General features: G+C 41.0%; 7 protein-coding genes and 3 pseudogenes across 9 annotated transcripts; 8 read left to right on the top strand and 2 right to left on the bottom strand.

Annotated features, from left to right (window-relative positions):
- Nucleotides 1-22,994: 22,994 nt before the first annotated feature.
- TPTE2 (transmembrane phosphoinositide 3-phosphatase and tensin homolog 2) lies at nt 22,995-112,247 on the top strand. The gene is made up of 23 exons (XM_055097122.2): nt 22,995-23,348; nt 23,680-23,788; nt 26,486-26,542; nt 37,815-37,868; nt 40,238-40,291; nt 41,529-41,582; nt 42,124-42,177; nt 52,475-52,534; nt 59,402-59,452; nt 60,933-61,094; nt 69,438-69,537; nt 69,684-69,747; nt 70,482-70,546; nt 83,664-83,724; nt 84,545-84,626; nt 84,725-84,813; nt 96,738-96,799; nt 98,579-98,659; nt 102,328-102,433; nt 104,356-104,435; nt 108,404-108,496; nt 109,906-109,976; nt 111,762-112,247. Exons 3-23 carry the CDS (start codon nt 26,490-26,492, stop codon nt 111,862-111,864), a joined length of 1,599 nt encoding a protein of 532 aa, XP_054953097.2. The 5' UTR covers nt 22,995-23,348; nt 23,680-23,788; nt 26,486-26,489; the 3' UTR covers nt 111,865-112,247.
- Nucleotides 68,096-68,199, top strand: LOC112436946 (U2 spliceosomal RNA; annotated as a pseudogene).
- On the top strand, nt 76,282-76,600 carry LOC106635415 (cytochrome c-like). Its single transcript, XM_014347383.3, has one exon. It carries the CDS (start codon nt 76,283-76,285, stop codon nt 76,598-76,600), a length of 318 nt encoding a protein of 105 aa, XP_014202869.3. The 5' UTR covers nt 76,282.
- Nucleotides 112,248-115,911: 3,664 nt separating the features above from the next.
- Nucleotides 115,912-187,607, bottom strand: LOC117975669 (protein mono-ADP-ribosyltransferase PARP4-like). Its single transcript, XM_063595896.1, has 19 exons — nt 187,461-187,607; nt 186,201-186,813; nt 183,482-183,546; nt 181,234-181,347; nt 175,441-175,536; nt 168,055-168,238; nt 167,667-167,823; nt 165,109-165,233; nt 159,634-159,765; nt 158,444-158,530; nt 153,398-153,568; nt 148,734-148,814; nt 147,660-147,755; nt 146,920-147,042; nt 139,326-140,702; nt 136,859-136,958; nt 132,555-132,666; nt 132,193-132,325; nt 115,912-118,860 (listed from the first exon to the last, which is right to left on the bottom strand). Exons 4-15 carry the CDS (start codon nt 181,245-181,247, stop codon nt 140,220-140,222), a joined length of 1,749 nt encoding a protein of 582 aa, XP_063451966.1. The 5' UTR covers nt 181,248-181,347; nt 183,482-183,546; nt 186,201-186,813; nt 187,461-187,607; the 3' UTR covers nt 115,912-118,860; nt 132,193-132,325; nt 132,555-132,666; nt 136,859-136,958; nt 139,326-140,219.
- LOC103784070 (cyclin-Q-like) lies at nt 151,709-152,390 on the bottom strand. The gene has a single exon (XM_063596021.1). It carries the CDS (start codon nt 152,381-152,383, stop codon nt 151,709-151,711), a length of 675 nt encoding a protein of 224 aa, XP_063452091.1. The 5' UTR covers nt 152,384-152,390.
- Nucleotides 187,608-187,619: 12 nt separating the features above from the next.
- LOC117975541 (ankyrin repeat domain-containing protein 26-like) lies at nt 187,620-270,342 on the top strand. 3 transcript variants are annotated; one of them, XM_055097121.2, is made up of 24 exons: nt 187,620-188,103; nt 193,164-193,236; nt 196,522-196,612; nt 199,083-199,111; nt 199,206-199,278; nt 200,791-201,048; nt 203,079-203,149; nt 211,151-211,317; nt 215,652-215,819; nt 217,959-217,992; nt 222,936-223,077; nt 235,880-236,093; nt 237,346-237,529; nt 238,055-238,192; nt 239,659-240,700; nt 243,543-243,600; nt 247,527-247,752; nt 248,550-248,635; nt 249,158-249,252; nt 249,480-249,538; nt 262,016-262,173; nt 268,444-268,489; nt 268,701-269,502; nt 269,680-270,342. In XM_055097121.2, exons 1-15 carry the CDS (start codon nt 187,853-187,855, stop codon nt 240,364-240,366), a joined length of 2,601 nt encoding a protein of 866 aa, XP_054953096.2. In that variant the 5' UTR covers nt 187,620-187,852; the 3' UTR covers nt 240,367-240,700; nt 243,543-243,600; nt 247,527-247,752; nt 248,550-248,635; nt 249,158-249,252; nt 249,480-249,538; nt 262,016-262,173; nt 268,444-268,489; nt 268,701-269,502; nt 269,680-270,342. The 3 variants fall into 3 exon arrangements, with proteins under 3 accessions (XP_054953096.2, XP_063451965.1, XP_063451964.1); XM_063595894.1 differs by lacking the exon at nt 247,527-247,752 and having other exon boundaries at nt 187,739-188,103; nt 203,076-203,149; nt 215,649-215,819; nt 268,701-270,342; XM_063595895.1 differs by lacking the exons at nt 247,527-247,752; nt 249,158-249,252; nt 262,016-262,173 and having other exon boundaries at nt 215,649-215,819; nt 268,788-270,342.
- Nucleotides 227,088-228,128, top strand: LOC130540742 (large ribosomal subunit protein uL3m-like; annotated as a pseudogene).
- Nucleotides 270,343-319,435: 49,093 nt separating the features above from the next.
- LOC134728827 (paraspeckle component 1-like) lies at nt 319,436-329,463 on the top strand. Its single transcript, XM_063595893.1, has 4 exons — nt 319,436-319,508; nt 321,772-321,889; nt 325,913-326,082; nt 328,603-329,463. The coding sequence occupies exons 2-4, from the start codon at nt 321,844-321,846 to the stop codon at nt 328,786-328,788; spliced, it is 402 nt and encodes a 133-aa protein (XP_063451963.1). The 5' UTR covers nt 319,436-319,508; nt 321,772-321,843; the 3' UTR covers nt 328,789-329,463.
- Nucleotides 329,464-348,484: 19,021 nt separating this feature from the next.
- LOC100993591 (tubulin alpha-3 chain) lies at nt 348,485-356,542 on the top strand. The gene is made up of 5 exons (XM_003832993.4): nt 348,485-348,595; nt 350,784-351,006; nt 351,953-352,101; nt 352,742-353,422; nt 356,155-356,542. Exons 1-5 carry the CDS (start codon nt 348,593-348,595, stop codon nt 356,449-356,451), a joined length of 1,353 nt encoding a protein of 450 aa, XP_003833041.1. The 5' UTR covers nt 348,485-348,592; the 3' UTR covers nt 356,452-356,542.
- Nucleotides 356,543-357,875: 1,333 nt separating this feature from the next.
- On the top strand, nt 357,876-377,987 carry LOC100986878 (sphingomyelin phosphodiesterase 4-like; annotated as a pseudogene).
- The last annotated feature ends 80,524 nt before the right edge of the window (nt 377,988-458,511 follow it).

The following is a 458,511-nucleotide window of genomic DNA, read 5'->3' as shown; positions in this document are numbered from 1 at the left end:
AAGTGTGAGGTTATTCATTATGCACCAGTAGACAGCTAATAAAGGAAGAAAGAAACAAACCTGTTATTAGAGACTAGATTACATAGAAAACAAAAGAATCTATGGCTAAATCATAAGAATTAACAGAATTTATTTGGCACTTTTGCAGTTGCATTTCTATATGCTAGCAACAAACATGTAAAAATATAATTTATAAAAAGTTAACATTTACAGTAACATCAAAAATATAAATAAATAAAATCTTAATAAAATATATGCAAGAAGATTTTGAGTAAGATGTTTTAAAACTTTAATGAAACACAGGTTAGTAATAAAAATGATAAAGAGATATGGGCTGGGCGCAGTGGCTCATGACTGTAATCCCAGCACTTTGGAAAGCTGAAGCCAACAGATCACCTGAGGTCAAGAGTTCGAGACCAGACTGGCCAACATGGCGAAACCCCATCTCTACTAAAAATACAAAAGTTAGTTGGGTGTGGTGGCACACGCTTGTAGTCACAGCTACTTGAGAGGCTGGGGTGGGAGGATCGCTTGAACCTGGGAGGTTGAGGTTGCAATGAGCTGAGATTACACCGCCACTGCACTGCAGCCTGGGTGACAGAGCTAGACTTTGTCTTAAAAAAACAATAATAATAATAATAATGAGATTTAATTGGGTAGATAAGTTCTAGAATAAAGAGACTCAATATCATGAAGATGTTAATTCTTTCCACATTAATCTCTAGATTTAATGCAGTTTCATACAAAATTCCAATAGGATTTATTTTATTTTATTTTTTGAGATGGTGTTTTGCTCTTGCTGCTCAGGCTGTAGTGCAATGGCACAAGCTCAGCTCACTGCAACCTCCACCTCCTGGGTTCAAGTGATTCTCCTGCCTCAGCCTCCCGAGTAGCTGGGATTACAGGTACTCGCCCCCACACCTGGCTAATTTTGCACTTTTAGTAGAGGTAGGGTTTCAGCATGTTGGTCTGACTGGTCTTGAACTCCTGACCTCAGGTGATTCACCCACTTTGGCTTCCCAAACTGCTGGGATTACAGGCGTGAGCCACCATGCCTGGCCCCAATAGGATTTGTTATGGAACTTCATAAATGTATTGTAAAATCATCATAGGGAGAAACAAAGAACCAAGAAGAGCCAAAATACTCTTGAAAAAGAGGACAAGGTGAGGGAGTTGCCCTAATTTGGAAGCTATTAAGATTTATTATAAAGCTATAATAATTAGACATGATACACCCAGATAGTTAAATGGACTGGTGGAACAGAATAGAGAACACAGAAATAGAATATTAGTATATGGAAATTTGACACATGATAAAATCAGTGCTATGGTTTTGTATTAGTCCATTTTCATACTGCTATGAAGAAATACCCAAGACTGGGTAATTTATAAAGAAAAAGAGGTTTAATGGACTCACAGTTCCACATGGCTGGGGAGGCCTCACAATCAGAAAGCGAAGGAGAAGCAAAGGCACACCTTACCCAGTGGCAGGCAAGAGAGCGTGTGCAGGGGAACTGCCCTTTATAAAACCATCAGATCTCATAAGACTTACTCACTATCACAAGAATAGCATGGGAAAAACCCAACCCATGATTCAGTTACCTCCCATCAGGTCCCTCCCACTTCATGTGGGGATTATGGGAGCTACAATTCAAGGTGAGATTTGGATGGGGACACAGCCAAACCATATCAAGTTTGAATGTCCCCTCCAAAACTCATGTTGACCCTTAATCCCCAATGTGGCAGTATTGAGAGGTGGGGCCTTTAAGAGTTGATTGGATCATGAGGGCTCTGCCCTCAATGGATTAATCCACACATGGATTAATGGATTAATGGGCTATCATGGGAGAGCACTGGTGGCTTTATAAGAGGGAGAATACAGCATAGCACCTGAGCATGCTCAGCCACTTCAGAACTCTGTAGAGGGTCCCCACCAGCAAGAAGTCTCTCACCAGACATGGCCCCTTGACCTTGACATCTCAGCTTCCATAACTAAGAAATACATTCATTTCTTTATAAATTCTCTGCTTCATACCATACATACAAAAAATCCAATTCTGTCGGATTTATGACTTAAATGACAAACAAGATTTAAAATGTTTGAAGCAGGCTGGGTGCATTGGCTCATACCTGTAATCCAAGCACTTTGGGAGGTCGAGGTGGGCGGATCACTTGAGGTCAGGAGTTCAAGACCAGCTTAGCCAACATGGTGAAACCCTGTCTCCACTAAAAATACAAAAAATTTGCCAGGTGTGGTAATCCCAGTTATCTGGGAGGCTGAGGCAGGAGAATCACTTGAACCTGGGAGGTGGAGGTTGCAGTGAGCCAAGATCGCGCCACTGCACTCCATCCTGGGCAACAGAGGGAGACTCCATCTCAAAAAATAAAGAAAAAAGGGAAAAAAAGGCTGGGCATGGTGGCTCATACCTGTAATCTCAGCACTTTGGGAGGCGCAGGCAGGCACATCACGAGGTCAGGAGACTGAGACCATCCTGGCTAACACGGTGAAACCCTGTCTCTACTAAAAATACAACAAATTAGCCGGGGGTGGTGGCGGGCGCCTGTAGTCCCAGCTACTCAGGAGGCTGAGGCAGGAGAATGGCGTGAACCCGGGAGGCGGAGCTTGCAGTGAGCCGAGCTGGCGCCACTGCACTCCAGCCTGGGTGACAGAGTGAGACTCCGTCTCAAAAAGAAAAAAAAAAGTTTGAAGCAAAATACAGGAGAATATCTTTATGGCTCTGGTGTAGACAAGGATTTAAGATATCAAAAGCATAATCTCTGAATAAATTTGACTACGTTAAAATTTAGAACTTCTTTTAAGCAAAAAGGCAAAACCAAGAGTGAAAAGATAAGCATCAAACTTGGAGAAATATTCACATATAATCACTAAATGGTTAGTATTCAGAAAATATAAAGAACTTCTGTAGCCAAAAGTACCATTTATGAATCTACTTATTGATGGATGTTTTCTGAACTTCTTTTGCCCAGAGGAAAAATAGTGCATTAAAAAGCTTCTGTCCGGCCGGGTGTGGTGGCTCACACCTGTAATCCCAGCACTTTGGGAGGCTGAGATAGGTGGATCACCTGAGGTCAGGAGTTTGAGACCAGCCTGGCCAACATGGTGAAACCCCATCTCTACTAAAAATATTAAAAACCTACCTGGGCATGGTGGTGGGCACCTGTAATCCCAGCTACTCAGGAGGCTGAGGCAGGAGAATTGCTTGAACCCAGGAGACAGAGGTTGCAGTGAGCCAACACAGTACCACTGCACTCCAGCCTTGGCGACAGAGTGAGACTCTGGCTCAAAAAAAAAACAAAAAAACAAAAAAACTTCTGTCCCAAACAAACAAACAAACTTCTAAAAATCAAATAGAAGGTGGCCTGGGCACAGTGGCTCACGCCTGTAATCCCAGCACTTTGGGAGGCTGAGGTGGGCAGATCACCTGAGGTCAGAAGTTTGAGACCAGCCTGGCCAACAAGGTGAAACCCTGTCTCTACTAAAAATAAAAATTTAGCTGGGCATGGTGGCAGGTGCCTGTAATCCCAGCTACTTGGGAAGCTGAGGCAGGAGAATAGCTTGAACCTGGCAAGTGGAGGTTGCAGTGAGCCAAGATCGTGCCACTGCACTCCAGCCTGGGTGACAAGAGCAAAACTCCATCTCGAAAAAAAAAAAAAAAAATCAAGTAGAAGACAACCCCCCAAGATAGTGGGCAAATGCCATAGCATTTCATACATTTCATAGAAGAAAAAATATAAGTGGCTAATAAAGATATAAAAGAATGCTCAGGGAAATGCAAATTAAAACCATATTGAGGTAGCATTTGTACCCCTTAGATGCATACCCCTTAGAAGGCCAAAAAATCAAAAGTTAGGTGGTATTACTTTCACACTGTTGGTGGCACTGTAAATTGGCAACCCCTTTTTGGAATTACATAATTATATTTATAATATATGTTCTATATAATTATAGAACATATTTATTTCATATTCATATTAAACAAGTATATTTATGAATATATAAATAATTGTGTATATGTATTGTACATATTTATATATGTAATTACATAATTTATGAAAATCAATCCTGTTCCTGGAGAACATACCCCCCCAAAAAAACCTCTTGCAGATAAGGACTGGGAAGCAAGTACAGAAATGATCGAAGCAGTACAAATTAGGGGAGAACGTGCCCAAGACCTGGAGAACTGATAATAAATTGTGGTTTATCCTTGCAATGGAACACTATATGGAAGTGAAAATGATTGAAATAGAGCTATACACATCATCACAGACAAATTTCAGAAACAACGCTGAGTGAAAAAGTAAGTTGCAGCAGAATACATGCAATATAATAGTATTTTATAAAATTCAAAAGCCAAATTTTGAATATACTTTCTTAGCTATAAATGTGATAAAACTATAAAGAAAAGCACAGGAATGATCAACATAACACGGTGATTGAGGAGGGACACACAGGGGCTTCGACAGTACTGTCTCTGTTCCTCAAGTTGGATGGCAGGTTCACAGGTGGTCATTTCCTCATGCTTTCATGTTATACTCATTATATGATGACTATATTATAATTATAGTATATGTTATGCATATTATACATTATGTTATACATATTTTGTATGTAACAGTGTTTCATAATATTTTAAGGAATGAGTGGAAATGGGCACATAATGTAGATATGCAGTGCCTCGTCATTAGTAGAGTCTCAGAATTATCAGATTCCAAGATAATTCCTACACAAAAACAAGCAAACAAAGGGCATGTTATCTAGAATGAAAAGACCATCCATATTCTAATAAACTGAGACAATCAAATAGGGAATCCCTCTTTTAAGGTTGGCATTCGTTATATGCTTGGAAGTGATTTGAAGCAGAAATTGGTTGTGAATAAATCTTCTCCTTATTAATAAAACAGAAGCTTGTTTTTGATGTCATATTATCCCTGCCAAGAAATTAAAAATCCTGGAGGTAGGCTGGGCATGGTGGCTCACACCTGTAATCCCAGCACTTTGGGAGGCCAAGGCAGGCAGATCACTTGAGGCCAGGAGTTCGAGACCAACCTGGCCAACATAGCGAAACCTCATCTCTACTAAAAATACAAAAAATAGCTGGGCATGATGGCAGGCACCTGTATGTAGTCCCAGCTACTTGGGAGGCTGAGGCAGGAGAATCACCTGAACCTGGTAGGTGGAAGTTGCAGTGAGCTGAGGTCACACCATTGCACTCCAGCCTGGGTGACAGAGTGAGACTCCGTCTCAAAATAAATAAATAAATAAATAAATAAATAAATAAATAAATAAGAAAATCCTGGAGATAGTATTACTTAGAACCTCAATCACTTATTAATCAACCTAAATTTAATCCTTGATTTTATAATATCTTTCTATAGCGTTTTGCTTTGTTTTTAGAAAAGGCAGGTGCATTTACCCTCTTAGGGGATGACCATTGGTATTTTAAAAAATAAGACATTTGCTGAGAATTCCTTAAGTTTTTCTAATTTTCACTAGCCAGTGATGACATTGTCCCTTTTTGTAGATAGCTTTGGAAGATGATGATACCTCCACAGTTGGGACCATGTTGTTAAAAACATCCTTCGTTTGACTATTTATACATTTGGTTCTAAAGAAGGTGTTATTCTTAGATTCTTGGATCTAAAGAATATATATATATATATATATATATATATATTTTTTTTTTTTTTTTTTTTTTTTTTTTTGAGAAGGAGTCTCACTCTGTCACCCAGGCTAGAGTGCAGGCTGTGATCTCGGCTCACTGCAACCTCCGCCTTCTGGGTTCCAGTGATTCTCCTGCCTCAGCCTCCTGAGTAGCTGGGACTGCATGTGCCCGCCACCACGCCTGGCTAATTTCTGTATTTTTGGTAGAGATGGGGCTTCACGATGTTGGCCAGGCTGGTCTCGAACTCCTGACCTCAAGTGATAACATCCGTCTCAGCCTCCCAAAGTTCTGAGATTGCAGGCATGAGCCACCGTGTCCAGCAAGAGTATATTATCTTAAGATTCTTGCCTCGTTACTATTCTTAAAATTGCTCCAAAAGTTGCTTAAGTAATCAGCTTTAAATTATGTAAATACAGACAACAAAACTCCTAATCCTAAAGATGCTTTTAAAATTCATGCATTTATACATGGCATGCAAATTGGCTACAAATTGGGAAGATTTTATTCTAAGTAACCAAATCTTAAGGAGCTAAAGCAATCCTGCTTTATAAAATACATTAATTCAAGGACTAAGCAATTCCTGAAAACAGACTGATTTACTGTGCTTCTTAATATTTCCTCAAACTAGTATATGAGTGATGGTGGTAGAGGGAGGAAGTAGCTCATACTTGGAGGAACAAACAGTTGCTGGAATATGCTTGTGGTTTAGAGCTTCTTTTAAAAATCCTGTTAACTGCAAAAGAAAGGAAGGACTAATATTTTCCATGATTTCAGTAACATCTTTATGAAGATGCTCCTTTTGAATGTGGTACAGAAAGTTAGAAAACCCTTAGGCATGGTATCTGGCATAGTGCCCCCAAGGGAGCGTTTCATATACAGACGGTCTGGGACTTATGATGCTTTGACTTAAAATTTTTCAACTTTATGATGGTTCCAAAGGCGATGCACATTCAGTAGAAACCATACTTCAAGTCCCCATACAACTATTCTGTTTCTCATGTTCAGGATGTTGTTCCCATAAATTACATGAGCTATTCAACACTTCATAATAAAATAGGATTTGTGTTAGATGATTTTGCCCAACTGTAGGCTGATGTAGTGTTGTGAGTATGTTTAAGGTAGGCTAGGCTAAGCTCTGATGTTCAGTAGGTTAGGTGTATTAAAGGCACTTGACTTACGATATTTTCCCTTCCTAATAAACCCATTGTGAGTCAAGAAGCACCTGTATCTGATAGAGGTCTACCTTTACCAATTTAAATAGACAAATTTAATGTTCCTGTCTTGCTTTTAAATTGAAGAGCACCAGCAGATCTGAAATAAATACCGCAGTTAGCTTTGCATTCTTCACTATTTATTGAACAGTTCAGAGGGCAAGGAAGCAAAGAGAAACGCTCTGAGTGTGTCTTTGCTTGCCAGCTCCTTAATTGTCAACAATTCTACAGTGGCTTTCCTGTATTTTTCTGTGCTTTTTTCTGTTCTCTTCTCTGCTTTGGAGTCAGAAACTTCAGTTCAAATCCCTGCCATGACAACATAACAATCTATCAGCCTGTTTCCTCCTTCATAAATGATGGGTATAATTTCCATCTCACAGGATTTGTAAGTGTTAGAATTGAATGAGGTAATGTATTAATACATACTACTTGCTTCAAAAATAATATCCGTCTCTTTCCACATGCTTATCAGAACTCCAGTGCCACAATGGACAGAGTGAGCCACTTTCTTCACTGTCCAATATCAATTTGGGAATGGCAGCTTGCTGCGTTTGTATTTTCAGATTTAGTTAACATTACCTTCCATCAGTGAAATAGAATACTTAATCTTTATTATGTATTCCTCTCATTTTCCAATATCTTTAAAGTCATTTTATCACTATTTTAAAAATCAATTTTGTGAACTCTTGCTTTTGCATGGAGAAAAATGGGATTGATCAAACATTGAAATGGGATGATTGGTTCTCTAATTTCTCTGTATTTAGTCCTACACCTAATAGCTTCAAGCTGTCTCCTAGGAAGACAGGACTCTGGGTATGTCCAAATGAGTGGACACTCTTAATGAGTTTTCTCTGTTGTATGCTATAATGTCTTTTTGAGTGTTCCAGAGAACTGAATAAAAGTAGATCTCTCCATATTAACTAAATGATAATGGCTAACATCTGTGTGGTACTTTGCATATATAGTGTTTTCACATATAACACTCATTCATTAATTTGTTAAGCATTTACTGAGCTCTGCTATGTGCTATGCCTCTACTAGACATCAGAGTATAGTGTACTGAAGTACTCCTTGACCTTGAGGTGTCATCATAAATTGACTTCCCAAGAAAGCCTTCTCCTCCTGCTTTAAGTCACTCCGCCCTTCTTATTGTCAAGTACCATACTCTGTCTCCTTTACAATATTTTCTGTGCATGACCTCCTTAAAGGTAGGGGTTGTGTCAGTTTCGGTCACTTCTGTGAGGTCCTGACTGTAAGACCTAGCTATTGCTAGGCCCAAAATGGGCACTCAATAAAACCAGTTGAGTGAGTGGAAGAATGGATGAAGGCAACATGCTCATAGGAAAGAGACAGGCTACAGATTCATTGCTACAGAATGTGATGGGTACTAAGGCAGAGAGGTGGGTTGAGGGCATTGTGTTAGTCTGTTTTGAGCTGCTATAACAGAATACCACAGACTGGGTAATGTATAAAGAACAGGAATTTGTTTTCTCACAGGTCTGGACGCTAGGAAGTCCAAGATGAAGGCACTGGCAGGTTCATTTATCTGATGAGGGTCTAGTCTCTGCTTCCAAGATGGCATCTTGACTGTTGCATCCTTGAGGAGTGGGGGAAGAATGCTGTGTCCTCATAACAGAAGGCAGAAGAAAAAGAGGGATGAACTCCCTCTTTCAAGCCCTTTTATAAGGGCACCTAATCCCATTCACAAGATAGGAGCCCTCATGGCCTAATCACCTTTTAAAGGCCCCACCTCTTAATACCATCACATTAGCAAGACCTAAGTTTTGGAGGAGACACATTCAAACCATAGCAGGTATAAAAGACAAGCATTTAGTCAGACTGTTTGTCAGTTGATAATTTTTCCTTCCCTGCAGGAGACCTGTCTATGAGTGGCTGGGAGGCCTGTTTAATTCTGGGGTTTAGAATTAAAATGGCCATCTGCCTGCAAGTAGAGATAAGCTGCATTCTCCCAAATCAGCTTTGTTCATAATAAAAGTAGCATTTTGGCCTCCATATGCCATACTCTTTATTGTCTATTTCTTAAACAGTTGACAACTCGGTTAGAGAAGAGGCAGGCTATGTATTGCCCCATCCTCTACTTTTTTTTCTTTTTTTGAGGTAGAGTCTTGCTCTGTCACCCAGGCTGGAGTGCAGTGGCGTGATCTTGGCTCACTGCAACCTCTGCCTCCCAGGTTCAAGCAATTCTTCTGCCTCAGCCTCCCAGGTAGCTGGGATTACAGGTGTGTGCCACCATGCCTGGCTAATTTTTGTATTTTTAGTAGAGATGGGGTTTCACCATGTTGGCTAGGCTGGTCTTGACCTCCTGACCTCAGGTGATCTGTCTGCCTTGGCCTCCCAAAGTGCTGGGATTACAGGTGTGAGCCACTGCACCTGGCTTACTTTTTTTTTTTAACTAAATACCTAATTGTTATGTTATTATTTTGTCTATTATTGCTCTCCTTAACACATGTAAAAAAGACCAAACTGACATGATCATATTTTAGAAAAATACTATTTTCTTTCTTTGAAAAGGAAACAGAAAAAAAAAGATAAATGACTTAAATTTTCTACTTAACATAGAATTGGAAATCCCAGTCTTTGTGGCTGCCAAAAAAAAAAAAAAAAAAGCATAAATGACCAAAAAATGAAATCAAATAAAAATCTTTCATGACTCTTTTCCTATGAGTATTAATGCGAGGAAACTTAATAGTTCTAAAAATAAAGATGTAAATTGCTGCAGAATGTAAAACAGGATAAAGTCACAATAGCCAAAATGTGGAAACAACTCAAATGTTCATCCATGGATGAATGGATAAACAAAATGAGGTATAGATGTACAATGGAATATGATTCAGCCTTGAAAGAAGTGCAATTCTTATATATGCTACAACACAGATTAACCTTGAGGACATTATACTAAGTGAAATAAGCCAGTCACAGAAGAACAAATATTATATGAATCCACTTATGTGAGACACCTAGAATAGGCAAATTCATAGAGACAGAAACTAGTTTCCAGGGGATAGGGGTAGGGGAGAATAGAGACTTAGTGTTTAATGGGTATAGACTTTCTGTTTGGGATAATTTTTTTAAAAGTTCAGAGAATGGATAGTAGAGATGGCTACATAACAATGCGAATGTACTTCACACCACTGAATTGCACACTTAAACATGGTTAAGATGGTACATTTTTTGTGTATTTTACCATAAGAAAAAAAATTTAGGGCCGGGCAAGGTGGCCTACATCTGTAATCCCAACACATTGGGATGCCGAGGTGGGAGGATCACTTGAGCCCAGGAGTTTGAGACCAGCCTGGGCAACATAGTGAGACCCCATCTCTTAAAAACAAATGGTGTGCGCCTATGGTCCCAGCTACTCAGGAGGCTGAGGTGGGAAGATCACTTGAGCCCATGAGTTCAAGCCCATGGAGCCACTGCACTCCAACCTGGACAACAGAGTGAGACCCTGCCTCAAAAAGAAATTAATATGATAAAGCACATACCATGTATATAATAAAGATACTTCAACCATTTGAAGGAGTGTTCTGTTCTCGAGCCAAAGAGAGAAGCACATATTATCCCCCAAAAATGCACAGTTAGCAAAGCATCCAGGGAAGCTGAAAGGGCTGGTGTTTGGTGGCTGAGGTCAGTAGATGTGACTGCTCTGTTTTCGGCACCCCATGGGTACTTACTGTCATCTTCGTAGCCACCACTGACAGGGTCCTGCTTGACAGACTGACTCTGTGCTGTGTATATCACATACATTATCACTGAATTTTTGAAACACCTTATAAAGTAGACATTATTCCAATTTATAGGAATTTAATACCTTTCTGAAATTTGCTAAGTGGTGCAGCCAGCACTTAAACCCTAGATCAGCAGACTCCAATAGTGAAGTACGTTCCTCAGCATATCCCAAGGATGGCTTTTAAGAATAATTGTATGGATAATCTGGAGTAAAAGGAATATGAATTTCTTCATTTAGGTTCAGCAAGATGTGCTGACAAGATGACCACAAATGCAGGAATGTTGGAGTGGTAGTTAATATTTAGATGAGAAATCATTAAAGAGTGGAATAGCAATGTGAGTTTCTGGGGCTACTTCAGTAGGGCTTTTTGGAGCTGATTGAGGGGGCAAAAATTAAAGCCAGAAAGCTCAGTGGAGCAAATGTCATAGTGGCCACAGAGAAACAAAGTTTCAAAATGAGATGCTAAGTGAGAAACAGCAACTGAGAAGAGAAGTAATGTTTCCAGGATCACAAAGGGGATAAGGAGAATTGTTCTTTTAGACTCTAGGTGAGCTTGTAGTAATCCAAGGATTGGTGATTTAGGCCACTGAACTCTGGCTCTGAGTACATCTCTAATCCCTAAACCTTCACCAAGAGGGATCAGGAGAAGAAAGCGGGGGAAGGGAGTCAGGTATGCCACATATCTGCTACTGAAAAATGCCTGGATGGGAAAGGAGTTTGAAATGTTGTCCTAAAATGAAGTTTCTGAGTTAGATGGGCTGAATTTTACCATGTGTTCACTATTATTACTGTGCAAAATCAAGAGATTTAAATGAGATTAAGATCTAATTAGCTTTCTGAGATATTGAAAACTAAGAACCCAGCTGGGCATGGTGGCTCACGCCTGTAATCTCAGCACTTTGGGAGGCTGAGGCGGGCGGATCACCTGAGGTCAGGAGTTGGAGACCAGCCTGGCTAACATGGTGAAACTCTGTCTCTCTTATCAGTGGGAACCAAACCTGAGTCTGCAGGCTTAGGGCAGGGGCACAGACAATGAGAGGGGCTCTTCTCTTTGAGACTTGTCATCTAGAACTCATTGTCACTGGAAGACAGAGCCTAAATGAGCCTATCAGTTGCCTTGGGTTACAAGAACCAGTTTTCATTAATTAATTAATTATTTATTTATTTATTTATTTTGAGACAGATTCTTGCTGTGTTGCCCAGGGGCTGGAGTACAGTGGCACGATCTTGGCTCACTGCAACCCCCGCCTCTGGGTTCAGGTGATTCTCCTCCCTCAGCTTCCCGAGTAGCTGGAACTATAGGCACATGCCACCACACCTGGCTAATTTTTTTATTTTTAGTAGAGACAGGGTTTTGCCATGTTTCCAGGCTGGTCTTGAACTCCTGACCTCAGGTGATCCGCCCACCTCAGCCTCCCAAAGTGCTGGGATTACAGGCGTGAGCCACCACACCCGGCCAAGTCTGAGTTTTTACTGGGGAAGCCAAGTAGCAGTTCAGGGACTTGTGGCCACCAACCGTCTCTGAGATTCAAGGTCTGTTCTTTCTACTGGGGACTGAGATGGGTGGATAACCATGCAGACTTAAGGAGGAGTCATATCAATGATTCAGCCTCGAAGGAAGTCTGAGCTAGCAAGAACTGGAGGAATAATTTCCCTCTGTAGGAATTCCTGCTCTACCTACTTACTACGGGAGTAAAGTGGTCATGATTTAAACAGTCTTGTCTATACCTGTTATGTTATAAGGATGTGTTCATGGCCCTATCTGCTAAGAGTGAGTTGTTCTTATAAATAAAATAAAAGTTAGTAAATTTATACACACACTATTTGTTATGCAAATCCTAAGAGTGATGTTCCAAAAAAACAAATTTTGGAAGTAAATAAATATATAAATAGGCTTTTTTTTTTTTGAGATGGAGTTTCGCTCTTGTTGCCTAGGCTGGAGTGCAGTCATGCAATCTCGGCTCACTGCAGCCTCCGCCTCTTGGATTCAAGCGATTCTCCTGCCTCAGCCTCCTCAGTAGCTGGGATTACAGGTGTCCGTCACCATGCCCAGCTAATTTTTTATATTTTTTTTTAGTAGAGAAGGGGTTTCACCACACAGGATAGGCTGGTCTCGAACTCCTGACCTCAGGTAATCCACCTGCCTCAGCCTCCCAAAGTGCTGAGATTACAGGCATGAGCCACTGCACCTGGCCAAGAAAGACACTTTAGATGGTGCCAGAGTTGAGGATTTGGCCTGCGACTTACTGCAGTTTCCACACTGCAGTTTCCACACTGTGGCCTTAGAAGAGTCTTATCCAGTCCTGAAACCCCAGTGCCTTGGAAACATCAGGTCTGATCAGAAGGACAGTAAATCCTCAAGGCATCAACCTCTGCTCCTCCCCACAGATTGAGGGGTAAGTATTCCAAGCTCTCTGCAGGACCCATAACCTGGATGTGGACACCAAGTCCTGCTAGGACCTGCTCCCAGAAGAGTTGATCCCAGCCATGAAACTGCCCTGATGCCTTCATCCTGTATCAGCCTTGTGAGTAGCCAGTAGCTGGGACCACAGGGGTGCACCACCACACCTGCCTAATTTTTTTTGTTGAGATGGGTTTTGTCACGTTGCCCAGGCTGGTCTGGAACTCTTGAGCTCAAGTGATGTGCCTGCCTTGGTCTCCCAAAGTGCTGGGATTACAGGCGTTAGCCACCACGCGCAGCCCAATTGTGGTCTTTTATGGATTGTTTCTCTCATGTAGCATGTTTTCAAGGTTTATCCAACTTGCAGTGTATTAATGCTGAATAATACTCCATTGTGTAGATATACTGTATTTTTATGTTTTTAATTTTATTTTTAATTGGTACACAACAAATATTTGTACATATTTATGGGGTACAGATGATATGTTGTTACATGCATAGAATGTGTAATGACCAATCAGGGTATTAAAGGTATCTGCCACTTTGAGTATTTGTCATTTCTGTATGTTGGGAACATTTCAAGTCCTCTTTTAGAGCTATTTTGAAATACACAATACATTTTTGTTAACTGTAGTCACCCTACTCTGCTATAGAACATTAGAACTTATTCCTTCTGTCTAACTGTATTAACCAACCACTCTTCCCTGCCAACTGACACACACTTCCCAGCCTCTGGTATCTGGTGTTTTTGTAGAGATGCGGTTTTGCCATGTTGGCCAGGCTGGTCTTGAACTCCTGACCTCAGGTGATCCGCCTGCTTTAGCCTCCCAAAGTGCTGGGATTACAGGCATGAGCCACCACGCCCGGCCTTTTTTTAATGTTTATTCCACATTGTGTCAGTCCTCACACGTCTCCTGGGATCCATCTGACATGTAATCTGTTGGTTTTCCAGCAGTAATAATTTCACGTAAAATCCTAAATCTGACCTGAAATATTTTCTCTTCTCTTATTGATTACCTTTACATCAATATTAACCAGTTTGATATACTGAGATATAATTCAGTTGGTTTATGACTGTGCCAATAGCTCCATTTTTATATACAAATAGACATGCCTAAATCCAGTTTTTTTTTTGTATGCACATTTTATTTAATTAATTTTTAACTTTTATTTTAGGTTCAAGGGTATATGTGCAGGTTTGTTATATATGTAAATTTTGTGTCATGGGGGTTTGATGTACGGATTGTTTTGTCACTCAGGTGATAAGCATAGTACCTGATATGTAGCTTTTTGATACTCACCCTCCTCCCAGCCTCCAACCCTCAAGTAGGCCCCAATGTCTGTTGTTCCCATATTTGTGCCCATGTGTACTCAATGTTTAACTCCCACTTATAAGTGAGAACATGAGGTATTTGGTTTCCTGTTCCTGTGTTAGTTTGCTTAGAATAATTTTTAAGCTGGAGCTGGATGGCCTCCAGGCTTTTAGGCTTTTAGGCTGGATTGCTGCAAAGGACATGATCTTGTTTTTGTTTTATGGCTGCATAGTATTCCATGGTATATGTGTGCCACATTTTTTAAATTCAGTTCACCGTTGATGGGCACCTAGCTAAATTCTGTGTCTTTGCTATTGTGAATAGTGCTGCGATGAACATATGTGTGCATGTGTCTTCATGGTAGAATGATATTTATATTCCTGTGGGTATATACTCAGTAATGGGATTGCTGGGTCACAGGGTAATTCTCAAGTTCTTTGAGAAATCACCAAACTGCTTTCCATAATGGCTGAACTAATTTACATACCCAGCAGTAGTGTATAAGCATTCCCTTTCCTCTGTAACTTTGCCAGCATGTATTTTTTGGCTTTTTAATAATAGCTATTCTGACTGGTATGAGATGGTATCTCATTGTAGTTTTGATTTGCATTTCTCTAGTATTAGTGATGTTGAGCATTTTTTCATGTTTGTTAGCTGTGTGTATGTCTTTTGAGAAGTGTCTGTTCCTGTCCTTTGCCCCCTCCTTTTTTTTTAGTGAGGTTGTTTGTTTTTTGCTTGTAAATTTGTTTCAGTTCCTTATAGATTCTGGATACTAGACCCTTGTCAGATGCATAATCTGTAAATATTTTTTCCCATTCTGTAGGCTGTCTGTTCAGTCTGTTGATAGTTTCTTTTGCTGTGCAGAAGCTCTTTAATTAGGTTCCACTAGTCTGTTTTTGTTTTTGTTGCAGTTGCTTTTGGCATCTTCATCATGAAATCTTCATAAGGTCCTATGTCAGAATGGTATTTCCTAGCTTATCTTCCAGGGATTTTATAGTTTTAGGTTTTACATTTAAGCCTTTTATCCATCATGGGTTGATTTTTGTTTGTGGTGTAAGGAAGGGGTCCAGTTTCAATCTTCTGCATATGGCTAGTCAGTTATCCCAGCACCATTTGTTGAGTAGGAAGGCCTTTCTCCATCGCTTGTTTTTGTTGGCTTTGTCGAAGATCAGATGGTTGTAGCTGCGCAGCTTTATTTCTGGGTTCTCTAACCTGTTCCATTGGCCTGTGTGTCTGTTTTTGTACCAGTGCCATGCTGTTTTGCTCACTGTAGCCTTGTAGATGGTTTGAAGTCGGGTAGTGTGGCATCTCCAGCTTCATTCTTTTTGTGCAGGATTGCTTTGGCTATCCTCCACATAGCTAGTCAATCACAAGTTGTGCTAATTTTTTCTGCTGTTTCTCAGATCTGTCTCTCCTCTCAATTCTTACTACCACCCTGGTTTTTCAGGCCCTCAACATCTCTCACCTAAGCTGTGTAGTAGCCCTCCTAACTGATCCCTGAAACTTCAATGTTGCCCTCTCTCCTCACCACTGAAAGACAGACTACATAAAACAAAATTATCATGAGACTTCCCTTCTTAAAATCCCTTTTTGACTCTCTATTGCCTATGAAATAATGTCTGTACTTCTTAATATACTGTGCAGGCATCTCCTGTTACTCACTGCTCTACATTTGTTACTGCAGTAATAGGTAAATGTTTATAATTTCCCCTGAAGTCCCTCTGCTATTAAATGCTTCCATGTATTTGTTCATTATGATCTTTTTCTCTGAAACTCGCTCCCCACTTTTTCTCCTGGTTTATTATTTATTGTCCTTCACGCCCAAGCTCAAGCATCGTCTTTTTCAGAAAACCTACTTTGAAGTTCCAGAGTGGACCAAGGCCCACTTTTAATGCTCCCCATAGTGTTGATCTCTATTTTTTCACTTTAAACATACTTTTAAACCTGCTTCCTGAGTATAAAGTTTGTTATAATTTTAATATTTGTATTTTTCTATGTCTTTTTCTTCTCTTTATGGTTTCTGTTGACTCCTGCTTATGGCGGTTTGACTCTTCAACGCTGTTAAATTTTAGAAATAGCTCATATTTGTATAAACTTTAACTTTGGGTATCCTGAGAGACTGGAATTGAGATGATTTGCCTGGTTTCTGCTTGGTTCTGGAAGTACTACCAATCAGGAACCATTCTAGTTTGATTTATTGGTTTGAGGTTTCTTGGACTATGAATATGGTGTAAATTCAAATTCCAGCCTAAGAGTAAAGCTGGTTAGAAAACATTAGGGAAGACTTAAAATTATTAATGTTTTAAAATCTACTGCCTGCAGACTGATTTGCTTATTGGTTCACTTGTCATATCCTTCCAACTTTATCTTTTCTACTAAATATATAGCGGATTTTGGTCCCTGGATTTATATGGAGGTCTCAGACTCAGTTCCCTACTTTGTCAGGTTTAAATCCTATTAGTCAGTTAACCAGGAAAGTTCTAGATCCCCAGCATTGCTGAACAGATTCCCAGGAATGTGTCAGAGCATTTCAAAGTCCCCTATTGACATCTCATTCCCAGCTTTTTAAAAAAGAAAGTATTTTGACATTCCTATTCATTGCCCCAGTTCCTATTTACTACTGCAGGCAGCCACAATGTTAACTAACAAAGCTCTAGGTTTTTGGTTTTGGCTTCTCTGGCTTCTATGTTGACTGATGACTTTAGTTTCACCTCTAGATTGTGTGTGCATGTGTGTAATCATTTTGTACTTCCTTCACATTTTGCGAGTTCAGAAATATATTTAAAAGTGTATTTGGGGCTGGGCATGGTAGCTCATGCCTGTAATCCCTTTGGGAGGCTGAGGTGGGAGGATAACCTGAGGTCAGGAGTTTGAGACCAGCCTGACCAACATGGTGAAACCCTGTCTCTACTAAAAATACAAAAGTTAGCTGGGCCTGGTGGCATGCACCTGTAATCCCAGCTACTAGGGAGGCTGAGACAGGAGAATCACTTGAACTTGGGAGGCAGAGGTTGCAGTGAGCCAAGATCGCACCACTGCACTCCAGCGTGGGCAACAGAGCGAGACTCTGTTTCAAAAAAATAAATAAAAAATAAAAATAAAAGTGGAAGTGATGTCACTAAAAATGGCAAGCTAGGAACCTTCAAAAATTCCTTTATTCATAAAAGCAGCTAGGAAAAATAAAAGCAACTTTTTCAGATCTCTGAAAATATCCAAAGGCTTGCTGCAATCTTGGGAGCATTTATTCAAGAATGTAAGCTGAATTTTGGTGGGAATAGTGAGCTTTGTAGTGTTCTTACTTTATGTTCATTATATCCTTCCAGCTCCATGGTAGCCTTGAAAACCAACATCCTACAATCTTGGTGAAAAACAAGCTCCTGGGAGCCATAGAAAGGAACAAAATGGGGTTGGGACTCATTCAAAGCCTTATTCCCAGAGAAACGTCATTACGTGACCTGACTAGGAAGTCCAAGGAAGACCCCATGCACAAAGCTATCTTTATTTGGCCTGACTTAGAGCTCCCCCAGCCTTTGTTCATATTTGTTGAAGACAATCAGAGGCAATTGCTGAACGTAATGGCTACCTGGGGTATAGATAAGTTGAGATACACAATATGCTAACAAAAAATGTAAACAAAGGCTGGGCGCAGTGGCTCATGCCTGTAATTCCAGCACTTTGGGAGGCTGAGGCGGGTGGATCATGAGGTCAGGAGATCGAGACCATCCTGGCTAATGTGGTGAAACCCTGTCTCTACTAAAAAAAATACAAAAAAATTAGCTTGACGTGGTGGCGGGTGCCTGTAGTCCTAGCTACTCGGGAGGCTGAGGCAGGAGAATGGTGTGAACCTGGGAGGCAGAGCTTGTAGTGAGCCGAGATCACACCACTGCACTCCAGCCTGGGTGACAGAGCGAGACTCCATCTAAAAGAAAAAAAAAAAAAGAAATAAAAGTAAGGAAAACAAAAGAAAACAAAGAAAAAAACAAATGCTGAGAGTACTAAACCTGCTTGCTGTCAGAAGACATTTCTGTTCATGTCTTCCATCTACAAATTTAATGTCTTTTCCATCTCAACTAAGTACTTATCATGCACTGTAGCTGTAACTTTTGCAGCTTTTGACAGCAAAACTGGCACAAATTTCTTTGTTCTTCTTCACAATTTTGTGAGTGGAGGATTTTTCCTTACTGTAAATGTTAGCAACCTCAGCCTATAATATTTTTCTTTTTTTATTATGTCAGAGACTTTCACCTTTTCACTTAAAGGAAGTACACTGTGGCTTCTTTCTGGCATATCCAAATTGCCAGGATAATTACCATTGCATATTGGGCCAATTATGAAGTGAAATAAGGTTTACTTGTTTACCACCCCTGCGATGCCATGACAGTTTGTGTGATAATCAAGATGGCTACTAAGGGTCTAATGAGACTTATTAATCAAGAATTCTATATGTAGCAAAAATATCCTTCAACACTGAAGGAGAAACATAAGGCATTAAGTATCTTAGGACATTTAAGACATTCCTCGGTAAACAAAACTAAAAAAATTTGTTGCTTGAAGACATCTCTATAAGAAATACTAATGGGAGTCATTTAGACTGAAAGGAAAGAATACTAGGTAGTAACTCAAATCCACATGAGGAAATAAAGAGCTGAGAAAGATAACTATATGAGTAAATATAAAAGGCAGTATAAGCATAAAGCAATTCTCATAAATGGGTTGATGAACATAGAGTATATGAAGATATGGTTTATAAGGCATTAACAGCACAATGGAAGAGAGAGGGAATGGAGCTACATAGGAAAAAGTTTATGTATACTGTTTTAATTAAGTTGGTATTAATATGAACTACATAGTTATAAATCAACATGTTAATTGCAATATCCAGGGCAACCACTAAGAAAACAACTCAAAAACATAGTAAAAGAAATGACAAAGAAATAAAAATTGTACAGTATAAAACTATTTAGCATAAATCTTACTTTATCAATGATTGTATTAAATGGAAATTTCTCTCCATTTAAAAGGAAGAAATTTGCAGAATGAATTAAAGGACATGATCCTACTCTATGCTGTCTATAAGAGACATGTTTTAGACCAAGACTCAAATAGATTAAAAGTAAAAGTATAGAAAAAGATATAACAAGCAAACAGTAACCAAAAAACTAACTAAATAAAGAGATGGAATCATGATAAAAAATCAGAAAAAAAACAGACTTAAAGGCAAAAATTTTTATTAAAAGCAAAGGACATTTTATAATAATAAGAGGATCAATCCATCAAAAACATATAACAGAGCCCCAAAGTACATGAAGAAAAAATTGACAGAATTGAAGGGAGAAACAATTCAACAATAATAGTTGAGGACTTCAATTCCCCACTTTCATTAATAGCTAGACAATTGGGCAGAAAATCAATAAGAAAATGTAAGACTTGAATAATACTATAAACCAACTAGATTTAACAGATATCTATAGCATTCTCCATCCCCCAGCAACAACAGAGTATACAGTCTTTATAAGTGCACATGGAACATTCCCCAGGAAAGACCATATGCTAGGCAATAAAACAACTCTCAATAAATTTTAAAAGATTTAAATCATACAAAGCATGTTCTCAACTACAATAAAATGAAGTTAGAATAGTAAGAGAAGGAAATTTGGGAAATTCACAAATATATGGAAATGAAACAATGTACTCTTAAATAATCAAGTGGTCATAGAAGAAATCCAAGAGAAATCAGAACATATTTTGAGATAAATGAAAACAAAAATTCCACATCTCAAAACTTATGGAATGCAGCTAATGCCATGCTTAAAGGGAAATTTATAGGTGTAAATTCTTACATTAGGATGGAAGAAAGATCTCAATAAATAATTTAACTTTCCACCTAAAGAAACTAGAAGAACAGCAAACTGAAACCAAAGCAAGTAAAGCAAGGATATAATAAATGTTAGAGTGAAAATAAAATAGCAAGCAGAAAAACAATAGAGAAAATAAACAAAACCAAAAGTTATGTGAAAAGATCAACAAAATTGATAGCTTAGCTAGCCTGATCAAGAAAAAAAAGAAAAGAACTCAAAAATGTGGTAAATAACTTAGGTAAATAACAACAACAACAACAAAAAACCTAAACTCTTAGATAATCTGGTAAAGATTATGAAAAACCAACAGCTAACATTAAACTTAGCGGTGAAAGTTTTACATTTTTTCTCCTAAGATGAGGAAAAAGACAAGGATACCTGCTTGCTTTTTCTGTTCAACATTGTACTGGAGATTCTAGCCAGGATAATCAGACAAAAAACAAAACAAAACCAACCACAGAAAAGAAATAAAAAGCATCTAGATTGGAATGGAAAAAGTGAAACTCTATTTTTTTGCAGATAAATAATGTTGTATATAGAAAATCTAAGGAACCCACAACAACAACAAACCTGCTGGAGCAACAATTGAGTTCACAAAAGATATAAGATCAATGTGCAAAAAATTAGTTATATTTAGAAACATTAGCAATGAGTAGGCTCAAAATGAAATTAAGAAAGTAATTTTATTTACAATAGCATTAAAAAATAAGACCAAAACAAAAGAAATGTAAGACTACAAAACATTATTGAAAGTGATTAAGACCTAAATAAATGGATACACATTCTGTATTTATTGAATGGAAGACATTACTATTAAGATGACAGCACTCCACAAATTGATCTACATATTCAACTCAGTTCCTATCAAAATCCTAGCTTCTCTTTTTGCAGAAATTGACTTGCTGATCTAAGATTCATTTGAAAATGCAAGGGACTCTGAATAACCAAAACAATCTTGAAGAAGAACAGTGAAGTTGCAGAGTCCACACTTTATTATTTCAAAACTTACTATAAAGCTATAGTGGTTAAAATTGTGTAGTACTAGAATAAAGATAGATATGTAGATCAATGGAATAGAATTGAGAGTCCAGAAGTAAGTCCATACATTTAAGGTCAATTGATTTTCCACAAGGGTACCAAGACTATTGAGTGGAAAAAACAGTCTCTTCAGCACATGGTGCTGGAGCAACTGGATCTCCACATACAAATGAATGAAGTTAGATCTCTTTCTCACATCATACAGAAAAATTAACTTCAAATGGAAGAAATATCTAAATGTAAGATCCCAAACTATGCTCTTAGACAAAAACATAGGTGCACATTTTTTATGATATTGAATTAGTAATGATTTCTTCTTTTTTCCTTTCCTTTTATGTGGAACAGGAAAGCTAGAGGGGTTTAGAGTTGTCTCACTGGTTTTCCCCTATGTCAGACAAGGCCCTGATACAGCAGTTTTTCTTTAGAGCAGGTCTTTCACACAGAATAGAATGCTCTGGGCATATTTCAAAATGGTTGCTATACCCACTCACTCTCTCTATCCTCCAATTAGGGTATATTTTGAAATGGTTGCTTTTCCCTTTGCCTTGTGTAAAGAGCCTGAGGAAATTTTCTTCAGCCTTCATCATGAGAACCTGGTGGGGTTTCTGCAAGTAAAATTCATGAAAGTATAAGGGGCCCCCAAGACGGGACTCCAACAAGTTTTTAACTTTCAAGCTAGTCCACACTCAGTCACCAGTAAATTTATTGATTACCATTGAAGTGTTCCTACCAATTACTGGCTCTGTGGCTTCTGCTCTCAGGTAAACTGTGATTTTCTATAGTCACCCATCTCTCTAGTTTTTGAGGAGGTGGTTTCCCTGTGACCTCTATTCTTGGACAGATGTAAGAAAAGTTGTTGATTTTCAGTTTGATTATCTTTTTTTCCGTTGTGAAGATGGGAGTGATGACTTCCAAGTTCTCTACATGTTGAAGTGGGAACTGGAAGACCTAATTAACTTCTTAAGAAACTGTCAAACTGTTTTCCAAAGTGGATCTAGCACTTTACATTCCTGGCATTGTATGAGAGTTTCAGTTTCTCTCTCTCTTTGTCAACATGCCATCTTTCAAATTTTAGATATTCTAATAGGTATCTAATGGTTTCTTATTGTAGTTTTAATCTGCATTTCTCTAACAGCTAGTGATGATGAACATTTTTTCATTTGCTTATTTGCCAGTTGCAAATCTTCATTAGTGAAGTATCTGTTCACATATTTTGCCCATTTTTTAAAAGTTGGGTTGTTTTCTTACAATTGAAGTTTATTTTTTCTTATACTCAAAATTTTAATTGACACATAGTAAATTGTACATATTTATGAGGTACAATGTGATGTTTCAGTACATTTTACATTGCATAATGATCAAATCATGGTAATTAGCATATCCATTGCCTTAAACATTTACCATTTCTTTGATGTAAGAATATTCAAAATCCTCTCTTCTAGCTAGAATATGAGTGTATTTTAAATGTACAACTATTTGTTTTCTCACAGTCCTATAAAATGATAGCTTGAGTCAATGAGGTATCCCCCCAAGTCCTATCAACCTTGTCTATTTTAGTGAATTTTAATATTGTCTAGAAAACATTAAACAAACATAGTTATTCAGAGAGGATAACTGAGCCCTCTGGTTATTCTCTCTAACCAACAAAGCTGAACACTTGATGTAAACTTCTTCATCAGAGTAAATAACAAGAATCCCCTCCATTTCATACAAAAGAAAAAATAATTGGAGAGATAGTCTCTGCTCTGAGGTTATTATCCTGTGGTCTTTGATTTTGGTACATTCTCCCCCACCCCATGCCCTTCTCCCTCATCTTTAATGAGTATCTGTATGTATGGCAGAACAGTATGTTTTTAAGTCTCTGCAGTCTTGGGCCAAGCTCGTTCTATTCCCCACTCTACAAGAATCACAAGAGCACCAGGATTCTGTTTGGGGTTGCCATGGATGCAGAGTTCTTATTACAGAACTGACTTATTCTCAATATGAGGTAAAAACCTAGAGGTGAGGTCTCTGAGCAAGGGAGTCCCATCCCATCCTCTGCCCTCTCTGTTGGCTAATGCTGTCCTCTCATCCTTATCAGGAGAATTAAAATCATGTAAAGTTTTGGCGGGGGAACTAGATGGCGGTCTCTGGGGCGCATAGACAGGAAAGTTTGCCTATACCCAGCTGGGAGGACCACTAATTGACATTCCTTTCCCCTCCCAGGGACCTTACAGAGTCCCCTTACCCTCAGGGTACTGGGGGACAACCAGTGGGTGTAAGGCCAAATAGCAATAACCTTGTTACTTGCCAGGAATTGGGTCAAGATTTGATTTAACAAGCTTGGTTTTGGGAACTAAAAAATGAAAAAAGGAAAAGCCATAATCTTGAAAGGCAACAAGTGAGAAAACTGCTAACAGGATCTTGATTAAATTTCTCCCTCTTAGAGAATGTTGTACCGACAACACAAAACCTCAGACTTGTGTTATTCTGGCAGCTGAACAGACCCCAGGCTCTTCTGACTGGCAATGGCGCTGGAAGCAGTCTGATCTGTAGGTAAGCAGGTCCAGGGCTTACAGGGAGAAACTCCTAGAAATCCAGCTCTGCCTTGGGTTGCCCTGGTTCACGTCCAAAGATGTGCTTGGGCCACATCTCTGGAGCACAAGGTGGTAGACTGAGAGCTTTGATATTTCTACTCCTACTGCAGATGAGCTGGTATAACTCCGAAGGTATGGAATTTGCTGTTGTCTGTGACCCAGCACATAAAAATAGAAAAATAATTAGATAGAAAAATAGTAGAAATAGAAAAAATTTAAAAAACAAACCAAGCCTCATTCTATGCCTGTTAATGTCCTTAAAAATATGACATTTTAGGCAGTGTGATAATATGCATATACTGGTCACTTTAATCTTTCCTACAGGGGCGGCTGGTTGCCCTAATGGTGGATGCTCTGTTCAAGGATGGTGAGCTAGTGTTCAGCTCAGGAAGCCACTCCACAGAGATGGCCACCAAAAGGGCTCCAGTGGTCCCATCTCAATTAACACCTGAAACATTGTTAATTATTACAGTGAAGGTCACAAATGGGTTTTTATTAGTGAAATTGGTGGCTTACAAAGCAGCATGATGGGTGTTACAATTATATGACATTTTAAGATCTGTGAATCAACTAAAGTGTTTTGGAGACAGCCCACCCTTGCATAAACAGGATAAAGGTGTATGAGGGTGGCCTCATATTTAGAGATGACACCCAAGGCTTGATCCTCATATGATCCTATCTCCAGGAAGGTTTAGGAAGATTTTGGCCTCTGAAACATTAGGAATCTGTTGAGAATGAAGCTTTCATGCTTGGAGCACCTAAAGTGCAGAAAGCTTACAGAAGCTTATGTACTGTGCCTGCTTGCTACTGAATGTTTTGTTAAATGAATATCTGTATGTGTGGCAGATTTGGTCGGAGACTTACTTTTCATTATAACCTGGTAGCATGATTATAAAGGTGTAGCTAACCTTCACCTAACTCAAACTTCTGTGGTTGCTCCTATCTACCAAAAAGCATTTAAGAATTCTGCATGACCACTTCAGTTTAGGACAGTTTGCAATTCTCACCTTCCTTAGAGGGCAATTTAGCTAGCTACTTATTCATGTCCCATGAGGGAAGTCATTCTGTGCCCCAAAGCAGCTTATCAAAGTATTATTTCAGACTTCATGCAATACTCTCCCTGAAAGGAGTTCACATCTATGGATGTCTCATGCCCTTTTTGGAGATTAGTTTCCCAAGGAACTTGCTTAGCAATCCTGGCTTGTCACCTGAATCTGGAGTAATTTGAATGTCTTCCCGTTCTCTTCCTCAGTAGAGGATGTCTGAAAAATCTAGTAATCATTTAATAAGGCTGCTTATGTCAGAAACTCAAATTCTTACCTTTTTGGTGTTTTGAACATTTTCCCCTGTTATGATTTATTCATGTATTCTGCATAAACAATCCAATTATTCATCTTGCTGAAAAGTAGCGGATGCCTATAGATGCCTTTCTTCTTGTAAAAGGTATTGTTTTTCCTGAGACCTGGATGAATTTTCAGGAGCCATTCAAGGACGTGAGAACACCCACTTAGAACTTGAAAGGTTCCCCTCATGGCTCTCAGACTAGGCTAACGAGATTTGGTCATTTGAACTCTGGCACTCCTTTCCCCACAGGCTGAAAGATTAGCACAATATTAATGTCTATCTGTGCTTAAAGGTTTGAGCTATTGATCAGAGTCCAAAATTAGTTTGTGTAGGATAGCTTTTCTTAAAGACATAAAAAGATACCATTTAATATATTGTTTCCAAAATGTGTTTCTCACACATTTCCACTGTGAGAAAGAGGTTCTGTGGTCAAATAAGTTAAGAAACCTCAGCACACTCTTAGAGAATCCCAGTTTTTATCAGCAGCAAAAAAATGTATGTGATCAGTTTCTTAAACTTATTTAAACGTTTGAAAAGTTAGAAAATTGTGGCAAAGAGCATTAATTCTTGAGTCTTGGGAGTGTATTACCTTGATGAGAATGTTTGTGTATTTGAAACTAAAAATATGTATGTTTATATTGCCACATACTGATTTTTATGGCATAACATATGGTGTAGAGAGCAGGTTGTCTAAAAACCAATATTGGCAAAATGCTGAATATTCAGCATGGTTTTATGAAGTTGACAGATGTGGAGTGTATTTTGCATGTGTCTTAACTTACAGATGAGGAAATAAAGTTGCAGAGAGATTAAATTAGCCAAGCCAGGGGTTTCAGTGCTAGGAAGTCTTGATATTGTAAAATATAGCCATATAACTTTAAAAAAATGAATCCAGACAAAAAGAAAACAAAATCATTGTAAACACATAATCCACTTTAAGTTCACAAAATGTTTTAAACATAATTAAGGCTATGCTTGACTTACCTACTTGTTTATTTCCTACCAAGGGTGACCGGGAACTAGCCATTGATATAGAAACATTCATTATTCTTACATTTTCTTTCTTTTTTCTGTGTCCTTTCTCTCTCTCTCTCTCACACAGACACACACACACACACACACACACACACACACACACACACACACAGTCTCAGAAGTACTGGTGCTGTATCCTGAAATTGTTTCTTTAGTTCTTGTCAAAATTCCTCCGATTTTATTTTTTGTGTCCTGAAATACTGTTGAGATTAACGTCCTGATTGCCTTCCAAAATATCTGACTTTATTTTTTGTATGTGCTTTTTACTCTTTGGTAGAGTTATGGATTCACTAACAGATTCTACTATATGCTCTGACAACTATGACCACAATGGGTGAGTTGACTGATCTAAGTGGTGAAAAATACTGGGAGCATCAATGGCAATAACAGCTTTCAATCAGAGACTTTAAGCATCTTTAGTAACATTGTTTTTGAACCAGAGTGGAGAAAATAAGATCAGGTCAGAAGAGGGATGCTTGGTACTCAAAGATTGTTTGTGACCCCAAGTAATTAGCAGCCAAACCCTTAGGAAACTATCAGAATGCCTGTGTATGATACTCTCTCAAGAGTGGTCCAAGAGAGGAGAGAATCCTTCTTGGAGAAAGAAGGTGGTAGCGTTGGACAGGCAGCAAAGGAGCCCTCAGCAGCGAGAAAGGAGCTAAGAGACCCTGTATCTGTCCCTCACCCTTCAGAGCTGGTGCCCCAAACTCAAAGCCATCATCACATTGGATGGAGCCCCTGCCTCAGGTTTAGTCACTTGATCCTATTTGAGGGGAAGCAAAGATCTGTGACTCATGAAGAGCATGAGGGTGGTGGAGGGACTTGATAATTAGGAAATCAAAATGGGCAAGAATAATGTGTGCCTACAAATGGGACATGAATTTGAAGCAAATTTAAGTTAAATTTGCTGCCACACATGATGATCTGGTTCAGTAATAAAGAATTGTATTTAAATCCTGATTCATTAAACTTTTTTGAGAGTCCTAAACAATTTTTATTACCAACACATAAAGACTTCTTTCCAGAGAAAAATGAAGTACCAGGTGCCAAATAATTGATTTACATGAGAATTTTTAGGGACAACACATTGTAATTTGTAGTGCAATCATAGCCAATTTGAACCAAAAAAAAAAAAAAAAAGTCGTGTATGCATTTATGTTGTTTCTTACTATTTACCTTTCAATCCTTTGCACTGACCCCAATGAATTGACATCAGAAATCTGTGCTGGAGTCAACAATGAAAGGTGATGTCATAATAGATATTGGAGATGGGAGGAATTCAGGTTTGTGAAATTCAGTCTCAGAATTATTCATGGGAAAATAGTTTTCTGGACACTGATTCTAAAATTCTTTCTAAAAAGTTAGGTCTTAAGTAAGCTAAGTCATATTTACCGTATCTTTTAGATTCAAGGAATTTTGTTGTTCAAATAAATTGGTCATATCACCACTCCATGTGGTAAATCTCTAATATATTTTTGCATTTGATGTTTGAAGTAAAATACAGCAACCTTACATAGAGCTTTATAATAAGCTTCATGTGTTCAAATATAATTGATACTTTTATAACCAATGCTGTTTGTGTTATACTCAGAAAGTTATTTCTTATCGTAAGATTACAAATATAGTCACCAAAATTTTTTTTATATTTTGAATTAATTTTCTACATTTAAATAAAACAAGCGCTGCTGCTGTTGTTACTATTCCCTTTTAACATCTCCCAAAATTAGTGTTTTATTCTGTACACTTTATGAGATGCCAGCTTAACAATACCCTTAATATGGCCCAAGGATTCTACAAAAGGAAATGCTGGTGTGTTTGTCAAAAGTGTTTTCTGGCTGGGCATGGTGGCTGAAGCCTGTAATCCCAGCACTTTGGGAGGCTGAGGCAGGTGGACCACGAGGTCAGGAGTTCAAGACCAGCCTAGCCAATATGGTAAAACCCTGTCTCTACTAAAAATACAAAAATTAGCTGGGCGTGGTGGTGCATGCCTGTAGTCCCAGCTACTCGGGAGGCTGAGGCAGAAGGATCACTTGAATCCGGGAGGCAGAGGTTGCAGTGAGCTGAGACAGCGCCACTGCACTGCAGCCTGGACAACAGAGCAAAACTCTGTCTCAAAAAAAAAAAAATGTTTCCTGTGCAGATTATCTATTCACCACTTGCAGATTTGAAGTTTACTAAGCATGTGTGATATCTAAAAGTTCATTTGAAGAATAAGTTTCAATGCCAAAAATGTTTAAAAGTGGGATATAGGAAGATGATGCAAAGATGGAATCTCCAAACATTTCCATTTTCACCAGGAGGACTTAATAGAATGTCTAACAGCTACTTTTAGATATTTTTGAAGTGTGAGAGGGGTGAGTTAGTTAACAAAAAGTAGACTATGAGATTAAAATGTCTATTCACTCTAAAATCTCAGCATTCACTTTCTTATTGTCGAGTTATTCATCAGACTCTTTTCAGAGACAACCTAAATGCAAGCTCTTAGAATATTACAACGTCTTTTATATGAGATGACGGGAAATAATTTCATGGCCTTTTAAAGGGTAGATGAGGGATTTGAATACCACTTTCAGATTAAGTAACTCCTATATTGAATATTACACTGTTTTATGGTTCATATCTCTATTGTGGTTGAGAGGTATTGCCAGATTTATTCACTAACAAGTAAATATTATTCAGTTTCTAATTAATATCCACTTTGGGGGGAGATACTTTCAGTCTGTGTTAGAACTATCTTCAATGTTCAGTATCCTGTTCCACATAAAACTTTCATGCACTAGTTTTAGCATTCATTGATTTTTATGTGAATCAGTTTAACTGTGATCATTACAAAATGGTGATTTTTTTTAAAAAGTAGTTTTTCTGTGTTTAATAAGTATCATTCTATTATAAGGAGAGCTATTCCTACCCCTGTTTATTCACTATTACTATGAACTTATAAATTCTTACATTATTTCAATGAATTACAATCCTTCCTGTCATTATTTATTTTGATGTTTAAATGGTCCCATATTTGGCCAGTGGGACTCCCTAAAAGCTAGCCCCTGTGTCCTTTTGACTTGACATGTTCCCATCACTTTTTGAGCATTTCCCCAGCCCTGGAATCAGCCGTTTACCCAAAGAACCTGATGCCCTTTAGAAACCAATATTTTGCATTTGGTATGCTCATTGCCATTGGCTCATTGCTACTTGTAGGCCTTTTTAATATATAGATGAGAGTACAGATACACATATTGACATATGCAGATATATGCATATATGCAACAATTTTAATATGTTTAATATACAGTATATACATTTATATGTGTTCTGTAAAGTATGTATTATTGTTTCACCTATATGTTTTTAAATTTACTTAAATGGTATTAAGTTGTATCTCATTTTGTTAGTTTTTTGCTTAGTAACATAAGATTATTCTTCTTGTGTATACCTTTTGTTGTTGCTTTTAACTGGTATGAAAAATTCCACAGCATGCATCCCCTAGTGAGGAACACGTATATTGCTTCCTACCATTTGCCTTCACAAAGGCTGCCGCCAAATGATTATCCTTATGCCAGACCCCTATAGACCTGTTTGAGTATTTCTGTAGGAACATGAAACAGGACTTGATGGGCCATGGGACTGCATAGTTTGAATTTGACTGAATACTGCCTGTTGCTCTCCCAATGGTTATACCAGTCTGCATCTCGTCAACAATGCATGATGGTTCCTACACATACACATTCACAACAACACTTGACATAATCAAACTTTCCAATTTATATAATCAAATAGATGGTAACATATTGTATTATGTTTTACTTTGCATTTATGTGATAACTCATGAGTTTGAGCATCATTTTATGTTCTTATAGCATTTGGGATTTCTTCTGTAATGGTCCATTCATGAACTTAGCCCATTTTTCCACTAGTGTTCCTGTCTTTGTCTTGTTAATTTACATGTGTTGTTTTTGAATATTTTATATTTTAGAATAAGTTAATCAAATTTCTTTTAAAATTATGTTTAATTTTCAAAGTGATTATGTTACATTTGTAAACAATATAGCAAGAATTCACTCTTTTTAGTAACATTAAAAACATGGTGCTATTGTTTGGAGGTTTGTACCCCCAAACCTCATGTTGAAATTTGATCCCCAGTGTTGGAGGTGGGGCCTAATGGAAGGTGTTTGGAAGATGAATAGATTAATTCCCTCCCTGGGAGTGAGGGTGAGTGAGTACTCAGTCTATTAGTTCTTGCAAGAGCTGTTGGTTTAAAAAGAGACCGGTGGCTTCCCCCACCTTGCTTTCCCTCTTGCCATTTGATCTCTGCACATGTCAGTTCCCCTTCGTCCATCTTCCACCATAAATGGGAGCAGCCTCAGAAGCAGACGTTGGCATCAGGCTTCTTGTGCAGCACACAACTGTGAGCCAAATAAACCTCTTTTCTTTATAAATTACCCAGCCTCAGGTATCCCTTATGGCAACACTAAACAGACTCAGATGCATGGAATCCCATTCAAAAGTTTGGACTATCGCTTTATGTATTCAAATCATCCTTCATGTCAGTTTTAGACATTGAAGTTATATTCTACAATAGGTCATCTGCCTGTTAGCTTTGGCATTGTTGTTCTTCATTCTCTTCATGACAGAACTTTTTGCCTTATTATTTTACTTTTGAAGTTTGAAATTTTCCCACTTTCAGTCTACAAAGGTAATTTCTAATCCTCATAGTTTTAATTTACACATTTAATGCTTTAATCTACTTAGAGTTTACCCTTAAATATGGTGTTAGGTAGGGATTTGGTTTCATTTTTCTCCCAATGGTAGGCTGATTTTCCAAATACCACCTATGAAACAGTTCATCCTTTTTCCTTGTTTATATAATCATCATCAATGACATATATCTACATAGGTTTATCTCTGAGCTCAATATTTTGCTCCATTGATACTTATGGCATCCCTACACCTTTTTTTATTACCACGATTAGTTATTAATGGAGCCTTTATATGTTGACATAGATTTTGTAGTAAGTATGTCAATATTCTAAAAAATTTTGAAAAATACCTATGTGGGCCCTGTGGTGTTTGGGAGAGGGAAGGGCTTTAAATACTAGGTTGATTTCTTTGTTACTTGAGTATTCTATTTCTATATAAATATATTTTCTTGCACTAATGTTAGTGTTTTATATTTGTCTAGGAATTTTTCCATTCCATCCAAGTTTTCACATTTATTAACATATAATTGAATAATCTCATTTTAAAAAATTTTAGTTGTGTTATAGTTATGCTCCCTTCTTGTACATTGTATTTGGATATTCACTCTGTTTGTTCTTGATTATTATTGCCACAGGTCTATTGTAGTAATCTTTTCAAAGAGACACACTTTTGTTTTGTTAATCTTCTCCACGGTTTTTTCTTCTCCAGTTCAGTGACTTATGCTTACCTCCTTATGTTTTGCTTCCTTATTACTCCATAGACTTTGCCCTGTGCTTCTTTTCCAACCTTTCTACTTAAATGTGTACTCTTTGCTTTTAACCATCTTGACTTCTTATTAATGCTTATATATCAGTAAATTTTCTTCTAAATATTGCTTCATTGTATCCTACAAACTTTGTCATGTTATTATCAATCAGTTCTTAGTATTTAAAATATTTCGTGATTTCCCTTTTAACATAAGAGGTATTCAGTAATGTGTAATTTAGTTTCAAATGTGGGTTTTTTTAAAAAAAACTAATCATATTACAGTATATTCAGAGAACAGCAATATGATATTGATCCTGTGGACTTTATCCTGTGGAAGCTTTCTTTATGGTACAGAGAGCTATGATGTTGGTCTGTCCTTGTGCCCTCATAGGTCTTTTGCTCTTTCTAGAAGGTGTTAGAATTTTCTCTTTGTCTCCATTAGATACTTAAAGCTGATTTATTTCTTCTTTCTTGAATTCTGGGAAATTTATCATCATAAATTTTCACATTTTGCATTTTTAGTTTTCATTTCTTCTTAGATTTCCATATTCTAGATGTTAGATAGCTGTTTTTATCCTCCATAACATTCTTCTTTTCTTTAGTATGTTCTCTTTATTCTTTTCTACTATTTTCTGGGTAAGTTCTTCAATCTTCTCAATCTAACCTTCTAACTCTAAATTAATTAGCTTTTCACATGTATCCAAACTACTATTTATCCCTCAACAATTTATATTTTTTGACAGTCATACTTTTACAGTTAAGGCTTTCTCTTTTATTTTTTCTTACGACTCCCATTCTCATTTCATGTTTCAACATCTTCCTTTCTGTCCTCTTATCCTTAAGAATATTTGTCATGCTTACTTTAAAATCTTGGTCAATGTGTTCCAGTAGTTTTGCTACAGTTGGTATGCTGTTGTTCAGCTTGTTGTATTTCTTTTTCAGTAGTTGTATTCCTCAGGTATCTAATCATGTTGGTTTGTGAACTCAGATTTTGTGTGGTTGTTGGCTACTCTGTCTGGTCATTTGTATTGGAGAAGGACTGAAGGACAAAGTCTGCTGCTGTTCTTGCAACATAATTATTAATAGCACCCACTTTTTCCTTTCAAAAGTGTCCTGGTTTGGGCAGGAATTATATAGTCAGTCTCACTGAAATCTAGGACGTAAGCTGTGTCATTGTCAGTAAGTTTAAAATGAAGAGAAGTGATGTGCCCCAGGGTAGAGAGTCTCAGGAACCATGAAACACTGACCAGGCAACTCCTCTGGGTTGTGAAAAGGAAAAACTTTAGACAAGGTAAATTTAACAGAGTTTAATAGTGCAAGAATGATTCGTGAGTTGGGAAGCTTTTAGAACGAGAACAAGTTCTGAGAACTGCAAGCTGGCAATGTGGCCAGACAGCATTATGGACAGAAAATGGAAGTGAGGTCCAGAAACAGCTTTGTTGGTTACAACTGGGTACAGCTGGATGTTTCGTCTTATTTGAATCAGTCAGCCACCCGCAATTGACTGAAGCTCAGCTGCTGTAATTGACTGAGACACAGCTATCTGTTACAAGTGTATATTCTATTCATAATTATGCTGTTAGTTTACACACTGGGTTAGCTTGCAGTTTGTTGCATAAGGACTCAAGCACAGAGGCAACCTCAGGGAAAATTTCGTTTAATTAAACAACTATATCACCCTGAAGCTCCTGAACAAACAGCATTGGAGGAGACAATCTCTCTGGTTTGTAACCTGGGCTTTGGAGATGGAGGCGGGTGGAGGAGTGAAGGCCCAAGGATGGCTCTTCAGCCCTTCCCTGTTTTCATCAGCCAGCCTAATGCTCTCCTAATTTTACTGTAACTACTCCTGGGTAGTTGCTGTTGTTGTCTATGGAGACAGGCAGGGATGGTCACTATTGTTTCCAAATAGCTAAATTGCATGTGTTTTTTTTTTTTTTTTTAGAACAGCTAGTTTATTAGTTGTAGGGTTATTGTAGCTAATTTGAATAAAAATAAAGCCTACAAATTCACATGGTATTTGATTATGTACAATTTAGTTTAATTCTTTAGCTCTGACCCAAATGAAGTGATATCACTATACCATGATGGAGTCCTCAGTGAAAGTGAAATGATATCACTAGCCTATAATGGAGTCATCAGCAAAAGGTGTTGTGTGTGTGTATGTTCATAAAGATACACGCAAATGTTAAATATAGACTTTCTTGGACACTGTTTCTGAAGTACTGGTAGTTTCAGCTTCTGTATGTAACATCCTTTTCTTTTTGGGTCTAGTTGGATACAAGATAAATAGATCACAAGAAGTCTACTTCTTCTTCCTAGCTGAGTTGACTAGTAGCCAAAACTTTTAGAAAACTGTTGGATTGCCTGTGTATGAGATTCTACCAGGTTGGGCTATATTAGTTTCTAGGGCTGCTTTAACAAAGTATCACAAACCAAGTGGCTTAAACAAAAATTAATCATCTCATAGTCCTAGAGACTAGAAATCTGAAATTGTGGTTGTCAGTAGGGTTGGCTTTTTATGAAGGCTATAAGGAAGAATCTGCTTGATACCTCTTTGCTAGCTTTTGCTGGTTGCTGGCAATCTTTGGCATTCCTTGGCAGGTAGACTCATGTCTAGAGTAACTGCAGCTATTTGACCAAAAGTGTAAGTCCAAATTATGTTTGTATCTGAATAATATGCTTTTATAATTCCTCAGCCCACAGCCAATTGAGTTGATGGTAGTAACCTATGATAGAGCCACCCATGAAATGTGAGTTAAAAACAAAGATTTATATACACGTAAGTATATATATACATATATTCACATAACATACACGCATGCATACACATACACACACAGAAATATAAAACAATGAAAGAGAAAGAGAAGTTGATATTTGTAAAATTCACCGTCAGGCATATCCTTGGAAATACAGAGTATCTTTGACACTATGTCTAAATCTTCTCACTGTAGGATCTATAGATAACCTTCTATTTTTTTTTTCAGACCAAATTGGATAAAAGAGGATGAAGTCATGAAAGGGATGCTTCTTCCTCTTAGTATATTTGTCACTCTAAGTTAGTAGTATCCAATCCCTTAGGAACCTCTGAGGTTTTCCATTTATGAGACTCTCCTACTACTAGAGTGGGCCAAAGGGAGAGAGAATCCTATTTGGAGCAATGAGGAGGTAACAGGTAACAGGGAGGAGTGAAGCACTCAGCAAAAAGAACAGAGTTCATGAAACCTTAATGGGTTCCTCACCCTCTAGAGTTCTACCACCATGTGAGGCTGGTGCCCCAAACCAAACCCAAACCCACAATCATTTTGTAGGGAGTTCCTGACTCAGGGCTACAGCTACACGGTCATATCTTCTGGGCAGGAAAGACAGCCATGATGGGTGAAAGTAAAGAAGTGACAGAAGGACTTAGGAATCAAGAATTTAGATGGGGTAAGAGGCATGTTTCCTTACAGACTGCAGTTACATTAGAAATAAATGCCACTGACCAGGCATGGTGACTCATATCTGTAATCCCAGCACTTTGGGAGGCCAAGACAGCTAGATCACTTGAGGCCAGGAATTTGAGACCAGCCTGACCAACATGTCAAAACCCTGTCTCTACTAAAAATACAAAAATTAGCCAGGTGTGGTGGTGCATGCCTGTAATCCCATCTACTCAGGAGGCTGAGGAAGGAGAATTGCTTGAACCTGGGAGGTGGAGGTTGCAGTGAGCCAAGATCGCACCACTGCACTCCAGCCTCGGTAAGAGTGAGAATCCGCCTAAAAAAAAGGATACACCTAGTTCGAATTAGTGATATACACATGAATATTTAAATATCAACCAGATAGTACATTATAGAGTAACTGTAGCTGTTTGATCCAAAAAGTAAGTTTAGAATTATATGTGTGTCCAACTATCTACTTTTATATTCCTTTAGCCTGCATACAGAATTGACATCAATGACCTGTGATAGAACCACCAATGAAATGTGAATTATAAAATATATGTACACAAATATGTAAAGAAATGTATAAGCAGATATACTACTTCTGTCTATCTAGACACACAAACACAGAGAGAGAGAGAAAGGGAGAGAAAGAGAAAAGAGAGAGAGAAACAACAGAAAGAAAGATGAAGATTATGTGCTTTACTCTCAGGATCATCCATGGCCATACAGAATGTCTTTTACACCATTTATAAATCTCCTCACTATAGGCCCTGCAGGTCTCTTATCCAACTTTTTGATTAAATTGGATAAAAAAGGAACAGGGCAAAAAAGGGAAACTTCTTGTTATTGTCTTGTCACCCTTAGTAGCAGGCACATACTTAGGAAAGTCAGATTTCCTGTGTATGAGACATACTAGAGTGGACCAAGGGAAGAAAACCCTATGCAGAGCAACAAGCGAGTAGCAGTGGACAGGGAGCAGTGGAGCCCTTAGGGAAAAACAAACAGAGCTAATGGCCCTGGCAGGGTTCCTCACACCCAGAGCTCTACCACCACGTGAGGCTAACACTACAAGCCCACACCCATCATCACATTGTATGGGGCAGTTTCTTGACCCTGTGTGAGAGCAGAGAAGACACCTATGATGGTGAAAAGAAGGCACTGATGAAGGGATTTTAGTGTCAGGAAATGAGATGAGGTCAAGGGGATTTGTACATAGAAACTGCAGCTGCATTTGAAATAAAGTAAACCACCAAATGCTTAGTTTGTGCTTCATTCAATTGTAAAGAACTAAACATCGCTTGTGAGTAATTCAAACCAGAAAGTGAAGTCTAGGATGTCATATTGGTGTTGGACGATACATATATATATTTAAATTCTGTAGCGCTGCCAAGTCTAAATTCAAATCAGTACCCTGGAGTGGAGCTATCAGTGAACTGTGAGACAGAAATAAATCAATATAGAGGCCGGGTGTGGTGGCTCATGCCTGTAATCCCAGCACTTTGGGAGGCCGAGGCGGGTGGATCACGAGATCGGGAGATCGAGCCCATCCTGGCTAACACGGTGAAACCCCATCTCTACTAAAAATACAAAAAATTAGCCGGGCGTGGTGGCGGGCGCCTGTAGTCCCAGGTACTCAGGAGGCTGAGGCAGGAGAATGGCGTGAACCCGGGAGGCAGAGCTTGCAGTGAGCTGAGATCACGCCACTGCACTCCAGCCTGGGCAACAGAGCGAGACTCCATCTCAAAAAAAAAAAAAAAAAAAGAAATAAATCAATATAGATATAAGGATATATGAACAAGGGAGGAAACAATTATATACCATTTATATATACCTATATGCATTCGTATTAAATCAAGGCATGCACCCACAGGTACTGCAGAGAAATATAAAGGTTGAGATTAGGGAAGTTCCCATTCAAGGGCATTAATGGAAAAACAAAACACTTTCACACATGTGTCTACGTGATCTCACTATAGGATATGAAGGTGACTTTATGTCTTGAATGAATTTAAATAAAAGATGACCACATAAAAAGAAGAATGATTTTTCTTACTAGTCTGTTTGATACTCTGAGTAAAAATAAAAAGTAATTTTCAGACTGCCCATATGTGAGACCTTACTATAATGGCTGAGGACAGCAGAGAATCCTCTTTGGAAACAGGAAAGGACAGCAGGGACAGAGAGTAGTGAAGACTTCAGGAGAAGAGAAAAAAGCTAACAACCCTAGAAATGTTTTTGTCCCTGCAGAACTCTGCCACAATACAGGGTGGTACTCCAAACCCCAAATACCATCATATTGGATTGTGTCCTTGACTCAGACCTCCAGTTACTTTACCCTACTTGTGGACCAAGAGAGACAATCAAGTGAAGAAGTAATGGAGGGCTTTCAAGGCAGCACATTTAGTGGAATAAGAGGGCTGACTACCTCCACACAAAAGTTTAGTTTGAAATAACTGCCACCACAAAGGCTGTCACGCATTGGGACTGAGGTCATAATAAAGAGGTTTATTTAAATCTGAAAGTATTACTATTTTCCCCAGCCTAAGATGTTGGTTGCCATCTTGTTGGTTGCCTCCTTTCTAATAAAAAAATGACATTTCAGACCAAATAGTGCCATACACATGAATAGTCAGAACTTAACTGGTTTATGTGCAGAGTAATGAAAGCTAGTTTTACGAGAAAAGTAAATTTTGAATTGTGTCTCCTGTCTGACTGTATTCTTTTGTCATCCTCTAGTCCACCCACAAATGAATTATCAGGAGTGAACCCAGAGGCACGTATGAATGAAAGGTGAGTTATGCATACGTGTGTCTTTATTTATCCAATTATAACTGAGCATAGAAGTATTCACACACACAGGCACATAAACAAATATATCCATTCATGCATCCATGCATCCATCCATACACACTTCTCTCAAACACATCCACTAACCCATGCACACAGTGGAAACATACAACAAGGAGACAGATGGATGGACATTTGTGGAGTTTATTCTGAGAAGCCTGCATGGCCATAGAGAGTGGTTTTTAACAGGGTTTCCAATTCTTTTCAATGTAGCCTTTGTTGGTAACATTGCATCCTTTTCTAATGGAGTCATAGGAAAAGGAGCAGGTCACAGGAGAGCTGCTGCTTCCTGTTAGTGTATTTGTCACCCTTAGTTCCTAGTAAGCAGCTTCTTAAAGGACTCAGATTTCCTGAGTTTGAGAGCCTACCAGATTGACAGAAGGGAGGAGAAAATCCTATTTGCAATATGGAGGAGATAGCAGCTGACAAGGAGCAGGGAAGCCCTGGGCAGAAAAGAACAGAGCTAATGGAACATGGACTTGTCCCTCACACTTCAGAGCTCTGTCAACATATGAGGTTGGTGCTAAAACACAAACACAAGCACAGCACCTCATTGGATGCAGACCTTCCTTAGACCCACAGCTACTTGCCTGTGTCCCATGGACAGGAAAGACTAGCGATGGGTGAAAGGAAAGACGTGATGGAGAGATCCAGGAAGTGGGCCATAGATGGGATTAGGAGGAGGAATGCCTACACAGTAGAGTTGAATTTAAAAGAAATTCACCCACAAAAGGCTGTCGTGCATTGGCCAGCTCCAGTGGTAGAGAGTTTTGGTGAACTCTTGAGTCAGTGAGTCTTAGATAGGTGTAAAGTATGTGTTGCAATCATATAAAGTATGATGTGTAGGGTAAATGGCATGGCAGATTCCAAAGAACCAAATACACACATGACTTCTGTAAGGGTAAGGCAATTTACAGGTTGAAAAGTAGTTGGAAGGTCAGGTGCGGTGGCTCAGGCCTGTAGTCCCAGCACTTTGGGAGGCCAGGGCAGGTGGATAACGAGATCAGTAGTTCAAGGCCAGCCTGGCCAACATGGTGAAACCCCATCTCTACTAAAAATACAAAATTAGCTGGGTGTGGTGGCGGGCACCTGTAGTCCCTGCTACTTGGGAGGCTGAGGCAGGAGAATTGCTTGAACCTGGGAGGCAGAGGTTGCAGTGAGCTGAGATCATGCCACTGCACTCCAGCTTGGGTGACAGAGTGAGACTCTGTCTCAAAAAACAAATAACAGCAACAAACAACAACAACAACAACAACAAAACAAAAGCAATTGGAATTATTTTGAACTGAAAACCTTAAGTCTAGGAAGTTACATGTTGTCTTACTATGTACATGTTAAGTTCTTTGGCACTGCCCTGTGTATGAATTGAGAGTATCTTCTAGTAGGCTGGTCAATGCACCATGTGATATCAAGGAAAACAGTTATACATGTATCTATGCATATACAAACACATACATACATGCATTCATGCACATGAGAGAGTTGGGCTATTGAGTGTGACAAGCATCCATGGGAACAAGGAGTTCCCTTGAAACTATTTCTAGAGTCCTCTCAGAATGAGCTTTGTATGCAATGTTCTTTTGTTTTTTGGATGGAGGTAGGAAAATGGGGAGGAACTCACAGAGGGAGGCTTTTTATGTTAGTGTTTGTCACATTACCATTCAGTGAGAATGAGACTGTGCTAGTAGTGTGGACCAAGGGAGAAGTGAATCCTGCTTGCAGCGAGAAGGAGATAGGAGTGGACAAAGATCAGAAAAATCCCAGCCAAAACAAAGAACAGAGCTAATTACCCTGGAATTATTTCATCCCCTCCAGAGCTCTGCCTTTATGTGAGGCTGACTGCCTTTGCCCATACCCACCCTCACATGGGATGGAGCCCTTGCTTGAGGCCTCCAGCTACTTGGCCGCAACTTTTGGGCAGGAAAGACAACTAGGATGGGTGAAAAGTGAGGAGGTGATTGGAGGTGATAGAGAATGAGGAACTCAGATGGGATTATACGAAGCGGGACTTAGAAAGTAAATTTGAACTAGAATTAAATGCTCTCCAACAATGCTGTTACACATTGAGGTGTAGATACCCTTACTTAATCTGGATGCATCACTATGTTCACAGCCTAAAATGCTCACTGTTGGCATAAGAAACCTCATTTCTAATAAAAAGACAAATGCCATCCCAGGTCAATTTAGTGATATATGTACATGTGAATAATTAAAGTGTAACTAGGGAATGACACATAGACTAACTGTAGCTATTTATTGCAAAACATTAGAATTACGCATTGTGTCTGACTCTGCCCATATTTGTCCTTTAGTCCTGATCCGAATGCCCTGGCGGGAGTCATCATTGAGAGAGCCCCCAGTGACAGGTGAATTATAAAAGATGTACACATGGCCAGGTGCAATGGTTCACACCTGTAATCTGAGCACTTTGGGAGGCTGAAGCAGGCAGATGCCCTGAGATCAGGTGTTCGAGACCAGGCTGGCAAACATCGTGAAACCCTGTCTCTACTAAAACTACAAGAACTAGCCAGGTGTGGTGGCAGGCGCCTCTAATCCCAGCTCCTCAGGAGGGTGAGGCAGGAGAATCGATTGAACCTTGGGAAGTGGAGTTTGCAGTGAGCTGAGAACATGCCGCTGCATTCCACCCTGGGCAGCAGGAGCGAAACTTTGTTGCAAAAAAGAAAAAAAAGAAAAAACAAAAGATGTACACACACACACAAAACAGTGACAGAGAAAGAGACCGAGATTAGTGGGATTCACTCTTAGATGTGTTCACGATAATACAGTGTTTCTTTGACACAGGTTCTTTATCATCTCACTGTATCGTGTATAGATAACTTCCACATTTTAACATTGTTTAGAAAAAAAGAAACTGACTATAGAGAGAGGCTTCCATCTGTTACTGTCTTGTCGCCCTTAGTAAGTAGCAGGCAAATGCTTTGGAAAAGCAGATTTTCTGTGTACCAGACATACCAGAGTAGGCCGAGGGAAGAGAGAATCCTGTTTGGAGTGAGGAGGAAGTAGGAGTACTTGGGGAACTGTGCAGCCTTCAGCAGAAAGCAACAGAGCTAAGAGCCTTGGAGGTGTTCTCCACCCTCCAGAACTCTGCCACCATGGAGGCAGGTGCTCCAAACCTCAAATCACCATCCTATTGGATTGTGCCCCTGTGTCAGACCTCTAGTTACCTGACCCTTTTTGTGGGGCATGAGAAACCACCATGCTGGGTGAACGTAAGGAGCTAATGGAGGGCCTTTTAAGCAGGACATTGAATGGAATAAGAAGGCTGCCTACCTACAAACTGGAGTTGAGTTTGAAATAATTGCCACCAGAAAATCTGTCACACATTGGGACTGAGGTCATGATAAAGAGGTTTACTTAAATCGGGAAGCATTACTATTTTCCCCAGCCTAAGATTTTGGTTGTCGTCCTATACATCCTCATTTCTAATAAAGAAAAATAGACATTCCAGGTTCCAATAGTGCTGTATACATGAATAGTCAGAAATTAATTGGTTTCTGTCTAGAGTAATGAAAGGTAATTTTTCCAAAATATAAATTCAGAATTATGTCTCCTCTCTGACTGTATTCTCTTATCATCCGCTAGTCCACAGACAAGCGAATTTAAAGGAACAACCGAGGAGGCACCTGCGAAAGAAAGGTAAGTAATAAATAGTTAAATAAAGTCACCCATCAGCATAAGTGTGCATAGAACTATACACACACACAGGCATATGAGCAAATATATCCATCCATCCATCCATCCATCCATCCATCCATCCATCCATCCACACTTCTCTTCAACACGCGTACACAAACTAATCCATGCACATGATGGAAACATAGACCAAGGAGAAAGGAGACTGATGGAGGTTTGTGAAATTTACTCTCAGGAGCCTGCATGGCCATAGAGATTTTTTTTTTTTTAACAGAGTTTCCAATTCGTCTCATTGTAGCATTTGTTAGTAACTTTGCATCCTTCTTTGGTGGAGTTGTATAAAAAGGAGCAGGTCATAGGAGAGTTGCTTCTTCCTGTTAGTGTAATTGCCACCCTTAGTTCCTACTAAGCAGTATTTTTATGGGACTCAGATTTCTGACAGAAATTAATTGGTTTCTGTCTAGAGTAATAAAAGCTAATTTTCCAAAAAAGTAAATTTAGAATCGTGTCTCCTATCTGTCTGTATTCTTTTATCATCCTCTAGCCCACACACAAGTGAATTTAAAGGAGCAGCCCGGGTGTCACCTATCAGTAAAAGGTGAGTTATAAATACATGAAGACACACGTATGCATAAGAGTGCATAGAGCTGTACACACACCAAGCACATACACAAATATATACATCCATCTTCATCCATACACATTTTTGTCAACACATTTACACAAACAAACCCATGCACAAAATGGAAACACCAAACACAGAGACAGATGGACATTTGTGGAATTTACTCTCAGGAGCCTTCATGGCCATACAGAGTATTTTTTAACAAGGTTTCCAATTCTTCTCATTGTAGCATTTGCTGGTAACTTTGCATCCTTTTTTGAAGGAGTTGTATAAGGAGGTCAGTTCGTAGGAGAGCTGCTTCTTCCTGTTAGTGTATTTGTCACCCTCAATTTCTAGTAGGCAATTTTTTAAGGGATTCAGGTTTCCTGAGTTTGAGACCCTACCATAGTGTTCCAAGAAAGGAGAGAATCCTATTTGCAACATGGATGAGATAGCAGCCAATAAGGAGTAGTGAAGTCCTGGGAAAAAAAGAACGGAGCTAATGGAACGTGGACTTGTCCCACACCCTCGAGAGCTCTGTCCACATGTGAGGTTGGTGCCTAGACCCAATCCAAACCCACCACCTCATTGGATGCTGCTTTCCTCAGGTGCGCGGGTACTTCACTGTGTCTCATGGGCAGGAGAGACTAGCATGATCAGTGAAAGGAAGGAGATGGTGGAGGGTTTTCCCAGTCATGTGAAAACCTCTCCTGGAAATAAATCATAAAGGTGTAAGTAATACGGAAAACCTGATTCAAGTTAATTATAGTGTAATGCTCAAGAAACCTTGCAAAATGAATGAGATTTTACAGAAGGAATAAAAGGATTGTGTTTAATCAGTGGCTGATTAAGGGAACATCTAGGTGAGAATTCTGTAGTTGCTCATTAAGCAATAGCATGTGAGTTTTGTATGTAGCATTGATTTTTAAGCCAATAAATAAATTTTTAAAAGAATTTATTTTATAGGACGTTGGACGCATGGGCAAATTAAAATGTATTTCTATTATTATTATTATTTTTTGAGATGAAGTCTCGCTGTTGCCCAAGCTGGAGTGCAGTGGCGCGATCTCGGCTCCCTGTAACCTCCATCTCCCGGGTTCAAGCGATTTTCCTGCCTCAGCCTCCTGAGTAGCTGGGACTGCAGTCATGTGCCACCATGCCCGACTAATTTTTTGTATTTTTGGTAGGGGCGGGGTTTCACTATATTGGCCAGGCTGGTCTTGAACTCCTGCCCTCGTGATCCACCCGCCTTAGCCTCCCAAACTGCTGGGTTTACAGTCATGAGCCACTGTGCCTGGCTAAAATGTATTTTTAATATGTACATAGGTTTAATTTATATAAATTTAATTAATCTCTGATTAACTGACCATTGGTAAATGAGTCTTTGTTAACTGTTGAATTTTACTTACTGGGCTTATGTGGTAGGATTTGCATACCCTCACTTATTGTATATGTATGTATTTCATATTTATGGAAAATCTACTCCTTTTGGTGCAAAAAATGTATTTGCTAATAGTGTCAAAAAGAGAAATTCATTATATGTCTATGTACCTTTTTACTCCATCAGCACTGTCTTCAGTGAAATGACAACAGTAACACATGAAGGGACCTTCCACAAAATTTGAGGTTTAAGTAAATAAAAAGCTAGATGTAACCATATATATGTAAATACACACATAGACACACACAAAAGTATACATGTAGAAAGGAGAGATTCAGATTTGGGAAGTTCATTGTATGGAGCATCCATAACAATACAGAGTGTTTTAGACACTGTTTTCTAAAGTCTTATTTCTGTAGTATCTGCAGGTACCTTTCTTTCTTCGATCTAGTTGGATAAAAGAGGAATAGGTCTTAAGAGGAATGCTTCTTATTCCTATTCCATTGGTCACCCTTATTTAGCAGCACCCTGAAACCTTAGGAAAATATGAGAATGTGTGTATTGTATGACACTCTACTAGAGTGAGCCAAAAGAGGCAACAGTCCTATTTGGTGCAAGGAGGAGGTAACAGTGGGCAGGGAGCTGAGGAGCTCTCAACAGAAAAGAGCAAAGCTAATAGACCCCTGGTCTCTTCGTCTGTTACCACATGAGGCTACTGCCCCAAAGGTAAACCCACCATCAGATCGTATGCAGGCCCTGCCTTGGGTCTGTAGTTACTTAACCCTATCTGAGGGGCAGGAAAGACATCCATGATTGGTGAAGAGTTACTGTTGGTATTTGAGAAGGCAGAAAATTATAAGGGCAAGCAAGGTGGGTATTTACAAACTGAAGTTGATTTTATGTAAATTTTGCCAGAAACAGTAACTTGGGGATGAGGTTTAGGAGTAAAGAAATGTATATAAACTTGATTCATTAAGTTTTTTTCACAGGCTGAAAAATTTCATTACAAACATCTAAAACCTCATTTCCAGAGAAAAATTAAATACCATGTTTCAAATAAATAACTGATTAATGTCCATTTTTCAGGGTAACTAGCTTATAAATTGTAGAATAATTATTGCTAATTTGTATCAGAAAATTAAGTCTAGGATAACATGTGGAGTCTTGCTATGTTCATTTTTAATCCTTTAGCTATTGAATTAAAAAGAGTAATGAGTGGTAGAGTCATCAATGATGGGTGAGATTTCAAAATACGGACAGAAAGAAGAGAGGGATATATTAAGATTGGTAAAATTCACTCACAAATGAAGTAATAAAGAACTGCACTTAAGTTGTGATTCATTAGATTGTTTGTTAAGGCCCAAGAGCACCTTTACATAATATAAGCTTTTCTTCCAGGAAAAAATGATATATTAATAGTAGATTCCAAATCATTGACATATACATTTTCAGAGTTCAACCAGTTTATAAATGTAGAGCAATTGTACATAACTTCAACCAGAAAAGTATGTCTCTGAAGTCACTTGACCTGATGTGTACATTTTTAATCCTTAGCACTGGCCCGGATAAAATGACATCAGTAGTCTTTCACTACTTTGATATATCTTTGATATAACTCACCTTTCAATGGTGGTGTCACTGAAAACTACTGATGTTATTAATTTGAGTCAGTGCTAAAGGATATATCTACACACACACACACATATAACACACATGTATATATGTGTGTGTGTATATATATACAGATATATCTTTTAGCTATATATGTAGTATATATAGATATATAAATATGTATTTGTGTATATAGATATACACATATCTATATACATATGTCTACATATGTGCATATTTAAATGTGTGTACATATATCTATATATACATATCTATGTATAGATATATTCTTTAGCACTGACCCAAATTAATAACATCAGTAGTCATATATATATCCTTTAATATATATGAGCATGTGTATATATGTAAACATATATGTATATATCCTTTAGCATATATACGTATATATACACATATATAGTTTACATATACATATATGTGTGTGTATATGCAGGTATATCTTGTTTTATTGTGCTTTACTTTATTGCCCCTCAGATATTACTTTTTTATAAACTGAAGGTTTGTAGCAACCCTGCATTGAGCAAGTCTCCTGGTTTTATTTTTCCAACAGCATGTTCTCACTTTGTGTCTCTGTCACATTTTAATAATTCTTGCAATATTCCAAACTTTTTATTATCATATCTGTTATGGTGATCTGTGATCAGTGATCTTTGATGTTACTATTGTAATTGTTTTGGGGCAACACGAACCATGCCCATATTAAGGTGACAAGCCTAATCAATGACATGTTTGTTCCGACTGCTCCACTGACTAGCCATTCCCCCATCTCTCTCCTTCTCCTTGGGCCTCCCTATTCCCTGAGACACAACAATATTGAAAGTAGGCCATTTAATAAGCCTATGATGGTCTCTGAGTGTCCTAGTGAAAGGAAGAGTCACATGGCTCTCACTTTAAACCAAAAGCTAGAAATGATTGTGAGGAAGGCTAGACTTCTTGTAGCAGTTCAGCCAAGTTGTGAATGTAAAACAAAAACAAAAACAAAACAAAACAGAAAAGCCAAAAAACTTCTTGAAGAAAATTAAGACTGCTGCTCCACTGAACATACAAATGATGAGAAAGCAAAACAGTCTGATTGCTAATCTGGAGAATGTTTTAGTGGTCTGGATAAATGATCAAACCAGCCACAGCATTCCCTTAAGCCAAAGCCTAATCCAGGACAAGGCCCTCACTCTCTTCGATTCAATGAAGCCTGGGAGAGGTAAGGAAGCTGCAGAAGAAAAGCTTGAAGCTAAAAGCTTGGTTCATGAGGTTTAAGGAAAGAAGCCATCTCTATAACATAAAAGTGCAAGGCAAACAGCAAGTGCCGATGCAGAAGCAGCAGCAAGTTATCCAGAAGATCTAGCTGAGATAATTGATGAAGGTGGCCAAACTAAACAACAGATTTTCAATGTAGACAAGATAGTCTTTTATTGGAAGAAGACGCCATCTAGGACTTTTATATTTAGAGAGGAGAAGTCAACACATGCTTTCAAATCTTCAAAGCAGAGGTCAATTCTCTTGTTAGGGGCTAATGAAGCTGGTGACTTTAAGTTGAAGCCAGCAATCATTGACTATTCCGAAAATCCTAGGGCCCTTACGAATTATGCTAAATCAAGCAAGATGGGTGAATAGAGATGCCTGGTGCTCATCTCCCCTACGAGAAAGAACCGAGGCAACAAATACACGTCTAAGATTTGATTAGAGTATCAAAGGCATAGTCCTGGAGTGCAGCAAAGGAGTGCAGACACATCTGTGGTGACTGGAAGTTGCCACAGCATGGAAGCACTCAGCCTGTGCAGCTCCTTCTGCCCCATCTGGATTGAATTGGCCCAGAGACAGGAGGGACTTCTCATTGCAGGGTGAAGGTAAGCAGAAGATCCCTGTCACCCCACTGCCATCACAAACACAAAGTCTTTACAACAGGAGAATCTCACAGTCTTTGCAAGCCCTGAGGCCAGTTTGGAGTACTGCCAAGAATTGACAAAGCTGCATGTCCTGGACTAGGAGTACAAGGTGAAGACTTCCCACCCCCAGAGACTTAAGCTGCAGCAACACAGCACCATCTTGAGACCAGAGTCATCTCTTGAGTGTGCCCTCCTCTGGGGGCCAGTAGCCACTGTGCCTCTCCAGCACTGGAGCTTTATCTTCAGTACACCAAGCCCACATGGGTGGGTTAAAGCCACAATCCCAGCTGTGTGGAGGTTGGTCCCAGGACTGGCTGTAACTCAAGTAATGCAGAGCAGGGAAATCAACCCCCACCACCACACTTCCAGACAGAGGAATAATCTGCAGTCCCATCCAGGGTAAACTCACTCTTAAGACAGCCAAACCACTGCAAGCCCTCTCCCAAGTGGGAGAGGCCCCTAAGCCTCTGAGCAGCTGATACACCCCCAGGTCAACAGAGTGACTATGAGCCCATGCTCAGGACCTGAGAAACAGCCTTGCAGGCCCCATCCACCACAGACATGCTCCTGGCCTGCCCAGGAGCCCTCTGCCTTTGATAAGGGCCTGAGAAACAGTCCCACAGGCTGCCCCTAGCAGGCACACCACCGAGTGGGCCTTGCACCTGTGTCTCAGACCTGAGAGACAGGCAGCTGTGTATGCCCAAGTCTCAGGGCCGAGAAAGAACCCTGGGAGCTTACTCTGGCCAGCAGACTGTCAGGCCAACTAAGCAGCCACATACCTATGTCCCAGCTTGAGGAACAGCCCTTTAGGCCACCCCCCACAGAAATACTCCCAGGCCAACTAAGCAGCTGTGCAACCTTGCACGAGCCTGAGAAATAGTCCTGTATCCATTCCCAGCAGATGCACCTCCAGACCAGCCAATCAGCCATGAATGCCCATGTCCTGGACCTAAGAAAGAGCTCCATGGGCTACTTCCAGAGGACATGCCCCTAGGCCAGCTGAGCAGCCTCGTGTCCACATCCTGGCTTATAGAAGCAGTCCCCTGGGCTTCCCCTGGCAGGCACCACCCAGGCCAGCTGAGCAGCAGTGTGCCCACATCCTGAGCTAGAATAGCTCTATGGACTACCCCCAGCAGACACACATCCAGGACAGCTGAGAAGTCATTTGACTGTATCCCAGGCCTGAGAAACACCCCCTCTTGGCCAGCCCTGGCAAAGATATCTTCAGTCCAGCTTAGCAGCTATGCAGCTATATATTTGGCCCATGAGTTTCCCCCAGCAGACTGGCTGCAGGCCAGATGAGCAGCTGTGTACCCACATACCAGGTAGGGGAAACAGCCCTTCAGGCCACTCCTGGAGTGCATGCTTCCAGGCCAGGCAAACAGCTGTGTGCCTGCGTCCTGGGCCTGAGAAACTGTCCTGCAAAGCACATCTGGCAGTCATGCCCTGGTTGAGCAACTGCATCCCCATGCCCCTGGCTAGAGTGACAGCACCATGGCCAGCCGCATAAAGCCATACTCCAAGTTTTCTGACCCAATGTATGCCTGCACACACCCCTACCCTGAGAAACAGCCCAGTGAGCCCACCCCTGGCAAGGCTGCACCACCATCACCACAAACTTCCTTAGCCTAGGCCACTGAGTAACTTGCAAATGTTACTAGTGTAGATCACAGCTGAATAAACTACATGGAGACTACACTTACTGCATCCATGTAGAACCATGGCCAGTATACCCCAATGAAATGACATCCAAGACCTATTCATAGAAATAAATTCATACAAGTAAACCTACTCCATAAAATTGGAAAAGGTGACTTTTTCACCAGATGCATAGAAATCAATTTAGAAACACAGCAACCGTGAAAATGCAAGAAAACATGTCATCTACAAAGGGAAATAATAATTATCCAGTAATAGAACCCAATCATAAACATAAGAGATGACAGAAAAAAGAATAATCTTAAGGAAACTCAGTGAGATATAAGGTAATACAGATAGACAAGTCAATGAAATCAGGAAAACATGATTTGAAAGAGAAATTCAGTAAAGATACAGATATCATAAAAATAACCAAACAGAAGCCCTAAGAGCTAAACAGTTCAATGGATGAAATGAAAAAATACAATCAATGGCTTTACAGACAAGAACAAGCAGAAATAATTTCTGAACTTGAAGACAAGTCTTTTGAAATAACACAGACAGGCAAAAAAGGATAAAAAAGAATGAAAAAAGCCTACAGGATTTATGGGACACCATTAATTTGATCAAATATTCATATTATGGGCATTCCAGAAGGAAAAGTGAAGAGAAAATATGAGGAAAACATATTTAATAAAATGAGAGCATAAAACTTCCTAACTCTTGAGAGAGAGCTAGACGTCTAGTTCCAGGAAGATCAAAGAACCCCAAATACATTCAACCCAGACATTATAGTCAAATTGTGAAAAATCAAAGACAAAGATTTTTTAAAATAGCAAGAGAAAAGTAACACATTTATAATGGAATCCCCATTAGACTAACAGCTGATTTCCCAGCAGAAACCTTAGGCTAGAAGAGAATGGGATGATATATTCGAAGTTCTGAAAGAAAAAAAAAACTTTCAGCTGAGAATATTATACCCAGCACAGCTATCCTTTACAAATGAAGAAGACATAAAATCTGTCATAGATAAACAAAAACCAAGATAATTCATCACCACTAGACCAGCCTTACAAGAAATGCTCAAGGGAGTCTTACATCTGGAAGTAAAAAGATGATAACCACCATCATAAAAACATGCAAAACTTTAAAAGTTACTGTTAGAGTCAATGCATAAAGGAGAAAGAGAAAGGAATGAAGCCTTATCACTATAGAAAACTACCCAACTTCAAAAGTAAACAGGAAGAAAGGAATAAAACATATACAAAACAACCAGAAAACAATAAAATGTTGGAAGTAACTCCTCACCTACCAATAATAACTTTGAATGTTAATAGATTAAATACCCCATGAAGGATATAGACTTACTGAGTGGATTAAAAAATAAGACCTAACTATATTTTATCTAAAAGAAACTCATCTTACCGGTAAAGAAACACATAGACTGATAATGAAGGGACGCAAAAAGATATTCTATGCAAATGGAAGCCAAAAGTGAGCAGGAATAGCTATACTTGTATCAGACAAAACAGAGTTCAAGTTAAAAACCATAAAAATGGACAAACAAGATTATTTTGTAATAATAAAGGGTTCAATTCAGCAAGAAATATAATTGTAATATGTGTATAATTGTAAATATGTATGCACTCAAACACCAGAGCACCTAGATATATAAAGTGAATATTAATAGATCTAAAGAGGGAGATAGACCCCATTACAATAAGAGTTGGGCACTTCCATATCCCACTCTCAGCATTGGGCAAATCATCTAGACAGAAAATCAACAAAGAAACATCAGACTTAAACTCCACCATAGACCAAATGGACATAAATAACAAACATATACAGAACATCTCACCTAACAGCTGCAGAATACACATTCTTTTCATCAGCACATGAAACATTATCCAAGATAGACCATATGTTAGGTTACAAAACAAGTCTCAACAAATTTTTAAAAATTGAAATTCTATCAGGTATCTTATCTTACCACAGTGGAATAAAACTAGACATTCATAACAAGAGGAACATTCAAAACTATACAGACATATGGAAATTAAACAACATGCCCTTGAGTTACAATGAGTGAAGAAAGAAATTAACAATGAAATTTAAGAATTCCTTGAAACAAATGTAACTAGAAACACAATATGCCAAAACAGGAGACACAGCAAAAGCAGTTATTGAGAAGTATGTTTTTAGCTTCATCCATGTCCCTACAAAGGACATGAACTCATCATTTTTTCAGCAAACTATCGCAAGGACAAAACACCAAACATCGCATGTTCTCACTCATAGGTGGGAATAGAACAATGAGAACACTTGGACACAGGAAGGGGGATATCACACACCGGGGCCTGATTGGGTAGGGGGAGGGGGGAGGGATAGCATTAGAAGATATACCTAATGTAAATGACGAGTTAATGGGCGCAGCACACCAACACGGCACATGTATACATATGTAACAAACCTGCACATTGTGCACATGTACCCTAGAACTTAAAGTATAAAAAAAAAAGAAGTATGTTTTTAGCAATAAATGCCTGGATCAAAAAATCTAGAAAACTTTCAAATAAACCACTGAACAATTCTACCTCAAGAAACTAGAATAGTAAGAACAAACCAAACCCCAAATTGTTAAAAGGAAATAAATAATGAAGACCAAACAGAAATAAACAGATTTGAGGCAAAAATTACAAAAGGTTAACAACAAAAAGCAGGTTTAAAAAATATCAACAAACCATTAGCTAGACTAATTAAGAAAAAGGGAAGACCCAAATAAGTAAAATCAGAAACAAAAAAAGAGACCTCATAACAGATATGACAGAAATAAAAAGAATTATTAGAGACTATTATGAGCAACTCTACAATAAATTTGAAAACCTAGAGGAAGTGGACAAAATCCTTGACCCATACGACCTACCAAGACTAACCAAGAAGAAATAGAAAACCTGAACAAACCAAAAACAAGTAATGAGATTGAATCAGTAATAAAAAGGCTTTCAACAAAGTCCAGGACCTGATGGCTTCACCACTTAATCCTCACTTGTGAAAGGAAGAGTCATTTGCCACAGCAAACTTCATTGTCCTATTTTAAGAAATTGCCTCAGCCACTCCAACCATTGGCAACCACCACTCTGATCAGTCAGCAGCCATGAACATGGAGGCAATGCCCTCTACCAGCAAAAAGACTGTGACTTGCTAAAGGCTTAGGTGATCATTAGCATTTTTTAACCAATAAAGTAGTTTTTAATTAAAGTATGTACCTAAGTTTTTTGAACATAATGCCATTGCAAACTTAACAGGCTACAGTGTAGGGTAAACATAACTTTTATATGCACAGGGGAACCAAAACATTTGTGTGAGTTGCTTAATGCAGTTTTTGCTTTATTGCAGTGGTCTGGAATGAAACCCACAATGTCTTTGAGATATGTCTATACCTATATTATTTGTATATTATATATCTGTATACATATTCTTTTATATATCTTTATATACATATATATAGAAAGGGACAGAGAGAGAAAAGAAGATAAAAATATGCAAAATTCAGTGTTGGGAGTATCCATGAGGAAAGAGTTTCTGGTTAATGATTGTAATTTTCTTTCTTAAATATTAGGTCTTCCAGTGAGCTAAGTCATGTTTACTATATCCTTTAGATTCATGGGATTCTTGTTATTCAAATATATTTTTCATCACTATTTTGTGTAGCAAATATCTAATGATATATTTTTGCATTTTTTTTTGGTGGCTAAAGTATGTTAGAACGACTTTCCAAGTTTGAAGTTGAAGATGCTGAAAATGTTGCTTCATATGAGTAAGTCAGTTTGAAGTTTGAAAGGAGGGAGCCATTGATGGATCTCTTACCTTTAGTGAAACAGGGCTTCCGCTAAGGCAAGAAGGAAAAAGGGAAACTATGGAAAGATATCAAAATGTATGGGTGGGAGGGTACACCGTATTTACTCCAGTTGAATTCTTAGACAAGTATTATTTTGAAAAAAAAATTCCATCCATTCAGAAATAAATGTTCTTCTAGCTTGAAAATGTAAAAAGTATTCTTAGAGGAAATTAATTCCATTAAAAGTTTTTTTTAAAAAACAGGAATGCAGAATGCTACTTAACTCATCAATAGTGAACGTTTCTCATTTTTACTGGATATGGTGTGATTCCCAATTTTGTAGATTTTGCCTATGAGCAAATAGTATTGATAGCAAAAGCAAACATGTTTTGCTGACTAAAGACCTCTTTATGCTCATTGGGATTTTATTCTTATTTGTTTCTCATCTCACTAGAGTACTTCCTGTTGCACTGACCTGAAGGCATTTTATCATGTACTCACTGTAATGAAACAGTACATTCTTAAACTGGCTTGTGTCTGAACTGCAGACATATTCAGGAGATTTTTCTTCTGCTTCTTTCTTGCCCAGTTGTATAACCATTCACCAGCTTGTGTCAATGCTGGAGAGGAAGTACTGCCATAGAGGAAGTTAACTCACCATGGTTGTAAGCTGTTGGTGTCTAAACAAAGATTGGAAACAAAGAGGGCAAATACAAATAGTTTTTCAAATTACCCTGAATTTGCCACTGAATCAAACTGTGTGTCTGCAAATTAGCTATACATTTTCTGTAATGGAGCTGCCCAGGGCCGAAACAAAATTAGACAGATTAAGCAAGGCAAGCATTTCCTTCTTTCCCCACTCCAAACAAAATAAAGCAGGTTTTCATTTTATTTTATTTTTAAATTACAAAGTCTCATTACATAGATATAGGAGGAATTTGCAGTAGTCCCTGTGAGAAATGCTGGTGTTTCATACCAGGGGGATGATATTGGATTTATAGTAAAAGCTGGAATCAGTGCTTGGCTTTGACTTCATATATTCATTCACCTGATACTCAGCAAGTCACTAACCCTCTTTAACTTTCAGATTATTCAAATGTAAACTGGCTATAATGCAATCTATGTACTGGATATTGTATTTTAAAAAATTAGTAATAAAACGAAAATAACATGCAAAAATACTTTGAAAACTCTGTAGTTCTATAAATAGGTTTTATTCTAAAAACTGAAAATAACGTAAGAGTTCATTAAAGGAAAATCAGAAAATACAATCAACAAATCTAACCACATATAGTCATTCTTAAACTTTGATGCATGCACTTCTAAATTCTTTAGGCATATACTTTTTTGTTTACAGATATGAGACCATACTTATTCTTTTGTAAATAACCTTATTAATGACATCATGACTATATTTTTTTGTTAATATATATTCATGTGCACTTACAACATTATTTGCAACAGTTGTGTAATATTTCATGGTGTAGATGAGCTATAATTCATTTAATAGTCAGATATTGCTGAACAATTAAGTTTTTTACAAGTTTTTAACTGTTACAAAAATGAATATATTTGAGGCTAAATCTCTATATTGTTGGTTATTTGCTTGTTATAAATTCTCAGAAGTGGAAATTCTGTGTCAAAGGGAATGATTGTGACGCTATTGATATTGATATGTGCTTTAACATCAAGATGCAAAGTGTACATTTCTCCCCCCCACACTTAACACTAGCCATCATTGATTTCTCTGATATTAGTAAATATATTTGTTCTAATGCACATTCTTTGACACACCTTCATTTATCCTTTTCTGTCTTTGGACTGAAAAGTTAAATCTATTGATCCTTTTTCTATTTTATGTAATATAAGCAATTTCTCCCAGGTTGTCTTGCTTTTCACTATATAAAAGCATTTAATCCTCATGTAATCAAATGTATCTGTTCCTTTCTTTGTGATTTTGCCTTTAATGTTATTCTCAGAAAGTCCTTCTTACCCCAAGATTTTAAATATATTCACCAAAATTTCTGTTTTGAATTTATTTTCTTCATTTAAATAAAATATCTGCCCTGAATTTACTTTGTCTTAAGGTATAAAGTGTAGAAATTTACTTTTCTCCTAAGTGACTCATAGTTTTCTCAGCATGAAAATGTCATCCCCCTATATTGTCCTTACCCTGTTTTAGTGATCTAGAGTGAGCAGGAAGACCAGAGTCACTACAGTGTTTTTCGTGCTTTACATCATGGCCACCTCCCTACCCCCAGAGTCTGTACCAGAGAAAAATGTGTCCAGTGGGAGAGATAGCACCTGCCTTCAATACAAATCCCATTTCATTAAACATGGTCTTGTTAGTGTCATGTAGCTTCCACCTTCTATTGATAAAAAATGAGTCATGTTCATAGTTAATATTTGTGCTTTTAATTCAACTTTGATATTAATATTGGAACTTTTAGTGTTTTAAGGTTTAGTATCTCATATCTTTTTCTATCTCTTTTTTTTTTTTTGAGCCGGAGTCTCGCTCTGTCACCAGGCTGGAGTGCAGTGACACCACTCAGCTCACTGCAACCTCCGCCTCCCAGGTTCAAGCGATTCTCCTGCCTCAGCCTCCTGAGTAGCTGGGACTACAGTCACGCACCACCACGCCGAGCTAATGTTTTGTATTTTTAGTAGAGATGGAGTTTCACCATGTTGGCCAGGATGGTCTCGATCTCTTGACTTCATGATCCGCCCACCTTGGCCACCCAAAGTGCTGGGATTACAGGCGTGAGCCACCGCGCCTGGCCTCTGTCTCTTTATTTTTGAATTGTCATTTAAATTTAGTTTTTGTCTCTCGTGTATAGCATGTAATGCCTTTAATTTCAAAGTTATCTGAGAGTATTTCTCAATATGCAGTATGAGAGTAAAATGTTTGTATTTATGATTTCTGGTATGTTTTGTTTTATTTATCATCTTTTTCTTTATTAAAAATACTTTGATATTTTCTTTGTAAATTTGTCTATATTTTGCTATTAATTGATTTGTTTTTATCCCTTGCATTTTTTATTGATATGCAAGTCAGAAGCCCATTTCTAGTCTATCAATGTTTATATTTAAATGCTTAGAAAACATAATTATACCATTTTTTCCATCACTATCGAGATGTACCTGTGAAAGATAAGAAATGCAACCTGCCTTTACTTCTGTCTTCTTCCACACCTTGAATCCTAGTGTAAGAATGCCTAAAAATTCAAATCAATACTATTATTCATGATTTTATATTATTTATCTTTACTTTTAGAATCATTTATTTACATTTTCACCTGCTACATTTTTTTATTATTATACTTTAAGTTTTAGGGTACATGTGCACATTGTGCAGGTTTGTTACATATTTATGCATGTGCCATGTTGGTGTGCTGTACCCATTAATTCGTCATTTACATTAGGTGTATCTCCTAATGCTATCCCTCCCCAATCCCCCCACCCCATGACAGGGCCCGGTGTGTGATGTTCCCCTTCCTGTGTCCAAGGGTTCTCATTGTTCAATTCCCACCTGTGAGTGAGAACATGCAGTGTTTGGTTTTCTGACCTTGCGATAGTTTGCGAGAATGATGGTTTCCAGCTTCATCCATGTCCCTACAAAGGACATGAACTCATCCTTTTTTATGGCTGCATAGTATTCCATGGTGTATATGTGCCACATTTTCTTAATCCAGTCTATCATTGTTGGACATTTGGCTTGGTTCCAAGTCTTTGCTATTGTGAATAGTGCCGCAATAAACATACATGTGCATGTGTCTTTATAGCAGCATGATTTATAATCCTTTGGGTATATACCCAGTAATGGGATGGCTGGGTCAAATGGTATTTCTAGTTTTAGATCCTTGAGGAATCACCACACTGTCTTCCACAATGGTTGAACTTGTTTACAGTCCCACCAACAGTGTAAAAGTGTTCAATTTCTCCACATCCTCTCCAGCACCTGTTGTTTCTTGACTTTTTAATTATCGCCATTCTAACTGGTGTGAGATGGTATGTCATTGTGGTTTTGATTTGCATTTCTCTGATGGCCAGTGATGGTGAGCAATTTTTCATGTGTCTGTTGGCTGCATAAATGTCTTCTTTTGAGAAGTGTCTGTTCATATCCTTCGCCCACTTTTTGATGGGGTTGTTTGTTTTTTTCTTGTAAATTTGTTTGAGTTCTTTGTAGATTCTGGATATTAGCCCTTTGTCAGATGAGTAGATTGCAAAAATTTTCTCCCATTCTCTAGGTTGCCTGTTCACTCTGATGGTAGTTTCTTTTGCTGTGCAGAAGCTCTTTAGTTTAATTAGATCCTGTTTGTCAATTTTGGCTTTTGTTGCCATTGCTTTTGTTCACCTGCTACATTTTTATGCTACATTAACAATTATTATTTAGACTTACCTAATTTTGAGTTTATATTATTTACCATCTTTTCTCTGTAAGTCATCTTCCTTATTTCTGTGTTCTTCATTTTGATTCATTGCTCAGCTGACTCAAGCACTTTGAGTAATTGTTTTTAGGAAAGGTACATGGAGGCTATGCTTCGTGTTGCTTCATGTTGGAGTGTCTGTCTGTTGCTCCCGAGTGTGAACAGTACTTTTCCTGGATATGGATTTACTGAGTCATAGTTATTTCCCTGCAAACTCTGCACATAACTGCTTGACGCTGCATTTACATAGTACACTTTTTTTAACCAAAAAAGTCTCAATTGTGTATTTACTTGGTATAGTTTCAGGGAACACTGAAACAGATTAAGGGGCTAAAGCCACCCAAGCCACTTCTTCATGCCTTCGTAATCTGTCAGACTTGGTTCTGTATGGTGACATTGTCAAGTGAGTTCAGATTTATGACATTTCCTTGATACCTGGAGATCCAATAGACTGTGTGGGATCAGAGGTTCTTGTAGTAAGGGCATGGCAACTTGAGGAGAGAATTCACCTCTTTTGGCCAATTGATCCTCCATCTACATCAGCCTTAACTCTCCAAGCCTGGGCGGAGGTGGTGGGTCCAGGTGGAGAGGGGAAGATTAGACGGATTGGGGATTTCCTTTATCTCAGGTTAACCTAACATCATTCATCAAAGGCCAATTTTGTTTTTTTTAACTTTTATTTTAGGTTTGGAGGTACACGTGGGGTTTGTTATGTAGGTAAACTTGTGTCAGGGAGGTTTTTTTTTTTAACATATTATTTCATCATCCAGGTATTAAACTCAGTACTCAAATAGTTATCTTTTCTGCTCCTCTCTCTCCTCCTACCCTCCCCACTTAAGTAGACCCCAGTGTCTATTTCCTTCTTTGTGTTCATCAGTCCTTATGATTTAGCTACCACTGATAGGTGAGAACATTCAGTATTTGGTTTTCTGTTTCTGCACTAGTTTGCTAAGGATAAGAGCCTCCAGATCCATCCATGTTCCCACAAAATACATGATCTCATTCTTTTTTTATGGCTGCATAGTATTCCATGGTATATATGTACCACATTTTCTTTATCCAGTCTGTCATTGATGGGTACCTAGGTTGATTCCATGTCTTTGCTATTGTAAATAGTGCTGCAGTGAACATTCATACGCATGTATCTTTATAGTAGAATGATTTATATTCCTCTGGGTATCTACTCAGTAATGGGATTGCTCAGTCAAATAGTTCTGCTTTTAGCTCTTCAAGGTATTGCTATACTGCTTTTTACAGTGGTTGAACTAATTTACACTCCCACCAACAATGTATAAGTGTTCCCTTTTCTCTGTAACCTTGCCTGCATCTGTTATTTTTTGACTTTTTAGTAATAGCCATTCTGACTGGTGTGAAATGGTATCTCATTGTGGTTTTGATTTGCATTTCTCTAATCTGTGATATTGAGCTTTTCTTCGTATGCTTGTTGGCCACATGCATGTCTTCTTTTGAGAAATGTGTGTTCATGTCAAAGGCCAATTGTCAGTGCCCCAGTTCTGCTCAGTATCTGCCCTCTTTGTTCTCCAGTCTTAGGCACAGGCTGTGAGCATTGTCTTAGGATTAATGGCTCTCGGGGTGGAATTTGAGTCCTGTGTTGGAGGCTTCAGTATGACAGAAACTTCCTGAAGACTTCTCCTACTGAAGTCTCCTGTGTTGGAGGCTTCTCCTCCTGAAGAGCCTCCAACACAGGAGGCTTCAGTAGGACAAAAAAAATTGTTCCTCATCAGCTACCTTGTCTCCAGCCATAAGGTAAAATGAGGCATTATTGGAGGCTCTATCAAACAGGTTCTCCTTCCTTTGATTAATGGAAGGAGCCCAGTCTTTCGGGTGTTTGTCCTTTGAAGTATATCTTACTAAAATGTCTTACCTCTGAAGTTCATTTGCAACCTCATATGCGACTCTTGCTCATGTGTATCTGTTCACTAGGTGTCTAGTTTGAGGAGATGACAAGAGCATCATTTACTCTCCCTATGCTCATTCCTGAAACACCTTATTTTATTGCAGTGGAAACTGAGATCTGGCCAAAGTTTGATGATTTGCCCAGGCTGGCATTAAAATACAGTTCTCTTCTACCAACCTTTTCTGTCTTCATGCTATACTCCTTGAGTTGATGACCACAAGTTTAAGTTTAGTATTGCCATAAAGTTGGGGTTGGGGCTTTGCATGCAATGGAAATGTTACTAAACATCCAAAGTTTACTGTCTTCTGGATAGCATAGTAAACAAGTAAAATACTCATGGAGCAGGAAGAATAAAATTTTAGCTATTAGTAAAAAGCATTTTGTTATACAACTTCTGAATAATTTTCTTTTAAAATTATATTTATAAAGGCCTTTGTTTTTTGGTTAAATTTACAATATAAGAAGAAATCTGGTTAATTTTATTTTTACTTCTTTTTGCAGCAGCAAGATTAAGAAAATTGTGCATTCAATTGTATCATCCTTTGCATTTGGGTATGTGAGACATAGAAAACACCATGTATTAAATATATCTGAGACTTGGCTGGGTGCAGTGGCTCATGCCTGTAATCCCAGCACTCTGGGGGGCTGAGGCGGGCAGATCACATGAAGTCAGGAGTTCAAGACCAGCCTGGCTAACATGGTGAAACCCCATCTCTACTAAAAATACAAAAATTAGCCAAGCATAATGGCAGGTGCCTGTAATCCCAGCTACTCAGGAGGCTGAGGCAGAAGAATCGCTTGGACCGAGGAGGCATAGGTTGCAGTGAGCTGAAATTGCACCATTGCACTGCAGCCTTGGTGACACAGCAAGACTCCATGTAAAAAAAAAAAGAAAAAAAATATGAGTCTCATATGCATCTATACATACATATATATGAGACTTAATACTTCAATGAGAAACACTGAAATAAAATAACAAAAGAGCATTTCCACTGTCCATCAGTTGCTAAGTAGCCATGTGCCCCATCTAATGTAATGTAATTTATCATGGAATTTTGGTTTAAGCTGGACATTAAGAATTGCAAATAAATGGCTTTTGCCTAAGATTAATAGTAACATATTAATATTGTTTTTCTTCCATCTGCAAAAGTAACATTAATGAAAATCAAATGTTAAAATTCTATAATTATTAGTAAAGTGTTTTATTAAGTACCTTATACATCTGGAATTACTCTTTAATTCTGGAAACAATTTACTTAGACTCTTCTCTACATAAGAGTACGATTTCATACTATGATATAGATTTATGCAATATAATTGTTTCCTTTTGAATTAATAATATTTGAATTTGAGCTGCAAGTTTTTAAAAAAGTACTTCAAAGGCTAATTCATCTTCGTGGATTAGGCAAATAGTCTAATCAATTTATGGAGAATGTATTTGGAATATGTAACAGCAAGTGGCAGGAGGTACTTTAGAGTTCAAGACTCATGTGCCCATCACTATGCTAGAAGCACCCATAAATATGGAATCATGGACTTGTTGAAAATGTCACTGATGAAAAATCTTGGTCTTTTAAGAGCTTATGTTACTCATGCTTTCATTTGGTTTTTATTAATAAATTCTTTAGAATTATCCAGATTAACGAGGGTTTATTTTTTATGAGAAATTGGTATAAACTTCTTATGAAATTCTGAAATTTTAGGAAGAGTTTGTAAACAGACACAGGTGATTTTAATTCAGTTTTGCTTTTCTCTCTTGAGGTGTTGGTCTGATGTGTCTACTATAAAAGGCCATGATAATATCTTGTGAAGTGGTTTGGTGAGAATTTTGTTTATTAAGAACTGCTTCTATTGGGTGAAAACAGTGATTTTTCTGAGATTCTAAGGCATTACAGTTTTTCCTGCCACTGGGCAGCTTAATACTAAATAATAACATTTTGGTACCTGATCAGTGGCTTAAATATAGTATAGCTATAGGGACAAATGCCCCTTTATCTTTGCATTTATTTATTTATTTATTTATTTATTTTAGAATATTTGGAGTTTTCCTGGTCTTACTGGATGTCACTCTCCTCCTTGCCGACCTAATTTTCACTGACAGCAAACTTTATATTCCTTTGGAGTATCGTTCTATTTCTCTAGCTATTGGCTTATTTTTTCTCATGGATGTTCTTCTTCGAGTATTTGTAGAAGGGTAAGTTTGATTATTTTTATAATGCATTAAGCTATTTTGTACTTTTATAAGAAGCACTTTGGGAGGCTGAGGTGGGAGGATCCCAAGGTCAGGAGTTCGAGACAATCCTGGCCAACATGGTGAAACCCCGTCTCTATTAAAAATACAAAAATTAGCTGGGCATGGTGGTGGTTGCCTGTAATCCCAGCTAGTTGGGAGGCTGAGGCAGGAGAATTGTTTGAACCTGGGAGGCAGAAGTTGCGTTGAGCTGAGATCACGCCATTGCACTCTAGCCTGGGTGACAGGGCGAGACTCTATCTCAAAAAAAAAAAAAAAAAAGGAAGCGTTTTAAAATAATTAACAGGAGCATTCACCACAAACTGACTTAAGAGCCTTTGGGCCTTACGAGAACATTGGTGGTAGTCTGGTAGTACCCCCCATGGCCTGTGTTTGAGGTGGCCATGGATTGATGCTCCTCTGCCTTTGGACAGGGGTGGAAAGAGTGGGAGGGACTGCATCTTGTGGTTTGAGTGACAGCTCAGCCGTAGCACAGTAAAACACTAGGTAGACTTTTAAAGTTTTTGATCTAGGCCCTGATTCCCAGACAGCACCTTTGGATCCACCTGGAGGCTAGGACAACTTGCCATCCTGAAGGGAAGGACACAGGCCTGGCTGTTTTTACCATGTGATGACTGTAGAGCCCCAGGGCCTTCAGCAAACTTCTGCAATAGCTAAGGAGTGGTTACAGCAGGTCTTGGGCAAGACCCAGTGCTGTGCTGGCCTCAGGTCTGACCCAATGCAGTCACAGTATTGGTGGCCACAGGGGTGCTTGTGTCACTCAACCCCAAGCTTTAGGTGCCTCAGAACAGAGAGAGAGAGACTCTTTGTTTGGGAGAAAGTAAGGGAAGAAAACAAGTCTCCTTTTGGTAATGCAGAGAATTATCCTGGATCTTGTCCAAGACCATTAAGGCAGTACCACTATAAGTCTGCAAGAACCACAGAGTTTAGGAGGCTTGGGGTGCCGCCTAGAGCAGATAGAGCTTAGATCACAATATCCAAGTTCTTTCAAATATCTGGAAAGCCTTCCCAAGAAAGATGGGTACAAACAAGCCCTGACAGTGAAAACTACAATAAATACAGTGAAAACTACAATAAATGCAGTGAAAACTACAATAAATACCTAACTCTTCAATGCCCAGACACCAAAGAACATCTGCTAGCATCAACACTATCCAGGAAAACATGACCTCACCAAATGAACTAAATAAGACATTGGGGGCCAATCCTGTGGAAACAGATATATGTGACCTTTTAGACAAAGAAATCAAAATAGCTGTGTTGAGGGAACTCAAAGAAATTCAAGATAAGACAGAGAAGGAATTCATAATTCTATTAGATAAGTTTAACAAATTGAAATAATTTAAAAGAATCAAGCAGAAATTCTGGAGCCAAAAAATGTAATTGGCACACCAAAGAATGCATTAGAGTCTTTTAATAGCAGAATTGATAAACCAGAAGAAAGAATTAATGAGCTTGAAGACAGGCTATTTCAAAATACATAGAGGAGACAAAGGAAAGAATAAAAAACAATGACGCATGCCTACAGGATCTAGAAAATAGCCTCAAAAGGACAAATCTAAGTGGTATTGGCCTTAAAGAGGAGGTGGGGAGTGTAGAAAGTTTATTCAAAGGGATAGTAACAGAACGTCCCAAACCTACAGAAAGATATCAATATCCAAGTACAAGAAAGTTATAAAACACCGAGCAGATGTAACTCAAAGAAGACTACCTCAAGGAATTTAATAATCACAGTCCCAAAGATCAAGGATAAAGAAAGGATCTTAAAAGCAGCAAGAGAAAAGAAACCAATAATATACGATGGAGCTACAATATATCTGGCAGCAGACTCTTTAGTAGAAAAGTTTCAGGCCAGGAGAGAGTGGCATGACATATTGAAAGTGCTGAAGGAAAAAAACATTTACCCTAGAACAGTGTATCCAGTGAAAATATCCTTCAAAGTGAAGGGGAAATAAAGACTTTTCCACACAAAAGCTGAGGGATTTTGTCAACACCAGACCTGTCCTAGAAGAAATGCTAAAGGGAGTATTTCAATCAGAAAGATAAGGACATTAATGAGCAATAAGTAACAACCTGAAGGTATAAAACTCACTGGTAATAGTAGGTATACAGAAAAATGCAGAATGTTATAACATTGTAACTATGATGTATAAACTACTCTTATTCTAAGTAGAGAGACTAAACTATGAGCCAATCAAAAATATTAACTACAACTTTTCAAGACATAGATGGTATAATAAGATATAAATAGAAATAACAAAAAGTTAAATAATAGCGAGACAAATTTAAGTTGTAGGGTTTTTATTAGTTTCCTTTTTACTTGTTTGTTTATGAAAACTGTTATAAGATTAAAATAATGGATTATAAGATAGTATTTACAAGCCTCATGGTAACCTCAAACCAAAAAACATAACAATGGATACATGAAAAATAAAAAACAAGAAACTAAATCATATCACCAGAGAAAATTACCTTCACTAATGGAAGACAGGAAGGAAAGAAGGAAGAGAAGACCCCCAAACAACCAGAAAACAAATAACAAAATAGCAGGAGTGAGTCCTTACTTATCAATAATTACATTGAGTGTCAGCAGACTAAACTTTTCAATCAAAAGACAGAGTGGATGAATGGATGAAAGAACAAGACACATCCAGGTGTGGTGGTTCACGCCTGTAATCCCAGCAGTTTGGGAGGCCAAGGCAGGCAGATCATGAGGTCAAGAGCTAGAGACCATCCTGGCAAACATGGTGAAACCCTGTCTCTACTAAAAATACAAAAATTAGCAGGGTGTGGTGGTGCGCACCTGTAGTCCCAGCTACTCAGGAGGCTGAGGCAGGAGAATCACTTGAACCCGGGAGGCAGAGGTTGCAGTGAGCTGAGATGGTGCCACTGCACTCCAGCCTGGTGACAGAGCAAGACTTCATCTCAAAAATAAATAAATAAATAAATAAATAAATAAATAAATAAAATAAAAAGATCCATTGATCTGTTGCCTACAGGAAATACTCTTCTCCCATAAAGACACAGGTAGGCTGGAAGTGGTGGCTCACTTCTATAATCCCAGCACTTTGGGAGGCAGAGGCGGGTGGTTTACTGGAGGTCAGGAGTTCAAGACCAGCCTGGCCAATATGGTGAAACCCCGTCTGTCCTAAAAATACAAAAATTAGCTGGGTGTGGTGCTGGGCGCCTGTAATTTCAGCTACTCATGAGGCCGAGGCAGGAGAATCACTTGAACCTGGGAGGCAGAGGTTGCAGTGAGCTGAGATCACACCACTGCACTCCAGCCTGGGTGACAGAGTGAGACTCAGTCTCAAAAAAAATAAAAATAAAAATAAACAAATGAAAAAACCCAAAAACCAAAACCAAAACCAAAAACATGCTAACATATCTGATAAATATTGATACAAAAATCCTCAACAAGATACTAGAAAACTGAATTCAACAATATATGGGAAAGATCATTCATCATGACAAGTGGGATGTGTCTCCGGGATGCAAGGATGGTTCAACATTTGCAAATCAATCAATGTGATACATTATATCCACACAATAAAGGATAAAAACCGTAAGATCATTTCAGTTGATGCCAAAAATGCATTTGATAAAATTCAACATCCCTTCATAGTAAACACCCTAAAAAAACTGGGTATAGAAGTAACACACCTAAACATAATAAAAACCATGTATGACAGACCCACAGTCAGTACCGTACTGAATGGGGAAAAAATGAAAAGCTTTTCTCTGTGATCTAGAACACAATGAGGATGCCCACTTTTACCACTGTTGTTCAACATAGTACCGGAAGTCCTAGCTAGAGCCATTATAGAAGAGAAAGAAAGGGAATAAAAAAAGAAATCCAAATTGGGATGGAAGAAGTAAAATTATCCTTGTGTTTGCAGATGATACATTTTATTTGGAAAATACTAAAGACTCCACAAAGAAAACTATTAGAACTGATAAATTCAGTAAAGTTGCAGGATACAAAATCAATATACAAAAATCAGTAGCATTTCTATATGTCAACCGTGAACCATTTGGAAAGGACATTTAAAAAGTGGTCGTATATGCAATAGCCACAAATAAAATTAAATACCTAGAAATTAACCTAACCAAAGAAGTGTAAGATCTTTATAATGAAAATGATAAAACACTGATGAAAGAAATTGAAGAGGACACCAAGAAATGGAAAGAGATTCCATTTCATGGATTGGAAGAATCAATATTGTTAAAATGTCCATACTATCCAAAGCAATTTACAGATTCAGTGCACTCCTTGTCAAAATATGAATGACATTCTTCACAGAAATAGAAGAAACAATCTTAAAATTTATATGGAGCCACAAAAGACCCAGAATAGCCAAAACTATTCTAAGCAAAAAGAACAAAGCTGGAGGAATCACATTACCTGACTTCAAATTATACTACAGAACTATATAACCAAAACACCATGGCACTGGCATAAAAACAGACACATAGACCACTGGAACAGAATAGAGAACCCAGAAACAAATCCACACACACTTACAGTGAACTCATTTTTAATAAATGTGCCAAGAACATACATTGAACAAAAGACGTCTCTTCAACAAACGGTTCTGGGAAAACTGGATATACACATACAGAAGAATGCACCTAGACCCCTACCTCTCACCGTATACAAAAATCAAATCAACATGGATTAAAGACTTAAATCTAAGACCTCAATGAAACTACTATACTACAAGAGAACATTGGGAAGAATCTCCAGGACATTGGTCTGAGCAAAAATTACTTGGGCTGTACCTGACAAGCACAGGCAACCAAAGCAAAAATGGGCAAATGGGATCACATCAAGTTAAAAAACTGCTTCGTAGCAGAAGAAACAATTAGCAAAGTGAAGAGGCAGCCCACAGAATGGGAGAAAATATTTGCAAACTACCCATCTGAAAAGGGATTAATAACCAGAATATGTAAGGAGCTCAAACAACTCTCTAGGAAAAAATCTAATAATCTAATTTTTTAAATGAGCATAAGATTTGAATAGGCATTTCTCAGAAGAAAACATACAGATGGTAAACAGGCATATCAAGAGATGCTTAACATCATTGATCATTAGAGAAATTCGCAGTGTAGAAAACTACCATGAGATATCATCTCACCCCAGCTAAAATGGTTTATATCCAAAAGTCAGGCAATAACAAATCCTGCCAAAGATGTGAAGATAAGAGAACCCTCATACACTGTTCATGGAAATGTAAATTAGTAGAATCAATTGGAGAACAGTTTGCAGGTTCCTCAAAAAACTAAAAATAGAACTACCATATGATCCAGCAATCCCACTGCTGGGTAGATACCCACAAGAAAGGAAATCAGTATATAGAAGAGATATCTGCATTCCCTGTTTGTTGCAGCACTGTTCATAATGGCTAAGATTTGGAAGCAGCCTAAGTGTCCATCAACAGATGAATGGATAAAGAAAATATAGTACATATACACAAGAGAGTATTATTTAGCCATAAAAAACAATAAGATCCTGGCCAAGTGCAATGGCTCATGCCTGTAATCCCAGCACTTTGGGAGGTTGAGGTGGGCAGATCACCTGAAGTCGGGAGTTCGAGACTAGCCTGACCAACATGGAGAAACCCCATCTCTACTAAAAATACAAAAATTAGCTGGGTGTGGTGTCGGTCGCCTGTAATCCCAGCTACTCGTGAGGCTGAGGCAGGAGAATCGCTTGAACCTGGGAGGTGGAGGTTGCAGTGAGCCGAGATCACGCCATTGCACTCCAGCCTGGGCAGCTGAGTGAAACTCCATCTCAAAAAAAAAAAAAAAAAAAAAAAAAAAAAAAGAGATCCTGTCATTTGGAACAACATGGATGGAACTAGAGATCACTATGTTTGTTAAGTGAAATAAGCCAGGCACAGAAGGATAAACATCACATGTTCTCACTTATTATGGGGCTCTAAAAAAAAAAAAAAAAAAAGCAATTGTATTCATAGACCTAGAGAGTAGAAGGATGATCATCAGAGGCTGGGAATGGTAGTAGGGGCTTGGGGGTGGGGAGGTGGGGATGGCTAATGGGTACAAAAAAATAGAATGAGTAACGCCTACTATTTGATAGCACAACAGATTGACCATAGTCAACAATAACTTGATTGTATATTTTTAAATGACTGAAAGAGTGTAATTGGATTGTTTGTAACGTGAATGATAAATGCTTGAGGGGATAGATACCCCATTGTCCACAATAAGGGTGATTATTACACATTTAGTTATATGTCTTATTATGTTTGAATTGCCATGTTGGTGTTTTAGTCACATATAAATGTCAAATGATGAATATAATTTTATTGTTTGAAAACTTCCCATGAATGTTATGTTTTTCCCTTAGTCTACTCTAGAAAATACCTTTTAAATAATTCATGATAGTAGAATTCTTAATGGGGATGAGTCAATAGTTTGTGGTCTTTAAATATTCCTATCTCTTCTTGCAGAGGGAAATGAACTTTTTTTTTGTTTTATATTACAGGAGACAGCAGTATTTTTCTGACTTATTTAACATTTTAGATACTGCCATTATTGTGATTCCTCTGCTGGTTGATGTCATTTACATTTTTTTTGACATTAAGTTGCTTAGGAATATTCCCAGGTATGAAACATAAGACTTACCTCTCTTAAAGTTTTTCATTAATTTTAGCATTTTCTGTGGCTTTTATTCTATATAATCTTTTCAACTTCAAATGTTCTCATCTATACCAAATACATTGCTTTAAAATGAAATGTTTGGGTAAATGCCCACATACTTTGAAACTAAAAGATTGTGATATTTAGGGACCAGTGAAGAATATACACGCTAAGTACCATTAATGGAATAAAGAAGATGGCAGTACCCAAAGAAGGACTTTTACTCTTGTACTAACTTTAACTTCTCTACATTTTGAAGTTCTCATCGAATTCCCATTTGTATAATTTTTTGGCCTTTTGGCTAAGATCAAATATAATATTCTTATCAGTTTAATATCTGCTATATCAAAAAAAGTATATTGAAAACAATTCCCGTCTATGCTTCAACTACAAATCCCTTACACATAATGTTCTGTCTGGATTTTTCCTACAGCCAAGAGGGAATTTATTTGAGCATATGCAAAATTTGAGTGATTTCAATCATGAGTTTCTAAAAAATAGCAAACAGAACAGAAACTAGGAGATGACACATGTAGCAACACAATAGTAGAGTTTTGCAGTATAGTTGTGGTAGAAACAAAGAAAGCTTAGGCAAAGTTAGAACTGTTAGGGATTAGGAAACTAAAGAGTGTATGAGGCCCTGGTGACTCTTTTTCTTTTTTTACTGTGACAGTGAGGAAAATGAAAGAGCAAATGTATACTGGGATGTAGATGGTGGCTTCCTAAGCTTGTTCATGGGTCAAATAGCTGATTTCTTTTTGTACCCTAGCTTCCCTGGACTACAGCTCAGGCCCCAACTAAAAGCATGTTAAGTGATTGGCTTTTGGAGTTATTTGAAAATAACCTCAGCCAATGTGGTCCTCTGACTAGAAACCTCAGCATCACTTGACAGCTTGCTAGAAATATAAGAAGAAAAATACCTTAGGCCCCATCCTGGACCCACTGAATCAGTATCTCTGGGACCCAGCAATCTGCAGCTTAACAAGGTTTTCCAGGTGGCTCTTATTGACGTGTGCCCAAATCAGAGAAGCACTAGTCCAGACCATCAGTTCTCTGCTTTGGTGGTTCTGATGGCAGGAGAGATACCAGCTAGCACACTTTGGAAGTATCTCAATCTGTTGCCTGCCTGATGTGCATTAGCAGCTGTAGTGAACATCTGTTACTCATGGGAATAACAAAGATGAACAAGAATAATCGATTTGTTTTGATGTGGAAAAATTGAAAATGCTAGTCTTAAATCCCAAAATTAAATTTACAAATGCTAAGAGTCTATCGTATCACTATTTCTCTAGACCAGAATTTCTCAGCCTCAGCATTACCAACATTTTGGGCCAGATCATTGTCATAAGAGGGTGGTGAGCAGTTATATTAATTGTAGGGTGTTTAGCAAAATTCCTGGCCTCTATTCACTAGATGTAAGTAACACAGAGACACAAACACACATGCACACACGCAAGTTGTGAAAACCTAAATGCCTCCAGACATTGCCAAATATCCCCCAGGTAGGTAATTGGGGAGAGGAGGGAAAATTGCCTCTGGTTAACAACTGCTGCTCTAGACATAGTTTATATTGATAAAATTCTGTTTCTGAAGCAAAAATGGATCTTTTAAATTTATTGTTAGATGGACACATTTAGTTCGACTTCTACGACTTATTATTCTGATAAGAATTTTTCATCTGCTTCATCAAAAAAGACAACTTGAAAAGCTGATGAGAAGGCTGGTAAGTGGGCAAAACATGCTTATGATTCAGAAAAATATTTTGTGTTTTGGGACCCATTGGCAAGGGTTGATATCTATACTGTATAATGTTTTTTATTTTTATGTTGATGAATGTTTCACAAACTAATGATGATTTCAAACTCTCAGGTTTCAGAAAACAAAAGGCGATACACAAGGGATGGATTTGACCTAGACCTCACTTACGTTACAGGTTTGTGACACTTAACTGTTGATTTACTTGTATTACTTCACTTTTTCTTGTAATTGTATTTTTTTGCCTCATCTAAGACACATTCATTCAAAATATTCTTTATTCATGAGAATATATGCCACTGTGATAGTGTGACATATTTGTGGTTTAGCCCTGGCAATGGAAGATCTGCATGTCTTCTCAATTCAGGACTACTCAGTTGCAGCATAGGAACTTGAATGGATTTTCAGCTGACTCCATTTGAGTTTCAATTTATTAACCTCTCGTAGTTATTTCTGAGTCCCAAGGATCCCACAGAGACCTCTTCTCATCCTAGAACCCCAGAGAATGAGGTCAGTGTTTTGTAGATCTCAGGTTTTCTGAGTCAGAGGGCTGCAAAGCACCTTGGGAGTTCCCACCGTCACTGGTGCCCAGAAATCTTGGATTTTCTCTGGTATTTAAGATAAGAAATAAATTCTAAGAACAGGGGGAACTTCAGACTGAGGCCATCATAAGTACATGGCATACAGTTAGAACTAGTGGAGACTTAAGAACTCCATGCCAGTTTAATGGTCATTGTGTTGGATAATTTAATATGTTATTTGATTATCCTGAGTATTAGCTCTTTTCTGTCAACCTCAATTTTAAAAGTTTTTTTTCTGTGAAAATGGAGTCTGATCATGTATAAATTAATTTTTTTTGTGTTATATGAAATCTATAATAATGTTTGTAATAGTGATGATTTTGACTTTCAGAACGTATTATTGCTATGTCATTTCCATCTTCTGGAAGGCAGTCTTTCTATAGAAATCCAATTGAGGTAAGAGTCTTTTTCTGACAAATACTCATTTCTCAGTGAATGTAGACTGTGTAGTCATAAGTTTAATATTGACCCAGATATGGCAGTATTCTTTTAAAAATGTACTCTTTCAAGTAAAAAAATCATAATGGATTGATACCAGTTACGATTGTGCCAGTGGTTACAAACCACCCCAAAACTTACTGGCTTATAACAGCAACTATTTATTTGGCTCATGATACTGTGGTTTGTGAATTTGGTATGGGCTTAACTGTCCAATTCAGGTGCTTGCAGAAAGGATTTCCTGTCTCAACTAAGCTCATTCATGTATCTGTGGGCAGCTACTGAGTCATCTGAGGACTGGCTAGTCTAAAATGACTTGGCTACCCTCAACTGACAGAGCCACTGCATGCTACGTGCACCCCCCCGAGGCCCAAGGCCCATCCCATCTGGCACCCACTGCTGCCAACAGCCCCACCCCCTTCACCAGCAGAGCCATCATATGCTGCATGCACTTCTAAGGCACTGAGGACTGGCCTACCTGGTGCCCACCCTGCTGTTGGCAATACCCCACAGCTAGCAAAGCCACTGCAGCTAGCATGCATATGCCTAAGGCCTGAGAACTAATCTGAATGATGGCTCTCATACCAAGAAAAGCCATACCACTGTCTCCACAAACCCTCACCATCAGGCCACTGAGGCAGTCACAGACACCACTGAATGCTGATTACAGCCAAAAAAGTCACCTGAAGACTATATTACTGCACCCACCCAGAACCAAAGTCAAAGCACCCTACTCAATGAACACTATAGGAGACAACTATTGGAAAAAGTATTTCTCTATGAAAGCTCTCTAACATTGGAAGAGGCAACAGTTTCCCCAGATGTGCAAAAATCAGTTTAGGGCCACAAGAAACATGAAAAGCAAGGAAACATTACACCTCCAAAGAAATACAATAGTTCCCCATTAACAGACCCTAAATTTAAAGAGTATATCAAATGGCTAAGAAGGAATTCAAAATAATGATCTTAAGGAAACTATGAGATACAGAGAATACAGATAGACAAATCAATGAAATTAGAAAAACAATTTATGATCTTATGGGAAATTCAACAAGGATATATATGTCATTAAAAACCAGACAGAGATTGTGGAGCTGAAGAATTTAAGGAATAAAATAAAAATACAATCAAGAGTCCAGGTGCAGTGGTTCACACCTGTTATCCCAGCACTTTGGGAGGCCAAGGCAGTGGATCACTTGAGGCCAGGAGTTCAAGACAAGCCTGATGAACATGGCAAAATCCTGTCTCTAAAAAATACAAAAATTAGTTGGGTTTGGTGGTGCATGCTTGCCATCCAAGCTACTTGGGAGGCTGAGACACGAGAATTGCTTGAATCCAGGAGGTAGAGGTTGCAGTGAGCCAAGATTGTGCCACTGCACTCCAGCCTGGGTGGCAGAGTGATACCCTGTCTGAAAAAAAAAAAATACAATCAAGAGCTTTAAAAACAGACATGGGAGAGATATGGCTAAAATCTAGGAAGCTCGAAGGTTCTCAAATAGATTCAACCCAAAAAGGTCTTCTCTGAGGTGCATAGTAGTCAAACTGTCAAAAGTCAAAAAGAGGGAATATTCGTCAGGTGCAGTGGCTCACACCTGTAATCCCAGCACTTTGGGAGGCTGAGGAGGGTGGATCACTTGAGGCCAGGAGTTCAAGGCGAGCATAGCCAACATGAAGAAACCACATTTCTACAAACAATAGAAAAAAATTAGCTAGGTGTGGTGGCGTGAACCTGTAGTTCCAGTTACTTGGGAGGCTAAATCACGAGAATTGCTTAAACCCAGGAGGTGGAGGTTGCAGTGGGCCAAGATCACACCACTGCACTATAGCCTGGGTGACAGAGCAAGATTGTATCCAAAAAAATTAAAAAAAAAAAAAGGAAATGTTAAAAACAGCAAGAAAAAAGCATCAAGTCACATATAAGAGAAACTCCATTTGATTAACAGTGGATTTCCCAGTGGAAACTTTACAGGTCAGTAGACAATAAGATGGGATGATATATTCAAAGTACTGAAGGAAAAAAAAAACTGTCAACCAAGAATACTATACCTAGTAGAGCTATCCCCTAGAAATGAGGGAGAAATAAAGTATTTCCTAGACAAGCAAAAACTGAAGGAATTCATTCCCACTAGACTGACCTTTCAAGGACTGCTTAAGTTGGTTCTACATCTGGAAGCAAGAGGATGATTACCATTGTCAAAACACACAAAAGTATAAAACTCACTGGTAGTGCAGATATACACATGAGAAAGAGAAAGGAATCAAACTTTGTTGCTACAGAAAATGACCAAACCACAAAGATTAAAAAAAAATAGGTGAAGAAAAGAACAAAGGATATACAAAACAACCAGAAAAAAATGAACAAAATGACAGGAAAAAGCCTCATCTATTAATAGTAACCTTGAATGTAATGTAAACAGATCAAATTCCCAATTAAAAGATACAGAGTTGGCTGCCAAGATTTAAAAAAAGAAAAAAAAAAAAGACCCAACTGTATGCTGCCTACAAGAAACTAACTTCACCTGTAAAGGTTCATACAGACTGGAAGTGAAGGGATAGAAGAAAATATTCCAGGCAAACAGAAACCAAAAGCGAGCAGAGGTAGCCATACTTATCAGATAAAAACAGACTTTAAGTCAAACTGTATGAAGAGACAAAGAAGGTCATTTTATAATAATAAAGAGATCAACTTAGCAATAAGATATAATAATTGTAAATATATATGTACCCAACACTAGAGCACTCAGATAAACAAGGCAAATATTTTTAGGTCTAAAGGGAAAGATAGACTCCAATGCAATAACAGTTGGGGCCTTTAACACCCCACTCTTACCACTGGACAGATCATCTAGACAGAAAATCAACAAAGAAATATGAGATTTAAGCTTACAGATAGGAAAAAGTTCTGGTGTTCTGTAGTGCTGTAGGGTGACTACAGTTAACAATAATTTATTGTATATTTTTACATAGAGAGGATGTTGAGTGTTCCCAACACAAAGAATGATAAATATTTGAGGTGATAGATATGCTGACTATCCTGATTTGATCATTACACATTGTATGCAAGTATTGAGATATCCCTGTGTACCTCATAAATATGAACAAGTATTATGTGTCAATTAAAAATATTTTTAAAGAATGAAGGAAACAGATTTTTTAAATGAAAGGAAAGAAAATTACCTGACTTGGCTGAATGGCCCCATGTGGTCTCTCATTCTCCAGTAGGCTACTTCAGGCCTGTTCACATGATGGCAGAGGCAAGAGTCCCAGGAGCGGCCACAAAACAATGCAAATCCTCTTCAGGCCCAGGCTCAAAATTATATATTAATTCTACCCCATTTTATTGGACAATGCAAATTACACTACCAGTCTGGATTCAAGGAGTAGAAAATAAACTCCAACTCTTGATGGAAGGAACTATAAAGAATTGTGGCAGTTTTTGATAGTCTACCATAGGGAAGAAAGATGGGGATGCTATAACCCAAAATGTGTATTCTTAGGTTGAGATCCTAAATTATAGTCAGGGCATATGGCTTTAGGCTCTGTGGATGACTAAATTAATTTCGAACATATAATGCTGTTTACTGTGAAATGCCAGCTGAAAGGATCATTGTTTAATTTTATATAAATTACAATACTTATTATACCTCAATAAAAATATAACTATCAAGGGCTGGCATCAGTTGCCGAGAGGTGGAAGGAGTACCTCTCTGCAGTTTGTTAGCTCAGTTCTGAACAGGACAGGCCTGCAAGTTCAGCTACTTCCCAGAAAATGTCCTGGATCCCTGGCCTGAGTCATCATCCCATGACTAGAGAACATGGATGGATTATTTTATCAAGAAACTGGTGATAAACCAAGGGCTATAGGAATTAAGAACTAGGGCTAAAAAAGAAATGTTTAGAGTGATGCAAGATGGCCAATTAGAAGCAGCTGCAGTCTGCCGCGCTCACAAAGAGGAATGAAAAGGGGCGAGGGAATTCAGCACCTTCAACTGAGATAACCAGGTTCTCACATTGGGACTGACTGGATGAACAAGTCGACCAATGGAGAATGAAGACAAGCAGGCAGAGGGTGCGATGGCCCAGCCGGGGGCGGCATGGAGCCAAAGGAAACCCGACTCCCAGCCAAGGGAAGCAGTGAGTGTGCAGTCCTGCCCAGGAAACCATGCTTCTCCCATGGATCTTTGCAAGCCATGGATCAAGAGATCCCCTTGTGAGCCCATGTCACCAGGGCTGCGGGTCTGATACACAGACCTGTATGGAGTCTGGGCACATCAGCTGCTCAGGCACACACAGAAACCCAGGAGTTTTACACACTGTAGCCGGGGATCTTCAGCACAGTGGGAAATCTGTCCATATGTATCTCTGGGAAGGGGGCTGAATCCAGGGAGCCAGGCAGCATCATTCTGCAGGCCCCATTTCTGTGGCACCTCACAAGTTAAGACCCACTGGCTTGGAATACTAGCCTGCCAACAGCAGCGGGTTGGAATCCACCTCAGATGGGTCTGAGTTCCCGGGGAGGTGGGGAGAGGCAGCCAGCATCACTGTGGTTCATAGACTCAGCCACTCCAGCCTGCCAGCTATGGAGAATACAGACAATCTGGACAAGGAAGAGTTCCCCACAACACAGCACAGCTGGCTTGCCAGATCATGACCAGACTGCTTCTTTAAGCAGGACCCCAATCCATTCCTCCTCACTGGACAGGAATCCCCGCGGGGGCTTTAACCACTGCAGCAACGGTTCTATGGACAGAGCTTTGATCTCTCCCTGAAATAGAGCTCCTGGCGGAAGGGGCAGCTGCCATCTCTGCAGTTTGGTCAACTCAGCCACTCCAACCTGCTGGCTTTGGAGAATACAGGTGGTCCGGAGGAGGAAGGATCCCCCACAATGCAGCACACCTGCTCTACCCCAAAGCGCCAGACTGCTTCTTTGGATGGGTCCCTGATCCAATGCCTCCTGATGGTGGGAATGCCCAACGGGGGTCTCCAGCCACCTCCTGCAGGTATGTGCGGGCTGGCTACAGGTCAGTATCCCCCTGGGATGAAGCTTCCAAAGGAAGGAGCTGGCTGCCATCTTTGCTGTTTCTCAGGCTTCACCGGCAATATCTCATTCAGAGTCTATGAGGAACTTAAATTTACAAGAAAAAAACAGCCCCATTAAAAAGTGGGCAAAGGATCTGAACAGACACTTCCCAAAAGAGACATGCATGCAGTCAACAAAAATATGAAAAAAAACTCAACATCACTGATCATTAAAGAAATGCAAACAAAACCACAATGAGATACCATCTCATGCCAGTCAGAATGGCTATTATTAAAAAGCCCAAAAATAACAGATGCTGGGAAGGTTGTGGAGAAAAAGGAATGCTTTTACACTGTTGGTGGGTGTGTAAATTAGTTCGACCCATGTGGAAGACAGTGTGGCAATTCCTCAAAGACCTAGAGGCAGAAATACCATCAGACCCAGCAATCCCATTATGGGGTATATACCCAAAGGAATATAAATCATTGTCTTCTAAAAATACATGCATGCACACATATGTTCATTGCAGCAGTATTCACAATAGTACAGACATGGAATCAATCTAAACGCCAGTCGATGATAGATTGGATAAAGAAAATATGGTACATAGAGCGGGATGTCTGGCTTCTGAGCGGGAATCTTTGTAGTGCCAGTGATGAAAGAGAGAATTAAATATGGGTGATGTTGAGAAAGGCAAGAAAATTTTTGTTCAGAAGTGTGCCCAGTGCCACACCGTGGAAAAGGGAGGCAAGCAAAAGACTGGGCCTAATCTCCATGGTCTCTTCAGGTGGAAGACAGGTCAGGCCATTGGATTATCTTACACAGAGACTGATAAGAACAAAGGCATCACCTGGGGAGAGGATACACTGATAGAGTATTTTGAGAATCCCAGGAAGTACATTCCTGGAACAAAAATGATCTTTGCCAGCATTAAGAACAATGCAGAAAGGGCAGACTTGATAGCTTATCTCAAAAAAGCTACTAGTGAGTAATAATTGGCCACTGCCTTAAACAGAAATGTCTCATGACTTTTTTATGTGTCCTATGATATAATAGATCTCATACACCAGAATTCAGATTATGAATGACTGTCAGAATATTTTTTGGGCAGTCCTGATTTAAAACTAAGACTGGCTTGTGGTTAAATGAATAAGTTTGGTTTTTGAATATTAATAGTAATTCCAATTCAGTGAATGCTATCACTGTTTACTCCTTCTAAAGATATGATTAGACTTTGTTAATAATGTTCAACTTTTCACAAAGATGGTGAGTACCATCTTAAAACTTATATTTATATTTATATTATATTTTATATTTATATTTATATTGGTTTATATTTAGATTTATATGACTGGTTATGTGAATATATTTAAATACTGGGGAAATTCCTTCACTGTCTCAGAACCAAGCAAGATTCACCTGTATTTTGTGTTTATTTGCCTCTTAAAGGCAAGGGTTGAAGATACGGTAGCAATGTCTACTTTGTATTTTTGGCCTTAACTATGCCAATGTAATTAGAATTCCTTGTATTTAAGATGGTTCCTTTTACTTATTCAAAGGCATTTTGTGTGGTTTATGTGTAATATCAAATAAAGATTATTTAACACTTAAAAAAACAACAACAAAAAAAGAAAATGTGATACATAAATACCATGGAAAACTGTGCAGCCATAAAAAGGAACAAGATTACATCCTTTCCAGGGACATAGATGGAGCTGGAAGCTGATATCCTCAGCAAACTAACACAGGAACAGAAAACCAAACACCGCATGTTCTCACTTACATGTGGGAGCTGACAGTGAGAACACATGGGCACACAATGGGGAACAACACACACTGGGGCCGGGGGAAGGAGAGCATCAGGAAGAATAGCTAATGGATGCTGGGCTTAATACCTAGGGATGGGATGATCTGTGCAGCAAACCACCATGGCACACGTTTACCTATGTAACACACCTGCACATCCTCCACATGTACCACTGAACCTAAAATAAAAGTTGAAGTAAATTATCTGTATATACATATGCCCTGATGTACGTACGTATACATTATATATGCATGCATCTATAACCACATGTTTATTGAGGTATAACACATATGGTAGGTTGCACTACTCAAGTATATATCTTGATGATATTATACCTGAGTATATATGCATGTAACCAACACCTCTGTCAATATATTGGTCTATGACTGACCTCCAATTAATTGTTGTAAAGATATAAAGTATCAAGTTTCATGTTTTTCACATAGCTCTCAATTCCTCCTGTACCATTTATTGTAAAGAGCATGATTTCCCCCAATAAATTGCAGAGGTGTGTTTATTGCAAATAAAGTGAACATATACGTATAGGTCTGTTTCTGGGCTTTTTGTCCTTTCGTTATGACTGTCTATACTTAAGTCCAGACCATAGTTTTAATTATTATGGCTTTATAGTGACTCTTGAGAACTTGTGTATAAGTCCTCCAACTTTGTACTTCTTTGTTTAAAAACTATCTTGGCTCTCCTAGATTTTTTGAATTTCCATATAAATTTTAGAATCATCTTGGCAATTTACATACACACACACACACACTCAAACCCACACCCTGTTAGTATTTTGACTTGGGCATTGACTACACAGCTTAATTTGGAGAGAATTGACATGTAAAAATATTGAGATTTCCAACTCATGAACATAATACATCTCTCTACTGATGTCTTCTTTGATTTCTTTTAGCAATGTTTGCAGTGTACAGGTTTTACAACTTTTGTTAGTTTTATTTCTATGTAGTTGATAAGTTTTTGTGCTATTTTAAATGATATTTGAAGATCTTCATTTTCTAAATATTTGCTCTTGGTATGTAGGAACATAACTAATTTTTGTATATTGACTTTTGTTTATTTGTTTGTCTTAAGACAGGGCCTTGCTCTGTCACCACAGGCTGGAGTGCAGTGGCACCTGGGCTCAAGCATTTCTCCCACCTCAGTCTCCCACATAGCTGGGACTACAAACAGGCATCACCACACTTGGCTAATTTTTTAAATTAATTTTTGTAGAGAAGGAGTCTCTCTGGTCTCACTGACCCAAGCTGGTCTTGAACTCCTGGATTCAAGCAATCCTCCCACCTCAGCCTCCCAAAGTGCTGGGATCAAAGGTGTGAGCCACCACACCTGGCCTTGTATGTTGACTTTACATCTAGCATCCTTCATAAATTCACATATTCATTTTAATAATGAATGTGTAGATTCCCTGGGATTTTTAAAATGTATGCAATCATATAAAGTTACTACTTTCTTCCCACTTTTTATACTTTTTTCTTTCTTTATTGAATTATCTAGGACTTTCACAGTAATATTGAATAGAAATGGTAAGAGGAGGCAACCTTGCCCTGTTCCCAAACCCACGTGGAAAGAATTTCATGCTTCACTATTTGAAATGATGTTTGCTATAGGCTTTTGTAGTCATTCTTTACTAGATTAAGACAGTCCATTTTATTTCTAGTTTGCTAAAAGTTTTGAATCATGAATTGGTGTTGAATATATCAGATATTTTTTCTGCATCTATCAAGATAATCAAAATGTTTTTCTGTTATTCCATTAATGAGATTTTCAAAGTTAAACCAACCTTTTTTATTTTTGGAATAAACTCCTTTTGGTCTTAATGTATTTTTTATGTATCACTAGATTCTATTTGCTACTATTTTATTTAGAACTTTTCATCTGTGTTCATGAGGGATATGTAGTTTTCTTTCCTGAAATGTCTTTATCAGCTGGTCTACAATTACCTTAGCTTAGGTGTCTTGGGTAACTCCTATCTACTCAACTTATCTTCATCCTCCATCTGGATGAATATGATGGGTATGTTTCAAGGTCATGTCAAAAGGAAAGAGCTAGAGTGGAATCTTACAAATGCTTTTGCAAGCCTCTCCTTTGTGGCATCCCAGTGACCAAATCAACTCACATAATGGAACACAAAATTAGAGAGAAAGGGCACTACGAGGTGAAATGTGAGGGCTTGGATTCAGGAAAAGTTGAAGAATTGAGACCATTGATGGAATGATTCTACCTTATTCTCAGGCAGGGAAGCATTTTTATACATGCAGATAGTTCACAAGAAATAACTGCTCTATAGTCAGAGACTCAAGACTTCAGCAGTTGTATAAAAATACATTTGTAAATACCTAAAGACCTTGAAGAGAAGGGTCTGAACCACATCTCACCCAGGTTATGCTATTCATGGCTAAGACATGACTCTACCACTCCCTTGGCCAATTTTGAAAATTGTTTCAAACTATTTATTTGAGGTGGAAGTACTTTCTGTCGCTCCGAATGGGCACAGTCATGGAGTAATGTGACCAGGGTCCACTGGATGGGTCATGGCACTTGAGGGCAGCCATCCAAAAATTTCCAAATTCCATCTTTATGGGGAAAACATCTCTTGATTGCTAATATTGTTTTTTAAAGCAGGTTAAGTTAATAACTGTGAGTTAATTATAGCATGTCTAAATTGAGCCCATTTTCTTTTAGTAGATTTGGTGGTGACTAATATAAATTTGGCAACACTTAATATTAGCTGGGGTGTTTTTTAAAAGCCAAAAACTTTTAGCATGTAAATCAAGACAAAGACATTACTATTTTTTTCTGGGGTGATCTCTAGACTGTTGGTTTCTATCAGTTATTAAACTGTTATTTCCTTGGGGCATTGACAAAGTACTAATAAGTCATTGATTCCTTTACCATTTTTAATCAGAGTATCCCAAAAGGAGGTAATCATGTGTTTTAATAAATTCCACAAATCATAAACCACTCAAAAAGCAAATCTACCATCCATATTAATATTTAATCTTTCATCTTTGCCAGAGTGCAGCCCCAAATCTAAGCTGCTAGTTCAGCTACCTGGGCAGGCTGGGAATCAGGCCATGGAGCCCTTCTGTGATTGCATGTTCAGTGATAACAGCATGTCCTGCACTAGGAGTGTCTCTGTCATATTTGAGAAGTATCTACAAAGTATATTAAATCAAGGTTGACTAAAAGGGAGAAGATTCAAATCCAGGCATACTTAACTCCTGAGAGGATGCTAAACAGTCATGTGATTCCCCTTTATTCTTAAAAGGGAATCAAGTTGCAGGGTTACATTTTGAACAACAGCGAATACGCAAAGCAGACATTACAATTTCATAAGTGGTTGCTAGTGGAGAAGTGTCAGATGCTGCCTTGAAGTAGCAAAAACTTTAGAGATGCAGGACCCATAGAGTTAGTGGAGAAACAAGCACTGTGGTGGAAGCATCAACAAGTTTGGCCACTGCTACCACCTCATGCAAGTACGGAAGGTATACTTTTGCCTCCAAATCAAGGAATGTACTAAGATGGGCAGAGAGAAGAGTATGGTAGATTTAGGAAAACCCAAAGGTGGAGGTTGTTGCAAGAGGCTTTCTAAGAGGAGACAGCATTTTTTACTTTTGCATCACAAGGAAGAGTTTCAGAAATTATAAACTTAGTAAGCCATGCAAAGGCTGAGCTATTGAGAAAAATCAGGTATACAATTACCTACATTCCTACAATCTTAGCCATCTTTTAATTTCTGTTCTTGGTAGAATTGAATGCACTTTATTCTGGCTGAAAACAGAAACTGTCCATCTGGTGACAGATTGTGACCAGAAAAATGTAGATTCTTGGCAGAGTTGAATTTTTTCTAGATTCTTTATGTCCTTTTTCACCTAATTTGGATAAGAGGTATTTGCAGTCTTCGGTAAACTACTTAGATCAGAAAACACAGCAGTGAATCATCTAAATGTTGAGTTGCTATATATATATATATATATGATTATAAAATGATATATATATATCATTTTTTAGGCATTGAGAGAACTAGGAAGTGGATTTGGAAAAATCCCTAAAGCTTAACTGTCCAGTTATATTTGTTTCCCCATGAAAAAGCAAATATTGACTGTTTTTCTATATATGTATACTAAGGAAGGCTGCACATAAATTACCAGTGTGAGATATTTACTTGTTGAGAGAATGAAGGACAGGGATGGGCATGGTGGCTCACACCTGTAATTCCAGCACTTTGGGAGGCTGAGGAGGGTGGATCACTTGAGGTCAGGAGTTCAAAACCAGCCTGGCCAGCATGGTGAAACCCTGTCTCTACTAAAAATACAAAAAATTATCCAGGCGTGGTGGCAGGCACCTGTAATCCCAGCTACTCAGAAGGCTGAGGCAGGAGAATTGCTTGAACCTGGAAGGCAGAGGTTGCAGTGAACTGATATTGCATCTTTGCACTCCAGCCTGGGCAACAAGAGTGAAACTCCATCTCAAAATAAAATAAAATAAAATAAAATAAAATAAATAAAATAAAATATGAAGGACAGGACAGTATTCTAAATGTTGCATGATATTTCATTAGTGCTATGATTAACCTCTAATGTTGGACATTTAAGTGTCACTATAATCAACAATACAGCAACAGACATCTTTGCTCATAAGGCTTTTTCTGTATAGGTTGCTAGGAGTGAAATTACCTAGCTAAGAGTATGAATATTTTTAGGGTTCTTAATATATATTGCCAATTCCGAGAGCAATTGTATTCTTGTATCCAGAATAAATCAAAGTTTTAAATTTCATGCCTTATTTTGCCAGCATTGGATTTTCTCATTAAAAGAGAAAGGGCTAATTTCATGGGTGCAAATGGCATTTCATTGTTGTTTTGACTTTGTTATTGGTGACACTGAATGTTTACATAGGTTGTTAATCAGTTAGATTTTCTCTTTTATGGATTGTTTATGTCCTTAGCCCATTTATCTATAAGGTGAGTAATATTTAAGTTGTTGTTAATGAATTATTAATTTATCATACTAGGCATAGTCCCCATTCAGTCAATTTTTCTGAAAAATCGTTTCCTCTGTTATTCATTAATAGCATTTTTAAGCAGAAATTTCAGATTTTTATGAAGTCAAACCTAAGCCTATTGATCTTCCATTGATTCAACACCTTTAGTTCTTCCTCATCCAAAGAATTGATTAAAATTTGCTTAAATTTCTCATAGATATTTATAGTTTTTATATGTGATTTCTAAACCCGTGTGGATTTTATGTAAGAAATTCCATGAATTCTGAAGTATATAAAACTATTTATCCTTGCCTCCCCCACTATGCAGATTCAGAGTGTTCATCTTTTTGACTTATTATTTCCTCCTAACAGAGATAGCCAGTTTAATAAATGGATGACTTTGATACCTTCATTTTATTTTTCTCAATATTAAGCCCGTAAACATCGCTCTGAGGGTACCATACTAATCAGTTTTAAAATTTTGTGTCATTTTTGTTGTTGCACAGAGATATATACGTATGTGTGTGCATGTTTCAGAAAGATATATTTACTGAAAGTTGGATTCATATAGTGGTATTGATTGTATTTTAAATAATAACTACTATCTGTTTTTCATTTTAAAGGTTATACATACACACACACACACACACACACACACACACTTATAGGTACACATATATCTTCATTTAAAAAAATAAAGAGAACAAATGAGCCAAAAAAGTCTCCATATTGTTACCAGTTATTTAAAATTTGATATGTTTATCTTTTTCTATCACACATACACACAATCATACAATATACTTTTTGCATTTATTTGTTTCCATAGTGCTTAGATAGACTGTAATATGCAGATCACTCTCTAAAGATGTATCTATTCAGAATTAAATTGAAATAAGAACCAAGATGAATTAGATTTAAACAAGAACCATATTAACTGTGAATTAATGATTTAGAACAAATTACTTAAAGTTAGTTAACCAGCTAATTTACTTATGTGATAGCTTTAAACAGTGTGTATTTACAATAGAGACTCATCTGAGTAGCCAAACACACTTTGTGGACTATTTGAAAAATCACAGTGGATTAGAACTTGAAGTTTGCATACCCTCTTATTCCCTGAATCTCCCCTAGAAGATGCTAGTGAGAGACAAATTAATAAAATAATAACCATTTTAGGTTCCCCCTAGGAAATAGCTTGTGTTGATGCCATGTAAATATGTAAGATATGTGTTTGTCTTTTTTAGGAAGTTGTGCGGTTTCTAGATAAGAAACATCGAAACCACTATCGAGTCTACAATCTATGCAGTATGTACATTACTCTATATTTTGCTACTGTAGGTAGAAAACAGATTACTGCACGTAAGAAGATGATTTTGTTTTTTAGATTGCATTTAATCATAAGTATTTGGTAGTGGCAAGGAATGAATTTAAAAATCCCCATCTTGGACTGGCCCCATTTAGTACAAAGAGTTAGCCCAGCAGCACAAGGTACCGTATGAAGAATGTGGCTTTGGCAGGACCAATGATGCGGGGGTGGAAGCAAACCATTTTAGGGAAGATCTGTTCTGGCCATATTAGGTTTAGGAAAATCTTTCTGTTTTTCCTGCCAGATTGTGTTATGAGGACATAGACAATTTAACAAATGAACCCTCTGACCCATCAGCAGTGGCATGTGATGAGAGCAAGGCTCTAGATGGGAAAAAAGCAAAAGACTCTGTAGAAAATAGGTTGTAACCCAGTTTAATACCCTGTCTCTCTTGATTTTTTCTTCTACCTGTATACTCAATAGACATTTTCAGGGGGCAAACATTTTGGTCAGCTACATTTGCCTCTTGTGTGGTTTCTAACTACCCTGAAATAATATAATGAATAGGCTGCTAGAAAGTTAAAAATTATACCTATTAAACAAAAATAAGTTGAGTTTAGGTTACATGAGATGGATAAACCACTACCATCTTTACGTTTTTGAAATGCTTGCATTTATTTTAGAGTGGCAGGAGCAACTTGGAAAGCTCTTTTTGAAGATAGATAAGGAATTCTAATAAGATATGTTAACTTATTCATAACTTCATCATTTATCATGTTATTCCCTATAGAGATATGACATACATATTATTTATTTTAGGTGAAAGAGCTTATGATCCTAAGCACTTCCATAATAGGGTCGGTAGAATCATGATTGATGATCATAATGTCCCCACTCTACAGTAAGTTTTATGCTAAATTGACTATCAGAAGAGGGCTAAATATATTGGGCTTGATTTTTTGAAAATATTTTAACTAAAAATCTTAAACTTGAAATCAGTGAGATGGTGGTTTTCACCAAGGAAGTAAATGAGTGGATGGCTCAAGATCTTGAAAACATCGTAGCGATTCACTGTAAAGGAGGCAAAGGTAATAACATTTTCCTTTTTATTTTTCCCTTTCTGAAGACATGTAAATATAGATAAAGTAGAAGAACAAGATACATATTGCTATTAATACGTATTAATAACTGTTATCATTTTAAAATATTAGCTCCAAGGTGGAAAGAAGGGAAGGAGAAAGGAAAGAGGAGAGGAGGAAGGGTGGGAGATAGGGAGAGGATAAGGAAGGGAGGAAAGTAGGAAAAAAGAACTAAGGAAGGTTGAGCATATTTTCCCTTGTTTTCCTAGTATTTGGATTTTTTATTTTTGGTTTGCCAGTTTATATCTCTCAAAATACAAACAGTCTTTAATTTTAGAATATCAGAGTACTTTTATTTTATTTAAGGCTGATCTTTTTTATTTTTAAATTAACAAAAAATCAATATATTTATGGTGTACAACATGATGTTTTGATATACATAAACATTGTGAAATGGCTAAATCAAGCTAATTAACATATGTTTTACTCCACATATTTTTGTGTGAGAACATTTAAAATCTACTGTCTCAGCAATTTTCAAGTATACATTATTATTAACTATAGTCACTATGTTGTACAATAAATTTCCTGAACTTATTCTTCCTGTCTAACTGAAATTTTGCATCCTTTAATCAACATCTCAGGCTGGGCACAGTGGCTCACACCTGTAATCCCAGCACTTTGGGAGGCTGAGGCAGGTGGATCACATGGTGAAGCCCCATCTCTACTAAAAATACAAAACATTAGCCGGATGTGGTGGCATGCACCTGTAATCCCAGCTACTCGGGAGGCTGAGGCAGAAGAATCGCTTGAACCTGGGAGGCAGAGGTTGCAGTGAGCTGAGATCGCACCATTGCACTCCAGCCTGAGCAACAAGAACAAAACTCCATCTAAAAAAATAACAATAATAATAAAGTAAAAACCAACATCTTCACAATCCCCCCAGTTTTGTCTCCCCAGCCCCGGTAACCACCATTCTACTCTCTGCTTCTATGAATTTGACTTTTTTAGATTCCACAAATAAGCGAGACATGCAGTATTTGTCTTTCTATGCCTGGCTTATTTCACTTAGCATAATGTTCTCCAGGTTCATCCATATTATCTTGTGACAGGATATCCTCTAAGGCTGAATAGTATGCCTTTATTTATATATACCACATATTCTTTATTCATTCATCCACTGATGACATTTAGATTGACTCCATAGCTTGGGTATTATGAATAATGCTGCAGTGAACACGGGAGTGCAGATTTCATTTCCTTTGGATATATACCCAGAAGTGGAATCTCCAAATCATATGGTAGTTCTATTTTTGTTTTTTTGAGGAATCTCAGTGCTGTTTTCCACAATAACTACTAATTTACATTCACACCAACAGTGTACAAGGGGGATCACTTTTCTCTTCATCCTCACCAACTCTTCTTTTGTCTTTTTGTTAGTGACCATCCTAACAGGTGTGAGGATATCTCTTTGTGGTTTTTATTTGCTTTTCCCTGATGATTAATGATGTTTAGCATTTTCTCATTATACCTCTTGGCCATTTGTGTGTCTTCCGTTGGGAAATATCTTTTCAGGTTCTTTGCCCATTTTCTAGAGAAGTAACATGTTCTCTTGCTATTGTGTTGTCTGGGTTCCTTTTTTAAAAAATCTGTTAGCCTATTATCACATGTATGCTTTGTAGATATTTTCTCCCATTCTGTAGGTTGTCTCCTCACTCTATAAATGTTTCCTTTGCTGTGCAAAAGTGTTTTAGTTTGATAAAGTATCATTTGTCTACTTTTTCTTTTGTTGCCTATGCTTTTCAGTCATATCCAAAAATATCTTGGCCCAGACCAATGTCAAGAAGATTTTCACCTATCTTTTCTTCTAGTAGTTTTCCAATTTCACGTTTCACAGTTAAGCATTTACTTTGAGTTGATTTTTGTATATTGGGTGAGATAGGTTGCAATTTCATTTTTCTGCAAGTGGATATTCAGTTTCCCCAGTATTGTTTATTGAAGAAACTGTCCTTTCCCCATCTTGGATTCTTGGCACCTTTGTTGAACATCAGCTGAGTATAAATGCATGGATTTTTTATGGGCTGTCTATTCTGTTCCATTGGTCTATATGTCTGTTTTTGTTCCAGTAAAATTTAAGGTTGTTCTTAAACTTTGTGAGAACCTTTTAGATTAAGGGAGCCAACAGAGATGCTATTTCAAAAATTATGCTGGAATTTTTATAGTGTAATGATACAAAGAAGTTGACATTGGTGGAGTTAAAATGGGGAAAAAAAGCCATTTGTAAATCCACCCAATTTAAGTTTAGTTAGATTTTCTCTCATTCAGGTTTAGGCTTTAAATAATCATCTAAGCATATTTCACAAATTTTGACAAACATAAATAATTACATTTTTAGTGGGCTCTAAATGAATTTTTATATCAAATTCCAGGAAAACATAGCACCGTAAACTGACTTATATAATTCAGTAAAATCAAGTTTTAGTCTTATTGACTAGTTTCAAGCCCATTAGTTAATATACAGGTTCTGTGTTTAGCTGTATATTAGTTAATATGCGGTTCTGTGTTTAGCTCTACAGGTTGGAATATTGTATATAAACTGGCAATTTACAATACCATAGTTAAGAATATAGAGGTTGAATCATTTGAAATTGCCAGTTTTTAACCATCTTTTGCTTTAAAAATGGCCATTTCACATTGCCCAACCTAAAATGTTATTGTTAAAGAAATTAGCATCAGCTTTCTATTAACTAATGCTAATTCCTTGCTTGAAGGAAAACATTCATTTCAAATTTGACTTTTTTTCTTTTTTGCTGAGAGGGGGTTTACATTATTCTGTATTCACATAATATTTTGTTGATTTTGTTAAAGTTTGTTTAGAGGGCTAATATTCAGCTGGTATGTACCAGAGCAGCCTCTTTTTTATGTGTTCATTCATATTAGTCTTGCTATCTTCTGGTTGGTTGCTGCCTGCAGGTTACCAGTAGTATCATGATAGTAAAAATATTTTATATCGATTTATAGGAGTTCTTTAAAGAATCTGAATGCCAATTTTTCTTAGTATTGTAATTATATTCTCCCCACATGTTGCCTTTAAATTTGATGGTAATTTATTTTGTTGTACAAAAGTTTGTAAATTTTTGTTTTGTTTTGAGACATGATCTCACTCTGTCACTCAGGCTGGAGTGCAGTGGCATGATCTCAGCTCATTGCAGCCTGAACCTCCTGGGGCTCAAGCGATCCTCCCATCTCAGCCCCTCTGAGTAAGTGGGACTACAGGTGAGCATCACCATGCCTGGCTAATTTTTGTATTTTTTATAGAGACAGGGTCTCACTGTGTTGCCCAGACTGATCTTGAACTCCTGGACTCAAGTGATCCACCCACCTCAGCTTCCCAAAGTGCTGGGATTACAGGCATGAGCCATCATGCCCGGAGAGAAGTTTGTAATTTTGAATATAGTAAAATTTGTTTTTCTATGTGTGTGTATGTATTTCATGCTTTTCTGTCATGTTTATGAAATTCACCCCTATACTGATATAGTAAAGATATTCCACATTTCCTCAAAAATATTCAAGTTCCATTTTTAGTATTTGGGTCTTTAATCTAATTGGAAGTTGGGGGGGAAGTATTTTTTTCATATAGATAGCCAATTGTCCTAACACCATCAATTGCATGCTATTTTGTTCTCCATTAATTTGTAGTCCCTCTCAGTAATATACCAAGTTTCTATAAATATTCAAAACTGTTCCTAAGTTCTCTCTACCACACTTTTGTAATTATTGTAGCTTTATAATATGGTTTGATAAAGGCAGAATTGTCTTGCTCTTCTTGGAACTTTATTATTACATTCAATTTTAAAATCATTTTGTGAAGTGCCATAATGGAACACTTTTAGGATTTTTATTGGAACTACATTGAATTTACAGATTAACTTGAGAGAACTGACAACTTTGAGATATTGAGTTGTACATGTGAATCATCTTGTTCATTCTTTAATAATATTTTATACTTTTTTTATCATGTCTTTGCACATCTTTTCAAAAATTCATTCCTACACAAATTGTGACTGAAAATGGAATCTCTTTTTTTCTATTACATTTGGGTTGTTTCCAATTTTTATTGTGATAAATTATGTTTTTTGTTTTTTGTTTTGAGATAAGGTCTCACTCTGTCACCCAGGCTGGAGTGCAGTGACATGATCTCAGTTCATTGCAACCTCCGCCTCCTGCGTTCAAGCAATTCTCATGCCTGAGCCTCCGGAGTAACTGGGATTACAGGCGTCCACCACCACACCCAGCTACTTTTGTATTTTTAGTAGAGATGGGGTTTTGCCATGTTGTCCAGGCTGGTCTCAAATTCCTGACCTCAAGTGATGTGCCTGCCTCTGCCTCCCAAATTGCTGGGATTACAGGCATGAGCCACCATGCCTAGCCCAATAATACTGCTTTTAAAAATACATGTTTCTTGTTGCACATGTGGCCACATTTTTGTTGAGTGTATACCTCAGACTAAAATTGTTCTGTCTTAGGGTAATGAATCTTGAACTTTACTTGATAATGTCATCTGTTTTCTAAAACAATTGTACCAATTTTTACTCCACTGGTATTGTAGACTTCAAGCATTCCATATCTTCCCCAATACTTGCAATTCTGAGTATTTTTATCTTTAGCCTTTTGGTGTGTGATGGCATCTTATGGTGGTGATCATTTGCATTTCTATAATTACTAATAAGTTTGAGGAAGTTTTTTTAAGATTATTAAGTATTTGGATATCCTTTTTTGTAAAGTAACTTTTTTATTTTCTTAACCATTTTTCTCCTGGATTATTCATCTTTTTTCTCCTGATTGTAGGAGTTCTTTATGTATTCTGATTTCAATTCTGTTATTGGTCATAAATGTATTTCAAGAAAGCTTTTCTGCTTTGTGATTTGCCTTTTCTGTCTCTCAGGAGTATCTTTTGGTTAACAGAAGTTCTTAATTGTATTACCATCATATGTATCATGCTTTCCCTTTATAAAGTTTGTGTTTTTGTGTCCTGATTAAGAAAATTTTCCTTGAGTTTAAAGGACATTTTACTACTATATTTTCTTCGAGAAGGTTCATTCCTTTTAAAATTGATTTATGTGTGTGGTGTGAGGAAGGCGTCATGTTTCATCTTTTTTCATGTATGGCTATCCAGTTATTCCAGCACAATGGTTCAGAAGATTTTCATTTCTTTGCTACCCTGAAGAACATGAATCTGTTTCTGACCTTTCTATTCTGTTCATTGATTTTTCATCTGTGTGCCAATAGCACAACTATCTTACTATAGCTTTCTAATACGTCCTCATCATCTTCTTCTTTTTCACAATTGTTTGGGTATTTTAGGTCATCTATATTTCCATATAAATTTGGGAATCAACTAGTCAAATTACACACACTGGATAGAAATTTGTTTGGAATTGCATTGAATTTATAGACTGGGGAGAATTGAATCTTTACAATATTGACTCATCCAACCCATGAAGAGAGGTATTCTCTCATTTAGTTAGGTCCTCTTCAATTTCTCTTTACAATGCTTTCTCATTTTCTGTATAGAAAGCTTGCATATTTTTGGTGAGATTTATTCTTAGATTTTTTTTGTGGCTATTTAAATGATATCCCTTTAAAATGTCTGTTTTCTAAATGTTTTTTGTTGTTTTAAATGCAGTTCATTTTATTTATTAATCTTGCAATTAGCAACTTTCCTAAACTCACTTTTTTTTTTTTTTTTTTTTTTTTGTGGCAGAGTCTCATTCTGTCACCCAGGCTGGAGTGCAGTGGCATGATCATGGCTCACTACAGCCTCAACCTCCCTGGGCTCAGGTGATCCTCCTATATCAGCCTCTTGAGTAGCTAGCACTGCAGGCAAGTGCCACCATGCCCAGCTAATTTTTTCATTTTTTTGTAGAGATGGGGTTTCGCTATGTTGCCCAGGTTGGTCTCAAACTCCTGCGCTCAAGTTATCTGCCAGCCTCAGCCTCCGCCTCCCAAAGTGCTAGGACTGCAGGTCTGAGCCACCGTGCCCAGCCTAAACTCACTTATTAGTTCTACTAATTTATCTATAGATTCTTTTGGATTTTATGGTACATGATTACATCATATGAAAATAATAAATTGTATTTTTTCCATTTCAGTCATTTATCTCCCCTAGCACTGGCTAGAACATTCAGTACAGTGTAGAATTAGAAGTGGCAATAGCAGCCATCAACATACAGTTCCATTCTCAAAGGAAAAGCTTTCAACATCTCTCCAATTGCTTAACGACTGTGTGTGTGTGTGTGTGTGTGTGTGTGTGTGTGTGTGTGTGTGTGTATTAGCTACCATTTATCGATTAAGAAATTCCTTGGCTGGGTGCCATGGCTTACACCTGTAATCCCAGCACTTTGGGAGGCCCAGTGGGGTCAGATCACTTGAGGCCAGGAGTTTAAGACTAGCCTAGGCAACATGGTGAAACCCTGTCTCTACTAAAAAATACAAAAATTTGCCAGGTGTGGTGGCACATGCCTGTAATGCCAGCTACTCCGGCTGAGGCACGAGAATCACTTGAAACCAGGAGGCAGAGGTTGCAGTGAGCCAAGATCACACCACTGCTCTCCAGCCTGGATGACAGAGTGAGACTCTGTCTGAAAAAATGAAACAAAAAAAAAAAAAAAAAAAAAAAGAAAGAAAGAAAAAAGAAATTCCTTTAGCTTGCTAAGAGTTTTTTTTTTTTTAATCATGAATGGATGTTGAATTCTTAAAGATTTTTCTGAATCTTTGAGATGATAATTTTTCTACTTTATCCTATAAATAAATGTGGTTAATTACATTGATTAAGTGGTAAACCAACATGTTTCTGGAATAAATGTAATTTAGTTGTGCTGTATTATTTTGTTAAATACTTATTAAATTATTTTATTATTATATTGCCAGATTCTGTCTGTTAATATTTTGTTTAGGATTTTCAAATTCATGTCATCTGGGCAATTGGTTATAATTTTCCTTTCTCATAGTTTTTTCAAATCTTGGCTTCATAAAATGAGTTAGATTTCATTTTCTCTGTTTTTCTTCTCTGGGTAAATTTATGCATGCTGATTTTTTTCCTTCTTAAGTGTAAAGTGAAATTCACCAGTGAAGGCGCATTGGCCTAGAGCTTTCTCTGGAGGGAAGTCTTTAAATTATGGCTCAATTCCATATATAGAATGTTTTTATAATTTTATTTCTTTTGCCCATTTTGGTAGATTATAGTTTTCCCAGCATTTGTCCATTTAATTTAACTTTGCAAATGTCTTGACATCAAATTGTTCACAATATCATTTTACCATTTTAGTGTCTGCAGAGATGTTCCCTTTTTTATTCCCGACATTGCTTTCTTGGTGCCTTCTCCCCTTTTTTCTTTGATTAGTCTCACCAGGGATTTATCAATTTTACTAGTCTTTTAAAAGAACCAAATTTTTGGCCTTATTGGTGGTCTCTATTTTTTACTTATTTTTTATTTCATCAATTACTATGATATCTAGTATTTTCTTCTGTACTCCTTGGGTTAATTTGTTCTTTTCCTGACTTCTTGACATGGATAATTCTTAGAGTGTTGGCCACTCTCTTTTCTATTTACCATTTAAGGCTACAAGTTTTCCTCTAAGAATTGCTTTAGTTTCATCCCATAAATTTTTATTTGTAGTGTTTTTATTTTACTTAGTTCAAACTATGTTCCAACTTTGTGCTTTTTTTTTTGACCCATGAGTTATGTAGAAGTGTGCTTCCTTATTTCCAAACATATGAGAGTTTTGTATTTATCTTTAAATTTTTGATTTCTTATTATATTTTGTTGTGGACACAGAACATACTATGTATTTTTTTCTTTTTTAGTTCTTTGAAATCTGTTTAGACTTGCTTAATGGCCCAGAATTTGGTCGATATTGTCAAATGTTTTCTGTACATTTGAAAAGAACATGTATTATGCATTGTTGAGAACAGTGTTCTATGTACATCTATTTTATTTAACTCTTCTATTTTCCTACTGACATTCTGTTTTCGTTCCATTGAATTTTAATAATATAATCTTTTGCTTCTTACCCTCTGTCATTACCTTGGAAGTCATATACTCCTTTTCTATGTTTTTAGTAATTACTGTAAAGATTTCAACCTGCATCCTTGATTTAGCTATTAATTTTTGTTTATGTTGAGTCTGCATCTAGAAATCTTCCTAAATTCTCTCATTAGATTAAGGAGTTATTCTAAAGATTTACTTACTACACTGACTTTCTACACTGGTTAGGCTCTGCAGTATACTGTTAAATGGAAACAGTGAAGAGAGGGCATTTTTGTTTAATTCTAGGCTTTAAAGAAAATGCTGTCAATATTATGTCATTAATATGATGTTCCTGGTAGGTATTTTGGTAGATTCTCTTTGTTGAGTTAAGGAAGTTTCCTAGTTGTTGTTAATTTTTAAAGTCACAGGTGCAGGCTGAATGTTAGTGAATGCTTTTTCCTGCATTAATTGAGATAATTGTAAGGTATGACTTCTTTAATCAATGAATATGATAAATTGCATTAATATAGATTTCTGATAAAGGATGATTCTTGTATTTTTTATTATTTGTTTTTTAATGGGCAAAATACTTTTTTTTTCTTTTTGAGCTTAGATTTTTGGTATAAATTAACTTTTAGATTTGGAAGTACATATGCAGGTCTATTGGTAATATTGTGTGATGCTGAGGTTTGGGGTGTGAGTGATCGCATCACCCAGGTACTGAGCACAGGACCCAATAGTTAGTTTTTCACCCTGTGCCCTTTTCTGCTGTGCCCCCTCTAGAACTCCCCAGGGTCCATTATTGCCACCTTGATATCCATGAGCACCCATTGTTTAGCTTTCACTTATGAGTGAGAACATACGGTATTTGGTTTTTTGTTCCTGTATTAATTTGCTCAGGATAATGACTTCCAGCTGCATCCATGATGCTGCAAAGGAAATTATTTCTTTTTTTTTTTGAGAGGGAGTTTTGCTCTTGTTGCCCAGGCTGGAGTGCAATGGTGCAGTCTTGGCTCACTGCAACCTCCACCCCCCAGGTTCAAGTGATTCTCCTGGCTCAGCCTCCCAAGTAGCTGGGATTACAAGTGCCTGCCACCACGCCCAGCTAATTTTTGTATTTTTAGTAGAGATAGGGTTTCACCAAGTTGGCCAGGCTGCTCTCGAACTCCTGACCTCAGGTGATCCACCCACCCCAGCCTCCCAAAGTGCTGGGATTACAGGCATGAGCCACCGTGCCCAGCCTGTTTTTTGTTTGTTTGTTTGTTTTTTGTTTTTTGTTTTTTTTTGAGATGGAGTCTTGCTGTCACCCAGGCTGGAATGCAGTGGTGCAATCTCAGTCACTGCAACCTCCGACTCCTGGGTTCAAGCGATTCTCCTGCCTCAGCCTTCTGAGCCACTGGGATTACAGGTGTGCACCACCATGCCTGGCTAATTTTTGTATTTTTAGTAAAGACGGAGTTTCACTATGTTGGCCAGGCTGGTCTTGAACTCCTGACCTCAAGTGATCTGCCTGCCTTGGCCTCCCAAAGTGCTGGGATTACAGATGTGAGCCACTGCATCCGGCCCATGGCTCTATTTTGAAGTATGTTCCTTTGATTCCTAGTTTCTTGAGTGTTTTTTTTTTTTATCAAGAAAGATGTTGAATTTTATCAAAAGCTTTTTTTTCTGCATCTATTGAGATGATCATGTGGTTTCTGTTTAATTCTGTTTGTGTGGTGAATCACATTTATTGGTTTGCATATGCTGAACCTTGTATCCTTGGAATGAAGCTTACTTGATCGTGAACTTTTTGATGTGCTGTTGGATTTGGCTGTTATCCTGATGGGGCTACCTTTGTGTGTGATCTGGCCTTTTTCTCCTGTGCCTTTAGGGCTTTTTCTTTGTCAGTGACCTTGGACAGTCTGGTGAGTATATGCCTTGGTAATGCTCATTTTTTATAGTATCTCACAGGTGCTGTCTGGCTTTACTGTACTTAGATGTCTATCTAGCAAGATTCAAGAAATTTTCTCGAATTATTCCATCAAATATGTTTTCCAGGCTGTTTTCTTTTTCTCTTTCTCTCTCTAGGGCATGCCAGTAATTCGTAGGTTTGGTCACTTTACATAATCTCATATTTCTGACTTTCTTCACTTTTAAAAAATCTTTTTTCTTTATTTTTGTCTGACTGGATTAGTTCAAAAGACCAGTCTTCAAGCTCTGAAATTATGTTTTCTACTTTGTCCAGTCTATTGATAAAGTTTTCAGTTGTATTTTGAAGTTCCTTAAGTGAATTTTTTTAGTTCCAGAAGTTCTGATTGATTTCTTATTAAGATGTTTATCTCTTCCTTCATTTCCTGGATTGATGTAGAAGTTTCTTTTTGTTGATTTCAACCTTGAATCTCATTGAGCTTCCTTGCAACCCAAGCTTTGAATTGTTTATTGTCATCTCTGAGTTTTCATTTTGGTAGGAAGCATTGCCAGAGAGCTAGTGTGATCCTTTGGTAGTGTCACTACAATTCAGATTTCTCATGGTGCCAGAATTCTTGCATGGGTCCTTCTCATCTGGAGATGCTAGCACTTCTAATTTGTGTAATTATTTTTGTTTGGGTAGGATTTTTCTTTTTCTTTCCTTTCCTATAATATTACTGTTATTTTTTTCTTCTTTCCCTTTCCCTTCTCCCTAGAGGGTGTGACTGTAGAGCATGCTGGGTAGGGTCTTTTGGCTTTGCTTCTGCAGCCCTATGCACTTCTGCCAGCAGGTTTTATATTGGGTGTGTGGTTTGACCTATAAGCCAGTAGATGGCGCCACGGGTAAGAGCTGGCTGTTGCCAGTGCCGCTGGCTGTGTACTTGATCCTTGTTGATTGGGAGGAGCTCTCTGCTGCCCCAGGCAAAGGGCTGATTTCCTGAGTACACATTAATCTGAGCTCCCTCAGCCCTAGGGGTAGGGGGATTGGGGGCACAAGATGGGTGGAGCCAGATAGGGAAGATTCCCCCAGTGTTGTCCTGCTCCCAGTCCAGGTTTGGGACAATGCCGGCAGCGTTTCCCTGTGTCTTTCCCCCACAAAGTCTCCAAGTCTCTCCTCAAATGAGCTCCAAGGCTTGGGAGAAACAATCTCTTCCTCTGCCCGGGTTGCGTGGATCTCCAGTGGAAAGGTGAGACAGAGGGATGCTGTCTGCCTCTCTCACACCCTGAGGCTTCACTCACTTTTGTCAGTCGAATGCTGTCCTGAGGGCTGCTTGCCTGCATTGTCCTCCCCAGGATCTGGGATGTCCTTCATAATTCCGAGGAATTGCCATTTTCGTTCTTGAATTAAAGCTCACAGAGTTGGTCTTTATGTACTTGCTTGCTATTTCCAAATGACTGAGGCATGCTAAAAGCCTGTAATCTGCCATCTTGGAAAAAACATCCTTGCATCCTTAAGAGAAATGGCACTTGGTGTTGATACATGGTGTTTCTACATTGCTGAATTCACTTTGAAAATATATGTATATTTTTAAATCTACCTTTATATGTGAGACTGGTGTAAAAATGTCTTTTCTTCTACTGTATTTGTGCAATTTTGGAATCAGTTATATTAATGTACTAAATGAGGTGGGAATTTTTCTTTTTTACTATTATCCAAAAAAATTATAAAAGACATGAATTGTTGCTTTCTTATAGATTTAGTAAAAACCTCATCGTGTCCTTTTGTGGGGAGATGGTGAGAGATATTTTTACTGTAAATGTAATTTGCGTATTTTTCACCTGTGAGGCGGAGGTTGCAATGAGCCAAGATTGTGCCACTGCACTCCAGCCTGCGTGACACAGCAAGACCCTGTCTCAAAAAAAAGAAAGAAAATCAAGTTAAAATGCACTCCTTGAATATTTCTGAGTGTATTTTTATACCATGTATGTTCTTGAACTAACTTCTTTTCTTTTCTAGGAAGAACCGGGACTATGGTTTGTGCCCTCCTTATTGCCTCCGAAATATTTTTAACTGCCGAGGTATGAAAGATGTTCTACAAACTTTGTCTTATGATGATTGAGTTTTGCTAGTTCTGAAAGATCGCTGGTAGGACGTTAAGATGATTATTTGAGTCATGGTGCTTAGTAAAATTGTAATTAGAGAAGCAGTTTTTAGAAAGTCTGTTTTTGATACTTTCTTGTTTAACGTGCACTAGTTAGTAGCTGACTGCAGAATCTCTTTGGGCCAGGACTAGAGTGAGGTCAATGAGGTGCAAAATTTAAGGGAATGCTAAAAATTATAATAATTAAAATAAATAATTTTAATGCAATATTTTAATAAAAATTAATGCAAAAAATCTATGATGTATACAATATCAACATTTTAAATAAAGACAAGACCTGATGGGGCAGGATTAAGGTGAGGGGAGTAAAGCCATGTTACACAGAAAAAAACATTCAGTAATCAACATGCTTCCCTCACTTCACCTGGCCCTGCTCTTACTCCTGCCAGTACCATGACTTCCTCCTTCCTCGTGAGAATAGTATCAAGCTTAATTAGATAAATTCTCCAAAGAGCCTTGCCCATCCTCACAACTCTTAGGTAGATAAAAAGCAACATTTCACAGCTGAAAACAAAGCCTCTCCTGAATGTAAATATCTTTGCTTAGTCAATACATGTGGAGTCTATGACCTCTAGAAATTTCTGATAAGACAAGGTGGGCTGTTTCCACTTAAAGCAGAGTTCTCAGTCATTTTTCTTTCTGCCATTTTCTTGCTGAGATGCTACCATTTCCAGCAGCTCTGCTCGAGTTGTTTGGCCTGCAGTCTAGGGAAGAGGTGGTGGTTGTGCACAATGCCCAGACTCCAATTCCACCACCTTTGGTTTCTCTAATTTGAGATACACAGATTTTGAAAATGGGTGTTCTAGGATGGTGTTTTTCAAGCTGTGGATCATGATTTATCAGTGAGTTTTAAAATAAAGTTACTGGGTTGTAACTGACATCTTTTGAAAATAAAATGGAATAGAGCAGAATAGAAAATATCAAAAGGTTTAAATATTGGTGTATGTGTGTGTGTGTGTGTGTGTCTCCTAGGTTTATTAATGTGGATTGCAGCTTAAAAAACAAAAGGTTTGAAAGTCATTGACAGCCATTGTTCCAGAGCCCTAGACTGAGATCCAGGGACCTGTATTCCAGGCCTGTGCTTCTTCTAACTGGCTGCAGCATCTCCTAGGCAGGTTGCTTGGTTTTCTTTTGGTCTCAGTGTTGTCATTTGTAATATGGAAAGAAGGGTTGGACCAGATGCTTTCTAAGGTGTTTCCAGCTCTAAAATTTTATGAATGTATGAATCCTTGAATGAGAGAAGTCCTAATTTTGTTATTTTTGGTAGCCTCTGCCCAAAGATCACTGTGGCCGGGCATGGGTGGCTCATGCCTGTAATCCCAGCACTTTGGGAGGCTGAGGCAGGTGGATCTCTTGAGGTCAGGAGTTTGAGAGCAGCCTGGCCAACATGGTGAAACCCCTATCTCTACTAAAAATACAAAAAATTAGCTGGGCATGGTGGTACCCACCTGTAGTCCCAGCTACTCAGAAGGCTGAGGCAGTATAATCACTTGAACCCAGGAGGCAGAGGTTGCAGTGAGTTTAGATCCTGCCACTGTACTCCAGTCTGGGTTGCAGAGCAAGACTCTACCAAAAAACAAACAAACAAAATCACTGACTTTAGGAAAGAAGGTGGGCATAGAAACACTAAGGGTACCTAATATAGGAAAGGAAAGAGTGCAGATGAACCATGGTTGGATTGTACCCTTTTTTGTAGGAAAGCCTATATTATTTTGGAGAAAGGCGAACAGATAAAACCCACAGCAATAAATTTCAGGGAGTAGAAACTCCTTCTCAGGTAAGTTTTCTTTTTAAAAATGGGAGTTTTTTTAGGGGAGTGGGTTAAGATTGCCACCTGTTATTTGGTTTCATTTTAGACTCTTCTCCTTTGGTGATCAGGCAGCAGCAGTTGGGTGCCCTGCAACAGTCCTTGGTCCCTCCCTGAGACTGAGGGTCACACTTCAGGTGCTGCCCACATGCTGGGGACTCTGGCTTCTCCTCAGAGAATCCTGCTTTCTATTCTATACTGGTTATTGTTTATGGAGCTCAGGAGTTGATTATTTTCCCAAGGTAGGAAGGTCCAGTACCCAAGGCTCCAGGACCCTGAAGTGTATCTAAAATCACCAGCCTTTGATTTCAATGTAAAAAAGATCCAAGTCTTTCACAAACCCTTACTAGGGCAATTCAACCCTTGCAGAACATCACAAAGACTGTTTTTGGATGACTCCTGGTGTGTGTGTGTGTGTGTGTGTGTGTGTGTGTGTGTGTGTCTTTTCTGTGTGTTGTGGGGGAGATGTATTTTAAAAGAGAAAATAAAAGGGGAAATAAACTTTTCAAAACCCCTTCTGTATACCAGACAGTATTGCACTTTTACATATCTCATTTAATACCCATAACACCTATATGAAATATACACTGTTACTCTCTTTTTTCTTTTAGAAGCATTTTGTTATGGAAATTTTTAATCATATACAAAAGTCCAGAGAATCATACAATATATCCTTATGTAGTCATCACATTGCTGCAATAGCCATTTCAGCCGGCGCCAGCCACGTTTCATCCATTCTTTTCCCACTCCTCTCACACCCCCCAACGCCACTCTCCACTCTTGCTTTCCCTAAATCTGAGTTATTTTAAAGGAAATTTCAGTTGTCAGATCATTTTATCCCACAGCATTTTAGTATGACATTTAAGTACTCTTAAAACAACAACAAAAAACCTTAACACTTTTTATCATATCTAACAATATTATACCTTAAAAATCCTTCATATCAAATTTGTAGTCCATGTTTGTTTCCAAAATTGTCTTAAAATCTTTGAAAATTTAGTTTGTTTAATCAGAATTCAAACAAAGTCCACACATTTCATTTGGTTTCTGTGTCTCCTAAGTCTCTTTTAAGAATCTAAGTTCATAGATTTCTCACCATTTTTTATTACTTGTAATTTGTTTATTGCAGAAACCAGGATGTTTATCCTATAGCATTTACAACATTCTAGACTTTGCTGAACTATTCTAAGAGTTCTATATTCACTATCTCATTTAATATTCTCAGTAACTCTATGAGTAGGCACTACTATTATTCTCATCTTATAAATTAGAAAATTGAGGTTCAGAGAAAGTAACCTTTGAACCAAGGACTGAAATCTAGATGTCAGTCTCTGAAGCCCTTGCTGTGCACAGCTTCTCATTTATATTGCCTTTTCTATATTGCCCCTGAAACCAAAGTGAGAGCGGGTTGGGAATTCCTAAATGGATTTGGATGTGGCTGTAAATGAGTTTTTCTTTAAGTGGTGGGAGCTGAGTAGAAGAACACTCTAACTACCGGCCCTAAACCTTTAGTTTGGGCCAGAAGAACTCACCCTTATCCACTGCTACTTTTCTCCTACACCCAAGCCCCAAACAAAACAAAACAAAACAAAACAAAACAAAACAAAACAAAACAAAACAAAACAAAGATAGTCATAGACCCTAAGCTAAAAGTGATAGGTGAATTTACTGAAGTGCAGCCCTAAACATGCCATTTCCATGCTCAAAATCCATACTATGTCCCCACTGCCAATGGCAATAAACTAAACGTTTCAACCTGGCACTCAAGAGCCACACTTTGACTTTTCCAACCTTCTCTTCCACTATGTGCATCACACATCCCATACTCCAACACATTTAGACTGTGCGCTCTTTCCCAGCCTATGGACACTTGATACCCTCATGCCATTGCTCATGCCCCTTTTCCTAGAGTCCCTTTCCCTTCTCAGCCTGAAGTAGTCTCTTGCTTTTTCAATTCTTAGAGCCCTTTGTGTTTCTTTTAGGGACTACGTCACTTTGCATCATTCTCTAGTTATTTGAAGTGGTGACTTCTGTATCCCCTTTAAAGGCAAAGCCCGTGGCTTACCCATCTTTCCACCCTTTTCTCATAGTATTTTCTTTGTTTGTAGTGAGTGCCTCCTATGTGTTGGTTGTATTAATTTCTACTACAAGTCCATGTTGTTTTAAGTTGTAGGAGAAGGAAGCATGGGAGCACAAGCAGCTTGAGGGCCCTGGTGGTTTACAGCCCTTAGGGAAAGGTGGAGAATCTAGTGGCAGAAACTAAGGGGATGCTAGATGGCGCTCCTTCAACAACTGTCCCCACACATCTCCCCATCCCCATTTCTTCTGCAGTCGTGCATAGTTTCCCTAACTTTAGTCCAGAACCAGCACACCAAAGGCTGCAACTGAATCTCTTCTGATTCACCGAAAAAGCAACACAGGGACTCAGCTGCATGTTTGAGAGCTGAGTTGGCAAGACCTCAGGACAGAGTGCCCTCTATGTCTGGTGGTGATTCTCAGACACCATCACATTCTGATCCTGCATTGTGGGCCATTCTACTGACTACGTCTACTCCTAAGTTAAGGACTTTCATGAACCTGTCTCATGACTGGCCCTTTCTAAAGGGAAGTATGGCAGTTAGTTACTTTAATGAACATTTCCCAATGGGTAAGGAACAGTCTGTGAACTTATGAGTTTTGCTTTGTTTTGTTTTGTTTTTAATTTTTGAGACAGAGTCTCGCTCTGTCACCCAGACTAGAGTGCAGTGGTGCAATCTCAGCTCACTGCAACCTCGACCTCTTGGGTTCAAGTGATTCTCCTGCCTCAGCCTCCCGAGTGCTGGGATTATAGGTGCCCATCACTACGCATGGCCTATTTTTGTACTTTTAGTAGAGACAGGGTTTCACCCTGTTGGCGAGGCTGGTCTCAAACTCCTGACGCCCGGTGATCTGCCCACCTCGGCCTCCCAAAGTGCTGGGATTACAGGCGGGAGCCACCATGATGGCCAACTTTTGAATTCTGAACCAGTTGATTGAGTACCAGAGCTCTTCAATACCTTGAAGAAAGATTCAGGGGAGAACCGTTGTGAACAGCTTGCCCCAGGGAAAGGACAAGGCTAAGAGAATTCCAGGGCCTCCTTGAGAAAACAGAATTGAGGAAACGCAAAGTGAAGAAATTCTAGCTGTCAGGAACAAGAGAAGAGTGACGGGAAACCTGCTACTGAGGTTTGGAGGTATTCCTCTGGAGTTTTCACTTATACCATTCTCTCATGTCCAGGAAGCTGCTCTTCACCAAACCACAAGCCTTCCTCTAAGTCAGTCACAACTAAGCTTCTATCTGGACACTGATGATGCTGTAACTGTTTTGTTGTGCTTCTGATTAGTTGCCCTCTCAACCATAAGCAGCCTATAAACAGGGCCTGGCTCCATCCTTGTTACTTCCCCATTGCACTGAATTCAGTATTTTTCCCTCAAGGTAGATAGTTGTGGGGCAGCATCCCTAAAAATGTCTAGTTATATAATGGCATCCAGTAAATGTTTTCTTAATTACTTACCTCCATTAACAAGCTTTATGCAAAAAAAAAAAAAAAAAAAAAAAAAGGAATGCTGACTTTAGACGTTTCATCTCCACTTAAAGGAAGATTTCTTTTGCTTTTCAGAATAGATATGTTGGATATTTTGCACAAGTGAAGCATCTCTACAACTGGAATCTCCCTCCAAGACGGATACTCTTTATAAAAAGATTCATTATTTATTCGATTCGTGGTAAGTGCTTTATGTGTAATTGAAGAATTGGGCAGGAGGGCCAGAGTCCCCACTCTGGGAGGGTTTTGCTCATAGTTATATATACAAGTGAGCCTAACTCATACCTGTCTTTTTACATATTGTCACACAGGAACTCCTCCTTTTGTATGCCCCTCCTCCTGCAATTGCCCATTGATTGCCAGCCCTTAGATGTTCTTCACTTTTTCTTTTCCATCACCAACTTGGGGGACTTCATCCCCTTCCCATCTCTCCTGTTCTCATTGCTCCTCCGGTCTCAACCCAGGTGGACTTTTCCGGGCAGAGGGAGCCTCTGATGAGGGAGGAGGAGGACCCATGTGCCCTCAAACCTGCTTATTTCTCAGAACCACCTCTAGTTCAGAGTTTGCCTTGGTGGAGGTGTCTCCGTATCGTATCATTTTCTCACCTTCTTTTAGAGGCATATTTTTTTCTCATCACCCTGGGCTCTCCCTTTCCCCTCCGTCCTCCATCTGTAACCCTCTCACTCCCAGCTTACACTCAGGGGAGGCGGGAAAGCAGGATGTGTCTGTGTGGAAGGGATGGGGCCTCCCCACTCCCACTGCCGGAGAGGTAGCAGGGAGGCGATGCTAGGAACCCCTAAAGCAAACCTCTTCTAGCAGCCAGCTTGTGGACCTGAGATGGTGCCAGTGCTGGGTGCTATAGGTGCCATGGGGCCAGGATGCTGGTGTCCACACAGACAGCCTAGTATTTTTAGCCTTCTGAGTTTAGTTCTACATTTCACTGATTTCTGGTAGACATCAATAGAAAGAAGTTCTGCACCTGGAATGGGAAAGAGGGAACTGAGGCAAGAATCTGTGATTTCTAATGACAAATGAATATCATGGTGTTAGTGAAAACAAAATTAAATGAAAACAAACAGCATATGAGATGAACAATCAAAGATAATTAATACACTAGTTTATTAAAATATTTGTTTTAATTCTCTACTTTTAGTTTTGTGAATATTTAAATTAAAATTAATGTAGAATTGAGAGGAAAGCAATAAAAAATTAATTGGCTGAGAAACCAAGTCTTTGAGGAAACGCTAACGGAAGTGGGTCATTTGAATTGAAAAAAAGGAACAGAAGAGCCTTTGTCTGTAAATATACACTGAACACCACGGGAATTTTTGGATATAACTATCCTATATTTTTATAGAGATTGCATCAGGAACTGGCCTTAAAGTAGGGCCAAAGTAGTTAAATGACAGTATTTATTATTAAGAATCATTATGATTAGAAGTCTGAAGAAAGCAACATATTAGCAAGAAAGGTTGCAAGTCACCTTTCCTGAATTTTCTTTTTCTTTTTCTTTTTTTTTTTTTGGAGACAGAGTCATGTTCTGTCACCCAGGCTGGAGTGCAGTGGTGTGATCTCGGCTCACTGCAGCCTCTGCCTCCTGGGTTCAAGCAATTCTCCTGTCTCAGCCTCCCAAGTAGCTAGGATTACAGGCATGTGCCACCACGCCTGGCTAATTTTTGTATTTTTAGTAGAGATGGGGTTTCACCATCTTGGCCACGCTGGTTTAGAACTCCTGACCTCAAGTAATCCACCCACCTCGCTCTCCCAAAGTGCTAGGATTACAGGTGTGAGCCACCGTGCCCGGCCTAGCTTCCCTAAATATTTTTTCTGGAAAGATAAAGTGATGGGATTCTAAGTCCTGGAAGCTGAACTATATGTATTCTTTTCTCTTCTCTCATCTTATAAAATCTGCTTTAGGAGACAGAAATGGGCTTGAAGCCTTGTCTTTCAAAGACAAAATCCATGCAAGACCAAATAAGTAACTATTGATACATTGTTAGCTTGGATAATTTTTTCTCTTTTTAATCCATGATGTTAATTGGTGAGACATATTGATGTTCACGCTAACCAACCTAACTTTTTAATTTCATTTTGTTGGAACAGGTGATGTATGTGATCTAAAAGTCCAAGTAGTAATGGAGAAAAAGGTTGTCTTTTCCAGTACTTCATTAGGAAATTGTTCGGTAAGAGAAAACATGTGAATTGAAAAAATCTGATGTTTGTTTTAAGGCTGAATGTCAAACCAGCAATGTTCACCTCCCCAAACTATCACTCACCATAAAGAGATTCCATAACGCTTTCTGGTTACCATCCAACTTGGTGTCACTGGGTTTGGATGCAAACCAGAGATACATTAACCTGTTTGTTCAAAACAGTTTTTTCAGGGTGCTTTCCAGAATGTATTTCTGGTCAGTGTTGCTTTGCCTTTCACACTTCCACAAATGCTGAGCATGTTCCCAGGAATGTATTAAGGATTTTAATTTACATATCTGGTCATTTTTAGCCATATTCTCTTCTTCTCAGTCATTTGATCTTTTATTATATAGCACTGATTCTAAAAGTTTAGTGTGCATGAAAACCACTGAGGAGCTTGTACAGATTTATATTCCTAGGTTGTACCCCCAAAGTATGATTCGGGAAATCTGGAATGGGGCCCAGGAATCTATAGACTTAGCAATGTCCCAAGTGATTCTAAGTCAGACGTTCTGTGGGATGACCCTGTGAGAAACAATGCAAGGGTGAATGAACTGGGGAGGAACCTCTTTATCCAAAGCAAAGGGGACCTGGTAGTCAATGTTTTGCTACAATGAAGAAATGCCTAAAACTATATACCTTTTCTGAAACAGTAAGAAAGCATCCTTCATGGTCTAATAACCCTAAATTTTAGAATTCCTACCCAGGCCTTTGTCTCATATTGTCCTATTACTAACCCTGTTCCCTGCCACCCCCTCCCCACTCTGCCCCCGGCTTTTTTGGCCTCTCCCAACTGAGGGCATTCACCCAGGCCTGACCCTTGGCTTTCTGTTCTTAGCAAATGCTTTATTCTTAAAGGATGACCCATTCCCCTTACTTCAACTATTATTTGTTCATTTACTGAAGAGCTATTTATGAGCACCCACTGAGTTGTAGATGCAGGAGCTACAACATGAACAGTTTCCACTCCAACTCAAATGCATTCGCCAGTCTCAATTATCAAGGAGCTTTCTCTCTGCCTCTGCAAATGGCACCAGCATTCTTCCACTCACGCCTTGGGCTTTGATTCTCTTTGCCTCAGCCCCCTAAATCCAGTTAGTCATCCATCTCTGTTGATTATGCCTTTGACAGTTTTCTATGTTCTCCTTCCTTTCTGTTCTCACTGCCACTAATTGTCCAGAATCTCCTTTGCTCAGCGTAGATTTCTGCAGTGGTCTCCTTACCCTTTCTTTCTCCTTCTATAATGCAATGTATAGAATCCTGAACTATGCATCCTGAAATACTCCTCTCATTGTGAAAAATTGTAGGTAGAGCAGAAGACACACTGTGTGCCCATGGTCAGAGCCAGTTAACACCTTTGTCTCAACATCTTTATCTGTAAAATAAATAACACATCCAAGTGTAATGGGAATTCAATTAGATAATATATATGAAGTTTCTTTGTGAACTATAAATCACTAAATAAGTGTTATATGTGATAATTATCAGGCCTCTTTGTCACATAGGAAATGCCCCACCATATTTTTCAACAACTTCTCTCTTATTTCCTTGGCTCTTGAGGTCTGAAGATATAATAGCCCTAACGTAACACCTGAGCTCTTTTCCATCAGTAGCTTGACCAGCAGACTTCATTCCAAATAAACTGGGTCATCCCTTTTGGCTCTTGGAACACAACTCTAATTTAGTTAGTTAGTTAGTTGGTTATTTCTTCCTTTCCTTTTTTTTCCTCCTGAGCCAGGGTCTCATTCTGTCACCCAGGCTGTAGCGCAGTGGCATGATCATGGCTCACTGTAGCCTCAACCTCCTGAGCTCAAGCAATCCCCTAATTTTTTTTATTTTTTGTAGAGCCTGGGACTTGCTGTGTTGCCCAGGCTGGTCTCAGACTCCTGGGCTCAAGCAGCCTGTCCACCTCAGCCTTGCAACATGCTGGGATTATAAACATGAACCACACTGCCCGACATTGTTTGTTGTTGTTTTTCCAAGTTTTTTCTTTTTCTTTTTTTTTTTTCTGAGACGGAGTTTTGCTCTTGTTACCCAGGCTGGAGTGCACTGTCACAATCTCAGCTCACCACAACCTCTGCCTCCTGGGTTCAAGCGATTCTCCTGCCTCCGCCTCCCAAGTAGCTGGGACTACAGGCATGTGCTACCACACCTGGCTAATTTTGTATTATTAGTAGAGACGGGGTTTCTCCGTGTTGGTCAGGCTGGTCTCAAACTCCCGACCTCAGGTGATCTGCCCACCTCAACCTCCCAAAGTGCTAGGATTACAGGCTTGAGCCACCGCACCTGGCCCATTTTTCTAATTTCTACTTTGTGTTATTGCTCGTCTTTTTCTCTCCGTTTGGACTAGATTCTTTTTTCAGAGCTCTTCTTCCTTTATCTAAACTGCTTCATGCCCAATTCAATTTCTACCTCCTTAATGAAATTTTTGCATTCTGCACCTTCTGTTAACTAGCCCCCAGTAGTACATAACAGCACACCCAGTCTTTGTCGTACAGATTGAGTTATGTACCATTCTACTATTGTTTCTTAAATGTACAGCTCCCTGAAGGGGCCAACTGAGTCTGCACCTCCTTTTGTGTTTTTCACAGGGCCTAGCATAGACCTTTCTTATTGTGGGTGCCATTATTTCTATGAGAATGAGTCAAAGAACTAGTACAGCTTCAAAGTCATTCATTCCAAAACTTGAGCTATCTTTGGTCACTCCATCCTGCAGCCTGCACTGGTCAAGTTCAAAGATCCCATTGACAAACACAAGAGTTCTGATAAAACATGATGAGCAGGGGGACCCCACTCTCCCCCTCCCTTGGGAGGAGCATGCAGGCCCAACCCCCAAGTGTTACAGACCCCCGTTGTTATTTTTTAAATTTAGAAAATAAAAAACCATGATAAGTTATGCATTGCTTTTTGAATGTCAATGCTAGCTTTAAAATTGAGCTTCTTAATGTATTCTCAAAAAAGGCCCTAACACATGAAAATCAAATGACACACATTAAATAATAATATTTAATTGATTAAAGTCTAATGGAAAATTCAATACTTTTTAAAAGTGCAGCACTTTTTAAAAGTGCTGCACTTTTGAAAAGTGCCTCATGGCCGGGCACGGTGGCTCATGCCTGTAATCCCAGCACTTTGGGAGGCCAGGGTGGGTGGATCATGAGGTCAGGAGATCGAGACCATCCTGGCCAACATGGTGAAACCCCGTCTCTACTAAAAATACAAAAATTAGCTGGGCATGGTGGCACGTGCCTGTAGTCCCAGCTACTTGGGAGGCTGAGGCTGGAGAATCAGCTGAACCTGGGAGGCAGAAGTTGCAGTGAGCCGAGATCATGCCACTGTACTCCAGCCTGGTGACAGAGTGAGACTCTGTCTCAAAAAAAAAAAAAAAAAAAAAAAGAAAAGAAAAGAAAAAAAAAGAAAAGTGGTTCATGATAACCCTAAACATGTTGGCCTTTAAAAGACATAAACAACAGGCCGGGTGCAGTGGCTCATGCCTGTAATCCAGCACTTTGGGAGGCCCAAGCGGGCAGATCACTTGAAGCCAGGAGTTTGAGACCAGCCTGGCTAATACAGTGAAACCCCATCTCTACTAAAAATTCAAAAATTAGCTGGGTGTGATGGCTTGTGCCTATAGTCCCAGCTACTCGGGAGGCTGAGGCACAAGAATCACTTGAACCTGGGAGGCAGAGGTTGCCATGAGCCGAGATCACGCCACTGCACTCCAGCCTGGGTGACAGTGAGACTCTGTCTCAAAAAACAAAAAACAAATGAAAACACACACACACATAAACAACAGTATTGCAACTAGAAAAGATTATTAATAATTATTTATGCATGTAGTGATTGGGCTGTGAGAGCAAAAGTACTTGATAAATACAGGAAGTCATGATAAGTGAAAAGGAACTTTTGTTATTGTTATCTAGGTTTGTAGTTCTCAATTCCATGTGTTCATTCATAGATATTGCATGACACTGAATCAGACAAAGTATTAATTAATGTATATGACGGTCCACCTGTGTATGATGATGTGAAAGTGCAGTTTTTCTCTTTGGTGAGTAATCACAAAATAGCCTCTGCCATTGTTCTTGTCTGGTCTAATGATTTTATTTAAGATTTGCTTTACTGCAATTCCCAACAAGGGAGGGGGAGGGGGAGGAAAACAATAAATCAGATCTATAACAAATTTTTTTAAAAGAGCATATGTAATTTAAATAATTTGTGTTCATTTGTTTTTTTCTAAATTGTAAATTTTCTAAATTTTTCTAAATTTACATGTATTCTCAAATATAAAAAATACAAAATAAACACAAAAAAAGTAAAAGCCAAGATGCTAAAAAAAAAAAAACCCAAAGGTACGTTTTACTGCATAGCAATGATTACATTTTGTTTTGCATCTTTTTAAAAAAATTAAGAAGTTGAGACAGGGTCTCACTCTGTCACCCAGGCTGGAGTGCAGTGGCGTGATCATAGCTAACTGTAGCTTCAACCTCCTGGGCTCAAGCAATCCTCCCACCTCAGCCTCCTGAGTAGCTGGGAGCACTGACTGGAAAGAGAGTTAGGTCTGGGTGACTCAGTTGGGTGAAACAGAGAAGGCAGCACAATACAACACATGAAATAACCAAAGCAGTTTTTTATTAATTCCAGAGAGAAGAGGGCAGCACACAGGGCCAACTGGAAGGGGGAGCCATCCAGGAGACCTGTGCTCGACTGATGGGTGGGAGCAATAGTGAGAGAGAGGGAGGGACCTGAGAGTGGAAGGCTTTATTGGGATGTAAGGTGCTACCTGAGCAGATTTCCTGAGGGGAAGTCTAATTTGGTTTAACGCAAGCAGCCATGAGTCTCTGCTGTGACTGAGAGGTGGTCACTGATATATCCACATGGTCCCTGCGGAGTATGGGGGTCTGTGGGATAAGTCAAGTAGGTTATATCTAGCTGTCCCATAATGAAGGGGTCACCAGGAGAAGATTGTATAAGGCAGATATCGGGATCAGTCACATGGAGAAACTGGGAGGAGGTGAACTGGAAACTGCTGAGGGTGACTGAACCCCACTTCTGATATCAGAAAATACAATTTATAATTAAAAGGGATGCTGAGGCAACAAAAAAATTATAAGAACTCACTACAATGTAGTTGGGTATATATAGGCATAGGTCCTTAGTAGCGTCTGTTTGGCACTATCTAAACCAGATTCAAATAGCAGCATTTAAATTAAAGACCTATCATGGGAAAAACACTATTCCTTGAAAATTTTGATACAAACAGCAAGAGAATGCAATAGCATTTTCTTAAAGCCTCCTCCTTTGTGTCTTGAGTGTATTGTTATAGATTGCAGAGTGCTACCTATTTAATGGTTATAATTGTTTGATAAATATATAAAGGAATAAAGAAAGGAACTTTAATTTCTTTGGAATGATTAGTTCTTGGTGTCAGTTTTACTTTGAAATTTTTTTTCTTTTTAGAATCTTCCTAAATACTATGACAATTGTCCATTTTTCTTCTGGTTCAACACGTCTTTTATTCAAAATAACAGGTATGAATATAATAGAAACCCATAGAAACAGCCTAATCTTCAATGTCTATAAATAAGGTGTAATGGCAAGTCTTTTGCTGGTTATCATAAACTTAATTTATAGAAAGCAAAAAATCCCTGAGCCACCATTTTTCCTTGCCTTACTCCTCTTACTTTGGTTATTTTAAAAATACATTTGTTCTTGAGACCCACTGTTGCAGTATCCTCAGGGTCCATGCCATAGGACTGTGTTATGAGTTCAAAAGTATTATCATCAGATCTTAAGTTTGGTAGTAAATTCCTCCCAGAGAAGTTCAATATGAGTCTGCTCAGCACCTTCAATATGTCAGGTCCCTGTCAGTAGGTGCTGATTTACCAATGACGAACCACCATCAACTTTTGTGCTAAAGTAAGGCAGGACCTAGGGAGGCTTCAGCTAGCTGAAAAGCTGACGGACACACTTATATCTGGGAGAAGTTACAACACACAGTATTAATAAGGAATACAGCTAAGAAATATCATTAAGTAATGGTCTATTTAAATAGCCATTCAAATGTGGCTTTCTAATGACTGAATTGGGAAAACTTTCTGAAAAATTACTAATTGGGTTTGGAGATCATTGTTCCAAAAAAACCTGCCATATTTGGAACCACATTTCTCAGTCTAGAAGTTCTCCACTATAAGTAGCATTTGTTTTGTGATGGTGAAAAATTGAGATTTTTTTTTGTATCAACCATACTCTTCAATACAAAAGGACAAAATATTTTTTAAATGATTTAGGTCAGAGTTGAAGAAGTGGCTATGATTATATGTGGCATGAATTGATAGTTATTGTTACATCCAGTCCTAATCTTTTCTTCAAACGTGAACTGGATCGAATAACTACTTAAGTCCAGCAAGGCATCAGGAAATTAAACCTCTGGTCTACACACTTGCAATGCAAAACATTTAATGGATTTTGATAGAGTCAACTTTGGATTTGATGGAAATTTTTTACAAGTTTTTTTTTTAGATGCATACAAACAATAAGCTTTTTCTTCTAACATGAGCAAAGTCCCTCAAAAAGTGAGACCTGGGTGGAGCTTCATTTGATGCTGCTCCTCAAAAGTGGTTCTTGCTAAAGGATACCGTTTTTTTCCTTTAAAACACTGCGTTCATTTTGGAGAAGTGATAAGCTAGATCACTTTTATTCTTACTTTCATATAAATTTCTAAAGATTTCTGTAACATTTAAATTTACATACTACTTGGTAAAGCTGTTTTTGTTAGTTATAAGATTGTTGTTTAGCCAAAAATGCTAACTTCTATCATTTAGAATACCAGGCATAAATGGGTTAACCAATTTATGCCTAGTGTTCCATTATTGGAACGCTAAGCATATGGGAGTTATAGCCTACTGCTCAAGGTCATTTCCAAGGTCTGATTGTAAAAATTCAAAAAATTGCAACTTCACACATAAATTAAAAGAGATATAGTATTTTATTACTGGGTTTTCATTCATGTCTATCCTGACTGATTTCTGTCACAGAGAGAAATTTAGATATTTTATTAAACTTGGATGTCATTAATTCCATATAAAGCAATGCTAAGAGAGTCAGCATGTGTTACTGATGTGTTGCTGAAGATTAAAGTATTTTTAAGTCTCACTAAAAAGGTGGAAGAAGCCAACTGAAATGCAAAAAAGGGTCTGGGGTTCTATTCATGGTGAGGTTTTTTTTTGTTTCTTCCAGCTCTAACGTGGGTACCCAACTGCGTGGCTTTTTGGTGAGCCCCAATATAAAATGTAATTTTTTTTTTCTATTCTTAGGCTTTGTCTACCAAGAAATGAATTGGATAATCCACATAAACAAAAAGCATGGAAAATTTATCCACCAGAATTTGCTGTGGAGATACTTTTTGGCGAGAAATGACTTCCAATGATGTTGTAGCTGGATCCGACTAAGTATAGCTCCCCCTTCCCCTTCTGGGAAAGAATTATGTTCTTTCCAACCCCTGCCACATGTTCATGTGTCCTAAGTCTTCCTTGATGATGCATCTATATTTATATATGTTGATATATGTTCTTCATAAATCTATTAAATATATATAGATAAAATGTCAGTGTTTTTCTTCTTTTTTGAAGGCACATACTTCACACTTTCCATCTTGTATTTACATAAATTTGGAACACAGTATGCAGGAACATCAGGCATCATTTTGAAGAACTTTGAAATAGAACTTTCATAGCAAAAACTTGAGATATTTAAAAATTGTGATTCCCCAACACCCACTTACTTACATATTTTTGGTCAAGTATTTATTCCCTGCTTTGGTTCACATTTGTAATTTCAGATTTATTAGAAAGCTAATTTATATATTTTTCTTCCCCTTCATTTACAAACTGTCTGTTAACAGATTGGCAACCAAGACTAAGTTTTAAATCCAGAAGAGAGAAATGTTTCACATAAGCAGTTCCCCAACTCCCAACACACACTCTCTTTCATTCCGAGCATTAAATAGGTAGCTTACTTGACAAGCTTCCTTTAATTACACACAGACATGGGGGTTGGAGTAAGAAGATGGTGGTAAATATGAAGATAAGTAATCTTTGGTAACTTCTGCTTTTGTATAAAATTATAAGTGAAGTCAAATATTCTTAATCTAGGTGTATTATTTTGAAATTCACTACTCCTGCTCACAACCAACTTCACCTAAGCTTGGGGGGACTCTGAAGGGAGGTTATCTTTGCGTTATAAACACTGGTTAGCCTTATGTCTACAGGAAATCATTATTATTTCCTCTTTGGTGCTGGGTGCTACTTTTTTTTTTTAACAAATTTTTTATTTGTATTTTTTATTTTTTGAGACAGCATCTCACTCTGGTTGTCGAGACTGGAGTGCAGTGGTGTGATCTTGGTTCACTGCAGCCTCAACCTCCCAGGCTCAGGTGATTCTCCCACCTCAGCCTCCTGAGTAGCTGGGACTATAGGCGCATACCAGCACACCCGGCTAATTTTTTTGTATTTTCAGTAGAGACGAGGTTTTGCTGTTGTTGCCCAGGCTGAGCTCAAATTCCTGAACTCAAGCAATCTGCCTGCCTCAGCCTCCCAAAGTGCTGGTATTAAGGCATGAGCCACCATGCCCAATCCGTGGGTGTTACTTCATTCAAAATACCTTTATTGCCACTGTATCTTCAGGCCATGATTGTCCTTGAAAACCTTCTATCTTGGCTTTATTGAAATTATTCTTATTTGAATGATTTTCCTTTTATTGGCAAGGCCCTCAACAATCTAGACCAAGATGAAAGATAACAACTAATAAGAAAAGTGTCACTGCTAAAACACGATATACTCATTCCTGAAAAACCTGGCACTCTACAGAAAGGACTAAAAAAAGAAGCAGTTCATGAAAATACAGGGTTTGAGAGTCCAGGGCAAACCTGTCTGGCATAGCAACTTTCTAACCAACACACTAACCGCTGGGACCACTCACATCAGCAGCTCAATGTCGGGAGTTTGCCATAGAGTTTTTTAATTTTTGAGTGGAAATAGAAAAATACTTGCTATAATGGCTGTGGGTACCAGAGTGGCACAGATGAGAGTAGAGCCCTGAGCCATGGTGGGCACGGAAGGCAGCAACCTGTCAGGAGCCAAGAGCCCCACTAGGCTGGTGAGCCGCCTCACTGCAGGTGATTTTTTCTTCTCTAAATATTCCAAAAAGGTTCCAACTGCCCCTGCAGCAGCCCAACTAAGGCCTTTTTCCTTTACTCCCCCTGACCTGGCTCCCCCTTTGAGGAAAAGATCATAGAACGTGCTTTCAAATTCCTTTCATGTTAATATTACGCCCTGCCATTCATATGACAGAAACATGTGTAGGCACAACATATGTTACACTGTTTCCTTTAAAATTCACACAGCAATAATCTACAGAGGGCAGATTATGTCCTGGCTTTAGGTGAATAGGGAGGAAAATACTTAGCTGGCTCAGTGAAGATTAAGATCTGTCTTTTTCAGTACTAGAAATACAGGAAGGAAGGAAACCCCCTTTTTTATTTTAAGAATGTCCCTTTTTGAAATAAGGAGATTACCAGTAAGGTTTCTCTTCCCCAGACCTCCAAGACCCACCAAAATTTCTGGAAATTATGAGTTTTCACACTATTCTGCTTTTGCTTATTCAAAGAAAACTCATTTAAGGCCTCTTTGGGTATTGCTTTCTTAGAATGCAAAATGAATGATTCTTTGAAGAACTCAAGAAACTTAGATCAGAATGATACTCATGTCTTAAAATTTTAGCTTTAATTTTAAATATAGGGGGTATGTGTGCAAGTTTGTTACATCCGTATATTGCACCCCAGTAGAGAGCATAGTACCCAATAGGTAGTTTTTCAACCCGCAGCCCTCTCCCTCCATCCCCCTCTAGTAGTCCACAGTGTCTATTGTTCCCATCCTTATGTCCAAGGGTACCTGTTGTTTAGCTCTCATAAGTGAGAATATGTGGTATTTGGTTTTCTGTTCCTGCATTAATTTGCTTAGGATAATGGCCTCCAGCTCCATCTATGTTGCTGCAAAAGACATGATTTTGCTCATTTTTATGGCTGCGTAGAATTCCATCGTGTATATGTACCACATTTTCTTTATCCAATCCACCACTGATGGGCACCTAGGTTGATTCCGTATCTTTACTATTGTGAATAGCACAGCAATGAACATATCAGTGTGTGTGTCTTTTGGTAGAATGGTCTTTTTTCCATTGGGTATATATCCAATAATGGGATTACTGGGTCGAATGGTAGCTCGTTTTAAGCTCTTTGAGAAATCTCCAGACTGCTTTCCACAGTGGCTGAACTAATTTACACTCCCACCAACAATGTATAAACGTTCCCTTTTCTCTGCAGCCTTGCCAGCATCTGTTGTTTTTGACTTTTTATTAATCGCCATTCTGAGTAGTGTGAGAGGGTATCTCACTGTGGTTTTGATGTGCACTTCTCTGACAATCCGTGATGTGAAGCATTTTTTCAGATGCTCATTGGTCACTTGTATGTCTTCTTTTGAGAAGTATGTGTCATGTTCTTTCCACATTTTTAATGGGGTTATTTGGTTTCTGCGTGTGGATTTGTGTAAGTTCCTTATAGATTCTGGATATTAGACCTTTGTTGGATGCATAGTTTCCAAATATTTCCTCCTGTTCTGTGGGTTATCTGTTTGCTCTGTCGATCATTTCTCTTGCTGTGCCAAAGCGCTTTAGCTTTATTAGGTCCCACTTGTCAATCTTTGTTGTTATTGCAACTGCTTTTGGGGACTTAGTTAAAAATTCTTTCCCAAGGCCAATGTCAAGAAGGGTATTTCTGAGGTTTTCTTCTAGGATTTTTATCACTTGAGGTCTTACATTTAAATCTTTAATCTATCTCCAGTTAATTTTTGTATATGATGAAAGGTATGGGTCGAGTATCATTATTCTGCATATTGCTAGCCAGTTACCCCAACACCATTTATTGAATAGGGAGTCCTTTCCCCATTGCTTGTTTTCGTCAGCTTGCAATATCAGGTGGTTGTAAGTGTAAGGCTTTATTCTGGATTTTCTGTTCTGTTCCATTGGTCTATATGTCTGCTTTTGTACCAGTACCATGCTGTTTTGGATACTATAGCCTTATAGTTTGAAGCCTCTGGCTTTGCCCTTTTGCTTAGATTTGCTCAGGCTGTTGAGGCCATCTTTTGGTTTCATATGAATTTTAGAATACTTTTTTCTAATTCTGTGAAGAATGACATTGGTAGTTTGATAGAAATAGCACTGAATCTGTCAATTGCTTTGAGCAGTGTGGCCATTTGAATGATACTGATTCTTCCAATCCATGAGCATGGAATGTTTTTCCATTTAATTGTGTTATCTGATTTCCTTCTGCAGTGTTTTATAGTTCTTGTAGAGATCTTTCACATCCTTTGTTAGCTGTATTCCTAGTTATTTCATTTTCTTTGTCGCTACCATAAATGGGATTCTGTTCTTGATTTAACTCTCAGCCTGGACATTATTGGTGTATAGAAATGCTGTTGAATTTTATACATTGATTTTTTTATCCTGAAACTTTGCTAAAGTTGTTTATCAGTTCTAGTAGGCTTTTGGCAGAGGCTTTCGTTTTCTGGATATAGAATCATATCATCAGCAAAGAGAGATAATTTGACTTCTTTTCCTATTTGGATGCCTATTCTGTCTTTCTTCTGCCTGAGTTCTCTAGGTAGTACTTCCAGTGCTATGTTGAATAGGAGTGGTGAGAGTCGGCATCATTGTCTTGCTTCATTTCTCATGGGGATTGGTTCCAAGTTTTGCCCATTCAGTAGGTTGGTGGCTGTGAGTTTGTCATAGATGGCTCTTATTATTTTGAGGTATGTTCCCTTGATGTCTAGTCTGTTGAGGTTTTTAATGTGAAGGGATGTTTGACTTTATCAAAAGCTGTTTCTGCATCTATTGAGATGATGATATGGTTTTTGCTTTTAGTTCTGTTTATGTGGTGAATTGCATTTATTGATTTGCGTATGTTGAACCAGTCTTGCATCCCTGGACTGAAGCCTTCTTGATTGTGGTGTGTTAACTTATCGATGTGCTGCTGGATTCTGTTTCCTAGTATTTGGTTAATAATTTTTGTGTCTATGTTAATCAGAGTAATTAGCCTGAAGTTTTCTTTTTGTGTGTTTCTCTGCCAGATTTTGGTATTAGGCTGATGCTGGCTTCATAGACTGAGTTAGGGAGGAACCCCTCATCCTCAGTTCTTTGGAACAGTTTCAATAGAACTAGTACCAGTTCTTTGTACATCTAGTAGAATTCAGCTGTTGCTTCATCTGGTCCAGGGCTTTTCCTTGTTGGTAGATTTTATATTAATGATTTGATTTTGGAACTTGGCATTTGTCTATTTAAGGTTTCAATCTCTTTCTAATTCAATCTTGGGAGACTGTATGTTTCCAGGAATTTATCCGTTTCCTCTAGATTATCTAATTTGTGTGCATAGAGTTGTTTATAGTATTCTCTGAGGATCTTTTGTATTTCTGTGGGATTGTTTGTAATGTCATCTTTGTCATTTATGATTGTACTTATTTGGCTCTTCTCTTTTTTTCTTTGTTTAGCTATCAGGCTATCCATCTTGTTTATTTTTTGAAAAACTAATTATTGGTTTCACTGATCTTTTGTGTGGATTTTTGTATCTAGTCTAAAAAAAACAGCACTTCAAAAAGCACTTCATTCAGTGCTTCTCTAATTTTAGTTATTTCTCTTCTGCTAGCTTTGGAGTTAGTTTATTCTTTTTTTCTAGTTCCCTTAAGTGCAAAGTAGGAATGTTAATTTGAGATATTTCTAACTTCTTGATGAAGGCATTTAGTGCTATAAACTTTCCTCTTAACTCTGCTTTAGCTGCATCCCAGAGATTCTGGTATGTTGTGTCCCTATTTTCATTAATTGCAAAGAATTTTTTTATTTCTGCCTTAATTTAGATTTTCACCCAGGAGTTATTCAGGAGCAAATTATGTATTTACCATGTATTTATGTAGTTTTGAGAGATCTTCTTGATACTGATTTCTATTTTTGTCTCACTGTGGTCAGAGTGTGTGCTTGGTATGACTTCAAACTTTTTGAATTTATTGAGGCTTGCTTTGTGGCCAAGCATGTGGTTGATCTTAGAATGTGTTCTGTGTGCACATGAGAATGTATCTTCTGTGTTTGTTGGGCAAAGTGTTCTGTAGATGTCTATCAGGTCCAATTGGTCAACTGTCAAGTGCAAGTATGGAGTTTGTTAGTTTTCTGCCTCAATGATCTGTCTATTGCTGTCAGTGGGTTGTTGAAGTCTCCTGCTGTTATTGTGTGTCTAAATCTTTTTTGTAGGCCAAGAACAACTTGTTTCATGAATTTGGGTGCTCCAATGTTGAGTGTGTACATATTTAGGCTAAGTCTTCTGGTTGAATTGTGCCCTTTATCATTCTATAAGGAATGCTCTTCTTTGTCCTTAATTTTTATTGGTTAAAAATATGTTTTATTTGGCCAGGTGCAGTGGCTCATGCCTGTAATCCCAGCACTTTGGGAGGCCGAGGCGGGTGGATCATGAGGTCAGGAGTTCGAGGCCAGCCTGACCAACATGGTGAAACCCTGTCTGTACTAAAAATACAAAAATTAGCCAGGTGTGGTAGTGCACCCCTGTAATCCCACTTACTCGGGAGGCTGAGGCAGCAGAATTGCTTGAACCTGGGAAGCAGAGGCTGCAGTGAGCCGAGACTGCACCATTGCACTCCAGACTGGGCAAGAGAGTGAGACTCCATATTTAAAAAAAAAATCAACCACTTAGAATAGTACACACATTAAGCAGATCCTACATCTAGAATGGGTTAAGCAACCATTTGTAAGCATCTTCATGAGAAACGATCACCTCTGGGTTTTTCTGGTAATATTTGAAATAAACATGGAACCAAACTGTATTTCCCTCAGCACATAACTGTCCAAATTGCATGTGCAAGTAGAGGTTTATGTAAAAGCCCTGACAGAACTGTACTCAGTCTTTTGAATTAGGTGCATAAGGCTACTGACCACTCTCTATTTTACCAAGGGAAAGAGCAGTGACTTCTCTATTTCAGTACAATTATGGGCAGAAATGACATGATGCAAAATAGAAGTTCTTCCGTACAATTTAAGATGTAGGGTATAAGGGAAGACAAAAAAGCAAAATTCCTAAGAAATCAGGATAACTTCACACTGGTCTTGTACTACAAGAAACCCTGAGATGAACAGTAGTCCTCAAACACCTGTGCTTGACTCGGGCCCTCCAAGACACTTCAGTATGCTTCCAACTGGCTCATCATCAACTTCCTGCTATATTCGTAGGCCAAAAAGAGTGCTCCATTGTCAGGGAATGCTCAAATCATGTAGGTTTCAGTCCAGAATATAAGGCCATTATTCCTAGAAGACAAAAGGGCAAGCAAAGACTGCAACAATCCCTCCTTTGGGGACACCCATGCAGCTGCATAGCACAGGTATATTTACACATGCAAATCCAGGCAAGAGTGCTAAAAACCAACAAGTCATGGAAGGACACATTCCCAGCTTTCCCTAAATAGACCAACAGAAACAAGGACAAGTATCAGGTCTCCTGGCGAAACTGACTGATGCTCAGGTAACATACCCCAATTCCATGCTTGGTTAACTCTTAGTATATGGATGGGGCAGAGTTGAGGCCTGAGATGGCCAGACAGATGCAACCGTGGAGACAGAGGTGGCCACAGCTTTGCAGCTTCACCTGGGCAGTGGCAAGAGCACCAAACTTGAGGTTGGAGACTGGTTTATAATATTAGTACTGCCCAGGGTGGTTATGAAGATTGAATTAGATAAGGGAGGTATAAGTACTTTGTAAAACTTCACATGTTATACAAATTTAAGGGAGGATTACTATGAGTAATAGACAAGGTATCTGTGCTCTATTTGGAACACAAAGTTTCTGTGTTACTGTTCTCTTTCCTTTTACAATCAAAACAGAGAAGTTCATATCTCAGATTTTAAGATGTATACTAGATGCTGGAAAAACAGGTGTTTATTCACCTTCATTTTTCATAACATTTATAAAGGTTCTGATAAATCCTGCCTGTTTTCCAGACATGGAAAGAACTTGAATTCTGGATTTGATACAATCCACTGGATATACCGCAAGCCAGAGCAAATCCCGCTAACTCCCTCCACCACTTAACATCAAAGGGACAGGGCCTAGAGAAAAAAAAATAGCAAATGGTATTTTATCTCAAGAACAGCTGATGTGACATTTCCAGAGGTCAATGTAGTAATGGCTGCAGGCAGGTGAAAGTAGAAATGCTAATGCTGCGGAAGAGTTCTTTGTGGAAACTGTCAAAGCTCTTGTTCCCAGGCTCTAAGAACACAAGGTTTTGTTTGGTAGCCCAGGTCTACGTCTGGGTCTTGCCAAGTACAAGAAGCTCTAGTGAGGGTTGTATTTCTTTTGGTCACTGAGGTGTCGAGGGCTGGCCCACATGAACCAGCAGGCCTCCAGCTGAGTGGCAACCCCTTACAGTGGGGAGAAGACATGCCAAACACAATCTACGTCTTTTTTTCTTTTTTCAACTTTCTCATTCTTAAGCATTTTAATAGCCCCGATTCTTCCTTTACCATGTTTTTATTAAACATAGCAGGTAAGTCTGGGAGCTTGTCTAACCCCAGAATAGATTCAACATGCTGAGGGAGATGGTAAGAACAGGTAAATGCATTTGCATTCACAGCAGTGGGGTGTGACGGTGTTTGCTCCCTGCAGGTATGGTTTCTGTGGATTCTCTGCTCTTTGTGCTCTCCTCCCCACATTGGTGGCTCCATCTGGCACAGGGAAGCTTCTGGATGCCAGAAGGTAACATGTTGGCAGGCAATGGATAGCACCCCACCCTCCAGGCTTGATAATTTCCTTAGGACAGGGGCTGAAGCAGTACATCCCAAACTTTCTTACTGGAATAAAGTTTGTTAATTTTTCTAGATCTATTTTAGAAGAGAAGAAATTCAGAAATGACTTTCCCAGTTGGGGGATCACCTATAAATAATCTTGAAATAAGCTTAAAACTTGGTAATCTCAGTAGCGTTTTGAGAGCAGCGAAAACCATAGTTCTTTGTAGCTTATCATGTTTAGTTGGTTGGTACGACTGCATGCGATGTTTGCGTCACATAAGTGAATGAGTTTTTCTTCCCTGATTCCCTGTCTTCTCTCCCCATTTTGTCCTTTGCTAAGGAAACTGAACTGAACTGAAGTCCAGGTCTCCTGAAATAGAGTGTCTCTCCTTCAACAGGGAACAACACTACAGTCGCCCATGGTTTTGCTTCTGTTCAGTCTCCATCGTGGCATGCCACACTCTCCTGGTTTGGGCCCTGCTCGTTTCTTTACTGCCTTCCTGCCTGCCCTTTTTGTGCTGGTAGGTCGTCCCATTCATGCTCAGCCCTCCTCGCTGTCTGCACTGTCTTCTTGGGCAATCGTATCCAGTCCCAAGCCTTTTAAAAAAACAAGCTACACCCATCCTGGTAGAATTCCTGCCTATAAAAGGGCACACTTTCAGACCTCCAGGCATCTCCAGCGAACACTGCTATGCACAAGGAACCGAATTCAGTTGTGTGGGACCTGCAGCTGCAACTGGGTTTCAAACCCCTATTGCTGATGATCAAGTTAAAATATGAATGTGCTGGATTAAATGCTTTATTCAGCTTATCTGCATCTAGGTTATCTAAATTATGCGCCCACTTAAAACATTCTGTCACCTCTTCTCTTGGAATAATTAATTATTTTAATGTAATTCAGATCTCATTTTATCCTAGCCCAGCAGTACCTGGGAGAGAATGACTCAATCATAGTAAAATCATATTAAATTATATTCCACTGATTCAGAATTGGAGATAATCTGGCAATTAAAGTGAGAAGTGTGTCATTCCTCTCCTGGAAGAAATGAACAGTAATGATGGGATCACAGAGATCGTACATATAAGGGCCCAATACATGTTCAAAACATGCCCACCAGCAACTGTCTTACATACCTGGCTCCCAACCATACTGTTACAATTTCTATCTTTCAAACTAACTGTAAATTACAAATGTGGTACCCAAATATCTGTATGCGCATAAATAGGAAAAGGTAAACTCTTTTTTTTTTTTTTAGATGGATTCTTGCTCTGTCACCCAGGCTAGAGTGTAATGGCACAATCTTCACTCACTTCAACCTCTGCCTTCTGGGTTCGAGAAATTCTCCTGCCTCAGCCTCCCGAGTAACTGGGATTACAGGCGTGTACCACCACATCTGGCTAATTTTTGTATTTTTAGTAGAGACGGGGTTTCACCATATTGGCCAGGCTGGTCTTGAACTCCTGACCTCAAGTGATCCACCTGCCTCAGCCTCCCAAAGTGCTGAGATTACAGGCTTGAGCAACCTTGCCCAGCCAAAAGTAAACTATTTAATTCCATCACAATATGTTCTAGATCTTTGACAGACTGAAAGACATAAAATGTCAAAAGGTGAGACTCTCTCATGTGGCTAAACACCCTCCTACTGCAGAGACAGAACTGAGCCCAAGAGCATTCACGTGCTGGTGAGAGGTGGCCAGGGGCAGGCAGATGGTTGCACCATTCTCAGGGTCAGCATCTTTCCCAGTGTGGCACGGGGGAGGGGAGGGGGCACGGGGCCTGGGAGGCTGTAGCCTAAAGGCATGCAGTGGGCAAGAGACTACTGGGCAGGCCCCTGCCAGCCTTCAGTTCCCTGAGCATCTGGTGCCAGGACGCTCCTTGTGGGCTCTGCCCTGGGAGAAGTGCCCTTGCCCAGTGCTCCTTATCAGTGTCTGTGATGCGCTGTCTCCAGTCCTCCTCATTAGCATACCTTGGCCGACCTTTGGCTCATGGAAAAACACTTTGCTCTTCTCTGAACAATTTCTTTTTCACAACTGAGCAAATGACTGATGAGGTGACCATACTCATCTGTGTGTGGTGGGTGGGGGGGTGGACTGGATGAGGACAGCATTGGGCAACACTCCTTCTGGCCTCTCCACTGCAGGGAGCCGCAATTACTATGAGAGTCCTGTGGGAGGCCAGGGTAGTCCAGGGTTTCCCTTTGGGCAATCAGCATTCCAACCGCTCCTCCTACTTCTGGCCTCAGGAGAACTAAATTACCACCATGCACTTCCCATTCCGCCTGTGCCTCAGCCCGAAGGTTCTGCTCTTCCTGCATGTTCAAGCTGATCTTTCTAGGGAGTAGCCTGCACTGTGCCAGCACTACCCCCTTGTCACAGGCAGCACCTCCCTGTGCTGGGGGAGCCTCAGTCTGCCCTTGGGCTCAGGCCCCTAGGCTCAGGTTAGCTGACATTCCCAGGAAATCCTACAACTTCTCCTTTCCTTTCATGGCTCTAAGATACAGTCCATTATCAGTCCCATTGTAAAAGACATTTCTAAAGAGTGTCCTCCTTTCTTTCCCAACACTAGCAGGGACAGTAAGTGGTGTTTCCTGGGAGATGCTACGGTGTTATTTTTGCACTACAAGGGCTCTGAAGACTGCCAGGCTTGAAGTGAAGAACCATGTCACCTGCCTATTCCAGCCAGGTGACAATGGACAAGGGGCTTCACCTCTGAGCTGTTTTCCAGCTGTACTGGGCACATTCCTCCCCTCACCCTGACTCACAAGGTGTTAGCAATAATGGACACTCCTCTATCTTCTGCCACACTCTGAACAACACTTCACTTCCATCAAATGGATTCATCCCAAAGGTAAAGCCCATCGCTTCTGGAGGGAGAAAGGTAATGTTTTCATACTACTTTCATTTGATCTCATTTAGAAGGTACTTGAGGAATAGAGAAGACTGGGTTTTCTCTGGGATTATACGTAGGCCTTTCTTAATGACTGGGACATGTTCTGAAAAATGTGTCATTACACAATTTCATCATTGTGCTATCATAGAACACACACACACGACCCTAGATGGCATAGCCTACTCCACACCTAGGCTGTACGGTATGGCCTGTTGCTGAAGTCTACACACCTGTACAGCATGTTACTGTACTGGATACTGTAGGCAACTGTAACACAGTGGTATTTGTGTATCTAAACATATATAAACACAGAAAAGGTATAGTAAAAGATGGTATAATCTCATGGGACCACCATCAGATATGCCATCCATCACCAACAGAAACATGGTTATGAGGCACAGGACTGTACCTGCAGCCCCTGCCATGAGGTCAATGGCAGCCTGGATAGGGGGATTGGACTTCATGTTTGCCCACTTTTCTGCTGGTCTCATGGAAGGCAGCTCTCTGGAGCTTATGACAGGCACCACATATCCCTGGGGGGAGGCAAGAGTTCACCATCAGTCCAAGTCGGCAGCCTCCCGTTCTCTAGGCCTGCAGCCAAATTACTGGACGTAAACTTCTGGGAGCCATGAACTGGGCTCTACATTGTTCCAAAGGAAAGGGGCTCAAGGTATAAGTGTGGCTTAGCAATTGTCCCTTAGAAAGCTCACAGATCAAAAACCTCCCCTACGTATCAATTCTACAGCCACCAGCAGCACTTCAACTGACCTTTCTGAAAACTGAAAAAATGAACACCAAATAAGTAAGCCAATCACAGATGTACTAACCCACATCAGGCTTGCTTTTTTAGAGGCCTGCACTGAGCCATCAACTAAACAGGCTCAGTTCTAAATCAGACAGCAGCCTGTGCTTGGTGCCTAAGGGGATGTCACAAGACAGTAGGTCTGGAAAGAAGCACCCAGGCAGCCAAGGGTGGGAGCTGCACCCCAGGATCACAAACGCCTTGGTGAATGCCTGCTCTACCTGCAGTGTGGCCCCTTTGGCCTCTACAGCTGGAAGTCTTCATCTGTACAAGGTGAATAATAAAAATATTATAAAACAAATGCAGTCACAAATATCCACATTGGTGTTGAGGTGATCAAACCCAACACCAGGCCGTGGGGGCTACAAAGTCCGGCAGAGTCAAAGGAATGAGACAAGACAAGCTAATAGTACATAAAGTGGGTCCAGGGGGCCAATGCTAGTATAGAGGCTGTGAAGGCCCTGAACTCTGGGAGCCCACACCATTTATTGGTGATTAAACAAAGAAGCAGGTGGTGAGGATGTGCTGGTTGAAAGGAAGCAGTCACATCAAGTGTTTAGTTTATAGCTGTGTTGGTCTAGCATTTTCTTTGAAGCATATGGAACATGTTCTGCTACTCGAGATAATGTTGAACATTTCCTTCTACCTCAAGATACAATCAATTTATGATCCTGGGAGAGCAAGAAGCAAGGAGCCGGCAAGTCTGGACACATTCCAGAGGCCACAAGGGGTTTTATGTACTGAGTCCTGGATTCCATCCAAGCCACAAGGGGTTTTATGCCCTGGGCTTAGGTTGTAGTGCAGCAGGGCAGCCTTCCACCCTTAAGCATGGAACCTGGTGTTCCATAGGACACAAGAAGTTTTAAACTCTGGACCCAGGACATGTTCCAAGGCTGTTTTCATATTATGTCAGACTAGCAAGTCTTGCCTCAGGTTTTCTCCCAACAACAATTGGATTGATGGGTTGCTCCACTGGGCACAAGCATCATGGGTTCTTAAAACAAGGCCCTGAACAAGCACCAAATATGTTCCTGTCACCACATTCCACTAGCCCTTCAACTATAAACATGCACAGGAGTCACTTGGGGGCCTTGCTAAATAAAATGCAGCTTCTGATTCAATAGTCTCAAACAGGACCAGAGATTCTGCCTCTCTTGATGAGTTCCCGAGTGAGGCAGACAATGCCAGTCCACAGACTCACACTTTGAGATACAGCACCTGGGCCATTGTGTTCTAATGTGCTTGATAACCTGGAGCACCTATTAAATATCCAAGTTGCCAGGACTTTCTTCTGGAAATCTTGATACAGTATGTTTTGTTTGGAGCCTTGGACGTTTGGGAAAACTAGAATTTCTTTCTCTCCCTTTAGACAAAAGTCAACTACTGCTGAGGCATGGGCTTAATAAATGTTGACTAAAATATCCAACTCAACAACCAATCCTGTATAATTTTCAAACTCTGTCAATAACTTGCTGGGTCCAACCTGCAGACCCTGGCTGCATGATGGATGAAGAAATGTACTCAGACACAGGTATCCCATGAAAGAGTGGGGTAGGGGACCGGGCAGCTCCCAGACACTGAGGAGGGTGCTGTAAAGAGTCAGCAGGCACAGCCCTGTCAGTCTGGGGCTCCAGGCATTTATTCAGTACAGATTTAATGACAAAGGTCTCAAGTAAACACCACACCACTAGAGGGTAATTAACATTGCTGATCTCCTGAGTAGAGAGCAGTCATGTGCCCGCAAATGATCAAAAGTCTGTTTTAGGACCACATGAGTAAACAAGCTATTTAGATAAACTCCTCTACATTCCTATGTATCTACGCCCTAAGCTTTTAAGAGAATTCAGCTGCCTTCAGCCAAATCTTTTACTGAAGCTATGCAAACCTCCCAGCCTTCCAAGAAGTTTTGTGTCTATTTCCTACAACTTAATTTTTATAATTTCTCCCACCACCCTGACAGATCCCCTACAAAAGACCATGTTTCTTCTCAGCTTGCTCTGTCCAACTGAGCCAGCTTTCCACTGGACTCCTGAATGTGAGAAGAACACAGGCTCCCAGAACCATCCAGAAGCATCTCTCATCACCGTAAAGCTCTGAAACACTGGCTGGGTGCAGAGGCTCATGCAAGTAATCCCAACACATTCAGCAGCTGAGGTGGGAGGATTGCTTGAGGCCAGGAATTCAAGACCAGCCTAGGCAGCATAGCAAGACCCCATCTCTACAAAAAGTACACCCCAAAATTACCTGGGTGTGGTGGCACATGCCTATAGTCTCAATTAATTGGGATGCTGAGGCAGGACTATTCTTTGAGCCCAGGAGTTTGAGGCTGCAATGTGGTATGATCGCACCACTGCACTCCAGCCTGGGAGACAGATTGAGACCATCTCTAAAACAACAACAACAGGCCAGGTGCAGTGGCTTATGCCTGTAATCCCAGCAATTTGGGAGGCAGAGGCGGGTGGATCATCTGAGATCAGGAAGTCGAGACCTGCCTGGGCAACCTGGTGAAATCCTGTCTCTACTAAAAATACAAAAAATTAGCAGGGCATGGTGGCATGCACCTGTAATCCCGGCTACTCGGGAGGCCGAGGCAGGAGCATTGCTTGTACCCAGGAGGCAGAGATTGCAGTGAACTGAGATCACGCCATTGCACTCCAGTCTGAGCAACAAGAGCAAAACTTCATCTCAAAAAAATAAAAAATATAAAAAATAAAACAACAACAACAAAAAATGAGACAGAAAACTGAAATATTTTAAGTTTCATTATTGCTTGTTAGTTGATTAAAGTAATTCTGCTTCCACTTTATTTTTAAAGACACTAATTGCTACACTGAATAAAACCTTAATGGAGTTTCATTATAAGTATCTATTATCATTTGATTATTTTCTACATAGAAGCATGCAGAAAGTTTAAAATTCAGTTTCATTTGATTTAGCCTTGACTGTAATGAAGGACTCTATGAAGAGGGGACACACTGTTTATGGGCTGGAGTCCCAGCAACTGCTTGGTGGCAGAGTCCCAGTCTTTCCCCAGTTCAAGCCGTGGGCAGATAGATGGGTACTGTCCTTCAGTTCTTCTTACCCATTCACTTGCTTTCTTTATTGCCTCAAAAGCCCAGGAAATATTCTTAGATTAAAAAAAATAAATGTTTCAGATTTCAGAATATAACATGTGAAATGTAATGTGGTACTAAACCCATCACATTATATCAGACAAAATGATTCTGCCAAAAATTAAGATATCTAATAAAAGCAGTTTTCCTTGACATCTTACGGAAGTTCTTCTACCCTTCTGACCTTGAGCTTACGCACTGCATTGTGAAGTGTCCTGTGCCCACCACTTCCTGGCTTCCACGTGCCTCCAGGCATCCCTGCTGCCTACAGCACAGCTCAGGTTCCAGCCTCTCTACAGTTATTTATGGTTGTCCCCTTTCCACGCTTCTCAGTCTAAATCCTATCCATTCTTCACGCACAAACTCAAGTACTATTTCACAAACGAGGCTTCTGTTTCTCTCTCCTTCCCACTGTACTGACTTGGTTAGGTACCTTCAGAATATCTGAGAGTCCCCCATGAAACTGGCATATGTTCAGCTGTGTCACATAAACCAGGAACACCTTGGTAAAATAAGCATATCGAGTCAAGTCTGTGTCCAGTAAATGGTGTCAAATATTTGAGACTGTTGAATATTCAAGTCTATTCAACACTCAGAAAAATTCTGAGATTGTTCATTAATATTAATTAGCTACTTCCTCATTTGTTCTGTCATCTGCTAGAACTTGTTAGTGAACAAGTGGCAACATACACCAAAGTTCTTCAGAAAATTCTATGGGGAAACTTAATATTTTGAAAATTCTCTCCCTGTTCCTGTTTTTTCCCTGTGAACTGGGAAAGGGCTGTCAGTATAGCGTGATGGTGAAGAGCTGGGTTTGAATCCTGACTCTGCAATCACATGATATTGGCCATGTGATACTGTGTGGCTTTCATTCAACACTGGGAATCTCAGTTTCCTCAATTATGAGAATAACATGAGGTCCTATGGGTTTGTGGTGGAAATCCACAAAGCTTATAAATTTAACGTGCTTACTAATCCCTGGTACACAGTAGGCACTCAATAAATGTTCACTGAATGTCATGATAGAATGAACATACTAAATAAGAAGCATGCCCAAAGTGGTTAAAAGACCAACATTTCCTGGTAAATGTTTGTCTACTGATAGTTACTGACTGCTGAAAACGACAAAACTGGCTTTGAATATTTTCACTAATTCAGCCGGCCTCCTTTAGTCCAGTGGCCTCTACACTTTTTGGTTCACATTCCACTAGTAAGAAAATCTTGTGCCCACACCCCCATGTAATGCACTCCTGTATCAATGTTACGTACATCCTGAAATAGAAAATACAGAACAAAGTTTCAAACATGCAATAAACAGGAAATAAAAAATATTTAATTTTTTTTTTTTTTGAGACAGAGTCTCGCTTTGTTGCCAGGCTGGAGTGCAGTAGCACAATCTCAGCTCACTGCAACCTTGTGATCTGCCCGCCTCAGCCTCTCAAAGTGCTGGGATTATAGGCGTGAGCCACCGCGCCTGGCCTGAAATCATATTGTCTTATGTCCTCAAGTGCCAGCAAACCATTTTGCTAGCACCACAGCAGTAATGTAGCAAGAGCTATATGCTGGAATATACTTGATCAATTTTGAAAATCTTGCTTTAATACTTTGTGGTATTACAGTTCAAAAGCAGGTTCAAAGTTTATACTTGTTCTAACAGCTATAATATTACTAATTAGGAACAATATAAATAGAATAAGTACCTCTTTGGATGTGCCTATTAAGTCAAATACTAATTTTTTAGTCCCATCTCCTAGCTGTTCAAAGTGTTTTTTCTTTGATATTTATTTAATTAATTCTCTTGGCAAGTGGCACTGGTTTATTTTCACTTGAGGCCAGGAGTTTGAGACCAGCCTGGCCACCATGGCAAAACCTCATCTCTACTAAAAATACAAAAATTAGCCGGGCACGGTGGTGCGCACCTGTAATCCCAGCTACTCGGAAGGCTGAGGCTGAGAATTGCTGGTCTTAAACTCCTGGACTTGGTCTTGCTGGGCTCAAGTGATCAACCTGGGAGGCAGAAGTTGCAGTGAGCCGAGATCATGCCACTGCAGTCCAGCCTGGGCAACAGAACGAGACCCTGCCTCAATAAATAAATAAATAAATAAATTAAATAAATAAATACAAAAAAAAGAAAACCCCCCAAATAGAAAAAAGAATAAATTCTCATCTTCCTTGGCAAACTAATGAGAAGGTATTGCTTTTTAAAAAATGGAAGTATAAATTACATATAGTAAATTACGATTCTCCTTTTTTTTTTAGACAGGGTCTCACTTTGTTGCCCTGGCTGGAGTGCAGTGGCACAATCACAACTCACTGCAGCCTTGGCCTCCTGGGCTCAAGCAATCCCCCTCATCTCAGCTTCCTGAGTAGTCACACACTACCACACTCGGCTAATTTTTAATTTTTTTTGTAGAGACAGGGTCTTGCTATGTGGTCAAGGCTGGTCTTGAGCTCCTGGAAGCAAGCAATCCTCCTGCTTTGGCCTCCCAAAGTGCTGGGATTCCAGGCGTGAGCCACTGTGCCCAGCAATGACTGGGTAATTTAAAAAAGTTTTTTTGTAGAGATGGGGGTGTCATTGGTTACCTAGGCTGGTCTTAAACTCCTGGGCTTGATCTTGCTGGGCTCAAGTGGTCCTCCCATCTCAGCCTCCCGAAGTGCATGGATTACAAGCATGAGCCAATGTGCCTAGTCCAGAACTTCCTGAACACCTGTTTTGTGTTCGAGAACTTTTTCTTAATCATTACACTTAAAAAATTGTTATCAGACATGGTGAAACCCCGTCTCTACTAAAAATACAAAAAAATTAGTCAGGCATGGTGGCGGGTGCCTGTAGTCCCAGCTAATTGGGAGGCTGAGGCAGGAGAATGGTGTGAACCTGGGAGGCAGAGCTTGCAATGAGCCAAAATTGCGTCATTGCACTCCAGCCTGGGCGACAGAGCGAGACTCTGTCTCAAAAAATAAAAAATAGTTATCAATATTTCTTTAAATATCATAAAATATCCAGGTAGTGTTTAATTTTCCCTGTCTCACTTTTTTAAATGCAGTGGATTTTGTTCAAACCAGGATCTAAACAAGGTCTACCCTTGCTTTTGGTTGACATGTCTCTAAAGGTTTATTTACAGGTTCTGCTCCTCAACCCTTTTTTTCTCTTGCCATTTATTTCCCCACATTCCAGACTTTGCTGACTGCATTTGCATGGTGTCACGTATCATGTTCCTCTATTCTCTGATCTAATTCAAGTTTAGAAATCAAGGGGTTTCGTTTAACTTATTTGATTTTATACATATTGGTTTCTAACAATATTAGTATCTACCTTCCAAAATAACAAATCAAAAGTGTTATTAACACCATGGCTACTCCCAGTGAGATTTCTTTGTAATATTTTTTAATCCTTAGGCACTATCCCACTAGGGTATTTGACATAATTTGACACAGTCAAATTATTTACTATGTTGTAAAGTCACCTTAAATTAATTCCCAGGCTGGGCATGGTGTCTCATGTCTGTAATCCTAGCACTTCGGAAGGCTGAGGCAGGAGGATTGCTTGAGTTCAGGAGTTCGAGACCAGCCTGGGTAACATGGTGAAGCCCTGTCTTTACAAAAAATACAAAAATTAGCAGGGCATGGTGGTGCATGCCTGTAGTCCCACTTACTCAGGAGGCTGAGGTGGGAGGATGGCTTGAGCCCAGGAGGCGGAGGTTGCAGTGAGCTGAGATTGCACCACTGCACTCCAGCCTGGGCGATAGAGCCAGACTTTGTCTCAACAAATAAATAAATAAATATCAATCTTATCCATTATTATGTAAAATATTTACGTAGTTCCAAAGTCAAAACTGCAAAACAAAGCACACTAGGAGAAACCTAGCTTCCATCCTTGTCCTCTCTACCAAACCTCCCTCACAATAGTATTTTTATTAGTTTGATTAGTTTTCCCTTTATCTTGCCTTTAAAAGAACATAAGCCAATTACATGTGTATGTATATGTGTATATGTGTATGTATGTGCATATGTGTATGTATATATTTATATATATACATGTGTATGTGTGTATGTATGTGCATATGTGTATGTATATACTTATATATACATGTGTATATGTGAATGTATGTGCATATGTGTATGTGCACATGTGTGCCTTCACATACATGTGAATGTATGTGCATATGTATATGTATATACATATATATGTATGTCAGAGGGATCCTACTCTGGTCATGCCCCTCTCGCCATGGGGTGGAGGGTCTGTAGGGACAAGAGAATGTGCCCACCCCGGAGCCCATATCTTCCTTTTTAGACCCTGCAACTCCAGCGTCCCTGACCACATGGCCCTGAGTCCACTTCCAGGGTCTTCCCTGGTCTGTCATCCTGAATTTGAACAGTGCTGCCATCTCACTGGTGCTACAAGGTGGCTGGTGTGAGGGGGCACTGGCATGGGGTCTGGATGGCATTTTGATGGGTGGGATGGGGTATTCACGTGTGCAGGCAAGGCCTCTTAGGGTGCTAGGGGTCAGCCAAGGGCTGAATTTGAACCTGGCCTTCCAGGTGGTTATGAAGTTGTATTTGCAAGGGAGGAGATTAGGACACACTTAATCTAATAGTTTGCTAGTTTGATTTATAACTTTTAAACACTTGTTATAAACTATAAAGTTATAAACTTTAAATACTTGTATTGTATTCTTGTCCCAGGCCCTGCCATTGTTGGGAACAGGGCTGGGCCGAACAGTCACACTGTGGGTCTTCTGGAAGCACCCAGGATCAGCAGACTGCAGTGAAGAGTACCACATCCAGAGCCAGAAGCGCCGGGCTCCAGCGGGAGCTGCACTGAAACTCTTTGAGCCCATTTCCTGTGCAGGCCAAGGCACAAATACCACATCAGCCCTGCCCGCCACAGGAGACTGTGGGCAAGCTGTCGCCTGCAAACAAATTATCTTCCTACGTACTTATAAAGTAGTCTACACATGAAAGATAATTCCCTGTAGCTTGTTTGTAAGGTTTATTAAATAAATAGTTGAAAATATAAATAAGTTCCTTAATACTATAGTTAAAGCCACCTGGAAATAGAAGCGTCATCCAGTTCCATCAGTGATTTGAACACTATTCCCGTTTTTTCCAACCTGGTGCGAATAAACTGTAGTACCAGCATTGTGGCAATTATGTCCAGGAGATGTTCTCTTCCTTCTACACCTAAAGGGGAAAAAACTCCGTTAAGTCTGTTGGAAACTCTGCATCTCAAACTGCCTGTTTATAAAATTCCCATTAAAGAATTATAATACGGTTAAATCACAGGACATGAGCAGATCGTGAAACTCTCTAATACTCTTCAAGGTCCTTAATTAGCTTGCTATTTAAATAAATGAGGACAGTTGGAACCGTGTGCCTATCATACTATCCTGATGGTTGTCAGGAAACTGACCTGTATCCAGAGTGCCCCTCGCTTGCCATCTTCAATAACCAGTGAGCCATGAAGTGCAATGAAAGAAACCCAGTTTTTAGGCTCCTGTTACGAATAGCTTAGAAGAGTAAACCTAAATATTCAACAGATAAACAACAGTTATGACCAGTTACACTGGTGTATCAAATTATTTCTAGTGGTTAGTACCTACAGGTATCCTAATCAAGATATTTTACTATATCATGAAATATCAAAATTGAAAAATGAATGTTTACATGTGTTGAACTCAGAATTAACAACCCATTTTTATTTTAAAAATACAAGCCTCATTTTTTTTTTTGAGAGACGGGCTCACTCTGTCACGTTGGAGTGCAGTGGGTGTGATCAGAACTCACTGTAGCCTCCAACTCCTGGACTCAAGTGATCCTCCTACTTTGGCCTCCCAAAGTGTTGAGATTATAGGCATGAGCCACAGCACACAGCCAAAAAATGGTTTTAGGGAAGAAAAAAAAAAACCAAATCTTTGTCTTATAATTAAGAATATGCAATTACTTTTTTTGAGTAAAGACAAAAGGACCTGGCAGAGTATGCACATATCTGCATATACACCATTAATTTTACATCATTGAGGTAGCCAAAACTGCTCATAAGAGGGCTTTTATTAAATAATATAATGTTCTTAATAGAGGAAAAAGGAATTGAATAAATTTTTAAAAACAAAATAAGAAAACTAATACATTGTCCCACAAAAGAAAATCAATGGAGACAAAAGCAGTTTAATTTGCTGGATTCTTTTGTGGCTTATTTTTTGGGTATTATTTACAAAATGTTAGACTAATTTTTAAGCAATATTAATAATAGCAACATACAACTCCAAGACTAATATAATAAATAATAAACTGATGAAATGCCTAACGTGTATCAGTGTCATTTAAAAAACAAATTCAGAAGGAGAAGGGACGATAAAAGAGAAATGAAGAAGAGGATAAAAGACAAAGTTGGGTACAGAGATATAAAAACAAGTCAGAGAAAAAAATAAGCTTGAGACTCTACGTAGAGGAAGAAAGACAGAAAAGCACACGCTTACAGAAAAATAACATGGATAATAGGGAGTAATACAGTGAAACACAGGAAAAGCCCATGGAAAAGGTACATCCGTGAAATCCCATCCCCTTGCATCTGTGACTCAATTTTCTCCAGTTTTCCTCTTGTTTCTCAGGCCACTCCTCAGCGTCTTTACTGTTTCTTGTGCAGTCTGAACACTAAACCCTGCTGTGTGGCAGGCTGGTCCTAGCACCTGCTCTGCTCAGACCACCTTCTTTCTTTGGGTGACCTCATCCAGAGCCAGGCTTTAAATACTACTAACGTTGAGAATTTTCCCAGTCTTTTCCAATTCTGACCTCTTCCCTGAGCTCTAGCCTCACATGACAATATATTTATCTTGAATTTTTATCTCACTCTGTCACCTGGGCTGGAGTGCAGTGGCACAATCATGGCTCACTGCAGCCTCAACATCCCAGGGCTCAGGTGATCCTCCCACCTCAGCCTCCCAAGTAGCTGGGACCATAGGTGCATGTCACCATGCCTGGCTAATTTTTGTATTTTTGTAGAGATGGGGTTTTACCATGTTGGTCAGGCTGGTCTTGAAATCCTGGGCTCAAGTGATCTGCCCCCTTTGGCCTCCCACAGTGCAGGCATTACAGGTGTGAACCACTGTGCCCAGCTTATCTTTGGTTTTCAACAGTTTGACTCTGGCCTATCTAAATGTGGTCATTTTAAAATTTATCCTGCTTGGAGTGCTGCGAGTTTCTTGGATCTGAAAGATGCTATCTTTGATCAATTTTACAAAACTGTTCAAATATTTTTCTGTCTACCCTTTCACTTTCTGAAACCCCAGTTACACAAATGTTAAATCTTTTGATATCATTCCACAGTCTTGGCTCCTCTGTTCTTTTTTCATTCTATTTTTTTCTTTCTATATTTCAGTTTAGAGAAGTTTATTGAGTACATTGCAAATTGAATTAAATGATTTTTTTCCTGTTGTGTCCATTCTGTTGTTAAGCTCATTCAATGACCTTTTCATTGCAGATACTATATTTTCCAGTTCTAGGATTTTCATTTGGTTATTCTTTATAGTTTCCATCTATTTGCTGAGATTCTGCCATTTATTCACCCATTCCATCCTTTTCTGGTAAGTCAATCCTTCACTATATTTTTAATAGCAGCTTTAAAGTCTGTGTCTGCTAATTCTGACATCTGGGTCATCTGTGGGTCAGCATTTATAGCCCATTTTCCCCTTGATCACGATCATATTGTCCTGCTTCTTCGTATGTTATTAAATTTTCATTCCATACTGAACATTAAAAATGACACCTTGTAGAGACTCTCAGCTATGCTATCTTACTCTAAAGAGTGTTCAGTTTTGTTCTGGTGGGTCCTGTGTAGGCTTTGTTTTAGGCTTTATTAGGATGGGTCTATTTTGGCTTATCCCTATGTCCTGGGGTATAGTCCTTGATCATGAGATATGATCCTTATGACCCTTTTATGGTTTCAATGGAAAGATATTCATAAAGTCTCTCTAATTTGGTGCCACTTGAACTGTAAACTCTGGCCAGTACTAGGCAGCAGCTGAAATCTCTGCTTAGCTCTGTAGCTTCCCAGTTGTGGCTTTTTTCTGGATTCCTTGAGGTTGCACCCTGTATATGTAGAGGTTAGGAGACAGCCAAGAATCTGAGGGGTATTTGGATGCAGATTTCAGAGCTCCCTGCTCTGTGGTTCCCTCCTTTATAGGATTTTAATCCTTAACTTCCAGCCACTTAGGCAACCTCAAACTCCAACCCCATGTCCTCATCCCATTAAGACTTTCTGTTTTAGTTCAAACCTCCCACTGTGTCTCATGAGCTGAGAAATGCCTTTAGGTGACAAGCTGGATATATGTGGAGCCCACCTAGTTGGCTTGCTTTCTTTCAAAGATTATATTCACTCTAGTTTCTGCCTGTTTTTGATTATTCTCCTGGCCTTCAAAGAATGGTTTTAAACATTTTATTCAAAGTTAATAACTGTTATTGGCAGGAGAGTTAGTCAGATAGAGGCTCTTCTATTATTCCAGGATCAAGCACTCACTCCTCACGTAAATTGTCATCACCCCTTTTTGGCCTACTGCAGGTCAAACAGGCTATGCATTTGCCCACCCACCCAGCCTGGAATCTGAAAACTCTGGCATTTTAGAGGTGATGGTGGCCAGTGAGACACTGCTGTTCTATCTATTCATGAATATTGGCTAGTTGTTTAATAATGTGTATTTTATTAAAAAAAAATCTCCAGGCTGAGCATGGTGGCTCATGCCTGTAATCCCAACACTTTGGGAGGCCAAGGTGGGCAGATTGCTTGAGCTCACAAGTTCGAGACCACACTGGACAACATGGCAAAACCCCATCTCTACCAAAAAATACAAAAATTAGTCAGGCATGGTGGCAGGTGCCTGTAGTCCCAGCTACTCAGGAGGCTTAGGTGGGAGGATCCCTTGAGCCTGGGAAGCAGAGGTTGCAGTGAGCTGAGATAGCACCACTGCACAACAGCCTGGGCAAGGGAGCCAGACCTAGTCTCAAAACAAACAAACAAACAGCTCCTGTCCTAGGGCTAGCATTTGACCTTCAAACCACTTGCTGGGTCAAGGATGCTCAGGACTTCCTCACCTATCCCCTTGTTGTCATGATAGGAAACAGGTCCAGAGGTTGAACAACTGCCTCTGGCAGAGGCTGGCTAGGTGCTCATCAGAGCTCTTTTCTCCTCCTGGATACGCAGCTTAACAGTACATTTCTCAGGCCTTCGTACATGGATGGCGCTATGTGACTAGTGCTCTTCCTCTTGTCTAGCAGGGGGATGATGCCAGGGTAATCTTTGTTCTTCTCTCTTACCAGGATAATTTTAAAGACATATATTGAAGATGGTGGAGCCACAGTATGGAAGGAATCAAGGTCTCTAAATGACCACATAAGTGGAACTTTCTTCCTGACCAATATTTGACTGTGATATGGACAAGAAAGTAATCTTTGGTTATGTTAAGCTACTGAGATTTCTTTTTTACAGCAATTGGTGCTATTTATGCTAATAAGTTTGCACAGACAATAACCTAGTTAGTGGTAAAAATGTGACTAGAATCCGATCTCCCATTTCCTTTAATGGTTAAATACAATTCCATTCAAATATAACTTTCATAATTATTACATTAGTACACTAGTTTACAAAATAGTTTATAACAATTAGGAGCATGCTTATGAATGAATGAAAATAATGACTTAATAAATGGAAACATAGTGACTTACCTAGAGATTGAATGCCTTTTTGTTTAAGAAAGCTGTGCAAAGCATTTGTATTAAGATTTAATATAAATCCCAGTTCTGGTGTAAGTTTCCAGAAGCCATCCTACAAAATTAAGAAAACAAAGGTAAGTTATGTTATTGACATTTTATGACATAAGAAGTTATGTAGTGGGGGAGAGAGAGGGGCAAGGGTTGAAAAACATATTTTCACTACTTGGGCAACAAGACAATTAGAAGCCCAAACCTCAGCACCACACAGTATGCCCATGTAATAAACCTGTACATGTACCTCTGCATCTAAAATAAAATTTTAACAAATTAAATGAAAAAAGAAGTTATGTGATAAATATGTTTCCATGTATTGAATTTCAGTTAATTAAGGCATTTCTAACATTTTTATTACTGTAAAATAAAGTTCTTCATACACTAGTGACATAGTACTGTTTGGAACCTCATAAATGCTATGAACACTACATATCTGGTGGCACTTATAAAAAGTGTTGAAAGAGGCTCATGGGTAGAGATTTTTTAAAATCGTACTTTTTTTCTTCTAGCAATGCTTTATTTCATTTTTTATTGATACATAATACTTGTACATATTTTGGGGTTCACATGATATTTTGATACATGCATAGAATGTGAAATAATCAGGTCAGGGTATTTAGGATCTCCATCAGCTTGAACATTTATCATGTATTTGTGTTGGCAACATTTCAAATATTTTCTTCTGGCTATTTTGACATATACAATGTCTTGTTAACTATAGTCACCCTACTGCATTGTCAACTAGCAATGAGCATTGAACCGGTATTTCTCAAACTTTTAAATAGCATGATTCCTTCTTTAAAAAAACCCCACTTTATTGAAATATGATTGGCATACAAAAAGTCACCAATATTTAATGTATACAACTTGATGTGTTTGGAGATAAGTATACACCCGTGAAACCATCAAACCATCACTTATCAATGCCATGAACTTAGCCACCACTCCCAGAACTTTTCTTCCACCCCTTTTGTTTTGTTTTGTTCCCTTTTGTGGAAAGAGTACTTACCATAAGATAGACCTCTTAGCAAATGCTTCAGTATAACATATCGGATTGTCAATCATAGGCCGTGTATTGTACAGTAGATCTTCAGCATGATTCCTTTTGTTTAACATAAAAATGTACCCTGATGTAGTCTGAAACATGAAAATGACAGTTTTTTCTAAGTACAAAATTGTTATATTAAACATGCACTTTAAAACTACCTTCCCTGCACACCCCCATCATCTGCCTGCTCCCTCACATGCAGAGGAGAGTGTGCTAAGCCTGAGCTTGGGGATATTAACCTCAACGGAGACAGAATTCAGGCCCTAGGGAAACCAACACAGGGAGCAGAAAGCAGGGTGTGGCCCTAGGCAGGTGCACAGGTTGAAGGATCTATGGCAATAATTTGAAAAATGACAGCAGTGATAATGTGTACCAACCCATAGAGAACTGGTACCAAGTGCTGTTCTTTTATATGTTTAGCCACTTCCTGTGGAGCATGATTTATCACACCCACATTGCAGATGAGAACACGGAGGCAGAGAAAGGTTAAGCAATTTGTCTAAAGTCTCACAGCTAACAAGCAGCAGAGCCAGGAGTGGCCGTGGGATCCATACTCTTGACCATCTGCAGTATGCTCCCAGCAGGCTTTTGCATGCACTGTCTCAAGTACGGAAACTGGGCAGCTGTGATTATCCTATTTAAACCCCAAACCCACTCTGTGAAGTAGACACTATCATTATCTCCACTATATGGATGAGGAAGCTGAGGCTCAGACAGGTTACCTGACTTGTCCCAAATCACAAAGTGAGCTGGGACTCAGGCTTACTTTTATGCTACATCAAGCCCTTTCCATTTCACTAAACTACTTTACACCAAAACAAGTAATCACAGATGCAGGACTGGGTCTTAGTACCAGCGATGGGGCCAAATCTACAGGGTGTTTATTAGCTTAACAAATGGAGTGATAAGCTCTAACACAATATACATGTTGAATAATATCTGTATTCCCGTGACCTATGTGAAAATATTTAGAGTACAGGTACAAGTGCTTGTGCTCTACTTCACAGTGGGAAATTTATGTGGATTACAAACCATTAGTTCTAGAATCTAGGAAATTAAGATCTCACCCCATCATCTGTTCAGAGATGTTCATTTTCATGTGAGGAATAGTAACATTCACCAGCATGAGGTTCTGGTCTAATGTTGGTAGGGAAACACCAGCCAGCATCAAGCACACTGTTTTGTTCAGCTGTCTGTTTTGTTCTGTAGCAAGAGCTCCTCAGTGAAGGAAGCAGTATGATTTACACCCCAGTGCACAAGCCCCTTCCTTCACTACAGACTGATGATAGACAGTTCCTTGACCAGCTGCTTTGAGGAGCCCCGTTCTAAACTATGAAGCCAGCCAACCACAGATTTAAGGAGAAATAAGACACATACCTCTGTCTGTAGACTGAGGAGTTCTGTCCAAGGCACAGCATCCTGCCAGTGCTGTGTGCACACTATTTCATCCTCTTCTTTTACTTCCAGAAAGCACGGGATACGGTTGTCTGTTGTATCACATTTTATTTGTAAAAAGCAGCTGTCTAGAAGTACTTCTCATAGCTCATGACTTTCTGTTTCAGAACAACTTTGAAAACCATAGTCAGGATATTGACTTCCTTCGAGACGGCTTACTGATTCTTCCAGAAGACAGAGATCTACTGGGGTAGTCCGGGACTGACTGCAAAGAGGCTCAGGTAAGGCAGAGGCCATTGGCAGCCTAAGGTTGGCAGTCAAAGAGGCTGCGGAAGGTTGAAAATGAAAAGGAGAGGAAGCAGAGGGATGATAAGACCCAAAACCTCTGATGCGATCAGGGTCTGTAGGAACAGAGAAATGAAGCTGGGGAGAATCCAGCTCAGGGAAGGTGCCAGCAGAAGGCCTGGTCATATGGCCTCCAGCAGGTTGCGGTGGAGCAGACTGTGCAGAGCTCAATGAGCTCCCTGAAAGAGCGATGCCACAGTAGGGTGCAGAAGGTGGGTTCTGGGGAGGTCCTGTGGGACAAGACGCCGACTGTGGGATCCAGTCAGCACAACTGCCAGGCGCAGGGCCTTGGCTGAATTGAGATGCATCAAACTGTCTGGGAGGAGCAGCTGAACCAAAACTAGCTACCTGACGATATGAGGCAAAAGGCAAGGAAGCAGCATTGTGAGAGCGGGCAGCCGGGGAAAGAGAGGAACCAAAGGCTGGAGCAGAAACACAAAAAAGGCTAGAAGTAGATGTTCCCGGCCGGGCGCGGTGGCTCACACCCGTAATCCCAGCACTTTGGGAGGCCAAGGCGGGCGGATCACGAGGTCAGGAAATCAAGACCATCCTGGCTAACCCGTCTCTACAAAAATACAAAAAATTAGCCGGGCATGGTGGCAGGCACCTGTAGTCCCAGCTACTCAGGAGGCTGAGGCAGGAGAATGGCGTGAACCCGGGAGGCGGAGCTCGCAGTGAGCCAAGATCGCGCCACTGCACTCCAGCCTGGGTGACAGAGCAAGACTCCATCAAAAAAAAAAAAAAAAAAAAAAGTAGATATTTCCAGTGGACTTTCTTAACTTTCTTAAATAGTGGTTCAGTTGCTGTTGGTTTACATGACTCTGTCCAATTTAAATCCAATAGCTTTTCCACACCTCCACGTTCTAAAGTTGATGTGAAAGCTGGTAGTACACCTAAGCCATCCTCTTCAAAATCTTCAGAAATTTCTGGCTTAGATAATTTCATTTTTCTTTTAGCCCTAAGTTTTGGTTTGGATGAACGTAATTCTTGCCACTCAGAGGACACTAAAAGAGGCTGCCCAGAAGAGAAAATTATTAATGTAAGGGGAAAACACAGAATAAAAAGAACAATCAAGCAAACATTCTTCCCAGCACTTGACTTCCCACCCATCAGGCAGTTGCTCATCCAGAATCAGGATCATCAATATGAGCTGGGATGTTGAAAATAACACCAGTGCTGGGCGCGGCAGCTCACGCCTGTAATCCCAGCACTTTGGGAGGCCAAGGAGGAAGGATCACCTGAGGCTAGGAGTTTGAGAACAGCTTGGGCGACACAGTGAGACTCCATCTCTACAAAAAATAAAAAATTAGCCGGGTGTAGTGGCTCACGCCTATAGTCCCAGCCACCTGGGAGGCTGAGGCAGGAGGAGTGCTTGAGCCTGGGAAGCTGAGGCAGCTATGAGTGCAGATTTGCACTACTGCTCTCCAGCCTGGGCGAGAGGGCAATACTCTGTCTCAAAAAAGATAAAAAGGAAAGTAAATAATGCCACTAGAGACATTCAAGATCATTTCAGTACAAGGCCCTTTTTTTCTAGACACGGAAGCTGAGACCTGGAGAGAATATCAGCAATCAATAGATTGAAAGACCTTCTTTCTTAGTTCTCAGAATTGTGGAATTTTAAACACCCCTCATTTTACACATGAGGGAACTGAGGAGCACAGAAGCGACTTGCCCAAGATTTTACAACGAGCAGTATCACAGGGTGTATGTTAGGCCTAAAATAAGATAGTCATTTGAAGTAAATTATTCTAGTCTTTTATATTGCTTTACAGCAATATTAAGAAAATGAGAAAATGGAAAAACAGTCTCAAAAGCTTTATTTAGTTTTTTACTTATTTATTTTTTGAGACAGGGTCTTGCTCTGTTGCCTGAGGCTGGAGTACAATGGCACAATCACAACTCACTATAGCCTCGAACTCCTGGGCTCAAGTGATCCTCTCACCTCAGCCTCCCCAGTAGCTGGGACTGTGAGCATGTGCCACCACACTCAGCTAATTTTTAAATTATTCTTTTGTAGAGATATGATCTCGCTATGTTGATGAGGCTGATTTTGAACTCCTGGGCTTAAGTGATCCTCTCAGCTCAGCCTCTCAAAGTGCTAGGGTTACAGGTGTGACACTCTGTCCAGCCAAAAGCTTTAAGGTAATTAAATGAACATATAGTTATACCGGAATATGAATAATATGCATGCAAAACAAATTTTGAGGGATACTATATTACTATTACTGTTTCAATCTAAATGGAAAGAGTGTTCCTCAAAAAGTTGCCTGTAGCAAATCCAGTTTTATATGGATGACTAGTCCTTGATATTTTTGAAATAATTAGCCTGTAATTTTACCTGTGAATATAAGCTATTTAAAACAGGAGTAGTCCTTTCCCAACTCAGTCAAATTTTAAGTATATACCTGAATAATTAATATTATAGAACATATGAAAAGACAGATTTAAAAATAATGCTTACTTATCTGGTTAAATTTTTAAAAATCAGAGAAGCAAACTGGAAAAGACCAATAGTGATGGACTAGACCTATCGGATATTAAAGTCTCTTATAAAATTACAATAATTATAGTAGACGAATCAAGGAACAGAGTAGGTAAGTCCAGCAATAGCTCCTAAAATGTGAGAATTACTAGATTATGAAGGTGGCATTTCAAGTCAATAGGAGGAAAGGGAATAGCCATCTGGAAAAGAAAAATATTGATTCCATATCTCTCATCCTGTGCCAGGATAAATTTCAATTGGATGAAAAATTGAATGTAAACATGAAAACATAAAACTATTTAAAGAAATAAAGGGAAAAAATTTTAAGTGTAATCTCCAACTAGGAAAGATATTTCTAAGCATGATGAAAAGCAAAACAACACTAAACAAAAAGAAGAAACACAAAGATTAAAAATTTGACTGCATTAAAAAATCTGCATGACAAAAAATAATAAGCAACATCAGAATAACACGTGGAATACTGGGAAACAAATTTTCACAACTCATATCACAAAGGGCTAATTTCCCTAACATAAAAAGTTTTCCTAAGATAAATAAGAAAACGACTAAAATCTCAATAAAAAAGATAAAAGACATGAACAGATAACACACAGGAAGTGATACATAGGGCTGTAAGAATACAAAATATGCTCCTCTTCATTCATAAAGAAACAAAAACGTAAATGTCACCAATACATTTTTCACCTGTAAGATTTGCAAAGATCAAAAATTTGATTAAGTCAGGTATTGTGGAGCATCCCAGCTACTCAAGAGGCTGAGGTGAGAGGATAACTGGAGGCCAGGAGTTCAAAGCTGTAGTGCTCTGTGATAGAGCCTGTGAATAGTCACTGCACCCCAGCCTGGGTGACAGAGTGAGACTCCATCTCAAAAAAAAAAAAAAAAAAAGAATCATACTGAGAAATATGGGTTATTTTATGAAATTGCTTCTTGGATAGTATTTTTGTATTTTTTAGTAGAGACAGGGTTTTGCCATGTTGGCCAGGCTGGTCTTGAACTCCTGACCTCGGGTGATCCACCCACCTTGGCCTCCCAAAGTGTGGGGATTACATGTGTGAGCCACCGTGCCTGGCCTCGTCATGATTCTTCTATTTGCCAAAATCACCCACTTGCTTCCTCTTTCCCTTCAAGTTCACAATTGCTTATTTTGCTTAGCCACACACCCACACCTTGATCATCTAATGTGTGGCCCCCAACCTTTATGGCAGCAGGGACTGGTTTCATGGAAGGCAATTTTTCCATGGACGGGGTGGGACAGATGGTTTTGGGATGAAACTATTCCACCTCAGATCATCAGGCATTAGATTTTCAGAAAGAGCACTTAGATCCCTCCATGGGCTGTTCACAACAGGGTTCGGGGCTCCCATGAGAATCTACTGTCACTGCTGATGTGACAGGAGGCGAGCTCAGGCAGTAATGCTCGCTCACTGCCCCCCACCTTCTGTTGCGCAGCCCAGTTCCTGACAGACCAGGGACTGCAGGTTGGGGACCCCTGATTTAAGGAACAGCGTGGGCTCTGGACCCCTAGCTTCAGTGCCCTCAATTTCTTGCTAAGAGTTATAGCATTGAATTTTTCAAATGATTTACTTTAAAAACTTGGATTAGGAGATATGTTTTAAAAATGTCTGCCTCTCGCTTGTTCTCAGTGTGCTTTCATGAGCGGGAGGGAACGAAGTGGACTTGGGGTTGGTGCAGAAGACACTGCGCCTAAGCCGAGGCATGGCTGCAGTGGGGAGCGAGCACCCAGCACTGAGCGCTGTCCTTCCTGAACGCGTCCCAGCAGAAAAGGTGTTGCGCTCCCTGGAGGGTCTCATTTCACAATGAAGACGTATCAAATAAGGAAATGCCCCAAGCTTCAGCGAGTCGGGAAGGACCAAACAGACCCGGATGTCCGGGCTCTATTGCGGCTGGCTTGTTACTGAATTCAGTGGAATGACTCCGTGCGGAATGCGGCAGGTGCCACATTTTGGTAAAACAGATACTGAGGGAGAGTAACAGAGGCTTGACATTTTTGCTAAATTACATGGTCCATTCAAAAAATTTATTGCAGCTAACATAAATATAAACTTTCAAGTCATCAAGCTAATGGATAATATTTTTCATCTGATATGTTTGGATCTGGAAGTATTCAGATCCAAAGTATTTGCAAATTTAGTATGAAATAATTTATCACCACACTGTATTAAAACCTAAATTAATTTATAACTAATTTTGAAAATAACTTCAAAAATCTCTATAAACAGGCCAGGCATGGTGGCTCACTCCTGTAATCCCAGCTACTTGGGAGTCCGAGGTAGGAGAATCTCTAGAGCCCAGGAGGTCGAGGCTGCAGTGAACTATGATGGTGCCACTGCACTCCAGCCTGGGCAACAGAGTAAGACCCTGTCTCAAAAAAAAAAAAAAAAAATCTAAAAACAACACATGTGCACTATGAGAAAATTAGAAAATACAAGTAGACACAAGTAGACAGACACAAAGAAGAAAATAAAAGCCATACAGAATGTCTTATCTGATCTCTGGCATATATCCCTCCAGAACTTTTCTGTGAACAAAGTACTTACGTGTGTGGCGGAGTGTAGAGGCGTATCTCTTATTTTGTTAATTTAATTTTTATTGTGGGAAAAATGTATACAACAATGTTTGCTATTTTAGTCATTTTAGAGGTTAGTGGCATGAAGCACACTCACACTGTTGTGCAACCATGACCATCTCCAGTTTCAGAGCTTCTTCTGGGTGTGCGTTTTTGAAACACATATAAGATAAGTATACATTTTCCAGGGCCCATTTTAACAGTGAGTCTCTCTTGTTTCAAGGACAGTCGATTCTTAATTGTACATCAGAATTTTTTTCCCAAAACAATGAACTTCTTACTCCTCCTGACTCCCCAAACTCTTTGTTTGTGTTTGCTTAAAGTATTATTTTTCTTTCATGGGCAATCCATGCCAATGGTTCAAAATTCAAAATATACAAAAGGGTGCACTGTAAGAAAGTAAGGCCGGGGGCGGTGGCTCACGCCTGAAATCCCAGCACTTTGGAAGGCCAAGGCGGGTGGATCACTTGAGGTCAGGAGTTCGAGACTAGCCTGGCCAACATGGTGAAACCCTGTCTCTACTAAAAATACAAAAATTAGCTGGGTGTGGTGGCGCACAACTGTAATCTCAGCTATTCAGGAGACTGAGGCATGAGAATCACTTGAACCCAGGAGGTGGAAGAGGCAGTGAGCTGACATCGTGCCACTGCACTCCAGCCTGGGTGACAGAGCGAGACTCCATCTCAAAAAAAAAAAAAAAATTAAGATTAAAAAAAAAAAGAAGAAAAAGCAAGTATCTCTCCAAACCCAAGGCCACTTGTCAGCTTTCTGCCCCATCTGTTGGGCAACAGTGTCTGTTTCAGACACCTTTGCAAATTAATAACTACAGCTAATATTTATCAAATATCCACGAGCTAGACATGTTATAATGGTCTCAGAACTCTTCACAACCACCTGAGGTGGATTTTACCACTCTCCCCACTTGGGCATTAGGACTGGGGCACTGGGAAGGTCAAGTCCCACAGACTGAAGCGCGGTCTGGGGTTCAGACCTGAGCAGTCGGCCACAGCACCTGTGATCTTAACCACTATATTTATTGACTTTCAATCATCTACCTTTTGTGATCTTTGCCAACCTGACAGAGTTAAAAAATAAAAAGGAATCTCATGGCAGTTTTTATATTTTAACTTCTTTTAGCAACAAGGTTGCACATCTTTCGTATATTATTTTCTTATTTATGATCAAATCCTTGCTCTGTCAACCAGGCTGGAGGGTAGGGGTGCCATTTTGGCTCACTGCAACCTCTGCCTCCTGGGTGCAAGCATCCTCCTGCCACAGCCTCTTGAGTAGCTGGGACTACAGGCAAGCGCCACCACGCCCAGCTAATTTTTGTATTTTTTTTGGAGAGATGGGGTTTCACCATTTTGCCCAGGCTGGTCTTGAACTTCTGGGCTCAAGCCGTCTGCTGCCTTGGCCTCCCAAAGTGCTGGGATTACAAGCATGAGCCACTGCACCCAGCCTAAAAAACTTTTTGTAGAGATGAGGTCTCACTTTGTTGCCCAGGCTGGTCTCAAACTCCTGGGTTGAGGTGATTTTTCCCACCTCAGCTTCCCAAAGTGTTGGGATTACAGGCATGAACCATGTGCCCAATTAGATTTTAAATTCTTAAATTTTGGAAATTTTAGTTTTTTAACCTAGAGACCTAAGAGTGTTATCAGCACTGTTAACAAAACAGTTTCTTTGCTTTTGAATTTGTCTTCCAATTTTTATTTAAGCCACATTTTTCCATTTCTATTATGTTTCTGGTTATAAGGGCCACAGTATAAAGCACTATAAACTTTAAGAAATATTGGTGGTGAATTTAGATTATTAGATGGCACTTCTATTGATAATTTCATGACAAACCTATTATACTACCTAAATGACTTTAGCTTCCTGGATGACAATCTATTTGCCCATGATAGAAGCACAGCCACAGGTGTTCTCTTTTTGTACTATACAGCTCCATTCATACATTGTGAAGTCTCTGTAATGCAACATGATGTAATTCAACATTTTATAAATGCATGAATATTTTCCATCATCAGGGATACAACTTCTTCATGTACAGGTAAGAAGGGAGCTATTTTAGCAAAGGGTTCCCTTCATCTTCATGAAAAAACGAAAGCTCAATATCAACTTATTTGGTAATCAGCATTTACCTGGTTCCTGATGGCTCCTTGGGGCTCCCCCTGCCAGCTCACGTAGGGCAGGAAGTCTACATCTTCTTTGGCAATAAGTTCAGAAACTTTTGGAATATCAGGGAAAGGCGATTCATTCTCATCCTATATTGAATCACAAATAGATTAAATCAAATAGACGTTATCCAATTAAATGATGATTACACATTCTAAAGCCTATGGGGTGTTGGTTTGGGATACGCTGGTGTGTGGGACTGGAGCTTGTGCCGTGGGCCACAAGCGTGAGGGAAAGTGGGGAGGTGGAGTGACTTTCCTCTTTACGGAGCACTGGCAGGTGCTGGCCACTGTGCTGGGCACGTTATGTGAATTTTCCCCTTAAACTTATGTAGGGGGAAGGGGCTCTCAGGGAACCCAGGCCTTTTCTGTTTTTTGAGGGTCTTGGATTAAAAAAAGACAATAAATGCCAAAACTGTAACAAAATTATAGGGTATCCAAAAAATACACATTAGCTAATTATTAATAATTATAACATTAAAAATGATAACATACTCAACTCATTTAGAAAGATCACCCTAAGTCCCAACACCGAAGCCCCCCATGAATGGGAGGTTGGGACTTGTGGGGCCTGCTGGCCTGTCTGCAACCCACGCTTCCCAGGCCCAGGGTGTGGGTGTCGTCATTAACCATCAAAGCAAGGGTGACTTTCTTAACGTGGAAATATAAATAAAATAATTTAACCTAAAATTAACAATAATACATACCCTTTTCTCAACTGCCACAAAGCTTGTAAATTGTATTATGAGAGAGTTTTCTTTACTGAGTTTAATAATCAGAGATTTCAAGGTTTGTTTCTTCATCTAGGATAGAATAAAACATAAGTCATGTCCTGTTTTGTTTATTTCTATTTAGCTATGTCAGTAAATCATTTTAAGATTCGTATTTCAGACTAAATATTGAATTGTAGGTCCCATCTAAATTGGTGGCTCAATATTCCCTTTAAAATGAGATCAACTGATTTAGCCATAGAAAATGTCACTCTTCATTATTCAGCTCCCTGTAGTTCACAGAGAGCTCCCCCGGGCAGTGGGCTTTCTCATTCTTTCACAGTCTGTGGCTCCCAATTTAAAGCTGAGGAATTGGAAAGAGGGAATGACTTGTTCAGGATAAAAGGGTCTTAAACAAAACAGCACACAGAGGCTGCCAACCCAGCGGCATCTGAGGAGAATAGGGAGACCACCAGGTGACTATCTGTCTCTAGAACTGTCTGTGGGGGTCTCCAGGCCCTGCTGTCACGCTAGCACCTTCTTGTGGGGTGGCATTGAGGACTAACACTCACAGCCTTGTTGAAGATCTCATCCCTGAGAGAACAGCTGGGCAGTCCCGGTGGCCTGGCTGAGGGGCCCCTCTGCTGAGGCCGTGGTCTGCACAGCATGGGGGGAGTCAGGTGGGCTTTGGCAGGTCACTCAGCATTTCGCACTCAGGACTTTCATCAGTAAGATGGGAATACTAACGCTACTACACGAGAGATCTGAGGTGACGTCCACTACAGGCACTCAGCGAGTGTTCTCTGAGCCCTCCTTGGGCTTTTTCTGATAAGTAAAACATTACAGAATTTTCCAGAAACCACTGACATCCACTCTTTTGTTAATTCATTCAACAAACATTTACCACACACCCCACATCCCAGGCACAGTGTCACAGATACAGTGATGAATGCCCTGACACCACAGTCTCTTTCTCCATGCAGCTGACCTCACTTTCTATTTCCACAGATAAATCAATGTAAGAATGCTCAAGAAGAATGTCTAATAGTTTTTACAATGAAAAGAACAAACCTCATGACTGGTTTCATTTTCGTGAAGAATGCCATCTTCGTAATCTCTGATTAGAGCTCGGGTTGCCAGCTTGTGGATCATCTGTGTTTAAGTAGCAAAGGAAAAAAAAAGATTCACTTGGCTTCTAATACAAGACTTGCAAAGAACATCATTTTAAAAATGGAGGTATAACCTGCATACAGTAAAATGCACTCCTCTTAAATACACAGTTTGATGAGTCTTAAGGGATGTATACAGTTGTGTGACCACTGTTGAAGTGAAGACACAGAACATTCTCTTTACCCTGAAAGGTTCCTGTGTGCCCCTGTGTAGCTTCCTCCAGCTCTGGCAGCTCATCTGTTTTCTGTCCCTAGAGTTTTGCTTTTTCTATAAAAGGCCATTTTGTCAATTCATTTTATTTAAAAAATTGAAAACTTCTTTTCTACCATAGGAAGAGCCACCTTGGCCCTGGGATGCCCGTCCGTGAACATGGTCTGCACTCTGAAGGGTGAAGACTGCACAATGTGCACCACCAGGTGCTTCCTCTCCAACAACTGAGAGATGGAACTCTCCTTCATTCCAACTCTTGTAATTTTGTCATTGATAAGGCTGCTTCTCACAGAGGAAGTACAACTTGCTGTGACTCTATGGAAAATGACCTCTTCCCAGGTAAAATTATTTTACCTTCTTTCCCCCTTAGATCTAACTTTTAAAAATACACTTTTAATTTATTCTCCCTTATCAGTACCCACAAAGATCTAATTTTTAAAGCAATATTGAGCTTAAGTTCTATACATAAGTCACTGGCAACTAATAAGTCAATGATACCGATTTAGTGCTGAAAAGTAAGCTATACATTTTTGAGAAAAAACCCAGCAATGTCTGGGAAATGATTTATCTGGTTATACTAATACTCCTTTGAATAAAAAAAACTACATAAATAGCATGTATAGGCTAAACTATAGTGGATTCAGTACCAGTCCAAATGTTGCTTCTTGGTAATAATTTGTGATATTGTGATATGTAAAAAGGTAAAATAGGCCACCCCAAAAGATACTTCTTCGGCATATTTTGAAATGCTATTCAGAGGGACAGCAGACATAGGAGTAGCTCTGAAAAGCAGTCCTTTTGCAGGGAATATTTGCATCTGCAGAGGAATCCTATGTCAGTGAAGGAAACAGCAGATGCAAACAGGCTTTCTCTGAGACCCCCTTATCTGCCTTATCCAGATTTAGGAAAGATGAACTCCCAGGAAGAGGAGGCTGAAGTCTGATACTTTAAAGGGATGATAGAGAAACTGTTACCAGAGGTGCCTCTATTCTCTCAGGGCTGCTGCCTGCCAGACTTCATCTGCATCACAAGAAAGCCTTTGCTCACCACGTGTTTCCTCCCCTCACCCTCCCACAACCTGTCCCCACCTCCCCCAGGAGCCCCACAATCCCACCTGCCTCTGTACGGTATGAAACTTCAGTCATCTGGCCCTTCTTTGAGTCTCATGTGGCTCATGCACACGTAACGACATCTGCATGTCTCTTCCCCTGTTAATCTATCGTTGGATTATTTTATAGACCAAACATGGAAACTTCAGAGGGAAAGTCTGAACTTCCCTACAGACATAAGAAATGTATGTATTTGTTATTCCTAACAGGACGCTTCAACCACACCTGAGTTTATGTTAATGAGGTGACTTTTAGAAAGTCCCTAGAATGAGGGCTGGTTGCTGGGGAACCAACCATATGATTAGAGGGCTGGAACTTCAACCCCACTCCCCAACCTCCAGAGAGGGGAGAGTTAATCACCAATGGCCAATGATTTAATCAACCAGGCCTTTGTAATGAAACCTGCATTAAAAACCCCACCTAAAGGGGTTCAGGGAGCTTCTGGGTCAGCATTCATGTGCCAGGAGGATGGTGCATCCCAACTGTATGTTAGACAGAAGCTCCTGTGCTTGGGACTATTCTGGGCCTTACCCTATATACCCCTTCATCTGGCTGTTCATTCGTATCCTTTATAATATTCTTTGCAATAAATCAGTAATACTAAGGCAAACTTTTCCTGAGTTCTGTGAGCTGTTACAGGAAATTACTGAACCTGAGAAAGGGTTGTGGGAACACTGACTTGGAGCTGACCAGAAGTGTGGGTAACCTGGGGACCCGCTACTTGCTACTGGTGTCTGGAGTGGGGAACAGTCTTGTGGGACTGAGCTCTCACCCTGTGAGGTCTGTGCCAAACCCAGGCAGCTAGTGTCAGAACTGAATTAAATTGTAGGACATGCAACTGGTGTCAGAGAATTGGTTGGGAAAAACACATATCTGGAAACCAGAAATGCTGTGAGTATGGGGGAAACAGGAATTTTTTTCTTTCATAATTCATTTGCTTTTAATCAAAACATGGAAAAAACCCACATCCTCAATATACGATATGATCTACTCTTAGTCCAGTACTTTTATAACTAATATTTCTAAGTAGCATCAGTAGACCAGTGGCATGTAACTTTTTTTTTGACTAGCATCACCTTTTATTACACAAAATAGATTTCAGCCACGTTGCACTTTCATTCTCGCTATAAATCTGGCTTTAAAAAAATCCCTAGGGATTCAGTCTCATCGATTTCATGATTTTCCTTTCATTGATGTCATGCTTATATTGTAGTCAGAGTACTCTCAAAGGACAAAAGCAGATGTGGCTGCCTTGGGTTAGCTGCACACAGTGCACTCCCGGCCTGCCCGCTGGAGGCGCGGCTCCCACTATCATCTGGACCGCGACTGCTAGGGACTGTCAAAGCGGCAGCATGCTATCGCCTTCTCCAGCCCTTCTCCAGCAGCACAACCAGTCCTCCCAGCTGGTCCTCTGAGGACCAGCCATCGTGGCGACGTGGTGGCAATGTCCCCAGGCAGCCGACCATCCTGGGCTTCTCTTTGGGCAGACCTGGGCCAGGGCCTTAGGGGATCTCTGTGTCCGTGGTATAAATCTGAATGAGATCAGATACAATATTATCAATGATTGGTAAGGTCGTCACCAAACACCTGCCACCACGGCTTCTCAGCGGGCACCTCAACTCCGTAGACCTGCAGGGCCAGGTAGAGCACTGCCACGGCGATGTGCTGGGCCTGGAAGCGGAGGCACAGCCCCCCGTGGTAGCTGTCCCGCAGCACGGCCCAGGCAGTGACGGCAACGGGGGTCCGCTGCCAGCTGTGGCGGTTCAGCCAGTTCTTGAGGGAAAGCAGGTAGCGGAGCAGGTACTTGTGTGGATGCTGGAAGGAGACCTGGAAGCGCAGAACTCTCAGCATGAGAAGCTGACACTGCACAATGCTGTCCTGGAGCTCCCAGAAGCGGGAGTCCAATTCCAGGGGCTCACCGCTTGGGTTAAAGTACCTGTTGGACACATTGATGATGTCACGAGTCTGCAGGTGCTGCTCTTCCTCTTTGCCGGCCAAGTAAATGGAAGACATGGCAATCAGGTAAGGGTCACAGGCGTCCAGGCTGGTCTCGCAGAAGAACTTATGGTAAATGGTGCAAGCAGTGGCAATGGGAATGGACCGCATCCCTAGCTTGACACTTGCCTCCATGATGAACCTCGCCACTCGGAAGTGCACCCTGGCTTCGGGCGCCGGCTGCCCCTCCGGGCCCCGCGCTGCGGGCCCCGCTCCGCCGCCCTCCCGGGCTTCCATGAGGCTCCGTGGCTTCCAGGAGACCCCGCTGCCCCTGCGGAAGGAGAGGCGGCCCCAGCGCGCAGAGGCCAGCAGAGCCCGGGGGCGGGGGGGTGCTCGCGGCTGGCGCCCCGCCCTCGTCCCGTCCCGCAGGGCCCGCACCCCAATGGCATGTAACTTTTATTGAGTCATGAACATCTTTGAGAACCTCTCTAGACAAATTTGCAAGCATAAATGCCATATTTAATTGCAGATATTGCCTCCCACTGATGCCCATATAGACACACCTAGACCCAACTACCTCAGATGAAGAAGTGCTGCGTTAGAAACCGAAGGAAAGTATCCTCATTTGAACAGATGGCCCATCTCCACATCGTGTAATGAAATTTCAACACAGGAAAGCAACAAAGGAAGCACAGACAGCAGGGGATCCGATCTTTTAGCTTCCCTGGGCCACAATGGAAGAAGAATTGTCTTGTGCGACACATAGAATACACTAACTAATGATAGCTGATGAGCTGAAAAAAAACTTGCAAAAAATTTTCGTAATGTTTTAAGAAAGTTTACGAATTTGTGTTGGGCCGCATTCAAAGCTGCCCTGGGCTGTGGGTTGGACAAGCTTGACATAGAGCATTATATATGGAAATATAAAATCATAACTTTCAAACAATGGGTCGATAGTTTAGGTTTTGAATCTTAAAGTTCCAGTTGTCTTCTGAAGCTCAATAGTCAACACTATTGTACAAAAATTCTTTCTTTTAAATTAGTGCACACAAAGTTGCCTGAAATGGGAAAAAAATAAATTCCTCATTAGCCTTTCCACTCTGCAGTGTCTTGGTTTAACAGAAATTCTTTTGGTGATTTCCTCTCCCCTTTCAATAAAAACTAGAAGCCTCCCCAAAGCCCTGGCTAACCACCAGCTGTGTTCCCAGAAGAAGAAAATCTGCTGGTGAGAAGGGGAGGGAAGAAGACAGAAAAAAAATTAGCAAAATATATTGGTCTTCCCTTAGAATAACAAACTCTGCGCCTTCTTACCTGTGTGCAGTGAGGAATGAATCCATAGACAAGGAGTCGATCATTGCGAAACAAGGACGGCACCTGGGCTGGGGCCTGCAGGGCCTCGGGCGCATCTGGATTGAGTTGCTGCCATTTGACGGAGACACAGTGGCAACTCGGAGAACACAGCCTGGTCATTTGGTCTTCTGTCTATTTATAAAAGAGGAATTATTTCTCTTTCAATGCTCCATCCAGAAAATAGTTACTTCACATTTAAAATAAAGTATACGTTCTATCCTTCGGGAATTTTATAACTCTATGGTATTTTCTCTCCCTTCTGCTACAGGGTACTTTCCCGAAAAGATTTTAAACAGAATTTTATTTTATTTTACTTTATTTATTCTATTTTGAGATGGAGTCTTGCTCTGTCACCTAGGCTGTAGTGCACTGGCGCAATCTTGGCTCACTGCAACCTCCCCCCACCCCCAGCTTCAAGTGATTTTCCTGCCTCAGCCTCCCAAGTAGCTGGGACTAAAGGCATGTGCCACCACACCTGGCTAATTTTTGTATTTCTAGTAGAGATGGGGTTTCACCATGTTGCCCAGGCTGGTCTTGAACTCCTGACCTCAGGTGATCCACCCGCCTCAGCCTCCCAAAGTGCTGGGGTTATAGGCATGAGCCACCACACCCAGCTAGAATTTTAAATAATAGCATGATCATATCCTTTACATTTACAAAGCATCCTGAAATTATGCCTTTAGCTAATTATTAATATGCAGCCTTGGTATGAGTAGATTCCAGTACTTGATATTTCTCCAAAGAAGATACACAAAAGCCAGCAAGTGCATGCAAAGATGCTTGATGTCACTAGTCATTAGGGAAGTGTAAATCAGAACCACAGCGAGATCCCATTTCACACCCAGTGGGATGGCTGTTATTAAAAAACAAGTGGTGGCTGGGCAGAGTGGCTCATGCCTGTAATCCCAGCACTTTGGGAGGCCAAGGCAGGCAGATTGCTTGAGCTTGGGATTCGAGACCAGCCTGGGTCCATGGCGAAATGCTGTCTCTACAAAAAATTAGCTGGGTGTGGTGGTGTGGGCCTGTAGTCCCACCTACTTGGAGGGCTGAGGCAGGAGGATGGCTTGAGACCCGGATGTCAGAGCTGCAGTGAGCCAAGATTGCGCCACTCCATTCCAGCCTGGGCGACAAAGTGATAGGCTGTCTCAAAAAACACCAACAGCAAACAAAAACCAAACAGACAAATAAAAAACAATAGGAAAGAAAGTGGTGGCATATACCTGTAGTTCCAGCTACTCTGGAGGCTGAGGTGGGAGGATTGCTTGGGTTCAGGAAGTCGAGGCTGTGGTGAGCTATGATTGCACCACTGCACTCCAGCTTAGATGACCGAACGACACTGTGTCTCAAAAACCAAAACAAACCAAAGAAAAGCTGATTGATTTCAATCAATATGGAAAAAACCGGAATGATGAGTGTCGGTGAGGATGTGGAAAAACTGGAATCCTGGTGCACTAGTGGTGGGAATGTAAAATGATGCAGCTGCTATGGAAGACAGCATGGCAATTCCCAAAAAAACTAAACATAGAACGAACATATGATCCAGCAATCCCAAGCTGCGCATATATCCAGAATTGAAAGCAGACTCAAACAGACGCTTGTATACCAATGCTCATAGCAGCATTATTCACAATAGCCAAAGGACAGAAACAACCCAAGTGTCCACCGATAGATGAATGGATAAGCAAAACATGGTCCATCCATGCAATGGAATATTATTCAGCTTTAAAAAGAAGGGAAATTCTGACACATGCTTCAACATAGATGGACATTAAAAACATCATGCTAAGTGAAATAAGCCAGACATAAAGGGACAATGTCCTATGACTCCACTTATATGAGATACTCAGAACAGGCAAAGTCATAGAGACAGAACATAGAGTCGTGGTAGCAGGCGCTGGGTGTAGGAGGGAATGTGGAGTTACTGTTTAATGGATACATAGTCTCTGTTTGGGCTGATGAAATAGTTTGAAGATGGTGATGGTTGCACAGAATTGTGAATGTAGCTAACAGCACTAAACTGTACACTTAAAAAAGGTTAAAATGGTAAATTTTATAATAAAGAAAATTAATTTCAGCAAAACATATTTAATAATTCACTTTTAAAAAATCAGTCCATGATTTTTAAGGCAGAAATCAAACTATGAGCTGGGAGAATGACCAGATGATGAACTCCTGTGTTCCCGCTGGTGTAGTCCTGAGGCAGGGCTCACACCTGCAGCAGCTCTTGCCTCTTTACGGCTCCCCTCTCACTCAAGGAAACACAGATATTCCTATTTCTTAGCCTTGGAAGAATGTGAGATTTCCACATGTAAACATAAAACCAGATGTTTAAAAAACATATCTGTTTTCTCCATCTATGCTTGGATTTTGCATTAAAATATTCAAATACGCCGGCACCACACTGGGACAAAATCCTTAGGATGTGACGATTTGCTGTAGAACTGATTGCATTTCACATGTTTTAATTTTGAAGACATTGGAGAAATATTTTTGAAGTACCTGTTAACAGTGTTGAGAAAGCTCACAACTCAACAGGAGAGACATGACATGGGGAAGAATGTACTCATGTGTAGCTGAGGTTAAACAGAGAAAGTGATAATGGGAGGAAACATCTGAAAGTTTGGCTAATTTAAGCTCCCATCCATCAGAGGACTAACTTATCCTTCAAATAGAAAAAAGTTGAAATTCTTGACTTTCAATTCCTGAGGGAGGGAGTAGATGACTCTAAAAACAACCCTATAAGGTATCAGAATGCTGACAAAGATATCAACTTAATTTCCACAAATAACAATATTACCTGAATCTGATCCCAAAGGCCTAGAGCTGGCAAAGAGTGAATAAAGTCTACCTCTTGAAATCTGATACACATCAACATAGCAAAAGGCATAAAGAAGCAACTCTCACTCTAGCAAAGAGCATCTCTGACATTTAAATGACAAGTGCCCTATTACTTTTCTCTCTACAATAATTCTACAACTATCAAGACCTCCTTGCTTAAAGGAGTTCCTCCTGAAATATTAAAGAAAACATCAATTATTTTTCAGAAAAAGAGCTTATGAAAACAATTTCCAAGATGTTTTTCAACCTATGGATAAAGACTGGATTTGTCTTTACCCTCCATATTAATTGGTGATGATCATAACATTGACTAGAAGATCCCTAACATGGGTTATTGGTAGTTACAGCTTCCATCCGTTAGCGAGGCAGGCTGGAGTCTTCCTGTGCTCCTTCAGGGAGGCTCTTAGAGGACCAGAACTCACGCCAAGGAGGAGGCCTGATGGTCTCTACCCCTGGGAAGCTCACTTTACTAGAGTTTATAATTGCAAACACATGCTTGGAAGATGAGGGAGAAACACTTAGAAAGATCCCAAAAACTCGACAGAAAAGCAGAACGGATCCCAGCCCCTCCAGGCATGGGCGGTGCTAACTGGCACAGTCTCTTCTTGGAGCAGGCTCCCCCACTGCACACCCAGACTCTCCATCACATGCCTTACTTTTTTCAAAATTTTGTTTATTTTTAAAGATGGGGTCTTGCTCAGTCACTCAGGCTGGAGTGCAGTGGCCTGACCATGGCTCACTACAACCTCCTGGGCTGAAGCGATCCTCCTGCTTTGGCCTCCCAAAGTGAATACCATATATTATGATATGAGAACATTATAGTCACAAGATGTCAAATACATTCTGGGAGACCTGAAGGCTTGGGTTAACAATAGTTCTGATCAGACTTTACCCACAGGTAATATCTTTTGTGAAGACTGTTTTCTTGTGGACCATATTCCTAGGGAAATACATAGGTATTTAGGAGGAAACATTTACCAACTCACATAGGAGGATAACCCGATAATGAACCCCAGGCTTCTATACATACAGTTTGGCCATACATAGAGTTAGCATTGTTAACTGTTCAATAATCACCTCTTCATTGCCTATTCCCATCCTGCAAGTGGATATCTTAGATGTCAAGAGCAATAATTTACCCCTTCGATCTATATTAATCTTGAATGTGCCCCTAGCCCCAGCAAACATTAAATTTTCAAAACACCATGGCCATTTGTCTCCCTCAGAGGTGATACTCAAACATATGGCCCCATCTGCAAAAACAACTAAAATATCTGCACTAGAGTTAGACGCTGACTACATGCAATCTAGCACCTTCCAGAGGCCTCGTGAAAACACCTGACATTTAAGGAAAGTAGGCCAGTGGACCTGCCAGCTGTTCCCTCTTCCACGCTGTGCAGGTCACATCCCTGCTAAAGCTAATCACCTAAAAGCACAGGAGCTGGGCCCGCACAGGACCTGGCAGAAATGCCTCCCTTCTTTATGTTTGGACCATCTGCTAGGTAAGCTTACTTCCAGGGAAATTGTAAATATATCACACTCTTCTTTTTTTTTTTTTTTTTTTTTTGAGACGGAGTTTTGCTCTTGTCACCCAGGCTGGAGTGCAATGGCGCAATTTTGGCTCACTGCAACCTCTGCCCCCCGAGTTCAAGAGATTCTCCTGCTGCAGCCTCTCCAGTAGCTGGGATTACAGGTGCCTGCCACCACGCCCAGCTAATTTTTGTACTTTTAGTAGAGATGGGGTTTCACCATGTTGGCCAGGCTGGTCTCAAATTCCTGACCTCAGGTGATCCGCCTGTCTCAGCCTCCCAAAGTGCTGAGATTACAGGTGTGAGCCATTGTGCACGGCCAATATATCAGACTCTTATCAGAAGATGAAAGTTACATATCTCAAATGTTATCTTTTTGTCTGTCATTCCTTCTGGGAAACTCAGTTCCCAATGACAGGCCTAGCTCTTCCTGTTTGTCTGGAACTATTGATGCCCTTTCCTCTTTTGTTAAGTCAAATGGGTCTGACTGGCATGGCTTCCCCTTACTTAGAGCAAGTGGAACTCTGGGCCTACAACAGTGTAAATTATCTCAGCCTCTAGCATGAAATTCGTATTTCATATCTTGTTCTAACTCTCTTTCCCTCTCCTGTATGCACGCGGCATGCACACCAAGCCGTACCGGAGCATCCTGACTCATCAGGTAAGCGCCATGGCCCTGGGTCACAGCTTCTCGGTACTCTCGCTGGGCTTCTTCCTTCTCTTTAATCTGGAAAAGATGAGTTTTAAATCATTCCTTACATGAAGAGTGACTTCAGGCTTTAATGAAGAAAACAACATCAATGTTTATTAAAACCCAGGCAAAACCTAAAAACTGAGTCTAAGATGAATGGAAACTTAAATAAAGTGATCATCAAAATGTACTTATCTGATAAGAATTTGAACCAGGAAAGGCCAACTAAAGAGAAGTCTCTTTCAGTTGGGATCAAAATATTTCAGAATCAATAGTGAAAAAAATTTTTTTTTGGTTGGGAGTTTATGTTGAACAAAAAATAATAATTACTTTAAATTTAGTAAATTATAGTTTATAATTGTAACTGTGGTCTAATCCTTACAATATACAAAGAATTAATAAACTGTTGTTTCTTTTCTTTCTTTTTTCTTTTTTTTTAGAAAGTTACAATAGTTTTCATTTCAGCTTGACTTTTATAGCAGGATGCCGGGGATCAGGTTTTACAAAAATATATAAGGGCTTCACCAATTTTCCAATGTGCCTCTCTTAAACTTTTCTTTTTATCTTTTTTCTGAGATGGAGTCTCACTCTGTTGCCCAGGCTGGAGTGCAGTGGTGCGATCTTGGCTCACTGCAACCTCCGCCTCCCAGGTTCAAGAGATTCTCCTGCCTCAGCCTCCCAAGTAGCTGGGATTACAGGCGTGCACAACCACACCTGGCTAATTTTTGTATTTTTAGTAGAGATAGGGTTTTGCCATGTTGGCCAGGCTGGTCTCGAACTCCTGACATCGAGTGATCTGCCTGCCTCAGCCTCCCGAAGTGCTGGGATTATAGGCATGAGCCACCACACCCGGCCCTTTTAAACTTTTCATACTGAAATCACTCTTACAGTGCCAAGGGAAAGAATGTGCAAGACACTGATGATGAAGACTGGATAGATAGGGATAGAAACCCTTCATCAGGGAGGGATATTTGAGGAAGGCTCACTGTGCAAGAACTGGTTCTTCAAAGAATATTCTCGTTTTATGATAAGGCTGCTACTCAACCTTATAGCCATGGGGACTCCGAAAACAAAGGTTCTGGGAAATGGAAGCTGACTTTGAAAGCCGAGAGCGGGCACGATGCATCTTCTCGCCTTACCTCTCCAACTATGTGCTTCCCACTGATGAAGGCTTCGAAGCCACACACGGCGGCCTTGTCATCCAAAGGAAAGATATATTTTGCCTCAATGGGCACATGACTTTTATTTGTGTATGTCTGAAATACAATGACCTGAAGAAGAGAAAAAATCCATACAATTGGTGAGACCACATGGACTACATTTGCAGGAACAAGGACGAACGAAAATGATTTTGCATATTTATTTGAATTTCCTTGAATTTGTATCATGCCCCTCAAATTCCCAACCCTGGCTTCACTTTTGCAATGGAGAGCTAGTGTCATGTGATAAAATGCCCCAGTCCCACGGTTAGGTGGTTCATTCATGTCCAACTGGAATAGAAGCCACCTGAAGTCTTACCAACACTGACTTAGCAGAGGCAATATAGCTGTTGTTAAGACGGCTGGAAAATCGCCCCTTTCATGCTGTGGGCTTTGATGCCTCCTTCGTGCCATGTTGGCTGGAAACGATTCCAGAATAGTCCTTCTATCCTATCGGCTCTCAGGACTTGGCCTTTCCTCCTGGGGACCTCTCTGTGGCTTTCCCCCTCTCTCTACCCAGCCCTCATCTAGCTCCTCATCTCTGTGTGCGTTGGTTCTTCCAGAATCAAGTCTTCTCCACTACTCTCTGTTGTCTCTATTATCTAATTAATCTTTCCAACAGACTGTTTTCATCACTCCCTCACTCAGGAAAAGGCAGGAGGCTTTAAATATTTGAAAATTAAGAAAAAACCCCCCAGACATATAATAAACAGTAAGATTCTAACATGTGACAATAATAAGGCAAAAATATTTAATGATCTGTAATCAATAATCTGGGGAAGAGACCAAAATGAAAAATTAAAAAAAAATCTAACTTATTTGAAAACATTGTCCACACCTGGATTTGCTGCAAGCTTGGCTGCCCCTAGGGTGTGTAGGGTGCCAGGGAAAATTTTTCATGGAGTCCTTGTTAATATAAGCAATTTGAGTCTCCCCAAATCAGCAGGTCAGCACCGTCCTGGAGACAGAATCTCTTGGCATCCTGCAAATGAATACCTCGCTAGCCAGTGGGTAGGATTCCTGGAATCCCAGTCTGGCCAGCCACCCAAGATGAGGCAAAGGTGCGTCCTGGAGTTTCTCAGCAATCTGGGCTACGCTGCCTGCAATGAATGCTTAGAGTGTGCCTGGCTGGGAGACACCAGGACTGGGGTCCACCTAGTACTGACTGGGAGGACGTCAGACACTGTCCCCTTGACTGTGCATGTAACTCCTTCTCATCCTCTCTTGGATTTCCCCAGTTTTACCAAACCCTCAAAGGCATGTATGCTTGCCCTGAGTTTGATGATCAGGACCACTATCTAATTGTACTCGGTATAGACTTATGTTTCTTCCTACTCAGTAGCCTTCCTGCCTGTTCTAGTTAGCAGGCCCGCCTTTGCGCAGGAGTCCCCAGACATCAGGCCTGTGTCAGCTGCACTCTCTCTGCATATCACACTGTGTGGCTGGGCACTCACAAAGGTCAGTAATTTTAGACTATAATAAAAGTATTTTTACCAGGCCTTAGAACAGAAACTAATATAATGTAACAAATTTTGACATCTTAATTTTCTTTCATTAGATAAAACCATGATGTAACTAAGCTTAACATCATTAATCTCTTCCAAGAAGGGTCAAAATGTATCAGCCATGCACATACAAGAATCTACACCCCAGCCTCTGCTTGGATACTCAAGCTCGGTCTACAGTCCGGCTGTTTCATCATAAAATGAGTGAGAAATTCACTGCTAAATCGAAAGTTATTTTGGGGCAAACTTCCCCAGGGAACAGGCCTCTTCGGGTTTGAAATATCAAACGGTACAAGTCATCTAATCCCAAGTAAGGCATGGAGGACACACGCCTCTCCCTGTAACCTCGTCATAATTTGTTTTGCGCGTAAATCCCTAAGTTATTTATATTTATTAGATCGAATAGCCACAACACTGATGGGCAGATATTATTATTTCCATTTTACACATGAGGAAAATGACGCAAAAAAGTTAAGCAACTTTCCCAAACTCACAGCACTAGAAAGAATAAGCAAGAATTCAAAGCTAAGCCTTACAAACTCCGGATCCTTTGCTTTGTATGATCTACCATGCTGCACTATGGTGTACTGGTTAAGAATCTGGATGTTGAAATCAGAATGATCTGAGTCTGAGAGAATTAAGTACTGCATGTGGAAAACTCGGCTGAGGGCCTGACTCTTAAGAAATGGTAACCATTATGTTTACAGATCCTAAGTGGTGCCAAAGGGATTGGTGGAAATGGAACATGTCCCATGAGCCCACAGCTGGGTCTTTTCAAAGTCTATGATGTTGCTCTGAGCTGCCTTGAGGATGTGTGTATGGGTCAGAGTGGGCCCAGGGGTGGAGGTCAGCTATATCCAAACTGCTCTTCTCACCCGACACCCCATATCCCCAGTTTAAGGTGATCACTGAAATGAAACTGATTTTCCTCTACAGGGATCAGAACATCATGGCACTGTACTTGAACGTTCTTAATCTCCTCAAAGGCCTTTATGGTTGTTCAATGCAATCTTCAGAGTCAGAAGCTGATGATGAGGTCAAATCTTAGCAAACCAATTCAATTTTAGAAAACCAAAAACTTAACTTTCCAAGCTCTTACCACTGCATCTGGCCACTTGGCACCCCTGAAACGCTGCCTTCCATCCTGTGACTGTGGATGATGAACCTGCTGCGAGCTCCTGGCTGCGGCCTCAGCACCCACATTAGATAACCCTCCTGTGATGCTTGTCTTTTGCTTTGACCAGTTCTTACTCACTTGGTATTTCATGCTCTTTCTGAGCTTCAGTGCAGATAATTTAATAAGGTGGGGTTTTCTCCTTCTCTTTCAACACCCTGAGTTTTTTTTTTTTTTTTTTTTTTGAGACAGGGTCTCACTCTATCACCCAGGTTGGAGTGCAGTGGTGTGGTCTTGGCTCATTGCAACCTCTGCCTCCTCCAACCTGCCCTCCTGTGACTTTGCCCATTCTAGTAATGGTAAGCCATCCTCCCATCTCAACCTCCCAAGTAGATGGGACTACAGGTGCACGCCACTGCGCTCAGCCAATTTTTGTAGAGATGGGGTTTCTCCATGTTCCCCAGGCTGGTCTGGAACTCCTGAGCTCAAGCAATCCTCCTGCCTTGGCCTCCCCTCCAAAGTCCTGGGATTACAGGCATGAACCACCACACCCGGCCACCACCCTGGTATTTATGATAGCAAAATGTGTATATTTTAGAAGCTAACAAAGATTTGGGAGAACAGTAGAATTCATCTCTCTCTGGGAAGAAAGTGCTTTGAGCACTGCCTGGCACAACATAAGGGCAATATATATGTTTGTTACATAGAAATGTTAAATAAATAAGGGCATAAGAAAGTTCTAAATTGAGTCTTTGGAGATATTTTGATAAAAGTAAAATTCAGAACAGTTTACCCGCAAAGTCTTTTCAACAATATTTCCTATTTATGCAATAAAACATAGGGAAGGGTGTAGAGAAGGAAGTAGCTCCAGCAATTACCCTCTCCCAGGTCGCCAGGTTTCCCTCCTGTGCTGACTCCCACATATGCCGTTGTTTCTTGCATCTTAAAAGGAGAAAGAAAACACAACCCCACTTCTCTTCAGCTGCTGTCTCATCCTCTCCTCTGTCTCCCCATTCTTCCTCCCATTCTCTCTTGAACTCACTCTGATCAGCCTTTCACCCCCACCACACCATCAAAAGGCAAAGGTCACCAACAATCTCATTGCTAAATCCAATGGTTAGGGCTGGTCATTATTCATGAGACCACCAGCAGCCTTTCCTCCCCTCCCTGTTCAGCTGTCCTCATGTGTTTCTACAGCCGCTCCCTCCTGGTCTCCATGGCTGACTCAGCCTCCTCCCCTACGTCTCCATGTTGGCCTCTGTGCTCTACTGATTCTCTGGGTGTTTAATCTGGGCTCATGACTTTAAACACTATGTGAATGCTGCTGACTCCCCACTTATAAGTCCAACTGGGGTCTCCTCCCTGGTCCTATGTAGTCACAAGACCTACTTGGCCAAAGATAAACTCCTGATGGCCCCCAACCTGCCCTCCTGTGACTTTGCCCATTCTAGTAAGTGCAAACATGATCCTTCTAGTTATTCAGGGAAAACACTCTGCTGTCTTCCTGGGCCGCTGTCTTTCTCTTGTGTCCCGTCCCCACCAGCAAATCTGATTGGCTCTGCCCTCAGGCCTTGGCAGACTCCATCACTTCCTACACCCCCACTGCAAACCTTCTTCTCCACATCACCAGGTCCCTTAACTGAATTGTCAATTGTCTCCTCTATGTGATGTGACGTTGGGCCTGCTGTGTCCCCTTCACGGCTGAGACTGCTAGGAGTGTCACCTGTGGGGCGCCAACCCAGGAACCATCCTCAGCCAAAGACAAACTGCCTTAGCCAAGGTTCTGACCCCTCCCCGGAGCAGCCCACATCCCAGGACTGGCCCCAGTGGGGCTACAAAGCCCGGCCCCCTTGCCTTGATTCAGACCTTCTCTCAAGGACCACTCTGGCCCAGAGCTTCCCCTAAGATCATCTGAGGACTCTGTTGTCTCCTCGGCCATGTCCTGCCTCCCTCACTCCCTCATAGGTGCGGCTCCCGCAGGCACAGTTCCACAGGCTTCCTGAAAACAAATTCCATCCAGAGTCTGCTTTCCAGGGAACTTGACCTAACATTTCTCCCACTGGGCCTCTTCCTACTGTTCCCAACATGGTGGCCAGAGTGAGCCGGTTAAAACAGGTCTGTTCATGTCATTCCTCTGCCAAACATCTAGAAGCTTCCATTTCACTCAGAGTCAAGGACAGCATGACCTGTGTGCTGATGTGAGAGCCCCTCGCCTCTCTGACTCAGTCCCCATGCACTCTCCCCTTTCCACCCCACTGCAGCCACAGTGCATCTCCTTGGTGCGCCTGGGCCAGATCAGCCTCCTTCCTACCTCTGAGCCTTGGCATGTGGTGATGTTCCCGCTGCCTGGAATAAGCATCCCCCGATGTCCACATAGTTTAGCCCCCACTTCCTTCAGGTCTGTATGTAGATGTCACCTTCTCAGGGAGGCCTCCATGGCCATTCTGTTTACAGGTTCAAAGCCCCCGTCTTTCACAGCTTCTATCCCCTCCTGCTTTCATTTTTCTCTTTAGCACCTGTCACCATCTAATATGTTATGTGTTTCACTCTTTCATCATGTTTATTTCCTATTCCCCCACACTGTGTGTGCTCCACAAGGGCAGAGCTTTTGTATTGTGCATTGCTGGATGCCCAGAGCCTAGCTAGTCCCTGGCATGGAGTGCTCAGTGAATATCTCTTGAATAAATACATTTTAGAAATCTATCTATTCCCTTCAGTTCAGGCAACTGCAATCAAATTCTCATGTATGGTTTGCATCCATGTAGTTTAAGTGTCATAAAGCCACAGACAACATACCTGGGCTACAGTGTCTATGATTCTCCCCATGATGTGGACATCCTCCAGAGGAACCAAGTTCCCAGAGGCATCCTGGAGGCCGGCCTTGGTGCTGCTGGAAGTTTTGGCATCTGGTAACTGGTAATCTAAACGTTAAAAATGTTACCATTAGCTTTCAAAACCATCCCTGTCTATTTTTGTTATCTTGATCTTTATTCCTTCTCCATGCCTTCATGCATTTTATTGTAGGGAAAATGGATAAACAGCATTTTATGATTTTCAATAGCCAATTTTGAAAAGCAAGTGAACCCACATGAGAAAAATGGGAGATGCCTTTTTTTTTGAGACAGCATCTCACTCTGTTACCCAGGTGGGAGTGCAGTGGCACAATCTCTGCTCATGGTAGACTCATCCTTTCTTGCTCGGGTGATCCTCCCATCTCAGCCTCCTGAGTAGCTGGGACTACAGGCATGCACCACCATGCCTAGCTAATTTTTTGGTATTTTTTTGTAGAGATGAGGTTTAGCCATGTTGCCCAGGCTGGTCTTGAACTCCTGGACTCAAAGGATCCACCTGCCTTGACTTCCCAAAGTGCTGGGACTATGGGTGTGAGCCACCATGCCTGGCCTGCCTTTTTTTTTTTTTTTTTAAAGACCCTTCTGCTTAAATTTTTGTTCTTCTTTTCTTCTTTTTGGTAGAGATGGGAGTCTCACTATGTTGCCCAGGCTGGTTTTGAACTCCTGTGCTCAAGTAATCCTCCTGCCTCAGCCTCTTGAGTAGCTGGGACTACAGGCATGTGCTCTTCTGACTTTTTAATGTACAGACTGTGGGGTGTCCTCTTGAAAACATAGCAGTACTTGACATATATTTAAATATACACACAAATACACAGAAGTCTTCAGACTGTCTCAAGGGTGGCTGAAGCCTGAATCCAGGTGTCTGCATTCCCTGGCTTGTAGTGTGGAAGGGCTCGGTCACTATTATTTATGGTGCCACCCAAGCATTTTGGGATGGCATCAAACAACGTAGATTTTCAATCCAAGGCTCCTATGGCAGCATACTGAAAAATGTTCACATCCTATTCTAAGTGGTACAAACATACAGAATACAGATAAGGTTAGGAAATATAAATACATATCATCTTGCCAGATATTTCACTTAATGACACCCAGAGAAAAAATTGGAGTCACCTCTGAACACACATGACCTCGTGCATTTCTGACAAAAAATAATTTGAGCACGGTCAAAAATGTTAATGTGTTCTTACAGTCCTACTAATTAATACTGCAGTTGTTTGGGCTCATGATACTCTGAGAAGTGAATATCCTCTTGTATGCTCGCATTACTACGGCTAACACACGCACCACACATGGCAATTTACTCAGTGCCTTCAATTTCCCCTTCAGCCCTTACAGCAATTCTGTCATGCGGGTACTGCTCTCATTCCCATCGGAGAGAAGGTGGAGCGCAAAAGGTATGCAGTTTCAAGACTGCAGGGTGGAAGGGCAACACTCAAACCCTGGGCTTCCTGGCTCTACAGCGGCTCTGCTGTCTGTTCTCCCCGTCCCATTACACTTTCTGCACCATGACATCTTAGCAAGGTTCCACAGGTTTTAGCTTTGGCTATTCCTGAAGGGAATAAGCGCAACTTCAGTGTGTTAATGAAGTCACATGGAATTTTGAGATTGTTTAACCTTTCTCAAGCATCCTGGTTTTTATGTATGCAAGATAAAAAAAGAAATGAGGCTGGCCATGGTGGCTCACATCCGTAATCCCAGCACTTTGGGATACCAAGGCAGGAGGATCGCTTGAGGCCAGGAATTTCAGACCAGCCTGGGCAACATAGTGAGATCTCGTCTCTAAAAAAAAAAAAAACAAATTAAAAAATGTTGGCAGGGCACCGTGGCTCACGCCTGTAATCTCAGCACTTTGGGAGGCTGAGGCGGGCGGTTCATGAGGTCAGGAGATTGAGACCATCCTGGCTAACACAGTGAAATCTCGTCTCTACTAAAAATACAAAAAATTAGCCGGGTGCGGTGGCGGGTGCCTGTAGTCCCAGCTACTTGGGAGGCTAAGGCAGGAGAATGGCGTGAACCCTGGAGGCGGAGCTTGCAGTGAGCCGAGATCGCGCCACTGTAGTCCAGCCTGGGCGACAGAGCGAGACTCCGTTTCAAAAAAAAAAAAAAAACAGGTCACGGATGGTAGTCCTAGATACTTGGGAGGTTGAGTCAGGAGGATCATTTGAACCCAGGAGTTTGAGGCTGCAGTGCACTTTGATCACACATTGTACTCCAGCCTGGGGGACAGAGTGAGACCCTGTCTCAAAAAAAAAAAATATATATATATATATATATATATTTTAAAATTAAGTGCTCTATTTTGATATTAGGCAGAGGGGTTTGACTGATGTTAACATTGAGAGAAATTTGTGGGAAACAATTCTGAGATTGAAAAGAAATGAAATACTTATGAATGAGGTCATAGATAAAACAAATGCAAATATACACTCCATTGAAAATATAACATTTGAGGTCTATAAATATAATAACATAAAACTGCATTCAAGAAAATTGTCCTACCTTCATCCTTTGAAAAATTTGAAAACTCAGGTCTGTATTCCTCTAATTCAGTATGATCACTAGGATGAAAGTCCTTTATTTGATCTCCAGGCATGGGAAATTTAATAATATATTTCATTTTAACCTGATTGGTTTTATAGACAACAAATTCATCATTCTAGAGCAAATAGAAATCAGTAGGTGATTAACAACAGTAGCAACAAAAAACCTGTATGGGCAGATGTTTTCATAAAAGCATGTTTGCTAATTTAGAAAATGTTGAATTCATGCAGTAAATGTTTAACAATTATTTAAACTTAAGCATATTTAATGAAAATAGGAGCAAAAAACTGAGGCTCTTCTTTGAGCATTCAAGACCCTCTTTGCTTGTTCCTTGATATAAAAATACCTCTAAGTCTGTGGTGACAGAGGCTGTTTGTGAAACTCCATGCACACTGTCGTAGCCTGGTGGTGCTTCAGTCAAGGAAAAGTTCTTCTCGTGTAAGTCCATACACTTTCCGAGGGCTACGTCACAAATGAGCAGGAGTCTGGTGCCATCTATCTCTCCCGGGTGTGAGTACTTGATACTTGTACTACATGCGAAAGGAAATAAACACATATTTACAGCTTAGAGTGACTTGTCAATAACATACTATTGAAAAGACTTTCCTGGTAAACTGTTCTAAATTTTCCTGTTATTGAAATTATCTCCAAAGACTCAATTTAGAACTTTATTATGCACTTATTTATTTAATATTTCTTCTTTTTTTAAGACAGAATCTTGCTCTGTTACCCAGGCTAGAGTGCAGTGGCACGATCATAGCTCATTGCAGTCTCGAACTCCTGGGCTTAAGTGATCCTCCTGCCTCAGCCGCCTGAGTAGCTGGGACTACAGGTGTGCACCACACCTAGCTAACTTTTAAAATTTTTTGCAAAGATGGGGTCTCACTATGTTTCCCAGGCTGGTCTCAAACTCCTGGGCTCAAGTGATCCTCCCTCCTCAGCCTCCCAAAGTGCTAGGATTACAGGCATGAGCAACCATGCCTGGCCTATTTCGCATTTCTACGTGACAAATATGTATATTGCCCTTATGTTGTGCTAGGCAGTGCTCAAAACACTTTGTTTCCAGACGGAAATGAATTCTACTGTTCTCCTAAATCTTTTTTAGCTACTAAAATATACACACTTTGCTGTCATAAATACCGGGGTGGTAAGTAGAAGGAAAAATCACCGCCTTATTAATTAGGAAAAAGTAGATTTAATTCTCTGCACTAAAGCTCGGAAAGGAGTAAGAACTGTGGGTACCAAGTGAGTAAGAACCGGTCAAAGGGAAAGACAAGCTCTCACAAAGCCTCCTGAGTGGAAAAACAAACATTTCAAATGATATCCAAATGAGAAATGTTGTTTTATCTTTCTTGGGGAATCAGAAGCTTTAATAAGGCAACTCTTGCTATTAGGAGCACAGGCTAGGACACACCTTTGGGGACAACATTTTATTTTTTTTATTATACTTTAAGTTCTAGGGTACATGTGCACAACGTGCAGGTTTGTTACATAGGTGGGAATTGAACAATGAGAACACTTGGACAGAGGAGACAACATTTTAGAGACGCATCTCTATTTTTTTTTTTTTTTTTTTTTTTTTTTTTAGAAACAGAGTCTCCCTCTGTCGCCCAGGCTGGAGTGCTGTGGCGGATCTCGGCTCACTGCAAGCTCCGCCTCCCGGGTTCACGCCATTCTCCTGCCTCAGCCTCCCCAGCAGCTGGGACTGCAGGCACCCGCCACCACGCCCGGCTAATTTTTTTGTATTTTTAGTAGAGACGCGGTTTCACTGTGTTAGCCAGGATGGTCTCTTATCTCCTGACCTCGTGATCGGCCTGCCTCGGCCTCCCAAAGTGCTGGGATTACAAGCGTGAGCCACCGCGCCCGGCCTATTTTTTTTTTTTTTTGAGACGGAGTCTCGCTCTTTCGCCCAGGCCAGACTGCAGTGGCGCTATCTCCGCTCACTGCAAGCCCCACCTCCCGGGTTCACACCATTCTTCTGCCTCAGCCTCCGGAGTAGCTGGGACTACAGGCGCCCGCCACCACGCCCGGCTAATTTTTTGTATTTTTAGTAGAGACCGGGTTTCACTGTGTTAGCCAGGATGGTCTCGATCGCCTGACCTCGTGATCCGCCCGTCTCGGCCTCCCAAAGTTCTGGGATTACAGGCGTAAGCCACCGCGCCCGGCCCTATTTTTTAAAGATTAAGTTCAAAATGCAGAAGTATGGCCAGATGACCCTTCTTTGTTTCACCCACTAAAAAAAAAAAAAAAATCAGTCCCACCATTCCTTCTATAACCCTCTCCCCTTTGGAAGGCTCTTTTCCTGCAACTTACAAGCATGCTTCCTTCCTTTTCATTAAGCCCCACCCTGGACTTCTCCCTGGAGCTCTCTCTGTTGCTTCCTATCTCACCACGTTCTGGCAGAGGGGGCCAGTGACCATCTCTTCTGGCTCATTTACTCCTTAATCCACTGCTATTTGGCTCAATTCACATCTAAAAATTTTTACTTTGATATATTGTGCATAGGAAAAAACATTTATGATATACATATTTAAAGAATAATAAGATAAATATCCACATAGCTACCACTTAGCTTAAGAACTAGAACATCCCTAAAACTTCTATGCTGCCCCACAGCTCACCTTCTCTCCCAGCCAGAGGTAATTTGATCACTGTCTTGATTTTTGTGTGTATTATTTTCTCTTTTTTTCCCATGTGGAATTTATTCCACAAGGAGCCACAGAGGGGACCCTGGGTAGGTGGGAGAGGTTTTACCGTGTCCCCTTTTTTATAACAGTTTTCTCTTTTGTGTGTGTGTGTGTGTGTGTGTGTGTGTGTGTGTTTGAGACAGGGTCTTGCACTCTTTCATCCAAGCTGGAGTGCAGTGGTGCAATCATAGCTCTCTGCAGCCTCAACCTCCTGGCCTCAAGCAATCCTCCCACCTCAGTCTCCTGAGGCTGGGACTACAGGTGTGCACCACTGTGCCTGGCTAATTTTTAAAAACAATTTTGTAGCGGCTGGGAGCAGTGGCTCATGCCTGTAATCCCAGCACTTTGGGAGGCTGAGACGGGTGGATCACGAGGTCAGGAGATCGAGACCATCCTGGTTAACACGGTGAAACCCTGTCTCTACTAAAAATACAAAAAAATTAGCCGGGCGTGGTGGCAGGCGCCTGTAGTCCCAGCTACTAGGGAGGCTGAGGCAGGAGAATGGCGTGAACCCCGCAGGAAGAGATTGCAGTAAGCCGAGATCGCGCCACTGCACTCCAGCTCGGGCGACAGAGTGAGACTCTGTCTCGAAAAAAAAAACATTTTTGTAGCTATGGGGTCTCACTATGTTGCCCAGGCTGGTCTCGAACTCTTGGCCTCAAGCAATTTCATCCACCTTGGTCTTCCAAAGGGTTAGGATTACTGGCTTGAGCCATTGTGCCTGGCCTATTTTCTTTCATAGTATTAATTAATGCACAGATATATGTCCCTCAACAATGTAATGTATACTTTTGCTTGTTTTTGAGCCTTGCACATGCAGGCATACCTTGTTTTATTGCACTTTGCAGATATTGCTTTTTTTTTTTTTTTTTTTTTTTTACAAATTGAAGGTTTCTGGCAACTCCGTGTTGAGCAGGTCTACAGGTGCCATTTTTTTTTTAAACAGCATGTGCTTCCTTTGTGTCTCTGTGTCTCATTTTGGTAATTCTCACAATGTTTCAAACCTTTTCATTTTTATTATAGCTGTAATGGCAATGTGTGATCAATGATCTGTGATGTTACTGTTGCAATTGTTTTGGGTGCAATGAACTGTGCCCATATAAGGTGGTGGGCTTGGTAGATGTTATGTGTGTTCTGACTACTCCACTGACCAGTGGTTCCCTCATCTCTCTCCTTCTTCTCTGGCCTCCCTATTTCCTGAGATACAGCAATACTGAAATTAGGCCAGTTAATAACCCTACAGTGGCCTCTAAGTGTTCAAGTGAAAGAAAGAGTTGTACATCTTTCACTTTAAATCAAAAGCTAGAAATGATTAAGCTTGGTGAGGAAGGCATGTTGAAAACCAAGACAGGCTGAAAGCTAGGCCTCTTGCGGCAAACAGTTCTCCAAGTGGTGAATGTAAAGAAACAATTCTTGAAGGAAATTAAAAGTGCTGCTCCAGTGAACATACGAATGATAAGAAAGCAAAACAGCCTTATTGCTGATATGAAGAAAATTTTAATAGTCTGGATAGAAGATCAAACCAGCCACAGCATTCTCTTAAGCCAAAGTCTAATCCAGAGCAAGGCCCCAACTCTGTTCAATTCTATGAAGGCTCAGAGAGGTGAGGAAACTGCAGAAGGAAGGCTTGAAGCTAGCAGAGGTTGGCTGAGGTTTAAGGAAAGAAGCCATCTCCATAACATAACAATGGAAGGTGAACCAGCCAGTGCTGACGTAGAAGCTGCAGCAAATTATCCAGAAGATCTAGCTAAGATCATTGATGCAGGTGGCTTCACTAAACAACAGATTTTCCATGTAGACATAACAGCCTTCTATTGGAAGAAAATGCCATCTAGGACTTCCACAGCTGGAGAGGAGTCAATGGCTAGCTTCAAAGTTCCAGACGACAGGCTGACTCTTGTCAGGGGGTAATGCAGCTGGTGACTATAAGCTGAAGCCAGTGCTCACTTACCATTCCAAAAATCCTAGAGCCCTAAAGAATTGTGCTAAATCTACTCTTTCTGTGCTCTATAAATGGAACAACAAAACCTGGATGACAGCACATCTGTTTACAGAATGGTTTACTGAATTTTACGCCCGGTGTAGAGATCTATTGCTAAACAAAAAAGGTTCCTTTCAAAATATGACTGCTCACTGGCAAAGCGCCTAGCCATCCAGGAGCTCTGATGGAGAGGTACAAGGAGTTTGTTGTTTTCACGCCTGCTAACACAACTTCCATTCTGCAGCCATGGACCAAGGAGTAATTTCAGCTTTCAAGTCTTATTATTTAAGAAATACATTTTGGGCTGGGTGCTGTGGCTGATGCCTGTCATCCCAGCATTTTGGAAGGCCGAGGAGGGCAGATCACCTGAGGTCAGGAGTTTGAGACCAGCCTGATCAATATGATGAAACCCCGTCTCCACTAAAAGTACAAAAATTAGCCAGGCGTGGTGGCATGTGCCTGTAATCCCAGCTACTCAGGAGGCTGAGACAGAAGAATCGCTTGAACCCGGGAGGCGGAGGTTGCAGTGAGCCGTGATCACGCCATTGCACTCCAGCCTGGGCAACAAGAGCAAACTCCATCTCAAAAAAAAAAAAAAAAGAAAGAAAGAAATATATTTTGGCCAGGTATGCCTGTAATCCCAGGAGTCTGAGGTGGGATGATCACTTGAGTCCAGCAGTTTGAGGTTCCAGGGAGCTATGGTTGCATCTTACTGTACTCTCACCTGGGCAATAATGGAGCAAGCCCCAACTCTAAAAAAAAAAATACATTTTGTAAGGCTATAGCTGCCTTAGACAGTGATTCCTCTGATGGATCTGAACAAAGTAAATTGAAAACCTTCCAGAAAGGATTCGCTATTCTCCTTGCCCTTAAGAGCATTTGATGAGTTATGGGAGCAAGTCAGCATATCAGTATTAAAAGGGGTTTGGAAGAAGTTTATTCTAACTATCTTGGGTGACTTTGAGGGGTTCAAACTTCAGTGGAGGAAGTCACTGTAGATGTGGCAGAAGCAGCAGGAGAACTAGAATTAGAATTGGAGCCTGAAAATGGGACCGAATTGCTGCAATCTCATGATCAAACTTGAATGAATGAGGAGTTGCTTCTTATGAATGAGTGAAGAAAGTGGTTTCTTGAGATGGAATCCATTCCTGGTGAAGATGTTGTGAACATTGTTGAACTGACAACAAAGGATTTTGAATATTACATAAACTTAGTGGAGAAAGCAGCAGCAGTGTTTGAGATAATTGACTCCAATTTTCAAGGAAGTTCTACTGCAGGTAAATGGTATCAAATAGCATCTCATACTACAGATAAATCTTTCATGAAAGGAAGAGTCAATTGCTGAGGTGAACTTCATTCTTGTCTTATTTTAAGAAATTGCCACGGCCACCTCAGCTTTCAGCAACCACCACCCTCATCAGTCAGCAGCCATCAACATTGAGGTCTTGACCTTCCACCAGCAAAAAGACAATGGCTCACTGAAGGCTCAGATGATTAGCATTTTTAGTAATATAGTATGTTAAAATTAAGGTATGTACATTTCTTAAAAAAAAACAATGCTATTGCACACTTAATAGACGAGTGTAAACCTTTTATACTCATTGGGAAACCAAAAAATGTGTGTGACTCACTTTATTGCAATATTTGCTTTATTGCAGTAGTGTGGAATCAAACCCTCAATATCTCCAAGGTATGCCTGTATATAGAATCATCTAGTAACTTTTGCTCCACTAAGGTCCTAAGGCTCATCCATTTGACATGTGTAGCCACAGTCCACTTGTTTAAACTGCAGGATGGGACTTCATGTAGGACTCCACCAAAATGTACGGATCCATTCCACTGTCCATGGACATCTGCATGATTTCCAGTGTTCTGTTACTACAGTGCTCTCTCTTTTTTTCTTTTTTCTTTTCTTTCTTTCTTTTTTTTTTTTTTAAAGATTGGGTCTCACTTTGTCTCCCAAGCTGGATGTAGTGGTTCAGTCATACCTCACTGTGGCCTTGGACTGCTGGGCTCAAGCAATCCTCCTGCCTCAGCCTCCTGAGTAGCTTGGATTACAGATGTATGACACAATGCCTGGCTAATTTTAAAAAGTTTTTTTAGACATAGGGCCTTGCTGTGTTGCCCTTAATCTCAAACTCCTGGACTTGAGAAATCTCTCTGCCTCGAACTCCTGAGTAGCTGGGACTACAGGTGCATACCACCACGCACAGCTAATTTTTGTATTTTTAGTAGAGATGGGGTTTCATCACATTGGCCAGGATGGTCTCGAACTCCTGGCCTCAAGTGATCTACCTGCCTTGGCCTCCCAAAGTGCTGGGATTACAGGCATGAGCCACTGCGCCTGGCCCCAGCTCATTTTCTTTGCTATTGGGTTTCTATTCAAGTCTTTTGCACATCTGCTTATCTTTTCCTTATTGATTTGTAGGAACTCTTTAAATATCTTGGATCATTGTACTTTGTCCTGGGCCTGAACTCAGTCTCTATCCTTTAATTAGCTCTGCAACCTCAGGCAAGTTCCCTGACCTCCCTGAGTCTGTTTCCTTGCATAAAATGATGTCACAATACCAATTATAAGGTTGGCAGATGATGTACATGGGGTTCTTCTCACTGTGTTGCCCACTCTGGACTGCAGTGGCATAATCATAGCTCACTCCAGCCTTGAATTCCTGGACTCAAGTGATCCTCCTGCCTCAGCCTCCCTAGTAGCTGGAACTATGGGTTCTATTAGCGCCACCATGCACAGCTAATTTTTAAAATTTTTTATAGAGATGGGGTCTTGCTATGTTGCCTAGGCTGGTCTTAAACTCCTGGGCTCAAGTGATCCTCCTGCCCTGGCCTCCCAAAGAGCTGGGATTACAGGCATAAGCCACCATGTCTGGCCCAAGGGCAGATTTAAATATTATCAAGTATGTTGAAGATGAAATAGTATTCCAGGCATATTGAGGTCATATATAATAGATAAATCTGTGTTTTGGTTGAGAAACTCCCTCACCAAGGAAAGACAGAAGAAAACACATAGCAAGTACTCAGTAATGATTCTGTGATTAAGGATCGAACATACCTGAGCAAATCACTGAAATAAATCCCACTTCCAAGGTTTCCGACGTCTGTTCTTTGCACACCAAGATCTTCCACTACTTTGGGTAAAAGCAACCCTCTGAAAAGAGAAGGGCAGGATAAGGTGTAAGCCCAACACTGACTGCATCTCTCCCTCGCTCAGAACTTTGGCAGGTTCCTACTGAACTTCTGGCATTCAGAGAACTCTGCAATCAGGGTGAAGCCATGGTTGTTTCTCGGAACACAAGTAAAGGGAGATTTCTGCCTTTTTTTTTTTTTGAGACGGAGTCTCGCTCTGTTGCTCAGGCTGGAGTGCAGTGGCGCCATCTCAGCTCACTGCAAGCTCCGCCTCCCGGGTTCACGCCATTCTCCCGCCTCAGCCTCCCGAGTAGCTGGGACTATAGGCATGTGCCACCACACACGTCTAATTTTTTGTATTTTTAGTAGAGACGCGGTTTCACCGTGTTAGTCAGGATGGTCTCGATCTCCTGGCCTCATGATCCACCTGCCTCAGCCTCCCAAAGTGCTGGGAATACAGGCATGAGCCACCGCTCCCGGCCCCTGCCTTTTATTCTATAAACACCTACTGTTTGAATTTCGTATTAGGAGATCTAATGAATTTTGTAAAATAGCTTTTGGGTTTTGGTCCTACTTAGAAAGCTCATCCCTACTTAAAGATTATTTTAAAAAGATTCTCCCATTTTTCATTTAGTATACTTTTATGGTTTGAATTTAAATATTTAAATATTTGCTCTATCTGGAGTTTAAGTATGAGAAATGAGGTAAGGGTCCAACTTTATATTTTTTCCTTGCGGTTACCCGTTTATCTCTATAGATAGTATTGAAGAACTTGTCTTTCTTCCACAAAGATCTGCTTGTATCATATCCTAAATCTTCTGTGTTTTTGAGTTAATTGCTGTTTAATATTAATGTCACCCTCATTACGCTTCTTTTCCAGAATTATTCTGGTAATTTCAAAATTTAAAAAAGTATGTGTTGTAGAATCAGCTTTTCATTTCTTTAAAAAAATCTTATTGGTAATTTTATCATGATTGCACTAAATCTATAGACTAATCCAGGAAAAACTGGCATCCTTCTGATTCATGCAAGTTGTCTTTTGGGTCCCTCAGTAGCAGTTTATTGGTTTTTTTTTCCCCCCCAGGTGAATCTTGTATGTTTCTTTTTACGTTTCTTCTAAGTACTTAATTAATGGATCTACATTTAATAGTATTTTCTCCTGCTCCTGTGACTTCAGTTTCAGTCCTAATATTAAGTAGTAATTCAAAGCAAACAGAATCTTAGAGTTATGTTTCAAATAAACAACTCGTGTTGTCTGGTGTGCACTCTAATTTCTGGACTCTTCTCTTTAAATATTGGGCTATCTCTAGATTAGATACACATGGAAGACTCATGAATATAGAATCACTTTTCTTCATATGATACAGTCTTCAAGAAGCAATTCATACCTATTTGCTAAATTTTAAAAATAATAGATACATAATTTTTCAAAATACAGATGAGGTCTTGCTAGGTTTTCCAGGCTGGTCTTGAACCACTGGCCTCAGGTGATCCTTTTGCCTCAGCCTCCCAAAGTGCTAGGATTACAGGTGTGACCCACCCTGCCCAGCCATAAATATGTAATTTAAATTACACGCTTAATTATAAACTGTGTAATTTTCTCCAGAATGCAGTAAGCTAGCTGATTTTAACTGAAAAGACCCATGTAATATAGAAAAAAGTAGGAAAAAAAAAGTAAAACACTTCACATTTGTGAGGCTAAAATTTTTGAAAAATAAAGATGGCTACTCTTACTGACACAAGATTCCCACGATGTTTTGTACAGGAGAACCATGCAACAAGGGCCTCACATTGCCAGGTTTGCTCAAAAACTCTGTGGTTTCATTCACTCTGCCAACTCTAAATATCTGCAAGACATCCACTGGGCTCTTACTGTAAGAATTAGAAGAAAAGCCTTTAGATTACATCATTGGAAACAAAACAGAAAGTCATTATAGCAGAAGAAATCCCAAAAGAGTCCAAATGTCCATTATCAGGAAACTGATTCAATGAGTCATAGCACAGCCTATCTTGGAAGTATTATGCAGGCATTAAAAAAATCAAATTCTTTAAAAAAAATAAGGATATGTAGTAAAGCATACAGTAAAATATAAAATTTAAAAGTAGATTATGAAACTTTATACATAGTATGATCCCAATTTTGTCAAATATATAATAATTTATGGAATATATAGTTCTTGCTCTGGGCAACAGAGCAAGACCATGTCTCTGAAAAAAAAAAAAAAAAAAAAAAAAAAGAATGTAACTTCTGGCCGGTTATGGTGGCTCAGGCCTGTAATCCCAGCACTTTGGGAGGCCAAGGCTGCTGGATCACTTGAGCCCAGAAGTTTGAGACCAGCCTGGGCAACATGGGGAAAACCCATCTCTACTAAAAATACAAATATTAGTTGGGCGTGGTGGTGCGCACCTATAGTTCCAGCTACTCAGAAGGCTGAGGCAGGAGAATCACTTGAACCTGGCGGGGGATGGGGGCGGTAGAGGTTGCAATGAGCCGAGATCGCGCCACTGCACTAGAGCCTGGGCGACAGAACAAGACTCTGTCTCAAAAGAAAGAAAGTTTGCCGGGCGCAGTGGCTCACACCTGTAATCCCAGCACTTTGGGAGGCCGAGGCGGGCGGATCACGAGGTCAGGAGATTGAGACCATCCTGGCTAACACGGTGAAATGCCATCTCAACTAAAAATACAAAAAATTAGCTGGGCGTGGCAGCGGGCGCCTGTAGTCGCAGCTACTCAGGAGGCTGAGGCAGGAGAATGGCATGAACCCGGGAGGCTGAGCTTGCAGTGAGCCGAGATCGTGTCACCGCACTCCAGTCTGGGCGACAGAGCGACTCCATCTCAAGAAAAAAAAAAGTCATCGGCCGTGCGCGGTGGCTCACGCCTGTAATCCCAGCACTTTGGGAGGCCGAGGCGGGCGGATCATGAGGTCAGGAGATGAGACCATCCTGGCTAACACGGTGAAACCCCGTCTCTAGTAAAAATACAAAAATTAGTTGGGCGTGGTGCTGCACACCGGTAGTCCCAGCTACTCGGGAGGCTGAGGCAGGAGAATCACTTGAAGCCAGGAGGTGGAGGTTGCAGTCAGACAAGATCACACCACTGCACTCCAGCCTGGCGACAGAGCAAGACTCCATCTCAAAAAAAAAAAAAAAAAGTTATCAAATACCTTATTTTTAAGTGCTGTTTAGGAAACCAACCAGGTTTGGAGAAAGGGTTGTCAAGAAAGGCCTCTCTTGGGAGGTGACGTTTATTGGAATGTGGCACCATAAAATGTGTATTTTAAGACCTCACTGGTTGTTATGGGTTGGATGGGGCGGGAGTGGAGGAGAACATCTGGAAGGACTTTGTAGATGGGATAACATGATCGGATTAAAGATGGCGGCAGAGTGAATGGAAGTAGCCAACAGACGAAGGACACTTTGAAGGCAGAATTGACAGAACGTGGGTATGTGGGGATGAGGGACAGAGAGACCCCACACTGGCTCTGAGTGGGCAGGTAAGATGGGGCAGTTGTTGGGGGAGACCGGGGTATGGCTGAGGGCAGCTGTGGTGGGAGGAAGGGCACATCTTCCCAACCCCATGTCCAGTGGCCTCAGGTCAGCACCTTGACATTAGCTGTGGTGGGAGTATTTGCTTTCCAGAACTCAGCAAATATTCCAGATCAGGACTTTTCCTTCACAGAGCTGGCTTACCAGCACACCCCCGGGTGAGCAGCATCGGGGTGATTCAGGCTGGGTTATGTTCTACACCCAAATGTTAACAGTGGTTATATTATCTCGGGGTTGTCTTTGGGTGGTGAGATTTTGAATGATTTTTAATTTTCTTCATATTTTTAGATATTTTCTAAGCTTTTAGCAAAGAACACGAGTTTTATAACTAGAAAAAAGTAATATAAAGAAATCATGATTAGTGAAATTAAATGAAGAAAATCTAACTTTTCACAGCAGCAGGATCTTTCCCTAGGAAGAAGCCCACTTTAGCTGTGTGACTGCTTTTGTACTTAGGGGGTGGGGTGGCTCTCCAAGGGCTTGCTCAGGTAGCCCTGGAGGGCTGAACTGCAGCTGCCACTCCCGGGGCTTGACGTGGCTCTTCCTGTCTTCCTGGAGAAAGCTTATTGCCCTCCTGATTCTACCTTCCATGTCACCAGACTCTTAATTAGTATAGATCTCAAAAGACACCTAGGGGAGGGTCAAAAGTCAAACCAAAAGAATTTGATTACATATAAAAACAAAATCTGGAGAAGGCCTGTGGAAATGAATGTTTTTGAGACAGAGTCTTGCTCTGTCTCCCAGGCTAGTGCCACTCCCACAGAGAAATGACTGTTTCCTGGCCTGAGATAGATCTGTAGGCAGCACACAGTGGCTCATGCCTGTAATCCCAGCACTTTGGGAGGCCAAGACAGGCGGATCATGAGGTCAGGAGTTCGAGACCAGCCTGGCCAACACGGTGAAACCCCATCTCTACTAAAAACAAAAAAATTAGCCAGGCTTGGTGATGCTTGCCTGTAATCCCAGATACTCGGGAGGCTGAGGCATGAGAATTGCTTGAACCTGGGAGGCAGAGATTGCAGTGAGCCGAGATCGCACCACTGCACTCCAGCATGGGCAACAGGGCGAGACTCTGTCTTGAGGAAAAAAATAAATAAATAAACCTGTAACTCTGAATGTCTACTTGAGAAGGCATCCTGGTGAATGTTACAGAATTTTATTTGAACCTCAGGCATTAATTCTAAATTTATTTTTGTTTCATGATTATTTTAGATTGGAACTGTGCTCTTAAACTGATACTGACCTAAGGCAAAGGTCATGGCCTCTGCAAAGCCTCCCTTATTGTTCCCAGGGCTCTGTGACCTTGAGCCCTCAATACCTCATATATATATATTCAGGATTGGAAGTATCACAGTGGATTGTAATGATGAGTGTTATTTCTTTCTAGACAGTGATCTCTGAGGCCAGGGCGTGAAGCTATTTTTATCTTTGAGTGTCAGCCCTAGTCGATTGCTTGGTATATAGCAGGTGCTTAATGAAGTGTATCAGTGGAATGCTTTCAGAGGTGTAAATATTAGAAAAATATCCCATAAGTGATGTGGAACAAGAACAAAAATGCTATACACTCTGCACCCATTAAACATTCCCTCCTAGTGGGACCCTGTGCTGATCTACTCAGGGGGTGAGGTCCTCACCTCCCATACTCCAAAAGAGAACACATTTCCCCTTTGCAAAATTATTTACCAGGTGTTAGGGCTGAACTGTACCCCTACAAAATGCATATCCTGAAGTCCTAACTCCCAGGACCTCAACAATGGGACTGTGTTTGGAGACAGAGCCCTTAAAGAGGTAATTGATTAATTAAGTGAGATCATAGGGGTGGGTCCTGATCCAATATGACTGCTATCCTCATGTGAAGAGATGAGGACACAGATACCCACAGGTAGAAGATCATGTGAGGACACAGCAAGAAGGCAGCCATCTGTAAGCCAAAGAGAGAGGCCTCACCTCAGAAGAAATCAACCCTGCTGCACTTTGACCTTGGCTTCCAGCCTTTAGCACTGTGAGAAATAAATGTCTGTTGTTTAAGCTCCCCAGCCTGTTGCATTTATTAACAGCAGCCTGAGCTAAGACACCAGGTAAGAAGAAAAAGGTTGGGAGGCTGGTTGGTTCATTGAAACGAGTTATGAACAGAGGTGAATAAACACATAGGACTCAATATAAACAGCATTACCTGCATGCCATCATCCAGGAGGAAGTGTGAGGATATCAGGAAAGGACAGTCCCTGGAGTCCCGCGAACACTGAAGCTCCACCACCACAGCTTCCTGGCCTCCCTCCATTCCCACCTGGAAAATAGGATGTGCTTTCAGAAGCTGCGCTCGGGAAACATCAAACTACATGTGCCATTTGAAAATGTTCATTATAATTATAAAATAATATATGTTCATTTAGAGATATAATTTAGAAAATACAGAAAAGTATCAAGAAGAAAATTAAAATCACCTAAAATCCTATGACAGCAATACAATCACTATTAATGTTTTGGTACATTTCCCTCCTGTATTTTTACCATCCCGTGAACAGATCTGTATATGTTTATGCCGTACCGTTTTTCATGTTTTCTTTATCAATGAAGGAAATGTTATTTTCAAATTATGTTTTATTAACATACCTAAAAATACAAATGGAACATCACTTTGAAGGCTAGTGTTGATTTATATCTCTCTATATATTTTAGAGACAGAGGTCTTGCCATATTGCCCAGGGTGGCCTCAAACGGGTGGTCTCAAACTCCTGGGCTCGAGAGATCCACCTGCCTCAGCCCCCTAAGTAGCTGGAACTATAGGCGAGTGATGCCACACCAGACACTAGTGTTGATTTTCATTTGCATGACTTTGTGAAAAAGAAAAAAAAAAGGGATTTTGTTTTTCTTTCTAATGCAAAAGGAATGGAAATGCAACATAGCGTAAATACTTAGTGTCAAACCTTCCCTTCCCAAATACAAGAAAATGTTAATAACAGGGAAGAGGACTTTTATTTTTAATGCCATATTGATATTTTATACTATTTAAAATTTTTGCTATGAGCATGCATTTCTTTTATAATATAAATACTAAAAATTTGAACATTAAATTCTAAACATAAACATTTTCTTGGCTGTTAAAAATCAGGTCCGGGCACAGTGGCTCACGCCTGTAATCCTAGCACTTTGGGAGGCTAAGGAGGGAGGATGGCTTGAGCCCAGGAGTTCGAGACCAGCAACATAGTGAGACTTTGTCTCCACAAAAATAAATAAATAAATAAATAAATAAAATCAACTCATATTTTAAGGAATATATGATATTCAGGATATGCGTACTTTTTCAAAACAATGAGAAAATATCAAATAGGAAAAACACTCAGAAGACAGTCAAACAGGTGTGTGTTTTTTTTTTTTTTTTTTGCTAACTAGAAATCAGATTCTTTCTCCAAGGTGTTATATTTTGCAACTTCAAAATCTTGAGGAAGATGAGGAATTTCAACATTCTGTGTACCAAACCTGAAATTTGTACAGCATATAATTAAAATTTTAACATTAAATGAATTTTAGGCTAAACAGAATTTCATAAATTTTTTCTTGCACATCTTTACAAAATACATGATAGATTCCTTACAAAACACATGGTAAGTCCACATGGTAAGTCCCTAAGGCCTCCTTAGCTGTTCCAGAAATTGTTAAAAGATCATTTGAAATGAGCTGGATGCCTCCTCTGCATAATCTCCAGCTCAGATACCCAGGACTGTAGCGTCTGCACTGGAAGATGGTCTCCACGCGGCAGAGGCAGAAAGAAGTGGGCCGCACACTCTGGGGATGGGCTACTTGTGTTTGCTTTGGATCTGACTCTTAGAAGCTATGTCACTCCTCTCAGACCACAGTCCATTCCTCTCTAAAATAAAGGAGTCAGACTTCTCATAATTTGTACTTTTCATTTTGGATTTTCTTCTCTTTAAACACTATTATTAACAAATATAACAAGATTGAATGTGATGCCTAATGAACCTGATGTTTTGGGTATGCTTTAAGAAGCCATACAGAACTTTAGACTCCCATACTCCATTTGAGGAAGGCTGTTGTTATTTCCATTTTTGAAAATATCAGGCAAAAGTAACAAACTGTCTTTACTCTAAGGGCTGCTCAGTAAAGTAATGGGATGAAAATAGGTGTTTTTTTTTTTTTTTTAAACCCACTGGTCTTTCTTTTTAAAAATCAATTAATCTAATAATTGCACCCAATCTCATTTAATACTGAGAATTTAAAATAATGATCACTATGCTAGTTGAAGTAAAAAGACTCAAATAAAAAATCACTAAAGAGTTAGATATGCAAAATAAATTAAAATATGAAAAAGTCTACAGATAGAATTTTAATACTGTGCTTGAGGTTTACACAAGATTTTGCAAACTCTATAGAGTCCTAGGGATCAGAAAGAAGTAAATTACTCAATGAGTTCCAGTGTCTTCCTCCTCTGTGGCATTGCCCGGGCATAGACCTTCCGTTTTCACTTCTAGAATTAAAGCAAACAACGCACTTGTTTACTGCCCAAAGGCTTATCATAATTAGTTAACTTAAGTGCTGGAATTGTTAAGATTTATAAATATATCCTTAAATTAGTTATAATTTTGGTGATCTAAGGATAATCCAGTGGGAAAAGAGGAAGGTATAATATTATAAGAGGAAGGTATAACATTTTAAGAGGAAGATATAACATTATAAGATAGTGAGAACATACTCTAATTCCATTTTAATAGGCATATCAGGAGAATTCTCATCCATTATTATTTGAAACTCACTGATAGCCATAACATTTTCAATTGGCACTTTCTTCTTGAAGAGTACAAAGTGCACAGGATCAGAATGAGTTCTTGAGAGTCAGCACATCACGAGCAAAGGAGCTGGAGATGTTCTAGCTTAGAAGAGGGAAAGTCAAGGGCTCTACGTGAGCTTTTGCTTCATACTTTTTGTACAGAGAAACAATAACACTATCTATAGCACTGTGATATATAGGAATAACTCTTAATGTGAGGACTTCTTTCCAGTTTTAATTATACTGTCACAATAATTTATACTGTCTTGTTAGATGCTTTTCATACAATTGAATTGGGCCTTTTGTAAAAAGAATTCTTCTGAGTTTTATTGTAATGTACAACATGTAAAATACATGGTCTCTTTTCACCTGAAAAGCAGTATGGTATGGAAGGGCATAGGGACAAAAACACACAAACAAAAACCTTCACCGTATCATCGGAACCACAGCAAAAACAAATACAAAGCACTTACCGTATGCAGGAAACCTGCTGGGCCCTGGGGTACCTGCTCCAGCTAATTTCCATGACAACCCGAAAGGCCAGGACACAGATGAGGAGACTGAAGGTCAAAGAGGTGAGGGCCTGTGGTAGGTGGCAGAACTGGAGCTGAACAAGGTTTGCTTGCTCCAAAGCCCAGGTTGTGGAGTGGAGAGCAAGGGCCACAGAAGGCCTGTGCCCTCCTCAGAGAAGAGTCCTGCTCCTACCTGCCCGCTGCAGCCCACCTGGGTTGGCATTGTAGAAGAAGCCTCTCCCCAGCCACAGCAAGGCCAGCAGGGCCAGCACGGGGCCATCTGAGTCCTCAGGAGAGGGCTACCAGCAGGGACTTGTGGGCCTCATCCAGGTGGCCACCAGGTTGTTGGCCACCAGAAGGTGTGATAAGTCCTCCACATCCAACTCATTGGCAGTGTGGCCAGCTGGTGCATGCCGTGGGGCTTGCCTGTGGGGAGAGTCGCTCAGGATGGGCTGGCCCCTTCCCCACAACCCCTCAACTACTCAGATGATTGGGTCAAGGTAAATCCTGTCCCTATGCACCTGGCCTGGGTAGCTTCCTTCCTATAGGACTGCAGAGACCTGTGTCCCTTTGGAGGGACCCCCACGCCATGCCATCCCCAGAACCCACAGCTGCACTTCCCGGGGTGCAGCCATCGACCCTGCATTCCCCTCAATCTCTCCGTCACCCTGTGGGGGAGGCACTTTACAGATGACAGATTTGAGGTTACATAGATGGTCAGCAGCAGGGCTGACCCTGAGCAGATCCTGCATCAGTTTCCTTTTCCACAAAAATTTGGATTAGCAATATGGCCTTGCTGGGCTCTGGACCCACGGGTGTGTTTGTAGGCAGAACAAGGTAACACAGGGGCCACACGTGGCATGTGTCTGTGTCCACGTGGGAATGTTGGGAATGCTCATGAATTCTCACTGGGAAAAGGAGACAGAGCCTCAATTTTAACAATTTCCAGATACAAATACAATGGCCTCAAATCACATAAAAGAAAGAAGAAAATTCTTCCTCACCAGCAAACCAAAGCCATACAAATTAAGCACCTGGGAGGCAGAGTAAGAGTGTGTGTGTGTGTGTGTGTGTGTGTGTGCACGCGCTTGGTGGGGAGGGGGCTGACATTAATGATGCCCCCACATCCCCAGTCTCAGTGGTTTTAATGTTGCTAAAACTCCTTCCTGTCACCTTCCAGCAGTCAGAGGAGTACTCATCAGAACAGCTGAGGGTTCACCCGTTAGGTTGGCAAACAATTTGCAGTGAGCATCAGAGCTGGGTGGAGGATGAGAGGTGACCAGATGGTTAGGGGGACAGCTCCTGAAGTCAAGGATCCTATAGGTGGCAGTGCTCTCTGATCCAGGAGCGCTATATCTGTCTCCATCTTAAGGAGAAAACATCGTGGAGACAGGATGTCACTCATGATGTGTTACAACTAAGAGCAAAAATCTAGGACTCTCCAAAGGAATAACAGCACGTGCACAGGACGGGCCATGGAGCTGCCAGGAAATATAATTAGCAACAAAAGGGATTTTCATGATCTGTTGAGTATAAAAGATAGGATATAAATGGCATCCACAGCACAAACTCAATTTTCTGAGATATATTTTATATGCACACGCAAAAAAACCAGAAGGAAATGTGAGCAGTGGGAGAATGGGTAAGTTTCATTGTTCCCTTTCCATTTCTGAGTTTCTAATTTTCTGTGGAGAGAAAGCCCATGATACATCATGGTATTTGAGAGGGAGGATCCTAAAATCTAAGCCCTGGAGCTAAATCTGCCATCGATGCTGGGGGAAATCACTCCAGCATTCTGCCTCAGTTTGCTCATCCATAAAATAGAAACACATCCTTCCCTACCTCAAAGGAGAACAGAATCCAACAGCAGCCCACATGCATGCCCTCTGGCTGGTTTATGCTCTTCCTGCGCAGTAGGGCTGTCTATGTCCACAGCCTTATGCCCCGTGCCCTCTAAAACCCTGAGTCAGGTCTGAGCTGGAGCATCCTGCAGCCCTCCTCCTGCAGCAGCTCTGCTGGTTTCCAGGCACATAGGCCTTGGCGGCCAGCAGTTCCCCCTCCGGCCACAGCCTGCATGCGGTGACACAGTCCAGTGTGCCCAGAATGCACTGCCGGCCAGCACCCACAGCAACCTGCAGCTGCGCAATTACACACAGCTGTCTGGGTGTGGCGCCCCCTGCTCCACCACCTCTTGGAAGTCTTCCTGGATGCACCATGAATTTCCTGCTGGCCAGCAATGTCCTCGGCCTTTGGGTGCCCCAAGATGAAGTCCTGGAGGGTGCTGACCACACAAGGAGGTAGGGGCATGGCAGCTGTATGCAGCCAGGTTGAAGGCGATGGGAGGCTGGGAGTGCTCAGGCCGAGATGCTGGTCTCTTGGCAGAGGCAGGCCGCGAGTTCCTTGGCTGACATCATGCCCATGGCCCTGATAGGCCCATGTCCAGTCTTCATGACACCTGGGGGATGGAGAGTGTGGTCAATGCACAGGGGTCAGCCAGTCCATGCCCCCGTGGCCACCCATGCCCAGCCTCAAGCCACCTCCTGCTCTCTCCCAGTGAGACCCCAGGGTCAGTGTAGACCCCATTGCATGAAAACTGGGGGATCCAGCCGTTAAGGGGCGTTTGTAGTGCTCCCTCAGTAGTTGGTCTCCATGGGCTGGGATTGGGGTCTACCAGGCCCACTCCCAGCCCACTGTTTACCTCGTGGGCCTCAGCTTCCTCCTCTGCAGAAGGGGACGGTGACCCTGCCCAGCTTAGTTCCCTCTAAGAACACCTGACCCCTGAGTGCCCACATGGGCAGGATCTGAGTGGCCTGAGGGGTCAGGGCCCAGCGATAGGACCCCTGCCCTCATCCCTTACCCCTCCCAGCACTGGGCCACGCAGGAAGGCAGAACTCCCCGACCCCAACCCCTGTCAATCCCGGGAGCCTTCTCAGCTGGACCCAGGGCCACCCCTCTGCCCACCGGCTCACACCTGGGCCATGCAAGGCAGGGTGGATGCACCTGCCTGGCCCTTGAGCGTGTGGGGGAGCCACTGTTTCCCACTTCGGAGGCTCAGTTCTGAGGTCGGGATTCCGGGCACTCCCTTCTCCCCCATTCCCAAACCTCTGACTGGAAGAACTCTCTCGGCACAGCCTTTTCTTTCGGGGTCCCAAAGTGCCTGTGAGCAGGCAGCTCCCGATCTCCTCTCTGTGACACCCACAGACTCAAAAACACCCATGTGCTCACTCATGCAGACAGGCGCTCTCGCCTACGGCTCTGAGGCTGAGCACACGGAGCTCCCTCGGGGCCAAATTTGTGTCACGCGCAGGGACACCGGAGGCGCGTGCACAGTCCGTGTAACGGCTTTGCTTGGCGCGTCTCCGTTTCTCTTCTGAGGGGCTGAGAGTCGCGGAGTTTCCTGGTTGGAGGCTGCGGCGGACGCGATTTGCTTCTTCATATAGGGTTCCGGAGGCGGCGGAAAGTCCAGCGGGTCTCCGAAGCCGGTAGACGGAGCCATGAAGAAGACCTCGGGCTTCAGGAGGGGGAAGGGCGGGCTGCCCTGGGGCTCGGTCAGCAGCCCCGGGAAGGTGGGCGCGGGCGCCGGGAGTGAGAGTGCGGACCACGCCTCCTCCCAGCCCAGGCGCCACGACCCGGACAAGGGGCTCGACAGGCTCCGCAGAGCTGCCGGCGGACACCGGACAGAGACGATGCGGCGGATCCTTTCTCTGCCGAAGAGTGGCGTGGATGACAGAGACGAGAAGAACAGGTAATAGGAACTGGAGCCTGGCAGGGGAGGGAGGAGGGCGGGTCGGGGAGAGGCCCCCTTTCCTGCTCCCGGCTCACCCGTGTCCCCGAGGGCGCTGGGCTTTGTTCCCTCTGCAGCCCGCAGCACCCGGTGTGGCAACCTCAAGGTCATCATTATGAGCAGCGCGATGAAAACAAAACTTTAGCTGGTCCGATCCTCTCATAATTCCCGTTACTTTACTGAAAGTTTTAGTGCTTTAAAAAAAAATTAAGAAACATAGCTTTTTATTTTTATTGTACACATTTTAAACAATGTTATATATGTTATGGAAACAAGCATCATGAGAAAAATAATTTCTATATTATATTAACTTCTGGGCTAAAAATTCTTTGGATAAAATCTAATATCCCTTTTGTATCCACCTACACCTGTGTAATAAGTTATTTCATGAATGACCTCAGAAGGATCTTTTGAAGTGAGAGGATGGTTCCCTGTTCTTGAATAGGAAGACTCATTTTTCTTTCTTTTTTTCTTCTTTTTTTTTTTTAAAAAAAATTATACTTTAAGTTCTGGATTACATGCGCAGGACGTGCAGTTTTGTTACATAGCTATACACGTGCCGTGGTGGTTTGCTGCACCCCTCAACCCGTCACCTACATTAGGTATTTCTCCTAATGTTATCCCTCCCCTGGCCCCCCACCCCCTCCCCCCGACAGGCCCTGGTGTGTGATGTTCCCCTCCCTGTGTCCATGTGTTCTCATTGTTCAACTCCCACTTACGAGTGAGAACATGTGGTGTTTGGTTTTCTGATCTTGTGATAGTTTGCTGAGAATGATGGTTTCCAGCTTCATCCAAGTCCCTGCAACGGACATGAACTCATCCTTTTTTATGGCTGCATAGTATTCCGTGGTGTATATGTGCCACATTTTCTTAATCCAGTCTATCATTATGGACATTTGGGTTGGTTCCAAGTCTTTGTAATTGTGAATAATGCCGCAGTCAACATACGTGTGCATGTGGGAAGACTCATTTTTCTCGAGATGTGAACTCTATTCATTTTAGATAAACCAAATAAAAGCATCAAGGTTTTAAGATTTCTAGGTTATGTATGCTACCTTTTACTGTTATGATGACATTAAGAAAATTTTTATAACAGAGTAAAGACTTGCCCTTCTATATATCAAAGTGTGATATTAGGTTTCATTTACTAAAAGATGAGAAGACAGATAAATGTGTGGAACAGAATAAAAAATGCACACATACTGAAAAATGTGTAAGATTTTAGAACCTGATCCTGATGACATTTCATATGTGTATGGAAAGATGAGTTATTTGTAAATGACATGTCTGTGAACTGGAGAAAACTAGCTAGATTTTTATGTTACAAAAATAAGTTATTGATAGAATATGTGTAAAAACTTAAATATACAAAATTAGAAAATGCCAGAAGAAAACACGAATGCCTATTCATACAGATACATTTTTATGTTGACAAAGACCTTCCTATGAATGCATTCTGCAGGTTGATTTAGAAAACAAAAATTAAAACTCCCCTTACATCAGAAAAAAGTTAACAAAATAAAAGACAACATACTTGCAAAATATTCACATTATATACATAAATATAGACATTTATTATTTGCAATGAAAAATGTATCTTCCTTTTACAGAGAATTTTTTTTAAAGAAATAAGAACTATAATTTAAAATTGGTCAAAGTACTTTTTCCAAATCTACTAGTGATCTGGAAAATCAGCAGTAGTTATACCACTGCTTAAAGTTTAAGTTGCTGTTAACTTTTTAAATAAACAATTTGGTGGTGAACATCACTCTTAAAAAGGTATGTATCCTTTACCCATTGATTCCATTATACTAAAATATTTTCAGAAAATAATTAGAGATGCATACAATTCGTTTTTCTCAGCACTGTTTCCAATAGCAATGTATTAAGGAGAGGGCAAATAAAGGATTTTATAAATAAATTTCAGTGCATCCATAGGATGAAATTATATGTAACTTCTGAAGGTGGCAATAGATATGGATGTATGTTGACATGGGAAGATGTACTTTGGTATATTAAGTGAGAAAAAATCGATTTGATTATACATACACACAGAGGGAATGGTCTTGTGGTAGCTGAAAGTATACACAAAATGTGATAAAATTTGGTTATTTTGGGACATTTGTATTAGGGGTGATTTATTTTCCTTTTTCTTATTGTGATATCCACAATGAGCATGTATAACAGGTTTAGTAAAAGTCTATTATTACTGAAATAATCCTAGGTAAGAACAGGAATATGAATCTTGAACAGATAAAAATAAGTTTTTGCTTTCTATTAATTTTTTTTGTGGATTGGTATTTTCTGCCAAGGTTTAGCCTCTTCAGAAATAGAGGGAATCTTTTAATCTGTGCTGGTAGATTGTATTGTGTATATTTTTTATGCATGTCTTTTATTATGGATAGATTTATTACATACATGCAAACAATTATAATTTAATCATTTTATTTTAGTGGTGTCCTTATGAAAATAAAAAATAGCAAATATAAATCATTTCTATTGCACAAGTGTTACTTATCTTTACGAGTTTTCTTTAAAAATATTGAACTCCTCAAATACATTTATGTATTCTTTTAATCCATTTATTCATTAAATGTAACCTGAATGCCCACTATGTATTCTACTGTCTCTCAGGACCCTTCCAAGCTTAAAAACTTTATGTTTACCTGCCCAGTCTGAACAAGTTGAGAGATTTAAAATTGGACTATTAGGACTTAATCTAAATTGAAGCTTTTCCTCCCTCCTTTCAAACAAAAGCATTTCTGAAGGTAGAAAGTTGTGAAAGATAACCTTTTAACTACCCTTTTGAAAATTTATAGCAGTGTTTTTCTTTTCTTTTCTTTTCTTAACTTCAACTTTTATTTGAGATACAGAGGGCACATATGCAGATATCTTACATGGGAACATTGAGTGATGGTGAAGTTTGGAGGACAGATCGTGTCACTCACGCCATGAGCACAGTACCTGATAGTAGTAATTTAACCCACTCCCTTATAACAGTCTTAAATACTAATATTAATCATTGATAATATCTGATTTACATATATCATATACATCTAAATATTGAATAAAATGAGCCATGCTTATTCATTTGAATGTTGATGTTGCTTTGGCTTAAAGTTTTCTGAAATCCAAGTAAGAATAGTTTTTTGGTAAAAATGTGTCCTTGTTATCTCAGCCCTTTTTTTTTTGCTGTTCTTTTCTGCGTTATCTTTCTATTTTTTATTTCCATGGGTACATAGCAAGTGTACATGAGGTATTTTGGGTACATGAGGTATTTTGATACAGGTATGTGATGCATAATTATCGTATCAGGGTAAATGGGTCTATCTGTCCCTTCAAGCAGTTATCATTCTTTGTGTTACAAACATTCCAAATATACTTTTTGGTTATTTTAACATGTACAATAAATTATTGTTGACTATAGTTTCCCTGTTGTGCCTTCCAGAGCTAAATCTTATTAATTCTATCTAAATATATTTTTGTACCAGTTAACCATCCCCACTTCCACCCTCCCCCAATCTCACTACCTTTCCCAGCCCCTGGTAAGTATTGTTCTACTGTCTATCTCCCTTAGTTCGGTTGTTTCAATTTGTAGCTTCCACAAATGAGTGAGAACATGCAAACTTTGTTCTTCTGTGGCTGGCTTATTTCACTTAATATAATGTCCTTCATTTCCATCCATGTTGTTGTAAATGTCAAGATCTCATTTTTTATGCCTGAATAGTACTCCAGTGTGTCTGTGTAACACTTTTTCTTTACCCTTTCTTCTACGGATGGACAGTTAGTTTTTTTCCCAAATCTTGGCTATTGTGAATAATGCTTTGGTAAATATGAATGTACTCATAGTTCTTCAATATACTGATTGCCTTTCTTTGGGGTTTATACCTACCAGTGGGATTGCTAGATCCTATGGTAATTCTATTCTTAGCTTTTTTTAGGAACTTCAAAGCTATTCTCCAAGATGGTTGTACTAATTCACTTGGGTGGTTGGGAACGTGTCTGTACTGGGGACAGATGACTGAGACTACACGTAGTTTGTTTACCGGAAGGAGGAAATAGCTCCTACTCTTGGTCATTTGAACCCATTTTTTGGAATGGGTGCTTTCATACATGAAAGACTTCAATGTTGGAGACTGTCATTGAGTCCTAGAGTGATCTGTAAGTAGGAGCCCATAGGAAGGAAGATATTGAGATAACAGTTGGGAAAAACAGAGATACAGCTTTCAGGACTCTATTTTTCCAGCAGTCTCTCTCCTTAGGTATCAGAGCACCTATGAAGATTCTCAAGGGCTTGCTAGTTGGTGTGGAGCTGAACTAGGCAGGACCTATGCAGGGAACATAATTAAAGTTTATCATTTTTAAAGTTTTAATTTTTCTGCAAAGCATATTTCCAATAATGACATAGACACTTGTTCCTTTAACTTTTGTACGTTAAGGTGTCAAGCATTTCAGACATTTCAGGGAACTGCCTACACTGTTTTAGGGTAAAGGGCAGCAATAGGGCCTGCTTAAGTGGTTTCCATGCTGAAGAACCAAGACTGCCATTTTTGAGTGGCACAGATTAGCCTTTGAACCAGAGACAGGTAATGGAGAAGACACAGTGTCTCTTTCTACCTTGTTTTAAGTGATCAATTGGTTCCAATTCAGGTAACAAAGGTTATGTCACTCATTAATTGGATATTGAATTCAGCCTTCAGGACAGACACTTCTGAAGACAAATTATTCTCAGGCTCTGCCAATATATTGCTAGTCACTATTTGTTAAGGATCTAAAGGTGAGTCTTTATCGAACATTTTATAGGTTGGGAAAGGTGGAGGCAGAAATAGGTAACTAAAATCTTTTTGAAAAAGAGGCCAATTTTAATTAATTAAGAAATATTATTTATTCTATAGGTAGCTGACCTTTCCCCAGATTTTGTTTTTGGTTTTTTTTGTGGGATGATACCTAGACACAAAACAATCCATTTTTTTTTTAGATAAATGAACTCATTCATTTTTGTTGTATGTTTTTCTCTATAGGCTGCCCTGTGGACAGAGTTCTGGTGACTCATGGCTTTCAGTAGATGACGAACCCTTTGATTCTGATACCAAGGTAAAGTGCTCTTTTGTGAAATAAATTTTCTTGCTCTGAATCTAGTTTTGCATAGTATTTACTCTTCAACTGTGGCAGCGGTCTATCTATAATTGTTTTATGGTCTTGGGGAATAGTTGGTCAGAAAAAAACATATTATAGTAATATGACTATTTGAACGTCTTTTACATTTTTTCTTTGGAAAATGGGAAAGGGTGGTAAATACTTTGAGGAATTGGGGCTGAAAAATGGCATGAACTGGAAAATATATAGTGACAGGAAAACTGCATGGAAAAGCTTTCCCACAGTAGAGGAAACTTGAAATTTGCTCCGGGTTTATTTGGTAAGTATTCTTACTGGAACTTTTCAGTCATACTATTGTGATCTTTACAATCCTTGTGCCTGAATACCTTTTAATGGGTTCAATTACTCATTATAGTAACCATAGAATGTCCCCGGTGTCTTTCAGTTCCAAAACTGTAAAGCACATATCATATGGTTTCCTTTTACTTTCTTGGATGCTTACTGTGGGATGACACAGTTTTTAGTAGGAAACTTTTTCTCTCTTTCCGTCCTTGGTTCTGTAATTAGACTCCAGTAACATTGTGGACATGTAGCTGGGCATGCTGGCACGTGCCTGTAGTCCCAGCTCCTTGGAAGGCTGAGGCAGTAGGATCACTTGAGTCCAGGAGTTCCAGACCAGCCTGGGCAACATAAGAAGACCTCACCTCTAGTTTTTCTTTTAATGTGGAAATTCAGAAATTTAAAATTTCTGTCTCAAAATCTGTATTACAAAGAGATTCCCATGTATTTCCTAAGCCATTCTATGAAGAGTATATTTTAAAGCTCTTCATCTGATTGAAGCATACATGTTTTTCCTCCAATAACAACCAGCTCCAGAAGCAGAGACTTTTAATAACCATGTGGTAAGACTTTAATTTCAAACACTTTTTGCGCTGTAGTTGTAAAAAATATTCACAGAGCATCTTTGTATCACAGTTTAAAGTTTCAAATTTCAGAAGTTTTTGTATTTCATTCTTTAAATAATCATTTTAAAGGTCCTGCACTACTGTGAACTACTGAATATTACAAAACGTATTCTTGTGTATCCTAAAGTACCTAAAGTCTTGCATGTAAGAAGTGTTTTAATCATGTTTGAACATGAAGAAATGAACAGACAAGTAAATTTCTATATAACAGAATGTTATAGGTAATATGCAGAAGATATCTAATAATAACATCTAGTGCATTTCCAACATATGGCTTAAATTAATGTTTAGGATATAAGTTCACATGAGTTATGCAAATATGTTATAAATAAGAAGGAAATAAATCAGAACTATGTCATCAGTAGGAAAGCAGATTACAGTATTTTTCTAATATCCTCTAACTGTAAGCTCAGATTTGGATTTTAGATGAAAATTTTTTTAACTTTCTTTTAGCCCCAACCTATGCTCTTTTAAATATATCTTTTCAGGTTGTACATTACTCTTTATAATTTTGATTTTCTATTCTTTCTCCTGGTGGAATATTGATGCAACATTTCTTTTCTCTTTTATCTCTCTGTAGTAATAATGTTCCAGCTTTCACATAGTGGTAGATGACCATGTTTACCCGAATGAATGTCTTATTTTGTAGGAAGACAATTGAAGTCTTTATTAAAGAAATACTTACAAAAAATTGTAACTTCTAATAAGTATTTTTAGGGCTATCCTATGAATTAAAGTCTCCATATGTATCTGTACTTCTCCATGTACCTTACTGTAATTCACATTATAAGAATGACACTCATAAATATTACCTCTTAAGTATGTCTAATGAACAAATTTGGGGAGAAATGTTAAATCCTTTTGTAAACTGTAAAGTGTGTATACAAGTGTAGGACAAAATGATCACAGTGGGATTCAGTGATTTAGTAAATATTGAGGATTCTTTTTGTAAACCTGAACAATGAAATGGCAGTAGTGCCGAGAAAAAAAAGGGAAAGTTAGAACAGGCATGTCGACTTCTACTTTGGTTTACATTAAGTTTCAGCAGACTATGGGAATATCCTAAGGGAATCCAGTGATTTGGCACTTGAGACCTTTCCAATGAGATTCTGTTTTTGACCTTGAAGGAATTTCTGTTCTTGACTCCTGACTGTGTGCTAGGCAGTGAGACACTGAATGTAGAAGATAAGGCTTATGATAGAGTAGTAGGAGCATAAAATCAAGTAAAGAACAAACACTTCTAAGTCACTATAAATGCTTCCTATAAAGAAAACAGAGAATGTTAGGTTAGGGCACATTGAAGAAGTGTGTAGTTAGGATGGGGGCCGGAATGGGAGTAGAATTCTGTTCTCAGAGAATATCTTTCTGAGTGTGACATTTAAGCTGCCAACTAGAGGACAAGAAGCAGCGAGCCATGTGAAAGTCTAGAAGGGGATATTCTGGACAGAGAGAATAGTGGGTCCCATCTGTTTTTCATTTTGTTCTCGACATCCAAAAAGCGGGAAGTGTGATAAGCATCCTCGTCCTCATGTGTATTATTAGAATGTGTAGAAAACAGAATGTGTAAATAAGAGCCTGGGACAGTTTAGGTGCTTCATAACAAATGTTCTTTTCCTTCCCTTTTCACTAACTCTTGCTTTACTTTCTTGAAGTTATTTCTTAATTGGGAAATAATTGCATATTATATCTAATATTTGCTTGCTTCTATTTAAACAAAGCATAAAGAAAAGGCTTCTTACTATTTTGCCATTTTTCCTGTCAATAAAAATTTTACCAAAAATATTTTGATTTTTCCAAGCCCTTCCTCACCTAAATAAAGCAGCTTTGACAATGTTCTGCTTACACTCAACGTAACATACCCTGAAGTTACCTATCATGCCGAGTATCTTATTTTAACACTAAGATCATTTATGTAATTAGAAATATTTTAAATATTAATGTTGTAAGTATTATACCAAGTGTGTTGGTTTTTTTAATGCCCTCTTATTGTTGGTAGTGAACACAAAGTAGAGTTAGGTATTTGAAGTTAGTTCCTCGCTGAAATATACGCATGAGCTAATATTGTGTCTGTCACAGTGTTTCCTTTGGCTTTCTATGTTCAGTTTACAGAGTCAATAGCCATATGGAGATAAAAGTTTCCCTTGACCTGGAGAGCATTTATGAGTTTCTCTATTGAAATATTTTGGTTTTTAATACATGCTTTCCTTATTTCTAGGTCTCATTGCTTTTAAATCAGGAAATTCAGAACATGATTAGGAAATATTGAGAAATTCATTGCTTTTTCATTGAAACTCATTATTCATTATAATTTCAACAGACTACCTTTGAGAATGTTCCACAGAAATATGATAGTCACTTAACTGGAGCTGATGGTCAAAGAGGAAAAAGTACAATAAAGGAACAAGAAGGTAGGAACTGTATTTTATTTAAAAATTTGACAGAATGTTTATTTAAAAACATGAGCTCTGTTACATTCTAGTAGCCAAGGAAAATAAGGTATTAAGTGCATAGTCAAAAAAAGAGAAGTGAAATAGTGATATGTTGTATATTTTGTAAGGCATTAGCAACCGATTTAATTGAGAGTGCCACTAAAGGAACTGAATCATTAGTTCCAATTCAAGATACTCTAAGACCTGAGGAAAGTCAGAAAATAAGGAAGAAGAAAAGAGTAAATGAAGGAATGAAGAGTGAAAAAGGCAGAGAATACAGGGAGTAAATGAAGGAAAAAGAAGCAGATACATGCAATGATGGGTGATAGAGTAAGATAATTATTTGGGGAGAATATAAAGTGAGCTTCCAGTACCGAAATTTGTCAGAGAAGTCAAGCAAAATGTTGCCACTCTTGCCATTTTCCTTACTTTTGGGAATGCATTAAGGATGGTGGTACCTGACCACGCAGAGCTATGTTTCATCTGCGATAGAGGAATGTAATGTATGGTCAGCCATGCATAAATTACATGTCTATAATTTAATGTGCTATAAAATCTTGTTTCTTCATGGGACAGTATCTTAGGGGCCAAAAGAAGAGCATTGGAAAGAAGAGGGTAGGATTAGTTATGGAGAGATCAAGGAAGCTATAGCCTGATAAAAAGTTCGTTAGTAACCTTAAGACTTGTAATGCAGCTTAGATTTGGAGGACGTGATAGGGTGGAGCTTGAGGCTGGATTCCAAAAGGGTAGGTTGAGGTTAACGAATGTGGGAGCACACTCAGTATAGACCAGAGCTTCCCAAATTTTAACAAATCAGCTGAGGACCTTGTTAGTAGTGCAGATTCTGATTCCACAAGTCTGCGATTCTGCATTTCTAATAAGATCTCAGGTGATGCCGACCCTTCTTGTCCTAGGACCACACTCTGACTAGCAAGGGTATAGCTGTGCATTTAGAGGAATCTGGAAGAAGAGCCCTTGGATCACCACTCAAGACATAACAGGATCAAGGGAAAGCATGATTTTCCTTTTATTTCTGAGTGTGTTTCTAGCCACAGGGGAAGGAGAAAGAGATGAAGAAATAGAAATCGTTGCTGGAAGATCCCACTGCTAAATGAAGAGAAGAGAAGTCATGGGAATAGTCCATCAAAAGAAAGCAGAAGGGTCAGAATCAGGACAACAGATCTAGAGATTACTTTTGCAAAGGAAGAGGGATTGTGAGTGGAGGAGGAGGGAGGAAAGAAAGAAGTTGGCTAGTTAATTTTGGAGTTGATAATAAGGAAACTTGAGAGCTCTCACTTCTGATGGCTGCAATATATTGGCACTCAAACGGAAGATTAGGTGATTGCTGTTCCAGGAATTACTGGAAGGAGGGAGTGCTAGAATGGGGGTAAACCACAGGAGCTAATTTCTTCTCTCTGTGACTATCAGACATCAAAGATGCATGTTTTGTTGATATGAGTTAATCAACTGAGGTGAAGTTAAAAGTAGGTGCTTTGGCTGCTTTTTCTTTATCCGATTTTTTTAATAGGATGCCTGTTTTGTAAAAGTTTATCATGGATGACATGATATGCCAACCCAAATTAAGTTTAGAAACAAAAAAATTACAAAGTTTATTCCTCAAATAGAAAAGGCATTATTTTCCATAAATATTACACTCATTTAGGTATATAAAAGGTCAGGAGTAGCTAATAATTGTGTAGCAATGCATTTTTTATTAATATTTCAATGTTGAACGCTTCCTATACATTATTTTTAGAAATGTTTTATATACCTTCTTGCATGAGTGGTTAAAAAAATTTAAGATGGCCAAACTAGAGGATATAAGAAATGTAGACCTATCAGTAAGCCCAAATAGGTACGGAAAAAAAATAAACATTTTTATGAACTATTTTGCTGTAAGTGTGGATCCAAAGCAATCACTTCAGAACACTTTCTCTGATGAGAAATGAATTAAACATTCAAATGAACTGTCATGACAACTGTGTGCTTCCTACATTCTAGGACCAATTGAAGGACATGCTAAATGCTTGTAGTAGAATGGTATAAATGATTCTGATGTGTCACATTAAAGACACACTATAGCGTTCTACCATCAGCTTGGACATTTATCTGCCCAGGGTCATGATTTGCTCTGCTGATTAAAGATCACTTTTCTCCTCCTCAGCATGTACACATGGTTGTGTGCATACTTTTCTATTTTAGTTACAGATATCTGAATCAGAATCTTGCCTTTGAAATGTTAACTGCATGTTTTATTCAACCTATCTTCTTAGTTTTCTTCAGGATATTTCTGTCATGTTGCTGTCCTGACAAAAGAAATGCACCCCTAAATCTAAACTCATTATTTTTAAAGTGAAGCACTAAGGTTCAGCTTGATACTAACTCTGAGTGTATGGTTAGCTTTATCATATTTATATATAATTGATTATATGTCCCTTTTGCCTTCTAGATTCTCTTGAGCAATATCATCACTTGAAGGTAATAACTTTTCTATATTTATCTTTAATTATTAACCACATAGCATATGAAACATATATTATTTACTAATCATTTTGTCTCAAAACCCTTTCAGCCTAAGGTTGAAATCAAAGAGTGTGTTTTGAACCAGGCGATCGGAATGAAAGATGTACAAGCATGCACATCAGGTAAAAATTTTTGCAATACAAATTTAACTCTGGAAAGGAGCACATTAAAATATTCTAAATGCTAACAGTCTTCATATTCCTATGTCTTTTTTCAAATTTGATGGATAGATTTGATATATGTAATGCAGATATTAGTATTGGTATCTATGTTTGAAAAACATTATATTTAGAAGCATAAGATAGATTTTTAAAACGTAAGCTCTAACTTAGATGTATCTTCTTTTATGTATTACTACGCTGAAGTTCTCAGTTGGGAATACCTATACTCATTCGGGTTTCGCAGAGGTGAATTATGAGACTACAATTTTTTTTCCCATGTTTGGAATGCTTCTTGAAATTCTGATCTTTACCTAGAGGAAAGCTTTCCTCACTAACATGTCAATTTTGTACTAAGTTTAATTACTTCATCCTAGTGTTGTTAGACTGATGATCTGAAGCAAATCGGATGCTTTGATTATTTTGTGTGTGTGTGTTTGTGTGTGTGTGTGTGTGTGTGTGTGTAGGGAATATCTTGGATTACAAAAATGAGGAAAGTAATCATTTTTTTCATGGCTATTTGGCAGACACACTCATTTCAAAGAATGATTCTGAAACTTTATATGCTTAGGGTTTTTTGTACAATTAATAATTATTGCATAGAAGTAACCAACACTCTGAATTAGGTGTTTGTCATTGTCATGCAGTTTTCATACGTTTTACTGTGTATGGCCATAAATCATATGTAGCATTGGTGTTTCTGTCCTAAAATTTCAATCATATAAATGATTGTACATTATATATATTATTCAGCAGCTTTCTTTTGCTTACTCAGCATTACATTTTTTAGATCAGTCGATATGTTTTGTTCACACCCATTGATTTGACCAAAGAGATCATCGCTGTTTTCAGAAGGAGCTCTAGCTGAGTTTACATTTCCTACAGTATTTCATGCTATAACAGTACTACTACATTTAATTAAACTCTCTTCATGGTGAGAAAAAGATAAAAACATTAAAAAATGATGGCAGATTCCAAAGAGCTGTTGCTTAAGTGAGTTGTATCTATTGATATTTACTATATCAGAAACTGAAGCTGAATAATTTAAAATATAAACATGCACCGCCATGCATTCCAATAGCCATTATAACTCTGGCCCATTAAGCACCCGTGATCTTATGACACATCATGTGTCTAATGGTTAAACATAAGTCTTGTTAGTAAAAGAAAGTTGATATTCCTGAAGGATCTTTATTATTAATAAACAAAGCTCTCATGGAAAACAAAATATATAATATCGCTGAGTGAATCAAAGTAAGTAACACTAAAAAATAAAAATGTCAAAGATGATCGTTAATAAAACCTATGTGAGTGAATGGCAAGTACGGGACATATAGAATACAATAAGCCATGCAGGAGTGGTGTGTTTCTGGGGGAGTGGAGGACATGGGACTGCTTCTGTTTTAGAAGGAATTTCTCCACGTTAGTCAAAGTGTATTATGATTTACATTCTAATAATGAAAACTTTACTTTCAGCTTTTTCAGCTTTGGATTTTAATAGTTTGACCTTCAGTAATGAGCTTCATGAAAGATCTGAGAATTTGAAAGTTGGTGATCTATGTCCATTTGTATCTCCACCAATGACCAACAGTGTGTTGGGATCCACAGACTTGGGGCAGAAGAACTTAATAGATCAAGAAAAGATGACCACTGTAGGTGCGCTTCTATTTTGGAATCACACTCTCCGTGACCTGTGTGAGTCACAGCTACCAGAAAACAAAGACAGCAAAGAAGGTAATATAGAAGCATAGAGAATTCAGTCCCAATGTAGCTGTACTTGGCTTCATAATACCATAGTTGTAACTTTTAAAGAATCATTTTGTGGCAAAGTGTGTATTGTGTTTACATCCCCCTTATACAAGCTACAACCAAACAGAGGACCTATCAGCAGGGCATTTGTGTTCTTCCTTTAACCAAAGCAACATAAAAATAACAAAGAGAATGAGATGGACAAGTAATTTTGTTTAGGCTAGTATTTAACATAAACTTGAATGTGAGTCCAAGGATTACATGTAGAACTTTGGGACTGGAGGGGAAATGTAGGCAAGGATGTAAAGATTGCCTGCTCAAACACAATGTGGTTTCTTTGTTTTATTTCCATAGGTCTGAATTTGTATCAGTTGTTACTATATAAAATGTAGCCCAAAAAGCACCTTCCAAACCCCAAAATTAAGTTATTTTTAATAATTTCTGTGACTTTATGTAGTATAGAATTGACTTTCCCAGTATGAATGGATATCCTTGAGAATTTGCTAGATGGTGTCTTTTCGGCTGTGTCCACATAGTGTATCACCTTGTTTTAATGAGTAACAATTTACTAGGAATATTGGTTTGAAGGAAGGTGGTGTCATTTAAAAAATAACATGAAAATACATTTTAATTTTACTAGGACACATAATCTGTTGAATAACTGCATCTAATATGTGTTCTACTTTATGTCCCAGTTAAATTCAGTGTCTTTAATCAGGTATACGATCAGATCTATATAGTAATAAATCATAAAATATTTTTGCACCCAATAGTTTCATTTCCTTTTTTACACGGTGAAACCCAGTTTCTGGAAAAAATAGAAAAATTAGCCGAACATGGCAGCACATGCCTGTGGTCCCAGATACTCAGAGGCTGAGATGGGAGAATCTCTAGAGTCCGGGAGGCAGAGGTTGTGGTTAGCTGAGATTGCACCGTTGTGTTCCAGCCTGGGTGACAGAGCAAGATCCTGTCTCAAAAAAATGAAACAGAAGAAAAAATGATTTGAAAGATTGTCCCATACAGTTTAGGACAAAGGGGATAATAGACATGCATAGAAAGAATGTACATTTCAGGTGATAAAGATATACTAGAGAAATCAATGCAGTACTAAGGCAGCCCCAAGGAAAGAGACATCTGTTTATCTGAGGAAAGATAGCAAGAATCAAGGAATACTTAACACAGCAATGTGAGTGATGAAAAAGAAATGGTTAGAATAGTAGAGGAAAACATTTCAGATATCCAGAGTAGGATGTCCACTGGTAAAAGTATAAACGGTTACAGTAATTCTGGAAATCATTGATCATAGGCATAGTGTGTTGTTAAGACTGGTACTACTGGGCCAGGCACAGTGGCTCATGCCTGTAAATCCAGCACTTTGGGATGCTGAGGGAGACGGATCACCTGAGGTCAGGAGTTCAAGATCAGCCTGGTTAACATGGTGAAACCCCATCTCTACTAAAAATACAACAATCAGCTGGGCGTGGTGGTGCATGCCTGTAGTTCCAGCTACTTGGGAAGCTGAGGCAGGAGAATCGCTTGAACCTGGGAGGTGGAGGTTGCAGTGAGCCTAGATCATGCCACTGCACTCCAGCCTGGGCAAAAGGGCGAGACTCCATCTCAAAAAAAGAAAACAAATAAATAAAATGGTACTATTATGAAGTAGAGAACAGTATATACAGTGTTACCATAGATGTTCTTAGTGTATTTTTACACTTTGTTTCATTTCCAATGGTTTTGTTTATTTTTGTTGGGTAGATACATTGGTGAGAAAATCTTTGAGATGTTTTGTACGGCTTGCACTGGTGATATCTAGTGTCCTCGAGTGGTTTGTTGAAGTTTTGGATAACTGAAAGTATTTCTTAAAGAAATAAATATTTCACTAAACTTAGGCTTCATTTAAAACTCTCAATTTATAAAATACTATGTGTTATTTTCCATCTATTTTTATAATGACTTTAGCCTTTATCTAACTCTTCTAAGTAGTTCATTTTAACTAACTGTGGATTTGTCAGCAGAACAAGATTTAGAAGTGACGTCAGAGCAAGAGCCAGAAAGGCTTGAAGGAAGTGAAAATAACAAGCCACAGGTACGTAAAAATTTGAACTTCAATACTGATTTTATATTGTTTTCTTTGCTCTAATGACGTGACATAGACCAAATGAAATTATTTTTCACACTAGCTGTTTGGAATCAATAGATCATAATTTAACATTTAGCTTTGAAAGCATTTTTAATGATATATAAATTTTAAAATATTCTTAGAATCTATAGTTATCTCATAGCTATTGTTTAACTCTTGATATAGAGGCAAACAATTTTTAGAATTTTATGTGGTCTTCCGTTTTTATAACCTCCTTACATGATAAAGAATGTAACATTGAATGTTGCATTTTACTATTTAGCATTAGAAATGATAAACAATTGAACAGTAATGGCCGCTGAGCTAAATTCATGTGAAAGGAGTACTCATTCCCAGTAGTTCAAAATTTGGAGATTTATATTGCCAATCATTAGTGCCAACATTAAATATTTATTTTGGCTTTTGGTCTCTAGTTCACTTCGTTGTCTACATTCAGGGAGAAAATGGGCTTATAAAATCAACCCAATCGTGCCTTGTAGATTGGGACCTTTGGTGTTAAGATACAAACAGTAACTTTGTGACTTATTTCAATGCAGGAAATCAGTAAATATTACTAATATTAAAATCCACTGTCATTAGTGGACCTTGTAATACATTAAAACTGTATTTAAGCACAGAGTGTGTCTAGATACATAACACTATCTTATTATGATAGATCATTGGAATTAAAATTTAAGAATTTGCTTTTTCTGATTGGTGCTGATTCGAGCTCTGAATAATTTAAAGTTTACTCTTCTCCAGTTAATAATCTTTAGAAAAAGTGCTTAAATGCACTGTAGGGCTCAGTCTTTAAGGTGTCGTATGGTAAAATCTTTTTAGATAAAGAAGACTTTGCAATGCTACAAATCATCCACTAATTCATTTTTGGTAGATTTAACACATCATAATTTTTATTTATGTATTTATTTTTAATTTTTTGTGGGTACATAGTAGATATATATGTTTATGGGGTACACAAGATGTTTTGGTTGAGACATGCAATGAGAAATAAGCACATCATGGATATGGGGTATCCATTCCCTCAAGCATTTATCCTTTCAGTTGCAAACAATCACATTACACTCTTTAAGTTATTTTACAATGTAAAATTAAATTATTATTATTATTAAGTTATTACTGACTACAGCCATCCTATTGAAACACATCATAAATTAAGTTGAGTGCAAACAAACAATGACAGTTTGCTGGTTCATGTTTCTCTCCTACTTTAGGGCGAGGTAAATTATTTTTTACTTCTTAATTATAATCCAGTGATTTAGGAGGAGCTAGACATAGAGTAATAATTTTAACAGTCGAATTTAAATTATTTTCTAATTTTAATTATTTTCCAGTTTTTCTTTGTTCTTTTTACTTAGGATTTCTTTGGCTATTGTGGCTTTTTGTTGGTTCCATACGAATTTTAGTTTTTTCTAATTCTGTGAAAAATCATGTTGGTATTTTGATAGAAATTGGGTGGAATCTGCAGGTTGCTTTGGGCAATATGGTCGTTTTAATGCTATCAATTTTTTCAATCCATGAGCATGGGTTTTTTCATTTATTTGTGTCATCAACAGTTTCTCTCACCATATTTTGTAGTTTTCCTTGTATAGATCATTCACCTCCTTGGTTACATATATTCCTAGGTATTTTATTTTGTTTTATTTTTGTTGTTATTTGTAAATGGGATTGTCTTCTTGATTCAGTTCTCACGCTGATTTTGATAGGAATTGGGTGGAATCTGTAGGTTGCTGCAGTAGAGAAATTCTACTGATTTTTGTGTGTTGATCCAGAAACTTTACTAAATTCATTTATCAAAACTAAGGAGGTTTTTGTGGAGTCTTTAGGGTTTTCTAGGCATAAGAGCATACTATCAGTGAATAGAGAAAATTTGATCTCTTCTTTTTTAATTTGGATGCCTTTTATTTCTTTTCTCTTTGCCAATTGCTCTGGCTGGGACTTGCAGTAGCAGGAGAGGTGAAAATGGGCATCCTTGTCTTGTTCCTGTTTACAGAGGAATGCTTTCAACTTTTTCCCTCTTCCATATGATGTTGGCTGTGGGTTTATCATATATTGCCTTTATTATTTTGAGATATGTTCCTTCTATGCCTAGTTTGTTGAGTTTTTATCATGAAAGGATGCTGGATTTTATCAAATGCTTTTTCCACATGTATTGAGATGATTAAAGGTTTTTGTCCTTAATTTTGTGTGTGATGAATCACATTGACTGATTTGCCTAACTTAAGCCCTCCTTGCATCCCTGGAATAAAACGCATTGGATCATAATGTTCTTACTATCTTTTTGATGTGCTGTTGGATTCAGGCTGCTAGCATTTTGTTGTGGATTTTTGCATATCTGTTTATCATGGATACCGGTCTGTAGTGCTCTTTTTATGTTGTGTCCTTGTCTGGTTTTGGTATCAAGTTAATATGGGCTTCATAGAATGAGTTAGTGTGAAGTCTGTCCTCGTCAATTTTATGGAAGAGTTTCAGGAGGATTGGTACCAGCTCTTTTTTGTATGTTTGGTAGATTTTGGCTGTGAATCCATCTGGTCCTGGGCTTTTATTTGTTCAGATGTTTTTTAGTAGTAATTCAGTTTCAGAATTCATTATTGGTTTATTTGGGATTTCTATTTCCTCCTAGTTTAATCTTAGGAGGTTGTATGTTTCCAGGAATTTTTCCATTTCCTCTAGGTTTTTTACTATGGGAGCAAATCATTGTTTATAATAAATAGTCTCTGATGATCCTTTCTATTTCTGTGGTATCAGTTTTAGTGTTTTCTTTCTTATTTCTGATTTTGATTATTTGAATTTTCTCTCATTTTTTTGGTTAGTGTAGCTAGGGCTTTATCAATTATGTTCATCTTTTCAAGGAGTCAGCTGTTGGTTTTTTGATCCTAGGTATTGTTGTTTTGGTTTCTATTTCATTTAGTTCTGCTCTGATCTTTGTCATTTCTTTTTTCTGCTTTGGATTTGGTTTGTGGTTAGTTTTCTAATTTTTTAAGGCCAATGTTAGGTTGTTAATTTATTATTCTTTGTATTATTTTAATGTAGGCATTTAATGTCATAAAATTCCAGTGGACTTAGTATGCTATATTTCCATTGCCATTTGTGTCAAAAAATTTTTTTAATTTCCATCTTCACTTCTTTGCTGACCCAAAGATCATTCCAGTGCATGTTAATTTCTATATATTTCTATAATTTCTGATGCTTCTCTTGGTTAAGATTTCTAGTTTTATTCCACTGTGTTTTCAAAAGATACCTGATATGATTTTGATGTTTAAAAATTTATTGAGACTTATTCTATGGCCTAACATATGGTCTATCTTGGAGAATGTTCCATGTGCTGATGAGTAGGAGGTATGGCTTTTAGTTACTGGGTAGAATGCTCTGTAAATACTGGTTAGATCAGTTTGGTCTGAAATCCAATTTAAGTTCAAATTTTCTTTCTTGATTTTCTGTTTCAATAATTTCTCTAGTAGTGTCAGTGGGGTATTGAAGTTCCCCACTCAGACTGTATTGCTGTCTATCTCTATATGTGGTTCTAATAATATTTGTTGTATAAATCTGAGTGCTCCAGTTTTAGGTTGCATATATATTTAGGATTGTTTTTATCCTGTTGCTAAATTAATCCATTTATTATAATATAATGACATTCTTTGTCTTTTTTACTTTTTTTAATTTAAAGTCTGTTTTATATGATAAAAGTGTAGCTATGCCTGCTCACCTTTGGTTTCTGTTGGCATGGAGTATATTTTTCCCTTCCACTACTTTTGGTCTACAAGTGTCCTTACAGTTAATGTGAGATTGTTGTAAGCAACATGAAGTTCGGTTATGTTTTTAAATCTATTCCACCAATCTATATCTTTTAAGTGGAGCATTAAATCAATTTAAATCCAAGGTTAATATTGATAGATGAGATTTTATTCCTGTTGTAATGTTATGTGTTCCCTGGTTGTTTTAAAAGTTCTTTGTTTCTTGTTTCCTTCTATCTGTGTTTGTGGTCTAATGGAGTTCTGTCATGTTGCCATTTGATTTCTTTCTCTCGCCCTTTGTGTAACTGCTTTTAGAAATCCTGTTAATTTTATTCTATGTTATTTACTGATTTATTTTAGAGACAGGGTCTCACTCTGTCACCCAGACTGGAGTGCAGTGGTGGAATCATAGCTCACTGCAGCCTCAAATTTCCAAGCTCAAGTGATCCTCTTGCCTTGGCCTCTGATATAGTTTGCATGTTTGTCCCCTTCAAATCTCATATTGAAATGTGATTCCTGATGTTGGAGGGGGGCCTGGTAAGAGGCGTTTGCATCATAGGGTCAGATCCCTCATGAATGGTTTAACCCCATCCTTTGGTGAAAGTGAGTTCTTGCTCTGAGTTTACATATCCTTGTTTGAAAGTGTGTGGCACTTCCCCCCTCCATGCTCTCCTACTCAACATGTGCCACACCTGCACTTCCTTTGCATTCCATCATGATTGTAAGCTTCCTGTGGCCCTCGCACCATGTTTCCTGCACAGTGTGCAGAACCATGAGCCAATTAAAGCTGTTTTCTTTATAAATTAACCAGCCTTAGGTATTTCTTTATAACAATCCAAAAATGGCCTAACACAGAAAATTGGTATCAAAGATTGGGTGTTACAATAAAAATACCAGAAAACCAGAAGCAGCTTTGGGTTTGGGTGTTACAATAAAAATACCAGAAAACCAGAAGCAGCTTTGGGTTTGGGCAGTGAGCAGAGACTGGCAGAGTTTGGAGGGCTCAGCAGAAGACAGGAAGATGAGAGAAAGTTTGGAACTTAGAGACTTGTTAAGTGGTCAGAACCAAAATGTGATAGGAATCTGAGCAGTGAAGGCCAGGTCTTAGATGGAATGAAAAAGTTGTTGGGAAATGGAACAAAGATCACCCTTGTTATGCCTTAGGAAAAAATGTGGCTGCATTGTGCCCAAGTCCTAGGGATCTGTGGATATTGAACTTAAAAATGACGACTTAGGGTATTTGACAGAAGAAATTTCTAAGCAGCTAGGAGTTCAAGAAATAGCCTGACTGCTTCTAGCAGCCTACAGTCAGATACAGGAGAAAAGGAATGGCTTAAAGTTGCAACTTGTATTTAAACTGGAAGCAAAGTGTAAAGCTTGGAAAATGTACAACCTGGCCATGTCATAGGGAAAGAAAAAGCCTTTTCAGGAGAGAAATACAATGGGATGTGGAACAGCCACTTGTTAGAGAGATTATCATAACTAAAACATAGCCAAGTTCTAATATCCAAAATGTTGGGGAAAATGACCTGAAGGTGTTTCAGAGCTCTTCCCGGCAGCCCCTTTCATCACAGGCCCAGAGGTCTAGGAAGAAATAATGGTTTCAGGGGGCATGCCCGGGCCCTGTTAACTCTGCTCAGCCTCATGACACTGCTTCTCACAAACATGCCACTTTGGCTTCAGTGGCTCAATGGGGCTTAGGTACAGCTTGGGCTGCCACTCCAGTGAACACAAGCCATAAGCCTTGGTGGCTTCCACATGTTGTTAAACCTGCAGGTGCACAGAATCCAAGAGTGAAGGAGGCTTGGTGGCTGCCACCTAGATTTCAGAGGATGTATGGGAAAACCTGGGTGCCTAGGCAAAAGCCTGCTGCAGGAGCAGAGTCCTCACAGGGAAAAAAAAGCCTCTCCTAGGGCAATGCCAAAGGGAAATATGGGGTTGGATTCCCCACACCAAGTCCCCACTGTGGTACCACCTAGCGGAGCTGTCAGAAGTGGGTTGCTGACATCCAGACCCCAGAATGGTAGATCCACTGGCATCTTGCACCCTTCACCTGGAAAAGCCACAGGCATTCAACTCTAACATGTGAGAGCAGCCACAGGGGCTGCAGCCTGCAAAGCTACAGAAGCAGAGTTGTCAAAGGCCTTGGGGGCCCGCACCTTGCAACCACGTGCCTTGGATGTGAGACATGGAGTCAGAAAAAGGATTATTTCAGAGCTTCAAGATTTAATGACTTCCCTGCTGGGTTTCTGACTTGCCTGGGGCCTGTTGCCCCTTAATTTTGGCCAATTGCTCCCTTTTGGAATGGGAATGGTTGCCCAATGCCTGTAGCATTCTTGTATCTTGGAAGTAAATAACTTCTTTTTGATTTTACAGGCTCATAGGTGTAAGGAACTCATCTCCAAATGCAACTTTGGACTTGGGCCTTGTGACTTTTCAGTTAGTGCTGGAATGAGTTAAGACTTAGAGGAACTTTTTGAATGCATAATTATATTTCAAAATTTGAGAAGGTCATGAGATTTGAGCGGCCAGAGGTGGAATGATATGGCTTGGAAGTTTGTCCCCTTTAAATCTCCTATTGAAATATGATTCCCAGTGTTGGAGTTGGGGCTTGATAGGAGATGACTGGACGATGGGAGCATTTGGCTCCTGAAAGGTTTAGCCCATCCCCTTGCTATTAAGTGAGTTCACATGAGAGCTGCTTGTTTAAAAGTGTGTGGCACCTCCCTCCTCATGCTCCTGTTCTCACTCTTGCTATGTGATGTGCTTGCTTCCCCTTTGCCTTTTGCTGTGATTTTAAGCTTCCTGAGGCTCTCACCAGGAGCAGATGCTAATGTCACACTTACTGCACAGCCTGCAGAACTGTGAGCCAATTAAACTTCCTTTTTTGTAAATTAACCAGCCTCAGGTAATCCTTTATAGCAAGATAAGAATTTCCTACTAAGCCTCCAAGTAGCTAGGACTACAGGCATACACACCACACCCAGCTAATTTATTTTAAATGATTTTTGTAGAAATGCCATCTTGTTACATAGCACAGGCTGGTCTCAAATCCCTGGCCTCAAGTCATCTTCCTGCCTTGGCCTCCCAAAATGCTCACATTGTATGCACGAACCACTGTACACCAGCTGTGAATTTTACACTTCAGTGTGTTTTTATGATGATGAACATTGACAGCTGTTTTCCATGTTTAGGCCTTCTTTGAGCATTTCTTGTAGGGCTGATCTAGTGGTGAAGAATACTCTCAGCATTTGCTGGTCTTGGAAAGACTTTTGTTCTCCTTCATTTATGAAGCTTTTTCTAGCTGGAGAGAAAATTCTTGGATGGCAGTTTATTTCTGAAAGCATTGTGAAAATAGGATCCTAATCTCTTCTGCCTTGTAAGACTTCTGCTGAGAAGTTGGCTGTTAGTTTCATCAGGTTTCTTTTATAGATGACTTGATGCTTTCTTCTTGATGATTGTAGGATTTTTTCATTCCTGTTGACTTTAGACAGTCTGATATCTATATGGCATGGTATAGTCTTTCAGAGTATTCATCTGGTGTTCTTTGGGCCGATTGTGTGGGTGTGTGTGTTTGTGTGTATGTGTGTATGTGTGTATATATATATATATATATATATATATATATATATATATATATATATATATTTCAGTGAGCACCTTCACTTTTTTTGATATCCCAGGAGCCAAAAGAAAAAAGAATTATAAAAGGTGGTGGGAAACAGAATAGCTTAGTGAAGAAAGGGGAAAGATTCCTTTCTCTTCCTGAAGCCCCAAATGTCACATCCTCTAAATCTGGCTGTTTGATGTAAAATCCAGGAGGAAAAGGCAGAAGATGACACATTTTGTGTCTTCGTCTTTTTATTTCTGTTTCTTCCCAGTTAAATGGGTGAAAATTCATAAGAGGTAGCAAAGAATGGATGGAAATAAAAGGACAAAATTTAGAAGAGCCCTTTTGAAATTTTGGAAAATCCTGTCGCATTCACTCACACAGAAATGAAGCTAACTTTATACAAATGTCAGTGATAAAATTATGCTACTTATATCTTATAATTCTACATATAATCCTATATATAATGATAACATAAGTACAAAATATTTTAATGACTAAAATTGTGAAAGTTGAACTGTGAAGCGATAAAATCAATGAAAACAGAACAATTTTTCAATGAATAAAATGATAACAAGTATCCTATCTATGAAACTTTCACTAAAGGCGGAGGGAGAAAGGAAGACACATGCAAGGAATGAAACAGAAGCATCAAGAAAACTACATGATGTCTCCACGGATGACCGTATTGATAATGGGTTAATTCAACAAGGAGAGAATGGAAAAACTGATGGTCAGCAAATTCCTAGGACAGAGCAGGAAGAGTGTGATAGGTAAGCCTACAGCAATATTTAACAGTAGATCATTTCTACTGTACTATAAAAGTAATCCAAATTTGGGCAAATATTCATGATTGACAAATTTTACACTTTTACAAGGGATATTCAGCCTTGCCTGTTGACCATAAAAATGCAGAAAAAAAGAGGTACCATTTTTTCAATTGTATCAATATTTTATTAAAAAATGATAACCAGTGTTGACAAATGTGAGGAAAAAGGGATTCTCATACACTGTGGGTAAATGAAATTGGTAAATTCTTCTTGAATGGTAATTTAGTAGTGTGTCAAAATTTCAAATATGTCATTCCTTTCACCTGACACCTTCAGTGCTGGGACTAGATCCTACAGGAAGCCAAGACTTGTGTGAATACATACACGTTAAGGACTTATATTATATAATTTACAAAAATTTAGTTTCTATAATAAGATTGTTTCCTTCATTGATCCCCTTTTATTCCTGTTGTGGAACTCAGTATTTTAATATGAGTCATTACTCTGTATATTTGATGAGGATAAAATATCCTAGAGTTGAATGGCTTTTATCAAGCACAAAATACTGCCCATGAAACTTTTAGTCTTTCTGTGATATTTATTTATGAATATGAGCAAAATGATGATCAGCTTCCATAATCTAGAAATGTTCAGGTAGTCTTTTTAGTTCTGTAATTTTATAAACTTATAATACCTTGGTTTTGCATTTTTTAAATGTCATATGTATTTAATTTAAAAGATCTTCAAAGTGTTAGACTGTATACTCATATAAGATTCGAAAAATGCAGCTAAACCACAAGAAAATTAGATGGTTCATGATCATGCCACTTAGGTATGATGACCTTGAGAGAACTGCCTTACTCAAGGGGCTCACATTTCCTTTCCATTCACTCTAAAAGTCACTCCAGTAATTTGCCCTCCCATCACTCCTCCAAAATTGTTTTTCTCAAGGTACCACTGATTTTCACTTTAATAAATCCAGCCTTAATTTCTGAGACCTCGTTTTACTCAACCTATCGGCAACGCCTGACTCAACAGAGAACTCTCTAACTCTCTGCTCCTCAGCACTTCCCTCTCTTGGTTTTCAGGATCTCGCTCCCTCACCTGGCTTCTCCTGCCTTTCTAGTCCATCCATCACAGTCTGTTTGGCTTGCTTCTCCTCATCCCCTACCTTTCACACATTGACATGTCCCACCACTCAGTCCTCAGTCTTCTTTCTCATGACTGTTACTACCCTGTGTATTGAGAATGATGTCCAAATGTGTATCTCCAGCCCAGGTCTCTCTCCTTAATTTCAGACGTGAATATCAAACTGCTTCCTTTACGCCTCTCTTTGGTCACCTATTGAGTATTGCAAACTTGTCAGGTCCAAAATCGGGCTTCTGATGCTCTTCTTCGTACCTTCCCCACAGGTAGTCTTTCCTACTTGGGTACATGGCAACTCATCCAGTTGCTCTGCCAATAAGCCTTGGTGTCACCCTTGATTCATCTCCCTCTCTCTTTCTCTGTCTCTGATACCTGACATCTAATCTGTCAGCACATCTTATGAAGCCTATCTTCAAAATATATCCAAAAGCCAGTCTTCCTTCCATCTTCCATGTTCAAGCCACTACCATGTTCTGTCTCGATGAGTGTAACAGACTAGATCCTACAGGAAGCCAGTTGATCTTGTTTCTTTTTCTTAGTTCTCTGTTTATTAATTCTTAGCCCAGAGGACCTGTTAAAACATGTTATATATGGCACTCCTCTGCTCAAAACCTAATTGCCTCTCATTTCTCTCAGAATATATGCCAATGTTCTAGTATCTAAAAGGCAATGTGTGACCTGACCTGTTAGCTCTCCAACTTAAACATCTATTTTTCTATTCCTTTTGCTCCGTTCCAACCATACTGAACTTCTCGCTGTTCCTGAAGCACTCCAGACTTACCTCTGTACTTGGCAGTTCACTCTATCTGGGATGGTTTTCCCTCAGATATCCTCCTGGCTTGCCCCTCCCATTCCTTCAGGTCTTTGCCTAACAGCCACATTCTCAGCAAGACCCTTTCTGGTCATTCTACTATTTCCACCAGCCCTCCTCCCCAACCCATAAACCTTTCATTTCCTGCTTTAGTTTTTCTCCTCTAGGATACTATATATTTTGCCTATCGATTATATTTGTTATCGTGTGTTTACTTCACTCTTGAGTGGGATTCCTATTTATTGCTGTACCCTCAGTGCCTAGAAAAGTGCCTAGCAGATAGTATGTATCAACTTAATAAGTATTTATTAAATGAGTGAATGGAGTTTACCCTGGGTATATTGATTTAGACATTAAATGGATTCTTACTTAAAAACCAATTTGATATGGGTTCATTTTGACAATTTTATCTGGAAGTTATATGCATATTTTGGATTCTGTTGGCTCTTTCCATCTAGGGAGAAAAGCCCAATATTGTGGTTATTCACAAATTATTCTTTTTCTGGTAATTATGATAGTTTTAACTACGGTACTGTGGATCAAAGGAATTGCAAACTTCATTTGTATTTTATTAAGCAAAATAAAATATAGGGGTGGTAGATGTAATTGAGTTGAAAACATTTTCCTAAAGCGTTAGAAGCCTTCAGTGATTGAAAAAAAAGAGGCAAGGTTGGAATTCATTTCCACCTATAGTAGGAGAGATGTGCTGGTCAAGCACAGTCTCTTCTGATGGAGCAGCTGCTGATCTTACATAGGGTTTTGGGAAGAGTGGAGTTGAAGAATTGGCTGAGTTTTAAAGGAATAAATGGGTTGATATCATCTGGAGCAGCATGGTTATCAGAGTGAGATTGTTGTGGATTGGTTGGCATTTCCAGGCTCACTGATTGGAGTGAGTTTGTCTCTGATTGTTTCTCTATCAAAAGCAAGCAGCTGACATTGATTGGTTGGTAGATGAGGCCAGTGGTCATTGACTGAGTAGATTTAAAACTGGTTCTGGGTAGCCACTTGTTGCCATGGCTACCAGTCAGTCCTTTCCTAAGTGGAAGGTGACTTTAACCAGATGCTTTCTGCTCATTAAAACTTTACAGAAAAGCATCTTTGTTTTTTTTTTTTTTTGCTTCTTTCTATTTTACACTTTCTCTTCAGGTTCCTAAGAATCACCTAGATGCCATGTACCCAGTCTTTGTGCTCACATCCTGATCTCTAAGTAGGATGATTTTCATGTACTTTTTTCCTCATGTGCTTCCCTTATATTTTACTGCTTCTGTAAAGCCTTCTTTGTGCTCAGAAATAACTTTTCATTTATCAGCTCTTACATGTTGCATTGTATTATAATTGTGTATTTACCTGTCTTTTGAGGCAGAGAATATACATTTCCTTGTATTTTGTTGGTACTTCATAACAGGTTTTTGTATTAGTAAATGAATTGAGATGGAAAAGAGTTGCAGTTTTATAAAAATTGGGTTTATTATTTTTTGTCTGTAGAATTATTAGAAAACATTATCCTTTTTGATATGAACAGACACTTCTCAAAAGAAGACATTTATGCAGCCAAAAAAACACATGAAAAAATGCTCATCATCACTGGCCATCAGAGAAATGCAAATCAAAACCACAATGAGATACCATCTCACACCAGTTAGAATGGCGATCATTAAAAAGTCAGGAAACAACAGGTGCTGGAGAGGATGTGGAGAAATAGGAACACTTTTACACTGTTGGTGGGACTGTAAACTAGTTCAACCATTGTGGAAGTCAGTGTGGCAATTCCTCAGGGATCTAGAACTAGAAATACCATTTGACTCAGCCATCCCATTACTAGGCATATACCCAAAGGATTATAAATCATGTTGCTATAAAGACACGTGCACACGTATGTTTATTGCAGCACTATTCACAATAGCAAAAACTTGGAACCAACCCAAATGTCCAACAACGATAGACTGGATGAAGAAAATGTGGCACATATACACCATGGAATACTATGCAGCCATAAAAAATGATGAGTTCATGTCCTTTGTAGGGACATGGATGAAACTGGAAACCATCATTCTCAGCAAACTATCGCAAGGACAAAAAACCAAACACCGCATGTTCTCACTCATAGATGGGAATTGAACAATGAGAACACATGGACACAGGAAGGGGAACATCACACACTGGGGACTGTTGTGGGGTCGGGGGAGGGAGGAGGGATAGCATTTGGAGATATACCTAATGCTAAATGATGAGTTAATGGGTGCAGCACACCAACATGGCACATGTATACATATGTAACAAACCTGCACATTGTGCACATGTACCCTAAAACTTAAAGTATAATAAAATAAAATAAAATAAAAAAGAAAACATTATCCTTTTAATGAATTTTTTGAAGTAGTGTCCCTGCCTTGCATATGAAGAAAGTAAAGAAAAATGAACATGAAGAATGGACCACAACAGAATCTGTGACTTCACTAGTATTTAAGAAGGCTGATTTAATAACTCTTGATCTGCTGCAAGTGACTGATGAGAGCAGTTTAACTGAAATAGATGAGGAAGAAAGAAGGTAAAATTGACAAGTTCTTTATTTCTCTGTAAAGGAACGTTAGCAGTGATTACTTTTTCTGAAAATAGAACAGTGAAATATTTCAAAGCTACAGAATACTCAACAGTAGCAATGCTGCTGAAAGATTGATTAAGATAAGGATGAGTGGGTTTGACAAGGAGCAGTTTCAATAAATGGTCACCATGGAACCTTGACTCTAGTGGATGACAGTAGACATCTCTAGAGAGAACATTGTCTGAGAAAGGCAATAAAGAAATGGGTAATAAGTGAAGAAAAATATGGGATTCAAGGGTATTTTCTTCTTTTATTTTAACATAGAAGTTTTTAGAGTATGTTTGTATTCTTTTGTAATTGATCCGGTAGAGAAGGGCATGCTTATGAGATTTAATTTGGTTTGCATGTCTAAGCGTTAGAAAGCTTGATACAGTGTTATTTAAAGATTTATAGTAAACTAATTCTTTTCCCTCCTGCTATTCATATATAATTTTATGGTAAGAGGTTGTTCCTTCAGAATTGAGTTGGAAATGGAATATTCTAATGAAATTGAACATAAAAATGATGACCGAAAAGTTAAACTATTGTAGATAGATTTTTTAAAGTAATGTAATAATAAATGTACAAACATTAGGTCATACTAAATAGTATTTACATAATTCTTGATGATTGTATATATTACAATGCCTTTGACAGTAGCATCATAAATAGCTATGATTTGGTGAGGTACTCAAAAATATCAGATATGTCAACTCTATAGCTGTTTGGCTTCTGGGGAGAAGAGGATGATTTTGTTTATGTACAATAGAAAAGCAAGCTACTGATGATCTATCAAGGATTATTACTCTTAGATTATACAGTTTTCAAGTATAACAACCATATTTTCCTGGACCAACTGACACGTATTGTGTGCTCAAGAAGCATTAGTTGGATGCAGGAATAAACGGTTGAATAGATGAATGAATGCCTGTTGATGGATCTTTAGGAAAAATTGAATTATTCGTTCATTGAAAGTAGGTTTCTAAAATTGCCTAGGTATAAGTTCTTAGTATTTTTTTTAATTGCAAGATTCAGAAAATATTACTTATAGTTTTGGCCAGAAATAGAATGAAAGTCTGGATTAATGTGCTATCATATCACTTAAAAACAGCTGAAAATAAATATTGAGTTCATGGCATGTTGTGAAACACATGTTTTAGAGCCAGAATTCCTGGGTTTGAATGCTGGATCTGCTACCGACCAGCTGTATGGGCTAGGGAAAGTTACATGAGTTTTCTGTCCCTGATTTCTTCCTTCATAAAATAGCTGATATGTTACCTACCTCACATAGTTGCCGTGAGAATTAAAGTACATTTTTACAAGATGTACATTGCTTAGAAGAAAGCATCCAAACTGCTTAGTAAGGCCTGAAAAAGCTAAGTAATATCATTTAAGGGGAGTTTCTCTCATATAAGAACATAAGTAATATTTTCCAAATAGCTTGTTTTCATCAAAAATGACAATAACAAAAAATGGCATATATCTTTTATCAAATAATGCAAGTAACCTGTTTTTCCTTTTGCTGTGGCTGTCAGAAAGCTTACTCTAAATTTAATTTTTGGTTGTATTATTAATTAGTAGTATATTTTCTTTGTCTCTTAATATTGCTTTGTCTGTTTGTAGTTTAATCTCCCTTGTATAAAATAATTGTATTTTCCATTCCCCGTAAAAAAATTACCTGTAGGCTGGGTGCAGTGGCTCACACCTGTAATCCCGCACTTTGGGAGGCCGAAGCAGGTGGATCACGAGGTCAGGAGTAAAGACCAGCCTGACCAACATGGTGAAACCCCGTCTCTACTAAAAATACAAAAATTAGCCAGGTGTGGTGGCGCGTGCCTGTAATCCCAACTATTTGGAAGGCTGAGGCAGGAGAATCGCTTGAACCCAGAGGCGGAGGTTGCAGTGAGCCAAGATCGCACCACTGCACTCCAGCCTGGGTGACAGAGCAAGACTGTGTCTCAAAAGAAGAAAAAAAAATTACCTGTAAACTTTAAGAATAGGAGAAATACAAATACAGAGATTTTATACACAAGACAATAGTTTTAGATATTCTTTGTATTTTACATATTTGTTGTTTGCCTATATATGAACTGTTTGTTGTTTTAGGCTTACAAAGAAAACATCTAATGAGAAGGACAAGGTATTGTTAAAAAATATGTTATCGTGAATATGATTGTTAAAAAATACATTATAAGAGGTAAAGTGAAAAACAGAGAATCTGTGATTGTAAAGACATTTACTTTGAAAAAGTAATTAGAAACAGCAGCCAGCCACCCCTTGAAGGCACTGCTGCCCAAGGAATCCCCACCTACCCTCCAAAGCATTTCCGCCCCCAGCAGCCCCTCTGGAGTGCTTCTATTCACGGCCCTCCATTGCCCCACCAGAGCCCTATCATCCCTAGCACCCAATGGAGTTCTCTTGCCAGTGGTCTGGGAGCACCTTGGTTCCCCCAGGCCATCCAGTGGTCAACCACAAGAGACCAGAGAACAAAGCCACAGGCCCAGTTGCAACCACCTAGGGTTAGAGCACTCAGCACAGGAGTGTGGAGCTGAGCTTTGGCCCTCTGAACGCATCCAGAAATGAAGCCACTCATCTATACCTACATTGCACCACAGTCAAACCCTCAAACATGAAATTATAAAGCCAAAGGACAGCAGCTTAAAAGGAAGAAAGGATATCAGCCTTCACAGATGAGAAAGAACCAGCACAAGAACTCTGGCAGCTCTAAAAGCCAGTGTCTTCTTACCCCCAAATGATCACACTAGCTCCCTGGCAATGCTGCTTAACCAGATGGAGATGGCTGAAATATTCGAAACAGGATTCAATGTTTGTATGGCAAGGAAACTCTTCAGGAAATAAGAGAAGGTTGAAACCCAATCCAAGTAAAGCTGTAAAACAATCCAAGTTGAAAGATGACATAACTATTTTAAGAAAGAACCCAACTCCACTTCTGGGAGTAAAAAATTCCCTACAGGAATTTCAAAATACAATTGGAAGCATTAACAGTAGAATAGGCCAAGCTGAGGAAAGAATCTCTGACATTGAAGAGTGCTCCATCAAGGCAAAACATGCGGACAAAAATATAAAACAAAATGTTTAATGATCAAACCTCTGAGAAATATGGGATTGTGTAAAGAGAACAAAACAATGACTCAGTAGCAATCTCGAAAGATTAGAAGAGAGTACACCCAATTTGGAGAACATATTTTAAGATATTGCCCACAAAAATTTCCCCAGTCTCACCAGAGAGGTGAAAACACACATTCAAGAAATTCACAGAACACCTGTCAGATGTTACACCAGATGACCATCCCCAAGACACATAGTCATTTGGTTCTCCAAGGGCAACACAGAAGAGAAAATCTTACAGACAGCTAGACTAGAACAGGGGCAGGTTACTGTGAAAGGAACCCCAACAGGCTAAAAGCAGACCTTTCAGCAGAAACTTTACAAGCCGGAAGGGATTGGGGGCCTATTTTGAACATTCTTAAAGAAAAGAAATTCCAACCAAGAATTTCGTGTCCCACTAAAGTAAGCTTTGTAAGCAAGGGAGAAATTAAATCCTTTTCATTTGAAATACAAACCTCGAATATAAATGGTCTAAATGCTCTACTGAAAAAACACACGGTGGCAATTGGATAAAGAAGCAAGTCCCAACTGTCTACAAGAGACTCATCTCATAAGTAATAACACCCATTGGCCCAAAGGAAAAGGATGGAGAAAGATCTATTGGGTGAACAGAAAACAAAACAAAGGGCTGGGGTTGCTATTCTTACATAAGATAAAACAGACTTTAAACCAACAACAATCAGAAATGACAAAGAAGGGAATTATATAATGATAAAGGACTCAATCCAACAAGAAGAGTTAACTATCCTAAATAAATACTCTCACCCAACCTGGAGCACGAAGATGTATAAGTTCTTAGAGACGTACAAAGAGATTTAGACAACCACACAATTATAGTGGGAGAGGTCAACCCTGCACAGTGTTAGATCAGACTCGACATGTGGCCAATTGTACCTAATAGACTGCTACAGAAAACTTCACCCAACAAAAATATAATATATTAATACATCCTTCTCATCTGCACATGGCACATACTCTAAGATCAACCACATGCGTGGCCATAAAGCAAGTCTCAGCAGATTCAAAAAAGCAAAATCATACTAACCACACTCTCAGGTGACAGCTCAATGAAAATAGAAATCAATACCAAGAAGATATATCAAAACCATACAATTACATGGAAGTTAAATAACCTGCTTCTGAATGACTTTTGGATAAAGAGTGAAGACAGAAATAAAAAAATTCTATGAAAATAATGAAAATAGAGACACAACATAGCAGATCTTTGGGACACAGCTAAAGCAACGTAAATAGGAAAGTTTATAGTGCTTACTGTCTACATATGTAGTTAGAAAATTTTGAAATAAAGAACCAATATCGCACCTGAGGAATTAGAAAAACAAGAGCAAACCAACCACAAAGCTACCTGAATAAAAGAAATATCCCAAATCAGAGCTGAACTAAATGAATTTGAGATGCAAAAATCCATATAAAAGATTAACAAAACTGGTAATTAGTTTTTTGCAAGAATAAACAAGATTAATAGACTGTTAGCTAGGTTGATAAGGAAAAAAAGAGAGAAGATCCAAATAACTGCAATCAGAAATGACAAAGGTGACATAACCGCTGACTCTACAGAAATACAAAAAATCCTCAGAGATTATTGTGTGCACCTCTGTGCACACAAACACGAAAACCACAAAAAAAGGTAAACATTTCTAGAAACATACAGCCTCCCAAAGCTGAACCGGGTAGAAATTGAAACCCTAGACAGACCACGAATGAATTCCAAAACGAAATCAGTAATAAAAAGTTTACCAATGAAAAATAAAGCTGAAGATCAGGTGGATTCATGGCTGAATTCTACCAGATATACAAAGAAAAACTAGTACCGCTCCTACTGAAACTATTCCCAAAAATTGAGCAGGAGGGACTCCTCCCAAACTCATTCTATGAAGCCAGTGTCATTCTGATACCAAAAACCTGCCAGGCAGATGACAAAAAAAGAAAACTTTAGGCCAATATTCCTGAATAACATGGATGCAAAGATCCTAAACAAAATATAAGCAAACTGAATCCAGCAACACATCAAAAAGTTAATACACCAGGAATGTGCAGGCTTTATTCCTGGGATGCAAGGTTGATTCAATGGGAAACCAATAAATTTGATTAAACACATAAACAAAATTAAAAGTAAAAACCACATGAGCATCTCAATAGATTCAGAAAAGGCTTTAGATAAAATTCAAGATCTCTTCATGGTAAAAGCCCTCAGCAAAGAACTCATCAAAAGAACACACCTCAAAATAATGAGAACCATCTATGGTAAACCCATGGCCAATATTATATTGAATGGGCAAAAGTTGGGAGCATTCCCCTTGAGAGCTGGAACAAGACAAGGATGCTCACACTTACTACTCCTATACAACATGATACTGGAAGTCCCAGCCAGAACAATGAGACAAGAGAAAGAAATAAAAGGTATTTACATATGAAGAGAGGAGGTCAAACTATCTTTTTTTTTTTTTTTTTTTTTTTTTTTTGCGGATGATATAAATCTATACCTAGAAAACCCCCAAAAATCTGCTAAAAGTCTCCTAAATCTGATAAATGACCTCAGTAACATTGCAGGGTACAAAATTAGTGTACAAAAATTAATACCATTTTTATACACCAATAAATATCTGAGAGCCAAATCAAGAATACTTGCCATTTACAATAGCCACAGAAAGAATCAAATACCTAGGAATACAGCTAACCAAGGAGGTGAAATCTCTAAAATAAAAATTACAAAATAATACTGAAGGAAATTAGGGATGACACAAACAGATGGAATAATGATCCATGCTCATGGATAGGAAGATTCAATATTGTTAAAAATGGCCATACTGCCCAAAGCAGTCTATGGATTCAACGCAATTCCTATCAAACTATCAATGTCATGTTTATTTTATTTTATTTTGAAACAGGGTCCCACTCTGTCACCCAGGCTGGAGTGCAATAGTGTGATCTCAGCTCACTGCAACCTCCACCTCCTGGCCCTCAAGCCATCCTCCCACCTCAGCCTGCCAAGTAGCTGGAAATACAGGCGCATGGCACTATGCTAATTTTTACATCTTTTGTGGAGACATGGTTTCACCGTGTTGCCCAGGCTGGTCTCAAACTCCTGAGTTCAAGCGATCCACCTGCCTCAGCCTCCCAAAGTGCTGGGACTACAGACATGAGCCACCATGCTTGGCCCCAACGTCATTTTTCACAGAATAAGAAAAGATTATTCTAAAATTCAAATGGTACCAAAAAGCCTGAATTGTCCAGGCAAACTTAAGTGAACGGAACAAAGCCAGAGACATAACACTACCCAACCTCAAAATCCTTCTGCCAAAAAGACGCTTGCACTCATATGTTAATCACAGCACTATTCACAATAGCACAGACATGGGATCAACCAAGATGCCCATCAACAGTTGTCTGGATAAAGAAAATGTGGTACATAGGCAGCATGGAATACCACATAGCCATAAAAAGAATGAAATCCTGTCCTTTGCAGCCACATGGATTCAGCTGGAGGCCATTATCCTAAGCCTACTAATGCGGGAACAGAAAACCAAATGCCACACGTTCTCATTTATAACTGGGAGCTCAACATTGAATACAGATGGACACAAAGATGGGATCAAGACACGCAGGGGAGAGGGAAAGCGGGGATGGTGTCATGGGTTGCAAGACTAATCGTCAGATACTGTTCTCACTAACTGGGTGATGGGATTATTCTTACACCAAGTCTCAGTGATGTGCAATTTATCCACTAACAAGCCAGCACATGATGCCCCCTGAACCTAAAACAAAAGTTGAGCAAAGTAGTAGTTATTGATAAGGATATCCTTTAATCAAAAATCAGTTCTTGTACCTACATTTTTGATCATATCAAAAGATGGGTGATTACCACTTATTTACATTTAGTACATGCTCTAATTATTTGTGGAAATTTTTGATATGTTGTTATTTATTTCATAGGTCAGAAACCAAATCCATTCTGTGGATGGCTTTGATGACTTAACTTGGTCATCTGAAATAGCCTCAGAGTGTTTTGAGCTGCCTTACTCCAATTACAAAAAGTTTATATTGCTCATTGAAGAACTTGGCGTGGATTGTAAAGGTAGGACCATTACCATTACATAAATAGAAGGTCTTTTTATGTATCCTGTATTAATGTGTGCACACTTTGCTTAGCACTGCTCTATAGAGTGCTTAGGTGTTATAGTGATGTTCATCTCAGAAGGATGTCTTATGTCAAAATAGAGTAAGAATGATTGTATATTATGCACTCTCAGCCCAAGAGCTGTGATAATTCCACTGTACTTCATGTGAAGGACTCTGCTTCTCTCCTGTGCCTTTCCTCAAGGTCAGGTTACCATTGTCCACTACCTAGAATACTGCAATAACTTCTGAACTGTTTTCCTTATTATCCCACCTTCCTAAATCATGGTCTATTAGGCAACCATAATTATATATTTTTTAAAATTCAGATCTGATCATGCTGTCCTTTTGCTTGAAAGGACTTTTTGCTTGAAACCTAGCTATTACTCTCATTGCTATAAGGTTAAAGATCTCAGTTTTCCAGCTGTCTGCAGCATCATTTCATACTCTTCTTTCTGTTTGTGTCCCAGCCACTGTCTTAGATGTGTGGCCCTGCTATCAGTAGCTTTAGTGATATATAGTTGATATTTGATAAAGGGCACATGTATATGATGTAGAATTTGGTAAGTTTTGACATACGTACACACTTGTGAAATCATCACCGTAATGGAGATAGTTAACATATCCATCACCTGCTAAAGTCTCCTGATACCTCTGCATATCCTCTTATTAAGAAACTGCTAAATTGTTTTTCAAAGTATTTGTACCATTATCCATTCCCATCAGCAGTAAACAAGAGCTCCACTTGCTCTGTATTGTCACATACACTATGGACTTCTGGGTATTAAAAAATTTTTTTTTGCCTTTCTGATGGATGTGTATTGTGCATACTATTATGGTTTTAATGCACGTTACCTTAATGACTACTAATGTTGAGTATCATTTCATGTGCTTATTTGCCATCTGTATCTTTGGAGAACTGTCTTTTCAAATCCATTGCCATTTAAAATATCATGCTGGTATTTGCAATGACCTGGATGAGACTGGAGACTATTATTCTAAGTGAAGTAACTCAGGAATGGAAAACCAAGCATCATATGTTCTCACAGAGATGTGGGAGCTAAGCTATGAGGGCACAAAGGCATAAGAATGACACAATGGACTTTAGGGGCTTGTGGGGAAGAGTGGGAGGAGGGCAAGGGATAAAAGACAACATACATGGTGCAGCGTATACTGCTCAGGTAATGGGTGCACCAGGATCTCACAAATGACCACTAAAGAACATACTCATGTAAACAAATACCACATGTACTCCAATAAATTTTGGGAAAATTTTTAAAGATTAAAATAAATAAATAAATTATGCTGTTGTTTTCTTATTTGTTGAGTTTTAAGAGTTCTTTATGTATTCTGGATTCTATTCCTTTATTGGCTATGATTTTTGCAAGAATTTTTTTCCCAGTTTGTGGCTTCATTTTTCATTCTCTTAATATTTTTTAAAGAGAGGTTTTCAAAATTATTGTTATTATACTTTAAGTTTTAGGGTACATGTGCACAATGTGCAGGTTTGTTACATATGTATACATGTGCTATGTTGGTGCGCTGCACCCATTAACTCGTCATTTAGCATTAGGTATATCTCCTAATGCTATCCCTCCCCCCTCCCCCCACCCCACAACAGTCCCCAGTGTGTGATGTTCCCCTTCCTGTGTCCACGTGTTCTCATTGTTCAATTCCCACCTATGAGTGAGAACATGCGATGTTTGGTTTTCTGTCCTTGCGATAGTTTGCTGAGAATGATGGTTTCCAGTTTCATCCATGTCCCTACAAAGGACATGAACTCATCATTTTTTATGGCTGCATAGTATTCCATGGTGTATATGTGCCACATTTTCTTCATCCAGTCTATCGTTGTTGGACATTTGGGTTGGCTCCAAGTTTTTGCTATTGTGAATAGTACCACGATAAACATACGTGTGCACGTGTCTTTATAGCAGCATGATTTATAATCCTTTGGGTATATACCCAGTAATGGGATGGCTGGGTCAAATGGTATTTCTAGTTCTAGATCCCTGAGGAATCGCCACACTGACTTCCACAATGGTTGAACTAGTTTACAGTCCCACCAACAGTGTAAAAGTGTTCCTATTTCTCCACATCCTCTCCAGCACCTGTTGTTTCCTGGCTTTTTAACGATCACCATTCTAACTGGTGTGAGATGGTATCTCATTGTGGTTTTGATTTGCATTTCTCTGATGGCCAGTGATGATGAGCATTTTTTCATGTGCTTTTTGGCTGCATAAATGTCTTCTTTTGAGAAGTGTCTGTTCATATCCTTTGCCCACTTTTTGATGGGGTTGTTTGTTTTTTTCTTGTAAATTTGTTGGAGTTCATTGTAGATCCTGGATATTAGCCCTTTGTCAGATGAGTCGATTGCAAAAGTTTTCTCCCATTCTGTAGGTTGCCTGTTCACTCTGATGGTAGTTTCTTTTGTTTTTAATTTTGAAGAAGTTCAATTGACCTGTTTGTTCAATAATGGCTTTTGCTTTTTGTGTACTATTTTTTAGTAGATTGGATAAGATTTTCTCCATAGATCAAAGGTTGTCAAGCCTTTTCTTTCTCGAAGTATGCTCTTATTAAAGACAGTAAATATTCTAAGATTTGCGGCAAAACAGATACTGTTGCAGCTAATCAACTCCTCCACTGTTAGTATGAGAGCAGCCATAGACAATACGTAAATTAATGAACATAGCTGTGCTCCAGTAAAACTTGATTTATGAAAACAAGAAGGTGTCCCACAGGTTGAAGTTTACTCACCCCTATTATGTGATCATGGTTGTAAATATAGTTTCATCTCTTTCTTCCATTTTATTTCTTTTTCTTGCCTGAATGCACTGGCTAGAATCTTCAATGCACTGAATAAAAGTAGTGAAAGCAGACATCCCTGTGTTGTTCCTGATCTTATGGGAAAAGCATTCTGTTTCTCATCATGACACATGTTAGCTGCAGGTTTATCCTAGATGTTCTTTATCATGCTAAGGAAGTTCTCTTGTATTCTTAGTTTTCTGAGAGGTTTTTTTGGTCTTAATCGGTAATAAATGTTCAATTTTATCAAATGTCTCTATGTACTGAGAGGATCATATAGTTCTTGTTAGTTTGTTAATGTGATGAGTAACAGTGAATTTTGAATGTGAAACCAACCCTGCATTTCTGAGATAAACCACATTAGCTTATGATATATTATCCTTTTAATATATCATTGGATTCAATTTGTTAAAAGTTTTGTTTAGAATTTTTTAAAGATCAGTTTTAGAGCAGTTTCGGGTTCACTTCAAAATTGAAAGGAAGGTACAGAGAGATTTCCCATATGCACCCCCCACTACATGCATAGCCTCCCCATTATCGATATCCCTCACCAGTTAGATACAGTTGCAATGATGGATGAACCTACATGGACACATCATAATCACCCCAAGTCCATAGTCCACATTAGGGTTCACTTTTGGTGGTGTACATTTTCTGGGTTTGAACAAAGGTATAATGACATGTATCCATCATTATAGTATCACACAAAGTGTTTCCACTTCCCTAAAAATGCTCTGTGTTCTGCCTATTTGTCCTTTCCTACCCTCCTCAAGTCTTTGGCAACCACTGATCTTTCTATTACATCCATAGTCTTGCCTTTTCCAGAATGTCATATAGTTGGAACCACACAGTAAGTAGACTTTTCAAATTGGCTTCTTTTACTTGGTGATGTGCATTGAGGGCTCCTTTATGTCTTTTCATGGCTTAATAGCTCATTTTTTTAACCCCTGAATATTTCATTGTGTGGCTGTACCACAGTTTATTCATTCACCTACGGAGGATATCTTGGTTGCTTATAAAATTGGTTGAAGGAAGGGCATCGGCTGGCGGCCATTGCAGTGACTTCCTCATGGCTGCTGCGTCCGCGTGGTGGTGGCGTGGGGACGCCCTGAAAGCAGAGCAGCTGGGCACCCGGCAGTCATGAGTTGAGTCTTCCCGGGCTAATCCATCCCGGGTTGGAGGCTGCTGATGCAGGTCGGCGCCCAGGTGCTGGGTCAAGTCGGGGATGGCCTGGGTGCTGCCCTGGGCCCGGGGAACAGAACACACATCTGGCTTTTTGTTAGAAGTCTTCATGGAAAGAGTGGTACGTGGTGGGATGAGCATCTTTCTGAAGAAAATGTCCCATTCATTAAGCAGTTGGTCTCTGATGAAGATAAAACCCAATTAGCAAGTAAACTGTGTCCTCTGAAAGATGAACCATGGCCTATGCATCCTTGGGAACCAGGTTCCTTTAGAGTTGGCCTTGAAGCTGGGGATGATGCCTTTATGGACCAAGGATGGTCAAAAGCATGTGGTCACATTACTTCAGGTACAAGACTGTCATGTCCTAAAATATACTTCAAAGGAAAGCCGTAATGGAAAAACGGCAGCCCTGTCTGTAGGAGGCAAACTGTATCACGTTTTCATAAAGCTACACCTGTATTGGAATTTTACCGAGAACTTGGATTGCCGTCAAAACAGACAATTATAATCTTTAATGTAACAGATAATGCTGCAATTAAACCAGGCACTCTTCTTTATGCTGCTCACTTTTGTCCAGGACAGTATGTGGATGTCACAGCCAAAACTATTGGTAAAGGTTTTCAAGGTGTCATGAAAAGATGGGGATTTAAAGGCCAGCCTGCTACACATGGTCAAACGAAAACCCACAGGAGACCTGGAGATATTTCAACTGGTGACATTGGCAGAGTCTGGCCTGGAACTAAAATGCCTGGAAAAATGGGAAACATATATAGAACAGTATATGGACTGAAAATGTGGAGAATAAACACAAAGCACAACATAATCTATGTAAACGGCTCTGTACCTGGACATAAAAATTGCTTAGTAAGGGTCAGAGATTCTAAACTGCCTGCATATAAGGATCTCGGTAAAAATCTACCATTCCCTACGTATTTTCCTGATGGAGATGAAGAGGAACTACCGGAAGATTTGTATGATGAAAACGTGTGTCAGCCTAGTGTGCCTTCTATTATGTTTGCCTAACACCTTTGGATGTGGCAGAACCTTACATATTCTGTGAGGTTTGATGAGCCAGAGTAATATAATAATCACCAGAAATCATACTCTCCTTTCTTAGTCACAACAAAATCACACATGTCATCTTTGTCAAGGGTGTAAATATATCATTCATACCCCCATTAAATTTTGTTAGAAAAATTACCACATTAAACATACAAGTTAACTAGATTGGATTTGCTGAAATTGGTGTTTGGTGTATTAGCAAAATATTCATAATTTGTGGACTTGATTCTTTTTTACTACATATTTCCTAAGATACCTTAAGATGTCTATAAATTTAACTTTGATACAAGTTTTGTCAATCTTTGTGAAATAGTGGTTGTGGAACAGTAGAAAACCATATGGGGACTATGGTGCAACCTGTTTCGGTAAAGAAACTATTTGCTAAAATGGAAAAAGTACATAAATTTTTATTTAAATTACAGAAACATGTATGTTAAAGGCTGGACAAAGGAAAGAATCAAATCATAAATTATGGGTCCTGTTTACATTTTTGTTGGGAGAGGTGATTTCTTTTTAGTTTTATCACTCAATAATAAGATCAGTATGAATTTTTTATTTTTTTATTTTTTTTTTGAGACAGGGTTTTGCTCTGTTGCCCAGGCTGGTGTGTAGTGCAGTGGTGCAATCTCGGCTCACTGGAGCCAAGACCTTCTGAGCTCAAGTGATCCTTCCACCTCAGCCTCTCATGTATCTGGGACTATAGGTGCCCACCACCATGCCTGGCTATTATTTGTATTTTTTGTAAAAATGGCATCCTACTATGCTGCCCAGGCTGGCCTTGAACTTCTGAGTTCAAGCTTTTTACCCTCCGTGGCCTCCCAAAGTGTTAGGATTACAGGTGTGAGCCACCGCACCCAGCCTACCTTTCAAAAAGAATTTATAATGATTTAAGATTGTATGTTCAACAAACTTTCATTAATCATGTATTAATCAAAATGCTAATAGTTTCTGGGTTTCTTTTTAATTGCATGAAATTAACATGTATTTACTAATGGCAGGTTCATGACAAATAAGTTTAACCATGTGTATAAGCAGACCTCAGCTTAAATACTTGATTTCCTCTGAACCAGATTGTTAATTCACATCACCCAATAGATTTGTTAGTCATAGTGTTAGATCTCCATGTGATATACTATCCTTGTTGTATCACATTTTTCACTTTAAATGCAAAGGTAGCCACTTTTTTTTAAGTTTTAATTTATGCTTTATCTTATTCCATTAAAAATTTATGGCAATTGATAGGAAATCCACTCAATAAAATAGAAAAATAAGAGAAAAATACTTAGAATAATATAAATTAGAATAGGTGGTATTTTGGGGGAGGGAATAGTGTCAATGTCGTATAGATGAGCAGTCTACGCTCTGTAGAGTTGTTATATTCAGATAGTTAGGTTTTGAGCTGCCTGGGTGCTAAAGTAAAACATATAGCATTATTTGTTACATACTGTTCGTTATTCATGAGTTTGGATAGTGATAATAATAGACTGTCATAGTCTTTAACTGGAGTAGATTACATTTAAAACCACCACACCATATTTGGTTAAAAAAAAACTTACCAAACTAGAAATTTGTTAACTTGTTCAAAGTTATCTCTAGCAATCATCATATACAAGGGTAAAATGCTAGAAGAATTCTTTTCAGGGATCAAACAAGGATACCCTCTACAACTTCTATTCAATAGTATTCTTGGGTGTCCTAGCCAGTGCAGTAAGACAAGTAAAAGTAATGAGATAAATTGGAAAGTAAGAGCAAATCTCATTATTTGTAAGAAATATTTACCTAGAAGATGAAAGGTAGACAACTGACAAGTTATCAGAACCAATACAGTTGAAAAAGGTAACAGTACAAGATTAATATACAAATATATAGCAATATTTTATGGGAAAAACGGATACTATTTATAATAGCAATTAAAAATTACCTAGGAAAAGCCTAACAAGAAATATGCTAGTGTCTTATGTCCTTTTTTGAAAGATAGATAAGAAAACTTGAATAATGGAGAAGAATATCATGGCCATGAATGGGAAGATTATGTTGTAAAGAATTCATTTCAGTCCTGTTTTAAAACTTTCAACAGGACTTAGAGCTAGTCAAACTGATTCTAAAATCATGTGAAAGTGTAAATTCAAGAACAGCCACTACTTAAAATGGTACACATTAGTTAGATATGCCCCCATACTATGCTTAGGAACTTATACAGACATACCTTAGAGATATTGTGGGTTTGGTTTCAGACCACGGCAATAAAGCAAATATCACAATAAAGCAAATCACAAAATTTTTAGTTTCCTGATGCATATATAAGTTATCCTATAGTCTATAATGTGTTTCAATAGCATTGTATCTTTAAAATATACATACCTTAATTTTAAAATATTGTCAGAAAATGCCAAAGATCTTCTGAGCCCTTAGCATGTTGTAATCTTTTTAGTGGTAGAGGGTCTTGCCTCAAAGTTGATGGCTGCTGAGTGATCAGGGTGGTAGTTTCTGGAAGGTTGGGTGGCTGTGGCAGTTTCTTGGCATAATACAATGGACTTTGCCACTTGATTGACTCTTTCTTTCCAAAAGATTTCCCTGTAGCATGGAGTGCTGCTTGATAGCATTTTGCCCACAGTAGAACTTCTTTCAAAGTTTGAGTCAATCCTCTCATACCCTGCTGCTGCTTTACAACTAAATTTATGGAATTTTCTAAATCCTCTTTTGTCATTTTGACAGTGTTCACAGCATCTGATCTACTTATGGTGACATAAGTAGATCCCATCTCAAGAAACCACTTTCTTTACTCATCCATAAGTACCTCCTTTTCTCTTCAAGTTTTAGCATGAGATTGCAGCAATTCAGTCACATCTTCAGGCTCCACTTCTGCAGTATATTCCTCCACTGGAACCTTGAACCCCTCAGAGCCACTCGTGAGAGTTGGAATCAACTTCCAAACACCTGTTAATGTTGACATTTTTACTTTCTCCCATGAATCGTGAATGTTCTTACTGGCATCTAAAATGGTGAATCCTTTCCTGAAGGAGTATGGCAACTTTATATATAAAGGACTATGGCAACTGTAACCTTACAAAACATATTTCTTAAATAATTAGAGTTTGAAAGTCACAATTACACATTTATGCATGGACTACAGAATAGATGTGTTGGGCATGGAAACAACATTATTCTTGTACATCTTCATCAGAGCTCTTGGCTAACTTAGGTGCATTGTCAGTGAGCTCTAATCTTGTGAGACAAATGGACAATTATTTCCGGGAGAATATAAAATCTTTTTCCTGCATTATTTGTGAAAAAGGAATCAGTATATGAAGGTAGCCAGTTGCCAAGACATAAGATGTTTTCACGAAGGCAGGGAACCTTCTGCACTTAAAGAGCCTGCCCCAAACTTAGTGTCACTGTAGTCGGTGGTCTGTGGATCTGTTTTTGAGTTTTAAAATAACATTTCTGATCACCTTCTGGGATTACAAGTATGATTCCTGTCTTCTAGAATCAGGGAACAAAACTTTAACTCTCACCCCCTAACCCCAACTAGTCCCACTACCAGCAGCTTCTACAGGTACATATCCTTTGAAGAGGATTCGGGCTCCATTCTGGCAAACTAAGTGGCCCAGACAAACTGTGCCCGTCTTTCCAGTTGTGGAATACCTAAACCAGTCTGCCTAGTCCAACACTACAAAATGTGATTTCCCAAGAACCTTAGGGTTACTATTTCTGGCTACGCACAAGCATTTTGCCTCAGCAGCTGTCCTCAAATGTTCAGCTCTGAAATGGAAATCTGCCTACTATAGATAGGGAGTACATGGTCCCAGGACTCCCCTGCTCTACTCTCTGGATCCCAGGCAGTACTAGAAGCCTGCTCTTGAGCAGTGCTGACCACTGGAGGGATATGGTGGCAATTCAGTTCTCAGCAGTGGAGCCATCTTGGGCCTGAGTTGAGCTTGAGTTTGATTTACTCTTTTAGATTTTGTCTTGAAATGGAGAACCTTTTTGTAATTAAACTTCATTCAAATTAGACATTTGTTCCAGCATACTTGGTACTAGCTATTAGGAATAAAATATGGACATACTGAACCTTGTATAATTCTGTAAGCCTTAGAGAGGCCAACAGATTAACGGATACTTTAAGAGTTACACTACTGGTCATCCTTCCTCTCCAAGACCTTTATCCTACCTGCTAGGGTAGCCGAAGCTGAAATGCAAATGTTAATTAGTCCTATTTCCACAGCGTCCCCTGGCATGGGTAAACTGGATGATGCCAGCTGTCACAAACATTAATCTATAAATCAAAGTATTTATTACAGCAAGTATAAGGATATACTTTACAAGAGTATGAAGCATTTCAGAGTCAGTAGTGCTTTTGCAGTCTTTAATGGTGAGGTACCAATCTGCTTTTCAGCTTTTCACAAGGGGTGGAATATAAGGATGAGCTTTACAGCTAATTTCTAAAGGTAAATTTGCAGATGGGACCTGACCATGTTTCAGCACATATGGAGAAATGCGTATAGAACTATGGCCTGTTTTTCTAGTGTAATGAGTATTAGAACACAGTCACACACACAGAAGCTGAATTCGTACATAGGGTTCCTCATATGCAGAATGAATCCCATTAGTCTGTAAGATTACTTGCTTTACATCTAGTAGCTTATTTTGTTTTACTAATCAAAAGAACCCCTCTTTGAGAAAGAATGTGTCGGCGTGAAGTCTCTCCTGATTCCAGCAAAATTGAACCTACGCCCTAAATCATTGCCCAGAGAGAGACTGTTGGCTGTGTCACAGTGAAAACCCATTATGGGAGGAAAGAGCAGCATTCGGATTGCTGACTCTGAACCTGTTATTTGGACCTCTGGAATGAATACCTTTAAATGTTGGTGTTATTCCTCATTTTTGTCAGAGTAGAAACACAGTGTGGGCTTTCTGTGGCATTGAGTCTTGCAAAATTGTCTTCTAGCCTGGAGTGTGATGTGCTTCTACTAGCTACATTATTTGTTTTTCTATGGCTGTTTCCTTTCCCTTGGTAGGATGTGTGTGATTCTAAAAATGCCTTTTACTGCCTGTTTTGCCTGAAGGTCACCACCTGGGAGGTTTTCCCCACTTTTGCAGGAACTGTGGCAAGAAGAATGTTATGTTTCTATTATGGTACTTATCATGATACTGTTTATCATGCTTTTATAGTTTTATAGTGGAGCACTTTTGCGATAATGTAGGGCATGTTGCTCATAACTGTTTTACTGAACTGCTGAACCAAGAGAGTGAAGACAAGCAGACAGAAGCAAGTCACTATGCTATGAGGCCACCTTGGGCAAACATCTTCAATAGCTTTATAATCATGTGTTACTTCATGGCTACCTGTTTTCTATATGGGAAGAAGTTCTTCACATGAGAGTTTATTTTGCTAGTGATAGATAAAGTTTCTACTCTCTTCAGGGACATTCCTTAAAGTTGACTTTACTGTAACAACAGACATTTCTTCAGTTTTCAGTTTTATTGCTATTTCTGCTAGAACACCTCATCCACCAGCTTGGCCCCATAAATGACAGTGGTCTCTCAAAGCATGCCCTACCAGACAAGTGAAGACTGCCATTCAGACTTTGCCTCCAGCAATTACCTAGGATTCCCTGGAATGAGAGGACTCAGTGTCATTCCCTCCTCCAGAAAACAGCCAGTCCTGAGCGTGCAGGGTTGCCAGCCTTAATTTCATCACTTGCTTTTCTGCTTTTAAATGTTTGCAAACAACGGCAGTCCATGTCACATGTTTTATTCTTTTTAGATTAATGAGGTGGCCTGTTCAAGTTGGACGGGCCGCATTAATCTCAGTGAATGCAGTCCTTAGCACCACAAAAACAAACAGATGATTTTAACTCAACTGGACAAAGAGTCTTGGCATAGTACGTGCATAATTGTTGCTTTTTGGCATTTGACTGGGGAGCGAGAGTTGTGATTTTGATTCTCCAAAAGCAGATTATGTGAGCACCAAGTATATTTAGGTCATTTAGAAAGTTTGTTGTTTGAATGAATGAGGATAAGACATCCATCAATTTTTGACACTGCACCAAATCTGCCTTATTTCAAAAGGAACTAACTGAACACTCCATCACAGATGTCCTGACAAAGATGCACAGATGACTATATTAACGAGACTGTGTCAGAATGAATAATAATCAATGGCTGTCCTGAGAATCCAACATAAATTTCCTTATCTAAAATAGTGGTTTGTTTAAATGATGAAGGAAAGATGGCATTGGAGCTGTTGGCTCACTGTCCCTTTTATTCTGTTAACTGCAGAAGCACTGAATCTGATGCCCTACCTTGTGGGGTAATGGTGTGCTTATCTCCCCCTCCTCAAACAGAGTTTGGAACGTTGCTAGTAACAGCTAGCCTACTGCTAAAATACCATCAATGACAGGACAGAAGAAATGGATATTTAGGAAAACATAAAACTGAGGAAGTAGGCCAAAAAAAGTACCGATAGAAAGCAAATAAAGGAAAGATCTATAATATTGGGACAGGCAGCATCTCCCTGCTTGCATGGTAATTTTCTTTAGCCGGTAACCAATGAGGACGCCTGCCATGGGAAGAAGGTGTGATTTTTGTGATTTAATGATCCAAAGCCCATTTTTAGACACCACTTAGCCATAAAGAGATGCCCAAGGTTCTGTGGCCCAGGAGTCATTGAGATAAGTATTTATGACAAGGTCTACCCAAACGCAAGGGATACAAGAAGGGGGCATGTCAGGCACAGGGAATTTTCACAGTGGCTTACAAAGGCAAGTCTTACCCTCACCTAACACAGTAGTTCTCCACACTGGCTGCATGTTAGATCCCCACAGAAGAGCTTTTGAAATCCCCAGTCCAACATTCTTGGAATTTGGGGGCAGGAGAGAGTAGGAGAGCCAGTCATCAGAGGTTTTTAAAGCTCCCCGGTTAAATATTTAACTCTCCTGTTTGAAGAGGGACAGAGAAGCCGAGATTAAGAACTACTGACCTAAAACAACATGATTTACAGACAGGCAAGTCATTTGTGGAACTCAGGCCAGTTAACTGGTCATCTCCCTAAAACAATTCAAATTGGAGAAAATTCTGTACAGATGCAATAATAGCAATGTTTTATATGTGTATAGTATTTTATATTTTAAGGTGTTTTTATGTTCATGTGAGGGTGCTTTCTTAGGAAAATGCTTAGCATCTTGTAAAACTGTGCAACTGTTAGATATCATCAACCCAGTGTTATGGGTTGATGTGCAGGTCTAGGACTTATTTGGAGTCTCACTAAAGAAGTGGCTGGCAGAGCTTAAAATTGGGGCATTGGACACTTTCCTATATTCTTCTATTCTGGGAATCATGATTTCTTTTGAAGAATGCTGTAAAATGTTGACATATTTGGTTTTGTCTGTTACGAACTGTGATTGGCCTCACACATAAATAATGAATTCTTTTAGGTTGCTTTAGAAATGTGTTACTTTAGTATCTCAAATCAATAATACAATCACAAGTGAAACAAAAAAAATTGGTTGAATTTTTTTATCCATGTTCCCAAGAGAGCTGTTTATTATTTTTTTTTGTAATATCAAAGTCTGATTTTTTTCAGAGTAATGCTAGCATTTTAGAATGCATAGGGATGTACTCCTGCTCTTTACTTTTTGGGGAGAGTTTGTGTAGAATTTTTTTCTTCCTATAATTTATCTCATATCTGTCTTGTTTTCTTTCTGATACAGATCCTGTTAACCTACTGAAAATTCAGGATGCAGTTCATTCATGGGAAAGAGCAATAGAAGTTGAAAAAAATCACTGTGAACTACTTACAGTAAAAATGAAAAAAATGGAAAATGGGGTCCATGTACTACAAAAGGAGTTATCTGAAACAACAGAAATAAAATTACAGTTAGAACATCAAAATGATGAATGGGAACGAGATTTCTACAGTTTGAGGCATGACACCCTAGTTATAAAGAAATGGTTGAAGTATTTCCTTTATGCTAAAAATATGTAATTACTGACTTACCTTCTGGGGCCCAACAGGGGAGAGAACTTCTGAGTCTTCTGCAGTGTGAAATTCTTTGATATGATGTAACAAGTTCTTTACTGTGAATACTTCTACAAATAACTAATTGCTTACTCTTTTAAATCATCATTTTTATGACTATATAGGAGTTTACCATATGGAAATCTCATCATTGGTTTGGCAAATTGAATTGGGGGTTTTAAAGTTTTTTGTATTTAAATAATGTTGCAAGGAACATCTTTTATACAAATCCTTTTCTACATTTTTGGTTATTTACTTTGAATAAATTCTTCAATATAGATTTTTTTTGTTGTTCAATTATAAAAACTTTTTACAAATGGCCTTTGTCACTATTTCTCAGTTGTTCACAAGAAAATTTATATTAACTTGCAGTTTAGCCAACACAGTATGAAATGTCCATTTTTTAAAAACTCAGATTAATTCTTTTAAATTTATAGTTTTATTCTTACTATGCATGAAATAAAACTTGAAATGGAAAGTGATTTCAGATTAGTTTATTCCACATCTCTCACTTTTCCACAGATAAAATTAATTCAGAGTTCTATGTGAAAAACACATACTGTCCAAAGTGTCACCCAAAAAAGAAAGCTCAAAAGTGTGGGGTAGCGGATTAGACTCCTTAACCTAGTCTTGCATTATAGTAATCTGCTGATACATGTGTGAAAAGCAGCTGAAGGTGCTCTTTTACGCTGTAAATCATTTTTAGGGGTACCTGCACTATTTCATGAAGATGAACGTTTATTTCTAGTGAATTTATAAACATGCTTATAAATGGCAAATTCTTTTTAATTAGCTAACTCTCAATTACTTGCCCTAATTGAGGAGCAATTACAACTGTATAGGGGAAAAAAAGTTAATTTTTCTACCTGTAATGTTTGCTGAATAATTTCCAATATCCTTTTCTATAATATTTGCCAGAGTTACTAGGAACAGAAACTTCCCAGTTACCAGGATTTTCTTTCCTCATTACCTTTCAAGTATACATCCTTTGGAAGAGATGGAAGTAAGAAATTGGAAATATAAGAACTAGAAAGGAAAAACACTCACAAGCACAGACATTTTACTAAGATAGCAACCAACACGTGGAGAGCCAGATTGCAAAATGAACTTTTTATTTTCTAATGAAACTAATATCAAGATAAACACATTTCACTGCAGATCTACCTTAAGACAAGAAGAAGAGAAGAGAAAAAATGCCAATGCATTGTATGAAAAAATCAGGGGACACTTAAGAAGAAAAGAAGAGCAGTACAGGAAAGAAGTTGAAGCAAACAAACAACTTCAGCTGACGCTGAGAACACGAGATACGGAATTGAGGACAGTAAGAAATCATTTGAACCAGGTAAAATCATCTGTGGTAAAAAGTTTCCATTTCTAATTTTACTTCATCAGTATTACTTATAATATCCTTTTGTTTTAATATCTTAGGCTTAAAAAATGAAAAATTAAAAATAACCTATGACATTTATAGCTAAAGTTACGTATTATATCATTGTTACCAAATAGATGCTCAGTATGTTTCCTGAGTAAAGGGTGCGTTGAGTTTGATCACTAACATAAATGTTCATTTAGGCATTTTTAAGTTAAAAGACAGGCTAAATAGCTTTAAAACTGTATTGAAACTAGTTAAATATTTTGCGAAGAAATTTTACCTCACCATACTATATCTGCTTGTATTTAAAAAAATGTTTTTACTCTGATGAATTTAGCTGTTACTTATACCATTAAAGCTGTGTAATTCTTCAAGGAAAAAGGTTCTTATGTTTTAATAGGCTACTTATTAAATAGTTTTTTTAAAGGTTCTGCTCTTAATGTTTTAGACTTCTTTTTCAATGTTTATTAGACCAAAAATCTAATGTATTTCTAGGTTGTACAAGAGCTAAATGACACCCAGAGGCAACTTTCTTGGGAACAGAACGCCAGAATATTACAAGATGAAATTCTGACCAATCACCTTTGCAAACAAAAGGAGATAGCACTGGCTCGAAGGAAAAGGAATTCTCAGGTATTTTCTTTCAGTCATTCTCAAATATGTGTGCGTATACATATTTGTATGTGTATATATATTTAAAATCCAACCATATGTATCTTGGCAAATAGAGAATATTTTAAAACCATTGGTGTGTGTCCATGTAGTTGTGGGGGGAGTGGTGGTGGTGGCATTTTTGGCCACTGGATAAAGTCATGTTTTAAATTCAACTCCATCTGTGTGCAGTGGTCAAGCAGTGACTCTCATGATGGCCTCATCCTGAGGAGAGGCTTTTAATATTTTCCATAGGAATTGATGATCTCCCCATTATCTCCCAACCCTTGCTACTAACAATAGATGTCCTAGTTTTTGGAAGTGATTTCATCCCCTTGATTTATTAGTGGAGAGGTTAGTTTATTATTTGCAAGAAAGTACAGCCAATTCAGAGACCATTATTTTGAATGTGATTCTCCTCACTTTTGAGAATAGCAGTTTTCTCCAAGTGGTATCTTATTTCAGTACAAAAAGCTTTTCAAAACAGTAAGATACCATAATGTATACTTAGTGGTAATTTATTGATAAGTAGTGTTTTGTTCCTAGTGAGCTAGTTTAGTGTTTTCTCCTATCTCACATTTAATACTGTTTCTAACATTGTGAAGGAAACAAAAGTTATTGAAACAGCAAGTAATCTCATGATTTTCTAAGAAGAGCTCTGTAAAATTCATCTATTTACCATTGGTGTCTTGGAGAAATAAGCTTCTTTTGTATTTACATATTTACACCACAGAAGGAACAGTGATTTTGGGGAGGAGCACTAGAAGTAGAATCAGAAGACCTGGGGAAAATCTTGCAGCTTGCTTCTATTTGTAAACTCTCCTTTTCAGAGTTGTGGTAAATGAGTTTATTGATGTATGTAGAAGTGCTTAGTACAATGACTTGATGGCTCATTTATCAATAAATGTAACTATTACAACATTATAAAAATGATAGAAAAGTAGAATACTTATAGAATATTATATGTTAGATAAGTAGAATATCTGTAGAATATTCTCAGGAAAATGAACTTGAAGAACTTTGGGAAATTTCATCTGTCCAAAGATACCCAGAGCTACGGCTCTTGCTATGGGGTGGTGTACAGGTTAGATATCAGAGTGTAAACCCAATTTTTAATGGATTCAAATTTATTAATATTTTATGTTATGCCTTTGAATTTTTTGTAATTTAGGGAAAAACTTTTCTTATTGTGAGATTCTTAAACGTTCTCTAGAGGTTTAGTTTTTAACTTTCATGAATTTGTTGTCTTCAAATAAACTTTTGGACATTGAGGAATTTATGTTTAATAAGGTTTGAGGTTTTGATACAACTTTTTATCCCTTTGCATATCAACTGATGGCAACCCTTTCATTGTACAAATGTATAGGGTATGATTTAATTTCAGAGGAAACCAAGACATGTCCTTTTACTGAGTGCTAGCTAGTGAGCGCTTCCTTTGTTTCATTTAGATTCCTCACAGCCATGACAAAGTACAAGATCTGTTGCATGAAAATCGCATGTTGCAGGACGAAATTGCCACCCTCAGACTGGAAATAGACACAATAGAAAAACAGAACCAGGAAAATAAAAAGAACTATTTTGAGGACATTGGTGACCTGCAAAAGACAATAAAACGGAATGGGGAAATATTAACAACAATGATATCCGAGTATACTGCACAGCTTGGTGTCCTGACAGCTGAGAATACCATGCTCCATTCTCAACTGGAGAGGGAAAAACAAAAGAAAGAAAGCCTGGAGACAGAAGTTGAATCACACCGTTGCAGACTGGCTGCTGTTAGACGTGATTGTGAACAAAGTGAGACATCCAAAAGAGACATGGAACTTGCTTTCCAGGGAGCAAAAGATGAATGGTTTCATTTACCGGAGAAAATGAATTTTGATGACCTAAAAGCTAACAGTGTCCTTCGTTCTCAGCAACTGTCTAGAACTCAAAGTAACTTGGAAAGCCTAAGCCTTAAGTTCCAACACACAAGAGATGCTCTTACAGAAAAGCAGAAAAGAGGTTTGTTTCAGAATGCACGGGAAGAGACCTACACCAAACCCAGTGTCAAATCCAGGAAATTCAACAAATGTATCAAAATAAACAATGTAACTGAAGGAATTCATTGGAAAGCAGGAATCTGTAGAGGCGAGGCTGTCTCAACTGCAGAGTGAAAATACGTTGCTTCCACAGCAACTGGATGATGCTTACAACGAAGCTGACAATCAAGAAAAGACGATAATTACTATCCAAGACCAATCTCATGCTACTGTGAAAAATCTTCAAGCTGAGAAAGAAAAGCTAGAAGAGAAAAATCAGACATTAATCAACGAATGCAATCATTTTTTTTAAAAGGCTTCAACAACAGGGAAATGAGAAAGCAGAAAGAGAAGTAAATATCAAGAAAGATAAATACTTTTCAAACTTTCTGAAAGAAAATGTAAAGTAATATCTGGTTATGGCTAAATGTTGAATGGAGTTGAATATGAAGATAGATGGATTGTCAAGGTATGTGCTATATCAGCCTAAAAACATACCTTATTCTCAGTAAATAAAAGTTAGACCTGAGAGATGCTTTACTTTGAGTAAAGACATGCTGTCACCTATGAAATTTTAGGAGGTTGTTACAAGTTGTTAATAGATGTAGACTAGTATTAATAAAGCAGTCTTATACTCCTGATAGAATAATTTTAACGTCTTTACGTGAAGACCATGATGAAGCAGATGAATGGAAATGATTACTCCTAGAATGAGTACTTTTAAACTTAAAATTCAGTTCAGTGAGTTATTTTGACAGTTAATTCCAGTTTTCCCAGGTGAACTGGAGTGTATGACTGAATCTCATAATACTTCTACATCAGTAGCTTTTTATGTATTTTATTTGGCATAATTTTATTTTTATTCATGTCCATTCGACTTGAATCTGAAAATATGTCCATCTCAAATTATGTGTTGCAATGACCACTCAATTCTTTAAAGGCATATACTTTTTATTAAATCAACATTAGGGACAAATGTGGTGAATGTTATCAAAGCCTTGTTTGATTTAATCTTCTCACTGTTATGTGTAATTTACTTTGAATATCTTTACAAATAATTTGTTCATAATTTTCATCTCAAGGCTCCATGACTATCATTTGAATATCACTTTGTCCTGTACAAAGATCATTGTAGCTCTATGTGATTTATTAGTTTAGCATTGGAACCCTATTTTCAGACTAGTGAGGGGTGACAGGGATACACGTATAGTGGGAAAGGAGTGAGTAGTGGGGAACAGAGTTGTAGGAGCCGAGATCAGGGAGGAAGGAGGAGGCCAGTTTACCTAGGGCCTCGGAGGCCCTGGAACTTTCCTTTTATTCTGAAATAGGAATCTATTGGAAAGATTTGAGCAGGCGATTGACTATGTGAGGAGCTCTGAGGTTGGTTTGAGCTTCTAATAAAAACGAGGGAAAACATTTCACAGTGCAGAATTTACCACCACCAGACCCTCCCACGTACCCATTTCTTTGTGAGACTTCAGTAGGTTATTAGGCATTGAATATTCATCAGGGTATGAATGAATAGTGGGGGTGAATCTGTTGTCTAAGTAACACAATAGAGATTTGGCAGGAAGATAACACCTTCTGTGTCCTTAACTGAATTCAGTAATAAACAGGAACGTGAACCCATGAAGAAAAGAAGGTAAGTCAATGTACATGGTGATATATTTGTTATGTATATATGTTAGAATTAAATGTTAACATAATTTAATAATAAGGTGATTTATAAAATTGGTAGAAAAAAATCAGGTAGTTGCAAGACAACTTCAACAAGAATTGGCAGATACCCTTAAAAACAATCTATGTCAGAGGCGTCACTAGAGGTTACATCCCATTGTCACATCCATTTAGAAGAGGGCACACAAGAGTCAAAGAAGAAATGAGGGCAAATCAGAAGTCATGTACAAACGAAATTGAACACGTCAACAGTTAATCTACAGCTGGTTAAACAATACAAAGTGTTTTCGAAGACCAAATTCAACATTCCATAGAATGTTCTAGAAAACTATAATATTTCTAGTCCGGGAGCGGTGGCTCACGCCTGTAATCCCAGCACTTTGGGAGGCTGAGGCAGGTGGATCACCTGAGGTTGGGAGTTCGAGACCAGCCTGACCAACATAGAGAAACCCTGTCTCTGCTAAAAATACAAAATTAGCCTAGTGCGGTGGCACATGCCTGTAATCCCAACTACTTGGGAGGCTGAGGCAGGAGAATCGCCTGAACCTGGGAGGCGGAGGTTGCGGTGAGCTGAGATGCAGCCTGGGCAACAAGAGCGAGACTCTGTCTAGAAAAAAAAAAAATTATAATATTTCTTGTCTTTACTTTTATAAATGGATACAGACACAACAGTATCTGTATCCATTCAGATACGCAACTGTATCCATTCACAAAAGTAAAGACAAGAAATAGGATAATTGTATATTTATTTAACGGATGTCAGGATAACTTATACAGAAAAGCCATTATCCTCTTGGCAAAAATGCTAATATTTTAGATTAATTTACAAGCTATTTGAAAAGTTAGGCATTTTCTTTATGTTCCTTTTATTTTAAATATATTGTAAAAGCACAGAAATATTCAGATCATGTATAGTACGTACATGAAAAATAGAGAAATTAAGAATTAAGAAAATAATTAAGATAGAAGAAAATTTTCTAGATCCCACCATTGGATTTTTTAAAAACAATTTTATGGAGCTATAATTCACACACCATACCATTCAACCATTTAAAGTATATGATTCACTGTCTCAGTATATTCACAGAGTTGTGTAACCATCACTACAATTAATTTTAGAACATTTTTTTCTCCCTGAAATGAAACCCCATTTCACTTAGCCATCACTGGCTGCATCCCCTACTCAAGTCTTTCCACCTTGCCTGGTCCTAGGCAACCACCCTCTACTTTTTGTCTCCATAGGTTATACCTGTCTGACCATTTCATACAAATAGCATCATACAAAATGCAACTTTTTATGACTGACTTCTTTCACTTTGCACGTGTATTAGGCCATTTTTGTGTTACAAAGAAGGGATTCCCAACTCCCAGGCCAAGGACCAGTACTGATCCATGGTCTGTTAGGAACCAGGCCACACAGCAGGAGGTGAGCAGCGCTTCATCTGTATTTACAGCCACTCCCCATCACTTGCATTACCCCTGAGCATCACCTCCTGTCAGATCAGCTGTGACAGTAGATTCTCATAGGGGCATGAACCCTATCGTGAACTACCCACATGCAAGGAATCTAGGTTGCACACTCCTTCTGAGAATCTAATGCCTGATGATCTGTCACTGTCTCCTATCACCCCCAGATGAGACACTCTAGTTGCAGGAAAAGAAGCTCAGGGCTCCCACTGATTCAACTTTATGGTGAGTTGTATAATTATTTAATTGTATATTATAATATAATAATAATAGAAATAAAGTGTGCAATAAATGTAATATGCATGAAACATCTTGAAACCATCCCTCTGCTCCTTGGTCCATGGAAAAATTGTCTTCCATGAAACCAGTCCCTTGTGCCAAAAAGGTTGGGGATGGTTGCTATAATGGAATAACTGAGGCAGGGTCATTTATAAAGACAAGAGGTTTAACTGGCTCATGGTACTGCAGGCTGTACACACATGGCCACAAAATCTGTTCAGCTTCTGGTGAGGCCCCAGGAAGCTTATTAGCATGGTGGAGGGGGAAGGGGAGCAGGCACATCACCTGGCAAGAAGGGGAGCAAGAGAGAGGGGGAGGTGCCACACACAGTTAAACAAACAGATCTCGCATGAATTCACTCATCACTAAGGGGATGGTGCTAAGCCATTCATTCCCCCATGATCCACACACCTCCCATCAGGCCCCACCTCCAACACTGACAGCTACATTTCAACATGAGATTTGGAGGGAACATGTATTGAAACCATCTTAGAATGTTTTCAGGGTTCATTTGTGTCATACCATGCATGAGTACTTTATTTCTTTTTATGGTTGAATAATATTCTATTGTGTGGACATACCAGTTGTCCATTCATCAGTTGAATGTTATTGTGTGTGGACAGATGTTTATTTTTTCCCCACTGCTGTTGGATTTTATCCTCAAGTTATTGGGCTGATTTCACCATCTCTTTGCATTACCCATGCTGTCCTTCCTGACTTTTCAGCTTCTGTTTATCTAGCCTCGTTCTTTCAGACCTGGAGCCCAATTTTCCCTTTTTCATGAAACTTTCCCTCACTGTTCTGTCACTGACCATATGCTTCAGCAGCTGTCTAGTCTGTGCAAGACACTTATCCCTTAATTTTACATTGCTTTTCACTTTTCTCACAGTCTCACAGATATCTCACTGATATTTTTTATCTACTTTCTTGTCGATTTGTACATGTTCTTTGGACAAATATCTCTTCAGATCCTTAGTTTAACCATTAATTGGACTTTTTAAAATTGTTGTTTCAGATCCTTGTGTATTCCAGATATTAGTCCCTAGTCACATGAATTGTTTGCGAATACTTTCACCCATTCTGCAGATTGCCTCTTCACTCTGTTGGCTGTTTCCTTTGTTTGCAGCAGGTTTTTATTTCACCGTAGTCTCAATGGTCTATTTTGAGGATTTGGGCTGTACTTTTGAATCATAACCATAAAATCATTACCTAGACCAATGTCCTGAAGCATTTCTCCTAGGTATTCTTCCAGTAATTTTATAATGTTGGGTTTTATGTTTAAGTCTTTAATCCATTCTGAGTGCATTTTGTATATAATGAGAGGAAGGGACCCAGGTTCATTCTTCTGCCTATGGATATCCAGTTTTCCCAGCATCATTTATTGAAAACGGTGTTATTTCCCCAGTGTATCTTCCTGGCACCTTTGTTGACAATCAGTTGGCTGTAAATACATGGATTTATTTCTCAGTTTTCAGATCTGTTTCACTGACGTATCTGTCTTCATATCAACACTATGTTATTTTGGATACTATAGCCTCTTAATATATTTTGAAGTCAGGTAGTGCAATTTCTCCAGCTTTGTTCTTTTTGCTCAGGAGTGATTTGGCTGTTCGGGATCTTCTTTCAGTTCCATACAAATTTTAAGATTGCTTTTTCAATTTCTGTGAAAAACAATGGTATTTTGATAAGGATTGCATTGAATCTGTAGATTGCTTTGGATAGTATGGTTATTTTAACAGTATGATTTTTTTTTCCAATTCATGACCATGGGATGTCTGTCCATTTGTTTGTATCTTCTTCAGTTTCTTTCATTAGTACTGTTTAGTATTCCTCATAGAGATCTTTTACCTTATTTATTCCTATTTAATCTTTTTGTAGGTATTATAAGTGGGATTGCTTTCTTGATCATTTTCCAGCTAGTTCATTTGATATATAGAAGCACTACTGATTTTTGTATGCTAATTTGGTATCCTGCAACTTTACTAAATTTGTATATCAGTTCTAAGACTTTTTTGGTAGAGTCTTTAGGTTTTTCTTTTCTTTTATTTTATTTTCTTTTTTTTATTATACATTAAGTTTTAGGGTACATGTGCACAACGTGCAGGTTAGTTACATATGTATACATGTGCCATGTTGGTGTGCTGCACCCATTAACTCGTCATTTAACATTAGGTATATCTCCTAATGCTGTCCCTCCCCCTCCCAGGTTTTTCTTTCTTTAAGATAAGGTCATCTACAAAGAGAGACCATTTGACTTCTTTTTCCAATGTGGATGCCCTTTATTTCTTTTTCTCAGCCACTTGCTCTGGCTAGGAATTCTAGTACTGTGTTGAATACAAATGGTGAGAGTGAGTATCTTTGTCTTGTTCCAGTTCTTAGAGGAAAGGCTTTCCGCTTTTCGCTATTCAGTATGATGTTAGCTGTGGCTTTGCTTATGTGACTTTTATTATGTTGAGGGATGTTCCTTGTGTGCTTGATTTGTTGAGAGTTTTTCTCATGAATCTTATCAGATGCTTTTCTGCATCTGTTGAGATAGTTGTATGTGTTTTTCCCTTCATTCTGTTGATGAGATGTATGATGTTTATTGATTTACATATGTTGAACCATCCTTGCATCCCAGGGAGAAGTCCTACTTTATCCTGGGGTGTTAACTTTTTGTTGTGTTACTGGATTCAGTTTGCTAGTATTTTGTGGAGAGTTTTTGCATTTGCGTTCATCAGGGTTATTGGCCTGTAGTTTGTTGTTGTCATCCCCTTTCTAGTCTTGATATCAGGATAATGCTGACCTTATAGAACAAACTAGGAAGATTTTGAAGTGGTATGAGAAGAATTGGTGTTAGTTTTCCTGTAAATGATTAGTAGAATTCATCAGTAAAGTTATCTGGTTTGGGGTCTTTCTTTTTTTGTGAACTTATTACTGGTTCAATCTCATTATGTGTGATTCCTCTGATCAGGTCTTCTAGATTTTCCTTGATTGTGATCTTTGGTATTATCACAAGAGGGCACCTGGAGACAAAAATAGCCTGTCTAGTTTTGCCATTCTACATAAAGATATACTTGTGAAATAGGGAATGATTAATACAGGAGTAAAGGGAAGTATAATTCACAAATGGTTAAAAATAACACCTCAGTCAGCCTGAGAGGATGTATGGAAGCCAGAATGGGCAGGCCCCACCTCCAATAGCTTGCTTACAATGTTAGGAGCTAATTGCGTTTGGAGCTGCTTTAGATCTCTTTGGTCACCAGCTCCACTATATCATCCTCCCCTCGGAGGCATTGCTCTGAATTATACCTCAGTGCCAAATGCTTAATTTTTCCCACATAATGAATGAAATGTACAAACATGGTAAAAGCAAATGCTTGAAAATGTCTTTGAGGGATTTTTTTTTAATCTCTACACTGGTTTACTAAATACAAATATCTTTAGCTTATTTTCATTTAATTTATTTTATTGCATATATTTAAGGAATACAACATGATATTTTGATACATTTATACACAGTGAAGTGGTTATAGTCAAGCAAATTAACATATTCATCATCTCACATAGTTCTTCTTTATATATCAGTATTTCTAATGGCATTCTCAGAACCAGAAGGCAGCAAGTGTTATCTGTTAAGCCATGTATCATTGATAGTCATTTCTCCCCACTCCCTACTTTTTGAATTACTTATTTGTTAGAAATCCCCCTAGAAGTATGTATAATTCTTTAGGACAACTTCAAAACTATAATTGCATACAGTAGTCATACTCTGACCTATTTTCATAGTTAAAACACTGTTGCTGGGAATGTCATCAAAAATGCAAATTATGGAGGAATTATTTAGGAAAAAAAATGAAATACTAAGCATTCGTCTCTTGTACTCTTCACAGAACTCATGAGAGGGTAGTAGAGGCGACCAAGCCTCTGATGTAGAGAGAGAAGACCAGATCTTTATCCACTGCTCATAGTACAAGGCCAGTTCTAGAGTCACCTTGTATGTGAAATGTTAATAATGGTTTAGATCTCAACAGAAATCATATTCCAAGAGAGAATCTAAGGATCCCTACCTCATGCTCATGAACTTCAAATAACAGTGTAGATGACTACTTGTTTAAGGTTAGCTATATAATCTTTTTTTCTTTAGCTTTCAGATTTCTGATGTAATTCTTGCAGTTTATTTAGTGAAATATATTGAGTTGCTTAATTGCCTCACAATAGTTAAGTAAAGGTCATAATTATCTGTGTTAATAAAGGGAGGAAATAATTTTACAGTTTAAGTCCCTGGAGCTCTCATTTTCAGGAGCGACCCATTTGCTAATTCTATTCAATAACTGTAAGTAAATGGATGCATTTAAATCCTTTAAAAGCTGTATTTGTTAGGTTTTAGAAATTGAATGTTATTGCCTAATAACTAGAGGTAAACTTAGAGATGCTTTGGCTTACTTTCTAACTGATGTTAATATGGCTGTTGTTCACAACACTTGTAAAGCTTTCCACTCCTAATCTTATGTAAATGATTGGTACCTTAACATTTAATCACAAATGGTTGTTTATTATTTAAAGGAGTCTAAGATAAACAATTTTTATGAATTAAATACACCTGTGACACTATACAAGATTAATTTATGTTTTTAAGTTAAAAGTTTTGTCATTTTCTTACATAAGAGTACATCGTTAATTGCTGTTGTACTTGCAACATTTTCATCTCAATTTTTGTAAAATATGTCTATTGCTGGGCAATTGTACAACAACTTTTAAGTAGTTAAATCAAGCAAATATTTGAATTTTTAAAATAAAGTTCACAGATGTCTATCTTGTCATCACTTGAATGATTGGCAACTAATATGGTAGTGATATAAAGTCGTTAACTTGCCAATACACCAAACAGAATTAATTATATTCTTCCTTCCCAGAATTCCATGAAAAGCCATGCATGGTCGCCGTCTACCCTGGAAATGTGACAAGAACCTTCCAGTTCAACCATGTGATTTCACTCATGGTAAGAGTCCATTTCTGGGAATCTAAAAATAAATCCAACAATGACAAGCTATAGCAATTGTAGAGATTGTAAGGGAAAGGGTAGTTCAATCACGCTTGACCCAGTTTAAGACACTTGTGTAATGTTTGACCATTTTCAAGTGGGGGAAAATTACAAAAGCCAGTCACAGTGGCACATGCTTAAAAGTTCTCGCTATTCCAGAAACTGAGGCAGGAAGATCAGTTGAGCCCAAGAGTTCAAGGTTGTTGCATGCCATGATTCTGCATGTTTATAGCCACTGTACTCCAGCCTGGATCATGTAGTGAGACCCTGTCTCAAAAAAATTACAGAAACCATAAAACACTTTTTTTAAGACAGTGTCTTACTCTGTCACCCAGGGTGGCTTATGGTGGCACAATCATGGCTCACTGTTGATTCAGCCTGCTGGACTCAAGCAATTCTCCCACCTCAACCTCCTGAGTAACTGGGACTACAGGCACGTGCCACCATGCCTGACCTTTTTTTTTTTTTTTTTTCTTGTAGAGATGGAGTCTCACTATGCGGCCCACGCTGGTCTGAAATTCCTGGCCTCATGCAATTCTCTTTCCTCAGCCTCCCAAACTGCCAGAATTACAGATGTGAGCCACCATGCCTGGCCCCTTAAAGCATTGGTTGAACAAAAATAAATAAACAGCAACTAGTTTTCTTTGTGTATCGTTACTAAAATAATCATTTCAATCAATGAACTTTCATTTATAATTTTGGTGGGGTTTTTATGACCTCCTTAATGCAGAGAAAAGTAGCATAAGCCCATGTTAAGTGAAGACTCGACCTTGTTTCTTTTCTTGGCTTTATATCCTGACAGAACATAGAAGAGCAAACTGAGGGTTTCTTGGACAGCATTGCAGCCAAGGAGCTTAAAAGGTAACAAAGAAAATGATTGGTTTTGTACATATATTAGGAGATTCTAGCTAGCTGATTTTATTTTCATCATTTTGCTGGCTTATTTTGTTTTTCTGAAAATAAGAGATGATTTAAATCTAAGTGCTTCAGAGCCATGAAATTGTACAACTGGGCATGAAAAGATGAATGTTACATACCTCTGTAAATTGTTAAGGATGAGGCAAATATAAAATGTTCTCATTAGTTCTTACCAGAAAAATCAGGTCATATATCTGTCATTTTACCAGAGGATGATGTGTGTAAATGCAGATGTGATTCAAGGGAAGATTTTTTTTTAACTTTAGATTCTGGGATAAATGTGCAGAGCGTGCAGGTTTGTTACATAGGGATAATTGTGCCATGGTCGTTTGCTGCACCTATCAACTCGTCATCTAAGTTTTAAGCCCCGCATGGATTAGGTATCTGTCCTAATGCTCTCCCTCCCCTTGCTCCCAACCCCGGCAGGCCCTGGTGTGTGATGTTCCCCTCTCTGTGTCCATGTGTTCTCATTGTTCGACTCTCACTTATGAGTGAGAACATGCGGTGTTTGGTTTTCTGTTCCTGTGTTAGTTTGCTGAGAATGATGGTTTCCAGCTTCGTTCATGTCCCTACAAAGGACATGATCTCATTCTTTTTTATGGCTGCATAGTATTTTCTTGGTGTATATGTGCCACATTTTCTTTATCCAGTCTATCATTGATGGGCATTTGGGTTGGTTCAAAGTCTTTGCTATTGTGAATAGCGCTGCAGTAAACATACATGTGCATGTGTCTTTATAGTAGAATGATTTATAATCCTTTGGGTATATACCCACTAATGGGATTGCTGGGTCAAATTATATTTCTGGTTCTAGAGGCTTGAGGAATCGCCACACTGTCTTCCACAATAGTTGAACTAATTTACACTCCCACCAACAGTGTAAAAGCATTCCTGTTTCTCCACATCCTCTCCAGTATCCGTTGCTTGCTGACTTTTTAATGACTGCCATTCTAACTGGAGTGAGATGGTATCTCATTGCAGTTTTGATTTGCATTTCTCTGATGACCAGTGGTGATGAGCTTTTTTTCATAGGTTTGTGAGCCACATAAATATCTTCTTTTGAGAGGTGCCTGTTCATATCCTTCACCCACTTTTGATTGGGTTGTTTTTTCTTGTAAATTTGTTTAAATTCCTTGTAGATTCTGGATATTAGACTTTGTCAGATGGATAGATTGCAGAAATTTTCTCCCATTCTGTAGGTTGTCTGGTCACTCTGATGATAGTTTCTTTTCCTGTGCAGAAGCTCTTTAGTTTAATTAGATCCCATTTGTCAATTTTGGCTTTAGTTGCAATTTCTTTTTGTGTTTTAGTCATGAAGTCTTTGCCCATGCCTATGCCCTGAATAGTATTGCCTAGGTTTTCTTCTAGGGTTTTATGGTTTTAGGTTTTAGGTTTAAGTCTGTAATCCATCTTGAGTTAATTTTTGTATAAAGTGTAAGGAAGGGGTCCAGTTTCTGTTTTCTGCATATGGTTAGCCAGTTTTCCCAGCATTATTTATTAAATAGGGAATCCTTTCCCCATTGCTTGTTTTTGTCAGGTTTGTTGAAGATCACATGGTTGTAGATGTGTGGTGTTGTTTCCGAAGCCTCTGTTCTGTTCCATTGGTCTATATATCTGTTTTGGTACCAGTACCGTGGTGTGTTGGTTACTGAAGCCTTGTAGTATAGTTTGAAGTCAGGTAGCGTGATGCCTCCAGCTGTGTTCTTTTTGCTTAGGATTGTCTTGGCTATACAAGCTTTTTTGGTTCCATATGAAATTTAAAGTAGTTTATTATAATTCTGTCCAGAAAGTCAATAGTAACTTGATGGGAATAGCATTGAATCTATTAATTATGTTGGGCAGTATGGCCATTTTCACAATATTGATTCTTCCTATCCATGAGCATGGAATGTTTTTCCATTTGTTTCTGTCCTCTCTTATTTCCTTGAGCAGTGGTTTGTAGTTCTCCTCGAAGAGGTCCTTCACGTCCCTTATAAGATGTATTCCTAGGTTTTTTTGTTTGTTTGTTTTGTAGCAATTGTGAACGGTAGTTCACTCATGATTTGGCTCTCTGCTTGTCTATTCGTGTATAAGAATGATTGTGATCTTTGAACATTGATTTTGTATCCTGAGACTTTGCTGAAGTTGCTTATCAGCTTAAGGCGTTTTTGGGCTGAGATGATGGAGTTTTCTAAATATACAATCATGTCATCTGCAAACAGGGACAATTTCACTTTCTCTTCTCCTATTTGAATACCCTTTATTTCTTTATCTTGCCTGATTGCCCTGGCCAGAACTTCCAATACTATGTTGAATAGGAGTGGTTAGAGAGGGCATCTTTGTCTTGTGCTGGTTTTCAATGGGAATGCTTCCAGCTTTTGCACATTCAGTATGATATTGGCTATGGGTTTGTCATAAATAGCTTTTATTATTTTGAGATATGTTCTATCACTACCTAGTTTATTGAGTTTTTGGCATGAAGAGTATTGAATTTTATTGAAGGCCTTTTCTGCATCTATTAAGATAATCATGTGGTTTTTGTCATTGGTTCTATGTGATGGATTACATTTATTGATTTGTGTATGTTGAAACAGCCTTGCATCCCAGGGATGAAACTGACTTGATTGTGGTGGATAAGCTTTTTGATTTGCTGCTGGATTCGGTTTGCCAGTATTTTATTGAGGATTTTTGCATCAATGTTCATCAGGGATATCAGCCTGAAATTTTCTTTTTTTGTTGTGTCTCTGCCAGGTTTTGGTATCAGTATGATGGTGGCCTCATAAAATGAGTAGGGAGGAGTCCTTTTTCTATTGTTTAGAATAGTTTCAGAAGGAATGGTACCAACTCCTCTTTGTAACCCTAGTAGAATTCTGCTGTGAATCTGTCTGGTCCTGGGCTTTTTTTGGTTGGTGGGCTATTAATTACTTGTTATTGGTCTCAATTTCAGAACTTGTTATTGGTCTATTCAGGGATTCGACTTCTTCCTGCTTTAGTCTTAGGAGGGTGTATGTGTCCAGGAATTTATCCATTTCTTCTAGATTTTCTAGTTTATTTGTATAGAGATGTTTATAGTATTCTCGGATGGTAGTTTGTATTTCTGTGGGATCAGTGGTAATATCCCCTTTGTCATTTTTATCATGTCTATTTGATTCTTCTCTCTTTTCTTCTTTATTACTCTAGCTAGTGGTCCATCTATTTTGTTAATCTTTTCAAAAAACCAGCTCCTGGATTCATTGATGTTTTAAAGGGTTTTTCGTGTCTCTATCTCCTTCAGTTCCACTCTGATCTTAGCTATTTCTTGTCTTCTGCTAGCTTTTGAATTTATTTGCTCTTGCTTCTCTAGTTCTTTTAATTGTGATGTTAGGGTGTTGGTTTTAGATCTTTCCTGCTTTCTTTTGTGGGCATTTAGTGCTATAAATTTCCCTCTAAATACTCTTTTAAATGTGTCCCAGAGATTCTGGTCATTGTGTCTTTGTTCTCATTGGTTTCAAAGAACTTATTTATTTCTGCCTTAATTTCATTATTTACCCACTAGTCATTCAGGAGCAGGTTGTTCAGTTCCATGTAGTTGTGTGGTTTTGAGTGAGCTTCTTTTTTTTTTTTTTTACATGAACCAGTGATGCAAATCTTTACTGAACATTCTCTGGAATATAAAAGAACATGTTTTATTGCATTTATCACAAAACTTAATGGTAAGCATTTTAGATCATTTTTTGTTCCTCTAACAAAAAGCAGTTACTCCTGATAAATTTTTATCTTTGTTTTCTCCTTGCCTTTAGCTCTTTTATTTTTCCCTTGCTTCTCTCCCTTTCCTCTAACTTCTTTCTACCTTATGAATATATAACAGAGGTTACAGACCTCCTTAGGTTTGCCAAATCCTCAGAATTAAGGAAAATAACTGAAAAAATGTATTATATAAAATATGGACTTTAAATTTATATAGCTTTCCTGTAAAACTTTAATTATTGCTTTTCTTCCTTTGTGCTCTACTCTCTCCATCTCGAGTTCATATTATATATTTCTTAAAATTCTTGCTTTTCACATTGAATATCATCAATTTCCTCATTTCAATCTCTTCTTCTTTGCATTATGGGATATCTTTTTGAGCTCGGTTATTTTATTTTGATATTAATTTGTTTAGTATTTAATTTTTTTAAAATTATACTTTAAGTTTTAGGGTACATGTGCACATTGTGCAGGTTAGTTACATATGTATACATGTGCCATGCTGGTGCGCTGCACCCACTAACTCGTCATCTAGCATTAGGTATATCTCCCAATGCTATCCCTCCCCCCTCCCCCCACCCCACAACAGTCCCCAGAGTGTGATATTCCTCCTCCTGTGATCTCATTGTTCAATTCCCACCTATGAGTGAGAATATGCGGTGTTTGGTTTTTTGTTCTTGCGATAGTTTACTAAGAGTGATGATTTCCAATTTCATCCATGTCCCTACAAAGGACATGAACTCATCATTTTTTATGGCTGCATAGTATTCCATGGTGTATATGTGCCACATTTTCTTCATCCAGTCTATCGTTGTTGGACATTTGTGTTGGTTCCAAGTCTTTGCTATTGCGAATAATGCCGCAATAAACATACATGTGCATGTGTCTTTATAACAGCATGATTTATAGTCCTTTGGGTATATACCCAGTAATGGGATGGCTGGGTCAAATGGTATTTCTAGTTCTAGATCCCTGAGGAATTGCCACACTGACTTCCACAATGGTTGAACTAGTTTACAGTCCCACCAACAGTGTAAAAGTGTTCCTATTTCTCCACATCCTCTCCAGCACCTGTTGTTTCCTGACTTTTTAATGATGGCCATTCTAACTGGTGTGAGATGGTATCTCATTGTGGTTTTGATTTGCATTTCTCTGATGGCCAGTGATGGTGGGCATTTTTTTGTCTGTTTTTTGGCTGCATAAATGTCTTCTTTTGAGAAGTGTCTGTTCATGTCCTTCACCCACTTTTTGATGGGGTTGTTTTTTTTTTCTCATAAATTTGTTGAGTTCATTGTAGATTCTGGATATTAGCCCTTTGTCAGATGAGTAGGTTGCGAAAATTTTCTCCCATTTGGTAGGTTGCCTGTTCACTCTGATGGTAGTTTCTTTTGCTGTGCAGAAGCTCTTGAGTTTAATTAGATCCCATTTGTCAATTTTGTCTTTTGTTGCCATTGCTTTTGGTGTTTTAGACATGAAGTCCTTGCCCATGCCTATGTCCTGAATGGTAGTGCCTAGGTTTTCTTCTAGGGTTTTTATGGTTTTAGGTCTAACGTTTAAGTCTTTAATCCATCTTGAATTGATTTTTGTATAAGGTGTAAGGAAGGGTTCCAGTTTCAACTTTCTACATATGGCTAGCCAGTTTTCCCAGCACCATTTATTAAATAGGGAATCCTTTCCCCATTGCTTGTTTTTCTCAGGTTTGTCAAAGACCAGATAGTTGTCGATATGCGGTGTTATTTCTGAGGGTTCTGTTCTGTTCCATTGATCTATATCTCTGTTTTGGTAGCAGTACCATGCTGTTTTGGTTACTGTAGCCTTGTAGCATAGTTTGAAGTCAGGTAGTGTGATGCCTCCAGCTTTGTTCTTTTGGCTTAGGATTGACTTGGTGATGCGGGCTCTTTTTTGGTTCCATATGAACTTTAAAGTAGTTTTTTCCAATTCTGTGAAGAAAGTCATTGGTAGCTTGATGGGGATGGCATTGAATCTATAAATTACCTTGGGCAGTATGGCCATTTTCATGATATTGATTCTTCCTACCCATGAGCATGGAATGTTCTTCCATTTGTTTGTATCCTCTTTTATTTCCTTGAGCAGTGGTTTGTAGTTCTCCTTGAAGAGGTCCTTCACATCCCTTGTAAGTTGGATTCCTAGGTATTTTATTCTCTTTGAAGCACTTGTGAATGGGAGTTCACTCATGATTTGGCTCTCTGTTTGTCTGTTGTTGGTGTATCAGAATGCTTGTGATTTTTGTACATTGATTTTGTATCCTGAGACTTTGCTGAAGTTGCTTATCAGCTTAAGGAGATTTTGGGCTGAGACAATGGGGTTTTCTAGATATACAATCATGTCGTCTGCAAACAGGGACAATTTGACTTCCTTTTTTCCTCATTGAATACCCTTTATTTCCTTCTCCTGCCTAATTGCCCTGGCCAGAACTTCCAACACTATGTTGAATAGGAGCGGTGAGAGAGGGCATCCTTGTCTTGTGCCAGTTTTCAAAGGGAATGCTTCCAGTTTTTGCCCATTCAGTATGATATTGGCTGTGGGTTTGTCATAGATAGCTCTTATTATTTTGAGATATGTCCCATCAATACCTAATTTATTGAGAGTTTTTAGCATGAAGGGTTGTTGAATTTTGTCAAAGGCTTTTTCTGCATCTATTGAGATAATCATGTGGTTTTTGTCTTTGGCTCTGTTTATATGCTGGATTACATTTATTGATTTGCGTATATTGAACCAGCCTTGCATCCCAGGGATGAAGCCCACTTGATCATGGTGGATAAGCTTTTTGATGTGCTGCTGGATTCGGTTTGCCAGTATTTTACTGAGGATTTTTGCATCAATGTTCATCAAGGATATTGGTCTAAAATTCTCTTTTTTGGTTGTGTCTCTGCCCGGCTTTGGTATCAGAATGATGCTGGCCTCATAAAATGAGTTAGGGAGGATTCCCTCTTTTTCTATTGATTGGAATAGTTTCAGAAGGAATGGTACCAGTTCCTCCTTGTACCTCTGGTAGAATTCGGCTGTGAATCCATCTGGTCCTGGACTTTTTTTGGTTGGTAAGCTATTGATTATTGCCACAATTTCAACTCCTGTTATTGGTCTATTCAGAGATTCAACTTCTTCCTGGTTTAGTCTTGGGAGAGTGTATATGTCGAGGAATTTATCCATTTCTTCTAGATTTTCTAGTTTATTTGCATAGAGGTGTTTGTAGTATTCTCTGATGGTAGTTTGTATTTCTGTGGGATCGGTGGTGATATCCCCTTTATCATTTTTTATTGCATCTATTTGATTCTTCTCTCTTTTTTTCTTTATTAGTCTTGCCAGCGGTCTATCAATTTTGTTGATCCTTTCAAAAAACCAGCTCCTGGATTCATTAATTTTTTGAAGGGTTTTTTGTGTCTCTATTTCCTTCACTTCTGCTCTGATTTTAGTTATTTCTTGCCTTCTGCAAGCTTTTGAATATATTTGCTCTTGCTTTTCTAGTTCTTTTAATTGTGATGTTAGGGTGTCAATTTTGGATCTTTCCTGCTTTCTCTTGTGGACATTTAGTGCTATAAATTTCCCTCTACACACTGCTTTGAATGCGTCCCAGAGATTCTGGTATGTTGTGTCTTTGTTCTCATTGGTTTCAAAGAACATCTTTATTTCTGCCTTCATTTCATTATGTACCCAGTAGTCATTCAGGAGCAGGTTGTTCAGTTTCCATGTAGTTGAGCGGTTTTGAGTGAGTTTCTTAATCCTGAGTTCTAGTTTGATTGCACTGTGGTCTGAGAGATAGTTTGTTATAATTTCTGTTCTTTTATATTTGCTGAGGAGAGCTTTATGTGGTATGTGGTCAATTTTGGAATAGGTGTGGTGTGGTGCTGAAAAAAATGTATATTCTTTTGATTTGGGGTGGAGAGTTCTGCAGATGTCTATTAGGTCCACTTGGTGCAGAGCTGAGTTCAATTCCTGGGTATCCTTGTTGACTTTCTGTCTCATTGATCTGTCTAATGTTGACAGTGGGGTGTTAAAGTCTCCCATTATTAATGTGTGGGAGTCTAAGTCTCTTTGTAAGTCACTCAGGACTTGCTTTATGAATCTGGGTGCTCCTGTATTGGGTGCATATATATTTAGGATAGTTAGCTCCTCTTGTTGAATTGATCCCTTTACCATTATGTAATGGCCTTCTTTGTCTCTTTTGATCTTTGTTGGTTTAAAGTCTGTTTTATCAGAGACTAGGATTGCAACCCCTGCCTTTTTTTGTTTTCCATTTGCTTGGTAGATCTTCCTCCATCCTTTTATTTTGAGCCTATGTGTGTCTGTGCATGTGAGATGGGTTTCCTGAATACAGCACACTGATGGGTCTTGACTCTTTATCCAATTTGCCAGCCTGTGTCTTTTAATTGGAGCATTTAGTCCATTTACATTTAAAGTTAATATTGTTATGTGTGAATTTGATCCTGTCATTATGATGTTAACTGGTTATTTTGCTCGTTAGTTGATGCAGTTTCTTCCTAGTCTCGATGGTCTTTACATTTTGGCATGATTTTGCAGTGGCTGGTACCAGTTGTTCCTTTCCATGTTTAGCGCTTCCTTCAGGAGCTCTTTTAGGGCAGGCCTGGTGGTGACAAAATCTCTTAGCGTTTGCTTGTCTGTAAAATATTTTATTTCTCCTTCGCTTATGAAGCATAGTTTGGCTGGATATGAAATTCTGGGTTGAAAATTCTTTTCTTTAAGAATGTTGAATATTGGCCCCCACTCTCTTCTGGCTTGTAAGGTTTCTGCGGAGAGATCAGCTGTTAGTCTGATGGGCTTCCCTTTGAGGGTAACCTGACCTTTCTCTCTGGCTGCCCTTAACATTTTTTCCTTCATTTCAACTTTGGTGAATCTGACAATTATGTGTCTTGGAGTTGCTCTTCTCGAGGAATATCTTTGTCGCATTCTCTGTATTTCCTGAATCTGAACGTTGGCCTGCCTTGCTAGATTGGGGAAGTTCTCCTGGATAATATCTTGCAGTGTTTTCCAACTTGGTTCCATTCTCCCCATCACTTTCAGGCACACCAATCAGACGTAGATTTGGTGTTTTCACATAGTCCTATATTTCTTGGAGGATTTGCTCATTTCTTTTTATTCTTTTTTCTCTAAACTTCCCTTCTCACTTCATTTCATTCATTTCATCTTCCATTGCTGATACCCTTTCTTCCAGTTGATCACATCAGCTCCTGAGGCTTCTGCATTCTTCACGTAGTTCTTCAGCCTTGGTTTTCAGCTCCATCAGCTCCTTTAAGCACTTCTCTGTATTGGTTATTCTAGTTATACCTTTTTCGAAATTTTTTTCAAAGTTTTCAACTTCTTTGCCTTTGGTTTGAATGTCCTCCCGTAGCTCAGAGTAGTTTGATTGTCTGAAGCCTTCTTCTCTCAGCTCGTCAAAGTCATTCTCCATCCAGCTTTGTTCTGTTGCTTGTGAGGAACTGCGTTCCTTTGGAGGAGGAGAGGCGCTCTGCTTTTTAGAGTTTCCAGTTTTTCTCTTCTGTTTTTTCCTCATCTTTGTGGTTTTATCTACTTTTGGTCTTTGATGATGGTGATGTACAGATGGGTTTTTGGTGTGGATGTCCTTTCTGTTTGTTAGTTTTCCTTCTAACAGACAGGACCCTCAGCTGCAGGTCTGTTGGAATACCCTGCCGTGTGAGGTGTCAGTGTGCCCCTGCTGGGGGGTGCCTCCCAGTTAGGCTGCTCAGGGGTCAGGAGTCAGGGACCCACTTGAGGAGGCAGTCTGCCCGTTCTCAGATCTCCAGCTGCATGCTGGGAGAACCACTGCTCTCTTCAAAGCTGTCAGACAGGGACATTTAAGTCTGCAGAGGTAACTGCTGTCTTTTTGTTTGTCTGTGCCCTGCCCCCAGAGGTGGAGCCTACAGAGGCAGGCAGGCCTCCTTGAGCTGTGATGGGCTCCACCCAGTTCGAGCTTCGGGGCTGCTTTGTTTACCTAATCAAGCCTGGGCAATGGCGGGCGCCCCTCCCCCAGCCTCGCTGCCGCCTTGCAGTTTGATCTCAGACTGCTGTGCTAGCAATCAGTGAGACTCCGTGGGCATAGGACCCTCCGAGCCAGGTGCGGGATATAATCTCGTGGTGCGCCATTTTTTAAGCCCGTCGGAAAAGCGCAGTATTCGGGTGGGAGTGACCCGATTTTCCAGGTGCTGTCTGTCACCCCTTTCTTTGACTAGGAAAGGGAACTCCCTGACCTCTTGTGCTTCCGAAGTGAGGCAATGCCTCGCCCTGCTTTGGCTCGCACACGGTGCGTGCACTCACTGACCTGCACCCACTGTCTGGCACTCCCTAGTGAGATGAACCTGGTACCTCAGATGGAAATGCAGAAATCACCCGTCTTCTGTGTCGCTCACGCTGGGAGCTGTAGACCGGAGCTGTTCCTATTCGGCTATCTTGGGTCCTCCCTTTGAGTGAGTTTCTTAATCCTGAGTTCTAATTTGATTGCACCATGGTCCGAGAGACTGTTTGTTATGATTTCAGTTCTTTTGAATTTGCTGAGGAATGTTCTACTTCCAATTATGTGGTTGATTTTAGAATATGTGCTATGTGGCACTGAGAAGAATGTATATTCTGTTGATTTGGGGTGGAGAGTTCTGTAGATGTGTATTAGATCTGCTTGGTCCAGAGCTGAATTCAAGTCCTGAATATCCTTGTTAAGTTTCTGTCTCATTGATTTGTCTGATATTGACAGTGGGGTGTTAAAGTCTCCCACCATTATGGTGTGGGAGTCTAAGTCTCTTTGTAGGTCTCTAAGAACTTGCTTTATTAATCTGGGTGCTCCTGTATTGGGTGCATATATATTTAGGATAGTTAGCTCTTCTTGTTGCATTGGTCTCTTTACCATTATTTAATGCCTTTCTTTGTCCTTTTTGATCTTTGTAGGTTTAAAGTCTGTTTTATCAGAGACTAGTATTGCAACCCCTGCTTTGTTTGCTTTCCATTTGCTTGGTACATATTCTTCCATCCATTTACTTTTGAGCCTATGTGTTTCTTTGCACATGAGATGGGTCTCCTGAATACAGCACACCTATGGGTCTTGACTCTATCCAATTTGCCAATCTGTATCTTTTAATTGTGGCATTTAGCCCACTTACACTTAAGGTTAATATTGTTATGTGTGAATTTGGTCCTGTCATCATGATGTTAGCTGGTTATTTTGCCCGTTAGTTGATGCAGTTTCTTCATAGTGTTGATGGCCTTTACAATTTGGTATGTTTTTGCAGTGGCTGGTACCAGTTTTTCCTTTCCATGTTGAGTGCTTACTTTAGTAGCTCTTGTAAGGCAGGCCTGGTGGTGACAAAATCTCTCAGCATTTGCTTGCCTGTAAAGGATTTTATTTCTCCTTCGCTTATGAAGCTTAGTTTGGCTGGATATGAAAGTATGGGTTGACATCATTCTCAGCAAACTATCACAAGGACAGAAAACCAAACACCACATGTTCTCACTCATAGGTGGGAATTGAACAATGAGAACACTTGGACACAGGGCAGGGAACATCACACACCCATATACACGGGCCTGTCGGGGGGTGGGAGGCTGGAGGAGGGATAGCATTAGGAGAAGTACCTAGTGTAAATGATGAGTCAATGGGTGCAGCAAACCAACATGGCACATGTATACCTATGTAACAAACCTGCACATTGTGCACATGTATCCTAGAACTTAAAGTATAATTAAAAAAAAAAGAAATTATAGGTTGAAAATTCTTTTCTTTAAGAATGTTGAATATTGGCCCCCACTCTTTTCTGGCTTGTAGAGTTTCTGCAGTGTGATCTGCTGTGAGTCTGATGGGCTTCCTTTTTTAGGTAACCTGACCTTGGTCTCTGGCTGCCCTTAACATTTTTTCCTTCACTTCAATCTTGGAGAATCTTGTGATCATGTGTCTTGTGGTTGCTCTTCTCGAGGAGTATCTTAGTGGTGTTGTCTGTATTTCCTGAATTTGAATATTGGCCTGTCTTGCTAGGTTGGGGAAGTTCTCCTGGATAATATCCTGAATAGTGTTTTCCAACTTGGTTCCATTCTCCCCATGACTTTGAGGTACACCAATCTATCATAGGTTTGGTCTTTTCGCATAGTCTCATATTTCTTGGAGGATTTGTTTGTTCCTTTTCATTCTTTTTTCTCTAATCTTGTCTTCACGCCCTATTTCAGTAAGTTGATCTTCAATCTCTGATGTCCTTGCTTCCACTTGATTGATTCAGCTATTGGTACTTCTGCATGCTTCACGAAGTTCTCATGCTATGCTTTTCAGCTCCATAAGGTCATTTATGTTCTTCCCTAAACTGGTTATTCTAGCTAGCAGGTCCTGTAACCTTTTATCAAGGTTCTTGGTTAGCTTCCTTGCATTGGGTTAGAGCAGGCTCCTTTAGCTCAGAGGAGTTTGCTATTACCCACCTTCTGAAGCCTGCTACTGTCAGTTTGTCAATCTCATTCTCCGTCCAGTTTTGTGCCCTTGCTGGAGAGGAGTTGTGATCATTTGGAGGAGAAGAGGCATTCCGGTTTTGGGAATTTTCGGCATTTTTAGGCTGGTTTTTCCTCATCTTCGTGGATTTATCTACCATTGATCTTTGAGGCTGATGACCTTTGGATGGGGTTTCTGTGTGGGGGGGTCCTTTTTTCTGATGTTGATGTTGTTGCTTTCTGTTTGTTAGTTTTCCTTCTAACAGTCAGGCCCCTCTTCCGCAGGTCTGCTGCAGTTTGCTGGAGGTCCACTCCAGACCCACTTGCCTGGGTATCACCAGCAGAGGCTGCAGAACAGCAAAGATTGCTGCCTGTTTCTTCCTCTGGAAGCTTTGTCCCAGAGGGTCACTGGCCTGATGCCAGCCAGATCGCTACTGTATGAGGTATCTGTCGACCTCTGCTGGGAGGTCTCTTCCAGTCAAGAGGCATGGGGGTGAGGGACCTGCTTGTGGAGACACTCTGCCCCTTAGCAGAGCTTGAGCACTGTGCTAGGGTAATCTTCCTTGTCAGGATCCGCTGCTCTCTTCAGAGCTGGCAGGCAGAAACATTTAAGTCTGCTAAAGCTGTGCCCATAGCTGCCCCTTCCCCGAGGTGCTCTGTCCTAGGGAGATGGGTGTTTTATCTATAAGCCCCTCACTGGGGCTGCTGCCTTTCTTTCAGAGGTGCTCTGCCCCGTGAGGAGGAATCTAGAGAGGCAGTCTGGCCACAGCTGCTTTGCTGTGCTGTGGTGAGGTCCCCCTAGTCCAAACTTCCCAGCTTCCTTAGCAATGTCATGGGAAAGCTGCCTACTCAAGCCTCAGTAATGGCAGACGCCCCTCCTCTCACCAAGTTTGAGCATCCCAGGTTGACTTCAGACTGCTGTGCTGGCAACGAGAATTTCAAGCCAATGGTTCAAAGCTTGCTTGGCTCCATGGGAGTAGGACGTGCTGAGCGAGACCACTTGGCTCCCTGGCTTCAGCCCCCTTTATATGGGAGTGAAGAATTCTGTCTCTCTGGGGTTCCAGGTGCCACTGGGGTATGAAAAAAAAAAAACTCCTGTAGCTAGCTCAGTGTCTGCCCAAACTGCTGCCCAGTTTTGTGCTTGAAACCCAGGGCCCTGGTGGTGTAGGCACATGAGAGAGTCTCCTGGTCTGTGGATTGCATTTTCCCTAACTTTAAGGAAAATTATATTACTTATTTCTCTAGTATATGATTTCAGTTGTACTGGTGGTTGAAGCAGTTATTTTTCTATGTTCATAATGTTTAGCCTTAAAGGCATCTCTCACTATTCCGTGAAGTCTAGCTTCGCCACTAATCGATTAGCGATAGAGTGATTAGAGATTCCTGTACATATACTTGGCTAATTTTTACTTTCCGTTTGTACATTCTAGTTTAATTCTGGTATGCTTTGTTTTATATATGAGGAGTAATTTTAAAATTTGATTGGTTCCTCTTTTAATTTTATTGTTATGAAAACGAAACTTAAAATTAGCCTGAACAGCTACTTCACTGTGGGACTTTTTTGCACATATAATAATTTTCTGATCACGGAATCTTAAAAAATGATTCCAATTTTATAAAAGATAAAACTTACCTGGTTTAAAAACTATGTATGTTCAAGCATTATTTAACACTTGTGTGCCTAACAGAATGCATAACCCACAGTAGTCACTGAGTAAATGTTTTCTTTTAATGTTTTAAATAGGAAGACTCTTTTTTACATTGATTAGTTTTGGATTTGGGGTGCACTACTGACACATTCAGAAATGTTTATTTCAGTAATTTCTCTATTTCTCAAAGATGCTTTCTATTTAGCAACTTCTTCTAAATGTGGTTATACAGGTACATCCAAGCTAAAACAACATTTCTAAATCTTTGATTTTTTTTCATGGTGGAGCATTGTGTCTCAACAGAGTGAGTTGCGTTTCTTCCTAACTAAAAAGAGGCCTGTTTGCATCATGAAGGCAGTGACTCTCTACTCCAAATTTTAACTCCAATGAAGCTATCATAATAGTTACGCTGTTTATTCAGGATACAAAGACAGTGTTTGCTAAACCTTTTGTTACATCAGTTATATATGTTCTATATAATCCCTTCTGTCTGCACTTTATTGTACTTTCTTACCAAATGTCCAGTACTCAGTTTACCCTTTGAAAGTTTCAGGCAATCTCTCACCTTCTTCCCATTCTTTCTCTCCACTTTTTTCAGAAGGTCTTTAAATATATGCGTGGCTCTGTGCTGATGAGTCCTCAATCACCAGACTCTTCCCCACTCATTTTCTCTGTGACAAAATACATGTATTTCATAATCACAGACTGACAAATATCATTTCCTCCATTCATTAGCCTATTTAAATTTATATTGAATTGCAGTGGTTTAAATAGGCAAACATATTTGATTCTATGACACTTGAGTGCATATTTACTTTTACAACACTTGAATGGTCCTTAAAATAGAGAATGCTATCACAGTTTAATTTGAAAACATCAAAAGTTACCGAAAATATAGTAGCTATAAAAATGTGTGTGTGTGTGTGGTGTGCATGTATTTATTAAATCAGTCTCGAAAAATGCAGCAGTATTTTCCAGCCAGTAATCTCAAGTGTTATTTGACAGTAGCCTGTTACTAGACACTATTGTTGAATGAATGAACTATATTCATTCATTCAATGGGCTTTCCCATTGTTATTGATTTCACTATATTTCTTTTTCTAAAATTTTCCTTTTGAATCTTCTCCTCTTAAAGTGTGGGATGTGTTGGAGAATGTACAGTAAGAGCATGTAACTGAGGAAGAAGGAAACATTGGTATACGTGTTGTAAGGTCAGCTTTCTTGCTGAGGCTGTGGGGAGGTAGGCAGCAAATCCCCTTTGAAGTTGGGAACATAGGAGTCAGACAGATGAACAGCAACATACTAGCTTTTATTACTGACTCAGAATAACTAATGAGGGATGTGGCTCAGATGTGCAGGCACAGTGGGCTTCTGAACACTTCATCCCAGATTAGGCACCCACCCACACAGTTATAAGTGGAGAAAGCTTGATACCCATCCCCAAAGCAGGCTGCCTGCTGCAGAGATGACAGCTGACTTGAATTCATGTCACTGTGGGCAGTCACATCATTTCACAGGACAGACATAGAACCAAGCGAGCACAAATTCACCCTTTTGGTAAATCTTTCCAAGAGGAACGTAGAGAGAATGTAAGTCCTCACATGGAAATGTGAGGCCAGGGAAACCAAGGTTCTCCTATCATTTCTGCCTGGATTTAAATTGTAATTGAAATTAAATCCATGTCTTTGTAATGATGAGGCAGTGGACAGAAGTGTGCTAGATGAAAAAGAGAAATCTGTTTTGTGTCTTCAATTTTGCTATAAATAACCAACAACATGGATAATTGACTTACTGATTGATTGTGGTAAACCATGTTTTATTTGGAGAAAATTAATAGTCCTTTTGAGGAATAATTTTTCTCAACTTCAGCTTGCTTAGTTCAACTAAAGGCTCTTTATTTCATGTTCCCTGTCCTGTGACTTAAAAAAAAAAAAGTTCTTTATACATTGAGTACATTCACTGCTACTGACAAAAGTTCTGACGTTAATTGCTGTTCTAGTTTTTTTTCATAACTTTCAAACTTAAAATTTAGAGAAGTACTGTTTTCTGTCTCATGCCTAAACATTATTGAGCTATGTGACAGTTTTACATATGCATTTCCTCTGAGTTGTATTTTAAAATCTGTGTCTGTTTTCTGAATAAGAAGGAAGCAGCTGGCATAGAACTCCAGGCTTAGTAAGGAGACCTGAAGCCCATTTCCGGCCTGTATGTAGCTAATTAACTACGTGACCTCAGGCAAGCTACAATCTCTCTGAGCCTGTGTTGCCTCCTATGAAAAGTTAGGGACTTTAACTACATTGGTGGCATACCTTAAAAAATTGAAGAATAGCACTTTCCTTTTTAATAAAACGTCTACGAAACTGTATTCTGTAAGACAGAAGTCCAGCTGTCTGGCTAAGGGAGGGATGGGAGCTCTAAACTGTGACTTCCTTATCTTTTAATCCTGCAGTGTCCTGCGTGGAACCTTAGATTTCTTTGGGACGTAGTTTGAAAACTACCAGTTATGAGAGAATTTTTCTAATTAGCTAAAATTTGTTGGTACATTGTTCTGTGTATAATTTGTCACCTACTGATTTTTTTAATGAAAAAGTACAAATGAAGTTTCAAATGTGCTCCCCTTATTAATGTTGGACTTGAAGCCGCCTCCATCATCTGAAACATAATCTCCACCTGGAAATAAACAGAAAGACCACGGAGAAAGGAAGAATGTGTTTAATGAAAAGTTTATGTATTTTAATTCATTAGGAGCTAATGTAGCTTTTGATTTGATTGGTATATTGCATAAAATGAAGATAAGCAGTTTACTAAGCTTTTTTATTTCCTCTGACAACGTTCAGTTTCTCCTAAGCTGTTGCTCTACACACTTCCAAAGCCATTGATGCCACCTTTGTCTCTAACTGAATAGGACAGTGATTAATGTCACCAAGATGCTTTTCTCGCCATTTTCCTTCTATAACCTGTACCAGGCACTGTATTAAGTCATTCAATGGGTGACAACAGTTCTGAATTTCTATTAAGGGAATTATTAGGAAAATATATTATTTAATGGAAAAGCAAGAATAAAATGAAAGGGATTTTGAAAAGTCATTTCATATTTGCCAGTTTTCACTGCTGAATATGGGCAGAACTGCCTCAGCCTGCCACCAGCCAGGACAAAACTGGGGCCATCAACCCTTCTGACAGCTCTTGGGAGCCCCTTTCAGAACAGCTGCCTCCCTGTGTTCTGGTCTGTCCCTTTTCCCTCTGACCCTGCAAATCTGACCTGGTATCTCTTTCCCAAAGAGAGTTGCCCTCAGCAGTCATTTGTGTGGTAAAATATTCAAAAGTCAGCAAAAGGCTGGAAGAGGATTTATGTAGGGAGAGGCAGCTCCAGGATTGGACTAGAGGCAACTACTTCTACACTCTTTCAGAGTTAGGAGGGAAAAGAATGACCTTTACTTAAATCTATTCTACAAAAAGTTCCCTCTATCTAGAGAGTTAAGACTTCTTGAGGATAAAAGTAAGAAGCCTATCGAGAAAAGTATTTGATTTGTAATCTAAGTAACATGTCAGTATTATGAAAGTATTTGTGACTGTGGTATAATGAACTAATACAATCTATTACACAAAGGAAATATTTAGGAGAAGAGCTTTTGGAAGAAAAGAAAATAATAACATTACATTTGTAGGTTCTTAGTTCAAGTTATGTAAAACTGCACATTTTACACAGTGTTAATGAATGATAACGTAAGATTTCTTCAATAAAGGCTTCTCCCTTTATCTGGTATTGAGTTATTACTTTTATAAGACCCAGCTAGTAATGATTTTGTCATGTCACCCATTTTATAAAGTCTATCTATAATGTTATTGTCACAAAAAGTTATAGAAAACTGTCTCTCTATTCCTAAACCTGTTAGTCAGAAAAATGTCTTTACACCCAAAATTTGTGAAGGCATTGGATATCATATTATCATGATCACTGTGGGTGAAAAGAGTCAAATTCTGTAAAATATTTGAAGAGATTTATTCTGAGCCAAATATGAGTGACCGTGGCCCATGACACAGCCCTCAGGAGATTCTGAGAACATGTGCCCGAGGTGGTTGGGGTACAGCTTGGTTTTATATATCTTAGGAAGGCATGAAACATCAGTCAAGTACATTTAAGAAATACATGGGTTTGGCTTCGGAAGGCAGGAAAACTGAAAGCGGGGGCTTCCAGGCTATAGGTAAATTTAAACGTTTCTAGTGGACAATTGGTTGAGTTTGTCTAAAGACCTGGGATCAATAGAAAGGAATGTTCCTCTTAAAGATAACCTAGATTGTGGATAGCCTAGACAGATAATCTAAAGATAACCAGGATTGTGGAGACCTTGAGCAGAGGAAGCACTTTGATAGCACACTTTAGAGCCAGCAGGTTGTAAATTGTTTTTATTGGACTTAAAAGGGTGCCTGGCTATCAGTCGATTATCTCCTGGATCTGGGAGGGAAGGAAGGAAGAAAGGAAGGAAGGAAGGAAGGGAGGGAGGGAGGGAAAGGGGCCAGGGGATTCTCTATAGAATTTGGATTTTTCCCATAAGAGATTTTGCAGGGCAATTTCAAGGTATGGCAAGGAAATATATTTTGGGGTTAATTTTTTTTCCTTGTCTCATAATGTTATGCTAGAGTCAGATTGAAAAGAAAGTCACAATATATAGAGTTAAATAAAACCCATCTGATGAGAATTTATGGTTTCTGGGGCATGACTCCCCAGACTCCTAGGTAGGAGTTTGGATAAGATAAAAACCAGAGCTTAGTTCTTATCACCATGATATAGTTGTTATTTTTAATATATCAATATTAATTGTAGTTTTTATCAATGCTGTTAGTATTAATCTAAACAGCACAACACATATATGTTCTCTGTTATCTAAACTTAAAATAAGTAGGAATTTTATTTATATGGTTATTGTTTAAGCAATTCTCAAGTTAGATCTAGCCTTTGAAATTATTATATAAAAGGCTACATTTTTATAAGTGATGTAGCATTCTCATAATAATGTTTCCTGTTTAACTTAAACATTATAAATTATATTTGACATATTTCAGATGCCGCAGGAGTTTCAAGACAGTATAGCTAGAGAGCTACTAAAAGGTATGTTGCCAAAGTTTATGAACTAAATTTAATTCATTGATTTCTGAAACAAGCTATGAATAGCAAATAGCAAGCATCCCTTTCCATAATTTGGTTAACAGGTAATATGTTAAATATTTTTTCATACACACCACTAATGAAAGATGTGAAAGCATTAACATTTATAATGAAAAGTATACTTAACTCGTCATTAATTCATCATGTACCTTAGCTTCAGAGAAATCTCAAGAAGTCTGTGTATCCTTTTTCCTCTGGCTCTACACTTTCTTCACTTCTACCGTCCCTATGGACCTGCCAGCCAGCACACTGAAACTGTTCTCAGAAAACAAAGGCATCATCGACTTCCCAGGTTTATGGTGGTGATTTAAGGCCAAGAGACAGACTCCAGGCTCATCTAGTAACACTCAGGCTACTCCAGTTCAAAGGCAGCCACGTGACAGGTGACATTTTAAATCTCCAGTCATTTACTTTGTCATTGGTTTACTTTTGCTCTCAGGAAAGGTTCCAGATTCCTAGCATGGAGTAAAAACACCCAAATCAGTTTGGCTCCTGTCAAGTTATTCTGCCTCATCTCTCATCACTTGCCATACTCTGTCCCTTTGCTCTAGCATCTTGCCAAAGTCGGCTACGCAGAACACAGGGACCTTCCTCGGCTCCAGCTCTCTGCACGTGTTCTTCCCTCCATCAGCCATTCTTCTCTCTTGTCCTTCAGGTATTAACCTACATATTGTCTCCAGCAAACAGCCTACAATATTGACGTGAAACTGAGATACATGTCTCGTCTGTGTGTTCCAACAGTGCCCTGTTTAATACCTGCCATAGTGTCTGTGACTGTCTGTGGAAATTGCCTGCGTGTCTGCTTGCTTTTCAGGTTGTAGCATGCAATGTTGAGGGGTGGACTGTATCATCTTCGTCTTGTAATTTCGGTGCTTGTCCTAGTTCCTGAACATATGGTTGTTGAATAAATGAATGAAAAATGAGAAAACCAGGAGTTCTGATACTTAACCACAATGGTAATTCAATCTGTGACTATGACCAAATTATATTTCACAGTAATTTTGTATTGTAATATTGCATACGTATTTTTTATTCTTATGAACACTGATGAAGTTCTCAACTCATGTTACTGACTTACACTTAGTTAACTGTGGAATATTTGAGATAAGTAATTCTTTCTTTTTTTTTTCCAGATGCTGCTGAATTTGAATTGGGATCGTATGTGGTTCCTCATCTAGGAACTAGTGATGAGTCAAATATAAATTAAGATATAGTTTGGAAATATTAAGAAATATGTATTGATTTTAACCAGAAATATATGATCTGAAAGACAGTAGAATGTAATTATTGGTCTGTTTACCTGACATTTTGCTTCCCATTATGTATATGACGTGAAAATCTTTATTAAAGGAAAGTATTTTTGTATCATGCCTGTCTGATGAAAACTTATATAGTATGTAAAGTAATGATTCTTGGTCCTCTTGAGTAACTCTCAAATGGATCTTACAAATGTAAACTAGTATTATTGGCCGGGCGTCGTGGCTCACACCTGTAATCCCAGCACTTGGGAGGCCGAGGTGGATGGATCATGAGGTCAGACCGAGACCAGCCTGACCAACATGGTGAAACCCCGTCTCTACTAAAAATACAAAAATTAGCCGGGTGTGGTGGCGCACCTTTAATCCCAGCTACTCAGGAGGCTGAGGCAGGAGAATCCCTTGAACCCAGGAGGTGGAGGTTGCAGTGAGCCAAGATCGTGCCACTGCACTCTAGCTTGGGCGATAGAGCAAGACTACGTCTCAAAAAAAAAAAAAAAAAAAAAAAAAAAAGAGAAAAGAAAGAAAAGAAAAAGAAAACGAGTATTATTATTGAGTTTTACATACTCAAACTTTCAAAATGCTAGCTGGTTAAACAGCCAAACAGCTAAGTTGTCATTAATACTTCAGTGGAGTTAGATGGTTTATTCTTATTTTATAATTTTTCTATGGTGATAGATTTTGATTTAGACAGACATCCTTTTGACATATTGATACTGTGGTCATTGTCAATGTTTGGATGTATGTCAACTGTTACAGTGCTGTCGAACTTACATAATCTTAATTTTAAGCACTGATATATGTAGATCTTTTCTTCTGGAAATATATGAGTTGCCTTAGGCTTTTCACCTTTTCTATTTTTTTATTTTTATTTTTATTTTTATTTGTGAACCTTTTGGAAACACTCTTAAAATTATAGAAAAGTTCCAAGTTATATTACAAATAATTTCCCCCCTGAACCATGTGAGAGTAAATTGCTGACATTAGGCCAGCACTCCTGATTGCTTTAGTAGGTATTCCCACAAGTCAGGACACTCTACATAACAACCTTGATAATCAGTAAGTTAACTTTAATACATCATGTCATTCAATCTTCAGCTTCTTTTGAGCTTTTATTAATTGTCTGTCATGTCCTTTATAGCAGACGGATCCCATTCAGAGCCATGGGTTGCATGTAGATGTTGTGTCTCTTACACTCCTTCAGTCTGGAGCAGTTCCTCAGGTTTCCTTGACTTCATGGCTTTGAATCTTTTGAAGAGTAAAGTTCAGAGTATAGAATGTCTCTCAGTTGTTTTTTCCTGATGTTTCATTATGATTAGATTTAGATTGTGTTATTTTCAGCAAGAGTATCTCAGAGGTGATCCTGGGATCTTCTCATTGCATCCTACCATATAACCTATAATTTTGATTTGTCTTATTACTGGTGATATTAGCATTGACAATTAATGATGGTATCTGCTGGATTTCTTTTCTGCAGTGTTACTTTTTCATCTTGTAATTAATTCATATATTGTGGGGAGGTAATTTAAGACTATGTAAATATCTCTGTTCCTCATAAAATCTTCAATTTATTCATTTACTTAGATCAACATGGATGCATGGTTTATTTCATACAATGGGATATAATTTGTTGATATTTTAAAAAATTTGTTTTTCTTCTTAGATATGTTTTGACAATTTCAGACTTAAGGAAAAATTTTAAAAATAGTACAAAGAATCTTTGTGTCTCATTCCTCAAATGTTAACATTTTACTGCATTTGCTTTACTTCTTCACCCACTTTTCTTCTTCTCTTTCTAAATAAATATAAATTTAGGTACACAATATATATTTCTCTTCCTGAACCATTTGTTAGTCACAGATATGATGCCTCTTTATTTCTAAATACTTTACTATTTCCTAAAAAGAAATTTTCTTACATAACTATGATTATCGTTATCAAAATCAGGAAATTGAAACTGATTCAATATTAACATCTAATTGACAGACCTTATGAAGATTTTGCCAATTTCCCCCATAATATCCTTTATAGCCAAAGAAAATCCAAGATGGGGGATTTTCACATTCCATGATGTATTGGGTCCAATTGTCCTCTTTCTTTGTTCTCCTTTAATCTGGGACTGTTTTTGAGCCTTTCTTTGATTTTTCATAACATTCACGTTTTTGAAGAGTATGGGTCAATTATTTTATGGATTTTTTTCTCAGTTTGTGTTCATATGATGTTTCCTCATTATTAGATTCAGGTTATGTCATTCAGGCAGGAATGTCACACAGGTGATGCTGACTTCTTCCCAGTACAACATATCTGGAGGCTTATGCAGCATATCTGGAGGCTGTCACTTGGTTTCATTGCTGGCCAGTGTTGACTTTGCTTCTTTGGTTAAGGAGTATCTGTCAGGTTTGTCCATGGTAAAGTTACAGTTTACCTTTTGTATTTCACTGATACCTTGTGTGGCAATACTTTGTGGCTCTATAAAGGTCTAGTTACGCCTCAAAATTTCACCCACTAGATTTAGTATTGCATTGGTGATTTTTTCTTTTTCTTTTCTTTTTTTTATTGAGACAGGGTCATGCTCTGTACCCTAGGCTCATGCCTGTAATCCCAGCACTTTGGGAGGCCGAGGTGCGCAGATCACCTGAGGTCAGGAGTTCAAGACTAGCCTGACCAACATGGAGAAACCCTGTCTGTACTAAAAATACAAAATTAGCTGGGTGTGGTGGCACATGCCTGTAATCCCAGCTACTCGGGTGGCTGAGGCAGGAGAATTGCTTGAACCCGGGGAAGCGGAGGTTGCGGTGAGCCGAGATCAATCGCGTCATTGCACTGCAGCCTGGGCAACAAGAGTGAAACTCAGTCTTAAAAAAAAACAAACCTAAAACTAAAAAAAGTATAGATAGAGTGTTTGTAAGACAAAGAAGTGATACATGCTTGAGGCGATGTATACACTATTTACCTTGATGTGATTATTATGCTTTGTATGCCTTGAGCATAACATCTCATGTACCATATATATATATATTATGCACATATAAAAATAATTTTTAAAAAATACCATGAGAGATCACTTTTCACTGTGAAACAGGATTTACCGGCGAGACAAACTGCTCCTGTGGAGATGATGAGCATCACTCGGTGTTTTAAGTGGATACCTGCAACACTGGGGCTCACTGCAATAGCAACAGGAGGTGGCTATGAAACAGATATAGTAGTAAAGCATGTAATATATTTAACTGTATGTAGTTATGATTTATATTTTATTTTTTAATAAGGGACTTTATATTTTAGAGCTTTTTTAGGTTCCCAGAACAGAAATCTCAAAGGCTCTAGTGTCCTCCAAAAGAATGAGCAAGGCACCTTTAACAGTCCTTGCCCCTGTACCCTGTCAGGAGAGGGAGAAGCTATAGCCAAGTGTCATGAAGAGGTGGCTCAGCAGTTTGAGAAAAGCAGGATATTTTCATATATTCTGTCAGTTCCAGCTGCTAATCACAATTATATGATGGATCCAGTGTGCAAAGACATTAAAGAGAGCATTGGGAATTTGGGGAAGATGGAACCAGAAATGGAGCTGATTTCAATAACAACAGGAAAAACAGCGTGTGAAGATTTGACTACTGGTAAATATTGATACAGGAACATTCCAGAGCCAGTTGGTTTCATCCAGGCTCTCACAACTGCAGCCAAATGAAGGGAAAATGTCATGTTTGTTGAAATAGCCCCTAAGAGAGCCCTCCAAAGAAACATCAGGTAAATCATAGGTGAAGAAACCTACATTTTCTCTTTTCTACAGCCAAAAAAAGAGTATGAGACTGTTTTTGATTTGGTGCAAACTCTATTTGAATATGGACACAACCTTAACTGGCCATGCTTTTATGAAGGTTTGAAAACAACAGGTTACCTGAGGTATCAACTTGATCACAAGAATCTTAAGACTTATGTAAAGAGTCGTTAGTTGCAGAAAAAAAAATAGCTTACTCCAGTCATCCTCTCATTAGTATTACAAGTGACAACATAGATTTCAGTTGCTTCAGAACTCGGGATACAGCACCCCGTGTTTTTGAGCACAAAACAATGGAACTACTTAGGTTCCTGGTTCCTGTTTTGTGGAGTCTGGTTTGGCTTGTGTGATGGACAGTTTAAAACCCAGAGCACCTCTGAGTACATATCAGGTAAGAGTTGCTTTTTTAGCTCCCTGTGTGGTGAGTCAAAAGTTTTTAGATCATCTCTAAAGATGTGGTTGGAATCTGGAGAAACAGAATGGAAATTTAAAATAATATTTTCTCATTAGTAGTTCATGTAATGAAAGAAGTTAAAAACATTTTTAAAAATCTTTGAGTGAAACAACACATTTTTCTTGGGAGCATCTTTCAAAGGTGCAAGTTGATTTTGACCAGTGATGAGGTTGCTGAATAACTCTTTCATGTTGGTTTCCAATATTGTACCATTTTAAAACAGTTAAAAGACTTCTCATTTTGCAATAAGTGAAAGGAAAGCAGAAAAACAAAGTTAGTGAAGATCTTCAGAGAGACATCTATGAATATCATGTCCATCTGGTGCCGTTAGATTGTTTCTTGCAAATGGCATTTGTCATGAACACAAGAGACAGAAAGATTGGAGGAAAAGCTGGCTTTCCATCAGAGATAGACAAATTGAGTTTTCAAAAATCAGAAAGGGGAGGTGAATGTATACATAAAGGCCATCAAATGTACAGAAAACTACTTTGAAGTATGTAGATTCTTTAGAAACAAATATAGTTCCATTTTAGCAAGGCTAGAAGACACTGTGTTCATGTATAGTAGACAAATATAATCTGATAACCTCCTTGAAAACATGCAGAAACAAATATCAGATTCAAATGCTTGTGAACCCCAGTGAAGTAGCTCTGTTACTTGTTCTGACTGACACATTAGATTAGCCCAACAGCTTAAAAATTCTTTGCCTTATGACTCCAAGTATGTTGGGTTTCAGAAATGGACAATGAGATTTTGAGATGAGAATATGTGATAAGATGAAAACTGAAATCAAGGACTTCCATTATGTTTTATTAATGTACGAAATTCAAAATCTAAATAAAGACATCCCATGAACACTTCTTCAATAACTAACAAAGTGCTATGAGGCATTTTGTCAACTTATTTTGCCTCTAAAAGACTAAAATGCTGATTGTTGTGTGACAGTGTTCACCTACAGAACAATAAGAAATGTGGATCATCTCAATCCAGGATTTGTTCTGACATGACAAGAGCCTCTTATATAAGTGCAAGTATAGTATAAGTGCAAGCCATCTTATACTGCTGCTAACTCTTTCCTGAACATCTTCTACCACTATCTCAGGAACTGGGTTTCTGCTGTACAATCAATTAACTGGGGAGCCTTGACTCTTGAATTACTGCTAAACAAACACCATCTTCCAAGTGTTTTAGCCATCAGAGAAATACTTACTCTTCAAATATCCAAAATCCATGAGTATCTCTAAACATGCTTAATTCTGAATAATTCTCAACAAACTATAGTCAGATGTAATTCAGGTAAATACAGAAAACCTTTCCCAAGTTCCATCTCTTAGAATTCATTTCTCCAAAGAATCCAAGATGAATTCGGTTTTCTGGAAGATTCAGTTTACTTATTCTTCATCTCGGATATCATCAGATGAGTACACCACTTCTTGGGCTAGTGTCTTCGTGAATAGAAACCTCAAAAGACGTTATGATGTTCACATTGCTCACATCATAAGGCATAGACTCCATGCCAGCTATGACACTTCAAAGTAAGCTCTTTCATGATCTAAAGGTTCAAACTCCTCTAATCAGACTGCTTGATATAGATACAACTCTGCAAACCTTAAAACTGTTTCTGACAGAACGATCAAATATTACCTGAGAGAGGAGCGGAATGGCCACAGTCACATGAAGCTTTTTTAAAAAAATTCATGCAGTATGCTGAATCAGAATAAAAACAGGAACAAGATGATAAACAGGATACAGTCCGCCTTCTCTTAAACTTACCTGAAGTTATATATATCTACTGTTTTTCCTGAAAAGGTTAGACAATTTTTATTGATATTAAATAATCATTCTAAATTAACAATTCATTTGAATTTATATATGCTAGTGAACATTCTGTATATTAACTGGCTTTATTATCCAGGGCTAAATCAAAAAATCTTTAATTAAAATAAAAAATTAGTCTTCACTGATCAAAAAATAAGGTTTGTTAGATTTATCACTCTTCCAATTAGTTTGGTCATTATTGATTTTTTATCTGGGGAATCTGTTTAGAATTCCACTACAAATAAATACCTTTCCATTGTTTTGTGAGGTGATAGATATTACAGGTAATTTCTGTAATGGATATGTACTTTTTAATTTTATCCATGAGATGGGGGAATACTATCTTATATTTTAATAGACATTTTGGCCATTAGACAGGTGAAGCAGCTTTTCATTTGTTTATACACAATTTGTCTTTTTCTTCTGTGCAATTCCTCTTAATATTCTTTGCCCATTTTCTCATTGGGTTTTGCAAGTTCTTACTTATTGGAATGAACTCTTTGTATATTCTGAATAGTATATTTTTATTATATATACATAGTAAACATTTTCTTCCAGTCTTTCACTTATTTTTTTAACATCGTTTATCAATACATTGCTAACCAAATGATTTGATCATTTTGGTTAGTAACATTTGTCTGTCTTTTACTTCACAATATTTGCATTTCATGTCAAGTGTAAAAGGAATAATTTACTGCAAGAATGTAAAAAGTTATATTTTCTTATAATACTAATTTTATTTTTCTATTGATGTCTTGATGTTATTTGAAATTTATACTTTTGGTTTTTTCAAATTCTAAATAATAACAACTTTCTCAAAACAATTCTGTTCTCTACTGATTTCAAAGGCTACATTTCTAATGTCTTAAATTCTTGCACATAATATAAGTCACGTCTGATTATCAGGCTGATGCCATGGATGCGTTTTGTATCAGCACAGTAGTCTAGGATTATAATATCTCCTGATGTCCAATGGGTGCTGACCTCCACTCACTATTGGAGAAAAAAGTAGCTACTATTGGATGGCATCTTTGCTTTATGAACTTTAAAATTACTTTATTAATTCACATACATACTAACATCTGAAATTTCCATCTTTTAAAAAATTTTTATTATTATTTCAATAGTTTTGGAGGAATGGGTGGGGTCTGGTTAATGGATAAATTCTTTAGTGTTGATGTCTGAGATTTTGGTGTACCCATCACCCAAGCAGTGTACTCTGCACCCAATGTTTAGTCTTTAATCTATCACCCCTCCACCCTTTCCCCTAGAGTCCCGAAAGTCCATTGTGTCATTCTTATGCCATTGCATCCTCATGGCTTATCTCCCACTTATGAATGAGAACATACGATGTTTGGTTTCCAGACTTCAGCTACTTCACTTACAATGATGGTCTCCAATCTCATTCAGGTTACTATGAATGCCATTATTTCATATCTTTTTATGACTAAGTACTATTCCATGGTACACCTATATACCACATTTTCTTTATCCACTCGATAACTAATAGGCATTTAGGCTGGTTCTGTATTTCTGCAATTGGGAATTGTGCTTCTATAAACATGTGCGTGCAAGTGTCTTTTTAAATTCTTTTCCTCTGGTTAGATACTCAGTAGTGGGATTGCTGGATCAAATGGTAGTTCTACTTTTAGTTATTGAAGGAATCGCTATAGTGTTTTCTATGGTGGTTGTCCTAGTTTACATTCCCACCAGCAGTGGAAACGTGTTCCCTTTTCACCACATCCACACCAACATCTATTGTTTTTTTATTTTTTAATTATGGCCATTCTTGCAGGAGTAAGGTGGTATCTCAATGTGGTTTTGATTTCCATTTCCTTGATGATTAATGATGTTGAGCATTTTTTCATGTTTGTTGGCCATTTATATATCTTGAGTATTTTCTATTCATGTCCTCAGCCCACATTTTGATGGGATTATTTGTTTTTTTCTTGCTGATGTGTTTGAGTTCCTTGTAGATTCTGGATATTAGGTCCTTTGTTGAATGCATAGTTTGTGAATATTTTTCCCCACTCTGTGGGTTGTCTGCTCACTGTACTGAATATTTAATTTGCTGTGCAGAACCTTTTTAGTTTAATTAAGTCCCTTCTATTTACCTCTGTTTTTGTTGCATTTGCTTTCAGATGCTTGGTCATGAACTCTGCCTAAGCCAATGTCTAGAAGAAGTTTTCCAGTGTCATCTTCTAGAATTTTTATGGTTTCAGGTCTTAGTTTTAAGTATTTGATGCACCTTGAGTTGATTTTTGTATAAGGTGAGAGATGATGATCTAGTTTCATTCTTCTACATGTGGCTTGCCAATTATCCCAGCACCATTTGTTGAATAGGGTGTCTCTTCCCCATTTTATATTTTTGTTTGCCTTGTAGAAGATCAGTTGGCTGTAAGTAATTGGCTTTATTTCTGGGTTCTCTATTCTATTCCTTTGGTGTACATACCTGTTTTTATACCAGTACCATGCTGTTTTTGTAAGTATAACCTTGTAGCATAGTTTGAAGTTGGGTAATGTGATGCCTTCAGATTTGTTGTTTTTGCTTAGTCTAGCTTTAGCTATGTGGGCTCTTTTTTGGTTCTGTATGATTTTTAGTTCTGTGAAGAATGATGATGGTATTTTGATGGAAATTTCATTGAATTTATTGATGGTTTTTGGCAGTATGGTTATTTTTGCAATATTGATTATATCCATCCATGGACATGGGATGTGTTTCCATTTTTTGATGTCACCTATAATTTCTTTTGGCAGTGTTTTGTAGTTTTCCTTGTAGAGGTCTTTCATCTTGGTTAGGTATAGTCCCAAGTATTTTATTTAATTTAATTAATTAATTAATTTATTTATTTATTTGCAGCTGTTTTAAAAGGGGTTGAGTTCTTTATTTGATTCTCAACTTGGTCACTGTTGGTGTATAACAATGCTACTGATTTGTGTACATTGGTTTTGTATCCTGAAACTTTACTGTATTCATTTATCAGTTCTAGGAGATTTTTGGATGAGTCTTTAGGGTTTTCTAGGTATATGATCATATCACTGGTGAACAGCAACAGTTTGACTTCCTCTTTACTGATATGGATGCCCTTTGTTTCTTTCTCATGTCCGATTGCTCTGGCTAGGACTTCCAGTACTATGTTGAATAGAAGTGGTGAAAATTGGCATTGTTATCTTGTTCCAATTCTCAGGGGGAATGATTTCAACATTTCCCTACTCAGTATGACGTTCGCTATGGGTTTGTCATAGATGGCATTTGTTACCTTAAGGTATGTCTCTTCTATGCTGATTTTGCTAAGGGTTTTAATCATAAAGGTATGCTGGATTTTGTCAAATGATTTTTCTGCCTCTATTGAGGTGATCATGTGATTTTTAAAAAAAATTCTCTTTATGTGGTGTACCACAGTTTTTGACTTGCATAAGGTAAACCAACTCTGCATCCCTGATATGAAACCCACTTGATCGTGCTGTATTATCTCTTTGATATGCTAATGGATTCAGTTAGCTAGTATTTTGTTAAGGATTTTTGCATCTATGTTCATCAGGTATTCCAGTCTGTAGTTTCCTTTTTTTGTTATGTCCTTTCCTGTTTTTGGTGATACTAACCTCATAGAATGATTTAGGGAGGATTCCCTCTTTCTCTGTCTTTTGGAATACTTTCAGTAGGATTGGTATCTGTTCTCCTTTGAATGTCTGATAAAATTCAGCTGTGAATCCATCTGGTCCTGGGCTTTTTTTGTTGGCAATTTTTTTATTTCTGTTTCAATCTTGCTACTTGTTATTGGTCTGTTCGGAGTTTTTATTTCCTCCTGGTTTAATCTAGGCATGTTGTATATTTCCAGGAATCTATCCATCTCCTCTAGGTTCTCTAGTTTATGCGCATAAAGGTGTTCATAGTAGCTTTGAATGATTTCTCTGGTATTGGTCGTAAATCTTCCATTTCATTTCTAATTGAGCTTATTTGGATCTTCTTCCTTCTTTTCTTTGTTACTCTCACTAATGGTCTATGGAGTTTGTTTATTTTTTCAAAGAACCAGCTTTTTGTTTCATTTATCTTTTGTGTTTTTTTGTTCTGTTTTGTTTCAATTTCATTGAGTTTTGCTCTGATTTTGGTTATTTCTTTTCTTCTGCTGGGTTTGCCTTTTGTTTGTTCTGTTTCTCTAGTTCCTTGAGGTATGAGCTTCGATTGTCTATTTGTGCACTTTCGGACATTTTGATGTAGACATTTAACACCATGAACTTTCCTCTTAGCACCACCTTTGCTGTATCCCAGAGGTTTTGATAGGTTATGTCACTATTATCATTCAGTTAAAACAATTTTTAAATTTCCCTCTTGATTTCATTGTTTAAAGATCATTCAGGAGCACATTATTTAGTTTTCATGTATTTGTTTAGTTTTGAGGGTTCTTTTTGGAATTAATTTCCAATTTTATTGCACTGTGGTCTGACAGTACTTGATATAATTTCAGTTTTTTAAAATTTATTGAGACTTGTTTTGTGGCCTATCATATGTTTTATCTTGAAGAATGCTCCATGTGCTGATGAAAAGAATGTATATTCTGCAGTTATTGGGTATAGTGCTCTGTAAATATCTGTTAAGTCCATTTGTTCCAGGGTATAGTTTAAGTTCATTGCTCCTTTGTCAACTTTCTGTCGTGATCACCTGTCTAGTACTATCAGTGGAGGAGTGAAGTCTCCCACTATTATTGTGTTGGCATCTGTTTTATTTCTTAGGTCTAGTAGTAGTTGTTTTATAAATTTGGGAGCTCCAGTGTTAGGTGCATATACATTTAGGAATGTGATATTTTTCCAGTTGAACTATTCCTTTTATCATTATATAATGTCTCTCTTTATCTTTTTTTACTGTTGTTGCTTTAAAGTCTGTTTTGTCTGATATAAAAACAGCTACTCCTGCTTACTTTTCATTTTTATTTAGATGGAGTATCTTTTTCTACTCCTTTGCCTTAAGTTTATGTGAGTCCTTATGTGTTAGGTGAGTCTCTTGAAGACAGGAAACGGTTGGTGGATTTTTATCCATTCTGCCATTCCGTGTCTTATAAGTGGAACATTTGGCCATTTACATTAAATGTTAGTTTTGACATGCAAGGGGCTTCTGTTTATCATGCCAGTTGTTGCCTGAATACCTTGGGTTTTTTTCATTGTGTTATTGTTTTATAGGCCCTATGAGATTTAACCTTTAAGGAGGTTCTATTTTGGTGTCTGTGGAGGTTTTGTTTCAAGGTTTAGAGCTCCTTTCAGCATTTTTTATGCTGGCTTGGTAGTGGTGGATTCTCTCAGCATTTTTTGTTGGAAAAGGACTTTACCGCTCTTCATTTAGGAAGCTTAGTTTCACTAGATACAAAATTTTTAGCTGATAATTTTTTTGTTTAAGGAGGCTAAAGATAGAATGCCAATTATTCTGGCTTGTAGGGTTTCTGCTGAGAAATCTGCTGTTAATCTGGTTTATTTTCCTTTATAGGTTACCTGATGCTTTTGCTTCACAGCTCTTAAAATTGTTTTCCTTCATCTTGACTTTAGGAAACCTGATGACTATGTGCCTAGGTGGTGATAATTTCTGTGATGAATTTCCAGGGTGTTCTTGGAACTTCTCGTATTTGGATGTCTAGATCTCTAGCAAGACCAGGGAAGTTTTCCTCTATTATTTTCTCAAATACATTTTCCAAACTTTTAAATTTCTCTCCTTCCTCAGGAACAGCAAGTATTCTTATGTTTGGTTGTTTAACATAATTTCACATTTCTTGGAGGTTTGCTTATTTATTTTAATTCTTTTTTCTTTGTCTTTGTCAGATTAGGTTAATTTGAAAACCTTGTCTTCAAACTCTGAATTTCTTTCTTCTGTTTGTTTGAAATCTGTTCTTGAAACTTTCCACTGTATTTTGCTTTTCTCTAAGTGTGTCTTTCATTTCCAAAAGTTGTGATTGTCTTTTCTATGTGATATCTATTTCTCTGGAGACTCTTTCAACCGCATGCTGTACTGTTTTTAGTTTCTTTATTTTTTAATTTTTTTATTGCCATAGGTTTTTGGGGAACAGGTGGTATTCGGTTACATAAATTCTTTAGTGGTGATTGCACCCATCACCTGAGCAGTAAACTAAACCCAATTTGTAGTCTTTTATCCCTTACCTTCTTACCCTTTCCCCTGAGTCCCCAAAGTTCATTGTGCCATTCTTATGCCTTTGCATCCTCATAGCTTAGTTCCCACTTATGAGTGAGGGCATAGATGTTTGGTTTTCCATTTCTGAATTACTTCACTTAGAATAATAGTCTCCAATCCCATCCAGGTTGCTGCAAATGCCATTACTTCATTCCTTATTGTGGCTAAGTAGTATTCCTTCATATATGTATACCACAGTTTCTTTATCCATTCATTGATTGATGGGCATTTCGGTTGGTTCTATATTTTTGCAATTGCGAATTGTGCTGCTATAAACGTGTGTGCAAAATCTTTTTCATAAAGGGCTTCTTTTCCTCTAGGTAGATATCCAGTAGTGGGATTGCTGGATCAAATGTTAGTTCTACTTTTAGTTCTTTGAGAAATCTCCACACTGTTTTCCATAGTGATTGTACTAGTTTAGATTCCCACCAGTAGTGCAGAAGTGTTCCCTATTCACTGCATCCATGCCAACATCTATTATTATTAATTTTTCTATTATGGCCATTCTTGCAGGAGTAAGGTGGTATCACATTGTGGTTTTGATTTGCATTTCCCTGATCATTAGTGATGTTGAGCATTTTTTCATATGTTTGTTGCCATTTGTATATCTTCTTTTGAGAATTGTCTGTTCATGTCCTTAGCTCACTATTTGATGGGATTGTTTGGTTTTATCTTGCTAATTTCTTTGAGTTAATTTCTGGATATTAGTCCTGTGTCAGATGGGTAGATTGTGAAGATTTTCTCCCACTCTGTGGGTTGTCTCTTTACTCTGCTGACTGTTCCTTTTGCTGGGCAAATACTCTTTAGTTTATTTAAGTCCTAGCTATTTATCTTTGTTTTTATTGCATTTGATTTTGGGTTCTTGGTCACAAAATCCTTGCCTAAACCAGTGTCTACAAAGGGTTTTCTGATGTTATCTTCTAGAATTTTTACAGTTTCAGGTCTTAGAGTTAAGTTCTTGATCCATCTTGAGTTGATTTTTGTATAAGGTGAGAGATGGGGATCCAGGTTCACTATCCTACATGTGGCTTGCCAATTATCCCAGCACCATTTGTTGAATACGGTATCCTTTCCCCACTTTATGTTTTTGTTTGCTTTGTCAAAGGTCAGTTGGTGGTAAGTATTTTGCTTTATTTCTGGGTTCTCTATTTGTTCAATTGTTCTATGTGCCTGTTTTTATACGAATACCATGCTGTTTTGGTGATGACTATGGCCTTGTAGTATAGTTTGAAATCAGGTAATGTGATGCCTCCCTATTTGTTCTTTTTGCTTAGTCTTGCTTTGACTGTGCAGGCTTTTTTTTTTCCTATACAAACTTTAAGATTGTTTTTTCTAGTTCTCTGAAAAATGATGGTGGTATTTTGCAGGGAATTACATCGAATTTATAGATGGCTTTTGGCAGTATGGTCATTTTCACAATATTGATTCTACCCATCCATGCACATGGGATGTGTTTCCATTTGTTTGTGTCATCTATGATTTATTTCAGCAGTGTTTTGTAGTTTTCCTTGTAGAGGTCTTTCATCCCTTGGTTAGGTATATTTCTAAGTATTGGGTTTTTTGCAGCTATTGTAAAAGGGGTTAAGTTCTTTATTTGATTCTGAGCTTGGTCACTGTTGGTGTATAGTAGAGCTACTGGTTTGTGTACATTGATTTTATATCGTGAAGCTTTGCTGAATTTGCCATGTCTAAGGTCGACCATATGGATCTTGCCTTCACATGTCTGAGGTTGACCAGGATGGCTATTGCCTTGCCATGTCTAAGGCAACCAGATGGCCCTTGCCTTCCTATGTCTAAGGTCAACCAGATGACGTTGCCTTATTCTGAGTAAGGTCAATCAGATGGCTCTCGCCTTTCTAAGTTTAAGGTTAACCAGATGGCTCTCCCCTTACCATGTCTAAGGTGGACCAGATGGCTCTCACCTTGCCATGTCTAAGGTTGACCAAATGGCTGTTGCCTTCCCATGTCTAAGATCGATGAGATGGCTCTTGCCTTCCCATGTCTAAGGTGGACCAGATGGCTGTCACCTTCCCATGTCTAAGGTCGACAAGATGGCTCTCACCTTGCCATGTCTAAGGTTGACAAGATGGCTGTTGCATTCCCATGTCTAAGATCGATGAGATGGCTCTCGCCTTCCCATGTCTATGGTGGACCAGATGGCTGTCACCTTCCCATATCTAAGGTCAACCAGATGGCTCTTGCCTTGCTGTGTCTAAGGTCAACCAGATGGCTGTCACATTCCCATGTCTAAGGTCGACCAGATGGCTCTCGTCTTCCTATGTCTAAGGTTGACCAGATGACTCTCGCCTTGCTATGTCTAAGGTCAACCAGATCATCCTTGCCTTGCCATGTCTAGGTCGACCAGATAGCTCTTGCCTTGCCATGTCTAAGGTCAACCAGATGGTTCTCACCTTCCCATGTTGAATGTTAACCAGATGGCTCTTACCTTGCCATGTCTAAGGTTGACAAGATAGCTCTCATTTTGCCATGTCTAAGGTCGACCAGAAGGCTCTCACCTTGCCATGTCTAAGGTCAACCAGATGGCTCTTGTCTTCCCATGTCTAGGGTTGATCAGATGGCACTTGCCTTGTCATGATGATATGATCGTATACCTAGAAAACCCTAAAGACTCCTCCAAAAATCGCCTAGAGCTGATAAACGAACTCAGCAAACTTTGTACTGATTTGTGTACATTGATTTTGTATCCTGAAACTTTGCTGAATTCATTTATCAGTTCTAGGAGCTTTTTGGAGGAGTCTTCAGGGTTTTCTAGGTATACAATTATATCTTTGGCAAGCAATGACACTTTGACTTCCTCTTTACTGATATGGATGCTCTTTGTTTCTTTCTTTTATCTGATTGCTCTGGATAGGACTTCCAGTACTATGCTGAATAGAAGAGGTAAGAGTGGGCACCCATGTTTTGTTCCAGTTCTCAGAGGGAATGCTTTCAGCTATTCCCCATTCAGTATAATTTTGGATGTGGCTTTGTCATAGATCGCTTTTATTACATTGAGGTATGACCCTTGGATGCCAATTTTGCTGAGGGTTTAAATCATAAAGGTATGCTGGATTTTGTCCAATGCTTTTTCTGCATCTATTGAGATGATCATGTGATTTTTGTTTTTAATTATCTTTATGTGGTGTATCACATTTATTGATTTGTGTATGTTAAACCATCCCTGCATCCCTAGTATGAAACCCACTTGATCATGATAGATTATCTTTTTGATATGTTGTTGGACATGGTTAGCTAGTATTTTGTTAAGGACTTTTGCATCTGTGTTCATCAGGGATAATGGTCTGTAGTTTTCTTTTTTTGTTATGTTCTTTCTTGGTTTGGGTGTTAGCGTGATACTGGCTTCATAGAATGATTTAGGGAGGATTCCCTCTTTCTCTGTCTGTGGAATAGTGTCAATAGGATTGGTACCAATTCTTTGAATGTCTGGTAGAATTCAACTGTAAATCTATCTGGTCCTGGACATTTTTGTTGGTAATTTTTTTATTACTATTTTAATATTGCTGCTTGTTATTGGCCTGTTCGGGTTATCTATTTCTTTCTTATTTAAGCCAGGAGGGTTTTGTCTATCCAGGAATATGTCCATCTTCTTTACTTTCTGGTTTATGTGCATAAAGGTGTTCATAGTAGCCTTGAATGATCTTTTGTATTTCTGTGGTGTTGTTTGTAATATCTCTCATTTCTTTTCTAATTGAGCTTATTTGGAATTTCTCTCTCTTTTCTTTATTAATCTTGCTAATGGTCTATGAATTTTGTTTATGTTTTCAAACAATCAGCTTTCTGTTTCATTTATCTTTCTGATTTTTGTTTGTTTGTTTGTTTCAATTTCATTTAGTTCTGCTCTGATCTTGGTTATTTCCTTTCTTCTACTGGGTTTGGCTTCAATTTGTTCTTATTTCTCTAGTTCCTTGAGGTGTGATGTTCGATGGTATATTTGTGCTTTTTCAGACTTTCTGATGTAGGCATTTAGGCTATAAACTTTCCTCTTAGCACCTCCTTTGCTATATCCCAGAGGTATTGATAGGTTGTGTCATTATTATCTTTTAGTTTGAAGAATTTTTAAATTTCCTTCTTGATTTCAGTGTTGACCCAGTGATCATTCAGGAGCAGATTATTTAATTTCCCTGTATTTGCATGGTTTGAAGGTTCCTTTTGGAGTTGATTTCCAATTATATTCCACTGTGGTCTGAGAGAGTACTTGATATAGTTTTAGTTTTCTAAATTTATTGAGACTTATTTTGTGGCCTATCATATAGTCTATCTTGGAGAAAGTTCCATGCACTGATGAAAAGAATGTATATTCTGCACTTGTTGGATAGAATGTTCTGTAAATATCTGTTAAGTGCATTTGTTCCAGGGTATGGTTATATCCATTGTTTCTTCATCAACTTTCTGTCTTGATGACCTGTCTAGTGCTGTCAGTGGAGTATTGGAGTCCCTTACTATTATTGTGTTGCTGTCTATCTCATTTCTTAGGTCTAGCAGTAATTGTTTTATAACTTTGGGAGTTCCAGTGTTAGGTGCATATATATTTAGGATTGTGATATTTTTCTGTTGCACAAGGCTTTTTATCATTATATAATGTTCTTCATCTTTTTTAACTGCTGTTGCTTTAAAGTTTTTTCTGTCTGATGTAAGAATAGCTACTCCTGGTTACTTTTGGTGTCCATTTGCATGGAATGTTTTTTTTCACCCCTTTACCTTAAGTTACATGAGTCCTTATGTGTTAGGTGAGTTTCTTGAAGGCAGCAAATAGTTGGTTGGTGAATTCTTATCCATTCTACAATTCTATATCTTTTAAACAGAGCATTTAGACCATTAACATTCAATGTTAATATTGAGATGTGAGGTACTATTCCATTCATCATGCTATTTGTTGCCTGTATACCATGTTTTTTTTTCATTCTGTTATTGTTTTATAGGTCCTATGAGACATGGAAAAGTGAGAGCCATCTAGTTGACCTTACATAGAACAAAGTGAGAGCCATCTGGTTGACCTTAGACATAGGCACACAAAAGCCATCTGGTCAACCTTAGACATGGCAAGGTGAGAGCCATCTGGTCGACCTTAGGCATGGCAAGGTGAGAGCCATCTGGTCAATTTTAGGCATGGCAAGGCAAGAGCCATCTGGTCAACCTCAGCCATGACAAGGCAAGAGCCAGCTGGTCAACCTTAGGCATGGCAAGGCGAGAGCCATCTGGTCAACCTTAGACATGGCAAGGCGAGAGCCATCTAGTCGACCTTGTTCTGGGAGATTTATGCTTTAAAGAGTTTCTGTTTTTATGTGTTTCCAGGATTTGTTTCAAGATTTAGAGCTCCTTTTACAGTTCTTGTAGTGCTGGGTTGGTAGTGGTGAATTTTCTCAGCATTTGTTTGTCTGAAAAAGACTACATCTTCCCTTCATTTATGAAGCTGCAAGGCGAGAGCCATCTGATCCAACTTAGACACGGCAAGGTAATAGCCATCTGGTCCACCTTAGACATAGGAAGGTGAGAGCCATCTAGTCCACCTTATACAAAATTCTTGGCTGATAATTGTTTTGTTTAAGGAAGCTGAAGATAGGACCCCAATCACTGCTAGCTTGTAGGGTTTCTGGTGAGAAATCTGTTAATCTGATAGATTTTTCTTTATAGGTTACCTGGTGCTTTTGCCTCACAGCTCTTAGGATTATTTCCTTCATCTTGACTTTAGATAACCTGATGACAGTGTGCCTAGGTGATGATCTTTTTATGATGAATTTCCCAGATGTCTTTTTAGCTTATTTTATTTGAATATCTAGGTCTCTAGCAAGGCTGGGGAAGTGTTCCCTGATTATTTCCCAAAATATGTTTTCCAAACTTGTAGATTTCTCTTCTTCCTCAGGAACGCCAATCATTCTTAGGTTTGGTCACTTAACATAATCCCAAACTTCTTGGAGGCTTTGTTCATTTTTTCTTATTCTTTTTTTGTGGTCTTTGTTGGATTGGGTTAATTCAATAACTTTGTCTTCGAGCTCTGAAATTCTTTCTTCTGCTTGTTTGATTCTATTGCTGAGAGTTTCCAGAACATTTTGCATTTCTCGAAGTGCATCCTTTATTTCCTGAAGCTGTGATTGTTTTTTATTTATGCTATGTTTTTCACTGAAGATATCTCCCCTCATTTCTTGTATCATTTTTTGGATATCCTTAAATTGGACTTCACGTTTCTCTGGTGCCTCCTTTATTAGCTTAATAACTGAACTTCTGAATTCATTTTCAGGTAAATCAGGGATTTCTTCTTGGTTTGGATCCATTGCTGGTGAGCTAATGTGATTTTTTGGAGGTGTTAAAGAACCTTGTTTTGTCATATTACCAGAATTGTTTATCTGTTTCCTTCTCATTTGGGTAGGCTACGTCAGAGGGAAGATCTAGGGCTCAAGGCTGCTGTTCAGATTCTTTTGTCCCACAGGCTATTCCTGTGATGTAGTACTCTCCCTTTTTTCCTAGGGATGTGGCTTCCTGAGAGCCGAGCTGCAGCGATTGTTACCTCTCTTCTGGATCTAGCCACCCAACAGGGCTGCCAGGCTCCAGGCTGGTACTGGGAGGTGTCTGCACAGAGTCCTGTGATGTAGACTGTCTGCAGGTCTCTCAGCCATGGATACCAGTACCTGCTCTGGTGAAGGTGGCATGGGAGTGAAATGGACTCTGTGAGGGTCCTTAGTTTTGGTTGTTTAATGCACTATTTTTGTGCTGGTTGGCCTCTTGCCAGGAGGTGATGCTTTCAAGAGAGCATCTGTGGTAGTATAAGGAGAATAGACAGTGGGTGGGGCCCTAGAACTCCCGAGTACATGTCCTTTGTCTTCAGCTACCAGGGTGGGTAGGGAAGGACCATCAGGTTGGGGCAGGGCTAGGCATGTCTGAGCTCAGACTCTCCTTGGGCAGGTCTTTCTGCAACTGCTCTGGGAGATGAAGGTGTGGTTCGCAGGTCAATGGAGTTATGTTCCTAGGAGGATTATGGTTGCCTCCGCTGTGTCATGCAGGTTGTCAGGGAAGTTGGGGAAAGCTGTCAGTCACAGGCCTCACCCAGCTCCCGCGCAACCCAAAAGACCGGTCTCACTCCCACTGTGCACCCCCACCAACAGCTCTGAGTCTGTTTCCAGACAGTAGGTGAGCAAGGCTGAGAACTTGCCCCAGGCTACCAGCATCCCAGGTGCAAAAACAAGCAGGGTTTTGGTGCTTCCCCACTGTTGAGTGTGCACACAGGATTCATGCCCTCCCCCAAGTTTTGGCCAGGAGACTTTGCCTTCGGTTGGAATTGTTAACAACTTTCAGCTGGAGGTTTCCTTCTTACTGTGGTCTTTCCGCAACTCTGGCAGCTCTCCCCAAGGACCCCTGTGAGACAGGTATGAAATAGCTTCCTGGGGGACCCAGAGAGCCCACAGGGCTTTTTCTGCTGCTTCATCTACCTCTGTGTTTTGCTCAGATCTCTAAATTGACTCAGCCCCAGGTAAGATCAGATCCTTCTCCTATGATCTAGACCTTCAGGTTTCCCAGTGAGGATATGTGTTCAGGGGCAGATGCTCCCCCTTTCTCACTTTCAAAGCTTGGCACTTACAGTATTTGGGTTGTTTTCCTGGTCCTGCAGGAGCAATCCACTTTTTTCAGAAGGTCTGTGGGTTTTCTGGACTTTCGTGAATTATTCCTGCAGTAGTTCTGGAGCAAAAATTCATGATGCAAGTCTCCACACACTGCTCTCTCTATCTGAGTGGGAGCTGGAATCTAGTCCTGCTTCTCATCTGCCATTTTTCCCTCAGAGCTTGTTTTTTAAATTTCTTTAAGTTGGTTTTTACCTTTCTCTGTTGCTTCCTTGAGTAGCTTAATAATTAACTTTCTGAATTCTTTATTTGGCAATTCAGAGATTTCTTCTTGGTTTGCATCCATTGCTGGAGAGCTAGTGTGATCTTTTTGGGGTGTTATAGAAACTTGATTTGTCATATTACCAGAATTACTTTTCTGATTTCTTTTTATTTGTGTAGACTGTTTCAGTGAAAAGATCTGGAACTCAAGGGTGGTTGTTCAGATTTTTTTCCCCCACAGGGTGATCCTTTGATGTGGTATTCTCCTCCTTTTTCTAGGGATGGAGCTTCCTGAGAGCCAGACTTCAGTGATTGTTATTGTCCTTCTGGGTCTAGCTACCCAGCAGTGCTACCAGCCTCCATGGTGGTACTGGGGATGTCTGCAGAGTTCTGTGATGTGATTTGTCTTCGAGTCTCCCACCCATGGATAACAGCACCTGCTTCAGTGGAGGTGGCAGGGGAGTGAAGCAGACTCTGTGGGAGTCCTTGGTTGTAGTTTTGTTTAGTGCCCTGGCTTTATTGAATGCTGGTTATGCTAGGAGTGAAGCTGATTGGGGACACAGCTCTGGTTAGCTTCTTTGGAGCAGGATTGTTCTGGTATGAGTTGCTGTAATAGCTTGAGTTGGTTGGCCTTCAACCGGCAGGTGGCACTTGGAAGAGAGCACCAGCTGTGGTAGGAGAAAGGGGATGTAAGCTTGCCCTAGATTGGCCAGGATAAGTACTCGGGTTTCTTAGGTGATGGGTGGGGCCATAGAGCTCCCAAGAGTTTATGTCATTTGTCTTTGGCTATCGGGGTGGGTAGAGAAAAACCATCAGGTGAGGGCACAGTTAGGTGGGTCTGAGCTCAGACTCTCCTTGGATGGTGCTTGCTGCTGCCACTGTGGCAGATGGGGGTGTGGTTCCCAGGCCAGTGGAGTTATGTTCTTAGGGGGATTATGGCTGCCTCTGCTACATCATAAAGGTTGCCTGAAAGTGGAGGAAAGCTGGCAGTGACAGGCTTCACCCAGCTCCCACACAGCCAGCAAGGCCATCTCACTCTCGCTGTGCCCCACTCACAGCACTAAGTTTACATCCAGGCAGCCGCAAGCAGGGCTGAAATCTTGCCCCAGGCTACAAGCCTCCCCACTGAGAAAGCAAGCATGGCTCCCAGGCCTCACCTCTCCCCACCTGCCTGCACCTTTGGCTGCAACTTCTATGCTAGTATCTGCACTTCCTGTTTGCTCCCCCACCCCAATTCTGCTCAAGAAAATTTTTGCTCAGTGGAAATTATTGTCAGTTCAATTAGGAGTGTCCTTCACTCTGTGCCCCTCCCAAGTTTTGCTGGCTGCCTTCCCCAAGGATCCCTGTGAGACATGGCCAGGAATGGCTTCCCTGGTCTTAAGCTGGGGACAGGGAGTGCCTACAGGGCTCTCCCTGCTGCTTCTTCTACTTGTATATTTCACTTAGCTACCTAAATCCATTTCAGCTATAGGTAAGGTCAGATCCTTCTTTCATGACCTGGATTTTCAGGTTCCCCAGTGAGGATGTGTGTTCAGAGGCTGACTTTTCCCCTTCTCACACTTTGGGAGCTCACAGGTTTTCAGCCATCTCATGGAGTTTGCAGCAGCAAGATGCTGCTTTCAAAGGGTCTGTGAATTCTTTTCTGAAGTTGTTCTTGGAGCAAAAGTTCACAGTGTGATTTTCTACACACTATTCTGTCCATCCAAGTGGGACCTGCAGGTTGGTCCTGTCTCCAATCCACCCTTTTCCTCTGACTCCCTGAAATTTCCATCTTTTTAGATAGAAATTTCGGGACTAAGATTATCTCCATTTTTTAAAAATGTTTCTCACCCAGGATTTAGATTTAGATTTTTCATAAAAGATTTGCAGTTTGCTTAAGTGAGTGCATCTTATTTAATTTTAGTCCATTTCTATAAATTTAATAACTACTTTTTCCTATTGTGATTGTAATCTTCTTTTGTGATTTGTTATGGCAAAGTAAGGAAAGCTATTGATATTTTGAATACTTACTTTATCTGCAGTCATGGTCATGTTAGTCTTTTCGCATGAGTTTAAAAATGCTTCATCTTTTTCTGTATTCTTAAAATTAAAGTAACGTATGATTTCTTTCTTGAACTCTGGTAGAACTCAGGAATAAAATGGATTAAGCTTGATGTTCCTTTTTAGGATACATCTTAAATTTTTAAAAGTAAAAAGAAGAGTGTTTATGATAATTTTAAACTTATTAAATTTGGAAAATGCCAAAACACATCTAATTATTTTCTTATTCATTCTATTTATAAGGCAAAAGAGCAAAATTTTGTGCCACCCAGTGGTCATTTCAGCAAATCCAATGATATTATAAGCATAAAAGACATTTGGGTGATTTTACTTTTGAAAATTTAGGGCCAAATACAGGAAACACAAAGTTAAGAATAATTGTTAGGTGGGGCAGTCATGATGTAAGTCATAGTTGCATAAACAAAATGCAGTTATTATGAGTAATATTTCAAAATAATCAGTAGCAATGATCTTTACTCATTTTAGAAAGTAAAAAACATATTTTTCAAAGCCATTTAAGAGTTTATCAGAAGTCAACAGAGTTGCCATACTATTTTGTTGTTAAATGGGTATCTCTTTTATCTGAGCACATAATAGTTTGGTCACAATACAAAAGAAAACCCCAAGTCTACATCTACTCATTTTATATATACTCTATATAATAATTTTTAGTTAAGGTTTTATAAATCAGACTATTAGAAATGAATAAAATCACTAACATTGAGTTTTCCATATTTCTTATTCATCTACACAGAAATTACAAAATTTATTTTAGTAGACAATTATATATGTTCAGACATGTATAAACTCATAAGAATGTAAGTGGATAATGAATTTAAAAGTTGGATTTTAATTTTAAGATATGATTCATCTTACCTGAATTTAAATAAAAATACATTGTTATGTTTAAATTACTCCCTTTAGTAAACCATCTTCTTTTACCATTACCTTTGACTGTTTACATATTAAAGTTTTGTAATTAGTATACAACTATAGTCTTAATTATTTCTGTTAATTACCACCTTTATTTAAAACAACTAATTCTTGTTTTCTTCAGTCACAGAGAAAACTCGAAAGAAGACAGGAATCCAAGGATTGCCTAGATGATAATTTACAAGTACACACTTTAGATTACCTTATTGATGTTAAGATAACAAAACAAGTATGTATTAAAAATCAGCCAAACGTTTGGACATTCTGCGAATATGTAAATCATTTGATAATGCATAAGAATAGGAAAAAATTGAAATGTGTTTATGACTAAAGTTTTATATTTGTGGTGATGTTAAAATGTATTATTAAATATGTTAAAATTATTTCACTTTTTTCCCCTTTGAGAGGTAAAGCCTAATACTTCTCCCCTTGAATATGGGCTAGACTTATGAGCACATTTCTAATGAACAGAGAAAGTGGATGTGGATGTGACAATGTGTATGTTGGAAGACTAGACAATATCAGAGATGAACATGATGGTGAAAGAAAATAAAAGAAGAAAGCTAGTTAATAAAAGGCACCATTGTTTCCTCCTCTTCCTCCTCCTCCACCTCTTTAACTCTCTCTCCCTCTCTCTGATCAACAGCTCTAGCAAAAGCCAGCTGCTATGCGGTACAGACTTTCAGGCAGCTTTGCAGGGAGATACATGTGGCAAGGAACTGACAGGCCTTCAGCCAAAAGCACATGACTGAGTCATCTTGGAAGTGAACCCTCCACCTGCGAGATGACTGTAGCCCTGGCTGACATCTTGACTGCAACCTGCAAGACTTTAGGAGGCTCCAGAAACCAGCAGTAACCCAGGCCAGTGCAAAACCAAGAACAGCTGCATTCGAATGGATGAGAAAAGATGTTGCATTTTACCCGTGATATAGCCCTTTCCTCAAGTGGGCATAGTTTGGTTTGATCAGGAGAACATGTTCAACTCTTGGCTTCTCCCTCAGGAATAGAAGTTAAGAAGGGAATCTAAGGGTAACATTCTGACTTTTCAGGGGCTACCTGAGGGACTGGATTGTGTGTTGTATGACGTGGAGTGCTGACAGAAAATCCACCTACTTTGAATAACTGGTGGCCATGGAGAACAGAGAGTTCAGTATCTTGTTGCAGTACCAGAGAGCCTGTGTGCAGGCAGATACCAGAAGGAGCAAGAGATTATGAGATTCTGAAAATGTGGCAAACCTCTGGAACTGGAAAATTACATGCACAAGACCAGAGAAGATGTATCCCCACAAAGGTTAGAGAGGCCCCCAGAATATCTAGCCAGGCCTATTGGTGAAATTCTGCCCCAGTATGAAGCCGGGGAAATGAATCTCCAGAAACCGACCCTAGTGTCCATGGAGGAGGTGAACGAGTGATGTAGTGATGTTTCATTTCTGACAATAGTAATCTGTGTCCTCTCTCTTTTTTTCTAAGTTAGCTTATTGGTTTTTTTGACCTTTTCAAATAACTAGCTTTTGTTTTCTCTCTTGATTTCCTGTTTTGAATTGTAATGAGTCTCTTCTAAATTTAATTATTTCTTTTCTTCTGCTTGCTTTAAATTTTATTTGCTCTTCTTTTCCCTTTTTGTGCTGTGGAAGTTTAGATTATTGGTGTTAAAACTTTCTTCTTTAATATATGCATTCCCTGCTCTACATTTCTCATGAGGTACTGCTTTTTCTACTTCCTACAATTTTTGAAAAGTTGTGTTTTCATTTTCATTAAATTTTCTCTTGAGATTTCTTCTTTCACCCATGTGTTATCAGAAGTGTGCTCCTTAATTCCCAAGTATTTGGGGATTTTCCAGCTACCTTTGTTTTATCAATTTCTAGTTTAATTCTGTTGAGATTTTTGTTTTTGTCTTAGTGATATCATCCTAATATTTTGATTTATCCATAATACATGCATGAGTCTCAAAATATCAATACTACAACATATAATTACTATGAGCAGTTTAGACATTTTCTCCAAATTGTTATGTGTTTAAGTAAAAGCACAAGGAATAGCCCCTCTGTGAGGACTTATGACATCAAGTGGGTATGAGTTTATTTTACTTTCAAGTCATAGCGATTACTCTTTTAGATTTAATTTTGTCTTATGATTATGTGGAATATTTACATAATTTCAAAATCAATCTGTAAAACAAGTATATTCAAAGTAGTCTAACTTGTAACCTCTATCTCTTGTACCCTATTTCTTTTTCTTAATTTAATTTTTGTGGGTACATAGTAGGTGTATGTATTTATGGACTACAGGAGATGCTTTGATAGAAGCATACAATGCATTGTAATCACATCAGGCTAAATTCATCACCTCAAACATTTATCATTTCTTTGTGTTATAAACATTCCAATTACACTCTTTTAGTTATTTTTAAATGTACTATAAATCACTGTTGACTGTAGTTACCTGTTGTGCTATAAAGCAGATCTTATTCTATGTAACTATATTTTTATACTCATTAACCATCCTTACTTCTCCCCAACCCCCTCCCCACTTCCCAGCTTCTGATAACCATCATTCTACTCTCTACCTCCACGAGTACAAGTGTTTTAATTTTTAGCTGTCACAAATGAATGAGAACATGATAAGTCTGTCTTTCTGTGCCTGGCTTATTTCATTTAACATAATGTCCTTCAGTTCCATCTGTATTGTTGCAAATCACAGAATCTGATTCTTCTTATGGCTGAATAGTAGTTCGTTGTGTATGTGCGCCACATTTCAAAAATCCGTTCGTCTGTCGATGGGCACCTAGATTGCTTCCACATCTTAGCTATTGTGAATAATGCTGCAATAAACATAAATGTGCACATATCTCTTTGATATACTGATTTCCTTTCTTTGGGGTATATACCTAGCAGTGTGATTGCTGGATCATATGGTAGTTCTAGGCTTAGGGCTTTTTTAGGAACCTCCACACTATTATCCATGGTGATTGTACTCATTTACATTTCCACTAACTGTATGAGGATTCTGTTTTCTCCACATCCTCACCCCACAGCACAGCCTCCACTGCCCAGCCTGAGCATTTTACCAAAGGCCTGGGAGCAGTTTGGACCCTTGGATGGTCACTGTTCAACCCCAAGGGGCCAAACACAAAACTGCAGGCTTTGTCTCAATGCCCCAGGAGTCAAGCACACTGTGTAGGGGTATTGGGCTGAGGTCTGTGGCCTGAGCTCAAGCACGGGAGGAGCCCCCACTCTCAGAACACTGAGAAGACTATGGTATGAGTTCCTGTGCTGGCATGGCAGCTGGGCATCCCTCCCTTTGCAAGACTGGTCCAGAGGGGTTGTAGCCTGTTAGCCGGATGCAGCTTCTTCCTCAGGGAGCTCAGTGGCCCAGAACACCTGGAACAGCCCTGCATTCTGGGCACAGAAGGCTTGAAATGACCGGTGTCTCTTTTAGTTTTCACAGCCATGGAAATAGGTGATGTCTAAACTCCCTTGACTTTACATTGTTTGCAATATGTCAGAGAGAAGTGACCATGATATAAAGAAAGCAAAGATCTGCTCTCCATGGCATTCATTAAGATGGGGATGGGCCCAGCACGGTGGCTCATGCCTGTAATCCCAACACTTTGGGAGGCCAAGACAGGTCGATCACTTGAGGTCAGGAGTTCAAGACCAGCCTGGCCATCATGGTGAAACCCCGTCTCTACTAAAAATACAAAAAATTTGCCAACTGTGGTGGCGCAAGCCTGTGATCTCAGCTGCTCAGGAGGCTGAGGCACGAGAATTGCGTGAACTTGGGAGGCGGAGCTTGCAGTGAGCCAAGATCATGCCACTGCACTCCAGCCTAGGCGAGAGAGTGAGACTCTGTCTCAAAAAACAAACAAACAAACAAACAAAAAATGGTGTCTTGAACTAGTAGGCATTTACAATCAAGAGGAAAACACAAATTAGTAAAACTACCAGGCCAGAGATATTAACCAGACTCATTTAAAGGGCCATCATCCCACAGTGGAAAGGCTGTTCACTTCTCCCTTTCAGTCAGGACAGGTACTCTTCTTTTGAACATCTGAGGTGTGTGCAGACAGAGGTGTTTCAGTTTGTGTGGATGGAGAACAGGCTTTCCATGGAGAGGAAAAAAGCTAGGTCTGAGTCCTTGCAGGCATTGAGAGTGTGGATGGCAGAATGTGGTCCCAGTATGGAAGAACAGCCAGGCCATCGCAGGGCTGCAGTGAGGGCCACTGGGGCCTTTTGGAGGCCAGAAAAATTGTCACAGGTGTTGAAGGCTACTGAGTCTTGAGCAAGTCTATGCGGGCTGTTCACAACTAAATCCAAAAAACAAACAAACAAACAAAACATTCACACATCTGAAGAATGCCTGAATTAAAAACATACTGTAAAAAATATTTTCCCTGTGGTCTCCTTGATAAGCACGAGAAGCATGGGAAAAAGGGAAGCTGGCTTGATGAACACTTCTGGACTCCAAAGAAGATGACAGGCAAAAGAATACATAAAATGAGATAAAATTAAATAAATGCATGAACCCCATATCTAAAGCAGACTGTTGGACACTGCCCACCCAGGTGGATGGATGATCCTAGTGTGAAAACTAGTGCCTACCTTGTGTGGTGGGGTGGCTTCAGCACGATGGATGTGTATTGTGCACATGAAAGCCTTAGAGATACAAAGAGCCCTGAGGCCACAGGCCAAACATCTGGCCAAAGGCCTGAAGCTCTGCAAGCTTTCTGGCCGGCCTTTGGGTCCTCTCCTGTAACTGGGTCCTCTCCTGTAACTGAAGTGACAACAAAAGGCCGCTGGAGTTCTTCCTGGCAAGTTCTATGGGACCGTATTCCCCTGGCAAAGAGCAGGCCAGCAATTTCAAACAGACAAAGCCAAAGGACTAACATTCCTTGGTGGGAAAGCTGTCCACCTATCCTGAACCTGTAAGTCAGGAGAGGTGGTTTTCTATTGGACACCAATGATGGGGCAGACAATGGAGAGGCAGCAAGGCTTGGTCTGAGGATATTTTGGGGACATTGGTCTCAGGATGTGTTGGGGACATTGCAAGTGTGGGAGACAGAACCTGATACTGGGAAGGTAGGACAGCCAGGCCATGGAGATGTGCACTGAGGGTTATTGGGGCCTTTTGGAGGGTCAGAAAAATGGGCCCAGATGCTGATGTCTACCCGGTCTTGAGTAAGCCTGTTCTGGCCATTTGTAGCCAAATCTACACAAACCTACAGACAGACCTGAAGACCACCTGGATAAAATGTACCTGGGGAGCTAGGTTCCTGGGGACTCTTTTTAAAATATAATCTTTTATCTTTTATTTTCCTTTCAGTGGTCCATGTGCAGGTTGGTTCTACAGATAACTTCTGTGTTGCAGGGGTTTGATGTACAGATTATTTTGTCACCTAGGTAATAAGCATAGAATTTGATAGGTAGGTCCTCAAGATAGGTCCTCATCTTACCCTCCAGCCTCAAGTAGGCCCAGGTGTCTATCGTTCCTTTCTTTTTGTCCACGTGTACTCAGTGTTTAGCTCCTACTTAGAAGTGAGAACATGTGATGTTTGGTTTTCTGCTCCTGTGTGTGTTCACTTAGAATAATGGCCTCCATCTCCATCCATGTTGCTGTGAAGAGTATTATCTCATTCTTTATAATGGCTGCAAAGGATTCCATGGTGTATGTGTATCACATTTTCTTTATCCACTCTGTCATTGATGGGCATTTAGATTGATTTTATGTCTTTGCTATTGTGAATAGTGTTGCAAGGAACAAACACATACGTGTGTCTTTATGGTAGAACAATTTATTTTCTTTTGGGTATATACCCAATAATGAGATTGCTGGGTCAAATGGTAGTTCTAAGTTCTTTGAGAAATCACCAAACTGCTTTTCATTGTGGCTGAACTAACTTACATTCTCACAAGTAGTGTCAAAGCATTCCCTTTTTTTCTTTAGCCTCACCAGAATCTGTTATTTTTTACTTTTCAGTGATAGCCATTCTGACACATGTGAGATGGTATCACATAGTGGTTTTGATTTGCATTTCCCTGATAATTAGTGATGTTGGATATTTTTTCACCCATTTGTTAGCCATCTGTACATGTTCTTTTGACAAATGTCTCTTCAGATCCTTGATTTAATCTTTAATTAGATTATTTGTTTTTTACTGCTGTTTGAGATTCTTGTATATCCTGGATGTTAGTTAGTCCCTTGTTGGATGACTCATTCGAAAATACTTATACCTGTTCTTCAGATTGCCTCTTCGCTCTGTCGGTTGTTTTCTTTGTTTGCAGGTTTTTATTCCACTGTAGTCTCGATGGTCTATTTGGGGGTTTTTGCCTGTGCTTTCAAAGTCTTAGCCATAAAATCATTGTCTAGACCAATGTTCTGAAGCATTTATCCTGAGTTTTCTTCTAGTAATTTTATTATGTTGAATGCACCCATTTGGAGTACATTTTGTATATGGTGAGAGGTAAGGACCCAGTTTCATTATTCTGCCTATGGATATCCAGTTTTCCCAGCACCATTTATTGAAAATGGTGTTCTTTCCCCAGTGTATCTTCTCGGTGCCTTTGTTTAAAATCAGTTGGCTGTAAATACCTGGATTTATTTCTCAGTTTTCAGTTCTGTTTCACTGGTGTATTTCTTTTCATATCAACACTATGTTGTTTTGAGTATATTGCCTCTTAACGTATTTTGAAGTCAGGTAATGTGATTTCTTCAGCTTCTTTCTTTTTGCTCAGGAGTGGTTTGGCTATTCGGAATCATTTTTAGGTTCCATACAAATTTTAGGATTGTTTTTTGCATTTATGAGAAAAACAACATTATTCTGATAAGGATTGCATTGAATCTATAGATTGCTTTGGGTAGTATGGTTATTTTAACAGTATGATTTCTTCCAATTCACGACCATGGGATGTCTGTCCATTTGTTTGTATCTTTTCTAATTTCTTTTATTAGTATTGTTTAGTGTTCCCCGTAGAGGTCTTTCTTCTCCTTGGTTAAATTTATTACTAGATATTTGATCTTTTTGTTGCTATTTTAAGTGAGAGTGCTTTCTTGATAGTTGTTCAGCTAGTTCATTATTGGTGTATAGAAACACGATTGATTTTTGTATGCTGATTTGGTATTCTGCAACTTTGCTAATTTGTGTGTCTGTCCGAAGTCTTTTTTGGTAGCATCTTTAGGTTTATTTTTCTGTGAGATGAGGTCACCGACGAAGAGGGACCATTTGACTTCCTTTTTTTCCAATGTGGATGCCCTTTATTTCTTTCTCTCGCCCACTTGCTCTGGCTAGGACTTCTAGTACTGTGTTGCATATGAATGGTGAAAGTGGGTATCCTTGTCTTGTTCCAGTTCTAAGAAGAAAGGCTTTCAGCTTTTCTCTATTCAGTATGATGTAAGCTGTGGCTTTGTCATACGTGACCTTTATTATGTTGAAGGTTGTTCCTTGTATGCCTGATTTGTGAGAGTTTTTCTGATGAAAGTATGTTGAATCTTATCAAATGCTTTTCTGCATTTGTGGAGATACTTCTATGTGTTTTTCCCTTTATTCTGTTAATGAGATTTAGCAGATGTATTGATTTGAATATATTGAGCCATCCTTACATCCCAGGAAGAAGTCCCAACTTATCATGGTGTATTAATTTTTTTGTGTTATTGGATTCAGTTTGCTATTATTTTGTGGAGGGTTTTTGCATCTATATTCACCAGGGATATTGGCCGGTAGTTTTCTTTCTTTCTTTCTTTCTTTCTTTTTTTTTTTTTTTTTTGATGTGTTCTTGTCTAGTCTTAGTGTCAGGGTAAAACTGACCTTATGGAATAAACTAGGAAGATTTTGGAATCATTTGAGAAGAATTGGTATTAGTTTTAATGTAAAGAATTAGTAGAATTTGGCAGTAAAGATAATCTGGTTTGGGACTTTATTGTGAACTTCTTATTACTGGTTCAATCTCATTACCTGTGATTCCTCTGATCAGGTCTTCTAGATTTTCCTTGTCAAATCCTGTAAGTTAATGTGTCCAGGAATTTATCAGTTTCCTCTAGGTTTTCCAATTTGTTGTCATATAGTTTTTCATAAATGTCTCTAATAATCATTTCTATTTCTATGGTATCAGTTGCAAAATCTCCTGTTTTGTTTCTGGTTTTATTTACTTGGGTCTCTTTTCTGTTTTTCTTATTTAGTATAAGTAGCAGTTTACTAGTTTTCTTTATCTTTTGAAAAACCATTCATTTGGTTGATGCTTTGTATTTTTTGTTCGCCTCTATTTCATTCTGTTCTGCTCTTTACTATGTCTTTCCTTCTACAAATTTTGAGTTCGCTTTGTTCTTGCTTTTCTTCTTCTTCTTCTTCTTTTTTTTTTTTTTTTTTTTTTTGAGACAGAGTTTCGCTCTTGTTGCCCAGGCTGGAGTACAATGGCACGATCTCGGCTCACTGCAACTTCTGCCTCCTGTGTTCAAGCGATTCTCCTGCCTCAGCCTCCCAAGTAGCTGGGATTACAGGCATGTACCACCACGCCTGGCAAATTTTGTATTTTTAGTAGAGACAGGGTTTCTCCATGTTGGTCAGGCTGGTCTCGTACTCCCGACCTCAGCTGATCCACCCATCTCGGCCTCCGAAAGTGCTGGGATTACAGGCATGAGGCTTTTCTAGTTTCTTTAGGTGAATCATTAGGTTGTTTATTTGAAAGCTTTTTAGCCTTTTGATATAGGTGTTTGTTGATATAAATTTTCCTCTTAACACTGCTCTTGCTGTATCCCATAGGTTTTGGTATTTTGTGTTTCATTTTTATTTGCTTTCATTGAAGACTTTTTTTATTTTCTTCTTAATTTCTTCATTGACCCAGTATTCATTCATAAGCATGTTTAATTTCCATGTAACTGTACAGTTTATAAAGTTGCTCTTGTTATTGATATCTATAATTCTCTTGTGGTCTGAGAAGATACTGTATATGATTTTGAGGTTTTAAAATTTGTAGAGCCCTTTACTATGGCCTAACATATGGTCTGTCACAGAGATGAGGTTTTACCATATTGGCCAGGCTGGTCTTGAACTCCTGACCTCAGATGATCCACCCGCCTCAGCCTCCCAAGGTGCTGGGATTACAGGTGTGAGCCACTGCACCTGGTTCACTTGTTTATTACATAAATAAAACTTGGAGTGCCTTTGTGTTAGCCACTGTTCTAGGTGCTAACAGTGTAGTCAAGCAGGTAGTTGGATTTATACCTAGATTTAGAGCAACTGTCCTGGCTGGATTTATGAACATGATATTTTAAAGTCAAAGGGCCAAACCTTGAACCTTGGAGTTCTTTAGTGTGTAGAGATTGGGAAGATCAGAAGGAATCAATAACGACTGAGAAGGGAGCATTCATTCATTGGAATAGGGGGAAGAACCATCAGACTGTGTCCTGGAAGCAAGGGAGGAGAGTATTTCAGGGAGGAAGCATTAGCATTAGCATTGATTGTAATTCATATCTATCTTTTTTTTTTTTGATGGAGTTTCGCTCTTGTTGCCCAGGCTGGAGTGCAGTGGCACCATCTCGGCTCACCACCTCTGCCTCCCAGGTTCAAATGATTCTCCTGCCTCAGCCTCCCAAGTAGCTGGAACTACAGGCGCATGCAACCATGCCCAGCTAATGTTTGTATTTTTAGTAGAGACACGGTTTCACTATGTTGGCCAGGTTGGTCTGGAACTCCTGACCTTGTCACCTGCCTCAGCCTCCCAAAGTCAGGCATGAGCCACCACACTCGGCCTAATTAATATCTATTCTTATTTCCTTTACAATGCTATTTCTCGCTTTTTTTTTTTTTTTTTTTTGAAACAGGGTCTGGCTGTGTTGCCCAGACTGCAGTGCAATGGCATGGTCATGGCTCACTGCAGCCTCTACCTCCTGGTCTCAAGTGATCCACCTCAGCACTCCCCAAGGAGCTGGGACTACAGATGTGGGCCACCATGCCCGTCTAATTTTTAAATTTTTTTATAAGTTATCATCATGCTGCTCAGTGTGGTCTTGAACTCCTGGGCTCAAGCAATCTGCCCGCATTGGCCTCTCAAAGTGTTGGGTTTACAGGTGTGAGGCACTGCACCTGGCCACAATGCCATTGTTTGAAGGGTTCCTGTGATTTCCTCTTCACTTAACTTTTTCCTTGTTATAGGTCACCATTACAAATTTGAAATAGAGCATACGTTTGGATTTGGGAGTTAGAGAACTAGAAGTACGAGGTTGTTACAAGAATAGACTTTATAGACAACATTTGTTTATATAGTTAATTGTCTCAGCAAACCTTAATAAGAGCTAGTTATGGCTGGGCGCGGTGACTTACGTCTGTAATCCCAGCACTTTGGGAAGCCGAGGTGGGTAGATCACCCGAGGTCAGGAGTTCAAGACCACCCCAGCCAACATGGTGAAACCCCATCTCTACTAAAACTATAAAAATTAGCCGGATGCGGTGGCACGCACCTGTAATCCCAGCTACTCAGGAGGCTGAGGCAGGAGAATTGCTTGAACCCGGGAGCTGGAGCCAACACAGCGCCACTGCACTCCAGTCTGGGCAGCAGAGCAAGACTCTGTCCCCCGCCCCCCACCCCGCCCCCCAAAAAAGAGTTAGTTATATTCCCACTTTTATTACTAAAGATTTATTCCCAGAAGAAAATGCTTACAGGGCCAGGTGCAGTGCCTCACACCTGTAATCCCTGCACTTTGGGAGGCCAAAGTGGGTGGATCACCTGAGATCGGGAGTTGGAGACCAGCCTGGCTAACATGGTGAAACTCCGTCTCTACTAAAAATACAAAAAATTAGCTGGGTGTGGTGGTAGGTGCCTGTAACCCTAGCTACTTGGGAGGCTGAGGCAGGAGAATCGCTTGAACCCGGGAGGCGGAGGTTGCAGTGAATCGAGATCGCGTCATTGCATTCCAGCCTGGGCGACAAGAATGAAACTCTGTCTCAAAAAAAAAAAAAAAAAAAAAGCAAAAGAAAAAAGAAAATGTTCACAAAGCAAAAGAGCCAAGATTCAAATTCACTTGCAAGTTCAAAAAATCATGTTATTTCAATGTTTTTTTCCTGTGGGAGAAAACAAATAATTTAAAAATATAGTCAATCTTTGACTTCGGAACTGCTGACTAATAAACAATTCTTTTAGGAAAATTAGTGGTTGGTAGATTCTCCCACTCTTTCCCACTTACCAGTCGGTGCTTTAAACAGAGAAAAATCCAGGTAGGGTTTTCAGATATAGAGTCCCTAGGATCATGGCTGTCTTTGATTTTTCTTCACATGCTTCTGAATATCTTTCCCTCTCTTGTTATTACATCTTTCTCTCTGTGACAGCCTTCTTCTCTCCTAGATTTGTCATACCCACCCCTCCTCACCTCCCTACCCCAAAATAAAAGTTAAAATTTACATTTATAGCAAGGTATCTATGCTTTTATTCATGGAGTGGGAATTGTTTTCCCATGAGTACTTTTAAATACAGGCTGTTATAGGCGAGACTAATTGAACATATTTATGCAAAAATTTCTTGAAAGTTGGCTGGGTGTGATGGCTCCCACCTGTAATCCCAGCACTTTGGGAGGCAGAAGCATTGCTTCCAGGAGTTTGAGACCAGCCTGGGCAACATACTGGTACCTCATCTCTACAAAAAATACAAAAATTAGCCAGTCATGGTGGCATGCCCCTGTAGTCTTAGGTGCTCTGCAGCCTCAGGTGGTAGGATTGCTTAAGCCTGGGAGGTTGATTCGGCAGTGAGCCTTTTTTTTTTCTTTCTTTCTTTTTTTTTGAGACGGTGTCTTACTCTTGTTGCCCAGGCTGGAGTGCAATGGCAGGATCTTGGCTCACTGCAACCTCTGCCTCCCAGGTTCAAGCGATTCTCCTGCCTTAGCCTCCTGAGTAGCTGGGATTACAGGTGCCTGCCACCACTCCCAGCTAGTTTTTGTATTTTTAGTAGAGATGGGGTTTCGCCATGTTGGACAGGCTGGTCTTGAACTCCTGACCTTGTGATCTGCCCACCTCGGCTGCCCAAAGTGCTGAGATTACAAGCGTGAGCCACCATGCCTGGTCTTGGCAGTGAGTCTTAACTGTGCCACTACACTCCAGCCTGGGAAACTGAGCAAGACCCTGTCTCGAAAAACCCAAAGCAACAACAACAAAAATTCTTAAAAGTGAAAAAAAAAATTGATTGGGGACCAGGTGTGGTGTCTTGCACCTGTAGTTTTGGCACTTTTGGAGGCTGAAGAATGAAGGTTACTTAAGGCCAGGAGTTTGAGATCAGTCATATTTTTTATATGTCTCTAAAATAAATATTTACATATACACATATATGTATATATGAAAAAAATGAAGACTTTCAAATACATTCATAGCCTTTTATTTGGTAATTTGTTTACTAATTTATTCATTCAAGAAATATATATTAAATGTATATACTGCACTCTAGGTACTTGAGGTACAGCATTTAACAGCCACATTTGATGTTGTCGATTGAGTTTATAGTCTATCAAGGGAAAGAGGTATTAAATAATTAACTACAATGGTAGTAAGTTAGGCCTTGATTTTTGGGGCCTACCCAATTAATTGGCACATAACACTCAATAAAATCTAGCTGGTTTTACTAGTGAAAACATCTGATCCAGACAGTTAATTCATATGTTCCAGACTTTCCTTTGTAAAATATTTCATTGACTGAAAACCAGAAAATGAAACCTCCCAAAGCAGAAATTTTGCAGGTAATAATTAGGAGAATGCAGGTTGTAGCATCAGATTGTGTAAGTTTGAATTATTGTTCCATTATTAGTTGAACATTCTTGGGCAGTTCTTAAACTCAGGCCTGTAATCACAATATTGTCACGAGGTAATTCATGTAGACACGGTGTCTCACACGGTGTCTTGGACATTGTAAGTGCTTGTTGTTCTCATTTGTTGTTGTTTTACCTTTTAAGCATACATTTCTGTATGTTTTAATGTTAATTTAGGGAAAGAGAACAACCACCACGTTTTGCTCAACCTGGGACATTTGAATTTGAGTATGCATCTCGATGGAAGGCTCTTGAAGAAATGGAAAAGCAGCAGCGTGAGCAGGTTGATAGAAACATCAGAGAAGCCAAAGAGAAACTGGAGGCAGAAATGGAAGCAGCTAGGCATGAACACCAATTAATGCTAATGAGGCAAGGTAAACATGGATTTTCATGTACATGTGGTATGATTTTTTTTTTCCTTAAGTGTATGTACCATTCACGTACTACTGTGTAAAGTGCCATTTAGGAGTTTAGAGACAAAGTTGGAACCCAACATATTAGGTGTGAAAATCTCCCTTTTCCCAGATAACTTACCTTAAAAAAAAACACAACTTATTAAAAGTTAGTTTTACTTGCCGGGCATGGTGGCTCATGTCCATAATCCCGGCACTTTGGGAGGCCAAGGCAGGTGGATCACCTGAGCTCGGGAGTTCAAGACAAGCCTGACCAACATGGGGAAACCCCATCTCTACTAAAAATACAAAATTAGCCAGGCATGGCGGTGTGCACCTGTAATCCCAGCTAGTTGGAGGCTGAGGCAGGAGAATCTCTTGAACCTGGGAGGTGGAGGTTGCGGCGAGCTGAGATCGTGTCATTGCACTCCAGCCTGGGCAACAAGAGCGAAACTCTGTCTGAAAAAAAAAATTAGTTTTACTTATGCAAGTAGTATTGTTGGAGGTAATTTGAGGATATTAAATTGTGCCAGTACCAAATACATGATTCTCTTGGCAAACAGAAACATAGTGGGTGAATTTTGGTAGGTAGACATGGCACATACAGGAATTTTTATTTGATGAGAAGAAGAATTTGGACAAATGCTGGCTATTTAAGATTATTATTACATGTTTGAAAGAGTACAGATGGATAATCTTGTAGAGAAGAAAAAGATTCATGGGAGACTCATATGGGGATTTAGGGAAAGTTAGTAATTGGCAAGAATATATACATATATATATATATATATATATACGTGTGTGTGTGTGTGTGTGTGTGTATTTTTTTTTTTTTTTGAGGTGGAGTCTTGCTCTGTTGCCCAGGCTGGAGTGTAATGGTGTGATATCGTTTCACTGCAACCTCTGCCTCCTGGGCTCAAGCAATTCTCCTGCCTCAGTCTCCTAAGTAGCTGGGATTACAGGCACACACCACAATGCCTGGCTAATTTTTTTGTATTTACCTTCTCTTGGCTGTCCCCAGAGATCAAGATACCACAGCTGCCTGCCTGAGTTTCTGCAGCAGCATTCCTGCTGAACATTTCTGCCATCTAATCTTGGCTTTCTTTAAACCGTTCTGTGTACTAGATTCAGTATTTTTCTTAGCAGGTGAAAATTTGATCATTCTTCTCTAAATCCTTTTGGGTAAATTCTCACTTACTTTAGAATGAAGTGTAGGTTTTTTTGGTATGTGTGTTCTAGTATTTCATACATCACTATTCAGTAAACGTTTATTGAGCAATTATGATCAAGTCATTGAGTAACTGTGCTGATGCCACATACGTTAAAACAAAATCGAACCCAGCAAACCATAGAAACTAGTTAGGTGTTTTGGTTTAATTTGGACCCCAAGCTTGGTAGTTCTATAAGTTCACTCTTCTAACAAAATTGAACTCATTTATATCTTATAGTAGATTTAAAGATAAACTGTCATTAGCTGGCTGTGGTGGCAGGTGCCTGTAATACCAGCTACTCGGGAGGCTGAGGCAGAGAAGTACTAGAACCCAGGAGGTGGAGGTTGCAGTGAGCCAAGATCACGCCACTGAACTCCAGCCTGGGCGAGAGAGTGAGACTCCATTTCAAAAAAAAAAAAAAAAAAAAAAAAAAAGATAAACTGTCTTTTATTTTGCGGAAAATTTGCAAGTTGCTATTTGAGATAAAGGTACTGAATCATGCATTAGTTGTTAGAGCTGGAAGAGAGACTTTTTTTTTTTTTTGGACAAAATCTCACTCTGTCGCCCAGACTGGAGTACACTGGTGTGATCTTAGCTCACTGCAACCTCCACCTCCGGGGTTCAAGTGATCCTCCTGCCTCAGCCTCCTAAGTGGGTGGGATTACAAGTGTGTGCCTCCACACTTGGCTAATTTTTTGTATTTTTAGTAGAGATGGGGTTTTACCATGTTGGCCAGGCTGCTCTTGAACTCCTGACCTCAGGTGATCCACCCACCTCGGCCTCCCAAAGTGCTGGGATTGCAGGCATGAGCCACCGTGCCTGGCCAGTTTTTTTGTATTTTTAGTAGAGATGGGATTTCTCCATGTTGGCCAAGCTGGTCTTGAACTCCTAGCCTCGAGTGATCTACCCACCTTGGCCTCCCATAGTGCTGGGATTACAGATATGAGCCACCGTGCCCAGCCAAGAGATCTTAGAGTTTGTCCAGCCCAGTGGTTTTGAAATTTTATTACCCATTAGAATCATCTTGGAAATTCTTGAAATTTCGTTTCCTGGGCTCTGTGGTTGCCCTAGCCCTTCTGTTCAATATGAATTGTTTTCTCTTAGCCTGCTAGGCACTTCTCTGCCATTTTGTTTCCCACCTACCTACAGTTGTGCCCTAGTTAGATAATAATGTTGATTAGATGTGGAAGCATCTGTACTAAAGATTTGTGTTGATGCTACAAACAGTGGTATAACATTCACTAATTTAGCACATCTTTAATGTCAGTTATGGGAGACACGTCTGAGGTACTGAGGATATATTGATGGCAAAGAACATTTCCTTAGACTTCAGTTTTTTCTTGAGCTCTTAGAAAACTTTGCCTGAAGGTATTTTGATGTTTGAAGTAGAGTAATTTTGCAGAGTTATTTCCCCTGAGTTTAAGTTTTGTTGTTTATCATGTGTGTTCATTTAAAGTCTCTGTTAACAATATCTTAGTTTATAATATTAGAAAATCACATTGCCTATTGAATCCTACTCCCGGCTTCTGGGTTCACTTGTGCCGAAGTACTTGTACTTATTTGATCCAAAGTCTGCAATTGGTAAATTTCAGTTGTAGTTTGTTTTAAAATTTAAAAAGTTACAACTTCCTCCCATTTGTTCTACAGTTTCATATTTCTTTTTTTTTTCTTTTTTGAGACAGACTCTCTGTTGCCCAAGCTGGAGTGCAGTGGTACAACCTCAGCTCACTGTAACCTACCTTCTGCTTTTTTGTAGGAATCACTCTTCTGTATTTTAAGTCTCTTTTGTATCCTTTAATGAAAAAAAATTTGCATATGTCATTAGATGTTTGTGTGTATTTGTAAGCAAAAAAACCCAAAATTCATAACGAAAAAACAAACTGGCTGGGCACAGTGGCTCATGCCTGTAATTCTAGCACTTTGGGAAGCTGAGGTGGGAGGATTGCTTGAGTCCAGCAGTTCAAGACTAACCTCAGCAACATAGTGAGACCCCATCTCTACCAAAAGTACAGAAATTAGCTGGGCATGTTGGCATGTGTCTGTAGTTGCAGCTACTTGGGAAGGCTTAGGAGGGAGGATCACTTGAGCCTGGGAGCTTGAGGCTGTAGTGAGCTGTAATTATGCCACTGTACTCCAGCCTGGATGACAGAACGAGACTCTGTCTCCAAAAATAAAGCTGTTTACCTTTTCTGTAACTTTTTTACTTTCTATATGAATATATATGTAAATATCCGCCTTATATTTTTAATGGCTGTATGATATTCTTTTATATGGGTATAATTAGTTTAGTTCATCCTCTTTCGATAACAATTTCTCTTTTCAGTTTGTTTTTAAAAGCAGTGCTGCAAAGAATATATATGCATGTATCAGAAATTTTTGTAAATTTTTTTTTTTTTCGAGACAGAGTCTCGCTCTGTCACCCAGGCTGGAGTGCAGTGGCGCGATCTCGGCTCACTGCAACCTCCATCTCCTGGGTTCAAGCGATTCTCCTGCTTCAGCCTCCTGAGTAGCTGGGATTACAGGCATGCGCCACCATGCCTGGCTAATTTTGTATTTTAGTAGAGACGGGGTTTCTCCACGTTGGTCAGGCTGGTCTCAAACTCCTGACCTCAAGTGACCCACCTGCCTCAGCCTCCCAAAGTGTTGGGGTTACAGGCGTGAGCCACCACACCCAGCCGTAAATGTTGATTCTTATTGAACACATGGGTACCTTATAATAATAATTGTTTCATTTATACTTTACTGATAGTTATTTAGTCCTTTCTAGATTCAAATCCCACTACATTAAAAAAAATTTTTTTTTTTTTTGAGATGGAGTCTCACTCTGTTGCCCAGGCTGGTGTTCAGTGGCACAATCTCAGCTCACTACAACCTCCAGCTCCCGGGTTCAAGTGGTTCTCCTCCCTCAGGCGTGAGCCACCATACCTGGCTAATTTTTGTATTTTTAGTAGTGACGGGGCTTCGCCATGTTGGCCAGGCTGGTCTCAAACTCCAGGACTCAAGTGATCTGCCCGTCTCAGCCTCCCAAAGTGCCAGGATTACAGGCATGAGCCACTGTGCCTGGCTCCATTACATTTTTTTTTTAACTTTTATTTATTTAGAGATGGAGTCTCTCTCTGTTGCCCAGGCTGGAGTGCAGTGGTGCAATCTCGGCTTACTGCAACCTCTGCCTCTGGGTTTCAAGTGATTCTCCTGCCTCAGCCTCCTGAGTAGCTGGTGTTACAGGTGCGCACCACCACGCTTGGCTACTTTTTGTATTAGTAGTAGAAACGATATTTCTCCATGTTGGTCAGGCTGATCTTGAAGTCCTGACCTCATGATCCGCCTGCCTCAGGTGGATCCCTGAGCACTCCCAAAGTGCTAGGATTACTCCCAAAGTGCTAGGATTACAGGTGTGAGCTACTTGGGAAGTCGAGGCAGGAGAATCACTTGAACCAGGGAGTCGGAAGTTGCAGTGAGCGGAGATCGCACCACCGCACTCCAGCCTGGCGACAGAGCGAGACTCCATCTGAAAAAACAACAAAAAAACAAAACAAACAAAACAAATATGTTGCTGTGAGCCCTTAAAGAAATCAACAGAGGATAAACATCACACAAGTGAAGAACAGAACAGTCATGCCTGAACCTACTTGAGATATTAAGATTTAAATACATGTGAGGTTTATGATTAAAGAACATTAATGCTGACAGGAGATCGAGACCATCCTGGCTAACATGGTGAAACCCCATCTCTATTAAAAATACAAAAAATTAGCCAGGCCTGGTGGCACACGCCTGTAGTCCCAGCTACTCAGGAGGCTGAGGCAGGAGAATTGCTTGAACCCAGGAGGTGGAGGTTGCAGTGAGCCAAGATCACGCCACTGCACTCCAGCCAGGGTGACAGAGCAAGACTCTGTCTCAAAAAAAAAAAAAATTAATTCAGTGTCATAAATCCAGACAGATCAGAGGTAAAATAAAAACTGAAAGAAAAATAAAGAGACTAGTATTTTTAGAAAATAGAATTGTTAGATCAGAACTTATACATTCAGTTTTCATGACTTGTGCAATTTTAAATTGAGAAAACACTGTCTCACAGTCTAGCAAATCAAAATTTTAGTTTGTTTATATTCCTTTTTTCTGTACCTGTATTTATGATACATTGAAATTATAGCATATCATTTCATGTAATTTTATCATTAAATTTGTTAGGACAGCATTTTAATGAATTAATTAATTAATTTGAGACAGTGTTGCTGTGTCAACCAGGCTGGATTGCGTTGGCACAATCTCTGCTCACTGCAACCTCTGCCTCCCAGGTTCAAGTGATTCTTCTGCCTCAGCCTCCTTGAGTAGCTGGGACTACAGGCGTGTGCCACCATGCCCGGCTTATTTTTGTAATTTTAGTAGAGACAGTGTTTTGCCATGTTGGCCAGGCCTGTCTCAAACTCCTGACCTCAAGTGATCCACCCACCTCGGCCTCCCAAAGTGCTGGGATTACTTTCAGAGGCCGAGGCAGCCTCCCACTTTGGTAAGCCACTGTGCCCAGCCAGGAAAGCATTTCAAAGTGTTATTTGACTTAGTAAGTAATAAGTGATACTGTAGATGATGCCTTCATGTCTGTAGATGGCTTTGTTTTATTTTATTAAGAAAAATTCCTGAGTGTAATTTCCTGGATCAAAAGATAAAGACATCTCTAGTTATGTACTTTTTACAGTTTTTTTCCCTTACAAAGATGTTATCATGGCAGTGTACAGATGTATAAGCTTTAGTGAAATATCAGGAACTTTGGGTATTAGAAACTTTAAAACATTTATAATTTAGTGAGCATAAAATGGTAGTTTTAAGTTTATAGTTCTTTTAAGTATTAGGTAATTGTGCTTATTTGATAATTTCATTGTTGGAGCCTTTGAGCTAATTATACCAATGTTACAGGTAAGGTGATAAGATCTGAGAGGTTAAAAGCCTGTCAGTCCTGGCTGTTGGGGAGACTGAGGTGGGAAGATCTCTTGAGCCCAGGTTTTTGAGGCTGTAGTGAGCTACCATCATGCCACTCTACTCCAGCCTGGGTGCCAGAGTAAGACCCTGTCTCTGAGAGGAAAAAAAAGGTATTTAAGTAATTTTTTTGTTTTTGACATGGAGTTTCGCTCTTGTTGCCCAGGCTGGAGTGCAGTGGTGTGACCTCAGCCCACTGCAGCCTCCGCCTCCCAGGTTCAAGCGATTCTCCCACCTAAACCTCCTGAGTAGCTGGGATTACAGGCATGCGCTACCACACCTGGCTAATTTTTGTGTTTTTAGTAGAGACGGGGTTTCTCCATGTTGGTCAGGCTGGCCTCGAACTCCCGACCTCAGGTGATCCACCTGCCTTGGCCTCCCAAAATGCTGGGATTACAGCCGTGAGGCACCACACCTGGCCCTAATTTTGTATTTTTTGTAGACAAGGTTTCACCATGTTACTTAGGCTGGTCTCGAACTCCTCAGCTGAAGTGATCTGCCTGCCTTGGCTTACTGAAGTGCTGGGATTACAGGCACAAGCCAGCCTCTTTAATTTCTTGAAATAAAGGTGAATTTTTATTTATTTATTTATTTTTTGAAATGGAGTCAACTCACTCTGTTGCATTTGCTCTGTTGCATTTTATTTTAGAGACAGTCCTGCTATGCAACCCACTCTGTTGCCCACCTGGGCCTCCCAAAGTGTTGGGATTATAGGCATGAGCCACCGCGCCCAGCCAAGAGGAGTTTATTATGCTTTTTTTCCCCAACAAGAATGAACTTGTTTTTGAGATGGAGTCTTGCTCTGTCATTCAGGCTGGAGTGCAGTGGCACAATCTCGACTCACTGCATCCTCCACCTCCCGAGTTCAAGTGATTCTCCTACTCAGCCTTCTGAGTAGCTGGGACTGCAGGCACGCACCACCATGCGCAGCTAATGTTTGTAGTTTTGGTGGAGTTGGGGTTTTGCCTTGTTGGCCAGACTGGTCTCAAACTCCTGGCCTCGAGTGATCCGCCTGCCTTGGCCTCCCAAAGTATTGGGATTACAGGCGTGGGCCACCGCACCTGGCCAAGAGTGAACTTGAATACTCTTTTTTATATACATGAAGAAACGTGCTCAGAAAGGATATTTATTTGATTAATTACCCAGCTTACAATTTATTATAAAATGAGCAATATACCAATATATTGCCAGTGACAGAGAACTTCTATGCTTATTGGTATAAAAAAATGGAAAGGGAAACTAAAAATATTACTGTGTAGTCATTATTTTGTAGATCTAATGAGGCATCAAGAAGAACTCAGATGCTTGGAAGAACTCAGAAATCAAGAGTTGCAGAGGGTGGAGCCAAGATGGCCAAATAGGAACAGCTCCATTCTACTGCTCCCAGCATAAGCGACGCAGAAGACGAATGATTTCTGCATTTCCAGCTGAGGTACCGGATTCATCTCACTGGGGATTGTCAGACAGTGGGTGCAGGACAGTGGGTGCAGTGCACCAAGCATGAGCCGAAGCAGGGCGAGGCATTGCCTCACCCGGGAAGCACAAGGGGTTGGGGAATTCCCTTTCCTAGCCAAGGAAAGGGGTGACAGACGGCACCTGGAAAATCGGGTCACTCCCACCCTAATACTGCGCTTTTCCGATGGTCTTAGCAAATGGCACACCAGGAGATTATATTCCGCACCTGGCTTGGAGGGTCCTACACCCACGGAGCCTCGCTCATTGCTAGCACAGCAGTCTGAGATGGAACTGCAAGGCAGCTGTGAGTCTGGGGGAGGGGCGCCCATGATTGCCGAGGCTCGAGTAGGTAAACAAAGTGGCTGGGAAGCTCGAACTGGGTGGAGCCCACCGCAGCTCAAGGAGGCCTGCCTGCCTCTGTAGACTCCACCTCTGGGGGCAGGGCATAGCCAAGCAAAAGGCAGCAGAAACCTCTGCAGACTTAAATGTCCCTGTCTGACAGCTTTGAAGAGAGCAGTGCTTCTCCCAGCACACAGCTTGAGATCTGAGAATGGACAGACTGCCTCCTTAAGTGGGTCCCTGACCCCCGAGTAGCCTAACTGGGAGGCACCCCCCAGTAGGGGCAGACTGACACCTCACACGGCCGGGTTCTCCTCTGAGACAAAACTTTCAGAGCAACGATCAGGCAGCAACATTTGCTGTTCACCAATATCCGCTGTTCTGCAGCTTCCGCTGCTGATACCCAGGCAAACAGGGTCTGGAGTGGACCTCCAGCAAACTCCAACAGACCTGCAGCTGAGGGTCCTGAATGTTAGAAGGAAAACTAACAAACGGAAAGGACATCCACACCAAAACCCCATATGTATGCCACCATCATCAAAGACCAAAGGTAGATAAAACCACAAAGATGGGGAAGAAACAGAGCAGAAAATCTGAAAATTCTAAAAATCAGAGTGCCTCTCTTCCTCCAAAGGAATGCAGCTCCTCATCAGCAACGGAACAAAGCTGGATAGAGAATGACTTTGACGAGTTGAGAGAAGAAGGCTTCAGACGATCAAACTACTCTGAGCTACAGGAGGAAATTCAAACCAAAGGCAAAGAAGTTAAAAACTTTGAAAAAAATTTACACGAATGTATAACTAGAATAACCAATACAGAGAAGTGCTTAAAGTTGTTGATTCAGCTGAAAGCCAAGGCTCGAGAGCTACGTGAAGAATGCAGAAGCCTCAGGAGCCGATGCGATCAACTGGAAGACAGGGTATCAGTGATGGAAGATCAAATGAATGAAATGAAGTGAGAAGGGAAGTTTAGAGAGAAAAGAATAAAAAGAAACGAACAAAGCCTCCAACAAATATCGGACAATGTGAAAAGACCAAATCTACGTCTGATTGGTGTACCTGAAAGTGACGGGGAGAATGGAAACAAGTTGGAAAACACTCTGCAGGATATTATCCAGGAGAACTCCCCCAATCTAGCAAGGCAGGCCAACATTCAGATTCAGGAAATACAGAGAATGCCACAAAGATACTCCTTGAGAAGAGCAACTCCAAGACACATAATTGTCAGATTCACCAAAGTTGAAATGAAGGAAAAAATGTTAAGGGCAGCCAGAGAGAAAGGTCAGGTTACCCACAAAGGGAAGCCCATCAGACTAACAGCTGATCTCTCAGCAGAAACTCTACAAGCCAGAGGAGAGTGGGGACCAATATTCAACATTCTTAAAGAAAAGAATTTTCAACCCAGAATTTCATATACAGCCAAACTAAGCTTCATAAGTGAAGGAGAAATAAAATACTTTACAGACAAGCAAATGCTGAGAGATTTTGTCACCACCAGGCCTGCCCTAAAAGAGCTCCTGAAGGAAGCACTAAACATGGAAAGGAACAACCGGTATCAGCCACTGCAAAATCATGCCAAATTGTAAAGACCATGGAGGCTAGGAATAAACTGCATCAACTAACGAGCAAAATAACCAGCTAACATCATAATGACAGGATCAGATTCACACATGACAATATTAAGTTTAAATGTAAATGGACTAAATGCTCCAATTAAAAGACACAGACTGGCAAATTGGATAAAAAGTCAAGACCCATCAGTGTGCTGTATTCAGGAAACCCATCTCACGTGCAGAGACACACATAGGCTCAAAATAAAGGGATGGAGGAAGATCTACCAAGCAAATGGAAAACAAAAAAAGGCAGAGGTTGCAATCCTAGTCTCTGATAAAACAGACTTTACACCAACAAAGACTAAAAGAGACAAAGAAGGCCATTACATAATGGTAAAGGGATTAATTCAACAAGAAGAGCTAACGATCCTAGATTTATATGCACCCAATACAGGAGCACCCAGATTCATAAAGCAAGTCCTGAGTGACCTACAAAGAGACTTAGACTCCCACACAATAATAATGGGACACTTTAACACCCCACTGTCAACATTAGACAGATCAACGAGACAGAAGGTTAACAAGGATACCCAGGAATTGAACTCAGCTCTGCACCAAGTGGACCTAATAGACATCTACAGAACTCTCCACCCCAAATCAACAGAATATACATTTTTTTCAGCACCACACCACACCTGTTCCAAAATTGACCACATAGTTGGAAGTAAAGCTGTCCTCAGCAAATGTAAAAGAACATAAATTATAACAAACTGTCTCTCAGACCACAGTGCAATCAAACTAGAACTCAGGATTAAGAAACTCACTCAAAACCACTCAACTACATGGAAACTGAACAACCTGCTCCTGAATGACTACTGGGTACATAACGAAATGAAGGCAGAAATAAAGATGTTCTTTGAAACCAATGAGAACAAAGACACAACATACCAGAATCTCTGGGACACATTCAAAGCAGTGTGTAGAGGGAAATTTATAGCACTAAATGTCCACAAGAGAAAGCAGGAAAGATCCAAAATTGAAACCCTAACATCACAATTAAAAGAACTAGAAAAGCAAGAGCAAACACATTCAAAAGCTAGCAGAAGACAAGAAATAACTAAAATCAGAGCAGAAGTGAAGGAAATAGAGACACAAAGAACCCTTCAAAAAATTAATGAATCCAGGAGCTGGTTTTTTGAAAGGATCAACAAAATTGATAGACTGCTAGCAAGACTAATAAAGAAGAAAAGAGAGAAGAATCAAATAGACGCAATAAAAAATGATAAAGGGGATATCACCACCGATCCCACAGAAATACAAACTACCATCAGAGAATACTACAAACACCTCTACGCAAATAAACTAGAAAATCTAGAAGAAATGGATAAATTCCTCGACATATACACCCTCCCAAGACTAAACCAGGAAGAAATTGAATCTCTGAATAGACCAATAACAGGCTCCGAAATTGTGGTAATAATCAATAGCTTACCAATCAAAAAGAGTCCAGGACCAGATGGATTCACAGCCGAATTCTACCAGAGGTACAAGGAGGAACTGGTACCATTCCTTCTGAAACTATTCCAGTCAATAGAAAAAGAGGGAATCCTCTCTAACTCATTTTATGAGGCCAGCATCATCCTGATACCAAAGCCGGGCAGAGACACAACCAAAAAAGAGTATTTTAGACCAATATCCTTGATGAACATTGATGCAAAAATCCTCAATACAATACTGACAAACCGAATCCAGCAGCACATCAAAAATCTTATCCACCATGATCAAGTGGGCTTCATCCGTGGGATGCAAGGCTGGTTCAATATACACAAATCAGTAAATGTAATCCAGCATATAAACAGAACCAAAGACAAAAACCACAGGATTATCTCAATAGATGCAGAAAAGGCCTTTGACAAAATTCAACAACGCTTCATGCTAAAAACTCTCAATAAATTAGGTATTGATGGGACGTATCTCAAAATAATAAGAGCTATCTATGACAAACCCACAGCCAATATCATACTGAATGGGCAAAAATTTTAGGTTTTAAAAGCACCTCTTCAGAGTGAGTTTACACCTGACAATTGAAACTGGTAATCTTGAAAATGCTCTCAGGTGTATGCATTACAAATAAAATTCTTAGGAGCAGTGTTGTGTGCCCTGTAGTCCCAGCTACTTGGGAGGCTGAGGTGGGAGGATCAGTTGAGCTCAGGAATTCGAGGCCAGCTTGGGCAACACAGTGAGAGACCCGTCTCTCTCTCTTTTTTTTTGAGACAGAATCTCGCTCTGTCGCCCAGGCTGGAGTGCAGTGGTGCAATCTCGGCTCACTGCAAGCTCCACCTCTCGGGTTCACTCCATTCTCCTGCCTCAGCCTCCTGAGTAGCTGGGACTACAGGTGCCTGCCACTGTGCCTGGCTAATTTTTTTGTATTTTTAGTAGTGACGGGGTTTCACCGTGTTAGCCAGGATGGTTTTGATCTCCTGACCTCGTGATCCTCCCGCCTCGGCCTCCCAAATTGCTGGGATTGTAGGCATGAGCCACCGTGCCAGACCAAGGCCCATCTCTTAAAATCTCAGCCGAATAGAAGCTTCTTTAACAATTAATTTATGTAAAATACTTATTTCCTTCTGTCCCTTTATATGTGCTAGATTGTGTTTACATTTAATTGATCTTCGGTTAGAAAGCCACCCTATGTATTAAAAAACAGCCATTAATTTTGCTACACATTCAGTTGAATTTGACAGTAATATCAGAGCAATCTATTCACTCAATTACCTGACTGAGGCTTTCAAAATATATTGTTGAATGTATTTGGTTTAAGAGGCACATGTCAAGTTAATGAACACAGTAAGTTTCTCTACTTCTATTTGTCGTTGCCTCCATTTCTGATTTAGTATTTAACAAGTAATAACTACTTTTTGTTTCTTGACTAAACCTTGCAGTATAAATTAAGATGTAGTTAGCTGGGTGCAGTGGCATGATTGTAGTTCCAGCTACTAGGGAGTCTGAGGCAGGAGGATCCGTTGAGCCCAGTGAGTATAAGTCCAGCCTGGGCAACATAGTGAGACTCGTCTTTATTTATTATTACTATTTTTAATGTAATTGATTATTCAAAAGGATTCATTTTAAAGTTTCAATATTTTAGTAGTCGTTTTCAAAAGAGCTTTAGGTCCACAGCAAGATTGTGTGGAAGGTACAGAGATTTCCCATCTACCCCGTGCCACATGCCTACAGCTTCTCCTTCTATCAAAATGTTTTACCAGAATGATACACTTATAACAATTGCTGAAGCTACATTAACACGTGCTTATCAACCAAAGTCTATAGTTTACCTTTAGATTTGCTCTGGGTGTACATTCTGAGGGTTTTGACAAATCTATGACATGAACCTATGATTATAGTATCATACAGAGTATTTTCACCTCCTTAAAAATCTTCTGTGCTCTGCTTCTTTATCCCTTCCACCTAACCCTTGGCAACCACTTATCCTTCTATCGTCTCCATAGTTTAGTTTTTTTCCAGAATGTCATATAGTTGGAATCATACAGTATACAGCCTCTTCAGACTGGCTTCTAGTCACCTGGCAATATGCATTTAAATTTCCTCTATGTCTTTTCATGGGTTGATAGCTCATTTCTTTTTAGCACTGAATAATATTTTGGTTGTACCACAGTTCACCCATTCATATACTAAAGGACATCTTGGTTGCTTCCAGGTTTTAGCAATTATGAATCAAGCTGCTATAAACATTCATGTGTAGGTTTTTGGGTAGACATAAGTTTGCATCTCCTTTGGGTAAAATGCAAAGAGTGATATTGCTGTATCAGATGGTAAGAGTATGTTTAATTTTATCAGAAACCGCCAGACTGTCTTGCAAAATGGTTACACCTGTTTGTATTCCCTTCAGCAGTACGTTGAAGTTCTTGTTGTATCGCATCTTGGCCAGCATTTGTTTTTGTCGGTGTTTCGGATCGTCACCATTCTAGTAGGTTTTGTAGTGCTATCTCATTTTAATTTGCAGTTCCGTCAATGTAATTTGCAATTCTATCAATGGCATACGATGTAAAGTTTCATTTTAACAATCATATAACTGAGGAATATTTTCCCAGATATTCATGGGTGAAGATATTTAGGAATGCATGTATTGAGGGGAGAAAACCCGCCTTTGGGTATATATATACATATGAAGAGATTGTCTTATATTTTTTAAACTACCCCTCGCTAACTAGCAGTGAATAACACAGTATATTGGAAATTGTTGTTTTTAATTCCCGGAATTTAAAATGTTAAGCTTTCCAAGCACTCACTTTTGGTTAGGTTGGAAAGTTTACATGCTATTGAGTTGTATCAATAGAAATGTATTTTTTTTTCCTTTTCAGTTCAAAACTTTAAAAAATTTTTTGGAGTGAGGTCTCATTTTGTCACCCAGGCTGGAGCGCAGTGACACAATCATAGGTTACCGTACCTCTAATTCCTGACCTCAAGGGATCCTCCTGCGTCGGTCCCCCAAAGCCCTGAGATTACAGGCACTGGACATCATGCCTGACCCTTATTTACTTTTTTTTTGAGATGGAGTCTTGCCCAGGCTGGAGTGTAGTGGGTTGATCTCGGCTCACTACAGCCTCCACCTTCTGGGTTCAAGCCATTCTCCTGCCTCAGCCTCCCGAGTAGCTGGGACTACAGGAGCCTGCCACCACGCCCAGCTAATTTTTTGTGTTTTTAATAGAGACAGGGTTTCACCATGTTGATTAGGCTGGTCTTAAACTCCTGATTATGCTTATAATCCCAGCACATTGAGAGCATGAGGCAGGAGGATTGCTTGAGCCCAGTAGTTAGATACCAGCCTGGTTGACATAGCAAGACCCTATCTCTACAAAAAAATAATGAAAAAATTCACCAGGCATGATGGTGCATGCTTGTCATCCCATCTATTCGGGAAGCTGAGGCAGGAGGATCACTTGAGCTGAGGAGTTCGAGGCTGCAGTGAGCTATCATGACGCCACTGCACTGCAGCCAGGGCAACAGAGCGAGGATCTCTGGGGAAAAAAAAAAAAAAATTAAGAAGCTTTTTAGAAAGATTGGTATTTAAATCTTCTAAATAATGTGAGAAAGCATTTTCTCTCTTCATGATGGTGTTTTTGTTGTACCGTAGCTTCATTCATTGTACCGTAGCTTCATTAAGATTACCTTTGGACATCTCCATTTAAGTTAGGCAGTTTTTTTAAGGAGCCACTTGTGGCTTAATGGCAATTACGTTTCCATCATAGGCTTTTATTTTCTTTATTTCCAGCTTTATAGGTGCTCTTCAACAGTCTTTTGTTTTATAAAATGGAACTTTAAATGAACATTTAGATTTTAATAAGATTGCTTTTTCAAAAGTGCAGTAATTATGCTTTCTTTAAACATTGCTGCATTTGCCTCATAATGGAATGTTTTTCATGATTGCTACATTTAACGGTTTTCTGTGATTGGAAATGGTCATCAAGTCAAAGTGAAAATTGCAATTTTCCTATGTTATGTTGAGAAATTTCACTTAGAGATTTCATTGAAGTTAATTCTATGTCACTATTGTTGGTAAATGAACAGCTTTTAGGAAGCAGTTTCTGTAATGAAATTTCAAATGTTCTGAATATTTCTGTTTTATAGTTAACTGTGTAATACTTTCATTCAGGTTTTCAAATAAAATTACTGCGCAGTTAAAGGAAAGCAATGTTATGTCGAGCTTTCAGTAATTGCTTGTGTGGGCTATCTATAGTCCCTGGATGGAATAATGCTTGAGTAGATGAATACAAATACATGAATGAATTATAATATTTAGACAATGAAGATTGTAACCTTATTTTTAGCATAATTCCCTAAAGCTATTTGTGTTATATGTTCGAATACATTTCAATATGAACTTGGTAACAGTCATTTCTATTTTAAGACTTCAGTGACCTGGGAGGAGAAAATAATTGGCTCTGGTGGTTATCATTACTAGATTTTCCTTTGCTTGGAATCTAGGCATGTATTTTTCATCTGTTGGAATAAAAACATTAAAAATAATTTGTGATATATTTTATATAATCTGATTCATTAGTAATCTAATCTTGCAATATAAACTGGGTGCATTAAGCATTTGTAGTATATTAAGCCTGGGAGACTGAAGTTTCTTTTCAGCATTCTTATTCAGTTTATGATGATGGAAACTTTTCAAAATCTTTAATGGAAAATGATGTCCCAATTCACTCTTTTCTTTTTGATTTTAGATGGGAAATGTAAAGTCATAAGATCGATAGGTTGACTGTGACAACTATGTTTACTTACAGAGAGAACAGGAAATGAGAATGGGTGATATGGGTCCCCGTGGAGCAATAAACATGGGAGGTAGGGATTTGAAGCAAAAGGCTTTTGTAATTTATCATTTTTGGGGGGACTGTTTATGCTGTTTGTGGTATCTACATATCAGTAAGAAACTAAAATATGGAACCAACATTTCTAAAGGTGAAATCTCTTACATCCATTAAACTGGAATACAATACAATTATATTAAAAATATATGTCTGGGAAGAAAATTCTCATTTTGTTTTTGTTTGAAGGCTAAAAGATGTGTTATACATTCACAGGCTTAATGAAAGAAACATATAAACCAGGTTGCAATACAGCCTGAAGGTAGTTTAGTCATTGCATTGTGTAATACAGCTCTGTTTTGCAGTTTTAAAATCAATTTATATGCCTTCTAATTGGCTTTTTTTTTTTTGAGGCAGGACCTCACTCTGTTGCCCAGGCTGGAGTACAGTGGCGCAATCTCGGCTTGCTGAAACCTCGACTTCCTGGGCTCAAGTGGTCCTTCCATCTTACCAAGTAGCGGGGACTACAGGCACGTGCCACCACACTGGCTTATTTTTTGTATTTTTAGTAGAGACGGGATTTCACCTTGTTGCCCAGGCTAGTCTCGAACTCCTGGGTTGAAGCACTTTGCCCGCATCAGCTTCCCAAAGTGCTGATATTCCAGGCATGAGCCACCTCGCCTGTCCTAATTGGACACTGGAAATTGATAGTTTCTTAGTTGGAAATAGATTGTTTCTGAGTTGTGTTCTTAGGCTTTTAGAGAGCATTTTATACATTTCTATCTTAAACTAGCTTTTTGTGTAACTTTGAAGCTGTTTTCCTTCGCTTTAATGAATATTGAACTTTTTTCCTTTAACCTACAGTGTTGTGCACGGAAGCGCACTCAGTTTTGTAGACTAAGACTTGTTAAGGGAATTACATGTGTGTCGCCAATGCATGTTTTAGAGTTGACTAAGCTTTTAAGAAAGCATATTAGCAACTTTAGTATGGATTTGCTCGTATAGCCAAGTTGCAAGGGAAATAATGCCAAGTAAATAACCTGAAGGAAAAACAAATGTGGCATATCGTAGGGCCTTACTAAATTTGAAATTTGAAATGTCATACATTTAAAAGTTGGGTAAGGAATTAAATTTTATGAAATTAATTGTCCCACAAAAGCTGTCCCACATTAAATTGTCCCATAAAAGTTGTTATGAAGCTGAAAATCTTTACATAACTTAAATGTACATATTGTTTTAAAGATTACACTACCATGGCAAACAATGTACTTAACATGCACACCCATTTACAAAATCAAGTGTGTTCTCAGCATATACAGTCTATCAAATGAAACTTAAGTCATGTGTGGAATAAACATTTTCCATGATCAGCTTTTTTTTTCTTAAACTTCTGTTGCCAGTTTTTCAATACTACTAATCAGATAATGTAGAGTCATATATTGCTGTTTACTTGGTCACTTTTTACCAACAAGTAGTTAGTGACTATCTCTGGTATATGCAGGAAGCAAGAAACATGGCCCTCACCCATAAAGAACTTAATTGTGAAATTACTACAGTGGATACGTGAAATAATCAATGAACCAAGAGCATCTACGTTCTAAATTATGAAGCATAATTGAGTATAATGATGTCCAAGTGGTCCAATATTTATGTCTTTCTTTTAGAGTAAATGCTGGGATGCTATTTAATATAATCCATGTAATTTTAAGGATTTTAGGAATAAGGTTATTGTAGATTATAGGCAGTTTAAAAGGCTGTTATCATTATTAGAGTGACATTAACATCAGAGCTACACTTTAAAATAGTATAAAACTTAAAACCATTTCTGATGGTGCAGAGATACTCTGCAATTTTATCAGAAGAAATCTAAAAATATGCCTTTAGAGTCCTTATTTAGTTAGGAATTGAAGACAACTTAAAATTTTCGTGACATTTTATTCACCAGAGGACTTACTTACATTTTAGCACTTAACTCTCCTAAAGCCCAGTTTATTTAATTTTCTCTTCAGTCTTCATTCAATGTGGGACTTCATCATACTGGTTTTGTAGAGCTATTAATCATTATCATCCGGTTGGGTTGTTGAGAAGTTAAAACTATCATAACTCATCAAGTTACATTGATGGAAAGTGGCAGCAGATTTTCTGGTGTATCACTAGTGTGTATAACCAAGCGAAACCTACATTATAATGCTACCTTTCTAGTAATCAGATAATGCTAACATTTTTTATATCTTTAAATTCATTTATAGCTATGTGGTGGAAGATGTGAGTACTAAAAGTAAAGCTCTAAGCTAACTATTGTTAGTTGGAAATATTATTTTTGATTTTTTATACCTATAGTTGTATAGTTATATTCTGAACCCACCATTGTAAAATTACATTCTATTAAAGAGAAAGAGAGGAAAAAGAAAACTTCCAAACCCACCATTGTAAAATTAAATTCTATTAAAGAGAAAGAGAGGAAAAAGAAAACTTAATTTGTTTTCTAGGGGATAGTTGAGTTAAGACACCTCTTAGATACTATTCTTATACTCTCTTCATTTCTAGAAAGTATTAAAAATAGCTATTTAGAGCTATACTGAGGGAGCGGAAATATTCTTGATTAAAGTCTGTTTATCGGCAAGAGCATTTGGGGATGAAGGAAATAATTCCTTCCTATGAATTTGCTAGGTTTCTGGGGATTGGATTCAAAGAGCAGAAGTATGATGCCAGGGGCTGGTAGGGACTCAGCCATATAGAGATTTTAGCTGCATTATAATGTATATTTGAGAAATTGAGGTCTTATTGTCAGAAAATTGACCTATGTAATGAAATACTAGAATAAAATCCTAAATTAGAATGGCTTTGTCGTGAATTTTTAATGATAAACAAGTACTAACACTTAAAAGGGAAAAAAATTTTCAAAGAAAATACGTAAAAATGTGTTGCATCTGAGATCATCATATATGTAGTATTAGAGCACAAACACTATTAAAATTAATATGAGGTAGGTGGATTTTTTAATGAAAAAACTTGAAATATTATCAGATTGTCCCCATTTATGGAATTTAAGCTTGTCAGAAAGATCCAGATAGCTATATTAATGTTTTATCTGTATTTGCTTGCAGTTGCTTTTAAAAATAAGTTCTGTTATAAGTCATTTCAATTTTTTTGTTTAGATTCCATATTTCAATATAAAAAGTTAAAAAAAGAGTACCTCATGTAATTTAGCAAGGTATTCCATAAACTCAGGGAGGAAAAACAAAAAACTAAGATGAGAGGCTAGTTATAATGATCTTTATTTATATATTGCAGGAAATGATTTCCTCTCTGGCAACTTAGCATAATTTACTGCTAATATTTTTAGCCATGGCTTAAAAAAAATTAAGTGGTTTTGTAAGTGCTAATCATTTGTTACTCATTTAAACTGTAAAATGTAGTCCCCATTGTTAGGGATTATTTGGTTTAAAAGCCTACTGTAGGCCAGGTGCTGTGGCTCACGCCTGTAATCCCAGCACTTTGGGAGGCCGAGGTCAGCAGATCAAAAGGTCAGGAGATCGAGACCAGCCTGGCTAACACGGTGAAACCCCGTCTCTACTAAAAAGAGAAAAAAAATTAGCCGGACGTAGTGGCGGGCGCCTGTAGTCCCAGCTACTCGGGAGGCTGAGGCAGGAGAATGGCGTGAACCGGGAAGGCGGAGTTTGCAGTGAGCTGAGATCGCGCCACTGCACTCCAGCCTGGGCGACAGAGCAAGACTCTGTCTCAAAAAAAAAAAAAAAAAAGTCTAGTATAACAAATAATAGTGATGTCTCAAAGCTTGCAAACTGTTACAGTCTCAAATGCTCTAAAATAATTGATAGTTTCCTCCTTGATTTTATGTACTTTTGGCTTGGGGATGAAAATTCTAATTCTAGAGTGTAGGTAATGCCCTATTACAGAGTAGATAACGCATATCACATTCTCAAGGAGCGAAAATAATTTTGATAACGGTCGTGGTATATAGATTGCATAAATATTGTTAAATTGTTAATGTTTACTAAACTAAGATAGGACAGCTCTAAGTATAGATTGTTTTACATAGATGCGTTTAGCCCAGCCCCTGCTGGTAACCAAGGTCCTCCTCCAATAATGGGTATGAATATGAACAACAGAGCAACTATACCTGGCCCACCAATGGGTCCTGGTCCTGCCATGGGACCAGAAGGAGCCGCAAATATGGGAACTCCAATGATGCCAGATAATGGAGCCGTGGTAATGTATCATAAACATTATTTTGATTATATTCAGTAATGTACACTTCTGCATCAAGGATAACTTCACACTTAATATAATTTGGTATCATTTGTTTTGGCAGCCAATGAAGAAGAAAATTTTGTGACATCATATGTTGATTTATTAGAGATAGTTTTTTTGTTTTTGTTTTTGTTTTTCTTTCAGATGGAGTCTCGCGCTGTCACCCAGGCTGGTACGCAGTGGCGCAATCTCGGCTTGCTGCAACCTCTGCCTCCAAGGTTCAAGCAACTCTCTGCCTCAGCCTCTGGAGTAGTTGGGGCTACAGGCGTGCGCCACCACGCCCGGCAAATTTTTGTATTTTTAGTAGAGACAGAGTTTCACTATTTTGGCCAGGCTGGTCTCAAACTCCTGACCTCGTGTTCCGCCCGCCTCAGGCTCCCAAAGTGCTGGGATTACAGGCGTGAGCCACCGCGTCCTGCTGAGATAGTTTTTAAGTAGTCCAAGAATTAGGATTACTGTCTGTGGCATGCTGTGGTACCTCAGTATATAGCAAATGCATATGTTAATTACGGTTATTTTTCTGTGCTTTTTGTTTCCATCTTTTACCAGCATTCTAATGTTCAAGCATTTTATGATAGTGTTCTTTTCCTGTGTGGACTCCTTATATTTGATGGGGACAAAAGTCCAATATGTATGAACACACAGTTTTCAGTAAATATTTTTGATAAAAATATTACCTGTTATGATTTATTGCAAATAATTTAGCTATAAATTAACATTAAAGCGTTTGTGTATTTCCAAACCACCATTGTGGCATTCTTTTCACAGATTTTAAATTATATTTAGTAAATTTAAAGTAGACAGTTTAATCTGATCTGATCTAATCTTGATCTGAGAGTGTGAAGATATCTTTGTGTGGATTAAATACTATGAAAACAAGGTTTTTCAGTTGTAATTTTTATTATATTTAAATATATTAGTGCAAGAATGATACCTTTTTATCATTTCCATTAAAGTCTATCACTATATAAATCGAACTTTATATAGGCAAACTGTTTTCTCATTTAGTGTTTGTTAATGCTTGTTCTAAATAACATTTTGAAAGGGAAATTGTTTGGTTATCTATTTTGAAAAGGCAGTTTAGTTTTGAAACTACTATATGAAATCTTGAGGCGCCAGTGCTGCTAAGAAAGAAAGAAAGCACTGCCTGTTAGACCTGTCATCAGTTGTAAATCCATCGTGATCAGAGACGTTAAAAGCAATGCATTGTATATCTTAGAGTTGAATGCAGCATTTATCATTATTTTATTTGCTTCAAATGTAGTCTTTTAAGAATTTGGAGAAACTGGACATGCTGGCAGTTGGATTTTTTAAAATGATAGTTTATACAGGGAGATAAAGAGGCAGTGCACGGCTACTATGAACAGATGGCGCTTAACACAGTGATTGCATTTATTTCCTTCAGTAGAGGCTTTATTTTATAGTGATATGTTTGAAAGCTAGTAAAAACTATACTACTTTGGTTAAGTTTTTGTGTGGCATATAATAATCAATAGAAACATAGAAGTAACATTAACTGTCCCTTTTTTTATTGTCTCCCTGAAATTGTAAACTTTATTTAAATATCACCCTTGGTCTGTTTTGCACTGACATTTTACTGCTACACTTCAGGGAGTTCTATCCAACCTTTCAGATTAATATGTATGATTATTGTGAAGTTTTTCAAAACATTTAATTCAGATATTTAATTGTGCTTATTAGTTCATGTTATTACATTAATTTTTAAAACTTTTCCCATGATAATCTTTCAAGGAAAACACTCTCAGAAGTTTCCATACTGAAATCATAATTCTTTGTGTATGTTTGTATTAGTGCTTTCTATCTTCAAGGAATTGATGTAAAGATTTTTTTTTAGAATGTTTACTTTTAAAAAACTGAATTGATGCTGCTCCCCAGCTTTATTTCTCTGATTTTTTTAAAAAAGTATTTTTCTTACAAAAAAATAGCCGGAAGTGGTGGCAGGCGCCTGTAGTCCCAGCTACTCAGGAGGCTGAGGCAGGAGAATGGCATGAACCCGGAAGGTGGAGCTTGCAGTGAGCCGAGATTGCACCACTGCACTCCAGCCTGGGCAATAGAGTGAGACTCTGTCTCCAAAAAAAAAAAAAAAAAAAAGTATTTTTCTTACATAGCATAGTTTCATGCAATATAAACTTTTGAAAAAAGGAATCAGAGATGTATTATAATATTGTTTAGGCTTAAGATCACATTTGCTTCTGTCACGAAATCAGTTCTTTGTTCTTTAAATTGGGGCATAGCATTAGCAATATGTAAATCTTCAGATGCTGCATTTTTTTAAAAAAACATAGTAACTAATTAAATTGCTCCTTTCTTCCTTCTATGTGTGATCCTGATTCTGCTGGACTTTCTGCCGAACTTCATGACACCACCACTTGGGATTTTGCCAATTTTTCTTGTCATTTATATTTGGCGTGTTCCAAATGGACTTCATATTCTATTCCTTATTGTGTGGTATCATAGCACAATGACAGATTTCCTCAAGGACCGCCATCTCAGATGGGTTCACCTATGGGGAGTAGAACAGGTTCTGAAACCCCTCAAGCACCAATGAGTGGTGTAGGTCCTGTGAGTGGTGGTCCTGGTGGCTTTGGTAGAGGAAGTCAAGGGGGCAACTTTGAAGGCCCTAATAAGCGTCGTAGATATTAAACATTCGTTCATTCCTGGCTATCCAGAAAAAAAAAGTCAGTGGTATGCCTTTATACTTTTACCTGTTATCTGGAAGAAATGGTTTTATTGTTAATGTATGTAGACTTAAAAGTTTTTTTTTTGTAAAACTTGAGGTTTTTGTATTTTTCTTTATTCATGAGCTTTGTAGATTAGAATGGTAATGATGCTCATCATTTTGAATGTTGAAATGTGTTTGTGACTTTAGCTAAATATAAGTATTCCATAGTACTGTGAAATCTATGTAGTTACTTAATCTCAATAAAGAAATCATTTTGGATAATTTAAAACTGTTATTAGTGGTATTCTCTTACGGTCTTACTAAACTTTGCTGTAACAGTAATGCTTTGGTTGCTTTAAGTAATCCTATCATTAAAAATGAAAATGATTTTGCTTTTTAATTTGCGCAAGTAGCACTAAAGATAGAAGCTTAATTAATGAAAGCTAATGTCAATAAGGGGTAGATAGAGTAGTATATGTGGGGGTGGGAGGGTATGGGAGTTTAATTTGTATAAACCACTGATATTCCGTGAAATCGGAATTTCCAGGTACATTTCATATAGATTCTGAATATTCAGGTATTCTGAGACAGATTATTAAGGATATCTTTGTCCTGTGCTGATTTTTCCAAATAAATCTTTTTCATCTTGAAAAAAACTGTTTGAAGGCAAATCTCTTTTGCTTATAAAAAATAATTTCTAGTATTAAACATATCTGCCATTATTTATTTGGTTTCAATATCTAGACCTTACCCAATTATTATCATACAGTTAGTGTTAAACATTCTTTAAAATAAAACAATACTGTTGGGTTGGATGTTAAGTGAAGATTTGTTGTGTGATTTGTGGTGAATTAGGCATTTCTTGAGATTGTAGGTTTCTAGAAGTATTAAAAGATGGCTTGACTCTGCATTGTTGTAAATATTTCCCCAAAGTTTGGACATTTCTCCAGTAAAACTTGTTTGATGGGTTAGGACCATTTGTCTTCAAGGAATAACGGTGGTTTTTTTTTTTATTGTTTGTTTTTTTTTTTCAAGATAATGCTGAGACATCCAAGGAGTACAGTTCAAGAGGTGATTTTAAAAAGCAGATAATTACTTGAGAATGGCTAGAGTCATTGGAATCTGATTAGCTCCCTTTACTATCAAATACCTATTTTGATTTTCAATACTAGGGAGAAACTGATTTTATCACATTATAATGTTTATTGCAAAACAAAGTCATAACTATATTTAAAAATGTGTATGTTGGTCATGTTTATTTAAAATTACATTTAAGGAATCATATATGACTCATACCACAAATGTAATTCATCAGACACTGATCATAGCATAGCTATTTCTCATAAAACATCACTATGGTTTGCTATATCATGCTTTCAGCACCTTTCTGAAAGATAATATGCTATTTTAAAATAAACGGTATGTAAATAGTAGTGTCTGTTTTGCTGGAAGGTATAGTTTGGAAAGAAACAATTTAAATTTTGCATAAAAGCAGTTGGTTGTAAAGCATAATTGATGCATTCTTTTATACTAATTAAAATTTTCATACATACTCTTTCATGTTCTGCTATTTTTTTGATACACAGTGTGGATGGAACTATTTTCTAAAATTTGCGGTATTCATAGGCTTTTGTTTTTGGCAGTTCTTTGAAAACATGATTTGGAGATTGTAAAATAATAGTCAAAGACTATTCTCATGTTTCTCATAAGTATGAGGTGACGGAGAGTGGGATTTGCTTTAATTTGTGACATTAATTGGGGTATGGGGAGTTTTAACATTGATTACAGTTTTTCAGTGATATCTATTGCACTTAAATCTACCTTTCCCGTCATCTATATTTTATTCATATAATTCTCAGGTAATTTTTAGCATTGTATTTCACTTCAAAGCTGAAATATGATTGGGAGAAACTTAATCCTTTTATGTTAAACCAAGGTACCTTTGGCCAAGGCTGTGAAATTCTGTATGATTCATTCAAGAACACTTGAAGGCCAGTGCACAAAACAATGTCTTAATCTCCTGAACATCCTAGTGTCCAGGCTCAACTCTGGCACCAAGAACAGAGTTCTACACAACTTTTTCCCGGCATCAAGAAAATCCTTGTTCCGGCTTTACCAAGTTTACGCTGGGAGCAGTCAGCTTCTGAGTGACAGTCAAGTGGAACATCTCTGAACTCCCAGTTATTCCGTGTTTTTAGTGTTTTTGTATAGTTAAACTTGGTGGCTGGTTCAGTCAATATTTTTTTCTTGTGAATCAGTATACCAAGGAAGATTTTTGAATATCATCTGCTTAAAAGTGGTAGATATAAAAATAAAGATCTGTATAAATAAAAAATCTGTATTTCCAAATTTCCTCTTAAAAGGCTACCAACCATATTCAATTAAGGGCCACCACAACTGTCTAATTTTAACTTAATTACCTCCTTTAAAGACCTATTTCCAAAGACAGTTACATTCTGAGGTGATGGAGGTTAGGACTTCAACATACTATAGAATTTTATGGGACACAGTTCAGCTCATAACACCATGCTGTATTGATTGAATTGGTGTAATTTCCTATTCATTGAGATAACTCATACTTTTTCCTCCCTGCAGTAGCCTGCTTTCAGGCCCTCCTCCATCATCACCACCATCTGTGACCTAGCCTCATATACCCTGACAACATGGAATCTCATCACTGTGGATCCCCTTCACCTTCCCAACACCTAAGCTTCTGTCTGTCCTCATCTTCCATCCTTTGTTGATATGCCCCTCCTTTCAAATGCCATGCCTGGGTTCCTGTTGAAAACAATGAATTGTACCAGTGCGGTCACTCATGCCTGTAACCCTAGCACTTTGGAAGGCTGAGGTGGGCGGATCACCAAAGGTTAGGAGCTCAAGACCAGTCCGACCAACATGGAGAAACCCAGTCTCTACTAAAAATACAAAAATTAGCCGGATGCAGTGGTGCACGCCTGTAATCCCAGCTACTTGGGAGGCTGAAGCAGGAGAATCACTTGATCCCGGGAGGCGGAGGTTGCAGTGAGCTGAGATCGAGCCACTGCACTCCAGCCTGGGTGACAGAGCAAGACTCCATCTCAAAAAAAAAAAAAAAGAAAAGAAAAAAGAATATTGTAAAGGAGGTGGAAAAAAAGATAAGTGTACAGGAAGTCCAAGGAAAGAGTAACAACAAACTTCTTGACATAAACCATGCAAGCCAACAGGGGAACATGACTGTTTTTTTTGAGACGGAGTTTTGCTTTTGTTGCCCAGGCTGGAGTGCAGTGGTGCGATCTCGGCTCACTGCAACCTCCGCCTCCCGGGTTCAAGCGATTCTCCTGCCTCAGCCTCCCAAGTAGCTAGGATTACAGGCATGCACTACCATGCCTGGCTAAGTATTTTTTATTTTATTTTATTTTATTTTATTTTATTTTATTTTATTTTATTTTTGAGAAGGAGTTTCACTCTGTCTCCCAGGCTGGAGTGCAGTGGCGCAATCACTGCTCCCTGCTCACTGCAAACTCCGCCTCCTGGGTTCACACCATTCTTCTCCCTCAGCCTCCTGAGTAGCTGGGACTACAGGTGCCCACCACCACGCTAGGCTAATTTTGTATTTTTTTTGTGTTTTTAGTACAGACGGGGTTTCTCCACGTTGGTCAGGCTGGTCTGGAGCTCCTGACCTCAGGTGATCCACCCGCCTCAGTCTCCCAAAGTGCTGGGATTACAGGCGTGAGCCACCGTGCCTGGCCTGAAAGCTTTTTAAAAAGCTGTCTGCCTTAAAGTAAGGTGGGGTAGGGAGAAGCAATAAAGGTCAGAGCAGAAACCAATGATATTAGAAAAGTAAAACAATAGAAAAAAAAGGATATTTTTGAACATCAATAAAATTGATAAATCTCTGGCCAGAATAATCAGGAAGAGAGAAGACATGAATTGCCATTATCAGAAATTAGTAAAATGGCATCATTAAAATGTTTACAGATTTTAAAAATATAACAAAATATTAACGACTTTATTCCAATAAACTGGACAACTTAGATAAAATAGACAAATTCCTTGAAAAACACAAACTACCAAAGCCCACTGAAGAAACAGATAAACTGAACGGACTTACATGTTCAATAATTGGATTTGTAGTTAAAAACCTTCCCACAAGGAAGACTCCAGGCCCAGACAGTTTCATTAGTGAATTTTACCAAACATTTCTGGAATAACACCAATTATATATAAACTCTTAACAGAAAATTGAAGAGGAGAGAATACTGCCCAACTCAGTGTAAGAAGCCAGTATTATCCTGATATGAAAACTTTAAAAAGACTTATCAAGAAAAATCTACCGAACAATATCCTTTATGAACATAGACGCAAAAGTTTAAACAAAATTTTTTTGAATCCTTACAATATGTAAAAACATTACAACATCATGATCAAATGGAGTTTATCCTTTGAATGCAAGGTTGGTTTAGTGTTTGCAAATCACGCTAATTTACCTTATTACCACACACACAATCATGACTAAATGACTAATCATTAGTCATTTAACAGCTAAAATGACTGTTTTGGGTTTGTTTGGTTGTTGGTTTGAGACAGTCTCACTCTGTCGCCCAGGCTGGAGTGCAGTGGCGCTCTCATGGCAGCATCTCCAGGGCTTAAGTGACCCTCCCACCTCAGCTTCCTGAGTAGCTGGAAATACAGGTGCGTTCTACTACGACCGGCTGATTTTTGTATTTTTGGTAGAGATGGGGTTTCTCCATGTTGCCCAGGCTGGCCTCAAACTCCTGACCTCAAGTGATCCTCTTGCCTCAGCCTCCCGAAGTGCTGGAATTACAGGCGTGAGCCACCGCTCCCGGCCTGATCTACACTTTCAATGCAAGCCAAGCTAAAATCCAGTAGGTGTTTTTGTGGGGGTTATGGGGTGTAGAAATTGACTAGCTGCTTCTAAAGTTCATGTGGAAATTCAAAGGACCTTGAATTACAAAAACAACTTTGAAAAAAAAAGTTGGAAAACTTGCACTACTCAATTTCGAGACAAAATGTAAAGCTACAGTAATCAAGAGAGTGTGATGTTGGCGTAAAGACGGACAAATAGCTGGGCGCGGTGGCTCACACCTGTAATCCCAGCACTTTCGGAGACTGAGATGGGTGAATCACTTGAGCTCAGGAGTTCAAGACCAGCCTGGGCAACACTGTGAAACCCCACCTCTACAATCTCTACTAAAAAAAAAAAAAAAAGTGAGCCGGCCATGGTGGCAGCATCTGTGGTCCCAGCTACTTGGGAGGCTGAGGTGGGAGGATTGTTTCAGCCCAGGAGGCCAAGGTCGCAATGAGTTCTGATTGCACCACTGCACTCCAGCCTGGGTGACAGAGAGAGACTCTGTCAAAAAAAAAAAAAAAGCAACTGAATAAAACAGAGTTCAGAAGTAGGTCATTTCATATACAGGTTATTTTCAACAGAGATACACAGGTAATTCAGTGGGGAAAGGATGGTCTTTTGTAAAAAAAAAAATGTGCTGAAACAAATGGGTATTCTTTTTTTTTTTTACGGAGTCTCCCTCTGTTGCCCAGGCTGCAGTGCAGGGGGGTGTGATCTCAGCTCACTGCAACCTCCCGCTTCCCGAGTTCAAGTGATCCTCCCAACTCAGCCTTCCAAGTAGCTGGGACCGCAGGCATGTGCCACCACGCCTAGCTAATTAAAAATTTTTTTTTTTGTTTAGAGATGGGGTCTTGCTATGTTGCCCAGGCTGGTCTCAAACTCCTGAATTCAAGTGATCCTCCCATCCTGGTCTCCCAAAGTGCTGGGATTACAGATGTGAGCCACTGCTCACGACCTCCTTCTGAAAAAAATTTTTTTTCTTGACGAGATCTCACTCTGTCACCCAGGCTGGAGTGTAGTGGTGCGATCTCAGCTCACTGCAACCTCCACCTCCCAGGTTCAAGTGATTCTCCTGCCTCTGCCTCCCGAGTAGCTGGGATTACAGGCACCCCCCACCACTCCCGGCTAATTTTTGTAATTTTAGTAGAGACAGGGTTTCACCATATTGGTCAGGGTGCTTGAACTCCTGACCTCAGGTGATCCACCCACTTGGCCTCCCAAAGTGTTGAGATTACAGGCGTGAGCCACCACACCCAGCCACAAATGGGTATTCTTAAACAAAAAGTGAACTTTGTTTTTTGTTTGTTTGTTTGTTTTGAGACAGAGTTTCGCTCTTGTTGCTCAGGCTGGAGTGCACGATCTCGGCTCACTGCAACCTCTGCCTCCCGGGTTCAAGTAATTCTCCTGCCTCAGCCTCCCAAGTAGCAGGGATTACAGGCACATGCCACCACACTTGGCTAATTTTTTTTTTGTATTTTTAGTAGAGACGGGGTTTCACCATGTTGGTCAGGTTGATCTCTAACTCCTGACCTCAGGTGATCCACCCACCTCGGCCTCCCAAAATGCTGGGGTTACAGGCATGAGCCGCCGCACCCAGCCAAAAAATGAACTTTGATCTGTACCTCATGCTATATATAAAAATTAACTCGAGTGGATTATGAACTAAATAGAAAACCTAAAACTATAAAACTTCTAGTAGAAAACATAAGGGAAAAATCTTTGTGACCTTTGGTTAGGGAAAGATTTCTTAAATATGACCCAAAGTGATTCATTAAACCAATATTTGAGAAATTAGACGTCAATAAAATTAACGTCTGCTTTTTAAAAGACACTGTTAAAAGAATGGAAAGACAAGCCACACTCTGGGAGAAAAATATCGGATAAAAGCCTCATATCTGGAAAATATAAATCATTCTCAAAATTCAATAATAAAAGAAAACCAAAAACATTTAAATGGGCAAAATATTTTAACAGTCTTCAAAAAAATACGGATTGCAAAAAAAAAAAAATGAAAACAAATTCAACACCATTAGTCATGAGGAAAATGCAAATGAAAACCACCATGATATACACATCCATTAGAAGGTCTCAAATGTAAAAGGCTGACATTATCAGCCCAGCACAATGGCTCATGCCTGTAATCCCAGCCCTTTGGGAGGCCCAGGCGGGCGGATCATGAGGTCAAGAGATTGAGACCATCCTGGCCAACATGGTGAAACCCCGTATCTACTAAAAATACAAAAATTGGCCGGGCGAGGCGGCGCACAGTTGTAATCCCAGCACTTTGAGGTCAGGAGCTCGAGACCAGCCTGGCCAACACAGGGAAACCCTGTCTCTACTAAAAATACACAAATTAGCTGCGCATGGTGGTGGGCACATGTAATCCCAGCTACTCGGGAGGCGGAGGCAGGAGAATTGCTTGAACAAGGGAGGTGGAGGTTGCAGTGAGCCAAGACTGTGCCACTGCACTCCAGCTTGAGTGACAGAGCTAGACTCCATCTCAAAAAAAAAAAAAAACCAAAAAAACCAACGTTAGCCAGGTGTGGCAGCGTGTGCCTGTAGTACCAGCTACTCTGGAGGCTGAGACGGAGAACTGCTTGAACCTGGGAGGCGGAGGTTGCTGTCAGCTGAGATAGCGCCACTGCACTCTAGCCTGGCTACAGAGTGAGACTCCGTCTCAAATAAATAAATAAATAAATAAATAAATAAATAAATAAATAAAAGCAAAGGAAAAAGATCTGTACTTAAATGTTCTATCAGCTCCATTATAATAGTAAAAAACTAAAAGCAAGAAGTATCATTATCAACTGATGAATGGATACACAAATTGTGGTATACATACACGAAATTTATCCACCATCTATTTTGGTGTTAGGTTTATGTTGTACTCATAAAATGAATTGGAAGCTTTCCTCTTCCTTTTTTTTGAGACGGAATCTTGCTCTGCTGCACAGGCTGGCGTGCAGTGGCACGATCTTGGCTCACTGCAACCTCCGTCTACTGGGTTCAAGCGATTCTCCTGCCTCAGAGTAGCTGGGACCATAGGTCCACACTACCATACTTGGCTAATTTTTGTATTTTTAGTAGAGACGGGGTTTCACCATGTTGGCCAGGCTAGTCTTGAACTCCTGACGTCAGGTGATCCGCCCGCCTCTGCCTCCCAAAGTGCTGGGATTACAGGTTTGAGCCACCGTGCCTGGCCTCGCTTTCCTCCATTCTCTACTGTCTGAGAAGTTTATGTAAGATTGGTATTATTTCTTTTTTAAATGTTTAATAGACCTCACCGGTGAAACAATCTGGGCCTGGTGTTGTCTTTGTGGGGAAGTTTGTTTTTGATTTTGTTTTAGCATTCATCATTTATTTATCCATCATAGTGAAACATCTGTCGTTTGTTTTCCAGCATACATTCTCTGCTAACATCTCTCTGATTTTCCTCCAGGAATCCACCCATCCTCCTTTTTCAGCCCTTTGCTTCAGGTGGGGCTTTTCCTCCGCCTCAAGAATGGAGCTCAGCCAAATAGCACATCACATTTCTGTGACTACCGTGATTGCTTCAGGGATGGCTATGTGATCCATCCAAAGTCCTTGGTATGATGATGCTTTTTTGTGGCATGCTGAGATAAGGACACTTTGTGTTTCTATTGGAAATGAACCTTCAAAGATTAACTATGGCTGTGCAGTCAGTTTTCCAATCACATGGAAAATGGAACCAACTCTAAGAAAACATCTTTTTTTTTTAGACAAGGTCTCATTCTGTTGCCCAGGCTGGAGTGCCAAGGAGCAATCACAACCTGCTGCAGCTTTGAGCTCCTGGGCTCAATGAAACCTCCCGCCTCACCCTCCTGAGTTGCTGGGACTACAGATGCGTGCTGCCACGCCCAGCTGATTTTTGTGGTTTTGGTAGAGATGGGGTTTCACCATCTTTCCCAGGCTGGTCTCAAACTCCTGGGTTCAAGGGATCCTCCCATCTTGGCCTCCCAGAGTGCTGGGATTACAGGCATGAACCACTGCACTGGGTCAATTATCTGTTTTCTTTTGTCCAAAAATGTCTTTATTTCCCCTTCATTGCTGAACAGTATTTTCATCAGATACAGGTTACACATTGGTAGTTCTATTTTTTTTTTTTTTTTTTGAGACGGAATCTCGCTCTGTCACACAGGCTGGAGTGCAGTGGCGCGATCTCGGCTCACTGCAACCTCTGTCTCCCGGGTTCAAGTGATTCTCCTGCCTCAGCCTCCTGAGTAGCTGGGACTACAGGCACGCACCACCACGCCCGGCTAATTTTTGTATTTTTAGTACAGACGAGGTTTCACCATGTTGGTCAGGCTGGTCTCAAACTCCTGAACTTATGATCTGCCCGCCTCAGCCTCCCAAAGTGTTGGAATCACAGGTGTGAGCCACCGCGCCTGACCCTGGTAGTTCTATTCTTTCATCACTTGAGAAAGGTGGCACTTCCTTCTGGCCTCATGTTTTCTGATGAGAAATCCACTGTCTTTCAAATTGTTTTTGCCCTATAAGTAGGGTGTCATTTCTCTCAAACCACTTTTGATATTTTCCCCTTTGTCTTTAGTTTTCAGAAGTTCATGTTGGGTCTTGGCTTGGATTTATTTGTATTTATTTTGTCTGTGGTTCACCCAGGTTTTCAAATCTGGAGGTCTATATCTTTTGCTAAATTTGGGGAATTTTCAGTTATATATATATATATATATATCTTTTTTTCTTTGTTTTTTTTTGGAGACAGAATCTCGCTCTGTCGTCCAGGCTGGAGTGCAATGGCTCTAGCTTGGCTCACTGCAACCTCTGCCTCCTGGGTTCAAGGGATTCTCCTGCCTCAGCCTCCCGAGTAGCTGGGACTACAGGCACCCATCACCACGCCCTGCTAATTTTTGTATTTTTAGTACAGAAGGGGTTTCACCATATTGGCCAGGCTGGTCTCGAACTCCTGACCTTGTGATCTGCCCAACTCGGTCTCCCAAAGTATGAGCCACCACTTTCAACCATATTTCTTTAAATACTTCTTCAGCTCCCACTCTCTCTGCTCCTTCTCAAATTCCAGTGATGAGAATGTTAGATTTCTTGTTACAGTCCCACAGGTCCCTGAGACTGTGTTCTCCAACCTCCAACCATCCCTGGCCACAGGTCTATTTCCTGCTTTTTTTTTTAAGATAGAGTCTCGCTCTGTCGCCAGGTTGGAGTGCAGTGGCACGATCTCAGGTCACTGCAACCTCTGCCTCCCAGGTTCAAGCGATTCTCCTGACTCAGCCTCCCAAGTAGCTGAGGCTACCGGCGGGTGCCACCACGCCCAGCTAATTTTTGTATTTTTAGTAGAGACGGTGTTTCACCATGTTGGCCAGGATGGTCTCCATCTCTTGACCTCGTGATCCGCCCACCTTGGCCTCTCAAAGTGCTGGGATTACAGGCATGAGCCACCATGCCCAGTCTATTTTCTGCCATTTAAAAAATTTATTTTATTTTATTTTTTCTGAGACAGAGTCTCCCTGTGTCACCCAGGCTGGAGTGCAATGGCATGATCTCAGCTCACTGCAACCTCCGCCTCCCAAGTTCAAGTGTTTCTCCTGCCTCAGCCTCCCGAGTAGCTGGGATTACAGGCACCTGCCACTATGCCCAGCTAATTTTTATAGTTTTAGTAGAGACAGGCGGGGTTTCGCCATGTTAGCCAGGCTGGTCTCAAACTTCTGAACTCAGGTGATCCACCCATCTCGGCCTCCCAAAGTGCTGGGATTACAAGGGTGAGCCACCCCACTCAGCCCTTTCTGTTGTTTAGACTAATTCCTATTGTTCTGTCTTCATCGATTCTTTCTTCTGTTCCCTTCATTCTGTTGAGCCCATCCATTAAGTGTTTTTATTTTGGTTATTGTATTTTTAAGTTCTAAAATTTCTATTTGGTTCTTTATGTGTCTGATTTCTTCGCAGAGATTTTCTTTTTCACCTGTTTGAAGAGTGTTTGTTATTGCTCATTGTAACATTTTTATGAAGGCTGCTTGTCAGATAAGTCCAACATCTGGGTTGGTGCCTCTTGTATTTTGTCATTCAAATGGACACTTTCCTGGTTCTTGTTATGATGATTTTTTTATATTTTGGACATTTTAGGTATAATGAGATCCTGGATCTTCTTTAAACCTTCAGTTTGAGCAGCCTCCTCTGAAACTACCCCTACAAAGGAAGCAGGGTGCTTCTTCTACAAAGGAGTACAGGTGTTTCTTCTCCTTCCCCTTCATCCCTTTTCAAATGTTACCACCCTTCATAGCATCAAATGGATTCCATCGCATGCACCTGCACACATGCAGAAGTGCATTCACAGAGCACTGCATGGAGCTACGTGCACCGATGGCTCGGGAGGCCCCCCTGCTGGTTTTGACTTATGATGTAGTTTTTGCCCTTGGGTGGAGGACACTTTGCAAAAGACACAGCCTCCATCCCTGCACACCCAGCCACCACTACAAGGCTGGGAGGGTGGGGAACAGGGGGTCCTCATTCTTTATTCATAGCCTCATGAACTTCAGGGAGCACAGGCAGCGTTAACCTCAGGGGGGTTGGTTGGTTGCTTCCTTCCTCCTTCCTTTCCTTCCTTCCTTCCTTCCTTCCTCCCTCCCTCCCTTCCTTCCACAAACATATTCGGAAAGTGTATTTCATGACTAGCACTGTGCCAGACACTGGAGATAATAAAGAAAAACAGCACTGGGCCTATAATTGGGAGTCTAGATACATGATATGGAAATGCAGCTGACAATGCAAGGAGCAAGAGGACTCGCAGTGGTGCATGGCAGTTTGCTGTCATTTTCTGGGCACAGAAAGTGCTGATGGAAGGGAATGAGAAGGGGAAAAAGGAAGGATGACAGGAAGGGAGGAGGGAAAGAAGGAAGAGGAAAAAAGGACAGGAGAAAGGATTCTGCCAAAAAATTAAAATCAAATTTTTGACATTCTTTTTATTTGCCTGTTTTGAAACAAAATGACACTTGCCAGACACCAGCTTCCTGGCCCATGTCCTGGTCCTTGGTATCCAGATGACAGCAGCGTGATCCTGCTGTGAGTTCCTTCCGTGCCCTCTGATCTGAGTTCCTGAAAGCAGACAGCCACTCAGGAACTGCTGTCTCTCAGGCCAGCTGGCTGGTGACGGGCTTTTGATGACTCTGCCCTCTCTCTGCTGGGAGAGCTCCCCAGGGGCCACCAGGAGCCAGGTGACCGCTCTCAGCCTCTGTGAGCTACTGGAGGTCACCAGACCTTCCCACATCCCGGGCAGGTGCCAGGGCCTTTAAGGAGGCTTTCTGCTCTGCAGGGATGTTCTGTGGGCTCCAGTATTCTGGCGAGCATCAGCTTATTCTGGGATTAGTCTTCTTGCTCTATCGCTCCTGCCTCTGTTTTGCTTCTTTTTGGTGATGCCCTGTTTCCATCTTATGAAGAGGGCCTGTAAAATCCAAGCTCTGCACAAACCCCCAGGGGTTGTTAGGGGCACTGGAGAAGGGCTGTGTGTCGACCACTTGGTTGGATTTTACATCCCTTGGACTTGAATACTTATAATTTAAATTTGAGTCTCTGTCAACGTAACTCTTACATATTTTCTTTTTTAAAATTTCTTTCTCCAAAGTCTAGGGTATATGTACATATGGTCAGCACCATGAATCTGTTCTGAAATTTTCCTTTCTGCCAAGATTCTTACACAATTCATCTGCATAGATCAACAATAAATCCAAACTGGAGTTCCCTTTATTGCTTCCTCTTTTTGCTTTTCATTTTATAAGTAATTCAATATTTATTTGGAAATAATGTGAAATATTTAAAATGTACACAAGGGATATAGAAAAATTCAATGAACTACTGTGCATCCACCATCCAATGGAAGAAATAAAACATTATCAGTACATTGGAAGCCCTCTGGGGACCCAGTCCCAGGCTGCATATTGGCCTCCCCACAAACAGATAAACGCCACCATGAAATTAGGGTTTATAATCATCATACTTCAAAGCATAGTACATATGCTTGTATCTCTATGTAGTATGCAGTGTATTAAGTGGTTCTTGCATTGATATAAAGAGATACGTGAGACTGGATAATTTATAAGAAAAGCAGGTTAATTGGCTCATGGTTCTGCAGGCTATACAGGAAGCACAGTGTCAACATCTGCTTCTGGGGAGGCCTCAGGAAGCTTACAATCATGGCAGCAGACAAAGGGGGAGCAAGAGTGGCAGGGGAGACGCCACACTTTTTAAACAACCAGATCTCATGAGAACTTGCTCACTAGCCTGACAACAGCATCAAACCATGAGGGATCTATCCCCATGACCAAAACACCTCCCAACAGGCCCCACCTCCAGCACTGGGAAGTACATTTCAACAAGAGATTTCAGTGGGGACAAATATCCAAACAATATCATTCAGCCTTTGCCCCCTCCCCCCACAAATCTCATGTCCTTACGTTGCAAAATACAATCAGGCCTTCTCAAATGTCCCCCAAAATCTTTTCTTTTCTTTTTTTGAGACGGAGTCTCGCTCTATCGCCCAGGCCAGAGTGCAGTGGAGCGATCTCAGCTCACTGCTGGCTCTGCCTCCTGGGTTCATACCATTCTCCTGCCTCAGCCTCCCGAGTAGCTGAGACTACAGGCGCCCGCCACCATGCCCAGCTAATTTTTTGTATTTTTTAGTAGAGACGGTGTTTCACCATGTTGCCCAGGCTGGTTTCGAACTCCTGAGCTCAGGCCATCCGCCCGCCTCAGCCTCCCAAAGTGCTGGGATTACAGGCGTGAGCCACTGCGCCCGGCCACAAGGGAATTTTTAAAACTTAGTACCACAGGAACCTCTTTTAATAATTTCACAGATATTGAGGGATGAGAACAAAATAAATGCTCGGCAGATCAACTTACTTGGTTTCACAAAAACTTAAGATCCATTTTAAAGTAATTTACATAATACAGCTCAAGTTTTCAAAGTTTTTTTTTTTTTTTTTGAGACGGAGTCTCACTCTGTCGCCCAGGCTGGAGTGCAGTGGTGTGATCTCAGCTCACTGCAAGCTCCGCCTCCCGGGTTCACGCCATTCTCCTGCCTCAGCCTCCTGAGTAGCTGGGACTACAGGCACCCACCACCAGGCCCAGCTAATTTTTTTTGTATTTTTAGTAGAGACGGGGTTTCACCGTGTTAGCCAGGATGGTCTTGATTTCCTGACCTCATGATCCGCCCGCCTCAGCCTCCCAAAGTGCTGGGATTACAGGCATGAGCCACCGCGCCCGGCCTCAAAGATGTTTTATTAAGGTCATACAAAGTACCCCAGAACTTAAAGTGTAATAATGAAACATTTTAAAAAGTCCAATCAATACCATCACTGAACCATATAAACAGCTTCCTCTTTCTGAGCTTCTTGGATCTTCAGCTCTCCTGCCACATCGTGTTGACTTTCTGCATGGCCACCTCCATCTCCCCTCCTTGTCCCACACCTTCTGCTTCTGGGAGCAGAGCTCTGCTACCAGCTCACCGAGCTCCAAGAAGTCCTGCAGGGCCAGCTTTTGCTGCTGATGGGCATCTTTGAGTTCTTTGGCCTGGGATTTCAATAACTCTGAGGCTTCAACCAATTGCTGAAAAAAAAATCACAATTATAGATGTTTTATGTTTGCTTAACAAAGGCCTGGAAGGTTTAGTCTTACACTATATTAAAGAGTTACAAGTGACAGCCAATGCTGGTTACAGATTAAAGCCAAAGATCGGAGAAATCCCCTGCTTGGAAAAAGCCCTGTGGTCACCTCACCCCAGCCAAACATTCAATGGGAAGACCACCTGGGCTCAGATGATGAGCACCAACTCCACACCAAGCAAGACCCTGCAACTGCATGGAATAGCTTACAGCAGGACACCTGGCTCTGTAACGTCAACCTCTGCCTGATGTCATCTACACAACTGCAAAGGTGAATAAAGCATTTGGGCGCTCAATCTAGTTACTTAAACATAAAAGGAAACATAAATACACACACACACACACACACAAACACACACACAACTTAAGATTTAAATCGGACCATGCACAGTGGGTCATGCTTATAATCGCAGCAGTTTGGGAGGCTGAGGTGGGAGGCTCACTTGAGCCCAGGAGTTCAAGACCAGCGCCTGGGCACAATGGTGAAACCGCATCTCAAGAAAGAAAAGAAAAAAGAAAAGAAAAGAAAGAAAGAAAGAAGAAAAGAAGGAAAGAAGGAAAGGAAAGAAAGGAAAGGAAAGAAAGGAAAGAAAGGAAAGAGAGAAAGGAAGGAAGGAAGAAAGAAAGAAAGAAAGAAAGGGAAAGAAAGAAAGAAAAGAAAAGAAAAGAAAGAAAAGAAAAGAAAGAAAAGAAAAGAAAGAAAAGAAAAGAAAATTAAGAAGAAGAAGATTTAAATCAAAATCTCCCTGGGTGGAGAGCCACGGTTGGACTTACCGTGAGGTCAGCTGTACTGACAACCCAACCTTACCACTTGCTGCACTGATGACCCTGACCTCCCCACAGCCAATCTGGTCAACAATGTGGTTGTTTAGTCACTGTCACACCTGCTGGACTATTACTGGAAGTGAGGAGAGGTGGAGCAAGCTGGCAGGGCAGCTCCCGCATGGGGAGGAAAGGCCTCCCCAGGCCTCTCTGCCCGGCTCAGAGTTATTGTGACTACATTAAGCAATGAGACACCACCCAGCCCACACTGCAGTCCCAGACAAGTCATGCAGGGGAATGACACCACAGATGATCTTAAGTAGCAATTTCAGTTTACAATCTGGCACATTTTAGAGGACAGACCACAAACTATAGGTCCAAGGACTTACGTGTATAAATGAATGTATTTTAGAAAACAGAACCTACTTGTGTTATTACTACTATACTGGCATTTGAACATGAAGTTTCACACATCTTACTAAAAACCAAATTTATGAAGAAGTTATGGGGGAATTACCCACATTTTAACAAATGGTCTTTTTTGCAGCTCCCTGTCATCACATGGTGGAGAGAGAAGGGGGAGTCACTGGTGTCAGGCCCAGCGTATCACTGCAGATGACACAGACATAGTTCCTCATTCAAAATTGGCAGGGGTGGGGGAGTTGCTGCTTACTTTGTGGGGTTGAACTGGAGATGGCAGATGACTGCGAAGTGGGTGCCTGCTGCAGGCAAGGTGCTAGTAGGCAGCCATGACTGGGAGCCAAGCTCAGCCAGCTGACACGAGCTATGCAGCACCCGGCTGGTCCCTAGATCCAGGCTTGGCCCTGGTGTCCTGCATGCAGCAGGGACAGTCCATGAGTAGGAGTCCCAAGAAGGTCTTTAAATATCTGTATGAACTCAACCTTACAAAACTGCAAAGTCTCGTAAGCCTTTCTCACCCAGAACTGAGCCACCTACCTTGCGCAGGTCCTCATTCTCCTGCCACACCATGCTGCCTCTCTGGCCCTGCCAGCCGCTGCGTAAAATCTTGGCAAAGTGTCCTTGTCCTCAAGTTGTCACTCAAGCCTGTTTGAATCTGAGCAAAAGAGGAAATAATTTGTGCTCCTTTCTGTGTAGTGACTATATGTAAACTTTGTTAGCTGGCTTACTGCAAGGATTTAATAATTGACAACACTTTTTTTTAGTACTGTATACTAAATAAAATACACAAGGCAGCAATACTAATACTGTTTACTACAAGTTAGTTATGGAATCATAACTTACAGTAAAAATGGGCACGTCCAAGACTCAATTTTTATTTTGTTATTTACAGTAGAATAAATATTTTGTTCCTAATTTTCCACACTCTCTACTGGGAATATGTGTTACTTTTATAATCAGAAAAATAAGTATTGCAGTCATGTGGCATATAATGATGTTTTGGACAACAGCACACAGCATATACAACAGTGGCCCCATAAGATTATAATACCATTATTTTTCATGTAGCTTTTCTATGTTTAGATACACAAATCCTTACTGTACAGGTCTGTAGCTGAGGGGCAATATGCTGTACCATGTGGCCTAGGTCGGCAGTAGGCTGCTCCATGTAGGTTGGTCTAAGTACACTCTATGATGTTCTCACGTCAACGAAATTGCCTGATGATGGCTTTCTGAGAGCGTATCCCAGCCTCTGAGGGATGCATGACTGTACTGAAGAGCATGGGGTGACATGGGCTACAGCTGAGTTCTGTGCATGATGTGGTTGGAGCCCTGAGGAAGGGGAGGGCTGTGGACTGAACTGTGTTCCCCCATTATTAGACACTGAAGCTCCGATCCCCAATGTGACTGTATTTGGGGATGGGGCCTATAAGGAAATGATGATGATTATGTGAGGTCATAAGGGTGGGCCCTGATCCAGTAGGATTCGTGTCCTTATAAGAGACAAGGGAGCTTGAGTGCTGCCTTCCCCCACCCTGTGGGAGGACATGGTGAGAAGGTGGCTGTGTGCAAGCCAGGACAAGAGGCCTCTGGGACTTTTAGCCTCCAGAACTGTGAGAAAATAAAACTCTGTTGTTTAAGCTACTCAGTCGATGGTATTTTTTTAGGGCACCCGGAGCCGACTAAGATGGAAGGATTCACCCTTCTGGGGAGAAGAGGCAGGAGGCAAGAGGCCTCCTCTGGTTTCCCTGGCTCTCCACAGATCTCCCTCCCTGCTCCTCCTCTTTGTGCCAAAACATCCTTCTAAGGGTAGACCTGATTGCACTGTTCAGAGGTCCCCAAAGCCCACAGAAAAGTCTCAACTCCTGGACCTCGTGAGTCCCATCCCACTGGGGGAGCTCCCTCTTTCTCTGCTCTCCTCTCAGGAGGGAAAGTTAAGAGCCTGCTTGGCCACCCTCTAGGGAGATGCCATGATGGGGTGCTGCATCCTGGTGATGAGCTGGGGGTAAGCCAGCACGTCTCCTCCAGGCCTTTTCTCAGAACTGAATACACACTGTTAAGATGATCTTTAGAAATGGAAGAATCAAACTGGGAAGAATTACACGCCTGTAGTCCCAGCCTACAAGGAAGCCTGAGGCATAAGGATCACTTGAGCCCAGGGGTTTTGAGTCCAGCCTGGTCAACATGGTGAGAACCAGTGTCCAAAAAATAAATAAATAAGCAATAAATAAATAAGGAAGAATCAGGTGACTGCTCCAGACTCCTCCAAAATGGGCATTGTGTCCCTACTCTGCTCTTCCCAGGACAGGGCTGTGCCTTCCCCTTTCCTGGTGGCCATAAACCCAGTCCCTCTCACTAAAGAAGAGAGAAAAGAAAAAGTGTTCAAAGCACTTTGAGTTATGCGAGGTGTGCAGAATGTATCAGGCCCAGAGACAGGAATATGGGACTTCAGTCACACACCTCATACCCATGCCCCAGCAGCTGTGTAAAGGCATTTTGTTCCTGACTAGCTTTATCTTCCTGTTACTAGAATTTGTGATACAAAAGACAATATAGAGCCAATAAATAGCTTATGTTATTTTAATATACATTCCTCTGGCCAGGCCAGCCAAGGTGGAAGGCTCCCTTCCGGCCAGGAGTTCAAGACCAGGCTGGGCAACACAGCAAGACTCTGTCTCTATTTGTAAAATTCTTGGTAAACAATTTAGAAACTGCCCCTTCTTTTCCTTTAAAAACCCATTTGTAACTGCGGCTAATTAGAGTGTATATTAAGGCAACTTGCATCTCCAAGGTTGCAGTTCGCAAACTTGGCCCAAATAAACTGTATTTTTTTTTAATTTTTTGTGAGACGGAATCTCCCTCTGTCACCCAGGCTGGAATGCAGTGGCACAATCTCGGCTCACTGCAACCTCCACCTCCCGGATGCAAGCGATTCTTGTGCCTCAGCCTCCCGAGTAGCTGGGATTACAGGCACCCATCACCATGTCCGGCTAATTTTATTCATTTTTTATTTTTTGTAGAAACGGGGGCAGGACGGGTGTCACCACGTTGCCCAGGCTGGTTGCAAACTCCTGACCTCAAGCAATCCTCCGGCGGAGGCCTCCCAAAGCACTGGAATTACAGGCCTGAGCCACTGCGCCCGGCCCAACCTCTCCACCTATATTAATTTTACCTCTGCTTCTTCTTTTCTTTTCTTTTTTTTTTTTTTTTTAAGACGGAGTCTCGCCCAGGCTGCAGTGCGATCTCGGCTCACTGCAACCTCTGCCTCCCGGGTTCAAGCAATTCCCCTGCCTCAGCCTCCCGAGTAGCTGGGATTACAGGCGCGCCCACCATACCCGGATAGTTTTTGTATTTTTAGTAGAGACGGGATTTCACCATGTTGGCCAGGTTGGTCTCCAACTCCTGACTTCAGGTGATCTGCCCGCCTCTGCCTCCGAAGTAATGGGATTACAGACGTGAGCCACCGAAACCCACTCACTTTTTCCTTTTAGATCACAAAAGTGATCAAATCCCGCCACTTCCCGGGTGCTGGGTGGGAAGGTGGGGTGACTGCCGTGCTGCTGTGACTTGGGTAGATGCCGTGAAGGCCTCTCAAAGGCGGCCATGTTTGCAAAGATCTGAATAAGGCACCTCCAGAGGAACCGGCATGGGGCAACTGGGGAGGAGGCAGCGGCACAAGTTCGTGGTCAAGCCACTGCAAGGCTGGGAGCTTACTTACAAAGCAATGTTCCTCCACCTATAAAGACGCAGTAGCTGCTCCAACCCCAGTCAGAGGACCCCCGGAAACGTCTCAGCCCACGCACTGCCCTCTGACCCCACTGCCTTCCCGCCAGTCCTGCATCCAGTCAGAGGGCCCTCTCTGAGCCCGCTGCCTTCCCGCCAATCCTGCATCCAATCAGAGGGCGTTCCCACTACGTGATTTGCACAACGGCCAATCGAAACTAGGATCTGAGCCTTGGCCCGCCTCCCAGGAGCTCCGGACCAATGGTGGCCTGGCACCAGCAGGCCAATCCCAGACAGCGCACGGCGGGAGGCTGTCGTTGGGCGTGCGCAGCTGCAGCGGCGGTTGAGGTCAAGTGGTAGCGTTGGGCTGCGGCAGCGGAGGAGCTCAACATGGTGAGGCCAGGTCACTCCCACCCCGCAGACGCCCAGGCTGGAGGGTGGACGAAGTTGGCCTCCTGAGGTGGCTGGATGGAGGGATGGTGTTGCGGGCCAGGGTGCAGAGAGGAGGTCAGAGAAGGATGCGGGGCCCAGGGCGGGACACGAGGACACGGGATCGTCTACTGGGTCTGCGGGCTCCAGGGCAGGGACGGCAGCTTTTGTTTTAGACGAAGCTGCCGGCCTTGAGTCAGTGGACGGGGAGCATTGACCGTGTCCTGTCCCCCAGAGAGCAAACAGTGGTGCCGCCTCCTGAAGACAGAAGGGCGCTGCTCCCGCTTTCCGGTCTCCAAACGTCTCCGTCCTATTGGAAACCACTGAGGAGCCCCAGGAGCCTTGCTGATGGAGGCAAGGGCTGTGGACATTGGTCAGATCAGGAATTAAAGCTCAGACGGGAGTTGGAGGCGGGGAATCCCCTGAGGTCAGGGGCTCCTCACTAGCCTGGCCAATATGGCGAAATCCCTTCTCTACTAAAAATAGAAAAATTTCCGGGGTGGAGGCGTGGATCTGTGGTTCCAGCTACTCGGGAGGCTGAGGTGGGAGGGTCAGCTGAGTCCAGGACTTCGAGGCCGCAGTGAGTCATGATGGTGCCACTGCACTCCAGCTTGTGCGACAGAGAGAGACCCTGCCTCAAAAAAAAAAAAAAAAAGCAACCAACGCATTCACATAAAGAATAGATTTCTAAGTCCCAAGTCTGAATAGCAGTGGCCGTGGTTTGTCGAGTATCTTTTTTTTTTTTTTTTTGAAACGGCTCAACAACAGCTCTGTTGCCCAGGCTGGAGCACAGTTGCATGATCACGGCTCCCTGCAGCCTTGAACCCCTGGGCTCCAGCAATCCTCCTGCCTCAGCCTCCTGAGTAGCTGGGACTACAGGTGTGTGCTGCCACAGCTGGCTAATGTTTAAATTTTTCGGCCGGGCGCTGTGGCTCACGCCTGTAATCCCAGCACTTTGGGAGGCCAAGGCGGGCATATCAAAAGGTCAGGAGATCAAGACCATCCTGGCTAACACGGTGAAACTCCATCTCTACTAAAAATACAAAAAATTAGTTGGGCATAGTGGCCTGTAGTCCCAGCTACATGGGAGGCTGAGGCAGGAGAATTGCTTGAACCCAGGAGGCAGAGGCTGCAGTGAGCTGAGATTGTGCCACTGCACTCCAGCCTAGGTGACAGAGCAAGACTCTGTTTAAAAAAAAAAAAAATTTTTTTTTCATAGTTGCCCAGGCTGGTCTCAAACTGGTCCCAAGCGATCTCAGCTCAGCCTCCCAAAGTGCTGGAATTACAGGCATGAGCCACCACACCCGGCTTGTCAGGGCTTAAAGAAACCACCAAAGGACAGTGCAGTGTCCCAGCACTGATGACGTCTGGGAGCCATTACACTCCTGGGCTTCAAGGGGTGGAGGGGAGGGAGTGCTTACGAAAAATTGAGAGGGTAACTTTATGAAGAGGGCCACCTGCCAAAAGTGTGGCCTTGATGGAGGGATTTGTATCGCCCATGAAAGGTGAGCAGGAAGGGGCCAAGGGGAGAGTACCCTGACACCACTCTCCTCCAGCCTCCTGGTCTCCTGCTGCTGCCTGTCATTGAACAAACCAGCACGAAGCCAGAGAGCAAGGAAGGCCTCTGATGCTGTCCTCATGGGTCAGCCTCGGAGAGCACAGGGCGGGTGGTGAATGATGGAGGGTAGATCTGGGGGTGCAGAGAGAGGACACATACTGAACACCTGGGCTTGGACCACAGTGACCTGAGACCTACTCTCTATTTCCTTACCCAACCCCATTACCTTATCCTTTGATAGGACATAATCAAAAACTGCTATGTATTCTTCAGAGAATTACTGTGACTGGCTATAATGTGGGGTTGATTACTGACATTACATGGCTTCCAAGTTTTAAAATAATCTAATTTTTGTGTAGTGGCAAACATTAGGTTCTAGGGCTACCTCTGGAACTTAGCAGCTGGGATGGTGTAGAGCAAGTAAGTTTTCACAGGGATAAAGGGGTCAGTCACCTAACCCTCCTAGGAAATATCAATTGTGAAAGCACCAGATACTGAAGCAGTATATAAATATTAAATTAGAATATTTTGCATACCATATAGATTCAAGTTGCCTTGAAATGAATGGGTCTACATTTATGTTCTGGTTCACAGCGTGAGTGTATCTCTATCCACGTGGGGCAGGCAGGAGTCCAGATCGGCAATGCCTGCTGGGAACTGTACTGCCTGGAACATGGAATTCAGCCCGATGGTCAGATGCCAAGTGATAAAACCATTGGTGGCGGGGACGACTCCTTCAACACGTTCTTCAGTGAGACTGGAGCTGGCAAGCACGTGCCCAGAGCAGTGTTTGTGGACCTGGAGCCCACTGTGGTCGGTAGGTGCTCGGGTCCTGGATGGCAGCTTTCCTAGGAGGGTGGGAGAGCATCGTCGGTAAGGCCCCATGTGGGCTCCTTTGAATCCTCCTGCAGAAGGTATGAGATAGACAAGCATATTCCCATGGTGTTAACAGAAACTGAAAGGTTCGTGATTAAAGTGTCTGTGAGACTCGGCTCCTAAGTTAGGAAAACCTGGCCTACAGGGAAAAGCTGCTTTGCCAACAGTAAGATGGGCTATGGAGAGATTCCGTCGTGGCTGCCTCAGCCCTGTTCAGGTGGCCCTGCCTGCAGGGCACAATGGCATTGGTTTCCTCCTGAATGCTGTGTACTCTTATGCTGGTGCAAGAGAGTCTTGACCTGCATCTTAGGCATAGAAGGTTAAGTACAGAACAGTCATTTGCTTCCTCCAGATTAGAAGCCCAGGATAGTTTCCAAGGAGAGCTGCAAAGAGACAGCCCCTTTCAGTGGCCCCACATGAGATGACAGTGTCACCTGAAAGCCTGTGGGGCCCAGGCCACACAGGGTGCCCTGATGGGACTGCCCTGCAGAAGTCACACTGACCTGGTGACTTCTCAGTTTGTAAGCATTTTTAACTTACAGCCTTCAATGTAGCTACATGTAGGAAAGAATTATGTACCTGTAGAATTACCTGTGTGGGGGTGCTGGAGCTTATTTCCCTTCACTGGGAGCTGGTCGTGCTGACATTTATATTGTAAGCTGAGTTTCACTTCCTAGAGTCATAAATCGCAGTTTGGTTATCACACATTTGCACTTTGGTTATCACACAGAGACATTTTCTACCAGACACTGCCACTGTTGACCTACAACATGTAGGTCATGTACTTTGAACAGCATGTACTTTGTAGAAGTGAACAGTCCTGGAATGTGTCCATCTTGGTGAGTACAGGCCTTAAAGATTCACAGTACATACGGTCTCTTTTGTAGATGAAGTGCGCACAGGAACCTATAGGCAGCTCTTCCACCCAGAGCAGCTGATCACCGGGAAGGAAGATGCGGCCAATAATTACGCCAGAGGCCATTACACCATTGGCAAGGAGATCGTCGACCTGGTCCTGGACCGGATCCGCAAACTGGTAAGAAGAGAAAGCTTCATGTGACCATTGTCCTGCACAGGAGGGTAGATCTTAGATTGTGAAGGGGAGGTCATTTTGTCAAAACCTAGACCAGCATGTTGGCCGGGTCTGGTGGCTCACGCCTGTAATCCCAACACTTTGGGAGGCCGAGGTGGGCAGTCACCTGAAGTCAAGAGTTTGAGACCAGCCTGGCCAACATGGTGAAACCCTGTCTTTACTAAAAATACACAAATTAGTCAGGTGTGGTGGTGCCTGCCTGTAGTCCCAGCTACTCAGGAAGCTGAGGCAGGAGAATGGCTTGAGCCCAGGAGGCAGAGGTTGCACTGAGCGGAGTTCATGCCACTTCACTCAGGCCTGGGCAACAGAGTGAGATTCTATCTAAAAAAAAAAAAAAAAAAAAACAACTTAGACCATCATCTTGACTCCTATTGCGTCTGCAATGGTCTTAGTCTGAAGTATGCATGGTGATTTGTCTGTAGATCTTTGTCTGCTTTTCTTTGCTTCAGAGTGTACTGCGTGTTTATTATGGATGATTGGAATCCATATCAAGTCTTCAGAGGCAGAGAAGTGGCCCTGGCTTGGTGGAGGTTGGTGGTGTGGCTTCCACGGGCATTGATTCATGTTGTCTGGTTTCCCTCAGGCGGATCTGTGCACGGGACTGCAGGGCTTCCTCATCTTCCACAGCTTTGGGGGCGGCACTGGCTCTGGGTTCGCATCTCTGCTCATGGAGCGGCTCTCAGTGGATTACGGCAAGAAGTCCAAGCTAGAATTTGCCATTTACCCAGCCCCCCAGGTCTCCACGGCCGTGGTGGAGCCCTACAACTCCATCCTGACCACCCACACGACCCTGGAACATTCTGACTGTGCCTTCATGGTCGACAATGAAGCCATCTATGACATATGTCGGCGCAACCTGGACATCGAGCGTCCCACGTACACCAACCTCAATCGCCTGATTGGGCAGATCGTGTCCTCCATCACGGCCTCCCTGCGATTCGACGGGGCCCTGAATGTGGACTTGACGGAATTCCAGACCAACCTAGTGCCGTACCCCCGCATCCACTTCCCCCTGGCCACCTACGCCCCGGTCATCTCAGCCGAGAAGGCCTACCACGAGCAGCTGTCCGTGGCTGAGATCACCAATGCCTGCTTCGAGCCAGCCAATCAGATGGTCAAGTGTGACCCTCGCCACGGCAAGTACATGGCCTGCTGCATGTTGTACAGGGGGGATGTGGTCCCGAAAGATGTCAACGCGGCCATCGCCACCATCAAGACCAAGCGCACCATCCAGTTTGTAGATTGGTGCCCAACTGGATTTAAGGTATGACTGGGTAATGTGGAGTCCTTGTACCTTTCAGCAAGCAACAGACACAGAGTAATGCTGCCCCTGAAGGCCCACATCCTTTGAGGATACTACCCCTGTTCCATGGGCTAGGCACGTGGGCATCAATTAGTGAACCAGAGTGATCATTAATTCAGTGATCTTTTTTTTTGAGGCAGAGTCTAGCTTTGTCGCCCAGGCTGGAGTAAAGTGGTGTGATCTCAGCTCACTGCAATCTCCATCAGCCTCTCAAGTAGCTGGAATTACAGGCACCCACCACCACGCCCAGTTAATTTTTATGTTTTTAGTAGAAACAGGGTTATGCCATGTTGGCCAGGCTGGTCTCAAACTCCTGACCTCAGGTGAGCCACTCACCTTGACCACCCAAAGTGCTGGGGTTAGAGGCGTGAACCACCACGCCTGGCCCAGTGATGTCTTTTGAACTCTCTTTCTGAGTCATTACACTATGTATCTGTGATGAGCTTTACTTACTTACTTTTTTGTTGTTGAGAAGGCTGGAGTGCAGTGGTGTGATCTCGGCTCACTGCAACCTCTGCTTCCCAGGCTCAAGTGATTCTCTCACCTCAGCCTCCTGAGTAGCTGGGACCACAGACATGCACCACCACACCCAGCTAATTTTTGTGTATTTAGTAAAGGGATTTCACCATGTTGGCCAAGCTGGTCTCAAATTCCTGGTCTTAAGTGATCTGCTTGTCTTAGCCTCCCAAAATGCTGGGATTACGTGCATGAGCCACTGTGCTCAACCCTATTTATTTACTTTTTTGAGACAGAATCCCACCTGTCACCCAGGCTGGAGTGCAGTGTGGTGATCACAGCTCTCCACTAAAAATACAAAAATTGGATGGGCATGGTGGCCCATGCCTATAATCCAGCACTTTGGGAGGCCAAGGCAGGCGGATCACCTGAGGTCAGGAGTTTGACACCAGCCTGGCCAACAGGGCAAAATCCCGTGTCTACTAAAAATAGAACAATTAGCCGGGTGTGGTGGCGGGCACCTGTAATCCCAGCTACTGAGGAGGCTGAGGCAGGAGAATCACTGGGACCCAGGAGGTGGAGGTTGCAGTGAGAAGATATCACTCCACTGCACTCCAGCCTGGGTGACAGCACAAGACTCTGTCTCAAAAAAAGAAAAAAAGACAAGATCATACAAATTCTAGGCCTTACAGGTTACACGGCCTCTGTCACACCTACCCCACTCTGCTGTTGGATAGCAAAATCAATCTGCAAATGAAGGGGTGTGGTGGCTGTGTTCAGACAAGATCTTACAAAATTAGGTGGCTAGTCCAGCAGCTGTGCTAACCCCTGAAGGAGAGGAAGAGACACCCACAGTAGGAAATCCCAGTCAGAACTGACTGCAGTGGTCTCCCCCAACAGAGACGGTGGGGGTCTGAGCCAGAGGCAGCAGGGAAAGCACAGCACAAGAACGCACAGGCCCAACAGAAATGCCACAAGATTTAGTAACCAACTATTGATAAAGCTGAAAGAGGACAGCAAGGTTTCTTTTGTGTCAGTGGAAGGTGGGGACAGATTTTGTGTCTGAGGCAAACCCAGGCCAAAATTACTAGGCTTCCCAGAAAAGAAATAAAGACATTGCTGCTTTTTGTTTTGTTTTGTTTTTGAGACGGAGTCTTGCTGTGTCGCCCAGGCTGGAGTGCAGTGGCATGACCTCGGCTCACTGCAAGCTCCGCCTCCTGGGTTCATGCCATTCTCCCGCCTCAGCTTCCCGAGTAGCTGGGACTACAGGCGCCTGCCACCACGCCCGGCTAATTTTGTTTTTGTATTTTTAGTAGAGACCGGGTTTCACCATGTTAGCTAGGATGGTCTCGATCTCCTGACCTCGTGATCTGTCCACCTCGGCCTCCCAAAGTGCTGGGATTACAGGTGTGGGTCACTGTGCCTGGCCTTTTTATTTTTTTGAGACAGGGTCTTGCTCTGTCACCCAAGGAGTGGTAGGATCTCAGCTCATTGGAACCTCTGCCCTCCAGGTTCAAGCGATCCTCCCACCTCAGCCTCCTGAGTAGCTGGGACCACAGGTGCACGACACCATGCCCAGCTAATTTTTTTGTATTTTTGGTAGAGACAGGGTCTTGCCATACTGCCCAGGCTGGTCTCAAACTCAGTTCAAGAAATCCACCTTGGCCTCCCAAAGAGCTGGGATAATGGGTGTGAGCCACTGCACCTGTTGCTGTTTTCATCACAAAAAACTCTTTTTTTAAAAAAATCAAACCCTCCATGAGACAGTGGAGTGAAGGATGTTGTGAAGCAGTTTATAGTAATGCCCAAGTTAAAAGAAAATATATACACCACCTACAAGATTCCCCAAAATGCCCATAAAATTACTAAGTTCAACCTACCTTTTCCACATGAATTCTACCACCCAAGAAAGGGGCACAAAAATTCTTTAGAAAATACCTTATTCTTAAAAAAAAATAAATAAATGCTGGGCATGCTGCCTCATGCCTGTAATCCTAGCACTTTGGGAGGCTGGGGTGGGTGGATCGATTGGGCCCAGGAGTTTGAGGCCAGCCTGGGCAACATATGTTGTCTGGAACTGTCATCCTGCCTGGCACAGAGAAGGGCTTAGTGACATTTGTGGGGTGAACTGAGAATTCTCCTGTTCACCTACAGGGTGTCTTCTTTTTGAGGAAAAGCAGCCACCATTTCCAGGTTGATATAAGCTTCATGGACTGTTTCTTCCTCTTCTCCGGCAGGTGGGCATTAACTACCAGCCCCCCACGGTGGTCCCTGGGGGAGACCTGGCCAAGGTGCAGCGGGCTGTGTGCATGCTGAGCAACACCACGGCCATCGCGGAGGCCTGGGCTCGCCTGGACCATAAGTTCGATCTCATGTATGCCAAGCGGGCCTTTGTGCACTGGTACGTGGGAGAAGGCATGGAGGAGGGGGAGTTCTCTGAGGCCCGCGAGGACCTGGCAGCTCTGGAGAAGGATTATGAAGAGGTGGGCGTGGATTCCGTGGAAGCCGAGGCTGAAGAAGGTGAAGAATACTGAGGGGAGGGTGTGGTGGGTTCTCCACTCCACTGCCACCCCCAGCGTGGCTGCTTTCAAGTTCTTTGCAATTAAAGGTTCTGTATAAAACCAAGACCTCTGTGTATCATACTGCTTAGCTTTGCCGCAGGAGCAGGTGGGACCCCCAGAGCCTGCATGGACAGTGGTGGGGTGCCAGCCTGCCCTGCTAGCATGGAGTTGGGTGCAGCGGGATGGTACATACTTAAGGAGCTGCCACAGAAGTAACTTGACACGGAGAAATAGATTTCCTAAATTCTAGGAAAGCACAGTCAGGGTTTTCAACTGAATTTGCAATTTTGGGGGCTTCTCTATTGATGGGTGATGCTAGCTAAAAAGAAGAGTCTAGACGTGGAGTGTTTAAATCTGAGGTCTGTGGATGGGGCTTGTCCATGAAATCCCTAAAGCTGCAGGTCAGATGTGTAAGGTCAGGACATTTTAGAAGGGAAAGAGTGTTACTGTGTTCTGCACAGCATTCGTGACCCACAGAAGGTTACAACACACCCAGCCTTCCACAGTAACCTGGAAGACAGCGTTTGCCCTCCGTGCACACACACGGCCACTCTGCCCCTCAGCACTGTCAATCAATGATCTTGGTAGAAAACCTCCCACTTCCACTTCAAGTGAAGCTTGCTGATGTTTTATAAAAAACCTGGCAATCCAGATGCCTTTTCTCAGAACCCAAATCAGGTCCAGGAAGCTGACCCATGGTGAAGGGACCTGGTTAGTTCAGCTGTGGCACAACCAGGAATGGCACAAAAACGTCATTCTAAGTCTGTGCCTTAATATAATTAAAAAAAAAAATGGTAGAGAATGTCTGACCTGGATGCTCTGCATCTCAGAAAGGTTTATCATCAACAGAAGGAGACAACACGTAGCCTTTGCTGGGGACAGTGATGTGACAAGTCTCTGCCCTATCCTAGGTGCTTCTCTGTGTAGGGCTCTTCCCACGCCCGCCCCCCTTGGGCAGCCTGGTAGTGCTGGGCAGGTGGGGCATCCTCTGGCTGGATCCTTTGCGGCCGCTGCATTCCACCAGGGCCAGTGCTCCCCCGAGGGCAGTGCTGCCTGTGTTTCTCTCTGAGGAGACACAAAGCACAATGATTAGGAATGGGTGAGCCCTGTAACTGCAGCATCTACTATACTCATGCTCCTTGAGCAACATGGTGTCTACACATTTCCATCAAAGCCGCTTCAGCTAGAGACCCTGCATCAGCCTTGAGTCCTGAGGCCCAGAACCACTAAAGACAGGTCATGCCCCAGAAGCCCTTGGCAATGTGTGCAGGGGACCCTTTAGGATGTGTCCCAGGAGCAAAGCCATGCAGAGAGCACACTGCCAAGGGAACATTTTGAAAGGACACACACCACAGGTCCATTTAGGGAAAGGTAGCCACGGCCAGTTCACACCTGGCCTGGACAGCAAACCTGGTCTGCCCTGATAGTGCCAGCAGTGGCAGCAGCAGCAGGGGCTCGCCGCCTCATCCTCCAGGTGTGTTCACGCTGGACCGTACATCTGAGCTGCCCCAGACAGTGATAGGCAGGAAGTACTGCAGTCATCAAGTCCTGGAATCGGGTTTCTGATTTTGATTTTGGAAGCTCTTACGTTGTTTCCTACCTACCCAAGTGTTCTGCAAACACTGGTCAAGCCTCTTGCTCTTGGGTTTAGCTGTTGATTCCACAGCTGGGTTCCTGCCACAGTCTGAATGCTTGAGACTTTCCTTCTGACCGCCAGAGTCTCACTCAGATAAAGACCACGGGTTCAGAGTTTCTTCGATTTGTAATTTGCTTACTTTACTCTTTTTTGTGAAGATAGCCAAGAAAGATCTGCAAGGACACTGGGGCCAGAGCTTTACTTTAATGGATTTCCCTGGGCTCAGGGTGTTGACAGCATTAGCAAGACCGACTGAGAGGACCCTTCAGGGGACAAATGTGCCCGGGTAGCAGGCTTGCCTGTGGGGTCACAGCCCTCTATGTGGAGTGCCTTGGCTAGGGCTCTCCTCTGCTCCAGCCTGGCAGTGTCTGCCCCGTGGGCTCTAACCAGGGCACGTGTCCCCTGCTTGATTCACAGTGTTGGATCCTCCATTTCATCCCCCCAGCTTTTCCTTTGTCCTGACCGAGAGAGCGCCTTGACCACTCTGTGACTTGGTTGGCTGCATGTTCCACCCGCAGGCTCAAACCCTGGCTGGGGCCTCGCATCTTCCCAGACACTGGGATCAAGGCCGCAGTAAGCCGTGATTGCACCACTGCACTCCAGCCAGGGCAGCAGACTGAGACCCTGTCTCAAAAAATATGTATCTTGTTTATTTTATGTTTTTATTTATTTTTTTGTTTTCTTCATTGTGTTTATTTTATTTTATTTTCTTAGTCTTCTATCGCACACAAAAAATGTATTTTGTTAAGAGGCTGACTTACTTAACTGGCCCAAGTCTAAAGCAACACTGCTTGGTATGCCATGTACCACACTGGAAGAATCCAAAGCTTCTCTTCTCATTGGCACCATCACATCAGGGTTCCTTTGGGCTCAGGGCTGATCCCATGGGTCTCAGCCAGGGAGTGGCCTCCTCAAGAGAGAGCTGAGCAGCAGGCGGTGCAGGACTGGAGCCAGGGCAGGAGTGGGTGCTGGTCCTGCCCACGGCCTCACCACATACTACTGTTTGAGGAGCTGCACACCATCTTCCCATGGCTGGTAGAGAGCATTTTCAGCAGCCTAGATGGTGTCCTTATTGGCTGGAACCTCCGCTGCTTACAGGGGCACGTGGATCCTGTGGAGTACAGCATCGTGATGGAGTTTCTCAATCCTGGGTAGATAGGTTTGTCACCTGAGAGAGGCTGAGTGCTTTCTCATGGTGATTCCACCTTTAAATCACTCTCTTGATTTCTTAAGAAACAATCAAAGCAAGATAATTTGCAGTTTATTTGCCCTGTTTTTGTTTGTTTGGTCAATTTCATGTTCAGTGGCCCAATGATGAAGTTGGTTTATAAGCTTCAAGCTGAAGACTATAAGTTTGACTTTCCCATCTCCTTCCTGCCTGTAAGTAAACCACAGTGGTGGGAGTGGTGCTCGGGACAGTGGACACTGCACAGCCCTGTGGTGATGGGCAGTCTCCTCCAGTCCTCCAAGGACAAATTGAGGAGTTATTTGCTCTGGGGGTGGAGAGACAAAGGAGATGGGTTGCTACCCTTGCTGTCTGCAGCTTTTTATGAGATGGTAGGAGAAGTTCTAAGCAAAGACTCTTGCACAGGCACTGCTCAGATACAGGGCACTGTCCCCACAGGTGGGTTCTGTGTGTGGGTCTTTTCCCCAGCAGCCTTCCCAAAGGGCTGCTGTGCATGGGGCACCACGTATCAGGCACTATGTTCCAGCACCTGCCCACAGCCTCGCTGCATCTCTCTGCAGGGGTCCTGTGAAGGCGTCCATCCAGGACTGCATGCTCCCTGACAGTCCCCTGTACCACAACAAGGTCCAGTTCCCCCTCACTGGGGACCTTGGCCTGAATCTAGTCCTGAGTATCCTTTGGTGGCCCTGAGGTAGCGAGGCTGTGGATGGCCCAGCACTTGACACTTGGTGGGTAGCCCAGCAACCCTGTGTGTTTGCCCCTGAGGCTGCTGTCAGATCTGTTGGAGTATTACATATTCTCCTTTGTCTTGAGCCTCATCACTCAAAAGGTAGGGAAGAGATGCCTCCTGCTGGGAGGGGTGGGGCCGTGGCCCTGGGCTTCCCTGGACTTGCCAGTGCTTGGTGGCCAGGCAGTGCCCAGAGCCCACGCTAACAAATAGCTTGGTTCTCCAGCCACTCCCTGTGTCCCTCCAGGTCTGTACTTCAGATGGGCCTACTTCATCTTGGTGGACAGGTACCTGTTGTGGTTCCTGCCCACTGAAGGCAATGTGCCCCCAACACTCTTCTCCAGCCCAGGGAAGCCAGACGCTCACCAGCTCCCAGGTAAAGCTGCCCTCATTGTTATGAGCAGGTCTTGATGGGGAGGCTCTGGCCAAGGAGCCTGTTGTGCCAGTCCAAACAGGCTGAGCCTGATGCCGGACTGCACAGGTGGGGAGTGTGAACCAAGGGCTCCCATGTCTGGCTGTGCTGGGGCCTCAGTGGGCCCTAATCCAGGGCCTCCTGGCTGACTTCCCAGGAGAACCTCTTGCTCCAGCAGCAGCTGCCTGTGCACCTCTGACCCTCCTCAATCTCTCTGGCCTATCGGCTTCCCAGGGAAGCTGCATGCAGGTCCCTTCCTGGAGATGCTGGCCCATCCCAAATCTGCTGGCATGTGCAAACCAGGCCGAACCTCTACCTATAATTCACACATGTGAACAGTTGCCCCAGAGAGTGGCAGGGAGAAAGGGAGTGGCAGGGAGGAGACGCTGCCCAGGTGGCGGCAGTGATCAGTGACCCTGAAATGTTGCTGATCCTGTGGAGGACTTGGAGGTGAGGCGGATTCACATCCTCTCAGATGCACAATTCAGCTGCCAAGTGGTTTTTTTTATGCCTGTTTTTTTTTTTTTTTTTTTTGCCTATTTTAACATTTTGGGTCTTTTTACTTTTTTCTTTTAGAAATTGTATCTATAATATAAATTAAATATAATAAGTATATTTTATATATATATATATTTTGAGATGGAGTCTCACTCTGTCGCCTAGCCTGGAGTGCGATGGCACGATCTTGGCTCACTGCAACCTCAGTCTCCCAGGTTCAAGCAATTCTCCCACCTCAGCCTCCTGAGTAGCTGAGATTACAGGCATGTGCCACCACCCTCAGCTAATTTTTGTATTTTTAGTAGAGACAGGGTTTCACCATGTTGGCCAGGCTAGTCTTGAACTCCTGACCTCAACTGATCTGCCCGCCTCGGCCTCCTGAAGTGCTGGGATTATAGGTGTGAGCCAGTGAGCCACTGCGCCCTGGCCTTTTTTTTTTTTTTCTGAGACAGGATCTAGCTTGGTCACCTTGATCTAGTTTGGCTGAATGAAGTGCAGTACAATGTCGACCTCCTGAGCTCAAGCGATCCTTCTACTTCAGCATCCCAAGTAGCTGATACTATAGGCATGCTGCACCCCCACACCCAGCTTTTACTTTTTGTAAGATGTGTCTAGTTAAGTTGCCCAGGCTGGTCTAGAATTGATGTGCTCAAGTGATCCTCCTGCCTCAGCCTCCCAAAATGCAGGGGTTACGGGCATGAGCCACCACACTCAGCCATTATGTTTGTTTTTTGGTATATTTTGGAGACAGGGTCTTGCTCTCTTTCCCAGGCTGGAGTGCAGGGGCAAAATCTCAGCTCACTGCAACCTCCGCCTCAGGTTCAAGTGATTCTCCTGGCTCAGCCTCCTGAGTAGCTGGGACTACAGGCACCTGTCACCACCCCCAGCTAATTTTTGTATTTTTAATGGAGATGGGGTTTCACCATGTTGGCCAGGCTGGTCTTGAACTCCTGACCTCAAGTGATCTGCCCACTTCAGCCTCCCAAAGTGCTGGAATTATAGGCTTGAGCCACTGCGCCTGGCCTAGCCATTAATTTTTTTAAAGACAGGATCTTACTCTGTCACACACAACAGGAGTGCAGTGGCACAATCATCACTGAAGCCATTCTCTCACCTCAGTGACAACGGGCTATCACCACAGCCAGCTAACTTAAAAAAAACAAAAATTTTTTTTCTGTAGAGATGTAGGAGGGGGCCTCACTGTGTTGCCTAAGCTGGTCTTGAACTCCTGGCCTCAGCAATTCTCCTGCCTCAGCTTCCCAAGTAGCTGGGATTACAGGTGCAAGCCACCACAACTAGCTAACTTTTTATTTTGAAATAATTTCAGGCTTACAGAAAAGTTTCCACAGATAATAAAAAGAAATTTCAGATGAAGCATGATGGCTCATGCCTGTAATCTCAACACTTTGGGAAGCCAAGGCGGGAAGATTGCTTGAGACCAAGAATTCGAGATCAGCATGGGCAACATAGGGAGACCTCGTTCCTACAAAAAATAAAATTAGCCAAGCGTGGTGATGCACAATTATGCTCGCAGCTACTCAGGAGACTGAGGTGGGAGGATCACTTGTGCCCAGGAGTTCAAGGTTACAGTGAGCTATGACTGTGCCACTGCACTCTAGCCTGCGTTAACAGAATAAGACCTTGTCTCAGGGAAAAAACAAAAAACAAAAGACACTTTCATAGACCCTTCACCCAGATTTCCAAATTGCTAACACTTTGCTGCATCTGTTTTATCCCATCTCTATTGTATGTGTTTTTCTTCCCTAAGCCAATATGAGTAAGCTACAGGATATGACACCCCTTGACCTCTTAATATTTCAGTGTATTTCCTAGAAGTGAATGCATTATCCTATATATTCACAGTGCTTATAACCACATCAGGAAGTTAGTATTGCTGCTACGCCACACCTAGTCATCAGAGCCCACTCGGGGTTCATTATCAGCTACCCAATTCATGCCCATTACCCAACTAGGGTCCAACACAGCCTTACCAACTGTGTGCAGTGATGTTTCTAGTCCCCTTCAGTCAGAATGGTCCCTCGGCCTTTCTGTCTTCCCTGATCTTGATCCCTCCAAAGCATGTGGCCGCCCTTTGGGCTGTCTGATATTTGCTGGGGCTGGCCTGGGGCCGCCCCTTGGGCTATCTGATATCAGCTTGGGCTTTGTTGGCAGTAGCACTGCAGTGGGACATCTGGTCCTTGCCAAGTATCTCATCAAGAGGGCTGCAGTGCCCCTTTGCCCCATGCTGGTGATGTTAGCTTTATCACTGGGCAGAAAGGGTGTCAGGCAAGGTTTGCCCCCTATAGAATAAGTACTTTGTGCCCAGATTAAATAGTAATGAAGCCAGGCATGATGGCTCATGCCTGTAATCCCAGCACTTTGGGAGGCCAAGGTAGGGGATCACTGGAGTTCAGGAGTCAGAGACCAGCCCGGACAACATAGCAAAACCCCATCTCTACCCAAAATTTACATCAGGCATGGTGGCATGCACCCATAATCCCAGTTACTTGGAAGGCTGAGGTGGGAGGATCACTTTCACCCTGGAGGCAAAGGTGGCAGTGAGTCAAGATCGTGCCACCGTACTCCAGCCTGGGCTACAGAGCAAGACCTTATCTCAAAAAAAAAAAAATTAGTAATGAGTAATAGAGGCTTTGTTTCTATTAAAAAGAAAAACATTAGTCAGGCATGGTGGTGTGCACCTGTGGTCCCAGCTACTTGGGAGGCCTAAGTCTAGGCAGTTGAGGTTGCAGTGAGCTGTGATTGCATCATTGCACTCCAGCCTGGGCAGCAGAATGAGGCCCTGTCTCAGAAAAAAAAAAAAAAAACATTTTATTTTGAGACAGGGTCTCATTCTCTCACCCAGGCTGGTCTCAAATGCCTGGTCTCAAGAAATCCTCCTGCCTTGGTCTCCCAAAGTGCTGAGATTACAGGTGTGAGCCCCCATGCCTGACCTCAGTGTTGATTCTGGACCAAATCAGCTCTTAATAGGGCGGTTGCCAAATGGTGGTTCTCTAACTTCATACCTCCTACATTGATTAGTGGATCTGTGGTCACTCTGTGGTAAGGAAGACTTCTCTCTTTGCTATTTATTTATTGAGGGATATCAGTGTGGATCATGGGCTTGGGGGGAGCATTGTGCTACTGAACAAATTGTAATGGGTCCCTACTGCCATTGATTTTGATGTCCAGATTGCCCCTAGCTAGGCCAGTGGGAGCCTGCAACTTGGACCTGTTTCTGTGTCTCCCTCAGGACACCAGCCATGCCCTTTGCTTCCTACAGCCTCCACCACACTAGCCTCCTGCAGCAAAACATCTCTCATCAGACCTCTGTGAATGCAGACCCCACCTCTCACGAGATCTGGAGGTCAGAAAGTCTGCTCCAGGTGAGAGCTGAGCTGGTCTCAGCTTCTGTTTCAAAAGAAACTGTTCAGCCAGTGGGCGCAGTGGCTCACACCTGTAATCCCAGCACTTTGGGAGGCTGAGGCGGGTGGATCACCTGAGGTCAGGAGTTTGAGACCAGCCTGTCCAACATGGGAAAACCTTATCTCTACTAAAAATACAAAAATTAGCCAGGCTTGCTGGCAGCCGCCTGTAGTCCCAGCTACTCAGGAGGCTGAGACAGGAGAATTGCTTGAACCGGGAGACAGAGGCTGCAGTGAGCTGAGATTGCACCACTGCACTCTAGCTTGGGTGACAGAGCTAGACTCCATCTCAAAAAAAAAAAAAAAAAGAAAAAAAAAAAAGAAAAGAAACTGTTCAGCCACTTTCTGCTATGTGCAGGAGCATCTGAGGCGGCCTCTCAGCCCGGGGCTGATTCTAAATTGGTGGTATTTTCCTGCTATGACATTTAGAAAACATGAAAATAAATCTGCCCACCCATCTAGCCCCACCCGTCTAGCTTATATGTCATTGGTGTTTTCCATCCCAGGATCCCCTGTCCATAGGAGTTGTTTCATCTTGCCCGTGGTGGATGTAATTGTTGCAGAGTGTTTTGGTTTCCATCTCCCTTGTTGCTGATGTTTCCTGTGATTACCACCATGTGGGTATTAAGCCCTGTCCCACTAGCATTTTTATGACACTGCATGGTGAGTGTCTGTGCAGCCTCCACAAGCCTTCAACTGATTCAGAGGATGCGAGTAGTGGGTGACAGAGTCCCCTGTCTGACCAGAGGGGCTCCAGCCTCTCAGGATGGTATGGGCTGGCTCGCTTCCTGAGTGCTGGCCGTCTCTCAGGTCCTGGCTGTGTCTTCTCGGCACACCTCAGAGATTCAGCAGGTGCTGCTTCTGACACTGGATCCTAGGGCTGACCTGGTAGTCTCAGCCTCACTGTTCACAGCCTGGCATGTAGATAACATAGGATTCTTTCTCCCACCTTGTACATAACTCCTAGTATGTGGGGTGCTGTGTTTTTTGAAGCCTCCATGCCGTTTCACAGCTTCCTCCAGGGGTGGAATGGTAGGAACCATCACTCCTGTTCAGAGGGGACCATGGTGCCCAGATGGCTCTTGGGTGTGTGGACTGTGGGCTGTGCTGGCCGTGAAGTGGGCAGGAGACCATGACACAAGCTTACAGGACAGAACTGGAGGGTTCTGTTGTTTTCCAGACCAAAGCATTATTATTATTATTATTTTAGATGGAGTCTCTGTCACCCAGGCTGGAGTGCAATGGTGAGATCTTGGCTCACTGCAACCTCCACCTGGGTTCAAGTAATTCTCCTGCCTCAGCCTCCTGAGTAGCTGGGATTATAGGCACCCGCTGCTGTTGTGGGAAGTCAGCGACCCCGAACGGAGGGACCGGCTGAAGACATGGCAGAAAAACATAAATTGTGAAGATTTCATGGACATTTATTAGTTCCCCAAATTAATACTTTTATAATTTCTTACGCCTGTCTTTACTGCAGTCTCTGAACACAAATTGTGAAGATATCATGGACATTTATCACTTCCCCAATCAATACTCTTATAATTTCCTATGCCTGTCTTTAATCTGTTAATCCTATCATCTTCGTAAGCTGAGGATGTATGTCGCCGCAGGATCCTGCGATGATTGCATTATCTGCACAAATTGTTTGTAGAGCATGTGTGTTTGAACAATGTGAAATCTGGGCATCTAAAATGAACAGGATGGCTGTGATTTTCAGGGAACAAGGGAGATAACCATTGGGCATGACTGCCTGAGGGGCCGGACAGAACAGTCATATTTCTCTTCTTACAAAAGCAAATAGGAGAAATATCGCTGGATTCTTTTTCTCAGCAAGCAACAGCCCTGAGAAAGAGAATGCATTCCTAGGCGGAGGTCGCTAAAATGGCCGCTCTGGGAGTGTCTATCTTATACGGTTGTAGATAAGGGATGAAATAGGCCCCAGTCTCCTGTAGCGCCCCCAGGCTTATTAGGATTAGGAAATTCCTGCCTAGTAAATTTTAGTCAGACCGGTTGTCTGCTCTCAAACCCTGTCTCCTGATAAGATGTTATCAATGACAATGCGTGCCCAGTGGGACATGAAACTTCATCAGCAATTCTAATTTCACTCTGGTCCTGTGATCTCACTCTGCCCCCATCTGCCTTGTGATATTTTATTGCCCTTGAAGCATGTGATCTCTGTGACCCACACCCTATTTGTACACTCCCTCCCCTTTTGAAATCCGTAATAAAAACTTGCTGGTTTTGCAGCTGAGGGGGCACTTCATGGAACCTGCTGACATATGATGTCTCCCCCAGACACCCAGCTTTAAAATTTCTCTTTTGTACTCTTTCCCTTTATTTCTCAGACCGTCCAACACTTAGGGAAAATAGAAAAGAACCTATGTTGAAATATTGGGGGCTGTTTCCCCCAATACGCTGCCATGCCCAGCTAATTTTTGCATTTTTAGTAGAGATAGGGTTTCACCATGTTGCTCCAGGCTGATCTCGAACTCCTAACCTCAGGCAATCCACCTGCCTCAGCCTCTCAAAGTGCTGGGATTATAGGTGTGAGCCACCACACCTGGTTTTTTTTGCTTTTTAAGAAAAAAATTTAATTTTAAAATATACATAACATAAAATGTACTGTCTTACCCATTTCCAAGTGTACAGTCAGTAGTGTTAAGTATATTCACGTTGCTGTGCAACCCATCTCCAGAATGCTTTTCACCTTGCAAAACTGAAACTGAATCGGCCCGGCCATGGGGACCTCACATCTGTAATCCTAGCACTTTGGGAGGCCAAGGAGGGAAGGATTGCTCAAGGCCAGAAGTTTGAGTCCAGCCTGGCCAACATAGTGAGACCCCATCTCTTTTAACAACAAAAAAGAAACCGAACCATTAAACTATTCCCCACCCAGCCCCTGGCAACCACTATTCTGCTTTCTGTTTCTATGGATTTGACTCCTAGATCTCATATCTAGAGTATTTACGTACAGCAACACAGTACTTATTTGTGTGACTAGCATGCTTCACTCAGCGTAATGGACTCAAGATTAATCCATGTTACAGATTATGTCAGAATGTCCTTCCTTTTTAAGGCGGAATAGTGTTCCATTGTGTGGATGTACCACTTTACGTGTATCCATTCATCTCCCAGTGGACACTTGACTTGCTTCTGTTTTTCTTTTTTTGTTTGAGACAGGGTCTCACTCTGTTGCCCAGGCCAGGGTGCAGTGGCACAATCTCAGCTCAAACTACTGGGAACAAGTGATCCTCCCACCTCAGACTCCCAAGTAGCTGGGACAATAGGTGTGTCCTACCACACCCAGTTCAGTTTTGTGTTTTTTGTAGAGACAGGTTTTCACTATGTTGGCCACGCTGATCTTGAACTCCTGGCCTCAAGTGATCTACCTGCCGCAGCCTCTCAAAGTGCTGGGATGACAGGCGTCAGCCACCACATCTGCTGGTTGCCTTTCTACTCTATCAGTAGTATCTTTTGACACTCAAGAGTGATTTTGATGAAGCCTGCTTGTCTATTTTTCTTTTGTTGCCTGTGCTTTGGGCATCATATCTAATTAATCATTGCCAAATCCAGTGTCATGAAGCTTTCTCCCATGTTTTCTTCTCAGAGTTTATGGTTTTAGTTCTTATCCTTGGGCTGCTTACTGACTTTTAGTTTTTGGTGATGGTGTGAAGGAAGGGCCCAGCTTTACTGTTCTGCATGTGGCTATTCTGTGCTCCCAGCTCTCTTGTTGGAGACACTGTCCTTTCCCCACTGAATGGTCTTGGCACCATTGTTGAGAATAATTTGACTAGTGAATGCTTTTTTGCAGGTTTTTGTTGAAATGTGGCTTCACCAGTATTCCTTGGGGATGTGACAAAAAATGCAGTCCCCTCACGACAAGGTATGTTTCCACTGTTTTTCTTCCCACCTCCTGCTTCTGACCCTGCTCAGCCTGCTGCTTCCTATCCTGAGTGAGATTGCACAGGCTGGATGGTGGGAATAGAGACTCACCACCCACCCCTCACTCAGAAGCCAAACAAGAGGTGGGCATAGTTCTCTCATACCGGGTGGGGGGCAGGAGGCGTTGCACCCTGACGTGTAGACACTTGAGGCCTGGACTCTCCAGAGCCCCCTCCCTGGCAGGGGAACAGATAAGGCTGTGGTGCTCTTGTTCTGGGTGTGGGGGAGCTGTGATGTCTCTGGGAGCCATGTTCTCATCTGCCTCCTTGACCATCAGCAGTGACTTTGTGTTTTCCCATGAAGTGGTTGCCTGGGGCATATGCCTGACCACCATGGTGACCTGGAGCCTCCTTTTCCTGTTCCCCCCTACTCCCCCACCTCCTCCAGAGCATGAACAAGCAGTCTTTCTCATGGTGGGTGGGGCCTGGCACCTGCCTGCATGCGGCCTGGCCTGCCTTCTCTCCCTCTGCCTCACCTCTCCCTCTTCCCTCTCTGGGGAGCATGCTACTCACAGATGCATGGAGGTGGCGGAGGCCCTGGGTCGCTCCTGCTGTGGCTGTCCATGGAGCTAACATCCCCCTGGACTGGTCAGAGTGAGAATGCGGTAGATCCCCAGTCGGTCACCCTCCATGGAGCAGCTTGACTCATGCACATCTGCGACCCTGCCTGAGGTGGCATCAGCCACATAGTCTGGTGCCCACAGTGTCTGCATCAGTGTGCTTTGGAGACTTTGGCTTTGTCACTGACAAAATTCTTGAGGGCTTCCTCCAGAATAAAGGCTCTGTGGGTGACAGAGTTAAACTTCAGAACAGCATCCTGTGACTTTTCCTCTGGGAAAGCTCAGGGAAGAGCTGTGGATCTGCTTCTGCCACAGTCTCTGCAGCCAGTTCTATGGCCCCAGGCTTTGCAGTGTGGAGGCTGTCTCAGAGCATAGGGTCCCCCAAATCCTCACCCTCAGCATCACATGGGAGAATGGAGAAAAGCTGAGGACCCCATCTTGGGCCTCCTGAGTCACAAAGAGCCTACAGTGCCCTTCGTGCTTCCAGAGTCAACTAGCTTCATGTGCCTGGCCAGTGCCTGGTGGCCTGGTTGCTCCCATGGCCCGTTCCTCCCATGGGGCTCTGGGATGCTCACTTAGTGCTCCTGCATGTGGTTCTGGCCTAGCAGAGGCAGGAGCTGCTACATTGCATTGTGTTCCTGCTGCTCCTTGTGCCTTCTGAGTGAGTGGAAACACACCTACTTTCAAAGGCCAGCCAGAAAGGCTCCTCTGGGCTGTCACCTGTGAAGATTGTGTCCTCACGGGCCAGAGGGAAAAGCAAGTGCCTTTCCCTTCTTCCCCACATTCACTTACTCTTGGCCAGACCTTGGGATGGGTGTGCCCTGCTCAGAATGACTTGCAGTGGCGGGACCAAGTACTCAGAGATGATCCACTCTTTGCCTCTTCCAATTGAGGTGAAAAAACATGAGAAAACTCAGTGGGTGGGAGCCAGAGAAAGGCAACTATGGACGTCTGTGTCCTCTAAGGCCCCTTGCCACTTGCCCAGGCCTGTGCTGCACCTGCCATACAGAAATCCCTGCCCATCCCTACTAGCCTTTATTTCCAGATGCAGGAAGTGAGGCTCCTGGGGTCATTCTCCTCACCCTGGTTGTGTCCAGGGTGTGTGCTTACTCCCCGGTGGTCCCGTGGGCAGTAAGGATGGCCACAGTGCTGCAGGCCACTGTGTTCCTGCAAGCAAGGAGACACCACACTGGGGAACTGTATGTCAGATTCCTGCCCAAGCCCCAGGTGTGGCACAGAGGAAGACTGTGGAGAGCAACACCTCCCTGCCCTGCTCTTTCCCACCCTGCTCTGCGTGTCTTGATGTCTAGCAGGTGTGTTCTGATCTCTCCTGATGTGGACCCCAGTGGAGGCACTGCTTCGACAGGAAGCATGGTGCTGCCAGGGCAGGATGTGCGCCAGGCTGCCTCTGGCTGCGCTAGGCTGAAAGGGTGCTTTGGAAGGCCACGGTGCTGTGGGGCGTGTAGGTTGGAGGGTCCTGGCTGGGAGCCAGCTAAGCCTCAGGTTCCTGCTACCTCTGGGTTTGTGTGGTTCTGGCCAGATCCTCGGGGGCTCCTGCCCTTGGAAACCCACCATTATCTGGAGAGTGAGAGTTCCTGGTGCTGTAGGAGAGGATGCTTCTAGAGTCAGAACTGATGTGCACACCACCTCAGCTGACCTCCAGACTGTAAGGGTGGAGGGCAGAGCCTGGTGCCCTGAGGGACATGTGCTCGTCCTTAGTTCTCAGAGAGCCACTCACGGAGGGGACATTGGGTTTTAGACACATAGGAATTGATCATGTCTTATACCAGTTTGGTAAATTTCTCAAGACAACCCAGGGAAATCGTCAATTACACGTGTCTTTTCTGGGCAGAGTCCACCTCCTGGACATGCTCCACTGGTTCTTTTCTGAGCCTCAGGATCTTGAGGTCTTGGTGGCTGGCAGCATGTCCCACTGAGGGCCCTAGGCTCTTGAGGAGCTCTGATGTGCACGTGACATGGTGTGGCCTGAGTCACAGGGGAGAGTGGTCCCATCTGGAAGGGCAGTGAGTTGGGCCCTTACAATGAGCTGGAGAGGTCTTTAGGCCCCAGCAACATTGAGTGGCCACCCAGGTGACCTGGAGGGTCTGTCTGCCCAGGCCTCCAAGGCTGATGAGTGTGTGGCCACAGCCCTGGCCTGACTGTGGAGGGTGGGTGCTGCAACTGACCTGTGGCTGCTGGGACTGTTTGGATTGTCACTGACTGTGGTGTTTTCTCCTCCTCACTTCTGGCCTCATTCTCATTGTGCTCTCTCTCCACTTTGCCCTCCCATGTCTGGTCCCATCTCTCCCCTTCCCCACCCCAACCTCTTGTTCTCTGCTGTTCTGTCTCTTCCAGCTTCTGTTGGTTGTCTCAGCTGGAGATTCTGCACTACTGTCTCCAGCACCCTCCACAGCCCCACCCAACTTAGCCTCCAGGCTCTTCACAGCCTACCAAGTACTGGCTGTGGTCCTTAGTTCCTTTCCCCCACCCAGAGTGCATGTCCACATCTGGCAAAGCAAGGGGTCAGCCGCAGGTGACTGAAGAGTTTAGTTCCAGGCAGAATGAAACCCCTGTTGTTGGTGAGGTGGGGGTCAGCCTCCAGCCTGGCCTGGCCCCTGGCGTTGCAGAGTAGCCTGGTGTGGGCGGGGGTGTGACTATGAGGCAGAATGAGGTGTATGGCCCGGCTGGCCAGGCTCCCAGCCAGTGGAAGTGTCACAAGCTCTCTGGTGTTGGGGGCCCCGTGCCTGGCCCTGGTTTGAAGAGCTGGAGTTGTCAGGCCTCTGCAGTGACCAGGTTCACCCCCACTCTGCAGGGTTTGGCACTTGGGAAGATACAGAGGCCTGGGACTCCCGGGTGGTGTGGTTTCTGTCTTCTTCAGAAGTGTCTTGTCACGCAGCCTGGAGGTGCTGTGACCCAGAGCCTGTGAGGCAGGGGGATAGGAAGAACCTGGGGCTTGACCCTATAGCCCACAGAAGCTGTCAGTCCTTGACAGCCCAGCCATGGCCCGGCCTTCACCTGGGGAGCTCTGGCCACTCATACAACCTCCAGAGATGGATGAGTGTAAGCGGTGACCTCATAGAGGTTGTGGCTGTCTAGACAGAAATGACAAGTGTGTGGAGGGATTTGGGGTCAGTGGAGTTCAGACCTGTAGGGGACTTCAAGGATGGCAGAGTTAATGAATCTGTGACAGTGGGGGGAGATGAGCTGTGCTCGCAGCCAGGGGTCTGTCCCGTTCACCTGGAAAGGAGCACATGAGTGAACGGGAATTTGAGCACAAGATGAGAAAACGTGTTGGGCCCCGAGTGCTGGTGGGCTGGGATGGCAGTCACAGCACATGGGGGTGCCCCATTCTGCAGGACCCACTGCAGAGCAGGGACTAGAGGGCTTGGGCCAGGTGGGGAGGGCAGTGTCCAGGAACCATCTGGCAAACCCTATGATGGGAGGGGAGACTAGTGAGGCCCACACGGAGTGAGGTGAGGTACTATAAGGCTGGGCCCAGTGGGAAACATGTGGCTTTGAGGACACATCCTTAAGAAGCAAGCAGGTGCAACTGTCACCAGGGACTCCATGTGGGAACATGGCCCAGGAGGGCTGCAAAGCTGGGGGAGAAGTTTGGCTTAGCAAACCTGTTGGAAAATAGTGAGAGGGTTCCATGTGACTGCTGGGGGCAGGGGCAGTGAGCCCTCCAGACTCTTTGGAAGGGCCAGGTGAGATGGGGTGAGTGCACCAGTGGGGGAAGGTGGGTTTCCAGTTCCCTGAGCCGTAAGGAGGATGTCATGACTCAGGATCCCAGGTCAGGATCAGAGGGAGGGCTGGGGCTGAGACTGGAGGAGAAGGACCCTGGACCCCCCCTGCTGGTGCCCTTCTAGTCGGGCAGTATAGGTACAGGTATTATATCTCATACTTTTCTCCTTTCTTGTTTTTTGAGATGGAGTCACCCTCTGTTGTCCAGGCTGGAGTGCAGTGACATGATCTTGGCTTACTGCAGCCTCCACCTCCTGGGTTCAAGCAGTTAACCTGCCTTAGCCTCCTTAGTAGCTGGGATCACATGTGCATGCCAGCATGCCTGGCTAATTTTTGTATTTTTAGTAGAGATGGGGTTTCACCATGTTGGCCAGACTGGTCTCAAACTCCTGACCTCAAGTGATCTGCCTGCCTCAGCCTCCCAAAGTGCTGGGATTACAGGCATGAGCCACCATGCCTAGGCCTTCCTTCCAAAACAACTCAAATTTATTGCCCAAAGGCCTAACAGTACAGATAAATACAAGTAAATAGCTGGGCACAGTGGCCCACGCCTGTAATCCCAGCACTTTGGGAGGGGTAGGCAGGCAGATTGCTTGAGCTCAGGAGTTTGAGACTAGCCTGGGCAACATGACAAGACCCCCGTGTCTCCAAAAAATAATACAAAAATTAACCAGGTGTGGTGGTGTGTACCTGTGGTCCCAGGTACTCAGAAGGCTGAGGTGGAAGGATCCCTTGAGCCCAGGAGGCAGAGGCTATGGTGAGCTGAGATCACGCTACTGCGTTCCAGCCTGGGAGACAGAGTGAGAGCTTGTCTCAAGAAAGAAAAAAATAGCCCTCACCCCATAACTCGATCCTCAGACTCAGCCACTATCTGTGGGGTGTCACCTGGACCTGTGGGACATTTTCCTGATGGATACTTGAGTGGATTTTGATATGGGCAGCGGCCCCTGTGGGGTCTGCAGCATCCCAGGATATACCTGGAGGCCATGCCCTGCACCAGCCTCAGCAGCACAGATGTGTGGAGGCCCAAAGGGCTGGGGGGCAAGCATGGAGAGGCGAGCATGTCCACTCAGACTCGGGGTCCTGCCCTCAGTGCCCCCATTCCCATGCCCTCATCCACTTGATGCTTTGACCTGTCCTCCCAATGCTGAGCAACCAGAGGAAGCCCACAGCCAGCAAAAAGACTTTCCTCTCAGGTTAGGTCTCCAGGATCCTGCTTGTGTTGCAAATCAAAAGTCTGGCTTAACTTGACCGTGCTCTTGTCTTGGGGGCCTTCCTGACCACAGGTCCATGGGCAACAGAGGAAGTGATGCCTGGAGCTTCTCCTGGGCTGAGCCCTCATCTGGCTGTGTCCAGGATGTAGAGGAGGTGGAAGAAATTAGGGAGGAAAGCAAAGCCATGGGGTTCTTACTTTCTGAACAGGGTTTTACTGTGTCACCCAGGCTGGAGTGCAGTGACATGATCCCAGCTTACCACACCCTTGAACTCCTGGGCTCAAGTGATCCTCCCACCCCTGCCTCCCGAGTCACTACGGCTATAGGTGTGCACCACCACACCCAGCTGACTTTTAAAAATCTTTCATGGAGACGGGGTCTCCCTGTGTTGCCCAGGCTAATCTCAAACTCCCGGCCTTAGGGATCTTCCTGCCTCAGCCTCCCAAAGTGCTGGAATTCCAGGTCTGAGGCACCACACCTGGGTTCCATGTGCTTTCTGTACACACTTGGGAGGCCGGTGGGAGACTCTAGATCCAGAGTTTGGGGGTGACACGGGCCTTCTCCTGCCCTGAGGATCAAGCAGTGCCCAAGGGCACAGTCTGGTAAACCCTATCCTGCGCCACTCACTGTGGGTGCGCAGCAGTAGGCAGGTGAGGGGTCAGGGCTGGGAGTCCCCCTGCAGATGTGTCTGTCCTAGAGAGCCCTGCCCAGCGTGGGCTGTGTGGTTGCTGGGCCAAGTGCTTCCCTACCACGAGCTGGTTGCAGTTTAGACCAAGCAGTGCAAGGTAGATGTGCTGGGTGCCAGGCACAGTGGTGTCCCAGGACACAGTGGCCCCACTCCCGGCCTGGCTCGTGCCTCTGGTGGGGAAGTAAAGCAAATGGCCTAGGGCAGGATGTGGTCAGACCTGGAGGCCAAGTGCTGTGGTTGCCACAGCCCTTCCCATCCCTGACCCTTCCTCCTCCACCTAGCAGTGGTTCAGGCCCACTGGGGAGCACGTGCTGGTGGTGTGCCTGCTGCGGAAGCACCTGCAGGCATTTGCCAACAGCCTGAAGCCTGAAGCCAGAGCAGGCCTCGCTCTCCTCCCACTCCCACTCCACCAGCCGCCTGGAGGAGTTGAAATGGTGGCCCTTGCAGCTTCCGCAGCTGCTGTCTCCTTCTCTTACCCCTCCTCAGGTGTCGCCCACAGGGACCTCACCCCAGGGCATGGTGGGGGGCAGGGTTAGGGGAGTCCCTTCCTGCTCACAGAGCATGTGAGGCCTCTGGAGAGCTAGACAGGTGCTTTTACACCCTGTCCAGGTGGCCCAGCGAGGCTGCCAGCTGATCTCTGGCTCCCAGAGCCTGTCTCCAGACTGGCCAGAGAGGCCCCACCGTGCTGCCATCTCTTGCTCCCCGCCCACCCCTGTCTGGAGAAGGGCTGGGATGACCCTGACTCCCAGGCCCACCAGGGCCAGCAGAGTGGGCTATTTGCGTGGGACTGAGGTGAGGTGTGTGCAGGAGATGCACTGGCTCGCCCGCCTGCGTGCTGTGTGTTCTTGGGATGTTCCCTGACCTCTCTGAACCTTGGTTTCTTCCTCTGAGGAATTGGGCTAAGGCCAGCTCTTACCTCTCGGAGGTGCATGGTGCTCTCCCCCAGCAGATCCAACCCTTGTTGATGAGCTCTGGACTCATCTATGAGCAGGGCCTCCTTACCGGGTAAGCAGCAGGTGACCCACCCTATTCCCTGCAGGGCCGCTGTCCCAAGATTCGTCCAGCAGAAACTCTACCTCTTCCTGCAGCATTGCTTTGGCCACTGCCCACTGGCTGCATCATTCAGAGCTGTACTGGCTCCGTCACACGTGTGCCTGTGTCTTGTGTACCCTAATGAGGGAGGTCCGCTGGGGTGGATGAGGAGGAGAACAAGTGTAGTCGTGAGGCCTTGGAGAGGAGGGGGCCCTTGGAGAGGAGGGAGCTCGTGGAAAGGAGGGGACCCTTGGAGGGCCACATGGTTCTGTTTCAGTTTCCAAAGCCAACCCTCAGGTACAGGAAACCCCTGCCCTGTCCCACCTGTGTGGTGCCAGGCAGGTTCCTACCCTTACCCGACCAGGGAGCACTGGGCCCCCTGGGCTGGGAAAGCCCACCCATGGCCCTGGCTTCTGAAGGGCCAGCAAGAGAGCCAAACCTCACAGGGCTGTGTGAGTCTCTCTTGCGCCCTCTGGGGGACGTGGGAAGAGCCACTCCCACCCAGCTGCTGCCTGGGACCTGGACTCCAGAGTAATGAAGGATTTGGCCCCCAGCCACTGGGCCCTCAGCTCACATCTCCTCCCACAGGTCCTGGAAATGTGGCTGAGCTACCTGCAGCCATGGCGGTATGTGCCTGACAAGCAGGCTCCAGGCAGCGACTCCCAGTCCCGGTGTGCACTGGAGAAATGGTGAGCCTCGGCCCCTCTCCTCACAGCCATGCCACTGGCTCCCCAAAATTGATGTTGCTCCAGTGGTTGGAGGCCAAGCCAGCGGCCTGTGCTGGAGTCAGCCTGGCCCTGGCCCCGGTGGCCTCCTGGGTTCCTCTCCCAGGCCCTGCTTTGTGGAGCACAGACCAGCCCTTCCTAGGCTCCACTTTGCCAGACCTAGAATTGGTATCTTATGGAAGCAGTGGGTGACCCATCCTGCCCTGTCCCCTCTCCCTTCTGGCCCAGACATATGTTCAGTGACTCCCAAACTATCCCTTGAGCCTCACCAGCACAGAGCAGAGCAGTGGCTGCCTTCCCCTCATCCCCTGCTTGATCCTTATGTCCATCTCAGACCAGTGTGTGGAGAGCCCCCTGGCTGCTCCTTCCTGTTGTGGCTGGGCTTTGGCCCCCACGAACACCAACGGCTCCTACCCAGCCAACGACCTGGACAAGATGGGGCGGGACAGTGTCCAGAAGACAGACAAGTACCTGGAGGCGGCCCTGGAGTACCTGCACCAGATATTCCCAGTACAAACTATGGGGCCTGCCCCACAGCCATCAGCGTCCCCTTCTTCAAAGGATCCACTCCCCCTCACTCAGCCTGTGGTCAGCCCAAGTACCAGTTCCAGGCCCCATGAGATGGAGCCAGTGTTGTGGGAGGCAGGCCCAGACTGAGTGTCAAGTCTGTGTCCCCTTGTTGCCACTGTTAAGAGGCCGGCGGGGTGAAGACCAGTCCCCACCCTTCTCCTTGATGCTGAGGGCAGAGGCGCTTCTTTCTGGCAACTCAGTGAAGCACAGCTCACACAATTCACACTTGCCTTGGGCACCACCCAGGATGAGAATGAAAAGCAGCAGCTCCTCGACTGCACCGTGGGTGAGGATGGACTCATCCTCATGCCGCTGGGTCAGTACCAGGTGAGAGGCCCCTGTCCCAGAGGTGCGTGGGCTGGGTCCTGACCTGTCCCCAGCTCCTTCCTCCCCCATGAGCATATGCAGCTCCGCTCCTCTGAGTTGTGTACAGGCCATTTTCTGACCTGTCCCTGTGGCCTGGGTTTCTAGATCATCAATGCACTGTGAAGGTTTGACATTGAGTACCAGGGGACCCAGAGCTGCAGTCCATCTGGAGCTACGAGATTACCAGCTTGATCTGTGTGCTCTTCCAGTGGTCGTCTGCCATCAACCACAGAGTGAGTGGGCAGGAGGGTCAAAGGGGGGTCAACCTGGCCTCTTCAGAGAGGGTTCTCCATGCTCCTGCCCAAGGTGGCCTGTGGGGGTGGGGCGCTGCTGTCCTGAGGCCTGTGGTGCCACCACCCCACGCCCCCCTACCTTTGTCTGTGCATCATTTTGCAGGCCAGATGGCAGTCAGCTCTGTGTTCCTGGGACGACTTCCTTGGCAGCTTCTGTCTCTTATCATTTCATGAGCCTGTGCTGGCCAGCAGGCACCTGCTAAGCCTCATGGGCAGAGGCAGGCAGCCGGCCATGCCCATGGCCCCAGGCTCAGCCTGTGCCTCCTGGGTAGCTACCAGATTCCGCTTTGGCTGCTGCTGGCCTTCTTTGAGGCCTCTCTGTTCTGAGTTGGGCCCTCCCTGCCACTGCTGCTTGCCCTGGTCTATGTCCTCTATGCTTCAGCTGTGAGGCTGCTGAGTGGAGAAGCTGCAGCAGCCCTGATGGTGTTGGCCACTGTCTTCAGAGAAGGCTGGGGGGATCTGCTATACAGCCCCACCCTTGGGCTTGGGAGGTGATGGGAGCACACCCCCCAATGACCCTGCCCCCACACCTGCAAAAGCCCACCACACTTCAGCACTGTGTGCTCATCTGCCAGCTGTGAAATGTCAGAGTGAAATGTCAACATCTTGCAGGCCCAAGAGGTGAGGCCCTGGGTGGTGGGGATGGCCCTGGGCAGCCTGGCGCTGCCGTGGGCCCCACCATGCTGATGTCCCTGTCTTTCAGCTGCAGTAACTCAAGTCCCTCCTGCAAAAGGGCCAGAGGCCCCGGTGGCCCCAGAGGTGGCTGGGTCTAGCTCTCCCAGGTGAGTGTCTGGTCACCCCCACCTCATCCCTGGGGCATGTTTGGGGCTCACTGCTGACTATTCCTTCACCGAGGGACCAGGAAACCATGCAGTTCCCCAAGGTCTCCACCAAGAGTCTCTCCAAGAAATGGCGAGTCCCACTGGCATGGGGACAGGGGCAGCCCTGCAGCCTGGGCCCCAGGGAGGGAGTGGGGAAGGAGGGGTGGCAGCGCAGAAGCAGAGCAGGCCGTGGCCTCACTGGGTCCCGGTGAGGGCCATACAGGCCCTACTCCCAGCACACTCCAGTCCTGGGGATGCTCAAGGTGACAGTCCCTCTACCCGCCTCCAGCCTACTTCTGAGCCCCACGCCTGTGGCAGCACGTGCCACCCTGCCTGCACTGTGCGGACCCTGAAGAACAACTTTGCCAAGCAGCAGAAGAGGCTGCAGGCACTGCAGAACTGGCACCTGCCCCGCTCGGTGCTTTGAGCCACCTGCATCTGTGTCCGCAACCGGTCAGTGCCAAGCACACGTACCTGCAGCTGGAGACTGGCTCTCTACAGCATTTCCTAATAATTACACTACTTTTCAACCCAGCTAAATTCCAAGATAAATGACACTCAATATAGAAAAAGTACTTGATCTCCAAACTGACAAACTATTTATGTTCTAGTATTTTGCTATTTGGTATTTACACAAAAGCACATGATGAAGTTAAGTATTGCCCTACCTTTTGAAGACTGAAAATAAAGCTTTTCCTTTCCTAGTCGTGTGCCTTGTTCCTCACTGGCTATCAGGCGTTTCTTCCCAGCCCCTGGCCCCTAGCCCAGCCCCTGCTGCCTTCAGGGACAGGGGAGGGCTTTCCTGGTCCCCTAGCTGGGCTGGAGCTGCCGTCCAAACACACGATCACCCTGGGTCTCCTGCTCAGACTGCATGCTCCTGGCCGCAAGACGCTGTCCTCTCCCGCCATGACACAATACCGCTGACAGGCCTCAGAAGTCCATCTCCAGAGTGCCATGGCCACACCTGCACCACCCCTCCCACCACAGCACAGCTGTGTCCATTGTCTGGAAGTGGCCAGCTCAGTGCCACCCTCACCCGGCAGCACAGTCCTCCCAGGCCCATAGCCCCACTTCCTTGGCATTAATCTCAGCCTCTTCCTGCTTCAGGAAGCAGGAAGTTTGCCAGGAAGCTGGAGAAGGAACCAGGCCAAGGAATGGGACATTATGTCAGAAAAGGAGAGCTGAGGTCAGGGCTGACCAGGGCCAGACTGCACAGTGCTGGCCCCAAGACTGATAGCATCCTGACAGGACGGCAGGCCCAGGTTCATGGAGAAGGGTACACAGTGACAACTCCTGATGAACACAGGAATAATGAATTTATGATAACAATCACAAATGATGGGGTAGTGCACATAAAAAGGGGGGGACCTCTTATCACCAGAGGGCTGCAGGCCGTTGCCCAAGAGTGGCAGGCAGCATAGGGAGGCGCTCACTGCATGGCCCCGCCAGCCCTCAGGTCCCCTCTCAATGGGTGGTGCCGTGCATGGTATTCTGAGGATGCAGGTCCTGAGGGCCTTGCTCTTCATCCTTCACAGTGAGAACATGGTCCTCATGCGAGCAGTACAGGTGTGCCTGCAGCAGGATCCTTGATGCCCCTGTGCCCTGGGTGCCCCACAGTGCTCAGCAGGAATGCTGCGAGGGCTGAGGCCCAGCTGGTGGTGGGAAGCCGGCAGCGCCCACAAGCCAGCCCTCCCTCTGACGCAGCCTGTGTCCTGGACTGGGGCTTCCCTGGGGGGTGCCCCACTTGGCCAAAGCAGCTCAGCTTGAACCCAAAACTGTGACTAGAGAATCACATGTGTTTTAAGGATTTCCTATCCTCTGTGTTCTCCTATAGAAATGAGTAGGGGTGTGTCGAGCACACACACGACACTCTAACACCCCCCTGAGTGCACCCTCACGCAGCTGAGATGGACTGGGACCATGGATAGGCTGCAGCAAGAGCAGCCCAAGGATCTGGATTCCTGGAAGAAGTCACAGGGAGGGCCTTCTGTAAGAAGATGGCCAATGCCCCGCAGACAGCCTGTTCCGCTTCACAGGGAGGGCTTCTCTAAGAAGATGGCCAATGCCCCGCAGACAGCCTGTTCTGCTGCTTCTGTCCCAGTTCCGTACAAGTGTGGGATTTTGTTAATCAGGAACTGGGCAGCCTCAGCAGTGCCCCCTACTCAAGGAAATCATGCTGTCCTGACCTGGCCATCAAGGAAGGACAGACCTGTCATCCATCACTTTTACTGGTTCCATTAAAAATATGTATGTAATAGGTTGGCTGAGATACAATTCACCCATTTAAAGCATGACATTCAGTGGTTGTTGGTACTACACTGAGTTGTGCAGCATTATCAAAATCAATTTCAGAACAATTTCTTTTCTTTTTCTTTTTTTATTTTTGAGATGGAGTCTCCCTCTGTCACCCAGGCTAGAGGGCAGTGGCATAATCTCAGCTCACTGCAAACTCTGCCTCCCAGGTTCAAGCGATTCTCCTGCCTCAGCCTCCTGAGTAGCTGGACTACAGATGTGCACCAGGACACCTAATTTTTATACTTTTAGTAGAGGTGGAGTTTCACTATATTGTCCAGACTGGTCTCAAACTCCTGACCTCAAGCAATCCACCTGCCTAGGCCTCCCAAAGTGCTGGAATTACAGACGTGAGCCACCATGCTCAGTCCGATTTTAGAACATTTTCATCACTCCAAATGAAAACTCCATTTCCCCCCACAGCACCCTTGGCCCTTGACAATCACTAATCAACTTTCTATCTGTAGTAGGCTAAATAACAGTCCATAAAGACATCAGGTCCTATTCCCTGAAACCTGTAAATGTTACCTTATTTGGGAAAAGGTTCTTTGCAGATGTGAAGTTACAGATCTTGAGATGGAGGGTTATCCTGGGTAATGCAGGTGGGCCCTAAGTGCAATTGCATGTATCCTCATAAGAGGGAGGCAGAAATTCACACACATAGAGGAGAAAACGATGTGAAGATGGAACACAGAGAGTATTTATTTACTTTGTGATGCTGGCCTTGAAGACTGGAGTGATACAGCCACAAGCCAAGGAGTACCAGCAGCGACCAGAAGCTGAAAGATGTGAGGAACAGGTTCCTCTCCTATAGCCTCCCTGCTGCCACTGTGATTTTTGCCCATGGTACTGACTTTGACCTTCTGGTCTTCAGAATTGTGAGAAATTAAATTTCTGTTCTTTTAACTACCACCAAGTTTGTAGTAACTTGTTATAGCAGTCACAGGAAACATATAAATTTTGTTACCAGGAGTGGGGTGCCTAAAAACGTGGCAGTGGTTTTGCAATTGGATAATGAGGGCAAAGGTAGAATTGTGAGAAGATGATAGAAAAGGCCTAGGTTGCCTTCAACAGGCTGTTAGTAGAAATGTGGATGTTTAAGACTCTGTCACCCCAGACTCTGCTTTAAGGAAATGAGGAATTTGATGCAGAAAGTCTGTATTATCTTCAAGAATACATACACTATCATAAACAGAATGTTGGTAAACACATGAACATTAAAGGTGATGCTAAGGGCACAGAGCAAACAAGGAACATGTTACTGGAAACTAGACCAAAGATGATTTTTTTAATATAATGGCAAAAATTTAGTTAGAATGTGTCCTATAGCTGTTTGGAAGGCAGAATCATAAGCAATGAGCTTGCACATTTAGCTGAGCAGACTTCCAATCAAAGCATTCAAGACTCAGCTTGGTTTCTTTTTCCTGCTTATAGTAAATGCAAGAGGAAAGAGATAAATTTAGGGTATAATAAAAAATATAAAGAATTTAAAAGTACAAAAAATAGATAAACTGAGGGAAGAACTGTTGTGCTAAAAGGAACCTAGACTTGATGATTTCGGAAATTCTCAGACTATTTAGATTGGAAAAAACCAAAATGCTAAAACCAGGAGATTCACTGTTAGGAAAGCGTGTTCTGTAGAGAATGCCAAGGGTATGGCATGTCTTGCAAATTTCCCTACTGCCAAAGAGATTATACCTGGGACTCATGAATCTCCTCAATCATCTCACAGAAGTGAGGAAGAGAGAAGAAATTACCAAGGAAAGATCTGTGGAGAAACCTCATCTAATGCCATGAATTCCATCATACATGCAGACATTCCACAAGGATTTCAGAATGTTCTACCAGCATAAACACTGCCAGCTTGGACTAGAAAGTTTAGGGACTAGAAAAAATCAAAGGCCTCCCAAAATTTTAGAAGCAGGAAATAGGCTGATAAAACTACTCAACCTCAAACATGTGCTGCCCTTTAAGAAAAGGAAAGATGACCATGAGGGCAGAACCATGGGATCAGAAGCCAAAGCCATGGATCCAGAGACAGAGCCTCCAACTTTATGATTTTATGGCAGCCATGGGAAACTAATACTCTCTCTCTACAGATCTACCTATTCTTTGGACTTTTTTTGTTTTTGTTTTTAGATGGAGTCTTGCTGTTTCCAGGCAAGTGATCTCAGTGCAGTGGTGTGATCTCAACTCACTGCAACCTCTGCCTCCGGAGTTCCAGTGATTATTTTGCCTCAGCCTGCCGAGTAGCTGGGACTACAGCCACGTGCCACCACGCTGGGCTAATTTTTGTATTTTTAGTAGAGATGGGGTTTCACCACATTGGCAAGTCTGGTCTTGAACTCCTGACCTCGTGATCTGCCCACCTCAGCCTCCCAAAGTGCTGGGATTACAGGTATGAGCCACTGCACCTGGCCACTTTGGACATTTTATAAAAAGGCAACATGTGGTCTTTTGTGACTGCTTCATTTCATTTATGTAATGCTTTTAAGCTTCATCCATGTTGTATCATTTATCAGCCCTTCATTCCTTCATGTGGCCATATATTCCATTGCATATTCCACGTTCAGTTCATCCATTCATCAGCTGGTAGACATTTGGGTTGTTTCCACTTTTGGCTATTATGAATGTTATGATGCTACAACAATCTGTGTATATGTTTTTGTGTGGACATGTTTTCTTTTCTTTAGAGTATATACCTATGAGTGGAACTTCTGGGTCATATGGTAACTCAACATTTAATTTTTTGAAGAATTGTCAGACTGTTTTCCACAGCAGCTGTACCATTTCACATTCTCTCCAGCAATGTATGAGAATTCCAGCTTCTCTGCCAGATGTGGTGGTTCACACCTGTACTCTCAACACTTTGGATCACCCAAGGTCAGGAGTTCCAAACCAGCCTGGTCAACGCGATGAGACCCCAGTCTCTATGAAAAATACAAAATTAGCCAGGCATGGTGCTGTGTGCCTGTAGTCCCAGGTACTCGGGAGGCTGAGGCAGGAGGAATCACTTGAAGCTGGGAGGTGGAGGCTGCAGTGAGCCAAGATTGTGCCACTGCACTCCAGCCTGGGCAACACAGGAGACTCCACTGCAAGCAAAAAAAGAATTCCAATTTCTCTACATCTTTGTCAACACTTATTTTTTTCTATCTTCTTTTTAATCACAGCCATTATAATAGGTATGAAGTGGCATCTCATTGTGGTTATTGGCAATCCCCTAAAGACTAGTGATGCTGAGCATCTTTTCATGTGCTTCTCGGTCATTTGTATCTCTTCTTTGGAGATGTTTATTCAAGTACTTTGCCCATTTTGGTGTTGCATTTTTTTTTTGGTGTTGTTGAATTGTAGTTCTTTATGTATTTTGGATTTTAAACCCTTATCTGATATGTAATTTGCAAATATATTCTTGTTTCTCCCTCTTTTGACAATGTCCTATGATGTACAAGTTTTTAATTTTGATGAAGTCAAAGTTATCTATGTTTTTTGTTGCTTGTGCTTTTTTGACATCATATCTAAGAAACTGTTGTTGCTTAATCCAAGGTAATGAAGATGTACGCCTCTGCTTTCTTCTAACATATTTATAGTTTTAGTTTGTAAATTTAGATTTTGACCCATTTTGAGTTAATTTTACAAAAAAAAGTTAAAAATAATTAACATGCAGTTTATGGATTTTCCATATACAAGCCTAGTGAGAACTCATGATGTCAACAGAAGATCAGAGTGGTTCACTTAGAAAGCTGTCAGGCTATAAAATATAACTTAATGTCAGGGCGTGGTGGCTCATGCCTGTAATCCCAGCACTTTGGGAAGCTGAGGCGGGCGGATCATGAGATCAGGAGTTTGAGACCAGTCTGGCCAACATGGCGAAACCCCATCTCTATTAAAAATACAAAAATTAGCCGGCTGTGGTGGCGCATGCCTGTAATCCCAGCTACTCGGGAGGTTGAGGCAGGAGAATCACCTGAACCCAGGAGACGGAGTTTGCAGTGAGCCGATATCGAGATGATGCCACTGCACTCCAGCCTGAGTGACAGAGTGAGATTCCGTCTTGAGAAGAAAAACAAATAGCCCAGATAGATGAAAATTCATTTTTAAATGGTTTAGATTAGAAAAGTAAGTAACAATAAATCTGTCTGGTATTTGCTTTGAATGCCTATGCTAAAAAGCTTCATTTTTTTAAAGCTGCAAGCCCCAAGAAGTATATTCTTCATTCAGGACATAAATCCAAGAGGATAAATTTCCACTGGTAAGAAACCCAAAAAGGGGAATAACTGAAAAATCAGGAATTTGTCAGCAAAACATTTTCACCAAGATGTTTTTAACAGATGTACTCTTATTAACATGGTAGTACATAGTAATTTATAATGGAATAAAAAATAACAGACCTCCTGAATGTTCACCTAATTTTCAAAACTTTACTCAGTTCATAACTGGTGAATTTCAATGTAGTGACATCACGTTAAATGAATACACAGAGAATGCATATAAAAGTACAATCCTTACTTGGGCCCTGGAGTTCAGGACCAGCCTGGGTAACATAGCAAGACCTGGTCTCTCAAAAAAAAAAAACAAAACAAAACAAAAAACAAAAAAACACTGAAATCACATGTTTAAAATATGCAAACCAACTTCTACCAAGTTCTAAATATACCTTTGCCTTCTGAAGGCTTTTTAAAATACTGCACACATTTTCAACAAGCATTCCTTTAGTATTTCCATTGTTTAGGGTAAGATTTAGTTTTCTCCCATGGGACAAGCCCAGATCAAGCCCTCAACTTGTCATGACAATGTTTATTCAGGTAAAACAAACAAATTGCCCTCTAAAAAGTATTTTCTACAGCTCGAATTATCCACTTACACAAGTTATAACAACTATTAACAATTTTATCATTTATATTTGAAGTCACTTGCTTTGGGGGTTTTCACTGAGTGGGAGTAGATAACTGAGATATCCTCAAAGTCAGAGAAATTCTGTGATTCAACTGCTAGAGGTCATTTGATATTAATAATAGTTGAAGTTAGTGAAGCATGATAATCTCCACATTCCATTTATTTACATCATGCTCCTGAATATATTTCTTTTCCTTTCTTTTGGAGACAGGGTCTCACTGTGTGGCCCAGGATAGAGTGAAGTGACACAATCATGGCTCATTACAACCTCAAGCGCTCAGGCGATCCTCCCGCCTCAGGCTCCTTAGGAGCTGGGACTACAGGCGTGCACCACCATGCCAGTCTAATTTTTAAAAATCTTTTTGTAGAGACAGGGTCTCACTATGCTGCCCAGGCTGGCCTAAATATATTTCTATAAACTACATTTTATAACAAGTAGTTATCTAATTCCATGCTTAGTTAATAAAATATCATTTTGAGAGCTAAGCACAGGTAGTTATACTTTGCTCTGTGACCTTAGTCATTTCAATCCATTAGTCTTCCCTGAGTCTTAGGTACCAGGATACCTATTTTGTAGGTTAAACTCAGCTGATTGTTGTATGACCGATGACATAATGGAGGAATACAGATGGCATTCCAAAGAGTTTTTTAATGTTTAGGGTTTTTTTTTTCCTAATGATAAAACTATGGTTACTCTTGAAAATCTGGGGCAATAAAACTATAAATACTAAAAAGCCATCATCTTTTTTTTTTTTTGAGACAGTCTTGCTTTGTCGCCCAGGTTGGAGTGCAGTGGCACGATCTCGGCTCACTGCAAGCTCCGCCTCCCGGGTTCACGCCATTCTCCTGCCTCAGCCTCCCGAGTAGCTGGGACTACAGGCACCCGCCAACATGCCCGGCTAATTTTTTTTGTATTTTTAGTAGAGACAGGGTTTCACCGTGTTAGCCAGGATGGTCTCGATCTCCTGACCTCGTGATCCGCCTGCCTCGGCCTCCCAAACTGCTGGGATTACAGGCGTAAGCCACCGTGCCTGGCCGTCATTCCATCTTTTTAAAAGAGATAATCAGTTAACATTTTAAGTTATAGCATTTAAATAAATTAGGTCAGGCATGGTGGCTCCCGCCTGCAATCCCAGCACTTTGGGAGGCTGAGACGGGTAGATCACTTGAGCTCAGGAGTCTGAGACCAAACTGGACAATATGGTGAAACCCCAACTCTACCAAAAAAAAAAAAAAAAATTAGCCCAGCAAGGTGGTGTGTGCCTGCAGTCCCAGCTACTCAGCAGGCTGAGGTGGGATCACTTGAGCCCAGGAGGTCGAGGCTATAGTGACCTGTGATCATGACACTGCACTCCAGCCTGAATGACAGAGCGAGACCTGGTCTCAAAAAAGTCAATCAATCAATCATAGGCTGGGCATTACAGGCTCATGCCTATAATCCTAGCTTTGGGAGGCTGAGGCAGGAGGACTGCTTGAGCCCAGGAGTTCAAGACCTGAGCAACATGGCGAGACCCCAACTCTAGAAAAAAAAATTTTAAATTAACCAGGCATGGTGGCCAGTGCCTGTGATCCCAGCTACGAGGGAGGCAGAGGTGTGAGGATCACTTGAGCCTGGGAAGTTTCAGGCTGCAGTGAGCTGTGATCACACCACTCCACTCCAGCCTGGGTGAAAGAACAATACCCCATCTCAAAAAAAAAATAATAAAATATAATTTAAAAAATCACAGATAGTTTTGGATGCTGCATGTTACCACTGGGGTTAATAAAAGGATGTGTCACCAATTTTTGCAATATATCCTGAATCTGCTCACTTAGGCCATGCTAATCTTTTCTGTATCATTCCAATTTTGAAATCTGTGCTGCTGAAGCAAGCACTTATCAGTATGCCTAAGTACTGGAGTGAAATCATAATTCCCAACGAATGAAATCCTTTCCAATAATTATTATTAACCACATCTATGTAACAAGTATCTGTACTACTTAGAAATCAGCATTAATCATCACTCAGTAGAGAATTTCAGGGGTAGAAGTCCATTAATCATTTCATCTAAAGCATTATTTCATACAGTTTTTTGCCTGGTTTGGCCCAGGCAATTCACAAGAGGTCTATGGCTAAGGCCTTATAATTTCTGAATTTGGAAATATGTGATTTTATTATCTACTCCTTAACTTTAATTTTAAAAAATAAAATTAAAATATTTCAATGTCCCCACAGTCCACTCCATCAGGCCCCTCCAATTCCTCTCCTGCTTTCGCATCAAACCCCTGGAGAGAAAGATCTGTTCTTCATCTTATCCTGCCCACCTTACCCTCAGCTAACTTCATCTGGCTGCCACTCCTATTACTCTCCCAAAACAGCTCTTGTTAACGCTGCAGTGGCCTCCATATTACACATTAAACATACATCTTTCGGTCTGAACCTTGACTTCCCCAGCTGAATTCAATGCTGTTAAACAAGTTCTCCTCTCCTTTTCATAAAAAATTACTTTTTTAAAAGTTAATTTTTCTAAAAATCCCGTTATTAAAGATTAATGGTGGAAAGTAAGTCTTGCCCCAACCAGTTCCCTTCCCCAGGGGAACCAATGCTTCTGGTTTCTTGTGATGTTTCATTCATTCCTTTATTTAGCAAATATTCACTAAGCACCTACTGTGCACTGGGTACTGTTCTAGCATTGGCAGGGCACGGTGGCTCACATCTATAATCCAAGATCTTTGGGAAGCCAATGCAGGAGACTACTTGAGCCCAGGATTTCGAGGTTAGCCTGGACCACACGGCAACATCTCATCTCAAATTAAAAAAAAAGAAAAAAAAAAGAAAGAGAAAGAGACAAAAATCCCTGTCCTGCTGCAGCTGACATTCTAAGCAGGGGATACAGTCAATAAGTAAGCAAATAAATGGGTAGTAAGAAGAAAACTAAAGCAGAGCAAAGAGGATAAGGAGGAACAGGATTTTATTTTATAAAAAATATTTTATATAGAATGGTCAGAAAAGTCTTTCTTGTAAGGTGATTTTTCTTTTTTTAAGAGACAGAGTCTTGCTCTGTTGCCCAGGCCGGAATGCAGTGGTGCAATCCTAGCTTACCAGCCTTGGACTCCTGGACTGAAGTAACCCTTCTACCTTAGCATCTGGCTAATTTTAATTTTTTTTTTAGTAGAGATAGGGTTTCCCTTTGTCACCTAGGCTGGTCTTGAACTCCTGGCTTCAAGTGATCCTCCTGCTTCGGCCTCCTGAAGTACTGGTATTACAGGCATGAACCACTGTACCTGACCCTTTTTTTCTCGTTTTTGAGACAGGGTCTGTCTCACTCTGTTGCCCAGGCTGGAGTACAAGTGGTGTGATTGCAGTTCACTGCAGCCTTAAACTCCTGGGCTCAAGCAGTCCTCCCATCTTACCCCCCCAAATATCTGGGACTACAGATGTGCACCACTATGCGTGGCTAATTTTTTTAAAACAAATTTTGTAGCAGTAGGGTCTCACTATGTTGCCCAGGCAGGCCTCAAACCCTTGGCCTCAAGCTATCCTCCCACCTTGTCCTCCCAAAGTGCTGGGATTACAGTGTGAGCCATTGCACCTGGCCTGATAAGGTGATATTTGAGCAGAGATATTTAAAAAGTGAGAGAGACAGCCATGTGGTTATCTACAGTCCAATATACTCCAGCATAAGGGACTAAGGGGGAACATGCTTGGTGTGTGTAACATGGAGGAAGCCAGCTGTGGCTAAGTGGCATGAACAAGAAGGTGTGGTAGGTGCAGAGGGTGTAGGTGCAGCAGGTAGTAGGTGCAGATGATGTAGGTGCAGCGGATGTAGGTTCAGAGGGTGTAGATGCGGAGGATATAGGTGCGGAGGGTGTAGGTGCAGATGGTGCAGGTGCAGCAGGTAGTAGGCGCAGATAGTGTAGGTGCAGACAGTGTAGATGCAGCAGATGTAGATGCAGAAAGTATAGGTGCAGGGGGTGTAGGTGCAGTGGATGTAAGTAGTGCAGAGGGTGCAGGTACAGAGGGTGTAGGTGCAGAGGGTGTAGGTGCAGTGGATGTAAGTAGTGCAGAGGGTGCAGGTGTAAAGGGTGTAGATGCAGAGGGTGTAGGTGCAGTTGATGTAAGTAGTGCAGAGGGTGCAGGTGCAGTGGATATAAGTAGTGCAGAGGGTGCAGGTACAAAGGGTGTAGGTGCAGAGGGTGTAGGCACAGAGGGTGTAGGTGCAGTGGGGACCCAATCATTCAGCACCTTTACAGAAGTAATGGGACATGGGATACATTTGGAAGATAGAGCAGACAGCATTTGCTGAGTAAATACGGAATTCAGCAGGCAGGGGTAGGGGGAGAAGGCAGAGCCCAAAGTGACGCCAAAAGCCTCTAGACAGCACTGGAAAGACATAGATGCCATTACCTGAAATGGGAAAGATTTTGGAAGGAGCAAATCGGAGATAACCTCAGGAGTTTGGTCGGGGGCATATTTAGCTTGAAGTGACCATCTGTTTCCCAACTGGAAAAGTCTAATATTCTCTGCACATACAAGCAAACAGTCACATCAATAAAAAAAAAATCCGACCCCCTGGCTTATGATTATCAATATTTTTTTAACCTATTTGCCTCTAAACAAATGCATAACACAAGACAACTAGGTATTAGTAGAGAGAGGAAGTTGGGAAAAGCAAGACTATAATGGACACTTCGTGGATAATATTAACTTCGTGTAAAAGTAATTGCAGTTTTTGCCATCGAACACAATAGCAAAAAACACAATTACTTTTGCACCAACCTGTAGTTCTGTCCAGGTCATATACTATAAAACAATAAAAGGGTACTAGGTACCAAGAGAAGTAAGGCAGTTGAAGGGTAGAAATGGAGATCTGAAGAAACAACAAGGTATTTTTGGTGGCTGCCAGGGGTTGGGAATGGGAAGAACAAAAAATAATGCTAACAACAGACTTCTGCCTAGCTCCAGTATTAACACAAGTCAATACAGTGGTACCTGGACCTGAAAAAAAGGATTTGTTTGTTCATTTGGTTTACAAAAGTTAGTTACTCTGTATTGAGAAAATAATCACAAACTTGAAAATGTGAGGTTATTTTAATGATGCTAATAAGGTCATAGCCCACCTTAATGTTTGCACAGAGAATTTAAATAGTAAGCCAATAAGGTGGACAGCTTTCACAAAAATCCAAATGGGGAAAATGTAATGTGTATGAGCTTCTCATAGAAATCCAACATACAGTGCATCAAGAAAGTACTGTTGCTCTCCAAGCACACTGCAGTAGTGGATAGCCACCCTACACAGTGGAGCAGTTTAGACACAGAGTTCATGGATCCACCCAAGGCTGTCTCTCTGCAATAAGAAACCATAACATTCAGATACAGAGTAGCAAAAGTGTTCACAATTTCCAAGCTAAAGCTGAATATAAAGGAAAAAGTTGGTGAAGGTTATAAAACTATCAGTGCTCCAATGTATAATTCACTTTTTAAAAAATCACAGTGATTAATCATAAAACGACATTTATCCTTCCAGGGAACCATTAAAATGAATTCATGGAACATTCTAACCAACCAGACTCTACTAGTAAATACCAGATAAATAAAGTATTAAGCTCCAAGCAGATATGAAAATTCTCGAGTGAGAGATATAAAAACCACTAGAAAAATAGGTATTCCATTAACAGTTAAGGGGGGAAAAAGTTCACATAAAAGTGACATGAAAATTTCAGGACCCGGCACAGTGCTTCACACCGGTAATTCCAGCACTTAGGGAGGCCAAGGCAGGCAGATCTCTTGAATCCAGGAGTTTGGGACCAGCCTGGGCAACATGGAAAAAGCTCATCTTCACCAAAAATACAAAAATTAGCTGGCGTGGTGGCGCATGCCTGTAGTTCCAGCTACTCAAGAGGCTGAGGTGGGAGGATCACTTGAGCCCGGGAGGCAAAGGTTGCAGTGAGTGAGATTGCACCACCTCATTCTAGACTGAGTGACAGAGCAAGACTGTTTCAAAAAAAAAAAAAATTCAGGCCAGGTGCAGTGGCTCACACCGGTTAATTCCAGCACTTTGGGAGGCCGAGGTGGGCTTGAAGTCAGGAGTTTGAGACCAGCCTGGCCTACATGGTGAAACCCCGTCTCTACTAAAAATACAAAAATTAGCCAGGTGTGGTGGTGGGTACCTGTAATCCCAGCTACTCGGGAGGCTGAGGCAGGAGAATCGCTTCAGGAGGTGGAGGCTGCAGTGAGCCAAGATCATGCCACTGCACTCCAGCCTGGGCAATATAAGCAATACCCTGTCTCAAAAAAAATTAAAAATAAAATGTGAAAATGGACAAAATGGTACAGTAAAATAGAAAAAAAAAAAAGAGAACTAATTTATCCCAACCAAATCAAAAGTGGTTTAAAGGAATAAATGTTAAAAGGACTTTAGGAATCATTTCCTATACTGTCAGTAACACCACAACAAAGAAGGAAATCTACAGTACACAAATCAAAACTCAGTTTTGCCTGAATTCCTGAGCTAAAATGCTGTTAAACATATTTTCCCTTGAATTTGGCCAGGCACAGTGGCGCACGCCTGTAATCCCAGCACTTTGGGAGGCTGAGGCAGGCAGATCACCTGAGGTCGGGAGTTTAAGACCAGCCTGGACAACATGGTGAAAACCCATCTCTACTAAAAATAAAAAAATTAGCCAGGCATGGTGGTGCACGCCTGTAACCCCAGCTACTTGAGAGACTGAGGCAGGAGAATCCCTTGAACTCGGGAGGCAGAGATTGCAGTGAGCCAAGATTATCCCACTGCACTCCAGCCTGGCCTGGGTGACAGAATGAGACTCCGTCTCAAAAAAAAAAAAAAAAAAATATATATATATACATGTATTATAAAAGTAAATATATTTATATAATATGTAAATATATATATTATATATTATGTAAACATAAGTATAAAACAGATATATTCATGTATTATATAAATTTATGAATATATATCTATATATATAATTTTTCACTTCAATTCAATCCTAAAAGGGAATTAGCAAAATTTTGGGCTTCATTCTTCTAGTAAAAAACAGATCTGGCTATCCAGTTATTTGGTATTCTCCCCGGATCAATGGATGGAGTCTCTTAGAGTACATATCGGTATTAGTTCAATCCATCCATCTACTCACCCGTCCTTCAATCCAATGATAAATGGATTAGGAAAAGACTTACAAATTTGAATTCATAGCTTTACCCTCCTATCTAGGTACTCAACAATGGTTATGCACAAGGAAAAGAACATGTATAATCTTAAGAGTTTCAGAGATGACTCTACTACTGCCCACCACCGTGAATAGTTCAGTGCCAGGGCAATCAAGGAACAATCAGGAGACCATTCATATAGGCGAGCATCTATACATATCCAGCTATTTGCAAAACTGTATCTTTTTTTTTTTTTGAGATGGAGTCTCACTCTGTCACCCAGGCTAGAGTACAGTGACACAATCTCAACTCATTGCAACCTCCTTCTCCTGGGTTCAAGCAATTCTCATGCCTCAGGCTCCTGAGTAGCTGGGATTACAGGCATGCGCCACCACACCCAGCTAATTTTTGTATTTTTACTAGAGACAAGGTTTCACCATGTTGGCCAGGCTGGTCTCAAGCTCCAGACCTCAAGTGATCTGCTGGCCTCGGCCTCCCAAAGTGCTGGGATTACAGGTGTAACTGTATCTTAACTTTTTGGCAGCATTTCACAACTTCGTCTGAAACAATTTGAAACAATGACGATTGCTCAGAGCAGCCTCTTTGGCATTTGGATGAAACAATTCAGTGTTCAGGACTGCCTCTTATTACCCACCCACTGGAGCATATTGAACAACCCCATCTCCCACATACTAAACGATGGTTGCGACCTCTTCCTAGTCACTGTGACACCAGAAATGCCCCCCCTTCGAGAACCACTGTGGAGAAGTTTTCTACCCTTCTCTTCTTATGATATATAACTACATGGCATATGGTCACATGATAGAAATACGGCATTACACGTATATTTATTAAATAAAAAGAATTAGTGAAAACTTGAGCTATACTATATAATGCCAAGTATTGATATGACGAGCAAAATTATCCACGTGTCCATTTATTTAAGAATTTTAGAAAGCAGAATTCCTTTCTAAATTGTCTCCCTTAACTTATGACACTAATACAAATGGAATCCTAAGATTTTTGGAAAGAGAATACAGAAATTGTAAGGCAGCTATTTCAGGGGTACCAGAGACTTACATTGCAAGTTGGCCGAAGACTGTAGATGCAAACATACTATTTTGTTAAATCTCTTGCTCATCTGGGGAATAGAGAATGAATAAATACGGGTCCAGGCTCAGCAGCCCACAGAGGTGAATGCAGGTTAGGGAGAAGCACAAGTCAAAGAGAGGAATTTCGGGCTGGATGTGGTGGCTCATGCCTGTGATCCCAATACTTTGGGAGGCCAAGGCAGGATAGCTTGAGCCGAGGAGTTCAAGACCAATCTGGACAACATAGTGAGACCCTGTCTCTACAAAAATAAAAAAATTAGCCAGGTGTGGTGGTGCACGCTTGTGGTCACAGCTACTCAGGGGCTGAGGTGGGAGGATCGCTTGAGCCTAGGTGGTCGAGGCTGCAGTGAGCTAAGACTGCATTGCTGTACTCCTGGGAGACAGAGAAAGACCCTGTCTCCAAAAAAGCAGGGGTTGGGGGTAATTTCAAACCCACAATTCTTGATGTAATTTAGGCAGAAGAGATTAAACACTTGAGTTTCTTTATAACAGTGGTTCTCGAACTTCAGCTTGCACCAGAATTACGGTAGTGTTAAAACAGATTACTGAGCCCCAACTCCAGAGTTTAATTCAGTAGGTCTGGAGCAAGACCTGAGATTTGCGTCTCTAACAAGTTTCCAGGTTATGCTGATGATCCAAGGACCCTATTTTGGGAAGCACAGCTTTACAAGATGTTTACTACCCACTAACGCTCCATTTCCTTCTAAAAGTGATCAGCTGTATATGGAAACAGTGTAATAATGAATATGAAGAATTAAAAACAATTTTTCGGGCCTTAAGAAGCTTCTGTTCTCTATTCTCCTACCAACGCAGGAGATTGCTATAGGGATAAGAAAATATAGAAAAATGAGTCTGGCCTCATCTTTTAATTAAGCTAACCACCAGCTATTTATAACTGAAGCTAAGGGGAATTTGAACATTGGTTAGATATTTGAAGATATTAAGAACTACTGGCTTGCACGGTGGCTCACGCCTGTAATCCCAGCACTTTGAGAGGCCAAGGTGGGTGGATCATTGGAGGTCACGAGTTCAAGACCAGCCTGGCCAACATGGTGAAACCCTGTCTCTAATAAAAACACAAAAATTAGCTGGGCGTGGAGGCATGTGCCTGTAGTCCCAGCTACTCAGAAGCCTGAGACAGAAGAATTGTTTGAACCCGTGAGGTAAAGGTTGCAGTGAACTATTATCACTCCAGTGCATTCCAGCCTGGGCAAGGGTGAGACTCTGCTTTTTTTTTTTTTTTATAAAAAAGTACCATTAATTTTTTAGTTGTCATAATGGTATCATTTTTTGCAGTTGAAATGGGAGCTGAGTTTTACTTAAAAATAATCGGAAAAAAAGGTGAAAGGTCTTATAGATGAAAAAAGGTTAACAAAAATTAGCCGGGTGTGGTGGTGCGCACCTGTAATCCCAGGCTCCTCCTGCTGAGGCAGGAGAATCACTGGAACCCGGGAGGTGGAGGTTGCAGTGAGTTGAGACGGCACCACTACACTCCAACCCGGGTGACGGAGTGAGACTCTATCTCAAAAAAAAAAAAAAAAAAGAAGAAAGAAAAAAATCTTCCCCAGGCACAGTGGCTCATGCCTGTAATCCCAGCACTTTGCAAGGATGAGGTGGGCAGATCCCTTGAATCCAGAAGTTTGGGACCAACTTGGGCTACATGGCGAAACCCTGTCTCTACTAAAAATAACAAAATTAGCCAAGCATAGTGGCACATGCCTGTTGTCCCAGCTACCCAGAAGGCTAAGCTGGGAGGATCCCTTGAGCTCAGAAACCAGAGGTTGCAGTGAGCCCAGACCATACCACTGCACACTAGCCTCAGCAATGGAATGAGATCCCATCTAAAAAAAAAAAATCTTTAATTCCCACCTACCTTACCCTTATCGCCATATTAAAGAAACGTATGAGGGGCTGGGCACGGTGGCTTATGCTTGTGATACCAGCAGTTTGAGAGGCCTAGGCAGGCTAATCACTTGAGGCCAGGAGTTCGAGACCAGCCTGGCCAACATGGTGAAACCCCCGTCTCTACTAAAAATACAAAAATTAGCCAGGTGTGGTGGCAGACACCTGTAATCCCAGCTACTTGGGAGGCTGACGCGGAAGAATCGCTGAACCCAGGAGGCAGAGGTTGCAGTTAGCGGAGATTGTGCCATTGCATTCCAGCTGGGCGACGAGCAAAACTTTGTCTCAAAAAAAGAAAGGTATGAGGTTTTAATATTCACGACCATAAGGGGACATAGGATTTTACTTTTTTTTTTCTTTTTTAGACACGATCTTGCTCCGTCACCCAAACTGGGTTGCAGTGGCATGATCTCAGCTCACTGCAACCTCTGCCTCTCGGGCTCAAGCAAGTCTCTGGCCTCAGCCTCCCGAGTAGCTGAGATTACAGGTGTGTGCTACTACCGCCTGGCTAATTTTTCTATTTTTATTAGACATGTGGTTTCACCATGTTGGCCAGGCTGGTCTCAAACTCCTGATCTCAAATGATCCACCCACCTTGGCCTCCCAAAGTGCTGGGATTACAGATGTGAGCCATCATGCCCAGCTGGTTTGCATGCATTACCAGCTTTATCAATATAGTTCTCAAATACCAAAAAAACTTCATCAATTGGAAAGAAGGTTAAAAGTTACAGAATTTTTAAAATAAAATTTATTATCTTGGGGTACATGCAGTAATTTGAACAGTCAAAATGTGTACAATGTTATGTAATAGGGCTAGAATTTCATTAGGGCATTAGGCCAAATCCCAACTCTGAGCAGCTCCATCTTTAGAGGCTCAAATGTCTAGGTTGCTTATATTTCCACCAGAGTGAAGATCTGGGGCTTCCCTTTTTTCCTTTATCACCCAAGCCTTATATAGTGACATGCACCAGGACTCTGTCCTAAGACCTGCTTTCATGATATGAATCCTCTGGACAATCTCATCCACATCATAGCTAAAACCACCCACATCATAGCTAAAACCACCGCTTTTAACATGAGGGATCCTAAATCTTTATCTCTAGCCCAAATCTCATTCTTGAGCTTTACACTCATTATTTTACTGCGTACTGGGTATGACCGCTTTGATGTCCCATAGGCATCGCTTAAGTGAAACATCTTTCCTTCCAAGCCTGCTCCTCCTGTATTTCTTTTCTCAGTGAATGCCATCCATCTTCCCAAGTAGGAAACATAAACGTCAACCTAAATTGTTATCCTCACTACCATCGTCTGCACCCAAGCTTCCAATTAAATGGTTTCACACAAAATCCCTAAAACTTGGGCTGAGTGTGGTGGCTCACGCCTGTAATCTCGGCACTTTTGGGAGGCCAAGGCAGAAGGAATGCTGAAGCCCAGGAGTATGAGACCAGCCTGGGCAACATGGTAAACCCCAAGTTTTACAAAAAAAAAAAGAAAAAAAAAAAACAGACAAAAAAGACTAGCCAGGAGTGGTGGTGCACACCTGTAGTCCTAGCTACTAGATTGATGGGGGAGATCAATTGAGCCCAGGTGGTCAAGGCTGCAGTAAGCCATGATTGTGCCAGTGCACTCCAGCCTGGGCAACAGAGCGAGACCTTGTCTCAGAAAAAAAAAAAAAAAAAAGGAATTACTCCACAAACATTTATCAATCAAATTGAACATCTATACATGAAGAGGAGTTAGATATGGTTTCTGCCTGCTGGGAGCTCATCATGTGTGCAGAAATGGATGCTAAAAGTGTCACAATAGAGGTAAGCACAGGGAGCCATGGGATCACATAGAACAAGGAGCTAACCCACACTGGGCAGTAAGTGAAGGCTTCTTGATGGTACTGATACCTAAGCTGCAGCTTAAAATACAACTCGGGGTTACCCAGACCAATCAGTCCATTGGCTGGAATATATCTGATGCTCAAATAATGTTTGTTGATTATAAGCACAAAAGTAGTAACCCTATGAAATTTACATTACTGGCTAATCCAATTAACTGAATACATTTAATTACATCTTCAGTTTGTTCTCTTAAATTACAGGCTTTTCTCTTTTATTTGCATAACGTAACATATTCTTCAAATCCAACAGTGCTCTATTTCAAGTCCAACTCAACTCTCCCCAACTCTATTTATAATGAGTTTCAAATTCAACAAATATTATTTACAAAAGGTGTCAGGTACTAAAAAAAATGTTTTTTTCTTTGTTTTTGAGACAGGATCTCACTGTCACCCAGGCTGCAGTGCAGTGGCACAATTACAGGTCACTGTACCCTCGACCTCCTGAGCTCAAGTGATCCTACCTCATCCTCCTGAGTAACTGGGACTACATATGCATGCCACCATGCCTGGCTAATTTTTGTATTCCTTGTAGAGATGGGGTTTTGCTATGTTGCCCAAGCTGGTCTTCAACTCCTGGGCTCAAGCCATCCACCCGCCTTGGCCTCCAAAGTGCTGAGATTACAGGTGTGAACTACCACACCTGGCCAAGAAAAAGGTTTTCAATGGGTATCTAAATAAATGTTAGTAAAGAGTGGTGAAGTGTGGAAGCAGCAAGTGAAATCTTACTTGTAAGAAGGACTCTGCCCTGATGACAGTATCCAGAAAGTTGGTAAATTCTTTTCCATGTTCATAATTATTCACCTTGTACCAAATACATTCTAGAGCAGAAACAGTAAATACAAGCATCCAGCTGTACCAGAATAAAAAAGTGCACAGAATATAATTATCACTAAGTGACAAATAAGTGAGAAAGTAAAAAAGCCATTAGTCTCATACATCCTAGCTAACTCATGAGGTAGACTACAACAGGTATGTTCAACAACTTGGTAATATAGGGAAAAGCTTATAGTCAAAACATAAATGGAGAGAATTCACATATAATGAATAAGGCAAGCTTCATATCACATAGTAATCCAAGAAAGTATAAACATCTGAATTGAAAGTTTTAGAATACCCTAAACTTCAATTAGGGTAGGCTGGGTATAATGTAAGAATGACAGAAACTTAGTAAGTGGAAATCTAATAACCTATCATATTCTGTTTAAAAGATTCAGAGTAGAAGGAGGAGAATTGGCCTGGAACCAACTAAAATAAACTTTAATCACTAGAAGAATCAGGAGTAGCTTATCCGGTAATGAAACACTCAGTTTGGTCAAAAGAAATATGATCTCCCCACCGCCCCCCACCAGTGGAGGAATGAAATGCTCAGGCTTTACTATGGCCTGGATGAAAGGCTTCTCACTGCCCTTTCCTTTAATTCTATAAGTGAGAAATCTTCTAACGACAAATTTGGTTCCCATATATGTTGATAGCAGAGAGGGGATATTCTAGTTGGCAGAGATGAGCATTTTGCTTACCAGAAATAATTAATTTTATAATTAGCTGACAATCTGGCTTTTACATTAGTCTCCTCTGAGTTTCATTACCATTAACGGGATGACTCTGGGGGCCTAATACCAAGTTTCTGGATATACAAAGATGAAGAATCCTTGGATTGTGATAGTCGTCAAAGTAGAGGCACCCAGTGAGTCTTGGTGGCATCCAGCAGTGTTTCCATCCATCAGTGTTTCCATCCAGCAGCATTTCCTCAACAAAATCCCCCTCCCTTCCTACTGCCTTGAAATTACAGCAGAAACATTCATGCTCTAAATATATGATTACCACAGACATAATCACAGCATATGAAGGCTCTTCTTCTCTAGAATTTGGCACCCTTACAAAAGAAACCCATTTGTAAACTATCTTGTCTCAGCCTCACTCAATTCTTACCTTCTTGTAATGTTTGACTCAACCACTAATAAGACCTTAGCAAGACTGGCTCATCTCTGACACAGTTAATGTAGTGAAGCAGCAGAGAGTTGTTGAGCACGGAGCCCATCTGAGAAGGCAGCTGCCAACAGCAGAACAACTGATCAACAGTTAAGCATCTGAAAAGTGGATAAGGGAATCATCATAAATAAAATATGTAACAAAAACAGGCTGGGCATAGTGGCTCATGCCTATACTTCCAACACTTTGGGAGGGTGAGGCAGGAGGATCACTTGAGCCCAGAAGTGTGAGACCAGCCTGGGTTGGTAACACACACGTTACGTATTTTTAACATGTATACACACACACACACACATATATATACACACACACATATATATATACACATATACATATATATATATTTATTTTTGAGAGAGAGTCTCACTGTGTCAACCATGCTGGAGAGCACTGGCTAGATCTTGGCTCACTGCAACCTCTGCCTCCAAGGTTCAGGCAATTCTCGTGCCTCACTCTCCTGAGTAGCTGGGACTACACGCATGCACCACCATGCCCGCCTAATTTTTGTATTTTTGGGTAGAGATGTGATTTCATCATGTTGACCAGGCTGGTCTCAAACCTCTGATCTCAAGTGATCCACCTGCCTTGGCCTCCCAAAGTGTTGGGATTATCAGTGTGAGCCACCGTGCCCAGCCTGATATAAATTTTTAAAAAAATTAGCCAGGCGTGCTGGTGCACATCTATAGTCCCAGCTACTTGGAAGGCTGAGGTGGAAGGATCACATAAGCCCAGGAGTTCACGGCAGCAGTGAGCCATGAATGTGCCATGGCCTGGGTGACAGAGTTAAGACCCTGTCTCGAAAAAACAGAAACAAAAAGGCCATGAAGGAAGTTCAAATAGAAAATGCAAAGAAGCACATGGTCCAGTCACATACCTCTAAGCAATGGATGTTCTGTAAAAGTTGGGGGAAGCTTTGAAGCTGTTCTAGTGGAAATGATCCACTTCTATTCAATCAGAAAGACTCACCTCTTTTATTCCACATTCTTTAGTGTAGCTACTGGAATCAAGCACTAGCATAACTGAGAGAGAATTCCACTTCTAAAAAAAGATAATAAAACAATCTATTGATGGACTAAACAGACTTACACACCATAAATATAAAAGCAGCTATTAAGATGTTTCAATTAAAGGGATCTGAATATGGTTTACATAGAATCCTGGGTAACTGACATGTATTTAAATATCTATAATCTCCTCTAAGATCTGAATGGTTATTAATTGGATTTAACAAAAGAAAGCCACGCAAGTTGTTTGGGCTTTAGATACTTACTGTTTTTAGAGGACAAACACTAGCTGGACCTAACATCAACTTCAGAGGTTCTGGAGAAGGCCCCTGGTTTCTTTGCTTCACAGCAAGCTGAGCCATCTTCCATAGATTCTCTGAATTCTTCAAATAGATCTACAAATTTGGATATAAAGTACAAGAGAGTAGGTATCCATAAATTGGAGCAACATAAAGTCTGAAACTCCTCTTTAATTGAAAATATAGTATGAAATCTTGGACATTTTATTGAGTGAATGGAGAGATCTAATCCATCTGGCAAGTCAGTTGAGAGAGCTTCTGCCATTTTTGTTGACATGTAATACTGTAATAAACTGACATGTAATACTGTAAAGCTCTGTAAAAAAATTTTAACCTAGCCTATTTGTTTAAAGGAGATGTTAACAATTCATGCTCCCTTGAACCTCTTCATTTTTGCTTTTAGGACAGGAGGGTTCATTAACACAATCAATTACTAAACACACACAGTCAGTTACTAAAATAAATATTAAGCAGTAACCAAAAAATGCAACTTAAGGCTATCATACCCAAACTGAAATCCAGAAGCCAATTTAAGTAGTCCATGCCTCCTTGGCAAGACTGTACGGATAATATCTTTTCCTTGTGATGGTAAAACGCATCCATTTTCTTACCTCACCCAGTATCAGCTTTTAGGCTTTACAGATAAAGCAGACAATGAACGTACTGTACAGAAATCTTGAATTCTTAACTAAAACGTACACGCAGAGTTATATCTAAATCATTGGCTACAATGACCTAAAATGCAGTTTTATGTAAATCATTTGCTATGATGATCTAAAACCATTTTATTTACCTCTTAATTTAATCACAGGACAAAAACTCTTACATTACCTTTATTTTTAGAACTACAGCCAGTATTGCTATCTGGCGCAGGCAACATGTCTTCATAACCCCATGATATTATGATATTTGGAGGCTAAGGTAGGAGAATTGCTTGAGTCCGGGAGGTGCAGGTTGCAGTGAGCTGAGATCACGCCACTGCACTCCAGCCTGGGTGACAGAACAAGACTCTGTGTCATATTTAAAAAAAAAGGGAAGTTCTTGGCTGGGCACGATGGTTCATGCCTGTAATCCCAGCACTTTGGGAGGCTGAGGTGGATGGATCTTTTGAGGCCAGGAGTTCGAGACCAGCCTGGACAACATGGTGAAACCCTGTCTCTACTAAAAATACAAAAATTAGCCAGACATGGTGGTGGGCGCCTGTAATCCCAGCTCCTTGGGAGGCTGAGGCAAAACAATCACTTGACCCCAGGAGGTAGGGGTTGCAGTGAGCCGAGATAGCGCCACTGCACTCCAGCCTGGGCAACAGAGTGAGACTCTGTATCAAAAAAAAAAAGGAAGGAAAAGAGCAGTTCTCACTTTCCTGCTGGACTCCACCTGCGGTGTTTCCATGAAGTAAGGCCCTGGACAGGGAAGAGATGGTCCGAAGAGGCAACAGCAGCAGCTTCCACTGGCTGGGCAGTCACTACATACCACCACCAGGCTGGCTCTCAACACATGCCATGTCCTTCCTCTGCATAAGAGATCAGGACAAGGGAGCCCCCCAGCAGACCTGAGGACATGCAGAGATACACAGGGAGGTGTGGCAGACAGGCTCCAATCTTGTCACACAATGAGGTGAGCCTCCCCCAGCTGTAAGTGAACGTGAGTTCTATTGTGTGTTTCACACAAGACTCCACCTAAGTAAGGTGATGGCCAGGTGCGGTGGCTCACACCTGTAATCCCAGCACTTTGGGAGGCAAAGGAGAGTGAATCACCTGAGGTCAGGAGTTCAAGACCAGCCTGGCAAACATGGTGAAACCCCGTCTCTACTATACTTTTACTGATAAAGCAGACAATGAACATACTGTATAGAAATCCTGGCTCTTAATTAAAAGGAACACAGAGTTCCATCTACATCATTTGCTACAATGATCTAAAACACACAGAGTTACAACTAAATCATTTGTTACAGTGATCTAAAACCAATTTATTTACATCTTAGTATTAATCAGAGGGCAAAAACTCTTACATTCCCTTGATTTTCAGAACTGGAGCCAGTGTTGCTATCTGGGGCAGGCAACAAGTTTTCATAACCCCATGATACTATGTGTTTGTCCCCAAGCAAACAGGAGGGAGATCCAGGCCCCCCTTCTGAAAGCAATAGCCAAGGGGAGAGAAGGAAAATCAAAGATACTGAGACAATTCATTTTAGCAAGAAGTGTACCTGCCACCCCAAAGAGTAGAAACCACAATCTTAAAAGTAAGATGTATGATTTTTTTTTTTTTTTTTTTGAGACAGGGTCTTGCTCTGTCACCCAGTCTGGAGCGCAGTGGCACGATCTCGGCTCACTGCAACCTCCACCTCCCAGGTTCAAGCGATTCTCCTGCCTCAGCCTCCTGAGTAGCTAGGACTACAGGTGTGTGCCACCATGCCAGGCTAATTTTTTGTATTTTTTTTTAGTGGAGATGGTGTTTTACCGTGTTAGCCAGGATGGTCTCAATCTCCTGACCTCATGATCCGCCCACCTTGGGCTCCCAAAGTGCTGGGATTACAGGCATGAGCCACCGCGCCCGGCCTATGATGTATAATATTTTGTATGAATATAATTCACAAAAGATATTCACAATATTTTTAAATAAAAAAATTACAAAGCCGTTTTTCTTAAAATGCTACAATAAAATTATATCTGTGTGTAAAATGTATCTATTGTATGTGTGCATTTGTGTGTATGTGACAGAGGGAGTTATGAATTAGGAAGCATATGTACCAAAACATTAGGAGTAGTTGTCTTTGGGTAATGAGATTATGAATGATTTTCACTTTATTCTTTATACCTTATCAATCACCATCTCAAAATTTACAATCAGAATTCAATATAAGCTATTGCATTATTTATTTATTTATTTATTTATTTATTTATTTAGTGTGGTGAGGTCTCACCCTGTCACTCACCCAGGCTGGAGTGTGCAGTGGTGCAATCTCAACTCACTGCAACCTCAGCCTCCCAGGGTCAAGCAATCCTCCCACCTGAGCCTCCTGAGTAGCTGAGACCAATCAAAGTTAAGTTTTCTTCAGTTTAAAATAACTGATTATAATTATGTGGTTTAGCCTCATGGTAACCAGAAAACAAAAATCAATAATAGACACCCTAAAAATTAAAAGCAAGGAATTAAAACATACTACCTGAAAAAATTACCTCACTACAAATAAATACAGGAAGGAAGGGAAAGAGGAAAGAAAAGAAAGGAAGAAAAAAAGCAAGATCAGAGAGAAGAGAAAGAGGAAGGAAGCGAGAAAGAAAAGCAAAAAGAGTAGCAAAACAACCCGAAAACAAGCAAAAAATGGCAGTAGTATGTTTTTACCTGTTAGCAATAACCTTGAATATAAATGAATTAAATTCTCCAATTAAGACTGAGTGGCTGAGTGGATTAAAAAACAAGACCCAATTATATACTGCCTACAAGAAACTCAGTTCACCTACAAAGACATACATAGACTGAAAGTGAAGGGATGGAAACAAAAAAGCAGAAATAGCTATACTTAGATAAAATAGGCTGTCAGTCAAAAAAGGAAAAAAATGAAGATAATTACATCATGAGAAAGAAGTAAACAGCAGCATAACAATTATAAGCACATATGCAACCAGCACTCAAGCAACTGAACACAGAAGCAAATATTAACAGACCTTAAAGGGCAGATGGACTGCAATACAGTAATAGAGTACCTCAACGCTCCACTATAATCAACACTCCACTATCATCAATGGATAGATCATCCAGGCAACAAGACATCATCAGTTAAACTGTAATCTATACCGAATGGACCTAACATTTACACAGCTTTCCACTCTGCAACTGCACAATGCACATTCCACTGAGTAGTACATGGATTATTCTCCAGGAAAGACTATGTGTTAGGCCAAAAAACAAGTCACAGCACATTTTTAAAAACCGAAATCATATCAAGCATCTTTTCTGACCACAGTGGAATAGTACTAGAAATCAGTAACAGGAGGAACTTTAAAAACTATACAAATATATGGAAATTAAAATACATGTTCATGAACAACAGATAAATAAATGAAAAAAATAAAAAGAAAATTAGAAATTTATTGAAACAAATAAGAACAGAAACACAACATAACAAATCCCGTGGGATGCGGCAAAGGCAGATGTAAGAGGAAAAGTGCATAGCTATAAATGCCTACATCAGAAAAGTAGAAAGATCTCAAACAGTCAACCTGACAGTACACCTCAAGCAATGAGAAAAACAAGAAAAATAAAATGCTAAAATTAGTAGAAAAAGTATCATAAAGATTAGAAAACAAATTTTAAAAATAGAAACAAAAAAATACCAAAAACCAATGGCATAAAGAGCTGGGATTTTTTTTTAAATCAAAATTGACAAGCTTTAACTGGAAAGAAAAAGAAAATAAAATCATAGATGAAAAAGGAGACATTACAACTGATAACACAGACATATGAAGGATTGTAAGAGATTATTGAAAACACCTATATAAAAACAAATAGAAAAATCTAGGAGAAATGAACAAATTTCTGGACATACAACAAATTCACAAGATAGAATGATGAAGAAATAAAAAACCTGAACAGACCAATAATGAGTAATGTAATTAAAGCAGGAATAAAAAGTCTTCTGTCAAAGAAAAACACAAGAATCATGGTTTTACTGCTGAATTCTACCAAAAATTTCTAAAAGAGCTAATATCAATTTTACTCAAAATATTCCCCAAAAAATGAAGAGGAAGGAAGGCTTTGAAACTTGTTCTATGAGGACAGCATGACCCTGGTTCAAAAACCAGACCAGGACACAACACAAAAAGAAAACCACAGGCAAATATCCTTGATGAATACAGATGCAAAAAAATCCTCAATAAAATACTTGAAAATTGCATTTGACAACACAATAAAAAGATGATCTGCCATGATCAAGTGAGATTCATCCCAGGAATGTGAGGAGGATGCAATAAACACAAATAAATAGATGTGCGACATCACATTCAGCAAATCAAGAATAAAAACCATATAATCTTTTCAGTAGATGCTGAAAAAATAAAAATCAACATTCCTTCATGATAAAAACTGAACAACATGAGTACAAAACAACGTATCTCAGCGCAGTAAAGGCCATATGGGACAAACCCACAGCTAACATCATAATCAATGGGGAAAAGTTAAAAGCTCTTCCTCTAAGACCTGGAACAAGTGTGGCTACTTTTACACCACTTTTACTCACCACAGTACTGGAAGTCCTAGGTAGGGCAATTAGGAGAACGCAATAAAGACATCCAAATTAGAATAACGGAAGTCAAACTGCCTTTGTTTGCAGGGGACATGATCATATATATACATACACATATACACATACACACATACATATATACACATATATACATACGCACATACATATATACATATATACATACACATGTATATATACATACATACATATATATACACATATATATGTAGAGAACCCTAAAGATTCCACAAAAAAACCGACTAGAAATTATAAATTTAGTCAAGTTGCAAGATACAATATCAGTATATAAAAACTGGCGCGCACCCATGCGCCAATAGTGAAATACCTAAGAAAAAAATCAAGAAATCTATTTCATTACCAAAAAAATGATATCTAGGGATAAACGTCACCAAAAAGACAAAAGATCCCACAATGAAAACTATAAAGCATAGATGAAAGATATTAAAGCAGACACAAGTAAATGGAAAAATATTCCATGTCCACGCACTCGAAGAATATTGTTAAAATATCTATATCACCCAACGTGGTCTACAGAATCATTGCAATCCGTGTTAAATTACAAAAGACATTCTTCATAGAACTAGAAAAAAAAATCCTGAAATTCACATGGAAATGAAAAATACCTCACATAGACAAAATAATCTGGAATAAAAAGAAAAGCTGGATTCATCACACTACCTGATTTCAAAATCTACTACAAACCTAAAGTAAGCCAGGTACTATCAAAACAGTATGGGACTATCAAAAAAATGGGCGGGGGAGAGACAGAGAAATGAAGGAATGACAGAGACATAGACTAATGAAACAGAATAGAGAAAAATTCACGCATTTACAGTCAACTCATTTTTAACAAAGGCACCAAGAACACACATTCAGGAAGGAAAATCTCTTCAATAAACTGTGCTAGGAAAACCCAACAGCCACATGTACAAGAATCCATCGAGGCCGTTATCTTACCATATACAAAAATCTACTCAAAATAAAAATTTAAATGTAGGACCTGAAACTATGAAAGTACTAGAGAAGAAAACAGGATAAACGCTTCATGAAATTGGTTAGGACAAGGGATTTTCAAATAGATACCAAAAGCACAAGCAACAAAAGCAAAAGTTTAATTACATTAAACTTGTCAAAAGCACAAGCAACAAAACCAAAGATGTAATTACATTAAACTTAAAAGCTTCTGCAAAGCAGAGGAAGCAATCAGTAGAATGAGGAAGCAACCCAGAGAATGGAAGAAAGCATTTGCAAACTATGCATCAGCCAAGGGGTTAAGACACAAAATATATAAAGAACTCAGACTACTCAAACGCAAAAATACAAATAATCTGATTTTTAAAAAATCTACCTAAACCTTTGTCTCCCACCTTTATTTCCCCACCTTCTTTTCCCAACCGCCTTTGGCCCCCTCCCCCCTCGCTACCCTTTTTCTTTCTCCATCCAGCCCAAAACTTTTTCCCCACCATTTTTTCCCCGCCGTCATTTCGCAAACCCTTCTCTACTCTCCCGCTCACCACCCTTTCCCCAACTGTCTACCTAAACACTTTCCCCACTGATTTTTCCCACTTTCTTTTCCCCTTCTCTCTGGCCACCTTCTTTTTCCCCGTCCCACTCTCATCACCCTCTTTTGCTCCTTCATCTAAGCAAAAACATTTCCCCCTGTCTTTTCCCAAAGCCTTCTCCCCACTCTTGCTGCTCACCACCCTTTTACCCCTTCATCTACCCAAAACTGTTCTCCTCACCGTCTTTCCCTCCGCTCCTCCTTGCCACCCTCTTTCCCTTCTCCAATCTACCCAAAAACATTTCCCCACCGTCTTTTCGCAAAGCCTTCTCCCCACTCCTGCTCACCTCCCTCTTTTCCCCCTCCATCTACCCCCCAAAATTTTCCCCACCATATTTTCGTAAAGCCTTCTCCCCGGCTCCTGCTCACCTCGCTCTTTTCCCCCTCCATCTATCCCCCCAAATTTTCCCCACCGTCGTTTCACAGTCATCCCCTCTTCCCACTCGTTCTCTTCTTTGACCTGTCCTGCTTGCCACTCTCTTTTTTGCCCTCCATCTACTCCAAACTATCTTCCCTTTTTTCCCAACCCTCTTTCCCCGCTCCATCTACCCACTTTTTACCCACCGTCTTTTCTTTCTCCACCTTCTTTCTTTTCTGGCTGCTATCTTTTTGCAAAACCTTGTCTTCCTCCTGCTAGCTACCCTCTTTTTCCTTCCCCCACTTGTTACCCTCTTTTCTCCCGTCTAACCAAAACCTTTCTCCCCATTTTTTTTCACAAAACCTTCTCTCCCTACTGCTGACCCCCGCTTTCCCCCCTTTATCACCCTCTCTTTCCTCCTCCCACTTGCAACCCTCTTTTCCCCCTCCATCTACCCATAAACTTTTTAACTGCCGTCTTTCTGCAAAACCTTCCCTCCCTCCCACTCCCCACCCTGTTTTTCCCCCTCCATCTACCCAAAAATTTTTTTCCCACCATCTTTTTCCTATCGTCTTTTTGCAATGCCTTCTCCTGCTCGCTATCCTCTTTTCCCTTTGGCACTAACCACCCACTTTACTCCTAACCACCCTCTTTAACCCCCTCCATCTATCCCAAAACTATTTTCCTTCTCCTATCACTGCAGCCGCGCTGCCGTCTCCGTTGCCGCCACCACCAACCGCAGCCAGGCGAGCCACGTTGTCGTGGCCCCACCATCCAGTGCACAGCCGCTGATAACCCATTCCTGGTTCTCTAAGCCGGGCAGTAAGCGGCTCTACATGAAGACACGTGAACTTTCAAGGGCCTGACTTCCCTTCAGCAGCATTCATATACTGAGGTTATATATACAAGAGGATTCCTGGACTGCACGTTCTGATTGGATGAGAAGGAACCTCCAGGGTTACTCGGATTGGACTTTATTATCATGTTCTGATTGGATAAGAGCAAGCCTTAAGACAACCAATCACAGCATGAAAATAAAGTCCAATCAGAGTAGACCTAAAGGTTTTTCTCTCATCCAATCAGAACATGTAGTCCAGGAACTGCGTGTGCCTTAACCTCGGCATATAAAGCATGCTGAGGCGGCGTCCACTCATTTCAGGCTCTTCAGTGTTAGTGCTCGGTGTCTGCTTTAGAGAACTACGAGAAGGGGCTGCTAGCAGCCGCCTCCCGGGGCACTGACTCGCTGCGGTTGGTGGTGGCGACAGTACGGTAGGAGGGCAGCCGGCAGCGGGAGCTTCTCCTGTCGGGCAGGAGGACGAGTAGAAGGGAGAGGCACCACCACATGCTGGAGGCTGGAGCTTGCGCCGCCGCAGCTCGCCTCACTGCAGTTGAGGGTGATGTCGGACACTACAGCTTGGCCAGAGTGGTAGAAATGTTGTTGCATAGGTGAGTTATCCGGGGCTGTGCTGCCTGTCTCTGGGGGCAGGGGTTGGGTGTCCTATTGTGGCTCACTGCCCAAGGCTGCCCTGCCTGTGGTAGGGGGCTGGTTGGGGGCACTCTCCAGGGTTGCATTGCTGGCAGTGGGGTGGGTTGGCTGCCTACCAGGGGGCTACATTGCCGGCGGTGGTGGGGGTGTTTGGGGGAGGCAAGTTGTGTGCGCTAACGTGTACTGTCGGTGGCGGTGGATGGGTTAGGGGCACTATTTTCTGCTGCACTGGCTGCGGCAGGGGGTGGGTGGGGTGGTTATCCGGAGCTCCAATGCTGGTAGTGGGGGGTGGTTTAGGGGCATTGTTGGGTGTTGCACTGCCCTTGGGGCGTGGTATCAGGAGCTGCGCTGACCTTGGTGGGGTGCATGTGAGGGACGGGTTTGGGGCACTATCTAGTGCAACAACACCCATGGCTGGGTCAGGTCGTGGGCACTATCCAGTGCTACACTGCCTGGGTGGGGGTGGTTTGGGGCAATACTGGGGTTACACTGCCTGCAAACTGGCATGGGGTGTGTTGGGTGTGCTATCCAGGGGATACACCTCCAGCAGCAGGGGGCAGGTTAGGGGTGCTGTCGGGGGTACACTGTTAGCAGTGTTGGTGGGCTGCAGGGGTGGCAGTGACAGTGACAGCAGTGGCCTCCTTCCGGTGACCATTCCCCTCTTCCCAACTCCAGACTCTAGTGGATAACCTTCTCCTGTTCATGCACTCTTGAACATGGCAGGGCCCCCACACCAACAGCGGTTTCTTGGCCCATGCCCCCATGCTCCGTGTTGCAGAGACCACCTGGGACTACCGGGCAGGGAGTAGTGGGCATCACGGGGGACAGTGGGGACAGGGCACTGAGGGTGGAGGTGTCAGGAACGGGAACCAGCACTTGTGTGGGGATGGCTGGCTGGGTCTGAGTTTCTCCTACTCCTGCTCTGTCAGCCCTGGTGGGCCCAGCAATTTGTGGCCAGCTGCACTTGGCTCGGGGTGGTTTCAGCAAAGGCACTTACACTCACCCCAAGTCCCAGTTTCTGGCCAGCTTTTGCCAGAAGGAGAGGCTGGACTTTGGCGGGTGGGTGTGAGTGCCTTTACTAAAACTGGTCCCTGCCACCCAGTGGCCAGCGTGACAAGGTGAGACACTAACGCCACCACTCCCTGCATCCCATTCTAGGCTATTCTGGCTTTGCCTGCCTAGCTGCTCCAAGCCAGGCTGGAGGAGGAGGAGGAGAAGGAGGAGTCACCTGTGGTACACTGGAGCCTGCGTATGTAGTGGCTCTGCAGTTTATCTCATGCTATTGTTGACAGTGTTGGAGACTGCAGCTCGACCAGAGTGCTAGGAGGGTGCCCACAGGGGCAAGGTGGTAGGAACCTTGTAGGGTGGGCTGCTGTATTGAAGGTGACAGTGGTTGTATTGGCATCGGTGCTAGTCGTGGTAGCAGCAGCAAGTCTGGGGGCCGGGAAGGGAGAGTAGAAGTGCTGCAGGGCCCAGCCAACCTGGGGTGGGGAGGAACCTGCGGGTGCTGTACTGTGGGCCTCAGTAACAGTGGTGGAGGCACACCTAGGGAAAGTAGGAGTCCTCCCACTTCTTCAGCAATCTCTGGAGGGTGCCCTCCTCCTGCTGGTGACTGCGGTGTGAGTGGCAGCATTGTCTCATTCTTAACAAAATTAGGGGGTTGACTATTTGTGTAACTTTTTTGCTTCTTTTTTGTCATGATAGTCTTGGACTTTTTCAAATTTCATGAATTGGGGAGGGGATAAAAGGTATCATAATAGGCCTTCTAATTCCCATGCCTGTTCTTTTTTCTTTCTTCCAGTTTGTGTTTTTTTCTTTTCATCATCTTGTTCATTTTTTTTTTTTGCTGCCGCCTTTATTTCATGTTTCTATTCTTGTTTCTCCTTCTCTTTTTGTTTTCTTTATGCCCAGACAACAAATCAAAACTGAGTTAAAAAGAAACTACTTTCACTGTGTTGTATTTTTAAAACAACAGGTCCCTTACTATGTTTTAGAGATGAGGAAAAAAATTGGTCGTGTAGTTACTTGAATAGCTATGCTTTCATGATCGTGTTAACCCACTTATGCTTAGCCTTCCATTATTGGAACGCTAAGCATGAGAGAGTTACTTATATCCTACTACTCAGGGTCATCGACAAGGTCTGATTTTTCACTCATGCAAAAATTCAAAAAATTGCAGCCTCTGGCATAAATGGGTTAATGTGTTTTAAGTAGTTATTCAAGGAATCAAAAAATGAAGCATCACATAGAATATTGGTAGCAAACAGCCATTTCATCTGTTCCACATATTTGTCTGGAGCTATGCAAGAGTCACGGGTAATATGTTCTAATTTGTGAGATTATTAAGTGAACTGTATTCCCTTCATTTTATGTCTCTGTCATCATTTTCTTGCCCAGGCTGGAATGCAATGGGGCGATCTTGGCTCACTGCAACCTCCACCTTCCAGGTTCAAGAGATTCTCCTGCCTCAGCCTCCTGAGTAGCTGGGATTACAGGCATGTGCCAGCATGCCCAGCTAATTTTGTACTTTTAGTAGGGAGGGGGTTTCTCCATGTTGGTCAGGCTGGCCTTGAACTACCGACCTCAGGTGATCCACCCGCCTCAGCCTCCCAAAGTGCTGGGATTACAGGTGTGAGCCGCTGTGCCCAGCTCTCTGCCACCATTTTCAACAGTGTTGTCATCTGCATGAGCAAACCTGGTTCATCACCACCTCTTTGCAAGAGAAAAAGGAAGTGGGGAGAATCTGTGTGTAATTTTTTTCTTTTTGAAAACGAGGTCTCGCTCTTGTACCCCAGACTGGAGTATGATGGCACGAACTCGGCTCACTGCGACCCCCCAACTCCCGGGTTCAAGCAGTTCTCCTGCCTTGGCCCCCTGAGTAGCTGGGATTACAGGTGCCTGCTGCCACGCCCAGTTAATTTTTGTATTTTCAGTAGAGATGGAGTTTCACTGTGTTGGCCAGGCTGGTCTAGAACACCTGACCTCAGGTGATCCACCTGCCTCAGCCTCCCAAAGTGCTGGGGTTACAGGTGTGAGCCACGGCGTCCGGCCGTATATAATGTTTTAAGGCAAAGAATCACAAACAAAACAAGGTTTTAATAACTTTTGCTTCAAAGAACCTGCGGTGTTGAGCCCTCTTTTATTCTTAGTATTACTACCTTTGATGTGAACTCTTTTATTATTATTATGTTTTTGGTGATAAGTCCTCTAGTTTATGCATTTTCTTGACTGCTATAAGACAATCTATATTGTATTGTTTTTCAGAAATGTGTAAGGCCTATAATTTGGACACTTTTTAGTTATTTTTAACATGAGCGTGTAAGATACTGTTGATATATGGAAGAATATGTGTAAATACCACTAGATAGCTTGTATTGAAGAGATACCTAAATTTTTGTTCAGAGTTGATTGGGTGCATTTTTGTAGGTGTGTTTCTCAATACATTGTGTCCACGTTTTAAGGCATATAGAAATTTGAATACTGTTTAACCTTATAGAGTCCTTTGTTTATAGGTTTAATATTTTTAAAGACTAAAGACATCATAGCTCCCTTTAAGATTGAGTAATATTAATAAAATTTGAGATATACAGGGTTAGAATCTGACAGATTCAGAGGTGCCTCTGCCACCCAGGCTAGAGGGCAGTGGTGCAATCATGGCTCACTACAGCCTCGATCTCCTGAGCTCAAGTGATCCTCCCACCGCAGCCTCCCAGGTGGCTGGGACTACAAGCATGCGCCACCATGCTCAGCTAATTTTTTGTACTTCTTAGAGAGTTTTGCCACGTTGTCCAGGCTGATCTCAAACTCCTGGGGTCAAGTGACTCGCCCACCTTGGCCTTCCAAAGTGCTGAGATGGCAGATGTGAGCCACAGTGTCAGGGTGCTCTCTTGGCTCTTGTTTATTAAAAGTCTGTTGCCGGGCACGGTGGCTCACGCCTGTAAATCCCAGCACTTTGGGAGGCCGAGGCAAGTGATCACGAGGTCAGGAGATCAAGACCATCCTGGCTAACACGGTGAAACCCCGTCTCTACTAGGTGTAGTATAGATTGAAGTCAGGTAATGTAATGCCTCCAGATCTGTTCTTTCTGCTTAGTCTTGCTTTGGCTATGTGGGCTCTTTTTTGGTTCTATATGAATTTTAGGATTACCAGGAGACACCAGGTGCTGCAGCAGCTTCGGGATAACTTGAGGATGCCTCCTGGGGAAGAGACACCTCTTGTCCATGGCGCTGACTACTGAGGACAGCTTCGGTGTGGCTTTTCTGCGGCCGGCTTCTTTGAGGCCTTTTTCTTTCATGGTGAGTACAGAAGCTTTCATTTTCTGGAGCGTTCTGTGTATTTCTGCTAGATTCTCACTCCTTTTCTTTTTTCTGTCTTGCTATCTTACCATTAATTTTACAGTAGTACTCACTCCCTGAGGGCTTTTGAGGTTGGAAAGCATAGGAGGCTTTAGGGCTGTTTCTGAGGGAAACTCCCCGAGAAGATGGAGAGAGAAGGCAGCTCTGGCTGTGGGAGGAAGAGGAAGCCCAGTGCAGGGGGGGTGTTGGGGCCAGGCCCCAGTTTGCATGTTGGAAGAAGTGAGCTCAAACTCCATAAAGGAGTTACCTGCCTTCCATCATCATGGAGGTACGGAAACTTGTCTTCTTGTTGGAAGCAAGTAAAACTCCAAAAAAAAAGAGGGAGACATACAGCAAAATAAACTTCAGATCTTGACCAAATTTTTGGAGATCAGCGATGTCTTTTTTTATGGAGTTAGAGCTCACTTCTTCCAGCAGGCAAATCCATTTTTTTTTTTCTGCTTCTAGGATGGTAGAGAGCAGTCTACAGCCTGAGACCCATCACAAGGTGTAAGAAACTGGGTTTGGATTCTGTCTTGCAAATTCCTTTTAAAGAATAAAGTCGACGTTTAACAACCAGCTGGTGTTAATTTCCGCTTACACTTAGAGTGCTCAGAAATCATATAATTTGTGTGACCATTGTTAATTTAGCAGAATTTTGTTCTAGCTGAAATATGGTAGTAAGATTAAAAGAGTTTTGTTTAAAGGAGCACAATTGTGTAAAAATCAGCTTAAAAGGTAACATCCAAGATTGTGTGTGTATGTATGCATGTTTCTATTTGAAAGGCCTTCGTGTTTTTGTTTTTTTTGTTTTACTCTCCTAAGACCTTGTCTTTTTTCTTTCTTTTTTTTCTTCTACTCAGTTGACTGAGTTCTGTGTTCACTTGATTTTTTTTTTTTTGACTAAAATAGTTATTGCAACAGAGGCTACACTTGGGTTTTTAAGAAAGAGTGCAGTTTAATTATGTGTAATTTGGCTTAAAGAAAAATATTAGTGTCTCCCTCTTGCACCACCAGACTTTTTTTTTCCTGTAGTTTATGATGTAAGTTTTGGTATTTGATTTTCAACTGAGTTGTTTCCTTTAATGTTCAAATTTAAGGCTATTTAGCTGACAGCTGTCTAGGGTTGTGAACCAGGTTATCAAGAATCTGAAAGTCTAAGATGGGAAATAAAGGGGGATCTTTAAAGCTGTAAAACGTACGGTAACAGCTCATTGGGTTCACCTTGCGCACTGTCTAGACAAAACCAATTTATCAAGATAGAGGAATTGCAGTGGAGAAAGAGTAATTCACGTAGAGCCGGCTGTGTGGCAAACCAAAGTTTATTACTCAAATCAGTCTCCTCTTGAGCATTCGGGGATAGAGGGTTTTTGTTTGTTTTGTTTTTGTTTGTTTGTTTTTTGAGATGGAGCCTCACTGTGTCACCCAGGCTGGAGTGCAGTGGTGAAATCTCTGCTCATGGCAACCTCTACCTCCCGGATTCATGCCATTCTCCTGCCTCAGCCTCCTGAGTAGCTGGGATTACAGGCACCTACCACCATGTCTGGCTAATTTTTTGTATTTTTAGTAGAGATGAGGTTTCATCATGTTGGCCAGGATGGCATTGAACTCCTGACCTCGTGATCTGCCCGCCTCAGCCTCACAAAGTGCTGGGAATTACAGGCATGAGCCACCGCATGTGGCCAGGGATCAGAGTTTTTAAAGATATTTGGTGGGTAGGGGCTTGGAAAGTAAGGAGTGCTGATTGGTCAGGTTGGAGATGGAATCATAGGGGGTTGAAGTTAGGTTTTTTTGCTGTCTTCCATTTATGGGAGTGATGGCACATCTGGTTGGGCCAGATTATTGGCCTGGGCAAGGTCTGCAACATGTATCAAGCACTGATGTTAGGCTTTACAGTAGTGATGTCACCCGCAGGAGCAGTTTGGGGAGGTTCAGAATTTTGAAGCCGGAGACTGCGTAACCCCTAAACTGTAATTTCTAATCTTGTAGCTAATATGTTAGTCCTGCAAAGGCAGACTGCTCCCCAGGCAAGAAGGGTTTTTTTTTTTTTTTTTTTTTTTTTTCGGGAAAGGGCTGTTATCAATTTGCTTTCAGAGTCAAACAGTGAACTAAATTCCTTCCCAAAGTTAGTTCAGCTTTATGCCCAGGAATGAGGAAGGACAGCTTAAGGGTTAGAAGCAAGATAGGGTCGGTTAGGTCTTTCACTGTCATAATTTCCTCAGTTATAATGCTGCAAAGGCGGTTTCAGTACTTCATCGGCATGCGTGATAGATTTTTATATGTATTTGTGTGTGGTGTATAGAATGTTCCACTACTAAAAATATTTAAAATACCTCTAATTAATTGGCTTAAAGGAAAATAAAAGTGCTTAAGTTTGATACTAAAAAAGACTAGTCAAATGCTTTTTCAAGTTTATGTAACTAAAGTAAAATCTTTAATAAATAAACTAGCTTTAAAATTATTGGTAAAGTAATATTAGAAATGTCATAAGAATTGACAGCATACATTTTCTTTTACATTTAGTAGTCAAGTAATTTTATACATATTCCTGCCAAATACTATAAGGTGTTGAAATTTGGCATTGGGTCTTCAAAACTATAAACCCAGCCCAAAACAGAATGATCTTTACTTGAGTAATTTTTAATAAGTAAGACATTGATAGGGCTTAATGAAAATAGCTGCGTGGTGAATGTAGTAAGATGACTAGCACTTCTAATCCTGTGGCTGTGGCTTTTGGCAGTATAGTCCACAGACAGTAAGGAAAGGACTGTTACTGCTTTTGTTTCAAAGCTATTTTTTATGTGTATAACTTCACATATTAAATATACAAAAAGGATCTTGCAGGACATCTACAAAGTGTCTGATGGTGGCGGTTGTCAGAGAAGGTAGAGAAAAACAGTTATTTACATTTTGTATGTAATAATTAATATCTATATAAATGATGTTTGAAAAAAAGTCAACATTTATTAACTTGGGGTAATTGATAGTCTGATTTGTTAATTTTTTTCTCTACCCTCTTCTAAATTAAAAAAAAAATTAGCAAAACTGTGATGCTTTTTCTGTGACCAAAGAAAGTTAAGTTTAAGCATGATAAAATTGTCATACTATTGGATCTAAATTTGGACCCTATATAAATGTTTTAAACACTTGCAGTTAAAATTGTAACATAATTTTTTGATAATAACAAGAAATGCCCCCCGAGGCCCATTAAAAGCCAGAGCTATCAATGGCTACCATCTAACCCCAGAATCTCTGAATTGTGGACACAGATATATATTCCTATAAGAAAATTTCAATGATTGGTTTTAGGTATAAATATGTCTTTAAGAGAAAGGAGTCCTGAAAGCAGAACCTTGCCTTGTTTTGCTACTTATTTCCTACCAAATCTGGATGTGTTAACAAGGAAAATGGGAGGGGAACATATTTGCAGTATAAAATAAATGATGCTTAATATAAAATGATCTTGCAATTTATTATATAAAGCACAACACATTTGACAGCAAAAGGAAGTGCTTAGAAGCAAGAAGTCAGAAAGGAGGCATAGGTGAAAAACCTAGTAGTTATAAGTTTTATTTTTTTACTTATAACGTTTTCTAAATAAAGCTGCTCAATGATATTAAAAAAGAATAATTTATGTTTTTATCAAAGACAGGCATGCCAGGAATTTTTTCAATTAAAACAATATAAATTATTGTTATATAAGTACTTATGGTTAATTTATTTTAGAAATTATTGACAATAGGAGTTAGAGTCACCGCAGAAAGGATAATCTAACCATCTGTATTCCATAATACTTACCTTGTTGATTTACACTCTTACTGTTGGTAAAATTGGCACTTAACTGGAACAAGAGAGCTTTTATTTGTGCTTGATTGTTGAACCATTATTTATGTATGGGGGACCCAATTTTAAGAATTCGAAGCCAATTAAATTAACACTACACACACACATGCCCACACACACGCATATATTTATATACACACAGGCATTTATATATATATGTATATACACCCACATACATGTATACATAAATACACACATGCACACATACACACACAATTTTACACTTTAAGCATATGGGAAAAGTAAATGTGAAATAGGGGTTAGAATCAGGGAGGCAGGGCATCACAGGTTTAGGTTATAAATCTGATGGTATTTTTATATTTGGATTCTGAATTTTCTTTGAGCTCCCTAGCAACAAAATGTAAAAAAATACAAGGAAGCCATGATCAGGTTTGTGTAGCCCTGAAGAAAAACAGTATGCATATACATATATGTATATATGTATGTGCCTGTAAAGATATAAGTAGACATTTTTTTTCTTCAGGGTTACATTTCACTTTGTATTATTTTGCTGTAATAAATCGTAGCTATGAATATAACTGTATGCTGAGTCCTGTGAGTCCTTCTAGAGAACACTGAACCTGTGGATGATCTTGGGGATTTCCAACATACTGTACTGTATATTTAACATTCTGAATGTTCTTTTCTGTTCTTATGCTCTCAATTTTAATTCATTTTTATTTTATTTTATTTTATTTTATATTTTTAAGACGGGGTCTCACTCTGTCACTCAGGCTGGAGTGCAGTGGCACAATCTCGGCTCTCTGAAATCTCCACCTCCTGGGTTCAAGTGATTCTTCTGCCTCAGTTTCCTGAGTAGTTGTGGTTATAGGTACCCGCCACCATGCCTGGCTAATTTTTGTATTTTTAGTAGAGACGAAATTTCACTATGCTGGCCAGGCTGGTCTCAAACTCCTGACTTCAGGTGATCCACCCACCTGGGCCTCCCAAAGTGCTGAGATTACAGGTGTGAGCCACCACACCTGGTCTGCTGTCTTTATTTTAAAAATAGCATTCTTTAAATTTTTAAGTATTTTTTAGATATTAATAATTTACCGTTTTTTGAAGTTTTCTTCTCATTCCTTATCTTTTTTCTCAAAATTAATTGTTTTTCTTTCATGTTAATAAGGTTTCCTTATACCTGGTGATTCTGAGCTGTTTTCACTTTAAATATCTAGTAAGTTTTGTTTGTTTGTTTTTTTGAGAGCGTCTCATTCTCTTGCCCAAGCTAGAATGCAGTGGCACAATCTCAGCTCACTGCAACCTCCACCTCCTGGGTTCATGAGATTCCTGTGCCTCAGCCTCCCAAGTAGCTGAGATTACAGGCATGTGCCACCATGCCTGGCTAAATTTTGTATTTTTAGTAGAGATGAGATTTCACCATGTTGGCCAGGCTGGTCTCAAACTCCTGTCCTCAAGTGATCTGCCTGTCTCGGCCTCTCAAACTGCTGGGATTACATCATGAGTCATCGTGCCTGGCCAACTTGTAGATCTTAAATATTTTACACGCACGCACACACAGTAACTGTGAAGATGGATGTGTCAATTGTAATCATTTCAGAATGCATACATATATTAAATCATCATGTACACATTAAATTATATAAATTTTGTCAATTATACCTTAAGCTGGAAAAAAAAATGTAAATCCACTCCTAAATGTGAGACAATTGGAAGTTCATGTCCATGGGCTAGGGTAAGTTGGTGGAGAGCTAACTTCATTGTTGGAGGCTTTCTAAATGTATGTCTTTGGTTTGCACATACATGTATTTCTTTTTCTTGAACATTTAGTTTGTTCAGGAAAATATTGCGTGGTTGGTTGCCTGGAAAGATACATGTCTGATTGTCAGACTTGGAAGCAAGATAAAGGAAAGAGCCTGCTGGTTTATGGTATATTTTCACTCGTTAAGGAAGTAGGATTATTGTAGAAATACTATTTGACAGTTCAAGTTTGTAAAACACAGGTGAAGGTAATCGTTGATGGGTCCCTTCCTCTGAGATCACCAAACTATTTGTAGACTGGTTGGTAGACTCACAGAGACCACTTGTTCTTGGACAACAGTTAGAAGGATACTGCCCTAGGCAATAAAAAGGTGGTTGTTGAGGGCAGCAAGAGGCGCTGTAACATACCAGTTCATTTTTCTTGCCTTAGCAAGCACTTACTGATTGCCTTTTAAAACTCCCAATCACAGGGGATAAAACAATTACAAGAAAGATACCTTCCCAGCTCCCATGGAATTAACATTCTAGTACAACAGTGGATATTAAACAATATATCATCTGGTCATGTAATTACAGTTGTTATAAGAACCATATAGGAGAGGCTTACTGCTGTGGGGTTCAGGATGGTGTCTACGGAAGTATGAATAAGGAAAGTGGCGGGAGAATAAAAGGAGAGTGGCAGAGACTTAGACTGAGAGACTAATTGGGATAATGAGAACTGTGGGATTCAATGAGGTGTATAACGTGTTTAGTGCCTGGTACTTGTGCTCAGTAAGTGCTAATTAGTAATTGCTTATAGCAATACTGTTATCTTGGGTGATCAAATAGAAGATCCCTAGCAAGTAATTTATAAAGAAACAAATTTTGTGTCAACTCTATAATAAAACAATATATCCTTAGAATCATTTATCACTTAAAAATCCCTTATTTTATAGAAATTTTTGTGTTTCAAAAGTATAGCTAGGGCAGTCCCTCTTCAGGGCGGATACTTGAAGGAGATGAAATCGCCTCATAAAGGTGTCTGCACTCCCATGTTCTTTGCAGTGTTATTCAGAAGGTAGCCAAGATATGGAAACAACCTAAATGTCTGTTGATGGCAAATCAATAAAGGAAATGTGTGTGTTTATACAACAGAATAGTATTCAGCCTTTAAAAAGAAGGATATTCTGTCATTTGCCACAATATGGATGGACATGGAGGACATTATGCTAAGTGAAATAGACCACACACACACACAAATATTATATAATCTCACTTATATGTGGAATATTTTTAAAAAGTTAAATATACAGAGATGGAGAATAAAACACTGGTTACCTTGGGCAGGAGGAGGAAGGAAATGGGATTATATAGATAACAAAGTGGCAGATAATGTAGAATGAAAAAGTCTGGAGAGCTTATGTATAACAGGAAGACTATAGTTCATAAAATTGCATTAGGGATTTTTATTAAATAAGTAATTTAGCTGCTCATCACACACACACACACACACACAAACTATGGTAGATATGTTGCTTCACTATAGTAACCATTTTACTATCTATATACATCCCATGATAGCATTTTGTAAATCTCATATACACAGTGAAATTTTTTCTTAAGGTATTGTTGGGGCAGAGATCAGGCTTAACTTTGTGGTTGTATCTGTAGCACCCAGCATAGTGCCAGACACATAGAAGGTGTTCAGTCTTTTTTTTAAGTATCTGAAATATTTACCAGATATTCTAGTCTCTTAGCTGAGAGACATCTAGGAAGGATACGTCATTTTAGATATTAATAAAAGAAGTATTCTGCCTTTTTTTCTTACTACAGTGTTGGTATTGGTGCTGTTTCTTTAGGAATATTATTGATGGCCCTTTAGTTAGAATTTAAATATTATCCTTTCTGTAGCCAGCAGGGATCTGTTGGGATGAAGTCTTACTTTTCTTTTCTTGGGGGAAATTGGTGCTTTCTAACTTTCCAGCACTTAGACTCACAGTGTATTAGTTATCTATTGCTGCAAAACACATTACTTCAAAACTTCACAGTTTAAAACAACAGACATTTATTATCCCACAATTTGTATGGGTCAGGAAGATAGGAGGGGCTCAGCTGGGTGCCTCTGGTGCAGGGTCTCCTGGGGTTGCAGTCAAGCGGTTGGGTTGGCTGGGACTGTATCATCATCTGAAAGCTTTACTGGGGCAGGGGATGATGTGCTTCCAAGTTCACTTCCCTGATTGTTGGGAGGAGGACTTGCTTCTGTGTTGTATGGGCGTCTTCCTGGTTTATATTTGTTACCTGGTGTCTAGAGCTGATGTACTGGGCGCTTTCCCCCAGCATGGTTATTTTGTTTCTTCTCTCATTTAGATAAAAGTTTATGTGAATTTTAGTGTAAACCCCACCCCCATTATGGTCTAAGGGGCCTTTTAGAAAATGAGTAGAATGTACACAGAAGCAAAATTTTTAGCCTGTGATCTTTTGAAGTATTTTCTGAGTGAAAGGAGAGACAAATTAACCGTTGTTCACTGAGTGCTTTGCTTAATGTTGTGCCTTCTTTTGCTAAATCCTCTCGTTTGCTGAAATCTTATATCTTAAGTTGCTGATAGTTTGTTAATAGAGATCATCATTAAAAGGTGATTATATTTCTTCATGCAGCTTAGCTTTACATTATTTCCATTATATCCCAAGATCTGTAATATAGCATGAAATGTTTTAAAAAGGGGTTTTTCCCAATTGTGTAAAAGTAATGTATCTAATTGAAAAGAGAAACTCATAAAAGTAAAAAGTTTTAAAAATCATCTTATTCTTACCTCTCAAATACAATGACCTCATAGTTATAATTTTGCTCAAGGTTTTTTCCTCCTCATTCTAGGCATAATTATTTTCTTACATGTGTTCCAATATTACTTCTTTGTGAAAAATGTAGTTACAAATGTGGTCTAATTTTATTTTACACTTTAAAAATTATTAACGAGATGGTCATATTTTTATATATTTACTGATCACTTATCTTTGAATTGTCCCGTATTTCTTGAACAGTTTTTCCAATAAATATTGTTAGTAGTAGGCAAGACAACCTTATCTGTTACGTAAACTTTTTGGTAGCTGATTGTATGTCCATTCTTTTACCTCCTGTTTGTTTCTTTATTAGCAGTGTCTTTTTGTTACAGAATTCATTCATTTTCTTGTAGGCAAATATCAGTGTTGTTATTGGTGCTGTGTGTTTGTCTTGCTTAGGAAAATCTTTCTCACTCCAGTAATATTCTTTAGTATTTTTCCTAATAGCTTTATGGCTTTGTTTTTTTCTTAATCTCTCTGTCTCTTGCGCGCATGCACACACACACACACGCTCTTTGAGACGGGTCTCATTCTATCACCCAGGCTGGAGTGTTGCGGCGCAATTATGGCTCACTTGCATCCTCAACCTCCCGCGCTCAAGAGATTCCCCCACCTCAGCCTACCAAGTAGCTGGGACTACAGGTGCATGCCACCACCTCCAGCTAATTTTAAAATTTTTTTTGTAGAAACACAGTCTCACTTTGTTGTTCCCCAGGTTGGTCTGAAACTCCTGGGCTCAAGTGATCTGCCTGCCTCAGCCTCCCCAAAGTGCTGGTTTTATAGGGATGAGCCACCACATCTGGCAACACCCATATATTTTAAAATTTGGTATGAATTAGTCTTTTCTTTTTGATGTGGCATCATTTTATTGACTAATCCATTGATTTGAAATACCACCTTTATTATATTAAATTTCTGTGTAAATATGAAGATCTTTTCTGTGACTGCAATTAATTTATGCTTATAATGCACAGGTTGTGTTACAAGAGCTTAACAGTATATTTCAATGCTTGGTCATGTCTCGTTCTTGTTTTTCAAAAATTTCTTTGGTATTCTCACAAGTTTATTCTTCCAAATTAGCTTCAGAATCAGCTTACCATTTTAAATAAGCATCCCCCTTCTAAATCTATTATAATACCTCATGACTTTCTCCTCTGTTCTTACTAACTTAATTTAAGCTACCGTTCTCTGTTGACTAAGACTGTTTTCTAACATACAGCAACAGGAGGGTTCTTTTTAAAACATAAATCAGATTATGTCATTCCTTTGCTTACATTCCTTTGGTGCCTTCCTCCCCTGTCTTTTGGTTATCTGTTGCTGTATAATAAGGTGTTCCAAAGCCTTGTAGCCTAAAAACTGTTTTATTGTGCTAACAATTTTGGGGGATCAGTAATTCATGACAGGTTCAGGTGGGCAGTTCTACTGTTCCATATGGTGTTGCTGAGGCTGGAGAATCCCTTCCATTATGGCTTCTTCAGTCACATGTCTGGCTTGCTTCTCGGCGTCTCTCTGCACAAGGGCATCTCATTCTTCAGAATCTCTGCATGCGGCCTCGGCTTCTCACAGCATGCTGGTCTCAGAGTAGTCCCATTTTTTTACCTGGCAGCAGGAAGAGGGAAATAAAAATTGTCAGACCAATTAAGGGCTATGGCCTGGACCTACACAGTGTGCCTTTAGCCGTATTTTATTGGTCAGAATAGTCACTGGACCTGCTAGATGAAAGGAGGTGGGAAAAGAAATTTCTCTTTCTAATGAGGGAGTGGCAAAATCTTTTTTTTTTTTTTTTTTTGAGACAGTCTCGCTCTGTCACGCATGCTGGAGTGCAGTGGCGCAATCTCGGCTCACTGCAAGCTCCGCCTCCCGGGTTCACGCCATTCTCCTGCCTCAGCTTCCTGAGTAGCTGGGACTACAGGTGCCCGCCACCACGCCCGACTAATTTTTTGGGTATTTTTTTGTATTTTTAGTAGAGACAGGGTTTCACCGTGTTAGCCAGGATGGTCTTGATTTCCTGACCTTGTGATCCACCTGCCTCGGCCTCCCAAAGTGCTGGGATTACAGGCGTGAGCCACTGCGCCCAGCTGGGAGTGGCAAAATCTTATTGCAGGAAGGCATGTGGGCTGAGAGATACTTTTGACAGTTGGGAAATATAATCTGCGATATCATCAAATTCAAAATAAATTCAAAGTTCTTAAAATGGCCCATAAGGCTTTTCATGATCTGACTCCTGCTTCTCGAATCTCTTGACCGCATCCCCTAGATTTTCCTCTTTTGTTCCCTTTGGGTGAACCACATTGGCCTTCTTGCTAGGCTTTGAACATGCCTCACCCAACATGCCAACATCAGATCCATTTTACTTGCAACTACTGCCTTGAATGCTCTTCTTTAGATCTTTGCGTGGGTCTTCCCATTCTTATCTATTTATTTATTTACTTAGAGACAGCGTCTCACTCTGTTGCCCAGGCTGGAGTGCAGTGGCAAGATCTTGGCTCACTGCAACCTCTGCCTCCCGGGTTCAAGCAATTCTCCCACCTCAGCCTCCTGAGTAGCTGGGACTACAGGCATGTACCACCATGCCTGACTAATTTTGTATTTTTTGGTTTCATGAGGTTTCCCCATGTTGGCCAGGCTGGTCTCAAACCCCTGATGTCAAGTGATCCACCTGCCTCGGCCTCCCAAAGTGCTGGGATTAGAGGTGTGAACCACGCTGGTCTTCCCATTCTTTTAGTTCATTTAGGTCTCTGCTCAAATGTCACATCTTCAGAGACCTTCCCCTGACCATCTTGTCTGATAAATTCTTGATTACTTGGAGCTTCTTAATCTTGATTTTTTTTTTCTTTTTCATAGAATTCGGTGCTGTTAGTAGGAGTCTGGGGGACCTGAGTACCACTTTTCTTCCTTCCCTGCCTGGCTTCTGAGCAAGTTGAGAAATGAGTAAAGGTGGAGGCCAAAATATATTTTTAAAATTCCCCTAACTAAAGGGAGATGAAGCAAAGGGAACAAAGGAAGTATGGTGAAGATTCTCAGATGTCCCACATGGGAAACTGGGTAGATTGTGGTACTACCTACTATGATAGGAAACATGGGAGGAAGATTATGGATTAAGCTTTGGAAATGTTGAATTTGAAGTGTCTACAAGTTATCCACATGGAGAAACCAGATGGACATTTGGATAACACATCTGAAGCTCAGGAGGGAAGTTTACATTACAGATGCAGGTTTGGTGGTAGTTTTAGTTTTCTACTGCTGTGTAACCAACTACCACAAACAGTAGCCTAAAACACACAGAATGACTATCTTACAGTTTCTGTGGGTCAGGAGTCAGGGCATTGCTTAGTCAGGGCATTGCTTAGCTGGGTTCTCTGCCCAGGTTCTCATCAGGCTGAAATCAAGGTTTTGGTTAGGGCCTCAATCTTACCTGAGGCTTGGGGTTCTCTTCCAGGCTCACTAGTTGTTGGCAGAAGGTTCAGGAATCTGGGGAGACAAGACTTTTGGGAGCACCAACCCAGAAATTGCCATTCCATGTGTCAGAGTCTTGTTCTTTCCCAGCCAGGCTCCTGATCTGGGCATGGCAGACCTGCTGCCTTTGGGAGTTCAACCTTTGAAGCCCAACACATACAGATTTAGATATCTAATCTGTTCGTCCGTCCATCCATCCAATCTATATAGCTCTAAGATACATAAGTATAAATGAATGAGTGACAATTAAGTGCTGGTTCTGGTCCTTAGGTTTCTCTACCCTCCTGCTGCAGGAGAGGAGAGTCTCTCTGTGTTTTGAGAGAGGTTCTCTAGCTTTCAAACTTAGTTTTCAATTGGAAGTTAATCAGCTTTTTTTGGTTGTTGTTGTTTTCTTTTTTTCTTTGAAATCAACATATGGGAGTGAGGAGCACTAGGCAAATACGGTGCAGGCCCAGCACCAGCTTTGGCCAACCTCCATGGGGAGCCTGGAGTGAGAATGGGAGCCTGGGGCAAGAACGGCTCTTCTGGGTTGCCCAGAATTGCAGTTGAGGTGTCCAGGCCTTTATATTGCCATATCAGTTAGTCATTGGATGTGGGTTACCGTGGGAAGGGTATGACCTTGAACAGGGTTGTTCCCTGTAGGTGAGGCAATCCATGAAGGGGCTGATTGACAGCACTTTCAGCACTTACAGCAAGTCCTTTTTTGAAGGAGGAACTGGGTAGCACCTCAGTGTCTACCATGATTTCTCTGTATCCGCCAAATGGCCAATTTGTTGTTGGCTTTTATTATCATCATGCATTCATGGATTTAAGCATATATTTAGCAAACTTAGTTAAATTATGTGTATAGAAAAGTGCACAAATTGTAAATATACAGTTCAGTTACCAAGTAAACACACCAGTATAACCAGTATCCAGATCAAGAAATAAAACAATACTGTGAATCTCGAAGTCCTCCTTGTGTTTCCTTTCAGTCACTGACTTCCAGGGATCTATCCAGACTTACAAAATCATGGGATGAATTTAGCCTGGTTTTGAAATTTATGCAACATCATACAGAATGTCTTGTTCTGACTTCTGTCAGTGTTGCATTTGCAAAATTAAGCTCACAGTTGTAAGTCATTTTCTTGCTGTATATTTTTTCATGGTAGGTGTATACCAGTTTTTAAAAACCACTTCTTAATCCAGTCTATCATTGTTGGACATTTGGCTTGGTTGTGCACATGTACCCTAAAACTTAAAGTATAATAATGAAAAAAAACCACTTCTGTTGACATTTGGATTGTTCCAGTTTTTGGAAATTATAAAACATGCTGCCATAAAACATTGTTGTACATGTCTTTTGGTGAACATTTATACATTTCTGTCGGGTATATAGTAAAATTGCTGAGTGTGTGTGTGTTCAGTTTTAGCAGATAATGCCAGTTTTCAAGTTAACTACTAAGTTACACCCCCTACTAATAGCCCATAAGGTTGCCAGTTGCTGTAATTTGCTCCTGTTTGTAGAAGACACAGCCTTCCAGGGCTTATCACTGAGAACTGTATTTACTAAGGTCTCCATTAGCAGATTCTGAACTCTTACTGTCTTGAAGCTGCAAGGCTTTCACATTCTGCTTTGCTTTTCAGAAGTTTTTGGTTTAGCCTTTTTACCCTGTTCCACTCACTGAGGCATTTGCGATTCCCTCAGTTCTTCAGTTTTGCCAGTCTATCCCTCAGTGAACACCAGAATCTCTGATGGTTTCTTCTTCCAGTAGAGGTACATTGCCTGGGGAAAAAAGCCTTATTTCTCAAAATCTCTTTTTCTGACCAGAATCTGCAAATGCCCCAGAGGAAAGGCAGCTGCAGAAGATCGCGTTACCTCACTATAGCTCACTATTTTTGAAATCTTAGTCTTACTAATCCCTGTTCCTTCAGTAGCTCTCTGAATTCTACAAACAGATGAGTTTTATATTTCATCTTTTGTTAGAAATTAAGTTTGTGGTAGGAGCTATTGTTTTGCAGTAAACTATTCTGTCCTACATGGAAACAGTAGTATGGATTTAAATATATTTAATATGTTTCATTAAATTGCCATCCTTAACCACGTCCAAGTTATTACACTTTTGGTGAGTGGGGGCCTCTTTAAAATTCTTTCCTAACCATTTTTGACATGACCCTTATTAGTCAGTGTTGCTGTCTGGTGTGACAACATGTTCCAGGGTCATTATGTCCTTTTTTTTTTTTTTTTTTTTTTTTGCTTCAGACATAGAAGCAGTCATTTCCCAAAGGAGTCAGGATTCTTTTTACTGGGAAATGGTGGTTGAAGATTACAAATGGGTGGGGATTACTATGGGATTGGTCATTAGTCATTACTATGGGATTGGTCATTGTTTCTAGGTGTTTTCAGTGGACAGAAGTAGAAATATGTTTTTTTAATACAAAATAAAATATCTTGACTTCATTTCATGTAGATACTTCTATTTCAAATTCAAGACTACAGGTTCTTTACCATTACTTTGCTCTCCCATGCTGAAAGTCTTGGGTTTTTAGAGACACTAGGAGTGATAGAATTAAAATACCACAGAAGTGTTTGTTTCCTTGATTCTACAATACATACAGGATCAAGATTTATTTTCTGTTTGTCACTAGAGTATATTCTACTAGGAATATACAGTCAGTATCACTTGAGATCACTTAGAATAGTTCCTCTCTTTATGATTATACCATTAAAGAATTAGATACAGATTTCAGTTCATTTGTTTATATTTTATTTCTAGACTTCTTAAAATTTTAATTTTATGTTTAAGTTACATAGTTCTAAAATGAAATCTACAAAAACAATATATATTTCATACAGAATATGGATTCTGTCCTTGTCACTTCTGCTTCATTTCTTTTCATTTCCTAAAGGCAACTACTAATTTTTTTTAACATTTCATTCTTCTAGTGTTTTGTTTCTTAATATGAGAAACATGTATTTCTATCTCTTCCCTCTTCTTAGATGAATAGAGTATACTGTGTATATTTTATCCATCTTGTTTTTTTTTAACTTAAGATATATTCTGGAGATTATTCCGTTGTTTAATAAATTTGGAATCTTTTTTGTTTTATGTTACATTTAATTTTAGACATGTCTTTTATTTAAGTGTCATTTTGTTGTCCACGTTATTTGCTCTTTCAGCATATATAAATATATGTACACACACACGTACACACACACACACACACACACACATATATATATATTTTTTTTTTTTTTTTTTTTTGAGACAGTCTTGCTCTGTTGCCCAGGCTGGAGTGCAGTGGGACTTAGCTCACTGCAACGTCTGCCCCCTGGGTTGAAACAATTCTCATGACTCAGCCTCCCAAGTAGCTGGAACTATAGGCCTGCGCCATCACAGTTGGCTAATTTTTGTATTTTAGTAAAGACAGAGTTTCACCATGTTAGCCACGCTGGTCTCAATTGCCTGGCTTGGCCTCAGCATATATTTTTGTATTTAGAAAGATTTACCTTTCAGACCGGCATTCAGACTATGTAATGCTAAGGAATTTATTGTAGAAAGTAGACTGTATACAATTTTGAGGGGACTAAGTGAGTTGTGTATCTGGAACAGGGAATTGGAGGATCAGAGGAGTCCACTAACCAGATCATTCAAATCAATGACAATGGGTAGGCAAGTTGGAGCTGTTTGGGAAATCTGAGAAGTCAAGTATATCCAGCCCCTGAAGTGAGATTCTGAAGGAGGAGCTTGAGGAGGGCACTGTGGGAAGCTCTTGCCTGTAAGGTTTGTCTTAGAATCCTCTGTAGGTTTGCACCCAAGCATCTGGTGGTGGGATTCATGTGCCCAGGGAGCTTACTTCCCAGGAAGGTACTGATGCATACAGCTGAGCATGTGTCTCTGGGCAGAGTCAGGCAAATTACACCTTAGTGTCTCAGCATTTCTGTCTTTTTTTTTTTTTTTTCTTGAGATGCAGTCTCGCTGTGTTGCAAGGCTGGAGTGCAATGGCGCGATCTCGGCTCACTGCAATCTCTGCCTCCCGGGTTAAAGCAATTCTCCTGCCTCAGTCTCCCAAGTAGCTGGGACTACAGGCATGCGCCACCACACCCAGCTAATTTTTGTATTTTTAGTAGAGATGGAGTTTCACCATGTTGACCAAGATGGTCTCGATCTCTTGACCTTGTGATCTGCCCGCCTGGGCCTCCTCCCAAAGTCCTGGGATTACAGGCGTGAGCCACTGCGCCTGGCCTCTATCAAGTTTTAAAAAACCTTAAAAAGAGTGCCTGGCCATGGGACGTGGTGAGGGAGGGGCATCCCCGTAAGGCTGGAACCTACCCTTAGGCCTGTGTAGCACTGCAGTCACCTTGCTGCTGAGCGCCTTTTCACGTGCTCCTTACATTTGTGGGTTCTTCCGGCCTCCCTTTTGAGAACAGCGTTGGGAAGTATCTCATAGCCAAGATTGGAGGATTTTTAAAGAACTCTCTTCTCTGATCTCCCTTAAATTTCCAAATCCCTCCTCCTCCCCAGGAGAGCGTCTTGGTCTGACACCTCTCCTCCTCTGGACACCCTGGGGGCACCCTGATGGGCAGGGGTCCTCAGGTCAACATGGGACATTGGGGGCACCTCTGCCAGCTCAGCTGGCCATCAGAACAAAATGAACAGGCTGGCCGACTTCGTTTTGTTCTTGCTGGATGGTCTCCAGCTTGGATGGTGGCTGGCAGGCCTGTCCCTGCAGCTCCTCAGGCCCCTTGGGGGGAGGCCTGCCATCTGCCTGGTGACACCCCAGGGGTGGGGCTTGAGAAGTCCAGATGCCTCTAAGGGGAGACAGGAAAACCCGATTCACGCCAGGCACGCAGCACACTGTGGACGTGTTATTTTGACAAGTGAGCATCAGGCTTAGCATTTAATCGTGATTCACTCCAAGCCAGTGAAGGGGGCCATGCTGCAGGAACCCTGCCGCTGTGCTCATCACCAGGACCTTGGCTCCCATCCTACCAGAGGATGGCAGTCCAGAGGGACGTTGGATGTTTGTCCGGCAGTCAGTCCACAGGGCCCCGGGGGGCTGGATGTAACCTTCCGTAAGTGGCAGTTCTGAGAAAACAAAGCTGCCAACCGCCATCAGAAGCGGGTTGTGCCCATGATAGTCCTGGCCTCTGAACTACGCTTGACCCGTCACCTGCTAAGAGCAGGCATGGTGCAGATATTGTCACCTCTCCACCCTCCCAAGAGGTTGTTCACGAGTGTCAGCGCAGGGGTTCACTCTGGCAGGCCCCACTGAGGAGGGGCGTCCACGGGGTCCTGGGCTGGGATGAGACCGTACTTTGACCATTTTTCCTCAGTCTCCATCCCAGGCTGCTGGCACAGGGCAGGCAGGGCAGAGCTCACATGGAGGCCCTTGTTTCTTTACAATTTCATTTTAATCATCTCCAGCTCATACAGGAATGCATTTTCCTAAGAAGCTCATCACCTCATCCTGTAAGCCCCTCCCTTCCTGTTGGCCTGTCCCTGCTGCCCGCACCGTTACGGACTTCCCACCAAGCCCCACCTTTTGACGTGGCTGGTATGTCGGTGTGTGCCCTTGGAAGCAGTGTTGTTTTGTATTGTGCGTGCCTCTCAGACATGATGTCATTTATTGCACTGTTGCTCGGGAGCCTGTTTGTTGTGTCCAGGGGCAGTGTTAGGCAGGGATTAGGTGGCACTGGCCTGGCTGGAGTGGCTATGCCCACTGGGAGGGTGCCCTGCCACCACGCTATGGGCTGCCCTCCCCTCTCTCATTTCCCACAGGCCAGCTCCTGTTGCTCCAGCAAGCCCAAGAAGTGGGGCCTCACTGGGATCTAGGCAGGGGGTTCCTGACAAATTCCAAATGATGATGGCAGAGGTGGTGCGAGGAGAATGGGGTGCATGGAGGTTGGAAACAGTGATTTTAGAAAACGAGCAAAAGAGCATGCCACACTCACTGCCTGAATGCCAGTGTTTCAAAAGCAGGAACAAATGCTGGTGAAGCAGCTCATGGGGGACCGGCCTCTCAGCGGAGATATTTGGTGGTTGCCTGTGAATTTCAACTTTCCTGGACTTCAGCTATGTCATAGCGTGCCACCACGAGGGCTGATGTGGTACAGCACCTCTTTTCACATGTGAGCTGCTTGCAGCAAGGGGGATCCAGTGGGGTCAGGTGTATACAGGACACCCAGCCACGCTCCCAGTTCCTTTGATCTAAAACTTGTCTGACTGGGTGTCCTGTGGTTTTGTTTGCTGAGTCTGGCCACCCAGGTGCAGACCAACCAACCCCTTGTCTTTATCCAGGAAGATGTTGAGGCCAAGAAAGATAGGATGACCATGGGCCTCATGCTGCCCAGGAATAGCCCCGATTACCCTGGCCCCCAGCTCCATGCAGCCTGCATGGCCAGGTGAGAGGAGGTGCCTTGCCTGCTGTGCTTGTGGGTGGTGTGTGGTGTGTGGTGTGTGTGTGTGTGATGTGTTTGTGTCTGTAATGTGTTTGTGTCTGTGTGGTCTGTGTGTGTGTAGTATGTGTGTGGCATGTGAATTATGTGTGCAAATGTGTGTGCGGTTTGTGTAGTGTGTGTCTGTAGCACATGTGCATGTGTGTGTGGTGTGTGGTGTTGTGGTGCCTGGGGGATGTGTGCAGTCCCATGCCTGTCCTTACCTTTGGGGACCCACATTACCTTAGCCACATTGCTCTGAGGGGGCAAGGTTCAACATGGGACGGTGTTGCAGTGTGGGACAGCTTTGCAAGCTCTTGCAGCTTGGAACAGCTTTGCAGTTCAGACCTGCTCAGCCACCTCAGGTGTGACCAGAGTGAGTCCCTCACCTCTCTGACTCTTCCTGATCACCTGTAAAATGCAAATTGACAGGGCTATCTCGCAGGTTGTGGGATGGTGGCCCTGGTGTGTGTGAGGGCTGGGTAAATGGCGACACAAGCTCCGTGCTGTGGCAGGAAGCAACTGGCACTGGAGGAGGGGAGCTCGACCCAAGCAGCTGCACCCAAACCCTGCCCCGAAGGGGACTGCTGCTCTGCTGCTCTACGGGGAGGCCAGCCTCCCATTGAAAGTCTGACTAGGCCTGACCCTGCTTAGCTTCCAAGACTGGACCAGATCTGGTGTGTTCAGTGTGGGGCGGCCATAGATGAGCTAAGCCACCGAATGCAGGTGTTTGTCCACCACATTCGAGGAACAGTTAAGTTTTAATTTTGTATTTCTGGATTTATAAATGTCAAGAGTGACTTCAGAGAATGAGAAATTCTCCTGCAATAGCTGAATAGCCTTCTGATGTGCTATTGTGGTGTAAGGGTTTCTTTCTGCAGTTTTTATTAATTAGCACAAATGACTTTGTCCCGTGAGTACTTACATGCCCTAGGAGAAAAAAAGGCAAATTATCCTTACTTTCCCTGGCTGTTTGTGTTCAAGTGTGTTTCTACTGAAACCATGCAGACTGGCCGAGACCCACCCAGCTTTGGCTGTCTACACATACGCAGCCAGGGACCCCAGCCCAGGGTGGAAGCATCTTGAGGGCCCCCTGTGGCAGTTGTGTCAGAAAGGGACATTATAAGTAGCATAACTTTGTAAAATAGTTAAGGTTGGTTCGGGCTTGAGAGGGAAAATATCAGACACTGCAGTAGTGCTAAGTTTGCAAATAGGCTGTGACAGGTGGAAAACACACCTAAGAGGGCCTAGCCTTTTTTTCCCTTCGATGTCTTTATTTGATAAATAGCGGAGGAATTAGCCAGTGGTGGACTTAGGCCAACGTTTTGGATTGGCATTTTGGGCGGGCTCAGTGTGTGCTGGGCAGGATGATTGGCACCCCCAAGCTGGCCCATTGCTGCGAGGGTGTCTCCATGGTCTCAGGGATGGCCAGGAGGCAGCTCAGTGTGCAGGGAGGGCCTCAGCAAGGTCTTGGGAAGGTGTGTGCAGAGCCCCTCTGAATCTCGTGGATTCCGCGTTGGTGCTGAGGGCTTGTGCTCAGGCACCCCTGTCCCTGAAGGAATCAGTGGCTCATTAGTTTCCTGGAGCTCTCGGGGCAGAGCAGCCAGGGTCGCTGATGAGGGTGACAAGCAATGGGAGGAGGCTTTGTGGCCTGTGGAAATGGAAGGGAGCCCGGTGAGCGTGCAAGTTTTCTCATGGGGAGCTCACACCCAAGGATAGGGGTGTGTTTATGGGGGCGGTGGGGGTGGCCAGCCTTTTGTCAGTTCCACACCATCACACGGCCATCTGTCCTCCTCCTCTGGAGCTCTTTTTCACCTGTCCTCCTCCTTCCATCCCGGCGGCTCCTAACTGGGCTTTCTCACCGTCTACCTGCTTCTCTGTGTCCCAGCCTGGGTCATTTCTTCAGATCTCTCTTCCAGTTCACCAGTTCTCTGAAGATGGTGGAACTATCAAGCAAAAGTGTTCAATTTGCTGTTTAAATTGTTCATTGAGTTTTAAATTTTAAAGTCACTTTTCATTCTTAGAAATTCTTTTTTCTTGTTTTTTTTTTTGTTGTTGTTGTATGTTTGTTTATTTTGTTTTGTTTTTTGAGACAAGAGTCCTGCTCTTGTCACCCAGACTGGAGTGCAATGGTGTGATCTCGGCTCATTGCAACCTCCGCCTCCCAGGTTCAAGCAATTCTCCTGTCTCAGCCTCCTGAGTAGCTGGGATTACAGGTGCACGCCACCACGCCTGGCTCATTTTTTGTATTTTAGTAGAGACAGGGTTTTACTGTGTTGACCAGGCTGGTCTTGAACTCCTGAGCTCAGGCAATCTACCTGCCTTGGCTTCCCAAAGTGCTGGAATTACAGACCTGAGCCACCATGCCCAGCCTCCTGGAGGTTTTTTTATCAACTTTGATCATTTTTTTTCTAGTGTGTGTGAATCTTCAGTTCCCTGTTTTGAATGTTTTTTTTTTTTTCTCTCTCAGCAAGCTCATGGTTATGCTTGGGTCCTAGCTGGGTGGATGTCTGTGCCACCTGGGACCCTGGGTGTATGAGAAATGCCAGAAGCATCTTTTTAGATTCTTTGGACACACTCTTGGGGGCAGATTGCCAGGAGGTGAGGTTATTTGGTCAAAGGATTGTAGTCAAGTTTTATGGTTCATTCATTGTGATGTTGCCCCTCAAAGGGTCACTTAGGTGTGTTCTAGCCTCTGGACAGTCCGGTGAGGCCAGCATGAAGAATGGAACCTTCTAGCTCTCCCAGAGCCTGAGGCTGGGAGCCCTACCCAGGGGTCTCAGGGTGCACCAGGGCAGAGGTGAGTGCTGTGAAGCAAGGAAACTGCTGAGTTGCTTGGACTGGGGCGGGGGCGGGGACGGGGGGTGCAGAGGTGGGGGCTGAGAAATGGAGTGGATGTCCAGGTCTGCCCTTTCCTCTCAGGGCCCCAGGGCTTCAGAGGTGGCTGGGCTGGATGATCACTTTCATGCCGTGAATCTCGTGCATTCCATGTTGGTGCCGAGGGCTGGGTTCTGCCTCAGTAGGCCATGTGGACAGGAGGAACAAAGGCCAACCTTGCTTTCTGTGATCCCAGTCTGAGAAAAGGTCCCAGGGTCAGAGGCACTCTGATGGCCCAGGAGAGGCCAGTGGCTGCACACCGCCCCCGGCCCTGACTCAGCTGTGAGTGTCTATGGCAGGGAAGGCTGGCATTTCCAGCGACAGAGTGCAGGGCGTTGACAAGCAGTGGACACGGTCTGTGTTGTGGTTATTTTTGAGAAGCTCATGGGTTTCCCAAAGTACTGCTGGCTCTGGACTCCCACAGGCCACACTGCTGGGGTCACCGTTCCCCTCTGGGCCAGCCCTCGCCTCGGTACCCACAGTTGCTGATCTCTGCCGCTAGCCTCTCCCTGCTTAAGTCCAGTTGTGGAACATTTCACCCACAGTGCAGACCTCATGGGGCCTGGGATACCCTCATCATCTGCAGATTCAAGGGGGATGTGACTTCAACCTGCTGTCAGGACTTGTTGGGCGCTACCCTACATCACTGCCAGAGCCACCTCAAGGTGCACATTCACCTTTCTTTGCCTGGTAGCACCCCTCACCTGCACAGCTAACCTGCCTGGGGAAGCCTCATTCATCTGTCAGGACCAGCCCCAGCATGGCCTCCCCCCAGAGGCATTCCTGTTTCCCATGGCATGCCCATAGGGTGCTGTGTGCCCTGATACAGTGCATTCACCTTAAATGCTCACCTTCAGTCTGAGCCCCGGGGGCTGGCTCTGCTTGGCCACCTCTGGATCCCCCAGCCTGAAGCCTTGTTCTGGCCCCAGCAGCCTATGGCTGGAGTCAGGAGTGGGCAGTCTGTGTTCACTGGCCTCTCCTGGACTGTCACAGTGAACATCTCTGCTGAGTTGGGCAGAGTCCCAGTTTTTAACCCTGGAAACAGATGGGGAAACGCAGGGAGGCACAGAGGGGATTCCAAGAAGGGAACGCTCCTCCGAGATGGGAAAGAGAGGTTGGCATGTGGTAGGGAAGGGGCCTGTGGGGCTGATGTCTGGCCAGGGGGGGTGGCACAGTGCAGGTGCCAGGGACCAAGTGCGTGAGTTGGCTCTCCACTTCTGGGTGCCAAGGAGTCTTGGAGGAGGAATGGACTCTGGCAGGGGCAGGAGGCCTTGCCGTTAAATTTAGCGAGACTTCTTTACATTCGTAGAGGATTCTGAGATTCGATAGCAGCATGGATCATGATCTCCTTACCCAATAAACAGAATTTCTTATATTCTAGTCCTCCTCCATTTGCATGCTCATTCTTATTTTAAGTAGCACCTGAGAGAGAATCATTGAATTCTGAGCCTTTCTTTAGCATTTCCTTCATGAGATTTTCCATCTTGGTAGTTCCCCACTTTATGTCTTAGCATTTCCACCCATGTCCACTGACGACCCCCCATTTCCCCCAGATCTTTAGGAAGCTTGTAGATACACACACAGAACTACTTCTATGTGATTTTTTAATAGACTTAATTTTTAGAACAATTTTAGATTTACAGTAAGACTAAGTGAAAAGATCGAGTTCCCACATAACTCCTCCCCCCATTTCCCCATTCATAACATCTTGCATGAATGCAGTGTATTTATTGTGATTGATGAGCCACTTTCGATACAGTCATTAACAAAGTCTGTAATTTACACTAGGATTTACTCCTTGTATTGTATGTTTATTTTACTTTATACATTTTTTGAAACAGGGTCTCACTCTGTTGCCCTGCCTGGAGTGCAGTGGTGTGATTATAGCTCACTGTCACCTCTAACTGCTGGACTCAAGCAATCCTCCCACCTCGGTCTCCAAAAATGCTGGGATTACAGGCATGAGCCGGGGCAACTGGGCTTTTATGGGTTTTTACTGTAATGTCGAACCATTAGAATGTCATATCCATCATTGCAATGGATCCACCATTGCAATGTAATACGGAATAGTTTCATCTAAAGTCCTCTGTGCTCTGCCAGTTCATCCCTCCCCCCACTCCCAACCTCTTAACAACCACTGATCTTTTTGCTGTCTCCATAGCTTTGCCTTTTGCAGAATGTCATGGAGTTGAAATTACACAGTATGTAGACTTTTCAGATGGGCTTCTTTCACTTAGTCATATACATTTAAGATTCTTCATGTCTTTTCATGACCTGATAGTTGTTTTTAGCACTGAGTAGTATTTCATCGTTTGGATGTACCACAGTTTATTTATCCATTCACCTACTGAAGGGCATCTTGGTTGCTTCCAAGTTTTGGCAATTATGAATAAAGCTGCCATAAACATCCTTGTGCAGGTTTTTCCGTGTAGACATGTTTTCAGCTCCTTTGGGTATATACCAAGGAGTGTGGTGATTGTTGGATCATTTGGTAAGAGTATGTTTAAGTTTCTGGGTTTTTGTTTGTTTGTTTGTTTTTGAGACAGGGTCTGGCTCTGTCACCCAGGCAGTAGTGCAGTGGCATGATCTCAGCTCACTGCAGCCTCCACCTCCTGGGCTCAAGCCATCTTCCCACCTCAGCCTCCAGCTCATGCCACCATGCTCAGCTAATTTTTTTATTGTTTGTAGAGGTAGGGTTTTACCAAGTTGCCCAGGCTGGTCTTGAACCCCTGAGCTCAAGCAATCCACCTGCCTCAGCTTCGCAAAGTGCTGGGATTACAGGCTGGGCGCCACCATGCCCAGCGTGTTTAGTTTTATAAGAAATCATCAAACTGTCTTCCATAGTAGCTGTACCATTTTGCATCCCCACCAGGAATAAATGAGAGTTCCTGTTCTTCTACATCGTTGTCAGCATTTGGTGGTGTCTGTGTTCGGATTTTGGCCTTACGTAATAGGTGTGTAATGGGAGCTCGTTGTTTTAATTTGCATTTCCCTGATGAGCTATAATGTGGAACATCTTTTCATGTACTTATTTGCTATTCGTGTATCTTCTTTAGTGAGGTGTTTGTTTATTTGGCCCTATTTGTGATTGGGTTGTTTTCTTATTGTTGAGTTCTTTGCATACTTTGGATAACAGTCCTTTAACAGAACATATTTTGAAAATATTGTCTCCCAGTCTGTGGCTTGTCTTTTTTATCCTCTTAACAGTGTGTTTTGCACAGCAGAAATTTTCAGTTTTAATGAAGTCCAGCTTACCAATTTTTTCTTCATGGATTGTGTGTTTGGTGTTGCATGTGAAAGTTCATTACCAAACCCAAGGCCATCTAGATTTTCTCCTGTAATCTTCTAGGAGATTCATGATTTTGCATTTTACATTTAGGTCTATGATTTAAAAGTTATTTTTTATGAAATGAGTAAGATCTGTGTTGATTCATTTTCTTTTTTTTTTTTGGCATTTGGATGTCTGTTAGAGCACCATTTATTGATAAGACTATCTTGTCTCCATTGTATTGCTTTTGTTCCTTTTTCTAAGGTTGGTTGACTGTATTTGTGTGGGCCTGTTTCTGGCTCTGTATTCTGTCCCATTAATCTGTCCCATTAAAGTCTATTTTTTTAAAATTATACTTTAAGTTTTAGGGTACATGTGCACAATGTGCAGATTAGTTACATATGTATACATGGGGGGAGGGATAGCATTAGGAGATATACCTAATGTTAAAGTCTATTGTTTCACCAGCACCATAGTGTCTTGATTACTGTACCTTTATAGGAGGTCTCAGAGTCATGTAGTGTCAGTCCTCTGACTTTATTTTTCTCTTTCACTGTTGGCTATTATGAGTCCTTTCCTTCTCCATGTAAGATTCAGAATCAATTTGTCAGTATCCAAAAAATAACTTGCTAGGTTATTTTTGTTGTTGGTGGTGTTTTTTGTTTTTTTGAGACAGGGTTTCTCTCTGTCGTCCAGGCTGGAGTGCAGTGGTGTGACCTGGCTTACTGCAACCTTTACCTCCTGGGCTCAAGTGATCCTCCCACTTCAGCCTCCCAAGTAGCTGGGACTACAGGCATGCACCAACAGGCCTGGCAATTTTTTTTTTTTCTTTTTGGTAGTGAGAGGGTTTCACCGTGTTGTCCAGGCTGATCTAGAACTCCTGAACTCAAGTGATCTGACCTTGGCCTCTCAAAGTGCTGGCATTTACAAGTGTGAGCCACTCTGCCTGGTCTTGGATTTTGATTAGGATTGTGTTAAATTTATAGATGAAATTGAGAAGAACTGGCATCCTGGCAATACTGAGTCTGCCTATCCATGAACATGGAATATCATCTCTCCATTTATTTAGTTCTTTGACTTCTTTCATTAGGGTTTTCTGGTTTCCCTCATAAAGATCTACATATTTTGTTACATTTATATCTAATTATTTCATTTGCAATGTAAATGATACCATGTTTTTAATTTCAAATTCCAAGTATTCATTTCTGGTAAATAAGAAAGCAGTTGACTTTTGTATATCAACCTTGTATTCCTGCATCCTTGCTATATAATTGCTTATTAATCAGACCATAGCAGCATGTAATGTAGAGAGGGAGAGAGATGAGAGAGAGAGAGAGAAGAAAGAAGGAAAGAAAGGAAAGGAAGAAGGGAAGGAAGGAAGATGGATTATTAGTTCAGGAGTTCTTTACTTGTCTTGTGTTACCTTATTGTGTTAGCTAGGACTTCCAGGACAGTGTTGGAAAGCAGTGGTGAGAGGGACATCCTTGCCTTTTTCCTGATTTCAATGGGAAAGCTTCAAGTAACCCTGTAATCCTAGCTACTAAGGAGGCTGAGGTGAGAGGATTGCTTGAGCCCAGGAGTTTGAGGTTGCAGTGGGCTATGATTGCACCGCTATACTCTAGCCTGGGCAATAGATTGAGACACTGTCTCATAATAATAATGATGATAATAATAATAATTCTTATTTGTATACATTGTTGGCTTTGATTTGCTGGTTTTGGGGGGCTTTTTGTGTGAGAAATAACTAATGTGTGTTTTTTTTTTCTTGTGATGTGTTTGGTTTTGGTATTAGGGTAATGCTGGCCTATGCTTCTATCATCTGAAAGAGACAGAAAGTTGATATACTTTATCCCTTTAATGTTGGTGGAATTCATCAGTGGGTTCTATCTGAGCCTGCTGCTGTTTTGGAAGGTGATTATTTATTCAGTTTCTTTAATAGATACAGACCTATTAAGATTTCTGTTTCTTCATGTGTGAGTTTTGACAGAGCATATCTTTTGAGGAATTGGTCTGTTTCATCTAAGTTACTGAATTTGTGGGCATAGAGTTGTTTTATCCTGTTACTTTTAGTCTGTCTGTGTCTTTATATTTTAAGTGGGTTTCTGTTAGACACCATAGTTGAACCTTGAGTTGGACCTTGTTTTTTTTTTTTAATCCACTCTAACAGTGTCTGCTTTTTAGTTGTTATATTTAGGACCATTGATATTTAAAGTGGTTATTTGTGTAGGTGGATTAATATATACCATATTTGTTAACTTTTCTGTTAATTGTCCCTGTTATTTGTTTTGGTTTTTGCTTTTTGTCTTCTTTTTTATGCCTTCTCTGGTTTTACTTGAGCATTTTATATGATCTCATTTTTTCTCCTTTCAGCATATCAATAATGCTTTCTTAAAAACCTTTTTTCAATGGTTGTTTTTAAATATGCAGTATAGGTTTATGATTAATCCAAGTCCTGTTTCAAATAATATAGCACTCTATGGGTAGAGCAAGAAACAGTATTTCTAATTGTTCCCTCCCATGCCTTAGAATATTATTGTTATTCACTTATTCATAAACTCTAGTCATGAAGTACATTGTTGCTATTATTATTGTGAACAAACTTGTCTGCTAGATCAAGAATAAGAAAAAAGTTTTTATTTTATCCTCACTTGTTACTTCCCTAATACTCTTTTTTTCTTTCTGCAGATTCTAGTTTCTGACCTATATCATTTTCCTTTCCTCTGAAGTTCTTTTAATATTTCTTGCAAGGCAGATTTACTGGTGACAGATTTTCTGAATTGTTTTTTGTCTGATAAAGACTATTTCTCCTTCACTTCTGAAGGATAATTTTGCTGGATACAGAATTCTAGGTTGGTGGGTTGGTTTTTTTTCTTTCAACACTTTAAATGTTTTACTGCACACTCTTCTTGCTTGCATGACGTCTGAGGAGTTCAGTGCAATTCTGTCCTTCTCTGTGGATAAGGTGTTTTAAGCCCATTCCCTGACGTTTTTCTTTTTTTTTTTCTTTCTTTTTTTTTTGAGAGAGTCTTCTCTTTCACCCAATGTAGAGTGCAGTGGCGCGATCTTAGCTCACTGCAATGTCTGCCTCCTGGGTTCAGGCAATTCTGCCTTAGCCTCCCAAGTAGCTGGGATTACAGGCAAATGCCACAACGGCCAGCTAATTCTTGTATTTTTTGTAGAGACAGGGTTTGACCATGTTGGCCAGGCTGGTCTTGAACTCCTGACCTCGTGATCTGCCTGCGTTGGCCTCCCAATGTGCTGGGATTACAGGCATGAGCCACCATGCCTGTGACCTCCCTGACTTTTATTAATATATTCTTTTTGTGTTTGATTTTTTGTGTGTGGTTTGGATGTGGTATGTCTAGGTGTAGATTTTTTTTTTTTTTTTGGGGCTTATATGCTGCTTGGTATTTTTTGAACTTCCTGGATCTGTGGTTTGCTTCCTGTTATTAATTTTTGAAAATCCTCAGCTGTTATTATTTCAGTCATATTCTCTGTTCCTTCCTGTTTTTTTTCTCCTTCTGGTATTCCTATTACATGTTATTACACCTTTTGTAATTAACCCATAGTTCTTGAATATTGTTTTGTCACTGTTCCTTTTTGTCTTTAGGTTTCAGTTTGGGAAGTTTCTATTGGCATATCTTCAGGCTCTCTGATTCTTTCCTTGGCCGTGCCCAGTCTATTGACGAGCCCATCAAAGGCATTCTTCAGTTCTATTACAGTGTTTTTGATTTCTAGCAATTCCTTTTGATTCTTTCTTAGTGTCTCAATCTCTCAGCTTACGTTGGCTATGTATTTTTGCAGGCTGTCTATTTTCTTTATTAGAGACTTTAGCATATTAATAATAAATTCCTGTTCTGATCATTGCACCATCCCTGCCAACTCTGGGTCTGATTCTCATGTTTGCTTTGTCTTTTCAGACTGTGTGGTTTTTTTTTTTGTTTTTTGTTTTTTTTTGCTTTTATTATACTTTATAATGTTCTTTTAGTATAAAAGTTGGAAAACAAGAAGACTGTTCTCTTATACACTACCATCCAGAGGAGGTCACCTGGAATATCTGTATACACTTGCCTCCCTGCTTCCTATTTGGATAAATGTGATTTCTGGGGCCGCTTTTGTTTTAGTCCCTGGGACTACATTTCCCTGGGATGGTCTTAGAGAAGACTACTCCCTGTGTATTGAGTCTCCTGCAGCAGTGCCAGGCAGTGATTGTTGAAGGATTGAAAGTGCTGTGGCAAGCTCAGTCTCCATTCCTGGCTTTCCTGTCCTTGTTTCACAGATCAGAAGATTGGGCAGGATGGGTTTCTATTCAGTCTTCTTTTGGATACTGTGACAGCCTCAAGTTCTTGCCTGCTTCTAGCAATTTTCTCTGGAGGTTCTGTATATATCATCCCTTTTTTTGACTTGCCTTCTATCCAGATTTATTTTTCAGAGTCAGAAGAGTATTCTTGGCTGGGCGTGTGGTGGCTCACACCTGTAATCACACCACTTTGGGAAGCTGAGGTGGGTGGATCACCTGAGGTCAGGAGTTCGAGACCAGCCTGACTGACATGGTGAAACCCCATCTCTACTAAAAATACAAAATTAGCTGGGCGTGGTGGTGCGTGCCTGTAATCCCAGCTACTCAGGAGGCTGAGGGAGGAGAATCACTTGAATCCAGTAGGTGGAGGTGGCAATGAGCCGAGATTGTGCCATTGCACTCCAGCCTGGGCAACAAGAGCAAAATTCTGTTTCAAAAAAAAAAAAAAGTATTCTTTTTAAAGTCAGGTATAAAATTTTAAACTACAATAACTCTGATTTGAATCAAAGCAGTTTGTGGGATTAAAAATACTCCTTTTATTTTTTAATATAGGGTCTTGCTCTGTCACCCAGGATGGAGTGCAGTGGTGTGGTCATAGCTTAATGTAGCTTTGAACATCTGGGCTCAAGTAAACCTCCCACCTCAGCCTCCAGAGTAGCTAGGACTGCAGGCGTATGCTACCATGCCTGGCTGTTTTTTGTTTTTATTTTTTGAAGAGACGGAGTCTTGCATTGTTGCCCAGGCTGATCCTGAACTCCTGGACTCAAGCCATCTTCCAGCCTCAGCTTCCCAAAGTGCTGGGATTACAGGCATGAGCGGCTGTGCCTCACCAGGATTAAAAATATTCTTTACAGTTCTTGATGGGTAGCAATATATATACATAGGAAAATATTCAGTGGTCAAAAATTTGTCTCCAGTGAGAAGCCTGCCCTCTGTCCCTGCTGAGCACAGCCACCAAAGTGTGGCCTCTCCAGAGATGGCCACTGGAATTGGGGACCTGTGTGTCTTTCCAGAACATTCTGATTACAGACGGGACATGTTTATGGATTTCCTTCAGTCTTCGACACACACAAAAAGATGTGTTCTCTATACTCTTCTGCAACTTTTGCTCTTTGCTGAACAATATACATCCTGGAAATTGTTCCAGATCAGCAAATACAGGATTTGTCCTTGTTGGCACGCCAGAATATTCCTCTCAGTCTCTCAAGAATGGACACTTAGCTTGACTTGAATCTATTGGCTGCTGTAGTGAATACACATCACCTACGTATCTGTGGGGAGAGGACGTGCAACAGGTGTCTGTGTCTAAAATACCAACAGCTCCTACCCAAGAAGTTTTTACTAATGTGTGTTTTTGCCAAGAATATGAGAAAATGCTTGTTGGTCTATATCAGCAGGAACATGTGAGGCATGCCCCAGACTTTTGACCTTTGCCAGCCGGATAGGTGAGAAATCTTATTGCAGTTGTAGGTTCTGTTTCTTACTACAAGTGACATTGCACAGCTTCTCATGTGGTAAAAAGCAGTTTGTGTGGCCTTTTATATAAACTGTTCACTTAAAGTTAATCACTAGTCAGACAGATACATTTTCATCTTGTGATTTGGAAAATGAATTTTCATATTGTTTACTACATCCTTCACATGCATTTCAGAAGTAGATGGAGGTTTCCCTTAGGTAGGTATGACTCATTTGCAAGCAAGCATTTATTTTGGATCTTGATGTTTTTCAGAATAATGGGCAGCTATGGTATTGTCCTGAATTGTTTTGATGTTTGTACCTACAACGTTGGCTGCAGCACACTCTTGCAGGGCACCGGGAGGGGTGTCCCCCACCCACCAGTGTCTCTGTGGGCTTGTGAGAAAGGCCAGTTCTCCTCTGAGGCCCATGCCATAGCCAGCCCTGATATGCTCTTGTTTGCTCACAGATGGGGGACTTTAATTGCACCCTTCACATGGAATGATGGTGCTGATAGGAGCTCCAGGGCTTCCCCACTTCCTCTATAAGCAGGCACAGCTGGTGCCAGGCCCTTAGGCTTCCTGGTTATAGAACTTTAGCTGTCTGGGGCTATTGAGATGTGCCTGGCAAAGCACTTTGCCTGAGAGCTGAGTAACCAGGGCTCGTGAAGGATAAGTGACTTACCTCCACAGTTCAGGTGGCTCTGATCCATATGTGATTCCCATCGCTCAGGCTTGGCGTTTTCTTTGAGCAAATATAATCTAGAAATGTAGAAGAAGTGAATTCCTAGAGAAGCGAGTCAAAGCCAGCACCTCAGCACAGACTCCGTGGCCGCATGCAAAGATGCCTGCAGGAAGGCAGCTCTGGGACTTGAGCCACGCATTTGGGCTGCTCCTCTAGATGGGATTCTGTGGCCCCTGTAACAGAAGTTATAGCCCTGATGGGTCATGGGGAACCCTGGGTAATTAGTGACAGGGCACTTAGGGTTGGCCAAGGGCCCTAAACAGGCTGTGCTGCAGTGGCACCCAGGCCTGGCTTGTCTTTAGGAACAGATTCTGACTCAGTAGGTGCCGGTGGGGATTGAGGTTCTGATTTTCTTTTTTTTTTTTTTTAACTTGAGACAGGGTCTCACCCTATCTCCCAGACTGGAGTGCAGTAGAGCAATCATAGTTACTGCAGCCTCGAACACCTAGGCTTAAGCAAGGAACTCCTCGAACCTCCTGCCTAAGCCTCCTGAGTAGCTGGGATTACAGTCACATGCTACCATTCCTGGCTAATTTTTGTACTTTTTATAGAGACAGAGTCTTACTGTGTTGCCCAGGCTGGCTTCAAACTCCTAGGCTCAAATACCAAGGATACCACCTCAGCATCCCAAAGCACTAAGATTACAGGCATGAGCCACCACACCTGGCCCACATTTTCAGACCAGAAGTCTCTATGGGTTGTCAGCTCCTGGGCTGGTCCCTCTCCTCCTGACTGCTGGGTGGACCTGGTGCTTTTGCCTCTACACATCCCTTTCTTGCTGTTTCATCCTCAACGAGTTCCTGTGGAGTAGGTGGTGCATTGTCCCCTTTCTGGATGTAGGAAGGCACTGAGTTACCTGCCCCGAGGCCGCTGAGGGGAGAGGCACATGGTGTCAGGGCTTGCCCTCTACCTCAGAGCATGGCCACATCCCTCTAGAGTGAGTGACATTGGCTTACAGGCTCATTACCCACTTGTTTTGTGGATTGTGACAAATCGAGAAGTTAAAGCAGCACAGGCTCTTTAAGCAGCACAGGGTGGACCTCACTTCCTTTCCCAGCAGCAGGGCATTTTCCAGATTCCTGGAGCAGTGTCCCCGGGGCAGACGTGGAGGGTGGTGAGGCTCCCCTCCTTCCTACTGGCCTGGCTTCATTTCTCCCTTGGCTTCTATATCCTAGTGACTTCTGTTTCCCTTGTGGCTTTTGTTCCCAGCTAGCTTCTGTTCCCTCTGGCTGCCCCTCCTGCTGAAGAGAAGCACAGAGAAGGTGCAAATGAAGGCATCATGGCTAGGGAGGAAGAAACTTTGGGTGACGTGGGGGCACAGCCCAGCCGGACAGAGGCTGCCCAGCCCCTCCAACCTCTCTTTAAAGACAGGAAGGGGCTGAGCTGGGGTCCATTCAGCTCATGGTCCTGGAGGAGTGGACATGGCACACTTGGGAAGAGAGAAGTCAATATCTTTCCACGCAGATTCTCTGTTTTCTGTGGAGTTTTGTGCTTTCTCAGCTACTCCCCGCCAGAAATGAAAGCTAGGGTCATGGTCCACTTGCCCAGCAGAGAAAAGTGATGATGGTGAGGATGATAGTGATGGTGATGGTAATGATGATGGTGGTGATGGTGATAGTGATGATGATGGTGATGATGACAGTGATAATCGTGATGGTGATAGCAATGATTATAGTGGTGATGGTGATAGTGATGATGATGATGGTGATACAAATGGTTATGGTGATGATGGTGATAGAAATGGCGATGGTGATGATGACAGTGATAATGGTGATGGTGATAGCAATGATTATAGTGATGGTGATAGTGATGATGATGATGGTGATACAAATGGTTATGGTGATGATGGTGATAGAAATGGCGATGGTGATGATGGCGATGATCGTAATGATGGTGATGATGATAGCGATTATGATGGTGATAGTGATTGATGATGGTAATGGTGATGATGATAGTGATGATGATGATGGCGATTATGATGGTGATAGTGATTGATGGCAATGGTGATGATAGTGATGATGGTGATGACGATGGTGGCAGTGATGGTGATGACGATGGTGATGGTGATGATAACTATGACAAGCAGTGAACTATCCTTACAGGCACCAGCTATGTGCCAGGCACAGTAGTAGGCATGGTACATACAAACCCTCCAGTATTTTAGTCATTGAACTTCTACTGGATATGATGATCCACTCTCTGCAGAGAAGGAGTCTGAGACTCACTGAAGTTGTGTACGTCTTGTAGTCACACAGTTGTTGTTGGCAATCACAGCCCAGGGTTTCTGCATGCACTGGGTGTCACAGGCTTCAGATGATGCCCCATGTGCTGTGCTGGGAGGCCTTTTTTGCCATCCTGTTAGCCCCTTAACACTTGACCTCTTCCCCTCTCTCCACAGGTTCCTTGTGAGACACCTGGGGGACTCCAAACAGCCGGAATCCATCTGCCCACTGGTCCGGAGACAGGGATCCTCAGCCTCCTTCCAGGGTTGATGGCCCAGGAGGCCTTCTCTGCAGGGGACCAGGACACAGGAAAGCCAGGAAGAGATGAGCTGGGAAGGGAGCTGTTGGGGGCCATTCTGGTTTTAAAAATAAAGCAGGACTTTCTTTGCTTGTTATAAAAGGAACACATGCTCATTTTCTGTGATTTAGGAAAGCACAGAAAAGTATAAGGGAAAGAAGAATGTGGCCGTTGCCTAGCATCAGGGAAAAAAGGGCTGTAGTTTTTAGTGTCTGCCTAGACTGTAAAGTTCTAAACTCTGAAACTTGTACAACCCATTGTTTAATGGTTGTCTAATACTCCATCACATGAGCACATCATGCCCTGGTTACCTGACCCTTACTGGCTGGAGAGGTGTGGTGTTCCTAATTTTTGCTATTTTAAATAACCATGGGAGGAACCACATTAACATGAATCTTTGGGTGCATTTGTGCTTTCTGCCTTAAAATAGATTTGTCCATGTGGAATTACTGGCCTGAAGGGTGCAGATCTTTTTAAAGCTTTTGATACGTACTGCTGGGGTTTAGCAACACCTTCCCAAGTTAGTCTCCTGACTAGAAGGGAAAGAGTGCCTGCCCTGCAGCCCCACCTGCATTGTGAATTTGTATTATTAAAAGATAAGCCTTGCCAGAGGGACATTTCTAGCTTGAATGTGTGCCTGACACCGATGTGAGCTCCGACAGTGTGCCTTGACCCCTGTGCCAGATGCTGCAGAGGGCTACAAAGTAAGGCGAAGGCTCTGCCTGTCTGCCTCACCTCTGGTAATGAAAGAGGCCACTTCCTTTTTTGTTATTTCTCCTATAATTTTTTTTTTTGGAGATGGAGTTTCACTCTTGTCACCCAGGCTGGAATGCAATGGCTCAATCTCAACTCACTACAATCTCTGCCTCCTGGGTTGAAGCGATTCTCCTGCCTCGGCCTCCCAAGTAGCTGGGATTGCAGGCATGTGCCACCACGCCTGGCTGATTTTGTATTTTTAATAGAGATGGGGTTTCGCCATGTTGGCCAGGCTGGTCTCGAACTCCTGACTTCAGGTGATCAGCCCACCTCGGCCTCTCAAAGTGCTGGGATTATGGGTGTGAGCCACTGCACCCAGCCAATTTTTTTTTTTTAATGTCAAAATCAGGTTCAAAAATTATGGTTTACATTAAACAGATGTTCTTAACAACAATAGAAGAAACCAGGAATGCAATCCAGTTGTGATCAGGAGATCATTTCTAGACTTGCCCTGGTCTGGAGGGTGGCATGGTCAGAGGGTTTCTGAGCCAGGGGCCAGGGCCAGGTGTCAGTCATCCCTGGCTGGGCTTCTGTGCTGGACCCTCTAGACCCTCTGAAGGCAGCACCTAGCCCACTCAAGGTCCCATGGGGGGCAGTGCCCTGTGGCCCGCAGCAGGGCTACAGCTCCATGAGCAGGGCTGTCACTGGCGTGCTTGGGCCCAGAATTCCATGTCACCCATGAGAAAGTCACTGTGTCCTGTCTGCAGAGCAGGGATCCCTGTGGGAAGAGCTCAGGAGAGCCACTTCCCCTCTGGGGCTGCCCTTGCCTGAGGATCTTAGGCAGCCAGACCAGCACCTGGGAGGCAGTGCAGGTTTGGCGGGGAGCGGGCTGACTTCCTAGACAGCAGACAGGCTTCTTAGAGATCCTCAGAGACAATTGTGGGGCCTCTGGAAGTGTCTGAATTCTACACTCCCCACCCCCGACCGCTTTCAATTTTCTTTTTCTTGGCCATTTCCTTTGGTGTCTGTAGTAGTTAGGGTTCTCTAGAGAGACAGAACAAATAGAAGACATATATATATATATGAGTTTATTAAGTATTAAATCACATGATCATAAAGTCCCACAGTAGGCCATCTGCCAGCTGAGATGCAAGGAAAGCCACCCACAGCCCTCAAGCATGTGGACATCTGGGAATTGGCCACTCTGCATTAGTAAGGAGGTGAGGTTGGTTTTGTGTTAATGGGAAGTGTGTGCCTGTTTTTGTCTCTGAAATAAGAACTCATCCACTAACATGGCCTTGGGATGCCGTAACTGGTTTGGTGTTAGCTAGTCTCCTTCAGATTCTCAGTGTCTTATGCTCCTCCTAGCTTTAGTGCAAGGAAAATGTTTTCCATTTTTCTGTAGCTATTATTCGCTTATTTTTTCATTTTGCCAATTTTCCAAGTAATTTCTTAGGGGGCATTAAGAGAGTCTTAATTCTGGTACAATAAAATACATGCCCAGTGTCAGCAAACAACCTCTCCTGTGAGGACAGGATGGCCCCGATGGAGCTCAGTGTGCTGGAGCGTGCACAGTTGGGGCCCTGGATCCCAGCAGCGGCCCCGGGAGTTAGGTGCTGTCTCCTCAGCATATAACCACAGCTAGTGACAGAACCAAGATGAAAGCCCCAAGACTTAGTTTCACCTGCCAAGTGGCCACTGTCACAGCTGGTGGCACAGGCAGTGGGGGTTGGAGCAGCAATGCAGATGTAGGATCAGTGCCAGCAGGGGATCTGGCCTGGATCCCTGTGGAGGGTCCACTTCCTTCAGCCTTGTGGGGGGAGGAGGGGCAGCCCGGTGGTCACCCCCCAGTGTGCAGGCCCTGGATGCAGCTCCTGCCTCTGGCCCAGGCACCCAGGTGGTGAGAGGGGGTGCTGCGGCCTTTGGTTCTCTGAGCTTCTTTTGGGCAGCAGAAGGACCCTTCCACTGTGACCACTTCTCTTTTCTCTCAGTCTTTTGGGGTCTCCTGTACAAAGCAGCAAATGATGACTGAGACAGCTGTCCTGGTCAAGGTGAAGCCTGTCACCTGTGCCACCCAGTTCATCCTCCCAGCAGGTGGCCCAGGGGTGGGTGGTGTGGAGGGAGGAAGCCCGCAAGGGGCTTGTGTAAGTGGACTGGCTGTGCCAGGGCAGAGCATCCTGCAACAGACACTGGTCCAGAGCCTGGAGCCACACAAGTGGGCGCTGCATGGAGGGCGGGGCCAGGTGTGAGGACCAGATCCCCACCTGACCTTCCTGTGCTGAGTCACTGGCTCACCATGGCTGTTGGCACCTTGTTCTTGCTACATCACAGGGAGGGGTGAGGCCTGGGATGCCAGAGGGATGGAGTTTGAGGAGACGAGGACTTCCTTACACTCACAGGCACAGCTGGGGCCTCATGCAGTTTGGGCTTGGGGTCCAGACAGGGCACAGCCAGGCTGTCCATATGCTGAGCCTGAGGTCACCCTGAGGTGTGTTCCTTAGCTCGGTTGGCAGAATAACAGCCCCTGAAGGCACCCATGTCCTAATCCTGCAACTTTAAGTTACATGGTAAGAGAGGAGGAAGGGAGGCTGTGGATAGAGTTGGGGCTGTTCACCCAGCTGTGGGTGTGGAGGCTGCCCTGCATGACTCCGCAGCTGCAGTGTCCTCACAGTGGTCCTTAGGAGGGGAGGAGAGCAGGAGGAGGGTTGAGTCAGGGCGATGTCTGTGAGAGCTTGGCTGGCCATCACTGGCTTTGAACATGGAAGGGGCCAGGAGCCAGGGGGTGTAGGTGGTCTCTAGGAACTGGAGGAGGTGGAAACAGATTCTCCCTAGAGCTTCCAGAGGGAGCTGCCCTTGCCCACACCTTGATTTTAGCCCATTGAGACCCATTTGGACTTCTGACCTCCAGCCTGGAGAGCGAGTCCTTCAGCAGGGCTCCTGTCCAAAGGCCCTGTGAGGATCCTGGCGTCTCCAGCCCCTCACCCCAAGTCTTGCCCCAAGAACAGGCATGTTTCAGGGAGTGCTGGCCCTGCTAACTGAGCACTGAGTCTGTCTGTTCTACTCTGAGTTTGGTGGTCTGACCTCTGACCTTCTGCCTGAGGGTCAGCACCAACCCATAAAGTCCCGGCAGGTAGGGGTGTGTGATGGTCCATGTGCGTGCAAGGCCCTGCTGGGATGGTGCAGAACCAGGTCAGGGTGGTATAGGTCATCCTGTGGCTTCATCTGCTCCAGATGCTGCAGTGAGAGCACAGCCTGGGTGGGGGCCAGGTGAGTGTGTGGACGTGGGGCATGGGTGTGACTATGGATGTGGGCATGGACATGGAGCATGGATGTGGCTGTGGATGTGGATTTGGGGTCTTAACATGGCTGTGGGGTCTGACATACGGTGTGGATTCTAGGTCTAATTTCTGGGCTGCAAGAGCTCAACTGGCTCCCCTCCAGGGCAATGTATTATAACATGTGTCTTTGAAATGAATAATGATGGTAATGAAGGGACTGTCCTCAGCTCCCAGCTCGTCCGGTCCCACAAGTCTTTGCATGTGACTGAAAGTTGGTGTCACTGATGAGAACCTGAGGTACATGACACTGTGGTCAGTGCACGTGACATTTTGCAGCCCTGTCCTGCCCTCCTCTGTGCTGAGCTCTTCTTCACGTGCCATAGTGCTGTGCCCTGGTACAGTTCCTGGCTTTGGGCCTTTACTTCTATTAGGAAGACACCTTTAGTATAAACTGCATGAAGGAAGAATATCAACACTTTGCCATATTTGATGTAAATATTTTTCATAGCATGCATTTTAATTGTTTTGGTGTTTTGGAGCATGATTTTCATCCATCAATGTTCTTGCTGAGTTTCCTTTCCAATTTTTGTTTGTTTCTTTATAAAGAAAGTCACTTTGCACCCTGAGAGCAGAGCAGACAAGTATTCCCTCACGTTGTGCTTTCGGTGGCTTTTTTTTTTATTTTTTATTTTTTGGCGGAATCTCACTCTGTCGCCTAGGCTGGAGTGCAGTGGTGCGATCTCAGCTCACTGCAACTTCCGCCTCCTGGGTTCAAGCAGTTCTCCTGCCTCAGCCTCCTGAGTAGCTGGGATTACAGGCATGTGTCACCACGCCTGGCTAATTTTTTGTACTTTTAGTAGAGACGGGGTTTCAGCGTGTTAGCCAGGATGGTCTCGATCTCCTGACCTCATGATCCACCCGCCTCAGCCTCCCAAAGTGCTGGGATTACAGGCATGAGTCACTGTGCCCAGCCAATGGCCTTTCTTTTACACTCGACTCTTTGAACTGTGTGGACTTTATTTTAGCTTGTATTCTAAGATACAGTGAATTTTACATTTTCAAAAACAATTTGCCAAGATCTTTTCCTGGGCTTCTTGCTCTGTTCTCAGAACTCAGGACTCTGGTGGCTGTGGAAGAGAACACTTGTCTGGGGCCCAAGACGCTGGTGGCCTGGCAGGGTTAGTCTGATACATTGGGCACCAGTAGGAACAGCTCACCCTAACAAGTGTTTTCTCTGGGCCAGGCCCACCCATCTCTTTGCCTGGATTCATTTGCATGTGTAAATGCCCCAAGGGCAAGGGCAGTGCTATCCCCAGTGAATAAGGAGACTATTCTGTGTATGGGCAGGCACTTCTCATACCTCAATTTCCATATTCTGATAAATAAGGCTAATAATAAGAATTCCCATTATTTCAGGGTTGTTGGAAAACAATGCTGTTAGAGTTCTTGGCATGCCTCCTGTCTCACAGTGAGTGCTCAGCCAGAGTTAGTGATGATGGAGTTTGTAATGGTGGTGATGGTGGTGGTGATGATAGTGAGGAGGATGATGGTGGTGGTTCAGGTGATGATAATGATGGTGATGGGGGTGATGACAATGATGGTGTGGTGATGTTGGTGATGATAATGGTGCCGGTGGTGATGATAGTGGTAGAGATGATGATAATGCTGGCATTGTGGTGTTGGTGATGGTGGTGGAGATGACTGGTTGAGATGATGATGACAGTGATGGTGTGGTGATGGTGATGATAGTGGTTGAGATGATAATAATGATGGTGTGGCAGTGTTGGCAATGGTGTTGATGGTGATGGTGGTGGGTGATGATGATAGTGGTTGAGATGATGATGGTGTGGTAATTATTGGTGTTGGTGGTGATGGTGATGGTGGTGGTGGTGGTGATAGTGGTTGAGATGATGATAATGATGGTGTAGCAATGTTGGTGATGATGATGATGATGGTGGTGGTGAAGGTGATAGTAGTTGAGATGATAATGGTGTGATGTTGGTGATGATAGTGGTTGAGATGATGATGGTGTGGTGGTGATGGTGGTGGTGGTGATGATAGTGGTTGAGATGATGGTGTAACAATGTTGGTGATGGTGCTGGTGGTGGTGATAATAGTGGTTGAGATGGTGATGGTGTGGTGATTGTTTGTGTTGGTGGTGATGGTGATGGTGGTGGTGGTGATGATGATAGTGGTTGACATGATGGTGTAGCAATGTTGGTGATGGTGCTGGTGGTGATGGGTGATGATGGTGGTGGTGATGATAGTGGTTGAGATGATGATGGTGTGATTGTTGGTGTTGGTGACAGTGATGATGATGGTGATGGTGGTAATGATGATAGTGGTTGAGATGATGATGATAATGATGGTGTAGCAATGTTGGTGATGGTGCAGCCTCCACCTCCTGGGTGCAAGCACTTCTTCTGTCTCACCTCACCTGGTGATGGTGATGATGGTGATGATGATGGTGGAGGTGATGATGATGATGGTGTGATGTTGGTGATGGTGATGGTGGCGGTAGTGATGTGGTTGAGGTGATGATGATGATGGTGTGGCAATGTTGGTGATGGTGATGGTGGTGAAGGCCATGGTGATGATGTCACTTTCACAAGGGCAAGTTCTTTTTTTTCCTCTTTTATTGAGTTAAAATTTACATAGCATAATATTAATCATTTTAAAGTTAACAATTCAGTGGTGCTTAGTAAATTCATAATGCTATGCAACCGTCGCCTCTATCTAGCTTCAAAATATTTCAATTTCCAAAGGAAACTCTGTGCCCACTAAACTGTAACTCCTTATTGCTCTTTTCTCCCACTCTCTGGCACCACTAGTCAGCTTTCTGTCTCTGTGGATAGACCTATTATAAACATATTATCATTTCACATGAGTGGAATCATACAGCATTAGTCCTTATGTGTCGTGCTTCTCTCATTTAGCATAATGCCTTCAAGATTCATCCACATTGTAGGATGTATCAGGACCTCATTCCTTTTGAAGGCTGAATAATATTCTATTGTATATACAGACTATCTTTTGTTTATTCATTCACCTGACAGTGGACATTTGGGCTATTTCCACTTTTTGGTTATTGTGAATAATACCGTTAGAAACATTTGTGTACAAGGATTTGTTTGAGTACCTATTCTTTCTTTTTTCTTTTTCTTTTTTTTTTTTTTTTGAGACAGAGTCTTGCTCTATTGACCAGCTTGAGTGCGCTGGTGCAATCTCAGCTCACTGCAACCTCTGCTTTCTAGGTTGAAGTGATTCTTGTGCCTCACCCTCCTGAGTAGCTAGGACCACAGGTATGTGCCACCACACCCAGCTAATTTTTGTATTTTTGGTAGAGATGGGGTTTTGCCATGTTGGTCAGGCTGGTCTCAAGCTCCTGATTTCAAGTGATCTGCCCACCTTGGCCTCCCAAAGTGCTGGAATTAAAGGCATGAGCCACAATACCCAGTGTGAGTACCTATTCTTAATTCTTTTGGGTATGTACGTGTCAGTGGAATTGCTGGGTCACATTGTAATTCTATGTTTAATTTTCTGAGGAAACATCAAATTTTTCTCCACAGTGCCTGCACCATTTTACATTTCTGCCATTGATATAAGAGGGTTATGATTTCTGCACATCCTTTCCAACGTTTACTTAAAAAAAAATTGGCCAGATGCGGTGGCTAACGCCTGTAATCCCAGAACTTTGGGAGGCCGAGGTGGGTGGATCACCTGAGGTAAGGAGTTCAAGACCAGCCTGACCAACAAGGTGAAACCCCATCTCTACTAAAAATGCAAAAATTAGCCAGGTGTGGTGGCAGGCGCCTATAGTCCCAGTTACTCGGGAGGCTGAGACAGGAGAACTGCTTGAACCCCGGAGGCGGAGGTTGCGGTGAGCCAAGATTGCACCACTGCACTCCAGGCTGGGAGATGGAACAAGTCTCCATCTCAAAAAAAAAAAAAGAAAAATTGTAGCTATCCTAGTGGGTGTGAAGTGGTATCTTACTGTAGTTTTGATTTTAGTTTCCTTAATGACTGAGAATATTGAGCATCTTTTCATGTACTTCTTGGCCATTGGCATATTTCTTTGAAGAAATATCTGTTCGAGTCCTTTACCTGTTTATTAATTGGATTGTTTGTTTTTTTATTGTTGAACTGTAATAGTTCTTTATATGTTGTGAATGCCATACCCTTGCGATATTTATGGTTTGCAAATATTTTGTCCTGTTCTGTTACTCACTTGCTTTCTTACTCTGTTGATAGTGTCCTTTAATGCAAAAAAGTTTTTAATTTTGATGGAATCCAAATAAGCAGTTTTTTCTTTTATTGGACATGCTTTTGGTGACATACATATCTAGGAATCTATTGTCAATTCCAGGGTCATGAAGATTGATTGCAATGTTTTCTTCTACGAGTTTCATAATTTTAGCTCATATTTGGGCTGTCAATCCATTTCTAGTTAATTTTTGTTTGTGGTGTGAGGTAGGCATCCAGCTTTATTCCTTTGCATGTGGATGTCCACTTCCTTAGCATCATTTGATGAAGAGATTATTATTTCTCCATTGCATGGTCTAGGAACCCTGGTCAAAAATCAATTGGATGTTGATGTGTGGGTTTATTTCTGATGCCTTAGTTCTATTCCATTGATCTATATATCTGTCCTTATGCCAGTGCCACATTGTTTTATCATAGCCTTGTAGTAAGTTCTGAATCAGGAAATGTAAGTTTTCTTAGCTTTTCCATTTCTGTAAACAAAGTTGTTAGGATTTTGATATGGATTGCATTGAATCTGTAGATTCTTTTAGGTAGTATTGCTGTCTTAACACTATTAAGTCTTCCAGTTCATCAACATGGAATGTATTGCCATTTATTTGCAGCCTTTAAGAGCTCTTTCAGCAGTGTACAAATCTTGCTAGGTTAAATTTATTCTTACATATTAATATTTTGTTATTTTTGATGCTATTGTAATGGTAATTGCTTTCTTGGTTTTATTTTCAGATTATTCATTGCTAGTGTATAGGAATCCAACTGGTTTTGTGTGTTGTTTTTGCACCTACAACTTCTGAATTTTTTTTTTTTGAGGTGGAGTCTCTGTCGCCCAAGATGGAGTGCAGTGGCATGATCTCTGCTCACTGCAAGCTCCACTTCCCAGTTTCACACCATTCTCCTGGCTCAGCCTCCCAAGTAGCTGGGATTGCAGGTGCCCACCACCACACCCAGGTAATGTTTTGTAGTTTTAGTAGAGACGGGGTTTCAGCATGTTAGCCAGGATGGTCTTGATCTCCTGACCTTGTGTTCCACCCTCCTGGGTCTCCCAAAGTGCTGGGATTACAGGTGTGAGCTGCTGCGCCCAGCCCTTCTGAATTTATTAGCTGTAGAAAGTTTTTCTATGTATGAATTCCTTAGAGTATTTATATATATAGGATTATGTCGTATGCAAATAAAGATAAATTTATATCTTCCTTTGCAATTGAGACTCCTTTACTTGAGGATTTATTTTTATTTTATTTTATTTGCCTAATTGCTCTGGCTAGAGCTTCCAGTACTGTGTTAAATAGAAGTGGCAAGAATAGGCATCCTATTTTGTTCCTCATCTTATGGGAAAAGCTTTCAGCCTTTCACCGTTGTATACAATGTTTGCTGTGAATTTTTCATCCATGGCTTTCATCATGTTGAAGAAGTTCCCCTCTATTGCTAGTTTGTGGCATGTTTTTATCATGAAAGGATGTTGTTAAGTGCTTTTTCTGTATCAATTGTGAGATGATCACGTGGGATTTTTCATCATTGTGTTAATATGGTGTAATGTGTCTTGGGAAGGATGGCGAATTGCGGAAGGATCGGGAGAGATGGGAACATAGGAATGAGGCAGAGGGCTGTGCCGGCTGAGGAGAAAGAGCCGGGTGAGCCCTGCTGCTTCTTGTATTTTATCCACTTGATGAGATCTGTTCTCCTGGGTGAAGGAAAGAGAAGCACAACTTCTGCTTTCCCAGCCTCCAGGACAGAGCCCCAGGGTTGCATTCTTTTCTTCTTGCAGTCAGATGTGATGCTTCAGGGGTTGAAGCACTGATTTATTTTCATGTGCTGAACCGTCCTTGCATTCCTGTGATAAATCCCACTTGGTCACGGTGCGTTATCCCCTTAATGTGCTCCTGGACTTCATTTGCTGGTATTTTGTTGAGGATTTTGACATCAATATTCATTAGAGATACTGGTCTGTGGTTTTTTTTTTTCTTACAGTGTCTCTGTCTGGCTTTGGACTCGGGGTAATGCTAACCTCATAGAATGAGTTAGGAAACGTTCCCTCCTGTTCTATTTTCTGGAAAAGTTTGAGAAGGATTGATGTTGTTCTTTAAATGTTTGATAGAATTCACTAGTGGTGGCTCTGGGGTTTTCTTTTTGGGGGAGGTTTTTTGATTACGGATTTAATCTCTTGTTATAGGTCTGTTCAAATGTTCTATTTGTTTTTGAGTCAGTTGTAGCAGTTTTTGTGCTTCTGAGCATTTCTCTGTTTCATCCAGGTTACATAATTTATTGACCTATAATTTTTTCATAGTATTCTGTTATAATCCTTTTTTATTTCCTTAAGGTCAGCAGTGTTTTTATGTTCATTTTTTTTTTTTGTTTGCCCTGAGTGAAAACAGTCTGCTTCATGCACATCTGTATCTTCCATTCCAGGTAGCTTGCTGCCCTGACCCCCTCCCATAGCTACATTTTGGGGCTTCCTGGGGGAAATGTCCATCTTTTAATTTACTGGTCAGTTTTATTTGGCCACTCTCGTGTCACTCTTTTTTTTTTTTTTTTTGAGATGGAGTCTCACTCTGTTGCCCTGGCTGGTGTGCAGTGGTGCAGTCTTGGCTCACTGCAAGCTCTGCTTCCCAGGTTCAAACAATTCTCCCACCTCAGCCTCCCAAGTAGCTGGGATTACAGGTATGCACCACTATGCCCTGGCCAATTTGTTTTTTGTATTTTTATTAGAGACAGGGTTTCACCATGTTGGCCATGCTGCTCTGGAACTCCTGACCTCAAGTGATCCGCCCACCTTGTCCTATCAAAGTTCTGGGAATACAGACATGAGCCACGGGCCTGGCCTCATGTCACTTTTAACTAAAACAAAAGTAGAAGGTATCAAAATAAAACAAAGCATTTCCATTTTGCTGGGTTTGCTTCTGGAGAAGTTTATTGATGTCTTAGGTTGTGTTCTTTGATACTCTTCGTCTTCATTCCTCAGATGACTTAAGGCCTGTAGCCCTGCCATCTGCACAGGGGGAGCTCTCTCTTG

The sequence above is a fragment of the Pan paniscus genome, chromosome 14, assembly GCF_029289425.2.
Source record: "Pan paniscus chromosome 14, NHGRI_mPanPan1-v2.0_pri, whole genome shotgun sequence".
Lineage (NCBI taxonomy): Eukaryota > Metazoa > Chordata > Mammalia > Primates > Hominidae > Pan > Pan paniscus.
Note: the sequence above shows the minus strand (reverse complement) of the source record. Positions and strands in the feature narration are given on the sequence as shown.

What these genes read in the sequence shown, in the direction of transcription:
- LOC100993591 (XM_003832993.4), top strand. An exon ending in CCTGGAGCCCACTGTGGTCG is followed by an intron (nt 351,007 to 351,952) that starts GTAGGTGCTCGG and finishes TCTCTTTTGTAG; the next exon opens with ATGAAGTGCGCACAGGAACC. An exon ending in TGGACCGGATCCGCAAACTG is followed by an intron (nt 352,102 to 352,741) that starts GTAAGAAGAGAA and finishes GGTTTCCCTCAG; the next exon opens with GCGGATCTGTGCACGGGACT.
- LOC117975541 (XM_063595894.1), top strand. Translation starts at nt 187,853, where the DNA reads ATGAAGAAGACCTCGGGCTTCAGGAGGGGGAAGGGCGGGCTGCCCTGG. An exon ending in AGCAATATCATCACTTGAAG is followed by an intron (nt 199,112 to 199,205) that starts GTAATAACTTTT and finishes AAACCCTTTCAG; the next exon opens with CCTAAGGTTGAAATCAAAGA. An exon ending in GAAGGAAAAGGAATTCTCAG is followed by an intron (nt 238,193 to 239,658) that starts GTATTTTCTTTC and finishes TGTTTCATTTAG; the next exon opens with ATTCCTCACAGCCATGACAA.
- LOC134728827 (XM_063595893.1), top strand. Translation starts at nt 321,844, where the DNA reads ATGAGAATGGGTGATATGGGTCCCCGTGGAGCAATAAACATGGGAG. An exon ending in TGGAGCAATAAACATGGGAG is followed by an intron (nt 321,890 to 325,912) that starts GTAGGGATTTGA and finishes TGTTTTACATAG; the next exon opens with ATGCGTTTAGCCCAGCCCCT. An exon ending in TGCCAGATAATGGAGCCGTG is followed by an intron (nt 326,083 to 328,602) that starts GTAATGTATCAT and finishes GTGGTATCATAG; the next exon opens with CACAATGACAGATTTCCTCA.
- LOC117975669 (XM_063595896.1), bottom strand. An exon ending in CTGTCACCACAGACTTAGAG is followed by an intron (nt 167,824 to 168,054) that starts GTATTTTTATAT and finishes TATTTGCTCTAG; the next exon opens with AATGATGAATTTGTTGTCTA. An exon ending in TGATGAGTCAGGATGCTCCG is followed by an intron (nt 153,569 to 158,443) that starts GTACGGCTTGGT and finishes TTTTATAAATAG; the next exon opens with ACAGAAGACCAAATGACCAG.
- TPTE2 (XM_055097122.2), top strand. Translation starts at nt 26,490, where the DNA reads ATGGATTCACTAACAGATTCTACTATATGCTCTGACAACTATGACCAC. An exon ending in GTATCATCCTTTGCATTTGG is followed by an intron (nt 59,453 to 60,932) that starts GTATGTGAGACA and finishes TATTTATTTTAG; the next exon opens with AATATTTGGAGTTTTCCTGG. An exon ending in CTTCGAGTATTTGTAGAAGG is followed by an intron (nt 61,095 to 69,437) that starts GTAAGTTTGATT and finishes ATTTATTGTTAG; the next exon opens with ATGGACACATTTAGTTCGAC.
- LOC106635415 (XM_014347383.3), top strand. Translation starts at nt 76,283, where the DNA reads ATGGGTGATGTTGAGAAAGGCAAGAAAATTTTTGTTCAGAAGTGTGCC.
- LOC103784070 (XM_063596021.1), bottom strand. Translation starts at nt 152,383, where the DNA reads ATGGAAGCCCGGGAGGGCGGCGGAGCGGGGCCCGCAGCGCGGGGCCCG.